We start from the raw sequence: 452,500 nt of genomic DNA on the forward strand, positions 1-452,500 counted from the left end.
TTGGTAATTTAGCAGATGCTTTTATCCAAAGCGACAGCTTTTACCCTAATATTGCCAAATCTAGGTGTGCAAAATTGGTAGACACCTATCAGACTCACAGCTGTAATTGCTGCCAAAGGTGCTTCCACCAAGTATTAACTCAGGGGGGTGGAGACTTATCCAATTATGAGATTTCAGTTTTGTATTTAATATACAACTTTTTCCCCTTAAGTGTGCAGTTTAGTGTGTAGATAAGTGTAAAAAAATTATAATTTAAAAGCATGAAACTGAGGCACCGACACAACAAAATGTGAATAGGATAGTACACAGTGACTTCTCATGGAATTTTTTTTAAATTTTATTATTGTTTTTTTTTTTTGGTGGCCAAATAAACCAGGCTGCACTTTCAGTGTTTTAACAGAACCCATAAACTTTGTGCAAGCCCAGGAAAGCTGTACGATATCAGTAGTTGCACAGGCCAAATCGGAACTCGTACACAAACATTTAAATCCACCCTCCTGTATTTTAATATTAATTAGGTTATTTGCATCTGGAAGGAGAATTTATCTGACTAAAAGAAAACCACATGGAAACACACACACACTTCGAAAGTACTACCGGAATTCAGTGATGAAAAGGTGAGACTTATTTATCTTTTTCAATGGAAATTGCCCCTCTGAATGTTTATGGTGTATCCTATATACTAAAGTATTGTGTCCAGACTGACAACAGCCTTGCAGAAACCATGTAACGCACCTACAATGTAAAGTATATTGTGAATGAGATTAAATCAGGATGTAATGCATATGCAGCTGACCGCCTAGGAGTGCAGGTGTTCTTTACTCTACATCTGACACAGTGCACACATCTCCTTCCATTAGAGGCTGAACATTAGGAGTAAACACACCGCAAAAGGACAGCTGTGATCAGATCCATTCTTCTTGGAAGACCCTGTGCAAAGAAAGAAAATCTGTTTATTTAGGGTAAACTGTGTTACATGGAATAAACTTCCCTTTTGTCAGTAGCATACATCCCTGCCATGGTTCAAAATTAGAGTTAGGAAATTACAATTTGTGTAAAAGTAAACATGGTAAACCACCACATTTTACGCCCCCCCCACCCCGAAAAAAAAACAAAATCTATGAAAACGAACCTGTCAACATAAAGGGGTGTTTGGATTTGAAAATAAGCTATTTATAACAGATATTCTTAATGCAAAAGATGTGAGAATGGAAAAAAAATCCTCTGCACTTACCATCTCAGCACTCAACTCCAGCTTTCCAATCTCTTTCTCCCACTCGAAGGGACCCACACCCCTGGCCCTGGTTTACAGCCTTTCAGCAAGGGTACAGTGACCACGCACTCGATAAAACTGTTACAATTAGCCACGTTTTTACAGATGCAGCAAGTTTAACAATCATACTGCAGACTGTTCATGACCTGTATGTATGGTTCCACAAACTCCCAGTGCACTTGGTTTTATAAGCACCATACATTTAAAAGAAATTACATGAACAAAATGTATTTGTGACATACTGACAAAGGTTCCTGCATATATACCCAGATTCTGCAAGTCTCAAAATCTAATTATTTACTTCAAAAACACTCAATCAGAATTCTGAGGTAAAAGAGAAGACAAACATTTCATGGAGTACACTGAAGGAGGCATTCGGCGAAACGTTTGGCTTCTTGACTTTTTCATAGATTTTACAAACTAATGGTCTTTCCATGTTTCAGCATACTTGAATAAGTGGTTCTTCGGCTAGAAATATATATAAATGTAACATACGTAAGGAAATCTCCACTACATACACATTTAAAAACATAGCTGCAAAATATCAGCACAAAAGCATCACCATGAAATGAAATTAGGCTATAGGCAGGGTCTCCAACCCTGGTCCTGGAGAGCCCCTATCCTGCAGGTTTTACAGGTGTCTGCATCGTCAATGGCTAAAGATCTGGAACACCTGTTAATCTTGACTAATTCAGCCAATAATTGCTTCAATTAAGTAACAGAGCTTGGTTGAAATGAGAACCAGAAGACCTTGTAGCTCTCCAGGACCAGCATTGAAGACCCCTGCTATAGACAATTTAAAGAGATATGAAGATTAAAAAAATATATATATAGAATTACTGTGCTAGCTACAATCACTTTTATAGTGTGTGTGTTTGGCATATGGGTGGAGTAACACAGGGATAGGCAGTTCAGAAAACTGTATTTAGACCTTAGTAGTACCACACCAGTGTGGGACACAAATGCAAAACAGCAAAACCACTACAGAGCTACATTACCATGCCGTTATTGTGATGCCACAGCTTTATGAATACCAATGAAGAAAAGACAGTATTGAGATTTCAAACACTTCATACATACACAATACAATATATCCAACTCCAACTTCCTCCTCCCCCCACCCTTAACCCCCCTTACCCCAAGCCTGTGTCTTGTGTTCTTTAAATCTCATGGGATGAAGGCAGCAAAGTGTGCAATACATTTTTAAATACAACCTCTTTTGCTGTATTTGGAAAACATAGCTTTCTGCGTACCCTAGTATGGTTGAGTGGTAGGGATGTGGACTAGATCCGTTATCCAGTTACTCCCCTCAAACAAGAGCTCCATTTTCTACGGGTGCCGATACTTGTAACCATGACTTGCAAGCAGGTGGCTGAATCACAGGGAAAAAAAAAAGAACTAGTGGCCCAATCTGAAAACCACAGCCAGCGAAGTGAGTGGAATACCTAGGACTGAAAACTGGCACCTACCAGGTTCTGGATGTTGAACCAGTTATAAGGGCTAATAAAACAACAAGTAGACTGTGTTCAGTGCACATAAAAAGAATAAAGGGTATTATTGACAAGGAAATTCAAAATGATTTGTAGTAGCCACAAGTACTGTGTGATTTTTTTTTTTTTGTATGCTTTTTTTTTTTCCATGGGGATCAGTTCCCAGCCTTTGAGAGCAGATTAAAACGATGGTAAAATGAGAGATTCCAGGGGCTCGTGCTCCGTAAGGCAGTCTGTCGCATGGCCGCTGGGCTAAAGTGCAAATCCAGGAGGGCATCTCGGTTGGTCTTGAACCCTGCGGGTTAGTAATCCTCCACCCAGCCATTCTCTGAGATAAAGGCGTCGATCACCTCCTTCATGGCCAGGTTTGGGATGAGCTGATCCTGGGTTAAGGGACTCCGGGTCACAGGGTCAAAGTGTCCAACTCGCTACAAACGCAAAACAAGATAGAACACAACGTTGGTACGACCGGCTTTGGATTTATCAATGGTTCTAGACATCTATTATATAAGCTTCTATAAAATAATTTTGAGGGATATATTTTGCCACAGATCAATAGATCAGCTGCTCATTACTTGAACTGGTTTGATAGCCCCCGATTAGGACTTATTGAACTACCTTACCTAAAGGTAAGATTAGATAGCCCCAAGATTAAGGGCAATTGAGATCTGTAAAACTAGTCTTCCTTTCAATATCTTTAACTTGATCCAGCAACGCATGATTGGATTCAGAACTGGAGATGGGCCAGGAACCACCACACCAGTGTTAAAACTCGTACCTATACAATCCTTTATACTAATCATGGACTACCTAATATTACCCTTGCACGGTAGTAAGACAGTGCTAAATTGGGATCTGTGACCCCTCTCATAATCAACATTTACTGCATGCTACTCATGAGAGCAATATCAAAATAAAAAGAGGGTGTCAATACTTTTGGGCAGTAAAAGTGGAGACAAGGTATTAGTCACACAGAGAAATTTGAAAGTTAAAGTTTCCAAATTATTAGTTTCCATTCTGATTATCTACTGCTTACCTGCATAGTTACAGAAGTATAATAACCTAGCAGTGCGCGATGGTTGGATGTTGTTTTTACCTGTAGATGCTCCTCTATGTCTTTGCGGTCATACGTGATTCCACTGGGGGTAATGCAGGGCTCTCTCATCAACTCAAAGCTGATCTTTCCACATAGATAATCAGGGATATCCCGCTTCTGTACAGATAACACAAACAGCATCTTTTAATAGAAAACACGACTAAAAAAAGTCAATGCTGTATGTAACAAAAAGACAACATTTCTCAACATTTGTATTCTTTTTTTTTGCTAAGTTTGTTTCCTGTACTACTGTGGTACGTAAATTATTCAGGGCAACTGAGTTTTTATTTTTCTATTATAATGTGGTTCCCATCATAGGAAATATTATATATTATGCCGATTTATGACATTCTTTGTAATACTTGGTGGCCATAACATGTTAACTATCTACACCACACATTAAAATGATCTGAATTCACTCCTCTTTGCTTAAAGACATTTCACACCTGAAAGAAATTGAAAGACAGCCAAGTATACCTACGATTCCTGACTTATGGGACACTGTACAATTACATAATGATCACAAATGGTAATGGCTTGGACGAACTAAACCAACTAATTTACAATTAATGGATATATCCTAGAGAAGACTGACATTTTATAAAACTGAACATTCACCCACCTTTCTTTTTTCATCTACTTGCGAGAACAACTCTTCCATGTCTGACAAGTATTTATCCTGTACAACAGAGAAAGCTGTGTTTATTGGAGAATTACAAAAACTCCATACCTTGCCATGTTTATTTGTGCACATGCAGCACGTATTCCTGTGTAGAAGCATTTAAGAAAATGATTACCTGAAATTGATCCTGCACTCTGTAGTGTCTAGTTAAACTCTGCCCTGACTGCATTCACTCATTAAAATTAGGAAATCAATACTGGAAAACCGATTCTGGCAGGCAAAGTCCAATATACACATGGATTCAAATTTGACTTGCTGAATAATAAAGCAATTAATTTCCAAGTATGTATGAGAGCTTCCCTGCAGTGCCAGGGTGCAGCAGTCTGAAAGGTCCCTTCCAACATATTCATGCAGTAGGTTCAGGATACCTTTTTTAATACCACTGCACACTGGATCTGTCATTTATCATGCACATTATGCAGGAAAATGACGTAACACATTGCATCGAACTTCAAGATTTCTTTAAAATGTCTTCGACATTAGAATTTAGCATTTGCTGTTGTTCAAGTCAGTATCTGATAACCTTTGTTGTCTAATAACTGTAAAGAAAAATAGTCGATTTTGAATCTGTTCAAGGCTAGTCAACACAATAAAAGGAAAACCACATCTTACGTGCTTAGCTTCAATCTTTGCTAATTCATTCTTGCATCTGTTGTCTTCCAAGTTCTCATGTTGTTCTCTGAAGTCTGCTTGTTCACTGCAGAGGTATTGGAACAATTAACAATCACACTCGTATAACAGAAAGTCATCATACTCATCCAGTTAATGGGACAACTGCAGTATGGTGGTTAGAGCTTGCTTTGAGCTGGGTTGGAAATTTTAAGCACGTAAACTGAACTGACAATATGATCTTTCAACGCAAGCTCCATGCCAGGTAAACAGAGATTTTAAGAAAATCAATAATTCAATATTGGAGCAATAGAACCAAGAGACTTACAATGATTTCAAACATCATAAAATATCTACTAAAATGACATTTGAAGCTATTTGCTCTTACATAATATTTGTATTGAACTAAAACATAAACACCACCATACCATTAGACAAATATAACAACTAAGGTCCATTTATTTCTTAATTTTCTTTGGCGAGAATGAAACATTTCCATGTATTTCTTTTTTTCTAAAGGCTATGGGACAGCAGCACTAACTCCCTGTACCTCTCTTTCTCTGCCAGGATGAGTTTGGTGAGATAGGCGTGCAGCTCGTTCTCCTGGTTGATGCGCTTCTCTTCGATGTTGTTCCAGCGTTTCTTCTTTGCTATCCTGAGCGCTCCAGGGATATCATCTCCGAAGTTCAGCCGCTGCTCCTTAGCCAGGTTGTAGGCTGGAAACAGACAAATAAATCCTTCATAACACTTAGAACGTAAAGCCGTTATGTAGAAACCTTCCTGTGTGTTGGCAACAAGTAACACATTTAAAGATGTGAGAAAGTAGGTGTACAGGCAACGCATTACATTACCTTTGCAGGACCCTGCGATGCCTGCACCTCAGCAGTTTATTTTTAAACAATCTTGACACTGTGATATTTCTATTCACATACCATGTGGCATAAACAGGCTAGCTCTTTTTCAACATTTTATTTCAGTGCTTGCAAAATACTGTAATAAATAAACATTTTAGAGTAACATTTATTTAAAGTAGACTTGTTCTTATTGAAGCTTTATGACCCATGACGTGTGAATAAAAATATCAGACCAAACGATTAACAAACAGAGGTAGGCATTACGTACAAAACCAGATAAGCCAACTTTTCAAACCCCAACTTAAAAGCACGTACAATACCGTCCAACTAGTATTTGGAAGAATGGCAGTTGAGTACCACTGAGCCCACAAGTGGCTGTAACAATAGGTCTGTGTTTTGCTAGTGTGAAAAATGACCGGATACATTAAAGTAGATTAAATCCTCTTCTATTCAAAATGTATAAAAAAGTGTCATCACTTTAAACAGATGATCTTCTTTTAAAAAAAAAAAATCTAAAAAACTGCAATTGTATCGATTTATTATTAGTTTTATATTACTATTTACAGTATTTGTCATTTTGTTTTAAATAATTATCTTTTAAAGATTAATTAGTAAACAAAAGCAAAGCAGGTTGTGAATCTTATTCGACAAAAACCTGTTTTATTTCAAACATTTGCACCAAATGGTTCAATAATTGTGTAATGTTTATGTTTCACAGTTAGTTTACTGTTTCGTAATACGTATGGTATCGTGGAGGACAGCTCTTCCATCTCATGCCCTGACCTCTCTGAAGGTTGCCGATGGCCTCATCATAGTTCTCCAACTCCAGGTGGCACTGGCCCAGAAAGAAGTGTGCCTTCACTGACTGGCTGTCCAGCTCCAGGGCATGCTTGCAGTCAGCCAGGGCCTTGTCATGCTGCTGCAGCTTCACGTAGCACAGAGCCCGGTTGGTGTAGTATACTGCCACTGAGGGATTCCGGTTCTGAACAAAGAACAAACACAGTTTATGATCAAAGTAGATCATGGTGACCCAAGCGTGACATATGAATGGAAAGGACAGGTTCCTCCAAAAAGCCCATGATTCTGATACCTTCATTCATAAAGACAGCTGATAAAGCATCTCCTTATATCCCCCAGATTCAGCAACACACAATTACTTCATTACATTTGGATAAGCGACTCTCAATATTTTCAAGGCTTGAAACTTGCACTAGACTGGCCCCCAGTACTGGCATTCAGAACTTCCCTTGTTTTTGGATACCGCTGAAATGACCAAATGCCAGCAGTTCAAACAATGTGGTCCCTGGCAAGTCTGTTCTGAACGGACTGCATCAAAGCACAACAGTCACACTCGAGTCTGTAAGAGTTATCCAGGAAGGAACCATGTACTTAACATCTCCTCATCAGGGGTCCTAATCCTTTAAATCATATACTACAGGACTATTCACACCAAGCTCGTTGCGTCACAGCATCAGTGACCGCAAAGTTTTGATGCCATCAAGTTGCTCTCACAGCAAAGGCTTCAAATAATTTGAAGTGCCGTCACAGGAAGCAACATTTACTTAAAAGTACAATATAATATTTTTCAGCACCAAGTACTTTAACAGCAGTACTATATCATGGTAACTAAATAATACAGTTCTGTGTCTTTTGACAAAAAAAAATAACAATTGTAAATGTTAGAAATATTTGGGATACAATATACATTTCATTAGTAGTTTCACGTGGTGTGTACATTTGCCGCACTGTAGAGCGGTCTTTCTTTCCTTTTCTTTCATACTCCGGCAACACAACGGATTTGCGTGACCATTTAACGAGATGACAACCTACAAAACTCCAAACACAACACTTACCATCAGCTGCTTCTTTTTTTGGAGAAAAAAAATAAATAAAAAAGACCTGAATGGTGACAGAGCAAAAGAGATTACAAGTATGACTGTGGATGTAGTGATGCAAGATGTAAGGCCTATAAATTTTGTTCAGGGAGCTGCATTTCGACAACTGGTAACAAATCTTGCACCAGGCTATTAGATGCCTTGCTAAAAGATGTGTCAAAATTGATAACTTTAAAACATGAACGTGTGAAAGATAAAATTCAAAAACATTTTTCTGACCAGTGTGGTTCGCTGTCAATCAGTACAGATACGTGGACAAGCATGACTTGGGAAGCATATCTCACAGTTACCTGCCATTATATCACATCGGACTGGGAACTGAAAACAAACGTTTTAGCAACAAGAAAACTCAACGAGAGACATACCGCTATTAATTGAGATCAACCAAACCAACAGTGACTTTGGGATGAGTTAAAAAATAATTGCATGTGCACATGACAATGCAGCAAATATTTGCAAGGCAATGCCTTTGTTGCAAGTTAGCGAAAACGCTGGGGGGCCTAATCGTGGTGTAATTAGTGCGAGATGTGCAGGGCATAATATTAATCTGTGCATACAAAATAGTTTGGACACGCCGTTTCAACCTTAGTCAACTAAATGAGCCAAACAAAGTTATGCCACTGTTGACAGCTTCTTCTGTTGCCAGAGAAAGAGAAGCTGTGCAGTGTCAAGTTTTCTGAACATAACCTTGATGGTGAAAAAAGTGGAGGTAGTAAATGTAAAAGGGGAATTTGTCAATTGGTCAAAAACAGAGTTGTGTCATGGATGCAAACACACCTCACATGCACTGAATGTGATTTCACATTCATCTAAATTACCCTTAAGTAGTAAAGAAGATCTGCTTTTGTGGTGGAAAAACAATCAAGATCACTTTCCAAAAGTTGCATGCTTAGCCAGAAGCATCTTAAGTATCCTGGCAATGTCGGTACCTAGTAAGCGTGTATTCAGAAAGGCTGGGCACATTGTAAGCAAGCTCCAGCCATCACTTAAATCCAAAAGTGGACGCTATTGTGTTCCTTAACAAAAATAAAATCTAACCTATGGACAATACTGTTACTGAACTGCAAACTTGTTGTAAATTATTTATAATGTTCCCTGGATTTTTTTTTTTTTTTTTTTTGTAAAAATCAATGGATTTTGCTTTGACCCCCAACTGGCACAAATCAATATAGATAAGGTAAGAAAATGATTCAATCTTTTCTTTTTATTGTTACTAGCACAAACTCATGTAATTGAATCAGTATAATAGTTTTTAAACCTTTACTAGCAATGTTGCACAGTAATATACAGCTTGACATGTACAACTGCAATAATTTATTTTTTACCCTTTCATAACATCAATGAATCGATGCATTAAAAAAAAAAAAAAAAAAAAAGATATATCGATGGTGAAAAAGTAGGCATCGCCCCAACCTTAAATGAGAGGTTTATCTGTTTTCTAGTCTTTTTTTCTGTCTCTTTCCAAAACCCATTTCTTTGACACTGTAGGTGCCTGCCTGTGTGCTGTGACCTTTCAACACTCTGCTATGTTTTTTTTTTCCCGTAGCCTACTCAGAAACAATCTTTCACACTCTAAATGTCTCCTTATTTGAACATGGTAATAATAACTATTATTTGCCATATTGATGTATAATTTTGATAAATATATTAGTTAAATAAGTACATTTATGCCAGACACCCAGAAAGCAATAGGAACACAGTCTATTGTAGATGCTTTCCTTTTTATGCTACATGACCAGTGTGAAAGCCTCCACAGATGTACCGTATTCTAAAAAATGAATGTCACGGTAGACACTGATGCTTTGGCACGGCGCACTTGGTGTGCAATAACTTTTATAACACAAAGTAGTTCTGAAACCCAGGACTGGTGATGTGGGAATTTTAAATCTTATGGCAGTGATATTAAAACAGGGGTCTAATTTTCTACATTTGTACTGCAAATTCTGGTGATAAATATCCTCCTGGATTTGATGTTTGTGACTGGTACTCACGATAGCTTTGCTGTAGCAGACTGACGCTTCCTGGTACTTGCGGTTGAGGAAGAGCCGGTTCCCCTGCTCCTTCAGCTCCTGGGCGGAGGCGCTTTTTTCGGGGCTGCCTGCCATCTTCTCCGCCACCCCCGCAGCACCCGCTCCGCTCTGCTTCCCAATCCTGCTCCCCGTGTCTCCGGCTGGCCACCCGGCAATCCCTCGGGCTCCTTCAGGCTGAAACCACCCCCTGATCCCTGCACACAACACACAGTAGGGGATGCTTTATTTCTTCAACATTTAGGATTAAACAGATTTAAACCCATATCTGCAATTACTTTGAACCAATCAAAAAAGGAGAAATGCTGTTAATTGTTTATGATGGATGCATGCCAACACTCATGTAAAGCAGACTGCAAGTGTACCATATTTAACCTTACACTGCACACATCCTAATGTATAAACACTATAGCTGACCTCATATAGCTGACCTCTATGCATATCTTAAAAAAAAATGATAGTGTTTAACATTTGGAAAACGTATAACCGTTTAAAGTCTAAACTATTCACATCCCTAGCAGACTGCAAAACATGATGCAGTCAAACCCAACACTGTAAAACCAGTCCATTCCCAGAAAGGGTGTCGTCTGCGCTGCTCATATACCCCCCCCAAAATGGCTGTATCACATGGAGTTGAACCCCGTTTAGTATACTTGAGCTGGAGCCTGATCAGGAAAATAAATGTGAAACTTGTAGGGGAAATAATCCCTGCCACACACAATTTCTGACGAAATTCCAATGCTAATTCCTAAACTTGTTTATAGAAGTTTTTTTGATGGACGAATTATTGATGACAATATGAACAGTTTCATTTAGTATGCACATGGAAGTCCTACAGTGGGCACACTTATATTTATACATTTCTATACTGCATGTGCCTAAGGTTTGTCTGGGGGAGCGAAGAACCTTTCACTGCGAGTGTACACAACATTGAAATAGCGTCTCTACAAAGCTATCTGGCCACTTTGAAATGCTGCTGTGAAAGAAAAAAAAAAACATTAACCTAATTGGTGTTAATGATGCCATTTGTCAAGACTAGGTGCTGTTTCTACAAAAGTATCGCACTGACTCTGTACAGCTTTTTCTGAAAGATAAAAATCTTGTTCAACCTGTATCAAACATCACTAAGAACTGATGGCATTATCACCCTTTAACAATGGGACTGATAATCCTACAGGGGTCTTCAGATTGTAACCAAAGCATCAGACAATATCAGTAGAGAGAAAAACACCTATCACTAATCTATATAGATGCCTCAGAGGACCTGTGTTTAGCAAGTGGTCTTGTCTAGTGTTCTCCACCATACCCAGCTGTGGTCTAATTGCATTTATTCACTATATTACACTATGTAACACAATTTTTGTTCCTGGGTAGTAAGAGTTATTTCCTAATTGCTTATGCCTCAAAAGTATAGAAAATGGCTATTATTTCCCACAAACTTTGCTTTTGTGACCAGGACAGTGATATTTCAAAATATCACTATTTCCAATGGGAAAACGGGCAAATGTGTATCTTTTCGTTCACATAAAGTCAGAAAAAAACAACATATGAATCCAAATTAACATGTATTTATACTAACGTAATACAAAAATGACTACAAAAGATTTAGAAGTGAGTAGTTTCTCGAGATTTACAATTATACTGTATTTACAAAAACATTTTTGTAAAAAATTGTTATACGGTGTTATTAAATAATCTGTAACTTGTCCATCAATATATTAATGTCAATCAATTTGGATCACAGGTCACAATTAGCACCATTTGAAATGTGTTGCATAGTAGCGTATTTAATATAAATGACCATCTTTATATACGACGTGTTGCATACTACAATGGATTTACTGCGTAACATAACTGAAACAATAGTTTCCTACAAACAGTAATTTCTACTAACCCCAGGAGGAACACACATAATAATAGATACTGTGTTAAGTGAAATTAGGTTTCAAATTACATTTTGGGTGTCGTTATAAAATACACATTTTGGTACATCTGTACAGGTTATTAAAAACACAAAATAAATGAAGGTTTTCTTTTTTTTTTTTAGCCCGGGCCGTCGGTTTTTGTCTAGAACCGCTATCTTTTTTTTTCTGTCTATACCCTGCAGTGTCATACTCGTAGCTTTTAAAATAAATAAAATGGCAGGCTTCCTGCATAAACATATTCCAAATTACGGACACATCGAAAGCATACTTAGTTGCCATGTGTGAATATTTTACTAATTCCACTAAATCTGTCAGCGAGGCCCGTGCAATTGTATTTATACTTACTATACAAATGTTGACAGGAACGTGGAAACCTTTCTTTTGCTACCAGTTTATTTCTTTTTGGGTTTCCCCTCCAGGTATTTCAGTGATTTTATATGACCCCTAGTCGATCCCTGCTTCCCCCTCCAACACCTGTTCCGCAAAGGCAGTCGGACTGGCTGTCTTCCCCTTACCAGCCGCTATCTCCCCCAGCAACAGTCAGCAGGCAAAACCCGGGTTCCTCCCCTGTCGGCCGCAGCTTCGTACCCTAACTGTTATTCCTTTAAAACCCTTGACTTTATTACACGTGTATTACTGTCTTGTTTTATATCTTCGATTTTTGTATGATCTATTTTTAGTATCTTTGACGTTTCTCGACCACAGCGCTTCCTCAGTTTCTTGTTTTGGTGACGAAGCTGTGATAAGAAGTTACGGTCCACAAACACACAGATCGGAAGTTCCCGTCGTAAATAACATAATCTTTCACCATAGAGTAAAAACGAACATAGAGTTATATGGAAAGCCATTTAGGTCAAAAACCGCGGAGATTTTTTTCAGTCATAAACACAGTTTATCATGTTAAACTTCCGAAAAACGTATTTAAATTTTTATAACAACAAATAGCCTAATATTATTAACTGTTCGTGGAGCTCTGGTTATTTTAAATGAAATAGGTTTACATTTACAAAAAAGTACATGGAATTACAATGGTAGAACCATAGATATACAGTAGAAGCATTAGATTGGACAGGCCCATTCAAACTCGCCAAACAGCAGTACGCAAATGGAGGGGCCATATTGCCTAGGTAAGAACTTAATTCCCTGTAAGGCAACCGATAGGAGTGGAGATAGACAAGAGGTGTTTAGTTGTTATTTAAACTTTGACTTGTTCCTGTAATACATTCAAATCACAAATATTACGTAAAAATATTATTTTTTGATGGTTAAATAAAAACCCAGAATAAGGGTGGTAATAAAAGCTAAGACAGCTAATTAACAAACTAGGTGACTTTTTTCCCCCTGCAGGTTTTTTGATTTTGTCTTATTATTAAACACCTAGTGTTTTGTTTTGTTTTTTTGTATTAGGCATGAATTGCAATAATAATTTGTAATGAACAAATTTGTTATTTGGCAGATGCCTTTATCCAAGATATACTGTATAATATTTTTATAGCTATGGTAGTTCCCTTTCAATTCTGTCTATTGGTAGGTGTCACTGAGCTCTTTCTGTCAAAGCTGCTGATAGGCCCCCCTTCCCTCTGTGACCTCCTTGGTCCCACCCACCTATATAATCGTCACGCAGGGAAGGATCTCTCTCTTTTCGCAACGAAACCGTGATGATGACCGGTGCGACCTCGCGGTTAGTGGCCATCTTCTCTTTCAGGCAACCAGGTTTATGGTTGGTAAACTAACGTTCCCTTTCAATTCTAAGATGGCCACCAAAAACATTGTGAAAATACGCGTCCTGCAAGTCCACTGTGGTAAACCAGGGACAGACTGGAGAATGTGACGATGAGTCAGCATTTGAAACCTTCAGAATCTGGTTGAGGAACTGCAGGTCCAGAATGGGGTGAAAGCCATCGTCCTTCTTCGGCACCAGCAAGTATCTCGAGTAGAACCCCTCCTCCTGAGAGGTGGGGTCTACAAGACGAATGGCACGCTTGTCCAGCAAGGCTGTCACCTCAGTCTGGAGCACCGAGGCCTGAAGCGGTTCCACACGTCGAAGGTGCAAGCACGCCAGTAGTGTAGACATGTGTCTCCGTAACCCTGCATTGCAGGTTTGGGCACATAGGGTCCTTGGGCAGACTTCCCACCAGTGGAGCCTTCACCAAGGCTGCGATGGTGGAGTCTACGGGGGGAAATCCCACCAGGCCTAGTTTCTCCGCTCCCTCCAACAAGGCCAGTTGAGAACCCTGTCTCAACTGAGCAGGCACTGTGGCTGGGTGGTCCCAAGAGGAACATACCTCCTCCATAAAATCAAGGAAAGCAAGGAAGGGTTGGGGCCGAGGAGCCACGTCATGCGGCCGAAAGACGGAGTGATGTGGCTCTGCCACTGTTGTTCAGGGGACCTGCAGGTAAGCCGGTGGGGCCTGTTTCCTCTCCAAAAGCTTCATGATACAGCTGATCTAAGCTTTCATGTCCATAATATCCTGAGCCTGCCGAGACTTCTTCACCTGTTTCGCCATAGGCGACGGGGAGTTGCTGCGAGTGGACACAGATGCCTGCGCACAAGAGATCCACCCCAGAGGGGCTCTGTGATTGCGTTGGGAGGTGTGGCTGGGAAGGACCCGCTACGGGGGATGAAGAACGCCTCCGTGCCACTCTCTCCAGACGACTGGCAAGCACTCGGGGCTGAAAAGCCACGCAGATGCCGCAAGAGCCTTGTAGGGCTGAGGAGGCGTGTTCGGAGCCTAAGCACTGCGCACACCTGGAATGCCTGTCCTCCTGTGTGATGTTAGTCCCACAGGCCTCACAGGCATGAAATCCAGCCCAGCCCGTCATAACTGGGTCGCACAGCATATAGGGTGCCTGCAGCGGAGTACGTGACACAGAGAGCGCATGCAGACTTGCACCGGCTACTGTTGTACTAACGCACTGTGTGCAATGTACCCGTTCAGCACTGGTATCATGTGCACCCAGCACCACGTGCACACCTTCACACAGTATTGTGCAGCATGGCAGTGTTGGCGCACTACCTGTATCGGGTACTGTGAGTTAATAATCACCGTGCTCACCGTGGTACCGAAGCAGCACGGGCCGAGCACGCACTGCGCTATTCAGAAAACACAGGGGGCAGCTATGCAACGGTGCCTACCCTGACCGTGTGGTCACACACTTGAGCAGCGTGTAGCATACAACAGGGGGACAGGGCTGAAGCCACGGCGGGTGATTGACTTTAGCAACACAGCAAACACAATGCAATAATACAAAAATGCAATAACAATAATAATACAGCAGTACAGATGAGGGAGAGCACACTGTCTGTTCGATTGTAAGGCCCACACACGTGGTGACAGGCCAACGCAGCCTGAGTATATCTCAACTGAACAACAGGGCAAGCCTCGGTGAGGAGTACATGGCTGGTCCGGCTGTAAGCAGCCACACTGCAGCTAGTCCTCTGTGCAAGCATGGGGACGCGCAGCACAATCAAAACAACAAGGCCCGCAGGCAGCTGGTGGGCGAACTCGACAATGGGGACAAGGCAGGCCCAGCCCCAGTGGAGTAACTACTCTGCCAAGTAAGAAAGGGGGTGAAAACGCACACACTCTTAATAATACTGCTTACCGGCAGGGGAGTCGACTACACAGACGGCAGACAGGAGAGAAGCAGCCTGACACACGTATTGAGCAGGTGCTGAATATAGTAAGAAGTAGAAAAAAGGCTACGAATTAAGAGCTACTGATTCGGGTAAAAGTGGCGTAGCCAGTTTTCAGCACGAAGTGCAAGGGAACCAGCAGCAAGCTCAGTGCTGCACTTTTAAGTAAAAAAAAGGCTCAATGCAACACAGAAAGGTCTTACCATACCAACTTGAGAAGCAAAAAGAGAGAGATCCTTCACTGCCTGACGATTACATGCCCTCGGTAGGCGGGACCGAGGAGGTCACGAGAGAAGGGGGGGCTATTGGCAGCTTTGATAGAAAGAGCTCAGTGACACCTACCAATAGACAGGCTGTCACAAAGACGGCTGGAGTGGGAGACGTCAGACCAGAAACAGGAACCAGGAAATAAACAAAGAGAGGTGAAGTTCGGTGAAGCTGAGCATATGGTCTCGCTCAGCATTTAATAATGAACAGACGGACAGAAAATAAAAGGTTGCAAGACAAACAAAAACACAGGACACGACACATTCGCCAAATTAAAGACAAACAAAACAGACTAACACTAAACAAACATGGTGAGCTGATATTTTTAACTACTACTACTATTATTATTATTATTATTATTATTACCTCTGTCTCCAATCCTGTTCTCCACTCACCGAACCCCCAACATACAACACAAAATACACACAGGGGCGGGAACTTTGCCACATATACCCCCCCCCCCCCTTGTGCAAAACACATATGGTCTCAATGGCCACCTCCCCCCTTAAAATCGCCAAAGTCTCGCTCAAAGTCCTAGGTCAAGAACAGGGACTTTAAGGGGTTGATGGACAGAAATGTTGCCAGTAGCCAGGCTGCTACTGGCCATGCTGTTAGCAGACGTGCTGACAGTGGGGCGAGTCTCTCCTCCGGCTGTACCACTGGCAGCGGAAATGCTGCCAATGGTGCGGCTGTCAGCAGACGTGCTGACAGCTCCCAGACTGACTCCTTCAGCTGAAAAGCTGCTGGGGTTGGTGGTCTCCAGACCTCTTCCAAGATCTTCGGCAGCGAAACTGCTACGGTGGAAGGTGGTTTCCTGACCTCTTCCCCCTTTATAGCTGGCAGCTACCTCTGGGGGGACTCCAGCCCCCAGAACTCCAGAAGCGAAATTGCTGCGGGGAAAGGTGGTCTCCTGACCTCTCCCCCCTTTTTCATAGCCAGCAGCTCCCTCTGGTGGGGCTCCGGCCACACTGACCCCTGCGGCCAAGCAGAGCTGACTGCAACCCCTGGCGAAGCAGTTCCAGGGACCCCAGGCAATGCAGAGCACCAGGCAAACCCAGGCAATGCCAGGCAGGCATCCTTGGGCAAAGTGAGGCAGGCATCCTTGGGTGAAGTGAGACAGGCATCCTTGGGCGAAGCAAGGCAGGCATCCTTGGGCGAAGCGAGGCAGACATCCTTGGGCGAAGCGATGCAGAGAGTCAGGACAAGCTCGGGTGCGGGTGTTGGCCCTCTTCTCGGTCACTGCGGCCGGGCGGTTCTTCCCCTTGCTTCCCTCAGCAGCCTAAGCAAGGGCTGCTGAGAACTACCAGCATCTATTCCTGGTCCTTTTGGTGCAGGGAGAGGCAGCTCCTGCTCCTCTCCCCCCCGATGGTGATGGAGGCAGAGGCAGCTCCAGCTCCTCTCCTCGTGATGGTGGGGAAAGTGATACCAGCAGGCATTCATCCTCTGCTGGTGGGGGAAGTGATACAAGCAGGTATTAATCCTCTGCTGGTGGACAGGGACCCAGCAGGCATTCACCCTCTGCTGGTGGATGGGGAGCTAGCAGGCATTCACCCTCTGCTGGTGGAGGAGGCAGAGACAACTCTTACTGCTCTGCTCCTGCCGGTGGAGGTGGTGGAGGCAGAGGCAGCTCCTGCTGCTCTGCTCTTGGCGGTGTATTGGCAGAGGCAGAGGCAGCTCCTGCTGCTCAGCTCCTGGCGGTGGAGGTGGCGGAGGCGTGTAGTCTCCTGGCTGCGGAGGTGGGAGCCGCGTGTAGTCTCCTGGCAGCGGAGGTGAGAGTGGCGTGTAGTCTACCCTTATTACAGGGGACTGGTGCGGCTCTTCCTCACTTGCAGGGGACCGGTGCGGCTCTCCCAAACTTGCAGGGGAAGGTGATGGAGGCAGAGGAAGCACCTGCTCCTCTCCTCCAGGTGGTGATGGTAGGGGAAGTGATACAAGCAGGCACTCACCCTCTGCTGGTGGAAGTGGGAACAGCTCCCTCTCGGGCTTTGGATCCCCGCAGTCCCCCCATCTGGGCGCTGGACTCTCGTGGTCCCCCCGCCTGGATGCTGGAGACCCTGCTACCTGGGCTGCTGTTCTATTTATTAGCTGCCTCCAGGTAACAGAGGACAACTCCACCCCATCCTCTCGTACGCCTCCCATCGCTCCCTTTCCATCAGTCACAGGACCCGGATGGCTATGGGCATGGACTGGGCCTCCAGCCCAGCATTGTCATAGATCCAGTCCCTCAACCTGAAGGCGTCTTCTGACATTTTTTTTTTTTTTTTTTTTTTTTAACAAGAGACTGTGGTTCCTGCTGTGGTCTTCATCTAGGAGGCACTGGTAATCCCATTATGACACCACGTGTCACAAAGACGGCTGGAGTGGGGGACGTCAGACCAGAAACAGGAACCAGGAAATAAACAAAGAGAGGTGGAGTTTGGTGAAGCTGAGCGAATGGTCTCGCTCAGCATTTAATAATGAACAGACGGACAGAAAATAAAAGGTTGCAAGACAAACAAAAACACAGGACACGGCACATTGGCCAAATTAAAGAGACAAACAAAACAGACTAACACTAAATAAAGCTGATATTTTTAACTACCATTATTATTATTATTATTATTATTATTATTATTATTATTATTATTATTATTATTATTATTATTACCTCAGTCTCCAATCCCATTCTCCACTCACCAAACACACAACATATAACACAAAATACACACAGGGGCGGGCACTTTGCCACACAGACATATATCCCATAACAATGTTTTTGTTGGCCATCTTCAAATTGAAAGGGAACTACCATAGCTATAAAAATATTATACAGTATATCTTGGATAAAGGCGTCTGCCAAATAACTAAATAATATGTTCCATTTCCTATGTATCTTACTGTTACATTTCTATTAAAATCTACTATAATTTCAAATGACATGTGATTACATTTCTTTCTCTATTCCCATTCAATTATAAATTCGAAAAATAGTTAAATATTATTTCCCTTAAATAGCATTTATACTTTTCCAGAAATTAAAATGTTCAAACCAGCTGTGAGAAAAACTAAACAAAGAAAACAAGAAAAACAGTTGCATATAACATGGTCCACTTTCATCAAGAATATGGCACGTCTAGGTCATTTATACTATTTTCCGGCAGTATTTTGTGTACACACAAATGTGTTGTGGACTACTGTCATGTACCAAGATGCAATACAGCTTCTGGAATTCTATTACAGGCATCTATTTTATAATATTTTGTGAGTTCCACACATTGAGTGGTTTGGTCATTATAGATGACAACAGAGTGCAAGGTAGTAGCCTTGAGGAAGAATATAGTACAAGAAAAGATGTACAAATTAGGAAGGTAATCTGTGCATTTCTCATAGCATAATCCAGCAAGTGCGTACAGAATTGCAGGTTCTTCGTGACAAATGATAGTGTGTTGAATGATAAGCAGGCTCGTTTGTCAACCATTTTGTTGCATTCAAATTAGGCATTAACATTACATTTACCTTAGTCTGCTGTTGAAGTTTCAATGCTCAACAGCGCATACTTTTTCCACCCATACATCTGTGAACCAGACAAAAATCAGGGTCTTGCTAGATGGTTAAGCTTATAGCTTCTCATGCCATGGGTTTGGTGTTTTACCTGGGCTCAAAGTGGTCATTACTGTAATCCTCACCCTAAAACTAATAATTTGGTTGTTCCCAAGTGGTTCACCTGGTAAAGGCCCAGCCGTGTGGTGTGCAGGCTGTCATTCAGTCAGAGGAGCGCAGGTTACTGGCTGTGTAAAGTTAACGATCCACGCTGGGGATTCCACAGAGAGCATTAGCTTTGCTCTCCCACAGGTTATGCAGGAACAATAGTCAAGAATATTCTGAACTGGGGAGAAATATGGGGGCAATATTAACTTCTCCTCACAGCTCTCAGTCCTGACCTGAACACACCCTTCCTGCCATTCAGCCCTGAGCCTGTCTCAGGCAGAGATCGCCAGTTGGGAAATTATGCCAAATTACTAAATTATTTATATATTTAGGGTGTCTAGTTATTTATTATTACCTTGTTTATTCTTCCCAGTTTAGAATGATTTTGAGACTGTTCTCATCCTTCCTGGCCATTTTAGATTTTTGCTCAGAACACAAAAAACAGTCGGAAAGTTAAAACACTGACACAAAATTATTTTGACCAATTTTAACTCTGAAAAATACCTTTTAAAGCATAAGAAGCTTCAAGACATTGTCATGTCTTTATATTAGTAAGCCACAGACACAGAGTGTACACCTGTTTTTATTAGTTTTTATACTTGCTGTCTGTCCCGTCTCCATTCCGCTCTAAATGGCTGGGGGTCGCTGTCAGTCAACTCAGTGGTCCCTTAGTAGGCTTCTGTCATTCATTTCATCCTGTGCTGACAGATCTTGTTGACTGAAGCAGCACTAGAATGCTCTAATTTGTATAAATGACTGTCAATCATCAAGACCTGCACCAACTGTGCACTTTCATTTGCCAGCTACAGCGTTTGTCATTCTAAGCGCCTACTTTGAAATTAGCAGGTTAAGGTGTAGGTAAGCTTTTGCTATAGGTATACGGTGGCAGTTACTAAGTTGATTTGAAAATTGGGCGACCAAATGTTATTTCAGTTAAAATGTTGGTAACCGTGGATTTGTTGCATGTTGAATATGATAAAGGTGGTTAGTTAAATGACATAAAGTCTGTTTTTTTAAAAGTCGATTTCACCCATTCTCTGCTTGAATTGAAAAATAACACTAAATTCTTTCTAAAATAGATGTTGATATTAATCATCAATTTCGCAAAAAAATAAAAATCAAGTAGTAACAAGCCTACTTACAATTTTTTATAAAATTAACAAGTGTTACACATATTGTAATTCAATAAAGTCTGGAGTAAATGCATTTAATATGTGAGCCTGTGTGGCATATCAGGAAGAGTCACCTTTTGTGTAAATATCTGGGAGTAGATTACATTTTTCCTGAAAGATGTTTGAAATATTTGTCTACTTTCTTTACCTATTAGTTTTACCTCACATCTTTTTGCGGAGTTCATAAGGTATGTAATATGTGACTTTTTAACCAGGTGGGTTAATGTGTAAAAAGGTTGGGAAATTGCCATTGGTTCTCAGTGCCTCTTGGGAGTGGTTCAGAGCCTCTGATGAGACGGTCAGAAAAAGCAGACAAACTTTGACCCTACCTCCAGCAGAGAACTAGACAACACCCATTTACCAGGAAGATACACAGCGAACCAGCTTTCGTTAGGGTGTCTTAAAAACCGTTGAGGGTATCAGGATTTATGGAAAATTGAAACATGGCTGTTTTGGAAATGTCTTACAGATCGGTCACCAACCCAGTAGGGATTGTACGTGTTGTTGAGATCTTCCTGTCCTGTGTGACTTTCAGTCTGGTTGCCCATGATAGAGCCTTCAGTGGCTCTTATGGTGCCTGGTGCATGTTTTCCTGGTTTTTCTGCTTCATCTTATCAGTCCTGATTGTGCTTATGGAGTTTACAGGGCTATGTCAGAAGATCCCCATCTCCTGGGAGGACTTCACCAGTGCATTTGCCATGCTGGCTACCCTCATGATGCTTACAGCATCAATCATCTACCCTGTGGAGTTCCTCAAGGACTGCCCAGGAAACCTCTGTGCCTTTAAGGCTGCCGCTACGGCCATGTCCTGCCTGTGCTTCATTGCCTATGCGGTGGAGGTGGGGTTGACCCGCGCCAAGCCGGGGGAGATCAGTGGCTTCTTGTCCACCATTCCTGGGCTGCTCAAGGTCTTGGAAGCTTTCGTTGCTTGCATCATCTTCATCTCGATCAATAATTACTGGACAAATCCTGGACTGCAGTGGTGCATGGCTGTCTATTGTCTCTGCTTCATCTTTGTCCTCATCATTATAATCTTCACCATCTGCAAGATCCACCTGTTATCTTTCTCCTTCGATAAGGCCCTGACTGGGTACAACATCTTGGCTGTGCTCATGTATGCCTCGGCGGCCATCGTCTGGCCAATCTACTGCTTTGACAAAAAATTGGGTGGAACTTCCAGACCCACAAATTGCAGTCCCTGTCCCTGGGATGGCTTGGTGGTAGTTACTGTCATGACTTATGTTAATCTGGTGGTCTACATAGTAGACACAGTGTACTCTGTGAGACTAGTCTTTATCTCTAGCACATAATCAGAGTACTTACCTTGTTGTTTTAGGGATTCTTCCATACGCGTCTCTGAATAAAAGATTTCATTCCCGGCTTTCAGATCCCTGAGATCTTTATACTATTTTGTATTGAACTTGCTGGTTTTCAAGTCTCCTGTGCTGCACCTACATTAGTTCAATTAAAATGAAATGCCCAGTACATCATTCTCTACACCTCAATAACTTTTGAACTGTAAATTGTTTTGAAAAAAAAAAAAAAATTATATTTGGTTTCTCTGCTGCATTTAATTAACTGTCTCTCAGATTCCCTGAGGTGCTATCCATACTATCCCTTATACAATATTACCACAGTACATTTGCATGGTAATTGTGCAGTATTTCCATGTTTTTCCCAGGATTATACTATGTTTGCCATAGTTTACCATGGCCTGTCATGTTTTTTTAAATGATTTGCCATATGCTTTTGCTACGGAAAACTTTTAACAGGGATACTGATAAGCGAGTTCTCAGTACTTTCATAATGTCAAATGTTTTGATAAAACTGAACTAGGTGAAGTACAAAAATGTTTGAGCTATATTGTCTTTAATGTGGTTTCTATATTTTATTTATTTTGCTAGCTCTCAGATCCCCAATAATGAGTTCTATATACTGTATTAAATTTAATGGCTTTCAAATTCTTAGCACTAAGTTATGTATGTAGTACTAACCTGAATTTATATCTTTCAGATCCCCAATACAATACACTGAGTTCTCTATACTATGCCGGAACTTGAACTGTGTTTTACCATGTTTAATATAATTTGCAACATGTTGCTGTGCTTTTACCCTGGTAAGCTGCAGTAATGTTTTATGGCTTTATCAAAACGTTGCCTAATAAATATCATATGTGCAAAGTTCAGTGGAATTTGCCCTTAGCTTATCAAGACATAAAATCAGTAAACAAAATGAACAACCTATATGGCACAGCATTCATTTTTTTCTACACATTTCAGTATAAAAAATAAATGCTGTGCTATATACGTTGTTGATGAAAAATGTACTTTTTAATCAAAATACAGCTTGATTGATTTAAATCATGAGAGTGTTCTTTTTGGTCTAAACAGTGGCGAATCTGAATATTGCCACTGATGTAATTAAAAAGCTTTTCTAAAATGATCTTAATAGGCTAAGTACCTTTTAAATGTAATGAATAGCTTTTTAACATTTCCCTTATTATTTATGGTGATTGTCAAAGTTATTATATAAATCTTTTTCTCTAAATTATTATTTATGTATTTCCCAGCAGACGCCCTTATCCAGAGCGACTTATAATTGTTACAAAATATCACGGTACAAAGTATCACATTACAAAATCTCACATTGTAAAGTATCACATGTCAGAAAGGCACATTACAGAATATCCCATTACAGATAAGAGTAGTAGCAAAGTACAATAAAATCAGTAGCAAAAGATCAAAGTCAAATAAGAGCAAAAAATAGAGAATACAATAAATAATTACATGTAAGAGCTGGTTCGACTAAGGGCAGTTAAATTGTATGAAAAATATTTGCTTATATGTATATGTAATATGTAAAGTCCAGTATGAGCACATAGTAAGTACGATGAATGGATGAGAATTATTTCAAATAAGAGCGATAAAAAAAAAAGTGAATATGGAGACCTATAAGAGTAAAGTCAAATACATGTTACAGGAAGTAGTTAGAATTAACAACAGTAGTAGAATATGACAAGGTATGGAGCAGTTGAAGTGAATTTATCTTTTAAAGACACGTGTTTAAACTTCAAGATTAGGATGCACTGACATATTTAATATGTGAAGACAGGGAATTTCTTCAGAAAAACTAACATTCTCAATAAATGATACAATATTTGTTGAGAGTTATGTGTCTTTGACCCTAACCCTAACCCTAACCCTAACCCTAACCCTAACTTGCAAGTTCTTTCACCAAATAGATTTTGGACCAAATCGATACAATACGATGGGTTTTGAGATCTCTTCGTCAGTAATTTTTTTTTTAGGTGAAGCCACTTATTCAATGATTCAAGTATTACCATTTGTAAGTGACTCATAACATTATAGTGCTTTATAGTTTAGTTGTTTTATAGGCAAGGTTATAAAAATAGTACTGAAGCTACTACAAAGGGAAACAAAAACAAAACAAAAAAAAAAAACGCAGTCCTTAGCAATAAAGAAATAAAGAAATAAAGAAATAAACTAATAAACGAACTATTTGCAAAGCATATTTGGTGATCAGATAGCTGATTGCTTTAAGCTTAGACATATCTGTGTCTTAACAGTAAGATAAGCAATCCATGTTAATCTAGCCAATAGCCTGTGCGGATCTTGAGAATTTACCGATTTGAGGCCCGACTGACATGAGTTAACTTTAGGACATGTATCAGACCAAATATCTACTTGAACTATACAATATTATACATTTCTAAAAAGCTGTTGTTCTGCATATTACTAAATAAATAATGGTTTAATTCTATGATGAAGTATACCCTACACTGATCTAGTTTGAATGTGAAAAAAAAGTTTAAATATCCACCTGAAAATTAATCTTTCTTAAGAAATGTCAACAGTGGTGTAATTCATTGATTTCTTACTTAAAACATGTGAAGTTATCAGTGGTAGCTACAAACTACAGGAGCTAGAATCTGAAATAATTGTTTTAATATCCTGTATGGTCTCGATTGTACACAATTGTTTGACAGGTGCACGTTTTTGGGCAGGGTTTTATCCTAGTATGTGAATATGTCATGTATATATCCATTTAAAACACGGTGTTCTGCCTTTTCAAAAAGCTGAGTGTCCGTAGAACCAGAAAATACCAAGGGTTACACTCTGACTTTAAGTAAAAACTAAATTTACCCAACTAGAAAGCAAAAACAAAAGTAGAAAAAAACTTTTTTCTTTTTTTAAAATTGTTTAAAAAATATTTTTAATTAATAACAAATATCATCAGCATACTTATGAGTACTGTAGCAGGGCAGCAGGAGAGAGCCTTGCACATAATTAGTGGGGCAGGGCAAGGCCCTGCTTGTATAGAAATGTATTGAGAAATATATTGTGGAGGGTGGGGAACACAGGTGATTTGCTGTATTGTAAATATGTTACTGTTGTTGGGTTAAATGTGGCCTGGCAGAGGCAGTGTTAACAGCTCATCTCTGCCAGACAGCTTGCGCAAAGGCATGGTTGGCAGCCAGTGGTTATTAACAAACTGACTGTCGACCATGCAAACTAGAACTCTTGTGCGGACTGTGGCCATCTCCGAATTAATTAATTGGTTGTTAATTCAGAGATAGCCACGTGTATTTAAATGTGTCTGTGTGTTTGGAGTGGGTGTTCAGGGGAGCGAGCGAACGGAGAGAAGAACAATACGAAAGGAAAGGAAAGGAAAAAACTGGATTAGATAGGATCAGCAATGGCCACTGCCAAGCCTGACCTGTGTTTTGGGTTACTTATGTGTTGCGAGATTGGTTTTGTTAAAGCTTTTATTTTGCTCTGTGTTTCTGTTGTTTTTGTTTTGTTTTGTCTAATTATTTATTTTTGAATAAAAACGCACACCAGTGCTTTCACCTACCTGCCTGTGTATCTGTGTCAGCTGTCTAATCTGGGGACATTGTCACTCACCCTTCCTGTTACATGTACATACTAGAAAATGAATAATGTCTGAGCAACACCAAGCATAATAATTAAAAAAAAAAAAAAAACTAATTCAGATTTCAGCAACTTTTTTTTCCAAAAAAATGCTTAAAATGTACTTTGTCCATAAAATATTTAAACAACATATTTTCAATAGAAATAAATACATACTAAATGCTACATTAGAATAACTAATTAATAGCTATACAAATAATATACTGCATTGGACCAAATTCATAAATGGCAAAATGAAAAAAGAACCAATAACGTTAAAAGATGCATTATTCTAAGTGTAACATACTAGTCTACACTAAACAATTGTACAATTTTCTATCTATACTTAACATCAAAAGAAACGTATTACTATATTTTAGCATCAAAAGACATGTACCACTTATATTAGAGCAGGTGCAGTGACTTTTTATTGTGCTGACTAACAATTGACACCACAAAGATGCTGCAAAATGATCTGTCGATCTTGGGCAGGTGTTGTGACTCTTGGTCTTCCAGTTCATGATCTGTCATTGACAGAGTGTGTCTGGTTTACAATCTCACCAGGTTTAAAATTGCTGGCTATGAGCACCCATGATGGAGAGCCACAGTATGCTGCCCTAGTCTAGTCTCCAACATGCCGATTGCATGAAGGTGCTGCTTTCTTGACAGACGTGGCATATTGTTGTTTCTGTGATTTTCTATATTGCTTTTATTCAAGCTTGCAATTCAACAGCTGAAATCACTCCATATCCAGTGTCCAATCAACAGTCTCACTAATTAGGTGATTAAGTGCATATGCTTCAGTTATAGTCACTCAAGCATGTCGTGGTCAAGGATGAATTATCAAGTGATTAAAAAGAAACTAAAAACATTTCAACAATGTCCATCATTTATATACCTTATTTTTTTTTTTTAAATAAATATGTTATAATAGTGGTATGTTTCTTTTGGTGCTCGGTATATATACACATTAGAACGCTATTGGTTAGGGGCTTTAGTGAAATACATTTTGATTGGTTTATCATGCCTGAAGTTTGTCAAGCAGATATTTTGCTACAGTAAAATGTTTTGTTCGTTTGTAAACATTTTGAGCGATTTTAGTATGCAAACAGTGGCCATCTTGGTTACAGGCTGTCCCTTCACCAAGCTGCCACCAAACTCTCACTCACAGACACACACACACGTGCTCACACAAAGGTTAAGTTACATCTATCATGGGTACCTACCAGGAACAAAAACACACTTACCTGAGTCTAAGTTTTAATGCTCAATAGCAGATACCTTTTCCACCAGTACAACAGTGAACTGGTGACATTTGTACCATTATGTACAGACTTTTATTTCAGATTTCAAAACTATACCTATTGGGGATTCAGACAAATATCAGGATGTTGGTAGATGGTTAAGCTTACAGCTTCTCTTGCAATGAGTTTGGTGTTTTACCTTGGCTCAAAGTGGTCATTATTGTAATCCTCACCCCAAAACTAATAATTTGGTTGTCCCCAAGTGGTTCACCTGGTCAAGGTCCAGCCACGTGGAGTGCAGGGTGTCATTCAGTCAGAGGAGCGCAAGTTACTGGCTGTGTGAAATTAACGATCCACGCTGGGGATTCCACAGTGGTCAACCTTTTAGTCAACCTCACTAAAAAGAGCATGCCAAATTAAATGAAATGGACAGGAGAATGTCAGGGGGCATTGGATAGCATTAAGCAGACACTATGCAAGCCCCTACCCTTATTACACCAGATTTTGATAAGGAATTCATCCTCAACACCTGTGATTCCGAAGTTGGTCTGGTGGCAGTCTTGCTGGGAGCTAACGCTACAAAGCCAGCACCAAACCCTGGACTACACTGCACTACTGTTGTCACTGTTCTTGTATAAATTCAGCACTTGCACTAGGAGCACTCACTATTGGACTGGTGATAGTATATGTGTATATATAAAGTGTGTGTTACTTAGTATTATTATTTCAGGACTGAACCCTGTGGGTTTTGACTGGGCTCTACACATTGCTGTGTATAGCCAGTCTTATTATTTAAGCATCAATAAAGCTTAGTTTTACTGTGAACTGTTGTTGGGTTTTTGGAAACAGCTTTGCCTTTCACCTACAATACCATAGTTTGTCCTGAAGTGTCTGACAAACTTACTTACCAGTGAATACCTGAGGATAAAGAAGACAGGAACTGGAACTCTTAAAACTCACCTTAATTAAGACCAGCCAACTGGAAATGTTTCTCCGGGGGATACATTTGGACTGGAACTCTTTTGTTTAAATACACTTTGTGTTTATTCATTTTTATTGTGTTTGGGCTTAGCCAAACACAATTGTATAGTCAGGGACTCAACAATTGAGTTAGTGCCCAGAATGAGAGTTTGCCTTTTATTTTCACTTCTCAAAAGTTTATTTTGTGTAAATAAATAAGCCCTCTACTGGCTACCCAGGTTTACTGTCTATTCGTCAGTGTTTATACTGTCAGTTGGACATCCTGCATTAAAATAGAACTAAAAGTTCACATTATTTATTAATTAGTTTTCCTAGTTTGTACATGATTTTGTTTTTCACATTTTTCTGTACATGTACAACATCAAACAATTGACAGAAACACTAATGAACAAATCCCAAGTGTTCTTTAATCAAATACAAATTGCAGTTCTGTAGCTTGAAAGTGACACCCACCACCTTTTAAAGGATTAATAAACGTAAATATGTGTAATTCAGATTAAATTACCAAATACAGGTGAAATTGCACACTCAAGCAAGAAAGCTTACACCTTAAATGTAAGTCTCAATATTTAAATATGGTAAACCAGTCCTGTGTCCCGTCCCCCCACCTCCCACCACTTTTCCGAGACAACAATTTCAGTAAAAAGCCTATAAGTCACACCAATGTATAAGTTGCTCTGCCTTTTTAGGACCCCCTAAAAATACCTAGAAAATAGACTTATACAAAGGTTTTTACAGAGGGCAGGACTCCATGCCAGGTGGATAGCGTTTGGCCATACCATGGCAAAGCTGTGTTTTATTTGGGATTTTTCTGAAATGAAGTGGAGATAGACTTAGAACAGACACTTCTTCACACAGTCACGTTGCTGATGTAGAATCATTGAGGTTCTTTAAGACCCAACTAGACAAAGTTCTGAGATCATTCAGCTATTAGGAACCGGACGAGCTTAGATGGGATGAATGGCCGTCTCTTGTTTAACATTTTTTTACTCTGCGATCACCAGATCCTACACCCCTTTAGCAGGGCAGAATAATATTCAATTTCTGTCCTTTTAGTGATGCAGGACAAACGGTACAAGTGTAATATTGCTAAGCATACAGTATTGTGGAATTAGCAGCAAGTTAAGACAGGACCAGGCTCATATAAAGAAAAAAGGTCACAGATTCAGAAATTTAAGGACAGTGTAAGCAAGAATAAGGAATAGAGGAAGTTAGGCAGTGAGAGATTGGGAATTTGTAATGCGGTTTAAATATCAATGTCAGTCACTCAATCGGAACATGCTGTAAAGTGAATATGTTTTTGCTTGTACATGATAACATTCAGAAACAAATGAGTTGCTAAGCGTAGCAAGGTCACGGCAAGAGAGACTCAGAAACGCAAACACACACTTTAATAAACAAAATAACAACAAACAAAAGGGAGCAAGGGCCAGAACATGTTCAAACAAAACACGGTTCGTAGGCTGGGAAATCGCCTTCACTGCTCATAGATAATATATAACATAGCAACAACACAAATTTAAAAAAAAAAAAAAAAACAACTCACCAACTCCTCTCTCCCAGACACAGAATTTCTGCCAGCTTTTATGCAGGTGGCCACTCCCCAATTAGCACCAATCTGTACTAACTGGTGAGTAGCCACACCTGTGGTTGCTGGCAGAGACATTAACCCTGTCTCTGCCACACTAAATCAAGGTGCCTACTGACTGAAATTAATATTTGGTGGAATAAACCTGATTTTCAAGCACAGCTTTCATGCGTCTTGGCATGCTCTCCACCAGTCTTTCACATTGATGTTGGGTGACTTTATGCCACTCCTGGCACAAAAATTCAAACAGCTCGGCTTTGTTTGATGGCTTGTGACCATCTTTTCTTCCAGGACAACCTTGTACTTGGCTTGATTCATGCCAAAGCTGCCCGATTCCAGCCTTGCTGAAGCACCCCCAGATCATCACTGATCCTCCACCACATTTCACAGTGGGTGCGAGACACTGTGGCTTGTGGGCCTCTCCAGGTCTCCGTCTAACCATTAGACGACCAGGTGTTGGGAAAAGCTGAAAACTGGACTCATCTGGAGGTGCTTCAGCAAGGCTGGAATCGGGCAGATTTGTCTTTGTGAAGGGCGCATGAATCAAGCCAAGTACAAGGTTGTCCTGGAAGAAAACTTGCTTCCTTCTGCTCTGACAATGTTCCCCAACTCTGAGGATTGGTTTTTCCAGCAGGACAATGCTCCACGACACACAGCCAGGTCAATCAAGGTGTGGATGGAGGACCACCAGATTAAGACCCTGTCATGGCCAGCCCAATCTCCAGACCTGAACCCCATTGAAAACCTCTGGAATGTGATCAAGAGGAAGATGGATGGTCACTAGCCATCAAAAAAAGCAGAGCTGCTTGAATTTTTGCACCAGGAGTGGCATAAAGTCACCCAAAATCAATGTGAAAGACTGGTGGAGAGCATGCCAAGACGCATGAAAGCTGTGCTTGAAAATCAGGGTTATTCCACCAAATATTGATTTCTGAACTCTTCCTAAGTTAAAACATTAGTACTGTGTCGTTTAAAAATGAATCTGAACTTATTTTCTTTGCATTTTTCGATGTCTGACAACACTGCATCTTTTTTGTTATTTTGACCAGTTGTCATTTTCTGCAAATAGATGCTCTAAATGACAATATTTTTATTTGGAATTTGGGAGAAATGTTGCCAGTAGTTTATAGAATAAAGAGCTGTGTTTATAGAATATATATATATATATATATATATATATATATATATATATTTGATAATCCTCCAAATAATGTCACATCACAATTATCTGGTCAAGACAAGCAGCAGGGATTCAAAAGGCAGAAACAGAAGCATGAATCCGAGTCTAGTTCTCCTCCCCTTCCTCCGGCTGCTCTTCACCCATGTCCATCTCCTCCACTGGCCCATGGAAAGCAACGTAGTGGGAGTGGCAGTAAGCAACAGGTTTGTTGGGGCAGGACTGCACCTGCTCTGGCTTCAGGGAGGAGAAAGGGTTAACTCCATGTGCAGTGATCCGGCACTCCAGATCCACTAGGATCTTCAGGGAACACTTCAGCTCCTGCTCGCTGTGGATACACAACCAGACAATGAGGGGTTACGTGGTTATAGCTAGCAAAACTGTCCCCTAAATCTTACCTGCTGTGCATTAGCAACACACATGTGTAGTTATTTTAAAATGTAATGTCTGGAGACTGGTTGCTAGGGTTAAGAAAGTTCTGAGTTTTCATGCTTTACTCGCAGGAAGTCTGTTACACTTACACTTCCTACTAGATAACAGTAGCAGTGTCTTCTATGTCATGTTACTGGCTACAAAGCACACGTCTCAAAAGGGAAAGCAGCTGGTTGGTTAATTATCCTCTACGTGAAATGCAAGTGCAACTCTTAACTTAGTGTTGTACCAGATATCATATTTTAAAATTAGACACACGTTTGCAATAATGTGTTTCTTTCAAAACGGCACACACTGTCCATGTAGCTAATTTATAACAAATGTCTCTATAATTTCTAACAATACTGTAGCTAATTAGTAGTTACAAAATATTTATGCCACGTAAAATAAAGCTATGCCCTCGAAATGTACTAAAATTATGCTGGTTGTGATGTACACACATGTTCTGAAATGTCATGATCTAACAATGAAAATTAGAATCCATTGAACATGGTTTGATTGTGGTGCAATAGACCAAATACAGCAATGCTTAACCAGGTTAAGTCAAATGGTGGATGACCTTAATAAAAATATGGTGGAACATGGTTTTAAATTATACAAATAGGGTCACTATGGTGCCAGTTTTGGCTCTTACTTGTACACAGTGAAGAGTGAGGGGATTTTGTAGTCTCTAAGTAGAAGCAAGGTAGGCAGCCATCCCTCAGTCAGGCCTGGGGAAACGTGGAACCCTGAAACACAATTCAAACAATCATGAGGTGATGGGCCATATTACAAACACATTCACTCTGGTCTGCAAGTGGTTTGTTTGGCTCCAGTTTTGTTAACGCATTGAGAATATGTCCCCAGCAGCTTCTATTTCAGTGATTTAAAATGGCAGGAGACCTTAAAAACCACCACTGTTTAAATTACAACAGGGCCCATGTACAGGCAGTCCAACTAATTCCTCGGGAATCGAGCCGAGTTTGCAGGCTTGTGCGGAATTCGTAGTCTTCCACAGATTCAACATATTGTGCAGCTACCTCGTCCTCATAATTATCATAAACAGACTGCTAGAGTGACCTGAAATAGCTCAGTGGTTCAGTTCTAGTGTTAAATTAACAGATGTTTTGTCGCCTTCAAAAAGTAGGAGTTTATTAAAGACTGTAGTTATGTGGCCCAATAAGAAATCTCATGTGATGTGATGCTGTTTTTGCTTGGCTGTTTCTAAAGGTTTTACTGACAAACGCTCGATTAAATTGGAGGTACTTCACCCATAAATGGTTTGACATGATTATGTTTACTTGATTTACATTTCTATAATCAATTATTAATACAAATGCTAAAGATGCTCTGCAGAACACTCCACAGATATCTGCTTAAAATATCCACAGTTTTTAACATTATTTTCCTGCAGATTTGGTCTGCCTCTAGCTATGACCAACCAAATTAAACCATGCCTGTGAGTCTCTTTGGTATATTTAATGGAGACGTCTCATTGGGCCTTTTTAAAATGTATTATAAAATGTACAACTTTTGCAATCACGAACAAACAAAAAAAACATCTAAAATGTGTGCTTGTGATTACTTGTTCTAGCAATCCATAGTAAAAGCATAGCAAAGTGTAATAAAGCATAGTGAAAGCATAGCAAAGTGTAATAAAGCATAGTGAAAGCATAGCAAAGTGTAATAAAGCATAGTGAAAGCATAGCAAAGTGTAATAAAGCATAGTGAAAGCATAGCAAAGTGTAATAAAGCATAGTGAAAGCATGCTTTTTTGTTTTTTTTAATACAAAACATTGTTTATGAATGTAATTTTTTAACAGACTCCTTTCACAGTTTCATAAATGCTACTGTACAAACTGAATTCACAACCACCAGAATAAAGAAACATCAATTTGAATGTGTATGGGGACTAAGTGAGAAGGATAGAAGTGATAATTGAAGGAGGATGGGGTTGCAGTTCCTAACACCGGCACAGTAAAAATAACCTTCAGTGTGATTAATAAGTTTAGCTGCACTGCACTAGGATCCTGCTAATGTGTTGTGACATCAATGTTAACTCTATCTGCAGTAAAAGGGTGAAAATACAGCACCTTCTCACTTTACACAGGCAACAAATACAAGCATTTAGCATTTACCAGCAAATGTAAATAGCAGATCAACAGCGTATTTGTGACTCCAGGAGTATCTATCACATATACAGACTGATCCCACTGCCAAGCCTCTTTACACCCAGGAGTCTGAAGGTGGATGTTACCGAGCTAGCGGCTCCTGGAGGACAGAGACCAGCTTGAGCTCATCAGGCACCTGGCCAGTAGGGGGCTGCTATAGAGCCATGAGTCCTTGCCAGTTTTGCTTCTCAAACCCACGGTAGTGCCAGAACCAATACACCACTCCCTATGAAGCCCCCAGTGAAGACTGGCAATGTCACACAGCCAAGGTGAGAATGACTGTTATACACACTGCTGCTGTTTGTTTCTCATTTTGTAACATTATCACACAATTTTCACCTTTCAAAAAATGCAACAAGAAAAGTTAGTCTTAGCTGTGTTTTAGTGTTTTTTTGTTTTTTACTTGAACCACCTAATATGAATTTGTAAAACCAAATTAATATTTGCAACATGGGATTGTGAGGTTTCTCATACAAGCCACCTTAATAAGAAAAGCAACCTCACAGGGTGTACTGTGACAGCCATAGCTGACCCTCAGACCTGACAGACCCAGTGGAGTGCATGCAGAGGGAAGTATTACTATAAATACACCACATATTCACACACACACACGCACCAGTGCCCCTCTCCCACGATACCTCCATGCTCACACCTAGTCACAGCAGAATTCTGTCTCGTTTTTTTCTACTTGTATTTTACACTTCAATTTGTGCTGTAGATGCTGCTTTCAGGTACCTTATTATTTCATATGTTATAGTTCAAACTTCACCGTACTAGCTTCAGACAGACTGGATGAGGTATATAGTGAATATATAGTCAAATATAGATATGTGCTCAAATCTGGTCCTCACAATATGTAAAGGACACTGTGGCCTTGGAGAGAGTCCAGTGAAAATCACCCAGTAATCCCAGGGCTCTCTGTCCCTCTCTCTCGCCAAGATGTTGTATAGAGCAGGCTTGGAGCCAGGTTGTGATTGCATGATTGTGATGAGGGTGTAGATAAGTTGGTATATTTAGATCTTCCTTCTCCTGTTCTGCTGGTCAGGCTATGAGAAAAGATGCCAGCTGGAGGGCTCATTTGGCACATTCGAGTGAGGCATATGTGACAATCACAGCCATGCGAATGGGATTTAATGGGACGGGGTGGCATTCTGTGGTTCAGATTGTTTATAGCAGTGAGAAGAGTTTTAGAATAACTTGTCTGATTGACACAGTATGTTCCAAACAGTATTTTAATTGTTTGTCGATATGTGATGCAAATCACTATTCACCACCTGCTTATCCAGAAGGAGCATTGCTTTGGCTCTGGCGCTCCCGCAGTTAGGGAGGCAAAATCAACAGAGACTAAGTCACCTCATTGCACTACAGTAGCCCTTACTGGCCAGGCACTCGATGAGCTCAGGCAGACACATCGATTCTCGTGGGATCGGAGGATGTCCACTGACTTTCTCCTGAGCTGTTGTAGGGAGTTGCTCCAGTGAGGGAACATAATTAGACATTCTAAATCAGGGAGAAATTCACCAGAGGTCTTAATAACAATTGTGATCTAACTGAGATTTTAACAAGTAACATAACATTTCTCTATCACAAAGTTACAAACTGGTCAACCAAACACACCACTTGAAACTGGACACAGGGCTGCCGGCTACAGTCCTGTGAAAGACATGAAGACACAGCTCTCCTGGCTTAATTTTGGTTTTCTTCTTCATTTTCATCAGATGAAGACCTTTTTTTATTAATATAGCACACATACTTTAAAATCTCTGAAAACAAAAACAGAGAAGTTACAGACATTTTTAGACCTATGGGCAGGTGTGAGATTCTACTGTACGTGCTGATAGAGCATTTCCAGAAAGACAACAAACAACTGCCAAGCTGAGCCTCTAAACTGAAATGCAGCACAAGAATGAAGACAAGCCATCCTGACCTCCCCAACTAATGTGTTAAAGGACACACTAATGATGGTTTGCTAAGTGATACTTCTCAGACAATGAATAAAAGGGGGTCAGGCTGACAATTAAGCCTGCTCAGTGTTACTCCAGCACACAGAAAATGTCACAATGCTAACATTGGCAGCCCAGGTGAGCAAGCAAGGTCCGGGTCACAGTTGTTCTCATGAATCACACACAGTCATCAGACAGCTGGTTGACAAGCACTGATACTCAGATTTCAGTTAACTAGGGTCAGTACTAACGGAGAAGGCAAGTAGTGTGATAAAACTGGATCTGTTATAGTACAGAACTCAACATTGCCTTGTAAAGCGAATCTGCAATTCTGAACCGCTCAGAAACCTGATCTTCAAGGCAGGTGCTACCAAATCCATAAATCTAACTTTACGACTTAAACTCTATTCAGGTCCGGTAGCTTCTCTGGATGTTTTTTTATGATCCATTTGCTGCTGTAAGTGAGTGTTTAACAAAACTCATACAACTTTCTATCATGCAAACCACATACTATATATACTGTATATGAGATTTGAACACTGCTATCACAAGCTGACCTATAATGTGAACTGCCATAATGAAAATGCATGCTGACAGCAGCTATAGAAACCAACTGCATCATTCATAATTTACAGCTGTCTCTGTATTTTTATTTAAAGGGTTACTATTGATTTTGTTTTAAATGCAAGTGTCAAAAAAAATAAAAAATAAACTACGACTATACAGATAATTTTGAGTACAATCAGTACAATCATTAATCTGACCATGGTGGTGTTTTATTTAATGAAATTGCAAACATACTTCTGAAACGAAAGTGGTGTTTCAGATCCAGTCAGAACACAATACATGGAAACCATATTTATAGTCAACACCTCTTTCTTTCTCTATAGCAGAACCACCAAGTTAGGAACCCCACACATATGACAAGTCAACCAAACACACCACTTGGAAATGGAAACAGGGAGCCGCTGTGTAACTTTGAGAATCTGCAGTATGTACCTGGATGAAAGCCCACCACCAGATCGGGCCGTGCTGCCTCCTGAGACTCCACCAGGGTCTCCCAGAAGTCATGGTAGAACCCCTTGTTGGCACTGATGTAGACCTGTCCACGGGGCCCGTAGCCGCTCAGTGGGGGCCTCATGATGGAGCCATCCACCACCTCAGGCCCGACCATCACTACCTGCAGCGCCTGGATCCCAGGGAACATCCGGACAAGCTCGTCCAGGTCTGAGACCCTGGCGTTGAGGGTCTCGTTGTGGGAGGCCCCCACCACATGGACAGTGAGGGGCCGGGCGCAAGGGTCCAGCCCAAAGTTGAGCAGACCCATGCCGATTGTCAGTGGCCGGGAGAGGAACTCACTGGACACTCGCTTGACTGACTCTCTCAGCTCAGGCTCCTCTGGCCGGGGCTTCCCTGCGTTTGACCACAGGATGCCCATGTAGCGGCTGGTCAGTACCGCGTCCAGCCTGTTGTCCAAATCACCCTGCATGGAGAACCAGTCATCCCAGCCTGATACTTGGGAAGCTGGCTTGGTCCACACGTCCGTTGGGAAAGGGAGGTCACCTTCAACCAGAAACAAGCAGTCAGGATCTTCTGTGGTGCGTTAGCAGTGCAATTCTCTAGTTCAGCGGTTCCCACACAGTTGTAAGTGTACCCCCCCAGGTAGTTGGTTTCAGAAACAAAATGTGAGGCTGTGCGGTGCAAGAGAATGACACAGCTGCGGGACACTTGGGTTCACCGCCCTGGCGCGGACGTTTAGTGACTACCTCCAAGAAGTACCAATGAGAACAAAAATACACAGAAACAATGTCAATATACAGCACAAATTATATGTATTATATTATATCAGTTTTTAGTTTTTTTATGAAATTAATTTTTCAGTGCTTATTTATAACTATTTTCAAGTTTTATGCAAATCTTTTTTTTTTTTTTTTTTTTTTTTTTTTTAGGGCTTCCACATTTTATATAATGTATAAAATTATTGTTTTCAGTTACTTTCCAAAATGCTTGGGCATTTTTTTCTGTCAAAATATGTATAGTAACTCGACAGTACTTGCACACTTAATTTGTACCCCCTTTCCTTTGCTGTCTTCCACAACGAAATCCCTATGGTCATGGGCACATTCTTCTGGGGTTTTTGTGTGTAGGTATTTTTGTACATAAGAACATAAGAAAGGTTACAAACGAGAGGAGGCCATTCGGCCCACCTTGCTCATTTGGTTGTTAGTAGCTTATTGATCCCAGAATCGCATCAAGCAGCTTCTTGAAGGATCCCAGGGTGTCAGCTTCAACAACATTACTGGGTAGTTGAGTCCAAACCCTCATGATTCTCTGTGTAAAAAAGTGCCTCCTATTTTCTGTTCTGAATGCCCCTTTGTCTAATCTCCATTTGTGACCCATGGTCCTTGTTTCTTTTTTCAGGTACATTTCGCCACAGTTTAACTTAACCGCAATTTATATCTTAACTGTAATACAGCTTTAAATCCTGTGAACAAGCCTCCATTCCTAATTGTAATCTCGTTATAAATCACGCAAGCAGAGTCTCGAATAAATGTAAGAATTTGCTAGCACTCAGTAGTTGGGGTAGGTTTAAAGTATTCAGAACGAATCAGTGATAGATACAAGTCAGAAAGGAGGCAAAAAGCTGTACTGGGAAAGGTTTGTTTTTTTTTTAATGGGAAATGAGTGACGTCAACATGAAGTGAATACCATTACCAGCGTTTATTGGCTACACATCGATTTTATTTATTTTTTCTATCAGGGGTGTTTTATCGTTTTTTATTGGTTCAAACTGAAAATCAGAAGCCCTAATTATATTATTCTAGTTATTTATATTGTATGTATTATATTGTTTACGTGTATTATATGTGTATTATGAAAGCATGTATTAAAAATAACATTACAATATAAACCTGTATGCTAAGTCTATGCAGACAGGTCTGGCGTACATGACAATCAAGTTTGGGAACTGCTACTCGAGTTCATCCCCCTCCGTGAACACCACTGACCTCAATATCTATTCCAGTCTGGGTCTTTATTACAGCCAGCCAGTCATGAGGCTGCTTCATGAACATGATGTAGCCTATATTTATCCTACATGAGTAAACAAATTAGTACTAAATTAATAGAGACCTGTGAAAACAAGCCACTCCACAAGCCTGTCGATGGCCACCAGTTTGAGCTTCTTGCAGAACTTCTTATGAGTCGGCCAGTTGGCTCTCTGACACTCTTTGCAGCAGTAGTACACGTTCTGGCACCTGGGAGACAGACAAGAAAGTTATTTATGTGAGGTCAGTCACTAGATAGGAGAGGCTTGTATTTCAATACTATCACCACAGATATAATAGACCCTATTCACAATGCCTGAACGCATACACTATTAATAGATAGTCAAGAAACTGTGGTTAAATATGCCTCCAACAGCCATTCATTACTAACTGTATTGTAATATAAATCTTAAACTTATCTGAGATAGGATAAGCCCCATCTGAGATAGGGTCACAATATACCTATCAAAACATTTTAAAAAATTGTATTTTCTAATTACTTGGTTTAAGTACTTACTAATGTAATATATATATATATATATATATATATATATATATATATATATATATATATATATATATATATATATATATATTGTAAGGTACCAGGGAGGGGGTTAAAATCCTTCCCTGCTAAAAACCTTGTGAGAATGCACATTTGGGTGTTATGGGGTTTAATTGTGTAATTGTTTTAATGATTTAGTTAATCCTCGGCACCTGATCGTAATTATAAATTAGAGACAGGTGCAGGGTATTTAAAAGAGGCAGCCAGACTGATCGGGGCTGCTGAGTGAAGAGCCCGACTGCGTGTGTGTCCAGTCGTATTGAAGAGAGTGCTGAGAGAAGCCCGTTTTGGTGTTTGTCAGGTAAACGGCTTAGCCGTCCTGTGGTTTAGTGAGGAACCAGTCTATGTTTAGTCAGAGCTCCAAGAGGGAGCTAGGTTTTTGTTTTGTTTTCATTTCTGTGTTTATTAAAAAGTGCGCGTCAGCGCCGTAAAAGATCAATTTTTGTGTCCTGGGTCTATCTTAAAGGGGCAACGAACTCCGTGAGTGCGAGGATCGTTTACTATATATATATATATATATATATATATATCTATATATATATATATATATATATATATATATATATATATATATATATAAAATGCTTACCTACCAATGTGATGGATGGGCCTGCTTTTTATCACAGATTTCAGTAAAACTACACCCTGATTAGTAAACAATGCAGCCCCTAAACAAGGGTATGTTATTCTGTATTTTAAAATGAACAAACAGGACTTCAAGTTACAAATTTTTTTAAAATAAAATAAACAGGACTCGATTTGCTGATTCAGAAGGCACAGGGAAGGAGGAGGGGCCAATTATGGAAAACTGCTGTTAAACCAATTAAAATCAAATCAAAACTAAAAATCCTAAAATTATTTCAAAATCCAGACCAATAAGTGGCAAAACGAGTCAAAAAATAGGTTATGCTTTTGAAAACAAAACTAGGGCTCTAATTTAAATCAAAATCAGAAAGCAATTCAACAAAAATCGTGCATTTCTTCCAACAAAAGAAAAACAGACCGGGCATTTTGCATAAAAACTATTTAAAAATTTACAAATACAGGCATTTAAAAAATAAAATAAAATCTGGTAGCATGCAGAACTATGTGAATATTGAATAACACATTAAATATGTGTGTTGTTTTTTGGGATTTTTTTTTTTTTTAAACTCGAATGTTACAGTTTAACACTTGAGCAGGGGCAGTGTAAAATGCTATCTGTGTCTCGTATAGTATCGAATCCAGCCAGAATAAACACATTGTTTTGAAGTGAATGTTTCCAAAAACTAAATTTGATTAAAGTAGAAAGGTGACATTTATACCTTGCAGTCAAAAATGCTTACATGTTAGTGTTTAGTGCAGTCATCTGTTCATGTTAATCAGCTGTCAGACAGCTTGTTGATGGGCACTCGCTATATGATATGAACATACTCAATAGGTCTGGAGTAGGGAATCCAATTTCCAATCCATGAGTTAGGGGTTGATTATTATTATTATTATTATTTTCAAAATCCGCGATTCCATTTCTGTAATAATAATAATACCGTGCTTTTTGCTTTAATAATTAGCGGCGTACATGCGCAGGCTAATGCAATTACTCGACAAAGGAGCTCTTCAACGAACTGGTCAAAAAACACATAAAGCATTGCAAGTAAAGATAACACAGTCGTGTCGCTCCAGCTCATTGATTTCGCCGTCTAAGTAGGGCGGCACAGCTGCCTGCTAAACTCAGTAACACTGTTATTTAAAAACATAAACTTAGATAAAACACACTGAACTGATTAAACTACAAACACTGAACATTTAAACTCCAAAAGGCAAACGTACCTAGTAAATACTACACATTTTCAAAAGAAGCAACGTCAGATTGGAGTACCAGACTGCACAACCACCGCCCTGCTATTTAAATATGTAATTTCGCCATGTGTGCGCTCAACGCTCACTCACTGTCAGCAGCCGGTTGGGTGTTTATAGTTTACCACGCCCAACAGAAAGGAAACGTACACCAGTACGGCTGTGGTTTTATTTGAAAGGCGATACAACATTGTTAATTCGATAGCTAAGTTGCAAAGTACTACAATGTGATTAAAAAATAAATAAATAAAAAATAAAAATCCGTTGTCCGCCATTACATGATTTTTCTTGCGCTCAAGCACCCCCAAGGGTACGCGTACCCCAGTTTGAAAACCGCTGACTTAAATTAAAGCGGTTGTAGCTAACAAAATTTTTCTATAAATGTTACCCCTCATCCACTTTCATTTGCCTCAGATGAGCGGTTTCGACTGGCATACGTTTAGCCAGTAACATATTTGACTTCAATGACACTGGTGAAGTGAAATGACTCCAGAAAGTAAAGTAACCTAATGCAGTACCATATTTTAAAATGAAAATAAATGTGTTTGCTACAACACATTTTTCTTGCAAAACAGCACATTTAACCAATGTAGCTAATGTATGTGTAAAACTGGTAAGAGGTATACAATTATTTTATCAGCTATCGACCACTTTAAGGTTGGCCTAAAACATATTCCTGGCCAATAATAAATGCCAGTCAATCTAAAAATATTTAACGATGGTTGCCCTTTCAGTCGGCCAGATTCCAGATTTTTGTGTGGTTTGAAGAGCTACACGCTGTTAGGGGAAGGTTTGCCTGTAAAAGGCCTGCACGGTGATCCTGACTGCACAGGGAAGTCCTCCAAGTGGATGCCTGGACAGGGCAGGCTGACCTCTCACTGGAATCCCAGGCTCTTGATTGAGTGTCAGGCAGTGATCTCACCACAAATCCAAGTAAATTGACTGAAGATGAAAGAAAAGTTTTGCTGTTGTGGGAAATTTCAACTGACTGGCAAGTTTCTTCTGGTAGTTAAAGAGATATAAGATATCAAGTCATACACAGTAATGGCTTAGCATCTTATCCTACTAAAATGAATGGAAATGCACGTGCTCGACGCAGGCTGCAAAACGTGCGGTTCAAAGATAAACATGCATTTAAAGGAGACAAGGTTTCAAACTGGCGAATCACATAATAGAACATACACAGCTCTGGAAAAAATTAAGAGACCACTGCAAAATTATCAGTTTCTCTGGTTTTACTATTTATAGGTATGTGTTTGGGTAAAATGAACATTTTTGTTTTATTCTATAAACTACTGACATTTCTCCCAAATTCCAAATACAAATATTGTCATTTAGAGCATCTATTTGCAGAAAATGACAACTGGTCAAAATAACAAAAAAGATGCAATGTTGTCCGACCTCGAATAATGCAAAGAAAATAAGTTCATGTTCATTTTTAAACAACACAATACTAAAATTTTAACTTAGGAAGAGTTCAGAAATCAATATTTGGTGGAATAACCCTGATTTTCAAGCACAGCTTTCATGCGTCTTGGCATGCTCTCCACCAGTCTTTCACATTGATTTTGGGTGACTTTATGCCACTCCTGGCGCAAAAATTCAAGCAGCTCGGCTTTGTTTGATGGCTTGTGACCATCCATCTTCCTCTTGATCACATTCCAGAGGTTTTCAATGGGGTTCAGGTCTGGAGATTGGGCTGGCCATGACAGGGTCTTAATCTGGTGGTCCTCCATCCACACCTTGATTGACCTGGCTGTGTGTCATGGAGCATTGTCCTGCTGGAAAAACCAATCCTCCGAGTTGGGGAACATTGTCAGAGCAGAAGGAAGCAAGTTTTCTTCCAGGACAACCTTGTACTTGGCTTGATTCATGCGCCCTTCACAAAGACAAATCTGCCCGATTCCAGCCTTGCTGAAGCACCCCCAGATGAGTTCAATTTTCAGCTTTACCCAACACCTGGTCGTCTAATGGTTAGACGGAGACCTGGAGAGGCCTACAAGCCACAGTGTCTTGCACCCACTGTGAAATGTGGTGGAGGATCAGTGATGATCTGGGGGTGCTTCAGCAAGGCTGGAATCGGGCAGCTTTGGCATGAATCAAGCCAAGTACAAGGTTGTCCTGGAAGAAATCTTGCTTCCTTCTGCTCTGACAATGTTCCCCAACTCTGAGGATTGTTTTTTCCAGCAGGACAATGCTCCATGCCACACAGCCAGGTCAATTAAGGTGTGGATGGAGGACCACCAGATCAAGACCCTGTCATGGCCAGCCCAATCTCCAGACCTGAACCCCATTGAAAACCTTTGGAATGTGATCAATGTGAAAGATGGATGGTCACAAGCCATCAAACAAAGCAGAGCTGCTTGAATTTTTGCACCAGGAGTGGCATCAAGTCACCCAACATCAATGTGAAAGACTGGTGGAGAGCATGCCAAGACACATGAAAGCTGTGCTTGAAAATCAGGGTTATTCCACCAAATATTGATTTCTGAACTCTTCCTAAGTTAAAACATTAGTATTGTGTTGTTTAAAAATGAATATGAACTTATTTTCTTTGCATTATTCGAGGTCTGACAACACTGCATCTTTTTTGTTATTTTGACCAGTTGTCATTTTCTGCAAATAAATGCTCTAAATGACAATATTTTTTTTTGGTATTTGGGAGAAAAGTTGTCAGTAGTTTATAGAATAAAACAAAAATGTTCATTTTACCCAAACACATACCTATAAACAGTAAAACCAGAGAAACTGATAATTTTGCAGTGGTCTCTTAATTTTTTCCAGAGCTGTATGTTTCTGTCTTGCTAAAGTTGAACTGAAGAAGTTATATAATTTAAAAAAATAAATAAATAAATAAAACACATTTTAAAAAGGACTGGACAAATAATCTCCAACATAGAAATCTTAAACATAGAAACAGAACAGCTACCTTGAATATCTTTACATAACTAATTTCAAAATGTCGGCACCACACTGCCTCAAGAACGGACACCAAACTATCTCATTTCAATCTTGGCGCAACCAAGATACCAGCCTTGGTGGATCTGAGACACTGACATAAGCTAAAATCTGTTCTTCTTGTCATGGTTCCACACCTCCAAACGGCTACTAATCTCTGGATGAGAATATTACCATTAGATTCCCCCCCCAGTGACAGCTAGCAATTCCTCTGCCACACGAGCTGTTGAGAGGTCCAGTTTGATTGTGATGTGTCACTGACAGCTCCCAGTGTGGCTCTGCTTTCACTTTTCTGCACTTCAGCACTGATATAAAAAGAACCAGGACTCATGAGAGGAGCTCCCTACTGACTCACTTGGTAAATCAGCTAAAATAAAAATACAAAATGGAGTCTTCCATCTTAAGAGAATGCTCAAATACCAATTTTCCCAATACAATATTCTTGATGAAATGTTAAATATTTTGCTTCATGATTTCTAATCACTTCTTGTGCTTTAGGTCATGTGGCATGATTGCAGCAAAACCATTGCAAGGGTTAAGTTCCAGGAAGCAACACTAACGTTTAATCTACCATGCTGTATTTCTGTGCATTATCTTAAAGTAAAGTAAAATAAGATGGACTGGAGAGTGAACAATAACAAAGCATCCCCATCAGCATTATGAAGGTTATTTCTAAAAATGCATTTCCAAAAACATAACATGCCCTTATGGGACTAATTAGCTAAGACTCAATAATATTGAGGTTAGAAAATATACTTCTAAATTTTTTTTTTTTACTGTCCGGTTACCAATGTATGATGTTTGCAATTGTGCTAATATTGCAATCAATCAAATACTGTGTTTTCTTTAACTGTGTTAATGTGCTTTGATCAGCATCCACAAGCTGCTCCTGCCAAATATACATGTAAATGAAGTAGGGCTTCTGATGTTCAGTTTTAACTGATAAAAAACGATAAAACAGCCCGGTACAAAAAAAAAATGAAATCTGTGTCTAGCCCAGAAACACCGGAAAAACCCTATAAATGGTTACTCAATTCACATTGACTTGACCCCTTTCCCCATGAAAAAAATAAATCAAATAACCTACAAAAACAAGAGAAAATACTTTCCCAGTGCAGGGACAATGTTGCATTAGTTTGATCGGGTTCATTTAAACGCATGTGGAAAACAGAATTGCAAATTGTGGCAAAATGTAAAAGAATACCTAAACACACAAAACCCCCAGAAGAATGCACCCGTGACCATAAGGATTTCGTTGTGGAAGCCAGCAAAGGAAAGACCATACATATTGGTACAGAATTTTGGAAAGTAACTGGAAACATTAATTTCATACAGTATATGAAAAGCAAAAGCCCCGAAAGAAAAATGATTTACATAAAACTTGCATAAAATAAAAAATAAAGCACTGACAAAATTAAAACTGAGAAACAGAAGCCCTAAATATAAGCTAGATCACTTCTACAGTAAGAGCCAGCCCCATCAAGTGATCTGTCAAGTTTAGCATTGCTGGCAATACATGGCTGCGTCCTTGATAGTGTTGGCCTTCACGTCTATAAAAGCACACTTCGGCTGAATTGCATTAAATATGTATATGACAAGCATATAAAGACTGAAGAGCAGCTCCTGAATTCAGGGGACAGCAATATAAATCAAACAAATATATAAAATAAAGCAAACTGTTGCTGTTGTTGCAATAAGGACCACCTCAGCAATGCCAGCACCTCCATGCATTCAGATTTCAGGAGCCTTTTCAAAAGCAGCTCATGTTGGTTGAAAGAGGATATTAGCTAGTAGAGAATTATACAAACCACAAAAGGGATAGAAAGTATTTATTTAACCCCTATTCAATCAGAAACTTCAGACCTGCTTGTATTACTCCAATGCAGGAGGCAGACATGCACACAAACACTGCCTGTCAAAATCGCATCCCATTTATTTAGCTCTGATGGATTACTATATGCAATTCAGTCCCTTAAACATTCTTGAAACTTCTGACATTCATTCTTAAATCTACAGCTTAGGAGAGCTAAAGCTGTAAAACAAAGGTTGCATCACTTTTTCAAAATAACTTTTCCAAAGCCTTTCAATTGAATGTCTAAGTGACTGCTCATCTACATTGACAACATTTTCTCTTAACGCCGATGGGGAGTGAATGTATTTTAAACTTGCTAAGCTATGCCCCTGTTTCCACTGCACTCTGTCCAGACAGTCTTGTGATGGTCTCACCTCTTGCACCTCCTCAGAGCTCTTGGATCTGGCAGGTTGCTAGGCAACCTCCTGCACTCCACACAGAACTTGTAGGTGTCTTCCATTTTGTGAAACATCTCGTGATATGAATGGATCCCAAAACCTGCTGCTCCCTTCTTCCCTTCCAATGCAGCCCTACACGAGATAGGAGATGTGTTTATATGGGAAGAGTATGTTTGTGTCCACAATGTCCATAAGCATTGACCCTCTTTACAGATTGTACAGCAAGTCCTGGGTTGCCCTTCTATAAGGGTAGTAGTGGTAGATATAGACAGAAATGTGCTATCTCCAGTGCTGAATCAAACTGAGCATTCCTGGATTGAGTTTAAACACTTTATCAGGAGGTCTCCAAATAATGAGCATTGAAATCCTGAAGTATTTTTCTGTGGATATTGAAATATGATACTAGTTATTACATTAATTATAAAAGTGTTCATTAACAACATTTCTTTACAAAAGTAAGATGTAGAAATTGTGTAGGCTATATTATGCTACTGCACTGTACAGCAACCTACTTCAATGTAAACCTTCTAACCTTATGATATTAAGTGGGGTGGAAATCAATGTAATGGAAGTGATACTGATAGTGATTATAACCAAAATGGTATTCACAGGGGCTTGTCCGTATTAACTCCCATTGTAATCTGTCCATAACATTTCAATGAGGTAATACAGTAATACACACAGGAGGACATTAACAGTAGTGATAATAAGCGGGTTGGGCAGGATTCATATTTCAGATCGGCGGAATTAAGATCCGCCAATGTTTAGGTGATCATCCCCAGCGTGTCTCAATTCATGGTTCAGTGGTCACCAATAGAATATGTTTGTGAAGCCCCACCTGTAGTCCTCATAGTCTTTCATGTTGAGTTTTTGGAGAATAACCTTGGACAATCCAGGGACGTTCATGTCCATTGTGAAGAAGCCCAGTTCATCAGAGTAGACACCGGTGACGTCTCTAGGGGTCCCTGTACTGGGTTGACTGGAGTTTGGGTCAGTTTGGGCCATGACGTCCACTTAGGTACAGGCTCCCGTCTAGAGTACACTTATTATATTTAGCAAACACACAATCACATGTCAAAGAAACTAAGAAAGACTAACCAGAATGATCCCTAGTAAAAGATAAATAAATACGATAAAGATAAAGAACATGCATACAAGAATATGGCATTCTTCAGCAGGAGCACAGTGTGAACAGAGCTCTGAAAAACTGTTAAAAAGGAAAGGTTTTATGAACAGCAAACTTTAATGAATCAAAACAGACTTGAAAAAGTCAGTAATAGAGGCCTAAATACCAATAGTGGTGTGGCTTTCCTTCCACATAACACATCCATATGCCAGCTCCCGCCCTGGTGGATATCTTGGATCACTGACAGTATGGACACTGCTGGAACCTGAACCAGCTCCTTAAATCAACCCACAGGCAAGCAGTAAACAACACACATGGAACAGAAAGGGGACCAGCAACTCGGAATCAAATCAGATAAACTTCTTGTTACTAATAAAATAGAGTAACAGATTTTGCTAAAACAACCTGAATGCTTGAGAAAAGAAAACTTTCAAAAGACAAAAAGTGACTTGGAGTGACTCAAATCGAATTAATATGTTTGAAGCTGGAAGAAAGAAAATGAATGGATGTCAGAATAGTTTTTTTTTTTTCTATAGGATGCAACAATAAACTCCACATCAGAAATTACTGGAGATTACAGCCTTCAAGTCCACAAATAACTCCATACTCTCCAGTAACACACTGTGTAGAGTATCACTGCTTAAATATTAACCCCTGAAACGAAACTATGCCAGACTCTGTGGTTTAGTCGAGACCCTGTAGCTAATGTCACACACCGACTATTTTATAATATAATTATTTCCATTGCCAGCTGCTGCCTCCGGGATCAGTTTCCAACATTGATCACAACTGATGAAAATAGAGGTGCAATACTAATTGGAACCTTGTGGTTTAGAAATATAACATGACTTATCATATATCCCAATATAACACATAGCACAGTAGCAGACACCAAAGACACTGAACTGATCATCATGTATTTTCCATATGTTGAAGTGCGATCCGTTTTTTAGCCTGAGAAAAATATATATTTTATTTATCAGTTGTCTCTCCGTGTATTGTTAATTTAAGGGAAATATAGTTCACCATGTGGTAAAATGTCTACATGCATTTTAAATACAACAAAATGTGTCTTTGTATTTAAAAATTCCATATAAAATACATTTTAGAATTCTGAAATATATATAAAATGGCAGTCGCCTGTGTGTGTACTGAAATGGACAGTATAGAGATATTCACCTGCACAATTGTCTTATCAGCACCTGTTTCCCTCACTCCCTGTGAGGGTTAGATAAGCACAGCTGTGGCCCTGGCCTCCAGACTATGAAGCAGAACCTTTGCCAGCTTGTGTTCTTGTTAATCAAGCTGGTGGGCAGGGTAAGTGCTAAGAGCAAGAAATGCTGTCAAAGAGCAAGGGGCATGGCCTGGTACCAGAAGGGTGATTTGTATTCAGCTTTTCTATCACCCCTCCAGAGAAAAACCGTTTGTTCACTTTGCTTGTTGTGGTGGCACTGGTGTCACATTTATACATTATGTGTTTCGATCTGCTTGGGAGCAGATTCAATTTTTTTTTGTTAATATCAAAAATAGAGGATTAAATGTTAAAATGGCTTACCATAACAGTGCACGTTTTCTTTTACATTTTACATGCTGTCCAGGCAGTCTTACATGGACATTTTTCTTAACATATGCACCAACTGACACTGTATAAGTCTGTTGTGAGATACTGAACAAAAACGGCTAAAAACATTAATGTATTTTTTTATTTATTGCATTTATACAGTGCTTTTCATAGAAAAGTAGCGCAAAGCACTGTACAGTACATAGCAGAAAAAAAGAGCAAACCACAATACATTTATATAGCATGTCACACACAACTCCTATAATCAGACCATTTAAATAACAGTGTACACATAATACAACATATCATGTATCTCTGTATCTATGCTGGCTCTCTGCTGCTTAAGCTTGTCCTGTATTCTGATATCCCCAGATTCTTGTCAAGAAATTTCAAACAAATAACACGCCAGGGTAGGAAAGTTGGGCAAATGTGGATAATTTGACTGTCAGAAATATTGGAGCCTTTGCTGAATACATTTAAAACTACAATAATAAATAATGCTTAGCAGTCTTGCTGTTTACTTGGTTTATTTATAATTTAAATGTTCTGTTGTATTTATGTCTGTTTCTATCTCATCTACCTATAGTTGTTTCATTTCTCTAAAACATTAATTATAACAATAATCCTGAAGTCACTTTTATTGGTTTCTTGTAAATCCAGCTGGTATATAAAACCCCAGTACAGGTTATGTAGTATTTTTCTGCCAGTGCCTTCACAGTACACTGATGAAATGTTTGTCTGCTTGATAGTGTTTTACCTTATCTTTTTAATTGAGGTTTTTACCTTATTTTGTAGCAATGGGTCAACGTTACAGTTAAACCAGATTAAAACAAGCACAAAAGCAAACTAACACAACTCAAACTGGAATAAACCAGTACTGGTTGCGACTGCTATTTAAAACAAGGTTAAAATGAAATTATATGAGACTTACCTTTTTTGCCTCCCTTTCTGCCTCCCGTTTCACGCTGGTCGCTGGACTGACTGACAGCTTCTTCTAATCACGTCACTCCGACCCACAAGACTCAAGAGAAGCTCTCACGGGCTCTATTAATACACCCGACAGGGATTCCAGACTGCTGAGGTGTGACAGATGCTTTGGGGGTCAATGACTATAAAGTCTAACTCTATTACCTATCACCCCCTCAGTGGTCCAGCAGATACAATACTCCACCATATCCTCTAGTGGATAAATCCTATAACTACACTGACAGAAGAAGCATGATATTGTTTTAACAACATGATGGTATGCTTCCCATTGCACTTTAATACAGTATGTTTGGTCTTATGTTAAAGCAAAGGTAAAGCCTAAATAGTTTTTTCAGATCAAGTTTAGAATATGTTATATATATAAAGACAACAAAACAAGCTTCATTAAAAAACAAAACTTTATTTGGTCCATTGGAACCTGAGTTTGCAAACTACTCATACATACATATAGATTTTCATTTAAAATTGATAAAATATTCCATATATTCATATTCCTGCCCAAAAGATTTTTTTATTTTTTTTAATTTTTAACTAAACAAAAACATAAAGCTCCCAGTTTGACAGATAACCACAGTAACTCAAAATATCTCCCACATGGCTTTCATTTTCTGTTCCACCCATCTCCCTGTTGAGTAGTAGATTGTTCTGTAGAAAGGTCCCTTTCTTCCAGTTTTGTGGAATAACCCTTGCATTCACCACAAGGGGGAGCTACACAGCCCGGCTCCTTTCACTTTGCTTTTCCCTATTTAGGTCAGACTGCTTCCCAGTTACCCACAGCAGTTGACCCAATGAGTGCAACAATTGTGTGGCATTGTGGAGACCAAAGTTCACAGAATGGATATGGCAAGGCCAGCCACAGTGCATCTTGTTATAAAATACAATTATTTTTGTCATCTACCATTTGAACCGCATTGAAACAGCTTTGAAATCGGTGCTATTTGTTTCCATCTGCAGTACACAGTCCAAAATCAAACCCGGTATCAATTGAGACTCTGGGGCTCCAGTTAGGATTGCTGCCCCAAAAACCTCTCTCTGGTCCAACAAGCAACCATGTGTGGCGTAAAACCCAAGAATACTGGGTAGGCAGAACCTTCAGAAAGGGATTTATTAGACTGCCAGAGTACCATTAGAAGGAGATGAAGGGATTTCTAAATGGGAATGAAACCAAACACGATGCTTACTGGCACCTTTTACCAGCTGAAGATTGGATTGTACAGCTATGGCCAAAAGTTTTCCACTCTACAGAATTAACAAATGTTGCTTCGTAAAGTCGAATGAAACCTGCTGAATAATGTTACGTTAATACATTGAATTACATACTGCTTTGAGGTTTTCCATATACTGGAGGAAAAACTGACAAATTGAAAAATGTGACATTTCAAAATCTAACATTAAACACAGTACTACTATTATGGCTTCCAAAACTTTTGGCCAGAGCTGTAGACTGCAGATATAACCAGTGGTAGACAGCCCCCGTTTTTATTGGAAACAGATGAGATTTTCAGACTAGTTGGGTGAGATAATTCAGTCACTGGTGCCAATTGATGGGTCTACAGAGACAGATTGCAAAAGTTTAATTACAATAATGACTCAAGCAGTCTTTCAACAAACAGACAGTAGGCAATAAAGAAACTCAATCAATACTGTAGAACAACAACAGCTTTCTGTTTTGATGAACCACTGCTGACCTACCCCCATACCCGAATTTCAAGTAATTACCAACACTGATGACAGGTATATACAGGGCCAGAGCTTCATGGGTAGGGAGCCAACAGCTAGACACACTTCCCCTACTACCTACTCGAGTAATGTGGATACAAATACAAAATGTAATTGTGTTTATAAAGAAATATTCCAGGCACCAGGTTTGGTAGTATCAGTTTAGTCCCTGTGCACATCAGTGCAATCTGGCTCACAAACCGCAACCCTCGTAATTGTCAATCTCCGCTTGAGAGGAGCCCAGGAATTAATGTGTGGACAGAGGTGTGTGCTCTCTGTCTCTGTCTCTGTCTCTGTCTCTGTCTCTGTCTCTCTCTCTCTCTCTCTCTCTGATGTGAGGGGGGAACTCTCATGCTGCCTGCCTGTACAACTCAGGTGTCACTAAAAAGGTCACAGTATGTTCTGTCATGCTTAAGGTAAAACTGCTAAACTATGGAGTCTTTCTACAGTGCTGCTCATCCAGAAGAGCACAGGTCTGGATAGTCTGTGACAGTGGTATACAGCTCAGACAGCACCGCAAGACAATACAGCACAGTGTATTCCATTAGGGGGCTAGATGGCGCTGTCTCTCTGGAGACCCGGGTTCAAATCTGGCTCAAGATGCTAGCATTTACATTTAAAACCATTGTCCCTCAATTTCTATGAGTTTTACATTTAAATAAATGACTAAAACAAATGAAATGTACAGTAAAATTATACACACCTGCATCGACTGAGCAGATGACCTGATAGATTTAATCAGCACACCAAGAATCCCTAAAGCCTGTCAAAGTACACAACGACTCAATGATTCTGCGGACTGGACTAAACTGGAGCTGCATTTCTGAATGTCTACCTTGCTGTATACAGCTTTGAGCTCAGTGCTACCGTACGTTACTTCCAGAATGCCCCCCACCCCCTGAAAGGCATACTTTCAATACTTCAAGATTTACAGTGGCTAGAAGCTGCCGTGTCTTTCTCTATATTTCGCAGTTGACCTTCATTCGTCATAAAGTCGACATTCATTTACACGGTTGACCACCAATGCCAGCAATTAGTCATCATCCATAACACAACCAATGCCTTCTTCAGTGTCTGGTACCTCAAAAATATGCAGACTGGTAAATTATATACAAATGGTAAATAACATCACACCTGTTTGTTGTAGCTATTGGGTTATTAAGATTATTAAAACATGTAATTCAAGTTTGAAAGTCGCACTGTAGATTGCCTAATGCGGTTTGTGCCACTTCCAAAAAATCAGTCTATAAAAGCCCTCTGATGACTCAATAAACAAACTGGTTGACCTGCCTCTGCATCACAGATTTCTCCAGATAAATAATCTTTAATTCGAGTTTAATAAAATAGATATTGACCTCAGTTTTCACCTTATACTTTGGGCAACAGTTTTCCATTTTAAACCTCAACTCCAGTCAATATTACTACAGTATACACACACCGATGGTTATAGCTCTTTCCTGTATTAGACAACTAATGGAGCCAGTGCAGACCCAGACCAGACACAAGACAAAATAAACCTCCACCTGATCCAGAACCACCAACAGTCTCCATGAGGCTTTCGCATCTTTCCCGCACTATATGAAGAACTTAAGTATGTAAAAAAAATAACTAAAAGGTTATCAGCATAATAAAAACAGAAAACAGATAAAGTCTTGGTTTCCTTTCTTAAAATTAAGTTTTTAAAACCACTAAATTAGCACACAGGTACTGTATTGTATTGCAGGTTCAAAAAGCAGTGTGGTACTGAACCAAATATAATCCAGTTCTGTTTGTGAACTTTGAAGACCCCATTGCCACTTACCATTATATCTCTACACCATGCCACCTTAGTTTAAAAGAGTCATTATGAATAAGGATAGGACATCCCATAAAAAAGACTTATGTTGCCCCAGTACAGACAGCTACAGTATACTTCTCTCTTTTTAACTCCCTTTTAATTTCTAAGCAGCTACACTCCTCAATCCTGTAATGGCTGGAGTAAAGTCGCGTGGCTCTCTGAAAACAGCACAGAAAAATGTGCAGTGCAAAAAAGGGGACCCAAAAAATATTTGGCAGGGTTAAAAAGTGCTGTTTTCCGTCTGTAGCTTCCTGCTATAAAAGTGTGTCCTGTTCTGGCACGGTGTGTTTTCTTGTTTTTGTTGCCCCTGTGCGCGCGAGGCCTGTGCTTCTGTCATAGTGGCCGGGGCTTGTGCAGTCCTTCAATGTCCAAGGTGAGCTGGGGGCTGTGTGTGCCCTTGGTCGGGGTCCAGTCCCCCAGACAGGCCTGTGCTGCTTTCCTGTGAGCCAATCTGTGCGTGATGGAGAAGCCAGCATTCCCTTCCAGTTGGGACAGCATTACAAGTACCTGTCTGCAGGGGGAGACAGACAGAGAGAGAGAGAGTCAATTGGAGCGGTACTGGAATCAAAAGAAACAAGTATTTAGTAACATTATCCCCTTTACAATTACAAAATTAGGGTTTTCAGTATTAGGTCAGGGTATGGAATGGGTTACCTAGCTATATTGATGCTGAATAATTGGGATGCCAATTGAAACCGGTTTGATTTTGGACTGTCTACTGCAGAAGGAAATGAACACGACCGATTTCAAAGCTGTTCCAATGCAGTTCAAATGGCAGGCCCATCCTGAAAGCTTTGAGTTCAATCAGCTACCAGGAACCGGATGAGCACTGATGGGCCAAATGGCCACCTCTCATTCATATGTTCTTATCATAAAAATTGCACACGTACAGGACTACATATTGTCTACTCTCAATAACGAGACAGAGCGACGTCCCCTTATATTGTCAAACTGATACTGATCATTGACTTGTATAATGGCAGTCAGTCCCTGCAGCAGCGTGTGCCGTGTTACCTGTTGAGAGGTGGGACACTGTCAATGGTCTTCAGGCTGTCCCGCGTGGAGACCACATTGAAGCTGTCAGTGCAGTCGCATGACACGTGAAGGTAGTATTTGGGGTGTCTGTTCTCCACCACCACGATCAGACCCGCCCAGCCGTGAGTCAGGTAGTAACATGTCATACCCTCCCGACCCTGCAAAAAAGCCAAAAGGTTAAAGAATCAGAAAATAGCATTAATAACAATGTCCGATAACTATCACAGGTATGATAATAAGACTCCCACTGCATAGCTGTTTAATCCATTCCTTAGTGTAATAAGACAAACCTCCGCTTGTCACCTATACGCTGTTAGTTAAGATTGTAGTAAAACCTGGAATGGGTAAAAGTGCTATGCAATAGGAGTCTTATTTCCATCCCTGTATTATATAGTCAATATTTTCAAACTGCTGCAGTTACATGTTTATAAGTTATAAAGTTATGCACAAGTGAAAAGATATGATGTGCAAACTTTTGCTTGTAAATGTTGGGAACTGTGGTCGGGTTCTTCGTTTGTCTCAGCATCAGTTTGGAACAGTTAGGCTTCAATCAAAACTGAACTTTGGATACGTACCTCATGCCGCTCCCCCTTGTTCTCTGTCAGCAGGATGATGGCGTCGGCCAGGGTGGTGGGAGGGGCTTCACTCTGCTCCACCATCACCTGCCGCGAACTGTAGATTGCCAGGATGTACCCTGGGTCTGGGTTGGGGCGCCCACTGCTGATGGGACTCGATACTGCAGACACAGGGAGAAAATGGGGTCAGACAAAACCTGCACAGCCTGTAGCGTCTTTGTTTTACTAACATTTAAAAAACGTGTGTGACTTCAAACAGGGAAAAGTAAGAATTTACAACTAGATATATATGGACAGCTCTGAATACAATTGTTATGAAGTAAACAGACCTTGTTTAGCATGTAAAACACATATACATTATATATACACACACACACTATATATATATATATATACACACACACACACATATATATATATATATATATATATATATATATATATATATATATATATATATACATTACACACACACATTACATTATTCCTTATGCACAGGTACTCACCCGGAGTGAGGGCAGCCCCGGGGATGTTAATTTGCCAGTGGTTGAAGGCACAGCAAACCACGGCATACTCCCCCGGCTCCAGCATCACATCGCAGCCCACAAACTTCTTGACGGCGCGCTTGCTGTGTGCCAGCAGCCGGCCAAGGCTGAGCTTGTTGCCACTGCTGAAGGAGGCGCGGAACACCATGATGCACAGGTCCAGGAGGTGACTGTCAGCAGTGTCGGAGCGCCTGGGGAGGGGCAGAGGAGGAGCCAGCAGGTTCACACAGCACTCCCGCACTAGCACACTTGCATGTGAACGGGGATTGGTACTGTAGGTTCTATGAATTATACAACACTAGTGTGATGTGACTCTCGTACTAGTTAAAATGATTGTAGCTGTAGTTGTACACATTTTTCCCGCCATGCCCATCCATTCACACATTTATTACAACACCTCAAGATTTGTCATTTATATCCTTTATAAACCTGCCTGTGTGAAAACCTAAGGATGTAATAATTTAACTTTTTTTGGCCAGTAATCAGAGATATAGAAACAATAGACACTCATGTGAAAATGTTTAAAGTAGGCATCTTACGGCTTTGTGTTCTTCTTCTCTTTCTATTTTAAATTAATTGCATGTGTGGCCAATTAAAATCATCAACTAAATTAGACAAATCACTAAGTTTCCAAGATTTTCAGTTACAGTGGTTTGACTTAATTTGCACAACAGAAGCATTGTTCTAATAAATGTGCACACTGTTGTAGGTCTCAAAGAAACACAACGGTGGTACTACTACACTAGGTTCAAGAAATCTCTTTTTGTAAAACACGCTATCAGATTATCTTGCACTTCCTGTGTCATTTCATCTGTTGAGTGAAGTTGTCCCGCACCGTTAGGGTCTTCTTTCCTCACCAACCAGCGGCTTCTGCCAGTGCCAGTTGTTCTTTTATTTGGACTGAGCACAGCTCTGGATAATAACATTGTAAAGCTACAGAAACATACTCAGTGACAAACATTTTGCCTGCATGTCACGAAGACACAGCCTGTCAAAGAATAGTATCAGTTTCTTTAGTATCGCTGTACAGCAGCCAGTTGTTGTTCTTGGTTACGGTTCCTTACCGGCTGCCCTCCTGGAACAGAGCAAACTCCAACGCAGTGCGTTCCAGCACGGTCAGTGATGTCACCGTCACAGGGCCACTCGCTCGAGCAGGGAACGAGCCCTGCACACGCACTTCCTGCCAGTCTGAGTGGATCTTGCAGATATCCACAGAGTCAAAGTACCTGAGAGGGAGGGAGAGGGTCAGCACTCAAACTACACAGGCAGATTCACTGAGCATTGTGTCCATTGACAATAGTTCACCACTAGATTGATTACACTTCTTTTAAAATATCTGAATTCTGTATTAGTTTTGTGATGAGAAATGTTAAATAATGGTTTTTTAATTTTTTTTTTAATAATATCATTTCATAGTTTTCTAAATGTGCACATTATGTATTTGAAAGCTTTTGTGAAGAGTCTTCACTTTTTTTGCTACTTGCTTTTGAATAGTAAATTGTTCTCAATGAATCGATTGTTGTTAAATGTGATTAGGGAATTGGTTGCTGATTGCATCTGTACATATTATTATTATTACTGTACTTCACAGATAGATCTTTTACATGAAATGCCCTAATATTCTTGTATTACACTTAACTGGCAAGGCTGCACTGGCTTTCCAACACCACTAGAGGGCAGTGCATGTTATCAGACAGGGATAAGGCAAAGGGTAAGGGTTGCTAGGAGATGGAGCTCACCACTGCATAAAACACTAATTAAATAAACAGCAACAACCTACTAAACCTATACAACGCCTACTGCAAATACATCTCACAGTACTTAACAAAAGAAACACACACACACACACATTTACAGCCTTTCAGGTGAATCACTGAATACTAAAGAAAACAAACATGTTTTCAGAAGCAATAAAGTTAGGTTATTATCATAACCCTGGTTCCCTGAAATATAAATTTAACCATTACCGTATGGGTGTTTACCTCCTAAAGACCCGAAACCTGAATAAGACATATGAAAGCTGCTCGTAGAACCTGTGACACAGTCATGGCCTGCCCCCGAGGGCACAAGAGCACTGCGGTCAAAGACCCTTTCAAGTAGGAAATGTAGCCATTACCGTATGGGTAAGTGTACCAAAGCTGTCACAAGAGCAAGACTGCAAAATAACTGGAACAAGTAGCTAGGGCTAAAAAAATTGAGGGAGATACTCACCTCTATGTCTGTGTTGTAAGGGTCGACTGAGAAGCCATCCTTGACACTCTAGTTGCAAAACCAAGGTTTTCAGGATCCAGAACATTAAGTCTGTAAAACCTAGTAAAAGGTAGGGGGAGTAGCCCACACGCTGTATTGCAAATTTGCTTGGCATGCACCCTGTAATAAAGCCCACGAAGTTGCCATGCCAGTGGTCGAATGGGCTCGCTCATAGGCAGTCCTGACTGTATCTGCTATCCATGTGGACAGCCTCTGCTTAGATAGCGAGCAAGAAAGCCACTTTGAGTGATAAATATTTCAGCTCAGCTGAATGCATGGGTTCAAATGGAGCACCATGTTTAACCTCCAGCAAGGAACATCCTTCACAGGCGGTTGAAGACTCCGAGCCCCTTTCAAAAATTGCCCCATCAGGAAGTGAGCTCCTGGGAAGACCGAGTCAATTTTGACATGGCAAGCTGAAATGGCTGCCAATACTTTTCTCCAGACACAGCGGGAGCAGGGAAAGCGGTGGGAAGGCTTATAACATCTGACTCGGCCACTGTTGTGCCATGGCATCTATTGCCATTGGGTCCTTGCCTCCTCTTATGGAGAACCAGAGGGGACAGTGGGTTGATTCCTGGGAGGCATGAGACCTATCTCTGCTCTCCAGAACCTCTCCCAGACCAGGCTTACCACCTCAGGGTAAAGCCTCCACTCTGAGGTGCTGAGAACACTGCTGCTGAACCAGGCCTGCAGAAGGTGCACGTGCAGGAGATCCAATGGAATGGTCTGGGAAGCTGCTGCCATTTTTGGAACGTTACTACTGTGAGCGCTCTGTTGAGCTGAAAGAGCTCTAAACAGGCAGATATTCTCTGCAGTCTGTCACCCGACAGAGTGGACAGCACGGATGTAAAGTCCAAGCACTCTGCTAGACAGGAGGCTGTCTGAGAAGGTGTGAGCTGGCTCTTCGCATGATTCATCGTAAGGCCCAACCGTTGAAGGTGGTTGGTGACAAGTTCTGTGTGGGTTAGGGTTAGGGTTAACCCGCCTGTGCTGAAGACTGGACGCAAATGAGCCAGTCGTCCAGACAATACCTTTTTGAGACTCAATGGGGCCAGGATAGCTTCCATGCACTTCCGGAAGGCAAAGGGAGCTAGGGAGAGGTCAAATGGCAAGACAGGGAACTTGTATCCTATTCCCTGAAAAGCAAACCGCAGGTACTTCCTGTGCGCTGGTTTTATGGGGATGTGGAAATAAGTGTTGGTATGGTACTGGGTCAGTTCAGTGACTTTAGCACAGGGTCGGAACGGTACCAGGTCGGTGATTTTAGCACCGGGAAGGTACAGTACTGGAGCAGCACCGGTGCGGTTATCTCAGTCCCAGTTCGGCACCGTGTCAGGAACGGAATGGGTCGTGACCTCGGTACCGTACAGTACGGTCCACTGGTTCGCAGTTACCACAGGTAGCAATGTACAGGGATGCCCACCTGTACAAGTCACTGGCAAAACCACTCGGTCAGTACTCACATGAGACGGAGGGAAGCCTGCTTGTTAGAATGAACTAACAACCTTCGTAACGGTGATACTAAATCTGTCACCAAAACGGCATCAAGATACTGTGCAATCACAACCGGAGCAAGTACCTTGGTCTTGCGCAGCGCTGCGGTTAGCCCAGCTGCTGCTCTAACTATATATGTGCCGTAGCACCACATTGCAGACAGGGCTGTGCTTAGTCTCTGTACAAACAGAAAAAACACAATGAGAAACACTTCAACAATATACAGTAATTTAACAATTACATAAATAATATGAAACGTCTCACCATTTTAGCCAAAGACAAAATGAGAAATAAGTAACTCCAGAGAGAGCTATTGCAGCCTAAAGGGAGATCACAAAGTCAGCCGACTTACGTTACTTGATCCCTGGGAAGGAGAAACTTGAGCCGCTGGCTTCACGTGGGGCACAAGGTCGCAGTGGGACGTAACCAGTGTTCCCTCTAAGCTTTTTAGATACTGAGAAAGTTGCCATTTTGACTGAGAAAGGGTAAATTATCAGTGAGAAACCTTTGGCCATGCATTAACCCTTTTAATATATTTTTGTTGCATTATACAATTTTGTAACAATATTCCAACACAAGTATCTCAACAATTTTACAGTTTACTTTAAATTTAGAATGCGGTGTTTTGCCATTGTTGCCGTCTTATTTGCTTTCTTATTCTCTATGCGTTTGACTAGCATTATGATATTTAATCGAATTGACTCGTACACGATCACGCGAATTACAGCAAAACTTTAAGAACACTATCCCACCATCCTCATATAGATAATCAGATTTTCGACAAATGCTCTGATTACATTTTTACCTGTTTCAAATTGCTTGATTTTTTAAATGGTCGTTTTTTAAAAAGGAAATAAAACAAAAACCGTCGAAGTGTGAGTATTGTGTATATACCAGAGTATTGTGTAAATACCAGAGTATTTATACTTCTAAATAATGCAGAAATATTTAAATCAATTATACGACGAGTTCAAAACTGTAAAGTTCATGAGCAGCAGCCTCTATAGAGGCAGAATCGCCAGACGCCTGCTTCGCCCACCCTGTACCTGTAGATTTGCTGGTGCCGAGCGAGCTCTGCACTAATGTGACATGCATTTTTACACAGGGAAATCAGAGAATCAGCTGCAAGAAAGACACAAATACTCTTATGTTCATACTCTGCAGGAATGCTTTCAAAATGACGCTTACCCTGAGATGGTGGAGAATCAATTTGCGGTTGATATTTATGATAATAACTTATGAAAAGTAGTAAACTGAGTGCGAAGGTTGTTGCCAGTTACTGCAAAAAAAATTACGCATTTTAGTCTTAGAGGGAACATTGGACTTAACAAACAACAGGTTGAAATGCACAAATATGCATAATTAATAAAACGAATACAGCGATTATTTTTCATATCACATATAATATGTGTAAAAACACAACACATGCAAAATATATAGCAGAAAAAGTAACAGGTACTTATCTGAATCATTTTTTCTTGAAAGGAAAAATGGCGTTGAGGTCTGTGACCGCAGTGCTCTTGTGCCCTTGGGGGCGGGCCATGACTGTGTCACAGGCTCTACGAGCAGCTTTGATATATCTTATTCAGGTTTCAGGTCTAAACACCTATGCGGGAATGGTTACATTTCATACTTGAAAGGGAACTGGTCTGGCCAACTTTGTTGAGGAGATGGTCCGGCTCCACTTACTTGATGAAGTCTCCATACTCCATCCAGAAGACTCCCTCACTGCTCCCGTGGGCCATGAGCTCGTGGCGGAGGTGCTGCGGCCAGTCGGGCCACTCGTCAGACCAGCTCCCATTCCATGAGAAGCGCCCCCAGGGGTTCCGCAACCTCAGGAGCCTGGGGGGGGGCAGAGAAACCACAGTCACTCCTTCACTGTTTTTACAATTTAAATAGGCTTGCTCCTTTTCGGTTAAAGAACGTTCTCCGTCTGCTTGCCTACATAGGTGCTGCTACCCTTACCTGTAGCCCTGCACATCCCTCACGTCCAGTATAGAGTAGGCATGGCGAGGCCGAAGCCCCAGGCTCTCGTACACATTGTCATCCACCTTCATATTGCCTCCTCCACACGAGGCACCCATCAGGAAACTGTACAGGCAGGAAGATACATAGAGAGAGACGGGGGCAGAGAGAGCACAGCATGAGACAGGACTACAGACCACACTCCAGGTTTCACCAAGCAAATACCGACCTGGCAAAACCATCAGCGCCTGCTTCTAAAGGACATAGCCATCTTCTGTTTCCCCCCCGCCATTCTTTTTTAGGTGACTGTATTCATATGTAGATTTTTTATTGTTACATGTTCCTTTTTAATATTATAAGGAATCATGCAAATCCAGCCTGCCATTGCTTTACACACTGAGGTGAGACCACCTGCTTTGTGTCTGGGATTAAAAAAAAAAAAAAAAAAAAAAAATTTCAAAAAACAAAAAATGTCAGTTGGAAGTGTGTTGACAATGGGTTTGCCTCAGCTCTCTCCCAGACTCACCCTGCCTCCTTGGAGCTCAGCATCTTTGCCCAGATGAGGTCTGTGTCAATGGGCTCCTCTCGTGGGTTTGTGGAGCTGACTTGCAGCATGAGGCTGTCACAGGGGGCTCCGGTCAAGGTGGCCAGGCCCTCGATGGCCCGGCCGGCCTGCAGTGCGAAATAGGAGCCGTGGAGCTTGGCCAGAGCCTTCTCGATGAGAGCCACCCACAGCTGCTTCCTCTGGGCCTAAAAACAACACCAGCCCCAAACAGTGAACAAGTTCAGCTCTGAACCCTGCCTCCAGTCTCATCACACCTTCCTTTTATCCCATGTTTGCAATCATTCTGAGTGGCTTATTACAAAGACTTGAATACTGTGTATTTTTCAATCTTTGATAAGTCTGTGTTAAGGTGCTTTGACTAGGAGATCATAAGCTGCTCTTCCGTTCTAGTTGCCTGCCACAGACACACGTTATGTAGGCTATCAATCAAAGTGTCTTTAGATTAGTAAAACAGTAAGATCTATTCAGTGTTATTTAGTAAACAATGGGTCTGATTTAGGTTAATGGGTAACAGACGTCAAAAGTACATTAATCAAAAGGATACAATTTGGGGTATCCATTGAAAGATCCTGAAGCCCTGTCACTCACTCACCTGAGAAAAGAGGAGGTACCCGTACTCATCGCAGGGCAGCATGTCGTCCACCAGCACAGTGATCCAGGTGCCGTCCTTACACAGCCTCACCTGGTACGCCCCCTCAGAGCAGATCACACGAGTGATCATCACCCTCTCCACCAGCTCGGGTCTCTCTGCTAGCACAGCCAGTGCACTGAGGAACCTGTGAAACCAGGTAGGATACAGAACTCACACAGAGCACCACAGCGAGTACATAGGACTCACACAGAGAACCACACAGCGAGTACACAGGACTCACACAGAGCATCACACAGGGAGAACACAGGACTCACACAGAGCATCACACAGGGAGAGCACAGGACTCACACAGAGCACCACACAGGGAGAACACAGGACTCACACAGAGCACCACACAGGAAGAACACAGGACTCACACAGAGCACCACACATGGAGAACACAGGACTCACAAAGCGAGTGTACAGGACTCGCACAGAGCACCACAAAGGAAGAACACAGGACTCGCACAGAGCACCACACAGAGCACCACACAGGGAGAACACAGGACCCACACAGAGCACCACACAGGGAGAACACAGGACTCACACAGAGTACCACACAGGAAGAACACAAGAACATAAGAAAGTTTACAAACGATAGGAGGCCATTCGGCCCATCTTGCTCGTTTGGTTGTTAGTAGCTTATTGATCCCACAATCTCATCAAGCAGCTTCTTGAAGGATCCCAGGGTGTCAGCTTCAACAACATTACTGGGGAGTTGATTCCAGACCCTCACAATTCTCTGTGTAAAAAAGTGCCTCCTATTTTCTGTTCTGAATGCCCCTTTGTCTAATCTCCATTTGTGACCCCTGGTCCTTGTTTCTTTTTTCAGGCTGAAAAAGTCCCTTGGGTCGACACTGTCAATACCTTTTAGAATTTTGAATGCTTGAATTAGGTCGCCACGTAATCTTCTTTGTTCAAGACTGAACAGATTCAGTTCTTTTAGCCTGTCTGCATATGACATGCCTTTTAAGCCCGGAATAATTCTGGTCACTCTTCTTTGCACTCTTTCTAGAGCAGCAATATCTTTTTTATAGCAAGGTGACCAGAACTGCACACAATATTCAAGATGAGGTCTTACTAGTGCATTGTACAGTTTTAACATTACTTCCCTTGATTTAAATTCAACACTTTTCACAATGTATCCGAGCATCTTGTTAGCCTTTTTTATAGCTTCCCCACATTGTCTATATGAAGACATTTCTGAGTCAACAAAAACTCCTAGGTCTTTTTCATAGATTCCTTCTCCAATTTCAGTATCTCCCATATGATATTTATAATGTACATTTTTATTTCCTGCGTGCAGTACCTTACACTTTTCTCTATTAAATGTCATTTGCCATGTGTCTGCCCAGTTCTGAATCTTGTCTAGATCATTTTGAATGACCTTTGCTGCTGCAACAAAGTTTGCCACTCCTCCTACTTTTGTGTCGTCTGCAAATTTAACAAGTTTGCTTACTATACCAGAATCTAAATCATTAATGTGAGAATCATAATTTGAGAATTAATCTTTTGTGCGGGACTTTGTCAAAAGCTTTCTGGAAATCTAAATAAACCATGTCATATGCTTTGCAATTATCCATTATCGATGTTGCATCCTCAAAAAAATCAAGCAAGTTAGTTAGACACGATCTCCCTTTCCTAAAACCATGTCGACTGTCTCCCAGGACCCTGTTACCATATAGGTAATTTTCCATTTTGGATCTTATTACAGTTTCCATAAGTTTGCATATAATAGAAGTCAGGCTTACTGGTCTGTAGTTACCTGGTTCAGTTTTGTTTCCCTTTTTGTGGATCGGTATTACGTTTGCAATTTTCCAGTCTGTCGGTACCACCCCTATGTCAAGAGACTGCTGCATGCTCTTGGTTAGCAGTTTGTAAATTACTTCTTTAATTTCTTTTGAGTACTACTGGGAGGATCTCATCCGGCCCAGGGGATTTGTTTATTTTAAGAGCTCCTAGTCCGTTTAACACTTCTGCCTCAGTTATGCTAAAGTTATTTAAAACTGGATAGGAACTGGATGACATGTGGATCATGTTGTCAGTATCTTCCTTTGTAAAAACTTGTGAAAAGTAATCATTTAATATATTTGCTCACATAGAGCACCACACAGGGAGTGCACAGGCATACATAGTCACATATTTCCTGTTGTTTATTATATTGACAATATTGTAAGAAGGCATGTTTATAGCTGAAAAGGTCCACTGTGCTATTCTGTTTTAAGCATTTTATCTCAGTCTGAATCCGCGGGGAAAAAACAAAACTGTGGACATTTTAAGTAGATATCTGCCAAGTGTTCTGCGAAGCATCTTACGTGTTTAGTATTTGTATTAATAATGGCTTACAAAAATGTAAATCAAGTAAACAATCACTTCAAACCATTTATGTGTGAAGTACTTCCAATTAAATGTATCAAGCACTTTGTCAGTAAAACCTTCAGAAACAGTCAAGCAAAAATATCTCATCACATCGGAAGATATTTCTTATTGGGCCACATAACTACAGTCTTTAATTAACTTTTTGAAGGCAACAAAACATCTATTACTTTAACAAGACTAGAACCAAACAACTAAGTTATATATTATCATGATAATAATTATGATGACAATGCAGCTGCACAATATAGCAAATCTGTGGAAGACTGAATTCGGTAGGAGTCTGAAAATTCCGTGATTTCCACGATAACTCCATCATCCTCAGGTTTGGACTGCCTCTACTCATAACCCTTATATAATTTTACTACGGTAATGTGCAGGTTTCCCATGCTTTTCTCATGGTTATACTATGCATTTACTGTGGCTTGCTGTTTTTTAATATGCTTTCCCATACCTCTTTGTACTTTACAATGGAGAAAACATGAAATGTTACGAGTAGATTGCAAAACATGACGTGCACGTGTGACGATACAAACAACCCTAATTTTTTGTTTTTTAATATGCTTTCCCATACCTCTTTGTACTTTACAATGCTCATCTAAACGTTCACTACACTATTGCACACTGCTATGTTTTTAAAGTTTTATAAGGGTTGAAAACATTTGTTTTATACACGGACTGGCTGAACAATGAGATTCCCTGAGTCTGCAGTACATAGAATAAGACTGACAAAGTCAATCTTATCTAATCCTTTTCAACCACTTCTTAAAGTATTTTCTTTTGTTAAGCGCCCTGAGACAAATGCTTTTAAGGGCGCTATATAAAATAAAGTTTATTATTATTATTATTAAAGTAAAACATTAGTTTGAAAAATGACCAGCTGTAACTGTCTTACTCTCTGAAACTGCGAAAATAAATATTGCCTGTAAATTCCCTTTATTTAAAAGCAATTGAACCCCCCCCCCCCCCCCCAGCATTCACATGAGGGCTGTGTTGCGAGAGATGCACTCAATTCACTTTATTTAAAAAACAAATCTCTCAGCAGGGTGCATTATGCCTACATTTCCTTTTTGCTAGCAGCTTTAATAAATATTGCATCAAAAGAAAGGCTAAAGTATATTTAGAAGCCCTAATGGGAAAAATAGATCTGACTTTTAATGAATGCAGCTGGGTAATGCAAATGTTGTACACAGCGGATAGCGTCCTTCTTGTGACAGGGTACTCATGTCACGTGTGTGGGTAACCGCTCATATGCAGGACAGAGAGACATGGAAGTTGAGTTGAAACGCCGGCACAGATGCGCAGGCTTTATTAACACACACAAAAAGTATACCAGCAATGGTAGCACACAGAGGACATATACAGGAGACTGTACAAAAGGCAAAATAAAACACAGTACAAAAACTACAAATAAAAGTTGCAACAGAGGGCGAGCGCTAGCCTTACTGAACGAGGCGTCCTGCTCCAGGAACCTGCTACACTACGTAACCCTCGCTATACATTACTTGGGATGAATATCCCCTAAACTAACCTACTGATGAGCCGGTATTCTTACGACGACTGCTGCTTCTTCAAAAAGCCTTGCCTGGGTACTGCCTTCAAGCACCATGTTGCAGTTTCAGGGTTGCGTAGCTGTAATTCCTGCAGAGTGGACGCTTTCCTCCTAAGTGTATGCAACGCCCCTCTGTGTAGCTTGCAGTGCAGTCGCCCAGAACAATCCCCACCGGATGTTTTTATGTTGACAGACACTCAGTCGAGACCCGCCCACCTGCTGGTCGAGACAATCACTCGCTGCCCTTCCTTTCAACCAAGCCTAGTAGGCAGCAAGTCTCAATTGAGCGTCCGTCTATAAACAATCATTCAATTAAACATAACAACTCCAAAAAAGCACACACAATAAATCCATTTCCATACAGAAATAACGACAACACTAATTTCCTCACGTGCAGGGCAATCGCGCTGCTACACTCCTATGGACCCAAATCCTGAATACTGTATACAAAAGCTGCTTTCTGAGCCAGTGACAGTCACGGTCCGCACCTGAGGGCACAAAAATACTGCACTCACAGATATCAGCGTCATTTTTCCTTCAAGCCTGCTGCAATCATGGACACAGTGACCTTGAAGTTTAATGGTTACATTTCTAATTTCAGGGAACCAGAATAATGACAATAACTCAACATTCCCTTTCAAGTACAAAACGTAACCATTACCGTATGGGTGAGTGTACCAAAGCCGTTGCAGGGGCAATATTGCAGAACAACTGGAATGCTACAAGGCTAAGCAAAGAGGCTGCCCTGTGCTATATCATAGGGAACCCCAGTAACAAGTAGCTTGGGTGAAAAAATTGAGGGAGAAACTCGCCTTTATGCCTGTAAAGGTGGACTAGGAAGCCACCCTTAACACTCTATTCGAAAACCAGGGTTTTGAGGATCCACGACATTCCGCCTGTTGAACCTAGTTACCATGCTCCTGGTGGAATGGGCAGTGAGCTTTTCTTAGGGGGATATGCAAGCTGGCCAGCTCACAGGCAGTCCTGACTGTGTCTGCTATTCATTTGGACAGCCGCTGCTTTGACAGGGCTTGACCAAAGTTCTTCACCCCATAGCAGACAAAAAATAGTTCGGACTACCTCATCCTGTCAGCATAGTGTTGGTACAGGTGCAGTCCAGGATAGCGCCAGGACTGTTGCAGTAACCTCGGCCTCGGTTCGGTATAGGTCCACCGGGTGGCAAGTACCACATACGAGACTGAAGAAAGCCTGCCTGTTAGCAAGTACTAACAGCATTCGCAATGGTGACGCTAAAAGCTGTCACCAAAACCAATGTAAAATAATCCATTGTAAGAATCAAGCAATCTGCTTATAAGGATTATTTCAGGGCAAACTGACTACATGTGATAAGGTACTTGATCAAGTGCAATGACGTGTACAGCCAATAAAGCTGTTTTTGAATTTGAATTTGATCACATCTCGCGTGATTAGGTAAGCAGCATGGATAGTGCAATGATGCAGGAAACACTGCATTGTTTGTAATCAAACGTGACTGCGCCATTGCATTGTGCAGGTATGTTTTTTTGTGTTCTCTGTACGTGAAAATGTACAGAATGCACACTCATTGAATATATTGCGATTGAGTTTTATCTTTTAAATAAATGTTTAGCTTATGCTATATTCTTTGATGTCTGATATATGGGTTTAAAAATAAGAACCGTTCCAATTATTGCATCTAATTGTAAAATGCTGACACCTCAGCACAGCGTTGATACAGGTTCCCGTCACCTCTCTACATTATTCACACCTGTTGTTCCACACCGGGCATGCTATATGCAAACTGTTCATTATTTATCTCTCAAGGGTTTCTTATGGTTATTGTATTATTTGCTTATTTGTATGGGTTATACACATGTGTACCTAGCTCCATATATTAATAGGAAAAAAACAGTTAAATATTGCACGTGAAGTATGGAACCGTGCTCTCCCTGCCCAAGAAGTGAGCGCTCTGCGCTCCCTGCCGACCCTGCAGCACTACATCCCTGTTAAGGACACAATTCTTTGTCTCCTTTCTTTGGTTTCCCCAGCGGCAACTGAAAGCACTTTCGAAGCAGTGGAACAAGAGAATCGACATTATACTTATTAACTTACCCAGGTAGAAACTTTTGTTGACCTGAATGTTAGTGGTTGCTTTTGTATGACTTTCTCAGTGGGTTTAGTTCATTTCCACGGCTACCAGTCGTGTCCCCTTAGTTTGACTCCTCACTGAACCTGCTTTGTATTCTGAAGAGAAGCCTCTGCAGGTTTATTCCAGTCATGCTTAGATGCATCAATGTAATTAGTGTTATTATAACACTATGTTTATCGAATCTGTCTGGTAGGAGTGTGCTGATACTTGTACTCGTAATAGCCTTTAATAAGTATTTATTGGCAGATATTAAATAAATAAAAGGAAAATATCATTCCAATTGGCTTTTAAAGTGTGGAAATGAATTGCCATTGATTGGCACTCAATTGTGAAGGTGAGAGAAAGACAGCCTATCAACACATTAATGTAGGTGTTTATTGAATATCTTCCAATACATACTTCTTAATAGGCAATTGCATGTACAAGTACATGTTTCTGTACATCCCTACCGTCCAGTCTGCATTGTGCTTGTTCAGTCAGACACCTGACACAATCTGATTGCTTTGGATTGTTACAGTGACATCACTGAGGGGCCAGGGGACCATAATGGTAACCCAATACTTGGGACTGCAAGACAAATTAGAAGTTTTAGGAACTTTTCAAAACAGTTCAAAGGACTGTCATATGAATCAATGAAACACTCAGAACCAGTGGGAACAACGGCACATTCTTAAAAAGATATGGGGGAAGTAAAGCATGCCATTGAAGCTACTTGTTCTTTAACACTGTCATTGTATTGCTTTTTGTAATTCATAAAAAATACAATGTATAACATACATTTGTTTTGAAGCGATACTTTTTCTTTATTTCACTTGCTTTTTGGGCTTTCCTTGCCTTAAAAAGGACATTGAGCAACAAAATATATACACTGAACAAAAACATAAACGCAACATGTAAAGTGTTGGTCCCATGTTTCATGAGCTGAAATAAAAGATGCCAGAAATTTTCCATATGCACTAAAAGCTTATTTCTCTCAAATTTTGTGCCCAAATTTCTTTACATCCCTGTTAGTTAGCATATCTCCATTGCCAAGATAATCCATCCACCTGACAGGTGTGGCATATCAAGAAGCTGATTAAACAGCATGATCATTACACAGGTGCACCTTGTGCTGGGGACAATAAAAGGCCACACTGGGTTTATGGTATGGGCAGGCATAAGCTACGGACAATGTACACAATTGCATTTTATCAATGGCAATTTGAATGCACAGAGATACTGTGACGAGATCCTGAGGCCCATTGTCGTGCCATTCATCCACCGCCATCACCTCATGTTTCAGCATGATAATGCACGGCCCCATGTCGCAAGGATCTATACACAATTCCTGGAAGCTGAAACTGTCCCAGTTCTTCCATGGCCTGCATACTCACCAGACATGTCACCCGTTAAGCATGTTTGGGATGCTCTAGATCGACGTGTACGACTGCGTGTTTCAGTTCCCGCCAATATCCAGCAACTTCGCACAGCTATTGAAGAGGAGTGGGACAACATTCCACAGGCCACAATCAACAGCCTGATCAACTCTATGCAAAGGAGATGTGTCGCGCTGCATGAGGCAAATGGTGGTCACACCAGATACTGACTGGTTTTCTGATCCAGCCCCTACCTTTTTTTTCTTTTTTTTTTTTTTTAAGGTATCAGTGACATATCTGTATTCCCAGTCATTTGAAATCCACAGATTAGGGCCTAATTAATTTATTTAAATTGACTGATTTCCTTATATGAACTATAACTCAGTAAAATCTTTGAAATTGTTGTATGTTATGTTTATATTTTTGTTCAGTGTATATTTTTACACATCCCAGACATTTTTACATTTGCTCTTATATTTTTTACGTGTTTTTTTGGTTTTTAAATGAACTGATTGCATTTTGCCTGTGTAGTATTGCTTTATTCTTTTGCTTCCTAGACCTGAGAAATCATGTGATAAAGTAACTTTCAACTTCTGGTAACGTATATTAAGCAAAGGAGATGGTGGGCTAGTGGGCTCGACAACTGAATTGTGAGTAAAAAAAAACCCAAAAAACATTTGCATAACTCACCAGCAGTTTCCCAGAAGCCCCTGCATGATGTCAGAGGGGCGGGGCGTGCAGAACACTGACCATTTCAACCCGCGGCCCTTGAAGTTACTGCAGTTGATCTCGTGGGGGCGGAGCCATTTCTTGACACGCTGCTGCACACTGTCTCCCTCGGGAAACCCCACTGAGCGCGGGCCAGGGGGGAAACTATCATCAACGAAGTTCACAGCATTCTGGGAACAGGCGACAAGAGCTAATAAGAACACTGCATTTACACATTGACCAATTAGAAGATGTAAAGAAACAGTCCCCAACTCTCCATCAATCTGGTCCCCTCTATACTGTAACAGAGCCCCTGACTTTCCCTCAAGCTGTACCCATCTATACTGTAACAGAGCCCCTGACTCTCCCTCAATCAGTACCACTCCAACTCTTCTTCAAGCTGCGCCCCTCTATACCTCACTGTAATACAGCCAGCTCTCCTTCTATAACCCTCGCCCCCTTTAATGAAAACTGTCCCCCGAGTTGGCATCACTGAACCACAGACTGGAATGGATGCTGTTCATTAACTACAATCATTCCCGAGCCTGGAGGCATGGTGAGTATTGTTTATTTATAAGGAACTATATAGAAAACAGTAAATATCTTGGGATCCCTGAATAGTCTCCTCTTTAAAAAATATGCATATTTTAATATTTTAACATATTTTAATGATTAAGCCATCTCACAACTGAAGGGATGGACAACTGTTCTCAATTTAACCACAAAATATGTTTCTACAATGATGACTGCCATGAATGATCCCACATTGAAGTTTGTACAGTCTAGGCAGCCACCATTGCAGAAACATGTTTCGAGGTAAGATGAAAAGTGACTGTCTCACACAGTTATTATGCACATAGTGAATTGATAAGAATTGATTCTGCACTGGGAGTGAATTGATAACAATTGAGGTACCCCTGCACCTGTGGTGTGGATTTTTTCATATTAGGGGTGGGCTGGTACAAATTTCCATGGTATGACAACCGTCAAAAATATATATTGTGGTAAGCTTACTATCACAGTATAAATCATGCAAGTTATAAAATGAACACTTGCTAAAAATGGAGAAATACTGCAAACTACTTTGAAAATGTTAGTCATTCCCAAATATTGTGGCATTTTTTTTTTTTTTTTTTTTTTTTTTAGAAATCACACTTCCTTTCACGTTATCTTTTGGCTATTTTATATTTGAAAATCTGAAAAAACCTGAAAAATATCATTGTAATTTTAACACTGTTTCTTGTCAATCGGAATTTGAAAGCTTAAAACAAACATTTTACGAATACAGATTATTATTTAAGAGAAGAGAACCATTAGTAGAATACAGCAATCAGTTCATACTAAATGTAAATAAGCTGACTGCATTGCATTTAGTCGAGTAATGAATAAGACAATATTACTGTAGCTTTTATCAGGGAACATGAACAGAGCATTAACCATTGCAACTGTAATTAAAATATTTGCGGTGCACCAAACAGGAACAATGTCAATATCGTAACACACCTAACATGTGGTAAACCACAAAACTGGTACATGAACTCATCTATTCATCAATACCAATATATTTACATAACCCTGGTTCCCTGAAATAGCAATGTAACCATTATGTATGCATGTTTATCTCGTAAAGACCCTGAAACCTGAATAGATGTATCAAAGCTGCTTGTCAGAGTCTGACAGTCATGCCTGCCCACGAGGCATTAAAAGCACTGCATGCACAGAACTCTGCATCCTTTTTCCTTCAAGCCTGCTACAATCATGGACACAGTGAACATGAAGGTTAATGTAGGGTTCATACAGTTTTTCTGATACAAATTTCAAGGACTTTTCAACGACCATTTTGACAGTTTTGAAAGACTTAATATAAGGAGTTTGACATTGTTTTCAATGTTGATAACTAATAACCATCTGTAAAAATAATGGTTTTGCCTTTTTTATTGAACTGTATAATAATAAAAATGTAAATGATACTCGCTTTGAATGTAGATAAGTTCTGGACCAAAAACATTTCTAATTCAATAACACTTAGTCAGTTTTGGTAACTATACCTGTTTCATTCTAAAAGCAGTACAACAATTCAGTGTTTTAATCAATGTCAGAAGCAAATGTTCAAGAATTTTATGTCTCAATCATAGGCTTCTAACTTTGTTAAAAAGTGGGCGGCAAATGGAAGGACTAACTGTGAAGAGACAAATGAGAGGAAAATGCACTGATTTATTACATTTTTTTTTTCAATTAAGAAGCTCTAAGAAACCAAGCAAACTGAGTAATTGCAAACCTACAAACTTGACAGGTGTTTCAGCATAAAAATGTTCAATGTGTACTTACTGATTAAAATGACTTACAACGATAATGTAACTGCTGCTAGTTATCTCCGGCTAGTTTTAAAATATTTATATTTTTTATATTAACGACAGAGAAAGTCATATAAGCAAAAATATTTTAAATTAGCTTACGACTTCAGGTGCCTTTAAAGTACGTTGACACTGGCTTAAGGTTGGCAAGTGTCTGGTTTTGAACAGGGCACCCAGTTTTAAGGGAATTTGTAGCTTGTACGATCAGAACCACCGACAGGATATCAAAAGTCCGCTCCTCGCGAATCTTGCTTACTCACATTTCATTGCCGTTTGGTTATTTCCATCTCAATGAGCCGGTCCACTGTGCAAATGTTTATTTATTTGTTATTATCATCATCAGTCTGTTAAGTTTGAGAACTACACTGAAATGTATTCTGCGTTATTCTGCGGGATCCGACTACAGCGCATCTACTATCTAAAGAAAATCACACACAGCACTCCCCTCCGGATTGCTTAGCTTGCATTCTTGCATTCTCTGGTTTTGTGATCAGCACAAGCCCGACCATGACCCCACCCCCCAAGTAACTTAAGTATTTTTTATTACATATTTTGCTTAGAGATGCATGTATAAAAAAAGCGTTATTCTATGACCCGAAGGATCTTACAAAATATTGATGTTTGGGCAGATTACAAGACATTGTTTCACCTGAGTGATTGCAATGACATAATACACATTTATTCTCATGGTCTTTATAAGCATTCATGGACACTACTCTTGATTTACTTTCTCAAAATAAATATTTATAAATAAATGAACAGTTTTTCATTCCAATATTATCTGTAATAGGGAAAAAAACCAAACGTATCTGATACATTTAGTTCATGAAATAGTATCTGCTTATATCCACTCATTTGTTGGTATTTAAAAATGTTGTCAAAAAAATGTTGTCTGCTATCCATTTGGACAGCCTCTGTTTAGGCAGGGCTTGACCATGGGACTTCGCCCCATAGCAGACAAAAAAAATACTTTTCTTCCTGTCAACATAGTACGCTACAGGGCACAGCGTATGGAGCTGCTGGTTTCTGTCAGACTGGAAAGGAGGTGGATGGAAAGCCTCCAATTCCACTGCTTGACATGAAATGCTGAGATAGTCTTCGGCAAAAAAGCAGAACTGGAATGGAGTGTAACCTTTGTCCTGGCTTCTGCAAAAATTAAGCAGGTTCTCACAATTGAGAATGCCTGCATCCCGCTCACCCATTTAGCAGAAAGACGATTTGAGTGATAAAAATGTCACCTCAGCTGAATGCAGGGGTTCAAATGGAGGCTTCATGAGTGTATGAAGCACCAAGTTAAGCCTCCAGTGAGGACCAATATCTTTCATAGGCAGCCGAAGCCGCCAAGCTCCTTTTAAAAATTGTTCTACCAAGAAGTGCGCTCCTGGGGAGACCTAATCAACCTTGTCATGGCAACTTGAAATAGATGCCATATATCTTTAACATAGAGGGGGATTTCCCTTTGTTGGAAAACATGGATCGAGAATTGATTAGCAGTTTGCTACGCATGTGGACTGGCAGAGCTATACTGGTGTTCTTTTCTGAAAGGAGATTAATATTGCAGATAGCAGACTGTTTGGTTCAAACTGCATGTACTGCTAACCATTGATAGAGACGTTGCGTCTACAGGCTTCTTGCCCAACATTGACTGCAAGCTAACAAGATAACAATGCTGTGGACTACAATGAGCACAGGCTCTAAAGACTTCAGAGAGATCGAAAGAGATAATGCCACTGAGATCAAAGGGGTCCCAAGAAGACAACAAAAGGCAGATTTATGGACCTTTTGTCTCCAGGAGTGTGAAGAATGCACTGAGTTCAGAGGTTGTCACACTAGACTGAAAACCAGATCATTCTGTGCCAATATGGGGCTACTAGGAGCACCTTGGCCAAGTCCTGCCCAATTTTCTCCAGACCCAGCAGGAGCAGGGAGATTGGTTGGAAGGCATAACAATTGTCTCGGCCAAGGTATCTATTGCCATTGGGTCCTTGCCTCCTATTATGGAGAACCAGATGGGACAGTGGGTTGATTAATGGGAGGCAAATAGGTCTATCTCTGCTCTCCAGAACCTCTCCAAAATTTGGCTTACAACCTCGTGGTGAAGCCTCCATTGAGCTGCTGGGGACCCTGAGAGGAGGTCCACCACCTAGTTTGACACCCCAGGCAGATGAATTGCCCACAGTGAGAGGAGGTTCTAATACGCCCACAGGAAAAGCTTGCAGGCCAAATGATTAAGACTGGGCGACAGCAGGCTGCCCTGGTGGTTGATGTAAGCCACCACTGTTGTGTTATCTGTATAGACAAGCACATGTCATCCTTGAACCTCCTGCAAAAAATTCTGCATGGACAGATAAACTGCCTGCAGCTCCAAAACACTGATGTGGAGACCCTGCCAAGGGGGGGTTCCACACACTTTGTACACCCCGGCCATTCCACACAGCGCCCAACCCAGGCTGGACGAGTCTGTGATGCCAACCTCCCTTCTGGTAACACTGGCTAGCTCTATGCCTAGGCGTATATGGCCTGGCTGTTTCCACCAAGACAGTGCCCTTAGACAGAGGTTGGACATTGTCGATATGCAGCCACTGTTCAACGTGGGTTGGAAGACTTTGCTGTTGAACCAGGCCTGCAGAGGACACACGTGTGAGAGACCTTATGGAAGGGTCTGGGAAGCTGCTGCCATCAGGCCCAGAAATTTCTGGAATGTTACTACGGTGAGCACTCTGTTGAGCTGAAAGAGCTCCAAACAGGCAGCTATTCTCTGCACTCTACCAACCAACAGTGGGTAGCATAGACCTGGAATACATGCACACTGCTAGATAGGAGGCTGTCTGGGAAGGCGTGAGCTGGCTCTTCACAGGATTCACCATTAGGCCTAACCAGTGGCCTGTGACAAGTTCCATGTGGGCCTGTGCCTGTGCTCAAGACCGGCAAAATTAGCCAGTCGTCCAGAGAGTTGAGTACTCTGATGGCTCTGAGTCTCACTGGGGCCAAAATAGCTTCCACGAACTTAGAGATGGCATGTGGTGCTAGGGAGGGGCCAAATGGCAAGGCACAGAACTCAAACAGTTCCCTGAAAGCCTGTGTGTTGTTTTTAGGAGGATGTGGAAATAGGCATCCTTGAGGTCCACCTTGGTGAGTGAACCAGTCGACTGGCCTGACTGACTGCAACAGCCGTTGTATTGTCAACATTTTGAATTGCCTTCGACTCAGATACAGGTTGACCTGCCTGAGGTCGAGTATCATCCCACTTTGGCACTAGGAAGTACTTGGAGTAGAACCCTTCCTCCATCTCGTGGGGGTCTACCATGCGAATAGGCCATTTTTGCAGCACAGCTGCCACCTCCTGAAACACCACAGTGGCGTCTTGTGAATCTATGACTGATGTTGTAGTCACTCCCCAAAAGGGAGGTCAGCCGTGCTTGAATTGTAGCGAATAGCTGGTCTAAACTGTAGTAAGCACCTAGATGTCTGTCGCACACTGACTCCAATAGTCTAGATGGCTCCCTGATAAGGGGCCCTGGGCCTGTGGCAGTAAACTGCTAGGGTTACTGTTTCGCCTGTGGCTTAGCCTTCACCTTCTGCCTTAGTGCAGAGCGGCGGAACCTATCACGACCGCCATGGTGAGAAACCTTGGGCTGATCCTGAGCATTGCCTCTGGCAGCAGGCGAAGCCGGCTATGCCTGTTTCTTGGGTTGCTGGACCCTAGGGCAACAGCTTGCCACTGGTTTACGCGCCGGAGATGGTTGCTTGGGAAACAGGCGAACCAGCTCCTTAGTGGATTCCCGCACGCAGTGAGAGCACTGCAACATCTCATCCGAGTGACCACGGCGTCTAACAGCAGGGCTTTGTCCCCGTCAGGCACTCATGCCTGAGAAAGCAAAAGCTGCCTACAGCCTGTCCGTTCAGTTTGGACACATAGCTGTTGTAGTGAGGGCCTGTGGTTCGTGGGGGGGCCGCAGCAAATGCAACAGGTAGGCTACCAGGATGCTGCTATTCTTTTCCAGCTGTGCAGCGAATGCCATGGCTGAAAAAGCCCCTTCGAGGATCACCTCAGAAACCTAACACTGCTTGTTACGGCAAGCAGTCTCCTTCGATAGCAGTGCCAAATTAGGCACCTGGTCCAAAGCAGCAATGGAAGCCTCAATGGGCCCAGCTTTTCCGCATCATGCACTCTATATAGGGCATCCATTATATGGGAATCAGCAGGAGAGGTTGCAGGATGGTCCCAGGAAGACTGGATTTCATATAGAAAATCTGAGATTAGGGCCCCCGGGTTTGGGAGGGGTGGTAGGCTCATCATCAAAAATGAATTACCTTCTTTCCCCTGCTGTAGGCCAGGGCACTTGCAAGGTTCCAGTGGCCCTTTTGATTAGCAGTATGAGCTCTGCCGAGAGGGCGTGCTTTACCGCTGGGGACGTGCCGTCCGACTCCACATCCTCAGATGGGAACGCCCACCTGCTGCGATGGACAGTATGTTCTCCTGTGGCCAATCTGTGCTCGCAGCCACGTGGGGCCCCAAGGGGGAAGACGGGGCAGGTAGGTGGTGCCGACTGTCCCCACAGCAATTCAGCAAGAACAGTTCCCTGGTGGAAAACAGCTGACCAGATTTTCTCCATCTGCTCCGAGTCTGATGATCACCTGGAACTGCAACTCTTCTTCTTCTTCTGCAAGGGAGGGGAAGAAGAGGCAGAGCCCAAAGAGAATGAGGAAAACCGTGAGGACAGTTTCCTGCCTGGGCTACTTTCCCGGGTGCATCGTCCGCAGAGCCATGGGGTGAGTATGCAGCAACCTCTCTATAAGAGAAGGTGATGGGGAGAGTGATGAGCAGGAGTAATCGACGCAGAACGTTCCTTAGAGTGGGATAACCTCTTCTCAAGCGCACGTGGGGGAAAGGGGCACAAAATTCGCAGAAGCAGCAATTAACCGGCACCTTCTTCAAAAGCAACACGGTTCGAAACCTGTTCAGTGACATCGGTACTGTTTCGGTAAGGGTTCGGTGGCCCTGACACCGGGACGGTACTGGGTTGGTTGATGTCCTCAACACCAGGTCCGTACCGGTTCAGTACGGGGTCGGTTCAGTACTGGTGCGGTAGCCTCAGCCCCGGGGATGCTAAAATAGCTGGTCACCAAAACAGCATTGAGATAATGTGGTTGTATTTGCAAGCAACAACAAGCCAAAGCGAGTATCTCGTGCCTGCGCAGTGCTGCTGACTGCATGTGTGAGGAGCACCACGTTACAGACAGGCCTGTGTGTGGCATCTGTAAGAAACAAACTAACACAAAACAGCAATTTAACAATAACATAAATAATATAAAAACATCTCGTATGGTGCTAATTAGCAAAAACAAGAAAGAAAATAAGCTACAGCTGTAGCAATACAGCCTGGGGGGAGAGCACAAAGTAGCAACACAAGCCGCTGGCTTCAGGTGGGGCATAAGGCCGAAGCGCGTAACTAACAACAGGCTGTAGTGCACACGAAAATGCGTAAATAGAAAAATTATTACAGTGATTTGCTTAAATATCACATATAAAATGTGTAAAAACACATAAAATGTGAAATTTATAAGCATCAATGTACTTATCTGAACAAGGCTCTCCGATCAGGTCAGTCTTAAAAGGAAAACTGGCGTGAGATCTGTGACTGCAGTCCTTTCGATTCCTCAGGGGTGGGGTCATGACTGCGTCACAAGTTCAAAGACCAGCTTTGGTATAAAGTATTCAGGTGTTTGGTTACATTTCATACTTGAAAGAAAACCCGTGGGTTTATCAGATTAAAGGCAAATACAATCCAAAATGTCTAGAGGCAAGGAGAGTATGATAAAACTTTGGTGCAGATTGGTACAAAATCAAGCAAGCAATGTTAAAATTTATTTTGCTCCCAAACAAGATTAGTGCTGTTGAAAAGAATGCTCTGGTGGATGCAGCTGAATGGCAGAGGCACATCACTGCCCCTTCAGAAAGCAATCAAGTCAAGGTTACAGTCAAGTGGTTATTGTCATCTCAGCTGCCATCAGAGAAGCAACTGTTCCAGAGGAAGGAGAAAATCTAGCTGAGTTGACAGACACACTCGCACCCACACTGCTGTGTCTGACAGACCGACAAGAAATCCTCTAACCAGCCCAGCATTACAATGCACTGTGAGTTCAATTCTTACTTCTATTCTATTTTACAGAATTGTTCAATTTCAGTTTAAGATGTACTACTATTGTTATCAAATTATATTTCGGTTTCAATAATACCTGATTTCACTTTACTGTCATTTGTCCATGTTTCTGTTCGTTTGCTTTTATATAATAACAAATGAAATATATAATAAAACTACTTCTGTTTCTAAATTAAAGCAATAGAACAAGCACAATACCTTATTCCCATTTCATGCAATTACCGTTTCTATTTAATTTGTGTTTTAAAGATCGTTGAAGGTAAGGGCACTTATCTATACGCTACAGAGGGTATTGGTGCTATTATAAACTGAACAAATGTGTGTATATGTATCCTGATATATGCATACTTAATTGCAGTTAGAAATAGTTTTCTTCATGGCAGCACAGCAAAGCATCCTGAAAAGCAGCCTTCCTGATGAATAGCCATGCTTCATTCTCATCCACAACTCAGAGTTTGTGTGGACACAAATGGATTACAGCAGAAGACAAAGGGACTCCTCAGTCCTGTCTGACAAGACATTACATCAACCAATCACACCACTCCCCTCGGCCACAGTTGGGCTCTCCACACTCTAGACATCACCTTTCTTAAAATGCTTGTAGCTAAATAATTCCAGAAACCTGTTAAGCAATGCCATTGGCTACATACGTCTCAAATGTGCAGTTTTGAAAGAAACACAAGTTATAGCAAATATGTACTTTCATTTGAACACAGATTTTAATGGGCTGTTACAACCACACCTACCTCCCTGCAGAATCCAACAATGTTCTCCAAGAGCTCCTTGGCCTCTCCCTCATCGTTCTGCCGCCTCGCCTCCACGTGCATGCTCTCCCGTCTCTTCAGGGGCTTGGCCCCCTTACGCAGGGTGAAGTACTGCTGAGCAGTGTGGCAGGCAGCGCAGTGCTTGGATTTCAAGTCGTTGAGGAGGGTGCAGGCTGGGCAGGCCCATTGATCAGCCTTCTCCTGAGCGTTTAGGGAGGTCAAAGATGAGGAGGAGGTGAAAAGCCGAGCAGGTTTGCGGGGCCCTGCTTTGCCATGGCTGGTCCCAGGGCAGGAGCTGCAGACGGGGCCTGTTGATCCGCACTGGGGGCAGCGTTGCTGGTAGTCCTGGAAGCCATGCAGTTTGGATGACCCACAGGCGCTGCACTTGGGGGCCTCTGTGGAGTTGAGAAGGGTACACTTGGAGCAGGACCAGGTGCTGAAGTCTGGGCTGGACGGGCTGGCGGGGGTGAATCGCACAGACTCCCCCGTCAGGTCGATCAAATCGCTGGCTCCCCGGGAGGAACGGCAGGCTTCGCACTTGGAGCCGTTGGAGGAGTTGTTGAAGGAGCAGGAGCTGCACTTCCAGGTGGAGGAAGATGAGAGGGAGGAGAGGGAGGGGGAGGAGCCAGAAGTGGGTGGAGGAATCGGGGAAGGACACACCTGCATGTCCTCCTCATCGAAGACACTCAGCCGCTTGCCCGGGAAGGCTTCCCCTTGCTGGGGGGGCGGCTGCTGGGGCTGAGCGGGCTTGGAACTGGTGGGTGGAGGTTTGGGAGGCCGCTGGGAGGTGGTTGCGGCAGTTGTGGAAGGGGTGGGGCTGGGGGCTGGATTAGGGGACCATCCCGGATGTGGCGCTTGAGGAGGCACCTCTCTGCGGCTTCGAGGGACTGGGTTGTTCTGCAGGAGGGAGGAGAGGGGGGTAAAGGTTGATGAAGTAGAGGAACCAGACCGTGGAGTTTCAGGGGGCTCCACAGTCACTGTCGCAGGAGGGGAATCTATATCGGTCAGGTCGATAAGGAGCGGGCCTCCACTGTTGGTAGCCGTGGGGAATCCAGCCACAGGCGTCAAGACTTCCGGCACTACCAGAGCCTCGGGAGGGATTTTGGGGAGGGAGAGCTTGCGAGGCCCGCCGCAGGCAGAGCAGGAGAGAGCGACAGGCGTGTTGTGCAGGGTGCAGCGTGGGCAAGCCCAGCCCGAGAGAAGCAGCAGGTCTCCAGGACTAGTCTCTCCGTTGCTCACCGGTCTCCGGAGCTCATCTTTGGGAGGTACCTGCCCTTGGGGCTCCAATAGGACGGTGGTGGAGTTAGAGGAAGTGGAGGAGGTAGGCATGTTTTGTGGGGGGAGAATCCCATTGGGAGTGCCCGGGGAGGGGCCTGGACTGGCTCCAAGTCCGAAGCTACAGACAGTGCAGGTGCTGGACCCATGGGGGATATTGAGGGTGCAGCGAGGGCAGGCCCAGCGCTGCTCCTCAGTGCTACTGAGACGCAGGATCTGGTTGAGGTCAGGTTTCTGACGGGGTGCCTCGCATATGGAACAGCGGGGAGCTCCACCAGCGTTCAGGAAGGTACACCGTCCACAGGACCACTCGCTGCTCCCCACTGCTGCAGCCATGGAGCCAGGAGAGTGAGAGTGACTGCAGGAGAGATAGAGAAGGAGAGAGGTCAGTGCTGCAGCGTCTACAGAGATATCAGCCAAGCAGACAAACATTTCAGTGTTATATAAAAACTAGGGCTGTCAATTAATCACAGTTAAACTGCGATTAACGTGGTAATTGCTTAATGAGCGTTAAATCGCACTCTTGTGTTTTGAGCCTTTCGGAGCACCAAACTTCAATCCCGGCCGTGGCAACATTGGACTGAGTGTCTGTGTGCAGTTGTTTAAATAGAAAGTTTGTCACTGAACCACATAATGGAACAAAGCACTAAAAAAGAATAGGACGTTTTATTTTTTTTTTTTTTTTTTAAACTTTCTGATGGCTCTTTGGAAAGAAAAACGCTTACCTGTCTACTGTTAAAGTGACTTCCAGTATCACACAGCATGATTTTCAAAAGAGGTGAAATAAGAACTAGGTCGTAATGTGATTTCTAAAAGCTGATTTAAGTCACTAAGTACCTGGCTTTCAAAAGGTTTTGATGAAATGGGTTGTGTATTCACTTGTTGATGCTTTAACAATATAAATCAAGTGATGCTGTTACATTAAATCAGACTTTCAAAATCATTTTGCAACATACTGTAAAAACCTTTGCATAAGTCTATATTCTAGGTATTTTTAGGGGGTCCCAAAAAGGGGGGAGCGACTTATACCCTGGTGTGACCTATAGGCTTTTTCTTTAAATTGTTGTCTCAAAAAGGGGGAGGGGGACTTACACACCGGTGAAACTTGTACATTGGTTTTTATGGTAGTTCTTATGTTGCCCCTTTTTAAAATCATGCTGACTATACCACACACCAGTACATCTAGTCTGCTGCGTGCTAAACACGCCTTCGCTTCTCAAAATACACTAGCAGCTCTTCTGCTACAGAAAACAACAATACAAGCCCACCAATCAAGCTAAGTATGAAAAACGCAGCCTTTTTTTTTTTTTTTTTTTTTTTTTTTTTTTAAAAGAGGCTGCGTTGCTGCTTTTTTTTGCTCGTATGGACAGTTAATTTCCTAGAAGTGTTTACTGTAGCTACATATTTATCATTTTATTTAAAAGTCCACAATCACATTTAAAAATAGACATCCTATTTATCGTGATACTGCTGATCAAGCTTGAACCGCACGTTTTATTGTGTGGTTGTTGTAACAGTTGTACAGTGTTGGGGTCTTCCCCCTCCGCCACTGTTATTTTGTACTTGTTTATTGTTTTATATTTTTGTTTATAGATGACGGCGAACTGTAGTGTGTTTTGTTTGTTTATTATTTTGTATGACAGCGCAGCTGTGCTTTAGTTTTGTTATTGCTTTGCAGCGTGGATGGGAAGTCCCATCCACATTCTAAAACTCGTGCGGAAGGTGGCCATCTCCCGAATTAGTTAAGTGATTAATTTGTTGCTAATCGGGAGATAGTCACCTGTATAAATACCTGCAGCTCTCTGCATTCCAGGTGGGTGTTCAGAGGAGAAACGAGAGCGAGTGAGGAGAGAGGAGAAACTAAATTTAAAAGAATGTAAGGATCCGTGAAGGCTACTGCCCAGCCGGACCTGTATGTGTAATTTATTTTGTGTTCGTGACTTGTTTTAATTGTTTTATTTTTGCTCTGCGAGCAAGTGTTTATTTTTGTTTAAATATTTTATTGATTTTTTGTTCTCTGCACCGTACGCACCTGTTGTTGTTGTTGTTCCTTCTGGTCTGAGTGACCGCAATGCCATTTCCTGCCACAGTTGTATTTGTAATTTCTATATTATTGTTCCTTGTATATTGTGCTGACGGTCTCAATGGGTACGTTTCCTGGTTTAATAAATACATTTCAAACAATTTTATTTAAAGTTAAGGATAATAATAATAGCATCAGTAATACAACTAATTTAAATTAGATGGATCTAGTAATTGTATCAATTCAATATGCAATTAAAACCCAGATTAACTAAGACTTTTTTTTTTTTTTAAATCGCAAGATTCATTGCAATATATTTTTTTTAATCGCTTGACATCTCTACTAAAAACATGAAAAATGTACAAACGACAAGAGGCCACGGCTTGTCTAGTTCTTAGTGTCGAATTGATCCCAAAATGTTGTCAGGCCAAAACAATTTGTGCTTTCTTCTACAGGTAATTAATTGATATTGTTTTTATACTGTACGTTCTATAGGAATGATTTATGGGAGCCTGTCTTGATCAAGGCTCCTCTCTGTTCTCCGGGATCGGTAACCCACCCACTTCTGCTCTGGATTGCTCGGCGTAAAAGCGATTCTGGCTTTAGGCTTGTGAGATGGGAGGACGCTCACATGCCCTCAGAATGTCTGTGCTGTGTGGGGACCCGCTGCGGTAATGAGAAAAAACATAACTGAACATGTCAAATTGAGAGAAAATAACTAAAAATAAATTTGTCACTCAATTAAAAAAAAAAAAAAAAAATACAGTATGCAAGCAGCATTTACGTGTAGCTATGCAGGTCAGAGAATGAGATTTGTATTTTGTAGCTGTGAGAGCACATAAATGAACACAGATCGTATGTTACCGTACTATCGGTTGTGATCTTCACATATATACAGAGTTGCTCACTTTGTTGCTTTTAAACAAAAAAGTGGGTTTGCATCTTCAAAAATTAATACTTTTTTATTTCTTAAAAAAAGTCATACAATGCAGTGTACCTAAGTAGTCTGTTGAAAATGAACATGAGATAAAACCGTACCAGGTAATTACAGACCAATAAGCCTGGCTTCTATTACATGTAAACTTATGGAAATTATAATACGATCAAAAATGGAAAATTACCAATATGTAGGGGTCTACTTAAATCGTGGTAAATTCACGTATTTTTCACGGGTGGGTTGTGGAATAAAATTTGGATTTCGCGGACCTGTTTAAACATTAAATAAGCCTAAGCAGACAGTATTTTAGAACACTATAAAGCCTAAAAATAGAGGTACTTGCTTCCTTACTAAAACAGAGTGTTGTCATCTGCTAAAGGCAAGCAAGCAGCATCCCCCTGCAGTTGACTTGCCCATACATTGAAACTGCACATTCCACTGAATTGGTGTTGAGGCAAAGCTTTGCCAAGTTATACAGATGTGGAACTCGATTAGAAACAGCCCCAAAACTTGGTTACCCAAGGGCATCTGGCATACTTCAATAAAGACAATGTATGCAGCAATTCTACTATTTTCTCTCCAATGCTGAAAACTAGATTTTAGCAACCTAAACCAAAACAATGCAGCATCAACTTTGTCCCACCCCCTACTGCCCAGTATTGGTCACAGAAAAGCAGTACAGACACACTGATAGGCTGATTAAAACTTTGTTCTAATTTGAATAGTAAACAACAACGTTAACCGCTTTGGAGAATTTTTTTTGTAAATTATTTGTGGGCGTTTTTTGTTTGTTTGTTTTTTACAGGACAACGAAGGTATTAAAAAAAAATAGCTTCTACAGAAGGAAGATGCGTAGTTTACGTCTCTTGCGTTGTGCAGTAGTTAATCTAAACAAGGTTTCTTTTTTTTTTTCTCTCTCTCCGTACTTGTTCATATGCATCGGCCCCTAAAAGAGGTGCATTTCTCAGTGACCCCTCAATTTCACCATTTCTGCAAAATTGCAATTTAGGTAGACCCCTACTAGGGTTGCCACCTAGCCCCATAATCGCGGAACACTTTGGGACGGGACATGGTTTTTAAGCTGCCCTTAAACTGAAAGCAATAAACACATGAATTGAGCACTAAGCACTTGCTTAATTTATACTGATTCTTAATTATCTAAATCATTGTGATAATACAAATCTTACAAAATAAAAAAAGCATCTTGAATAAACATGTGTTTAGGTTTATTCAAGATATTTATTTTTATTTTGTACAAAATTATATTTCAGTTCTCAATATTTAAAATATGCTATTTATATCCTATTAATTAGTAATATATAGCCCTAATTTACATTGACTCTCCCAATTAATAACAACACTGATCACGCTGTCTGGTGTCAGGAATAGTGAACAGCTGCTCAGTATTAATGATTTCAGTGTGAGAAGGTGATATACTATTAAACTATAAAGAAACTTTAAAATATATATTTTTAAAACTATTAATAAAATAAATAAATATTGATGATGTACTTATTTATTTCATTTGTTAAAAGCTATTATTGTATTGTTATGCTGCCTCAAGATAATTAATCACCAGAATCAATTTAGCAAAGGTTTGGGGCTCAATTCACATATTGATTTCCTTCAGTTTAAAGGCAGCATCAAAATGCTGCTCTGTACATTATAAATATCATATGGGAGATATTGAAATTGGAGAAGGAATCTATGAAAAAGACCTAGGAGTTTTTGTTGACTCAGAAATGTCTTCATCTAGGCAATGTGGGGAAGCTATAAAAAAGGCTAACAAGATACTCGGATACATTGGGCTGGTAGTTTTTAACTGTATAACGTATACAGCATATGAACGCAGTACATGGTTCAGTGTGCCAAAAAGCTTAAAAAAATAAATAAAAATAATTACAAACCATTTTTGAAAACATACCCCCCCCCCAAATAATGGCGTAATTGAACGGCGCACATCGTCTTTGTTGTACAGTCAGCATCTGAGACTGCGTACTGAGGTGTTGTTAATACTCGTTACCTCGACATGGCAATTTGTACCAACTAAGCAAACAACTGCACCAATAAGCCAAAAGTAAACTGTTTAAATCAATAGTGATAAAGAAAGAAATTATGAAAAAAAATTAAGACGAAAATATAGTGGATTGGAAGAAAGACTTAATCTGGCTTCATGATAATAACAAAATGTCAGTTTCCCAGACTTGTAGATCATACAGCAGCTGTTTTTTTGGGTATTCAACATTTACTTGACCTCAGATCCAGTCTCACAGTAACAATTTGCAAGGTTAGCAGGCGTTTGTCTGCTGCTGTGACTGCATTGAAAAAAGATACACCGATGGATACCCAGATATGCCACATGGAAGCTGGACAACGGGATTGAACGTTTTGATTTGGGATACAATGTGTTCATGTCAGAAATGCCATTCACAGTCTTTGCAGGACTCGTTCGTATCAACAGTAAGAATACTGTGTTCAGTTCTGGTTACCATGCTACAAAAAGAATATTGCTGCTCTAGAAAGACTGCACAGAGACCAAACAGAAATATTCCGGGTTTAAAAGGCATGTCATATGCAGACAAGCTAAAATAACCTGATCTGTCTTGAACAAAGAAGACTACACGGCGATCTGATTCAAGCTTTCAAAATTCTGAAAAAAGAAATAAGGACCAAAGGTCACAAATGAAGATTAGATAAAGGGGCATTCAGCACAGAAAACAGGAGGCACTTTTTTACACCTAGAATTGTGGGAGTCTGGAACCAACTCCCCAGTAATGTTGTTGAAGCTAACACCCTGGGATCCTTCAATAAGCTGCTTGATGAGATTCTGGGATCAATAAGCTACTAACAACCAACGAGCAAGATGGGCTGAATGGCCTCCTCTCGTATGTAAACTTTCCTACGTTCTTATGTTCTAATGGTAACATGGTTTACCGAATGATCATCCCATTGAATTTAATTAAGAAAATAAATGGTCCATTGATTTTTGAACACCACAAGCAGTTTGTGCCTGTGCACATGTTAGCAGTGTACAGTGACCAGGAAGCCTTGCTGACGTACTGCAGCACGTTAGCGGTGTAATGCATGCGTCCTAAACGTTTAAAATTGCACTTACTGTAGTTCAGCTTCATTAAACCCCTTCATCTTAAAAAACGCAGGGCATAAATCCATATGCACAATTACAATCCATGAGCCCTGGATTTCCCAAACAAACAGATCACAAGTGGAGAACAGTAGCACAATGGGTCTGCCAATAAGCTACAGGCCACTATATTAAAGTCTTTATATTCAACACGTTTGGCCAGATTCTGAAGCAAGGGCAAAGACTGCTCCCAGTTTCTCCAATATCAATTTTATAAAACTAGCAAGCAACACTGACAGTACAGTAGGAATTAACATGCTAGCAATTCCAGCACTCCATCACCAGGGAGAAAATATAAAATTAGGGCCATCTGTGCACTAGGGTTGGAACAATAATATTGATATCAGTCGTGATTATTTATTATACTGAAAAGTGATGGTTGATAATCGTATTATCACTGATGACCATGTTTCTAACAGTCATCTAAGCTAAAAAGACCACGCCATTGCTAATAAAAGACTGCTTGTTCCTCTCTTCCTGAATACAAGCAACATATATTTCACAAAAAAAATAAAAATAAAATGTAGGTGTTCTCTGAAAACTGTACGAATGGAACTACCAGACAACAGATCAATAAAATATGTTTAGTGATGTATTTATTTTTGGGTCTGATTAGAACAAAATCCTGAACTGGTTCTCCATCGTTTTGTAGGCCTGACAGTATGTCCATTGAAACAGGGTCTTCTCTGCCCTGTGTAGTGTGGGCTGTGCCACTCTGACAGTGTGTCCATTGAAACAGGGTCTTGTCTGCCCTGTGTAGTGTGTGCTGTGCCACTCTGACAGTGTGTCCATTGAAACAGGGTCTTGTCTGCCCTGTGTAGTGTGGGCTGTGCCACTCTGACAGTGTGTCCATTGAAACAGGGTCTTGTCTGCCCTATGTAGTGTGTGCTGTGCCACCCTGCTGTCGCTGCGTCCCTGGCTCCTCCCAGCCTGGCTCGGATCCAGCTCTGTATTAGCTGTGATATCTGCTGCCTGGACCCTGTCCAGTCATCCTTTCTGGCTGTGAAACATTTTTTGTTGTGTTTAACAGTCATTAGCACCACCTTCTCATTGCTGGCTCTCTGCCCCCAGCATGTCTCCATATTTCACAAGGCAGTTACAATACTCAGTCACTGCGAAATATGTCTGCATGCTTAATTAATCAGGCTGTAGAATTTGTGAACCAGCCCAGCTGGCTTACACTCCACAAAGACAGTTCTAGCAATGTTGTCTTTAAATCAGTCAGCAGTTTCAAAGTGTCTTTATTGAACTAAGAGTCAGTTCTGAGCGGAGACCCCTGAGTACTGTACCACATCCTGCCTGGAGAGATCCCTCAGTACTGTACCACATCCTGTCTGGGGAGATCCCTCAGTACTGTACCACATCCTGCCTGGGGAGGTCCCTCAGTACTGTACCACATCCTGCCTGGAGAGATCCCTCAGTACTGTACCACATCCTGCCTGGAGAGATCCCTCAGTACTGTACCACATCCTGCCTGGAGAGATCCCTCAGTACTGTACCACATCCTGCCTGGGGAGATCCCTCAGTACTGTACCACATCTTGCCTGGGGAGGTCCCTCAGTACTGTACCACATCCTGCCTGGGGAGATCCCTCAGTACTGTACCACATCCTGCCTGGAGAGATCCCTCAGTACTGTACCACATCCTGCCTGGAGAGATCCCTCAGTACTGTACCACATCCTGTCTGGGGAGATCCCTCAGTACTGTACCACATCCTGCCTGGGGAGATCCCTCAGTACTGTACCACATCCTGTCTGGGGAGATCCCTCAGTACTGTACTGTCTGGGAGAAGCTGGGTTCTAGCAGTTTGTTTGGTGTGTGTTGAAATAGTGCAGAGATGAGTTTGTTATGCTTCAGTGCTGGCTGAATGAGCCTGCTCAATAATTCATGGCTAGCAAGACTGCTCAGTTCACTGGTGACTAGGAGGGGCTTCTGGGATGTTTTAGAAACAATGTAAATCTTGCCTTGGGGAAGCCCCAGTGTTAAGAGTCTACACAATGGTTCTTTCTCTGGCAAGAAAACATTATTTCTACAGGTCCACTAGCCACCAACATTCTGCCCAATCCTGCTCCACCTTGCTCACATCCCCCCCCACCTCCTCCCCGAGACGATCACAGAGATACTACACACACTACGACCTGTACACAAGCACCCTATCTCAATATTATATACATTTCAGCAGTGTCTAACTAAGCAGTCACTTTCAAAATGACACCTGACATTTCTTATGCTTTACACTTTGAAAACCATAGTCTACAATGATGTCAGGCTTTTTATTATGCTTTACTATACCTCTGTGCTTTGTGAAGCTTACTTATGCTTTGCCATGCTTTCACTATGATTTATTAAACTTTGCTATGCTTTTACTATGGGGAAACTTTCATAGAAATGATCAGTGGGTACTTGCTCAATGATTTGAGTCAAGCAGCCCCTAATACTACTTCAGACAGCCTGTTGTAGTTTTTAAAGTAAAACTCTTTTTCAAACTTCATATAATTTTATTCCTGCCCCAACATGGTTTTAAGAGCTATTTATTTATTTATTTATTTTTAATTTTAGTCAGCTCCAATTTTTTGCCCAATTATTATCTGTATCCTCGGCTCACTGCTTGCAACCCCCCCCCCCACCCACGCAAACTTGGGGAATGGAGGCTGGAGCGCGTATCCTCCGAAATGTGCTCCTGCCAATCTGTCATTTTTCAAACTGCGGATCGACAGCGAGGCCACCAGATATAGTGCTGGAGGACAACAAAGATCTGGCCGCTGCACTGCAGAACCACAGGTGCCCTATCGGCCACAGGGGTCGCTGGGAGGGGAGGGGCGGGGCGGGGCGGGGCGGCGGCGAGCCGAGGATACAGATAATAATTGGGCACACTAAATTGGGGAGAAAACCGGGGTAAAAAACTGGAGATGACTAAACTTTAAAAAAAAAGTTTAACAACGTAAATTAACAAGGTGAAGTCCAGTTTAAAGAAGAAAAAAAATACATTTGTGGTCATCGATGTTGCTCTTTCAGGTAGGACAGCTCAAGATTAAAGACAGCTCTCAGTTTCCTTGCCTCACTTCCAGCTTATTTGATACATATGTGCTGGAACCACTGTGTTAGCTTTGTAGTGTACCTTAAGCTGGCCTACTTTCATTTTTGTGCTGTACATGTTATGCATGATACAAAAAAAAAAAAAAAAAAAAAAACTCCTCACTATAGACATGATTTTTTTTATGAAGTGCAGGATATGTTTGCACTACACACAGAAAAGACCTTGAAATGATCTTTACTATTTTTAGTCATCCATGATAAGACAAGCCCTCGTTTATAACGATATCAGTAAGGCTGTATTTTTTATCACAGATTTTACAATTTCTGTGAAATGTAGCCTACCCACTGACGTGAATATGTAGTTTCTTTGTGAAAATTCCCAATTCTGAAATAGTGTAAATATACAACTATCACTTAAAAATAAATATAGCAACGGTTTGCGTTATTGATGCACTACCTGTTACTCTGCATTTAGGAACCTGGCAGCCGGTTTGGTTTGCTTCCAGAACATGATTTAACACACTACATAGAACTGTACGATCTTTAAAATGTCTTCAACGAAAAAGACACTGGCTGCTTCAAAGATCGATAAATATTTCTGCTAAAGATTGCTTTGTATAGTTTTTGTTTTGTTTGATAATTCACAGATGGTGAAAATAGAATGTTTTTAAAAGGTCGACAGAAAAAAATGAAATATTCTACAATTTAGCATTTACTGAATTTTTTAAGGTAAGCATTTAAATAGTAAGGGACATTGTTTAAATCATGAAATACCTATTTTTAGACTGTGAAATGCCTTGAAATAAGCCATAAAAGAAATACACCCCTAATTATCGGTGCAATCATATAGTTACAGAACTGCTACAGTACATAGAACTTTACTGAGTTAAAAAATACCTTCGGGGGCTTTTAATAAGAAATCTGGATACAACCCTATTTTCTGGACAAAGTCATTCTCCCTTAGAACATTGTTAGGAGCTTCTCTCCTGCAGTAAACTTCTGTTCCTGAGAAGAGTTTTCCCCAATTTGCTTCCAAAGACAAACTGATCATTAAATAGTCTCTGTACTAAAAGGGTATTCCTCTCCCCCTCAAGGAGTGCAACGCACACAATGTAACAGTTTTAAATGTGGAGAGTGAATTACCTCAGATTAGCCTGACAGAACGGAACACAATTAGCCTCACTGTAGGGACAGAATTACCTAGATTAGCACTGTAGGATTGGGAGGCGGACGGGAGAAAATAACCAGCACAGTGACACAGTGACTCCCACGTGGAGGCAATTCTCCAGACTGTCAATGAATTCCAACAGGCAAAAGCTGTACTGCTACCTGCAGAACAGCAGAAGCTTTTTCAAAATAGTTTAACATTGCTGGAGGTAAAGGCCAGGGAATCCTGCCTACGAGTGATGGCTAAAAAGGAAATATTTACTATTTAAAGGTTTCACCTTTAATGGAGCTACCACCGTAAAATATCTGCAAAAACTGCCACATGCCACTTTCTTATATTTTTCATGTATCGGCCCCCCACTTCGGTCACTTTGCTCCTTTCAAGGTCATTTTTCATCCATTTAAAAAAAAATCTTTGCATCATTAAAAAAATGACAAAAGATTCAAAAGATACTATCCCAACTAAAGTATCAACAGCTAACAAAATACTGTCAGTAAATCTTATCTAATGTACACTGCTGCCATCACTTCAGAGCGCTCACATTCTCCTATACACTATAACTGAATAGTTGTTATTATTGCATCTTTTTGTTAAGTTTTAGTTTTAAAATGCTGCTACTATCATAGGATATGTAAGAAAAGTAGAAACAAGTAAGCCTACATCTGTTGAATTTATTACTGTATTTTTAAACTTTTGCTGTTTGACAACGAGACTACTAAAGCAAAAAAAAAAACATTTAAAAAAATCGGCAACATTTTTATTTAAATAGCATTTAATATGGGTTTTTTTTTGTTTTTTTTTTTAATATAGATTTTGTTGCTTTAGTAGTCTAGTTGCCAATCAACAAATTCATTTTAAAACACCCAGTGCACTTGTTAATGCAGTACTCAGGAGAGGAAAGGGAGTATTAAACAAATCCCACCCAGAAATCACCTTGTTACGGAACAATGGTATACAGAACAATCAATTCCTAAAAGCCGTCTGGCACACTTTGCTGGAAAAATAAAGTGTTGGATTTGCACTGCGAGCTGCATTGTACGACAACCACGGTATACCATGAAGGTACCGCGAGTTAACCACTCACTGTATGAAAAACACACACATTTTGGTAAACGTATATTTGATTTTTGACTGGTATTTATATTTGCTTTCGGTGCATCCCTGCATTCACTTTAAAAGGTCACCTGAAGAGTACACGGACAGGGAAAACTCAAGAGCCATTGAAAAAGCAGTGATTGGTTAATGAGTACTTACTTTAAATGAACTCAAACTCCCACAAGCCTCTTGTAATAATACCAAATTACAAGATTTGAGGATTTACAAGAAGAACTACTTAAAAGCATGCAAAAGTGAAAAAAATGTATTGTTAAGCTACTGCCGGCAGGATTTTCAAAAGTTTGTATATGATAACTCCAGTGTTAACCAACAAATCATTATGTAGCACTGATTTTGGCACTTTCAAGTGGTCATTATGCCGATCTCATTATTAAATACTCATGCGAAAGTGATTTCCGAAATTATGTTGATTTATAAAATAATGTTAATATCTTAACAAGCAGTGCTTCTTACAACTATTTCTTATGTTTGTGTGGGAATTTAAAAGCAAGTCTCTATTTAATTGTCACAATTTAATTTGCAATTGGAAAAGGAGGGTTTTAATTAATGAAAGACTATATAATAACTTGAAACAAAAACTTAACAGACCGCGGCTATGACGCAGACGATACAGAGACTACCTAGATAATTCAATATTTGTAGTTATGAAAATATTTTAGACTTTTATGTACTTGTGGTTATGAATGAGATTTATTCACTTGTTTTAACAATTTGTAACCTTAAGCCCGGAACACACTGCCCGATGACATCGCAGGAAGGGATGCATGGATGCATAAAGTACAGTGGCAATGGGGCTAATCAATAGGTGAAAAAGATAAGGCTATGGCAGTAATAAATACCTACAATTTTGGCTAGAACTTAAGGCAATGTGATCGTGAAAACCACATATGACTGAAGACATACATGTATTCTCTCTCTCTCCATTAAACACACACATACATACATACATAAATACAAACAAACAGTCAGAAGGTAACCAAACAAATATACAGGCTTCATTGGTTATAAATAATTGTCCGGGGTGCCGATATTTTCGTAACAAACAAGAAAAATTGATAACTAATTTACTTTTTGTCTATTGATGAAATTTTTGACGATGATATTAGTCTTAAAAAATAATAATATATGTCGAAATTATTTATTATGTAACAGCTTTAATATAAATAACAGCATGGAATACCTAATGTGACGAGGTCATTGAATGGATTTTGCCTAAACATTTGTAATATTATCAGACTCCCCCCACATGTATGTACAGTGTACATCTCACATTCACAGTATGTAACACAGTGTTAGACACCATCTTATAATATTTTTAAGTGTTTGGTAGCTATATTATTCTTGAAAATTCACAGAACCATCGATAAAGTACAAGAACTGCAAATAGAGTCTCCAGCTCGTTTGTCATGGTCTCTTTTACGTACAAATCTCTCCTTAAGTTGGTTTGTTAATTGATATTGTTATTTTAAAAGTTTAATAAACCTATAATGAACATTATACAATTTTCAAATTATTTGGATATTAACAACACGATGTATGTAACATAATAACAATATTATTGATTTATTTTTGTTTTAGCCTATTAATTGTTTGTATAAATACATATCAAAAGTTAACATGTATGATTTAATGAATGTTAAATTCCAACGTTATATCTTAGATGGTTTAAGGTTGGTTATATCCAAAAACCAAATACTGGGGAGGGCGTCTGATTGGGTTTTTATTGCCAGAAATTCATAAATGCAGACTAACAATAGGTGTACGGTCTATAAGTATTTAGTCGTGAGTACACACAATAAAATTCACATATTTTGTATGTGTTTTTTATATAAGGGTCGCTGGAAAACTAAAGGTAAACCGACGACGAGCGTACCTATCGGCAGACGACATGCGATCAAAAGGTATTTTCGCTTAATCGAAGGTAAGTAAAAAGAAGAATTGTACCGACGTAAAACTTGCTCAAAGTGGAAGAGATCAGTTCCCTTCATACTACTGTTGACTGCAGGACACTTGACTACACTTAGCGACATAAGCTGAAATCGAAAAATTACTGTTTACTCAAGTAAGTAAAGCATTAGCTGAGTTGCAGTTGCGTAATTCCTAACCAAATTATTTGAAAAAACAAACTTTAGTATTGACATAAGTGTATTATTTTTCGGAGTGTGGTCACACAATAAAAATATATATATCATATATATATATATATATTATATATAATATATATATATATATATATATATATATATATACACACACACACACATATATCATCTTATACGGGAACAGTTGGAAGATTGGACTTCTCTCTTTTCTATACAGTTGCTTTAATCACAGTTCTGCTGGCTATTGTTTTTACTTTGGAAAGTTTTGCCACTATACAAAACTGTATTCTATTATACAGTTGCCGCTGCCTAATCAGGATTTCTGCTTAACGGGATACAACTCTGGACGGTTCTTCCCAATGCTATTTATGTCATTTGATTGGGACATCACTTTGTTTAATTGTGATACAGTATTTTTAGTGTTCCACGTTTCTAGTTTATTCCGAATTTTACCGAAATTTTTTTTTAATTCAATGTCATTTTTTACTGACTTATACTCGATTGTTGTCTATTATTCAGTATTTTCTAAGAAATGCACAATATTTTGATTAAAATGCTGTTTTATTTTGACTCCGACATTGTAAGAAGCAGACCTACACTGTATCCTAGGACACAGCACACATTTCGATGTCAGAGGATCAAACAATGTTCAAACGTGGTTGTCACTTCGCAAACACATTATCACCTTATTATGTTGGCCAATCAAAGTCTGATTATTGTGGCAATTGCTGGTCAAAGTAACTACTAGCTTGATCAAAATTTGATTGAAATACTTCCACAAAACTATAATATTTTTACTGGATAAGGAATGGGGAGAAAACGTAAATCAGTTTATGAATATTGAAAAGAAAATTAATGTTTTGAAATATACAAAAAGCAAAAATAGCAGAAGTGGGTCAGATGAGGCAGAGGATGAATAGCGCTGCAAATACTGCTGCTTTGAGGTACATATTCACACTGACAATAAAAGAACACAATGCAAAACAAGCAACACATTAAACTTAATAAAGAGAACTGAGAGACAAGCAATCCATCTATGCAGCTTTTACACACGCTTTAATAAGAAGAGAGCACATAATGACTGTGTTAATGAGTTTGTCAGAGCTCTGTGCTTTGCTGGACAGCCACTGTTTACTGCAGAGAGGTATGTATCGGTGACTTCGTGCGACAGTACAGTCTGTCCATGACTGCCTAACGCCGACAATCCTAATCTTAAATATTTGCCAGAAAATAGTGATGCTTTCGTTGGTAAACTTATGGAATTCGTTGATGGAAATGTCCAGTGTTATTTTTGACTCGTCTCCCGATGGCTTGCACCACCCAGTTCTGTCAATTTTTTTTCCTTTTAAGCGAATAAACCTAGCTTGTTTTGTACTGATGTCATGTTCATATCTTGTGTAGATCCTATTTCCGTCAGTACAGCGACTGCCCAAACGTTCGCAAAGCACCAGCTAACTTGGGATGTGGCTTCGACTTGCACAGACTCTGCTTCAACATACATTCCAAGGACATTAAACTTAAAAAATCTGAACTGCTACGCATCATATTCCACGTGTAAGGCGTGTAGAATGAGATTTGTTCCCCCCGATTTTTACCGGTGTTTCAATTAAAAACAATTTTTAAAAGTAAAGTGTAGGGGGTTTGTTTTCCCCAACTCAAGCCACAGTCAATATTGTAGTGAGGCATTCACAACATTTGAAAATCAAGGAGAGGAAAAAAACTAAATCAACAGCTTTCCAGCACAAGAGCCTTGCAGTGCTGCCTGTCAACAAGACGGAGTGACTCATAGTATCTGGAGAGAGGAGATGGAGCTCACCAGGGGATAATGCATGTTTCAGCACAAGCAGTACTCACTGACTAACTCTTATAAGAAAAGGGTATATTTCTCAATACAAGTTAGTGCTGGGACCAACATGGGTTCTTCCTGTTGAAATACCCATTCAGAATTCAACCGTAGCTGGAAAATAATGTACATTTAATTCAGGGATGTTAGATTCCATTTAAACGTGACAATGAAACGCGTTGTAAACTTAATTAGAAAACTATTCAGTATTATCAGCCAACCAACTTCCAGCTCTAGTGGACTTCTATTAGACGTGCATTATTGCTTAAACATATCAGGAATTATTGTAACCAACCAATTAAAAAAAAAAACATCCTGAGAAGTGCTCCATTGCTGTTACTTTATGATATGCAGCACTACATTTGGACTGCATGTGCACAGCATGTATCCGCATGTGGAGAATAAGAATAAATAACCATACACTGACACATCCTACTGTAGAAACACTACAGCTGACCAGCTTCTAACACTGCCAAAAATATATTTGACAAGTGACAACTGTGAACTCTTCTGTACAAAACTTGTGTTATCTATTTTTGTTCATCTTTGTTTATGAGAGACCCAGGACTGAATAGCAGGAAGTGGGTGCTCAGGTAAGGACTGAGGTGCTCAGAAATGAGGAAAACTTTAGGTTATTATCATAACCCTGGTTCCCTGTAATAGAAATGTAACCATTACTGTATGGGTATTTACCACCTAACGACCCAAAACCTGCCTTGTGCATTGCCACACGGAACCCCAATAATAAGTAGCTAGGGCTAAAACATTGAGGGAGAAACTCACCTCTATGCCTGTGTTGTAAGAGTCGACTGAGAAGCCTCAGTTAAAACACTGTAGTTCCAAAACCAGGGTTTTGAAGATCCATGGCCTTAAGTCTGTAGAACCTACTAAAGGTATGGAGAGTAGCCCTGAAATAACGCCTACGAAGCTGCCATGCTGGATGCATCCGTGGTGACGACCTCCCTTCTTGTGATACTGCCCAGTGTTATGCCAAGGCGGAGATGGGCAGGCCGTTTCCACCAAGAGAGAGTACCCTTAGACAGACGAGACATTGTCAATAGGCGGTCGCGGTTCAACACAGGCTGAAAACCCTGCTGCTGAACCAGGCCTGTAGAGGTCGCATGCGCAGGAGACCCAATGGAAGGGTCTGGGAAGCTGCTGCCATCAAGCCCAGAAGTATCTGGAACGTCACTACCATGACCACTCTGTTGAGCTGAAAGAGCTGTAAACAGGCAGCTATTCTCTGCACTCTGTCGTCCAACAGAGTGGACACATGGACCTAGAGTCCAAGCACACTCCTAAATAGGAGGCTGTCTGAGAAGGCGTGAGCTGGCTCTTTGCATGATTCACCATAAGAGCCAACCGTTGAACGTGGCCGGTGACAAGTTCCATGTGGGCCACGCATCTCAAAAGAGCCAGGACAGCTTCCATGCACTTCAAGTAGGCATGGGGAGCTAGGGAGAGGCCAAATGGCAAGACATGGAACTTGCAAGTTGATCTCTAAGTTGAAAGGCAAACCGCAGGTAATTCCTGTGCGCTGGTTTAATGGGGATGTGGAAATACGCATCTTTAATGTCCATCGTGGTGAACCAGTCACCTGGCCTGATTTGCTGCAACAGCTGTTGTACTGTCAACATTTTGAACCTCCTTTGGCTCAGATACAGGTTGACCTGAGGTCAAGGATCGGTCTGAGGCCACTAGCCCGCTTGGGCACCAAGAATTTCCTGGAGTAGAACCCTTCCTCCAACTGGAGGTCTTTTACAGAAGATCTGCTATCTCCTGAGACACCACTGCAGTGTCCGCGATATATAAAAATTCACTGGCCTTAACAGCACGTTCAGGCTATATTACTTTCTGTAGCCCGGCCGGTCTGCAACAAGAAACTGAGCCAGAGAGAATATACGGATTCTCCAGCTGGATGTTATCAATGAGAGCAAGCAAGTCATTTTTCAATTTCTATTGCATTGTGTTTTCAATCATTTTAAGTGGTTCTGTTGCTCCAATATTGAGTTATTGCCATTTCCATGTAAATCTGCTTTACCTGGCTTTAAGCACGGTCAATCCCAAGTGCTGGGACTGAACACAGAACCACTTAGATTGATTACAAGCCTCATAACACTGTAGGGAAATGTGAAACAACCAATAAAATACATTTGAAGTTACTTGCTTCTTTAATAAGGGTATTGAAAATAATTATTTTTCCTGGTAGCAGTTGGAAGTAAAGAGGTTAAGGACTAGGTGCCCTTGCTTTAGGGTCTCATTGGAAAGCCTGAAAGATCTTCCACAGTGCAGACTAACAACAGGGAGCGACATTTTCATTTATCAACAATTGCCGGAAATAAAATAGAACCAGTTTTATTCAGAAATGACCACCATTTATCCTAAGTTTCTCCAGCTGTCCGAAGTGCAACAATCTGTTGGATCAGTGACTCTTTCGCCCCCTCTTCCTTGGAAAAGGAGAGGCACAGGAGGATGAGGAAGACCATGGAGACAGCTTCCTACGTGGGCTTTTCCACGGTACAGTATGGTACCCTCTGTACAGTAACCAGACAGTTCGGTACCGGTTCGGTGCTTTCACCGGGTCGGTATGGTATGGTACCAGTGCAGTAACCTCATTCTCTGTTTGGTACAGGTGGGGAACGGAGCGGGCCGGTGAAATACAGGTCTACTCGGTTCGTGTTACCACATGAAGGAGTATACAGGGATGCCTTCCTGCGTAAGCAGCTGTGCTCGTGTTTCTGTTTATATAATAAAAAAATAAAAAAAAACACGACAACAATCACAGAAAACAGTAATAATACAAATACAGCACAAAATATTGTTTACAGAAACGAAACTTACATTTTTAACTCCAGCCAGAGCAAAGCAGCCTGTGAGGAGAGCACAAGTCAGCCAACTCAAGTTGCTTGATCCCTGGGAAGGGACAACACGAACTATGAGGTGTGAGATCTGTAAGAAAAGCAGTGCAGACAAGTACAGAGGGTCCTGCAGGAGCCCACATCGAAGCAGAGGTTCAGTGGAGTAAAGGTGTTGCAATAGCAGTTTGAATACAAGCACAAACGAAGAATGTGAAAGTGTACAGGTTAAAAAAGTGTAACATCTGAGTTTATAGGATTACAGCCAAATGCAATACGAAACAGCTATAGGAGGCTAGGAATGGTAAGGGTCAGGAGCCTGATCCAGGCGGTTATCGAGAGTGATGGACAGGTGGACACGATCAGTGCACAAAGGACATTAATACTTGTCTCGCTCCTAGTAGCTCGTTCCTAGCGGGTCTGTGACAAGATTTATGACAAATGGTGTCTGTGTTTCATACATATTACCATTTATGTTAACTTGGTTTTTCACAACTTGGGGCACAATGTGTTTATTATTTAAACTGTGTCCACGAAAGCTCTGAAATATTAAAAAAAAAAATATATGAAACACAGACCCCACTTTGTCACAAACTGGCTCCAATAATCACTTGACACTTGTGGGAGTTCAATTATCAAACATAGTGGAGTGAGGTGAGGTAAGGTGAGCCATTCTGTGCTATAAATCTCATGTAGTATTTGACACACTTAAAAGAGACGTATCAGAGATCAACTGCAGGCTGCAGCTTGGATTACTAAGGGGGGGGGGGGGGCGGCTGATGGGCTGGCACACAGGAGAAAGGAGAGATGGGCTGGCACACAGGAGAGAGGTGGGGGGCTGGCACATAGGAGAAAGGAGAGGGGGGGCTGGCACATAGGAAAGAGAAAAGGGGGGTTGGTACACAGGAGAGCGGAGAGAGGGGCTGCCACACAGGAAAGAGAAAAGACGGGCTGGCACACAGGAGAGAGGATCAATGACGATGTCTGAGGAACTCCGGCATGCTAAACAAAACCAGCTAATCACTGGTTGTCAAGGGGAGGCTGTGCTGCCAGACCATTTCCATTCATAAAATAGGTTTTATAAAGGCTTCATTCTGCAGAGCTGAGAGAGAGACGGCGTGAGAGTGAGAAAAACGGGGCATTGTTTTTTGTTTTGTTTTTTGTTTTAAATCTTTGTGTTTACTGAGACATAGCTGAGCAGGAAAGTTATAGGATACAGTGAAATTATCTTGTGCTGAATTGCAGGCAGATGTGTTCATATCGGGCTCAAACTAAAGTTCCAGGGTTCCTGAATTTAGTTTTTTTCTATATGCAGAGCAAATCCATAAATGACTTGACCATGCTACAGTATGATTATTTGAACTTCTAAGTAGGTATTTACTCTTATTACATTTACTGATACAGGTCACCTCCATTGAGGTGTCACATCTCGTTCCTAACATCTTCCTGTCTACCATTCTGAACTAGAGAATGAACTTTCACAGTAAATATTTAGCTTATAAATACTGTTCTAAAAGTATGTTCCCAATCTTACAACAAATGCATTTGCATTCAGCAGCTGCGTGACTGTTTAGTGAGTGCACCATCAGTAATAGGGAGTTGAGAGCTGCGACAGAGTTCATCAAACGTGTTCTTGTTACTAAATACAAGTTATGTTCAATACCAGATTCGTGTCTTTTACTTAAATAAGAACTGCACACATTGGAGGGATGTATTAAAATGGATGTGCGTCTGGACAGAGATGTAGGATTCTGATTCGGTTCACCGAATCCTAAGTATTCCAGCAAATCCGAACCCTGCTCAAAAAGTAGGTATTCGGGCCAATTCCGAAACCAAATCCGGGATTCGGTGCATCCCTAATCTGTATCAGGGCTATATTTTATAATGGCTTTTTTTGTAAGCGGTGGTGTGAACAGGATGGCTTGTAGCGACGTCAGACCAGGAAGGATAATGACAACAGTTTTGGTGAGTGAAATGCGCTGTTGCGCTGGTTTATTAAAAATAAAAGGTTTAAACAGAAAACAAAAAACACTGAACAAACACAACAGCACAATGGCCAAACAAACAAACAGTGGACAAACCCAAACAAGTCTCGTACGGATCTTCTATTTTTCTCCTTCTCTCTCCCGTTCTCCACTGCGAACACCCAACCCCATGTGCTCTCACTCTTTCACGCAGCTGTGCCGAGACTCGACTGCTAATCAATCATTCACTTGAGTCTCGGCAGTCTCCACGTGGACTAACTGTGCAGTCCCCGTGCCCCCATACAAATACCCACTTTAATCAGCATGCAAAGTGATTGTGCAATCCCTATGCCTAAATACTAATATACATTTAAAATCACCTTTGCTACATAACCCAAACTCTGTGCACCACACAACATAAAACACAAACCACAAAAATACACACAGGGGCAGGTCACCCTGCCACAGGTGATTATTTTAATGTATTGATTAAGTTACTATAAGAGTCAGAGTCAGTAAGGCAATGTATTTTTCACATGCCTGTTGTGCCGTGCCGTCGAGGCTATATAGATTGATTTCAATGTTGTGCATTTATATTATGTGTTTATCTTCTCAGACTAGTGTTGCTTTAACCAAATGAAATAATTACTTCAGTATTATTATATTACCGGGAGGGGGCTGAGCTTTTAAAATCAAATTAGAGTCTGACTCATTGGTGGCAAATATATTATTTCCATCATCCCATGCAATATTGCAATATATTATTTGCAATATTGTCAGTAAGTCAGATGTATGGAATTAGTGTTTCAAAAACAATAAATTCAATTTTGTGTGCACACTATCGCGATTCACGAAGGTTACTAAATTGTCCAACATCAATGAATTCCTGACGTTTTTATATGTTTAATTTAATTTAAACATATAACATCAATGAACTGTCTTTTCTGGTTAAAAATTCCTGTACCTCGAGTTCTGTCCTTCAAGGAGACAATGTTCTTAGCATGCTGAAATGTACTTAATAATAAACACTGCACTTCTCTATTTTACAACTGGAAGGCTATGTTTTATATTACATAGGGTGGGTTTTATGCTCTATATGTTCTTGTTCCTCTATTGTTCCGCTGTAAAACACTCAGGCGCTATGAAAATGTAAAATTGTACTGTACATAAAGACTGGCTGCTATAGCTTGGAACCTAAGTTTGACCTTGGTGGAATGTGAGCTCTAGTTACAGCCCTATGTGGTGCAAGTTCTCCTGGTATACTCTGGGTCCCTTGATTACTCTGGCACCTTGTAGTCTATGCAACATCGAATCAAGGTTGTGATCAGGGCAAACAGTGGCCCAAGACTATAAATAAATAAATAAATAATAAAAAATCCTTAAAACAGAGCTAACAAAAAAAATGCCAGTACATTTTACCTAATAGTAAATTACTACAAATTTTGTATCAGTACATTTTGTTTATTAATAGAATTACCACAAAAAAATACACATTTACCACAATGTGCATCTTTTAAAATGAAAAAAGGGAGCTCTATGCAATGTATTTTAATGGAGAATATCAAGTCTGTTACTGTCCTGTAATCCAATCCAGTCTGAGGCAGATTCTAAAAGCAGCTTATTGTGATGGTATTCTGACCTCTGTGTCTTGTTACTGTAATGAGACTGCTCTTATCAGCAAAAATATAAAATAACTGAAATGCTGCAGATTACTTTCAAAAATAAGTTAATTAAAATATCCAGCAGCCAGGAAATCTAATATGTTTTTGGGGATCCAGCAAATCAATACAGTCTAGTAATTAGAACTAAGTACTATACTGGGGATCGGAGAGCCAGCTAATTCAATAGTCTAGTACAATAATGTACTAGGGACTGTCAGTCAGCTAATTCAGCTAGCTAAGTAGCTATCCACACACACACTTTCCTCGAATGCTGCTAAACTAAAGATTTTACGCTGGTTACTGATTGCAACTCTAACGCCTATTGCTGAGGATAATAACAGTCCGAACTACAAAGGGTAGTTAGTTTAACCATACAGTGCATGTATAGACATTGTAATTCCTTTTTAATGCTGTCTAGTTTGTGGTACATTCCACTTTTCTATGTTCTCACATCCACAAGGCAAAGTGGTTGCAAATGTCTTCCTAGCCGCAGAAGTGATCACGGATTGTTAGCCAGGAGGGAAGAGATATGATAAGTAAACCAATCTCAAGCGCACAGACTGCTCAGTTGCATGTACAATCCAACAGGCCAATCAAAGCAGCTTTGCTGGAGCCAGTTGCTGAACTGGAGTTTGTGCCTGCTGGGGAGAGCTGGTCCACTGACTGCATGCAGGCTCATCCTTCATGTTAACCCTGAAATTTCAACAAGTGCAGCGAAGCCAGGGCTCCAGTTTGCCTTGCCCTCAGATTATTCCCAACTGTATAGATTATAGAGGTAATTCTCGACTGTTGTCCCTAACCAAGCATGCAATGAAGCAGTAAAAGAGCAGCAGTTCCGATCTAAGAGTTGATGTAACCATGTCCATGGTCTGCACCTTTCCTATACTGCGTAAAGCCTTGTATTCAAGCGTATTTCATTTCATGCATCAGTTTTTTTGGCAGTACCATTTTAGTAGGATCATCTAAAATATGTGTAATAATATATACTGTACACTACGATCCAGAAGTCGCCCCTTCAGCTGACCAATTTTATACATTTCTTTACATTTTTTATGATCCAATTAAAAAGCCAAATAAAATGTGTGCATAGCTAATTTGTCAAAAATTGCTACTTACCCATCACAGTAAAGAGACATCTCTAAAGATTACAATTTACAAACAAGATCAAAAATGGCACCCACACAGGAACAGAAAGGTTTTGTTTTTATTTATTTTAATTTTTAAAAGATCTTCTTGGGGAGGTTAGACGCTGTAATCCACAGCAATATATTTATGAAGAGCCCTCTTGTCATTGGCAGAATAGGACAGACAGTAAAATGACAGAAAGATTAAGTAAACGCTTGCTTTATAAAACAAACACTGTCTAATGAATCTTCATTCTTTTCAAATGAGTTTGTATTTTTAGAGTCAATTACCAATGCTGCGGCAAACTTGTTATAAAACATCCCCTCTTACAATTTGCTTCCAAAACAAAAAGGAATTGTTTTTTTGGGACTATCTTTGAAATATTTTTTTTGGCTACCAACATGACTGGTTTCTTGTCCACCACCACCTAGCACTGTCACGTTACCTGCAAAGCTCTAGTTGAAAAAACAAAATCCACTGTATTTCCAAGCTTCTGGCCATGCATGATCGAAACTTGTTCCATTTGCACACAGTTGCCTCCATAGATCCCCAGATTCTGACACCGATACCAAGTTTGATCACAATTGGGAAAGCGCTTCTCTCTTTAATTGGCCTATATATGTGCAACAATCTCAATATACTGCCAGGCTTCTTTTAATGCCTTGTGCCAAGCTTAGAAACTCACACTAGCCTGCACAGAGTTTAATTTATGCTCACATAATAAAAGCCCTTTAGATCAATATTCTATTAGTCAATTAAGTGTGGCCTCCTTAGTGATAAGTGCAATTTGCCACGGGCTAGACTGAATTCCTGGAACCTAGTTATTTCAATCATCTAGGCTAACTAATCCAGAGGTGTTCAGAAACCTAGGACTCGATGCAGGACTAATGTGAGTTTCATAACCTAGTTTGATCACATGCTTATTATTAATTTTATTAAGTAAATGTGGAATATGTTTTGTTGTGGTTGTCTAGACTCAAAGGGTTTAATATACTCAAAAACACACCACTGTGGGGTTTAGGATCAGTTTTCAACTATATTTACTAACTGCAGCATCATAAAAGGTTATTGGAGGGCAAATAAAACACAAGAGTGTATTTAATAGGTAAATTAATCATTTATTTAATTAGAATTGCCTAAACTTAGCAGCCCGGTCAGTTTACCACAGTGCACAAGAGCAAAATAAAGTAACCATTCAAGAGGGTTAACTGCTGTAACAAGTCTCTACATTTACATGTTCTAAAACAAGCAACTGAATCAGTGGCTGTTAAATTTGATCTCTATCTAAAAATGTGCTGCGTCAACAAGAGAACAGACTCGTGACACTTAAAGCAATCCCACAGTTAAGCAGCCATGAAACGTCTTGACTGTGTTTAAGTGACTGCTTCTGCTTTATAAAGATAACACTATGCTGTAGAAGAAAAGAACCTAATCACTGCATGTGCTGTATTTTAAACTCAATGATCTAACAGCAATCAGACCATCTGAGGGACCAGGATACAACAGATAATCAACAGGGTTAATTGAAGTATTTGTATATAAAGTAAAAAAAAAAAAAAAAAAAAAAACCAACAAGTGAAGAACCAAAACATTCTCAGCACTTTAAAAGGGGGACCAGTAAAAATGTTCACAAAGCTTAGAAGAGTTGCCTTAATTGTAAGTAGGGCTTCTGATTTTTGGTGTTTTCCGTTGACTTTTCTACTCTCCTTTAAAAATTTAATTGATACCTGTGATGCCTTTCATATATATCAATCACACTGAGAAATGTGTTAATAGTAAAATTGATTTCATTTTTCTTTTAAACAACTAAATGGGCTTATATATATATATATATATATATATATATATATATATATATATATATATATATATATATATATATATACACACACACACTGTATATAATCGAGTCCAGGACTCGAGTTGCATTATTCGCAGAAGACTCGAACTCGACCTTGTGTGACTGGGACTCGGACATTCGGGCTTCGTGACTCGGATATATTAACGACGAGTCCTTTTTTAATTTACTATTACTGTGGCAAAGTGGCTGCTGATTGTGAGCAAAAACTAAGCGAAGGAGTAGACTGCGATCCTCCGGCCCCTTTTATGCTATCACGCATGACCCCTTGGTAAAGGAGTGCAGCTGTCTCTACAGTCTGCAGCTGCTACGCTGTTTCCATTCCAGGTCAACACGTTCTTGCAACGGAGTCTCACCTTCTTCCAGACTGACCGACTTCCCGACCCTGGGAAAGAACTGTCAGGCCAGCCCATCCAAAGGACCCTACTTTCGCTGCTTAGCAACCTCAGAGGTCGGGAGGGAGATTTACAACCAAGGTTCATATATTTCTGTCACAATTACACAAGAAATTCTACCTTTCCAGCCCTGCTTCCCCTAAAACTTAAACCAACAACTACATCTCTCAGAATACAATGTCTTCGGTTACTAGGAAACTGTCCACAACAAAAATCCACCCAACAAAATATTATCAAATCACTAGTTAGCCCCGAGGCTAGATATTGCGTATATTTCAAAAGCAAATATATCAATGAAACGTAAGCAGAATGGGAAGTAATAGCTACCATGTTAATTAAAATTTTCACTTGATCCGTTTTGAGTTTTTGGTGTTTTTATACTATTTTAATGTCCAAAAAGTGCATTTCATTTATAATGCCGAAAATACTACATTGAAACCATGGCGATTAATAATTCAGCACAATACAGGGAACTTACAGAAATAATTGCTCGATATGACGAGTTACTTGCTGCTCACATGGAAATAAGGAACTGTATTTACAAGGATACTGCGCTCACACAGGAACAAGAAAATAAAACAATGATTTATGATGGTAGTAGCACAATGCTACAAACTTGGAAACAGTGATGTAATGGAAGTCACCACTACGCTGGGCTGATCGCATAGAGGGGTTGCAGTCATGAGAAATGCACTGCAGCACACTCCTTTATAAAACGGGCAATGCCTCACCAGACTGATTGAGTTGGTAAAAGTTCATGTAAAAGAAACATACGCTAGTGCTGCATCCGGTCCTGAGCTTCCCTTGTTTAAATCTTCAACAAAAAGATCTTCAACTCAAAAAAAGGGAGACAGTAATAATGTTGCTAGCGCAGCAGGCAGCATCGTGTGATGCACTACCGTTACTGATTCTGTTCTCTGTCCGCGAGACAAAGTTAAAAGCTTTATGATCACAAATGTAGGCGAGCTTGGCTCTTTTGCATAGTGGTTAAGACACTACCTTGAGGTGTCGCCCAGCCATTACAACATAAGAACACTTATGAACAAGAAGAGGCCGTTCAGACCACCAATGCACATTTCCAAGTTGCTGATTGATCCTAGAACTTTGTGAAATCTGGTTTTAAAGGACCCCAATGATTCGGCAGCAACAACATGACTAGGTAAGTGCCTAAAGATGTGTCTCCTATCCTCTGTCCCTGTGTCCCGTGGTCCTGCTTTCTGTGCTGTAAGTATTGGATAGGGTTAACTGTGTCAAGTCAATTTAAGACTTTAAAAGAATACAATCAAGTCTCCCCTAATTGTCCTTTGTTCTAAACACCTTGCAGACTCATCACATTGAATCATTGCTGTCCTAGCAGCAGGTCGAGATGCACTCTGCAACCAATTTCCTAATTGAATGTTGGTTATAATTGACAGTATTCGATGCACTGAGAACACTTCATTATCATTCAAAAGCATGGCAAAAAAGTGTGTACACTCTTCACAAATGCATTCAAATAAAACCGAACACATGTTCTAGTAACATAATATACGTGAGGCTCCAAATAGGGCACTGAGCTGATAGATTAATGAATGCTTAATTGATGTTTGCCAAATAAAAGCAATGAAAATTCATAATGAATTAATCAAACTGTTGTTGCATCGCCAGCAAATTTTTCAAAAGAGCCTTATTTTTTCAGTTTAATGAACCCCTAACGCACATCATTTGAAAGTAGAAAAGCAATCTGTTTTATACTGGTTATGCTATGCCTGGTTTTACCCAATCATATAACTTGAACAGCCAGAAAATAAGTTTCAATTTTGAAATAACTTATAAATTGCATGATTACAGTACAAACATTTTCAGACATGGGAGAATCAGAGGGAAAAATGTACGGCACATTTGACTACTTCATAGTCACATTTCAAAATGGTCACCTGAGCACTTGGTCAGCTATTTCTGAATGCCCAGCCTTTGGAATCTGAATTCCCTCAGCCAATAGGCTCTGTTATACAGCCTATATTCCACACAGTACATCTTCATGTTCTTTATACAGGTTGACTAATAGACATGCACAAACTGAGTTCCGCCATTCTTCAATTCCTGTTAGCTATGTCAGGCGTGCTATTTGAACATTCAGTCCTAATTTTGTTTACTAATTTTTAGTATACACTACTCCAAACACACACACATATACATCAGTTTGCCTTACCTTCTCTCTCTATGTGGTAGAGGCTGTTGCTGTTGCTGCTGTCTGGATATAAAGGTGCTGCCCCAAACCGGGCTACTGTGACTGTTCCTGAGCCAGCCCACTGATGGCGCTGCAGGGTAAGCGGTGCTGCGGAATCCATGATCCGATTCTGTCTCGGCAGCCAGGGAAGAAGCAGAGCTCCCCATGGCCTAGCGCTCCGGGATGATCGAGGTTCTCAAAACCAGAGCGACCACCAAACCTTCCTTGGCTACAGTATACACAAAGCTATTCTGAAACCGCTCTGGCTTCAACTATTGCATTGCTCCTCTTGTTAACTTCCCAAAGTCACTTGATAGAAACTACAGTTAGTTGTGAACTCAGAGGGTTGGTCAATCTTATCAAGCTCTTTTGACGGTTTCCTCCAGTTTCATTTGGAAATTTGAAAATCATACACTGAATTAGTTCCAAGATCTTCCTGATCTGGACTTCACATACCTTTCTTACCACACTTCCAAAAGTTACCAATGAAGGAAATCTCTGATGGTCTTTCAATTAAAAGCCATTTGACAAATGATTCAATGCTTATTCTTGTACATGAAAGCTCCTATAGAAGTCTATGATATGCAGTCCTGCTAATGACCCATGCTGGATTCCAGTAGCACGATGGAGAATGAAAGAACTAGTCCTACCATGAACTGACCAGGTGGCCAAACTGGAATCGTCCAGTTGAAAAGTGATGGAGCACAAGAGTAACCAATGATTCCATTCTCATAATATTTGGCTATTTTAGAAAATTGTGGCATAAAACTAAGATCTAGGAATGTAAATGTCCCACAGCCCTGACCCTTACTGTATCGCTCCTAAATCTGACTGAAAAAATATATTCTTTTACTATTTTATTACAGGTTGCTTGTTTGATCTATTAGTTGCCCAAGATTTAATATTATATATAAATACACATTTACATTTTCAATCCAAAATAATATGTATGTATGTATTATTAAAATACTGCAGAATGAGTTTCTCAATCTATGGTAAAGTTTTAAAAAATGTTTATTAATCTTTTCCACTATCAGGACAAGCTGTGCTTTCAGAAATTGTTTAGTGATTCAATCTTGTTTCCCACAGCACATCAGGTTTAAGGAATCAGATGTTCATAGTGAATGTTATAGGATGATTTATTGAACTAAGTATGACAATAAACAACATAGGGCGACGCTAAAATATGTTAATTTAATAAAAAGTATTCTTATGTATTTGATGTAGTTGAAAAGATAAAAGTCACCTGCAATACTGTTCTGAAAACACAGAAGCCACCATGCAGCTGAGGCTCTCTCTCTCTTTACTAGGCTCAGAATTCAAAACCAAATGAGTGAGTCAGCAGCGGTCTCTCTGTCAACGCTATTAAACTGAGCCTAGAACTATTGTATTACGTATTCATAAAAATACAAGCAAAATCCACGATTCTTAAAAAAAAAAAAAAAAAAAAACACAACAAAAAAAACATGCCTTTTACTTTTTCCTCAAGCAGCGCTGATGATTTATTCACTATTCCAGGCAGAGTAGCATTTCACCAAGACTTTTTGAACTAATACAAGTATATGTACTGCTTTCATTTAATTAATCAGATGTGATTGCTTAAGTGGCGCAAGCTCTGTTCATTGATCGACTACATAGAAATTGATACAAAAACTACTGCTGCACTCAGACGGTAAAATACAGTACGCACAGAAATCAATATAAGTTATGGCAATGCTTTACGTTTAATATGAATGTGACTGCTGTTTCAGCAAGTATTACCCGAATCCAAATACGCTGGGCACTTCTTCAGATACTGTTGTAATGATGATGAATGCTTAATACACGTACATCTATAATCAACAACATTTGAGGTATGGAAACTTTTAAACGTTTTGTCATTCTGCTGGTTTTATGTTTGTTTTAGCTAGCATGAACTTGAAAGGATCATACCAATAACACATTGCACGTTAACAGATGCGAGTTTCCGGATTTCAGTTACACCAAACTCGGATGAGCTTTTAACAAAATGTTACAGCAAGTGCAAAAAAAAATCCGACTATTTTCACTCAGCAAAATCAGCTCCTAAACCATTTACCACCTAGATAACACTACACATCCACACTTAAATCTGCTACAGTATCTGCAATAGGGAATACGATTATCTGTATTAATCTAATATCCTGCAAATGCAAAATACAGTTAGTTATTTTAGTACTGCTTGGCACATTTCCCAGCGTTTGTAACTTTAGGGAGAAATTAACTCTGATTCAGTTGAAAAACTAATACATTGCTTTCCCTGCCCTGTCAAATCCTATATAATAAATACATTCTAAATGTAAATGTATGTTAAAACAATGATTTCGTTTATCTATGCAGGCAATCGTTGTTTGTGACAACTTCAAATTACCAAGACAACGGCAGAGAAATGAACACACCCTTACACCGAGTTGTATTATTTTCCGTGCTGGATGGTCCTTCCTCAGTGAAATACTAGACTCATATGTTCTCCATGTATTTTTAAAGCAGGCTTTTCTCAACATTCGAGAATCTAGCAGTCAGCGTCGTGCAGTTGTCTTCTATTTATTTCTTGTCGGCCAAAACCGCATTTCTAAAGGGAGACCGGGAGCTGGATCATAACCTAATCTTGCTAATTATCTTCCGAATATGCGTCACATCTGCTGTGTGAAAGAGTATATATAAATATATATTATATCCGTCTGATTGTTAAACCCGCTTCCCTGTAAAATACCGTGTTGCTATGGTTCTGTCGGTACTGTGGCAGAATCAGTTACAATATTATTCAGTGTCGTTATTTATTTATTTATTTTAATACTTTCCGGTTCTTGCAGGACATTCCAGCACATTTACTCCAGTCTTGAATGTGTTTGAGTCAAAAACACCGATCCTCTCTGGAGTGCAATACTTTCACTTCAAGAATTTTGCATGATCAAAATAATGTGCAATTCGGATACGACTTGAAATACTCCACTTTTAATCTGATCTTTGAGGTTTGCGTCCAGGCGAGGCTTATTATCTACAACTATTAATTCATTCTTCTCTTTCTTATAATATCATTTTTACTTTTTTTTTTTTTTTTTTTTAAAGCCCTCGTGTTTCGATTTTCAGATCAAGAATTCTCCACACTTCGGCTCTCTTCAGGTCACGGTTGTTAAACAAGACAGCTGCTCCCTCCGTTTGCTGCACCCGGGTATTTTTTTCCCCAATATATACTCAATATTTTCTTCAGCGAGGTTCTTGCCCCTTTTTTGATTAGTGCAGCCAAGCAGCGTTTCAAGCTGTCCCTTCCAGCTGACTGCTGATAGTCAGAAACGCGCATGCGCTGAAGGAAACCTCATTGAGCCTGTAAGAGCCCAAGTGGGATTGAACCAGCAGCATCCCCTTTTACATCACTCAGCTGTGATGACAGAAGCCCTATCAACTGGCAACGCACAGATTACTCCGACATCTCTGCTGAAAATTGAATTTTAATATTAAAAGGGACCAGACGTTGCAGAACCTATGACCACCTACTCCACAGTACGCTCCAGACTTCTTCGTTCTCAATGTTCAGACTCATGAATAACCTGACGTTCTGTTTTTGTTTGAAATATTGCCAGAAAATATCGACTACATATTTAATCGTGCTTTATCTCGTACGCGAGGAGAAGACACAACAGCAAAATACTAATAGTCCAAAAAAAAGTCAGCTTTACTAAGCTTTTTCTTCAGCAAAAAGAAAATAAAAACTATAAAATCGCATCAAATCATCGAAAGACAACAATTTCTTAGTTTTGTCAGCATTAAAAGATTGATTCTGTTATATCCAATACCGGTATATGATACATGTTGCCCTATACTATGACGTAATCCACAGTTCTTTTGATTCAGTTTGTGCAAGATGTTAACACTGGTGGTTCTTTTTTTGACGAATACATACAGAAGTCTAAGGCACACAACTATTCCACTTTATTACTTGGGAACTACATAAGGCAACGGCACTCGGAAATAAAAATTTCACGCGTAGTTTAGTTCATATTCTGAGGAAACGAGAGCAAAACACCCTTCATTTCCTGTCCCGGTCACATACACTAACTTTTTTTTTTTTTTTTTTTTTTTTTTTGCATCGGCGTGCAGCTCAGCAAAATAACTGCAGAGTAATTTATTAGGTTGCGTTAGCGCTATTCAAAAATAAAATAAACAATCTTTTGGATGATTGGTTTCATTCTGGTTGTTTAGTATGTTTAATGTTAACACTACTAGGTAATCTTTTTTTTAAATCAGGCTTTTTGAAAATTTAGATAGCAATATAAAAAAAAATATTAGTTGTTATCATCTGCAATAATACACCCGATGTTTATTTTTTTATGTAACTATTACTGTGTTATTATAAATTGTTATTTTAATGGCTTCGCAGCTGGTATGGCGTCAGTTGAAGAAAAAAAAAAAAAAACGTTCCAGTTTTTTACTCCGCAAAACTGGTAACGCCAATTACATGGCGAGTACTTCCTTCCACATCAATATGTAAGAATTTAAAATATGCTATATTAAAAACTGGAGCAACACTTCAATAGTTGCCATCTTTCACAATACCTTGCAGGACATTGTAAACATCCGGTTCACGGACCATATAAACGAGCAGAGTGCACTTGAAACTGCATTGTGAACACAAACAAACTTGGTCCTGAAAATTTCGAAAAGGACCAAAAAAAACGAACTCGGTCCTGTGAAAAGCAAGCACACGGATACATTCTTTCAAATGAAACGAAGTGTTTGAAACAGACCCAAACTTGTTATATTAATTGTTGTTGTAATTAATAAGGTTCAAAATTAATAATTCAAAATAAAACATAACACTGGGTCTGTTGAGTTGGTTTGGTCCGCACTCTGTACAGTTTGGTACGGTTGGTGTTAAGTGTGAACAACCAAAACAAACAAAAAAAAAATGTCTTTGGGAACTACATTAGGCCATTGTAAACAAACATTTCTGGTATTGTCAGTTTCAGCCTTAATTTGTTGTCCTGGTTTTGCTATTGTATTTTTATTTATTTATTTTTTTATTCAGTACAAAACTAGATCAGTATACTCTACAAGTTAATAGCAGAGTAATGTATTAGGTTCTGTTAGCACCATTAAAAAATAAAATAAACCATTATATGGATTATTTGTTTAACCATTCTGATTATGTGTATACCATATGTTTACATTGTAATAGCTGATCTATATTTTTAAATCTGACTTTTTGTACATTTAACATGTGTTGACCAGATAAAGAAAATGAGTTGTTATGATCTGCAATACATTCACCCGATGCTTATTTTTTTAACTATTATTGTGTTATGATATACTGTTATTGTAATGACTTCAAAGTTGCTAGGACTTCATGAATTTAAAAAAAAAAAAAAAAAAAAACATTTTTTTCACTGTGGAAATCTGGACAGTGGGAGACACTGAAGCTCTGACTAATTTGGTCAGACACCAAAATCTAAGCCGAACTGGACAAAATACAAAAATAGTAAAATATATTCAGTCTTTTCTTAAATTACTTTGTTTAATGCCAACAATATGAAAACAGTGCAGAATTGTGTAAACTGCATTATTCTCCTACTGTAGGCATTAAATACACGTATTAATTAAATTAGCAAAGTGCTCCCCCTGTGCTTTCTTCCACAGCAATATGCAAGAATCTAAAACATGCTACATTAAAAACCTGAGCAACACATCAGCAGCCATCTTTCAATATGCCTTGCAGGACATTGTAAACATCCGTTTAACACACCATATAATTTAAATGAAAACCGCATTGTGAACACAAACAGACTCGGTCCTGAAAAAACAAAGAAAAAAAGAAAAAGGTTAGACAAACTCGGTCCCTTTGCTCACAGGTAAGTGTGAACAGCAAGAACATTGAGACATTGTTTTAAACAAAACGAACCAGACATGGACCCAGTGTGAACGCAGCCTTCAATTTTGACAAGTTTTTGTAACCATTATTTAAAATGCCTTTCCCTCTCCATTTAGCTTTGGTCCAGATAAATTAGTATTGCCTTGTAGCTTACAAAAACGTTTACCAACAATAATACAGTACCAGCAAGAAATGAAAGTTGCTTTCACCTCTGATCAGTGCAGAAAGGTGTGAGGCTGATAGGCAGGTTCAATATTTGGTTTTTAAAATGTTGACATGTGAAAACCCACTCTCACAAGCACCACTGCTTAACCCTTTAACAACCAAACGTTTTTCTGTGGGATGCTCCCAAAAAGGCCTTTTTTTTCTTTTTTTGGCTGTAGTTGACTCTCTTCCTATAAAAATGAATTAGGCGGCATTATAAAGTACTTCAGAAACCATACAAGCTTTTCTGGCTTTTTTTTTTCAACACAGTATATTTATATTTTGTTAATGTTTAACATTACGTTTTTTTTTTTATTATTATGTATTCTGCTTAGAGACACATGCATAGGGATGGGTTATAACAGGTTTCATAAATATTTATAAAAACATATATATTAAAACACATGACAGAATAAATGTTCCAATGTAAGTATATGTCAAATACATCAGATTTACAATGTTTCCCCCTTTTTCTTTTCTTAGCTGTAAACATGTTTGTATTATGTTTTGTCACTGAATGCTGCTGTGAAATGTCTCCGCCCTTGTCTCTCTCTCAGTGACGGCACACAAAAAAAACAACCAACCAGGCAGGGAAGTTCAATCCCTTCCCTATCCAACGACATGCATTAACAAGCTTTACTGCAAGGTATGGTTGACAAGTAAGTCAAAGAAACAAAGTGCATATTTTATCGTGTTTACCCAATCATGGGCCCAGAGTGACACTTCAGTATGATCATGTTTACACAATCACGTCGTTAATGACAGTGTCAGAGACAACAACAATAGTTTATGAATGTTTAAGTAGCAGTCCGGATTGCTGGTTATTACAATTTTAATAAATCATCACGCATTCTTTTACTATTTCAATAGCCTACCACCAAATTCCAGCCCTGGGGATTCAAAAGCAAAAACTAAACACTTCTTCACTTTACTAGTGTTGTCGAACATGTAGCTTGACGACACAAATATAGTACTTTAAGTAAAAGGCTTACGTAAATGTATTTTTTTAAAACTAACGTTTAAATGCAGGGTTAGAAACTCACGCTCGCCCGTGGTGAATTAAATCCGATGAGGATTAGTGGATGTCTCAGTAGTCCTCATAGGCGAGTACTTAAAACAAATGTACAGATAAACTCACACGTTCACAGTCTTGCGTCGAAAATGCAGGAAAAGTCTATTTTCTAGCGGAGTGTAGCAGTGGTGAATAAGCATTCAGAATGCTTAGAAAACAGTCACTCAGAACAGATACCTCCTCTCACCTCCCCTGCAATGCCAATCTCACTATAATATGACGTTTACGTTTGTGTTCTCACTCCCAAACCCGTTGCATCTTGTAAGTGTAAAGTAATTTTACAAAAATGTGGACATTTATACCGGGTTGTTACCCCCCCCCCCCATCTCAAAACAAACAAACAAACAAAAAAGACTAAAGATGCAATTAGCAAAGGGGGCCGGTTGTACTAATGAGATCAAAAAACAGGCCAGGTTTTACTAAATATTTAAAAACTAATAAATAAACAATTACCATAATGAACACTGACATAATATATTGCTTAAAAACACAATAACACAATATATTCATATAAAATTGAGTTCTTCCCTATAAACAATTTTAACACGTTTAAAGTTTGTAAACTGCCTTTTCAAAACACCCTTTTCTTATGCCAACACAGTACTATAGTACCATTTTAACAGCTGCATTCACTGGCGGCTCTGACAAACCGGAAGGCGACCCTTCGCATATTCAAATCCATCGATACAAAGTCCCCCAGTTTTCTTGAAAAAAAAAAATCTGTGTTTCCCTCGTTTTTCTTTTGTATTTTTTATTCTCTCATTTGTACTCAACCTAGTAGATTCAGCATATGTCAGTTTTGGCAGATTCTACTGTACTTGCCGAAGCGGTTTTCTCCCACCGCTAATTGAAAAAAAAAAGCCTCCTAGCTAACAATTTAATCTTGAAATTGGCACTTCAGTAAAGACTGTGTGTATGCGAGTACATTAATTATTGTAGGTAGTAATTCATACTTATTTAAATCACTCAGGCTGTAACTCCCAACTTCACAAGCCAGCCAGCATTTTTGTAAATAGCAACACATGGAATGAACAATAAAATAAACATTTATTTGTGTCATCGGTGTCCATTTCAGATGGAGCTTCGTGGTCGGCACGGTGACACGGCTGACAGAATCACCTCGTCTGGTGCTGTCAGTGTCAGTTTCTCAACACACAGTAACAGTAATCGCTCAGAATCGAGGTGCAAATATGTGACTGATCGATCTGTAGGAGCGTTTACTATGGTGCCTTTGTTAAAAAAAAATAAAAAAATAAAAAAAACCCTACATTTATAATGGTGTTTATTTAAAATAAATAAATAAATAATAATCCTAATATTTTTAGGGACCCCAACTGTTGTTAATTCCAAATTAGGCAGATCACATAAGTACTATTACGTTTACATCAGGACTAGCAAATTACTAACCCTGTTTAAATGTAATGGCTCTCAAGCCAGGGGCGCCATTTCAGATTTCAGGTGGGGGGGGTGGGGAAACTTTAAGCGGCCCCTGGAAGCTCTTGTTTTTTTTTTTTGCAGATAAAAACTTCAAATCAGTTTATTACTGGAGCATTCTGCACCTGTGCCCTGCAGACCCAGTACAAAATAAAGCTTTACTTTTTAGCTTATATATAAGTTCAGAACATGCAGGAGTCAATATACTAAGATATTACTGATCCCAGAGCCTTGATGTATCAGTCTTAACACAGATATCAGTCACACAGTTTGATACACTGTGCACTATTCTTAGTAGAGAGATAAATAATTTTCTTTTATAAAATCAAATCTACTTACCCTTGAAATGATTGCTTTTGCACACTCCTTATCATACCCCAAATTGAAGCATTTGTGTTCATCCATGCAGGCTCACCAGTCCCATTAGGTAAGTAATGTCATTTTAAAGAATGTGATTTTTTTTATATACTGTTGCCTGAAAAAATAAGTAATTACTATATTACTTTTGTTGATATTGGTTTCAAAGTTCTCCCATCACAGGACATGGTTTTTTTCAGATGAGACTTGAGTTCATTAAGCTACAAATATAGTTTATATTAGACTTACAAATGGAAGTTTTGGAAATAATTTTTCTAAAAACAAAAATAACACAATTAAGGTTGCAAAAATGTAAATAATTAGATTGTTTACGACCTATTTTTTCTTTTTATTTCTTTAAAACATGAGGAAGTTTTACACTTTAGTCAATACTTAATGGACGGTCTCTTGCTGTATATCAGGAATGGCCAACCTTTCACAGACCAAGAGCCAAGAAACCAGAATGCACAGCGCCAAAGAGCCACATGCAGTAGTGTGAATTCAACAACAACAACAACAACAACAACAACAACAACAAAAATAAATATATACCATGAGTGTAGTCAGAGTCCACAGCAAATTCAACAGTATACAAACCAATAATAATAATAACAATGGCAATAACTTCTAAGCACAGGCAGAATTTGGACTCAGTGAGACTTCTGACATTCTTTACATTCTACTATTTTCTTCGAGTTTGGCTTGTATTTAGTTGTGCATATACGCAACACGTCACTTAAGTGCTCGTCAGTCAGAACAGATCTATGCCTGGACTTAACATGTTTGAGGGCAGAAAAAACTGACCGACAAAGGTAGGTTGAGCCAAACATCGAAAGCAGTCAGAGGGCAGCATGCCTGATATTGGGGTATTTCTTCTTTGTAAAACTGGAGGGTTCACTCTTTAAGAGCAGACTTAGATCTATATCTTCCCAAAATTCAGTTATTTCTAGTTGGGAAGCTGCTTCATCAGTGACTAACGGCGATTTCAAACAAACAATCTGCTTCAGCAGTGAAAGGGTCAACCAGAAATCTAATCTGAGGTCTTTTCAGCTGAAGATCTTGAAATCTTTTAGCAAAACTCTCTTGAAGATCACGAAGCAGAGCTGAGTATCTGGGTGTGCTCCGTTGTAGTGCGTCTGCCGCATGTTTATTTGAGTTCACTTTTTTTTTTTTTTTTGTAATTCAATTTTTACTGAAAGATTATATACAAAATGAACAGAAAGATATTGGAAACATTCCTCACCCCCCCACCCCCTTGTTCCACCTAGCTAACAATTTAATCTTGAAATTGGCACTTCAGTAAATGAGCAGTGCATATTTATCACAACAATAGTAATTTCTTAAATTGCAGTTGCCAAGTCTCTCCACATGAGTAAGGTGGAAACTTTGGCTTCATTGACTTGTCTGAAGACATCTCCAAAAAAATAATGTCTAAAAACACCTGTAGCCAGTGACGCATGGAGAATTGGTGAGCAGGAAGCCAGTGCTGCACAATCATTTTCTTTGCAGCAGTCCTGCTTGCAGGCCACAATCTATGTTCATTCTCAGAGAGTGGAAATTTAGAAATGTCACCCAGGAGAAAAAGTGCAGGGTCCAGTGGGAAGCATCTTCCGATAATAGCAGAAATGGAATCAGCTACCTGCCCCCCCAAAAAGCTGTACATCTGGGCAGTCCCATAGTATATGCATTAGAGTGCCAGGTACTCCTAGGTTGAAGAAAGTACAACATGGGTGGGGGGCTAGCCCCATAAAATGTATTTTATGAGGGGTTATTTGAGTTCACTTTTACTATTGAAGGAAAGTGTGTCAGTTCTCCCTTTTGCAATTGTCTCTGAAACAACTGGAGTTTGTTTACGAACGCAAATACACTTTGCACAAAATCAGACAACAGCCTTTTTCCCCCTGTAGATCCACATTGAGTTTATCCAAATGAAGCAACATATCTGCCATAAAAGCCAAATCGAGAACCCACTGTGAGTCTGACAGTTCAGGATAGCCTTTGCACTTTTCCTTCATGAATGCAGCCATTCTGATCCAGTTCACACATACGTTCCGCTTGGAAAGTATGATTGGCTGATTGGTTGCTATGTTAAAAAGTTTCCACGCTGCTGATTGGTTAAGGATGAGGGCTGGTGAAAATGCAAAAAAAAGTACAAAAAGTAAATATGTAAATTTATATATATATATATATATATATATATATATATATATATATATATATATATATATGGCACAAGTTTTTTTTTTGTTTGTTTTTTTTTTTTAAACTAAACTTTTCTTTTTGTACCATTTTTTTGTGTGTTCCAAGAGCTGCATTTGCACCATGAAAGAGCCATGTGCGGCTCGTGAGACACCAGTTGGCCACCCCTGCTGTATATGAACACATATTATCAATCAATCTGAATTTAAGGAATGTCAATGCTGAAATTGTAATAGAAATGCTCTTTCACAATTTGTGTGATTTTTAGACTTTCCTTTTTCAGTCAGACCCCACTCCTGCCCCTAAACTAACTCGGACCAACCAACCAATGAAGCCCAGAGGGGGTAACCAGACCTTCAGACCATGGAGGTCGAGGTTAGCCCCATCCTGGGCGAGAGAGAATCCCCCTAACCTGCCGGTCGCGGACTCGCAGGACAGATTAACTCCGTTGATGCCTCCTAACCAAGTGTGCTACCAATGTAATGAGCCTGGACACATTGCCAGGAATTGTCCAGTAATGAAGGTGGACCTGGCGACAAGATCCTGGTCAGCAGTAACAGGTAGGAACACTGGGGAATGTCGGGAGGGCCCTTATCAGTTAAGAGTACAGGTCGGGGGAAAGACTACTTACGCATTTGCGGACTCTGGGTGTGCACAAACATTGATTCGGCAAGCTCTCTTGGATGGGGTAGCCTGGGAGCCACAGGGTAAAGTGGCTATCTCCTGTATTCATGGAGAAACTCGGGTTTATCCCACCACTAAAGTTAGACTTATTGTAGGTGATTATTCAGCTTACGTTAAAGTGGCTGTAGCGCAATGTTTACCATACCCTGTTCTCCTGGGAAGAGACTGGCCGTTTTTTGATCGTATTTTAGGTCGGGAAATGGTCTTAGTTTCTACCAGGGGACAATTAAAGCAACAGGAGAAAACAATTGGCGAGATTTTTCCGTTGCAATCCGATCTGTTTAACCCTAAAATCCGCCCAAGAAAAACAAAAAGAGAGCGTCGGGTGGAAAAATATGAGGGAACTCTGAGACGACAAGGGAGGGGTCTGACACAAAAGTAAACCAATCGCTTAAACGGCAAGGAAAGGGAGTAGGTATTCAGTGTAACCGGGGCTGCGAGGTTACTGAGGTGGAAGGTCATGTAATAAAAGACACTCCTCTCTGTGTACCTAACCATTGGGACCGAGATATTGACTTGGGATATGAACAACAAAATGATCCCACGTTACGGTATGCTTGGAAACAGGTTAGATATATCGAGGGGAAGGATATGCAGGAAGGACAACCGGTGGTATTTCCGCATTTTTCTGTATCTGGGCACTTATTATATAGAATAACCCGGGCTCCCGGGACGGGACAGCTCGTAAAACAGTTATTGGTTCCTAGGCCTTTTCAGTCAGAAGTCATGAGATTGGCGCATGACATTCCATTTTCAGGTCATTTGGGAACTGAAAAGACTCAGGAACGAATTCTGGCCCGGTTTTTTTGGCCTGGGGTTTATGGTCTTGTGCGGAAGTATGTATCGGAGTGTCCTGAATGTCAATTAGCTGCCCCTAAGTCAGTTCGCCCCGCACCTCTGGTTCCACTTCCAATTATTGGGGTACCGTTTGAAAGGATTGGTGTAGATTTAGTAGGCCCTCTGGAGGGAACAGAGTCAGGATATCGGTATATTTTAGTAGTAGTGGACTACGCAACGAGATATCCAGAAGCTGTTCCCTTACGCTCTATGAATGCAGTAGCTGTAGCGAATGAATTGGTAAAAATATTCTCTAGGGTGGGAATCCCGAAAGAAATTCTCACTGATCAGGGCACTAATTTTATGTCAGACTGTATTCAGCAACTATATAAATTATTGAAAATCCGTTCAATTAGAACCTCAGTTTTTCATCCTCAAACGGATGGGCTTGTTGAACGATTTAATCAGACTTTGAAAAATATGTTGCGCCGCTTTGTAGATCAAGAAAAACGCAATTGGGCTAAACTGCTTCCCTACTTGCTCTTTGCAGTTCGCGAGGTACCACAATCCTCAACGGGGTTTTCCCCGTTTGAGCTCTTGTACGGTCGGCAGCCGCGGGGTATCTTGGATCTCATAAGAGAAGGCTGGGAAGAACAGTCAAAGGAGTCTAAAAATGTAGTAAAATATGTGTTGCAGTTACGCGATCGCTTAGAATTAGTCGGTCGATTGGCACATGACAATCTCAAAGCGGCACAGCAGAAGCAGCAACAAAGCTACAATAAAAATGCAAGAATTCTGAACTTTCGACCTGGAGATAAAGTGTTGTTATTGTTGCCCTCATCGGAATCTAAGTTGTTTGCTAAATGGCAGGGTCCCTTTCAGGTTATTCGAGCAATTGGTAAAGTCAATTATGAGATCCGACAGCCTGGGCGTCGGAAAGAAAGTCAAATTTATCATGTTAATCTCCTGAAACCGTGGAAAGAACGGGAAGTCCATTTTATATCTCCTGTACAGGAGGGAGAGGATTTTGGACCCTCAATTGAGCCAGAGTCAGCAATTGAGGTCCCGATGGGGGAAAAATTAACTCCTGATCAGCGTGAAGAGGTAAGCAATCTAATTAATATGTTCAGTGATGTGTTTCCTAACGTGCCTGGAAGAACGCATTTGATCGAACATGCTATTATCACTCCGCCAGGTCTAAGAGTTAGACAGAGACCGTATCGCATTCCAGAGAGTCGGAGAGATTCTGTTCGAAGGGAGGTGGAGTGTATGTTGAAACTTGGGGTAATTGAACCTTCCCGAAGTGAGTGGTGTAGCCCAATAGTACCAATAGACAAGCCAGATGGGTCACTACGATTATGTATCGATTTTAGGAGGGTGAATGCTATCTCCAAGTTTGATGCATATCCCATGCCTCGAGTAGATGAACTCTTAGACAAACTGGGGCAAGCTCGGTTTATTTCAACTCTGGATCTGACGAAAGGATATTGGCAAATTCCATTAACGAAAGCCTCTCGTGAGAAAACGGCATTTTCAACCCCAGAGGGTCTTTTTCAATTTTGTACTATGCCGTTCGGACTTCATGGAGCGCCTGCTACTTTTCAGAGACTAATGGACAAGGTTTTACAACCTCATCGAGAGTATGCAGCTGCGTATATCGATGATGTAGTCATTTATAGTTCTTCCTATAGGAAGTCATTTATAGTCCAGGCTTTGTTGGATTCACCGGTACCTACCACGAAAACTCAGGTGAGATCACTGTTAGGGTTGGCTGGTTATTACCGCTGCTTTATTCCACACTTTTCCACTATAGCCGCCCCTCTCACTGATCTCACGTAAAAAGAAAGCTCCAAATAAAATTAAGTGGAGTGCAGAGTGTCAGACAGCCTTTGAATCTATTAAAACTAATTTGAGTCAGGCCCCAGCATTAATAAGCCCGGATTTCAGCCGAGAGTTCGTCCTGCAGACAGATGCATCGCAGACTGGTCTGGGGGCGGTTCTGTCCCAGGAGAGAGATGGTATAGAACACCCGATACTATACATCAGTCGGAAGTTACTGCCCAGAGAACAGAGGTATTCGGTAGTGGAGAAAGAATGCCTGGCAGTGAAATGGGCAGTGGAATCTTTAAAATACTATCTTCTGGGACGACCTTTTGTACTCATCACAGATCACGCTTCTTTAAAGTGGTTAGACACGATGAAGGATTCAAACGCTAGGATTACGCGGTGGTACCTGCCGCTCCAACCCTTCGCCTTTCAAATAAGGTATCGTGAGGGTAAGTTACATCAAAATGCTGATTTTTTTTCCCGGGAGGGAGGGAAAAGGGAAGGGTTAGAGGTTTCCGAGTGTTCCTTCGGCTCCACTCTGAGGGGTGGGATATGTGATGAGTCAAAGGGATTTTGGTCTGCGATTCAGCCTCCCGACAGTAGATGGCATCAATCCAACTCGGGACTTCCCTTACCAAGATCTCGTGACCATGGCAAAAGTCATCTTTTGAGGGGCGGCACCTTGGTGAGGGGCGGAAGTACGAGTATGTGAATTTCAGCCACTGGAGTCAAGTGAAGGATAAGGACACTTGTCAGTTGGGGATTGGTGTTCCACTGACTACAGAAGTGGGACATTACATACTAAAGGGAACGTACTACTGTGTTCGGGGTTGGTCCGAAAGTAAAATAGGAGGAGTAACGGGTGGAGGGAGAGACTGGTTTGGTGCAGCGGGATTTTTAAAACAAAAAACACAAACATTTCTTTTGTCTTTTTTTGTTTATGTATGGTTCGCCACGAAGACGATTAAAGACGAGTCATCACGGTTTGTTTTGGATTTCACCCCTGCACTCCTTCCCTCACACCATTTTGTTTTCTTTTGTTATTTAATTATTTTGTTGTGTATAGATAATAAAAATAAATTATTTTATTTCTGTACACATAAATTACTGTCTGGACATTCCATTTAATACACTCTCGCCTCACAACTTTAAATAAAATAAATGTGGAAACTTAACTGTTTTGGTTTTCGTTTATTACATTCCACATAAGACAGTCGAAACAAAAAATATATAAAAATCACTTACATGTGTTGCTGAAAAAATCTTTTTCTGTAATAGATCATGGTAATTAATCTACACAGAAACACAACAGAGAAGCACACAGAACATATTATTGTAAGCTAAGTAATAAGTACAAAATAAATAAAAGAAACAGGGATATATGTTCTAATCCAAGGCTATGTTTGTAGCATGGCCAGGTCCTGTTGTAGGTGGTTACCCAGGACCTGGAAAGTATTTCATAGCACAGTTGTTTTTTTTTTATTCCCTTTTTTAGGATATCTTGAAACAAAACCCTCTCTACAGTAGTTACTGCATAGTGTAATATTTTTTAATGCTTGTCATTTAAGGTTTAACTTACCCCAGTGTTATATTACAGTACATGACTGTGATACAAGCAGAGGGTACAAAGCTTTCAGTATTTTCAGCTTCTTTGTTTAGTGAATTGGTTATAACTGATCAGTTATTTTTAAGGCTTATTTTATATTTATAAATGTATTGTGTACCAATATGTATACATTTTTAAGTATTTATTCATTGGCACTCAAATTGTCTAATTTTTTAAAATGTTTACACCCGGCTGTGCATTTGAGCACCTGCACTTTTTTGTTGAGAATTTCACCCCTGGGGACTGGTATTTAATTATGCTCCGCGATATTAAGCTAAGTTACCCAGAGATTGTTGACAGATCCCAGACACTCAATAGAAAACCGGGAGGTTAGGCAGGTATAGATCACAGCCACATAACATGCACCCTCGTTATGAAAAATGCTTTCCAGTTAAAAATGTACTGCGTCTTAAAAACAGTACGGAAGTCTTTTTTTTTTTCTTTTATTGGTGTGCATGCATACCTGTGTACAAGTTATGTGAACCCCTGGTTATAAGGCACTTGGCACTGGGGGTTGGCTTTTCTATATGTCATTAAAATTCTTAACTGCTTCTTTACGACCCTGGTATTGCAGAAAAGCAAAATAAATAAATAAATAAAACCTGCTTTTAACATGCAAGGCCTACATTGGTCATAAGGTTTTACACTGCTTAAATACTCCCCAAGTCAGGCACTTGGAGCTCAGCAGAGCCCTTTAAAGAGCGTGGTACTCTCCTGGCTGCAGGGCAGCATCATAAGCCATTATGGCTGATCTGTCCTTTTACATTTATTAGACAATAAGTCTCTTTCTCTCCTGATCTCGCTTATTGCCATCAAGCTGGCCCTTCTGTTGGGAAGCACAGGGGTGGGGGCAGTATCCCCTACAGCAGTGTCACTAACCACCTCTAATCACATCACTGCTGTCCACACTGCATACTGGGTTCAACTGCACTGGTTCATTGCTCAGGTACATTCCGTGTGACAGCCAGCCTGTCCCAGAGAAACAACCAGGGCAACAAACGTGGTCTCTCCTTGTAGACCGTTCACACTAGATCCAGAAAACCACTTAGTCAATTATGATTAAACTTTGCAAGGACATTGTTTAGCATATGTTATTGTAAGTACTCCAATCTGCATGATGTAAAACTCAATCTCACCGTGTTCCATTATCAAACTTTATACAATTCAATCTGAAACCGGACACAAAAGTCAAAGACCATCTGTATGTACCATATTTCTGTAAAACTGCTCTTTTTAAAAGAATTCACTAACCTCCTAGTTCTCTGAAAGTATCACAGTATATATTGGCATATCATGTTTTTTTTCTACTGTCAGCGATTTAAAACTTGTCTCTCTCGTCCGTCACATTGGATCTTCCACCATCAGCACATGTAGAGAGATCGAGTTCTGCCAGCGCGCAATCCTAACTGGGGCAGATAGTCTCCACTGAATGTAAATGAACAAGTCTGGTTTAAAATCAGATGGAAAAGTAAAAATTCCTTAATTCTCTTGCCAATCATTTTATATGCGGCTTATCCCAGCAGGATCTAGGTTACAATTTAGTTTGTTTTTTTGTTTTTTTTTGAGAGAGAAAACACTGAAAGTTGGTTAATTCTTAGCAGGGAGAAAATGTTTATTTATGAGAGCGTATACCTTTAAATTAACATTGTTTCAGTGGGTATAATGAAAAGAAAAAAGGAAAAAGGACAAACTGGGGAAGTTATGTTGAACAGCAATAATGTTATTAACCCCAAAAATGGCATCGACAGATGGCGATTCTGTCATGGCTCAGCCTCACATTACACACTGTGCGTTAGTCAGGCCGTGTTCAAGACCACCTGTCACTGGAGACCACCTGTTTAAAACAACAACTACAAAAAAAACAGTTGTCTTCTGATTCAACAGGACTTTCCACAGCTGGGTTACGAAAAACCCAAATCATTTCCACTGTGGTACTTTATGAAGGCGTAGGAAAATCTGGTTGTGTTTGTTTTGTTACTAATGATCTGGTGCCAGTAACTAAATCACTCCTGGTAAAGGTGTGGCAACTGTTGGAACATGTAAAAATAGCAGCCCGCACAATATGGTAGAATGGCCCATTAAAAAGCTTAAGTAATTTAGTTTTTAAATAAGAAAAATATGCTTTGGAACACCAACAAAGTTAGCATAAATCACATTGCAGCTTCTGTTTTCATCAGTTCTGTCACAATTCTAAAGGAATGTCCTAGTATTGAAGTCTTTTTTATCTGGAAGTGACCTGTGACCTGTGCAGGACAGGTGTTAGTAAAGGTGTCGGTAAGAACCTCTACTGGTCTTGGTCAGCTCAAACCCACCACTCAACACAGAAACCCCGGCCTTTTCACAGGTGTTGGCTTAGCTAAGATGAGAACTATCTATGAACTGTGACCTCAAGACACCCAAATCCTTCTCATGAAAGGTGGGAGGCAATGGCAGACACGACAGGCACCCTGAGCGCTTGTTTTATGTGGAACTGACAACCTTGGTTACCACCCTTCTTTACTGGAACTTTAGGACAAGCAGGGAGGGTCATTCCAGCTAAAGTGGATCACATTCCGGAACGGTGCTTCATTAATTTGTGGCTGATGATTGATCAGTCAAACGTCAATGAGAAAAAGACATCAGGTAGGTGTATTGTGTGCATGCAAATAAATCAAGTGTCATTTTCAGAGGTATAATCAGCAGCCTAATTGAATATCATAATAACTGATGTATTGAGAACATTTTATTATTCAAAAGCAACAATAAATGTGTCCTCTTCATTAAAGCTGCAGATATGACTAAAAACATGCTTTTGCATATTATTATACATCATGCATAGAATAAACTATTTTTTAAAAGTAGGAACCAAAAAAACGTACTATTTCCAAGCGCGTTCAAATACAATTGAATAAATGCATATGTATTAATACAATATATACATGAGGCATGGGGCTCCAAATAGGGAGATTAATTGAAGGTTTAATTAAGTCTCCATAATAAAATCCACAGCAATCAATAATCAATCAGGCTACTTGTTGCAACTCTAGCATTTGAATAGCTTTTTTATATTTCCCCCTGAAACTGAAATATCACATTGTCACATGATTTGAATTGAATAGGGAAGGCTGTTCATTGCTAAACAAGTTCACAGCAGCCCAAAACCAGGCAGACTGAGAGGAAAATGATAGTAACTCGCTATGGGAGCAACAGAACAGCACTGAATGTATTGAAAACACCTTAAAATCGTAATGAAAAATTACAGAAAAAAGCAATTAAAATGACATTTGAAGCTATATACTGTTTAACTGGAAAGTTCTTCAAGCAACTTAATCAGTTTAAAAAGTTTAGCTTGATGATTTCCTAAAGGGATAGTGAATGCAACCTATCCTGTTATGTGTCTTTTGTGTTCTATACTCAGGGTTACTAACAAAGTGAGATTATTTTCGAAATCATAAAAATCAGATGCACACCCCTAGTTTTCAAACCACAATATCTGAATGCTTGGCTAGCTCGTAAGCTTGGTAAATAATGATCGAAGCACAAACAACAGCAGAGAATTATAGAGAACACTCATAATAGAATATAGGGAAGGCATTAAATATGATCAAACAATTGATGATATAAAAGTATTAAGGGAATGTTTTTAATAAGATGACAGAAAAAGGATGCAATAGAACAGTGCTTTCGAACCCTACCTACACTTATATACTATACATTACACATGCCAGGGAATTTGCAAAACAAATTAATCACCCAGTCATATTATTCATCATTCTATGAGCAATAAAAATAAAACTTCCTGATAATTGTAAAACGTACAGAAACCTGACTTGTGTTCTCAGCAAACGAGGTAGTACTTGCATACCACTGTCACAAACAAAGGCTGTCCACAGAGAAAACGTACAATTGCAGGGAGTTTCCGAAAGATCTAAAAAAAAAGAAAAAAATCTAAAAAGAACTATCACTCATGTGTATATGGTAGGGAAACACTGGGCAGCAAACAAAAGCAGAAGCACATTCTCAGAAGCTTTTTGATTTGATAAGCCTTTATATGCAGTACATCAGGCAACTACATTTCACCATGAGCTCTATAGTACTGTAATATGAGATTTGATTTTTAGACCATAAGACAAACGTGGGTTGTTTATATATATTAGGGATGTCAAGGCAATTATTTTTATATACCATGATTATCGAGATCACATGGTTTAAGGCACGTTTTTTTTTTGTTCACCGTTTGTCCATATGTGACCCACTGTGTTCATTAGAACTAACTAAAGAACACAGACACCTCAAGTTCTGAAAACTGCCATGCATGAGATTATCCGAGCAGGCTATTAAATAAGTGACATCATATTTAATTTAAAACGCCCTACTAAACAATGATCACTAGCAAACATGATTGTCAGTAAATGAAACACAAACACTCGAAAATATCAGCAAGAACAAGGTCTCCACCAACTTTGGTCAAATATTGTCAAATCTAGGTGTGCATTCTTCTTTACAAAACAAAGCTCTGTCAAGTTCCTTGGGGAGCGCTGATGGAGAGCAATCTTCAAGTCATGCCACAAATTTTCAACTGGATTTAGGTCGGGGCTCTGACTGGGCCACTCAAGGACATTTACCTTTTTGTTCCTTAGCCACCCCAGAGTAGCTTTGGTTATGTGCTTTGGGTCGTTGTCATGCTGAAAGGTGAACTTCTGTCCCAGTTTCAGCTTTCTTGCAGAGGGCAGCAGGTTTTCCTCAAGGACTTCTCTGTACTTTGCTCCATTCATTTTCCCTTCCCTTCCCTTCTATCCTGACAAGTGCCCCAGTCCCTGCTGATGAGAAACATCCCCAACATGATGCTGCCACCACCAGGGATGGTGTTCTTTGGGTGATGTGCTGTGTTGGGTTTGCATTTAGGCCAACAAGTTCAATTTTAGTTTCATCAGACCACAAAACTTTTTGCCACATGGCTACAGAATCTCCTGAGGTTTTTTTTTTTTTTTTTCCCCCATACTCCACCTAGTTGTTTGTCATTTTTTAATCATTTTTGCATTGAGGGTCAAGGTTTCGCATCCGTAAGTTAGTATTGGCAGCACGCATTGGTCGAAGACTTAATTACAAAATGTTTACCAAGATACCCACCAACATACTTCAAGATAAATTTAACTTGGCGCAATCGAATGAGCAAGCAGGATTCAGGAGCGGGCGTAGCACAATGGATCATCTTCAAGTTGTACGGCAAGTGATTCAAACCAGCAACGAGTATGAACTACCACTTTGCTCGGAATTCATCGACTATGAAAAAGCCTTTGACTCTGTTTACACAAGATCTGTATTAAGCTCTCTGAAAAAACAAGGAATTGAGAAAACGTACAGAGACTTGATCAGCACCATGTACAACAATACAACATCCACAGTAAGACTCCATAAACACAGAGACAAAATCAAGATTGAAAAAGGGGTTTGTCAAGGAGATACAATTTCCCCAAAGCTTTTCATGGCCAGCCTAGAAGTCATTTTCAAAACAATGGATGGGAAAATAAGGGGCTGAAGATCAATGGAGCCTACTTGAATCACCTACGATTTGCTGACAACATCCTCACATTTACAACGTGCCCAGAAGAATTACAAATAAAAATACAATAACTACACAAGCCTGGCATCAAATCAGGTTTGAAAATGAACCTGAAGAAGACTCAAGTCACATTTAATAAATATACCACTCCACAGGCAATTGAAGTCAATGGGATCAAGCTTGAAGAAGTCAATAATTACAATCATTTTGAGTGGTTCTAGGTTCTGTTACTCTCTGATTGAAAATCAATTCAGACCATTTTAATTCGTAGCTCCATCCTTTAGGCCCTGGGACTGTCACCCAGTTGCCTGAAGCACTTTGCTCTCAGAACTTCACACTGCACCCAGATTCTGATATGCTTGATAACTTATGAATGTTCTTAGCACAATTGGACAGTCTTCATATGCCATCAGATTAGTTGCACTCAATAACTTGTGCTAAAAATAGCATGTTTCTTCACTTTAGAAATGTATATAGAAATGTGATGCACACAGCTTTTTCTGAAGAATGCCCTTACAAAGTTTATGAACCCTACAACCCAGCGGGGATTTAAAAAAAAAAAAACAGGTTTGGTGTCCCATGCCCTTATTATTTTAACACAGTCCCAAATATTTGTTCTCCTATTTTCATTCCAATAACACCATCTCATTGTTTGTTTGTTTTTTTGTTACTGAATTGTTTATTTGGTACTTCTTGCTAAATGGCTCTCTTGATTACACAATTTCTGAAAAATAAATACATAAATAAATAAAGGCTCCATGTGTTTTTAAATACATATTTGACATATTTACCTCACCAACCCAGGTTGACAATATAACCCATAAAAACACCACAACTATCAAAAGGAAAACAAAACTAAAATGAATAAGCTTGCTGTGATGAACTTTGACCTTGTAATGGGCAGACAGTGCCACAGAGGCTGTAACTAACTGAAACAAGTGTCACAATCCACTGTATTGACCTCTTAGGAAGTTCAGTGATTGAGTAAAGAGGTCTACTCTGTACTTTAAGAAAACAGCCTCCAAAGTCTGCCTGCACTTCGTTTGCAATGCTGTTCTCTGACACTGTCCTCACAATGTACAGTACCGCTGTAACTCACTCGTTTTATCAAGCATTTACCCAACGGGGTCTATTTTTTTCCTGTGAAAATGGATATATGTATGACAGCTAAGGAGTACATGTACCTGTAAGACCTACAATTCAATAATAAAACATTTTGCAGTGAAACTTTGCTAAAGGTCAGTTTTGACCCTATCATGTCTCCTGGTGTGAGGTCCAGTACTATGTGTGTCATTTCAAAGTGCAGCATCTGTACAATTCAACCTGTAATAACTGCAGGTCCCACGTCTCTCAGCAAAGTGAATGGAGTTTGTTTTTCTAGTGGGTGGAAAATGTAGCCTACATTCCCGGCTGCCTCTGACCAACCACTCATTTAGCAATGCCATCAAGTTGCATTGTACATAGTTTCCAAGGTTATGTGTGTACTGTCTGTATACAGTTAGTGTATTATCTAAATCACCAGTGCCCGACAGCTGTTGATTAACTGAAACACCGAACAATGATAAAACAAAATGCCCGAATGAACTTAAATTAAAGGATTCTTAAATAAAACATTAATCCAAACCGCAAACCTCAAAACAGTTTTTTTTTTATGGAAACTGATTACGCTTTGGGCACTTTCAAGCTAAATTATTTAACTGGTTTTGGTCGGTTTTCAAAGGTACACATCATAATTTCTTCATTTGATTAGCGCTGGTGTCGTTTTAGAACCAGGCTGTGAATTTTCTGAACTACATTCTACGTGTAAATCCATTGCCACCCCGCACACAACTCTCTCTGTCAGGAAACGAACAAAACGTAAGCGACTGAATCAAATTCATTAAAATGAGCCTTACTGTTTCGGCAGGCTGGATTGATGTCTGTTGTAAAGTGATGTCTCGTGTCTATCATCAGCTTCTTTGGTGCTGAAAATCACCGGGTACAACTTTTCTTTTCAGATCCAAAATGTTTTTCGTTGTTTACGGTGCTTGGTTTTCAATTTCGGGCACCCAGACTGGCTTATCTGTGTTTTCAGTTTCTTTAAAACAAGGTGAAACTACATGTGTACCGCCGACAACCCAGGAAGAGGAATTATAAAATAAATATATAAAAAAAAAAAAAAAAAAAAAAAAAACACACTTACGCATATGGCGCAGCGCACAACTTCTTATGTTACATATACCTGAGGAAAATTAAGTCGCACAAGGCTTTTGTGAATACCTATCAAGAACTACAATAACCGGTTTTCCAAGCGGTGATAAAACGGATATCCGTATCTGGCTGAAGAAAGACGGGGTTGCATTTGTGGGGATTGTAGTCCTTATTGGACTATCGTTTAAAAAAAAAAGAAAAAAAAAGCTCATTTGGAATATGACTGTTTTAAAGCCATTTGTATTGAACCAGTTACATTAAGACTGTGTACTGTAATATATGATTTTTTTTTAGGAAAACGGGTTATTTTAGTAAATTTAGTTGCAATCTTACTTAAATTAAACTACAAGGACACATGACAGTGTTTTCTTCATGTATGTGACCTTTTTTTTTTTTTTTTTTTTAAAGGATTGGTGGTTGAGGGTGGCTAGCGAGGTTTGAAGTTGATTGGACGCTCGGGCTGTTGCTGGTTCGTGACCAGGTGTGCAGGGGCGTCTTTTTAAAGTTCATACCGTATCTTCTGGATTTTGTTATGATGACACGCAATATAATAGATCGAGAGGGCGCTACGTTTGCTTGAATCAAAACCTCAATCCCTTGTCCTCTCTGTTTCCTTATGCGAAAAAGTCCACGTCATGTGCCCCCTAGTGGAATTCGTGTGAAGCCTGTACTGCAAGTGATTGCCTTCATCCTGGGTGTATGTACAGCTGTAGCCAAACGTTTTGCATCACCAAGAATTTTAGGATTGGGAATAAACTATAGTAACATAATTTAGATAGTTTATTTAAATTAATGTAATCAAAGAAACTATCAAATGATTCCGCAAAAGTCTACCAGAAGCTATAGTACATATAGATTTATAGATTTTGAGGTCGCATTTTTCAAATTTTTTTTCTGTTTTTTGTTAAGTATATGGGAAGCTGCAAAGCCGTATGTAATTTAATATGTTATTCAGCAGGTTTCATTCGACTTCAGATGAAGCAGAAGCAGAAGCAAACTGTATTAATTATATAGGGTGCCGCAAAACCTTTGGCCATAGCTCTATGATTAGTGATGCTAGCCCCCAGCGCTCTTCGAGATAGACTCTTCCTCTTATATTAGCAGTAACATTGTAATTACGTTGCAATTTTAAGGGCAGGCAATCTGCCATGCTCTGTGTCTCATGAGCGAGGTGTCAAACATTAGTATGAACGCATTCATCTTTCTGTTGCGGATCTTGGTATTGCGAAATTATGCAAACGATTATTTGATGCTATCAGTAACAGTACTCACCTTTCACCTCATATGTTTGGTACAATTGACTGCAATATACATCAAGCTGCCTCTGACTCAGTAGTACCAGGCAATAGTACCAAGCCAAGTCGTTATAGATTATTTTATTTCACTTTTTACATCATTCCAATTTTCTTCATCTGTGTAATCCAATGTATCTGTAAGACCTTGATGACGGTACAGTTTATGTATTTTTCATTGTAAATACTTGAATAACCGAAGGTTCTAAATGGGCATCTGATTGTGAAACCCCTGAAGGTTCTATATTTAAAAGTCTTTGGTTTAATACAGACCCATTATAGGCTTAGATTCATGTCTAACCTTTATCTGGTACAATGAACTTTAACCATTCATCTGTCCCTCTTAGATATTTAGATGATGGTAAGGGTGTTGTAATATAAAATTTAATATGAACTGGCTGCTGGGACATAGAATGGGTGAAAATCAGCTTGAATTTTACACAGTACCATACACTAGATTTTGTATAATATAAGTTAAATAAGAATAATTAAACCGTATGCTATTTTTCCTTATAAAAGTTTACTACAGTACAAGCATAGCAAAGTGTAATAAAGCATGGCAAAGCATAGGTTAGCAGGTATTGTAAAGGATATTAAGCTTGGGAAGACTACAGAACTACTCTGCAAATGTGCTGGAGTAAACATTTCTAAGGGTTAATGTGGTCTAATGTTTATCAAACATAAGCAATCTGATACAAAGGCATTTCACATGCCTTTATCACACCAGCATCACGGTTTACAATATGTTAATATAGTCACTGTTTTTAACAGGGGGATGTATTTATCAAAAATATTTTAGTCACACAAATTGTCTGACAACAGGGTTAGAATAGAGAACAGGTCCATTATTGTAAAACAAAAACAAAAAAAAATCCATACATTTTCATTTCCTTTTCGTCAAAAACTTTAATTGTAAATACTGTTCCAAACACAGTTCTTCTTCTTTTTTTTTTAATCCAGAGCAGTGTTCAATTTGATATCTAGTATTTTTTAGTCTACATTAAATTGTTACCAGCCCTACTGTGAGCTGACTTTACAAATGTACTGTATTACTGAGAGAATTCTTTTAATACTAAATGTCAAAACAGCTTATTTCAAACACAGTGAGCAACATTGGTCATATGTTTGATCATAAAAGAGCATTATCATTTTTGGAATTATATAACCTAAGAAAAATAATAACTGTTGAAATAATGGGTCTTTTACACCAATAAAGCATCACTGTGGCCCTTGGCTAGGTTAGAAAATGAAATTTCATGAAAACTAAATATTTCTGTTGATAATTGACGGTAAAGTAAAACTTTTTTTGTAGTCAGGATTTGTCCGTGTTGACGGCTATATACAGTGGCTTGCAAAAGTATTCACCCCCCTTGGCATTTTTCCTATTTTGTTGCCTTACAACCTGGAATTAAAATGGATTTTTTGGGGGTTTGTATCATTTGATTTACACAAAATGCCTACCACTTTGAAGATGCAAAATATTTTTTGAAACAAACAAGAAATAAGAATACTTGAGTGTGCATAACTATTCACCCCCCCAAAGTCAATACTTTGTAGAGCCACCTTTTGCAGCAATTACAGCTGCAAGTCTCTTGGGGTATGTATCTATAAGCTTGGCACATCTAGCCACTGGGATTTTGCCCATTCTTCAAGACAAAACTGCTCCAGCTCCTTCAAGTTGGATGGGTTCCGCTGGTGTACAGCAAGCTTAATATCCTTTACAATACCTGCTAACCTATGCTTAAGTCATACCACAGATTCTCAATTGGATTGAGGTCTGGGCTTTGACTAGGCCATTCCCAGACATTTAAATGTTTCCCCTTAAACCACTCGAGTGTTGCTTTAGCAGTATGCTTAGGGTCATTGTCCTGCTGGAAGGTGAACCTCCATCCCAGTCTCAAATCTCTGGAAGACTGAAACAGGTTTCCCTCAAGAATTTCCCTGTATTTAGCGCCATCCATCATTCCTTCAATTCTGACCAGTTTCCCAGTCCCTGCCGATGAAAAACATCCCCACAGCATGATGCTGCCACCACCATGCTTCACTGTGGGGATGGTGTTCTCGGTGATGAGAGGTGTTGGGTTTGCGCCAGACATAGCGTTTTTCTTGATGGCCAAAAAGCTCAATTTTAGTCTCATTTGACCAGAGTACCTTCTTCCATATGTTTGGGGAGTCTCCCCTATGCCTTTTGGCGAACACCAAACGTGTTTGCTTATTTTTTTCTTTAAGCAATGGCTTTTTTCTGGCCACTCTTCCATAAAGCTCAGCTCTGTGGAGTGTACGGCTTAAAGTGGCCCTATGGACAGGTACTCCAATCTCCGCTGTGGAGCTTTGCAGCTCCTTCAGGGTTATCTTTGGTCTCTTTGTTGCCTCTCTGATTAATGCCCTCCTTGCTTGGTCCGTGAGTTTTGGTGGGCAGCCCTCTCTTGTCAGGTTTGTTGTGGTGCCATATTCTTTCCATTTTTTAATATTGGCTTTAATGGTGCTCCATGGGATGTTCAAACTTTCATCTATTTTTTTATAACCCAACCCTGATCTGCACTTCTCCACAACTTTGTCCCTGACCTGTTTGGAGAGCTCCTTGGTCTTCATGGTGCCGTTTGCTTGGTGGTTCCCCTTGCTTAGTGGTGTTGCAGACTCTGGGGCCTTTCAGAACAGGTGTATATATACTGAGATCATGTGACAGATCATGTGACACTTAGATTGCACACAGGTGGACTTTATTTAACTAATTATGTGACTTCTGAAGGTAATTGGTTGCACCAGATCTTATTTAGAGGCTTAATAGCAAAGGGGGTGAATATATATGCATGCACCACTTTTCCGTTATTTTTTAGAATTTTTTTAAACAAGTTATTTTTTTCATTTCACTTCACCAATTTGGACTATTTTGTGTATGTCCATTACATGAAATCCAAATAAAAATCAATTTTAATTCCAGGTTGTAAGGCAACAAAATAGGAAAAATGCCAAGGGGGGGGGGGGTGAATACTTTCGCAAGCCACTGTAAAGCCATCTTCAATATTAGGCCACCCCTTTAAGGACCTCCATCAGCAGTCCCAATAGTTTCAAGGCAAGTCCCTCATTAATAAGACTAACATACTATAAGCTACCTCTGGAACACTGGAACATGATGTAACTCATTTGATTAGAAAACAACTCCCCTGAATGCAGCTGTGCCTTGCCAGCACTACAAATGGAAACTCCAATATCGCTGATCTCTAGATAGCGTTGGATCTTAACTTCTATAAAGACATTGGGCTGACCTTGTTGACATTAAATATATCTACGGCAATTAGAACTGAAGTGAAGGTCCTGATCTCAGATAAAATCACTTTGAGAGAGGCTTAAAAACAAGAAATAAACCCAATGAGTACACTCCAAATGACTGCGCACATTAAACATGGCAAGAGTGCAGTACAATACAAGGTACTTACTCTTAAGTAAAAGGTAAAAGGGTTCAAGGGTAAAACAGGAGATCTTGCACTCAATCCAACAACAGCCTGCTTATTTTTGCAAGACTCGACACATACTTGATTATTAATATTTTCTTACTAATATAGATTGTGTGTTGTGAATAGCATACATACATATGCTCCATTTTGCAATTTTATAAATGATGGCCATAAATTTGCCATTCCTCTCACCATTTCATAAAACACACCTTATAAGATATTGAAGAGGTAAGAAATGAAATATTCAGAAAATGTTGATAGCATAAAGTATATGCTCAAAACCATTTCACATGTGTAAAAACAGCCTTGCTAGAATAGCCGCATAAGGGGACCAGCCATATAAAGATGTGATATTTTTTATTGTTACTTAGGTGAAGTTTACTTATCATGCCACAACACTAAAAAAGTACTTCAAAGCGAGCATATGGTTTGGCAAACAGAGTTTGGAACTAAGTGGATACAGACATGATACGCAGTGTAGGAGACACTTCCTTACACACAGAGTGGTGAGGGGATGGAACGGGTTACCTAACCACATTGCTACTGCTGAATCACTGGGATCCTTTAAGACCCGACTTGACAAAGTTTTGAGATCAATCAACTACCAGGAACCAGCAAGCACTGACGGGTCTCCTCTTGCTTGTAAACATAAAAGCCCATGTTTGTTCTAAGATCTGTATAATAAACTGAAGTGCAGAACAGGTGACATTCTTAAAAATATTTTGTAGCTACAATGTTTATGAGTTGACTAGATGTTTAAACGATTAGTAGGAGTCACATCTGAAATGTGTTTTTAATAGCTAACACTGTTGGGTGGAGACAAGGAGAGTTAAAAAGAGCTCTATAACCTGAAAGATATTGAACAGATTGGAGTGTGTTTGTTTCTATTTGGCTGGGGAGGTCCCTCTTCACATGCTTTGAGGATTAAGGTCAGTCTCTTCAAGTTCGCGGAGCTGTTTAGGAGCAATTTTCCTCTCTGGTAGCTCTCCGAATCTCTAGAGATAAGCAGCAGAAGAACCTGCAGATTGCCTAAAGACTTCACAGGTTGACGAGCTGCAGAAATAGGGATGTAACGGTGCCTCGTACGGTTTGAAACAGTATTTCCAATTTGAATCCAGGCATAGCTAAGCAGAGAGAGCAAGGGCACATAGTTGCAGATTAGTTGAGCAGGGAAATTACTACTCAGAGCAACGTGCTAGTTCTAAATTGCTAAAGTGGTTTTATTTCTTGAATAAGTCAAAGACAAGTACAGGCAGGTTTAAGAGAAAATTACAATAATCCAGTCTGTGGTGTGCTGGGGCAACATCACCCATAACCACTGAATTATTAGTATAGTAAGGGACATTTTAAAAAGTAATTGAAATTATTTTTAAAGGTACTTAGATTATTCTTCAGTGGGGATTCCTAACCCAGGGTACACTGGAGATGCCGCTATGTCTGTCTGAACTTGTTATATACCTGTAATAAAACTTGCTTGGGATATTCTTTAGCAGAAAGCTGAGTATCAGAATCTGCATCTTTACATACGCACTTATATCATATGTACAATTTTGAATGGGTAAGTGAAGGTGATTTACGTCTTCTTATTAAAAATGGGCATTAATGTTGTATTTGTAACCGTGTCTTCAAGGTAAGACCCGTGGGCCCTATTCTTCACTGAGCTGTAATGATAAGCCATAAATTCATTAATTTAATAGGATGCTGTAGTCCCTATTTCCCCATTACTCTTTAATGACCTTTCACTGTATATTGGATCTCAAAAACATGATTATTTAACCAGACTAATCCCAGGGCTTAAAGGAATGTGTTATGAGGACTGTGAGATGTGAACCTATTAGCCAAGAACAAAGAAAGGTTAGGGAGGCTTGAGTGAAACCTTTATAGCTTTAAAAGTTCTTGCATGTCCTTTTGGTTATTAATGCAATGACGGAGTATTGTGCTGAAAGCTGGATGTTCTCATTATTGAAATAACCAGATAAGAAATGTGTGAATGTGTGACAGCAGAATTCTGTTTCTCTGAGCTCCTTTCCTATCAAGCTGTTTGAAATGATTCCAGTATTTCATAAACCTGACTTTTAGTTTTAGAAAATACATAATGCACCCCAGAGGCAAATTGAATCTCCATACATACAGCATGATTCATAAATAACACACCGCAGGGATAAGTTGTCTTCATATTGTTTCAGGTTTAAGGGGCCCCACTTGGAGAGAGGGGAGAGTTTTTCCCCCTTTTCTCTATTAGGTTGAGCTGAGTTTTAAAAAAAGGTCCGTTATTTAAGTTATCCCAAGTACTAGTTCATACTTATTAATTGTATTCACGTAAATCACTCGCTTCAATGAAGAGTTTAAGCTCTTGTTATACCATACTTGGAATTCTCCAGCTAATTCTGGTAATCTTATTACAAAGAGACATTTTTACACAGGTAGAGATGGGCACCCAGGCTTTCTAAGGACCTAATAACAGAAGCTATAAAGACAAAATAATTAAATCTCTTCAGCCTACCAAAAGATGGATAATTGAGTTGGTATAATCTTAAATGTTATCGATAACGTTAACCCAAGTCACTGTTTAGCACAGAGAGTAGGATGGGAGAGCACAAACGAAGGATAACAATATATATATATATATATATATATTATATATATATATATATATATATATATATATATATATATAGTTTATACTACATACTGCATCAAAGCTGTTTTTAGAGATACCTTCATCCCTGGGCTGTTAGTGCCGGACACACAAGAAATCTCCCCGGGACAACTCTTCCTGACCTGCACTTGATTGTATTCGGGTATGTGGGCTGCACTCAGTACAATTGAATGTGTTGCTTGTGGTTGAGATTGTCTGTCAGCAGCTGCAGCCATCACGTCTAACATGCACAGGCACATGTGCGCCATCTAGACAACTCTCTGGGCTACTGGAAGTACATTCCTGAAGTAATGTTATTGAAGACAGATTAATAAAAGCAGGATTGATCATTTTTTAAAGTAGTACAAAATCGGTACGTGGCAGAGCTGCACCTGTAAATAATATGTTTTTGTTGGGTTTGTAAATAAAATTGGTTTAATTTTACATATAAAGATTGTGTTAGATATGGCAGGGCTGGGAGTTTAGAATTTCCTCCCTGCCCAATTGAACTTCACGTGCAGCATGTGGCCAGGTGTTGATTGACTAATTGATTAATTAAAGTAATGATTGTGTATACCCGGGCTCCAGCGTTTTAAATATAGTTTAACAGTGTATTTAAATGTGTGTCAGGGGGAAGGTTCCTGGAGCCAGACCCTCCTTTTAGCTGAGGTAGAGACTGTAGGCCAACTATTTTCTAGTTTCTGAAGTACTTTGTTCTTCATTTTGTATTTATTTAGTATACTGGAAAGCCATAAACATATGCAAGCCTTTTAGTATGCGTTTTTTGCGTATGAAAAAAACACAAACATTTTTGGCCAAAATATTAAATTCCACTAATGATACATACTTCATATACTGCTACAGGTCGCCAACATTTCTGAAGCAAAATAGGTTTTATGGATGTGATTCGCGAAATATTTTGTCACATATTTATGGATTTACAGTACGTCCTTCCGCACTTGGACTACCATTGTTGGTACCCTAGTGGTGGCCTCCTGCCACTGCAACCCTGTGATTGTAAATAAAACCTGAGCGGATACCCACATACAGTAACAGAACACCCTTTACACAGTATCATTATTATTTTCAGTTTGCAGACTAAAACTGTAAAAGTCTAAAAGGTAATCTAAAACAAAAACCCTAAGGCAATATTACATTAACTGAAAATATAGTTTAATGGGGATCTTGCATAAGATTATTTTTATTTTCAAAAAGTAATCATTCAAAACATCTTGCACATGTGCTTATGCCACATTTATATTTTTACATGTGACTACAATGTCAAGATGATTTACTTTTTCCTAATGAGCTTTCATTTTGTATTTGCAGTTGTGTATGTTATAGTTGTGTATGCTTCTATGACTAAAAATACAAAATTGTCTTTGTTATGCTACTGTGACCTGGAGTTGCAGCTGCTCTTCAGTTCCAGATGCATGCCGTGACAGGCTAGATCAGCCAGTGCAAGAGCCAGCATGGATCAGGGACACAATGCAGTTAGAACAATGGCTTTATAATTGGATCAAAGTCTTTTCATTCTGAAAGGAGGGGGGTCTAGAAGATGAAAAAGGCAAAAATGAAATCTAATTTTAAACAATATTATCTTGTAATATTTAATGCTAAGCATGAAGTTGTTTTACAAGATCACACTGATATATGGATTGTCTGTAAAATGTAGGCCTACATGTAATATGATATACAAGACTGTGGGATTAGACAAGGTAAATTCTGCAACTATACCCTTTGGTAGTTCTGTTACAGGTGAAACAGTTTCTATAGTAAATATGTTATTTTTGATTGCCACTTTTAGGCAACATTCCCATATAACAGGCCCTTGTCATTTCCACTGACGAGAACCACTTTTTTCTGCATACAGGCCTAGCTGGTGTTACAGCTTTTTTTTCATAGCAAACATAAAAGATGTACATAATCTGCTGACACTGTAGCTAACGCCATTGAGAGTAGCAACATTATTAATATTATTGAGGCAAGACTAAATGGCAGCGAAAAAAGAAACGGTTGAATTTTTTTTCAGGTGGAAAATAAGGAAAGCAGTGTCTACATGTTGAACGATTCTAAATTAAGTTGTTGTTCAAAGTAACATTACAGTTCAAATGCAAGGCTGTAGTTAAAGTTAGCATTAATGTAAGTACAGCATTTATTGAAAGTAAGGTATTCCTTCAAATTTAAGACGCCCTTGAATTTAAGACCCACCCTCAATTTGAGGAAAAAAAGATGCATTTACACAGATACAATCTCAATTGCGCATATTAGAAAACGACGTATGGAGGCAGTTTCCGGGCGTCTGCTGTCACACACAGCATTACAGTTATATGCTGCTTCTCATATTTCCAGTCGTCATCACTGCACCGGTTTTTCTTCATTTTTGTGAACTGTGGTATTGCTTTTCCGATCTGTCCAAGCTGGCAATGTTTGTTAGAACAGAGCCTAATAACAAATGCTGAAATTGTAAAAGCTTCTCTTTGAATTCCTCAGGAAGCTAATGACATTTCTTTGAAAACGGCTGCCTGTATGTCATGGATGACTGGAGATAGAGCAGTGACATCTTTGTTTCTCTTTTCTCGCAGTCAGTCACTGTTGCAGTTTGTGTACTCGGGCAGTCATGTCTTTTGTTTGGGGATTTTAATACATGTATCACGAAAACAAGATATATAGTATTAAGGTGCGTCTTAAATTAGAAGGAATATGGTAATTACTTTAAGGTAATGTTGCATTTTACTCACAGTGTCTAAAATGGAGAGTAAATTACTCAATGACCCAAAACCTTATCTGGAGCGCTGTCTACAGGTACAACAGTTCATGTCCTACCTGTTGAATATCCTAGTCAGTATATTCCATATCATTCTCTATTGCTGTTTCTGTTTAGATCCTTATTTAACAGGCTTACTAACTATTCCATTAAAGACGTTTCAACCACAGCTTCTGAAAAGACTCCTAAATACATTTTTGACATGATGTGGTTTTAAAAAATGACAACTAGGGCTGTGAAGCTGTAATTTCTGTCCCCTCTCTTTTTTGTACAGAGATTTTCAATCAGCTAACTCACAGCTGCCATAATTGCAGAGGGAGTAATTGCACACACCTGGTTGTCACTTCTAAAATGACTTCAGAAATTTTAACCTGTGGTTAAAAAAAAAAAAAAAAAAAAGATGCGACTTAGCTGGTAAATACTGATCGGAGCAGAAAAAGAATAATAGATCATTATACAAACAAAACTATTAAACAGGTAACACAATTGGGAAAATGTTAATTGTACAGTATATCCCTTTCAAGTAACCTTTAAAAACATGTCTCTACTTGTAGACCCTTATTGTGCTTGGGGAGGGAGCTCTAGTTTTCTGTAGTAGTTTAGTGTTTGACTGTCACTATTACTGAAATCTGTGCTACTCAACAGCATTGCATGATATATATTACAGGTAGGAAGCAACACCTAAAAACAGTTCCTTTAGGTGTGTGTGTTTGCCTTAGGCCTTCCCAAGCAGAGCCAATGTACTCTGCAGAATGAGAGCTTCAGTCAAGGTCATTTCTTCCACACCTGCTCCCCAGCGATGTATGTAGCTCTCACATTCAGAGAATCATCAAGGAAAACAAAATCTATGGGAAAAGAAACAACTCTAAACTGTGATGTCTACAGTCATAAGAACAGATATCTTCCAATATCATTGTATGTATTTCCTCAGGCTGCCCTGCTTATCTTATGAAGTTTGTTATCATTCTAGGTGGTTCTAGGTCCTGATGCACCAATAGCAAGTTATCATTTTTCTTCTATCAGTCTTCACCTGGCTTTGTCTGGAGAATCCTAACTGCCACCAAACAGACTTCCTCATTTCATTCAAACCATGTTGCAAGGTTACCTTTCAACTCTGCTGGCTCAACATACTCTGCCTATAGAGAGGTGGGGCCAGCCACCTTGAAAGGCCATATTGTCACAGATACAGAGAAAAATTATAACAGCTAAAACCTCACAAAAAGTCAAGAAGGTGGTAATTTAACATGTTTCTTACTATACACAAGTGATCTTGGACAGTTTGGGCGAGAGGATCGTAAAGCAGTTGTCATGAACTAATTTTCAGTCAATTGATTTTAACCCAGTTTTAATGTATCTACTCCTCAAGCTCAGGCACCAATATGTACCAGTTGGTATGCTAATATGTACCAGTTGATATGCTCCACTCACCCGCGTCTGAGCCATAGTGCAGCGTCCCCTTCCTGTCACTGACTCCCAGCAGCTGAGCCGGGTGGAGTGAAGCTGCTTCAAGAGCCATCTCCACGGTACAGCCTGGGCAGAAGGGCAGAAAGAAAAAAAAGTCTAAGTGAAGAAAAGAAGCAAGAAAGTAACAGGCACATTTTAAATGATGAAGCCAATCAAAATGCCAGATTTCAGAAGATTTGTGTACATGTTATTCAGCTCAGCTTTGGTCACAAGAAGACACTTCTATTTCAAATCAAGAAAGAAAGAAAGAAAGAAAGAAAGAAAGAAAAGAAAAAGAAAGAAGGCTCTGTGTCTCACCAGAAGCCTGCAGGAAGTGGCGCACACACATATCCATGGTAGCGATGCTTCCGCACAGAGTCTTGGTGCCTGTGGAGAGATAGGAGGCGCTGCGTTAGTACAAACTCATTTCAAGATCACATACTCTCAAATACTGCTAGTCTTAGCTGTCTGAATGTTGCATTTACTCTCATTCACTTTTACTGCCTTCTTCTCCCCCCTCACCAGTCACAAGCACCAGATTAACATATTAAAAATACATCTTGAGAATGAGAATGGACTCCCTGACCTGCTACGTAGGCATTGAGCCCCTGGATCTCGATGACCTGCTGCCCAAGAGTGTGCCTGCCTGGGGGAAGCCCCATCGCAGGGATGGCATCTGTCACTAGAACCAGACCTGGAGAAGGGCACAGACACAAAGCAGTGGCATCACAGTGCTGAAGGACTGAGGGCAACATTCCATTCAAACAAGCATTTCAGATGAAGACTTTCTTCACCGTGAATTTGTAATTAGTATTAATTAGGGACCAAACCATGCAAAAGTAAACAAACATTCAAAAAATGTGTGAATAAACTATACATATTTTTTTTAATTATATTTTACACATTTTTCTAACTAATTTCAAATGCCCAATTTAAAAGTTGCTTCAGCGTTGCAACCCCCTTATCGTCATTTTAAGTTGGTGTCAAATAAGATCATTAATACCAACAAACAAAAAAAAGAAGCAAATACCCTTCTTTGCTAACTAAGTATGTACAGTAATAAAGAAATACTAAAACAAACTTAAATTCAGTGACAAATGCTTGACTATTAGTCACTGAAAAAGACGTTGAAAAATGACTTGGTCAAAACGTTTGTCACTGAATTCTAGTTTCTTTTAGTAGTTCCTATTTCAGCATTATTGAGTGTTTATTCGTTATGGATGTACTGTAATAACCTATTTGTTTAAGCCAGTGTTGGTGAATGTGGGATTCATGGTGTGTGTGTGTGTGTGTGTGTGTGTGTGTGTGTGTGTGTGTGTGCTCTGACCTGTGGGATGGGCGCGGTGGGCTATGCGAAGGGCCGCAGGGTTGGTGTGGATGCCGTCCGCGATCATGCCATAGTACACGGAGCGTCCAGGGGGAAGCTGGTCACTGGTCAGCAACCCCACAATCCCGGGGTCCCTGTGGTGGAACTGAGGAGTGGACACTGTCAACACAAACACAACTCCACACAGCATGAGATGAAGCACACTGTGTTCACGAGATGTTACAGGAGGAGACACAGATACACATAGATACAAACACCTCTCGTCTCAGTGCCTGGTGAGGATAAACAACAATATTGTTTTTAAATTACTTTAAAACATTTCTAAACTGCTTGTAACCTTTCATGTATAGATTTATTTATGTAACCATTGGTAGAAAACATTCACATTTGTATACTACCACAGAGTTACAGCTTTGAACATGGTTCCTTACATAAGTGACAACAATCGTTATCTGTATAAATTCACCAAATTAAAACTAAGTATCAAGAGCCAACAAAAAAAAGTATAATCCAATAACATCGCACGTAACAATAATTACCATCACTTTCTAGAACTCAAATTTTCCAATATGAAAGATGCATGCATTATGGGGAATGTGTATTTGATTTGTTTTTCTTTTCATGTAATGAAAAACTGGCCCACTCCTTTTATACTCTGTTCAATGCTGCACTTTGAGGAAACACTGAAAATATAAGAGTTGGTTCTCGGAGTTTGATTGCTTTTCTACAGTAAAACGTGAAACCTATGGAACAATGGCAGTACTTTCTTAGCGTAATAAAGCTCTGTGAACATTTTACTTTTGGATATGTAATATATTAGGCGGTGCAAGAAACTTTCTTTAAATAATCGGCCCAGCAGTTCATAATTTGGTTTTAATTTGTAGACCAGGTAGTGAATGCATTATTTTCATGGCACTATGGTAGATGGCGTGCACTCACAGGTAGCATGGCGTTGAAGAGGTGTGTGATGAAGGCGGCTCCCTGCTGAACAGCTTCCTCAGCCTGGGACAGGTCAGACACAGAATGCCCTGGCAGCAAGAGAAAGGACAGTCTGGGTCTCAATCCCTCACCCTACATGCTGGGCTTTGAATTCCTGTTCACATTTCTTATAGCTTACACAGATTTGAATTAGAATGTGTTTAAAACAAATGCAATGATGGATCCCTTGTGTTCACTGCTGTTGATCTGTGAGTTCTACACTGAACAGACCTATGAGCAACGCACTAGAGTTTGTATAGATTTTTCTGGAACACTGAAAATATGAAGTCGGCATCTCAAACGGTTTATGAGATATTAGCTGTTGGAAAGGCAGGGATGTCATATTTGATCATATTTAATAATATTAAAAGCCACACATACCGAGTGACACTGTGATTCCCCTGCGTGCCAGCTCTCGGATCACCTCATGACTGCGGGGCAGCTCAGGGGCCAGCGTCACGAGGGCCACATTGTCCAGGCTCCCGTAGGTGTCCAGCAGGTCCTGAAAGCCCCCAGCCTGGAAGGAGCGCAGGCACTGCTCTGGGTGAGCGCCCTTCTTCTCCCGACTGATGAAGGGGCCTTCCAGGTGAACCCCTGAACACACAGAGCTGGGTTAACTCAGCAGGGCCTGTAAATCAGGCATTTCTTTCAGGAGTCTTGTATCGGCTTTTACAGAATGCTTCTGTAAGAGTTCTGACCGTGTCAGTCCTTGTCTTGATTTATCTGTATGAATGGCTGCCTCTTTTGTCCCTATCGCCTTAGAGTTCACGAAAAGCGATGACATGGTTTACTGTATTCAAATACACATACCCAGCACCCCTGCTCCTTCAGCCCCTCCATTCTGGACACTGATCCCAGGTAGCACCTGTCAACCGGAAAGGGAAAGCGAGTTGCTCAACGAGTTCAGGGCCTTCATTGTGTCTGACTTTCAGATCACTTAAAGGGTACATCAGCAGCACCTTTTTATTTTACTGTGTTACATGCTCCCATGTGTTGCTACAACTGTTTACATAAGGTGTGTGTACCGTTTTAATTTGAATTTTATTTTTACATTTTGCATTAAAAAAGTTTACTTTTTTAAACTTTGAAATTACATTCCCTGCCTCAAGATGGCTTTACATGTACCTACATTGACCTCTCAGAACTACATTTCCCATCATCCTCCTGCTCACATATGTAACCGAGATGGATTTACCAGTAAGCAGGATTATGGGAAATATAGTTTTGAGTCCATGAGGGTACATGTGAAGCCATCTTGAGACAGGGAATGCAATTTAAAAGTTTTAAAAAGTGGTCAAAATGTGGGAAAAAAAAAAAAAAAAAAAAACAATTTAAACAATACACACACACACCTTATGTAAACAGTTGTAGTAACACATGGGAACATGTAACACAATAAAATAAAAAGGTCCTTATGTACCCTTTAAAGTTTCTGTTTAGCACTACTCTGGGACTACCTAATGTTATCTAATGTAAAGTGGTCCAAGATTAATGCTAATCGGGGTCTGTGAAATCAGACATAAAAGAAAACCCAAAACAGCATAGTAGCTAATAAATAAATGTTCAACCAAAAACATCCTGTTTACGAGAATATTGTATTTATTTCCTTGTTTTTTCCAAAATCTTTCACCATTTATAGTAGTTTGATGCATTGCAAACCACTGTAGCTGAATACTGTAGGAGAAAAATTATGAAAACATGTAGATAAATGCAAAGGTAAAATATAAAGATGACTATGAATGCTACATTAATGTGTCTAACAGTTTAAACAGCAAAGTTTAAATGCATAATCTTTTAAACATACAGTAGCTATCCAGGACAGTTTTGTGAAAATGTGTGCGGGGTCCAGAAAAACAAATATTGAATACAGAAAAAAAAAAAAAAAAAAAAAAAAAAAAAATTGAATTTTAAAATGGTAATTGATGTTCAAAACTTGATAACTTCTACTGAGGGAATTTCTCAAAAAAAAAAAAAAAAAAAAACACTAAATCATAAAAAAAAACTGAAACATGACAGTTTAACACGGCAACAGAAAACTCCCATTTATGTTAAAATCATAAACACAGCTAATCAAGTTTTGAAAATAAACAAGGCTCAGCATTTACATTTTAAACTAATCTACTCCAAACCTTCATTCAAAGCATATATTTATTCCGTACCTGATGGTAGATGTGAGGTGGAGAGGTCACCAAAGTTGGGCAGAAAGAGGTGACACCATGAGCCAGTATTTTCTTAGCGACCAACGAGACCCCACCTTTAACATCGTCTGTTGCTAAGGAGAAGTCTATGCCATAGCCTCCTGGTGAACAATCACAGGACAGCAAGAAAAAATATCAAAATACAGTTATAGTCCTAATTTGTTATCATAAATTGGTAATTAATGAACAGGTTTAAAACTGATATCCCCACACAGATTAATTATTACGGTATTTTCTGCACTTAAAAAATAAACACATTTGATCAAAATTTATGTTCTTTACCACAGAGAGAGTTTTTGTGATCATGGCTTACCATTTATCTGCACATCGATAAATCCAGGAGCGATTATACTGCCTTGACAATCAATCTGAGTGTCTGCATACCCTTTCTCATCAAAAAACAGCTTCTCTGGGTTGAGAATTGTACCTTCCCGCACCCAAAGGTCCTCACTGGAACACAGGAGGGAAAGAAGGTTAGAAAATTTCTTTGTGGTTCTAGGTAGGCAAATAGACTATTATATACTGTAGGCTTTATTGTGCTACTGGACATTTAAATACTGTCTTGCACCTTTCTCACATATAAACCTTCTAATCTTATAGTAAGCTGAATGGAAATCAGCTGCTTGACTGTTACATGTGTATGATATTAAAGAGCGGGATACTAATTATCAGGAGCTTGTCCTCATTGACTCCAGTTATAATGTTTCCAGGACTTTCCAATGTGGTTATAATAAGCAGAGTGTGACATTAACAGAGGTGATATTAGGGAGATATTAAAAGTAAGAAAAGACCCATGATGTTCACCCCAGAGGCAGTGGTCATGCTAGGTGTTAGCCTTCCTTTCAGCCTGAAGGTGCGCACATTACCCTGGCTACACTGCACTCACCTCTGCAATTCCTGCTCCTTCAGGATCCTGCAGTTTATAAACTGTGTGATTGGGGCGTCTGACACAGACTTATTGGATGGCATTGTCCCAGGGACCTGTGATGAAAGAAATGAGAAGCCACTGATCCTCAGACAAGCTGCTGCAGTAGCTTTATTGACCATACTAGTACCTCTCCCCATTGTTGGGATGACTTCAAAGCTTTTAATCCAACAAGTAAATAACTCATTTAATAAAAAAACTGAGTGACTAAATTACCTAGTGCTAATACCGCTAGTACTGGGAAACCCATTCCTTTACCAAATGATTGTTATAATGAGGTAAATACATTCAATGTTATGTGTGTTGCACATCTACAGTACAGCCTTCATGGCTCTAAATATACTGTACAGTTGTGACCCTAAATTTCCCGTACCACTGAATGGAATCCCAAACCAGATCCCAAAAACTGTCAAGCTGTGTCTGCGAGTACCTTGATGCAGCCCCTGCCCAGTCTCCCCCAGCAGGATCACTGTAGTGCTGTCTGAACAGTCCTACAGTGGAGATAGAAGAGGATTAATCAGTAGTAATTCCACGATCCCTGGTCCTTTCCTTTAGATTCAATCAATCAAACTTGGTTTGCATAGTGCACTTCACATCAATAAAGGCATCTCAGAACTCTTTACATGCAATAACATTTACATAAATGAGAAAATATATACACAGATAAGAAAATGCATGCATCATAAAATGAAATACAAAACATTTTATTTAAAGTATAAACACAATAATGTACCCTAGGCAATAAATAACTTTGAAGTGATACAAATTTGTATTTTAGTAATTAAGACCAATTCATTTCAAACACGATTACAACTTCTCTGCGAGGTGGATTTTTAATAGATGTTTAAATTGGAGTCATAATTAAATTGGAAAAAAATAAATTAAATTTATTAAAAATGTATTAAATTGGAATTGGAGTCATTTAAAGAGTAATTATGGTATGGTTTATGCAAGTTGCACACATTTCAAAATTCAGCCTCAATGCTCAAGAACATTCACAAGTTTTCTTTAGCCCGGTCACTTTAGTATGACCTTTCTCCTGGACTGATTGGCATCGCCCTGGTGTGGGGCCCATTCTCCTGGTCTACCCTTGGTCCCTAATCACTATGGAAAGCTGAACGAATGCAGTAGTCTACTTACGCATTACTGCGGATCAAGACCACCCAACAATCCTGCTCTTGTACTTGTACTTGATGGTGATGGCTACTTTCAAGACTACACTGCACTCTTTGCCAGTGCCAGCATTGTGTGTGAATGGTTTGAGGTGCATGACAGAGACACCTTGTGGAGTCTATGCCATGTTGTGTCTAGGCTGTAATCAGGGCATCTGGTGGCCCAAACAGATATTAGGTACAAGTCCTAATAAAGTGGTTCGGTACAGGAATGGGTTCTGTGAAAAACTCCATATGCCTGAAAATAGTAGATCTAGGAAATTGTAGTTAGGGTGATTATAGTATGATCAACTAATTTCAGTAAAATTTGAGATGGTGACCCTGAAGCCATTTCAACCACTCCTGGTTTTACTACAAGCTTGATTAGAGGTAACAAGCTCAGGTGTGTCTTGTCAAACTCACAGTAAAACCAGGACAGGATCAAACTGCTATAAGTGAATCTTATGGAACACTAATTATATATATATATATATATATATATATATATATATATATATATATATATATATATATATATACACACACACACACACACACACACACATATATATATAATTCAGAGTGCAGTTGTATGAATTTTATTGCACTCCTGTCCCACCTTATATAACAACTACATTTGCGTGCACTGTGCACATTTACCGTACTGATTTGAACTGAATCAGCTATCAGTTATCTCATTTCATAGCAGTGTTGCAAAACAAAGGCTGGACTTTATCACATACAGGAAATTGTACTCACGGTGAAAAAGCAAGTGCTTCAGTTTTCAAACTTCTTGTACCCGACAGTGCTGCAGAATATTTTTTTCTGTATTTGTAGGCACCGGTATATACAAAGACCGTTTTTTAAATAAAAAGTTACAATGTTTTTTACCTACATGAATTGCCTATACTGTTTTCTCTGCGCACTCTAACCGTAGCCGTGTCTGTGTTGCTGGTTAGTCGGGATTCAGTCATGTGACAAAACAACTTTTTTGGGTCAGCTGATGAGCATCTGCTGACAGGAACTGCTGACCAATGCGCGTCAGGGAAAAGCCTCTTGTCAAAAGAAACGCTGCAGCCGCCATATTGGTAAGGTAAAAATGGTTAAAGCAGTAAACATTTAAGTAAAATTCAAAATGCTTACCTGTCCTACTATAGTCATATAGGATTAAGCAATGTGGATACTACGGCGACTGCTTTAAAACTGTGACCTACCCTCCTAACATTGGAAACATCCTCTATCCCTTTATATTATTGATATTTTTTATTATGGAAGTCATATGAATTTCATACTAGACACATATAAAAAAAAATGTAAAACAAGTTAAGACAGTAGTAATATAGTTAGTAATAAAATTAATTCAATATACCTGTACTATTTTTTGTACTCCTCCTTAAAATACTGAGTGTTAGTGACACCTAGTGGTGATCACAATTCCTGTCATTTTATGGTAATGGCGAGTAGTGTGTATGAACTATAACTGCATTGAAAATAAATATGTATTGGGTTTCTGTAATATTATACATTGTTGTTGCAGTTGCATTGGCACGCATATGCATGAAACACATTAAAAGAATGCAAAATTATGTTTTGGTGAATACATAAAAACTGTTTTATACTGTTGTTGGTTTCTTTTGCAACGGTCTTAGCTACGACCCTTAACAAAACCCATTACTAATATATTATTGTTAAATAGATCAATTACAATATATGCATTATTTATATACAGTAGTGTGACTGTGCACATTTATTAGAGCACCCCATTGCTTCTGTTGCTTTGATTTGTTGTGCATATGAAATCAAACCACTGGAACTGAAAATCTTGGAAAACTGTCAAAATAGGTAAATCAGTGATTATCTAATTTAATATGCCACAATATGCCAATTAATTTAAAATAGTAAGAGAAAAGGAACACATAGCCACAAATGGTAAACTGCATGAGAATTTTTAGAAGTTGTTTAAGATGTTTAACTAAAGCAAAGTGGTCTAACATTTTCACTGAGGGCCTGTTGTTTCTATATCACTGATTACTAACTGAAAATTGCAATTCTCACACACATGCAGGTAGGTATATAAAGGATATAAATGACAAATGTTAAGGTGTTCTAATTCATTTGCAAATTACTGTAAACTGTCTGGCAACGTTACTAAGACCTGTCTATCTGATTGGATTTGACATCGCCCTGGTGAGGGGCATGTTCTCCTGGTATACCCTGGGTCCCTTGATCATTCTGGAAAGCTGAGCATAACTGTAGTTTAGTTAAGCATCTTTGCAGATAAAGACTGAACCTTGATGTCTACTTTCAAGATACCCCCAGAACTGAGCATGAACAGTTTAAGGAGCTCAGCTTCAGACATCTTCCATGGCCACTACACTCCCCAAATCTCAAACCAATTGAGCATGTTTGGGATGAACTTGAACGTTTGCCATCACAATCCTCTGCCTACTTCTCTGCACCAGTTGTGTGAGATATTAATGACATGAACGGATTCCCTTAAGATACCTTCCAGCACCTTGTGGGTTCTACTCCTTATCATAGGCATTCAATATTGTTTAGGTAACCACTGGGTAATTATTCATTGATTGTGTGTTTTGAAGGTATGGTTTAAAATGCAACTGTGGCCCCTTTACCAGAGTGCTCCTCGTTATAATAATGGCAGTTCATTTCCTGTTTGTTGTCTGTTATTTCTTTAGAGGACTGTAGATTCTCTAATGACTGTATAGCTGCCAAAACAAGGGGTGATTTGGCCTTATTCTTAACCCTCACACTTGCAGAGTCCCTCTGGCAAGTTGCTCACATTTTGTAATTCTCAGTTCCTTTCAGTGAAGAGTGAAGGTTTCTTTCCTCAGTTGGAATGATTTCAGAAAAGCAAACTCTTACTCTCTGCTGTTTGTTTCTGTTTATCACTGGGGAAACCCTACACTTCCTGTAGCTAACCTTGGCTCCAGAATTGCACTGCTGTATGTTAGTGAAATACTGACTCAGCAGACTTTAAACCAGAAGGATTTTCATGAGCCCTGATTTTTTGCAGTTAAACGAATGCGAACCAAGGTTTTTAAATCCATGTTGTGATTGTAGCAAAAAAAATAATTCCATAAATTCCACTATACAGAGTTAGCAAAGATGTATTTTTCTTTTAAAACTTGATCTCTGATACTAAACAAGGTTAAATAAATCTTTTTGCAGACCATGCTTTCAGATTGTCTTGCACATTCCTAGTCATTTGATCCTGTGAAAATCTTCCCACTCCTTCAGGCTTTCTTTCCTGTCAGTAACCAACCAGCTGCTTCTTCTAATGATTGACATACTTTGCAGCCAGTAAGATGAATCAAACGTTGTAAGGGAAGCAAACGTTGTTTTACCTTGTCATGTTCTAAAATGAAAATACAAGTTTGTTATATCACATGTTTCGTTCTGAACTGCCCACCAGGTTGAAACCTATTCCCTAGTTCGTCTCAATCCATACAAGTAGGCTATGTTAAGTTTCTTGAAGATCTGTCTTCATTTACAACATATTTGCTGCTTATGTGTGACATAGAGACAGGCAGACAGACAGACAGACAGACAGACAGACAGACAGGCATCACACACACCCTGCATCTCAAGGTCTATGTAATGATTTTCTTGAATTTTTTATTGCTAAGAGCGACAATATCAGCTGTCAATTCCAAGTCCTTGCTCCACCTATTTTGTTTTATCATCAACATGTCTTTACCAGCATTCCACTGGTTAATTTCACTCATGTCACCCTGTCACAGATGGCCTTGTGTGGCATGTGGGTGGTGACGTCAGATTCAGGAAGCAGTAGTCAAAACAAGGTATGGCGGGGCAAAACTGAAGCGCAAAGGCACTCGGTGCTTTATTAAATAGTAAAACAAAAAATTTAAACAAAACAAAACACCAAACAAAAGGACACAAGAGCCAAACAAACAAACACTAAACAAGTAGTATGTTGGTTGCAAAACCAGCATACGTAGCAATTGTTTATTTATATTTTTCCACACAGACTTACGTCTCTCCTCTGACACTCTCCTCCTAATAAGTCTGGAGTGAGTCTTTTATAGTCTGTGGCTGGAGCCTTAATTACCTAATTTGATACAATAATTACCTTAAGGCTCCATCCACATTCCCACAAGGGTTCTAGGGAAGGGGTTTTAACCCCACCCCTACTGACTACACATTATGACTGGTTTTTCGACAGTCTCACAAACAGCAAATAAGACGGACGGCTTCGTCCACTTGCATAAAAATACAATAATAATAATAATAATAATAATAATAATAATAATAATAATAGTAAACATACATAAATAATAACACACAAGGGGTGCGCACCCCGTCACACTCGCCCCCCTTTGTGCGCAGCATACATGGCCCTACGCCACCTCCCCCCTTAAAACTCCAAAAGTTCAAGTCTACATTCTGGGGTGGGAGCGGAGGCTTCCTCTTGCCTCCCAGTGGCAACTCGGGCCGTGGCATACTGGCAACCTCAGCCAGTAGCATGTGGGCGGCATTCCCCGGCGGAGGCGTGCAGATGTTCCAAGGTGCAGCAGAGCTGGAGAACCCAGGCGAAGCACAGCTGGTGACCCAAGACAAAGCAGAGCTGGTGATCCCAGGTGACGGCAGCAGCGGACCCTCGGGAGGCGACGGCAGCAGCAGACCCCCGGGAGGCAAACTCGGGAGGGGAGCCCCTGGCCATGGACGTGACAGCGGGAGTTCCACTTCTCCCTTGTACCCTGTAACTGGTGGCTCCACAGGTGAAGAGGAGCAGCAGGCAACCCCAGGTGATGCGGAGCAGCAGGCAACCACAGGCGATGTGGAGCAGCTAGCAACCCCAGGCGATGCGGAGCAGCTGGCAACCTTTATGAACCACTCCAGTCAGGTTTTAGACAGCTGCACAGCACTGAAACAGCTCTGGTCAAGGTTGTCAATGATCTGCTGATGGCTTCTGATTCTGGGGCCCTCTCCATTTTGGCCTTATTGTACCATAGTGCTGCTTTTGACACTGAACCATAATACTCTCCTTGCCCGGCTGGAGAACATGCTTGGAATATCTGGTACAGCCTTAGGCTGGTTTAATTCTTACCGCCACGAGAGAAAGCATTTTGTCTCTTTGGGTTTCAGGATTATTACTGGGTTGGTTTCATCTGGTGAACCCCAGAGCTCCATATTGGGACCTATCCTATTTAGCATATATATTTTTCAAAGTCACTGATTGCCGGTCAAATTCTGTATTGATTATTCACTTTTATTGTTGACTTTTAAGGCCAACAGGGGAATTTCTCCCCCTTATATCTCCCACCTTCTGTCAAATAACACTCCTGGTCATGCTCTACGGTCCGCTAGTGCTGGTCTTTCAACTGTTCTCGGCTTTCTCGTCCTATGCACCAAGGCTGTGAAACTTACTCCCCCTTGAGATTCAAGTTTCGGAGTCCCTGTCTGTTTTTAAATCTCGCCTTAAAACACATTTATTTAAATTGTCATTCTTTTAGATTCTTTGTTGTTTTTATTTTATTGTTAGTAGTTTGTATCCAATTCTGTATAGGTCACGAGTTTTGTATTATTGCTATTTTACTTGTCTTCCCTTGCTTTGTTAAGCGCTTTGTGATAATCCTTTATGAGGCGCGATATAAAATACATATTATTATTATTATTATTATTATTATTATTATTATTATTATTATTATTAAGTATATTAATGATTTACAATATGTGGAGTATATTAAAAAATATTCATAGCAAAGCAGTTTTCCAGATGCAAAAAGGTAAATGTGACATACAGGTGGACAAAGTGTAGGGACAGACACCCACGTCCCCTCAATATCTCAATAATATTCAATAACTAAATAAAGTTGAGAATAAGTTTAACCCCATTTGGACAATCAGTTTTCCTTGTGGTGGATAACAAGAAGAACAAGGAGGATAAGTTACACTGGGGCTGATCCAGGCCTGGGTCCCAGTCCAGTAGAATTAGTCCGGTGGTCACAATGTAGCCCCCAGCCTGTGGACATCAGTCTTCACAAAACAAACACAGTACAATATGAGAAGTAGGCTGGGGGTGTTCAGGTCAGGACTGAGATGCTCTCTCTCTCTCTCGCTTGCAGAGCTGTGAACTCCCATGGCGCCTGCCTGCCTGCCTGGTGGCACTGTGTCTGATACTGTGGGTGCTATTGTTCATTTCATCAGCATATAAACAATAAAACTAACATAAAATCCAAAGATAAGAAGAGCATTACCACAAGATCAAAGGCACATAATAAACAAACAGCATAAAGAGTCAGTTGGCAAGCAGGTGACACCTAACTGACTTTTATAAACAGACCTTTTTAATTCGATATAAAAATTTACTTTGACTCCTGCCATCACACCATGGCTATACCAGCTGCAGCTATTAGACTGAACGATCCTTTGTCCCTGACACAAGCAGGGTTTTGAAAGTGTGAATTTTGAAACTGGGAAGTTCTTTTGGTTCCAAATGCGTCTCACATGCTGTTTGAAACCAATACATTAGAAAGCCTTTTGGCAGGCACGGAAACAAGGAAATGAAGCTCTGCATTAAACATTGTGTGTCTAGGGTGGGTCCCAATACCTGCTGCACGGAAAGAAGTTCACATTTAGGCTTGTGAATGCTGGTAAGCAAAAAGGAGTATGAAATGTTTATTTTAACAAAGGTTTTGCTTTTTTTCAGGACAAGCCTGTTGCCAGAAATATTTATTAGGGTCTTCATTCCAAAAATGGGGACCCTTATGCACTGATCATGTCTGTCTGTCTGTCTGTAACACTCTATAAGATGAACATGATAACTGCATTGATTTTGCACCAATCTTCTTTATCACATTTTAATGAACAGTGAAAGTAAGACTCCACAGACCGTAATGCAGTTCACAAATTATTGGTTTATTATAGCAAATTACAATAGCAACAGATAGCTCTCACTTTTCAAACCCTGCATTCCCACAGACACATATATTTATACTCAAATAAAAGAACATAAAAATACAAGTAAAACAGTAAAACCAATCATAAAACACTGACCTTTACTCTAAATACAAAGTATTAGAAAGTAAGTTTGCCACATCGCTGATATGGTGCGTTGAAGTAATAAACTTACTTTCTAACCACCCTGTACTACATTAAACATATCCCACCCAATTACAACCAGTTCCCAGTATTGTCAGGTACGCTCTGTTCCTAAAAATGAAGTGCACACTGCATGTGAACTAAGGAAGCCTAGTGTATGACTTTAGCACCAACAGTGCAGCCATACTCCTTGCCACAAATAATAATGCTGCCCACACTCACTGTTACACAATGCCCCCCCGTACCACCCTGCACCCCCTTAGTCTCCGAGGGGGCAAACAAAGTCCCAAAAAAAGCATGGTAGGTAACTGCGGCGCTGTGGCCAAGGAATGGTAATCGTAGGTGGGTTCCGCTCTCTATGGCTGAGGATCGTCCAGGCTATCGGCAGGGGTAACTCCGGTGGGCTGCGGGCTGCAAGGTCCTGCTGATGTTACGATCCAGGCGATTGCTGTTCCATCCCTGATAGCGATCGAGCTGGTAAACAACCTGTCCCACACATTCCAAAACTTGCCAAGGTCCCAGCTATGCACTGTCCAGCTTGGGGCAGCGTCCACGTTTACAACTGGGGCTGTAAACCTAGACCATCTCCCCGGCAAGAAAGTGTCTACCACTTACCCAAGTGTCATACTGCCTTTTTTGGTGGCAGCTTGCAGCCTGTAGCTGGCTGAAAGCAAAACTGTGTGCATGATCCAGCCAGTTCTGTAATTGCCTGGCATACTCTGGACCAGACAAATCAGCCTCAGCACCCAATGGACGGCCAAACACTAGCCCAGCCAGAGTGCGAACCTCCCGGCCAAGCATGAGAAGTACCAGCATGCATCCAGATGACACATGCACAGTTGTGCAGCAGAATAGAAGAACTGGAGGCAGCTGATCATCCCAGTCCATTTGCAGGTAGAGTGGTGTGGTTGGGGTCTTATGGACCCCCAGCCAGTGGCACATCTTTGCAAACAGCTTGAAATTCAAAATTGAGCCCCTGGTCGGAGCTCTTGAGGAACTCTGAAGTGGCAAAAGAACTCCATGAGTGTGTCGGCTTCTGGCCACTTCGTGAACTAGTCCAGAGAAAGCAAAGAAAGGGGGCCAGAATATTGACCACCACCACCACTCTCTCCATGGCTTCGCTGATTGGGAACTGTTGGAGGGAGCATGTGACTGGTCGGTGGGTCCCTTACGAGTCACTCACTCATCGCAGCGCCAGCAGGAGTCCACCACATCTCGTCGACAGCGCCCCCAGTAGAATGCCTATTGGAGCCGCTACAATGTCTTGGTGGCTCCAAAGAGCCCTGTTCCTGGTGCTCCGTGATGAGTCTGCAACATAGTATTTTGTAAGGTGCTATCTTTCGTTTCACTTCATCCACAGACATTTTTAATATCACCAAGCAGACATGATAAAAGGATCTTGCGACGAATCAAACAAATGGCAAAACAAACTGAGAACACTGCTTTGTTAGCTGACTCCTCCTTAATCGCCTCTTGCTTTGGTGCAGGAAATATCAGTTCATTTACATTCTAATATGTTATTTGTGATAGGGTATTAGCCGAGGACACTGAAAGGACAGAAAATGTTTTGGTGATTCAAAATCAAACCTGAGCCTGACCCAAAAATGACATTTTCTGACCCCCACCTGAACCACAAACCATGAAAAAGTTGACATTCCGATCCAAACCCAACCCACTTTGGGCTTCCAGGCACTGTGAGACTTGCTGTAGAGAGTCCAGAGCCTTGCTGAAGGTGAAGCGGTCCTGGGGCAGGCTGCTGGGGTGAGTGCTACTTTCCAGTAACCGCTCTTAAGATCCAAGGAGGAGAACCAAGACGAAGCAGATACTAAATCCAATGACTGCGATGCAGGGCAGGAGGAGGAGTCCTTGCTGGTCACCTCATTTAGCCTCTGGTAATCCACATAAAATAGCCACTGTCCATCTTTCTTTGGAACCATGACATCTGATGATGTCCAGGTGCTGTCAGGTGGCTCAATAAGGTCCGCCTTGCGCATCTCGTCCAATACCTTCTCCGTCGCATCTTGCAGGGCCAGGGGAAGGTGGTGGTGGTGCAGCTTGACTGGGGTTGCAGTCCCAATATTAATGTCATGCTGGGCAAGTGTGGTCTCCCTGCCTCCTCGGGTTTGGTGGCAAACCTGCAGTGGTACCTTAACAGCAGCTCCCAAAGCGGCGTCTTCACAGGCAGGCAGCGGTGACGTGGCAGGGCTGGTTCGCTGGCATTTAATTGGTCCGGGCTGGGCTGATTGCACGTACCAGGTGTCTTGGCGTGCCTCAGCCTCTGCCTCTTGCTGTCTTTCTACAGGCATCCCCCAAGCCTCAGTCCTGGTGACTCCTCCTGTTTTCTCTCTACACCTGCTCCCTGGTTCCCCTCATCTCCTCTCATGGTTTCTCATATCATTTCTATGCTGATGATGTACCGATCTTCCTTTCCTTTCCCCCCTCTGACTGACATTTCCTCCCGTATCTCTACCTGCCATCTCCTCCTGGATGCACTTGCACCATCTTAAATTTAACCTCTCCAAATCAGGCTTAATCCCCCCCCCCACCGTTGATCTCTAGCTCTATACCTCTTGAATCCACCACCATCTCTTCAACCTTTCTGCTCCCTCCTATCTCCACACTACTATTTCACCCTACACCCCCTCTCACCCTCTCTGCTCCTCTGCCACCAGCAGATTAGCTGTGCCCCCCCCCCCCCCCCCTTTCCAGATCACGCTCCTTCCCCACTCCTTCTCCAAGACCTACCCCCTCCCACCCCCTCAGTGGTGGAACAACCTACCCATGGATATGAGGACTGCTCAGTCCCTAACTGCCTTCCTGCACCCAAATACCTTTACTATAACTTTAAATGCTCATAGTTGAATTCACTCTTAAACTTAATTATTTACTGTACTCTTTATTATGCTTTGAATTTGTTATTATTTTCTATATATTTTATTGTATTTTATAACTGCTATTTTAGGTCATGTGATATTTTGTAATGTGATACTTTGTATTGTGATATTTTGTAACAACTGTAAGTTGCCCCGGATAAGGACTTCTGCTAATAAATAAATAAATAAATAAATAATGCACACTGGCCGCTTCGCTCTTCTTTCCCTCGACCCAAGTGAAGAATACCAAGGCGTGGTTTGCAGTAACTAGGCGGAGTTGCGTGACTTATCAAAAAACTATATACACGCGCATGCTATGATAATGAATGGGATAGGCTTTGTGAAATATCGCATTGTAATTTTACTCAGCATTGCACACCGAGAAGCGCTGGTTAGTTACTGCACCACCACTCACTGTATCGATACCGAAGGTGTTTTGCTTCCCACTCATGGGACTCTAGTACCTTAGCAGCTCTATGGGAGTTCTTTGTGGAGGTAAGAATCAGAGTTAAAATAAACATTTTGCTTTGATTGTGGATTTCCTTAAAGTAATCAGTTGGAGCGACGCTGCTGGGGCTGTGCTGACAGATATAGTCGCGTTTAAGTAGTTTTAAACACATAGCGCCTGCTAACTTTTCAATGCATTTTGAGACAACGTTTTGCATAAAATAATTGAACATGTACTTAATACCAGCTCAGTTGATCTATATAAATATACATAAACGTATACATTTCCTTTTGTTGTTATTTCTTAATCTCCTTCGATAGCCTACTGTATGTCTGTTATCAACACACCCGACACGAAGAAGGGTCACTTGCAAAGTTGCGGAGTTAAGAATGGGTATTGCTTTTAATTGCTCAAAGACGGTATGTACGTGCGTTAAGTTGGAACTGTAGAAAACGCATTTCCGTTTATGATGGGCAGATGGCTTTCCAGCATAACAAAGGTATGGAAATTTCAGTTTTTGGGTGAGTGTACCGGTGCATTATACGTCTTTTTTTTTTTTTTTTTAAGAGCAGCGGTGTAACGCTTAACACGCTGTTGCTGTCTGAAGATATAACGTCACGACAAATAATTTTTTCCATTGCTGTCTTGCTATCGCCCATAAACACAATAATAACTAGTAAAATTATTAATAACATTATATCAACAGTGTGCATGCTTGGAGTTTTCCAATTCTTTTCATAAAGTTCATACATTGTCACCTGTGTATTACTGTCCTATTCATTAACGTATTTGCAAATATTTCTTCAGGTAACATTATTTTTTTTCAAATATTATGTTACAGAAATATTTTGAAATTTCTCAAATCATATGCATGCAGTTGTTGAAAAAACTATTTGTGGGTTAGGTGTATTGGTCTAAAGGTATTTAGGTATTTAAATATTCCATATTTTAACTGCTAATATTGGATACCAAATGCTGCCATTTGTCTTTATAATGACATTTGGCACACAAGCAGCTTGTTTTAAAATCTGTTATATTTCTAGAGGGAGGACTGTCTGCTGTTTTCCTGGCTTGCTGCAGGTTCAACAGAGAGAAAGAAAAATCCACTTAGAGGAGCAGGTCAGTGTAATAGAGTGGGGTATGCCAAAGTGAGGATGTTCTACTTCCTCTCTTTCACTGTGCCTGAATTAGTTTTTGTTTTGGGAGAATGCAGATTTTGTTAACCTTTGTAGCTGCATGTATTGAAGTGCAATTATACATTGAATAAGGCTGCACCTGGCCTGCCCGTCTTTTTAGCCTTAAAAATAAGAAGAGATTAAGGGTTAGGATTGTGGGCATATTTATTAGAACACTTCAAGATTTGTCCTTTATATCCTTTATATACCTAAATGCATGAATTGTGAAATGTTAGACCACTTTGTGCTTAAATTAGGCATCTTAAACAACTTTTCTAAAGTCTTGTATATATTACTGTTTGTGTCTATGTGATTCTTTTCTCTTACATGTGAGACATCAATTAAATTAGACAATCACTCCTGTTTTCACAATTTTCCAAGATTCAGTTACAGTGGTTCGATTTCATATGCAGAACAAATCAAAACAACAGATGTATAATTGGGTGTTGTAATAAATGTGCACACTACTGTAGCTTCAGATTACATTGTAATTGCCTTTTTATATTTGCCTTACTAGGGTCTGTGCAATCATTCCGAGTGGTGCTGTGTTTTTTTTGCCCATATGTTGTGTTATCATTCGAAATCTGCCGTTGCCTGGTTTTGAGCTTGTCTGGTGAATCCTAAGTGTCAGGCTGAACTGCATTCGTGACGGTGACCTTTTCAATTGGTCCAGCCCCGCTGTCTCGTGCTGCCTGTAGTGGAGGCTCATCGGAGATGACGTGATCTGACAGAAATTTAAAACCCTCCCGCCCCCTTGCTTAAGCACTGCTAGTGAGTGTGCTTGATTTTGCTGGAGTTGTTGAACAGTGGAAATTGCATCATTTGGTTTTGCATTCAGTTTTCTGAATGAGATTTTAAAACGTGATCAGAAAAAAAAGAAATCCATCACAACGATAGGAACATTTTAACATCTTGACAAAGTTGTTGACATGCATGGATAACGTTAGGTTATTACCATAACCCTGGTTCCCTGAAAAGAATGACAACCATTACCAAATGGGAAGAGCTTATGACCCGTCAATCACTGAGCACATATAAAAAAGCTGCCCTGTCAGGGCCTTGCTGTGAGGGGGAAGTCCCTTCCACCTGCTGCTGAAGAGGGACGTCCTCACAGTAGTATATCGCCATTTTCGAAATCGAGGGTCAAATGGGGACATGACCTCAAAGGGTAATGGTTGTCATTCTTTTCAGGGAACCAGGGTTATGGTAATAACCTAACGTTCCCTTTCAAGTGGAATGACAACCATACCGAATGGGAAGCTGTACCAAAGGTGTCGTGGCTCCAGATTGCTGATAGTACAGCCCCACGGCGATAGCCTCCCAGAGCCCTCCTAATGCCTAAGGGCATGCTGCCTGCAGCACCCTAGAGCTCAGGGAGGGCCTTACTCGGTTTGCAACATCAAGGCGGTAAAAACACGCAAATGTCTGAGTACCTGTCCATGTAGCAGCATTGCAAAGCTCATCCAAGGAGGCGCCGTGAAAGAGAGCCCACGAAGTCGCTTGGCCCCTGGTGGAATGGGCCATAAGCATATGGCATTCGACACCCACCCTAGACGTTGCTTCGAAAGGGCTTGACCTCTAGAGCGGGACCCATATCAGACAAACAGCTGGTTGGAATGTCTCCAGGACGCTGTCCTATCCAGGTAACAGCGCAGAGCCCGGACCGAAGCGTATGCTGTCTGCGATCCTCCTCTGACTCATGCTGGGGAGGTCTGAAAGCTTCCAAAACCACTGGTTGGTTAATATGGAATGAAGAAACCACCTTTGGCAAAAAGGCCAGGTTAGTTCTTAATGTTACCCGTGAGTCATTACCAGTGAAAGCCCTACAGGTGTCATCGCTGGACAGCGCATGAAGCTCACTTACTCGTCTGGCGGACGTAATGGCTAACAAAAATGCCACTTTGAGGGAAACAGGGTGCAGCTCTGCTGAGGCCATGGGCTCAAATTGGGGACTGGAACTGAATGGAATGGAATGGAGCTGGGCCTGGTTCATGTGCCATAATACCTCCCCACCCCCCCCACCCCCGGTTGGCTCAGGAGGTCCTTGTGGAGCGGGAGCTGCCATGGTTGGCCCCACAACATGTTGGAGAGGAAAGCAAACCAGGGGCGCCTCGGCTATCTGGGTGTGACAAGCAAAACCTGGGCTTTCTCCACTTTGATCCTCTCTAGTGTCAGGGGCAGTAGCGGTAATGGAGGGAAATCATACAAAAGCTCCTGTGGCCAGGGGTGAGCTAGCGCGTCTACACCCAGGAGACCCCCTTCCCTCTCCATAGAGAACCATAGGAGGTCAACTTGTACTGTACAAAACCTCTCCCAGATTTGTTTCACTATCTGAGGTGCAGTCTCCACTCTGAGCAGTCTGGAGCTCCTCTGGACAGGAAGTCTGCTGCTCTGTTGGCCACAATGGGGAGGTGTACTGCCCTGATGGAACGCTAGGGTTACTGCTTGCAGTTCTTGGGCATTTATATGCACTTTCTGCCAAGGACCCTTCCACTGACCTCGTATTCCCCTCCCATTCCAGACCGCTCCCCAGCCCAGGCTGGAGGCATCCATAGTAACAACTTGCCTTCTGTGGGGGGAGCCGCGGGGAGATCCGAGGCGCAGATTGGTGGAGCCACCACTGCCAGTCTTCCGGCATTGTCTGGAAACTTGCTCCAGCTGGTGTCGATCACAGACCGGGTGCACCTTGAGCCCATTCACCCAATTTTGAAGTGGGTTTATTCTCAGAAGCCCTAGGGGAAGGTTTCTCGAGGCGGCTGCCATCAGCTCCAACACCACCTTTGAAAGGTTCTGAACTGTAGAAGGGCATCCTCCCTGAATTGGGAGAGTGTGACTTCCAACAAGAATCCTGTTTTCCAACAGTGAGGCAAGCATGCTCACAGAGTTCAGTGTGATCTCCAGGAACACTGTTGACTGAGACAGTATGAAGTTGCTCTTCTGTTGATGTATGGAGAGCCCTAACTTCGTCACATAATCTATGACCCATCTGGTGTGCGCCTCGGCGCGTGTTTTGGAACGTGTGCAAACTAGCCAATCGTCCAGGTAATTCAAGATCCAAATACCCTGCAGCCTGAGTGGATCCAGTGCTGTGTCCCTGCACTTGGAAAATGTGTGGGATGCCAGCGAGAGGTCAAAGGGCAGAACACAGAATTCGTATGCGCTGACCTTGAAAGGTGAAGCTTAGATATTTTCTGTGCGCGGGATGGATCGGGACATAGAAGTAGGCATCTTGCAGGTTGATTGATGTGAACCTGGACAGACTGGAGGATACTCTGTGCGGTCAACATGTTGAATTTCCTTTGTTTGAGGAACACGTTGAGGACCCTGAGGTCCAGAATAGGTCAGAAACCGCCGTCCCTCATGGGTACCAGGAAGTACCTGGAGTAGAACCCGGTTAGGGCATTGCTTGGTTCTGCCAAACACATGGCTTGCTTTTGTTGAAGAGTGGAGATCTCCTGTTGGAGGAGAATCACACACACTGGTCCAACGGTGTTAGGGCGCACACCCTTGAAGGGGCGGAGGGCCCAAGTGAAATTGCCGAACGTAACCGTGTCTTATAATCGTGAGCACCCAGGAGTCCTGGGTGCAGCCTTGCCATGGGTTGTGTCCAGTGGTCAGTCCGGTTGTGAGGGTGGAAGGTGGCAGCCGGGGCCCCTCAGGGGCGGTCTCCCTTGGGCTTGGGAAGGGCGTTTACGCCTCCGTACTGGTGGTGGGGTAGGAGAGGGGGAACCAGGGGTACGGGAGCGCTCCCTTGCCACTGTAGTAGACAGGGTTCCAGAGGCCCCTTGAGAGCCCTGGGCTGTTACATTAGACAGTACCCTTCCACGCGCCGAGGAATGGGAGTCCAATGAGGAGAGGGCTGCCCTCCTGCGCCTGGTTCTGTTGGTGAACCTTTGACAAGGAGAGCAGTCCGTCTCTCCTGTCAGTACCTTTCCTGCATGAGCCTGTCCCAAGCACCGGACACAGTGAATGTACCCATCCTCCTTTGGGAGCTTCGCTGCACATTGGTTATACTGGTGAAACCCAGCGGAGGACCCTGCAGAGCGCACTGACATGGCAGCGCGGGCGTCAGTGAAAATAGATTTTTGTCTTCCTTTATTCTACCATAACAACTTTGTTTGGAAAGTAGTTTATGCAAAGTACATCAGTGATGTAGTCTTCAAATCTAAATGTTGTATTCATGTTGTACATTTCATTGCAGTGGAGAAAATGCGTTCAGCAGCCGAATTGGGGTAAAACCTGTTTAGACTGCACTTGTAGATCTCTTGATCTACCCCACGTACTATGCACTGGACTTCCCTGACTTAAGCACCATGTTACTGGATCCTCAGCTGATGCACTGTCCTTGCATCATTGCACTATTATTAGGTCATTGTAGATATAACTTGTCGTAATCCTAACTTGTTGCATCCTATTTCATATTGTATTTTAATAGTATTATTTGCATTTACTGTAAACTATACTGTATTCAACTTTTTGTGTGACCATTTTGATTTATAAAACATCACCATTTTGACATATTTATATTCTGTTGTCAACGGGATGATGTCTAAGAAGTTGGTCAAACTGTTTTCAGATAATAGCAGTACTGACACAGGCATGATAATTTTCAAGTAAACTGTTTTTAAATTGAACCAGTTTTAAATGTAAAAACAAAGTGTAGGTTTAGGTTATTTTTTAATTTCTGTTGGCACCGGGACAGTTCTTACCAAGTTTGGAGTCTGTTGTTTAAACAGTTTACTGTCAAGGGCGCGTTTCAGTAAAATTTCTGCCAGCCATTTTGACATTCAACTTTATCGCAGCAACTTCTGCTTTGCAAACTTGAAGCATGTTTAGTTGCTACTGATATATTCCAAGTTTTACTTCAGTTGCTGCAACAGTTCCCAAGAAGAAGATTTCAAAAGGTTTCTAAAAAAAAATGTATCAAACAGCCATTTTGGTTTCAGATCAACACCATTTTTTTAAAAAGTCAATTGTATTGATACAATGTCAGGGAAGATACTTGTGAAGTCTGGAGTTAGTCAGGTAAACTGCCAATTGATGCAGTTTTAAATGTAAGAAGAAAATGTAGATGTGGAGGCCATCTTGTTTTACGAAACATCACCCTTTTGACATTTGTATTCCGCTGTCACCAGAACAATGCCTACCAAGTTTGGACACTGGCATCATAAAGAACATTATATTTTTTCGACTTTAATAATTAAATTCTCAGTGATGTCGATTTTTATTTCTGTGGTCATTTTTGTGTGGGCGAGACACTCACAGTCTAACAGCCACTACCTTTAACCTTATTTCTGATTGGTCCATTGCGATGCGAACAGCGTGTAGCAAAATACAAATAAAACAAATGTATTTCTATATTTCTGCTCAATTCATTCGCACCGCTCGTTTCGCTTGCGTTGTGCATTACTCAATTTAAATCAATAGTTTTAATTCTTTTTCATTCGCAAGCTCGCGTCTGTGCATTGCTCTTACATGCAAACCCATGCTCATTGACTTGTTCGATTTGGCATTGTATGTTGCAGAGCTGAGCTTACACACCAGCTATTAAGAATGTGGTTGTTAACATTTAGGTATTTAGCTAAATCTGAAATTTTTTTTGTTAAATCTAGGAAAAAATATGTGATTTACATTAAATCCGGGAAAATATGCCTCTTTTTTTTTTACACTTGTTGCCACTGTTCACTGCAGTTTCACTGACACACTCGCCACTTAAAACATAATTTCTCTGGTTCTAAAGTACTAAAGTCATCGTCAGCGGCTCATTTGAAAGGTAAGAACTTGGCTTAATTAGCTACCTTTTATTTAAAATGTTCTATCCTTTTTTTTATACAGAACTGCCCTTTTAGTCATAGTCGCGCCCCCCTTAGTGACTCTCCACGCCCCCCAGGGGGACGCACCCCCCAGTTTGCGCACCACTGTGCTAGGCAAATGTTATTATTACTAATGTGATTACATATAATCATATGTTTTGGCCATAACTGTTTAATTTATTTAAGAATTGTTGTTTTATATAGATTTAAAAAAATGGCATCCAATAGTCAGTGCTGTAAGAGCTAAAAAAAAAAGTAAACTCTCTTTACTTTATTGTGTGTGTTTTTTTTCTTCTTTTGAATATGGTTTGTTTCTGGGTTTTTACTTAGAGTTTAGTAAGGTGATTTAATAATAAAAAAAATAATTTAACTAACTGTGACTTACTTTTTCTTATTTATTTATACTCAACACTGTAAGAGGGACTAGGAGCTCTTAAAATAAACAAATCCCCTGGGCCGGATGATATCCTCCCAGTAGTACTCAAAGAAATGAAAGAAGTTATTTACAAACCACTAACCAAGGCCATGCAACAGTCTCTTGACACAGGGGTTGTACCGACAGACTGGAGAATTGCAAATGTAATACTGATCCACAAAAATGGGAAACAATAAGCCTGACTTCTATTATATGGAAACTATAATAAAATCCAAAATGGAAAATTACCTATATGGTAACAGTATCCTGGGAGACAGTCAGCATGGTTTTAGGAAAGGGAGATCATGTCTAACTAACCTGCTTGATTTTTTTGAGGATGCAACATCAACAGTGGATAATTGCAAAGCATATGACATGGTTTATTTTGATTTCCAGAAAGCTTTTGACAAAGTCCAGCATAAAAGATTAATTCTCAAACTGAACGCAGTAGGGATTCAAGGAAATGCATGTACATGGATTAGGGAGTGGTTAACATGTACAAAACAGAAAGTACTGATTAGAGGAGAAACCTCAAAATGGAGCGAGGTAACCAGTGGAGTACCACAGGGATCAGTATTAGGTCCTCTGCTATTCCTAATCTACATTAATGACTTAGATTCTGGTTTAGTAAGCAAACTTGTTAAATTTGCAGATGACACAAAAATAAGAGGAGTGGCAAACACTATTGCAGCAGCAAAGGTCATTCAAAATGATCTAGACAAGATTCAGAACTGGGCAGACACATGGCAAATGAAATGCCATTCACTGCCTTTACAGGACTCGTTTGTATCAGCAGTAAGAATATTGTGTTCAGTTCTGGTCATCTCGCTGCAAAAAGGATATTACTGCTCAAGAAAGAGTGCAAAGAAGAGCGACCAGAATTATTCCGGGATTAAAAGGCATGTCATATGCAGACAGGCTAAAAGAATTGAATCTATTCAGTCTTGAACAAAGACGACTACGCGGCGACCTAATTCAAGCATTCAAAATTCTAAGGTATTTCAAAGGTATTGACAATGTTGACCCAAGGGTCAAAAGAAACAAGGACTAGGGGTTATAATGGAGATTAGACAAAGGGGCATTCAGAACAGAAAATAGGAAGCACTTTTTTACACAGACAATTTTAAGGGTCTGGAACCAACTCCTCAGTAATGTTGTCTACTTGATGAGATTCTGGGATCAATAAGCTACTAACAATCAAACGAGCAAGATGGGCTGAATGGCCTCCTCTCGTTTGTAAACTTTCTTATGTTCTTATGTTTTTTCATTAAAATGTCATTGCCGCAGAATTTTGCAGAAAACACTCTTTTCTTGTTGCAGATTTTAGGAAATTTTACTACTGCTTTCCATGGGGACTAACCATATATAATTTCTGAGGCTTGCTGTAAAATGGTAGATCATTGATCATTGAAGGCACATTGATATCTGGAGTGATGAAATTGGTCAAGGAGAACTTCAGAGTTCAAAATAAATGCACACATTATGATAAACACACACATTATGATAAAGTGTACCTTGTGTTTTTAAGAAACAATGCCATACGTTCATGCTAAGAAGCTCTGTGTCTTCAGTGGGCACGGCTCCATATTTGCTGGGTTGTAAACAATGTCATGTTAAGTTCCACAGTCCATTGCGCTGCTAGGAACTGCAACCGGACTGTTAATGACTTTTTATAGTGTTTGTATGCATTAAGCCCGACTAAACATGAAACAGTGTTTTAGTGTTGACACTTTGAGCTGGATTCATGAAAACGTTTTTGAGTACGGTTCTTGAGATCGGTTGTAGTGTGGACAGGGCCTTAAAATCTGTTTTTTACAGTAGCATCTTGGAAATGGTGTCTTTTTTTTTCAGAACACTGGGAAACCATTATAAAGTATTTCAGAAACCATAACAAGTTTTAGCATTTTTTTCAACACTAATATATTTATAATATATATGTGTGTTTGTTTTTCGATAGACAGTGTTCGAGTTGTCATAGTGATCATGCGTCAATGCCATTTCCATGAAGCAGCGTGTTATCCTTACAGACAAAAGTAGAGGTGTTGAAAGAGGTGGATAATGCATCACCGTACCCAAAAAAGAAAGCCGGTGTTGCAGATTTCATACAGGCCTATAAACAGCAAAAATGTGTATGCAAATAGTCTGCGTACTATTACTATACTAATGAAAGTTGACTGTTTTCTTTATAATAGGTAGTTATATAAGAATAATTAAACAGTATAGCTATTTTTTATGTGACATCATTTCCACCTGATACGATTGCTGTATCATACCAATGTCAGGGACTGCTGTGTATTTGTAACATACATGGATTAGCTGTCCTTTTTTTACGCTAAATGAATATCTAGTCTGTGATATACTGTACACCTAACAGCCCCTTCACACCTGACGTGATGCAACAAGTGAATGTGTCGTAGAACATAAAATAAATAAAACATGTATTTTTGATACGAGCTGTTCATACTGCCTGCGATGCGATGGGAGGATCGATGTGAAAAAAATAAGATGGTTGTCTATTTTTGCAATTTTGTCAAGCGGCAACTAGGGAACTGACCAATGAGGAACAGCTTCCCTTGCCTGCCATCAGTAAACAATGGCAATGCTGTATCAAAATACCCAGCTCTGTATATTAAAGGACACACAAATTATAAAGACACGCCAATGAGGGAGAACATCTGGCAGACCATTTCCAGGGAACTGAATACAGCTGGTGTGTATGATTCTTTTACCGTTACTGAAATAAGTATTCTGAAAACCTACATTTTTATTAGCTGCATAACAGGACCTTCATACATGTGATTTTTCCAGCTGATGATGCAATCAGCGGAGAGCTGCCTATCACATCGTGTGCACCTGTCGCCTCTGTCTCAGCAAAAGTACAATTTTACCACAGGGCGGTTTTCAATGCGAGGATTAAAATGAAATTGCATTAACATTAAAACCAGAAATCAGTGCTTAAAAACACTGCAGGGCTGTAACCCTTTGTGCAGGTTAGTAATTTCCTGCTGAAGGGACCAGCTTCCTCAGGAAAGAGTCACTACATATTGGAGCAAGTTTCATAGCTGGCTCAATGACAGCTCTTCAGTGGAAGCAGGAAAAGGCTGAGAAACCAGCAGGAACATCTTAGGAAGGGGGAGGGAAATAGGTGTCACTTTACTTCCTTTTTTAGCAATATAAGTCAAGAGAAAACTGGATTCAGTACAGTTTGCTTTGTTTACTTGCCTTACTTGGCAAGAGCAAGGGGGGGGGGTCTGGTTAAGTAGAATGGTTGGTTATCCTTTAATCTCTATTGATAGTAAGGAAGAAAAAAATATTTGTGCTCCCAAATATATGGCGTTTGTACTTTATTGGATATACCAACATTTTCACTGGGACCCCCAGAATTTCCTCTGGGGCCTTCAGTTCTTTTTTTTAGCTGACCCTCAATATGAAAAAGTTTTGGACAGCCCTGCCTTAAGTACTGTATTGACTTCTCAATTCATTGCAGAAGATATTCACTGAGAAAAATGCAGTATTTTCTCTTTGATATACTGTTGTAACATTGGGGTGGAAAAATCTGTGTTTTTGGTACATATCTCCAGTTCTGAATCCAATTGAGCATTGCTGGATAGAGATGAAGAGGTTGCAGCTGAAAAGAGGACAGTCTACAAGTTTTGAACAGTTGAAACATACCTGTTAAGAAGAGTGTACAAAAATATCCCCCAGTTGAAAGCTTGTGCAAGCTGCGGCAAGCCTTCTAGAAGTCTTCTTCTCAATCCAAAGGAGATCATATCAAACATTAATAACACTGATGACTAACACATTTGTATCTGTGTTGATACAAATTGTACTGTATTTCAATAAAAGCCATTTTGCAGCGGAGAAAAAACAACATGTCTAAAAATTCCCTTGGTCTCTGTCTCAGTCTTCTGTCACACATAGTACTGTTATATACTATATATACTATATAAAGTTATATACAGTACAACCGTAAACATGCGGTTTGAAGCTTTTATCATTCTGAAATTGGACTGCAATTTGGAAAAAAAATAATATGATTGTATTAAATATACATATTTATACCTTTTCCTGCATCTCCCTCCTCTTGCTCTTCAGCAATATTGGTTTTGTCTGCCATCACGAGCTTGTGTTGGTACTGTGCTATTGCACAGAAGCGGAATGAACATGAAGATGGATTATTCCTGTTTTCCCAAGTCAGACAAGGACATTCTTGGTATCAAAATAAGGGTAAGAGATTAAAGTTTAACCATGTAAGGATATACCTCAGTCTTCAAAGATTCCAGAGATATGTTCATTTTAAACTTGCTGCAGTGCATAATTAAGAGTTAAATGTGACTCTTTAGAAACAGTAAAGATTGCTAAACGATTGCTGGAGTATAAAAATTCAATTTTGGGGATCTTGATAAAGCAGGGCATGGAGTTATGTTACATTTAGTGCAGGAAAACACATGCTTGAATGAAAAAACTCTTGGTAGAGGTCAAGAAGACAGGACATTTTGAACCAGTTACTGTATTAGGGACAGCATAACTGTTTTTTCAGTAGTTTGAAACTAATTCAGTGCCTTTAACAAGAGGGCTTGACATTTTACTGACTTCTAATGTTCCGATGACAAGAGGCCATCAAGGTTGTAACAACTACTCTATTAGAAAATACCTAAAGCGGAAAGCATTAATTTCTAAAGTGCTTAAAAAAAAAAAAAAAATATATATATATATATATATATATATATATATATATATATATATATATATATATATATATATATATAAACAATGCAAAAGTGTAATTTTTACCATGGCATGAACTCAAACATATCATGTGCTACACGTGTAATAGATTCAAACTGTGTTTGGTCCACTATGGCTACCCTAGACTAAGGTTTATTGTTCAAATTATTTTGGTGGTTCACCAAAGATCTGTATCAGTACTCCTGCTGTGTGTGCAACAGTGATTTTAATCAAAACAACAACAGTCTTGGTTTGATTTCTTTAAAACATTCTTCTGAGCTGTGAAGGAAACGTGACTGACCATGTGAACTAACAGCTGATGTTTGAGGAGATGATTTATAACGCTGTAAATACTGTACACACACTGGAGAACTACCATTTGAATATACAAACTACGACGAGCCCTTTGATTTTCCAAGGTCGAAAAATCATCCTTTGTGTACCTGAGCATTGCTGCTGATCAGGACCACTGCACAGTGAGTGTCCACACTGATCCCAATCTAATTGCACATCTGAACCTGAATGTCACATTCGTTGTGGCACCCTCTCCCTACCTTATGCATCCTTCCAAGTTGCACTCCTGGAGATAGGGACCGCAATCCACCAAGACAGCATCAGGAGTCTTTGCCATACCAACTCCAGGCTGATATTGTAGGCAACTTGGTCTTGGTTTATCATAGTTAATTAACTCATGTATTCTTCATCTTGTATGTATTGCCTGGGCATATAATTGTTTCCCTCATCACATGCTGACTTTATAAAGTCTAAAGCACTTCTGTGTCCTCTATAGAGCTCTCAAACATGTTTTCACTCAAAGTACAGCTGCAACACCCTGTAATAAATATTACTTAGGAACAATGGTGGCATGCAGGGAGGGGTTACTGGTTGCACTTTGATGTGCCAGCTGTACTTGGAAAGGAGACGAGTTTGAGTGCTGTATAGAGGCTATTGACTTATGAGTTTTAAATGGTCACCAGCACAGGGTGATTGAAACAGAAAATAATGTACCATACAAAGTTATTCTAAACAAAGAAGAGTACAGTAGTTACAAAAAAACTGAAATTCCGGACTGGTCCAGCACCACTTCAGGTCAAGGCTGTGTAAATGGTTATCCAACCCGAGTTTGGATACAGGTCAAAATAAATTAGCTTGTATGTTCTGTTTCAAAAGTGGACCATTGGAGCTAATCTTGCCTTGTATAAATGGGGACTGTGCTTGACTTACCCAATATGCATTTCTATACATATCTTCAAATGCACCATTAAAAGCATTTACTTTTTAAGAGTCGCCAATTATGTTTTGTATTTTTGCCCATCCCCAATTGGGTTATACCCAAACATTATGTTTTACTGATCTGTAGAATCTCAGGACAGATCATACCAATTTTAATGTTATATTATGGTTTATTGCGAAGACTGGTATTGCTTTGAGGTGAATACCCTGGAAATGGTATATCAGTTCTAACACAACACTGACATGGTCAGTTCGCACAGGAGTAAAAAGACACAGATGCCATTACATTTTATAGAATGTCCCAATGTCCTGTAAAATAATCAAATGACTTCTGAGAAAATAATTATTTGAGATAAAAAGAAACGGAAAGTTCACACAGGACTAAATTTCACTGATGTCAATCAAAATTCCAAAGCTACCTGTTTATGTGGTGATTTAGATTGCACAGTTACTGGTGGTCCCTGCTGGAAACACTGGTACTTGAGATGAAAAGGTTGAAAACCACTGGTTTCCTTTTCCTGTATTGCTAGTATTAGCTAAGGCCATAAGATTTATAAATCTTGATGTGCTGTATTGATCGATATCTTGGTTCTTTATGGAACCGGCGTAAAATTCCCAGAGCAATGTTCAACTAGTCTTTAGAAAGGAAATGTAGGACACCATGTTATCTGTTTTATTATTTTGAATTTTTGGATTTATTTTTTTCCTGATTTTGGATTTTTCGGTTTTAAAAATCTGTAATTTGTTAGTTTTGTGGTTTTTATAACCGCAAGTGTTTGATACATTGACAGCAATGATGAAGCTAGAAATGCTTGACAATTGACAAAAAAAACCTTTCAAAACGGTTTTAATCAAAGTGCTATAACATTTCAAAATAGATTTAATGTTTTCATTAATAATTTAGTGACAGTGTAAATAAAAGCCTAAATATCTGTTATTAGCTGCTATGTTGCTGCTACTATTTCATGTATTATGCAGTGTCTTTTTTTAAATTGTATGTTATGTATTATTTCTCTGTATTTAAAGTATTATGGATTTTCTTGTCACTGCATCTTGTAAAGCTCTTTGTGATGGTGGTCCACTATAAAATGCGCTATATGAATGCGCACTATGAAATGCGCTACATTCTGCAGTAGTCATTACAGTACTATCTGCTCAGAATAATTTGTAGTTATTTGTTTTCCCCCAAGGGATAACGGTAGCTAGCAAGTGAAGAGGCACGAGAGCCAGCACTTTTTTACAGTTAAAACCACAGTCGTGTATGGTGGCTGAGAGGTGCAAAAATATTTTTTTCATGCATTCCATGACATGTTTCTTGAAGCCTGTAGTCATACAAACACTGTGCTATTTCAATGTAATTGTTAAAATTATACAGTACTGTAGCAGGGAGAGATCTGTGCTGACTCTGCTGGCGTGTTCACAGTACTGCAGGAAGAGGGTGGCAGCCTTCCAACAACCGCCTGTGAGTCATGGCAGTGACACGAGGAGGTGGGGAGGTAGGTGTGTGGACTTTCCCCCTCTCTGAGTGGCTGAGAGGCGAGTCTTGGCAGATTGCTAGCCCTACATAAAAAAAATGCTCTGCTGTTTCCTCAGGTCTGCCTTTGTAGACGCGCTGTGTGTGTGCGGAAGCGCTGGTCGAGGACGGAGAGACCAGCTGAGAACAGCGAACAAGTGATAGCGGGGAACCCTTGGGCAGACCCCGAACTATTGTGTAGAGCAGGCAGGGAGCCGACAGAATAGGACGGTGATCCGGGTCTTGCGGGTAGCGGCAACCGGGATAACGCTGCCGAGTGCAGCACCTTTTATTTGTAGTTTTATTACTGTTTTATTTTCCCTTGTTCTTTTCGCCTTCTGTTTTCATTATTATTTCTTTGAGCACCTGCGAGTGCACTTGCTGTTCGCTTACCAGCTGTGGTATTTCCGTGGTGCTGTCTATCATCGTTGATAGGCAGCCCACGGCCAACAGTGCCCTCTGCCGGAAAAAAATAAGAACTGGCCTAAAAATAAAACTGGGCACCTGTGTGGTGTTTTCAGTTACACCTGTCTGTCTCCTAGTCAGTGAATTACCCACACCCCTTCCACAAGCACATATCTATTTTGTTTGTTTAAACTGATTTTGTGGCAATGTCCTTGGGTGCCTAATTCAGTTTTTTTCTCTGAATTCCGCGATTCTGTCTGTGCTCTCTGCAACGCGGATTTCATAGGTCCCTGTAAATGAAAGGTAACTTTTCTTGGTTTTGTTAGCCAAGTTCAAGTTGATTCAGTTCTGGTTCTGTTATTTCACTGTGACATTTTTCTTTTAAAGAAAGTTGAATTACTGATACTTTGTCCTGTTAAGGAGATTAATCTTCATACCAGTTTTCAACAGTTTTTCCATTTATTAAATAACAAAAATAATTAAAATATTTAAACAAATGAAACACTGCTCACCGAGCACAGAAATAAAACAGCTAAACAAAAACAAATCACGAACACAAATAACTGTTAAGGTCCGGCTGGGCAGTAGCCTTCACGGATCCTTTAAGCGTTTTTAGTTTCATTTTCTCATCTCTCTCCGCTCTCGTTCCGCCTCTCGAACACCCGGAACTGAGAGTGCTGCCAGTATTTATGCAGGTGACCATCTCCCGATTAGCTGTAAATTAATCACTTAATCTAGGAGATGGCCATCTTCTGCACAGGTTTTTTAATGTGGATGGGGCTTCCCATCCACGCTGCAAAACATAGGCAGGGCAGCAGCGGACCCTCGGGAGGTGACGGTGGGAGGAGAGCCAGGCCTAGCTGTGGTGCGGGGTTTGGCCATCTTCGCAGCCACTGTGGCCGGACATTATTCCCCCGTGCTCCCCTCAGCAACCTATGCCGGGGCTGCGGAGGTTTGGCAGCATCCTGCCCTGGTCCCTCCAATGCTGAAGGGAGAAGCAGCTTCTGCTTCTCTCCCTCTAGCGGGGTTGGAGACAGAGGCAGCTCCTGCTGCTCTGCTCCTGGTGGTGGTGGAGATAGAGGCAGCTCCTGCTGCTCTTCTTCTGGTGGTGGTGGAAACAGAGGCAGCTCCTGCTGCTCTGCTCCTGGCAAAGGCAGCAGGGGCTCCTCTCCTTCTGGCAGCGAAGGCGGCAGGGGCTCCTCCCCTTCTGGCAGCGAAGGCGGCAGGGGCTCCTCCCCTTCTGGCAGCGAAGGCGGCAGGGGCTCCTCCCCTTCTGGCTGTAGTGGGGAAACCAGCAGGTATTCTCCCTCTGCTGGTGGAGGTGGGAGTGACAAGCAGTCCTCCCATTGAGGTGGAGGTGGAACCAGCAGGTTATCTCCCTCTGTTGGTGGAGGTGGGAGTTGCACACAGTCCTCCCACAGAGGTGGAACCAGCAGGCATTCTGCCTCTGCTGGTGGAGGTGGGAGTGACAAGCAGTCCCCCCACGTCGGTGGAGGCGGAACCAGCAAGTATGCTCCCTCTGCTGGTGGGTACCTGGGCTGTGGATGTACCGTCTGCCCCCTCTTGGTCTGTGGATGCACCGTCTCCCCCCTCTTGGGCTGTGGACGTTCGGGCTCCTCCCACTCGGGCGCAAGACGTTTGGGCTCCACCCACTCCAGGTCCATGTCCTGGAAGACCTCCAGGCAGTGGTGCTCCTCATGCCCATAGCGCATGCAGTTTGTGCACCACTCTTGCTCCTGTGCCTTCCTTCCTCTCTGCCTCCTCCTCACCTCTACTTCAGTTTGAGGGTGTTGGCTCTTCTGGGTTCTCCAGGGTGCCTGGTCCAGGCTCACCTGGGCAGCCAACACCTCTCCCAGATATTGGGAGGGGCAGATGGCCACCATGTGCCAAACTCCCCACAACCAGTGCACCACTCATCTATGACATAGACCCCACCGACGTCCCTCTGCAGCTGCTAATGCTGCTTCCTCCAGCTCTTTCCTCTTCTTCCTCCCATCTTCCCTCCAAAAAAAAAAAAAATTATAATAAAAAAAAAAATTAAACTGCAGTACCCTTGTGAAAGTCCAGGAGGCTCTGATGATCCCACCGCTGGCACCACGTATGGCAGGAAATGGCTTTGCCATGACTCAGACCAGAAGAAGGAAGCACAACAAAGGTATCTGCAGTTTCAACAAAACGCGACATGCACCATTTATTAAATAACAAAAATAAATAAAATATTTAAACAAAAGAAACACTGCTCACCGAGCACAGAAATAAAAGAGCTAAACAAAAACAAATCACAAACACAAATAATAACTGTTAAGGTCCGGCTGGGCAGTAGCCTTCACGGATCCTTTAAGCGTTTTTAGTTTCGTTTCCTCTTCTCTCTCCGCTCTCGTTCCGCCTCTCGAACACCCGGAACTGAGAGAGCTGCCGGTATTTATGCAGGTGACCATCTCCCGATTAGCTGTAAATTAATCACTTAATTAATTCGGGAGATGGCCACCTTCTGCACAAGTTTTTTAATGTGGATGGGGCTTCCCGTCCACGCTGCAAAACAATAACAAAACGCATGGCGCTTCGCCGTCATACAATAAATATATACACAAATACAATAAATAAATCATAATACATAAATAACGCAGGGGCGGAGGGGGAGACCCCGTTCTAAAAATAAATAAACAAAATACATTTAAGCAGGGCTTTCCTACCACCCTGCTACAGGCTGATAGAAGTCAGCTAACCAATCAGTGAGCAGGAGTTTTCCAAGCAGATTTATAATTGTAAATAAATCCTGGGTGCCTGGGCGACATTGCAGAGTCCTTGGTCTCTCTGTCAATGGATAGTCCCCCCTCCCTCTTTCACAGGTAGTATGAGGACATAGCTGGAAATCAGAAGGTATATTGGGAATTTAAGTGGCGACAGACTTAGAGGATAGAGGGCAATAGACCGGTTTTTACACAGAGTGGTGAGTGGATAGAATGGGTTAGGATCCTTTAAGACATGACCTGACAAAGTTCTGGGATCAATCAGCTACAAGGAAATGAATGAGCACCGATATGCTGAATGGCCTCCTCTCATTCGTAATTTTTTTCTTATCTTGTGTTTTAAATTGATATAATTTAAGTTTACACAGGATTATCTAACCTGACTTAAGGAACTTGACTGAAATGAACACCGGTAGTAAGGGTTGATTGAAACCGGCAGTAGTCAAGTGGTACCCATGAGGCCCGGTCCAGTTCTGTTTGGTCTAGTCTTAGGCCACATATCCAGGGACTGAGTTGAAAGTGAATTTCAGTTGTTCCCTTTTATTTCCATAAGCAGCGAGCAGGATCACACAGGTTTGAATTGGGACTCCATCAGCCCTAGTTAGAATTAGGGTTCGATTCAATACATCGGTAGAAACTTCCTTGGAGAATGGAGGGATCTCAAATATTTTTACCAAAATATTGTTGATGAAGAAGGTTCGTGAAGGAATTCATAAATGGTAATTGGACAACATAGTTAAATCCGAAACTAATTTCTTACTTGTTTATCACATACACATTTATTGACAGTAATCGATGCATCAACATTTTTTTTTTTCAAAATCAAGAATAAACATTAGCATTTGTACCAGAAGATCCAATAAGTAAAAACACTGCTGTGCATTATAGTTAAACAGCAAGGCACAACTTATATTCAAATGTGAACACTGTTTTAAGACTATAATAATAATAAATCACTACTGATTTTTTTAATAGAAGTAATTCCCAACTAAAATGTGCTTGTTAATTAAAATTACTGTTAACATTTTATGTCCGTAGCATTTACCATCTACACGAAAACCAATACATTGCCAATCCTTGGTTTTCCATCCTCTCTTTCCTAGTTTGTCTCTCTCTGGCAAGGTAAAAGCCTTGTTGTGTAAATAGTGTGTGTGGGAATGTAAGGTTGGCAGGGATGGGGTTAATTCTGTCCCTGCTAGCAATCACAGATGTGGTCATTCCTCAATTTGGTAATTGAGTGCTAATTGGGGAGTGGACACATGTGTAAAGGGGAGCAAAATCCTTTGTTTGAGAGGAAGGGAGTTTAGGGGCGTTGATAACTGTGCTTGCCTGCGTGCGTGGAGTGAAGGCAAATGCAAATGCCCAGCTTACAGGCATTGATTGTATTGTTTTGTGTATTCTTTTTATTTTGGCTCCTGTGCCCAGTTTGTTTGTTCCTCTGTGTTTGTGAATTAAACATGCACATACATGCTTAAACTGCAGCTTCTTGCCCTCTGAGTCTCTCTTTCCTGCCAATAACAGCTGGTGCCACAGCACTATCCTGTTACATAATCCTGTTACCTAATTTAGGGTGGCAGTTTCTTCATGCTGCCAATTTAACAGAAGGAGAACGGCCAGGTAATAAACGAACAATAAACAGATAAAATATAATTGAAGCATAAAGATTTGGCTGGGCTAGTTTGATGTCCATTTTTCTAGTTGTTATACAGTAGTGTGCATATTTATCCAAACATTTTGATTTGATGTGCATATGAAATCAAACCACTGTAACTGGAAATTGTCAAAATAGGCAAAATAGTGATTGTATGATTTAACTGATGATTTGAATATGCCACACACGCAATCAATTTTAAATAGTATGAGAACAGGAACATAGCCACAGATAGTAAAATGCTCTTTTAATCCTAATTAAGGCACAAAGTGGTCCAATATGTGTTGATCAGTTTCTTAAAGGGAGATTGGGGAATGTATGGAAATGGTTGCCAAGCTGTGTTGTTGATGCAGGATCTTTGTTCTGAGGTCAATCAGCTAAGTACTAGGAACCAGATGAGCATTTCTGGCCTGATCAGACTCCTCTGCTTCCAGAATGTTCTACAATATAAGTGATCTGAGAAAATAATCTAGAACAGGACAGCATTCATTCATTCAAACCAAGCCCATTCAGGGTTGGGCCTCTGACAAGCAGAGATTGACAGTGCTGTATTGTGTGGGGCTCTCCTCTACTGGCGGCTAGATTGAAACCTTCCAATTCTTTTCATGTGTGACTAGCTGCATTTCAAATTTGGCCTCCAGAGGAGAATGGCTTTAAAGACATGGGCAATAGCTAACTGTTATCCACCCAACACCATCAACCCCCTGGCTTGAACATTTTAACGCCAGCATGCAAGCGGACACTTTCAAGTCACCATTGGCAACTGGCAGGAAGCCCTTGGAACAGGCTGCCAGCTGTAAATTTAACTGGCAAATGAGCTTCCCCTGGTTGTGTGACCTTAGCGCATTGACATGCTTACTTAATAGTGTGTGAGCTGTGATTTCCCCAGCCCAACACAAATAGCTAGTGTGGCTTTGTGAGGAGATATGGTGGAATTTATGTAGGAATGAGTGTGTCGGACTGCAGCTCGGATATAGTGGTGAGTTTTGCCTACAGTAATTTGGGGAGGATACTGTCTGTGCGTGTAGAAGTGTATAAATAAAGTACCTTCCCAAATTTACTTCTCATCTGTGTTTCTGTTCCTTGCCTGGGAAATGCTCAATAATCTCATTCTTTTCTGATTTAATCAGTCTAAATTGTTTTCCCTAATACCACTACTTGAAAAAACAGGAGAAGCAAAGGAGGCATCATTCATAAAGGCGCATGTTGCTAGGATACAAACGTTTTGGTGTCTGGATTCGTGTTGGACAAGTCACATCAGTTAAATATTTACATTTTCCTGTTTTAAAAATTAAAGCTACACTTTTTTTTATTTATTCTCTTGTTTTTTAAGAATCTAATATTTGGTATTCTTTTGGGGTAAGGCAAGGGAGAACGAAAAAGCAACGTTTAGCATTTTATTGTATTTCGTGTAGAAATCCTATAAGTCATATTGCAGATCAAATGACTTGTTACAAAAAAAAAAATAGTGTTCATTTGTTATTATTGAAGTCTTAAAGGCTCATATGGTACGGACATATACAACACATTTTTTCAGTTGGTAATTGTAATCAAGTCCCTTTTTTAATGAAACATGTTCTCATTTGAATATAAGTTGTGCCTTGTAGTTTAACTATTGTTGATCTTCTGATACAAATTCTAATGTTCTTGGTTTTGAAAAATAAAATGTATGCATCAATTTATTGTTGATAATGCGTGTATGATAATCGATAAAACAATTAGGTTCCGATTGCACCACTAGTTTCCTGTGAACACTTTTTCTTATTTTTAAACACTTTATTATTTTTACATTTTCAATTTATCTAGAGAGCTGTTTGTCAAATTGTGAGGAGGCTGACTATTGTCTTCACATGTTTCCAATAACTATTTTGTTTTAAAATGGAACTTAGGTACTTTTTTGGGGCATTCTGTGTAGGCGTTTAAAAATGAACCTATGTGTTCCCTTTCATGCATCAGAACTTCCTGTTTATTTCTAAGTAGTTCAATGTGGGGAAATGGAAGACTGCTTGGGCAATGAGATTCTGCAGTCCAATAGGAATTATATTTGTTTTATTTATTTTAGTAAATGTTTATATATATATATATATATATATATATATATAAAATCAACAATGACAGAAAATGACATAGCTGTAATAGAGCTTTAAATAGACTAATCTTTAGTAAACAGTAGAACCTCAGAGTTACAAACACCAAACTTACAAACTGGCTGGCCAACTGAACACTCCACTTCCAGCTGGAGGTATGCAATCGCCCGATACTGTACAATTCAACCAGTTTGGCAGTCCTATAAGTAAGTACTGGTCATGAAGTGGGCAAAAATTACTGTACAAACAAATGTATCCAGACAAAGGTGAGGTAGATTTCAAAGCAAGTATAGGCAACTTTAGTAGGAACATTAAGGCTGTAGATAGCAGTGAGGTGTCCACATTTATTAATACCATTGAAAACTCATTTTCAGAGTTATGAACAGCCTCCATTCCCAAGATGTTCGTAACTTTACTGTATTGTGATAAAAACAGTTGTTTTGTAAATGATCGTGAAGGAACTCATTTGTATTGAAAATTTCATGAAATTCCATTTTGACCCTTAATACTTCTGACCACTTGCAGGGCTGTACTGCTACCCATCTTTGGAGCCAGGCTTTAATGCAGGGTAGTTAACAATTTGCCAGTTGACTGACAACAGTGGCGCTTTTTTTTTTTTTTTTTTTTTTTTTAAATAGTGCGTAAATGATATAGTCCTTGATTTGCATGTGTTCAGTGGTCTGGAAATATTCAAATAGTTAATGGGTTTTCCAATGGATTTAAGTTACTGTGGTATTACTGAGTGATTATAGCTGGTATGGCAGACCCCAGAAAGCACTTGTCATTTCTCTTTCTTACCTTAGGTAAAGTAGCCCAGGATTAGTGCTGGTCAGGTAATTGCAGGAGTTGCATTGTTGCCACTGTCAAGTTATTGCTGAAACTGACAGCATATGGTGTCTTCATACACTTTGATAAAGAGGGATAACCAAGGCTCATTGGCCTTGCTGTTCACAAAGTACAGATGCGTGCACATAAACCTGAATATGGGGAGGTGTGGTCATACTTTTTTTTTTACCTATATCAATAAAACAACTTATCCAAATGTGCTAAAACTTAGTTGGAATACTCTGTGTGTGTGAAGGCTACACACAAACCAGTATTTGTGACCGGTGTTAAACACTGGTTAACATTAAATTGTGTTCCCCCCGGGTTTAATTTAAACAATCAGAAAATATAGCAGTATCTAGATCAGTAGGATTGTTGTTTTGTACTTTCTTGTTGATTTTATGCAAACGTATCAGTTTTTCATGCAACGAGACATAAGGACCTTCCCTAAGTTCAGTCCCTTTGACATCACTTGTACTCTCCGCATGATGGACACCCAAAACAACCCAATAACAAAGCAAGCCCAGCATTTCCGCTAGGAGAAACTGCTGCACAGTGACTGGTCACTAAATGTTTTACCCTTCACAACACAAAACGTAGTCATCATTTGTCTAACGCCTGTCCACTACTAGCGATACACGTGCACATTGTTATGGAGAAAAAATAAGCCTATATGAAAAAGTTACCAGAAAAAAAAAAGGAATATATATATATATATATATATATATATATATATATATATATATATATATATATATATATATATATATATATATATAGATAGAGAGAGAGAGAGAGAGATAGAGAGATAGAGAGATAGAGAGAGAGAGAGAGAGAGAGAGATCCACTCACTTTTCACGTTCATTGCCCCTTTACGATAGGCCCAGGACACAGAAGTGGAATTGATTTAGCGCCGACGCACACTTTTAATAACACAAAATTGAACAAAACAAACAAAAACCTAACTCTGAACACTAAACAAACAAAAAACTAACACGCAGGACGGCTGTTTTGCCTACACAAACCAATACCTGGAATGCATAACAAACTAGAGTGACACTCTCTCTCTCACACCACACACACACACACACACACACACACACACACACACACACACACACACACACACACACACACACACACACACACAACACACACACACACACACACACACACACACACACACACACACACACACACACACACACTCTTTTCTCAGCAGTAGCCTGGAACAGGCTGGCTGCCTCTCTTAAATACCCTGCACCTGGCTCCAATTTACAAGTAGCACCAGGTGCAGGGGATTACTAAACAATAAAACAATTAAGCAATTAGCCCGCTCACCCAAAAGTGCATTCCCACATGTTTTTAGCAGGGAAGGGATGGATTTTAACCCCCTATATATATATATATATTATAATATATATATATATTATATATATATTATATATATATATATATATATATATATATATTGTAAGGTACCAGGGAGGGGGTTAAAATCCTTCCCTGCTAAAAACCTTGTGAGAATGCACATTTGGGTGTTATGGGGTTTAATTGTGTAATTGTTTTAATGATTTAGTTAATCCTCGGCACCTGATCGTAATTATAAATTAGAGACAGGTGCAGGGTATTTAAAAGAGGCAGCCAGACTGATCGGGGCTGCTGAGTGAAGAGCCCGACTGCGTGTGTGTCCAGTCGTATTGAAGAGAGTGCTGAGAGAAGCCCGTTTTGGTGTTTGTCAGGTAAACGGCTTAGCCGTCCTGTGGTTTAGTGAGGAACCAGTCTATGTTTAGTCAGAGCTCCAAGAGGGAGCTAGGCGTTTGTTTTGTTTTCATTTCTGTGTTTATTAAAAAGTGCGCGTCAGCGCCGTAAAAAATCAATTTTTGTGTCTTGGGTCTATCTTAAAGGGGCAACGAACTCCGTGAGTGCGAGGATCGTTTACAATATATATATATATATATATATATATATATATTATATATATTCTATATATCAAAGCAGCCTTATTTTTTAATTAAGCAGAAAATCTTTAGTTTATAACAATTTACTTTCAAAAGTATTTAAATTTTTTTAAAAGTCATTCATAATTCAATTATTTCTTATTGTAACTGAAAACTACAGGTACAATATCAGTGTTAATTAAAGCATTTTGTACTGGAAAGATAGGAGGGTGTGCAAACTTACATAAGACTAGACTGACAGCTCTGGACTAAAGAGAACATGTAAAAATCATACAAAAATAAACTGCACTTGCTTTATGCTTTCAGCTAACACACGAGACACAGTCATTCAGAATCATGGATGAAAATAAAGTTAACAATCACACCTCTTCAGTCCAGCATGGATTGAATCAGCCTATCGGTGACTTGCTTTGTTAACAAGCATGCGCTAAGGCCAGAACTGACAAATCACTCTCGTTCAATCGCGTGTGCCTTTTAAAGGGCGTAGTCCAACGGCATATTAGAGGCACACTCATTCGCTCTTGTTAGTGACAATGTTTCTGGCTGCCCATCACAGATCTTTTGCTGCCAGTCAAACTGATGTCTTCAGTTTCTGCTTGTCAACTATTTTTTAAACCGTCTCTGGCGGGTATTGACCAGTTAATTTAAACCCTGATTTGATTTAGCACCTCACTCAACTGAGCATGTACAGTATAGCGCTGTAAATAGCTGGAATCTAGTACCCAAATCAGGGACTAGCTGTATGTTTCTAGGCCTGCAGTATAGAAAAAATCTAAATCTATATAATAACTCTGTTCATTAGCTCTGAGAACTTAAAATACTTTTCTGAGTGTGTCCTCAGAATTAATGTTGTCATGGGATCTCAGTGAAAATACGTTGATTGAAAACCTTATTTTTGTGTGTGAATAATATCGGCAGCCCTGGAGGGCTCCAATAAAACAAAATGTTCACTTTTGTTAATGTCAGCTGCCCATGTTCAAGAGAAGGGGGTGGGAGGGGGGGTTGGAGTGCCACAACAGGACAGGGCCGGGGTTTGTTTTCGAGGTGATGTAGCAAATCAGTTTGACCCATCTCCATTCACAAGCTGGGATGTTGCAAGGGTTGGCTGGTGAACAGAAGAAACTGGGAAGAATGGGCTCTCTCAGCTGTCTGCAAGGATTGAACAAACTGAGATGGCAAGATTGCCAGGCCAGTTAAACACTTCTCAAACACACACAGAGAACGCTGTCTTATGGGGATGACAGGATTTAAAGAAAGTACTGTGAAGGTGTTTTACTGTACACAAGCTTTGGATACAAGAAAGCCTTGCTAATAAGAAAATAAAACATGGAAAATAATTATTTCCTCATTTTGATCATGAGAAAGGCTCTGAATGAGAGGTGGCCATTCGACCCATTCATCTGGTTCCTAGTGGCTGTCTGATATCTAGTTGGCTCTAAAAGTAGTAGATAACATAATAATCAGTAAAAAAAAAAAATGCAGACTTCCATATTGTTTTTAAGACTCAAATGTGTACCGTCAGTAAATTTTTAACAGGGAAACATTTTTCATATAGGCAGCAAGGGTGCTCGCGTTTGTAAGGTCAAGCATATTCTCTGGCTGTGATCAATACCTGCCTAACCTCCCAATTTTCTATTGCATCTTAAGGTCTCTGGGATCTGTCAACGATCTCCGGGTAACTAAGCTTATTATCGCTGACCATAATTAAATACCAACCAATATTTCACATAATGCTGGAGGGTTCCAATTTCTAAAATTTCCCTGCTAGCGCTATCATTGGCTGGTTCAAGGTTTTTAAAAAAAAAAAAATTGCGAGCTATAGGGAGAATCATTCCAGTTCATAACATCAGTAATGTTCTTTTGATGGACACTTGAAACCAATAATAGATGGGATCTCGATTTAGCTGTCCATTAAGAGAAAAGAGGGATGTAGTTATACGAAATGGCTTAGTGGAAGCTCTCTGACGCTTCGTTTCCCAAACCGAGCGTGGTTGAGAGGAGGTGTCGATGCTTGAGAGCCATTACAATTAAACGTGAGTTTAATAATATGCCTTGTGCCGTCAAGCTAACGTGTTCAGCAACACTAATAAAGTGAAGAAGTGTTCTGTTTTTTGCTTTTGGATCCCTGGGCTGGAAGTTGGTGGTAGGCTATTGAAATAAACAGAATGAGTGATGATTGCTATATTATTATGATGGTGCTAAATTATTAAATACTGCCCTAATCAAGCTCCCTTTACAACTTCTTACACGACACAGTCCTTCTCTCCTGTGTATGTGGATGAGTGTGGGTGGGTCATTTGAGTAGACCTGACCCAATGAGAAACTATCAAAATTATAACTATAACTACCGAATAATAATAATAATAATAAAATTTGAGGTACCCTGGCTCTAGAATTAAGTCCAGATTTGCACCCCTGATCCTTGACATCCCAATTGTTTGACCTGTCGGAGTAGGAGGTTGAGCTAGTCAGCGACTAGGATGATGGTGAGTAATTTTGGTGAGTACCAAACCATTTCTGCTGGTACTCATAATTATTATGTGAACCCCTTGTATTTAGAAATGTAATTTCTGGTACTGTACTGCACTATCACACTAAAATTGCACTAGCTTTAACAGATTTCAACTACAGTTTCCTGAGTCATTACAGTGTCCCTGTCTTTTGGTCTCTGGCTGCAGTCATTAGGGGAAGCAGCTGGTACGTTAGTGACAAGAAAGAAGGCCCAGAACGGGCGGGGACAATTTCCATCTCCAGGTGAAGTGACTCTGGATTTGCAATGCAGTTTCTGAAAGCAATGTTGCTGACAGATTTCCTTTAATTTTATATCTTGTTTTAAATTGAAAATGAAAAACATGTTTGGTTTGTATTTTGAGACGTACTTTACATAGCAGTGGAGGCACCTTAAAAGGAGGCAAGGGAGGCAGTGTCTCCTTAAAATTTCAAAGTGGATATATATATATATATATACACCTTCCTAATATTGGGTTGCACCCCCTTTTGCCCTCAGAACATCCTCAGTTCGTTGGGGCATGGACTCTACAAGGTGTTGAAACAGCAGGATCCGGGATTCATCAGACCAGGAAATGTTTTTCCAATCCTCCAGTGTCCAAAGTTTTTGTTCCTTAGCCCACTGCAACCGCAGTTTCTTGTGTTTTGCTGAAGGAAGTGGAACTCTGTTAGGTCCCCCATTCCCATACCCCATTCGTGTCAAGGTACGACGAGTTGTGCATTCTTTTATGGGTCTTTCGGCACCAATGTTGTACTGGACTGTCAGTTGACTAACTATAGCCCATCTGTTGCTCTGCACAATTCATGCCAGCCTCCTTTGGCACCTTTCATCAATGAGCCATTTTCGACCACTGGCCTGCCTTTGGCTGGATGTCCTTTGGGTGGTGGACCATCCTTGATACACACGGGAAACTGTTGAGCATGAAAAACCCAGCAGCATTGCACACACTCAAAGTGGCGCGTCTGGCACCTACTACCATACCCCGTTCAAAGGCACTTAAATCTTTTGTCTTGCCCATTTACCCTCTGAATGGCACACATACACAATACATGTCTGAATTGTGTCAAAGCTTAAAAATCCTTCTTCATCTACACTGATTGAAATGGATTTAACAAGTTACATCAATAAGGGATCATAGCTTTCACCTGGATTCACCTCGTCAGTCTATTTCATGGAAAGAGCAGGTGTTCCTAATGTTTTGTACACTCAGTGTGTGTGTGTGTGTGTGTATGTGTATATATATATATATATATATATATATATATATATATATATATATATATATATATATATATATAGTACTGTGAATTTGCCCCCGGTCTGATTTTCTGCATTTTTGTAAATTTTTCACCTTGAATTTGGTTTTTTGGGTTGTAGTAATATATAGAGGGAGTCTGAGAGAAAAAAATGACACCACAGTTTGGTGCTTCTTTCATTTGTTTGGTGTGCAAGGTAATCAAACATGCAATCTTCAGGTGTGAAAAAGTTATTGCCCCCCCCCCCCCCAGTGAACTCAACCCAGTTAAAGGGATAATTAGGGTCAGCTGTTTGAATACTTTGATTAACAGTCAGGCCTGATTTGGGTCAGCCCTGCTCAATATAAATCTGACTAACTTTGGCCCTTACCATCAGAGTGACGTTGTCAGCACACAGGTTCTAGAGACACATCATGCCACGATCAAAAGAAATTCCCGAAGACCTCTGGAAAAAAGGCGGAAACCACTGCTCACTAAGAAGAACATGAATGCTCGTCTCAAGTTTGCCAAAAAGCACCTGGATGATCCTCAAGAGTTCTGGAACAATGTTCTATGGACAGATGTGTCAAAAGTGGAACTTTTTGGCCCTATTATGTCTGTTGAAAACACAAAACTGCACTCCACAGTAAGAACTTCATACCAATGGTTTGGGGATGCTTTGCTGCTTCAAGACCTGGACAACTTGCTGTCATTGAAGGAACCATGAATTGTGCTTCTTATCAGAGAATTCTATAGGAGAGTGTCAGGCCATCCATCTGTGAGCTGAAGCTGAAGCACAGCTGGGTCATGCAGCAAGACAATTATCCGAAACACACAAGCAAGTCTTCATCAGAATGGTTGAAAAACAAGATATTTAAAGTTTTGGAATGGCCTAGTCAAAGTCTATACCTAAACCCCATTGAGATGTTGTGGCAGCTCCTGAAACGAGCAGTTTATGCTCGAAAACCCACAAATGTCACTGAGTTGAAGCAGTTCTTCATGAAAGAGTGGGCCAGAATTCCTCTACGGTGCTGTGAGAGACTGATCAATAACTACAGGAAGCGTTTGGTTGCAGTTATTGCTGCTAAAGGTGGAGTAATCAGTTATTGAGTCTAAAGGGGATTACTTTTTCACACGGGGGCATTGGGTGTTGCATAACTTTCTTTAATAAAGAAATGAAATAAGTATCAACACTTTGTGTTATTTGTTCACTCAGGGTCCCTTTTATCTAATATTAGATTTTGGTTGAAGATCTGATAACATTCAGTGTCAAAAATATGCAAAAATGCAGAAAGTCAGATGGGCAAATACTTTTTCACAGTACTGTGTGTATGTGTGTCTGTGTGTGTGTGTGTGTGTGTGTGTGTGTGTGTGTGTGTATATATATATATATATATATATATATATATATATATATATAAATTGTGTAGCATTATCATATAATAATGTTCAATAAAACAAAAACAAAGATATTGTCTAAAGCAAGAAAAAATGGCATTTTAACATAAACCCTGATTCAACAGTCCTATAATAACAGTAGTTCTGACGCCTCAGAGGAGGCAAGGCTCTGTTATAAACTCCTATCTGCTATAACCACACTCAAGATAGTACTAGCAATGGCAGATGACATAGTCTCATCTCTGCTTTTTACTGGAACTCAAATCCTCCCACCTGCTGCTGAAAGCACTACTTTACTGAGTAAGCCAATGATGAGTGAAATTGAAGGAGATACTGACCAAACAAAAAAGAAATCCATCATAACGGTAGACAACACGATACCGTGGAAAATCCTTTGACTGTTTACTCCCATTAAACCAAAATTAAAAAGCAGAGCCGCCGTTATTGACATGCGTGGATTACATGAATTTTAGTTTTCTTCTGCATTTCTGTTGATTGGAAACACCTTTTAGCGTGTACCAGATAAACTACAATTCCCAGAAGACACTGCACACCTGTATGCCTATATTATCCCCAGCACAGACATGCTCGTTTACTGTCTTTTTGCTTGTAAGGTGGTTTGTGAGGGGAGAGTGTATTAAATGGAATGTCCAGACAGTAATTTTTGTGTACAGAAATAAAATAATTTATTTTTATTAACTATACACAACAAAATAATTAAATAACAAAAGAAAACAAAATGGTGTGAGGGAAGGAGTGCAGGGGTGAAATCCAAAACAGACCGTGAGAACTCGTCTTTAATCGTCATGGCGAACCATACATAAACAAAAAAAGACAAAAGAAATGTTAGTATTTTTTTTTTAAAATCCCGCTGCATCAAACTAGTCTCTCCCTCCACCCGTTACTCCTCCTGTTTTACTTTCGGACCAACCCCGAACACAGTAGTATGTTCCCTTTAGTATGTAATGTCCCGCTTCTGTAGTCAGTGGAACACCAATCCCCAACTGACAAGTGTCCTTATCCTTCACTTGACTCCAGTGGCTGGAATTTACATACTCGTACTTCTGCCCCTCACCAAGGTGCCGCCCCTCAAAAAGATGAGTTTTGCCATGGTCACGAGATCTTGGTAAGGGAAGTCCTGAGTTGGTTTGATGCCATCTACTGTCGGGAGGCTGAATCACAGACCGATATCCCTTTCACTCATCACATGGTTATATAATAATTATTTTGTCGGCCATTTAATTAAGTTGAGCAAATTATGTCTATACGATGTGCTTGAATATTGTATACGAAGTATGTCAGTGACGTGGTCTTGAAATGTAAATGCTATATTCTTGTTGTACATTGCATTTTTAAACATACACTGGAAGTGTGTAACAGTTACGTTTTATTAGAATAAATAAATGGACTACTGTTTTCTTTTGCATGGTTAGTGGAGAAAATGCATTTAACAGCCAAATTGGGGAAAAACCTGCTTAGACTGCACTTGCAGATCTCCTGATCTTCCCCGATGCCCTAGACTTACCTGACCTAAGCATTGTGTTTCTGGACCCTCAGCTGATGCACTATCCTTGCACTATTGCACTACTGTTATGTCATTGTAGATATAACTTGTTGTAATCATAACTCTTTCATTTCTTGCATCTTAGTTCAATTATTTTCTAATTACTGTATAAACATCACTTCAAAACACTAAATCTGAATTGTAGTGTAAAAATAAAAACAAATTTAATAAAATTAAAATCAATGTCTCACTTAGTACTCATTTAATGCTGAACATTTGCTGGTGTTTGTATTCAATAGAGACAGAAATAGTTTTTTTTCTTCTCTACTCTAGCTTAGGGGCAGCTAAGTCTTTCTCCAGGGTTTTAATATAAATCTTGTTCTAAAGATACTGATATTTCACTAATGCAGTCCTGCTGTTGGATGGATGTTTTGTACTGAACCGTGGCAAAGGTGAAACACATGAATGATAATAAATAATACCACTTTTCTTTTAATCTTCTTATCATACAATGCTATCATATGGTTGGAACATTCTGGGAGATTAATCAAAAGGCACTCGATAGAGCCACGGGCCATGGAGGGAACATCTGCACAGGGAGCGCAGGCAGATTACTGATGGGATATTGTATTCGTATCAGAGGTTTCTTTTATAAGTGTGGAACTGGAATTTACAGTATGAAATTATTTTGATCCAGTATAAATGAAAGGACATGCGTTGCCTGATCAAGTCTACACAAAAATGCTGAAACTTGTGATGGCAACTTTCAAGATGATATTGCTCCCATTCACCATGCTGGAACTGTGGGTAACTGGTTTGAGGTGCACGATAGAAACATCAGGCCCCGATCTCCAGTTGAGCATGATGCAAAACATTTTGTCATAACTATAGACTGACAGGAAAAATTGTTTTATTTTTTACTAACATTAATGATAAAAACAGGTCATGTATTTCCTCACAACTTAAAAACAAAACGGTTGCCCATTCTCCTTTGCTTTTCCCAGACTTTTTAATTTGACTAGGTTTAGCACACAGCGCTTTTATATAAAAGTTGTTCCTGTGTTACAGGTATTCATGCCCCAATTGACAACACATGGTTTTCTTATTTGCAGCATAGAACACAAGATCCAGATGAGAGTCTATTACCTGTTAAACAGGAAGGAAGTAGCAGGAAAAATAAGCCTCACCTTCAGCTTACACAATTAAATAATTTGTGTTTTAAAGTACAGCAAAATTTCAGATAATGGTTGATTAACTTCCTTGGATTTCCATTATGCTACCAGTTACCAGTGGTTTTAGTGCTCAACCCATGTTCACCCCTGTACATTAAATAAGCCCTTTGTGATGTCTTCTAAAGCGAACAAGATGAAAACAACTTGTGAGATTCAGTGCTGAGTGAATGATGTGATGGGTTCTTTCTTCTACTTGCAGGGAAGGCAAAGCAGTGAATGGCAGCGCAGTCACAGGCATCATGGACCCAGCGGAAGCTTATTGGGATAAGGGGACACAGTAGGGAATCTGATGGAGTCAGCATGGAACTGTTTTTAGGGTAGGACACCATTTTGTCCATACACAAGAAAGAATGTTCTGTTTATTTCTGCATTTTGTGGAAGCACTCATCGAATCTAGTTTTAGATAGAGAACCACTTCTCCAGTTATCATTGCCAGACCTTGGTATTACATTCTTAAGCTGTTGAGAACACCAGAATATGGGCGTCTGATGAGATGTTTTATGTATGTCTGTATGACTTATGTATGTCTGTATGACACCCATTTTTACTTCTGTCTAGAAAAAACTATTTGTCCAGTTTCTATAAAACTTGGAATTGCAAGTTACTGTAAATATCAGTATCTAGGGATCTATTATGGAACAGTCTGTCATTTACTTTTTCATGCTGTCTATTCTGTGGCGGGTCTCAATTAACATGTTACTTGAAGTCTTAGGAGTGCTAACTAAGTGTTAACATAGTGCTTAAAGTTTCTAACCTTTAATCAGGGAAACAAAATTGTCAGGGCTGTTTCTCCTAACTGTGCCACAGTGGTCACTACTGGACAGACACCTACTGAACTCAAGTGGGACCTGCAGGGCTGGCCTTTGTCCTGGATGTAAAGAAGTGATTGGCTTGGGGATGAGGGGACATTCGCTGACCTTCAGTTACCCTGAGCTGCTGTGGGGATTGCTGCAGTTCCAAATTTGGGAGAAAAAAGCTGAAATTACCTCTGCTGACATCTCTTGCTTTCTCTGAAGATGTAGTTTATAGAAAACAATTTCTAAATATAGGAATATAGTTTGATTTGAGTTTTAACAGTGGAGTTGTGTAAATAATTACCAATACTGTTGTACACATGGTTACCCCATGAGCTGCTGAAGCAATAATGCTTCAGGTGTTAGTAGCACACATATAGTTCTGTCTGTGGTCATAATTTTATAAATCAAGGACCAAACAACTAAGTAATGAAGTAATGAGCAATATTAATATTTTATTCTGTTTTGAAGATGTTTTGCATATATTTTTTACTTCAATTTGGACATGTACTGCTTCCCTGATACTGCATCACTTCATGTGTTGTAGTTCAAACTCTGGTCTAGTTGCAATCAAGGCCTGGGATCTACCGGTACCAGGATGCAGCACTTTATCTATAGTGCTGTATTTGACATTTTTGCATATTCTCAGTTACTGTAATATAATAAAACACTCCATTCTCCACTCTCCAGCACTGTCATTATCCAGCAGCTTAATAATAAGCACTAGTCTAAACACTCAATTTTCAGCTCACTGTCATTACATTTAACCTAAAAAATGAACACTACCATTCTTGCCTCTCCAGCCCTGTACATCTTAATGATGTGGCATGACTTTTGCCCCCAGCATCACTTAAAAACATGCCAAAATACATCCCTGTCATAACTCATTACATAGACTGCCAGTTCTTGTAAAATCCTGTTGGGATCTAAACCATTTCAGATGGTAAATGCTTTGAGTCAGTGAGCGATTTGTAAGATTAATGATCCGTGACAGATTTGCATGTCTATAAAATGTTATTGAGCGCTATTAAAATGTGTGACAATCCAGTTAGAGAGAGAGTGTTCTAATGATGGGTTATATCATAAGCAGACAAAAAGCTGATTTGAGCCACTGTGATGGAGATCTTGGTTGTTGTGGTCAGATACAAAGGGGGGCTTTGATTCAATTAACCTCCGTATACGGCCCAAACTTCTGACCTTCACAGATACAACATTTTGCAGTGACCTTTTAACTTCTTTATGTTTGTTCTCTTTCCTTCTCTGCTGTTTTTTGTGTGTCGATTATTATTTACCAGGAATACTAACTTTTACAGCAAAAGAACAAGGATCGAACAGATGGGAATTTTGCTTACAACTGTTGTAAACGTTTCCCACAGTAAAAGCATAGCAAAGTGTAATAAAGCATAGTGAAAGCGGGGTAAGCATTGTAAAGAATAGCAAGGTATGGTAAAGCATATTGATAAACATGGCAAACCAGGGTAAACTATGGTAAAGGCATAGTATAACCATGGAGAAAACATGGTTAACTTTTATAAGGGTAATTAAGTACTTAAGTAGTAATTTACTTTGCCTTTTAGTAGAAGTTTCATATGCTATATTTGCATATTTTAAGGTCATTTTTCCTACTTTGCATTTGCATCATCTCCTAATGCTAAACAACATATTAAAGACTGAAGTTGTTTAAAGGTGGAACACACATTAAAACACGATGTAATGTTGGAAATATTCTCTTAAAATAACATTTGGCACACATGGGAAAACCAATTGGTTAATTTATTCAATTATACCCTGTGGTAGTTCCATTAAAGGTGAAACAACTTCCAGTTTAATTTGTGTCTTCAAAAATTTAGCCTTTAGGAGCCTTTTTTGAAGCATCCCTGTGGTTGATAAATTCATTATTAAGTTGACATTAGTTAGTAAGCCCAGATCACTGTGGTGGCGAAGTCTGTCCGTCTCCAACACACAAGTTTTACATAGATCTGGAGAACCACTTATTCAATTGTGATGAAAAATGGTTAAAGTATGTAAGCACAGGTTATAGAAAGTATTTGGAACTGTCCAAAATCAACTCCATACATTTATTATTGTGTGACACAAGAGGGTGCTACTCTACCTTGCAACTTGCTGTGAAGGTGTGGGGAAGTGGTAAACATTCAGAAACCCCTATCGTAATACTGTCAAAGGTGTAGGGCCACCATGGAAAATTGACAGGTCTAATGTGATCAGTCTGCATCATCAATTACAGGGCTCTAAACTGGCAGCAGTTGCCTTAGGAGCCAATGGCTGCCAAATCCAATTGCTGGGTGCCACTTCAGGAGCAAGCTGGTTGCTACCATATTCAACTGCTTAAAATACAACGACTTGTTAAGACTCTGAAGTGATACTAAAACAGCAACTTATGTTACTACCCGCTTGTTTGCGGCCTCATTCTGTTGAATAGGTAATCTATGCAGCTGATGGCTACAATGAACTCAACATTTTATATACAAGATATTTTGTAAGTGTTGTGTAATTGGTGACCGCACTTCTAATTTGATTGTCATGCAATACGTGTAATAGATATGTTAAGATATGTTAGCGAAAATAATTAATATGGTTTCAATGTTAATATGGTTTCAATTTTTAAAGCATAAAAGGTGTAGTTGAGAAGGGGGGTCATACAAGTTCCTGTTCAATTTTTCAACACGCTACAAACAAAGTTTGCATGCGTGTGCCGCAGTACTGCAAACCTGGGGGAATACACATATAGGTGTCTAAGGGCATTTTCACACCTAGTTCACTTGCAAGTGATTCCAATCGTGGTTCACTTGCAAACAAGCAAATTTTTCTCAGGTTTGCTTTGGGTCGTTTCACACCAGAAAAATTAAAGCAAACTTTATTTTAAAGTGAATTCCAATGTGTGTGTTTGATTCACTTGCAGCTTCATCCAGACTGGAGTTCTGTTGGTTTCACATTGCACTTTTCCAAACATACTTGGCTGTCTTGCTGATTAATAGTGCAGAAGTTCTCTCTGGAGAAACTGATGCCCAGCATGGAGAAGACTTTACGTGATGTGGAGGCGCTGTTGTCCGTGGTTCTTTTGGTTTATTGCTGCTCCCTGCCAGGGCTGCAGCCATGAATTTTGGGGCCCGGGACTGGTCCTTAGAAAAGGACCCCTCTCTTAATGCAATGTGCACACATTGACAGCATTTGCATGTAAACATCCCCTTCTAGTTTTTTTTAAGAAAACCTCAATTGAAGACAATATGGGCTAAGTACAGTAAACCTGTTTGAATCATACATTCCCTAATAATCTACTGTAAACATTCACCACATGTTCCATTATATACAGCTATGGACAAATGTTTTGCATCATTCATATTTTAGGATTGAGACATTAATTAAAACTCTAAATAATTATATGAACAAAATACAAAATGATACAGCAGAAGCCATAATAGCAGTACTGTATTTCATGTTAGATTTCAAATTTTACCTTTTTACAATTTTTGCCAGTTTATGGAAAACTGCAAAGCAGTATATAATTTAATATGTTAATGTAACATTATTCAGCAGGTTTTATTCGGCTTTTATGACGCAAAATGTGTTAATTCTATAGGGTGATGCAACACCTTTTGCCAAAGCTGTAGATGCACAATTAAAATATATGACCATCGTACACCATATGTAGAATTTCCTCCTAGTGATTTATAATAATGTCCTTCCTGCGTAAAACAGGCAAACACAAAAATGAATGGTTTTCTTCTGTTGGTATACATCAGAAGACTGCATGTCTGCTGTTATAGCAGTTACCTAGTTATTCTAACAAACAAATACACCAATCCCAGTGTCACTGGAAAGTTCAGCTTTGTTGATTAATCTTGGCATGTACATTCACCGTGAGTTTATTTTAACCTTCAATGAATCTCAGGACTAGAGTTACCCAGAAACCGCTCAAATTCAAGTCAAGTTGAAGAACTTGACTGTAGCTGGACAAGTTGGATAAAAGTACGCTGGTTAGTTGGGTTAAAGATTATTTTTTAAAACTACTGGTGACGGGGACATACGGATGTGTCACTTCTATGCAGTGGTGGAAATGGCATTTTAACACTACATTCTAGTCAGGTGGACTGGGCAACAAGGTGGCAATAGTCAGTGACTCCAGGAACTAACCGCAGATTTCTGTATTGATACTCGCACATCGCAACATAACACAAAACTGTCAAAAGTAAAAAATCTAAAAAAAACTTTCATGTTTTATTACTGGCTGTGATGAGTCAAAGGGATTTCGGTCTGTGATTCAGCCTCCCGACAGTAGATGGCATCAAACCAACTCGGGACTTCCCTTACCAAGATCTCGTGACCATGGCAAAAGTCATCTTTTGAGGGGAGGCACCTTGGTGAGGGGCAGAAGTACGAGTATGTAAATTCCAGCCACTGGAGTCAAGTGAAGGATAAGGACACTTGTCAGTTGGGGATTGGTGTTCCACTGACTACAGAGGCGGAACATTACATACTAAAGGGAACGTACTACTGTGTTCGGGGTTGGTCCGAAAGTAAAATAGGAGGAGTAACGGGTGGAGGGAGAGACTGGTTTGGTCCAGCGGGATTTTTAAACAGAAAAACACTAACATTTCTTTTGTCTTTTTTTGTTTATGTATGGGTCGCCATGAAGACAATTAAAGACGAGTCATCACGGTTTGTTTTGGATTTCACCCCTGCACTCCTTCCCTCACACCATTTTGTTTTCTTTTGTTATTTAATTATTTTGTTGTGTATAGAGAATAAAAATAAATTATTTTATTTCTGTACACATAAATTACTGTCTGGACATTCCATTTAATACACTTTCGCCTCACACTGGCGTAGACCAAAAAGCATAATATAAACAGTGAAAAGTATCCACTACAAACAACAATACAACACCATCACCCGTACCCCAACCAAATAAATAGTAACCCTTCTCTTCCTGTCTCAGTTCCCCTCTTCCTCCAACTTTACACCATATCTTATCCAATAGTAGGGGTTCCCAAACTTTTTTTTGCTGCACCCCCCCTTCCGAGTTTTTTTTTTTTTTGGTGCACCATCCCCCCTTCTAGTAAACAGTACAATATTTAGAAATATATATAATATTTTCCTAAAATAACATATTATAAAGTCGCATGTAAAATGAAAGCAGGCTCCACACAGGCAGTATCTTCGTGCTCAAACTCAGCAGTTTATTTGCACAGGACAAATAAACAATTAAGGACCACACCAAAGTAAAACAAAATAATCTGCCATCTGCCTGCCATTCAGACCTCAGTCCAAATGCATATCCAGGATTGGTGAACCGGGACAGACCGGTAACCAACACCCCTGCTAGCTAGTGGCGTGGCACAGCAAAACATTATGTATTACAGAAACTTAAAAAACAAACAGACGGGACAGTCTAAGTTATGCAACAATGGAAATCACGGGATCATTACAATAGCATTGAGTGTAGGGTCTACCAGGGTACATAAGTGGCTCAAGTTGTAATATATATTTTTAAGATGGATACACTTTATTACAATTACTATTTGTGATTGTATTAACATCAATACATAGTCATTCCACATTTAAAAGCCTATTTAATTGTTTCACAGCCAAACCCAGTAAATTAAACTGATTGTGTGGTTATTATTATAGTATTGTTATTACAGTATACCTTATATCACATACTGGTTTTGCTAGTAGTAACGCCCTTAGTGTTTTTAATCTACGATCATTGAAACACATTTCAGTTTGTTTATGTTTGTGAAATAAAAGGTGTATTGTATCAACAACTCTACAGTAATAGTAATAAAATCAGTTTAATTTACAGTGTTTATCAGTGAAACAACTAAATGGGCTTCCAAGTTCTTACTTTAGCATTTAAAAGCGGAATAAAGAACGAGAAAACAAGGGTGCAACATTTTAATATGTGACTAGTCTTTATTAATGTTAATGCAGTTACTAACAGTTATTGAAATGTTTATCTAGCTTCCTTTTTTTTATAGTAACTTTATTATAACTTTATAAGATTTATTTAATAATGTTGAACCCTCGCTTGTCCTTTTTCTACATTCTGCACGCAGCAAAACCTGTACATTTAAACTAAAAACGAAGACCCCACCTATTTATAAACTGGAGGAGTATCTAAGTCTAGTTTTTTTTTTTTTTTTTTTTATTTCTGAACAAAATGTATTTAATATTAAAGCCAGCCACCGCTGCACTTTCAAATAAAGAAGGGCTGGGCGATAGAGTAGAAACGTGGACGGGGATTGGTCAGATTAAACATGCCCTGCCTGGTTAGTTTATTGAGTCAATCATTGTGGAGGCCTACCGAGTCTGCCATTTACCATGGGGCTTTTCCAGTCGCCAAAAGTCAGACCAGTATTGTCAGGTATTGTTGCCCCCTCTAATAACCTTGTTGCAGCCCCACAGGGGGGCCTGCTCTACAGTTTGAAAACTTTTAGCATGATATAATTTTTATTATTACATAGTGGTAGCTCACATTCTGCAGTTGAAATTGCAGTTGATTACAAAGTTGTAATGAGAAGGAATATTTGGTCTGGCACATGCCTTCCTCCATTGTCCTTGTATTGGCGAAATTCTTCCACAGTCTGTCTTGCAGGTAGCCAAAATGTTGTGCACATTGCAATTTACCTCACTTTCTCCATACAGAATATCATATTTATCTGGCCAGTACTGGGGATATACAACCTTGCACGCAGAAATCAGCTCCTGATATTCAGAAACCATTGCAGCTGAAGTGGTTGTCACAAGGTTGTGTTGAGGAGCCTATTCTGCAGGGAATTTCACAAGCTTTGAAAGTATTCTGTTGATTTCAACATCAACTTTTCGTCCTGCATGTAAAGCTACACATGACATTTCAGCTACTTTGTAGGCTCAGTGTCCTCAGTATTGCCTTGCGTCTGCTTTTGACTGTGACAGTAGCACCAGGAGAGAAGCTTTTCTTGCCTGAATAGGAGATTAATCAAAAACGATTTACTTTCTACAATGTCGCAAGGCACGTTTGACAGGACTAGAGCAGATACCGACTATGCACCAGATTTGCTGAAAACTGGATTATTCAGCTGTAATTGCATAGTTTGCCACTACGAAAGCATTATTTTTAGGCTCAGCTCACCACTAACACCCCCGTGCTGACTCGCGAGCTGTGAATTCGTGAAGACGAATTCACACTGTCCTCTGAGCCGTGTGCCGTCTTTTTTTGAGCTGAGCCGTGTGCCCCCTTTTTTTTTCACACTGCAGACTCGCCAGAGCTACAGCGATGGAGGAAAATGCAGCTCTGGGCAGCTTACAGGCAAGCCCGCAAGTCCCCGGCCAGACTACAGGGGTCGCTGGCGCACGGTGCTGAGGACACCCTGGCCAACGCATCTTCAGTCTTTTCTCAAAGCGGGAGTCTGTTTTACCTGAGCACTTTTCACACTGGTTTCCAGCATTGTTACGTCAGTAGATTTGAAACATTGGGTTCACTAAAATAAAGATGGTGAACAATAGGGCGTCATTGAATAAAACTGTGTGTCATTTTTTTTTTTTATCTTATATGTTATAAAAAATTAATACCTTGCACGGTTGATAACTAAAGAAATAAATGCAATAAAGTAATTTGACTTTGTGTTCCCACACTTGGTACCAAGTATTAGAGACTGACCCATATACACTGATTTATTTTTTTTTGTATCAGGAGTGTTTTATCAGCTTTCTTATCGGTTAAAACCGAAAATCAGAAGCCCTGATTATCTCATAGCAAAAGTGCAGTCTGTAGATTTCTGCTTGGATTTGTCAAGCAAAACATGCTCTCTAGTGGAGAATTACTGAAGTGCAAAGCTATCCAGCAGCCACTATATGGTTTGATAAGTAGGTTTGTGCATTTCTAACATGTTTTTATTAAAACAGCATGCAACATATTAGTGTTGATTTATGAAATGCAAAACAACTCTCTTCCTTTATTTGGGTACCAATCGATGATAATCAGACAGCCAGAGTGTTCTGACAATTTGGTAATGTATTGTTTTCTTTCTGTTTAAGTTCACTTTGTATTATTTTGTGTTTCAGTCATCACATCTTGGTGTCTTAGAAATACTAAAAAGAAATGTAATAAATTAAATGAGAAACATTTTGATTAGTCTTTCTCAGCACCTGCATTTCAAAGAAGCTCTGTTGCCTCAAGGTTTTTGTATTTAATGTTGTAGTTTCACAAGCACTTTTGAAATATAATAAACTGCTGATGTTATAACTTTTAACCTGTTGCAGAATCTGGCAGTTCCCATGAGTTTCAGGGGATGTCACTGATGCTATATTGGCATGAACCATAATAACAGTCTTCTAAATGTCAGAGGCACCCCATTATTTTATTTTGTTTCAAATGTATTTTGGGGTTTGATTGAGTTTTATGCTTTTAATGCCAAATTAATATCTAGCCAATTCGGACTGCTATGGCAACCAGTCTGGGGTTTTTGGGTTACTTGGGGCAGATGATTCCTCAAACAAGTGAGTGACAGAGTACTGTACCTGGAGCCTTGATTGACAGCCCCCCCCGCCTGGCAGCTTTCACAGTACACCTCGAGGGGTCTGTGACAGTGTCACTCCCCAGTATAAACTCCCAGCCTGGCGCTAGCTGCCGTCATCGTCTCGTCAAACTGAATTCCCCCAGAGGTGCCTTAGCAGGCCTGCCTCCCAGCACTGAGACTACAAGAGCATCCCTGGCTTTTGAGCTACACTGCTCAAAGGACACAGTAAGGGCTAATAGCTGAGGCTTTAAAAAAAAAAAAAAAAAAAAAAACAGGTTCTCACCTCATGAGAACACAACTGTTGCTTCATGTTTTGCTGTGGCGAGTATGCAAAAATTGCTTGGTTTGCTGTTCAGCCACTCCTGATTTACCACTGCCTTTCAATACATAAACTATGTATTGCATACCATCTAGTAATGCTTGCATTACTATCATCAACTGAGAAAATAACCCACGAGAAAATAAGAACTTGTGTGAATCACAGGAAGCCGTTCGGCCAATCAGTGCTCATCCGGTTCCAAGTAGCTGATTGATCTCAAAATATTATCATGTCGGGTCTTCAAGGATCCTAGTGATTCAGCATCAATATCATGGCAAGGTAACCCATTCCATGCCCTCACCAATTCCTGTGCAAAGAAGTGTGTCCTACCCTCTGTCTATCTCCACTTCATTTCCAATGTTGTCCTGTGCTCTTGGTTTATGTTCTGTACCTAAAGTATTGGTTAGGGTTAATTGTGTCAAAGATTTAAGATTTCGAGGACTTCAAGCCCCCCCTAATTTTTCTTTGTTCTAGGCTAAGTAGTTTCTGTTCCTCCATCTTCATAGCTCGTTCCTTTGAGCCCCGGGATAAGTCTGGTTGCTTTGCGCGGGACTCTGCCACATTGTCCTTTTTGTGTTGTGGGGACCAGAACTGAACACAGTATTCTAATTGTGGTCTCACCTCTTCATTACATAGCCTCATTATATCCTCCTTTGGTTTGACTTTTTTAGGATTAAGGTTATACTGACACAATAAATTAGTTAAACCTCAGCAGAGCTGAGACTCCAGACCCAAAGAACGGAATTGACATTGACACAGACCTCAAGTTTTTAAACAAGCAAGAAGTGTAATCCAAATAAATCAATGTTGCTTGTCAGAGATTCTTTAGGAGAGAGGAGAGAGATGCACTTTATTACTACTGTCATGCCTCCCATCTGTAAAAGAGTATATCTCTTTAGGAAATATACAGCTCTGGCTGCAAGGCAACACAAAGCTCAATAACTTCTTAATCTTTAGGTTTTGTTTAGCTTGCTTTGCAAACTAATAGGTTTAGCTCAGCGAGTATAGATTTTTCTCTTAATTGAATGATTGGGTGAAGTTCAGGAGCTCTGTGCTTGTGCCACTGTTTGTCATTGTGGGAAGTAGATTCACCATCTCTGTGACTCCTTCCTGGAAAAATAAAATTAAATCAATTGGATGTCTGCATTGTTCAAGCTGCCCCGGAGGTGCCGGCAAATTTACCAACCTCCGCACTCAAAACACATAGAGCCCGGAGTTCACCTAACTCCAGGACTAAATATTATGTTTGGGGTCAAGATAAACTAATCCTGAAGTAGTGTGTAGGCAAATACAGCATCCTGTCTTTGTTGTTCATATTCTTTTCATGTTGCTAAATTTCTGTATAAATATTTGAGGTGTGCCATTTCCTTCAATCCTGACCTGTTGTGTCATTAGCATAAAGGAGCATACTTTTCTAGTGTGATGTAGTCACTGACTGGACACTGTATTATTAAAGAGGTAGGCAGAGAATCTTGATGAGGAGCGTGTTTTTCAAGTTCCTTTCAAGAAGTGCTCAAGTGGATTGTGACATGGGGATTGTGGTGGCAGTGGAAGATGCCTCAAGTCTCTGTCATGCTCCTCAAACTGTTCATGCACAATTCTGGCATAAGAAATGGGTTGTCTTGAAAACAGCCATCGCCATCAGAGTACAACGGCAGCATTGTTGGGTGGCATTCTTTTGGTTTTGAAGTAAATAAGGGACCCAGGGTATGTCAGGAGAATGTGCCCCACACCAGGGCTATGCCAAAACATACACATATTGACTAGAAGTCTGGAAATCTTTCTCAATATATTTTAAATTCTCAAATGTTCAAAATTGAGAGACTGATTGTCCAAACTTTAAGTAATTTTCTCCACCAGAAAATACATTCTAGGAAACAAACAGATCCACTGCAAAACATCAGGGAATATTATTATACTAATAAGAGGGAAGAACATGTATTTAAAATGTTACGATGTGGAAACCTTTAAACCCCCCCCACACACCAAATCATCGTGTAGGCTGCACTCCATTTCATCTCCTGCTAAAAAAAGCCTGGGTGCTGAAATTGCCTGCGAAAGTCTTGACAGCGAATCGGCTTTCAGCTTGGACAGGAGGTCTGCTTGTTGGATTCTGCTTCTCAAAAGGACATTGCTGGAAATGGAACAAAGAGGATAATTATGGAAACGACTAGGGCAATAATAAGAATGAACTATGGGCAGGGCTCTTCAGAAGCTGTCCTTATAAGACCCCTTATTGTGATTCATATGAGTGCAATTCAAATCCCTTTTGCTCCAAGTTGTTGCATCAGTAAATCTGGATTTTGCATTTGAAATCAGGTAGAAAAACAAGGGGTTAAAATTGATCAACGCTTTGCCACCAGAGGGAGTTATCTAAAACAGGTTACTAACTAGACAATGCAGCTGCCCAGTTTACCTGAAGCTGTGGGTGCGCATCTAGGGCTCCCTAGAAGCTTCTGACATATAGTCCCCCCCCCCAGCCCATAATTTCTAGGGCCACAAACAGAATTCATACATGAACATGTTTTACCATTCTGTATGAGAGACATACAGCTCACCAAGCCCCAGCCGAGTGGCAATCAAAACAAAGAGAGAGAGACAAGTACAGATCTTGTCTGTGTTAGAGAAAAGAGAGAAGCAAAAACTGCATTCACAGAGACCAGCGTGGCCGTGCTCACCGGAACCCCTCAGCCCTTGCAGATTGATTTTTGTTTCTTTCTGATGTCTTTGCAAGAACAGAAGCAAGACATCTAAAGTAGATTTCCAAAACCATTATTATTTTTTTCAAATCAAAGTAACAGAGTCACTCATGTTGTAGTGATTGTAGCTACATTAGAAATTAATATGTATTCTGTGGTCACAATACCTTAAAGTAAAAAGTTTAAAAAAAGACCCAATTGAGTTTTTATTGTTCAGCAAGGGCTGCCAGGTTTATGAGTGGAAAGGGGGACGCTATTAAGATAACATTATAAAATGCCATACCTCGGTGAGTATGTGAGTGATCCCATTTCTCCATTGTTCATTCACTCCTTGAAGTGTCAGAAGCCCTGACGTTTTCTGAATCAGTGGACTTAAAAGCCAGTTTAAAACAACCGATGCAAGCTTGTGCACATAATAGTCTTGGAAGCCATCATTGCAGATTTTTTTTTTTTGCACAAAATTAATTAATGTCCCATTCAGTTGTTCTGCTCTGGTAGTGAGCAGTAGTGCCATTAATGTCTCACTATGAAAGGATAAAATACAAATGGTGTTGAACACTATAGGTTTTGAAAGGAACATTTGTCATGATTTGTCATTTTCCAATACAAAATAGTGCCTCATGCTCCAGGTTATTAATTCACTTAATAAAAGATCCAGTAAAAAGTAATTATTATTCTTTTAGAAAAATATTATCAGGAACTTTTCAATATTGGTGTATGCAGATGAGACCATTTTCTTTTAATGGGTTTAACATAGCATAGTAACTGCTTGGAATTATTTTGTTGTATCACACTATTGAAATGTACCTGCGGGCTCAAAGTGAATAAACTAACTAAACTACATACTAATTTACTTATAACATCACAAATCCAACTTGAAAAGAGGGAACCTTCTTAAACAGATCAGTCCTCATTTAATGATATACTCTAAAGCAAAATGTTCCCTCTTTTTCAATGAAAATCAAATGGACTAAATAAAGGGTGGCCATGAATGGAAAACAAGCAGGTGGATTTTTTCAGCTTGTTTATTAACAGTGAAGAAGTATATAATAGTTTTTGGAATGCAAACATCTGGGTTATAGCAACACTTGTAGCTCATAAACAGACTTTGGCCAATTCTAGTTAAACTGTCGCTAGCTGTCCCATAATCATGTAGAAAACATTGAAATGCTTGCTTTATTTAAGATCATCATTTTGAGCTCACCGATGTTAATATTTTGTGCAGGCACTAAAAGCCATACATTAAATATGCCCCCCACCCAGTTTGTACTCAAAGCCCCCAAACAAAACCACAACCTCCACTGAGACCAAGAACTAGAACCAATTATCCAGCACTGTTCATATCTTCAAATCTCCATGAATAGCTTTTCAGCTTTAATTAGATCTGGGTAATTTTAGACTTAAGCAAAATAAGAATAATACAAAAAAATAAATGTCCAACTTTTCAAGATGGCGTCTCAAACTATTTCTGTGGCCTGAATCACTCTTTTAAGCTTGAAAAGCCCGAAGTGTACTCTTTTCTCTGCTGACGACTAGCCACACACCCAGATTGGTACACTTACTGTGAACCGCCCGAACTCGACTCAAATACAGCAAACCAAGATTTGTGTAAATTGGTGTCAAACCTCTTGAAACTTAATTTAGGAGTTTCTGTGTAACATTGTTTCTTATTAGAGTTATAAGACTATAGCCAAAACTCATAAAACTTGTTACAGTATGTCACAAAGACGGCCGGAGTGGGGGACGTCAGACCAGAAACAGGAACCAGGAAATAAACAAAGAGAGGTGGAGTTGGGTGGAGCTTAGCGATTGGTACCACTCAGCATTTAATGAATTAACAGAACAAAAAATAAAAAGGTTGTAACAAACAAAAAATACAGGACACAGCACTCGTCGCCAAAACAAAAAGACAAACAAAATGGACTATACAGACAAAACACGGTGAGCTTCTATTTTTTAACGATTACTATTGTTCTTATTATTTTTACCTCCGTCTCCAATCCCGTTCTCCACTCACCGAACACACAACCCCGAGTGAGTGAAAACATGCTGCTTTTATGTAGCTGTACCGAGACTCTATTAGTAATCAATCATTCAATTGGAGTTGCGGTACAGCTGCATGTGAATTAATAAAGTGCAATTCCCCGTGCTCACATATTATTACTTTTTACTTGCACGTGAAGTGCTGTGCCATCCTCATGCCTAAACACAAATATACATTTTCAACACTCATGTTACACAGACCCGTTTATATCCAGTGTACCAATGACTCCTAGTTCAAATAAAGCCATCCTGTTGGGTGCAGCAGGCATTCAGAGCAGTAGTTTAAAGGAATGTACTGTACATGCAGTTGTGGGAAGTTACAGAACCTAGAGAGCGTTACTGCCAAACAGTTTTGTCTTCATACTTTTCTGATAGTTGTTTCTTCAGAAATTTTGAGAATGCTAGCTTTAGAAGAAGTGTTTGTTATATAAAATGTTGCAATATGCTGTGTCAGTATTTGCCCCCCTGTCTGATTTTCTACATTTTTGCAAATTGTTCACATTGAATTTGGTCAGATCTTTTTGTGGGTTGTAGTAGTATATAGAGGGAGAAAAAAAGTGACACCAAAGTTTGGTGCTTCTTTCATTTGTTTGGTGTGCAAGGTAATCAAAGATGCAATCTTCACGTGTGAAAAAGTTCTTGCCCCCCTAGTTAACTCAACCCAATTAAAGGGATAATTAGGGTCAGCAGTTTGAATACTTTGGTTAACAATCAGGCCTGATTTAGGTCAGCCCTGCCCAATATAAATCTGATTAACTTTGGCCCTTACCATCAGATTGAAGTTGTCAACACACAGGTTCTAGAGGCACCATGTGCCATGATCAACAGAAATTCCTGAAGACCTCTGGAAAAAAAGTTGTTGATGCCTATTAGTCTGAAAAGGGTTACAAAGCCGTTTCTAAGGCTATGGGGCTCCACCAAACCACAGTCAGAGCCATATTGTCCAAATGGAGAAAGTTTGGGACAGTAATGAATCTTCCCAGGAGTGGCAGCCCTGCCAAAATCTCTCCAAGAGCAAGGCATAAAATCGTCCAGGACATCACAAAGAACCCTAGAACAACATCCAGGGATCTGCAGGCCTCTCTCACCTTGGCTAATGTCAGTGTTCATGACTCCACCATCAGAAAGACACTGGGCAAAAATGGGATTCATGGCAGAGTAGCAAGGTGGTAACCACTGCTCACTAAGAAGAACATGAATGCTTGTCTCAGGTTTGCCAAAAAGCACCTGGATGATCCTCAAGAGTTCTGTAACAATGTTCTATGGACAGATGAGTCAAAAGTGGAACTTTTTGGCCAACATGGGCCCTGTTATGTCTGGCAAAAACCAAACTCTGCATTCCACAATAAGAATCTTATACCAACTGTCAAACATGGTGGTGGTAGTGTCATGACTTGGGGATTCTTTGCTGCATCAGGACCTGGACGACTTGTCATCATTGGAGGAACAATGAATTCTGCTCAGTATCAGAGAATTCTACAGGAGAATGTCATTCCATTGATTCTACATTGAGAATGCCAGGCGTTTGGTTGCAGTTATTGCTGCTATTTGTTCACTCAGGGTCCCTTTTACCTAATATTAGATTTTGGTTGAAGATCTGATAACATTCAGTGTCAGAAATATGCAAAAATGCTGAAAATCAGACAGGGGACAAATGCTTTTTCACCGTACTATATATATATATATATGTTCTGAAAATAGGAAGCATTTTGGAATACGCGAGTAAAACCTTATGCGAGTAAGCCAATATTATTTATTTATTTATTTATTTATTTATTTATTTTTATGGTTACACCTCTATAATTGCATGTTTGACTTTGTAGGTGATCTGTCTCTGTCATTACAAAAATTGCTTTACACCAGAAAAAAACAATTGCATACAATACCAAATGAATGAGATGTTTTGTTCTGCGGATATTTGGTTGTTAAACATTTGTAAGGGGGTAAGGGGGGGGGGGGCTAAATACTTCTGCCAACGTCTAAGTGAGAGAGAGAGCGAGACAGATGAGAAGCTAAGTAAGAGTAAAGGCAATGTAGCAGTACTAACCAAAGCAATAAAACCTTACTTCTTATTTTCAGTAATATTTTCACTGGCCCCCCTTTTTCAATTGCTTTTTCAATTGCTGAATAGAAAGAGGGAGAAGGGGTGGAAGGTGCTCAAGAAATGGGTTAAGGTGGGGGAGAGAAAGAAGACAGTGGAAGGGGTAGATGGTGGGATAGGGGAAAGGGTAGATGGTAGGATAGGGGAAGTTGTGTAAGGATAGAGGTGGGGTAGGGGTTAGTAGGGTTGGGATTACATAAGGAGTAGCGATAGGGGTAAGCAGGTGGTGTTTTGTCTGCAATATTAACAAATTCCATTAAACTCCCAAGAAGTGTTCTTTACTGCAAGATAATAGGGGTTTGAAAGCGCTCACCAGTAGCGGGACACTCGCCATGAGTCACTGAGAAATACAGATCAGACGCATCGTTAAAACCCAGTACTTCAGAAACAAAGTACTGCATTTCTTTTTCAACTCTTTGAATTACATGATGTTTTGTGAAAGGCAGGTTTTGAATAAAAATTTCCCAAAAGGGAGAGCTCTGGTGAGATCTTATGAAAGCAATTATGCGATTCTGAGCAGATGGAAGTTGAGCAAATTAAGGTTTTGCCTACATCTACTATAAAATTGAGGGCTGCAGATTACACTTTTGGAGTTTACTGGCTCTCTGTTCTATTCTATATTTCATTAGCTGGCTCTCACATGTCCAGTATTAGGTTCTTTATACTGTGTGTTCTTAAATTAGCTGGCTCCCAAATCCCCAGTACAGTACTAAGGGGAAATATTCAAAGTTCTTGCAAATTTTCTCATCTTTCTCGCAACTCTGCTTGTGTTGCGAATGTTTGCGAAGTGAGTGAAATCTAAGAGTTGTGGAGAAACTACAATTATCGCAGTGCTGCGGAAATTAATAAATGAACATGAATTAACACAGGAAATCAACTGCAACTCTCTAACCATCGCAACTTTTAGCAAAATGAGGATGCATTATTTGGGCTTGACGAGGCATAGCCCCAGCACCTCTTCAGCTATGAAAGTTAAAAATGTAATTAAATGTTTTGCTTGATTTGAAAAAACGTCTTGAATGATACAAGCAAATTGCTACAATACTTGGTTTGATTGAATGAGTCGTACACGACAAGCTTCACTATGAAAGCTGAACATTCATTTCAATAAACAACACATTTATAATGAAAACAAATATTGTAGCCTACTTCACTGAAGTGAAAACTGGCTTCTGTTATTCTTAAGTACCACTGCTTCCAATTAACTACTGCTTAATAACAGGAACAACAGGAGTCTTCTGGAGTCATCTGAATGCCTTTCCACTTTGTATTTAATTTTAAACCGTTTAAATACCAAACCATAACAAAACACAGAATAATATTATATATCTATATATTGTACTGCATTTGCTGTTAATTTATTTTTCTGCATATATGATGTAGAATATGTGATTATAAAATCTAGCACTAGCACGTACAATACTCTTTCAGATAAACTTGTTATGAACAGTATTATTGTCATTGCTTGCTCCCTGGCACCTCATCAATTTTGAATCTCACTCAAAAGCGCAACTCTACAACTCCCCTTGCGTAACACGCAAGGCGTTTGAATATTTGGCCCTAAGTTCTCTATACTACAGTGTACTGTATTCATTTTTACGGCTGTCAGATCCCCAGTCCTGAGAGCTCTATACTATACTTAGGCTTGCTACTAATCGGTAAAGCTCGTTAAATGTCGAATTCCTCAAAAATATGAGTTTGACTGAAATAAATTTATTTAGGATAAACGTCGGTAAAACTACTTGCTATTTTTTTTTTATTACCAAAAATAATAATTTAAGAAATCATCTCTAGTCTGTGTAGTTTTTATACATGCTGTCTGTCCCATCTCCGTTCCACTCTGAATGGCTAGGGGTTGCTGTCAGTCAACTCAGTGGTTGCTTAATAACTATTGTAGTTTCACCGTCAGTCATTTCATCCTGTTCTGACAGATCTCGTAGGCTGAAGCAGCACTAGAATGCTCTCATTCGTTTAAATGACTGTCAATCGTCAGACCGACCTGTACACTTTCATTTGCCTGCTATAGTCTGTCATTCAAAGCGCCTACTTTGAAATTTGCAGGTTAAGGCATAGGTAAGCATTTGCTGTTATAGATACATATGGTGACAGTTACTAGTTTGATTTGAAAATGGGGTGCAAGAGGAAAACACTTAATGAGTATTGTGCACAATACCCTGATCAACGTCGGAAGCCTCCACGGCAGGACAAAGCGGGCCAGTCTGCCTTGCCTCCAGTGAGTCCAGCTGTGCTTAAGGAGAGGGGCAGAGCTTGGAATAAGTGCAAGTTAGTTCTGTTCAACTATCTGATGTTTTGTTCTGTGCATATTGTTTTTACTTGTAAATGTATGCTATAAAGTATGTGTAATACACTTTATATGCTGCGTTTATTCTACTGTTTATTTGAGACATTTTTAAAATTTGTGTAGGATCTATATCTGTACAAGGTATAGCTTTGCTGTGACCAAACGTTATTTCAATTAGAATGTTGGTAACCATGGTTTTGTTGCATGTTGAATATGATAAGGGGCTTCTCTAAATTAGACGTTTCTCAATAACATAAAGTTTAAAAAAAAAAATTTTAAGCATAAAGGTCGATTTCACCCATGCTCTGCTTGAATTGAAAAATGAAGATCGAAAAAAAACCCCTGTAAATTCTTTAAAAAATAAACGTCGATATTAATCATCGATTTGGCAAAAAAATTAAAATCGAATAGTAGCAATCCAGCACTGAGTTCCCTATACTAGTCAGTATTGAATTTTCTGGCTCTGATCCCCGGTGGGGGGGTTATTTGTCTGGGGCTAGTTAGTTTCATTGTGATACAACAAGGCTCGGTGAAGGCTAATCAAGGACCCTCTTCCATGGTTCAATAACTTGGAAACAGTTGAAAAAATGTGATTGCTTCGACTGTGGAAAGGGAGGTTACTCAGTTGATACAACATTTGAACTAGGCATTTCAAACTGGGTTGTAAAATGAGGGTAATAAATTGATGTTATTTAACAAACATTTTTAATTCAACTGCTATTCATTCAAAATGCCAGTACCACCAGTAATATTAGCGTTAACAACTTAACAGGCTAGTAACACTTTAATTGGACACCATGAAAAAAACTGGATCTCAATGTCGGGATCATGCCTGCTTGTTTGGGTATGGTGAGAGTGGTGGTCATGACTGCTTGTATGGGTATGGTGAGAGTGGTGGTCATGACTGCTTGTATGGGTATGGTGAGAGTGGTGGTCATGACTGCTTGTATGGGTATGGTGAGAGTGGTGGTCATGACTGCTTGTATGGGTATGGTGAGAGTGGTGGTCATGACTGCTTGTATGGGTATGGTGAGAGTGGTGGTCATGACTGCTTGTATGGGTATGGTGAGAGTGGTGATCATGACTGCTTGTATGGGTATGGTGAGATGGGTGATCATGACTGCTTGTATGGGTATGGTGAGAGTGGTGATCATGACTGCTTGTATGGGTATGGTGAGAGTGGTGATCATGACTGCTTGTATGGGTATGGTGAGAGTGCTGATCATGACTTCTTGTATGAGTATGGTGAGAGTGGTGATTATGGACTATTTGGCCGCTGGTTAAGGGAAGCAGAAAAAGCCACCGCCCTCTGAACGAGGCGATGCCAGGTCAGGAGGGTGGACTGTGACAAAGCCATGCTCTTCATCCCAAAATAATTATAGTCTAATCTCATCCTTCAGTCGAGAGGAACCACCCCCACCCCCCCACCCCCCGTAGGAGGAAACCTCTGGTGGTCCCAGCAGAGAGAGATGGCCCCCACTCCAGCATACTAGCAGTATTCTGTTTGGCCGAAAATATATCAGAGAGTGACTGATCTCTGATAAGGTACTGGTTAATGTTTACGTGGTGGAACTCCGGTATTACTGCCTTATAAACCAAACTCAGCAACGGCTGCTGCAGAGGATATTAGGTTGCTGCACCTGTACAATGTCTTTTGCATGAGTGAGAAACGGGTTAGGGTTAGGGTTCCAGGTTGAAGGGAGAAGGGGATATGTAATTTTGCTTGCAGAAGCTGGTGAAGAAGGACAAGGCAGTTGTGTAAGAAAAAAAGCAGTTTCCAACAGTAAATGCATAGAGAATCCATGGGCCATTTGAGGTCGAGATGCATGGCCGAATAGACACCAGGGAGTGAAGAGCGAATGGACGTCACCACGAGACTGCACACGTGAAGAAAACTACACAGTCAAGCACAGCAGAATGAAGACTCAAAGCCATTGCAAAACTAAATCCCCCAAAATACAAACAAACTTACCAATATATACATATTACATTTAAATCAACTGTTTTCACCAAGATGTGCAAGAACCTGTTCATGACTGGAAAATTTCACTATTGGGAAGTGAGAGACCCCTATCGGCAAAAACCAGTAACTGCTTGACTTGCCACGGTGATAGTAAAAGAAGGGTAGGACAGTCAACCCCATGGTTCAATCGTGCTATACCATGATTCAATGCAAGTATCACTACAGATGCCATTAACCCTTTGTGGGGTTATCGAACCCTGTCCGACATCATCAAAAAGACGTCAAGCACAGGACTCTAGTAGCTTTTTCTCTGGAAAAATCAGAGAAAACCTTTCAATGGTCAAGTGAGACCGATAGGGACCGAGAGAAGATGAAAAAAGGGGCGTATCTGAGCACTACACATAGCCCCTGCACCACAGAGATAACACAGGCACAAATAAAGAAGATAGCTGCTTCCGCATCCAGCGCTCAAAGAATATCACAGACATTTGCAGAGCTTTTTGAGAAGTTATAGAAATAAAATAATGACGTGGATCGCATTATTTGGTGATAAAGTAAGTGATCAGGAGAGGATTTATTAGTATGCATGACTATAAAGAGGTATGTGAAAAATACAGTGAACAAGGGTTGGGGCTTGGCTGGAGATGCAATAGTGAGTATCCTTTTGCTATGCAGTGTCTTTTAAACCTGTTTTACTCTGGGGGGGGACGACTTTTAAACAGCACATGTAAAATAAACAGTGCGTGTGAAAATAAATTGGATCTGATGCGCCTGACAAGTGCTGAATAAATGGACCGCTAAGGGTTAATGGAACCCTCTCAGAGGTGGAGGGCAAAGCATTGAACAGACAGCAGAAGAAACAGACTTTCCTACCTTTCAAATTTTGTAAGATAATTTATTACCAAAATTGCATAGGGAAGTCTTGAAAGCTGAGATTTATATAGCATACGAGGAAGAGATCTGATGAAAGAGCACTTATTCAATAATCCGAATGAGAGAGGAATCATTCAAAAATCCCTCCTCCACATTTCAACCTAAGCTTGTAAGAATTTCAATAAAAGTGTTGACAGCTGCTATTCACACAAATGCACAGTAAGACACTTCTGGTTTGTAAGACATGGTACAAAAACATTTTATAAATACTATGTTGTTCCCTTTCAAATGCAATATGTAATGATTACCTATTGGGTGTTTACCTCCTAACGACCCTGAAACCTGAATATTCTATACCAGAGCTGCTCGGACGAACCTGTGCTGCAGTCATGGCCTATAACCAAGGACATTAGATCGCACACATCGCCTGATCTGAACCTGACAGGAGATCAGATTATTGCAAAGTATTACTCTTGTTTGATGTAATACTGAATTAATGTTGTATTTGTTTTTATTAATTACGTATGTATTGTACACACAGTCTGTTTGTTATGTCCCGCAGTGTCCTTTGCCCAGGGACCAAGCAACATAAGTCGGCTGACTTGTGCTCTCCTTACAAGCTGTGTAGCTGTTGTGAGCTCTAATTGTTTTATTACTGTTTTCTGTGAGAAAGTATTTTTCTCTTTTGTATTTGCTGTTTCTTTTTTACAGAATTATGTGCACAGCTGCTGGGCTCAGCAGCTCTGCGTTGGACTGAGATACACGCTTCTGTTGAGATTGTTTACAGTCCCTTTCCACAGTATCTCACTGCTGTCTTGGTGACTGCTTTGCCTCAGTATTTCAAAGGCTTTTAGTACCATGCCGTACTGCCCCGGTGCCACAGTCACTGACTTAGTGCCGTCCCGGTACGGTTAGGGTTTCAATTCCAATCTGGTACCATACCGGCCTGGTGCTACAGTCACTGAACCAATCCGATAGCGTTCCCGGTTTCGACCCAGTACCATACTGACCCGGTGATAAAGTCAACAAACCGGCACTAAACCAAACCGACCAGTGCTTGCATCCCTGGTCCGGTACCAGTCCATGTTCGGGTTTTCATCATGCCTGAGTTTTATCCCTGTGACTTATGCAAGGTCAGTCTGCCTGTTGAAGACAAGCACTGCAGATGCTCTTCCTGCCTGGGGCCAGAGCACGACAAAAAATCACTAGCAAACCACATTTTCTGTGAGTTTTGTGCAGCTTTCTGCCGTAGCTCTACAGAGCACTCTGTGTCTCTTACACCTGCACAGCGCTCTCCCCTAGCACCATCTGGCACAGAGGTGGCTGCGTCCTCATCCCATGGCTCTGTGCCAAGGGAGATCGTGCGACCTACCCGGGGAAATAGCCTGTGCCTGACGCACTATTCACGGTCTTCCTCATCCTCCTGTGCCTCTCCTTCTCTGCCCCCAAGGAAGAAGAGTCGCCATTCAAATCGGTTGGCAGACTCAGAGCACATGGAGAAGCTCTGGGCAGCTTTGTGTTATAAAGGAATGATTTTCACAGAGCTCCTGCTTGAACGTACAGAGCCTTCTTCCCAGCCTGGCCCCTTGGGGCCCAAGGGGGCTTCAAGCGCAGATTGACAAGAGGACATGTTATCCATTGCCGTCTCAGAGGAGGTGGCCGAACAGGAGCTGGCTTCCCGTCTGAGGACGTGGAATCAGACAACACATCATGCGGTTAAGCTGTTCCTGTCAGATGAGCTTCTGCCACTTATTAACAGGGCCACTGCAGTTTTGATGGTGCAGATGGAAATGAAGCATACGAGAGTTATGATTATTGAGCTGCTGAGGTCACGGCCGTGATACACTTCACCACAGTCGGTTTAGAGAGGATCCGGACAGAATAGTAGGCAGAGGGTGCTCAGCTCAGGATTTCGATGCTGATGCAGGGCTTCCAGATTCTCAGTTTGTAAAAACACACACAACCAATTCAATAAGACCCTTGTGACACACAGTTTGGGAAACACTGCAATAAAGTACACAGAAGTTAACTTGTCTAGTGCCACGTTCTTATTGTTTTCCATGTGTATTGAATCCTATTTTGGTCATGTATTAAAATGAGCAAAACTACACCTACACAGGATTCACTGTACATGGAAAAAATAAGAATGCTGCCAAGTTTATTTTTGCAAATGTATTCTGTGGTATTTCCATTAAAATTAAACAATGTCCATACCCATCTTATATAGCCTTGTCCTTTTGCTGTCTTTTTAAATGGTTTCTAAAAGTTTTCTTATGTATATATTAATGCATTTATTAGAACAATTCAGGCACAGAAAGTGTCCAGTATCCCTTTCAAAATGTGGCCAAATGCCAGCGCTGCTCAGATTGGAAATCACAAAAGAATATTCAACAGCATGGCGCTCCCAGCTGGAGAAAATCCGATAGATCCTGCTCCCAGTTTCCAAGTGGGGAGCTATAGAAACAGCAGCCCCTCATTCCCACCTCCCCCCTCTCCTCCTCTCCTCTCCATTCTTTTTTTTTTTTAGTTTTCTTTTTAATTAGTCTGTCATTCTGGCTTGAAATCTCAGGGATGTGAAAGAGAGAGAGAGAGAGAGAGAGAGAGAGAGAGAGAGAGAGAGAGAGAGAGAGGAGAGAGAGAGAGAGAGAGAGAGAGAGAGAGAGAGAGAGAGAGGAGAGAGAGAGAGAGAGAGAGAGAGAGAGAGAGAGAGAGAGAGAGAGAGAGAGAGCGAGCACTGGGGAGATATGAAACTGTACTGTATCAGAGATAACTCTCTTCCAGCGCTGCAATAAAAAAAGCTCTCTGTGTCTCTATGTAGCTGCAGAGCGAGTCAGGTGATTTGATTTGAGAACTTGAATTTTTCTGACCGCATCCTCTGCACCTCTGCAGACTTGTATCTTCACAACAGTAAGGTAGAGTAAAAGGTGCTTGAGAATGGGAAGGTAGATGCCTAGAAGCATCCTGGATGTGGTTTTTCTGCAGGTAGAGTTCAATAACAGATAGAGAGAGGGAGGTGTTGAAGAGATGTCTAGCTTTGGGAAACTTACCGATTACTTTAACCGTCGTGGGAGGAGTGGCTCGCGAAGAAGCGGCAGTTACTGTTGTACTGTCTCGGAAGCCAGGTACGAAGCCAATGTTCATATTATTATTATTATTATTATTATTATTATTATTATTATTATTATTATTATTATTATTATTATTATTTAGTAGTAGTAGGATTGACTGATCTGAGAACCAGCGCATTCATTTATTTCACTGTTTCTTAATTTGGGCCATGTTAGCAATAAATACTTGATTTTGATATTTCTCTATGTGTAATTCAGATAGTAATATAATAGTAATTCATTAAATATATTCCAAACTGAGGATATTTGAGGAAATACATAAATATAAGAACAGACTAAATTCTGTTCTATATAGTGGTAGTTTTTTTTTTTTTCAAATTTCTCATTCTGCAAAAAAAAGTCATGATTATGAAATGATATTTGTGATGTAGGTGAATACAAGTAGTATTGTGTGCTTGTGTGCATGTATCCACCGAAGAGCATTGATATAGCCTCCCATATCTGTATTGCTGCTGTGCTCTTCTGCTCTGGAGACCTGGCTTTGAATCCAGCTCAAGTGAAATTAGTTTGGTGGTGTTGGTTTAGTGTAATCCAGAACAATAAACCACCCTGTCGGGAACGATTTAGAACAGTGGGCAATGTCTGCTTGGACTGAATGACAGGTAGTGGAAGGAAGATCTCTCTCACTATGTCCATCATTAAATTCATTAAAATAATACTTTCTGCTGAAGGGGCTAGAATATCTTTTAATAATGCATTACATGACCAAGTACTAAATCTCAAGTGGCTTCACTTTTTGTATACAATATCTACTGTACAGCTCTGGCCAAAAGTTTAGCATCACCTAGAATTTTAGGATCGAGACATTCAATAAAAAAAAAAAAATGTTTGAACATAATTTTAATTTTAGACATCATGTAATCAAAGAAACAATAAAAATGAGTTTGCAAAAGTCTATAGAAGCCGTAGTACAGTATTTCATGTTAGATTTCAAAATGTCAAATTTTTACATTTTTCAATTTTTCATTAAGTACAGGGAAAACTACAAAGCGGTGTGTAATTCAAAATGTTAACGTAACATGATTCAGCAGGTTTGGTTTGACTTTATGAAGCAGAAGAAGTTGATTCTATAGGGTGTGTGGCAGTGCCGAAGCACGTGTGTGTGTGTGTGTATTATTGGGTGGCAAGGAGGGAGTTCAGATCTTCCATGCAAAAAAAAACATGGGAATGTGGCTGGAGCCGTGAATTGAATAAGTGATTACAGGTGTACTACAGGTGTATAAATAAGGTGATCACAGGTGTTAGCAGGGTTAGTGTGTTAAATGTTGATGTTGGTGAGAGGTGGAGGGTTTGCTGTGTTCCCTGCTGTCTCGTCCTGTCTGTGTTCCCTGCTGTCTCGTCCTGCCTGTTTTTGTACGTCTGTCAGTGTTTGGTGTTTTGGCCCTTGTGCTATTTGTTTGTTAATGTGGTTTTGTTCTGTTTAATGTTTAGTGTTTTGTTTTATTTATTAGTATTATTAAACGTGTGCACCAGCACTTACAAATCTGCATCCTCTGCCTCCGACTCTCCTTCCTGGTCACAACAACTTGACCAGTGACGCCATACGTACTACAGGTGATGCAAAACGTTTGGCCATAGCTTTGTCCATACTACACAGTACATCACTGCCTTTTTTGTTTGATATTGGGGTGAGCCACCATTTGCACAGATCACAGCCTTGATGCAATGTGGCATAGACTCCACAAGGTGCTGGAAAATGTCTTCAGGGATCTGTTCACTAAATAGTATTTCATGCAATTGGTGCAGAGAGAGGTAAAGGCTCATGAGTAGAATTGTTCAGGTTCATCCCAAACATGCTCAATCGAATTGAGATCCAGGGATTGGAAGATGCTGAACCTCAAACCATTCACGCTTTTGGTTGAAATACTTTCTGCTTGCTTGTTGCTTTCTCGAGCGACTGATTTCCAAAGACAATTTAATTATTGAACTTTAAATGGAGTGCAGTGTCATGGCTCAACACCAGAGCTGTTGTTGATCTGTCCTTCCAGAGTAATCAAGGGACCCAGGGTAAAAAACGAGAGCATGCCCCACACCACGGTGAAACCAAATGCAATCAGGTACAATGTACGTACTTAAGTATTTACTACACTGCGTCATGTAAATATAGCTATTATATGAGTAATAAATGAATCTTTCCTTTTTTAGAAATAATTTTATTTATGTGCTGCTTCCGCTCAGAGTCATTCAGTGTCAGGCTCCTATCGCAGTGCTGTCAATGGGAACCTTTGTGACGTTCATTTATCATAAAGAACTGTGCTGTATTGCTTATTAGAATTCCAATGAAAGTGAATGGCAGAGAATTACACTCATTTGACTTGTACACATCACAGGGAGGTTGTTACAGTGTACTGCCATGTATTTTAGCCTGGCAAATATCAAGAGAATGTTGTTTGCAGGGGTAGTGCAACACTGTTGGTCTCCCTGGTTACAGAAACAAGGCTCTGTATATGTCGAGGCACTGCAGTGTTCATTTTACATCACAGTTTCAATTAGAATTTGTAAGAAGAATTGCAGTCATGAGTCAGTAATTCCATTACTGTAGATGTATTTTTAACAAGAACCTCACAACATTTGTTTTGCCATTTTGTTTTTCAGGAATGGAACTGTATAGCTGATTTGGTCAGATTTACCCTCAGGGATATGGTAACAAATAAGTACCGTGATGAAACTTGCTAAGGACATTGTATATACAAGCTTTTGAGTGTATCGGAACCTGGGGTATATGGAATGTGTCTGGCTGTCTGAACATATGTCTGTTTGTCACGCCCATCCAGTTGAGATCATACTTGTTTTTAATGTGTTATAGCACAAATTGAGACAATGAGAAGCTGGGGGTTGGTGGATCTAGCAGACACTTTCGATAAAAGCATCTGTTAATATAATAATAATAATAATAATAATAATAATAATAATAATAATAATAATAATAATAACAACAGTGATCTTCTTTGTACTGCTAGTTCTAATCTTGTACATCTGTGCAGGGGTGTTCAGCTCTGGATCTAGGTGCTCTCTCTCTCTCTCTCTCTCTCTCTCTCTCTCTCTCTCTCTCTCTCTCTCTCTCTCTCATTACATTATCTTACAATATTACATATCTCTCTATTATTACAATATCTTGTAATTTATTACAATATCTTAATTTATTACAGGACCAAGGACTACACCTCAAATGGCTTCACTGTTTGTATACAATATGTACTGTATGTCAGTACATGTCCCACCTGTTTTATATCTGATCCTAATATTTATTGATTTACAACACATCCACTGTGGTATGGAAAGCTGTCATGGCAGATTTTGTACAAATGTATCATTTTTCTATGTAGTGAGATTGATGTTAGTACGGCTCTATTTTCTGACGTTTAATGCTGGATGAAGAGCACATACATGTGCTCTGGGAAGTCTGGTGTATCATTCCTGCTGACATTCTTTGTTATTGTTTTTGAGGATTGATTTTTCCCAAGCAGAGTGTGGTCTTTGTAGCAGTGTGGTGCTGCAGAGTAAGTGGAGAAATCCTTGATCAATGAAGCGTATTGATCGCACTTTAACAGCCTCCTGAAAACCCTGGTGCTTGAGCTGGTACAGTGGAGGATTTCATTGACTGTCTGAAGATTCCTTCAGTGCGCTAATAGAGAGAGCCTCATGAGACACATCAGCTCAGTGAAGCAAGGCTTAAAAACATTTTCTTACCCCCTGTTAGCCTAGAGATATGGCTAAAAGTTTTGCATCACCCTATAGAAAACACATTTTGCTTCATAAAGTCGAATGAAACCTACTGAATAATGTTATGATAACTGAATTACATACCGCTTTGTAGTTTTCCATATACTTAATGAAAAACTGACACATTTAATAATGTGACATTTTTTAATCTAACATGAAATACCGTACTACTATTATGGCTTCCGGTAGACCTTTTGCGATATACGTAGTCCTGGTTTGCAATATTGCAATCCTGGTGACAGATAGCACTCCCTACATTAATTACAGTAGGTAAACAGTCGTCAAAGTGCTAGAAATTAAAAATAGCAAATCATGTGGTTAATGAAAGTGAAATTGGCCATGAATTGGAAAGGGAAGGTGCAGTGGCTGTGCAGCAGTCAGGTGTTGTTGATTTTTGTTTGATTTAACGTGAAAACAGTGATAGTGATAAACGCATTGTATTCAGATAAGAATGGAAAACATGTATAGGTTTAAAACTATTTTTCTGCCCTTGTTCTGAGCTTTGGAAATCTGGTCACCATATGTAAGTAGCAAATGTATCTGAAGTACCAGTACTTCTATAAAATGTTACTACAATGCTTGTAGTAAGTAGTCAGTGGTCCCTACACAACAAAATGGTTCCAGTCTGACAGTACAAAAGGATGTTCTAGGAGATCTGTGCTCCCCAATGTGCCAATTCTGTGTGTCTGTTAATATAATAATAATAATCAGAGCCGACACTAGCATCTGTAATTGGCCTAGACGGCAGTTGCTTTAAGTGTCCAGTGCTGAAGGAACACTTGTCAGTAATTTGTTTTACTGAGGAATGTCTTAGTACTGATGAAACCTAATTGAGCTGTATGTTTGAGGATTTCAAGAAGGTTGAAAGAGAGAACACCTGAAAGAGAGACCAACACAATGCAGGATTTTCACACCTCTGGTATTTAAGTAAAACAACAACAACAACAAAAACTTGAATCAACTAAAGCAGTTGTTTTTTTTAAATTAGATTAATACCAATGAATGAATCAGACTGCTTAGACTAGTGCTCATTGTTAAGGTTCTGGGTAATGACAGTGCTGGAGAGCTGGGAATGAGGAGGTGTGGCTATTGAAGCTGAAAGAGCACCCTGTCATATGATTTGAATGGAATGAGGAAGATGGTGAGGTCCCAGCACTTGATTCTCTAGACAAGCTCAAAGCCTCTTGCCACCCAATTATACCACAAGCAACAAGGTTTACAGAACATTTGGTTTCGGTCCCATGCTGGCCAGAAAAGATTAAGAACTGCTGGTCTAGTGCATTGTAGACATGCAAGTGTGTTCCTGGACACTAGAGATAAGCTGCTACATTTGTGCTCTATGAAGGAAAATAATCTACAGCATAGAAATCTTTTTGCACAGTCTGTGCAGTGTCAAGATAGAAAGCTTGATAGTAATAGAATCTCACACATACAGAACAGCCCATTCACAATGAGACTGATAAATTGTACATCAAGACACAAGCCTCAGGGCTGCATTAAGAGACAGTTTGATATGTGGAATAGTACTAGACTAATCTTGCTAATCATACATCACAAAATTGATCCAAACTGGAATTGCTGCTAATTGCAGTAGCTTATAAAAGGTTTCTTAGTTTTCTGTGTAAATTAAGGAGCAGCACTCACCTTTTAGAATAACAGATTTATAAAAAATACCTTAACCCAAAAATACCTTTTAGAATAAATACTTTTTTACCGGTTGGCTGTAAAGCATAGGCTTTGTTGTTTCTGACCAGCTGACACACACCCTGGCTTGAGTATAGCAGGGGCAGAGAAATCTAAGGCAGTAAGCAGACTAGCTGGATGTCGATCATATCTCAACACACGCAAAGGTTGTATTTGAAAGTTGATAAAATGTTTTTGGTTTTTCTGTTGTTTTATCTGGTGTGGTAGAGCTTCAGGTAATATAGTGACACAGGGCTGCAGTTAATGCATAGCCTGTACCTTCTGCATTAAGAGAAATGTAGTCCTGGCTTTACGTCTGGGGAACAAGACTACATTTCTCAGAACTCTGCTTGGTATAAAATGGGCGAGCATAAAGATACACCGGGTTCCCTTTCAATTCGAAGACTACTACCTACAACATTACATATGGAAATGCCTGCCTATTGGTGCAAAGACGCAGGTGACCTGCCTGGCTAACACAGCGGGTATTCTCCCTGCATGTTTAGACGGTGTGCTCACAGACCCTGCTCCCTGAGCCGGTGGCCACAGAGCTTCGCCTCCTCCCAAGAACGCTGCTCCAGATCTCTGGCCTTCAAGGGCAAGCCCTAGACCGGAGCCTGGGAAGCCTCTCCCTAGCTCCTTGTACATTTTCAAATTGCTTGGATGCTATCCTGGCCTCCTTGCAATTGCAGGGGATCAGAGTACTCAACTATCTCGGACTGGCTGATTTGTGGTCAGTTGCGAGAGGGAGCAGTGGCCCACACGGCGAGTGTGACTCAGCACCTGGCGAGGCTGGGCCTCACCATCAACGATGCGAAGAGTCTGCTTATACCGGTGCAGTGCACAACGTGCTTGGGGCTCCGGCTGGACTCCAGTACGATGTGTGCATACCCGTCGAGAGACAGAGTAGCAGCTATTCAGGGTTGCCTTTCCCTGTTCCAACAGTGCTCAAAGGTCCCCTTTGTTGTGGTTCCAAAAACTGTGGCTGCAGCTGAATCGGCCATCGTGTTGGGTCTGTTACGCATGCGCCCACTCCAAGCATGGCTCAATCCAATTGCGACAGATACCATCGGCTGACTGTCTCACATGTGCTCTGCGGTCGAGATGGTGAAGGATGCCCTCTCACCTTTGTGAGGATGGGAGTGGTGTTATTTTGCCAAGTGGTGACGACGGACACCTCCAACTTGGGTTGGGAGGCTGTCTGGGAAGGCAGTCTGACCGGACAACACATCAGTGGCAGCCTCCAGTCCCTGACTTTGGCACACTGGAAACTGCTGTCCCTAAGGGTGACGCATCTTCCCGGAGTGATGAACTGGGCAGTGGACCTCCTGTCGAGGGAGGGTGCGCATTCCGTCAGAGTGGCGACTCCCCAGGTGGTGGAGTGCATTTGGGAACGGTTTGGGAAGGCGCAGGTCAACCTCTTTGCCTTGGCAGAGACGATGCATTGCCCCCTGTAGTATTCCCTCCACAGCTTAGCGGTCCACTTGCCGTTGACACACTAGCCCATGAGTGGCCCAGGACACTCCCTTATACATTCCTGAAAGTACCATTGCTTCCGGCCTTCTTGGAGAAGGTCCGGTTAGAGAAAGCAACAGTTCTCCTAGTGTAGTGGCCCCTCGGTGGCCCTGGAGAATCTGGTTCTTGACCCTATACCAGCTCATACAAGGCCAGCCCTGGGAGATCCCACTTCGCCTGGATCTCCTCAGTCAGATGAGAGACACTCTCTGGCATCCGGAACCGGGCAGGTTCGAATTCTTAGTCTGGCCCCTGAACGGTACCGCTGGATAGCCCAAGGCCTATCGGACGTGGTTGTGGGTACTCTGCAGAGTGCTAAGGGCAGACTCCACTAGGTCTCTGTATGCCTATAAGTGGATTGGTATTTTCATGACCCAGTTTCTTGCCCCATGTCAGTTATCTTGCAGTTTCTGCAAGAACTGCTTGATGCTAGTAGGTCTACCTGGTTTCTCAATGGTGCTCGGCAGTTACGCCCTCCCAAAAAGGCCATTCTCCCCAAATGGATCCTTGATGTTGTACTAGAGGCTCTCATGAAGGCCCCTATTGAGCCTACTCACTCCATAGAGTTGAAGCATCTGTCTATGAAGACAGCCTTCTTCTTGGCTATCACCTCCGCAAAGAGGGTCAGTGAGCTGCAGGTGCTGTCATTTGGGACAATGGCAGCAAGGTGTCACTGCGTGATTAGTCTGTGGAATTTGAGTCTTTCCGTCCACCTCCGTTTGCTTTGGAGATTGAATTTCCTCTGCCCGATGCAGACATTGAGGTGTTACTTGTGATAGGACAAGAGCTCTGTGTCATACTGACCAGCTCTTTGAGAGGCTTCCCCTCTCAAAGCAGCATCTGTCGCATTGGATTGCGTACTGGCTTACCCCCCACCTGGTAGAGTAGCTGCACACTCTACTAGAGGGTGGGCTACATCTTGGGCCCTCTTCAGAGGGGCCTACTGTCCGATATATGTAGCTGGGCTATGTTGCATACATTCTCAAGGTTCTGCCGCTTCAATATGGTAGATCCTTCCTTGACTTCAATAGGCATGAGGCTCCTTGAGGTTGCATGCTGTCACTGCTAACCTAGGGTTAAGTGGTTCTGATGTGTCGCTCATATGCTGCCATTCCTTCTCCCTCGCGACGGCTCGGTAAACATTTCCCTTAAGTAATGTTGTTGGTGGTCGTCAACCCTGGTTACCTGAAAGCTCCAGTAGGAGTTAGGATTTTGCTTGTTTATTTTGTATTTATTTTGAAAAATAAATATACAGGTACTGCCCTGTTTTCCTGAACTTTGTTGTGTGACCAATTAATTTTCCTGCACTAAAAGACTGTGTTTAAGTTGCCAAATAGTGTTATAATAGACACGATAATGACTAGGTATATCACACTGGATATATCTGTCTGTTATTGCATTAGAATCTAATCTAATCAAATAATCTCAGTTATTTAGAATAAATAATATTAGTACTACTCCTGAAAATTGGATAAGCAGTTCAACTGATAACAAACACGTGTGACATAAGTACATATAACTGCCTCCATTATGTCTTCTTCCCAGAGGGTTTCATCCCCAGCGGGAGATAATAACTTAATATTGGAGCTACCCAGAAGCACTCAATAATTTCAAGCACCATAAAATGTTAAAGTAATTTAAAAAAAAAAAAGCAATTCAAATGACATTTGAAGCTGACATTTGGTGAATTGCTAAACAATTACTTGTAAACTTAACTGTAAATTCTTTTTTCTGATCTTTACAATATGAAAGCCTCCCATTTGACTGTATTTCCAGTCTAGCTCTGGCACTGTTGACTCTGTAGGGCAGTGCAGGGCCTGCTCATCTCACTGGCATGCATTGTGGGATGTGTTCTAGTAAAACTGACCTTCCACTTTCACCTTGTGAACTAGGAAACTGTGCTGTTTAACCGTGTAGCTGGGGTTTCGTAATGCACGATAGCACTGTGGTTTAATACTAAATAAGATGCAGCTGACAATGTTTAGTGCTATACTAAGGTGCAGGATAATGACAGTGCTGGAGAGCTGAGAATGGAGTGTATTGGTGCTCATTTAGAGGCAGGTAGCAGTGTTAAAAGCAGATTGTGTTTCGCTGGTTATTGATGTTGCTTAGCAACAGCTTGAGCTGTTAATTTATTCCTAATCCTCAGTTTAGTTTGAGCATGTGTAGACACTGTAGGACAAATAGACAAAAATATTACCTTCAGGACAACAGGGCATTTATCTTCTGTTTTTCTGTTACTGACATGTTTCACATGTACTGTATGACATGAACCACTTATCTAATTGTGATGAAATTTGCTTACAACTTTCTTTTATTGAGAAAAACTTAGTTTTATATCTGTGTACTGTGGATGTAGGTCATGGTAACCTACTTTTATAATGTGCCAATAGATCTAATTTTGTTTTTATATGGTATCTCTTTGCTATTTCTGTATCTTTATCTAGCAAAAACGTCAATTTAATATTTTTTTAGTTCACTTTTTTTCAAAACAGAAGAAATGTTGATGGAACAAATGTGCCTTTTTTTCGGTGTAACTTGAAATGCATTGATTACAATAGGATTTGTTTTCAATATAATATACTGTACATGTGTGAACATCTATGGCAATTAAAATCTGTAAACGTGCACATGGCAGTGTTCTGCATGCGATATTGTGTTGCCATGCTTTATATGTCAGAACATTTCAATACAGTACTGCAACTTACTTACATGTAAACCTTCAAATCATGTGCTTTTATCTCCCAAAGTGATATTAAGTGGGATGGAAATCAGCTGTTTCATTAAGAAATGCGACTGATATTAATAAGAGAGTGAGAATAAACAAAGTGCTATGCAGGAGCTTGTCCCTGTTGATTCCCGTTATAGTCTGGTTGGATAGCAAACGGACATTAACAGGAGTGATATTAAGTGGCTTTGACATAAATAAACAGTTTCTGTTACCACTGTGACAGTACCAAATTACAGTTTTAAATTTATCCATCTGATCATGCAGAAGGACTTAAGTATTGGTAAGTAGTCTAAAGACAACACAGTTTTTGTTGCCATAGTGACAGTACCATGGTTACCAGCAGCACGGTTTCAGTTTTTTGTTTTGTTTCAGGTCATTGGAAAGAAAGCTGCAGAGACCTCTCCTGGCCAAGTCACGCACTCTTCCCAGCATTCCCCAGTCCCCCACCTTCTCCAGAGTGCACCACTCCAATCACCTGAGCAGCAGTCAAGAGCTGGCTCCTTCTCTGAGGTTACCACTGTCCAGCTCCAGCCACCGTAAGGGCTGCACGCTGCCATCTGCAGGTAGGGAGGAGAACTCACTTACCTTATTATACGCTGCAAGGGGTTAAATCCCCGGCTACCGGGATGTAGTGGAGGTGGTCATATGTCCATAAGCCCCTTTGTACATATAAGAACATGTATGAACGACATGGGGCTGTTTGGCCTGATTGCCCACTGTCCATCGCTTATTCAACCAGCCAAAAGTACAATCATAAAGAAGCCAGCAACAGCAAGGGCAATCCTGTCCAGTTGGAAAATGTAGACATATGTATACACTGAAGGATTAGTAGACAATATGTATATCAAGGAAGCTGTGACAGCACATGTAAAGAGCAAATTCTCTCAGAATTAAAATGTAAATTGCTTGTAAATGCTTACAAAGATACATATTCTGGATACCAACAAAATGGAATGTATTACATCACCGTGTTCTGCTTATATATCTTTTCTCACCTCAGGGGACATTGGAATTATGCTCCATAATATCCTTGCAAATCAGCTTACCACACAGTAAATATAGAGCCAACAAAAATTGGTCATCTTAACAACTGAAGCCATCAGTAGAATCTTCAGCTTTCTTAAGAATTCTACCTTTAACATAAGTAAATTTACAATAGGAATGCCTATCCAATTCCTTCTAGCTGATTGATCGCCTAACTTTGTCAAGTCGGCTCTTGAAGGATCTCAGTGATTCTGCATAAAGAACATGGTTTGGTAACCCATTCCGTACCTTCGCCATGCTGTAAAAACATATACATAAACAAGTGTCTTCCATCTTTTGACCTAAATCTGAGGGAACATGAAGCTACTTATGGCTTGGAACCTGGAGACTAGGTTTCAGGCCACTGCATGCCACACCAGGAGAGACTTGGGGTTTGATAAAGCAAAGTTGCCTCAAACTAGATCTCCCTGGAACCAGGTTTCAAGCCACTGTTCCTGAAAAAGTGGCTTCATGTTGCTTCAGCTTTAGTCTCCACTTCCAGCTCCTGTGGTCCTGACTTCTGTGCAGTTTTAAAAATATCTTACTCGTCTTACTCTTCTCTGTCCTGGGCTAAACATTTCAGTTCCCTAAATAGCTCAGTTCCTTCAACCTTCATAAATAATTCCTGTATGCCCTGGGATTCTTTTAGTCACTCTTTGTTGGACTTTCACCAAATCTGCAATCTCCTTTATTTAAAGGACCAGAATTGAGTGTAGCTTCTCCAAAGTGTTATGCAAACTCATCATAACTTCCCTTGATTTAACTGGCAAGAAATGAAATACAGGGCAGTCAAGGGACCAACAAAATGTGACCCTGATAGGACCTTACTGCTGAACCTGCTGAAGGTACAATTTCTAGTGTAAAAATACAAAATACAATTGTATTTGGAAAATACAATTTGAAATTACAAAATATGACAAACAAAGATTTTCATAGATCTTCCAGCACAATCAATTTTTGTCATTAAAGGAACTGAAATGGTTAATGATTAACTGGTTTCAAGCTACATTAAGCAAACATGCAGTGAGCGAACAGCACGTGATCGAGCTCATCCACTATGAGGACAGTGTGTGCGTGTAGTCAGTGCAGCAGTTTTGAAATCGATGTAAGATTATCCCAGTAATCATCAATCGCAAAACATACATATATTTTAATATAACCTTTTGTCTGCTGCATGTCTGTCCCAAAACATTTAAGTATGTTTGTGTGGTTTTGTGTTTAACAGATAAGGTCGCTGCAAATCGTAAAAGGCAATGAAACCAGTTATATTAATAGTATAATAATCTCTCAAAATATAATATAAATCTCACAAAATATTGTTCTTTTGATTTTACTTTTCACCTAAATCACATTACAAAAAATAAATTCTAAATGTGTTTTATTATGTACAGTTTGTTTTTAAGTCAAGAGTCGCAGTGAATTTTGTGACTAACAACTACAACATGCATGTGGCACCACCATTTGTGGTTGCAGTCTCCCAATTTGGTCCATACTGTATTACATACAAAACGCAGCAAATAAACTTAATACCCTTTAAGTTTTCTGCAAACCTGATTGCCGGTAAATCTACCAATCGGACCATTAACAAAAAATAATTTCTATATATGAATGGTTAGTACTCTGTATCAGGAAGACATAACACGATACCATGAATTATTAACATATTAGGTGTGGTATTTTTGTTATAGGGGTGGGAATAAGTGATGCTCTTTCAGTTTGATTGGCCCATCTCAGCAGGAAACGTTTCTGTCTCATTTGTGCTGCTGTGCCTTTGTAACCTCCAAATAAATATTAGTAAAAAGAATATAGCATTTATAGTGTTGACTTATTAAGAGAATTTATTTTAACATAAGCACTTTAATGATCACATCTTGATATGTTAAAATAGAACCCTTTTAAAATGACTCCTACGCATTTTGCATTAGTACAGACTGCAGCTGCTCAGTGGGTGCCTCCCACTTTTGACAGGTGGTTTACAGTGAGAGATGGTGTTTTTAGAGTCACTTATTATACAACCAAGTCAGCGATTTGCTATTTTAACCAAAAAATTTCACATTTGTATTTAAATTGTGATTTTAATATTGTCACTTATTTATTAACGGATTTCTGCTCATTAAAAAGCTTTTTTAATGATTTAAAACATTTTTTTTGTTTCAAATATCTTTAAGTCAAAACTGATTATGATAATAAAATCCATTTAGATTTTTTTCTTTTAAATCTAAAAATAAGTTTGACCACCCTACCAATTATCTAATTTATCATTTTTACCGTAAATAAATAAAACCAATAAATATATTTTTTTATTTAGTCATAAGGAAAGGTTTTGACTAAAAAATAACATGTAGGCAATAAACAATAAACAACGGGGTGGAACAACCACAACAACACATCCTAACAAAAAAAAAAAGCCTGAACTAGAGAGAGAGTGAGAGAGAGAGAGAGAGACATGTATAAATCATATCTGGGTAAACAGCTTGTGGGGTGGAGGGAGTGAGAGTGTCTAATACTTCAGCGTATGATTCTCCTTGAAGCAGGGAGCAACGCGCGTTCATAGTAAATATTCTCCTTTTATGTCTTCACTGACACATCCACTGACAACCGATTTGAATTTAAATCGGAATCTGAATTCAGTATTATTACTAATACTTTTTTCTCACTGAGCGATTTTTGCCGGTTTACAAACACTGTTGACATTTTTGTGACTGGGATAATTATATGTAATTCAGTCAATATCTGGCAGAAAGGGACCAATAAAAGGTGTTACAGAAACCTTGTGTTACAATATCATGTGATCAGGGGCTTTGTAGCTCAGTAATTCAAGTTTAAAGTAGCAGAATGTACCGGTACATTCATACTCCCTGGGGACCAGTAGTAGCGAAATGTACTGGTATGTTCATACTACTCAAAGTGTTAAAGGTCTATTTGGCAGCTATTTCAGTTTGCCATGTCAAGATTGACTCTGTCTCCCTTGGGCTCACTTCCTGGTGGGGCAATTTTTTGATTGTTCCTCACTGGAGGCTAAACATGATGCTTTAATTAACTCATGAAGCCACTGTTTAAAAACTTTCATTCAGCTAATCTGAAATTGTTATCTTTTAAAGAGGCTTTCTTGCTCGCTATCACCTCTGCAAAGCAGGTGAGTGAAACGCAAGCATTCTCTGTCGTGAAAGCCTGCTTATTTTTTTTATAGAGGCCATGAAAAGGTCACGCTCCACACCAATCCTGCCTTCTTGCGAAGACTATCACACCTTTCCATGTCAACCAGTCTGTGGAATTGGAGGATCCTTCTATTCTGACAGGGAGCGTCAGCTCCATAAGCTCCACCCAGTTTGGGCCCTGGTGTATTATGTTGATAGGAGAAAAAGTTGGAGGCAGCCTGAACAGTTATTTATCTGGTATGGGGCAAAGTCTCATGGTCAAAACCAGCGGCTGTCCAGGTGGCTAGCAGACACGGTCAGGACTGCCTTTCAGCTGGCCAACTTGACCCCTCTAGAAAAGCTCACGGCCCATTCACCAGTGGCCTTGCAACTTCATGGGCTTTATTCCAGGGTGCATCTGTCAAGGACATATGCAATGAGAGTAGATGTTAAAACGTCATGCTGATTTGAACTCAGCTCTCGCCAAGATAAGTACCAGCTAAGATGTAGCTTTGCAGTAAACTAATGTGATCCATCTGCATCTCCATCCATTTGCATTTCTTTCCATTTGTTGATATAGATATCCTTCTGTATGGTGTTGATTGCTCAAGTGTAATGCTGGCTCCAGGGATCAGCTTATTTTGCCTCCCCAGCGCTTTAGCACACACAACGGCTGCGATGCTGGCTCCGGGGATCAACCACAGTGCGGTCTCCTCAGCGCATCAGCATGACAACCACCTGGATTGAGCTAAGTAGGGTACATCTCTGGGGTCTTCAATTGCTGAAAGCATAGCCATGAGGAAATTGGATGACTAATATACATAGTTGACAAAACGATCTTCAACATTTATATTTAACATTTTTGTCCGAAGCCTACACAAACTAAGAGAGAGTAGCAAGGGATACCTGGAACAGTGCCTGGTTTGCATCTGCACCATCTATTAAACATCATCTCATTGAAATGAATTTGTTATATTATGACTTTTTATTCATTTTCACACACATCATATTAGATTGCCTTAAAGAAGATTCATGTACAGTATGTGTTGAAAACGTACACACACATGCAGTAATATTGTTAAAAACTTTTAAATCTAATATCTAGGGCTTTATTTTTTTCATGGCTCATTTCACAGCATTTCATGGTCTAAAAATAGCAAGACATTTCATGATTTAAATGCAATATTTATTAGTAAGAAATAACGTTGCCACATTTAAAATTGATCATTTTCTCTAGAATTATTATACAACAAATTCCCTGCACTATTCTCACTGAAAAATAAATGATACATGAATTAATACATAAACACATTGCAATGAGATTTACAGTCTGTCGTTTTTTTAAAATAAAATATTGTACAGATAATCTCATATATGAACATTTCATTTCTACATTATAAGTATATTTGTCAATCTTCATGTTTTAATAGTTTTACAAATCGATGGATTGTGAATGTGCAATAAATAATGAATATCTCTTCTGTTCAAATCTAATAAAAACAAAACAAAACAAAACAAATAAATTTGCATTTTAAATAATAATAAAAAAAATGTAAATATGGTAAATAGCAAACTAGATTAGCAGCACTAAAAACAAAACTTAATTTTTTTGCCAGGGAAAGTTTGGCTTGAAATACAGTACTTCTAAACAGTAAACTTTACAGTTGTTGTTTTTTTTTAACATCCCAACAAGTACGTGCTTGACCAAGCAATATTACTTATTTGTTCATTTACAAAAAATGTAAATAATACCTTAAGTTTAAAAGATTAGTCTGTGCCTTGCAAAAGGCTCTCAGGCAGCCATTCTGGGTTTCTTTGTAACCAACAGAAGGTCAGATTCTTCCACAGCTTGCCACTCAGAAGTGATAGGGGTGGGACATAAACACTTTTTAAAATGTTTGTGTAGGTGCTAGACTTTTCATTTTCAGACACTTGCGTGGCTCTCTGTTCTAGCAATGGAACGAACATAGAAAAAATAAAGAAATAAAAACTACTTATCTGATGGCAAAACTCGTTGTCCCCCACACAAATTGCATACCCCTGATTTATTTTATAAATAATAAAAATAGATATATAATAATATATATATATATATATATATATATATATATATATATATATATATATATCATGTGTTATGCTTCCCCCTTGTGTTAAAATACACACTACCAGCCTAGCTCAAGAGGGTCACTGCAGTCTGTAAGTGCCCTGGCCTACAGGAGGCTAAACAAGGCAGCCTATCTAAGAACCTGCTGTGTGTGTCGAAACTCAACGGGCAGGCTGCAGGTGGGAACCTGGCTGCGCTGGTAGCTGCACGTAGGCAGCTTTGGCTTTCCCAGGCACACATTCCTGATGGGAACAAAACACTGCAATTGGATGCCCCTATTACACCAGGGCATAATTTGGTCCCGCGGTGGATGAGGTGCTACAGTGCGGAAATCCATGAAGGAGCTGGTTCACTTGCTTCCCAAGCGACCACCCACAGTGCGCAAACCAGCGGCAAAATTGACTCGGTCTCCCCAGGAGCTCACTTCCTGGTGGGGCAATTTTTGAAAGGGGCTCGACGGCCACCTATGATGGACAATGTAGAGTCCTGCATCAGGACGGGTACTTGCAGAGCCCGCGGGTGGCACGCAAAAGCGGGTCGGGTTCGGGTCGGAATGTGAACTTTTTCGCGGTTTGCGGTTAGGGTGCAGGTCATAAAAATTATTTTGGTGTCTGAATTTGAATCACCTGAAACGTTTTCTGTCCTTTCAGGGTCCTTTCGTGGCTATATTCTGTTCATAAAAGTTTCTGAAAGAAAAAAAAAAGAAGGCTTCCTATTAGACAGCCTGGTGTGAGCTCGGACCTGTAAGTAATGTGTCAAGTAAGCTCTTTGCTCCATGGAGACAGAAGAAAAGCAAAGAGTGGAAAGTGCTGGAGCTTCTCGTCCACATTCCGGCAGCTTGTCCACGGTATTATCACATTGCCGCCACATTCCCAGTACCACCGGCAAATCTAACGAACGCTGGTAAACTGTCAGTCTGAGCTACAGGCCAGGGACTCTCCATTCATCACTGCTGGCTGGTTATGTAGATTTTCACTGCAACCTTGGGTTAATACTTCTGCATCTTTCACGAGAGCAGCACTAGACTCCTATGTACTGTACAGTGACTCAGAACAGTGCGATTGGGGTTGGGGTGTGTGAAATTTGTTTGTTTACCCCAATCAGACCGCCTATAGAAATGCTGTACAACTGCTATAAATACAATGCAGATGTATTGTTTGCAGTGGTACTGTAGTAGCAGGTGGTCCTGCAGGGTAGCTGCTATAGAACTACGAAGCTGATTTAGGGGTGACCAGTCACGCTAACACCCATTTTTTGGGCATTAGTTTTAGGCCTGGTCTGTGCAGAAGCCCCTGCCAGCTGGAGAAGTGTGTTAGACTTGCGTAATTGCGGCGTGGCCTGTGCTAAATGAAGGCCTGTGATTTGTTTTTGTTCAGTGAGTTGTTCTGGGTTTAATTCTCGTCATCACAAACGTGGGTCTGGTTTAAGACTGAATGACATTGGTGGCTGGACCGTAAAATATGGTTTCAGATAAGAGGACACATAGTGAGCCAAGTAAGATATACAATACTTAGTTCTGTAGGGAATATGACAGCCAAATGCATATTACTGAAGTCCTGAGCCAAACCATTTGTCTACTTAGAACCTCAGAACTTACTTTATTTGTGTGATCATACATAAAAACGAGCTTTTTATAAACTTCCAGACACTAGAAGGACTTTACTTGAAAAAAATCATTCTGTTTGTAGATACAAGAGCACTTGAAACACTTCTCGTGTGATCCTTTTTTCTCTCAGAGGTCTCTTAGATGAGCATCAGTTAAATATTTACACATCGTTCAGTTCCACTTAATTGGAACATTGATGCTGTAGTCAGTTCTTTTTTTATCTGCTGATTTAGCTACAGTTGCCAAGGAACTAATTCTTCTAATTCTGTTTCTGATGTCAAGATGATGAGTCATTCTCTGAATCTCTCCCAGTTTGACAGCAATTGCTTGGTGCACTTCATTTTGACAAGCCTGACAAATTAAAAGCTGGGTCTACTTTAGTTGAAGATAGGTTTGTAAGAGAACAAGCTATGGTTCTTTCACAGTTTTAAATTTAATGTGCTCAATTATTTTGCCAATTTACAATGTCCAGTTATGTTCCCTCACCCCAGCAACTCCCACTAACAGCTCAGGAGAACTGAAGGTCAGTGGGCATTCAACAATCTCACAGCCAAAACAATGGCCTCTTTTCACTCAGGAGCTTAAGCTGACAGCCCTTGGAGGACAATGGCCAGCCCTGCAGGTGTCCACTTTGAGGTTACAGGGAATGTTGCCAGTTGGTGCTGCTGTAGCATGGTGAGGTGGCTTGAGACCCTGACAGTCATTTTTCTTATTTCAGCCTTGATCGGTTCACTTATACTTGTGTCAATATTCCCGACACCTGTCGTTCTACAACCATAAAATAAGCTGAATCTATTTAAACGTGAACAACTAATGATTAAAATCTGAAGAGGCACCAGAACTCAGACAAAAATCTTAAAAGGAGTTGACCATGTTGACCAGGAGCATAGGAAACAGTGAAGTGAAGACAGGACATTTGGTGCTAGACACACCTTTACATAGAGATGGGTGAGGTTATGGGATGGGTTACCTAACCATTTTGGGATGCTGTCTGTCCCAATTAGGAACCGGAAGAGCACTGATGGGCAAATGGCCCCACCTTGGTTGGAAATATTGGCATGAATGAAATGATCACACAATACTGATTACAGTATCTGCAATAGACTGTGGCAGTACAGACATTCAACCTGTGAACCTTTCCATGCGTGTTCCACTTGACAGTGTAAGAAAATACTGTAGGTTTATCTTTTTCAATGTCAGCGTCTATCACTTTATGGCTACATGATGATTTTTACTATGCAGAAAGTTCTGTCTGTTGTCTGATCTATAGAACGGTTTGTTGTAGGTATTTATGTTTTGTTATTTTCAGACACAACTTTTACCATTGAAATTGTTTTAAACATTTTTTTTACAACAACATCCTTTCTGTGATATTTCTTTCAACTAATACTTTTATATACACATTGCATAACATGTTTTCTTTAGCAGTTTATAATCCCATACTGTGTGTATTTATTAATCTTTTATTACTGTTTCATCCCTCACATCGAAGCAAATTTTACTGAACAAGGTGGAATTTCTGTATGCCAATATAAAAATAACCACTAGGGGTGTGATCTGACAGATACATTCTGCATTGATTACAATAGTATTCATGAATTAGTTTCAGTATAGTCTACTGCACAACTCAATGTAATAATTCAAAACATAAGAAGACTTTAAAGATATACATGGCATTGTATGCTATAATGTGCTACAGTACTTAATTACAGGCACTTCTTCTATTCCTTCTACTTCTATTGTGCTTTTATGTTATATTTGTGAAAATAAGTTGTGAAATGGTTATGATAACAATATTATTCATTGACAGGGGTTAATTTATAAATAAAAATAAAGAAAAGGTACCAGATCTTAATAAGGAACAGGGTTAGCATTTTTGTTTCTAGAACACAATAAAATAGCCAACTAAAGCAGCTGGCTAAATGTGATTGCCAATTCAGGGGGAAAATGCAAGCGATATACTTAAGATAACATAAAAAAGGAAGATGTTGCTTCTCTGCCTTTGCACAGTACCTTAAAAAGAGCGAATTAGCTTTGCCCCCCCCCCCCCCCCCGAGCTGTGTTTTGCCACAGACCATCTCCATCCTTCAAACAATGTTATCATCATCTTGCAGTTCGAATTAAAGCTTGGATCAGTGGAGTTGAGTAAATATTATATAATATGTGCGTGGATATATAATAATGTGACATGTTGCTTTCTATGATATATGCAAATCCTTCTGTTTTTAAAATCTCTGACCTTTTAATCTCATTTCAGTTTTCAGCATTTCTTTTATGTCTTGCTTAAAAAAAAAAAAAAAAACCTACATTTTTAATCCCCATTTAAAAACTGTAATGGCTTTTTGCCTAATGATTTGTTTTCATGGGTTTTAACTATGACATCTGAAATAGTTACTCTGGACACAGTTAATGTGGGCATTTGCTTATTATAGTTAAGGCTGCCAAGTTTACATTTTTGCAAAGATGGTAATGTTTTATGCCATGGTCCACAAGGTCTACCCAAACTTGTGCCTGTACCACTAGAGTGCTGTGCCAGCGATGCCATCGACATGATAGGAAATACAGCTAGGGGTTCATCTGTGCATTTTTTGTCTGACAGGTGAGAATTATGCAGTTTGTAAACCATATGAAAAAAATAAGCAAACGAGAGAAAAAAAATACTTTTAGTTGTTGCACAAAATAACTATGTGCTTTCCTAAATACATTTCTGCTTTGGACATTTTTTTGATCTTTGTGTCATTTTGTGATACACAGTGTGTATTAGACTTTTCAAGAAAAGAGCAGAATGTTCAAACAGCCAATGTATTTACAATTGTCCCGTTTTTATATTCCAAAAGGATCACCTCCACCATCAGTGGTATTGGGGACTTGAAACTGTGGGCTTCAGGTCCCAAACAATAAACAATACTGTGATCAAGATGGCTTTGAGTGGCATGGGTGGTGACGTCAGAATCCAGGAAGCAGCACACATACAATCAGGGATACGGGTTGAAACAACCACAGCCGTATATATTTATTAAATAAAGACTTTACAAAAAACACAACAAAAGGGTCACAAAAACTAAGTACAAAATGAACAAACGAGTACCTTTGTAACCACTTTACAATCTTAGTAGTAATCGTCTGATTGGCTCTTTGTCTCTATGAGTCTCTCTCCTTCTCCAACCAACCCCTTAGTGAGCCCAGAGTGGGTCCTTTTATACTGTGGCTGGAGCCTTAACTACCCATCAATCAATCAATTACCTCATTAAGGCTCCAGCCACATTCAACTCACAAGGTTTTTATGGTTGGGGAATTAACCCCTTCCTTGCCACAATACTTAATTCTAAATAATAATACATAATGCAAATAAATCACCTATGTGAGTTCGAAAACCATTAAAAGTCCACTTCCAGTCTGAATTTTTTTTAAATACATGATAGATACTGTATATATATTAGGGGTGGGACATCGATTCCTCAAATAGGTACCTGGGATACACAGTGTGCATACAGGTAATTCTGCTACTCTATGCTGTCAATCTCTGTTTTTTGCCATGTGATAAATCTACTGCATTGTAATTACAAATAAGAGCCAGAGCCATCTAGTGATCTGCTACTTTGGGTCAGGTTTCCTATAGTTTTGCTGGCAATGCGCTGCTGTGCCCTAGATCAATGGTGCGCACTGTGTGCGTGCCCCCTGAGTCAGTAAGGGGGCGGGGCGCAGCTATGACTAAAGAGGTAGTTCTGTAAAAACGTAAAAGGATAGAATATTTTTTATAAATACATAAATTACAGCTAATTAGATGAAGTTACTACCTTTCAAATGAGCTGTTGACAATCACTCTAGGACTTGTAGAACCGGAGAAATGATGTTTGAAGTGGCGCGTATCAGTGAATCTGCAGTAAACAGAACTGAAGTGGCAGCTCCCATGTATTTATAATTTTTCCTGGATCTAGTGTAAATCGTGTATTTTTTCTTACATTTAACCAGAAAAAAATGTCTATTTTTTTTCCATTGTAGTATGCAGAGGAGGCGGGGAAGTGGAGGGATTGGCTGTTGGAGCGTAAGGGCGGCTCTGCAGCACACATTGCCAAATCAAACGCTTCAATGGGCGGGAGCTCATTTAGCTTCAGATTTAGCTGGCAAAATAAATATTTATTTTGTGAAAACTCCAATTTTTAAAAAAAAAAAATTTTGTTCAGATTTAGTTGCGGAACGATACTTTTTCACAGATTAATTTGTTAGAAATGTTAGCTACGCTGATGACTCACCAAGTGTAAAAAAAGATTAAATTCATTTATTTGTTAGAAACCCGGATGTAACGTGTCATCTAAATGTTGACTCGCCAAATTTAAAAAATTCACGTTTTCAACATTTATAAATTGTATCTGAAAGCACAAGTTTTGTTAACATTTATGCATTTAGCTAAATCTGGACTTTCTTTGGTTAAATCTGGAAAACAAACACCTGTTAAAATAGTGTCAGCGGGGGTGGGGGTGGGGGGCAACAACATTTATGATAAGATGTTGCTGGTGTTTACTTAGATAATGACAGTATATGTCTATGGCAAGAAACTAATTCTTAAAAGCAGGTCCAGAACTCCTACTGAATACACACTTAAAAAATACAAAGAAACCCCACTGTATTTGAGTCATTGCTATAACAACCACTCGAGCGATTGGAACCATGATAAAAAGATCAGCAAAGAAAACTAAGGCAATTAAATTTGAAACTACATATTTACATTTGCATTACAAAAACGAATGCCAAAGCAGCCAGTGTTAGCCTGTTTTCTCTGTAAAAGAATGTATAAATAACCATTATCTAAGTTTTTAGGGCTGAATGAATTTTTAGATTAATCTGAAAGAAGGGTAGTGGAAATAATTGCACAAATAAGAGTATTTTAAATAAAATAGGATAAGCGCTTTGATATGATTGTAATTTCAAACAGAATAATCCATCTCTGTCTCTCCATATCTGTCTCCTACAGTTTGCACTCTGGTTGACTATACTCTTAAGACAAACTTGAAGTCTAGTTATCAAATAAAGGCAGCAAAATTGAATTTTACATTATAAGCAGCAACTGCACTTATAATTTTGCTGAGAGTGTAGATCACACACTCAGAATGCCATTGACAAAGGATTCTAAATGTTTACACCACAACATGTTTTATTAAAGAAGGTTAAAAACATTAATATCAGCTTTTCATCTGTTTTTTAAATTTAGTTATATTTTTATAAGTTTTTTGTGGCTACCTCTGGTCAAGTTAAGAGTGTGTTTTGTCCTGCACACTTTGTATGACAGACCTGGCACAGCAAAGAGAAATACACTCAACTTGATTAGAGGTTGCTAACAAACACATACATTAAGAGTTTTAATTAATAATGCAAACATCTTAAATTACTTGGATGGAGTCTTATACCCATAACACAGCAAAGAAAGCAAACAGATTTTTTGTTTTTTTATGTCAAAAATAGTCTGAAAGACAGCAAAAACATTTGTTTCAAAGCAGACTGTTGGGCTTTAATTTAGGTTTTAACTTTTCTGAGCTCTGTATTTTTACTTTTAAATGTTCTGTGGTGACAAGAGTTGCTTGGCAACCTCAAAAAGCCTATGCAGCTTTCTGAAAATTCTGTCAATTCTGAAATCTCTGTCATCTGCAGCCCACCTTAGCAGACACTCACAGGAGTGAGCTTTGAAGCTTGAAGAAACGTTGTGCCTGAAACCACTTTCTTTGTGCTGTTGCCCAGAAATCACAAACGACGAGAGACCTTCTTTGACTTCAGGTTGCTAGGAAACTGGTGTTACCGTATAATATTACTACATAAAAGAAGTGCGTTTTTACATAAATGAAGTGCCTGATTGAATCCAGGCCTTTGGTAATTCGCTGTTTTTTTATTTTTTATTTGTCAATTACTAAAGATATGCGTGTCGGTTGCAATGTGTCAGTGAACCTGTAAACAAACATTTTTTTCTGGATTCTCCTGTCATTTTAAAATTGTAACAACCAAAAAACAAACAATGTCTTGCATTATACTGACACAGAGGTAGCACTATTTTCCCTTATTGTCCTATGCTGGGGGTGCATATTCCAGGAGATAGAGATGCAGCGGCCCGATTTTTATGTCAAGCAAGTTAAACATGTAGCTAGAGAGCCGCTTGTACAATTGGGATGGTACTTGCCGAGGACATTCTTAAGCACAAGTAATTGATTATAGTCTAGATTTGATGCAGACTGTCTGCATGTCAGATTTTTACATATATCTAGATACCACATTATCCAAAATTGCTTGAAAATATCCCTAACCAATACTAAGTACAGGACAGAAACCAGGACCAGAGAACACAGTTGTAAATTCAGTGGAAATAGACTTAGAACAGAGGTCAGGAAACAGTTTGTCACAGAGTGGTGAGGCTGTAGAATGGGTTACCTTGCCATGTTGTTCTGTTGAATCACTTCACAAAGTTTTGAGATCACCAGAAACCAGCCGAGCACTGGTGGGCCAAATGGCCATCTCTTGTACTTATGTTCTTTATTTATGTTCTGATCGTAATGAGTATTTCATAAGCAGTGTCTTTGTGTCTGTCTGTCCTTAGGAGAAGTGTGGAGACTAGAGGATGACGAAGATGATGATGAAGAGCATTCAATGGTACAGAGAACCCATGCCGAGCCTCGTCCACGCTCCCAGTCCCCCTTCTCTCACTTCCGCTCACACGCCTACCTGCGAAAGAGCATCTCTGTGGATGACAACCTGGGCATGGTGGAGTTTGGGACCCCAACCCTTGGAAACAAGGCAGAGATAGCCAAGGGAAAGCTCAAGAGGAAGTTTGTAAGTAATGAGGGGTTTCCTTCTGATTTTGGCTGGTTTATGGGTGTTGCAATTTTATTTTGGTTTTCATATGAATATGGAAATACTAAAACAAAATCAATGACAAAGTTTTGACTAGAAAGTGGTATGGCGCGAAGGATATCCCAATGGTCCCATGCATGTAGTAAACACTAACCATGCCACAGTGTAAATGGCGTTTGTTATGGCGGGTCACATGCTCATTTTCCACTTCCTCACGATAAGAGTAGACACAATCACACAGTTATGTAGGAGCTTGGTTCCTATTGATTTTCATTGACATCCATTTAACAGGAATAGGTCATGCTATTGCAGTGATGGTGTTGTCTGTTTGTAATGGCTCCACGTAACTGTGTGCATGTAGTCTTATTATTATTGTATTGTATTGTTTCTTTTATGTAAAATATACTGCAGTGTGATTGTTCAGTAAATTCTATCTAGCGGTCCACATTTACCCCATATTTTTGGCTTTGACAATCAAAAGAGCCCGTATAAGATATTCCCCATATTGTTAGTGCTGCACAGACCCGGACCGGGGGACCCAGATAGAAACTAAGTGGAGACAGGCTTAGGATCGAAGGAATAAGACATTTCTTTATAAAGAATGGAATGGGTTACAAAGCCACATTCAATCACGCTGTTTACTCAGCTACTAAGAACTGGACATGCATTTACTTTTCTTCTGTTCTCATATATAATCGCCGTAGAAGGCTGAAAGTACTTGCAGCCAAGCTTAGTGGGTTCAGTTTTCACCTGCCTTCTTTCTGGCTCTTTGTTCTGTTTAGTCTATAGCAGCAGGAGGCTAACACGGGATCATTAGCAAGGAGCTAATTCAAAATTAAAAGGTTTCTATTGTATTGAGACACTGGACACTGTAACACAAGCCTCCTCCCGTTGCCTCATTAGTAGCAGGGCATTGTAATTAGGGCTCAGTTGTCCAGCATTGGTAATCTGATACTTGGTGAATGGAGTAGAGATGGGGGAGCATGCCTTCAGGGCATTTCGTATCACTAAAAACTGCCCTCTTCCTTTTCAAAGTGAATTGGTATGCACCCTAGCTGATGTTTTTGGCAGTATTGCTGCTGTAACCAATATTCGAAGAAGCTGATGCCAAGCTTTTAAAGGCTTACAGATTTGTACTTTAAGAAGATTTTGCTGTCTCAGCGCTTATCATGTGTTTATTGCTGAAACCCAATGCCTGCCAATGGCTGATAATGGAATGGTAATCCCTCTTTCAATAGTGTGTGCATTTATAAGTGTCTGTGGGCTGTTTTGTAAGAGAAACTTTGGCATTTTCTAGTGTACACATTGAATGGTTATTGTCACCTATATCACAGTGCCACAAGTTACTCAAAGGACTTTCCGATAGAAACACACCCTATAATATAGTTCCTGGATTATAATTCATAAGAAGCATTGCCTCTGGTCTTTGGATGCAGGGACAGTGAGAAGAAACCTACCACAAACAGGCAAACAACAAATTTTGGGGGAGATCTGCATCAACAGATTTTTCAATAATGAGAGATCGTTTGATTGAAGGGGAGTGAGTGCCTCAGTGTGCTTGGTTGAAAGACTCCAGTTCTCGGCACTTCAAGGAATTCCAGCCCAGTTCTGTGGAACACAGCAGTGGGCAGCTACTGTACCTAATCTGAATATTGGCAGTTGGAAGCCCCAAGTGCATGAAAGATCTCTGAGTACGCCAGGGCTGAAGTCTTCCTGATTGCATGGCAGGCTTTACTGAGTTCGAAGGGGGAATGAAACTGAAGCAGACCCTGGCAACAAGAAAACTGGTACATAGGACAGCAGCAGGTGCAGGACTTTATTTTGGAAATTTAGAAGACACACGTCTCCCTTGACGATGCATTAAAATCGGGCACATCTATTGGGGTGGATGGAGTAGCTGTTCTTTCAAGAATTTGGTACACTTCAGGTTGTGTTAGAGGTTGTGTATCATGATACATTATCAAAACATTACTTGCCTGTTCTAGTCCACTGAATGTTCGACATTGAATTAATTAAGCAGGATGAGAAGCCATTTAGATATACAGTACATTTCCAATGGGGTTGTGGTAACTATTGGCAGTACCCCACTCATTTACAAATCGTAACAATGCATCTTAGCAATTCTAGACCACTGCTAATACAATTCCAGACTGCAGTGATGTGGCCCTCTTTTTCAACCCAATTGAATTATGGAAAATATCATACAATACTTTGATGCGATCAGAGTTCCATGAAGATGCAGGGGGGTGGTATTGGAATTCAGAAGCTAGGAATACTGTAGTTGGATTTACAGAACCATCCAGCACCTGTAATTGCCAAGCCACGGTATTGGGAAGCTCCTTGATGCTCTCTGGAATGGGGTTCGACCCCCTCATCTCAGTTTGAGGGACTCCTCAGCTTCTTTTCCTCATACACTTTACAGCGTTGGCTGGGTCTCCAGATAGATGGGGATAACTTTGTATTGTATGTGACGGCTCTGCTTTGGGGTAAGAACTTTTTATTTGTCAAGGCTTGGTATTTGTGCAGTGTTTCATTACCTGGGTACATATGTAATCTAAAACTATAAAACACTCAGTAGTGTTCAACAGTTTCAATAAATAAGATGCCAATAGAAATATACTGTAAAATGATAATGAACAGGTTAGAATATAAATATTCAGAACATGTATTCCTTTTAGACACTGAGTGAGCAATTAATCCTGAGATGCAATCTATTTCTGCAGTAAAGTGTTTATAATGAACAGTTATTACAGCTGTCAAGACTGGAGATCATTATGAATACCTGCTTTCTTGTGACACAGAAACCATCTTCTGTGCTTTGTTAATCCTCCTGAGCCGAATGTACTGGAATCCTTATCACATTGCTGCCCTGACAACTGGCTGGTTACAAACGACACCCATTTAAGGATAATTAACCCACTGCTAAGTCAAGGATAGCCTGCTTTTACAGCTTGGATTGCTGGAACCAAAACCCATTATCTTTCCCATGATCTTGTTCCCAGTAACAAGCTGCTCACAAGCTCTGCATATTTATTCTTAATAAACTATACAAAATACCTTATTAAATCATTTATTAGTTAATTGATACTTTTTTTAATTATGTGAAATCTACTCTAACGATACGAATCTTGGAATTGCCCATTCTTAATTGAATTCAACCCAAAGTCTGGGAGCTTTAAATAACAATGTAGTTAAAGATGTTTTACTTGGCAAAATAATGACTTTGGTTTTAAATGAGTGCACTTTACAATGAATGATCTTTCTAGCACAGGGAACATTAGCCTGGTTTGTTGTGCTGATGAGGCTGTTCTTTTGAATGTGTTTAACTCCAATGAAGTATCTGGAGTAAATTGATAATGGAATGTCACCCAGTGTACGCACAACAAGATTTTTCTAGACAGAGTCAGCTTTGTGTGTTAAATTATTATTAACCATTTTTAGTTTAAAGAAAAGCATGGATATTGTTGTTAACACTTTTTGAACGATTTGCATAAACATCTAAAATGCATAAAGAAATATAGGAACTGCTTGTACAGTGTGGGAAAACTAGACTGTAGTCAACTCAACAGACCTGCGAACCAGTAAGCCTCTCTATCATTTTTGTCCTATTTCTATAAGACCATGGTTAGTTTCACTGACCCTGATTAGCCCTACTTTATCTTGGTAATAAGAGGTAGCCAAGGATTAGCCAACCAGGAAACTATTTCATTGAGTGTTGTCTTTTTACAAAGTTACTCCCTCGATGTTTCACCATTCAATAACTCACCATGTAACAGGCCATGTTGGTAGTAAACTGAGAAGAGTCCTATATCCTCCTGTGTGAGGGCCCTTCACCAATTCACTGGCTTCAGTGTTTGCTGTTTTATGTGTAGGTTGGAAAGGGAAGTAAAGACAGAGCACTGTACTGAGTTTTTAATTTTTTGTAACGTAATGAAGTATGAATTTTTTGTAAAGGATGACCACCTTTTCAAAATGCAAAAACGGGACAGTTTGCCAATTCTTATGCTGCGGTATACAGTATTTACATGTTTTATTTATTTATTTATTTATTTTGTACTTTTTTTTTAATTGTTTCCCCCCGAAAAGCGGGTGGAGTGCTGAAACAAGATATATACATTATCGGCGACAGCCGTACACACATTGTACAAAATGTCGTCTTCATAGGTGTGGACTCGCTTACAGTCGTAAGCTGGGTACCTGCCATTTTTACACATTCAAAAATCCCAAATACGCAATCAATTTTAATAATTGCATACAAATGCGCATAGCAATTTTGTTGCACAGCTTGTCTGCCTCCCCTAAAACTTCCACCAACAACTACATCTCCCAGGATACTATGTTTTCAGTTACTAGGAAACTGTGCACAATAAAAACCTGACCAGCAAAACATTATCCAATCTCTGGCTAGCCCTGCTGTCTTTGCAGCCAATCACAGTAAAAAGAAAAATTTGAAGCTACACAGGTTGAGGCATAAACACCCCAGTCCAGCTACAAATCCAACTGGAACCATCATCAGAGGCAACCGCTAAAAAAAGGTGCCTATAATATTAAACAAACTGTTTTATAATTTATTAATGCATTTCCTTATTTGATTTATCTGAATAGCTTTGCCTATTAACTCAGACCATTAGAAATGCCCACAAATAACTCTTACAATGTAATTCATAAATCAAAGTTAGATGGTTATTTACATTCAAAAAGGCTCTGAATACCGCTCTCAAGCTTGAACCAACAATATTTTTTGTCAATCCTGTTAATCAATCAAAATAGTATCCAACATATACATTTAATACAAAGTATTCCGTATTTCATACCAGTTTATCTTTATTTTATGAAACAGCTTAATTAATCACACGTTCTGGAGCCAGCTCCTCATGGACAATGTTGAAAAACAAGGAAACATGTCACTTCCAATTTCAAAACTTCAGTCATTCGAACTGAATATATTCTACTATTTATTATTTTAATACAAAATGCATAAGCCTAAAGTATTGTTTCTAATAATAATTTATGTGTCTTTCATATATATGTGTGTGTGTGTGTGTGTGTGTGTAAATATGACGAAAATGATGCATGTAATACAAATAGGTAAGAATATTGTAGTACTACTGGGAAAAAAAAAAACAGTCCGAACCAACCTTCAACTCCCCATTTTGTGCAACAAATCTGTTTTTGTCAAGACCCGCCAGACAGCATGAGATAGACAGTTGCCTTAGCAACAGACGCTTAGATGTGATCTGCCTGTACCGAGCTGCGGGTAAACTAAGTGTTCTGGGTGGTTTTAACAAACCAATTTATAGCCCGGAATGGGCGGTAAAGGTCGTTTCGGAAAAGTTTTTTTTAAACAGTACTACTGTATTCTTATTGTGGCCTATTGTCTATCATTTTTGCCCTCAACTGCAACTTCTGAACCGATGGTTCATCTGCTTTGGTTTCGTCCTCCCCTGCTTTTTTACGTTTTGCCTCAAAGGCATCAGCCGTCTGTCAAAATATATTTTATTATTGTATCAGTGTTCACCTGAACAGTTTGCTGCCATAACACGTGCATTTAAACAATTTATAAAATCTACTTACCCTTGTAATCTGTCAGTCCTCAGTTATCAGTTGCACGTGACATACACATCTTCAACCTGGAGCCGCCACGGGCCTTCTTATTTCCGTGAGACAAACTGAGTTCGAGAACATTTTTCACAGCCAACTGAAGTCCACATACCAACAGTTACCAAAGGTGAGGTACAACATTTAAATTTGTTATATATATTATGTTAAAATATATATAATATATATATATAATATATATATATATATAATATATATATATATATATATTATATATATATTATATATTATAATAAGAAATAACACAATAATAATCTATGCTTATAAATGTAAATATCCAGGTATTTATTATATATGTATTAGTTTCATTTACAACGATGTAGTTTATATGTTATCAGTTTATTATATGCCTAAAAACATTATGCAGTGTTTTTTTGGGGGGAGACACTGCTAGACAATTTTAACTTCAAACTCTTATAGGTATGTTTCAAGAGACAATTATCTACTTAGTGAAGCTAAGATATTTAGTAAAAGAGGTCTAAGTGGCGTACGATTGACAATAAAAAGCTACACACTAATGTATAATGTTGAACATTTTATAACAAATAATATATTATAACAATATTTACTTTTTTACAGAGAGAAAAAAGAAGACAGGGGAAGCTTGTAGTAAGTTTACTAGAAATTATAAAAGAAAAAAGAAATGATGGTTTCCAAGCAAAAAGAAAGAGAGACACTGATGAGGAGGAAAGTATTGAAGAAAGTGACAAAAGGGATGTGGTTCCATTAAAGATCCATGAGGATCTAACAATGAAATATTTCAATTTGAAAAAAAAAACAAAAAAAAAACTGCACAACCAGGACAAACCAGTATGCAAATGACATGCATACAGATGAGACCAGGGGAATGGAGAATACCCATGTGGCAGTGACAAGGTATTTTAAAAAAGAATATTCCTAAATTAACTCACTCAAGCATCACATCTGCAACATACAAAAAAAAAAAAAAAAAAAAAAAAAAACTCATCTGGTATATGTTTTGATGTATGTTTTAGTATTCTGCTAACTTATTATTTATATTTTCACTGTTTAAAGTTTTGATTGCTGCAACTTTTTTTCTTTCACGTTTTACAAAGGCAAAGGGGTATCACTGGATGAAGATAAGTGGGCAGTTATAAAACAGCAGGAAATAGAAATTCAGAGTTCTGCCAGTCATTGGCTGTTGCAGTTTGGGGGTCTCGCTTGGACTGAAAGACAGAAGTGTCACAGGAGGAAAATATAATGCAAAAAAAAGACTCAACAATAAAATCTCACTGACACCAGAAAAGTTGATGCCATCAAAGGTGTGTTGATAAAAATACGAGATTTGCAAACAATTCATGTTTTCAACACAAAAATGATTGTCAGGTTTATATATAGGAGGCTTTGTAGTCTGGTGGTTAAAGACAAGGGCTTATAACCAGGAGGTCTCTCAGTTCAAATCCTGCCTCACTCACTGTGTCACCCTAAGCCAGTCATTTAACCTCTTTGTGCTCTGTCTTTTGGGTGAGATGTTGTTGTAAGTGACTTTGTAGCTGATGCATAGTTCACACACCCTAGTCTCTGTAAATCATAAATAACACTTACTGTACCATGTGATAATATACCATGCATATTTGAAATTTAAAAAAACAAACATGGATTCTATAGTGTCAAGCTTTGTTTTATTCTCATGGCCTTTTTTAAATCATTATTGTACAAAAGGATCAAAATGAATTGATGTAATATTACTATTTAAAAAACTGATTCCAACAGAGCAGTCAGAGTGATTCTGGTCATGTCATTTCCAGCATAATCATATGGTCTCTTTTAGCCAGACATCTAAAGATATGCTATAAGATATTCCACAGAATGCCTGTTGGAAAGAATTAAGCAAAGGGGAGACTGCAGGGAAAATACAGAAAAAAAGTATGGCAAGTCAGGCGTTTCTTATCAGAAAAAAGTAAAAGTAAGAGACATTAATAAATAAATTAAGAAAGGACATATAAGACCAGGGATGTACCGAATCCAGGATTCGGTTTCGGATTCGGCCCGAATACCTACTTTTTGAGCAGGGTTCGGATTCGCTGAATACAAATCCTATATTCGCCCAGATGCACATCCTTTTTAATACAAGCCCCCAATGTGTGCAGTTCTTTAAATAAGAGACACGAATCCAGTATTGAACGTAACTGTTATATTTAACAACAAGAACACGTTTGATTAACTCTGTCGCAGCTCTCAACTCAATTTTTTCCTCATACCTTTCAGATGAGGTGACAAGCGTTGAAACGTCATTAAAGAAAATAGTGGGTTATGGCAAAGATGCAGCTCTCCTTTCTAGTAAAGGTAAAGTAAACGGTTCTGTAGTTTGATGTTTCTGTTGTGAGGGGATGGGGCTAGCGGTAAATTGTTTAAGTTTCAAACTGAAATCTTATTCAGGGATATATTTCCATTTGGTAATAAAAATACTACAGTATTAAGTAAAAGGCTCAAAACTATTGATTGTGTGCGTCCCTTGTTAGAAGCTGCCAGTCTGTTTTTCATTCCACAGTTTCCTTCAGTTTTCTTGACAGATATTGTAGATTCAGTATTCGATTCGTTATTCGGCCAAATCTTTTGAGATGGATTCGGTATTAGGCCGAATCCCAAAAACTTGGATTCGGTGCATCCCTAATTAAGAAAAAATAATCTAAGGTTAACTACTCAGGTGTGTGGATAATTTACTGTTATGATAATTAAGTGGTATATTTATAAACATTACAAGGTGCTTAGGATCTATAGTACATCTACAGTGCTACCCCAATATAAGACATATTCGGAAATGATTATAAAAGACTCACATTTCTTATAACTGGATTAAATGTGTGTGTGTGTGTGTGTGTATATATATATATATTAAGAAATAGACATAGGGTTATTTTAGTCGCTAAAACGTATTAATAAGAACACGACTAAAGACTTTTTTTGTTTTAGCCTACAATATTATCATTGCAACATGTATATGCTATTAAGGATGATCAGCACTACATACTCAACACTACATCACTACAAACCTTGCACTATTTTGTTTTCTAAAGGTTAATGTAACAAAACAATGAATGTTTAAACAAGTGTGAAACCATGAAAGTGCACCTGCGTCCTTAGATTGGAATTCCAGTTTGATTACAGTATACACAGCATCTATTACAAGAAGTTACAAAAAATTTAGTAGGTCTTCGGTCACAGCTCTCACATTAGTTTATGGAAGCTAGTGTGGGAGCAAGAATGCAAATGTATTCATAACGCAAAACACAAATTATCCAAGAGTGTCCAAGATCCAGTTTTGTTTAAAACATTTTCTGACATTAGTATCATGCTATTCAAGCTCTGGAATAATGCATCCTCAAAATTAAATACACACTGTCTCTTGCACGGCAAGAAGGAGGAAATATGTGATGTCATCAACCTGTTGAAAAGAAATCCTGTACATGCTGTGGAAAATTGTGGGTGAGGCACAAGAAAGGGTGCGCTTACCCTTTTCTTATGTTGTGGACGGACCCATGTCAACATTTCTATAGTTTTTAATTACAGGTACATAATATTTAAAGTTATTTCATCATTTCTGTATTGGATTAATAATGTTTAAATTAAGTCAAATAATCACCAATTTGTATTGAGTTTGAAATAAATGCAATTAAATCAACAAGAGGGTTGTCTCCTGTCAGTGTGTTCGTGAAGGGTAATCTTTTCTCGCAGTAGACTATAGTATTTAAAGTATTACATTGATGGTTAAATACAATAAGTGTATATCGTGTCAGGAAAACTCAAGTTTGCTTTTTACAGCTATAAATCTCGCAGGTGATAAGTAACATAGAGAAAGATACCAAAGTTAAAGAAGTAATAAAATGATATTTAGAGGTTTCATTTAAACTTTATGTACAGATGCTACTGAAGAAGAAGATATTGTTTAACTTGTTTATGCTATCAGGACTTGCTCGGTAAGTTTGTGATCTATTTTAAATGCGACAGATATTTTATGAAATTATTGTACATGCATATAGTCAAACAAGTGCCTCAGTTGTAAAACAAATTCACGAGTACAGATATATGGATCGGTAATAAAAACTGCAATATCAATACAGACCATTACACCTGTAAGGAGAACCATTACCCCAATACAGACCAATACACCTGTAAGGAGAACCATTACCCCAATACAGACCAATACACCTGTAAGGAGAACCATTACCCCAATACAGACCAATACACCTGTAAGGAGAACCATTACCCCAATACAGACCAATACACCTGTAAGGAGAACCATTACCCCAATACAGACCATTACACCTGTAAGGAGAACCATTACCCCAATACAGACCAATACACCTGTAAGGAGAACCATTACCCCAATACAGACCAATACACCTGTAAGGAGAACCATTACCCCAATACAGACCAATACACCTGTAAGGAGAACCATTACCCCAATACAGACCATTACACCTGTAAGGAGAACCATTACCCCAATACAGACCAATACACCTGTAAGGAGAACCATTACCCCAATACAGACCAATACACCTGTAAGGAGAACCATTACCCCAATAGAGACCAATACACCTGTAAGGAGAACCATTACCCCAGTACAGACCATTACACCTGTAAGGAGAACCATTACCCCAATACAGACCATTACATCTGTAAGGGAACCATTACACAGACCATTAAAAGTGTAAGGGAAACCTTTACACCATTACATCCTAACGGGAATGTGTCCAATTCCCACTACGTAGTGGAAACCACTATATGATGGTGTAATGGTTTTCCCAGCAGGGTTTGCTGTTCTGTTTCGATGATATTGTGTTTGTTCATTTTTAGAAAGGAAAGAACAGAAATGAAGCACTCTTGATTAGAACACTTTACAACATGTTGATGCAGTCGTTATCGGCATGAGATGGGATGACGGTGTGGTCCAGCTGTGTGTACCACGTGAAAGATTTCTGGGGGCGCACCTGGATATAAGTATTATATACAGCCTTTTTTTTATCATTTTAACTGGTGAGTGAACAAGTCTGAAGCGTTGCAAAATAATGCGGCAGGGGCGGGTGTATGATGTGCTATCAACAGATTTGCTATGATTTGACTGTGGCGCTAAACTGTAAGATTGCACTCTGCTGAGGAATTCGGGACAGATGCCGTCCCGGAGGCATTAAGCCCGAGACCGGGACTTGATCTTTACATTTCAGGACTGTCCCGCTCAATTAAGGATGGGTAGTCACCCTATTGTTAAGTGCTTTGACTAGGAGTTGAGGAGCTACACTTCAGTTGTGGTTGACATCCACAGACATATGTAATGTAGGCTAGATAAGCCAAATGGTCTTTTTAGTAGTAAGCATCAGAACTATCTAGTGCAGATCTGTATTGCCAGAAAACCAAACTTGATGGTACATCACTAGATGGCGCTGACTCCTGTATAAAGACACTTTGGCTTATACTGCGAAATAGCTGATCTACTCTCATTGAGGAAATAAACTTTAGTCCACTACATTTGCAAGGATTGGTAAATAATATTTTAGATATTGCATGTTAGCATGGTATACCAAAATATGATGCCTAATTTAAGGTCTAAATGTTATAGTCCTTTCTAATCCTTTTTTTTCCCAATTAGTATGATGGGAAAGCTGATGATGGTGATATATGTACAGAATAGTAAAGAATAAGAAATGGCCAACAAGACCTAGATGTAGTTAAGTAAATTAGGTGTTTGTATAATGGTAAAGTAAATTAAAATGCCTGATTTACAGTGTGTTCAAGATAAATGTACATGACAAACAAACGTACGGACAGACAAATCAAGAATTTTATATTTTCTATTACTTTATTACTGTTAATCACAATTGGATGAGTGGTTTACCAGATCTATAGAAAAATAAAAAATGTGACACTGTGGCAGGCTGGTGAGTGGATAGAGGCCCAGAGACAGACTGCAGTTCAAACAAATATACTTTTATTATAAATAAACACAAAATAAACGTGCACAAGGGCAAAATAAAGGGATTTAAACACAAATAAAGCAATACAAAAACAAAACTTGCAAAATTAAGGTTTCCAGGCTGGGCAATGCCTTCACTGGATTCACACATACAAAAAACCACAAACACCAACCTGCTTCCTCAGCTCCCTCTCTCAAATGAGAAGCAGAGGCCTCCTTTTATGTCAGGTGGCTGGGCGCTGATTGATCGTTAATTCACCTAATCAACTAATCAACCCCAGCCACCTGAACATAATAAACCCAGGCAGGTAGGGGAAATTAACCCCATCCCTGCCAATTTAAAAAGGGCAGAGCTTTGCTCTGCCACAGACACATGTACTATGTACTATAAATACAGTGGTTTGCAGAAGTATTCACCCCCCCTGCAAAGTTCTCACATTTTGTTGGCACCTGGGCGTACTCCACAACGCTTTCAAATTAGACTTTACATGTAGAATCTACACAAACTACTCCGCATTTATAAAGTTAAAAAATGCATATAGAATATAAATAAGTAAGATTTGCAAAGAAAAACAGATTAATCTCAGTTGCATAAGTATTCACCCCTTTGTTACTGCAGCCCTAAATCAGCTGAGGTGCAAATGATTTGTTTGAAAGGCCACAAAATTAATGAAATGGTTTCAGCCTGTGTGTATTCAAAGTGATTTAACTTGTAGATAATTTCTCTCAGGTATATAAAGACTTTCAAGCTGCAACCCACATGGTGGTCCAAGAAAGCAACCATGAAGACCAAGGAAGGATAAAGTGGTAGAGATGCAGAGAGCAGGAGAAGGGTACAAGAAAATTTCAAAAGCACTGATTATCCCTCTCAGCACAGTGAAGTCCATCATTAAGAAGTGGAAGATGCATCATACCACCCAGACACTACCCAGATCAGGTCGCCCTCCCAAACTGAGCAGCCGGGTAAGCAGGAAACTGGTTCAGGATATCACTCTGAGGCCAACAATGACTTTGCGAGATCACCAAAGTGCTGTCTCTGAGATGGGAGTCAGTGTTCACACATCAACAATAAGCCGGTCCCTACACAAAGCTGGCCTTTATGGACAGGTGGCAAGAAATAAGCCATTACTCATCTTAAAGCACATATGTAGTTTGTGAAAAAGCATGTAGATGATACTGCAGACATGGAAAAATGTTTTGTGGTCATACGAGTCAAAAATTGAACTTTTTGGTTTAAATTCTAAGCATTATGTCTGGCACAAATCCACTACCTCACATCACAGTCAACACCATCCCAACTGTCAAGCATCGTGGTGGCAGCATCGTGTTATGGGGATGCTTCTGTTAAGCATGGACTGGAAAGCTTGTCAGGATAGAGGGGAGAATGGATGGTACAGGCGAATCCTTGTGGTGGAAAACCTGTTTGAGTCAGCCAAGACAATGACCTGATGCACAAAGCCAAAACCACACTGGAGTGGTTGAACAAGAATAGAATTAATATTCTTGAGTGGCCTAGTCAAAGTCCTAACTTGAATCCAATCGGAAATTTATGGTGAGACTTGAAGATTTCAGTCCATTGATGATCCCCAAAAAATGTATCAGAACTGGAGCAATTTTCCCGTGAAGAATGGGAAAAAATGTCACCATCCTACTGTTCAAAGCTAGTAGAGACATATCCAAAAAGACTCATAGCAATAATTGCTGCAGAAGGTGCTTCTACCAAGTACTGGCTTAAAGGACTGGATACTTATGCAACCAGTAAATTTCATTTTGTACATTTTCTCTGTTTTGCTGACATTTAACCTCCTTCACATATAACAGTGTTCATTTTAAACACTACAGCTTTGAATAAAAAAAGTTAGTTTGAAAAACTGCATAAATTATTTGTAATTCAACAAAATGTGAGATTATTGGTAGGGGGTGAATACTTCTGCAAACCACTATATATATATATATATATATATATATATATATATATATATATATATATATATATATATATAGACACACACACACACACACACACACACACACACACACACTACTGGTCAAAAGTTTTAGAACACACCCATTTTTCCAGTTTTTATTGAAATTTAAGCAGTTCAAGTCCAGTGAATAACCTAAAATGGTACAAAGGTAAGCGGTAACCAGCCAGCGGTTAAAAAAACGTTTAAGTTACCAAAAACTGAAAATAATGTACATTTCAGAGTTATACAAAAAGGCCTTTTTCAGGGAACAAGTAATGGGTTAACAACTTACAGCTGTTCTGCAGCAATGGAAGTAAATTAAGCCTTGAAAGTTGATGCTAACAATTCCTACAGGTGTCCCAACTTTTGTTGATTACTTACAAACCCTCTGTCTGTATAAAAGCAGTGTTGGAACAGACTGTGTTACTTCACCCTCTTAAGCATTATTTGGACAGTACTGTACTGCAGGAAGTAGTACATTGCTATCATAATGGCGAGAAAAAGGCAATTAACAAAGGAAGACAGACAGACCATTATAACCCTTAAAAGTGTAGGTCTTTCCTTTAGAGAAATTGCAAAGAAAGCCAAGGTGTCAGTGAGTACAGTTTCCTACACCATCAAAAGGCACTTGGAAACTGGAGGAAACTCTGACAGGAAGAGGTCTGGCAGACCCAAAGCCACAACAGAATCAGAAGACAAGTTTCTGAGAGTCAACAGCTTGCGTGATAGGCGGCTCACAGGACAACAGCTTCAAGCACAGCTTAACACTGGTTGAAGTAAGCAAGTTTCAGTTTCAACTGTGAAGAGAAGACTTCGAGCTGCAGGTTTGACAGGTCGAGTGGCAGTAAGAAAGCCATTGCTAAGATGGCAAAATAAGAAAAAGAGGCTTGCCTGGGCCATGAAGCACCGCCAGTGGACTACTGAAGACTGGACCGATGAATCAAAATTTGAAATCTTCGGTTCATCACGCAGGGTTTTTGTACACCGCTGAGTAGGAAAGGATGGTTCCTCGGTGTGTGACACCAACTGTCAAACATGGAGGAGGAAGCGTGATGGTCTGGGGCTCTTTTGCTGGATCCAGAGTCAGCGACTTGCACAGAGTGAGTGGCACCCTGAACCAAAATGGCTACCACAGCATTTTGCAGCGCCATGCAATACCCTCTGGTATACGCCTAGTTGGTCAGGGGTTCATCCTACAGCAAGATAATGACCCAAAACATACCTCCAGGCTGTGTCAGAACTACCTTAGAAGAAAAGAACAAGACGGTAGGCTTCAAATCATGGAATGGCCAGCACAGTCTCCAGACTTAAACCTCATCGAGCTGGTTTGGGATGAACTGGACAGAAGGGTGAAGGCAAAGCAACCTACAAGTGCAACACATTTGTGGGAACTTCTGCAACAGTTTTGGGAAGAACTTTCCGAACAATATTTGATTTCCATTTAGAAAGAATGCCATGAGTTGTTCGGCTGTTATATCTGCAAAAGGTGGCTACTTTGATGAGTCAAAAATTTTGATTAAATTTTGTTAAACAAAACGATTCCATAATTTCTTTTTTTATCTCCAATTGTTTATTTGTTCTATGCTTTAATTTCAGAGTACATTGAGACATTAAACTGCATACATTTCAATAAAAACTGGAAAAATGGAGGTGTTCTAAAACTTTTGACTGGTAGTGTGTGTGTGTGTGTGTGTGTGTGTGTGTGTGTGTGTGTGTGTGTGTGTGTGTGTGTGTGTGTGTGTATATATATATATATATATATATATATATATATATATATACACACACACACACACCAGTCAAAAGTTTTAGAACACCTCCATTTTTCCAGTTTTTATTGAAATTTATGCAGTTTAATGTATATATATATATATATATATATATATATATATATATATATATATATATATATATATATATATATATATATAGATAGATAGACACACACACACACACACACACACACACACACACACACACACACACACAGTGCCGTGAAAAAGTATTTACCCCCATTCTGATGTAGACTTGCTTGTGTGTTTCGGATCACTGTCTTGCTGCATGACCTAGCTGTGCTTCAACTTCAGCTGACGGATGGATGGCCTTACATTGTCCTGTAGAATTCTCTGATACAGAGCACAATTCATGGTTCCTTCAATGATGGCAAATCATCCAGGTCCCCATGCAGCAAAGCATCCCCAAATCATGAGAATACCACCACCATGCTTGACCGTTGGTATGAGGTTCTTACTGTGGAATGCAGTTTGGTTTTCTCCAGACATAACCGGGCCCATGTTGGCCAATAACTTCCACTTTTGACTCATCTGTCCATAGAACATTGTTCCAGAACTCTTGAGGATCATCCAGGTGCTTTTTGGCAAACTTGAGATGAGCATTCATGTTCTTCTTAGTGAGCAATGGTTTCCGCCTTGCTACTCTGCCACGAGTCCCATTTTTGCCCAGTGTCTGTCTGATGGTGGAGTCATGAACACTGACCTTAGCCAAGGTGAGAAAGGCCTGCAGATCCCTGGATGTCGTTCTAGGGTTTTTTTGACTTCCTGGACAATTTTACGCATTGCTCTTAGAGAGATTTTGGCAGGACTGCCACTCCTGGGAAGATTCAGTACTGTCTCAAACTTTCCCCATTTGGACAATAAGGCTCTGACTGAGGTTAGTTGGAGCCCCAGAGCCTTAGAAACGGCTTTGTAACCCTTTCCAGACTGATAGGCATCAACTAATTTTTTCTGGAGGTCTTCAGGAATTTCAATTGATCGTGGCATGATGTGCCTCTAGAACCTGTGTGCTGACAACTTCACTTGATGGTATGGCCCAAAGTTAGTCAGATTTATGTTGGGCAGGCCAAAGTCAGGCCTGATTGTTAACCATAGTATTCAAACAGCTGACCCTAATTATCCCTTTAATTGGGTTGAATTAACTAGGGGGGCAATAACTTTTTCACATGTGAAGATTGCATATTTGATTACCTTGCACACCAAACAAATGATGTAAGCACCAAACTTTGGTGTCATTTTTTTCTCTCAGACTCCCTATGTACTACTACAACCCACAAAAAGATCTGACCAAATTCAATGTGAAAAATTTGCAAAAATGCAGAAAATCAGGCAGGGGGCAAATACTTTTTCACGGCACTATATATATGTGTGTGTGTGTGAAAGAAATATGGAAAATGTATTTCAAACGTTAAAATAGAAAGACCAATAAAAAATAAGATTAGTTTACTAAAACCAAATAGCTTACTGAAAATTAGCTACACCATTTTTAAAAAGATAGAAAAACTTGATTTAACCAGACGATAACTTCAGTGTGCTAGTGCTCATTAAGAGGTGTCATGTTTTAGCGTTTTGACTGTCCTTGCTTCCAGCAAAGACTAATCCTTGCAGTCTTTTCAGTCAGAGCCTCAAAAGGGCCATATCTGGGAGCTCAGCGAGTGTGGCTCAAGAGCTGTTTGTTTGACAGATTAATCAAATAATTGTTGCACCTCTGTTCCTAGCAGTTCCTTAACAATAAGTGTGTGAGTGCAGGGACATGTCCTTAAAACTTTAAGCCGCGACATTCCTCTTTTATAAAGATCTCCACACCAGATCTGTATATGAAGACTGGGAGGGAGGCTTAACCATCTCAATGCTTTTCAAAGGGCTAGGCTCAGCTTGCCTGGATAATTCTTGTTTACGTTTGACCCCGAGGTGTTTTCTCATTTTGTGTGCTTTTCTTCCTTTTCTTTGGCATGGCGCCTGTAATGCTGTTAGGTATCACAGGCATGCAGACAAGGTAGAGTCTAAGCTTAGCAGCTTGTGTACAGCTTTAGCCAAGTTTGTGCTAAAGCATCCTATAATGGTTAGAGATTAATCTACCTGGTGAGGGGGGATTCTGGCTCACGTTAAGCAATAGGAGTTAGGCTTTTTCTTCTTTGTGTGGTGCCTATTCAGTTGTGTTGGTGTGGCCCTTGAGGTGTTGCTAAGGGAGATGAGGTGAGGCCTTGCTTCTAGAAATGCTGCAGCATTTATTAGGCAGCAACATATAAAGTATTTTTTTGAAATACATACAGTAGTGTGCAAATTTGTAGAATGCCCCATTGCTTCTGTAGTTTTGATTTATTTGTTGTGCCTATGAAATCAAACCACTGTATTTGAAAATCTTGGAAAAAAGTAGTGATTGCCCAATTTAATTGATGGCTTTAAGGCCACACATGCAATTCATTTAAAATAGTAAGAGAAAAGGAACACACATCCACAAATGGTGAAATGCATGAGAATTGTTAGAAGTTGTTCAAGCCTAATTATGCCTAATTAAAGCACAAAGCAGTCTACCATATTCACACCTAAGTGCCTGTTGTTTCTACATCACTGACGACTGACTGAAAATTGAAACTCTCACCACAGGTTTTCATACAGGTAGGTATGTAAAGGATATAAATGACAAATCTTGAGGTGTTGTAATACATCTGCACACTTCTGTGATTAAATAAGAATAATTGAATAGTTTAGCTACAGACATGCATACAGCAGAACAGTGCTCCTGTGTCCTGGAAAATTCTGCCCCATTTCCTTGGAAATTGCAAGCTTTACTGCCTAGCCCTGTGCAGAATATCTGTAGATACTGTTTGCTATGCCTCTGAAAGGATCACATTGATATTCCTCACTACCTTTCTTGCAGGAATACAATATAAAATTGTTTAAGCTCCACTGTGGACATTTGAAGTTCGGTATTGTTTAATGATTTCAAGTCTGCAAAGCTTTTCTGTGCAATATTTGTATTTTCTTGTTCCTTGTTGGATGTTTCTCTGTCCCCAGGTGGTATAATTCTTTCAGGTAGGATTTATTTTTTTTTGGTCATGTTGTTAGCAGTTTATTTAGGCTTTGTAATGGGTTGTGTTGGAGGCTACCTCGCTCCAACATTAAAACCTTAATATGACATCCTTTCTATTTGATACAAACTATCTGATACAAATACATTTTATATTGAATACATTTTCAATAACAGGGTATAGATTTGGCAAAACTGTTAGCACCCAACAAATGCAATTAGATAATGATTCAAACAAGTCAACTTAATATTGCTTTTAAGAATTCTTCTTATGAAATTCAAACGTGTCAGTTGTATGGGGGGGTTCTGAAGGTGGTGGTTAGCAGCTATACAGCTCTTGGGGAATTCTGTGTATTCTTTAGAGATGAGTGATCTAAGAGTAATCTATTTTCGATTCACTCTTTCTTTCATAGTGTTCTGTGTTGTTGATTTTAAGCCAGTCTGTAAAGACGTAATGACATTGTAGATGAGAATGCCTCTCTTGTCAAAAGGTGCAGAGCTATATTTAACATGATTTATGAACACCACCCTACTCAAGAAAATGTTTGCTTCCAATTTGATGTACCGTTTGTGTCGCGCTGTTCTTCAGCGTTTCTCTCTGAGATTTCACAGAAGCGGCCTGTCATTTATTTTGTAGGTGTATACAGGGAAAATTAATTTTTTTTAAGCGGCATAATTTGGTCCAAAAAGGTATAACCACAAGGTCTGTTTTCTTCAGTAAGTGCATTTCAGTTACACTTGCAACTGTGTCCTGGTTCGTTTTTTTTTAAATTCTGAGATTTCCATATTCATGTGAAATGGGAGGTAACCTCGTTGGTTTGCCAGTTTGTTTACATTCCCTAAGCTTGTTTTAGAAGTAGAAGCACAAGCGTCCTCTCTCTTGGAAGCTTTCTGCCAACTCTGTGAACTAAAAAGCCAACCCGCTTCTAGTCTGTGCTGCAACAGAGACCTTGACTATGTAAGCCAGCTCAGGGAAATTAAATTACATATTGTTTACACTCTTAACTCAAGTCCGTCAGTCTTTGTTTTACTGGTTAATTGGAAAAGGGTTGTATAATTGCGACGTTAAATTAAGTATATTGAATATATTGGATTGCAATAAACATTTCCATTACAATTATCAATAGATGACTCCACAGCTGATGTCAGACAGAGTTACTAGGATACAGGGCGTCATTGGCAAGATGTGAAAAAGGTTGTTAAAGAAATGCTAACCACAGTTATATGCTTGAGGGAGATTCTCAGAGTTTTTAGATCCAGTTGTCATTGTTTTTTTTTCCCTGTTCAGGAGTTAAAATTAATTTTACTTTTTAACAGTTATTTATTATTTTGTATTGCAAGGCTGCTTTGTACTTGAAATGTCCAGTTCCTTGTCATGCATTTGTTACTGTATCGGTCTCAAATATGCAGTTTTGTGGGTAACATGTATTTTTAAAAACATAATAGCTAGTCTACTGTAAATGAAATACATCTGTTTGAAAACCAGCCTTTCAGATAATGTTGCACTTTTTGGTTCATTTCACCTTGAGTGATCGGCAGCTGCTTCCTCTATTGACTGGCATGCTTTCAGCCAACAACATGCTTAAACCCAGAAGATTCTCCCGAGATGAAATGAGACAGGAAGTGCAAGTGTAACAGCTTTCCTGAGAAGAAGGTGTGGAAGTACTTTCTTGAATCTAAAGTAGTAACAGATAAAATGCTTTGGAACTACACATTGAGACCTTATACAGTAGCTAAAAAAACAAACAAAAAACCCACCTAAAAACAATATTGATATAGTCAATAGTTGTTACTTACAAAGAGAACAAACTAACTTCTGGCATGCCTAAACCAATATAAAAGAACACATTGTGCTAATTAAATTAATTAGTGTCAATTGAGCATCTTGTCAAGATATTTTAAGCAAATACAAATATTGCATACTACAACAAACAGAATATAGTTTTGTTTCTTAATGCAGAAAGGCTAGAGAGAAGATATTGAATTATTATATACTGTAAAAATAAATAAATAAATAAATAAATAAATAAAACTCTGGTTAGTAAAATTGAGGGCAACTGCCTGATCTTCTATGCCACAGACTACAACTGAAGCAGCTTCTTTCGTTGTAGTGGTTGTAATGTGTTGCCTTGGACACCAGAGGGCAGCCTGTCCCGATTTGAGGTCCACAGTTAACAGGAAACAGATGTGAACACCAAGCTTAGCATTACTAGAATCTGTGCTATAGGTTATTATGTTGTGTGTACGGTATCTCTTATTGTAGAGATGTCTAGTTTTGCTGTTCAAACTTTGAGAAATATACATATTATGGTAAGATACACCTTCATACAAAGTGGCTGTAAATCTCAACACTTGAGATTTGATTCAGGAATTGCTATTCTACTGTGCTTGGTAGATTTCATGTACTGATTTATTATATAAATGTTAGTTAAATGTCCGAATAATATTCTATTCTTAATTGTATAAAAAGTTTATAAACTTGTATCTTGGACTATCACTGTCTCTACATTTTTTTAAAGAAGGGAAGCAAAACTGTCTTCTCAACTGCAATGGCAGTAGAGCCGTCTTGGTATATGTCAGACAACAGTGAGTTGAACTACCACAGCCAAAAACTAACCCACAAGAGCTATACAGTGTGTGTTATAGTGTAGTGTAAAAGCATCATTTTTGGACACTTTATATAAACCACATAATTTGTTCTGTAGAGAAATGTCTGTGCTTTGCTGTGGGTTTTTCAAGATGGCAAGCTTAGCATAGTGGTGGGACAGCGTAACTCTATATGAGAAGATATATGCAATTCTTAATTACACTGAACAAAAATATAAACGCAACATGCAACAATTTCAAATATTTTACTGAGTCAGTTCATATAAGGAAATCAGTCAATTGAAATAAATTCATTAGGTCCTAATGTATGGATTTCAAATGACTGGGAATACAGATATGCATCTGTTGGTCACAGATACCTTAAAAAAAAGGGGGCGTGGATCAGAAAACCAGTCAGTATCTGATGTGACCACCATTTGCTTCCTGCAGTGCGACACATCTCCTTCGCATAGAGTTGATCAGGCTGTTGATTGTGACCTGTGGAATGTTGTCCCACTCCTCTTCACTGGCTGTGCGAAGTTACTGGATATTGGCGGGAACTGGAACACGCAGTCGTACACGTCGATCTAGAGTATCCCAAACATGCTCAACGGGTGACATGTCTGGTGAGTATGCAGGCCATGGAAGAACTGGGACATTTTCAGCTTCCAGGAATTGTGTACAGATCCTTGCGACATGGGGCTGTGCATTATCATGCTGAAACATGAGGTGATGGTGGCGGATGAATGGCACGACAATGGGCCTCAGGATCTCGTCAAGGTATCTCTGTGCATTCAAATTGCCATTGATAAAATGCAATTGTGTTCGTTGTCCGTAGCTTATGCCTGCCCATATCATAACCCCACCGCTACCATGGGGCACTCTGTTCATAACGTTGACATTCGCCCACACGACGCCATACACATTGTCTGCTGTCTGCCCGGTACAGTCGAAACCGGGATTCATCTGTGAAGAGCACACTTTTCCAGCATGCCAGTGGCCATCAAAGGTGAGCATTTGCCCACTGAAGTCAGTTACGACGCCGAACTGCAGTCAGGTCAAGACCCTGGTGAGGATGACGAGCACGCAGATGAGCTTTCCTGAGACGGTTTCTGACAGTTTGTGCAGAAATTCTTTGGTTGTGCAAACCCACAGTTTCATCAGCTGTCTGAGTGGCTGGTCTCAGATGATCCCGCAGGTGAAGAAGCCAGATGTGGAGGTCCTGGGCTGGAGTGGTTACACGTGGTCTGCGGTTGTGAGGCAGGTTGGACGTACTGCCAAATTCTCCAAAGTGACGTTGGAGGCGGCTTATGGTAGAGAAATGAACATTCAATTCTCTGGCAACCGCTCTGGTGTACATTCCTGCAGTCAGCATGTTAATTGCACGGTTCCTCAAAACTTGAGACATCTGTGGCATTGTGTTGTGTGACAAAACTGCACATTTTAGAGTGGCCTTTTATTGTCCCCAGCACAAGGTGCACCTGTGTAATGATCATGCTGTTTAATCAGCTTCTTGATATGCCACACCTGTCAGGTCAGGTGGATGGATTATCTTGGCAAAGGAAAAATGCTCACTAACAGGGATGTAAAGAAATTTGTGCACAAAATTTGAGAGAAATATGCTTTTTGTGCATATGGAAAATGTCTAGGATCTTTTATTTTAGCTCATGAAACATGGGACCAACACTTTACATGTTGCATTTATATTTTTGTTTAGTGTATAATAAATGTTAATTTCCATTTAATTCCGGAAACTATGTATGTGTATGTTGTAATACTCTTACAATCTCTTTCCTTCCCACTCTCCTCTATCCCCACTCATTATTTATTCATCCCCTTTTCCTTTCACATTCTCAGTTTATTTTTCAACTGCCTCTCTCACGTTCTACCACTTGCTTGCCCTTCCCATCTCTCTCTCCTGTCCTATTTTTCTCCCGTCTCTCACTCTTTTATCCTCCTTTTTCTCTCCCTCCTCTCTTCACTCTTCCTACTCTCACCCCTCATTCTCTCTCCATCTTGCACTCCATCCTCTGCCTCTCACTCCCCCTCTCCTCTCTCCTGCACCAGCTATTCAAGGACAGGATGCTGCATCAATTAAAAAGAACAAAGCAGCAAAAAGTTTAGTCCCCCCCCCAAGCTAATTCTATACCTGACAACTCTCTGGACACAGAGAAAACGAATAATAAAAGCACACACACACACACACACACACAAAACAAAGAATGGCATGGGAATTTTTCCTGTCGCCACTTTGGTTGCCGAGGGTAACCAAAGTAAATGGCTCTCATTAAGTATTTAAATAGAGGCCCCTTCACCCCCCCACACACATTTTCCTTTCCTTCCTTTTCTTTGCTGGGGGAGTAAGGGGGGGGGGTAGTCCTAGGCACCTTAAGGATTATTAAGATTAGTTTGAATGGCTCTAATGAGTAATTATCAAACTCTCACACCCCCTTCCTTATTTTCTCCTGCCTCCGATTGCATCACTTTGAAATTTGTGTATTCCTTCTTATTCTTCTTGTTTCTTATGTCCTGCTCTATCATACAGATGGAATACCTGGTAATGGCGTGTCAGTGTTGGGAGCTGTCTCATGTGAGATTAGTGCCACTAATCCCCACAACACTACTGATCTAACGTGAGGTTTAATGCAGTGGTCCTCAAAGTGGTGCCCACGGGCAAATTCGTGCCTGCGGAGGCTGTTCTTAAATTATGGGTCGTGAACACATTTCTGGAGGGTTTAAACACGTTTTCCAGCAAAAGCGCCACAGCAGTCTGTTGACAGCGCTGCTTGCTTATGCTCTGCTTGTACATACTCTACTTTTTTTTTTTTTTTTCCTGAAAGGCTTCTGAATTACGATCAACCAACTGAATATCTGGATTGTCTCTGCGGTAGCCCAATCATAAGTTAGCTGGGTGGGACATAAACTGTGTCTGTTTCAGTTAGAGCTACTGACAGTAAGTTTAACCAATAGGAGAGTCATATCTGCCAAGTTTTATGCAGCTGTCCAATCATAAGCAAGCAGAGGCCGTTCACGGTATTCTGCATGAAAATTGAAGGTGAGTGAGTAGCCAATGGGAAAGTGAAAGATCTGACAGCTGTCCAATCATTCGTGAGCAGAGGCGGGTGTTAATATGCCGGGTAAGCACTGAATTTTGCCAACTGTTATTGAGAAAAATAATACATTTCAGTATTTAGATTTTAATTTTCTATCTCTATTTTTTTATTTCACCAGAAAAGGGAAACACCGTAGTATATTTAGTTACGAATCCACTTTTCTCTGAATAATTGTATTGGAGATGAGCGATCTTTAAAACAGAGTAGTGTTGACAAATTTGTCAAATTGAAACAAAGCAAGACGCTATGTATTCTCTTATTTTAGTTTATTCATGGTTATCTGTGTAAACAAGCTATTTAAAAATATTTGCATTGTGTATTTTATGTAAATTATTTAACGAATAAGTGCAGCCCGCACAATTACTTGGCTTTATCAGTGAGCCAAGAATAACTCCTGCTAAACCTCTTAAAAAAAAGAATGTGTACACACACACACACACACACACCACACACACACACACACACACACACACACACACACACACACACACACACACAGTGTACAGAGGAGAAGGCAGTGCAAAAGTCAGTGTGCCTGCAAACAGCCAAGTAAGGTCAATTTATGCCCGTGCCAAAATTACTTTGAGAATCACTGGTTTAAAGGGTACTAAAGGCTTCAAAATCCATTTTCTTACATCTTGCTATTAAGAAACCTTACCACTCGTCCACTATTAATGGACTGCTAACCAAAGTTTTTTAAATCCCTCCCCTTATATCTTAGAAGCACCAACATTGTTAGTGGTCTCCTCTTAAACATAAAATTTAAAATCTATTTTCTTCCTGCTTATTTAATACCCCCAGTTCTTTGGGATACAAAAATTTTGGTACCTTGCATGTACAGAATTCCATGTGCTATCATTCTTGGCAGTCACCATTGCAAAACATTTTTTGCAGGGTAAAATAAAGAACAATTGTCCCACACAGTCATTCTGCATTGGTAGTAAATTGCTAATAGTTTGGGTACCACTGTACCTGTAAGACAGATTCGTAATTAAGGTTATTTAAAGGGGAGATGATTAGCTGTTCAGATGAATAAGATTTGACCCCTCGTGTGGGGAATGTTCTCCTGAGATAGCTTTTACCCTTGATTACTCTGGAAGAGAAACAGATGCCTTAGTTTACTTCAGCTTTGTTGCGGAAGTCCACCCGACAATGCTGCACTTGTACCCTAATGGCAATGGCTATTTTCAAGACGATAATGCACTCCTGCACCATGTCAGAGTGGTGTGCAAACTGTTAAGAGCGCATGACAGAGACTTCAGGCATCTTCCATTGCCACCACAATTTAAACTAATAATCAATGAAGGACCCCTCGAGACACCTTCCAGGACCTTGTGGAGTCTATGCCAAGTTAAGGCAGCGATTGGGACGCACCATAAATTCCTAATAAAATGGCCAGGCAGTGTATATATTTGTCATAAATGTCGGTAGAAGATGCAGCATTCTTTACTTCTTTCAACCAACACATTGATTGAAACCAGCATCTGTCATGACTTTCAGTTTGAGCAGTCGGTGTACAACTTTGATGCATCATGTGGGTTATGATAACATTTGCCCCTTAAGTATTTTTAAATGATACAGCTGCACACTGTCTCAGATGAGAACATAAAACGCTCTATTTAATAAAGGGAAGCAATTTTAATCTCTTTTAAAGTCCCTTAAAAATGACTTTCAATAAAAAAGGCACCGCGTCCTAGTACTATGATCACAGCTTGGGTGTGTGGGGGGGGGGGGGGGGGGGGGGGGCACTGCAGAGTGTCACCTGCAGATGGCAGATTAGCACAGCGAACAAAGCTGAACACAGTCCTTATTTTTGTGCCAACCTTCATTGAACAAAAGCTAATTTTAACATGATTTGGTTAGATACAGTGCTATCTAACACTTTAAATTCAACCTTCCTACCTCATTAGTAATATTAACATTATTTTGGTTCCCCCCTTTTATTGTGCTGAGGGTACATATTTGCGGTGTGCATGTATTTCAAATGCAGCATTATAGATAAACCTCTGCAGAAACTTTCTTACATCTCCAAGCCATCTTCAACAAGGCAGTGAAACTGATTGGGTTAGTAGGAGGTAAACACATTCATTTTAAAGCCTCAGTTATCTCTTTGGTGGCCACTGTAAACTCAAATGACTATCCATTTTCTTGTAATGCAGAAGTGGGAAGAATAACACCGTGTAACAAATTATTTATTTATTTTTTTGTTCCTGGGTAGTAAGTGTTATTTCCTAATTGCTTATGCCTCAAAAGTATAGAAAATGGCTATAATTCCCCACAAACTTTGCTTTTGTGACCAGGACAGTGATATTTTGAAATATCACTATTTCCAATGAGAAAACAGGGCAAATTTGTGTCTTTTCGTTCACATAAAGTCAGAAAAAAACAACATATGAATCCAAATTAACATGTATTTATACTAAAGTAATACAAAAATGACTACAAAAGATTTAGAAGTGAGTAGTTTTTCGAGATTTACGATTATACTGTAAATTTACAAAATTACTATAGATATTTCGTGCAGTGCAGTTATTGGTTGTTCTGTTCGGTGTCTTTATCAAGCCCACGTGATAAATATTTCTGCAGTGCAGTAGTGGTCGTATAAAGTCGTCACTCAAGTCACCAGCAAGAGATACTTGCAGAGTTAGTCTATGAAGACGTCACGTCTGAAACGAGTCAAGAGAGATTTCTGCCCAGTGCAGTCCATGGTCGTACTGTATAAACTCGAGTCACAATGAGATATTTCTGCAGTGCAGTTATTGGGAGTTCTGTCTGAATCGAGTCACAATGAATATCAACAAAGTGCAGTTATAGCTTGGTTGGTCTGAATAAAGACACAATGTCATATAACCATCGCAGTTATTGGGTTGTTAGCTCTGAATCAGTCAAAGTGAGGTTTTTGGGAAAAGGACCTTTCCTGGAAAACCTGATTTTGGTAAACCAGCCGGTAGAAAACAATCAGAGTTAAATTTGAATATTTTATTTTGAAACCTTAGATTAGCTCCCAGGTACATCCCAGATATGTCAAATACAGCAACACCAATGCTTTCTAGTGTGTATTATTCCTTCTATTTACAAAATCTTGATCTTCACCACATATTTTAAGACAGAAGTACATTTTGATCTAATTTTGTGACATAGGTGAGGATATTTTAAAACAAGAATTGCAAAAAGACTTTACAAAACACAGAGCCTAAAGAATGCACCTCACTACATATAGTACAGCTCACCTGTCTGGAGGGAAGAGCTATGCACTGCCTTGTAAAAAGTAATAGATTACCGGCATGACCGTACACGCCCTTCAAATGAGCTAGGGGAGCAGTATATTCCTCTGGATATTTTGTTTATATTCTTTGTATAAACAAGTTATTTGATGAAATCTGTGAATTTCTGTCATGGGCGTGCACTGCGATAGGAAAAGCCATTGAGCTCTATGTATGAAAGGTGAGGGACAATAGTCTGACAAGTGTTGTAATGTAACAACTTCATCACAAGCTGAGGTCACAGGGAAGCAGAGTTGGGGTAACTCATTACATAAGTAACGCGTTACTATAATAATATTATTTTTGTCAATAACGTAATAGAATGCATTGGATTTTTAAAGAGTAAGTAACGGGGTTCCGAAAAAAAGATGGGGCGCGCTACGTCCCCACGTGTTGCTATAACTGTTTAAATAATGCACGTCATTGTTCTTTTCATTGTTAACATCTGACAACTTTTTACACATATAACTTTAATTCTGTTTCAAAGCACTTTTCAAAATGGCCGCTCTAGTGCACTGGGGTTTGAGATCTGTCCTCTAAATCACTGCAGGAAGAGCGATTAAAAAAAGGATTGTTATTGCTGTATTACGTGTTTGGCAATGTGGGCAATAACCCTTACGCTAGCAACAGTGCACTAGAGCAGCCATTTTGAAAAGAGCTTTAACCATAACCGTAAATGTGAATAGCTCTTAATTGTATTTGCGGTCGGCACCACACGCCGTCAAACAGGAAACACAGCTTACTGCAGTCCCTAAAGACGTAACTGCTGTTTTCCTTGAACACATGCAAACCCCAAATGCAGCTATTATAGCATGCGAGCGCACAATCAGGATTAACTGGCTTGAGTACAGAGCTTAATAAAGACATAACAGAGATCCTGACAGATACATAAACAGCTTCTTCAGTAACCTAAGCTTCTTTTTATGTGATACTGTTTAGATTTATAAACAAAACGTTTGAAGTAGTTTGACTGAATACACGCTTTGAAGAACTCAAGTTGCATGCATATGAACAATACTAAAGCATAATTGATGCATAAGTATGTATCTACAAAGTACATGTGTATCTATTACGTTAAGAAGCTAACACTCTATTCTCTTATAAAAAGCCTTTATGTAACTTGTTTTTTCTTCTTTCTAGTCACATCTCTTGTAACAATTTACTTTTTGCTGTACCCAGTCAATTAAGAGTCATTTGTTTGTTATACTTCAAACATTTTAAAAACCTGTTTGATACATTTAAAACATGAATTACCAGACATACAGTTAAATAGTAAACAATAGTCACAACAGTTGTTTTGCAGGACAAGACAAGAGAAAGTAATATAATGCGCTACTTTTTTGACTAAGTATAAAGTAAGGACATTATATTCGTTTTTTCTGAAGAAATGAGTAAGTAACTTTTTTCAGTCACATGCTGAACAATGCAGTACTTTAAATTCTGCCGCTTCCTGTGTTACAGGTAATAGGATCCACCTGACTCTTACAGTTGAATTCAATGCTGCACATAGGAAACTTAAGTGGGAGGACCCATGACATTTATTATAGGTTATCGGCTAAAATAAATGAATAAATATTTTCATGATAATCACTGTTATCTTAAATCATGTTTTAGCTCTCCCTTTCCTCTAAGCCTCAACTGTAGTCAACTTTTGCATATTATACTCATCAGTACGCTACGATGGGTTTTCTATATGTATGGTACAGCTAAACTAGCTTAATTATTTTTAGCAACCATAAGAAACATTCAAGAATGATACATGGTCAACTGTTTGATCCCTTCAGCTCCTAGTATTTATTTGATTTACTGTGATGTACAAACATGGCTTTCAGGAAGGTAAAAGTCAGGGGTAAGAGCAAATTCATAGAAACTGGTGTTTGTGTTAACATTCTCACATCAAAGGAATCGTTAGATTTATGGAACAATAAAGTAATACCTGGTTCTTTTAAATTTCCTGAAACCTGGTGTTTGAAATGAAATGTAATGTAAATGTAATAAACAGTTTGACTATTAAACCATTTAACAATTTATAAGCCCCTAAATTAAATATATGAATTGCTTATTTGTGGAATGGAAACTGTACTTGGAGAGCTGTGAAAATGTAGCCCAATGTGGTGTTCAAGTCAGCCATGAGTTCCCTAGTTTGCCCAGACAGGGCCTCCCCACTACCTTGTCGCGTGCAGAGCCTCGCAGTGCCTATGTTGTGGTTAAGCCTGCTGGTTCGGGTAGCCGCCCCTCCCCTGGAAAACTCCTCATCTTCCCAGACACAGTTTAACTCATGGCTGACTCCTGGGATCACACACAAAGAGGTTTGTAAATGATATCAAAGCCAGATGTTGGCCCCGTGCCCAATGCTTCTCTGTGTTGCCAGGAGTAGCGCCCAGTCCATCTTTGGAGGGCTGTAGTAGCACCCAGTCCATCTTTGGAGGGCTGTAGTAGCACCCACTCAATCTCTGGAGGGCTGGTGTAGCCTGAATACCAGGGCTGTGCAAATACTCAGTCGCTCTAAGTTATTACCTTTTAACATGTTTTTGTCAGCAGGTATTAAATGAAACCAAAACCAAAAAATGTGCCCTCATCTATACAATCCGTGACAAAACAGGCATATTTTCCTTTCATCTGGGGTGCTGAGATTTGTACTGCGGTACTGTCATGTGGTGCCGTAAACTATCACAAAACATGTCTTAAAACTAGCAAACCTCACTGATTAGTCACCATTACCTTATGCATTTCTATGGAAATGAGCAAAGTAAAAATCCAAAAGGAAGGTAAAACAAATCATCACTGGTAAAATAAAAGCGGTTTTAGCTCATTAAATTCTACATTAAATCAATTCTACTGTCAGATTGTGAATAATAGACACAATTGAATAATAATATTCAACACTTAATCATTTGCAATGTTAGCTGCTTGACCACTTTCTAGGATTGGGCTGCTGTTTGTCCCGATTCTCCCCTCCATTGAGAAGGTGGGCTGTCGTATCAGTGCTGTTACACTGATATGTCACATTAGGGCTAATGAAGCAGAAACAGGGTTGGTCTACTCTTGTTTACAACATTTGTAGGCTAGAAACACAAAAACAGCAGTATTTTTCTGGAATTATATATTTGTGTGTTTTTTAAGTTTCCTCTTTCTTTAATATGTAATGAACTAATGTTGTGCTGCTGTAGTTTACCACAGTCAGGTACAGTTCTGCCTGTTGCCTTCAATTGCACGATGGTGTTTATATTTTAACAACACTGGGTCAAAGTAAACATGTATTTGAATGTTTTTGCAATTACAAGTAGAAATACAAAACTGGCATTTTTTTGTGAACGTGTTAAATCGAAAACTTTAATTCAAAAACAATCAAAAACTACCAAGATAGCAAATCCACCGAATTTAATACCTACCAAAATGTCGCATTATACGGTATTCAGTGGTGCATGAAGTACACTTGTAGTGAGATCATTGTTCAAGCTGACCATTTCCAAGCAGAAAAAAACATGACTGTCATTGATCACGCATTTACTGAACTTAAGAACTAAAAAAGAAAAAATAAATCTCACTGCCTCATTGTTTGAGCCATATCAATAGGGTGACCAGAGTCTCAAATCTTAGCACCAGGACACACTGTAAATAATTGATAAGTCTAATTAAACCATTTAAATATTGGTTATTTAATGGTTATTTAAATATCCATCCTCTCAGTATTTTTTATTTGTTTTTATTTTAAGCAGCTAGCTAATTTCTGTACAACCCAGGTGAATAATTTGTGGTTAATTAGTTTAACTTGCCATGTTGTGTTATATACATATTGCTACTTTTTAATTGAGTTTATTATTATTATTATTATTATTATTATTATTATTATTATAATAATAATAATAATAATAATAATAATAATAATAATAATAATAATAATAATAATAATAAAAAAAACCTCCAATTTAAAAGTAGCATAATAAGTAATCATAATTATTATTATTAATATTATTATAATAATAATAATAATAATAATAATAATAATAATAATAATAATAATAATAATAATAATAATAAATTCTGTAGAGCAACGTTAAAAATACATTGACATTTTGGATGGCTCTGTCTATTGACATTGTTGATAGGGTTTAACCTGGTGGATTTGGATGCATGCAACCTCTCTCTGCTCTGCCTACTTACTGTCTAGGCTTAAATCCTGCCAGAATTGAACAGCTACAAAATTACCGTATTTCACAATCGTAGATTCATATTGAATATAAACTAAATGAAAACGCCTGACGCACTGAGGAATAAGCATGTAAGTCTGTGTTAATCACTTTATAAAAATAAAAATCTTGATTACCCTATTACCTTTTTTAAAAATGTAATTTAGATTTTCAATGCAGGCACCATAAACTAAATGAGATAAGAAACGATTGTTTACATTATTTTGACAAAAGGTATTTAGAGTGTGTTGCACTACAGGAAGTGGCTGAAAACCGGGACTTTTAAAAGATTTTCAGAAAAAATGTTGGGACACTGGGACCTTTGATAGAAAACCAGGACTGTCCTGGCTAAACTGGGACAACTGGTCACCCTACATATCAATGATACAGACCACATGCTGTGAGATCATGTCTTGATATTTGGAATACAGCTGTCGTCTGTGATTCTCTGTCAGCTTATTAGTATCATCTAATATTTTTTTTTTTTTTTTGGCCGCGTTTATTTTTTTATATCAATATTTCATAAACCTTTAATGATTGCACGGTCATTTAGCAGTTTACCCATCCTTTTTGCATTGCTATACTACACATATAGTTGACCATGGTTTGTCATGTTTAGTTAATGTGCTTTACTATGCCTCTGGACTTTACAATGTTTTACCATGCTTTAACTATGCTTTATTACACTTTGCTCTGCTTTTAAACTTTTATAAGGCACTCAGGGATGCATTGTTTTTGTTCACAAAAATACAATATCTTCTGGTTCTTGGGAATAAGATTTGTAATGAGAAAAAAAGTAAAAGAATTGTAAAAATCGGAGTAGAAAACTAAACAGACATCTGAATAAGCTGTACTGGAACTTTGACAGATCCATAACTGTGTTGCTATGTAATGTCTGATTTCTAATCTCACACACACACAAACATCACCGCCCTTCCCATTCACCAGGGAATTCTGCATTTTCTAAGGGAGTTATGAATCTGGCTGCTTCTTGCAGTAAGGTAGTGCTAGTTCTTTAAAAAGCCTTCGCGTGTTTGGATAGAGAGCACTTAAAATAAACAAACAAAACATTGAGTAACTTCACAAACGTGTTCTCAGTGCATTTTGGCCCGTGAAGCTGGGCTGGGTAGGGGGAGTCTTTTTCCAGAGGTTAAAACACCAGGGCTCAGAGCTCTACCTCTGTGGTCTGTAATGTCCACTCCAGGCCCAGGGTTCGAACCCCTGTGTAAGCCAATCTGAATTCCAGTTTAAAATGGCAGGGTACTTGCTAACCAAAGCATTTTTTAAACAAAGATTTTTTTGGTCTGGATGTGAAATAACACGATTCCTACATAACTCTTCTTGTTGTTTATACTCACTTTGTATATAATGTTCTGTTTCAGGCATCACATCTTGCTAATGTTTGAGTTAAAGCATCCCCGTGGCCTCAGTAGAGCTCTCCAGAATCATGTCTAATCTCTATGTACAGCTTGTACACCAGAGTGTAACAATTAGCCTGCCCCCCTGCAGCACTAGTAAGAAATGCCACGCTTCCTGTGTTACACTTCAGTGGTTTAACGGACATCAGATCACATGACATACAACAAGAAGTGAATAGGTGCTAGTAATATATAGAGCTGTGTTTAAAAAAAAAAAAAAACAGTGGTCAAATACAGTGACAAAAAAATGATGAAAAATGGAAAGAGGAAAAAAAAGAAATATTTCTTTCTTCCAGAAACAATTCAAAACACACAACAAATTATGAAGACTATATAAACACCACGAGGATGTCATTTTAGTACCACTCACTTTCCGGTTTGCTGTTGGAAGTCTCGAAGTCTCGAAGTCTCGAGCCACTTCAGTTTTGCTGTCTAACATCATAATAAAATATTATGAGCGTAATATGTCATATAATAATACAACTGACATTTCTTTATATATACTGTACTTTTAATACACCACAAATGGAATAGCAGCAAATGTATAATTTATATGAATGTGTAACCTGTAGGATACAGAAAAGGGGCAACATTGGAATTGGCCAGGGGGAGGCGCCACGTTCTTAATCGGTTGCAGATGGAATGAGTGAGTCTGTGTCATAAAGACGGCTGGAGTGGGGGACGTCAGACCAGAAACAGGAACCAGGAAATAAACAAAGAGAGGTGGAGTTTGGTGGAGCTGAGCGAATGGTCTCACTCAGCATTTAATAGTGCACAGACAGACAGAAAATAAAAGGTTGCAACAAACAAAAAACACAGGACACTGCACTCGTCGCCAAAACAAAAAGACAAACAAAACGGACTATACAGACAAAAACATGGTGAGCTTCTATTTTACCTACTATTATTACAATTATTATTACCTCCGTCTCCAATCCTGTTCTTCACTCACTGAACACACAACCCTGAGTGAGTGAAAACGTGCAGCTTTTATGCAGCTGTACCGAGACTCGATTGCTAATCAGTCATTCAATTGGAGTCGCGGTACAACTGCACGTGAATTAATAAAGTGCAATTCCCGTGCTCATATATTATTACTTTTTACTTGCACATGAAGTGCTGTGCAATCCTCGTGCCTAAATACAAATATACATTTTAAACACTCGTGTTACACAGACCCGTTTATATCCCGTGTACCAATGACTATACACCAACATTAACACACAACATACAACACAAAATACACACAGGGGCAGGCACTTTGCCACAGTCTGATTTGAAAGTCAAGTCAATCTTAGTGGCAGATGGAAATGTAGAAAGAATTAATTCTGGCTCACTCTGATGGAGTTATTTAAGACACTTTGTCTTAGAGATTGCTGCTAGCTGTTTTTAAAATGCACTCAAAGCTAACTGTTCTGACTATTTTATCAAGCATCCTTCGCACTGGAGCTTGCAAGAATTGCTAAGACAAGCTGTATTAATTCATGTGATCTGTCTGCTTCTAAACCTTGTAAGATTGAAATGAAATTAAAAAAAAGAAAAGAAAAGAAGAAAAATGCTACTGTGTCTTTAAGCGGATTGGGTTTGTGTTTTTTAGCATCTAACCTGTGTACTGTAACTCAGGCATTGAGCTGGCTGCAGACTCTTCATTCATAGACACAATTTTGTTCTTAATAAAATGGAACTTGGAGGCCAAACCGACTGGCAGGCACCCAGCTTGCCTGCCTAAAGAATGTAATCCTTCATTCTGCACTGCAGTCGGATGACAAACAGCCACCGCGCTTGCCTGGGCTCCCCCAACAACACACAACTCCTCATCCAGCAGCAGCACCCCCTATTCTCACTCCCTGAGACACAGCGAGGGCCTGCTTCTCACAACCGAACGCCTTCCTGCATTCCTCCAGCAAATCATTAGCTTTGTGGAAATGTTAATGATGGATCTGGACTGGGCAAAACAATATAACTTTGGACACCCAAAAATATTCCCTTAAAATGACTCTTTTTTTAAATCCCTTTTTTTCAGATTCAATGATCAGGAAAGGAACAGTTTTACTGGCTACTGCCAGACAGGCATGCTCTGTGACAGCTTCTCCACAGAGCTCTGAGAGAGGGAGCACCTCTGACCTGAACACCCCCCTGTCTGCCATTCATTTCTTTACTGATGAATTGTATGCTGTTTGTAAGGTGATGTGCAGCCCCACAATTTACATAAAGTTGCATTAGCAAATGGCTGTGTTGTCTTAATTAGTACCCTAAGTGTGCAAGCTATTGAGTTTAATACCTTTTCTTCACCATTGTTTAGTTCCCCTATATTTAAGCCATAACTTTTAAGCTGGCTAAGTGTACAAGGAAATAAACCAACTCCCTTGTGGAGAAACTGTTTCTGTTAGTTACACACAGCTAGCTCCAAAGTTATAGCGCTTATGCAGCAAGTATTTACAAAGTCTGTTTTGTTGACACACTATGTGATTCACTTCAAAAGAATAATCTCTGTCTGAGCTGGAAACGCTTCAACACAAGTGTATTTCAATACAGTAAAGTCATTTTGACAGTTTAAAATATTCTAAGTTTAGCTGAATGTCAAATCAAACGTCTTGGTACAGTATATATATTTTTATTATTATTATTATTATTATATAGACAGTTATTTTGAAAGAGCAGGTCTGTGTACGTTGCAATTGGTGGCTGGAGGATGAGTTTAGCTGAGGTTTCAAAGGTAAAGCCTTGCAAGATATACTGTAGGAATCTATATTGTAACAGGCCTGTAACCAGGCGGTCCCTGGTTCAAACCCCAGCTCAGCCACTGACTCACTGTGTGACCCTAAACAAGATACTTAACCTCCTTGTGCTCCGTCTTTCGGGTGAGATGTTGTTGTAAGTGTTAGTTCACACACCCTAGTCTCATATCTTGTAAAACACTTTGTGATGGTGATCCACTATGAAAGGTGCTATATAAAGATTATTATTATTATTATTATTATTATTATTATTATTATTATTATTATTATTATTATTATTATACTGATTGTGTACTGAGTAAGATATACCCACTTGGAATCCCCATAGAAATACTGTAAAAGGGGCAAGTCTGCTGTCGTATGATACTGTATAGCAACCCCATTCCGTGAGATTGCAGGACTCTGCTGATTGAATCTCCAGTACTGGGATGTCTGTAAAATAAAACACAGTCATGCAATGCTGTGAAAGTGCAAAAACAGGAGTCAGCCAGCCAGCCAGCCAACCTGGGTCGAAATGTTTTTCTTGAAATCCTAAAGCCTCGTACATGGCACTGCGCAGAGCCAGTGGATAAGAATGCCAGCTATCAGAATTGGCAGGCAATGTTCACAGGTACACTGCACAATTACTTCGGCTTCCCCCGCCATCTGCACACTTCTTTTTAAAGGGGGTATCTCCTTCGGCTCCTTTTAAACTTTTTTTAGGGGCTCACAGTACCGTAATATATTATGTACAATGCCGAGAAAAAAGTTGTGAACCCCAATGATAATTATGGAAATTCCATAGTTTTACCATGATAGTCTTCTTGAATCAAATATCCAATAGGGTTTATATTAACCAATTCCATATCTTTTGAAACAAAATCATGTATGAATTAGATAAACAATGAGTAATTACGATTCAGGGTATGTGAAAAAGTAAGTGAACCCCTGGTTTTATCTGCTCAATTAAGGGGATAATTAGAATCAGGTGTTTAAATAATTAAGTAGATCTTCAGGGTGAGTTTGTGAGGCCCCACCCTATATAAAGATCAGAAACTTTGTGAGTTTGGTCTTCACCATACAGATGTGTGGAAACATGTCATCCCACAAGCAATAGAAATCTCTGAGGACCTCAGAAAAACAGTTATTGATGCTCATCAGTCTACAAAGGGTTACAAAACCATTTCTAAGGATTTGGGGCTCCACCAATCCACTGTCAGACAGATGGAGAAAGTTCAAGACCACAGTCGCTCTACCCAAGAGTGGTCTTCCTACCAAAATCTCTCCAAAAACAAAATGGAAAATCATCCAGGAAGTCACAAAGAACCCCAGAGTAACATCCAAGGATCTGCAGGTCACTTTCGCCTTGGCTAATGTGAGTGTTCATGACTCAACTATCCGAGAAAGACTGAACAAGAATGGTATTCATGGAAGGATAGCCAGGAGGAAACCACTGCTCTCTAAAAAGAACATTGCTGCCCATCTGAAGTTTGCCAAAGAGCACATAGATTATCCACAAGACTTCTGGAACAATGTTCTTTGGACAGACAAGTCAAAGGTAGAACTTTTTGGCCTCAATGAGAAACGTTATATTTGGTGAAAACCAAACACTGCGTTCGAGCAGAAGAACTTCATTCCAACCGTCAAGCATGGTAGTGGGAGTGTGATGGTTTGGGGCTGCTTTGCTGCCTCAGGACCTGGACGGCTTGCTATCATTGACACAGCCATGAATTCTGCATTGTGTCAGAAGATTCTAGACACTGACACTGAAGACAATGATCCTAAACATACAAGCAGATCTACAAAAGAGTGGCTGCAGAAGAAGAAATTCCTAGTATGGCCTAGTCAAAGTCTGGATCTAAACCCCATCGAAATGTTGTGGCAGGACCTGAAACGAGCTGTCCATGCAAGGAAGCCCTCAAATGTCACCAAGTTGAAGCAGTTCTGTAAGGAGGAATAGGCCAAAATTCCTCAAAACCGATATGAGAGATTGACCAACAGTTACAGGAAATGCTTAGTTGAAGTTGCTGCTCGAGCGGGTGCAACCGGTTACTGAATCTAAAGGTTCACATACTTTTTCACACATGGATATTGAATGTTGAATCATTTGTGGATAAGTACATGTTGAAAAAATATCATGTTTTTGTGTTATATGTTTAATCCGGTTATCTTTATCTATTATTAGGATTAAGGTCTAATAACATTTTAGGTTTGAAATATGTGAAATATGTGAAAATCCTAAGGGGTTCACAAACTTTTTGTTTGTATTTAGCTGGGGTTCTTCATTGGAACACCATGAGACCAGACTGACCACTGGCAATTGTCTGAATCTGTGTGTTTGTTATGGATAATGTTGATTACACAGATGGCCACTGAAGTCTTCAGATCACCAATTATATTTCACTTGTGAGATGAGCTGCCAGACCCAGTTGCTGAACTTAAAATAATTCTGATACTCTGTAAAGAGCTTAAGAATGTCCTAACCGAGTCTCAATTGAATACGCTTTCTTTAGATATACATAGAAATGCACCTAACCTAAAGCTTGTAACCAGTGCGACGGTCCCTAAACTGTTAGTTCTGTAGCCCCACTCTTTTAAAGTCTCTATACAGCTAATACAAAAATACCTAATATATATCACCATAATTTCTTTGATTTCTCATTTTCCTAAATGAAAGATGCAGACATTGTTGTAAAATTAAATTATTTCTGTGAAATATTATTGATCTCTCCGTGCAGTTGCTGTATTTCACGTTCTTTGTGTTCTATGTCGGTGGGGGGGGGGAGGGGGGAGAGGGTCATGTAAAGGAATGTCGCCCACTTTGAAAATATGTCAGTCGTGGGAACACCAGCGATAGGTTACTGGGAGGGCAAGCCAATGCGTGAAGCTTCTGGGAAATTATTTTTTGTAAAGGAAATAAATGGGAGACAGTTACAGTGTTTTCAGTTTTCCCATGCTTGAGAAATGTATAGTATTAAAAAAAAGAAACCTTATGAATCATTTTGGTTGTTGCAAAAACTCAAACTCCCCTGAAGCAACTTTTCAATGTTGCTTGTGTTCCTGTATGATGGAAACTGCAGCATTCAAAAGAACACAAAAGTTATTAGCCAACTTTTTTGTTCACTAACAGGCATGGAAAAAATACAAAATCAAGCAAATGTTTATCATCACATATGCTTCTTTTATTAAACATCTACGAAGTTAGGGCAATACATATTAGGTAAGATTTACTGCAGTTGTTCTATTAGTACTTTTGTGGGATGATACTACTGTATACCAGTAGAGGTCCAGCAAGGGAAGTTTGTACTGAGGTTATTACATCCATGCAGAGACATTGCTGGGCTGCCTGGTGCAGCGTGTTGGTGACAGCCTGATATATGGGGGAGCAGGTGGAGGGAGAGGGAGAAAGGCAAAGCTATGAGACGAGAGCCCAGCTCTGAGCTCTATTGTGCAGGCCGCCGGCTCTCGTCCCACCCCTCCTGCCCTGGTAATGCTCCAGCTGCTCCCCTCTTTCATTATATTACATTTCAAAACAAAGCTCTTCATACAGAGCCATATTTCTACCACACGTGAGGCCGGCTGCATTTGCCAGCCATGAGCTCACTGCTGGGGAATGGCTTTGGCGACAGGGTGAGTATGCAATACACACACACACACACACACACACACACACACACACACACACAAACACACACACACACACTTTGCATTGACTCTCGTGAAGTCCAGATTTACTACTAAGTCCTAAGGGGCAGGGATCATCACAATAATAAGTTGGGGCTAAAGAAAGGACTATGTTTGAAGTTGAAAATACATGATGTAATGCCCAAGTATTTACTTATTTATTTTTGTATGGAGACAAGTTTACCATAGTGAAAACACAGGCAAGCATTGTAAAGCCTAGAGACATAGTAAAGCATAGTAAAAAACATGGCAAACCATGATAACCTATGGTAAATGGATAGTATAACCATGGCCAGATAAGATCGTAAAACTTTATAAAGGGAAACGGTGCTACAGCTAAAATTTGCTTGAAGGCCACTCAGTAAAACAGGCACTTTTTTCTAAAGGTCAATTTACTCCTACAACGGCCTTAAAAAGCCCATCCCTGTATTCAATATTAAGACCAAAGAGGTTCAAACAGGGTAAAATACCTCTCTAATAAGACAAACATGCTGTAAAATGTAAGCGTCTGCAGACTTTGATGCAACATGAATTGTACCTGTGATTAAGATTTGAAAAAATATATATGCAGCTCAGTTCGGTGGTGTGGTCAGGAATTTCTGCTGTGAGGGAACTTCAGAACGTTCAAAATTGGGGAGAAAATCAGGAATCCATTTTTTTATTTAATAAATTAAAGTAAAACAGTAACATCTTGTTCTTGACCTAAACCTTGTTGTTTTGGACTTCCTGTCATTCCTTGGTTGCATTTTCATGCCTTTACTCAACTGTATTTTTCTACAGTACTTTTCTATGGCTGTGGTTTGTTATAAAATCTTTAGATAGGAAAGACTTATGACGCAAGAAGGCGTATATTACAGGAATATTTTTGCATGCACCTACGTACGAACAGAAAGAATACAAGGTATGGTAATATATGTCTTGCAATAAAGCATTCTATTGCCATGGTAACTTAGAATACATAAAGATTGGAGAGCGCTCTCACATCTGTAATTGGTAACATTCATCCAGTCAGCAGTGGGGGCAGTGGTTACAGTACTGCTAGAGACCTGCTTTCTAAGCAGGTGGAATAACACGCTGCACTGAGACATATGACTATTTCTGTAATTCGAGGTAGTAAAGTGCTCCTGTGAGCAGACCTTATTCCCGAGGCTGCCAATCTCTGTCTCCCAGTCTCTATTGAAATGACCCTGTCTACTTCACTAAGTGCTGCCAACTGACACTTCTCTGAATTTCCTGCTCGTTAATTTTTACAGCCGTGTTTTTTTTTATGCAGTCTGTATAAATATAATTCCCGAAAAGCCTTCACTCTCCCCCCTCCCCCTCCAATTTCCATGTTACCAGTAAAAAGAGATATGAATACTATACATGCCGATGCTTTCTCTGCCTATCTGCTGTATTTATAACTGGTCTGTGTGGTTAAAATGAACAGGAGCAGCTGGAGAGATGTGCTTTGAGTTTCTCTCCCTTTATCCCTTCTCTCCCTCCCCCTTCCATCAATTTAATTCAATTCAGTAATGCTTACTATACTTCATTTTCTACATTTTTAGAAATTCATCTTTTTCCGTGGTTGAAAAAGGACATTTGTTACAAATCCAGTAAAATAATATTCTAAACAGAAACTACAATAGAGATAGATAGAAAACACATGTAATAGGATATTACACAGGTGAGAAGTAGGATATTAAGAACATGGTTTTAAACTGCCTTAGAATGCTGTTTGTTGCTGTGTCACTTTAAATAGTCATTCAATTAAAGTCTTTGTTTAAGCATTTAACAAACATGATGTATTCTTTTATAGGGGTTGAACCTACTGTCATTAATCTTTTCTGAATCAGAGATCTGAAAAAACCCACTTACTGGAGATCAAATCAGCACCCCACGTTATTAGAAAGAACTGACCACATTTATAGTGTACACACAGCTAGCACCTTTACTTTTAACAGTGGATTGTTGTTGAGCTCTCATTTATACATTAGACCTGACTGCACAAAGTATCAAAACCTTTCCCCAAAGGCATTGCAAAATTCAAGGTGTATTATAAACCACATCTCTATAGAACCTAGCAACTACGCTTGTAAATTAGAATTAAAAAAACATTCTGAATACATAGCTTTAAAAAAAAATGTTACTGCTCATCAAGTCCTGAAGGCTCACCTGGTACAGAAACCATCTCGTGGTGTGCAGGGTGAGTTAGGGGAGAGCAGGTTTGCATTGTGGCTGTGTTGCTGGTAAAGACACCACCTCGTGGTGTGCAGGGTGAGTCAGGGGAGCGCAGGTTTGCATCCTGGCTGTGTTGCTGGTAAAGACACAACCGCGTGGTGTGCAGGGTGAGTTTCAGGTGCTCCAGCGGGACAGGGAAGCAAAATGCTCTACTGCACCCCCTGCTGGCAAGGCGCACTAAGTTCAAAGTAGACACCTGCACGACTGTCCTTTATCTTCTAGGGGCCAAGAGTTCAGCATTCAGTGTTGAGCTCCTAGCTTTAAATATGTGATTGGCTTGGGGATCAGAGAATGTCCACTAGCATTCAATTTTCCAGAGTTGTTGAGGGAAATTGCTGCAAGGAGAGAATTGGACATTCGAAACTAGGGGGTAATAGGGGTAAAATAATTGGGTACACTAAGTGCTATTTAAAAAATAAAAAAAAGATTTACTTGTATTTCTATATTGATAGAAAGTTAACATTTTAAATCCTTTCATAAAGGATTCAAATAATTATCAACTGAACCGTGTGTTTATGTGTAAAGTTTTATCCTCTTTCTGGACACCCAAAAGTTTGAATGAATTTATTACTTTACCAGAGTACAATGTTCGAACTGGACTGAACCATTTTAACTGAAAATGGGAGTTTTTCTTATTAATTATATTAGCTTTTGTTTGTTTTCCTTTTTAAAGATTACAGTGGTTTCTCTGGACTCATTACTTGCAAACCTGTGACTACAAAGAGTGCCCTAGAAGCCATTTTAATCTAAGTAATTTCACCCTCAGAACATAAACATATATTAACCGACTTCGTATTGCGAGCCAAGTTGGACTTTTTGTTTACTTGGACTCAACAGTTTGTTTAAAATTGTCTGTTTATTGTAGCTCAAGGAAATGTCTCCATTGTTTAGCCGTTATGAAATTGAGTAATTCTGTGTTTTTAACCTTGAAATTTGGATTTATTTTATAGAGAATGGGCGATGTAAGTCTCGCTCATATTTCTCAGTATTCTGATGTACCAGACTGCACAAAGTGACTAAACTTTAACTAGATTAGCAATTAAGAAGCTGATGCATTCAATGAGTAAAACAATACTTTGAAAAGTAACTAGCTTCAGATGCCATTGATATATAAGTTATATATATATATATATATATATATATATATATATATATATATATATATATATATCATATATATATATAAGGCTCTTAAAATATATTGTTTACATCTTCTGTTTCTATTTTATGGAGTTTTCAATTATCCAAAAGGCTCTTGGGTTACGTTGCTACCACATGTTATTTTTCTGGCTTTGGCTTGTCTGAGAAAATGCTGGGACTGAACAAAACATGAATTTCAAATCATATGACAAGGTGACCTTTCAACTTCGCCAGCCCCATCTGATCTAAATTTAGGTGGGGTAGGTGGGGCTGGCAGAGAATGGTTGCATTGTCACATGATGTGAATGGAATGAGGAAAACTGTTCAGTTCCAGCACCTACGGTTCTGCAGACAAGCTCAAAGCAAGTTCAAAGGTAGAGGAAAATGATATGAATTCAATATTTGTGCGACAGAACACAGAACCACAAGGAATGATTACAAACATAATAAATGTAAAACAGCATTGCAGCTCTGGCCAAAAGTTATGAAAATAATTTTGACCTTTTATGTAATCAAAGAAACTACAAAATGACATAGCAAAAGTAGACCGGAAGCCATAATATTAGTACAGTATTTCATGTTAGATTTTGAATGGTCACATTTTTTAATTTGTCAGTTTTTTTGTTAAGTATATTGTGGTAGAGTTTTGGGTAAAATAATGGAGGGAAGATACACAGGGCTGCAATTTTAATGCATAGCCTATACCCTTGGCATTAAAAAAGAAGTGTAGTCTGGGGAACGAGACTACATTTACCAGAACTTCGCTCGGTAGAAAATGGCCGAGAATAAAATTACACAGGGTTTTGTAATGGGTCTCATCTGATGGTAATTGATGTTGGTATTTAAGCAGGTCTAATGCCTTTGGCTCTGTTGGTGTTAAGGCTGAGACCTAAACAAAAACCCAAGGAGATACTTGTGTGGTTCAAAACATTCTGTGTTACTGTGTTGAGAAATACATTATTTTATAATCGGTAAACGGCTCATCCATCCTGTTGTCAGCTGGGGCTGAAAGTTTCGTTAGCAGTCAATAGGAGCTAGGGTTTTGTTTAGTTAGCGCTCCAATAGGAGAGGATTTTCTTATTTACTTTGAAAAATAAATATACAGGCACTGCCCTATTTTCCTGAACTTTGTTGTGTTCCTGCACTGGAATAATGTGTTTAAGGTGCCAAACAGTGTGATAACACTATGTGACACAATTTTTGTTCCTGGGTAGTAAGTGTTATTTCCTAATTGCTTATGCCTCAAAAGTATAGAAAATGGCTATTATTCCCCACAAACTTTGCTTTTGTGACCAGGACAGTGATATTTCAAAATATCACTATTTCCAATGGGAAAACGGGCAAATGTGTGTCTTTTCGTTCACATAAAGTCAGAAAAAAACAACATATGAATCCAAATTAACATGTATTTATAGTAATACAGTATAATCGTAAATCTCGAAAAACTACTCACTTCTAAATCTTTTGTAGTCATTTTTGTATTACTTTAGTATAAATACATGTTAATTTGGATTCATATGTTGTTTTTTTCTGACTTTATGTGAATGAAAAGACACACATTTGCCCGTTTTCTCATTGGAAATAGTGATATTTTGAAATATCACTGTCCTGGTCACAAAAGCAAAGTTTGTGGGGAATAATAGCCATTTTCTATACTTTTGAGGCATGAGCAATTAGGAAATAACACTTACTACCCAAGAACAAAAAAAAAAAAAAAAATTGTTACACAGTGTAATAATAGTCACAATAACGACTAGTTATTTCTAGGCTTGCTACTTTTTGATTTTAATCGGTAGAGCTCGTTAAATTTTGAATTCCCAAAAAATACGAGTTTGACTGAAGCAGCGCTAGAATGCTCTTGTTTGTTTAAATGACTGTCAGTTGTCAAGACCTGCGCAGACTGTGCACTTTCATTTGCCAGCTACGATGTCTGTCATTCAAAGCAACTACTTTGAAATGAACAGGTTATGGTGTAGGCAAGCTTTTGCTATAGGTAAATGGTGACAGTTACTAGTTTGACTTGAAAATGGGGCGCAAGAAGAAACCACTTAATGAGTATCTTGCAAAATGCCCTGATCAATGGCTGAAGTCTCCATGGCAGGACCAAGCGGGCCCATCTGCCTTCCAACGAGTTCAGCTGTGCTGAATCAGGAGAGGGGCGGAGCTCAGACTTTGAATAAGAAGGGCAAGTTAATTTTGTTCAGCTATCTAAAGTTTTGTTGCATATTGAATATGATAAACAGGTTTCACTAATGGTTTCTCAATGGCATAAAAAGTCTTTTTTTTTTTTAAGCATAAAGGACGATTTCACCCATTAACTGCTTGAATTGAAAAATAAAAATTGCAAAAAAACGGTAAGTTCTTTCTAAAATAAACATCAATATTAATTGTCGATTTGGCAAAAAAATTGAAGTAGCAAGTAGCAAATAGTAGCAAGCCTAGTTATATCACAATATGGAAAACTACAAAGCGGTATGGAATTAAATATGTTAACATAACATTATTCAGCAGGTTTCATTCGACCTTTATGAAGTTAAATTTATGAATTCTGTAGATTGATGCAAAACGTTTGGCCATAGCTGTAGATATGACATTGGAAGCTACTTCTAAAAAACTGATTTTCTCACAAGTACCTTCTCATAGATACTTGAGTTTTCTAAATGATTCCACTTTGACTGAAGTCCATTCTTCCTGACCCCACACTGCAGATGCACTCCCTGTGCAGCAGGGAGAATAAGAGCCAAGGAAGAAAAACAACCTTAAAATGAGAAGAATTGCACACTTACAGTACATAAGATTTGGTACACAAAGAAAAAGCAAGAGTGTGGCAATAGACAAGGTCATTTTTACAAATATGCACTATGATGGTTCATCTTTAACAGGGTGTGAAGGAGGAGAAAAAGTGGACGGCAAAACAAAAATTCTTCCTTCAGTTCTATCTTTGTAGCATAACGAACATACACCAATAGTTGTGCAGCATCCGATACATTGGTAGACTCGTCAGTTTGAATGTAATAATATGGGCTCTGACTGACATACTGTAAGAACTGCTGTTTTAGATCAGTGGCCATCTCCGCAATATGTCGTGAAACGGTGTCGTTAGAAAGCGGGATTGCGTCTAGCTGTGTCGCTGCTTCTCTCCTATCATCACCGCGCACATATCCTTTACAGCAGTAGTTTCTCATATATGTTGTACGGTTTACCAGCTTTAGCAATTTGGAAAAAAAAAAGGTAAGAAGCCTCAGTAGTTTTCATGTTAACCCTGCCAACTCATTCAGCTTCCTGTGAAAAAAGAAATGGTTTTAGATGCTAAAGTTGGGCCACTACTGTTATTTGCCTGAACCTCACCACGTACAACACACTGCTGGACCCACTCCACGTAGATCCCAGTTTTAAATAAACTTCATCATATTTTCCGGCTTCCTCTTTTTGCTGGAACCTCTGCTGCTACCATCTCTTTGTCTTGTGGAGTGCGTTTTCCTCCCTTGGTCACAAAACTACCCATTTCTGTTGTAAGCTTTTTCTTAGTGTACATGCTGCTGATAATTTTGTCTTGTGGTAAAAAATTTGAGTGATTGTGCGCGGAAAAACCATGCAGCATACGTCTGATGTGTCACAGTTGCTAACAAAACAACAAAAAGACAAAAAAAATAACTGGCACACAGCTGACACACAGCTCACGCCTCCCCTGGCTTACTCCCACACCTCCCTAGGAGGCGTGCCACATAGTTTCAGAACCACTGATCTATAGGATAACAACTTCCATAGTAAATATTTCATTTTTGGCTGTCAGTTATGGACAGAATTCCCATCATTCATATCATCCTTCTGATGTTACACCAGAATTAAGTGCTTCTCTGACCCCAGACAAGCTCGCTCAGTCTCTAGTGCCTTCACCAAAATGTTCCTCTACATACTGCAAAAAACCCAGAAAAAACCCACACACAGCAAAAAGAACATACGGTGCCAGCTAAGAGTGCCACGACAGCATTTTTTTGCTAACAGCAGTTGGCATAAGGAGGCAAGGAGTGGTGGAATTCAAGTGAAATGAAGACCTACCTTGACTAACCTGGAATGTTTGGTTTTATAGTTTTTATGGAGGTGCCAGTCCTTTTATAACATACTAATGATCCAAACAATAAAAAAACTGCTGTTTGGCCTCTTAAAGTGTGTTTAACATTGAGAACAGTGGGGAGAGATGCTTTGTTCCCTGGATTTATTTATTTATTTATTTATTTTTAATGTAGATCTTCACGAAAAAGAAGAAGAAAAAGTTTTTGAAGGTTTGTTGAGTCTGCTGGTAATGTGAACTGTTTACCCCCAAACTTTACTTTTAGTTTTCATTTAACTAAATTGACTGTTTTTCACCAGTTTTCTTTCAAAACTCCATGTGAGCTGACCTGCACCAGTCTGTAAGCTTGTAGGTACTGTACGATTATCACAGGATTAGGAGGACCCTCTGTATGTACGTGCGCTGGTTAGTTTCTAAATCAAACATGGAAATGAGTCATGAAAAAAAAAATTTAAGTAAAATTGAACAGTTGCCATTTGAAGTGTTAAGGACTGCTCTGAATATTGACCTTGCCTAATGCCTACTGTTTTTACTGGCCTTAAACTGGCTTGTATCTGTATTAGCTTGAGCTTCATGAGCAGCTGAAAAAGGTAAAGGGAGAACACGAGGGCTGTCAGGTAGTTTAAGAATCCTTTAAGCTTGCAGATTTCTCGATAAAAGAAAGGCCATCTCTAATTAGTATTACAGCAGAAAGACAACCCCACTGCTTTAATTTCGGGGTCAAAGAGCATTGTATTGTGTTTGCAAGGTCAGCGTTTGGGGTCACCTGCTACTGACAGCCTTCCGGCTTTATTGAGTCAGGTCAAGCCACCAACATTGACAGGAACTATCCTGGGCTACTAATAGAGGAGAGCCAGGAAAACAGTGACTCACCGCAGCAGATGGCTCACATTTCTTTGGGGTTGTTGATGGCAGTTACTGCATTGCTAAAGAGAGCATGTGAACAGGTTCATAGGTAGGTGTCTGGGGTTTAAAGTTCAACAGCTTTATCTACCTGGCTAGTGTTAGCCTGGGAAGTTATAGTGGAAAGTACATTATAAATTCTGCTGTCAGTTATGTACTGTATTTAAATGGAATTTCAAGCAGGGAATAACGCATTAAAACAAAAACAGCAAACCTACAGTTTTTGTAATATAAAGTGCACTTATGATACGAGCAGCACTGTTGCCTTGCACCTGCTTTTATTTTATCAGCAACCATACAGTACTGTAATGCTTAACTTTGTTCAGTTAGTTAACACATGTAAAAACATCTTTCAAATGGCTTTTTAACGAGTAAAACCTTCATAATAAGGCAACAAATACAAGTATTACTTTCCAGCAGTTACTGACGTGTACATTCCCCACCGCTTCCTGTTTGTTTTTAACCTAGGCGCATGTCTTGAGACGGGTATATGAGAGAGTCAATGGTAACACTTTACAATACACATAACCGTTGCACGTGTTTTCTAACTAGCACTATATTGCTTGTTATTAACTCAGTAACACTTTACATTAAGTGTCTCTAATTACTGTGTATGTGTACTGTGTATTAGAAGTATATCATGCAAAAATATTGACACATTAAGTACATGCATAATAACATTATAATTATGTGTAAGTACACATCTATTTACTAAGTAACTAATATGTAAATACAGAGTAATTAGAGACACAATGTAAAGTGTTACCAAGTTCAGTGGGGCTGCTGACTGTATTAGTAAGTACCAGTACCATGTAATGCAATGCTTTCTGTTGCCAGCTTTCCAAAATGAATCTTGATCCAAAGGAAGCTGATCACTTTATACTGTAGGCTCTTCTATAGCTTTGGGTGATCTAGCCTACATTGCATGCGTCTATGGCAAGCACTTCAACAAAGACTTATTTATGACGAGACCTCATGTACAGGGCCCCACATATACAGTATTATTGAGTTATTGTGAAGTTCTTCTGTATTCGGCTATCATAAACTTTGGGACAAGGTCGGGAGTGACGTCAGCAGACTCACAGTACAAAGAACAAAGACAGGTTTATGCAGCGCTGACAATTTCGAAGGGAAAATAGGCTAGCAGACAGCATGTAGGCTGCACAGCCTTCTTTAAGAAAAGCTGAACAATTGAAGAGTAGGTCAATCAGCAAGTCAAGATCACACCGCTGAATGTCTGGGCTGTCACTGAAGCAGGCAACTGTGTGTTACTGCTGAAACGTCAGCTGATAAACTATTTAGGGTTCCACTGTTTAGGTGGAATAAGTGTGCCAGCAATTTACTTGTAAATAAGCTAGTTTTCAGTTTTATGAAAAAGAACACAGATCACTGTGAAGCGCATTCACAGTAGGTATAAAAGTGTTTCATAATTATCTAAAATGCAGATATGCAGTTAGCTGCATCTGAGGTTCATTTTACAGTGATCTGCTGAAGAAAATATCTAAAACTGTAACCATAAGTAATCATCTTTCTTCAAGTATAGTTTGTTATGCACATAGAGGATGCACTGTGAACGTTCATGGAGTCCTGTCAGTATTCCACAAGTAAGCAATAAGACACGACAGGGTGTTGGTTGTGCTAGAGTAGGGGTGTAGTAAGGCATGAGGCCATATGCCTTTAGCCTCTGGAAGTTATTCTAGCACAACTTGTGCAGTTATTCCAGCCCAACCAACACCCTGGAATGTCTGATTATGCTTATAAAATGGGTCATTAGTTTTTAAAAATAAAGATATAAACACATTTTTATTTAAAAATGAATATAGGTTTATTTTTTCCTAAATATATTACTACGACAGGAAAAATAGTTCCAATAAATGTTACAGTTCCAATGAATTTAATAGATTAATTATTTTTAATAACAAATTAAATACATTTTAAAAAAATAAATAAATTATCAGAATATTTTCAATATTTATCTCATGAAGTTGACTGTATCAGGGAATGTACACTTTTCTAAATTAAATGGCTGGTTACACATTTGGACAGATTGTGCAGTAGGGTACCAATGACTTAAGTTTGTTTAAGTCTGTCTGTCTTGTCGTACTCACAGTTAAATGTTTTTCCTGACCTTTTTTTAAATTATTACTGTCGGTTTCATTACTGAACTGTTGTGGTCTAAATCCTTTAGGAATGTATGGACATTGAAGTCGCCAAATAAGTTAAAATTTACATGGAGGAAGTCTGACATTGTATACTGAGCTGCAAAAGAAATCTATCACTTATATGTGAGCATCAAAAGAAACTTATCACTTATATTTGAGCATCAAAAGAAACTTATCACTTAAATACGGATAATATTCACTAGATGTGATCAATAATTGACGAACTGTTTTGTGCTGATTAACAATTGATGCTGCAAAATGATCTGTCGTTCTTGGGCAGGTGTTGTGAATCTTGGTCTCCCAGTTCGTGGCCTGTTATTGACAGTGTGTGCCTGGTTACACTGTCTCGCCAGGTTTGAAATTGATGGCTGTGAGCATCCAAGACGGCAAGCCACAGTACGCTGCCCTAGTCCAGCCTCCAACATGCCGATTGCACAAAGGCGCTGCTCTCTTGACAGACGTGGCATATTGTTTTTTTTCTGTGATTTTCTTTATTGCTTTTATTCAAGCTTCCAATTCAACGACTGAAATCACTCCATATCCAGTGTCCAATCAACTGTCTCACTAAATAGGTGATTAAGTGCGTATGCTTCCGTCATAGTCACTCAAGTGTGTCATGGTCAAGAATGAATGATCGAGGGATTAAAAAGAAAACACATGTGTTATAAAAGTTTCTTTTGATGCCCTGTATATTATTATTTTGTTTTTATTGGGGGAAAAATGGCGGCCAATTCAAAAAAAATTTTTAAACGCTCGGCGCAGTAATATCTGTTTGTAAAAAGTCTTAGTTGCTGGGACTTGTTTTTACCCTTGTGTTGTACTGTAATAATTGAATGGCTTGAAATGCCTATCAGCCAATCAAGATGCAGATAGCTCCCAACCCATTTTATAAAGCTGAATAACCAACGTGTTAAGTAAACAGAATAGCCATGAATGTTTAAGTGTAAACAACTCAATTCACAGAATTAATTTCCTTAGATCAAGCTCTGCATAAGCTTAGCAATGTGGTGTAATTATGAAGAATGCAACTGCACTGAATGCAAAATAGTTTTTAAAATGATATCTGGTATAAATGGTGAGTCTTTAGTGATGAATGCAATAAAGAACATAAATATATGTGTAGCGGAACAGCATTTGACAGCGATGTTTCTGAAACTGATGGCAGATGTAGCCGTAAACTCCCCAGTTGCTACAGATTTCTGCTTTCCCGTCCAAATCCACAGGAGTGTTTTCTCTTGGATTATGTTAACAGTGTTATGTTTTGAAAATGCTTTAGAGCATTATATTTTCACGACAGTCACAAGGTCAGAAATACATTTTAGTGTACTTTAGAAAATACGCTTCATAAGCATGTATTTCTTTGCAATTAAAAAATAAAGAATTATGGGTGTACAAAGCAGTTACATTACCACTGTTCCAAGTTATAGTGCACAGAAAATATTATAAAAACAATACATTGTTTTGCCTTGGATATAATCTGTGTGATATAATTAGTTGTGAACTCTTATCAAATCTACCCTTGAGGCAAAACTGATTTACAAAACACTAACAACATGAATTATACTTATAATATCTGTCTGGAGTGATATTATCAATTCTATATAGGTAACCACAAGGGATTTCTAGCTACCACTGTTGTGGGTGTGATTCTTGTCAATTCAAAATTGCCGTTTCAATTGCAATGCATACAGAGTAATAGTAACAGGATGTGAACATGTGTTTGAATGAAATAGCTGGTTTAGTCAAAGCGCTGCTGATAATAGCTGCGTCACACGTTACTTGAGCCTTGGGACTAATAAGTAGCCTTAGTCTGTTAATAAACCTGAGTGCAGCTAAGGAATGAAGCTATTCTGGCAGCAGAATACAAATTAGAATCCCGTATTCAAGACCCTGGAGCAGTTTGCTTACCTAGACAGCATAGTCACAGCATCTGTGCTTTACGAAGATGGTGGACAAGACCTATTTAATTAACTTCCTTGAAAATAAACAGGAATTTCACATTTAACTAAATCACATCAACAGCAAAAGGAGGATTGGTCTGTTTATGATGGCTGTTAAGACCAATTTTCCATTTCACAGATTTACTTCAAAAACAATAGGAACCAAGTTTGTACCTAACTCTGTAACTGGTGTCAAAGGTTTCACACAATCTTTGATCCTTGGACAATGGCCTCCAAAGTAGAAGATACAATCTTATGTAATGGTTATTTTTACATTTCAAGGAAATACGTTCTTCAAGTTCCATATCTCAAGTATATCCCCCTATAAATCCAGGAGTGCCCCCCAAAATCTTTCACATGGTGCGCAAAACTGAACCACACAGACATCCCATCTCATGCCGATAACGACTCTGCATCAACATGCTGTCAGGTGTTTCAGAGTTGTTCTTTCCTGAGTTTCACAGCCCCTTCACTGTCACATTAGAAAACTGCAATCAACTTGCATCACTGTTTTACTTTCTAAAAATGACAAACACAGCGCACTGCCATCGAGACAGAACAGCAACTACACTGACAGCCAAATAGTCCACAACAACAATAAAAGGTACATATAAACCTATTTGAAATACAGGCTTAAACTAGGGGAAATACTAGCTCACACATCTGTTATGCTAGTTCCATTATAATCATTACTCTAACAATCACTTTGAATTTATCTTACATGTTGTGACAAAACAAGCAATTTAATAATAATAATAACAATAATAATAATAATAATAAATAATAATAATAATAATAATAATAATAATAATAATAATAATAATAACACAACTTGGCAATTATGTGTTAATGATTAGGAAATGTATTATTCATTTTAATATTAAGACACTGATAAAATTAAAATACAAATGAAACTTGTCGTGCTCAATCCTGGAAAAGCATCAGAATTCAAATAATGCAGGAATAACATTCAATGCCGGCAACATATTTTTGGCGCTTAAAACTCCATCACCGTTAGTGCCAGAAACAGACATTTTGGTGCTTTTACATCTGGGTCATCAGAAAAAAGTTATTTTTTTTCCTCTTTTTGAAGGCGTCAACTGAACGTATCTGCTTTCATTTGCTCATCACTACCACTATATAAACAATACAATCCTATAAGCTTACAATGTCTTCAACCGATCGCACAAGATTATTTGCGAGTCCACATTTATGAAGCCGAAATTTAGCTGTGCATACGGCTGTGGGCACCAATCTATAAATCTACAGTTTTGTTGTATTTCATTTTACCTGTTTACTGTACCTATGGGTAGAGGCAGTCCAAATCTGCAGGAAAATATGCAAAATATTGCAAATATTTAAGTAGATATCCATGGAGCATCTTATGTGTTTAGTATTTGTATTAATAATGGCTTATAAAAATGTAAATCAAGTGAACATAATCATATCAAACAATTTATGGGTTCAGTGCTTCCAATTTAATGTATCAAGCACTTTGTCAGTAAAATCTTTAGAAACTGTCAAACAGAAACATCACATCACATGAGACTTCTTATTGGACCAAATAACTCCAGTCTTTAAATAACTGCTACTTTATGAAGGAGACAAAACATCTGTTAATTTAATAAAACAGCTATCCTGCATGTGTACATTTGCTCCCTCCTGTTCCCATGTTTTCTGCCCCTTGTGAAAGTCAAGGTGACATGCCAGCCACACATGTGCTGGAAACAAAGGGATATTTTGAGGTAGGTCCTGTCTGTCTGAGTCAGCTAATGCGTCTAAAAGAGAGGTGGATCGCAGTTAAGCTCCCATTAAGACCGGAATGAGTTGAATTTAGCTTGGCTTTGCTTTGCATGTGTGGCAATCTGTTTCCATGAAACATATGCAACACTTACAGAAAATCCATGTATTAGCCATTCCATGTTTATAAAAATAGGTTGTCTCTGATATATCATACAACTCACCCCTCCTCTCCCTCTTTCCTATTTGTTGTATATTTAAGCAATTTTCTTTCATATTTCAATATAGTTCAAATCAAGCAAAGTGTTCTCATAGCTGAAGTGTTCTCTTAAGATGGAGTTAGCCACCAGGCACAATATGAATCAAGAAATAAATACATATGTATTACTTTTCATGACATACGTGCATCAACATATGAAATTAACTGAATAAGTAAAAGCAAAACAATAGGCACGTGTATGTTAATCAACTATAATAATGAAGTAACAGACAAACTAATGTTAGTAAAAATAAAGATAAACAACATGGTCCAAAAAACTTGAATCACTATGGTCTATGAAATCAGATGTCGGTGTGTCTCGGCTTATCACAATGGCAGAAGCAAAAATAATGGCCGTTACTTAGAGATAACTTAATGTTAAAAAACTAACAGACAAACTCAATTAACACAGGACTCCTACACATGTTACAAAATGCAGCAGCAATATACAAGACATGCCCAATATTAACGCCAAATTGCTCCGCGAACTGTGTCTGACTCAGGTTTTTTTCAAGAGTGTGAACAATTTCTAACTTTGTGTAGCAAGTGAAACAGTGGCACATTTTGCCGTTTCTTTACACGCCATTTTGTAGCGATGAGGTGCACTTGTGGATGGCACTTCTGGAAAGATTTAATAAACAAATCAGTGCCCCTCAAGACACTAGCGATGACAAGTCACTTTTTTTTACAAAACAGTACTGTATCCATTGTCAAAAAATCGCTATTGGTGCCAAGAAGGTGTTTTTTTTTTTTTAAGCAAAGTAACCCGTTTCTTTAGCTGGAGCATTTACAATGGAAAAAATCAGTTTCACCACAAGGTTGTTCCTTGTGAAGTGTTCTCTTAGGAGGTGTAATTAAATACAGTATAGTACAGTAGTCTCTGGCTAAGTAAACACCCCTCAGGAAGCAAGCAAAGTGTTCTCTTAGCCAAAGTATTCTCTAAGACAGAGTTGATCGCCGGACATAATATGCCAAGACCAATCACGATATGAATCAATAGATACAAATGTATTTATTACTTAAGTCATGACACGTGCAGAACAGAATGAGAAATAAAAACACAATAGGCAAATATATGTTAATAAACTATAATAATAAAGTAACGTTAATAAACTAACTGACAAACTAAATTAATAAAGCACCCCTGCGTACTGTAAAAATACAGCAGTGGCTCTAACAAATTTTGAAATTACTTAGCATACATTTTGTTGCGCCCCTCCCCGCTGACACTTTATATATTAACAGGTGTTTGTTTTACGGATTTAATGTAAATCGAGTATTTTTTCCTAGATACGTAAAATCTGGGTTTCTAACAAATAAATGAATTTAATTTTTTTTTTTGCACTTGGTGAGTCATCAATGTAGTTAACATTTCTAACTAATGAATCTGTGAAAAAGAATTGTTCAGCAATTAAATCTGAACAAAAAATAAAAATCGGGGTTTTCACAAAATAAATATTTATTTTGCCAGCTAAATCTGAAGCTAAATGAGCTCCCGCCCATTGAAGCGTTTGATTTGGCAATGTGTGCTGCAGAGCTGCCCTTACTCTCCAACAGCCAATCCCTCCACTTCCCCGCCTCCTCTGCATACTACAATGGAAAAAAAAAAACACACATTTTAAAAACTTTTAAGAATGTGTTCGTTAACATTTATGTATTAAGCTCAATCAGAACTTTTTCGGTTAAATCTAAGAAAAAATACACGATTTACATTAAATCTGGGAAAAACACTGTTAAATAGTAGTGCTTTATTTATTACACTTGGCACTGCTTACATGGAAGCCACCATTTCGTCTCTGGTCACTGCAGTTTCACTGACACTCAGCACTTCAAAACATAATTTCTCCAGTTCTACAAGTCCCAGTGATTGTCAACGGCTCATTTGAAAGGTAATAACTTAGACTAATTAGCTGTCATTTATGTATTTAGTTTAAATTGTCTACCCTTTAAATATTTTTAGTCATAGTCCCGCCCCCCTTACTGACTCTCAGCACCCACCCAGGGTGGTGCCCCCCACACTTTGTACTCTAGATTACTGTCGCTATGACAAATCAGTTTTGGAAAGATTGAATAAAGCCTTTAAATTGGAGTTTGATGATGATGAGTTATCAGTTTTTAATCGGTTAGCAACAAATTGCAATCAGTGCCAAAAAGGTGTTCTTTTAAGCGAAGTTCCTGTTCCTTTAGGCAGAGCATTTACAAAGAGAAAATTCTGTTTCATCAGTCATATTAGACGAATTTATGGATGATAGTTGGTTGAAATTTTTAACGTACCATCACTTAGATAAAAGCATCCGCCTAATAAATATGTTTTATATTGAGTAGCCTAATAAAACATGAGAAACTCTACGTGACTTTTGAAATAGTTTAATAATCGTATAATTTAATTGTGAAACCTACAGCGCAATACATGATGGCTCAGCTGTAGAGGTGCTACACATATTCTGCCATTTAATGCCAGTTCTGTGCAAGGCTGTGTTTTGAGTAGCCTATTTAAAATATTTAAACCATCCTTAGTCACTTTATTTAAAAGTTTCGACAAAGTTTTTTTTTTTTTTGGTATTGTTATTCTTTTATTTGACTGGATTTCGAGAAATTTGGCTTTCTCTTTTTCTTCTTGGATTTCTATGGCGGTTAACACTAACAGGTAAAAAAAAAATTGAAAATGGTGCAGCAACAGACTAAGTTGGTGAACTTAAGAAAGTTAATGAATTTAAAAATGAGAAGCACCACTAAAATAAGTGTTTCGCTTATTTTAAATATCTTACATTCACCAACTTTGTTGGGTTTTGTGTTTGTTTGTTTTGCTTGTATCAGCCTAGGTTGCGGTTTAATGAGCAGCTTTGTATTTAGTGCAGTGTACTATCTTGCAGCTTTGTGTGTGCTGCGGTGTAAATCCTGTGGTTTAATGAATAACTGTGTTTGTAACCATTTGTAAACTCAAGAAGATCAACTAACCAATTTTTCTTTTTTCTTTCTTTTTAAATTACGTAAACGGACCCTTATACAAGTTAGATATTAGAGCATTTTAGACTAATTAGTTAATATTTATCATCAGCAATATACATAGGACTATATATTTAATATTTAATTCACATCATATTATAAACATAACATATAATATAGACATATCTGATGTAACTCTTTCTGCTTCTTGCTTTGTCGTACATTGACAAAACTTGTCCATCTCCAAGAGTCAAAGAAATGTTTTCCCATCCAGTAGCTATTTTTGTTTGCATTAAACTGCCTCTTTAGAGTGTTCGCCACCATTAGCAAATGTTTGCAGTGAATAGACCACAAACAAGTTTGCAAACGTTTGCCTAGTTGAATTGTAAAGAAACCTGCAAGATGGCGTCGCTTTAAGGTTTTATTCAATGATGAACTGCAAAAGTAATTGTAAATAAAAAACTGCTCTACAGTTACACTTCTACTAATGCATATTAAAGTTGTTCTTGTGTACAATGACTGCCTAATTATTATTATTATTATTATTATTATTATTATTTATTATTAGTCGTAGTAGTAGTATAGCTACATAAATATAAAACTTTTATCAGAATACCTTGATGAATGTTTAATCTTAGAGAAACATTTAAATAACATATTGTATGTTGAGAAAAAATAAAACATAAACTAGTCTGTGGTGTGGGTGGCAATAGGACATAAAATGAAATATGTTACTTCTCACAATTCTCAGATTCAAAATGCATCCAGAGTTCTAATTGGCTGAATCCTAAATGTGATCCTCACTTTGACACAGTAAGTTAACATTTGTATATGTAGTAGTGAAATGTACATGCAAATAATTATAGAAACTGAAAATTGATGCGTTTTGAGCGGAGTTTATTTTTAATAACTGAGACTCCCAAACTAAACAAAACAAATAAAAAATGAAAAATTCAAGCCATAAGAATAAAGAACTAAAGAACTATATTGGGGGTTTCAGTGCAAGCCACTACTGTGGGGTTAGCTAAACTTTTAAACTGAGGTAGTGAGGGGTTAAATCAATCTGTACCTTTCACCACAACAAAGCAAGCATTTTGCAGGAGCAGTGAGGTAACGAGTGAGGGACTGTCTGGTATCAGGATGTACAACTCGCCTCCGAGTCTTGTCCCTTTTCAGTACAAATTGTGGCGGCCCCATGCCAGCCAGCAGCCAGGACAGCCAGACACAGGTCGTTCAGTTTTTGGAAGGTCTCCGGCCCACCCAAGAGGAAGGAGGGGAGCTGCCAGGGGAACAAAGGCCCATTTCAACCACTCAAACAGGGGCTTTTATATGGGCCTGGGGCCCCTCCACGGCAAAGAGATGTTATCTCAGAGATGCAATATCCCTTCACTGCGGGCAGTTTTGTTGCCATACAGGCCTCCAGTGTTAGTACAGTGCCAGTGCAGATTGACCCCCTAATTACAGCTCAGGGTATGTTTGTGAGTGTCTGTGCACTGTGTGTAAACAGTGTGTGTGTAGGTATGCTAGAAAATAAATACATGTCCTACAATTGTTTCTATCTATCTGTTGAGTTGAGGGGTTGTGCTGGTCATGGAAGTAGTCTCTGTTCTGCTCCTCAAACCATTTGTGCATGATTCTGGCATTATAGAAGGGTGCATTATTGAGTAGCCATTGCCATCAGGGTTAAAGTGCAGCACTGTAGGGTGGAACAGTGCTTACATAAAATACACCATTTGCCCTGTCTTCCAGAGTAATCAAGGGACCCAGAGTATACCAGGAGAACTTGTCCTCGTACCAGGCCGGAAGCGTCCTAATAATGTGTCAGTGTATCTATTTATGTTATTTGTGTTAGCACTGGACTTGTGAGATGGCTTGCTTAATGAAAGCACCACAGATGTTTTTAATGTTTTGGTAGGCCTGAGTAAATTGTATTGCTTCTCCTAACATAGGTCTTGACAAAGGGTGTTTTAGATTCCATGTAATTCTCTAAACATTAACCCTTTGCGATCAATTTATTCAGTGCCTGTCAAGTGCGTCAGGTCCAATTTCTTTTCCCACACTCTGTTTACTTTACACACACTGTAAAAAAATGTTCAGAGTAAAACAAGTTTAAAAGGCACTGAATTGCAAAAGGACACTCAGTACTGCATCTCCAGCCAAGCCCCACCCATTGTTTGCTGTATTTTTCACATACCTCTTCATAGTCGTGCATACTGATAAATCCTCTCCTGATCACTAAACTCCTCAATTATGTGATCCAAGTTATTATTTTATCACTTTAACATCTCAAAAATCTTTGCAAATGTCTGTGATATTCTTGGAGCGCTGGATGCGGAAGCAGCTATCTTCTTTGTCTGTGCCATTGTTACCTCTGTGGTGCAGAGGCTATGAGTATTGCTCAGACAAACCCTTTTTTTCCGGCTTCATTCGGCTCCTATCGGTCTCACTCGGCCATTGAATGGTTTTCTCAGCTTTTTCCGTAGAAAAAATGACTAGACTTGTGTTTGATGTTTTTTTGATTATGTCAGACAGGGTCCGACATCGGACTGGAAAGGGAAAATTGTAATGTCGGACCTGGTCCGACATAGGACCGCAAAGTGTTAACAATTTTACATTTTTTAAATATTGGTAACTACTCAGATAACCCATAACAAGAAAGACTTAGTCTAATAGTTTAACGTAAATGACTACAATATGAATGTGTGTAAGACGATGAATAAACTTAAAGTAATATTAAAGAAATAACCTTACACTGTAGAGATATTTCTATATAAACACTAAAGACAACATCTATACAGTATATTATCTTTAGTGTTTAGCAGTTTAAGAAAACACTAAGGATAGTAAATGAATGAAACCCATTTTTAGAAATCATGTTTCTCACCATATAAAATAACATGCAAGTGATTGGGAAGATGCGCACACTCATCAAGTTATATGACGCATTTACTGCTTTGGAAATCTTGCCAAAATCTGTATTTTTTTGCTGCAGTGTTTTCAATATTATGCAATTGTAAACTGCTTAAAGATGTCACTAGAATGTTGTAGAACTGCCTCTACGGTTGTATTTTGTAAAAACAAGTAAATACCAATTTTAAATAGAAGAGTACTGAACCAGAGGATTTTCATCACAACGAAAGTGGAACCAGGCACGATTTCAAATCCTTAGATTCATTTCAGTTAAAACTCATTTAGTGTACCTGGATTTCACATTTCCCCAAGTCCTCTATCCAGTACTGTGTTGTCTGCAGTTCCAATTAACCCATTTGACCCTGTACCTATGGAGCACACGGCTACAGCAGCCGCAAAATAGCTAAGCCCCTGTCCTGCGGTCCTGCGTCTTTGGCCATTTTTTTTCATTTTTCTATTCTGGGTTCGGTGAACGCACAACACAGCCCTCTTGACAATGCAATGCCCCCCTCAGGAGCCAAAGTGGAAAGTTTGCTTTAACGCAGGGCAGAAGATGAAAGGCACAGCCGCTTATATCTGTTTATCCTGCTTGGCATGTTCCGATCTCCCCTCATGCATCAGCTGTTGAGCTCTCTGGCCGTCTTTTAGTCTCAAAGAGGGGCTGTCTGCAATCGGATTACCTGCCTCCCTCCCCCTCCTCTCTCCCCTTGCCCCTCATCACCTGGACCATCTCTTGCAGGGCATTCTTCTCCAGTACCACGCTTTGACGCTCAAACCCAAACGAGTTTATAAAAAGATAAAGGAGACCGGGCAGGGGAAAGGATTAAGGGGTCTCCAAGTTTTAATTTTAAATACTATTTGATCTCCCAGTTTCCACTGGGACTGAGCGTGGTTTAATTACCTAGTGCCTCCTTAATCCCAGCAGGTTATAAATATATAAATATATTTTAACAGCACAATAGATGCGTGGCATGCCAGAGTTGTCTTTTGATGCTGGCTTTAGTGCTTGTGTGAAGAGATGGTGATGGAAACTTCTGTTCTTTGTCTGTCATTAGTGCAGGGCAAGTGCAGAGGTGAAGGGACAGTCTCTTTTCATACGTACTCTAGCCCCTATTCTAAAATGGCATGACTTACACTTCCTGAGAACTTGATAACATGCAAAATTCATATTGTACTTTTGACATTGTGATTCACAACATGTTTTTGGCATATTAACACTGAAGCTGTGTGTCCTGTTTATGAAAGGGGTATGGATAATTTCACTCTGTCCAGGTGACTAAGAAAGTACAAGACTACCTGAAAGCAGAAAGAGTTTTCTTTAAAGTAGCACAATATATCATGTATTAAAATGGAAATATGCATAAAATGTGTTTCTTTTAAAACTGCACACTCAAAACCTATACAGCGAGTGGAAGCGCACAGCAGGTATGATTGATGGATTATTTTGTCAACCACTTTGCACTGATGAAAGACACAAGCAGCATCCGGAGAACAAGAAGAATAATGTATTAAGAATCCATGTAAACCCAAAAATTTCATTTGTTTTTAGTTTGAAGTGAAACTGATGTTTTTTTTTTCCCCCTGCTTGTCACTAAATGACTTAACTATAGGAGATCAGAGGGAAAATAAATTGTCTGCATTTTGGTTTTTGTTTTCTCCTAGATTTCAAACAGCATTTTATTGAAAGTAATAATAGTGTTATTATTTTTTATATTTTCTGCTCAAAGACCACAATACCTGCTAAGTGCATGCCAGAGGTATAGTGAAGCATACAAACATACAGTAGACCCTGATATTGTTGCGATGCCGCTATCTGAAATTTCAATCAGATTGTTTGTACCAGATAGCTTTTTAATTGAGTGGACCACATTGAAATGACGTCACTTTAAAATGAGCTAAACTGTTGAATTATTCGTATTTAACTATATACAGTGTTACTCCATTATAATGCAACTTGTTATAGTGCAGAATCGGTTATAACACGTTAAGGTCGTGGCTCCCATTTCCCCCATAATGCAATTTGACTTGCAAACATTGGGTGAATGTACCAGATACAGTACGAAGCATGGCACACAGCAAAAAACTAAATTTGTTCTTTTGTTACAATGAAACTCGGTGCAGTGGACATAATAAGATAAGATGAACTCAAGCAGCTGTTTCAAAAGATGTAAATGTTGCAGAATCTACATTGCGTGGATGGCTAAAAGACAAAGAAACACATCAGGTTTTCTTGATAAGGCGATGAATTATACTCTGCTTTATTCGCTTGGTTTCTGCAGGAACGTCAACAGGGAGAAAGCATATAGGGGGGTGCCCACATTGCCATTTGTGTGGCAACCTTTATTTTTTAGCTTTGTTTTCTTTAGTTTTCTTTATTAAATGTGACACTAGGGATGCCATTAATGTCAGCACTTCTGCTTCTGCAAATCTGCTCGACTGTGCGGTGTATCAACACCCATTGTGTCAGCCAGTGCTCGGTGACAACCAACACACGTAACACTTCACCCTGTTACACATATGTATAACACTATATGATACTCTATATATCACAGAAAATGCAATATTTGTTTCAAAGAAAAAATGTGTGTTCGGGCTCAGACCTAACCCAAGCATATTCTGTATAGTTTAGGAATTAAATCTTGTGTAAAATCCATTCTATCATTTCAAAGCACAAACTCCTTCCCTGTAACTATCGCATGCTGTCTTATGCTTGAATCCAAATAAAAGCTTCCATCCTACAGCAATGCCAGTGCAGTGCAAGGTTGAATCAGAAACATGCAATCGATTTGTTGTATTAGGATATAATCGGCAGATGTGTTCACTTGATTTCACTTTCTCGCTGTGGTCCAGTGAAAGTGCCTTGGGCAGTCTGTTCAGCTTCATTCCACATTTGATTTGTGATATCTGGAATAAAAACATCAAAGCAATTGCTTATGTTGAAATACATAAACAGCTCTGCCCCTACTATTTCTTATATCCCCTAGAGGATATAAGAAATAGTACATTTGTGCCATGTAGAGCACATAGCAGTATTGTATAGACATGCTAAATAGAATTAAAAAAAATGTTTTTTATAGGAAAAGTCAACACTTTTTAATTCTATATAGCATGTTTTCATGGACATTCCCTACTGTAGCCTATATGAGCAATAGTGCCAGACCATGAAGGTTCTACTGCCTGGTAAATAACCGCAAAGAGAGTTGTGCATTCCAAACCAAACTGACTTTTTTTTTTTTTTTTTTTTACTTGTCATGGTTACTTGTTTGTTATGTGGACAGCATATATTGAAATGATTCAGTCAAGTTAATGCACTCGTGGAGTCTGTGGTGCTTGGAGATTTTGGAGTTGAAATATGAAAGGTTGTAGAGAATATTCAGAGCCCACAGCACCACCAGCAGCAGTTAAAATCCACTAAACTGTGCACCATCTTGTTCTTGTAAATAGAATCTCTATTCCACTAAAATAATTCTGAATTCCAAGAGCAAGCAGATCAACTGTTTCTGATTAAGTATTTATGCCAGATCACCATATGGTACAGGATTATGAAGTTCAATTTTAGACACCACTATGACACAGGTGTGATATGGGCAATTTTTTTAACAGTGACATGCCTGTGTCAGCTTCAAAACATAAGTCTGTGTTTGTTTAAAATGATTTGAAAGAAATATCTTTCTTTCCATCAGTTGTAAATTGAGTGGAGAGACTGAGGTGTTGAGGGTATGGAATGGGTTACCAAGCCATGTTGTTGATAGAATCACTAGGATCTTCCAAAGTTTTGAGATTTAGTCAGCTACTAAGAACCGACTGAGCCGAATGGCCTCCTCTCGTTCATGAATTTGCTTAATTTCTCATATGAAATCACAGCTGGTTATTGTTCTACCAACAATCATGGTCAATGATAGGGGCATGCATATCCACTTAGTGAATTGGCCTGGTGTGCCACGCAGTCTGTATGAATAAGTGTCTGTAACCCTGTGCCACCCTGGGGTAATGCCAGTGTAGTCTGGCACCAGAACCCATGTTCCGGATCTCTGCTGAGCCGGATGTAAGAAAGAAGGGGGATCAAGCATCAAGCAGCTGTTTGGCCCAGGGCCGGTCTGTGTGCTCCCTTTAGCCAGCAACCCCCAATCTGCTCCAAAAGGAGTGACGGTGCTAGTGTATGGCTAATGCTACAGCAATGTATTGCAATTACCACCCTATCCTGTCTATTACAATGCAGTTTAATTCTTTATGAATGGATTCTAACATAAAACTAACAAGAAAGAAACAACTTGCAGGAAGGTGCTTTTCAGTTATTGTTCAGAGTAGTTTCTTGTGACCGTTCGCTTTTTGAAAATGTGCATTTGCTTCAATGTCTTCCTCTCCGCCGTGGTGATTCGGTGGTCTTGCTGCTCGCTGGAGGAATGCGAGGCTTCACTGGCTCTGTGCCCTTGGCTCAGGGTGTCTATTCAGGGATTCTGTCCTACACGAGCCTCTAGGTGTCACACTTCTCCTGCTGCTTCTACTTGTATGATCAAGGACAACTGGGCAACATAACTTAACTGAATTAATTCACTGACAGCGCTGAAGAGCTGAGCATGGAACGTTTTAGACTAGTGCTCATTATTAAGGTGCAGGGTAATAACAGTGAACTGAGAATGGAGACTAGTGCTCATTATTAAGCTGCAGAGTAATGGCAGTGCTGGCAGGCTGTTTAGCTAGTATTTACACAGTAGTAAATGTAGGCCAATTTATTTCATAGTCAGTATTTCTTCACTGTCTTTTCCATATGCATTTGAAACCTTTACATATACAGAATACCCAAATGCGTGTTGCAGTAATTAAAAAAAAAAAAAAAAAAAAAAACATAAAAAACGGATGAATGGCTTTTCTGATTGTCTACAAACATTCCAAATATGATAAAGTTTATACCATTTAAACATGCGAAACCATAAAATTTAGGACATTTACATTACCAGGCGTACAGACATAATATGATATTAAACAGGTTAGACAGTTAAGATTAGGAAATATCCCAATAACTTGCAAGGTAATGACAACACTGGAGAGTTGAGCGAGCCCCCCCCCCCCCCCCCCCCCCCCCCACCAACCGTACAGTATCTTTCTGTCATTGACGACAAGGAGTTGGCAGTTATTTCTTGGTTGGTGGCAAATGGTAGGAGAACCTGCTTTCCGCTTGCTTGTCTGGCTCAGATGGTTAGAATGCCAGGGGTATGTGTTCACAGCAGTGTTAGGTTCCCCGAGTGAGCTCACCACATTAGTATAATAAATATTTGTGTAGTTTGGGCTGATTGCTGCACAGAGGCTACAGGAATCTGGGCAGCTATGCACAGTTGTCCTTTTAAACTCATTCCTGCATGCATGCTCAATGAGGTTTTATGAAGCCCATTTGTGTGGCAGGGATATATATATTATATATATATATAATATATATATCATATATATATAATTATATACTATATATATATATATCTCGTTGTAGTCAAAATTTGCATACCCCCAATTTTTAAATTTATAATTTCTATAAATTTCTCAAAAACAAATAATTTTAGGAAAAATCATTTGTAGAAAAAGTTTTGCTTTTGCAGATGAAATAGTCTACAATTATTTAAGCAATTTCTTCGCAAAATTCCAAAAATACTAATTCATAACTTTGGTGCTATGATAGTATTGTTTACAAGGTGCCAGAAATTTAAATATGATCATGCAAAGAAGCTAATTCTAGAAAAGACTAGAAAATTTTGGATTGTAGGTGAACATTTTTAGAGACTATAAAAGGGTTAGGCATAGGATGATTGCTGTCATTTACCAATAAGTCAGTATGAAAAAAATAAAGAGCAAACTGAAGACCTTAGGCAGAAAATTATTTATTGTCATAAAGATGGAGAAGAACACAAGAAGATTTCCAAACATTTGAGTATCCCAATTTCAACTATTGTTTCTGTTATCAAGAAGTACAAGACTCATGGGACTGTCACAACGCTCCCTTGGTCTGGAAGAAAGAAGGTTCATTCACCAAGAACAAGTAGAAGAATCTTGAGGAAGGTTAATAACAACCCCAGATTGACTGCCAAATATATTGACAGTGATTTGGCTGCAAGTGGGACTGGGGTTTCCATTTCAACCATAGGTCGAGTATTGCATGGTGAAGGTCTCAATGACCACAGGCCAAGCAAAAAGCCACTCTTAGGAAAATGTCACAAGGACATTCGCTTAAAGTTTGCAAAATGGAATTTGAATGATGGATATGAATTCTGGTCAAAGATTTTTTGGAGTGATGAAACAAGAATCAAGCTATTTGGTCACGCTGATAGTCATTGTGTTTGGAGAAAGTCTGGTGAGACATACAAAGAAAAGAACACCATACCTACTTTCAAGCTTGGAGGTGGTAATATCCTTCTATAGGGCTGTTTTTCCTCTAATGGCACAGGAAATTTGGTTCCAATGCATGATAAAATGGATTCCATAGCATACCAAAAGATATTGGCCAATCATCTGAAACCCTCAGCTGCAAAACTTGGTTTAAAGCGCAACTGGACGTTCCAACACAAAAAAACGATCCAAAGCACACATCAAAATCTACTTCAGAATGGTTAAAGAAGAATAAAATCAAGGTTCTAGAACAGCCTAGTCAAAGCCCCAATCCAAATCCGATTGAGAATCTTTGGTATGAGTTGAAGAAGGCTGTGCACAAGAGAAGTCCTCGGAATTTGAATGAACGGGAACAATTCTGTGTTGAAAAATGGTCAAAAATCACTAAAGAATCATGCCAAAAGCTCGTTGACAAATATCCTAATCGTTTAAAAGAGGTTATTATTGCTAAAGATGGCTGAAATAGCTATTAATTTAATTTTCCTCATCAGAGTATGAATACTTTTGTAAAAACATTGCTGGAATAAATAATTGTAGATATAATTTTCTTTGTAACTTTTTTTTCCTCATCCACAAAAGCAAAACGTTTGCTACAAAATATTTTTCTTAAAAATCTTTGTTTTTGGAAATTTGTAGAAATTCTAAATTTTCATTGGGGTATGTAAACTTTTGACTACAACTGTATCTATATTAGGGCTGTCACTCGATTTAAAATTTTTGATCGGTTAATTTATGGTTATTAGTTGATTAATGAGTAGATTAATCCATGCACATTTTTAACAAAGGTAACGATATTATAGCGGCTATCCTGCATAGTAAAACTAAAAAAATCAATGGAATCTTAAAAAAAAAAAAAAAAAAAAAGCACCCAATGAGAATTTGGTTTGTTTAATCTCCCATTACAGCTTCGTACTTGGCTTCCTGTAGTTCTGCTTTTATTCGTTCTGAATCTTGTTTGAGGTACCCGAGAATACTGTGGCTATTGCTTAACATGCTGTCGTAGTCAGAAATCAGTGAAAGTAATTCAACATAATTACCTCTATATGAGGAATTGGTGCCTTCATCATGCCCTCTGAATGCCAGTTCTTGTTTGCCAACGTAAACAACAGAATCAATAAAGCGTTTAAGAAACTCACGATTTTTTTTGCTCATTATGATGTATTGTATCCCTGCGCTTCTGCTCATCCAGTTGAACGTCAGTCTGGGTTTTGAGTGTTACAGTGGCTCGCAAGTGACTTTGGGAGCACTCATGTTTTTGTGCTGACTTCGATTGACATTGCTGTAGCCAGTCCTTATCAATTTATATTTAATAATATATATGCACATATATCTTTTCAGTGGTATTTGCAGGCTTTTGTGAAGCCAACACATTTGTATTGCTGTCACCTGTAGTTAACAATTGTACAATAGTATTGTCTTCTTTCAGGAAATAAATCAGTATGCTCACATTCCTTTCAAAGGGACCACTAAGCGAATCAAAACTCATTTCAACATTAAAGAGAATTGTAAACATTTGTTACTGGATTATATTTAGTTTATTTTAGTATTCCTATTATTTGCATTGAGAGTTTTAAAGGCAGCCAGCATCCTTTCTGCATAGAGGCTTAGATGCTGAGAACCACTTTATATGTGGTTGCTAAAAGCATTGCTTCATTGATCCTAGCAGTATCTTGCACATTCTGCCTGTCTACCTATGCACATGTGTTTTATTTTGCGTGGGAAATCAGCTTTCTCATTAATATATTATTCTGGCTATCCGTCTATCCAATAAACATTCTTTGTTCTTAAGTTATAGGAAATAATAAAATGTTCACAATCATCACGGCATAATTTAATTGGAAAAATGTTTTGTGGTGTTTTTGTTTTTTTATATTAGGGTTTAGTGTCAGTTCAGTTGTCCCATGTGGGAGTGAGGCAGTCATGCCAGTGACACAAACTAAGCACGACATACATACCACAGTCTTACTCTCTGTCTGATCTAATGCACAGCTCACAGGGAAAAGAAACTTAGTTTGCAAAACAGTTGTCTCATTTTATTAGTAAGTTGCTTTTTTAGTAGTACTGTAAATGTGAAAACATTTGGGACACCATTTATTTTAAAGATAGGGTGTACAAAATGTAATAATTCTTTCACCTACACATGACTCATATTAGTTGGAGTCTAATTCTTAGAAAGTCGGCCCATCTTCCTCGTTTGGTTGTTAGTAGCTTATTGATCCCAGAATCTCATCAAGCAGCTTCTTGAAGGATCCCAGGGTGTCAGCTTCAACAACATTACTGGGGAGTTGGTTCCAAACCCTCACAATTCTCTGTGTAAAAAAGTGCCTGCTATTTTCTGTTCTGAATGCCGCTTTGTCTAATCTCCATTTGTTACCCCTGGTCCTTGTTTTTTATCTTTTTCAAGTCAAAAAAGTCCCTTGGGTCGACATTGACAATACCTTGTAGAATTTTGAATGCTTAAATCAGGTCGCCGCGTAGTCTTCTTAGTGACTGAAGATTCAGTTATTTTAGCCTGTCTGCATATGACATTCCTTTTAAATCCGGAATAATTCTGGTCGCTGTTCTTTGCACTCTTTCTACAGCAGCAATATCCTTTTTGTAGCGAGGTGACCAGAGCTGAACACAATATTCTAGATGAGGTGTTACTAATGCATTGTACAGTTTTAACATTACTTCCCTTGATTTAAATTCATCACTTTTCACAATATATCCGAGCATCTGGTTGGCCTTTTTTATAGCTTCCCAACATTGTCTAGATGAAGACATTTCTGAGTCAACATAAACTCCTAGATCTTTTTCATAGATTCCTTCGTCAATTTCAGTATCTCCCATATGATAGTCACATTTTTATTGCCTGCGTACAGTACCTTACACTTTTCTCTACTAAGTGTCATTTACCATGTGTCTGCCCATTTCTGAATCTTGTCTAGATCATTTTGAATGACCTTTGCTGCTGCAACAGTGTTTTCCACTCCTCCTATTTTTGTGTCATCTGCAAATTTAACAAGTTTGCTTACTATACCAGGATCTAAGTCATTAATGTAGGTTAGGAATAGCAGAGGACCTAATACTGATCCCTGTGGTACTCCACTGGTTACCTCGCTCCATTCTGAGGTTTTTCCTCTAATCGGTACTTTCTGTTTTCTACATGTTAACCACTCCCTAATCCATGTACATGCATTTCTTTGAATCCCTACTGCGTTCAGTTTGAGAATGAATCTTTTATACAGGACTTTGTCAAAAACTTTTTAAATTCTTGTTTTGTTCATTTTTTCCATTATAACCCTGAAACATATTTTTTAAAAGCTCAGCAAGGTTCATAGAATATTTTTTATACTAAAGACTATTCCAATTTTCTTACTGTTTCAGATATTTGTAGTCATTCTAAGGGTTCTGAGTGCTATTGCGCCAATATTGAGTTGTAAGTTTCCTTTAAATCTGCCTTTATCTGTCTTTGAGCTTGTCTGGAGAATCATAAGAGCCAGGACTGAACAGTCTTTCTCATTCTATTCAAGTCATGTGACAATATCGTCTTTCAACTCTGCCAGCCCCATCTCCTCCCTGTCTATGTGACAGGAGAGGAGGTGGGGCTGGCACAGCTAAAAGGTCACGTCAAATGATTTGACTGGAATGTGTGCTCAGTCCAGGCATTTAGGATTCCAATGACAAGCTCAAAGCAGCTCAAAGCCATGTAAAGATACCATTGATAAAAATGATAATAACTCAACAGAACCCAGAACTACTCAGAAGGATTGGGTGAAAAAGAAAATTACATTTAAAAGTACTTGCTAATAAAATGCTGTTTGATATTCATAAAAGTGATCTGGGCACTTGTGGACTGCTAACGCTGGGAGGTGAAATTTACAAAGTCTCGTGAGCCACAGAGTTCCAGTGTTGGCTTAGGAGATGATGGAAAACCAAGCACCACCCTGCAATGCAGCTCTGTGCATTCCTGGAAGGTTCCAAACTGATTTCCCATGTGATGTGGGTCATTAAACCTAGTGACGGAGAAGGGCAGTGGAGAGGTCTCGCCATAAACCCACTATTCAGATGTGGGCAAGAGTGCTGTTTAACCCTGTCTCACACGGACACATTTTTTCAGCAGTCAGCTCTAAATAAACAAGTAAATAGCACGGCACATTTAATTGGAAAAATGCTCGTTCTCAGTCCCCCTGTCCGTGTGAACAAACGATCTCTGGGTTTGCTTTTGTCGTTGAGCCGTGGTTTCCGAGTTGTTTCTGTGGTTTGTTTCGCATAATCCGCAGCTTCCTCTCCATTGCTTTCATAGCAGGGATGATTTCACCCACTTCTGGAAAGATAACATCTAGCCGTTTCCTTGCATTTGGAGTTGCCAATGAATTAAGCACACACACACGCATAAGCAATGTTCGTACTAGTTAGGTCCCAAAAAAAATATTACCTTGCATCGAGAGCTGAGCATGGTGCTTATTAAGATTCTGGTAATTAGAGTGCTGAGGAGCTGAGAGTGGAGTGTTTTAGAGTAGACTAGTGCTCCTTATTAAGGAGCAATGTAACATCAGTGAGCGGAGAATGGAATGCTCAGACTAGTCATTATTAAAATGCACGGTAATGACAGCACAGGAAAGCTGAGAAAATCCTCTTCCAAAAGGCCTGTCAGTAGTAAAAGTGTAGTTTGTGGATTTTTTGGCAGGGACGGAAGGAATTTTCTCACATGGGTCTCGGCTCCCCTTGGAAAGTCACCCTATCCTCAGAGACTCCCAGAATGTTTTTCCCACTGCCTGGTAGAATGTGATCCCTGTGCTGATGATGCAAGACAGGGTCTAGTTACAGAAGCCACGGTCAGTCTATATTGGCCCACATAGGGATCCCATGTACCGACTTGGGAATCTAAGGTGGCGCCCAGACGGAGGTTATTTACAAGAGCTGTGGATTGTAGAGACTGTGGTATGGTTTTTTAATGCATGGATATGAATGAGTGTTATGAGAATACACAGCACGCAGCTCCAAGTCTTGGACCAACTTGTAGAACACATGTCCCTGTTAGTAAGAGAAATAGTTTGGGACCTCTGTCTGTCTTCACTTGCATGCTGTGCAGAGGTGGAGTGGGGGGTCACATAGCTGGCACTGACTGAAATGTTGAGAAAGTGGCAGTAGTAAGGTTACACAGTTTAACTCCTTCTCTGTTTTAGTGAATGTAGAATCTGAGCATTTTTTTAATTTTTTAGGTAGTAAAAGTTGGAAGCTGAAGCTGGAAAGAGGCAGGACATGAATTTGAAATACGTGCAGGAGGAAATAATATAGCCCGCTGCGATAGGCAGCCAAGATTTTTGCCAGGTTTCACAAGCACAGCATTGCTCAGCCTTCGTGGATAACCAGAGATGCATTTCTACACTGCGAATTACAAACAGGAAAATGTGAATATTTATTGGTATTTGTGGGGACATGTGGAGATTTTCAGAGTTTTTCCTCCAGCCTTTAATTAAATTATTATGAAGGGAGAATAACACTGGTTATAAAACTAGAACACAAACAGCTCTCTTAATATTAGTATCTTAAGCACTTTCTTTTTTTTTTGTTTTACAGGTTTGTAACACTAACATGGAATTTTCTCCTTTCATAAAAAGTAGGAGTTAATGTAATTGAAATTAGCTTAAAATTACATTTTCATAGTACTGTTCCCTTCTAATGAAATATTCAATGAGTGGATCTTATTCAAAGGTTGTTTTTTTTGTGTGCATTAAGGTGATTTCATCTGAGTTCAGTTATAGTTGCCAGCAGTATATAGACATGTGCAGCATAGGATAGACCAGCCCAAGTGTTTTTATATTGGAGAGCGCCAGCACCATCTAGACAATTTTGTTTTAAGCTTTGGTTATATCTGTCACAGGATCCAGCCGCTACTGTAAAAGTGGTTCACAGGCACCTTTTTGCAATCATATACCAGTGGGAAAAGTATGTAGCTGAAGATTATGTAATGCGATTTGAACATATCTTAAATCCTTGATCATTGAAGCTACAGTACTTAAATTTTACTTATATTCCATTGTATCTTTTTAGGCTCCGAGCACCACATTATTGAGAAAATTGAAGACTCAATAAGATAATAACAAGTATATCAGTGACATACATCCCCTACCATGGCTGTGAGTTGAAAGTTAGAACAGTTGATGACATATACAACAGAATGTACAGACAAATATAGAATCAAAATTTGAGAAGCAATTCTCTAGATTTATAGGAAAATGTAAACTGTAGTATCACGAAAAATTCCCTTTAAGCATCGTGTTGTGGAGGGCAGAAATAGTTAAGGCAGTCATTTGGACATGCTGGTATGTGTGGACTACTATTCATAACTCTGGCTTGTGTTCTTGTTTGACATGAGTTGGTCCATTGCCATCTCGTCTCATTAAAAAACCCACCTATTTTTTTTTCCTTCCCAAAACCGCACTATTTTGTTTTATACTTTTTTTCTTGTGTTTTGGCTTGGAAAGCGGAGCCACAAGAAATTGTGGAAAAGGAACAGGCTGTGGGGAAGGCTGTGCTTCCTTGAGAGACGCCGGCCTGCAATCACAAGAGATTTCACCTCGCCACAAGAATGAGCAATAGACTCTCCACTCGGCAACACACCAGAAACTTTGGGGGGGGGTGTTTGTTCATAATTCTTTTTCTTTTCAGAACATATTTCATGACAGCTAGCAGGAGCTAACCTTGTGGACGTGCAAGTCAGGCATCAAAGATGATGTCATAAACAGTATTATATTAAATTCTGCAGCTGTCTGTGCCGTCCATTAAAATGATGGTTCCTCTTTGATGGAACAAATTAAGCAAATATCATACCTACTCACTTAAATAGGAGGACCCAACTAGACAATGTTTGAGAACCATTGGTTTACAGATTACTGGACAAAAACAGTAATTATAATTTTACAAAGTGGCTTACTTATTTTGAAATATCTCCCTGAAAAAAGAACGATTTCAGATCCGGATTCCTATTTTTAGTGTTATGGAAACTCATTAGGCAAAATCTAACAGCACCTGTCATGTTTACCTTTGACCTTTAGGTGGCTGCCTGTGATAGTGAGTACCCTGTAGCTGGTTTGTGAGTGCATGTGTGCCTCGTGGAAGTAGCTAGGACACGCAACAAGAGACACATTACTAAGCAATGAATTTAGCAGGTAGGCTCGCCCAGTGCTGAGTTGACCGGGAGGTCCTGATTGGCTGAGGGGTGTGGGGTGTGGGGGGGTGCCCGGGGACCCGGGGACCCGGGGACCCTGCGCACAGCTCGAAAAGTGTCTGCACCACACTTTGAGGCTACTGCACGACCATAGCCATACAGACAGGTGCTGAGCAAAAGCTTGCTGTGTTGAAATCGAGAAGGAGAGCATTTGCTCCATTGAAAAAACTTCTACACAAAACCCTTCCACTGCAAGACTGTACACGTGAAGGCATTATCCAGGCAAAGCCGTTTTGAAAAGACAGTTTGAAGAGGCCAGTGTCACCATGAGGATGCCCTGACTCTGGGAGCCCAGAAGTAGTTGAGGATGTTGATCCTAAACAGTATGGAGAGGGTTTGCGAAGTTAGTAGGTTCCTGGAGTGGCACGCTCCTTTTAGTGGGACTAATGCTCACCTTGTGTGGCAAACCTTTATTTTTAGCTTTGTTTTGTTTATTAAATCTGATACTATGGCTACCATTGCTGGTACCCTAGTGGCAGAACCTGTGTTGCAATTAAATCTGTGCACTCCCAATGCTCAGTGTCTGTCTCAGTGTTATTCAGTGATGACCCCTGTATGTAACATCACCCTGTTACACTGCCATATTAGATTCTTTGCTTTCTGGGTGATGAACCCCAAGTGCTTTGAAATATTGGCTTTGTACAGAAATGTATTCTGTGTTTGCTCAGGTCGAGTTTGTTGGTGTCTGTCACAAAGACAGCTGGAGTGGGTGGAGTCAGACCAGAGCCAGGAAATAAGCAACGGAGAGGTGTGGTTTGGTGGAGCTGAGCGAATGTTTTCGCTCAGCATTTAATAAACAGAACAGAAAATAAAAAGGTTGTACAAACAAACACAAACACAGGACATGGCACTCTATGCCAAAATAAAAAGACAAACAAAAACGGACTAATACTAAACAAAAATATGGTGAGCAGATATTTTACTATTCTTATTATAATCACAGTTACACCCTCCATCTCCTATCCTGTTCTCCACTCCCCGAACACCCAACCGTGAGTGGGTGAAAACATGCTGTTTTTATGCAGCTGTACCAAGACTCGATTGCTAATCAATCATTCAATTGGAGTCTCGGTACAACTGCACGTGAATTAATAAAGTGCAATTCCCCATGCTCACATATTATTATTTTTTACTTGCACGTGAAGTGCTGTGCAATCCTCGTGCCTAAATACACATATACATTTTAAACACTTGTGTTACACAGATCCATTTATATCCCGTGCACAAATGACTATACACCAACATTTAACACATCACATGCAACATATAACAGAAAATATACACAGGGGCGGGCACTTCGTCACAGTGTCTTAAACAAAAATAAACCCTATTTTGTTCTAGTTGTATTATAAAGCAGCCACAACCACTGTGTCAAAGCTTCATATCTCAGAAACAGTTTGAAGTCCTGACTGAAGGGTATTTACATATATTATAAATTACTTTATAGTTGGTGCACAGCTACATTTTATGATTCTTTCAAAAAAGTTCCATTACGGGTTTCCAGCAGAAATAATTTCACTGCCACATTCTTATAACTTTCTGATTCTGGGCACGCTTTGTTTTTGTTAAAAATGTTTATAAATGAATTTAATGTGATTGTGTGTTTCTGCTGTCTTCTAGGGCTGAATTGAATGGAAATGATAATCCTGTCCCTGTAGCATCGCACTGTAAATGTTTTACTCATTCAGAAAACTAGTGCCGCAGTACTCCGCCAGCATGGAATGCGTTTAGTCAGGGGTGCACAATTTGTCTGCCAGACATTAGTACTTTATTTTTCAGTTTTAAATTGTACTCATTTCTGTGGAACTGACTCAAATAATTTGTTTCCCAAAACTGCTTCCCTCCCAATATAAATTCTGTTAGCATGAATGTGCTGCTTGTGCAGCCTGACTGTCTGTCGCTCTTGGAAGGTGTTTTTTTAAATTTAATTTTAAAAAATTCTTTGCCTAATTTTCCAAAGGCATTTTTTTTTTTTTTAGATGCTGCAAGTAATCAAGCAGCCATCTCTTTGTAGTGGTAACAGCTCAGCCTTGAAGATATTAGGTTTCAACTATGTTAACCTCGCTAATTACCCTGTGTTTGATCTTGTGTGTTCTGCTGTCTGGAGCCGTTTAGATAGACCTGAGATTCTCCACCAAAATTTTTTTAATAAATTGTGGTTCACTGGTTAAAGCGCTGGCCGCCTGCTGTGCGAATAGGAAGTCAGAGGATACGGGTTTGAGTAGCTCAGTGGTTTAAAGCACTGTGATGCAATATGTAAGGTAGGGTTTGAGTAACTCAGTGGATAGAGAGAGTTTTGGGTTGCTGTGTGAAGGTAGTGGGTTTGAGTAGGCAAATAGTTCTAAAAAGGTGCTGGATTGCATTGTGGAAGATAGTGGGTTCGCATTAGAGAAATATCACTGTGTAGAAGGTTGTGGGTTTGAGTAGGCCAGTGGTTTTTGAATCGCTGGGTTACATTGTGGAAGATATTAGGTTTGAGCAACACAGTGATTATAGAAAGTGCTGGGCTGCAGCATGGAAGGTTGTGGTTAGAATAGCTCCACTAAGATCTTCAAACTTTTGTGACTAAGCACGTTTCAACATTCAGTCTTCCACAAGCTTTCAATTCAACACAGAGATATTTTAAGCAGCCCAGCAAAAAAAAAAAAGAAATACATTCAGTTCAAACAAACATTTTGTTGTGTAACTTCCCGTCTGCCACCAGAGTATGACAAATCGAAAATGTGTCAGGTTTTTGATCGATCAGTGTCTCAAAATAAATTTAGCGCCCTGATTGCTATGATGATGTCACTGCGTGCTCATTACTTCCCTGTTTCTGTTCCAGTTACTTCCTGAATACTGTCTCTTGCATGTCTACTACCCTCTCCCCAGTTAGTCGTTTTTGAAAAATGTATGGAAGATTTTATGCAGCCAGAGAACATTTAGAGTAGTCTGCCACATCCTGTTTTGATATGTTGTATCCAGCAACCCCTTTCCCCCACAAAACCGAAAGAATACAATCAGTGCTAAAGCAAAAAATAATTGAAATTGTGGTATATTTTCAACTTGCAAAGACTACATCATTACTTTTTTATATAATTCTGTTTCTGCTTTGATCATTATGTCAGAGTGGATAGACATTACAGTTGTCCATCATCCAATTTATTTTCACACACACTGTTTATTTTACATGCGCTGTTTAAAATATATATTTTTTCAGAGTAAAACAGGTTTAAAAGGCCCTGCATAGCAAAAGGACATCAGTACTGTATCTCTAGCCAAGCCCCACCCCTTGTTTGCTGTATTTTTCACATACCTCTTTATAGACGTGCATACTAATAAATCCTCCCATGGTCACTCGTTTTATCACCAAACTCCTCAATAATGTGATCCAAGTCATTATTTTATTACTATAACATCTCAAAAAGCTCTGCAAATGTCTGTGTGATATTCTTTGAGTGCTGGATGTGGAAGCAGCTGTTGCCTATGTTTGTGTCCGTGTTATTTCTGTGGTGCAGACTGTATTGCTCAGATACGTCCTGTGGCAGAGCAAAGCTCTGCCCTTTTTAAATTGGCAGGGATGGGGTTAATTTCCCCTAACTGCCTGGGTTTATTATGTTCAGGTGGCTGGGGTTCATTAGTTGATTAGGTTAATTAACGATCAATCAGCGCCCAGCCACCTGACATAAAAGGAGGCCTCTGCTTCTCATTTGGGAGGAGGGAGCTGAGGAAGCAGATTGGTGTTTGTGGGGTTTTTGTGATTTGTGAATCCAGTGAAGGCATTGCCCAGCCTGGAAACCTTAATTTTGTAAGTTTTGTTTTGTTGTCTTTCTTTTTGTGTTTAAAGATTTTTATTTTGCCCTTGTGCACTTTATTTTTGTGTTTATTTATAATAAAATTAGGATTTTTTGAACTGCAGTCTGTCTCTGGGCCTCTATCCACTCACCAGCCTGCCACACATCCCCTTATTTATTTATTTTTATTTGGCTCCTATTGATCTCACTTGGCCACTAAAATTGGTTTTCTTGGCTTTTTCTGGAGAAAAAACGACTAGAGACCTGTGCTTTACGTCTTTTTGATGTCGGACAGGGTCTGACATCGGACTGGAAAGGGAAAATTGTAACGTCGAACCTGGTCCGACCTAGTACCGCAAAAGGTTAACCACAGCTGTGACTGGGAGAGAAGGAAAGCGCTAAGTGAGGTTGGTGGTACACCTTCACTGGGATGGGCTGACTCGATGGTAGGATGGACCGGAAGTTGGCCATCTTGGTAAAAGGATGTAGCTGTAAGACTGCTGAACAACTTCTTTGTGATCAGCCGTGGGGTACGTGGTGATTGGATAGAGCGTGGCACCATGCTGATCATGGGGAGGGGTTTGGCAAGGGGCAAAGGGGACAAAGCTACGTGAGTACGGCCCCTAACACTGACACTAAGGTGCCAGAGCGCTGCGTTCGTAATTTTTTTTGTTATTGCAGACGAGTAGCGGCTTGGGAGCTGCAACCACAGAGCCAGCACACACATCTGGGAGCACCACTCCCTCTGCACAACACAGCACCACAACAGCCACCAACTCTGAGTACTTTTACACACGCTTGTGGGATTTATGGACTGTGTTTTAAAATTTTAAAGACCCGTTGTTTAAACCCCCATATCAGGGTAGGTATAGGAGGGAGTGGATTTAATAGAACAGACCTGGTTATTATAAATATCTCCTTTTTGGACTTTCCTTTACTGACACACCAGTCACATCCTGACAGCAGCACAGAAACCAGTTGAAAAATAAGTGGATACTTCCTCAGGACCGAGGATATCGTACACTTCTTTACACACAGAGTCCTGAGAGTATGGAATGGGTTACTTAGCCATGTTAGTTGAATCAACGGGATCCATTAAGACCTGACAATGTTTCTTTCCTTACACCTTTTATTAACATCATAAGTGTTCAACCTAATAAGATCAAGAAACACAAGGATTCAATTGAGCAAGGATGCCTGCCTAGATTCCTTCAGGAGCAGACAGAAACTAGTATCCCCAATAACCAGTGTGGTTAACCCTGACATTAACCATGTTGTTCTGTGGGGGCTGACCTCACAAAATTGTACAGTTTCTGCTGGAAATACAGCTGTCCTCACTATATATGCAGCCCAGTCCTTTGCCTCTTCTAAAATAGTGGTAGAGCTCAATCACTACATTGTCCTCTTGCAGAAAAGCTACCTGGTCTACTAGCTTTTAGCCTGGAATACAGGAGAAGAGAAGAAGTTGTCAGTCAATATCGCTGCTGGGATTAATGCAGATTTCCATGTTTAAATACTCTTTCAAAATAGAAAGAATAGTTTTTAATTTTGAATTAGCAGGACAGTTAAATTACTTCTCTTAATGTTGAGCTGTAACTCTACCTCTCGATCAGGAAGGGCGCTAAATAAAGTTCGTGGTACGCCTTCATATGGATGGGCAGACTCAATGGTAGGACGGAACCAGAAGTTGGCCATCTTGGTGAAAGGGCGTAGATATAAGATTGCTAAACAACAATATTGTGATCAGCTGTGGTGTGATTGAATAAGGTGTAGCGCCATGCTGATCACATGGAGGATTTTGGCAGTACAAAGCGGGCGCAGCTATATGAGCAGAACCACTTGCGCTGAACAAGTAACAAGCTGGAGCATTGTTGTGTTTTTTTGTTTTGTATTTCTGAACTGAGAGAACGGGAGCTGAAGCTACCAAAAATCAGCGGAAGCAACCTCGACATCACTATTACTACGACCTGGACACCACTAGTACTACAACCTGGATATCACTACCACTACAACCTGGACATCACTACCACTATAACCTGGACAACTCTACCACTACAACCTGGACATCTCTACTACTACAACCTGGACATCACTGCCACTACAACCTGGACATCACTAGCACTACAACCTGGACATCACTAGCACTACAACCTGGACACCACTAGTACTACAACCTGGACATCACTACCACTACAACCTGAGCATCACTGCCATTACAACCTGAACATCACTACCACTACAACCTGGACATCACTGCCACTACAACCTGGACACCACTAGTACTACAACCTGGACATCACTACCACTACAACCTGGACATCACTACCACTACAACCTGAACATCACTACCACTACAACCTGAACATCACTGCCACTACAACCTGGACATCACTACAACTACAACCTGGACATCACTGCCACTACAACCTGGACATCACTGCCATTAAAACCGGAACATCACTCCCACTACAACCTGAACATCACTACAACTATAACCTGGACATCACTACCACTACAACGTGAATATCACTCCCACTATAACCTAAACATCTACCACTACAACCTGGACATCACTACAACTACAACCTAGACATCACTACCACTACAACCTGGACATCACTCTACAACCTGGATATCACTACCACTACAACCTGGAAATCACTATCACTACATCCTGGACATCACTGCCACTACAGCGTAGACATCACTATCAATACAACCTAGACATCACTCTACAACCTGAACATCACTGCCACTACAACCTGGACATCACTACCACTACAACCTGGACATCACTGCCACTACAACCTGAACATCACTACCACTACAACCTGGACATCACTCTACAACCTGAACATCACTGCCACTACAACCTGGACATCACTGCCACTACAACCTGGATATCACTGCCAATACAACATGGACATCACTACCACAACAACCTGGACATCACTACCACTAAAAGCTGGACATCACTGCCACTACAACCTGGATATCACTGCCAATACAACATGGACATCACTAGCAATACAACCTGGACATCACTAGCACTACAACCTGGACATCATACCCCTACAACATGGACATCACTGCCACTACAACCTGAACATAACTACCACTACAACCTGGACATCACTACCTCTACAACCTGGACATCACTACCACTACAACCTGGACATCACTGCCACTACAACATAGACATCACTACCACTACAACCTGGACATCACTGCCACTACAACCTGAACATAACTACCACTACAACCTGGACATCACTACCTCTACAACCTGGACATCACTACCACTACAACCTGGACATCACTGCCACTACAACATGTACATCACTAGCACTACAACCTGGACATCACTGCCACTACAACCTGGACATCACTGCCATTGCAGTGTAGAATTCAATATCACTACAACATGGATATCACTACCACTACAACCTGGACATCTCTCTACAAACTGGACATCACTACCACTACAACCTGGATATCACTACCACGACAACCTGAACATCACTCTACAACCTGGACATCACTACCACTACAACCTGGACATCACTGCCACTACAACCTGAACATCACTGCCACTACAACCTGTACATCACTACCACTACAACCGGGATATCACTGCCACTACAACCTGGACATCACTGCCCCTACAACATGTACATCACTACCACTACAACCTGGACATCACTACCACTACAACCTGGACATTACTACCACTACAAGTTGAACATCACTGCCACTACAACCTGGGCATCACTGCCACTACAACATGTACATCACTACCACTACAACCTGGACCTCACTACCACTACAACCAGGACATCACTACGACTACAACCTGAACATCATTACTACTAAAACCTGGATATCACTGCCACTACAACCTGGACATCACTACCACTACAACCTGAACATCACTGCCACTACAACCAGTACATCACTGCCACTACAACCTGGACATCACTGCCACTACAACCTGGACATCACTACCACTACAACCTGGACATCACTGCCACTACAACCTGGACATCACTACCACTACAACCTGGACATCACTACCACTACAACCTGGACATCACTACCACTACAACCTGGACATCACTACAACTACAACCTGGACATCACTACCACTACAACCTGGACATCACTACCACTACAACCTGGACATCACTACCACTACAACCTGGACATCACTACCACTACAACCTGGACATCACTACCACTACAACCTGGACATCACTACCACTACAACCTGGACATCACTACCACTACAACCTGGACATCACTACCACTACAACCTGGACATCACTACCACTACAACCTGGACATCACTACCACTACAACCTGGACATCACTACCACTACAACCTGGACATCACTACCACTACAACCTGGACATCACTACCACTACAACCTGGACATCACTACCACTACAACCTGGACATCACTGCCACTACAACCTGGACATCACTACCACTACAACCTGGACATCACTACCACTACAACCTGGACATCACTACCACTACAACCTGGACATCACTGCCACTACAACCTGGACATCACTACCACTACAACCTGAACATCACTACCACTACAACCTGGACATCACTACCACTACAACCTGGACATCACTACCACTACAACCTGGACATCACTACAACTACAACCTGGACATCACTGCCACTACAACACCTGGACATCACTACCACTACAACCTGGACATCACTACCACTACAACCTGGACATCACTACCACTACAACCTGGACATCACTACCACTACAACCTGGACATCACTACCACTACAACCTGGACATCACTACCACTACAACCTGGACATCACTACCACTACAACCTGGACATCACTACCACTACAACCTGGACATCACTACCACTACAACCTGGACATCACTACCACTACAACCTGGACATCACTACCACTACAACCTGGACATCACTACCACTACAACCTGGACATCACTGCCACTACAACCTGGACATCACTACCACTACAACCTGGACATCACTACCACTACAACCTGGACATCACTACCACTACAACCTGGACATCACTACCACTACAACCTGGACATCACTACCACTACAACCTGGACATCACTACCACTACAACCTGGACATCACTACCACTACAACCTGGACATCACTACCACTACAACCTGGACATCACTACCACTACAACCTGGACATCACTACCACTACAACCTGGACATCACTACCACTACAACCTGGACATCACTACCACTACAACCTGGACATCACTGCCACTACAACCTGTACATCACTACCACTACAACCTGGACATCACTACCACTACAACCTGGACATCACTACCACTACAACCTGGACATCACTACCACTACAACCTGGACATCAGTACCACTACAACCTGGACATCACTACCACTACAACCTGGACATCACTACCACTACAACCTGGACATCACTACCACTACAACCTGGACATCACTACCACTACAACCTGGACATCACTACCACTACAACCTGAACATCACTACCACTACAACCTGGACATCACTACCACTACAACCTGGACATCACTACCACTACAACCTGGACATCACTACCACTACAACCTGGACATCACTACCACTACAACCTGGACATCACTGCCACTACAACCTGGACATCACTGCCACTACAACCTGGACATCACTACCACTACAACCTGGACATCACTACCACTACAACCTGGACATCACTACCACTACAACCTGGACATCACTACCACTACAACCTGGACATCACTACCACTACAACCTGTACATCACTACCACTACAACATGTACATCACTACCACTACAACCTGGACATCACTACCACTACAACCTGGACATCACTGCCACTACAACCTGTACATCACTACCACTACAACCTGTACATCACTACCACTACAACATGTACATCACTGCCACTACAACATGTACATCACTACCACTACAACATGTACATCACTGCCACTACAACATGTACATCACTACCACTACAACCTGGACATCACTACCACTACAACCTGGACATCACTACCACTACAACCTGTACATCACTACCACTACAACCTGGACATCACTACCACTACAACATGTACATCACTACCACTACAACCTGGACATCACTACCACTACAACCTGGACATCACTGCCACTACAACCTGGACATCACTACCACTACAACCTGGACATCACTACCACTACAACCTGGACATCACTACCACTACAACCTGGACATCACTGCCACTACAACATGTACATCACTACCACTACAACCTGGACATCACTACCACTACAACCTGGACATCACTGCCACTACAACCTGTACATCACTACCACTACAACCTGGACATCACTGCCACTACAACCTGGACATCACTACCACTACAACCTGGACATCACTACCACTACAACCTGGACATCACTACCACTACAACCTGGACATCACTACCACTACAACCTGGACATCACTACCACTACAACCTGGACATCACTACCACTACAACCTGGACATCACTACCACTACAACCTGGACATCACTACCACTACAACCTGGACATCACTACCACTACAACCTGGACATCACTACCACTACAACCTGGACATCACTACCACTACAACCTGGACATCACTACCACTACAACCTGGACATCACTGCCACTACAACATGTACATCACTACCACTACAACCTGGACATCACTACCACTACAACCTGGACATCACTGCCACTACAACCTGTACATCACTACCACTACAACCTGGACATCACTACCACTACAACCTGGACATCACTGCCACTACAACCTGTACATCACTACCACTACAACCTGGACATCACTGCCACTACAACCTGGACATCACTACCACTACAACCTGGACATCACTACCACTACAACCTGGACATCACTACCACTACAACCTGGACATCACTACCACTACAACCTGGACATCACTACCACTACAACCTGGACATCACTGCCACTACAACCTGGACATCACTACCACTACAACCTGGACATCACTACCACTACAACCTGGACATCACTGCCACTACAACAACCTGGACATCACTACCACTACAACCTGGACATCACTACCACTACAACCTGGACATCACTACCACTACAACCTGGACATCACTACCACTACAACCTGGACATCACTGCCACTACAACCTGTACATCACTACCACTACAACCTGGACATCACTACCACTACAACCTGGACATCACTACCACTACAACCTGGACATCACTACCACTACAACCTGGACATCACTACCACTACAACCTGGACATCACTACCACTACAACCTGGACATCACTACCACTACAACCTGGACATCACTACCACTACAACCTGGACATCACTACCACTACAACCTGGACATCACTACCACTACAACCTGGACATCACTACCACTACAACCTGGACATCACTACCACTACAACCTGGACATCACTACCACTACAACCTGGACATCACTACCACTACAACCTGAACATCACTACCACTACAACCTGGACATCACTACCACTACAACCTGGACATCACTACCACTACAACCTGGACATCACTACCACTACAACCTGGACATCACTACCACTACAACCTGGACATCACTACCACTACAACCTGGACATCACTACCACTACAACCTGGACATCACTACCACTACAACCTGGACATCACTACCACTACAACCTGGACATCACTACCACTACAACCTGGACATCACTACCACTACAACCTGGACATCACTACCACTACAACCTGGACATCACTACCACTACAACCTGGACATCACTACCACTACAACCTGGACATCACTACCACTACAACCTGGACATCACTACCACTACAACCTGGACATCACTACCACTACAACCTGGACATCACTACCACTACAACCTGGACATCACTACCACTACAACCTGGACATCACTACCACTACAACCTGGACATCACTACCACTACAACCTGGACATCACTACCACTACAACCTGGACATCACTACCACTACAACCTGGACATCACTACCACTACAACCTGGACATCACTACCACTACAACCTGGACATCACTACCACTACAACCTGGACATCACTACCACTACAACCTGGACATCACTACCACTACAACCTGGACATCACTACCACTACAACCTGGACATCACTACCACTACAACCTGGACATCACTACCACTACAACCTGGACATCACTACCACTACAACCTGGACATCACTACCACTACAACCTGGACATCACTACCACTACAACCTGGACATCACTACCACTACAACCTGGACATCACTACCACTACAACCTGGACATCACTACCACTACAACCTGGACATCACTACCACTACAACCTGGACATCACTACCACTACAACCTGGACATCACTACCACTACAACCTGGACATCACTACCACTACAACCTGGACATCACTACCACTACAACCTGGACATCACTACCACTACAACCTGAACATCACTACCACTACAACCTGGACATCACTACCACTACAACCTGGACATCACTACCACTACAACCTGGACATCACTACCGGATACAACCTGGACATCACTACCACTACAACCTGGACATCACTACCACTACAACCTGGACATCACTACCACTACAACCTGGACATCACTACCACTACAACCTGGACATCACTACCACTACAACCTGGACATCACTACCACTACAACCTGGACATCACTACCACTACAACCTGGACATCACTACCACTACAACCTGGACATCACTACCACTACAACCTGGACATCACTACCACTACAACCTGGACATCACTACCACTACAACCTGGACATCACTACCACTACAACCTGGACATCACTACCACTACAACCTGGACATCACTACCACTACAACCTGGACATCACTACCACTACAACCTGGACATCACTACCACTACAACCTGGACATCACTACCACTACAACCTGGACATCACTACCACTACAACCTGGACATCACTACCACTACAACCTGGACATCACTACCACTACAACCTGGACATCACTACCACTACAACCTGGACATCACTACCACTACAACCTGGACATCACTACCACTACAACCTGGACATCACTACACTACAACCTGGACATCACTACCACTACAACCTGGACATCACTGCCACTACAACCTGGACATCACTACCACTACAACCTGGACATCACTACCACTACAACCTGGACATCACTACCACTACAACCTGGATCACTACCACACTGCCATCTACAACAACCTGGACATCACTACCACTACAACCTGGACATCACTACCATTACAACCTGGACATCACTGCCACTACAATTTGAACATCAGGACCACTACAACATGTACATCACTGCCACTACAACCTGGACATCACTGCCACTACAACCTGGACATCACTGCCACTACAACCTGGACATCACTGCCACTACAACCTGGACATCACTACCACTACAACCTGGACATCACTACTACCACTACAACCTGGACATCACTACCACTACAACCTGGACATCACTACCACTACAACCTGGACATCACTGCCACTACAACGTGGACATCACTACCACTACAACCTGGATATCACTACCACTACAACCTGAACATCACTACCACTACAACCTGGACATCACTACCACTACAACCTGGACATCACTGCCACTACAACCTGGACATCACTACTGGACATCACTACACTACAACCTGGACATCACTACCACTACAACCTGGACATCACTACCACTACAACCTGGACATCACTACCACTACAACCTGAACATCACTACCACTACAACCTGGACATCACTACCACTACAACCTGGACATCACTGCCACTACAACCTGGACATCACTACCACTACAACCTGGACATCACTACCACTACAACCTGGATATCACTACCACTACAACCTGGACATCACTACCACTACAACCTGGACATCACTACCACTACAACCTGAACATCACTACCACTACAACCTGGACATCACTACCACTACAACCTGGACATCACTGCCACTACAGCGTAGACATCACTACCACTACAACCTGGATATCACTACCACTACAACCTGGACATCACTCTACAACCTGGACATCACTACCCCTACAACCTGGACATCACTACCGCTACAACCTGGACATCACTACCACTACAACCTGGACATCACTACCACTACAACCTGGACATCACTACCACTACAACCTGGACATCACTACCACTACAACCTGGACATCACTACCACTACAACCTGGACATCACTGCCACTACAACCTGAACATCACTACCACTACAACCTGGACATCACTACCACTACAACCTGGACATCACTACCACTACAACCTGGACATCACTGCCACTACAACCTGGACATCACTACCACTACAACCTGGACATCACTACCACTACAACCTGGACATCACTACCACTACAACCTGGACATCACTACCACTACAACCTGGACATCACTACCACTACAACCTGGACATCACTACCACTACAACCTGGACATCACTACCACTACAACCTGGACATCACTACCACTACAACCTGGACATCACTACCACTACAACCTGGACATCACTACCACTACAACCTGGACATCACTACCACTACAACCTGGACATCACTACCACTACAACCTGGACATCACTACCACTACAACCTGGACATCACTACCACTACAACCTGGACATCACTGCCACTACAACCTGGACATCACTACCACTACAACCTGGACATCACTACCACTACAACCTGGACATCACTACCACTACAACCTGGACATCACTACCACTACAACCTGGACATCACTACCACTACAACCTGGACATCACTACCACTACAACCTGGACATCACTACCACTACAACCTGTACATCACTACCACTACAACCTGGACATCACTGCCACTACAACCTGGACATCACTACCACTACAACCTGGACATCACTACCACTACAACCTGGACATCACTACCACTACAACCTGGACATCACTACCACTACAACCTGGACATCACTACCACTACAACCTGAACATCACTGCCACTACAACCTGGACATCACTACCACTACAACCTGGACATCACTACCACTACAACCTGGACATCACTACCACTACAACCTGGACATCACTGCCACTACAACATGTACATCACTACCACTACAACCTGGACATCACTACCACTACAACCTGGACATCACTACCACTACAACCTGGACATCACTACCACTACAACCTGAACATCACTACCACTACAACCTGGACATCACTACCACTACAACCTGGACATCACTACCACTACAACCTGGACATCACTACCACTACAACCTGGACATCACTACCACTACAACCTGAACATCACTGCCACTACAACCTGGACATCACTACCACTACAACCTGGACATCACTTCCACTACAACCTGTACATCACTACCACTACAACCTGGACATCACTGCCACTACAACATGTACATCACTACCACTACAACCTGGACATCACTACCACTACAACCTGTACATCACTGCCACTACAACCTGGACATCACTACCACTACAACCTGGACATCACTACCACTACAACCTGGACATCACTACCACTACAACCTGGACATCACTACCACTACAACCTGGACATCACTGCCACTACAACATGTACATCACTACCACTACAACCTGGACATCACTACCACTACAACCTGGACATCACTACCACTACAACCTGGACATCACTACCACTACAACCTGGACATCACTACCACTACAACCTGGACATCACTACCACTACAACCTGGACATCACTACCACTACAACCTGGACATCACTACCACTACAACCTGGACATCACTGCCACTACAACCTGGACATCACTGCCACTACAACCTGGACATCACTACCACTACAACCTGGACATCACTACCACTACAACCTGGACATCACTGCCACTACAACCTGGACATCACTACCACTACAACCTGGACATCACTACCACTACAACCTGGACATCACTACCACTACAACCTGAACATCACTACCACTACAACCTGGACTCACTACCACTACAACCTGAACATCACCTCCACTACAACCTGTACATCACTACAACTACAACCTGGACATCACTGCCACTACAACATGTACATCACTACCACTACAACCTGGATATCACTACCACTACAACCTGGACATCACTACCACTACAACCTGGACATCACTACCACTACAACCTGGACATCACTACCACTACAACCTGGACATCACTGCCACTACAACCTGGACATCACTACCACTACAACCTGGACATCACTACCACTACAACCTGGACATCACTACCACTACAACCTGGACATCACTGCCACTACAACCTGAACATCACTACCACTACAACCTGGACATCACTGCCACTACAACCTGAACATCACTACCACTACAACCTGAACATCACTACCACTACAACCTGGACATCACTACCACTACAACCTGGACATCACTACCACTACAACCTGAACATCACTACCACTACAACCTGGACATCACTACCACTACAACCTGGACATCACTACCACTACAACCTGGACATCACTACCACTACATCCTGGACATCACTACCACTACAACCTGGACATCACTGCCACTACTACCTGAACATCATTACCACTACAACCTGGACATCACTACCACTACAACCTGGACTCACTACCACTACAACCTGAACATCACTGCCACTACAACCTGGACATCACTACAAATACATCCTTGTCATCACTGCCACTACAACATGTACATCACTACCGCTACAACCTGGATATCACTACCACTACAACCTGGACATCACTAGCACTACAACCTGGACATCACTGCCTCTACAACCTGGATATCACTACCTCTACAACCTGGACATCACTGCCACTACAAACTGAACATCACTACCACTACAACCTGGACATCACTGCCACTACAACCTGGATGTCACTGCCACTACTACCTCACCCTAAACTGTGCACATGGAGCACCTTGAAGCAAATGTTATTTATTTCTGTCATTGTTTATGCATTGGTTTCATTTACAGTTAGACTCTATACGAAATGAATCTGAACATATTTTTCACTGACTACATTTTTAAGTAGTGTTTAGATTAAGTATTAGGATGTTGGTCTTATCTCTACCATTCAATGCCATGGTAGTTTTCATGGTGTTTGGTCTGAAAACTGTTATGTTGCCCCCCAGCTCGGATCTGTAACCCAATTGCATTGCATAACCTTCCACTTGAATATTTCATAGTCTAGGTAGCTTTTTAGTAACTGGTCTGTGATCACAAAGCTCATAAGAGTCATTATTTTATTTTATGGTCTTAAATTCACATTTATTAGAATTAAATAAAGTGGCTTCAAATGTAATTTTCTGGTATCTGCAATCATTCTGGGTGGTTCTGGGTTCTGTTGCTCCCGTACTATTTATATTAAGCTGCTTTAAGCTTGTCAGGAATATTCTAAATGCCAGGCCTAAACCACCTTCCTCATTCCATTCAATGCATGTGTCAATGTGACTTCTGAACTATTCTAGTCTGCCTTTTCTACATTTACAAAGACAGAAAGAGTAGGTGAGCTAAAGCTGATCATACAATAGTAAGGTCAATATAAACATTAACATCTGAAGCCACTTCATCTAAAAATGGAATATCCTAACATAGTAATACTTCAATTTCCAACAAGATAAACAGACAAGAACAGCAGCTACTGTAAGTCCATATCGCAAAGTCACCACAGGGCCACGATTGAAGGGACTGCTCACATTATATTCACATCAGTCTTTTTCAAAACACCAATTTCCTATGCACAAGAAAAGAAACAAACAAACAAAAAAAAACAATAGTTTAGGCTAATTGTTAGGGACTCAAACCTAATTTTTCTGATTATGTTTAATGTGTAATTGGAGCTGTTTATGTTGGAGCAAATGCCTTTTTAATTGTTTTAGTGTTGAATGATAACCCTAATAAAAAATTAATACAATTACAATAACTGCCTAGTGCCCGTCAAGTCAAAATATTTGACAGAAACTTAGCTACATCAAAGAGTATTGCACATTGGTTTGAGCAACACAGTCTGTTATGATTAAAAACAGTTTTGGATAGGAATGTTTTGATGCCTAATTTAAAAGCCAATATGCTTTAAACAGAGACTGTGTTGCGCTGTAGAGAGGGGTGTATATTAAAAGAGGTCCCATTGCATTTAAACACTGGAAAAAACAGCAGCTGAAATTGTAGTCACTGAGTTTTATATAAATCTTAGGTTTGCTTGATGTTTTTACTTTTTCTTAAATTTCCCAGGAATTTTTATTCATAGGGTCCTGATGAAAAAAATATGCTGATCATGTCTGTCACACTGTCTACAAGGTGATGAGCCTTTAGACCAATCTTCACAAAACTTTTGTCACAGACTCCTAGCCTCTTCTAGAAGTTCCAGTTGGAATTTGGCTATAATCTGATAAACTCCTGATTTGTTTATACAAATATTTTTAAACGTTCAGGTAATAAACCAAGCAGTATATTATTTATCGTTGATTTCCCACCTCAGACCCCTCACTAAATGTTTTGGTATCCGTGAATACATAGTTGTTTTAATTTAGGAAAATATTTTAAATAGAAATCTGTCCCACAAGTGCTGTGCTACCCGAAATATGAATGTACTACCAATGCAGAATGATTATGTGGGACAATTGTTGGTCATTTTACTCCAAAACATGTTTTTGCAATGGTGACTGCCAATAATGATACCACATTGACTTCAGGCATATCCTGTATAAATTGCTTTTGACACAAAATGGCTGCCACCAATTTGCCCAATATGTCACTGAGAAGAAATTTCGTAGAAGAATGTTATCCTATCTTTTTTATATAATGTTCCACAAAAGATAGACTGCTAGCAGTCAATCTTGTGGTCTAAACTAACAGCCTCCTGTCTTTGTCACTCGACTCTCAGCTCCCAGATACCAGGCTGCCAACACGTAACCAAACATGTGCCTTCCCTCCCTGCAGACCGCCACTATACCTTGGCATGGCTTGCCCAGGCTGACATCATTTCTGAGATGACAGCATGTCTTCCAGCTCCATTAGCTTGATTCTCGGTGGCTCCGTTGCACTGATTTATGGGTATTTTTTTATTGCCTTCTCCAAAACCACTGGCTCACAGTTGGGGAGTCATGTCCAAAGTATGACATCGTTGGGGACACACACCCTCCCCCTGACAAACAAAATAAAAAAGCAACAAAGTATGGGAGATGACAATTTGAATCCATCTCCCCTAATTTCACTGCAGGGAGAGATGCAGTCATTGTAGCTGAGAATCTCAACGGTTACAAACTGAAGATCACCCACAACCTCTAGCTTAGCTACTCCACTAATGCATCCCGTGATGGCCTGTGAGGTGCTTATCTAGAAGCATGTCAGCGTGCTGTAGCTCAAAGCAATAGTGTTGCAGTCCAAGTGGAAGTAAACGCTACTTAAAGCTACAGCATTCATTATTTTAGAAGACTCTCCAATCCAGTTTCTTACCACTATTTTATTTTAAATGTCATGTGTAAGATGTTGCTTATTGTGATCCCGTGCAATTTGGACTGTGGACAAAATTATTTCTGCTAGAATGAGAGATACCCAACAAACAACATATTAACTTATTATATTTGATCGGGATTGATGAACTCATCTGGGTATTGTGCCCCTGCCCTCTATTTAACTTTAGGATTGTGTCACGTGTTCTATGCACGGTATGGCAGGTACATATACACAAGATAAGATTTACTGGAATTTTCACAAATCCATTGGCTCTGCTTTAATTGAGTCTTTAACAATGTTACTGTTACAGTTGACCATGCTGGTGTATAAAGTAATGCTGAGATTTAAAAACAGCTCAGCCCCACGTCTTGTTTTTGAACTTCTCAGCTGTAGGGGGCGTTTGTAGTCAAGAGTCAGGTGCATGAGCTTATATGTAAAATCAAAGGAGTATTCTAAGAATTATTTTTTTCTAAGAACACAGCATGTACCCTCTTTGGGCGATTAAACAGTAAAGATGACATATCTCCCATTGAATCCATAAATGGTGAATGGGTTTGAGCCATCACTGCGTACAGGACAGTCACGTACAGAAGCACAGGTGCAGCTGCTGGCTGTGGAAATGTGACCTGGCAAATACCTAAGGGCAAGGAGGCATTGTGCTAATCCGTTGACACTTGGACCTGTTATGCTATGAGAGGCTCTACACTATACAGCTGCGTATGTGAGAGATTTCAATTCCTTAGTGCTACTGAATACCTCGCTGGGAGGAAGTCTTTCCCCAAACCTGTCGCAACTGTTCCTTATCTGAGCATTCATTCTTCTTCAGATCTAGCTGAGAAACCAGGAAGATATATATAACCTCTGCTTATGTAACTAGAAAAAGAACCACTTGTTCATAGCAGGCAAAGCTGGAGAATATTCTTCATAGAAACAGCAGCCCCACCTCAGTTCTGAGTAAGCTTCAAAAGAAAAACAAAACAGATCATTTTTTTTTCTATTATTAATTAAAAATACATTTTGGGGGGCTCCCGAGTGGCACATCTGGTAAAGGCACTCTGTGTGGTGCAGGATGCTCCCCATAGCTTAGAGGTCGCCGGTTTGAGTCCAGGCTATTCCACTGCCAACCATGGATGGGAGCTCCCAGGGGGAGGCTGACAATTGGCCGAGCAACGCCCGGGTGTCTTCGGCTCACCTTGCACCAGCAACCCCTGTGGACTGGCCGGTTGCCTGCAGGCCTGCCTGTAAGTTGCCCAGATCTCTGTGGCCCTCTGACGCTGTAGCTCTGAGGTGGCTGCATGGCAGACCTACAGAGTCAAAAGAAGCGGACAGCTGACAGCACACTTCATCTTCGTCTGGCAGCAGTGGGTCGGTTTGAAATAAAAATAATCGGGCATTTCAAATTGGGGAGAAAATCAGAAAAATAATTGCTGATTCCAAATAAAAAAATACATTTAGGTATTTAGTGTTTATGGCAGTAAGGGAAAATGGCCCAGCTACAGTCAGACAACATGCTGACAGTTGCAGTTGGAGCTTCCCCTCACCGCACACCTCAGTGCTGATCTGAACCCGAGATGAATGCATTTTAGAAAATTGTTGGAAAAAAAAGTTCAGTACTGTGCATAGACCTTCAGTAATTTTAATGTGAGCTTTGTACAGATATAATATAACTAATGATGCTAAACTGGCTAAATGCCTGAATTCAAAAGTACCAGAAGAGATATTGCACCGTTGGTTAAATTTCTGAACCAGAATAAGCATAGAACCGGGCAAAGCTTTAAAAAAGTGTCTCTTATTACTTATTACACAGTAGTTATATAATAAATACATGTGTACTTACACATAATTACAATGTTTTTTTTTATGCATAGTTACAATGTATTTAATGTTGAAATCTTTTTGCACAATATAAGCACAGCTATGGCCAAAAGTTTTGCATCACCCTATAGAATTAACTAATTTTGCGTCATAAAGACAATTGAAGCCTGCTGAATAATTATTACTGAATAATTGGTAATACATACTGCTATGTAGTTTTCAATATACTTCATGAAAAATTGACAAAAATTGAAAAATCTTTTTGAAATCTAAGATGAAATACTATTCTACTATTTTGGCTTCCGGTAGACTTCTGAGATATAATTCTGTAGTTTTTTTGATTACATGATGTTAAATAATAGATCTACATATATATTTGAACTTTTGTCTATATCTGTAAGTAAATAATTGTATCAGAAAACAGAGGTTTAGAGTTACCGAACAGTGCCTACAGTATGTGAAAGTGATGCAACAAGTTTATCAATCCGCAGCACTGTGAGCACTGAAGGTTTATTGTGTGCTGCTCGTTTTATGTTATGCTGAAGCAACATTAGTTTCAAAACAACTGACTGTCTGGACTAGTGCATACAAATGAGTAAATAAATAAATAAAATAAAAAGACTTGGTTTCAAAAGGACATTGTTCTGCCTGCAGCTTTAGTGCAAATATACATAAGCTGCTTGAATTGCTTCTGTGAGCAGGTCAGTCTATTCCAAGGCACAGCAGTTTTATTTATTGTATACTGAAGACCTGAAATTCGTTTCGTTGGTCTGCTTTCTTTGTTGTTGCTTTCTGTTGGTACAGTTATTGAATTCAAATGTAAGGACATTATTCATAGAGTCATAGTAAAATATATAGAGCAAGTCAGGTGTCTTATAATAGTAAACCAGATTACTAAATTATCTTATTTCTTTTGGAGGGCTGGTGGCAGGCCTATCTTTTATTTCCGGGCCTCAAGCAATACCACATTGTGTGCTGGGCTTGTCATATAGACTGTTATTAGACTGTTATCTAGGGCTAGGTTTAGTAGAGTACACCATTTGATTTGTGACCAGAGACCAATTTGAACTTAGGGCCTCCTGAGGTGAAATGTATATTAGCTTTGTAAGTACGGCGTACAATGTTATTAGAACCCGTCTATCTGATCGCAATGCCCTAAATTAGAAAGCAGTTATGGCAGAATACCAACACAATACTTTGAGAATCCTAGGGGTGGGTTGATAGGGTGATGTATAAGTTAATTTGTAGTGTACAGTAGTATTAAAACCCACCGGTTTATCAACACGGTATTTTATTATATATATAGTGCCTTGCAAAAGTATTCAGACCCCTGACCAGTTCTCTCATATTATCGAATTACAAATGGTACATTGAAATTTCGTTCTGTTTGATATTTTATTTTTAAACACTGAAACTACTATTGTAAGGTGTCATTGGTTTTATGTTGGGAAATATTTTTAAGAAAAATAAAAAACTGAAATATCTTGCTTGCATAAGTATTCAACCCCTGTGCTGTGGAAGCTCCCAATTTGCACCGATGAAAGAAATTGTCCTAACGAGGACACAATTAATTACCTTACCATTGGCCTCCACCTGTGAACCATTAAAGTTGCTGCCACATTTTCTGGATAAAAACCCCACTGTTGAAGGATCATTGGTAAGGCTGTGAATCTGAAGGAAAATGAAGACCAAAGAGCATTCTACAGAAGTTAGAGATAAAGTAATACAAATGCATAGATTAGGGAAAGGGTACAAAATAATATCTAAGTGTTTGGATATCCCAGTGAGCACAGTTGGATCAATAATCAGAAAGTGGAAACTGCATCACACCACCCAGGCACTGCCAAGAAAAGGCCATCCCTCAAAACTCAGCACTCAAACAAGAAGGAGACTTGTGAGAGAAGCCACAAGGAGGCCAACAAACACTTTGAAGGAGCTACAGAGTTCAGTGGCTGGGAGTGGAGTAATGGTGCACCAGTCAACCATATTAAGAGCTCTGCATAACACTGGCCTGTATGGGAGGGTGACAAGACCGTTACTCAAAAAGTACCATCTGAAAGCACGTCTGGAGTTTGCCAGAAAGCATGAGAGTGACCCAGCTGCGATGTGGGAAAAGGTTTTGTGGTCAGATGAGACCAAGATAGAGCTTTTTGGCCAAAACTTAAAGCGCTATGTGTGGCGCAAACCTAACACTGCCCATGCCTCAAGACACGCCATCCCTACAGTGAAGTATGGTGGTGGCAGCATCATGCTGTGGGGATGCTTCTCATCAGCAGGGACTGGGCTTCTTGTTACAATTGAAGGAAGAATGGATGGAGCAAAATACAGGAAAACACTGCAAGAGATTCTGCTTCAGTCCGCTAAAAAACTGAAGCTTGGGAGGAAATTCACCTTTCAGCAGGACAATGATCCCAAGCACAAGGCCAAAGCAACATTGGAGTGGCTCAAGAACAAAAAGGTGAATGTCCTACAGTGGCCCAGTCAAACTGCTGATCTCAATCCCATTGAGACTCTATGGCACTATTTGAAAATTGCGGTCCACAAGCGTTGTCCAACCAACCTGAACAACCTGGAGCAAATATGCCAAGAAGAATAGGCCAAAATCACTCCGACACTGTGTGCAAAGCTGGTACATACTTACCCCAAAAGACTTAAAGTTGTTATTGCAGCGAAAGGTGGCTCTACCAAATATTAATGTGTGGGGATTGAATACTTATGCAAGCAAGATATTTCAGTTTTTTACAATAATTGATTTTGAGTTTAAGTTTTTAAAAATGAAATATCGAACAGAACAAAATTTCAATGTACCACTTGTAATTCGGTAATATGAGAGAATTGGTCAGGGGTCTGAATACTTTTGCAAGGCACTGTATATGTATATAGTAAATGAGCTTCAACTACTCACACGGTTCATTGCCCCTTTCAAACAGACCCAGGAAACAGAACTTGATAGCTGACACACTATTTTTAATAATTCACAAAAACAAAATAAACAAACACAAACAAACACCTAGCTCCTTCGGAGCAATAACTACACTTTTGGTTGCAGGTCCCTGATGAGCTCGCTGGCGGATATGCCATTTACCTGCAACGTAAACACAAAATAAATACACAGGTTAAACACAAACTTATGTTTCTTTTCACTACTGCTCGGGATCAGAGCACTCTTTCTGCTCCCTTCTACTCAGCAGCCTGGAGTAGACTGGCTGCTGACTATTTCTACCCTGCACCCTTACCCTAGCAATTCTCAACACAGCTCAGGGGAACTGAAGGTTCAGTTTTTGTCCTCCGATTACACAATCATGCTCCCTTTTATCATGATATTTGCATGTCAAAGTGGTTCTCATTTCAGTTGCTCCAGTACTGTGATTTTTTTGTGTCTGTGTGAAGGGGCTTGACTGTGAGATTAGGAGCTGCTCTTCAATTCTCGTTGCGTACCCTTGGCAGTTAGGCTGGAGCCTGCAGGCTATAGACTGGATTCACATCTACCTTAAGGCCAAGTGCTAGATCTCCATTTAGAGAGCTGCAGCACAGATAAGAAACAGCCCTAATTTCCATGGAAGGGATAATTTTGTAAACTACCTGTACATCAATGAATCAATACTGATTTCACTTTAGGATAGAACAAGTGCTACTGTGAGTCAGTACTACAGTATTCCTTATTTCTCCTCATCATGTGTGGTGTGACTCAGTGCGGCATCTTGTGAAATAATAACAGAACCTTGTTTATGCTGTACAACCTGCCAATTCCCCAGCACTTCTGATTATACCTCTTCCTTGTATTCATGCTCCAGTCATTAGACTGTTCCAGGATGATTATATCTTTTTGCCTGCGCTATCAATCTGCATTGACTAATTTCCCTGCACAGCTGTCTGTAATAGACTGGTTTATCTGCCCTCCCTGGAACTGACAGCTCAAGAGTCAGAGCTATCACTGAAACCCTTCAATTGAATCATTTCTTTAGACTTTAAAGTGAAGGCAGCTACAAAATAATTCCATAAATCTTACCTGTTGTGCATTTCCATTCGTTATATAAATCTCGGATATCCAGTGTTGAAATAAATACATATTATAGTAAACATTTTAAAACATGGTATCTGCTACTGCACTAGGTTTAAGACATCTCTGTTTGCAGGCTTTGCCTTCAATTAGCCTATCATTGCTTGTTTTTTTGTCCTTACCCCTTTAATGGCTTCTTTTCTTAGCCAGCTGCTTCCCCGATTGACTGCCATACTTTAAACCAGTGACATTTTTTTTTTTTTTAATTTAGTTTAATTTTTTTTTTTTTTTTATTATTTTACCCCTAAATTTATCAGGGGTAAAATGTTAACTTATTTCCCCCCATCACTGCAGCAATTCCCCACACAGCTCTGGAGAACTGAATATTAAGTGGGTGTCCTACGATCCCATGACCAAGCGAGTTTCCTATTTGACATCCACTCTCGAGTTTCTGTGTGTAAGTGCTACTGGTCTCTGGAAGACAAAGACCAGCCCTGCAGGTGTCCTTCTGAGCTTACTAGGTGCCAGGCCACTGGGGTCCCCTGTATCTTGATGAGAACAGTCTCTCCTCAAGCCGCAGGAGCACCAGAGCTAATACGACCCTCCCTCTGGAATCCCCAGCAAAGACCGGTGACTTCACACAGCCAGGACGCGAACCTGCGCTGCCCTGACTGTATGAGTCACCCTGCACACCACGCAGCCATGCTTTTACTACGTGAGCCGCTCTGTGACCAGGCCTGAAGACACTGCTGACGTGAATGACCAAGGAAGTGTAAGTGGTTCAATTGACAGCATAAAAACCCTAATAAGTCTGTGTCTAACTTTAAAAGATAAATCAAATAAATAATAAAATGCAACTTACGTCATTTTAAATAAAAAAAGAAAAAAAAAACTGTACATTTCCAATGCTTGTTTTATTGTACACATTCTAAGGTGACACCTTGCTTTTATTTATTTAAGCAACCGCCATTGTTCACTGGCTAGTTTCACTATGGTACAGTATATAATATGATTATATAATATGATTCCCTATTTATTTTTTTCAAATCACAACCATCCCTTCCCCCCAGCCATGAGTCATTTACCAAGCCTACCTCCCTTGTACCCCCCAAATCAAAGCTCTATCTCTCAGAACAGTGGTGTGACCAGTAATTAGTACCCACCCCCCCCCCCCCCCCCCCCTTTTTTTTTTTCACTGCCTGTGCCTGGAGCTAGGCAAGCTTATCGCCTGGCAACCGCATTTAAAGTACAACAACTCCGCAAAGACAGGCACAATCTGAGCACGCTCAGTAACTCAGTTTGAGACAGACAGCCAGAGAGAGAGAGAGAGAGAATAAGAGGGGAAAATAAAACCGGAACAGGTGACTACAGGATGATAGCACCAAAGTTATCTGTGGTTAAATAAATGGAAGTTTGGGAGAAGACTTTGAGAGAAGAAAAAGCACTGGATTGTGACTAAGTATTCATGTGGACGAGCAGGTGCATTGACAAATGAGTGGAGGTATGTGAGAGGGCAGTCAGTGAGTTTGTGGTCCCTGTAGTTTCTGATCCATTAGTGGTGGTGTGGATTCAGACAAGTTCTGTATTGCAGGAATACTGCAGGGTGGTTTTAAGGCACTACTTGGTTGTTTTGTAGATTCAAGCAGGTGGACTTTTTTCATGAGAGCTATTCAGTTATTTAAAAGAATAATGTTTAATGAAACTCAGCATTATATGTGCTAATTGTTTTTTTTTTTCAACTACAGAAGCATGTTCATGTGTATTTGTTAAGTTCAAAGCACACTATTGTCGCACTGGGTATGCTAATGTGCCTAAAATGTGTCTGTGTGTGGTCTTGTCAAACATTCTTTCTGCCATGATTAAAATGTAAATACTTGATTAAATTACTTTTTATTTCCCTGCCGAAATTAAGTCAAACTTCCGAAGGCGTGGCATTCGTGTGTTTTAAATCGGTAGATGTTTAACTCTTTACTTTTTTTGCTTCTCTATTATCTAGTGACTGAACATCACTCCAAAAGCAACTAGGTGGTAATAAGGAGCTGCTCTAATTGTGAGTTGAATATCCCTCTTACTGATGGACACCTGTTTCAGAACTCATTCTCTGTTCAAACATAGAGACTTTGGCTGTGCTACGACAGTTATTAATCTCTTCCAAATGTATGAGCCTTATGCATAGATCTCAATTCACTTCTTGTTACTAGTGATGCACTTCTTGGAATATTCATTTCAATGGTAGTCAGTTTAGCTCCAGTTCTGAAGCCAGCTGACTATAATGAATTGGATGTGAGGCTTGGTGGTCCAGTGGTTAAAGAAAAGGGGCTTGGTACCAGGAGGTACCCAGTTCTAATCCCCGCTCAGCCACTAACTAACTGTGTGTGACCCTGAGCAAGTCACTTAACCTCCTTGTGTCCCATCCTTTGGATGCGATGTAAAACCAGGGTCCTATTGTAAGTGACTCTGCAGCAGTTATTGATGCATAGTTGACCCCCTAGTCTCTAAGTCGCTTTGTTTAAAAGCGTCTGCTTAATGACTAATTAATGGGGAAAATAACATTGTCCTTAGGTTTGAGAAATTGAAATTGACTGCTTGTGTCAAAATGTATCCGCAAGCTTCTAGTCCAGAAACTGTGAAAAATCCATTCAATTTTAACACACTGACTGCAAAGACCGTTCATTTTATAAGTGTATTGTTCATTTTGTTTTAAAACATAAGTATTGTCATTGAAATGGTTTAATTCAGTAGTAACAGTCCATTCAGACAGGAAAATAATTGATTGATTATCCACAGAGTGTCGTTATGTATGTGCAACACTAAAGAAGCATACCTGAGACAGATTTAATGGAGTTTCTCTAGACTGCTGTGGAGTGTGCTGAAAATAGCTGCTTGAGGTGGATTTGAACCAGATATGCAAAGATGAAAGGCATGCATGTGTCATATCCAACCACATAGATCTGTCTCTTTATTTAAATTGCATGGAATTTCCTGTGAATGTGTCTATGTGTGTGTTTGTTGGTGAATAATGGTGTATCAATGGATGGTTCTTTCATGACATATCGTATCGTAATAGGTGACTGTAACATTTGTATTCTGATACAAGACCAAACGCACAACACAGCTCATTGTAGTTCACCCAGTGGTAATTGAATGAAGAATAAATGTGTATTATAGTTGTGATGCTCCCTCTGTTTTGATTTGTTGTGCGTATGAAATCAAACCACTGTAACTGAACATCTTGGAAAATTGTCAAAATAGGCAAATTAGTGATTGTCTAATTTAATTGATGACTTTAATAGTCCACACATGCAATTAATTTAAAATAGTAAAAGAAAATGTGGCGCTCATAATCATCAAATGGTAAAATGCATGAGACTTTTTAGAAGTTGTTTAAGTGGTCTAACATTTTCACACATGAGTGCCTATTGTTTCTATATCACTGATTACTGACCAGATATTGAAATTCTCACATTCAGAGGGTTTTATGCAGATACATTTGCACACTACTGTATATTTATGTGAAGGTGTTCACATATACATAATAAACTGTTTTAAACACATTTGTAGATTTTCTTTACTGAAATCATTCACTTTAAGATGAAAAGATGCAGTTTATTATTTTGTGGCAATGAACATCTTTAGATACGGTATATTGTAGAATATACACTCAAAATTCAACAAAGCATGTGAAATTGATCTTTTTTACCTTCTTTCTCTTAAACTGCTCACGTTTCTGAGTTGTGTTTCATTTGTTTCTTTTTGTTTCTGTTTAGGAGAAACATTTGAGACAGATTCAAATGAGAAGGACACAAGATGATTAAGCTTTTCTAGAAACATGACAGAGGCATAGAGCAGGGCGTATTCCCTCTCAGTTCTGATGTTGATTTTATTGTATGTGTGCGTGTGGATCTGTATCTGTTAGTGATAGGTGTTGCACTATAGCAGCTGTGTTTGTTTCAGACACTTGTCTTAACTGTCTTTGTCTCTTTGAGGAAGTGCAAAGCTCATTTCCTTTTGCATCATTCCACTGATACTGTACTGCATCTAAGCAGACAGTAGCAGTAGGCCTGCAACTGTAGAGGCTTGATAGGGTACAGCGGTTATTGACAATGCTGGGAATTGGAAAAACAGCTCATTAGCAACACTCCCACAAGACCCTTATCAGTTTGCAAAATGTTATCTAGACTTTATTTTCTCTTTGGTGCAAGTTTTTGGGATCCTTTTACCTGCGGCACAGGAAGTGAGTTTATGGTGTGGTGGCGCAGGAAATTAGCCTTCAAAAGCCATCTATTCACGTCCTCCCTTGTGTTACGTGTAATAAGTCCTGTCCCTTATAAAAGTTTACCATAGTAAATCAGTGTAATAAAGCAAAGCAAAAGCTTGGCAAAGCATAGATGAGTATTGTAAAGCACAAAGAGGCATTGTAAACATTTTCTTTTTAATTGCCAAACTGTGGTATATTCATGGGGAAAAGCATGGAAAAAACGCAAGCTTACCATGCTAATTTACTGTGGTAAGCTTTTGTAAGCAGAGTTCCACAAAGCTAGATATTTGTATCTAGTTTAAATGGAGATATTAAAATGGTTAACCCTAATTTGACTAAGTTTTAACCATTGTCAGTCATGCAGAAAACTCCAGCAACTTCTGGATAGCTGGTGACCAGCTAAGAGTTGGGAATTGGAGCAGATATTTACTGGCCTCTTACTGGACACCTAGTAGATATATTAAATCCAAGCCCAGATTTAATAGATACATTTTGGAGTGTAGACAACACTGATATTTTACAGCAAAGGCATTTTTAATATACTTGCTTTTCTTGGATCAGCTCCTAAACCAGCCCCAAGTCCAGCTGAAAGCCATAGCTCTAACCATTATGTAACTGTGCTGGTCTGTGCTGGAATTTCTCTGGGAGAGATCATGCTTTGTATATGGCAGCACAGCCATTGGTAATATAAATTTTCATTGTGGAATTTCACAACATGGACACTGCAACCAGTCATTGTTCTACAGTGCATGTTCAGCAATGTTTTCATGGTTTACCATGGTTTGCTGGAGGGTAATGTTACAATATAGCCTTGGCAAGGCTTTCACGGTTTATAATCTGGCCAGTGGCATCTCAGTTTCCTGCTGGGGACCCCCTGCTGTGCTGTAATGATTCTTATAATGGGAAAGCGAGAGGTTTAATTAGCACTCAAACACATACTAATGCCTCTCTCTCTTTCTCATGCAGAGCTTGGGATCGGCAGACAGGAAGGAACCTCAACAGAGAAGGTAGGATAATTTCCTCTACTCATATCTTTTGCCAACAAATCCTGCCCTCTTACTGGTTCAGGTACACTTACGTGTTTAGAACTCCAGTATATTTAAATTGGTATGGCAGCCACATTCTACAATAATATTACTCAATCTTTGGTTATAATCAAAACAAACCAATAGTATACTATGTTATGAGGTAATATGCACAGTTGTTATGTTTTAGGGATTTGTACTTGTCTTTCATTAGCTGTTGTTGAAAGGAGGAAATTCCATAATAATGATACTAATGGCAAAACAAATAACTTGTTTCTTTGTTAACACTCTGCCCCTAGTGATGTAAAAATACATCTGTAAGATATTACATCCACTGGGGCAGTGTTCAATGGGACAGGTAAATGGTTGTACATGGAGAGAAAACATGTTTGAGTGCTATACAGAGGCCACGGTGGTGGTCAAAAGACCAATATTTGATGACTGCAACAGAAAATGATATCCAAAGGGATTTTTAAACAGCATGAACAATACATTAGTTTGGAGAGGGAAAGGGTAAGGTAAAGCATCTGACTAAAGGGACTAACATGCAGTCAGATGCCACAGGAGCTACCCCTCACAGCTCGCCTGTCTGTTCAGACCTTAAGTGACCAGATTCAACACAGACACTATGAGATGGAAAGGGAGGCATTTATAGAGCGCTTTGGCTAATATCAGGGGTGTGCAATTCGTACCACCCGACACTGGGGACAACAAGATTTGAGGGAGGGACAACAAGTTTTGGCATTATACTGACTTATTTATTTTCGTTCTGTTGCTAGAACGACACTCTGGGTATATTTCTAGAGAGCCACACAAGTTTCTGAAAACTGAATTGCCAAAGTTTAGCACCTAGACAAATATTTTAAAAAGTGTTTACGTCCAACCCTATCACTTCTATCAATTACAAAGAAACCCAGAAATGGCTGCCTGAGAGCCTCTGGCAAGGCACAGACTAATCTTTAAACTTAAGATATTATTTACATTTTTTGTAAACTAGCAAATAAGTGATACTGCTTTTTTAATACATGAAACTGGCATTTAAAGTTAAGTTACAAAAAAAAAAAAAAAAAAAAAGCGCACCACAGTCACTAAGGTATTAGCGGATTAGAAAAAATCGTGTTGTCTAATATATAACACTTCGTGCCCAAGCGTGTACTTGTTGGGATGTTTAAAAAACATGTGAAGTTTACTGTTTAGAAGCATTTCAAGACTAACTTTCCCAGGCAAAAAATTTAATTTTTTTTCTTTCAATTTTAGTGTTGCTAACCTTGTTTGCTGTTTACCATATTTACATATTGCTGTATTAAATGCATAGTACAAAAACTATTTAAATGCTACAAAAAAAATAATTTAAAAAAATGCACGATTTGAACAGAAGTGATATTAGTTCTTTTTTGGACATTTTTGGTAGAAAAACAGTAAACAATGCAGAGAAACCTGACAGGTTATACACAAGTCCTTTAAAAATCTGGGCAGCAGTAATAGATGGCAACGATTTCCTATCTGTGATGCAACAAACTAAAACACCTGTACATCAGGAGTTGGATTCAGCTTATAGAGAAAGAGTAGGGAAAAAAAACAGGCAAAAGCTATTTTTATATTTGAATAACTCACATGCATTGCTTATTATATTTGTACTTTTAGTATATTACTTAAATTTACAAGCAAATGTGTTCCAAACAGCACTGACAGGAACATTTCCTAAAAGTATGTTGTAAATTTGTTGAGGTGAGGTGGGGTCACACAGAACCTTTTGTGTATCTTGAAGAATTTAGTGAACCAGTCAAGCTACAAGGCTCAATCCGCCCCTGTTAATCACTAATTGATTGTTTGTGTCACTATTAAATAAAATCAAAATCCTACAAGTTATAGTCTACTTTTTTTTTGTGCATGTTTTGTGCAATGGAGAGATTTTTAAGAAGGACCATTTTTTTTTAGCATTTTGTCTCTTGGACAACATGTTTTTTTCACAAATTGCGCACACCTGTAATATGTATTTTTATTAGTTGTTAGCAGGGCATTAATTAAGTTCCCATTCAAACTGACAAAGTGTACATATCAGTTTCTATTACAGGAATGTGTTTATTGTTTATGGGCTACCCAAGTGCCTCTTGGGTAGACTGTCAAAGATGAAGAAATGTCTCTGTGCCACAAACAAACATTAGACTATTTTGTTGCGTTAGTGAGTGAGGCTGGCGTTTGAATTTAGGATCTTTGGGTATAACTGTCCAGGTATAACTTTAAAGTTAAATAGAACAGTAGTTCTCTTGCTATATTTACTGTATTTGCATGGCTTAAAAAAGCTGAAGTAAATATGCATCAATGTCAATTTACTGCATTGACGTGTATATAAATGTGAGTGTATATAAAATGATGTCTGTCAAAGTCAGTAGCAGTAAAGATGCTTTGTTTAAAACAGTTAGTGTAAAATATAATGTAATTTAAATATCATATCAATGCAATGCTACAAATGAACTTGAGACAGATAACTATAAATATTACTGGCATGTGCAGATTCACAAAATAATTCTATGATCTAAAATCTGACCTGTATTAAAATAAAATAAAACAAATAAAAAAATTGATAGCTACAAGTCAGTGCACACTATCTTACAAGAGAAAGTGATTAAGTAACTGGGAGTTGGGCTTATTCCAGTAAACATTGCTGTTGGCAGACTCAGATAAGTTTTGTGTTTTATCTATAGCATAGCATTGCGTTGCTGTTCTGTTACCATAGCATCACAGCAACAGGCTTCACAGGAGAATGGTTTTAGTCACTTTCTGTAGGGAAGTAATTTTCATTGTGTAGGCCTTCTAGGCAGGACCGGATTAACCCGTCACTGGGCCCAAGGCAAGCATACACTTGTGGGCCCCCTACCCCTGAACAAACAACCACACACACACATACACATATACATACAAACATACACACACACACACACACACACACACACACACACACACACACACACACACACACACCTCTATATACATTAGAGCCTTTATATCTAGCACTACACCCTTTTACAACAGGTATAATTCTCAGTTTGAAGTTATTATGAACAACTGAATGAATCTCACAGAAAATTAAACTGTAGGGGGGTGTGCTAAATACATTTCAGAATAAAACCGGAAAAAACCTGAAGCCTGCCTTAAATCGCCAACGACTTTTCCTGATTTACTGAATAAAAAGGCAACAGTTCAAACAAACAACAAACCATAGTTCAAAAAGGCAATATGAAGGGTGCTCAATTGTCCACGAAAATAAATAGTAAAAAACAAAAATGCCTGTGCATTGTTGTGTAGTCAAATACGTTACAGTTTACTGCACACAAAATCGTCAATGTTTCCTTGTTAACCGGATGGATTTTTGACTTGCTTCATTAAAGAAAATGCCCTTTTCTCAAGAGCAGAGAAATCACCAAAGTGTTAGCATACAAGTAAGTTTTTAAAAGTTACATATAGACCGCTGGAAGTGAACGCTTGAGGTTTCTGAACAGTATTTACATGTAATAGAATGAAACTGTGTTTAAAAAGAAAAGTTGTATAAGGTTACTTTAATCAAGGGTTTCGTGTGTTGAGCAAAGCAGGAGGCTGAACGTACTGTATATCTAGAAAATCAGTGGTGTTAAATGTGCTATTTTATTTTGCCACAGCATTAGTTTTGTCTTGTTTACAATATTTGTTGTAAGCTGCAGCAGAACTCAATGACAGTGCTTGATAACACAACAGGGCTCAGGCACAGAAATATTGTGCGTGCACATCAAGCGATCTTTTAAAAACTGCACAAGCATGGAATAATGTGGGGATACAGAATTATATTGGGTAATGTTACAGAACTATATGTAACACCTGTCAGAACAATTTGATTGCCTCGGTTCTAATGTCAGTTTTGGGACCCCCCTTGAGTTTGGGCCCTAGGCACATGCCTAGTTTGCCTATGCGTTAATCTGTTCCTGCTAGACTTAAAGAGCAGGGTTCAGTAAAATGTGCTGCTACACCTGATTAAATAACATATACCTGTCATTTTTTCTTTTCATTGTTAACATCCTGACAACTTTTTACATTTATAACTTTAAACTCTGTTTCAAAGCTCTTTTCAAAATGGCCGCTCTAGTGCACTGATGCTAGTGTAAGGGTTGTTGCCCACATTGTCAAGCAGATAACACAGCAATAATGATCCATGAAGTGGTATGGAACCCTGCTACTTACTCTTTAGGTGTCCTTGAGTTAGCTGGGTGTCATATTATTAAGACTTAGTTATCTTAATAGATTTAGACTGACTCTTGCCTTATGGTGACATCATCATGTGCAGTTAAGTGTCATATATTAAATCTGAGTATAAAAACTCCAATAGAAATTCAAGGCCATGGGGCTAAGATGTTTATAAGTGCATTTCTGTACACCAGCATGGTAAGTTGTAAGCCTGTTGAAACATATTAAGTCATTGTAGATAGACTTCTACAGATTTTAACTCTTAACTCTTTTTAAGAACAGTCCTACATACAAGCACTTAAGAGCATTAGAAATTCAAGAACAAGAAAAGGCCAATCGGCCCGTCTATGCTTGCTTGCTATGGTACCTGTGTGATTCTTTAGCACTCAGCAGAGAAAAAACAAACACCCATAACCAGGTTAGTAAGGAAAATGAAACCTCTAGGAATCCATGGCTAGATGGACCGTCCTTCCTGCAGGCGGCATTGAACACAGAGAGGGTTATATGGTATTGTTCATGACAACATCCTGTCTTTTCTTGAAGGATCCAAGAGTCTCTGCTTCAACAACTCTGGTCGACAGCCTGTTCCAGTGGTATACCACAATTTATGTATGGCTCACAAGTGTGTCCGTCTATTTGCTCAGTTATACTGTGATTGATTTACAAAATACTGTTAATATATTATTTTTATCAGATTTATTTTTTTCGTTTTTTAGTGCCTTTTTTTTTTAAATTTGGAATCGCCTTATTTTTCAGATTTTCTCCCCAATTTGAAATGCCCAATTATTTTTATTTCAACCTGGCCTCCGCCATGTCACCACCTCAGTGCTACAGTGTCAGAGGACCATGCAGCTCAGAGCAACTTTAGGCAAGCCCGCAGTTAAGGGCATTTTTTTTTAAACAGTTCTGATTTGCTCCTCGTGACAGCAGTATAAACTCACCTTTGATATCTAGGCCAGCCCTGTATTCAGCATTAAGGCCACAATCTGCAGTCCTTAATATATTAAGTGTCCAAGGAAGTGTACCGAATACATATTGTTATAACCTTGACTCTAACCCTAATCCTATTAGTATTATTATGTGTATTCATGTTTTCATAGGCATATGTAAAACCTGCATGATAAGTGGAAATACATGACCAGTAAGATTAGTTCATTAGCTATAACCACAGTTTTAAAAAAATATTGATATTGATGTTGTCTGATAACTGTTACATTGTACAGAATAGTAGATAATGCTGGCAGTAGAATCCCAGTGAATCCACTGCTCTTCTCTGCTCAACTTCATGAAGCTGCACTCTGGTCTGGTCATTCTGTTTGCACAATGAAAGTTGTCTGTTTGCTTTCCAATCAGCTCAGCTGTCCAGAGAAGAGGAGGGGGGGTGGGGGCTGTTTACTCACTCAGAAAGACCCACTCTTCTGGGTGAGAAGGGGGGGGGGGGTCTTTTGACAGAAGTTCTGTTTTCTGGATGATTGAGTGAATAAATAGAGGATACACCTCTATTTAGCAGCTGAATTCAGAGAACACATATTATTTGGTTCTAGTATTCTCAACACTTGCTGTACAAAGAAAGGCTCTGTCATTTCTTAAATTTAATTTAACTTTGCAAGAACATCTGTTGCAAGAATTTAATCCTGACTGTTTGTCATTGACTGAGGTATTGAGCTAATGTCTTGTGAATGATCGCTGAAGCTTTATGCATGAGCATTAGTAATGTATGGAGGTTATGGTCATCTCATTTTTCAGGGAACTGACACTTTGTGTAATGTTGTGTAATAGAGACTCTTTGGTATGGGTGTGATGTTATCTTAACTGTATGTTTTCTTCTTGTTATTTAGATTCACGTTGCAGCATTTTCTGTTTCAATCATCAAATCTCTTGGATGTTTTAAAGAATTAAAATCACCCTGTGGCCTAATAGAGCTTTCAGAATCACATCTAACCTCAGCTCGTACACCAGCCTGTAACCATACACCTGTAAAAATAAAGGAAATACATTTTAATGTATTGGCTGACTGCTCTTTTGAAATCTTACCTAAATCCTCAATATAACAGCATGTTTTCAGTGATATTAGTACAGTGTTGAGCTTTAAAATACAAGGTGGACTTAGTGATTTGAATAAGATTTTCTTGAGGAACAACTGTAGGCAAGAACATGTGTCTGCATTCAGCACAGTGAATCATCAATCTGACTCATTCATTTTATGCCGACCTGCCACTTAAATCCCTCACCCCATTTCTTTTGAAGCACTGCCTCTCAAATTGTATTCTGCCCACTGACATCACGCTAAAATTGAATGACTTTACACTACAAACTGTAGAGGTGGAAGGAGAGCATCGTAATTATCTCCAAATTAAAGTTATTTCCCTGTGTCAGGGTGCTTTGAGTATTGGTTCAGGGGCTGATCTTTGGTTCTAGTTGCCTGTCGTAGCTGCGTATTTTGTAAGTTGTATCAGCCAAATTGTCTTTTATAGAAGTGTACACCAGCCCCATTCACTCTAATGCAGTGTATTGCCAGCAAAACAAATATAAAGATAATCCACAGTGGCTGATCATTAGTGTGCATTATTAAGGTGCAGGGTAATGATAGCACTGGAGAGTTATGTGCAGTATCTTAATTATAACTGAACTTTCAATTGTACATATAAGCAAAACAGCATCATAGACTCCACAAGGTGTCTCGAGGGACCCGTTCAGTCAATAATATTTCACGATTAGTGAGGTAGAGAGAGGATTGTGAGCACCAATGCGTCATTCACGTTCAACCCAAACATGGTCAACTGGATTTAGATCAGATGATTGTGGTGACAGATGGTGGCAGATTGTGGTGGAAGATGCCTTGGGTCAGTTCCTCAAACCATTCGCACCCAATGCTGGTGCTGCAGAAGGGTATTATCATCTTGAAAGTAGCCTTCACTATCAGGGTACAGCATTGTTGGACTTGATCCACTGTGATGCTTAGGTTAACTATGTCAGCTTTCTAGTGCTGCAGGATCACTTGTCACATCACATGATGCCAAATTAAATCAGGTTGACAGGTCCTAGTAAATTAACTTGTTCTTTCATGGACATTTGTAATTGAGAAGTGGACGTGTAATTGAATGTACTACCCATGTTCTGAAGATCACAACACAGTGTTGCGTTTGACTAATTCTGTAAATGTTGTGCTGTAGCTGAAGTTATAGTGGACCGCAGCCACCAAATCCAACTGGAATTTCAGCAGTTTGAATTTGTTTGTAAATGCCAGAAATACCCTATTATATTTTGGAAAGAGGAGGGGGGTGAAACTTTTTGTTTTTGGCTTTGAGGCAGTAAACATTTTGGAAAGCACAAATTGAAGGCTTGGAGACAGCAGATTAAGATTCTGAGGCATACCAGGCTAATGGAAACTAGCTGCTCAATTTTTCTTTTCTTTCACATTATTTTTTATACAATATAAAAAAGACAAAGCAAGCAGCTCATTGGAATCTGTGCTTCCTTTGGATTCTGAATGAGCTTGTTTCAGAATTGGCGGGTCTGGGCTTTGAAATGGTTTGGCTTGAAAATGTCTCTGGTGTTTCAGAACTTTCCAAGCTTGGATTTCTGCCAGATTCCTAGCAAGAGAAACTGAGCTTGTATTAGATTTAATATGTATTACTTAAGGGGTTGGTAAATCTTGGCACTTAACATGCTGTCTTTTTATAATGCAAAACCTGGTTAAGAGAACCAAGCAGATTTCCCGTTAGTGATATGTGGACTGGCTACAATATTCCACACTGATATTTATGACTGAAAAGCAGCATTAATTTGCATAAAAAATTATTTTCTTTATAAAACTGTTTTAAATATAATTGTAATTTACTATTACTATTTTATGGCGTTTGCACTCATTATGAATGAATGTTGCTCCAATATTAAATTATTATAGTACTGTAGTTCTGTAAATTTGCCGTGCCTGACTTTGATCATGCGTTTGAGCTTTTAGTCACCTAAATGACTGAATTATAAAAAGAAAGCTCTGTGTACATGACTTCCTAGGCCATGTAACCTCAGTGTCTTTGGGTCAAAGAATGTCAGTCATTAGAGGAAGCTGATTGGTCCAGAAAAGAAGATGTCAAAGGGGGATCACTCTCCATGTGACAAAGGAAGTGCAAGACCTCCTGAGAGTAAGACATGAAAACAGTTTTCATTACCTCTAGTGTGGTACCAGATATAATTGTTTACATATTCTACCTGACTTGGCATCGCCCTAGTCAGGGGTCCCTAGGTCCCTTGATTACTCTGGAAGGCAGAACGAATGCTGTTGTTAACATAAGTACACTTTTTCCCTGATGGCTACTTTCAAGACAATATCATCCACAATACGATAATGTGAAGTGGATGGTTTGAGCAGCATCTTCATCACAGCCCTTAGATCTCGGTACAATTAAGCATGTTTGGGGTGAATGTGAACAGTGTTTTCTTCATCACAGTTATCTGTCTCCGTTGTGTAGCAGATTGTGTAAAATACTATTGACTGAATAGATTCCTGAATTGAGACCCTTTCCAGCATCTTGTGGAGTCTATTTCACTTTGTGTCAAGGCTGTGATCCTTACCCGATATTAGCTACAGATCCTAATAAAGTGCCCAGACTATATTTGGTTTACTGCCGTAATAGTTACTGTTATAGCTGCATATTTCCTCTCCTGCAGTTACATCACAATACAAAGTGGTGGTCATGCTGTTTTGGTCTTTGAAGACTACACTGACGTTAGTCCAGCTGTTCAACCTCCTGCTTCTCTGGCCTAACTGTGATGGATTGCGTCTCTAGCAGATACACTTTGAAATGTGTTCAGCACGCATACATTGATGTAAGAAGACTGGGTGTTTGCAGGGCATGGCTATTTAACGTTTGCTTCTCGCATACCAAAAAGCTTATCTCACAAATATGTGCAAAATAGGATTTTAATGTGCAGGGGAGACAGTTTGTAGGAAACTTTAGTAAATGTATTAATCTTACAGTAGTATAGTACCAGATATTTTAAAATGTCTTTCTTTCAAAACTACAAATTTGAGATCTTTATAATAGGGGTTTTAGTCCCCGTTTATTTTCCTAAAATGGTTTAAGCATTCATTTATGGATGGTAAAGATAGATTAGACATATTGTACTGTATATGAAATAAAAAGACCTACACTGTATACTTACTACTATGGAATAGAATTTTTCAAATACAGCACTACAAATCATGACGTGTCCTGGTAACTATTAAATTCCTGTGCTGAAGGTCTGAATAAAGCTAATCCACTGGACAATAAGTGGCTCACTTGGTAAAGGCACGACTGCGTGGTGTGCAGAGTGTCATAGTCAGGCGACTGCAGGTTCCTGGCTGTGCCAAGTTGTTGACTAATTACAGTATTCTACCTTACAATAATAGTTTGTTATTGAATGCAACCTGTATTCAGGGTCTTTTTGGGCCATGGAATTAGGTGTGCGACATATTTTGAAGTAAATTCGGTATTTGTCAGTGTGTGTGTGTGTGTGTGTGTGTGTGTGTGTGTGTGTGTGTGTGTTTTTGTGGCTTTATGCATGTATGCTTTGAGCTGTCCTCTGGCTTGGTCTAGATCCAGCTACTGTGAGAGCTTTCCTTCCAGCACAAATAATCCCTCCGTCTGCCTGCTCGGGACTGATTGGGAACAAGACGCCGCTTTCAATTGTGGGCTTCAAGAAATGGAGGGTATCATTACTGTTTGCTGTACTGGTGCCACGGACTGCTTGTAAACAACATACCAAATTATTCAACTGTCTGTCTGTCTGTCTGTCTGTCTGTGTGAACGAGAGAGTATTAATGTTTTAGGGCTGTAGTTCTCAAACTGAGGTTGGAAAGGTTGCCCAGTGGGTCTCTGAGAAATTTTAGAAACAACTTTTGTGTATATGTATTTAAAGTACAGGAAAATGTTATGGTGAGGCCTGGTGATACCTAAGATGCTACTTTCACTTGAGTGCATTTTTGTTGTTTGTGATTTGTCTTTTCAAGAAACAAAAACATTTTAGGGAATGTCACAGTTATGATTATGTATTAATCAGTTAACTTTTGTTATTGAATTTATTTAGTTTATTTTTGTATTTTTCATTGTATGAATCCTATCGTTCTATGTTGCTATGTAGATCTTGCATGCTGAGTTTTAAAATGGCACATAGCAAATATGTATCTTCATTTTAAAAACGAATGTTCTCAGTTTACAGGCCTTTTCTGTTGCATGTACTAGGTCATTTCATATCAGCAGTGTCTTTGGGGTCAATACATTATTCACAATAATAAAATAATCATCATAATCACAATCATAATTAAAACAGTATGGGAAACAATATCTTTGAAATCTATTGTAACAGTTACACACATTATTTTAATTGCAGATTAAGTACTTGGCATAAAAAAGACCTCTTAAAGAAAGTAGCTTTAGGTGGATTATTACATTTTTTTCTGTCTGGAAATGTAATAGGAGCTAAGGAACAAGATATTTGGCACTGGGCCATTTCAAAGGAGCTGAACTACATGATCACATGCTCATCTCTCCTGTATTTAAGGCTCAGGGCAGTTAGTTTAAAATATAGGCCCTATACTTTTAAAGGGGAACAGTAGTGTGTTTTCTACTGGTTATAGGTATGTGTGATTGTGATATCAAGAGTCACCAAGGTTTCCTATTGAGAAATGTATTTATCTAAAATGCTACTTGAGAACTCATCATATTTTCACGGGTCTAGAGGGCAGCAGTGTATTCATTCATACATTCACACTGTGTGCAATATCTTAACTACTACATACTGTTTAGTAATACAGGTACATCTATACAAAGTGATTAAGTAAAGTTTGCTTGTATTGAAGTAAGAGCCAGAGCAGTTAAACAACCATGTCACGCATATGTATGTTACAGGACATCCGAGTTTAATGACAATTAACTTGTTTTGTCAACATGGAAATATACTAGGGAATGCACTTATTGTGTGCATAGACCTGATCAGCCTCTGGATGGGCTGCTGTGGGATGCTCTGCCACTCTTCCTGTGCAGCTGCAGCCAGCTGGCGAAGGATGGCTGGTCGCGGTTATCTTTACATGATTACGTAGATGGATCAGTCAGATGTGAGGGTCCTGGGCCGGTGTCCCTCACATGGCCGGTTTCCTGGTTTCTCTAGACTAGTCTGCTGATTGTTTAAGCAGAACATCTCATTCTCCGGGGGACTTCACTCACAGATAAGGCCGCCTTCAATCATGCCAATAGCAACCAGGCGATCTTCATTACTCAAGCGGGGCATGGTCGTATCTTTCGCTGTTCTTGTGTTAATTAAAATCATGTCTTTTCAAATGCCTATTTATACTGGCACAATAAAAGCAGATCAAACTTGCAAGAAAAACACAAGCCAACTTAAAAGAAACAATTGGGCCAACCTTGGCCCTCATCGGCTTTACAGTTGTGCCTATTTACTTTGTGCTGGGCAAGGTTGCCCCAATGGTTTCTTGAAACTTGGCTTGTGTTTTTCATATCCCCACTTTAAATGGCTGGGCACTTTTGATAACTTGGCGCTTTTTCACATTTCCAATGTGATTTTGTTTCAGATTACTTTCACAGAAGATACCAAAGCAGATTTTTAAAATAAATCTTGTTTTATAAATAAAATAAATAAGTCCCTCTTGAGATTTCTGAATAGGATCCCCTGTGCTGTCGGTTCAGCTTCAGAAGGAAAACAAACGGTTTCACTTGTGTTTTAGGGTATGTTTTGAAATTTCATGCTGACATTCATCAGTTTAAACTCCAGTGGGACGTTTCGAATTGCAGCTCTCAACGAAGCTTGTGCAATAGATCGGCCTCAGGGCTTCTGCTGTTGTTGTGACAGACAGCTCAGCAGTTTACAGATGAATCTTTGGAAACTGCAGAAGAAACTAGAATACGGAAGCAGGGCTTCTGGATACTATAAAGACTTGAACGTCCAATGCTGGGAATTGTACCAGATAAATAGGGCTCTCCTGACTTCTTATTATTCCTCATGTTAAAGGAAGAATAAATAGGATGTACAGAATTCAATATTCCTCTCACCCACGTATTATTCATGGTATTTGGTTTCCAATTATTGTTTTATTTCTGTTTTTTGTTACATCAAAAAAAATAACAAACATCAATCTAGTTAGCAGCAGCAATTAACTCAGCTAGCCCATCACAACACAATTGACAGCAGAGAAGCATGCACATATGTAGAAGATGAGACTCATAATGAAATTAGTTTTAATTTCTCAGCTTTAGTTTCATATTGATGACGGAACTACCAAGAAGCATGTTTTAATGGTCTTTACTGTATTGATCTATATGCTATAACCATAATACTAATAAATATGATATTTACTGAAATTATTCTGTGTACTTTAAGGGACCCGTAAATATACCTGGCAGAGACACGTAAAAACAAGCATCACCATCATAAAATAAAGATACAGCTGTAAAATTGAAGGGGGGTGCTTATAGTGATATTTTGAAGGCAGTTTCATGAGGAAAGTCATTATTGCTAATACTGACACCCACCTAAACAAGATCACACCGTATACATTTCAATGCGTACATTTAAATTAGTACAAGTAAATTGCAATTACCAAGGAAAGTGACAGTATCTGCTTTGCTGGTCCACAGAAAAAGGAGACAAAAGGCCTATTGTACTGTTTAGACTGGAGAGGAGAGCATAGTTATTGCTGAGAGCTCAGTAATCCGAGTCACGTTGAGAGCAGGTGTATGTGTGGAGCTGAGGAGCGGGAGGGGAGATTGTGGGCCTTTCCTTCTGCTAATCATGTCGCCATAGCAACTGACTTTCTAAAAAAGAAAAAGATTGATACAGGCACACAAAAAAGTAATTATTTTGGCTATAAATCTTTCTCATGTTGAACATTGCAGTCAAACAGTTTGTCATTCAATTCTAATATATAATAACAATTATGTCAGGAACATACAACCCTCGCCACAGCTCAAAATTTAAAATTAGAGCCATCGTTATGATGAAAAAGTCTCCAGATAAATCCAAAAATATAATTGTGACATAGAGACGGATGGACTGGTAATCAGACATATCCATATATCCCCAGAACTTTATATTCTCAATAACTTATGTGAAAACATGTTAATACCAAATGTCATAACAGTTGGGTAAGTGGTTTCCCAGATATATGCAAAAATGTATGACGTGTGACATACATACGTACATGCATACTTCTAACCGCCTCCACTATATCCCCTTCACAGGGTTGTTTATCCCATGCGGGGCGTAATTATAATAGTGTTTTGTTTTTTGTATGAACATTATATCTAAGTAGTATGTGCAATGTCAGATTTTAAATTGTTAAATTAAGTAAATAAGAACAATATTTGAATACTAGACCCCTAATTATCACCATTAACATGACCAAACCAATGTGCTCAAATATTAATTTCCATAGCTAAGCCAGTCAGGTACGAAATGGTTTTTAAAATGCAGGTTTCTGAGCAGCGATCGCTGGAGTATTTAATCTGCAGTTAGGTCACTGGTTTCTTTCCCACGCATCAGTATCTGAATTTGTGAAGCATTTAGCAACAGGCTTACATCACATCATACCCTGCCATCAGCCTGTATGTCATCCCTAACAGCTGGCTGTTGTGTGAGGATGTAGGGAGAGATTGACCAGGGAGAGGGGGTCAGTAACCAGATAGCCTGGCTGGCTGTGGGCCAGTATTATAATCCTGGGATGTGCGATTTACCCTCGTTACTTCATACAGCCTGTTCTCAAAGACACTCAAATACTATGGGAACTTATTGCTGAAAAAAAATCAAAATATACTTACAGATTGTAAGTAAATGCTAATAGCCTGTACAGCACGCTTAACAGGACCACGCAGTCTGGCTAAAACAGCAGCTGTGTTGACATGTATGTAAAAGGGCCAGTATAACTATTATAAACTTGCCCAATTTCAACATAACAAGCCCAAATGGCATACCAAATTTAATTTAGAAATAAAACCATGTTTTCATGTTACCATTTAATAAAATGTATATTTTGTATTAATTAGCTTATATATAAAATCTATGGTTTCTTTCTTTCTTTCATATCACTTTGATTATTATCACACTCTGGTTAATATCAGTCACGTGTATTTGTTGATTAATATTACTATGGGATATAAAAGCATAATGTTAAGTGTTAACCGCTGTACAGTATTGAAATTGTATGAATATAAAGTAGTGAAATATAACATACAACACAGCGCTGGTTACATGGGAGCAGCTGCAACGCTATGAGGCTGACAATGGCAATATTTGTTCCAAATTCATTGTGTTGCTATTGCTGGTAGTGGTGTGGTTTGCATTCAAATCAGATTGATTTCAATTAGGGCTGGGAATTTGATCTCTCCAACTCGAGTTGATGCTGGAAGTTGCCTAATGAGCTTCCAATGTGAAGGACCTCTCTGTTCAAAGACGAATGCTAAACCATTCAACTAAAGAATAATCTCTGTAGCTGAGAGGTAAATACTGGTCTTATGCTGATGTCACTATTATTAACTCATCAGCCGATGTTTGTAGATCCATTAAAATAGGACATTATTACATTGTTTTGTTTGTTAAAACCACTCAACAGTTTTGCTTGGATTGAAGGGCAGGCTGTGGTGTTCAGGTCAGGATTGAGGCGATCTCTTTCTCTCTCTCTCTCTCTCTCTCTCTCTCTCTCTCTCTCTCTCTCTCTCTCTCTCTCTCTCTCTCTCTCGTGCGCGCGCGTGCTCCCTCTCTGCCTGCTCCATTGTCCTTCATATTTTATGAGCACTACATTCAAAGTACTGGCAAACAAAAAACAAAAAAAAGTTTTAGCGGAAAAGACCTGGAAAAATAAGGGCCAAAACTGGCAACGACCCCCGGCGACTCTAATCAGATTTAACACTTTACAACAGAACCTTTGCCAGGGTTAATCCCTCATCGATTAACACTTCCATCTGAGACTCATTTGACACTTTTTCAGATGATTCATATAGGAAAATATGCCATTTGTTATTCAAATCAAGCAGAGATCTGGAGTCAGTTAAATGGCATTAATAGGACATTGAAGAAAATTGCAGGGGGTGGCAGATAAAACGAGGGGGGGGGGGTATTTGAAAATAAAGGCTAAATAAAAACACAGAGTGCAAAGTTTATGTTTGAAATTAGGAGAAAAGCCTGATCAAGGTGCTGGAAGGAATCCAAGGAGCATTGTTTTGCTCTATTAATGAGGTGTTGGGAAAAGTTGTCTGTTTCTGGTTCAACTCTTAACCCATTAACAGATATTGTAAGCAGTCAGTGATATGATCCAGTGATAACGCAGCAGTGTTCCTTTCAATTGTTAGTGATTGTGAAAGGTGAGGAGCCCAGGCAGTGGCTGAAGTGAAAGGTTCTCTTGCTTTCCTTTCTCATTCTGGGTTTGCATAGCACTGGGCATGCAGATACACTGGAGGCTGCTTGTATGTACTGTAGGGCACAGTTTACATGTTTACATGGCAGGGCTGATGATTTATTTATTTATTTATTTTTGTAGTACCGTAGTTGTAGCTCTACATTACCTTCAAACTTTAAATTTAAGGATGTTGGAAATGGTGGTTTGCGAATAGTTACATACCAAACTAAATTTCTCAATCTTAAAAGAATACATAAATAAAGCAAATGCAATATGTGAACTACAAGACATTAACGATGGAGTACGCCAGAGAAAAATACCCCTCACTCATCCCGTCATTCTTTTGTTTTTACTTTTCTTTCTTTGATTTCCTCTTTCTGTGTTAACACACAGTTGTTAGTTAGGACTACTTTAATTTCAATTGTTAAAGTTCCTGATTGCACCACTAAATAAACCTGGTTTCAACTGGTCTTAGCACAGTGCTCAGTTGTCTATTTGGGACTCCACTGCACTGAATCGCTTTGGCGAATATGTTAATGATGGGGCAGGCGCTCTATAATGGGGCAAGACATGTCTTCAGAATACCATTTTAGTGCAGTATTTTTTTTTTACGTCATTTATGCACCACAAAGTCGGGGGCAAGTGCCTTTCGCGCTTGCTCTCGCATTTGCGCTGTGATCAGAATACAGCCCTAAGAGTTTTAGTTTAGAGACAGTAAGAGTTTAAGATGTTTGTTTTAAAAAGGTTTTCAAAACATACTTTTCATGTCTTTTCTTTGAGAAACTGTATACAATAGGTAGTAAATGAAAAAAATATTGAAATCAGTGATTTTTTATTTTTAAATCAGTGCTTTAAATCAACTAGATTTAAATGAGCCAACCCTGCTACACGTTGAATCGTTGTGAGCTCTTTTGGACGGCTCTTATTTTGATTGCCCTTTTTTCAGAACCTGTATTTAGGTCGGGCCATTGTTTGCTGTGATCACAACTAGGGTCATGGCGGTCACGGAACGTGTGAATTTTGACATTTGTTTCCACTCAGCTTGAAAATAGGAAAGGATCAGTTCATGTCTTTTGAATTGGATTCAGTGCAAAGTTAAAGCGATTTGCAAACGTTAATTAAAGGAGAATGCTTACACAGAACTATAAAAAAGTGGCAAAATTAAGTTCCCAAATAATTTCATAAAAGCAGAGGGACAAATTTTAATGAGAAACAAACTTCAAATTAACCAAAGCCTTTTGTGCAGAAAATAAACCTCTGCATATACTTGATAATGCAAAGCCTAAAGGAGGATGGTTTAAAGTTCTGGAGAAGCATGAACCCCGATTTGCAGCTCTTGTAGTTGTTCCCCTGAGGTGCTTAACCTGTCAACAGTGCAAATGTAGAACCATCCTTCTAATCTTTTAATCTTGTGATACCAAAAGCACAGCTGTGTTTAAATGGAAATTCACGAAAAGGATATTGTAAAATTTGCAATTTACAACTAGAACATTTATTTAAAAAAAAAACTACATTTCAGTGTTCGGATTATGTTTTTTTTTTTTTGCTTCAGACAAAAAACATACATGTTAAAATTAAATGGTATGCATATTCCTGTTAAATTTTATGAAAATATATATATATATATATATATATTATATATCATATATATATATTATATAGATATATATATATATATATTCTGATCTTCGACACACACTTAAAAGAAAACCCATTAAATACATGTCAAATACATGAAATATATGTTTACTTTCCACAAATACTAAAATATGACAGTATATTACATGAATAAATATATTTCATTTCAAATCTTTGTAGCCGTGACCATTCTGTGAAATTTTCTATTTTTAGCCGTGACTGTGCTGTGATTTTTACATATTTTTACCATGACAAAGTCACAGCCCTAATCACAACCTTGCCATGGAATAGACTCCACAAGGTGCTGGAAGGTGTCTCAAGGAATGCTAATCCAGGCACTTGTTGGTAAACACAGAGGGTACTCCTCTGCAGCCATCCTCATTACATGAATGAGGATGGCAGAATAACTTGCAGGAGTCCCCTAAGTAAATTGTAAATTAAGTGAAATATCCTCAGAACTCATGCTGTATTCTGTTTACATAACAACTACAATGTATGCAAAGAAAGTATGATATCTGTAATTAACGACTCCTCACACGAAGTATTTACCAAGTCCAACAATTTGTAGCTTAGCTAACAGGTCAATAAATAGTTAGTTTGCAGATGAACCCAACGTACAGCATTTCAGCTCTCTCCCATGTCAAATGATATTGATACGAAGTGCATGTTGTGTGGAGCTCTTTGCTATCCTCTCCCCACCATCACTGCCCTTGGCCAAACACAGCTCTCCATGCATACTAAAAGATTATTTGGCTGTGTTTGGTAAACGGTCCGCATGAGTCATGCACCCCACTTTCTGTTTTCTTTCTTACTGATATGGAAACCAATCCATCTGTCTAATTGGCTGTGAACAACACGATACAGTGTGTCAGTCTGTTCCCAGCTCTGTGATGTGGTGGAGAAGTGAGTCCAATTATGTATCATCACAAGGCTTATCTTTGAGGGTTCATGGGAGAAAGGATATGAGGCCCTTTTGTTAAGCATGTCTGTTACACTGTAGACTTTTGCACACAAAGCCCCAGAAGTGTAGAGTGCACATCAAAGGTTATGCTGAGGTTATACAAGTGGTGAGACCTGTAGAATACTGTACTGTGTTCAGTTCATTATAAAAAGTTACTGTGGCCCTGGAGAAAGTCCAATGAAGAACAACTAGATTAATCCCAGGGCTTAAAGACTGAAGGAACGTAATCTATTTAGCTGGGAACAAAGAAGAATTAGAATGCATTGAAGTTTATAAAATTGTAAAAGGAGTTGACAAAGTTGACCCCAACCAATACTTTAAGCGCAGCACAGAAACCAGGACCAGAGGACATTAGAAATGAATTAGATAGACTTTGGGCAAATGCAGGGGATGCTTCTTTCCACAGAACATAGTGAGGATATACAGTGGCTTGCGAAAGTATTGACCCTCCTTGGCATTTTTCCTATTTTTTTGCCTTACAACCTGGAATTAAAATTGATTTTTTTTGGGGGTTTGTATCATTTGATTTACACAACATGCCTACCACTGTGAAGATGCAAAATATTTTTTATTGTAAAACAAACAAGAAATAAGACAAAAAACAGAAAACTTGAGCGTGCATAAGTATTCACCCCGCCAAAGTCAATACTTTGTAGAGCCACCTTTTTCAGCAATTACAGCTGCAAGTCTCTTGGGGTATGTATCTATAAGCTTGGCACATCTAGCCACTGGGATTTTTGCCCATTCTTCAAGGCAAAACTGCTCCAGCTCCTTCAAGTTGGATGGGTTCCGCTGGTGTACAGCAATCTTTAAGTCATACCACAGATTCTCAATTGGATTGAGGCCTGGGCTTTGACTAGGCCATTCCAAGACATTTAAATGTTTCCCCTTAAACCACTCAAGTGTTGCTTTAGCAGTATTCTTAGGGTCATTGTCCTGCTGGAAGGTGACCCTCCGTCCCAGTCTCAAATCTCTGGAAGACTGAAACAGGTTTCCCTCAAGAATTTCCCTGTATTTAGTGCCATCCATCATTCCTTCAGTTCTGACCAATTTCCCAGTTCCTGCCGATGAAAAATATCCCCACAGCATGATGCTGCCACCACCATGCTTCACTGTGGGGATGATGTTCTCGGGGTGATGAGAGGTGTTGGGTTTGTGGCAGACAAAGCATTTTCCTTGATGGCCAAAAAGCTCAATTTCAGTCTCATCTGACCAGAGTACCTTCTTCCATATGTTTGGGGAGTCTCCCACATGCCTTTTGGTGAACACCAAATGTGTTTGCTTATTATTTTCTTTAAGCAATGGCTTTTTTCTGGCCACTCTTCCATAAAGCCCAGCTCTGTGGAGTGTACGGCTTAAAGTGGCCCTATGGACAGGTACTCCAATCTCCGCTGTGGAGCTTTGCAGCTCCTTCAGGGTTATCTTTCGTATCTTTGTTGCCTCTCTGATTAATGCCCTCCTTGCCTGGTCCGTGAGTTTTTGTGGGCGGCCCTCTCTTGCCAGGTTTGTTGTGGTGCCATATTCTTTCCATTTTTTAATAATGGCTTTAATGGTGCTCCGTGGGATGTTCAAAGTTTTGGATATTTATTTATAACCCAACCCTGATCTGTACTTCTCCACAACTTTTTCCCTGACCTGTTTGGAGAGCTCTTTGGTCTTCATGGTGCCGCTTGCTAGGTGGTGCCCCTTGCTTAGTGGTGTTGCAGACTCTGGGGCCTTTCAGAACAGGTGTATATATACTGAGATCATGTGACACTTAGATTGCACTCAGGTGGACTTTATTTAACTAATTATGTGACTTCTGAAGGTAATTGGTTGCACCAGATCTTATTTAGAGGCATAATAGCAAAAGGGGTGAATACATATGCACGCACCACTTTTCCGTTATTTATTTTTTAGAATTTTTTTAAACAAGTTATTTTTTTCATTTCACTTCACCAATTTGGATTATTTTGTGTATGTCCATTACATGAAATCCAAATAAAAATCCATTTTAATTCCAGGTTGTAAGGCAACAATGCCAAGGGGGGTCAATACTTTCGCAAGCCACTGTATAATGGGTTAACTGTGATGCTGAATCACTGGGAGCATTGATGGACTGAATGACCTCTTATTCGTAATGTTTTTAAAATGTTCTTTATGTAGAAAACTGCATGTTATGAAACTTGCTTAGGACCTTCTTCAGCTTTTTAGAGGGTTGCACAATTTCAGTTCTCGAGGTCTGGAATCTTCTTTATTTGTTTATTGAAAAAATGTAAAATATGCCTCTCATTTGGAGTGATGTTTTTCTTTTTCTTTATTTCATTCAGTATTTTTACTGATTTAGAGAAACTGGATTCTTAAATCAATGAAGTCAATACTTCTATTAACGCGTTTCTCAGTGTGATTGAACTACATGAATGGAAGGTATCAATTGAGCTCTTAAAGGCGAATATAATAGTCAGAAAATCAGAAGCTCTAATTATAGATTTGAAACATATTAGGATTATACAATAGACAACACTTTTCAAACAACATCATTGAAAGTTATTTTTATAAAAATTAAATAACATTAAAAAAATAAATAAATAACAGGGGAAATCTAAAGTAAATATGACGTTGAGTAAAATTATAACATTTGAAATGGAGAGGAGAAGGACAGGAGTCTAAATTGCCATTAAGCAGCGAAATACTATATTTATAATTGAGAACTTTTGATGGAATGAATATATAGAAAGGTATCACACATTTAACCAAATTTGAACACACAAGTGACATTCATTCCCTGCCACGGGTCTAAATTAAAAAATTAGATGTGTCAGTAACATAGTAAAGCAGATGAGCATGACCTATGGCCACCGTGTACACATGTACAGTACACATGTAAATTTGCCTTCATAAACCCCCAGATTCTGATACACCCAGTAGCTGTGAAAGTGTGAATAGAAAAGTGTGTAAATAAAAATATATATTTTTCTAAAATAACATATTATGACGTCGCTTGTAAAATGAAAGCAGGCGCCACACAGGCAGTAGCTTGGTGCTCGATTTCAGCATTTATTAGCACAGAAAAAATAAACAATTATGGACCACACCAAAGCAAAACAAAATGTCTCTCTGTTAAGTTCCAGTCTACCTCTCGCTCTCACTGAGACAGCCTCTCTGTTACTCGCTCGCTCTCCCACTGCACTTATGCTTATGCTATTGATCTCTTCACATTTATTGCATTGATAAAAGCGGAATAAAGAACGAGAAAACAAGGGTGCAACATTTTAATAACTGACTAGTCTATTAATGTCAATGCAATTACGAGTAGTAACTGTAATATTTGTACAGCGTATATATTTTTTTATAACGTTATTAAATATTTATTTCATAAAATATTGCACCCTTGTCCGTTTTCTGAACGGAGCAGAGCCCATAAATTAAACAAAAAGTTTAGCCAAGACCCCACCCACCCTATTTATAAACTGCAGGTCTATCTAAATGTATTATTTATTTATTTTGATCATGATTAGTCCCACGACTTTCAATTTAAGGAGAGCTGGGCTGGACCATAGAATCGCTGAGCTACGATAGGTCTGAAACAACACAAACTATGTGAAAGGGGATTGGTCAGATTTCACAGGGGGTTGGTCAAATTAAACATGATCCCTGCCTGGGTAGTTGATCAGTCAGTCATCCTGGAGGCGGGCCCACTGAGTCTGCCACTTATCGCGGAGCTTTTACAATCGTCAGGAAGTCAGAAAAAGTATTTTACAGTCAGGTATTATAATAACTGATTTAGGGGAATTTTAATTCCATCAAAGTGTCTGTTAGTTTGTGCAGGGAAGGGGTTCCTGTTGGCCACAACCATTGCAACTGCCTGCAACCCCTTGTAAATAAATAAAACCTGGACGCTTGAGGGGCATTTCAACTACTATCCCTCTGTGTCTCTTTTTTCTCTGCGGATACCCACACAGTAACAGAACACCCCTGTTACAATGGCATAAAGACAGACAGCCTCCTGCACTCCTAAATAATGATACATTGTGCTCAGGGCTGCAGAATGTTCGCACCCACACGCACGATGTGCGCCGAAGGATTTGGTCGAGAGTCAAAGATTATTTTAACTTTTTGCTTTACAAACTACTGCATTAAGAAATATTTACTGTTATCGAGATGGAGGACATTTTGATATTACTAAGTACATTAAACCAGTATTTATGGGTAGCCAATGTATATATTTCACTGAAGAAATTAGAGGTGGTAATGATTCAAAACGGGCCTTTGTTACTTCAGAACCAATTTAGGAATTCTCAGTTGAATTGTTACATCATTAAAACTGAACTTTCTGAGTTCACTGTGTCTGGTTTTCAAAATTGCTACACTTCTACCCTACCAGATTTGTTTCAGAAGCTAATTTGTTGTATTCCGCATTGACTATGGTGGATATCTGTCATTATCAAAGACTGTATGGAGAATGCGTTTCTCTGCTTTCTAACAGTAAATGTATATGGCACCAAGTCCAGCAGAGCTGAGATAAAGACTTTCTTTTTCTCTGGAACAAACCATTCTCATTCAAAACACTCAATCAGGATTCTAAGGTTATAGTTTTAACTTTTAAACTTTATGCTCAAAAGAAGACATCCCAAAAGGGAATTTGAAAACATAAACATTGGCGGAGAACATATTTAAACAGGTTGGAAACTATGCCGATTTTCAGCAGATATTAAAGTATATATTTTACTTTAAAATAAATAGTCATCTTCATAGACCTGTTGCGTCCCTTCTACAGAGCTGTCCTGGCTGCCAATCGTGGCCGTACACACCATTGACAGGGTTGTGACACACATTGCCCTCAACCAGTATATCATGCCATATTATTTTAATTTTTTTTCATATTATTCCTTCCATCCCCCCCAGATCACATTTAACCGTGTGTCTCTTCTCTCCCACACAGATCGGAGACGGGCATCTCCAAGTTTACCCAGCGCCTGTCTCTGAAAGACAAACACGGCAAAATAGCAAAGGCAGGAGGAGAGCGAACTTTGGAAGAGAGACCAGCCTTCAGGAAGAGATCCCAGAGTGTCGATTGGTAAGAAACCCTCCTACCATCACAGGACTAAAACTATTGAGCCTAACTACTAGGACGCACTGCTTGCCTCCCTCCCTCCCAGTCTCTCAGCTTTAACCACTAGGCCGCACTGCTTGCCTCCCTCCTTCCCAGTCTCTCAGCTTTACCCACTGGGCCACACTGCTTGCCTCCCTCCCAGTCTCTCAGCTTTAACCATTAGGCCACACTGCTTGCCTCCCTCCTTCCCAGTCTCTCAGCTTTAACCAACTAAACGAGGAGTCTTTACAGAAATGTGGCAATGAATGATGTAAGCAGAAAAAACAATTGAAAATCAAGTAGAGCACACATAATAAGGTATTAATGAGGCATGGAATTAAATATTAGGATCATGTAGATGATGTGAAGTATCCCTTTAAGATGGATAATTTTGTTTACCGAGTTAAATGCAACTGTTTCCAATAATGCGAAAACTGTAAAATTGAACTCAAGCCATGTGAAGCAGCTTTTAGAGAGACACAAGCCCATTGCTCTTTTACATAAACACCCAATGTAATGTGTGCTGCAATTAACTGTAGACTAATGATAAAACAAAACAACAACAAAAAGCCCTCCTTGTCATTAATTTGCATTGATAAATGTAAGATGAGTTTGGGGGCATGCTTATTCTGCTTCAGTCGCATTAATGAAAACAGTGATTCGCTCGGATAGCCTTTTGACGTCTGTTGAAGCTACAACAGATGGCTGCCATGTCTGATAATCAATAATCACATCAGATCAATACTGCTTCATCTTTGTTTATTACATGGATTAGTATTTTCCAGAAAAGTCCCACCTCCCCCACCCCCCCAGTAAAAGTTCATTGAATTGGGCTTAAATTAATAATAAAGCCTAGAAAACAATAGGGTTTGTGTTGCTGTGGTAACAAATGGTAAAAAAATAAAGCATTGAGGTTTTTTTTACACCTTTTAAGTCGGTCTAATTATCACTTTTTCTGTGAAGTGTTTCTATTCCGCCTGCCCTGACTAATTCTTGAATTTAAAGTGCAGGGTTGCTGTGGGATGTTCTGGCTTTAGTGATTCAATACCATGTTACGTTATCATGCAAGCTGGGCTTCATATACAGTTTATCAGACGGAGTAAATGTCATTTTACCACTCCAGTCATCATTTCGCCCACCTTTCAGATTACTGTACTGAATCATAATTAGGGGCTTTCTGCTTTAATTTTTTGTTCTGATTTTTTTTTTTTTTTTTTTTTTCCCCGGAAGTTCTCATGTGCTTATTTGAGGAATCTGGAATTATGTAGTCTAGACTAGAGTAGAATTAGGGAGGACTTGATTGCACCTTACGAGGTGTTAACAATGTTAACCCTAGTGGATACTTTAAGCACAACACAGAAAACAGGACCAGAAAACACAAGTTGAAAAAGGACAGACAGTAGGAGACACAAAGATTGGTGATTGTATGGAATGTGTTACCAAGACATGATGCTGAATCACTGGGATCTTGTCAGGATGTGAGTGGTGTAGGAGGGAATCAGTATCCACAATGAAGGTGTGTTTACAAATTGTCCTGGTTTTATTTCAAATAAATGCAATGGTAGAGGATTTAAATAGAGGATTTTAATAAAACAATAAATAATTACTACCGTTGGCCCCCCCTTTAATCTGGCCCTGGTTTTATGCATTTAAAAAATATGAATTACGTATGATATTTAAATGTAATGCACAAAGAATACAAAAATCAATTTTGCTGCACGGCTTGAGTTTGGATATTATCAAGCTTCTTGTACTTTGTTGGTTCCAGGCATCTCAGTGGTCAGTTGTGAATATACTGCAAGCGGTAACTAGAGAATGGATCCTAGAAATGCAGAGACAGCTAATTGTAGTCTGCTTGGGAATTGCCAGAAACACCTGAACAATAATTAGGTTTTCAGTCTATATAACAAAAAAAACCCACACGGTTGAATCCACTAATTTGCAATGTGTGTTTGTGACTGGTGAATAAGTGATTACATTCTGCCATCTTAGTCCCCCTGACTTTAACCTACCAATTTACCGTCTGTCAAATGAACTTTGGGAGGTAAATCTATGTAAGAAATACATTATGCTTGGAGAGAGTTGGGATGCTTTATATTGCTATAGCAAGGCGTTCAGTAAGGATTACAATATTGTAGTTTCTTTATTTACATTAGTGTATTTTTGGACATTTATATGTATTAATTTTTGTATTTTTAGGGACCGTGTCTGTTGAGTTGGAAAAGATTTACAGAAAACAACTATAAAACTGTAACAAGCCTAGTACTAGTGGGAAGAGACTTGATGAATGCAGTAGCTAACTACGTCAAGAGCAGCAACTTCCCGTGCTAGAATAGTATTAATATTAAGGAAGGACTAAAAGGCTGCGGAAGACATTGTTGGATTTTTTTTCAGATGGAAAATAAGGAAAGCCCAGTGTCTACATGTTGAACGATTGTAAATTAAGTTGTTGTTCAAAGTAGTTAATGCATACCCCATAAGTGTGTACAGTATTTATTGAAAGTACTCATGACTTTAAGGTAATGTTGTATTTTACTCACCCAAAATACATTTTACTCACATAGTGCCTAAATTGGAGAGTAGATTACTCAATGACCCAAAACCTTGTCTGGATCACTGATATAGTATAAGAGACTGGAACTAGTTACTAAGTGGTCGAAAGGTATTCTTACTGTAAAGTTACTTGGTACTGAAACAGTTTAAACTAACATTCACGTTGTAGCCCCAACATTATTCAAAGCAGAACAATAGGCTAACATCATTCATCTCCGTGCATTTCAATCTCTGTCTAAGATCTTTTATTTTGTGTAGACACAGGTCCCAGTGGAACTCATTAACTAATATAATAATAATTATTAGTAGTATTGTTTGTGGTAATCATAAGAAATTAGGTCCTGTGGTTTTCATAGTGATTATCGTATAACATCTTGAAGTGTTTTACAAGAAACAATTCCATTTAATTCATTTGGCGGCTATTTTTGTTTTATTCTCACTGGGGATATAGCGGAGACACCCGTCCACATTAGCCTAAACTCTTAATCTTGGGTTCAGCCACCGTTTGCCCTGATATGACAACCTTGACATGACATGGCATAGACTCCACAAGGTGTTGGAAGGTGTCTTGAGGGATCCATTCACCCATTGATATTTCAGCTGTAGATCTTTTGACAATCGTTCAAGTTCATCCCTACTTGCTCAATTGCATTGAAGTTGTGGTGGTCATGGTCTCTGTCATGCTCCTCAAACCATTCGTACACAGTTCTGGCACATTGCATTGTCGTCTTGCAAGTAGCCATCACTTTCAGGGGTAGCTATAATTCTTAAGTAAATTGCAATAGCTTTATAGGACGGCAGGGATCATATGTCACATCACATGATTAACCTGATTTGTAATAAAATGGTCAGTGTACTGGTATGTCACATGTTTTTACATTTTTTTTATTTTTTTATTTAGAGTGACCAATTATTATTTATTTATTTTCCCCCAATTTGGAATGTCCAGTTATCTTTTCTTCTCACTACAACGGGTCCCCACACAGCACAAATGTTCGCAGGGTGTTTGGGTGTCCTCCGATCTCACAAATCTAAAGCCAGAATCGCTTTTACGTTGAGCAATCCAGAACAGAGGTGTGCGGGCTCCAAATCCCAGAGAGATGCTTTTTTTCCCACTCTGAATGTGCTTGGTGTCTGGCTAGTAGGGCTTGCTGTTGCACAATGAGGAGAAGGAGTCCCTGCCGGTTTCCCATCCCCACCCCTGGAGCAGCAGAGCCAGTATGACTCCCCCTTCAGAGTCCCCTGCGAAGTTCAGCCTGTTTGCACAGCTCGGACGCAAATTGGTGCTGTCCAAGCTGTGTGGCAGCACCTTAACAGGATGCTGGGGGAACCGTCCTTACTGTGGTTCTTTTAATATGATAATGATGTCTTTCATTTTGTATTTACAGTTGTAGAAGCGGATGTATGTTACTGATATATATATATATATATATATATATATATATATATATATATATATATATATATATATATATATATATAAAATTGTGTGCCTCTCTTAAACGATCAAATGCCCAAAGCCAGAGGAAGCAGGCAGTGTTATACACTTCCACTTAGTGCTGGGACATGTGATTTTTGTATCCGAATACATGTCAAAAAATATGAATTTGAATATTCGGATACAAAAATCACATGTGCATATTCGCTAGAAATGACAAAAATACCTTGCACTTATTTATTGCCTCAAGTTGCACTACAGTTTAAAAAATGGCAAATGAAGAGCGCTGTGTGATATGTGAGATTTTAATATATAACAACAAAACAAAAAAACCACACAGGATAAACATAGCAGCTCGAGTCTTTATTTAAAAGTTTTAACCAGCAAAAAATAAACAAACCAGATAATGCACATGCACGCATACCAATCTCTGGGTCAAAAATGCAGAAAAAAGGCAAGCACGTCATTCTGAAATGCCTTGCTTAAACAGTGCCCAGCTTGCTGGAAATGTTGTGTAGTGATTTTTATATAGATTGGATATATTCTTTTTTTGGTTGCGACTTTGTTATGTGGAATGTAATAAACGAGAACCAAAACAGTGAGTTTTTTTCCTCTTCCTCAACGAATATTAAAATTGAGCGAATATCCGAACATGAAAATCCTGTGTTCGTCCCAGCACTAGTTCTACTCAAGTACTCCACAGTTTTGTTTTCCAAGACTTTTTTTTTTTTTTTTACTTTGACTACTTCTTGATTCCTGTTTATTGCAGATTAAAATCTAATTAGATCATTATAAGCAGGAAATTGCACTGTGGAACTGGGGACCCATTTTTCTTCTTTTTTTTTTTTTAACTGGATGCTACAATATTTCTGCTGGCACCAGCTGTCCTTGGCATCTCAGTAATATATTCCAGTTAATTACTTAGGGCTCTGCTCTGGGATTCTAAGGAGTTTGTAAATCTTCTTTTCTGTGGGTAGGGGTGCAAGGGCAGGCCCAGACAGTATGGCGGTCCAATTTTGTCGAACTACACGTAGTCCATAGTATATTTCGGTTTGTTACAGTACAGTAATCTCATTTTACACTTCCTCTCAGTCCTTGAGCTGTAATGTTGCCTTGAATCCACTGAGTCAAGCTGTACCAGTCAGTCAAGAATCTAAAAGGATGGGGATTAATAGGTGACAGTATTTAAGGCAATTGCACTGCATAGGTCGTAAAGGGATCATTACATGCTTGTTTTTTTTTTTCCTGTTACTTTCAAAGAATAAAATAAATACCTGACCAAATACGGTACATTTCGGTTTCTAACAAACATTCCCCTGCAAGCACTAATGTACAATTCCAAGTATGATGGATACACTGTTTAGATCCTTGTATTATAAGAAACAGATCACCAGTGGTGTTTTATCATTTATACTACAGCAGTCTGGCTAAGAGAACCCCCCTCGGGTAGTAAAGAGTTCTTAGCCAGAGTGTTCTCTAAGACCACGGAGCCAATATGACAAGGCCAATAACAATATGAATCAATAAATGCAAACATGTTTATTATGTGCATGTGCATCAACATATGAAATCAACAGAATAAGTAAGAGAAAAGCAATAGGCAAGCATATGTTAATAAACTATAATAATAAACTCACTGCCAAACTAACATTAATAAATTAACTGACAAACTACATTAACAAAACACCCCTACATATGATAAAAATGTAGTAGCGGCTCTAACAGAAAGTAATTCCGCATAATTATCTCTATTTGAGGAATTGCTACCTTCATCATGCCCTCAGATTGCCAAGCAAAACAACAGAATATTTAGTATCGCACAAAATTTAGCTACTCTTACACTGCTTACCCCAGCATATTTTAATGCAATACATTTTGAAAGAATATGTCAGAAAATAGATTTGAGTTATATTGTATTCAGTATGTTTTATATTGATGGTAATATATTATTCCAAAGTACTGCACCACGTATATATCTAAAAATATATATATATATATATAAAATTGAATATACCAGGGAAAAGTACATGAAAAATATATTGTCCGATATATTTCATGCAGTATAGATTTATAATTGAAATAAATTTCTAATACAGTATCCGCACACTGTTCATCTGCGGCTCACTGACAAGTTTTATGTCTGAAATACAGTACATTATTGATAATGTAGACTTAATGCCCGCGGTGCGCACACACACAGACAAACATGCACACACGCACGCACACACACATAGACACACATGCACACACGCACACAAACACACACACACACACACACACACACACACACACACACACACATAAAGACGCATTCAAGTCACACGCATTGACACTTCATTTATCTGCGGATTTCACACATCCGTGGACCAGTGCCCCACAAACGCATGGATAAACGAAGTTCCACTGTATATCTTTCAGTATATTTCAAAATATATTCTTAAAAGTTGTAGAACTGTAATATAAACATATTTGTCTATTTTGTCTACCTGTCATGCGCTTTCATTCACTATAGGGATGTAAACAAGACTTCCATTGCATAGCATTTTGATCCATTCCTAGTTTTACTGTGAGTTTAATAAGATACACCTGAGCTTGTTACCTGTACACACTATGGCTAATCAAGCTGGTAATAAAACCTGGAGTGGATGCAACTATTATTCAGTAGGAGTCATATTTCCAGTCATGTACGGTACATCTCACATGTGCAGTTTTTAAAGAAGAACACTTTACAGCCAATGCATATTTTCATTTGTGATTAATTAATAATGATTAACTGGTACAATACTAGGTTAATGAAAGGTCTATGTGCCTTGTGGACGGAGACGGAGAAAAGCAGTAAAAGACTGAGTATAACTGGTAGCTGGTTTCACCACAGGGGGACGAGGGAAGAGAAGGAGTGAGCACAGGAGGAAGGAGAGTGAAGAGAAGGCATAACAAGTCAGCCAGTAGAGGATGAGTGGAGAGGGTGAGAGGGAATATAAGGAGACACAAGGGATTGGGGATAGGAAGGGACAGTATGATGAATAGAGCAATAGACAAGAGCAAGGGTCTTAAGTTGGATGCGAGCAGAGACAGATAGCCAGTGGAGAGTGCAAAGCGGAGGGGTAGAGTGAGAGTAGCCAAAGTTGGGAAAATACAAGATGAGCAGCAGAATTTTGAATTGTTGAAGAGGGCGAATAGCCGAAGCAGGGATACCAGCGAGGAGTTACAGTAATCCAATCTAGAAAGAACAAAAGCTTGGATCAGGAGTTGAGTAGAATAAGTACATAGAAAATAAAATATGTATATAAACATCATTAAAAAATGTATTTTAACACTAAAACGTATGTTATTGGATTTATATCTACAGTTTATGTGACATTACACAAGTAAGCTTACAATGTTGCTATGAATGATTATTACACATAGTTTGTACAGAAAAGGATTTATAGACTTACCTGAAAAAGTTTGAATACTGTACATGGCTTGTTTAAACAAAACTACTTTGAGAATAAGTAGGCTATCTCGCTGCAGTCGCTTGTCTCTGCTAAGTGAGACATTGAAACGTGTTCTGTGTCATGTGATGAGTCAAAGGGGTTTCGGTCTGTGATTCAGCCTCCCGACAGTAGGTGGCATCAAACCAACTCGGGACTTCCCTTACCAAGATCTCGTGACCATGGCAAAAGTCATCTTTTGAGGGGCGGCACCTTGGTGAGGGGCGGAAGTACGAGTATGTAACTTCCAGCCACTGGAGTCAAGTGAAGGATAAGGACACGTGTCGGTTGGGGATTGGTGTTCCACTGACTACAGAGGCGGGACATTACATACTAAAGGGAACGTACTACTGTGTTCGGGGTTGGTCCGAAAGAAAAAGTAGGAGGAGTAACGGGTGAAGGGAGAGACTGGTTTTGTGCAGCGGGTTTTTTTGAAATACTAACATTTCTTTTGTCTTTTTTTTGTTTATGGTCACCACGAAGACAAATTAAAGACGAGTCATCACAGTTTGTTTTGGATTTCACCCCTGCACTCCTTCCCTCACACCATTTTGTTTTTCGTTTGTTATTTAATCCTTTTTGTTGTGTATAGAAAATAAAAATAAATTATTTTATTTCTGTACACATAAATTACTGTCTGGACATTCCATTTAATACACTCTCGCCTCACAATAGAACGTAATCAAGAAAGCCTCGGGATCATCTTCCGAGGTCATCTTCTGAAGATTAGGCTGAGCTGCAAACATCCGGGCAACCGCTCTCTCTGATGTTGATATTGATAGTTTTTCTACCAGCTGTCCCAAGAACTGGGCGAGCTGTTCCAGGTGCCGTGTCTCTCTCTCCTCTCGCTTCTCCTCCTGCTCCCTAAACATTGTCAAAACTGTAGCTGGATCCATTTTCACTTCTGACACCACGTGTGAGGCGAGAGTGTATTAAATGGAATGTCCAGACAGTAATTTATGTGTACAGAAATAAAATAATTTATTTTTATTTTCTATACACAACAAAAGGATTAAATAACAAACGAAAAAAACAAAATGGTGTTGCAGGGGTGAAATCCAAAACAAACTGTGATGACTCGTCTTTAATTTGTCTTCGTGGTGACCATAAACAAAAAAAAAAAGACAAAAGAAATGTTAGTATTTCAAAAAAACCCGCTGCACAAAACCAGTCTCTCCCTTCACCCGTTACTCCTCCTACTTTACTTTCGGACCAACCCCGAACACAGTAGTACGTTCCCTTTAGTATGTAATGTCCCGCCTCTGTAGTCAGTGGAACACCAATCCCCAACCGACACGTGTCCTTCTCCTTCACTTGACTCCAGTGGCTGGAATTTACATACTCGTACTTCCGCCCCTCACCAAGGTGCCGCCCCTCAAAAGATGACTTTTGCCATGGTCACGAGATCTTGGTAAGGGAAGTCCCGAGTTGGTTTGATGCCACCTACTGTCGGGAGGCTGAATCACAGACCGAAAACCCTTTGACCTTCAATACCATTATCAAAATACAGTGTCCGTTCACAAATTGATTGACAGTAAGGTAGAAGTGGATGGGATGCTCCAGGGTGAGGCTGGATGAGAAAGCTGTGAGATTTGTTTTCTACAGGATGTTAAATAAAAAGGCGTTCATATGAAAGTGGCCTGTTCCTTCACTTTGTTCTTTCACAAACATAGCATTAACCAGGAACGGTTGAGACAAACAAGGAGGGAGGACTGAGGCTGTCTCCTGGGGTATGAAGGAGGGGGACCTACCTGTCTGGGGCCTTGGAGCGTGTGACTCGAGTCTTAGATTCCTCTCAAAGGCTGCCAAGATTCCGCGGTCTATATCCAGAAAGGGTTACAAAGTAACATGCATCACAGCGGCCAGGACTCAGTTTACTGAGGGAAGCCTTTAGCCAGCAGAAAAGCAAATGAGGAAGCCAGCTAGCACTGGTACGCATGTTAGAACTGACTCTGTGAGTGTCTGTGGGAAATGTACTGTACATAGAGGGGGCTTTTATGTTGCATGTTTGTCTGATGGGGTCAATGGGCTCAAGATTTGAAAAGTTTTTTATCCTATAATAGATATGTACTCTTGTGCAGCAGATATCAGGATCCTTCTAAACACCCTAGTCCTTCTCTCTCAGTTCTTCACAGCTAAGACCACTGGTTTACTCCTTCCTGGTCCACCAGCTCTAATCACTAGGCCACACTGCTTCCCTCACAATCTCATAGCGCTAATTACTAGGTCACCCTGCTTCCCTCTGTCCCATTCCCTCATCTCTAACGACTAGGCCATACTACTTCCCTGCTTTCCAGTCCTATCTTAAGTGACAGTTACAGCTTTATAACACAGTGTCCTATCTGTTGAGGCCTGAGTGAAGGAAAACCTTGCTGTAAGTGCTGCTCAGTGAGTTGTTGACATCCCGCTCTCCCTGTCTGTTGTCATGCTGCTTGGCGGCACAGTCCCGGATCTGAGCCCTCCCCATGCTGAATTTCAATGGCTTTATACGGCCCGACGCCTGTCTCATTGTGGGCCTGTCCCCATGGAGACCTCTTTCTGTTTGATCAAATCAAAGAGAGATTTACCTACCCCCTCCTGACAGGTGGCAAGCCTAACCCCAGAGTGCTACTTATGGCAGTCTGTAGTCTAATACCACTTTTTTACTATTTCCAGAGTTTAACTGGGGCTTGGACTTTTGCATTTGGATTATACAACTTCGATCTTTTATTTTTTACATTTACTGTATAGTTTGTAACAGGGATCTGCTTGCTCCATTGGATATAATGGAGGTATGCATTCATATGTCACAGTTTAGAGATTTGTGCTTGTCCAGGGGTGTAGTGGCAAAAAAAATAAAAGTACCGTAGCTGTCCTAAAATCAGTAATGGTAGTAGTAACATTATATTTCTTCATTAAGCTTAATTTAAAATTAAATTAAATACACATACCAACATATATGTCCTACTATAGCATGTTGGAACTGGTTTTTATGTCATTCTTGTGCTCTGCAATTTATTGCTCTTATATCAAACTTTCGCTATTCTGGTGACAGCGAAACTCCTTGACTTTGGAAAGACTTCAGGTCAGATAAACGGCTATAACAGAACAGCCCAGCGCAGGTCGGATAAACACCTATAACATTACAGCCCAGCGCAGGTCGGATAAGCACCTATAACATTACAGCCCAGCGCAGGTCGGATAAACGCTTATAACAGTACAGCCCAGTTTACCGATCTGGGGATCAGCTTGAAGATCGGATAAAGTACATTTTTATTTTCCCAATGCACGGTTTCAGGTGTTGTTGTATTGGAACCTGCTACATTCCCTGGTTCCAGTGCATCAGCAAGTTTGTTACTGCAATCAACACAGAGGCATTGTGGCTGTGCTACTATTATTATTATTGTTATCCACTGTAGTATTTGCCATCAAAGTTGTAGAAGATATAAAGTAATTGTCGTTTTTTTTGTTTTTTTGTTTTTTTGTTTTTTTGGTTTTTTTTTGCTGAGTTGGCCAAAATAGTCCAATTAGGTGTGATGACAAGGTCGTTTATCACAGCCCGGTCATTTCGATGTGCGGTCTGAATTAATAAATGCTATCGGGTGGATATATAGAAATTAATATTAACGTCTGTTAATATGAATGGACATGGGGCTATGCGTCCTTTCGCACTGGGACAAGCTACCAGAGTTGGATTGGTTGAATTGTCTGTCATTTAAAACGTCACTACCAGATGCTTTAAATAACAGTCAATTAAACCAATTCAAACCGTACAGTACCCTCCCCTGCTAGCCTGTTCTGTGTGACTGAGACATATCCATTGGGAGCTGTTGTAACGTCACAGTGAGTAACAGGAAACACTGACCGTGGGATAAAAATATCAAAGCGGCGTTTCACAAAAAACAAGTACTGGAACAGCGCTTCAGCCCACTGTGGCCCAACTACACCCCTGCACGTGCCCAATTGTTAGAAAAAGTACTTAGAACCTTGTATTTTTATTTATTTACCTTTTTAAATCTAGTAGTTGTCAATTCATTTTACCCAGCTTTTCTTCCAATTTGACATATCTGATTGTATTTTAAGCTCAGCTCACCGCTACCAATCGGAAACAACAAAGACGAACTCAGAGGTGCGTGCCGTCAGCCGACTGCTTTTTTTTTTCACTCTGCAGGCCCACCATGCAGCCAGTGCAGCTCTGGGCAGCTTACAGGCAAGACCACAGATGCCCGGCCAGTCTATAGGGGTTGCTGGTGCGTGGTGAGATGAGGACACCCTGGCTGACCTAAGCCCTTCTCCAGTGGGTGACGCTCGGCCAATTGTGCGCCGCCCCCTGGGAGATCCCATCCACGGTCAGCATAGGAATAGCCTGGACTCGAACCGGCAACCTCCAGGCTATTGGTCGAATCCTGCACTTCATGTGCACCTTTACCGGATGCCCCCTCTTAGAACATTCTTTAGCACATGTTATATAATGTATTTTATGTATATGTGTGTGTGTGTATATATATATATATATATATATACACACACACATATATATATATATATATATATATATATATATATATATATATATATATATATACACAAAATATACGGGGGGACACACAATATGAGCATTATAACAGAAGATCATTATAACAGAAAGATCGGGGGGGGGGGGGGGGGGGGGGGGGGGGGGGCACACAACACAACACACATCTGACTAAAATACAAAATAAAATAACTCCCTCTCTATAATGCACATGTAGTGAAGCAAAAATGTAACTTTCCGTGAATTAACCATGCATAAAGCACCATGTAATCAACGCTATGTTTTTTACAAAAAAAAAAAAAAAAAAAGATAACATTCCTACTAGTGGATCATTTTAATTAGCAGTTTTTAAAATTTAAATAGCGGGGCTGAAGCGAAGCTGAAGTGTCTCGTCTCCCGAAGAAAGCCACAGCTCCTCATGCATCAAAAAAAGTAAATACATTAGGAAAGATAACCACGTAATAGGCCTAATATTTATTTAGTTATAAAATGAATGCTGAATAAAACGTCTGTGTTATGAAGTGGCAGCATGTATGTATATGTAATGTATCTGGGGTATATGGATGCAGGCTGCCCTTCAGATTGTCTTTCTGTATGTCTTTGTACAGTTTTGGATATATCCCAACACTGAATCTTCACTCTAATTTTAAATGTATACTATGGCAGTGGATGTATGTTTGTGACATACAGCATTACAGGGCGCTGAATTAGTGAGGTTTAGTGTGAATTAGAAAAGTATTCATGGTGGCCTAGTTGTGAAGTAACAAAATTCAGCAATTATAATTTTGCGAATTAATTAGGAAGCACTATACTTGTTTCAACCTGAAGCTCAGTATATTCTCGATTTCTCAACCTATAATTAACTTACACTGTTTTGTGAACAAAAGTTCAGACTGCTGGGGGAAACAGAATCCCAGGATGAAACATTCTCTGTGACCTTTTACTGCAGTGAGAAAGGTCAGCATATTTAATCCTGACCCGTGTGTGTGTTCTTTCAATCATTATTTACCCACTGTGCACTGTGTGTTGCACATATAGAATACTGGGCTTCCTTCACCCTTTCTGCCAGGAAACTAAAGGTCACATCGTTAGAAGAATGGTTTCCTTTTAAAACTCTATTGCCAGCTACTGTGAAAAGTGTTTTGCAAATACAAACAAATCAAATCCAGGAGCCTGTAAACAGGAAGGAAGAGGAACAGTCCATCTCGATAGCAATGAAGTTATTCTCATTATTCTTATTTAGATGACAGTCAGAAACATGGTTAGCGATCATTTCAAACTATAATCTGCTGCTCAGAAAGCTGCATTGCAGGGCACTACCAGGGTGACCCCAGGACTCTCAGACAGAATGTCCAGCTTTTAAAAGAAAAAAAAAAGCAAAAGATAGAAAGCAAAATATTGAAAAGGTAAATAAACCTGCAACTTAAAAATATTCAAGCAACAATAAAGCCACTGTTGATCAGTTTCTGGGCAGTTACCTTTTGTAGTTGACCTTTTTTGTACAGTAGCTTTTACCTTCCTAAAGAAGTCAACTCCTAGACTACCTCTAACCATGGTTCTGTTTCTGAATATTTTTTTATACAGTATGACCCAAAGAAATACTGTGATAAACGAGTACTTCCCAAATTGTATATATTAGTGAGGAAGGGTCCACAACAAAACAAACCCAACGAATGCCACAGAAAAATAAAACAAAGGTCTGTCAGGCGCATCTAATAAAAGGGACTCCAGTGTCTCATAGATTCTGTGTGGCATATGTAGGTCTCTGGGAAAAGGTTAGCGTTGTGTCTTCCCCAGAGCAGAAGCTAAGCCTGCCTTCTGCTGTGTTGACTGTTAGCTAGTCCTTTCCAGAGACAGGGACGGTGCCTGTGGCCTTGACTGTGTGTTGTGGAGTTTGTTGCGTTTCCATACCAACCCCAATGTGTCTGTTGCCTAAGGTCATGGGGCTAACTTGGCTCCCAGTTTCCTATAAGCAGTTAAGACCTGACAGGGGAAAGTATGTGGATCCCAGTAACACTGACTCCTACCCCCACCCCAATCCCTTAGCCTCACTGCTGCCAGTCAGTCTGGTGCCAAGAGTCAGATTTCAGGATTTCCTTTTGCAAGCCACATTTAGGGAGCTGCAATATCCCCATCTCTTCACTGTCTATCTCCTTGGCCCTCTACCTCCTTTGTACCCCCCTTTCTCACCAGTCACGCAGTATTTTCTTCATGCATAAGATTGTCTTCTATTGATGCGTATGTTTGTCTGTCTATGAGATGTCTGTATATTTGAGATCAGTATGAATTTCCAATAAATATGGGTTTTTATAATCTCTCTGGAATCTTCAAGGATTTGTGAGAATTCCAGAACATAAAGAAATCAAGTAAAAAAAACAAACAAACAAACAAAAAGAACTGTTTCTATTTTTCGTTTCGCAGCCCAAACTGCACAAAATCTCTAATAACAGATAGAGACACCCTTTATATATCAACATTTAGTCTATAACATCTATCTATCTATCTATCTATCTATCTATCTATCTATCTATCTATCTATCTATCTATCTATCTGTCTATAACTGAGCTGTCTGTCTACAACATACATATCCACCTACTCCTATCTATCTTAAAGTTAAAAACTTGTATTTGTTTTATTCAAGTGATTGTAGCTAATGAACAATGCCATAATCATACCTGTTGTGCACCTCTGTATGCTATCTCACATGTGCAGTTTTGAAAGAAACATAGCAAACACTATTTTCATTTTAAGTAATGCCATCTGGTTCCACACTAGGTTAAAGAAAGCTCCTAGTTTGCAGGACTTTCTGGTAGTTTTACTTCATTACATCTCTGCTGTATCTGCTGGGTCAAGGCATGGAAGGAGAATAGATGTGGAAGGAGTAGAGACAGTTGATGGAATGACCAAGTAGTGCAAGACTAGCTGAAAGTAAAGTTTGCAAACAGAGCTTGCTGTAGTATACCAGATATCATTAGTTAATCATTTTTAAAATGCCTGTTTGATATAGCGTGTGTTTCTTTCAAAAGTGCACATTTGAGACCTGTATATTAAATAGAAGTGCACATCAGGTAAGACTAATGTAATTAAATTATCTATCAGTCTCAGTTTGAAAAGTACTTTTCCCTGTATCTTTTCAATTACAGACAAAAGTTATTTAAATCCAGCAATATCAGATTATCAAAACTCCTTTATCACCACATCCCTACACTGCTGTGTAGTTAATCTTGATTTATGGAGGTTGCTGGCAGGTGGCGGCAGACATTCTCTTCCAGGCAGTGGGGACTGGTCTGGGGGAGCAAGTTGTCAGCAAATACCTGGCTTAAGGGCCTAGTACGTGGAGACGATATGTTACATTTAGTAATGACTGGATCGCTGGAGAGAAGAAATAAAATAGTGATTGCCGGAGTGTTGACAACTCTGAGGAAAAAATATTGCATTCACTCCCAGAATGCCTGAATGTAACAGGATGTTACCTGCGTGGGTCCTCACTGAATAGTAACAAGTCAGACACAGAGCATTGGGTGTTAACATGCTGCACAGGTGTGCAGATTTGATAGACACATAGGTGCTGCCACTAGGGGACCAGCAGTGGTAGCCCTAGTGTCAGATTTAAATTGACAACAAAATAAAACAAAGCTAATGTGACAGAAATACAATGAATCTTGGCTGTAAATCTCCCTCCTGACCTGTGAGGGTGCAAACCAGCAAGGACAGCATATCAGGGTGACAGAGAATCGTAATCTGTTCCTTTGCATTGGTTTGTAGTGAGTAAGAGCCAGAAGGATAGTACACAGGATATAAAACTAAAATCCTGAGTGTTGTGTGTTTGTTTGTTTGTAATTGTCTCGTCTTGTCTTGTACATTACCAGGCAGTTAACACGGGCCAGCATGAAACCGGACAACACTGCACCTATAATATAATATAATATATTATATAATAAATATAAATCTATATCACCCACCACGAGCACTACTGCACAGATCCAGGACTGGTGATCGTGTTGGTATTATTGTGGGATGGATATTTTTTGTTATTTGGGACTGTCTGTTCTTATTATATACCCAGGACTGTATACATTGGTGTGTACTGCCAGGGAACTATTGTTTGGTCGCCAAACCTGGAAATAAAATAAACATTTCTAAAACTGGATTACAATGATCTCTGTCTGGTTCTTTCACGCACTGCATCACCCCTGCACCTGTCTACAATAAACCACTTTGCCACAGCTAAAAATAAAAGTTTGCCACACAAGGCGAACGCTAGTCTCATTAAGAGAGACGTCCCGATCCAGGAATTACTACACTACAAAACCCTCTCTCAACATCCCCTAAACTAACCTACTGCTGATGCTTTTGAAGTCCCGGCCTCCCAGAGAATCCAGGTCATTGCGACGGTCCTGGCTGGGCAGAGCCATCACAGGCACCATCTTGCAGTTGAAGGGTTCTGTAGTAGTTATCTTCCAGAGCGGACACTCTCTTCCTCGATGTAAAGAAATCTCCCGTCTGTGTAGCATGGCGGTGCAGTCGCCTTGAGCTGTGGCGCAGATGCTTCTTGAGCTGCGCGCAGGCTCCCCAGGCACGCCTCCCAGCCAATCCAGATCTCTAGATCAGCTCAGTGCCAGGTGAGCCTACCTGCTTAATTGGTTGGCTAGCAATGCGTCTCCTGTTACACGTCTCAGGTGCACACATCCTCACAAGAACCACCGACAGGTTCCTCCCTGTCACACTGCATATATGCAGTAAATCATATATTTAATTGCTGCAATTTGCAGTTTTATAGTTTTATAAAACTACTGATTTATAGTGGAGAGAAGCTGACTAATAGGAGAGGAAGTGATCTGGAGATTTGGAGGTCCTGACTGCTGCTTCACCACGTGACACCTCGATAACACAAGAACTCCCTATACGCAACTTTCTATATATAGGTCTCAAAAGAGCATTTTTTAAAGAAACTCATAGCAAGGATGCAGTACCGTATTAGATTAAAGATAGTTCTGGGTTTTGCTTAATACTGCATATTCTTCATCTTGTTTAGATTGACGTCGTATCATTTTCTGTTTCAGCCATAACATACTGGTGACTTTTCAGAACTTTTTTCTTTGGTTTTCTGTGGCTTTTTGGTTTGTTTTTGTTTGTCTGACCTCAGTAGAGCTCCCAAACAATACAATACATATTGTGACGTGCAGGTCCCGATATCATGTCATGACACAGGCAATGGTCCTGATAGGCTACTTAGATAATGAATAATCAAATGCTCATTTAATGAGACTATTTTGTTAAAAAAATAATTACATAGGGAGAGTATGCATTCATACCAACTGTAAAACATATGTTAGTCTGTGTGGTCCAGTGGTTAAAGAAAAGTGTTTGTAACCAGGAGGTCACTGGTTTAAGTCCCGGCTTACTCACTGACTCACTGTGTGACCCAGTGTAAGTCATTTAACCTCCTTGTGCTAGGTCTTTTTGGTGAGACGTGACTCTGCAGCTGATGCACAGTTCACACACCCTAGTCTCTGTAAGTTGCCTTGGATAAATGCACCTGCTAAATAAACAAATAGTAATAATATATGCTTCATTGAAGAACCTTGTTATGCTTTTGGTCTTGTATCACAATACAAATGATAGATACCTCTATCACGATACGATATATCATAAAAGAAGGTATCACGATTGATATTTACAGTTAGTCCTTTATCGTGGGTCTCTGGTTGTAAAAAGCTACTTTGGCAAGCTGTCATGGTTTTAAGCGTGCAGTAAACATCTATTTGTTATCCAGCAGAACGCGTGGAATTCCACTCAGAGCGCAGTTGGATTATGAGCGATGCCATGTGTTCTTGATTTTCTGAGTTGTACCAGGTGTTTGATGTAGCCTGTCTGTGTTCTTTCAGTGCCTCAGCAAACAGTACACTCCAAAGGACAGGAGCTTTGTTCTCAGCAGGCACTTCCTGTATAAATACTTTAAATAATGAATAAATAAATACCATAAACACATGCATTCTCGACCCTGCTAATGACATTCCACTTTTCTTTTTAATAAATAGATTGGACTAGCACAGTTTGATAATTGTCACCGCATAACAAATGTGATACAGCAGAGGTGCACATACTGTGTATGTCACATTTACATTTTTCAGTATATCTATAGAATAGCTTTTACAATTCTTATGCACTTCTTAGAATCCCCGAGGTGTGCAGGATGAGTCAGGTAGTCACAGGTTCATGTCCTCGCAGTGCGATGTTTGCTGACACCTGTAGGGCTGGCCTTTGTCCTCCTGGGGCCAGTAGTTCACAGACATCCACTGCCGAACGCTTTGATGTAAAGAGGCAATTGACTTGGATCTCCTGAGCTGTTATTGGGAGTTGCAGTGAAGGAAGGTAATTGAACATTCTAAATTGGGTGGGAAAACAGGTTTTTAATCCCTGGTATTGTTTTTTTCTGAATAGATAGCTAGCTCCTGCAGCCAAACACCCACCTACCCAGAGATAGGCAACCACCAGCCTTGACTTTCGAGCCCTGTTTCTCAGTGAGTAATGCCACCCACTAGATTCATGTCTGGGTGCTTGCTTCATGTCTGCAATTTTCCCACTGGCTTTTACTGGTCTTATGACTCTGACACATGCAAGTATTAACCATTTACTGGAATACAGGAGATGTCACTTTGAAATAGCACTTTTGTTTTTTATTTTACTGGTACCAATGGGTGTTTCGTAATAATAGTAATAATAATAATAATAATAATAATAATAATAATAATAATAATAATAATAATAATAATAAAAATAAAAACAATAAAAAATGTGTGCAATTATTGATTTTCTATTTCTAGGTATAGTATTAGGGGGAAATAAGGTTAAAGCCAAGGTATTTATAAAGCAGTTGAAGCTCATGTATTTCAAATTGGTTTTTTTTTGTATTGTAGTTCCCAATGGTATCAGAACATATTGTACAGCATAAAACAGCATTATAACACTGTTATTACTTGAGTACAGCGATTGTTTAGGTTTCTGAGTAAAGAGTGGAGCTCTGGCCTCGGTGGCCTCCAGACTGTCATGTGGTTTTCACAGCTCTACTCTTTTGCCCCTCCCTCCTAACTGCAACTCTGGGAGGATTGGGCTAGTTAGTCAGCAGTGGCTCAGAACTGTGGGAGAGGACCAATAAAAGTGACCCCCGCCTTGCTTAAATATTAGCAATACTACAAATTACTTAATAAAAAAAAAAAAAAAAAAAAAAAAATGATATAGATATATTATATATGTGTATGTGTGTATATATATATATATATATATATATATATATATATATATATATATATATATATATATATATATATATATAATGATTGCCATTATGCTTACTATTACGTTTCCTAATGTAATTGGTATGAAATGGTCTATTTTAGAATATAAGGTTCTCAACTGAGCAATTCCAATGATTGGTTGATTGAAGCAGGTTTCTCTCATCAGGCCATTTGTCTAAACACCTGTTCATTATATAAGACACTTCCTCAGTTCAAACTGGAGTACGTTACAAGACAGACATGCCTTGAAGTATGTCTGTGCTTTAAATTTACAACAAAAGTTTCCTGATCTCCCAACCTAGATCGTTTCTACGTTGGAGCCTTGTTGTTGTCGAGAGCTTTTGGGTCCCATCTGGGGTGCCAATTCTGTAACCTATCCTATGGTGCCGAAGAAAATATTTAACTAATTAAGTCAGGATTATGAGGATTATAATTGTTCAACATAAATCGGCACCAAAAAAAAAAAAGCAAAATAAATACACAACACAAAAGTCATGTGCAGAATAAACCAAAACTGCTTTATTCATGTTAAAACAGTTAAATGTGCAACTTCACTCTAACACCCAAACTAACACCACAAAGTCCCACCAGTCTCTTAAACCCACAATTTGCATTCACGGCCCTTCCTTGTTGTTGGCGATATTCTGTAGAATCCAGTGCCATCCTGGTTACCATTAGGGTTTGGCTTGCTGCAGGGCAGCAAGTTGAAGATTCTAGTGGAATATAATTCTGCTCTAACAGATGATTTTCTTCTTGGTCAACATTTGGATAACACTGGGTTCTACAGGATATCTCCAACAACAAAAAATGCGAACTGGGGGTTTAAGAGACTGGTCAGACTTTGTGATGCTTACAGGCCAGCCCGCAGGCTCTCCCAGCCAGACTACAGGGCTCGCTGGTGCGCGGTTAGCCGCTGTCCATAGTCGGCAGTGGAATAGCCTGGACTCGGGTGCATCCTGCATTCCATGCGGAGCGCCTTTACCAAATGTGCCACTCGGGAGTCCAATTACTTAATATATTGAGGATACATTTAATTAAACATATTCATATTCATCAAGTTAACAAACATTACTAAGAATTGCTTAAAACCATATGAATTACTAAGTAAAAATGTATTTTATTATTTATTATTTATTTTAATTACTACAAATATGTCCATGTGTTTTTTTTCTCTATTTTCCTGTACTTTTGTTGTTTCTTTAAAGCAAAATTGCACAAGCGGGCCCACATAAAATTCAATATGCTTGGAAACAATAAGAATGTGGCAAAGTTATCATATGTTAGTTCCATTACCCCCTTGCGGTCCTATGTCGGACCTTTCTAGTCCGTTGTCGGACCCTGTCCGACATCATCAAAAAGACGTAAAGCACAGGTCTCTAGTCATTTTTTTCTCTAGAAAAAGCAGAGAAAACCTTTCAATGGCCGAGTAAGACCAATATGAGCCAAATGAAGCCGAAAACACAAAGGGGCTTATCTTGTTGCCCCATGCATGAACACAAAGGAGATAGCTGCTTCTGCATCCAGCGCTCAAAGAATATCACAGACATTTGCAGAGCTGTTTGAGATGTTATAGTAATAAAAAAATGACTTGTATTTTTTATTTATGAGTTTGGTGATAAAATGAGTGATCAGGAGAGGATTTATCAGTATGCACGTATATAAAGAGGTATGTGAAAAATACAACGAATAAGGTGTGGGGCTTGGTTGGAGATATAGTACTAAGTATCCTTTTACTTACTCTGAAAAAAAAAATTATTAAACAGCGCATGTAAAATAAACAGAGTGTGTGAAAATAAATTGGACCTGATGCGTCTGACAAGCGCTGAATAAATAGCCCGCTAAGGGTTAAAAGTGAAACTACCTCTATAGTAAATATTACATTGTTGGCCATGACTTATATGGAAAAATTCTCATATTATAGACCCTTGTCCTATCATGTTTCTCAACAAAAGTTGCCAGTGTCCTTAAATCCAGTCTGTATGGAATTCCTGAGGCCTTCTATGGGGAGGAGGCAAAGGGGGGGGGGGGTTAGCAGAGCTTTTCAAGTTGACATTTACATCAGCAACTTTACAAGTGTGGGTAGACCACTGGCTAGAAAGGGAGTTATTCTTTAACCCATATTAAGAATTGCAGATACCACTGTGGCAGGGCAAGGGCCCTGGACATGTATTTTCTAAATATTGTGTGTTTCAGTATAAAATACAAATAAAGTATGTGTTAAATATGACATGGGGTTAGAATCCTTTCCCTTCTAAGATTTGTATGGAAGGTGGCCAAGTGCTAATTAATTCATTGATGATCAATCAGACCTGAGGTTGTGGTGTACAAGAGGAGCTGGGCGTCAGCTCCAGCAGAGCTAGTTTAGGACAAGGAGTGGGAGCAGCAAGTTGTGATCCCTGCCTCAGCACAGACATACTATTTGCTTTCGTATCGATTTATTTAGATTTTGTTAAACTATTTTGTTTGTTTTGTTGATAATAAAAGTGTGTAGCACACTCTTTGAACTGCAGTCTCCTGCTACTCCCGCCGCTAGCCTTGACCATGCTGCTACCCTCCCACAACCACAAATATATTTAATAATACCTTTTATATATTGTGCGCTGTAATTTATTTGTAATTTATGACTGTGTATTGTGGCGTGCCAGGATATCATTGTAAATAAGATGTTGCATCTCAATTGACACTGTCCTGGAAAAAAAGATATAACCAACCCGGAAAAGTCTAATGACTGGAGTGTGACTACAAGGAAGAGGTATAATCAAAAGTGCTGGGAATTGGCATAATTAACGTAAATTAGGTTTTTCCTTACCTCGCTTCAGAAAAGTTAAGGATTATTTTAATTAGCAGTTCCAGTGGTGTATACATGCTAAAGGGAACAATACATTCAGTGACAAACATTTCAAAGTCCTTTTCAGTGTCTTGAATGGTGAAATGAAGTTTTATTCACATCTTATAGCACTGGGAGATGCAGAGTCCACCCCTGGGATCTCTTAATAGACCTATTAAGAGGAATGTGCTGGTTTTGTATCACACACTAGCCTTGCAGAGGTGTGAAGGACACTAGTTACAACAGATCACATAGGCAAGGTAGAAGTCAAACTTGGAAAATGTTTTTCTTTTTTTTGAAAATACAAAAAAGATTAGAAGAATTGTAGATTTGATGTTTTTCTGGTGTAGTAGTGATATTGCTGTTATGTAGCAGTTGAAAATGACAGTAGTGAATAGGGATGACAAATAATAATCTCAGCGGGAACCACAATATAGTATTATACAGGACATAAATAATAGGATATTTAACAGTTAGGAAATATAGATGATACGAAGTGCTGCACAAAATAGTTTCAGAAGGTGAAGCCTCTAAAAACACTTGGATTCTGCCCAATGAAAATAGTTCCTTTGGAGGGAACCAGTCATGTGCTAGCAAGTGACTTGAAGTACCAAACGCTCTCTTGTTACTCAGCTGTGATTCACTCTCCTCAGGACCACCTCTCCCAAGATGACCCAACAGATGCGAGACCCCCCCCTCGCCCCTTCCAAGAAGGGCTCAGCCCCCTCCTCGCCAAGCGCAGCCCGCCGGCTCTACCGCAACCTGTCAGGGAAGTTCCGTGTGGGTCTCCCCCCCCTCGATGACAGCCTGCTGCCTGGCCGAGGAGACAAAGAGAGGCTGCGCAAGTCTTGCATGGTGAGTGATGGAACTATTTGTGATGCAGCTGGCTAAGGACATGAAGTTATTGAAAGTATCAGAAACTAAGGGGATATGTACACACACAGTGCCGTGAAAAAGTATTTGCCCCCTGTCTGATTTTCTGCATTTTTGCATATTTCTGGCACTGAATGTTATCATATCTTCAACCAAAATCTAATATTAGATAAAAGAGACCCTGAGAAAGTAATCGTCCCCTTAGACTCTAACTGGTTACACCACCTTTAGCAGCAATAACTGCAACCAAACGGTTCCTGTAGTTATTGGTCTCTTACAGCGCCGTGGAGGAATTTTGGCCAACTCCTTCATGCAGAACTGCTTCAACTCAGTGACATTTGTGGGTTTTTGAGCATAAACTGCTCGTTTCAGGTCCTGCCACAACATCTCAATGGGGTTTGGGTCTGGACTTTGACTAGGCCATTCCAAAAATTTAAATTTCTTGTTCTTCAGCCATTCTGATGTAGATTTACTTGTGTGTTTCGGATTATTGTCTTGCTGCATGACCCAGCTGCGCTTCAGCTTCAGCTCACGGACGGATGGCCTGACATTCTCCTGTAGAATTCTCTGATACAGAGCAGAATTCATGGTTCCTCCAGTGATGGCAAGTCGTTCAGGTCCTGATGAAGCAAAGCATCCCCAAATCATGACACTGCCACCACCATGTTTGACCGTTGGTATAAGGTTCTTACTGTGGAAGGCAGTGTTTGGTTTTCACCAGACATAATGGGGCCCATGTTAGCCAAAACAGTTCCACTTTTGACTCATCTGTCCAGAGAACATTGTTCCAGAACTCTTGAGGATCATCCAGGTGCTTTTTGGCAAACTTGAGATGAGCATTCATGTTCTTCTTAGTGAGCTGTGGTTTCCGCTTTGCTATATATGTATATATACCACACACACATACACACACACACACACACAGAATCATCCTCGGTTAACTCCACATCCCATGGGGATGTAATTTTGTGTTGACTTATCCAAGGTGTCGAGTTAACCACAGGTGCACATGGGCCATAGCATTGACATGCATATAAGTAGCAGAACTCACATGTTTACAGTATTACAGTATTTACAAGTTTATATTTAGTTTAGTGTCCTTATGAAACGGTTGAAAGAACTGCAGTGAATGAATCAATTACAGTATACAGTACTGTACAAACTCGGTACAACTCATATAGTTCGATTGAAATAAGAATTCATAAAATAACTACAGCGTTATTTTTACAAAAACAATCCAACCACAAACTGTGCACAAGCTGTTGACTATACTTTTAGGTATTGGCTTGTAGTGTCGGTAGCTTAAATAAAAAATGTTAACAAATGTACATTGTAAAGAATTAACTCGGTGAACAAAAACAATAATAAACCCCTTACAGTTTGTTGTTTCGAATGAAAAAACACACACGGTTTGAAAATTCTGCTGACAAGCTTCTTATCCCGAATAACCTGAGCTTTAAAACCAATTGAATGAGATATGAGTAAAACATGGTGTCGAATTAAACAAATTTAAAGAGGCAGGATGCATATATTTTATATATACATGCAGTGGAACTCCGTTTATCAGCACACTTGGGGGAAAGTAGGTCCACGGATATATACAGTGGCTTGCAAAAATATTCAGACCCCTGACCAATTCTCTCATATTACTGAATTACAAATGATACATTGAAATTTCGTTCTGTTCAATATTTTATTTTAAAACACTTAAACTCAGAATCAATTATTGTAAGGTGACATTGGTTTTATGATGGGAAATATTTTTAAGAAAAATAAAAAAGTGCAATATCTTGCTTGCATAATTACTCAACCCCCACACATTAATATTTGGTAGAGCTACCTTTCGCTGCAATAACAGATTTAAGTCTTTTGGGGTAAGTATGTATCAACTTTGCACACAGTGTCGGAGTGATTTTGGCCCATTCTTCTTGGCAGATTTGCTCCAAGTTGTTCAGGTTGGTTGGACGATGCTTGAGGACTGCAATTTTCAAATAGTGCCACAGATTCTCAATGGGATTGAGATCAGGACTTTGACTGGGCCACTGTAGGACATTCACCTTTTTGTTCTTGAGCCACTCCAATGTTGCTTTGGCCTTGTGCTTGGGATCATTGTCCTGCTGAAAGGTGAATTTCCTCCTAAGCTTCAGTTTTTTACCAGACTGAAGCAGATTCTCTTGCAGTATTTTCCTGTATTTTGCTCCATCCATTCTTCCTTCAGTTGTAACAAGATGCCCAGTCCCTGCTGATGAGAAGCATCCCCACAGCATGATGCTGCCACCACCATACTTCACTGTAGGGATGGTGTGTCTTGAAGCATGGGCAGTGTTAGGTTTGCGCTACACATAGAGCTTTGCGTTTTGGCCAAAAAGCTCTATCTTGGTCTCATCTGACCACAAAACCTTTTCTCACATCGCAGTTGGGTCACTCTCATGCTTTCTGGCAAACTCCAGACGTGCTTTCAGATGGCACTTTTTGAGTAACTGCTTCTTTCTTGCCACCCTCCCATACAGGCTATTGTTATGCAGAGCTCTTGATATGGTTGACTGGTGCACCATTACTCCACTCCCAGCCACTGAACTCTGTAGCTCCTTCAAAGTGTTTGTTGGCCTCCTTGTGGCTTCTCTCACAAGTCTCCTTCTTGTTTGAGCGCTGAGTTTTGAGGGACGGCCTTTTCTTGGCAGTGCCTGGGTGGTGTGATGCAGCTTCTACTTCCTGATTATTGATCCAACTGTGCTCACTGGGATATCCAAACATTTGGATATTATTTTGTACCCTTTCCCTAATCTATGCATTTGTATTACTTTATCTCTAACTTCTGTAGAATTTTCTTTGGTCTTCATTTTCCTTCAGATTCACAGCCTTACCAATGATCCTTCAACAGTGGGGTTTATATCCAGAAAATGTGACAGCAACTTTAATGGTTCACAGGTGGAGGCCAAAGGTAAGGTAATTGTGTCCTCGTTAGGGCAATTTCTTTCATCGGTGCAAACTGGGAGCTTCCACAGCACAGGGGTTGAATACTTATGCAAGCAAGATATTTCAGTTTGTTATTTTTGTTAAAAATATTTCCCAACATAAAACCAATGTCAACTTACAATAACACCGTGTAACAATTTTTTTTTTTTTTTTTTTTGGTTCCTGGGTAGTAAGTGTTATTTCCTAATTGCTTATGCCTCAAAAGTATAGAAAATGACTATTATTCCCCACAAACTTTGCTTTTGTGACCAGGACAGTGATATTTTGAAATTGACCTATTTTCCAGAACATTCCAGATAGATTCAGTGCTGAGTAAACTTGGAGTAACTTCTAGAACTTTCTAGAACGTTCCAGTAATATAAATATTAGTATAAATACAGGGGCCTTAAGCCCACCAGTTCAGTTTAGTTCCAGCTGCCTAAGTGGATACATATCTGCATTTTTCTGAAATGGCATCAAGAGGCTGCAATGGTGGCATTCCTGATGGGTCTCCAAGGCGGTTTTACCAAGTTTCCCTGCTATCTTTGCCTTTGGGACAACAGGGACACCAAGGCGCACTACCACAGGCGGGACTGGCCACAGCGGACCGAGTTCTCTGTGGGGAGGAACAACGTCAAGTGGGAGCCACTGGTGGACCCCCGGAAGGTGCTGATGCCACCACTGCATATCAAATTGGGCCTTATGAAACAATTTGTCTAGATAAGGAGTCGGCAGCCTTCAAGTACCTTCAAGACTTCTTCCCTAAGCTGTCTGAGGCAAAGGTCAAAGCCGGTGTCTTTGTCGGACCACAGATAAAGAAGATCCTGGAGTGCAATGAATTCCCCAAGAAGCTCACTATTAAGGAGAAAGCGGCTTGGAACAGCTTTGTCGCAGTGGTTCGGGGCTTCCTGGGCAATCACAAGGCCGAAAACTATGTGGAGCTGGTTGAGACTCTGGTGAAGAACTACGGCACAATGGGCTGTAGGATGTCCCTCAAAGTCCATATCCTTGATGCTCATCTTGATAAATTCAAGGAGAACATGGGAGCGTACTCGGAGGAGCAAGGCGAGCGCTTCCACCAGGATATACTGGACTTTGAACGCCGCTACCATGGACAGTATAACGAGAACATGATGGGAGACTACATTTGGGGGCTGATTCGTGAAAGTGATTTACAGTATAATTGTAAATCCCGAAAAACTACTCACTTCTAAATCTTTTGTAGTCATTTTTGTATTACTTTAGTATAAATACATGTTAATTTGGATTCATATGTTGTTTTCTTCTGACTTTATGTGAACGATTTTCTCATTGGAAATAGGTAAATTTCAAAATATCACTGTCCTGGTCACAAAAGCAAAGTTTGTGGGGAATAATAGCCATTTTCTATACTTTTGAGGCATAAGCAATTAGGAAATAACACTTACTACCCAGGAACAAAAATTGTGTTACATAGTGTAATTGATTCTGAGTTTCAGTGTTTAAAAATAAAATAGCAAACAGAACGAAATTCCAGTGTACCAGTTGTAATTCAGTAATATGAGAGAATTGGTCAGGGGTCTGAATACTTTTGCAAGCCACTGTATTTTTAAATATATTCATTGAATTTTAGCAGTTCTCACTATGTCACTTTTGGGCAATACCAAAAAGAACCTGTCAGTTGACTTTTTGCTCTTATAAAAAAAGAATATATTTAAAAATATATTTTAATGTTGCAAAATATTTGAAAATTGATATATTTTGAACCTTGACAAAGTCCATCATAGTCTTTTGTTTCAGTGAGTCAAAATATGTTTGCTGTGCTTCACTAAGTAACTGCCTCAGGAGAACTAATTTCACAGAATCCTTCTGCTGTTCATACCAAGACATGAATCCTGGAATCTGTAGAGCTGCTTGTCTTGGCGTTGACTCCACAGGTTAGACTGAGGCATGTGTCTTTATGTGTGTATGTGTGTTTGTGTGTGTGCACCGTGGGCATTAGGTCTACTTTGGCAATTATGTACTGTATTTAAAAGATAAAACTCATCAGGGAAGTCGCGTATGAACAGATTGTGGATAAAAGAAGTTCTACTGTATTGTTGTGTAGCATTATAATGTTCAATAAAATTAAATCAAATTCATTTTTAACAAAATGACATTTTAACCTAAACCCTAATCAACATTCCTATATTAACAGCAATTCTGGATCTCAGAGAGCGTGTTTTCATTAGAGGAGATAAGCCTCTCTTATAAACTCCTATCTGTGCAGTACAGTAGTAGCAGTGGCAGATGACGTGGTGTAATCCCGGGTATTTATTGGAGGACCAACTCAAACCCTCCTGCCCCCTGCTGATGCACTGCTGTTGAGTGTGCTTGATTTTGCTGGAGTTGTTGAACAGTGGAAATTGCATCACTCGGTTTGGCATTCAGTTTTCTGAAGGAGATTTTAAAAAGTGACCAGAAAAAATAAATCTGTCACAACGGCAGAAAAATTAAAAACAAATTGATCAAAAATTAAAACTCGAAGCCAACAAGTGTTGACATGCATGGATGATGGGAGTTGTAGTTTTCTGCTGATTGGAAACACCTCAGCGTGGACCAGATAAACTACTATTCCCAGAAGACACTACGTTCCCGTATGCTCGTTGCATTGTGACACCTGTAGCGTCTGTAAAGTGAGATATATTTTTTAAAGTTTCATGTTATGATAAGACTTCCTTTCTCGGGGAACAAATCAAGTTAAGATGTATTTGATTTTGTCTGCCTTTCTCCTGTCATAACAACTTTTGTTTAGAAAATATTTAATCTAAAGTATGTCAGTGACGTGGTCTTGAAATCTAAATGCTATATTAATGTTGTATACATTGCATTTTTAAACATACACTGGCAGTGTGTAACAGTTAAGTTTATTAGAATAAACTATGATGACCTACTGTTTTCTTTTGTCTGTTAGCTAGTGGGGAAAATGCATTTAGCAGCCAAACTGGGGTAAAACCTATTTTGACTGTACTTGAATTACCTGACTTGCTGCCACGTTACCTGGTCCTCAGCTGATCATTGCATTATAGCACTACTAATATGTAATTGTAGATATAACTTGTTGCTTCCTATTTCATATTGTATTTTAGTAGTATTATTTGCACTTACTGTAAATTACACTATTTAAATATTAAGCTTCCATTGTAACCCTGTATTGCTCTGTAACACCTGTAAGTCTCCTTGGATAAAGGTGTCTGCCAAATAAACTAATAATAATAGTAATAATTAGAATACATTAATAAGATTTTACAGCAGTTGGGGTCAAGGGGATCCCTAGCCCTCTGCCTTTTTAATGCCTCACCATTGACCAAAATAGCCACCCTTTGCCTTAATAACAGCATCACAAACATGAGGCATTCGGTTAACAAGTTTTAGCAGGAAATCACCCTTAATGTCTTCCCAGCTCTTCTGCAGCAATTCCCAGAGATGTAGGGCACTTGTGGGTAGCTTTGCTTTGACTCTTCTGTCCAGTTCGTCCCATACAAGTTTTTTGGGATTGAGGTCTGGAGACTGGGCAGACCAGGTCTTTAGATTGAGTTGTCCTTCACTTTCCTTCTTCGCCAGATAGTTCTTCTACAATTTTGACGTGTGTTTCGGATCATTATCTTGCTGAAGAATGAAGAGCTGCCCAACTAGCCATAACGCTGATGGAATGATTTTTGCCTCTGAAGTATGCTATGATAGCCATGCTGCTTGAGCTTGCCATGGACTTGGTAAAGATCACCAACTCTGTCACCAGCAAAGCAACCCCAGACCGTGACACTGTCTCCTCCATGCTTGACAGTGGGAACCACACATGCAGAACTCATAGGCTCACCCTCTCTGTGTCTTACAAATACTCGGTGGTTGGACCCAAATATTTCAAATTTTGACTCATCGGTCCCTAAGACCGACTTCCACTCCTCAGACATCCAATGTCTATGTTTTTTGGCCCAGGCAGGTCTCTTCCTCTTATTCTGCACTCTTAACAATGGTTTATTTGCAGCAATTCTTCCAGTTAGGCCAGCTTCACACAATCTTCTCTGAACAATTGATGTTGAAACATCTGTACTTCTAGTATCTGTACTTCATTTAGCTGAGCTTGTATTTCAGGAGCAGTTAATCGCCGGTTTCGCAGACTTGTGACTTGAATGAACTTGTTCTCTTATTCTGAGGTCACCCTTGGCCTGTCTGACCTTGTTCGGTCCTCATAAGTGCCAGTATCTTCAAATTGTTTGATGGTCTTGGCCACAGCAGTTACAAACACTTGCAAAGTTCTTGCGGTTTGTCTTAAAGATTGACCTTAATTTCTTAAAGTAATTACAGATCTTTTTTCTTTGCTTAACTGAGCGTATTTTGCCATTTTCTGATCCATTACATTCAGGAATGACAAACTTGTGCCCATACTATTTATAGTAATCATGGATCCTCGCCTGTTAACAATAATTGGTGACAAAAGGTTAATTAGGTAACATGCTAGTTAATTCAGAGAACATCTAACAAAGACACTTTTATACTTAGGCCAGTGTTCTAATACAGTGTTATACACACTTCAGACTTAACTGACTTGGGCTTCAGACTGAAATCCCCTTGCTTTGGGTGACCATTTCATTGAAATTGACAAGATTTACATTTTCATTTAAAAATTTAATTTTTTAATACAATTCACTAATGATTATCAGCTTATATAAGTACACGTACCATATAATGAAATATTAAGTGTTTATAAACAAGTTTATACAGTTAAAAGCATAGATAATCATGAAAAACCTGGTTTCAAGCAGGTGAACTCAAACTTTTGACTGGTACTGTATATATAGACTAGATCACTTGCGTGAGCTCGGTGAAAAACAAATTTGGAACTGTACAACAGCTGTGGTGCCGTGTTCAGTCTTGACACTACATTTAACCAATCACAGAGCTGAAGGGGTGGGATTTCTGTTTTAAACACTTCGAGAGGCTGAAACCTTAATGAGTACTAAAAAAAAATAACCCATTATTTTCAAAGCAAAAATAGTGACAATGAATCTGGAAATCACCAACCTGAAATAGATGATGAAAAAGAAAAAGAAAATGTAGAAAATGAAAAAGAACAACCTGATATAATCAACAAAGAGCAGCTTGTAGAAAGTGAACTGGAAGAACCACAAGAGGAGCCAATGCATGAAAAAGGAACTTCGTGATTGTGGGTATTATATGTGGGGGAAAAAAGTGGAAATGGCTTTTTTTACAGCAAGGAATAGGGTGGTTTGATGAGCATGCTGTGCCAGAAACCCAAAAAAGACTTCAAAGGAAAGTTGGTAAATTGAGCAGTGTAGCCTGTGTACAAATTAGGGTGGGTTATTACCAATGATTCAATTTCTTCTTATTATTTAAATTCTTTCTCTTATTATATATTTAAGGTAAGGCAATTTCACGTTAAAAGTGCTTCCGGCTATATTCCTGGGGAGAACCCTGTGTGTGTGTGTGTGCGTGTCTGTATGTATGTATACAGTGTCTTGAAAAAGTATTCAGACCCCTGACCAATTCTCTCATATTACTGAATTACAAATGGTACATTGAAATTTCGTTCTGTTCGATATTTTTTTTTAAAACACTTAAACTCAAAATCAGTTATTGTAAGGTGACATTGGTTTTATGTTGGGAAATATTTTTAAGAAAAATAAAAAACTGAAATATCTTGCTTGCATAAGTATTCAACCCCCACACATTAATATTTGATAGAGCCATCTTTCACTGCAATAACAGCTTTAAGTCTTTTGGGGTAAGTATGTACCAGCTTTGCACACAGTGTCGGAGTGATTTTGGCCCATTCTTCTTGGCAGATTTGCTCCAGGTTGTTCAGATTGATTGGACAATGCTTGTGGACTGCAATTTTCAAACAGTGCCACAGATTCTCAATGGGATTGAGATCAGGACTTTGACTGGGCCACTGTAGGACATTCACCTTTTTGTTCTTGAGCCACTCCAGTGTTGCTTTGGCCTTGTGCTTGGGATCATTGTCCTGCTGAAAGGTGAATTTCCTCCCAAGCTTCAGTTTTTTAGCGGACTGAAGCAGATTCTCTTGCAGTATTTTCCTGTATTTTGCTCCATCCATTCTTCCTTCAGTTGTAACAAGATGCCCAGTCCCTGCTGATGAGAAGCATCCCCACAGTATGATGCTGCCACCACCATACTTCACTGTAGGGATGGTGTGTCTTGAGGCATGGGCAGTGTTAGGTTTGCGCCACACATAGCGCTTTGAGTTTTGGCCAAAAAGCTCTATCTTGGTCTCATCTGACCACAAAACCTTTTCCCACATCGCAGCTGGGTCACTCTCATGCTTTCTGGCAAACTCCAGACGTGCTTTCAGATGGTACTTTTTGAGTAACTGCTTCTTTCTTGCCACCCTCCCATACAGGCCAGTGTTATGCAGAGCTCTTGATATGGTTGACTGGTGCACCATTACTCCACTCCCAGCCACTGAACTCTGTAGCTCCTTCAAAGTGATTGTTGGCCTCTCTGTGGCTTCTCTCACAAGTCTCCTTCTTGTTTGAGTGCTGAGTTTTGAGGGACAGCCTTTTCTTGGCAGTGCCTGGGTGGTGTGATGCAGCTTCCACTTCCTGATTATTGATCCAACTGTGCTCACTGGGATATCCAAACACGTGGGTATTATTTTGTACCCTTTCCCTAATCTATGCATTTGTATTACTTTATCTCTAACTTCTGTAGAATGTTCTTTGGTCTTCATTTTCCTTCAGATTTACAGCCTTACCAATGATCCTTCAACAGTGGGGTTTTTATCCAGAAAATGTGACAGCAACTTTAATGGTTCACAGGTGGAGGCCAATGGTAAGGTAATTGTGTCCTCATTAGGGCAATTTCTTTCATCGGTGCAAACTGGGAGCTTCCACAGCACAGGGGTTGAATACTTATGCAAGCAAGATATTTCAGTTTTTTATTTTTCTTAAAAATATTTCCCAACATAAAACAAATGTCACCTTACAATAATTGATTCTGAGTTTCAGTGTTTAAAAATAAAATATCAAACAGAACGAAATTTCAATGTACCATTTGTAATTTGGTATTATGAGAAAATTGGTCAGGGGTTTGAATACTTTTGCAAGGCACTGTATATATATATATATATATATATATATATATATATATATATATATATATATATATATATATATACACACACACACACACACAGAGCCTATAGAAAGTCTGCACCCCCTTAAACTTTTTTTACATATTGTTGTGTCAGTGCCTCAGAGTTTCATGCATTTAAATGGGGATTTTTTCCTATTTATCTACACACCATACTCCACACTTGGGGAGTGTTCCTTGGGGAGCGTTGATGGACAGCAAACTTCAGGTCATGCTACAAAATTTTGATTGGATTTAGGTCTGGGCTTTGACTGGGCCGCTCAAAGGCATTTACCTTTTTTGTTCCTAAGCCACTCCAGTGTAGCTTTGGGTGTGTGCTTTGGGTTGTTGTCATGCTGAGGACAACGGATTTTACTCAAGGACTTCTTTGTACTTTGCTCCATTCATTTTCCTTCTATCCTGACAAGTGCCCCAGTACCTGCCAATGAGAAACATCCCCATAACATGATGTTGCCACCACCATGCTTCACAGTAGGGATAGTGTTCTTTGGGTGATGCGCTGTGTTGGGTTTGTGCCAAACATAACACTTTGCATTTAGGCCAAAAAGTTCAATTTTACGTTCGTCAGACCACAAAACTTTTTTCCACATGGCTACAGAATCTCCTGAGTGTTTTTTTTGCCTACTTCAAACTCTTGAGTTATGGCTTCCTTCTTGCCACCCTACCATACAGACCAGATTTGTGGAGTGCTTGGGATATTGTTGTCACATGCACACTTTGACCAGTCTTGGCCATAAAAGCCTGTAGCTCTTGTAAAGTTGCCATTGGCCTCTTGGTAGCCTCTCTGATCAGTTTTGCTATTTTGTCCAGTTTGGAGGGACGGCCTGATCTAGGCAGGGTCTTGGTGGTGCCATACACCTTCCACTTCTTAATAATCATTGTGACCGTGCTCTAAGGGATATTCAAGGCCTTTGGTATTTTTTTTTATACCCTTCCTCTGATCTGTGCCTTTCAACAACCATCCCGGAGTTCTTTTGAAAGCGTCTTGGTGCTCATGGTTGAGTCTTTGGTTTCAAGTGCACTACCCAGCAGAGGGACTGCTGAATTTATCTTGAAATCAGTTTAACAAGATGGAGGCCACTTAACATGGTGTGTGATTTTGAAGGCGATCAGTTACACCTGAGCTAATTTAGGATTGCTATTACAAGGGGGGTGAGGACTTATCCAGCCAAGCTATATCAGTTTTTATTTTTAATTAATTTTCTACAAATTTCTAGAATATTTTTTTCACTTAGAAGTTGTGGGGTGGGATGTGTAGATAAATGAAGAAAAAAAAACAATTTTAATGCATTTAAATTTCAGGCTGTAAGGCAACAAAAGGTCAAAATTTTGAAAGGGGGTGTAGACTTTCTATAGGCCCTTTGTATATGTGTATGTGTGTGTGTGTGTGTGTGTATATATATATATATATATATATATATATATATATATATATATATATATATATATATATATATATATATATAAAAACAGTTATCCTGTTGTAATGAAACTTGCTAAGGATCTTCTTTAGCACAGAGGAGATGTATAGGTATCCTGTCTGCTCCCAATTTCTCCTAGTACTCCACATTTACAGAAAGCCACAGATATTATGAGGACATGTGTAGATAGACTTTGTTTTAATGAGAATTTACTTTGTGTATCTCTTTTCTCTATCTGGTCAGTTTCAGAGTAATGAAGCCTTGTTTGAAGCCGTGGAGCACCAGGAGCTAGATTTGGTGCAGCTGCTGCTGAGTCAGTACAGTCTGGAGGAGCTGGATCTCAACACTCCTAACAGTGAGGGCCTACTCCCACTGGACATCGCCATCATGACCAACAATGTGCCCATGGCTAGGATACTGCTGCAGGCTGGCGCCAAGGAGAGCCCACATTGTGAGTTTTAACCAAGGTTTTATTTCACCCTTTAACCGAGCAACATATATCTCAAATGTGCAGTTATGAAACAAATTTACAGCAAACGTGTTATTTTTGTTTGTTTTTTTTTAAATCATGGTGTCTAGTACTACACCAGGTTAAATACAGTTTCCATGTTATTTACACACTCCATGTGTAAATAACTGTCCCCTAGCCTCTGTCTCTACTCAGTTTCCAACGGTGACCTTTGTTCTTGATGTCTGTGCTGTGCTTAAAATATTGGCTAGGGTTAACTTTGTGGACTTGACAAGTTGAATATTGAAATTTCAGTCGGCTTGTTTTTTCATCAAACCTTTTGCCAGAAAAGACTATATAAAATGTAATCTATAAAGTATAGTAAAACATAGGGAGACTGTCACTTCTGTTACCACTGCACCATTATCAACCCCTATATTCTCTAAATTAGCCTAATTTTCAGAATTTCAGTGGAGACAGTGTGTAGTACCGTCGGCTCCCATTTTAAGGGGTTTCTGTCTTGCTTTGAAGGCCCTGTCTGGCAAGTTGACAAATTCAGAACAACAAGGGAAAAAAAAAAAAGCTCTAATGAAAACCTGTTCTCTTGCAACTTCAACAGCGTTTTTTAATTTCGTAATAAAACACAGTTTACCGTGACTGTTAAAGCTCTGTAACACTCACCCACCCTGTACAGTCTCTGTAGCAAAGGCATAGTTAAAGAAGGTATAACTGAAGAAGGCTGCATACATTCATAACTGAGCACTTTATCTGAGATGAATAGAAAAAATATAATGGTAAAAACTAATAAGAAGCAATTTTGTAGCAGGAAGGAGCTGTTAAACAGTTGGTATATGTAGGGTCTTGCTAGTATGGTACTTCAAAACATTTCCTGTGTGAAAGTTTGCCTTTACTTCAAAATACGAGCCTAAGTGTTTAAAACTCAGTAAAAGAAAAAAATATAGGACTAAAGCATCACCTGCAGGGCAGACACCTCCTTTCTTTCCTGAATTGGTGAGACTCAAGCATTTGGAACCTGTCTCTCACCGAACAAAATCTCACACAACATACAGTGTATCCATTCCAATTAGTAAATCAGTTGTACGCCAGTTAAAACTAAATCCAGCAGAGTGGTAATCTTCTGTACCAAAATAGCAATGTCAATGACACAGTAAAAATGATAAGCGCAAAAATACTCAGTCCTTTAAACTTTAGAAAGCGCTCAAGTTCCTTCTAGCTAATTGATGCACAGATAGAATTTCCTTTAATATGCAGCAACAGCACAAATTTTACCCAAACCATGTTCTGATCTCATAATTGCTAATGCTAATAAGGGCTAAATATTCAGAACTTCTTGGACAAAATTGATGAAACTTTGCATGGACAGTGGCAGCATCAGTCCAGCACCTCTTCTCAGAGCTCTCAGTTATATTGACAAGGGTTTTGAAATAAGTTGTTTTTCTTCTGACTGACCAAAAAATGTGAGTGACCTTCTACTAAAGTCGGCAATCCCTGGCTCCCAGCAAATTGTTTAAGTGGAAACAGATGTGCTGCTTTTCACAATGCTTTGCACACCAGGTTTGAAATACCTGGCAATGGAGATATAGTATAGGTGGTTGTATGTGCTTCACACTTCACATTTTTCCACATATCTGGTAAAGTGCTTACAGTGGCTTGTGAAAGTATTGACCCCCCCTTGGCATTTTTCCTATTTTGTTGCCTTACTACCTGGAATTAAAATTTATTTTTTGGGGGGTTTGTATCATTTGATTTACACAACATGCCTACCACTTTGAAGATGCAAAATATTTTTTATTGTGAAACAAACAAGAAATAAGACAAAAAACAGAAAACTTGAGCGTGCATAAGTATTCACCCCGCCAAAGTCAATGCTTTGTAGAGCCAACTTTTGCAGCAATTATAGCTGCAAGTCTCTTGGGGTATGTATCTATAAGCTTGGCACATCTAGCCACTGGGATTTTTGCCCATTCTTCAAGGCAAAACTGCTCCAGCTCCTTCAAGTTGGATGGGTTCTGCTGGTGTACAGCAATCTTTAAGTCATACCACAGATTCTCAATTGGATTGAGGTCTGGGCTTTGACTAGGCCATTCCAAGACATTTAAATGTTTCCCCTTAAACCACTCGAGTGTTGCTTTAACAGTATGCTTAGGGTCATTGTCCTGCTGGAAGGTGACCCTCCGTCCCAGTCTCAAATCTCTGGAAGACTGAAACAGGTTTCCCTCAAGAATTTCCCTGTATTTAGCACCATCCATCATTCCTTCAGTTCTGACCAGTTTCCCAGTCCATGCCGATGAAAAACATCCCCATAGCATGATGCTGCCACCACCATGCTTCACTGTGGGGATGGTGTTCTCGGGGTGATGAGAGGTGTTGGGTTTGTGCCAGACATAGCGTTTTCCTTGATGGCTAAAAAGCTCAATTTTATTCTCATCTGACCAGAGTACCTTCTTCCATATGTTTGGGGAGTCTCCCACATGCCTTTTGGCGAACACCAAACGTGTTTGCTTATTTTTTTCTTTAAGCAATGGCTTTTTTCTGGCCACTCTTCCATAAAGCCCAGCTCTGTGGAGTGTACGGCTTAAAGTGGTCCTACAGACAGATACTCCAATCTTTGCTGTGGAGCGTTGCAGCTCCTTCAGGGTTATCTTTGGTCTCTTTGTTGCCTCTCTGATTAATGCCCTCCTTGCCTGGTCCGTGAGTTTTTGTGGGTGGCCCTCTCTTGCCAGGTTTGTTGTGGTGCCATATTCTTTCAGTTTTTTAATAATGGCTTTAATGGTGCTCCGTGGGATGTTCAAAGTTTTGGATATTTTTTTATAACCCAACCCTGATCTGTACTTCTCCACAACTTTGTCCCTGACCTGTTTGGAGAGCTCCTTGGTCTTCATGGTGCCGCTTGCTTGGTGGTGCCCCTTGCTTAGTGGTGTTGCAGACTCTGGGGCCTTTCAGAACAGGTGTATATATACTGAGATCACGTGACAGATCACGTGACATTTAGATTGCACACAGGTGGACTTTATTTAACTAATTATGTGACTTCTGAAGGTAATTGGTTGCACCAGATCTTATTTAGAGGCATAATAGCAAAGGGGGTGAATACATATGCATGGACCACTTTTTATTTTTTTTCATTTCACTTCACCAATCTGTATGTCCATTACATGAAATCCAAATAAAAATCCATTTTAATTCCAGGTTGTAAGGCAACAAAATAGGAAAAATGCCAAGGGGGGTCAATACTTTCACAAGTCACTGTATCTATTTGTGTTAAAAGCATGTTAAGGGCTAAAATGTATGAGTTATGAAGACCTAGGACAGGGGGTAGGAGATACCTCTTTACACAGAGTGGTGGATATGTAGAATCACTGGGATCCTTTAAGACAACACTCTGGGATCAGTCAGCTATTAGGAACTCTATGAGAATTGACGTGCCAAATGGCCTCCTTTAATTTGCAACTTCCTGTTATGATTACTGCAACCCTGAACCATGACATAGCAGATAAGAGGAATGAGATACAGACAGAAACACCTAAAGGAGACCAGGAAAAATGCACCTGGGACCAATAATTTGCCACTTCCCAAAATACAGTTGGTGTGTTTACCATATCTGTGGCACATTGGCTTGATTTGCAGTCTTGGTCTGGGATGCAGATGTCCTAACTAGTAGGGAACCCTCTGTCATTCCCCTTTCAAACTATCGCAGTCAAAGGAGGCATTTCAGAGTAGACGAACACACTCGTAAAGTGACTGCCAGTTCAAAGACAGACAATTAAAAACAGATATGAGGCGTGCTGAAAGAATCAAACAATTGACTTTTAAGGAGCCAAGGTTGGTGGAGGGTTTAATCAAAGCTGGCAACATCAAGTTTACTACGTTTCTGAGTTTAATCATCAGTCAGTCTGTGTTGGGATTTATGCCATCTGTGCCATGAAAGCAATCTGAAAAACTCAATCACATCTCAATATTATGTTACCGGCGTTTCTGTGTCTGCAATCCAATTTGCAAGCAGACGTGAGGTAAAAGATGGGCTCATTTATAAATGAATTCCCCTTTTTCAATATCTGCATGATAGTAAAATGCATTGACAGCCCTTCCTCTGTCAACATGGTGCTTAAGTTTATAAAACACGGTGCTTAAGTTTAAAAAATTGTAAAAACAACTATACACATACTATTTTTTATGCGGATTTTCCATTATTGTCTATGGGGAAAATACCGATTTTGCACATATTCACAAAGGCACAAAAAGGCAAGAAAAAAGTAGAACAAATAAATAAAAGGCATCACCAAAATTCTCTGCTGTCCTTTCTCTTTAATTGGGAAATATTCTCTGGTAGTATGTTGCAATAAAAACTGTTGCAGAACACATACTGTCTCGTGTCCCCCCCTTGTGTTTTGACGTTATTTTTGTTGCGGTGTGTTTCAGTCGTGAGTCTGGAGAGCCGCGCGCTGCACTTGGCTACACTGGTCCGAGAAGCGGAGCAGCGAGTCAGTGACCTCACCGCACGGGTAGTGAATGAAGCGCCGGGCGAGCGAGACGGCTCGGAGAGAGAGAAGCAGCTGAAGGGCTGGGAGTGGAGGCACCGGCTCTTCAAACGCATGAAGGCGGGCTTTGAGCATGCACGTGAGTATCACGAGAGACCCTACTAGCCACAGTTTAAAGATTTACACGTTCAGAAATTTTACTAAAGGTTTAACCGTTGTGAAAGATACAGATATTTAATACAGATAATGTTGTAGTATATTATAACAACACTCTAATAGAGTAATCATTACAAAAAATGTGTACTCATGTAAGCAACAATTCATGCGTCAAACCTAAACCATTGCATTTTTTTTTTCACAATGTATAACCCATTGCCATACTAGGTACATGGCACCACAACTACACATGTGATGCTCCATTTTTTTTAAAATCTGACTTCTCTATTTCTACCTGTTTGGTTTCCTAAAATGGCCACTGTAATAACTGTATTTATCGTCGACTTATCACACCTGTAAATATTAAAATGATTGTAACTAGAAATATATATAAATATATTATAAAAATAAGTATTACCTGTTGTGCACTTTCTTTCACCAAGTATGTTAAGTTTTGAAAGAAACACATAAGCAGACCTTGCTTTTAGGTTCTAACTGGTTCCCCAACTGACTGATATGCTTTGCAGTCAAGAACATGGTCTGACCCCAAAATCACTGTTGAGGTGAACTAGGAAGTGAAACAGAAACAGATTTCCTGAGAGTAAGGCATGGAAAGTGATAAATTTGTTTAACCTAATTTTAAAAAGAATATATATTTGCTTTTGTGGGGTTTTTGATGTTTTTAAAAAAAATAAATAAAATGTATTGCACATTTAAGATGCCACTATATCGAGAATAAAACGTTTCTGACCGGTAATATTTACACAGTTAGGTTGTTAGCTACAACTGCTTTAAGATAAGGCTTGATACAATTGAGAACAAAAGAGGTTAAAGTGCTGCTTGAATCGTTATTGTGTGACAACTTCAAATCCAACTGGTACTCATTTAATTTAAAAGTGCTATGATTCATTTTAAACAAATGCAGTTGGTGCCCAGATATCTTAAAACTACCAGGGTTTGGTTGCGTTCCCTCTGAGCAATGCCTAATGAGTTCCATGCTAGTGCAGAAAGATAAAATGCTTTTCTCAGAAGCTCATTTGTATTACAGTATACAAATATTCACTAGCGTTTGTAGAACTTAGAGATTTTGCCCCGAGGGTTGAAACAATGACGGACAAGTGGGCAATAATGCTCATTACCGCAGCTGTGGGCTTGATAGCTCAGGGAAGGTCACTTGTTCAGCCCAAGGGGAGCAGTTTTCCTGTGTGTTGAAAACTACAGTCTGTATCTGCGATGGGGATAAAGACCTAGTGGAGGCAATAGTGCACACCCCACACATTTTTCCATATATTTGTAAAACAGCTCGTCCAGTTGTAATATTAAGCCTAAGTTATAGAGTGTATTTGATTCTGGGGATATATGGACGTGATTCTGTGTCTTTGCATTTGTTGAGCTGCAGGTCATACTTCCATGTTTGCATGTATTTGGAAAACAGCTTATTAAACTGTGAGAAAACTTAACATTGTTTCACGTAAATTATGGGGAGTAGCAGATCTGTCTGTATGTCCGTCTGTCTGTAATTTACATTTTTGGTCAGTAATCAGTGGTGTAGAAATAATAGGCACTCGTGTGAAAATGTTAGACCACTTTGCGCTTTATTTAGCCATCTCAAACAAATTCTGAAACTTCTCATGCATTTTACCATTTGTGACTTTTAAAATTAATTGCATTTAATGGCCTATTAAAGTCATCAATTAAATTCGACACTCACTAATATGTCTATTTTGACAATGTTCCAGTTACAGTGGTTCGATTTTATATGCACAACAAATCAAAACAACAGAAGCAATGTAGTGTTCTAAATCTTTTGCACACGACTGCATGTAATGGTCATCAGTTCTTCCGTCATACCGATGGCTCAAATTCTGAATTTACAGCCGCAGCAGAGGATGTATGTTAAACTTGTATTTATTTTAATTCTTAAAACATTTTCATCCAGGGAAATCTGTGAGAAAGCTAGTCCGCCGTTTTGTTCATTGTAGGGTGGCATCAGAGGGGAATATTGGTCACTCAAATGTAGACAACACTGTTGCTGTTTTTGGTTGTGGGATCCTTCATTGTTGCCCTGTATTAGTTGAGAGATGTTTTGGTGACCTCTCTGTCCTCTCCACACAGGTCCCCCAGAGGCCCCCAGCAATGTCCGTCTATCTGTCTGCAGCAGCTCCAGTCTGAGGGTCACCTTCCATGAGCCCCTCAGTGTCAACTCTGCCGTGGTCACCAAGTACCGAGGTAGGTGTGAGTGTGGGCCAGGGGGCAGACCTGTTCTTAAAGTGGAGACAGCTAGACCTGGTGTCAGTGAGGAGAATAGGTAACACGTTATAGATTACAGGAGAAGTTGACATGTAGTGTTAACCTGATCTCAAAGAGTGAAAACAGTATAAATCAAAGGAGGCCTCAGAGAGAGAGTCCAGTGAAGAGCAAACAAACTAGGCCTTAAAGGAATGAGTTAAGAAGATAGTCTGAGGTAACTGAATCTGTTTAGCCTGGGACAAGAAGGAATAGGAGGGGGACTTGATTCAAGTTTTTAATATCATAAAGAGTTGACAAAGTTTAACTGAGTCAAAACTTTAAACTCAGTACAGAAACCAGGACCAGAGGATATGGTTGGATCCTTTAAGACATGACTTAATATATTTCCGAATGCCACGAGGCCAGTCAGCCCATCAATGCCTATGCTTTCTAGTAGCTGAATGGTCCCAAAACTTTGTCTAGTGCAATAAAGCCCAGCGGAAGCATGGTGTAGTTAAGCATTGTAAGACCCAGTGGTGGAGTTATGGTAAAGCGTTTAAAAAAAACATGGCAAGCTATGGCAGAAGCATAGTATAACCCTGGAAAAGCTGTGGTAAACTTTTATAAGGGCTTTAGCCTCCAACTAAGTCTATGTGCTGTGTGCTACAAGTATTGGCTAAGACTGCCAACTCATTTTAAGGCAGGGTGTGAGGTTACAATTTAAGGCAGGGTGTGAGGTTATAGTTTTGGAGCAGGTCGAGCTGTAGAGCCCCCTGGATTCATTGGATCTGTTCTCTGCAGTGGAGTGGAGTTGTTCCCCCTCGTTCTCCCCTCTGCTGGGTGAAGCTACCATTGAGGACATGAAAGTTCTGCAGTACACCATCACAGCGCTGTGCCCGGTGAGTACAGACCAACACTCACATCAAAAACATCTGTTTGTAAAATAATTCAGAACTCTTACCTGATGTGCACTTCCATTCACGACACAGGTGCATCAAATGTGCATTATTGATAGAAATGGATGTTTTAGCAAACATGTATTTGCATTTTGAAATGTTATTAAAGAGTTGGCAGCTTCAGATTACTGTGCTGTATATATTTTATTTACTGTTCCCTTACCTTATAATGTATGCTAGATCAGTCAAAGTGTGAGAACTGCCGGGTGCACAGCAGTGTATTGCCAGCAAAACAAAGGAAACTTTGTGGTCCAAAGTGGCAGATCACGAATGGTGCTGGCTTTTACTTCTATAAAGATATTTCCGAATATTACAGGTGCCTATAGCAGGCAAATTTAATAGCATCTCCAAAACTCAGACGAAAGCAACTAACAAAAAAAAAAGTATTTAAGTAATTGCAAAAAGAACTACTATTTTAAATAAATATGAAACTGCTTGCTTTTTGACATAACTTTTTGGCAATAGGACTTTGTTATATGATTAAAAATGTATTCTACAACGTGAAATGTATAATTTGAAAGATGACTTTCTTCCTTTCTACAGTGATTCTGAGCCAGGCCCCCCTTTCTATCTCTAACAATTCCAACACAGGCCTTCCCCGCACACAACCTGCTCTGTAATGTATTCCTCTATAAATCACAAAGCATCACTCCCCTACCTGTAAAGATCAATTCCTGCACCAGCTCCGTGGCTAATTGGAGTCTGCAGGCAGCGACAGCAGTAGGGTAGCCCCCACCCCCGCGGCCTGGGCTCCAAATGTTAAGAGGGTCACGTTCCGGTCAAGGCATCGCACTCCTGATTTATCTGGCTGAGAAAGTGCGGATGGGCCTGGTTCCACGGCAGGCCTACATGCTGCTGTGTGTTATGCTCCTAATGACTCCCCCCACTAGATATTCTTCCACATTTCAGGTTACGTTATATTGTCTCTCAGGGGCCAGTATGTCGCTAGGTTCTTTTTATGTTGTGTTTTGTTTTGTTTGGTTTAATCCATCCCTGCAGACCCAGAGTTTGAATTAAGAGTAGCTCTTGCCCTGTGCTTGTGTGCTTCAAAACAACCTTCTTCACCTTAAGAGACCTGTGGGGTCAATTTTTACTAAAGGGTAGTGAATGGGCCAGGCCACTGATACACGTTCTGAGGTAGTCTTTTGAAGGATGTTTAAACCAGGGGTATCAGCATATAAAGGACAAGGGCCTATAAGATGGGGAATTTGGCCAAAAATGAAATATTTACTGTGGAAGTTTTCTCACCTTTGATGGCTATCATAGTATATTTGTAGACATTACACCGTGTAACAATTTTTTTTTTTTTTTTTTTTTTTCCTGGGTAGTAAGTGTTATTTCCTAATTGCTTATGCCTCAAAAGTATAGAAAATGGCTATTATTCCCCACAAACTGGCAAATCACTGTCCTGGTCACAAAAGCAAAGTTTGTGGGGAATAATAGCCATTTTCTATACCTTTGAGGCATAAGCAATTAGGAAATAACACTTACTACCCAGGAACAAAAATTGTGTTACATAGTGTTGTGCTTAGCATTATGATATATAAATATTGCAAAAATTATATTGTTTAAAAATCACAATCACCTGGAGTAAAAACACCAGTGTTTACCTTTGAAGTGGTGACGTGTGCAAATTCAATAAGGTTTTTGCAAGCACGCTAAGGTGACTCGATCCCTTACGATTTTGTCTCCCTGCAGGAGTGTCAAAGCCAATACTTCCTGTGTCAATCTCCCCCTTTTTTTCTTTGCTTTGACTTTCAAATGATTTATGTTTCAGGGTACCCAGTATTATGTGCAAGTCTCAGCCTACAATATGAAAGGATGGGGGCCGGCCCAGTCTTCAGTCCCAGTTTGTGCAGCACCCTCCAGTAGGTCTTCATCCCTTATTTCTTATTATTTCTATGTATTTTATTGATGTATTCTTATTTAAAGCTTTTGCTCATATTCGCTGAGATGTTAGAGTCTCTTTAATTTAAATGTTTACACTTCTGTGAAGAGCAACATCAGGATAACAGTGGCCGGTTTACATTTTAAGCTTGAAAACCCCTTCCCTGTAGCACTAGATTCCATCAGATAGTGTGGTAGCACAGCACAATCCTTTGGGCCAGATGCCTGTTAGCAAACAATTATGTTCCTATGTTCTGATGTAATGCCGTGGATTGCTAATGGTTCTCCTAGAGTTTCTTCAGGGTAGATATGTGCTGAAAACTGTCCCCTAGGCTTAACCCATTCTCTCTTCGAAACCAGAGATGCCTTCTGCAGATGGCAGCTGTTCACAGTTGGATAACAGAAACACGGTCATCAGGGACTGTCTCAGGGAAAATGCTTCTCGGACTTGGAGGAACTGTTACTGTAGCCAAATATTTAGCACTCTGAATTGCCATTGTAGAATAGTTTGCTTCCTATCTGAATTAAGTAATTTCATAGCAACAAAAGTGTCAAACTGCTTAAAAACTTGCCTCAAATGCTTTTTTAATTACATTTTTATTGTTCCCTTACAGTTTTATGCTGTTTAATAATTTTTCTCTTAATCTGGCTTTATCTTGCTGTGAGCTTGTCTTCTTGGCATTATCCACATCAGGGTCGTAATGTACACTGAGGCAGCCTCTGTAAAAAATCATTTAGGTACATTTTTTTTTAAAGTACATAATATATCTAAAGATTTTTTTTAAAAATAATGTGCCCACTTTCATTTTTAAAAGTGGCATAATCAACATGTTTTATTAGACCTGTCAACGCTACCTTATTTGCCGGGACTCTCCTGTTTTTTGAACATTTCTCCTGGACAACTCCCAGGACAGATTTTCTCCCTATTTTGCTCAAAACTCAGCAAACCTTTAATTTCTGCAAAAGTCATGTACAAGTCTGTGGTTACTGCAATCCCTGTTTGGACCAAGCAGGGTTTAGGACCCGGAGGAGCACTGTGGCAGGCATATCAGCGAGGCAAGCTCACATACTTGACCATCTATGGCTTAGTGTGCGATCAGCTCTCCAGGTAAAAAAAAAAAATTTAAAAATATTGATGCAAATTTCAAGCTTCTTGGACAACAACATATTCTCACATAATCCTAAGCAACATTGTGAAAAGGCATACTTTCTGTAAACTATGCAGAACTGATTTTAACAGTGGTACATGGGAGCAAGAATGATGCTTGTGGTAAGCACAAAAACACCAAAAAGCCAGTGACGCTCAGAAAACCAACGCTTCAATTATAACATCCTTTGTTGTTAAAGGAAAAACAGAGATCAAGAAAGTTATAAATGCAGAGACCTTTACATGTTGTGACAAGGTGATTCTACTACAATTTATGCATCATTGATTTACTAATTCAGATTGATTGATAACGTGTTTCTATACAGCAGTAGTGTATGCTTTGCTGTCGTCCAAAATCAACTACGGTGGACCTGTTTACAAAGTATTGGCTGCTGCCAAATCAACCACCCACAACTACAATACAATAAGAAACACAGAAGCCAAGACAGAATTGGATTGTGAAGCATGGTGTTTTTTTTCTGTTTGATATTATTCCTTTTTAAATACTCGCTGCAGTATGTGTTACAGCAGTGGCAGCACCAGTGTCAGCACCAGTCTTACCAGTCCCAGCAGTGTCAGCACCAGTCTTACCAGTCCCAGCAGTGTCAGCAGCAGTCTTACCAGTCCCAGCAGTGGCATCACCAGTCTTACCAGTTCCAGCAGTAGCAGCACCAGTCTTACCAGTTCGAGCTGTAGCATCAGCGTCACCAGTCTCAGCATTAACTTCAGTAGCAGTGAACCAAACACATGTCTCTCAATGAAGATATAACCCCATCTACTATTAGTCTTGTCCTTTTAATATCACATATTTCTGAGTGTGAATAGGGTAATTTTAGGTGATTTGCTGGGAGACAATTTGTTTTCAAAAGAATATAGGTCATGCAATTTGATTGAAAACTTAACCCTAGGCAATACTTTAACTGCATTGGACCAGAGCACACAGGTAGGTTTACTAAAGTGTTGAACCTGTTGCAAACCAGTTGCAAACAAGTAGGAAGTCTTGGGTAATATATACTATGCAAGCGCAATGCTATTTGTGACTTTTTATGGAATGCTTTACGGCTGCAGTTTCTGTTTGTGGTTCAAGTGTATTTGAGTATGTAATTGTGGGCGTTCCTGCATAAATTCATAAATAGGGGGGTGGAGATCAAATCGGGGTTCTCAAATATTATAATGAGATGTACGAAAGCTGCAGACAATTGCAACAATTACAATTGCATCCATTTTTTAAGAACTTTTGAAAGCATGTTTTAAATTGTCAGAATTGCTGCTGGCATTTCCAAGTCCGCCTTTTCCTGTGTATTGCCAGTTATGTTGAATGCATTTTTTGATGCAAACAGCCAAATACCTATTTGCCCTAAAAGCAGGGTGTACTTACAAGCCTTAAAAAAATTCTATGACATTTCTGATTTCCCCAATGTGTTGGGAACAATAGACTGCACACATGTGCTGCTAACCCCCCCAGCTCATTCTGAGCATCTGAATAGGAAACACCCCTATGATATTAATGTGCTTGTTATTGTGCACAATTTAGCATTACAACACTGACTAACTTAAATAAAAACTGACAGTATATATTTATATTATAGGCTACTCATGATTATACAAATTAATGGTATAATGCAAAATTTGTTGCTGGTCCCTTGAAATTCGTATTAATGAGAATTGATTGCCCCCCTGTAAGTATCTTAACTTGTTAATGCGGCAGCATGATCTAGTTTGTGATAATTTCTTGGCTGTCAAGTTAATAATAATAATAATAATAATTTTAAAAAAATGCTAAAATTAGCCTACAGTCTAAAGCAAAAAAATGTGATAGGTGTTCATTTGATTTTACTACTGTACTGTATACTGTATATAGATCTACTGTACAGATTTCTATATTTTTTCATAATGTAACGTGTAGCCTAGCCAAAACACATTAGTGTTATTTCAGTGCAATGATTTATACATTCCAAATACCTTGAACACAATAATGTATGTGTGTGCGAATTTATTGTATTTTTTTTAAACCCAACACATCCTAATGTCGGACAAACATATACGGTTTAGCGAGGGGCTACTGTAGGGTTATAAAAAGCTTTTTGATACAAACACATTTTTATTTGGGGGTGACGGTGGTGACCCCACTATAGATTCGGATGGGATTAAACTGCCTTTCATTATTTATATATATATATATATATATATATATATATATATATATATATATATATATATATATATAATATTATTTATTTGTCGCACAACTCACACAATGTATAATGCTAGGGATCTCACTAAGAAGATGCAACAAATATTTAAATGAGTTATATTGCAGATATCTTCATTAATATATTTTCTCTTAGTACATACGACAAAATGTAGATTTTGTTAAGTGTCACAACAAAATTCAAATTTCAGTAAGTTTGTACTGCGACTGGCCCATCTTAGTAAACCTACCCCACAGTTGGGTATTAAATGAGACACTTCTTTACACAGAGTGGTGGAATGGAATGGGTTACCTAGCCATGTTGTTCATGCTGAATATTTGGTATCCTCTAAGATTGAGATTAATGAGCTACTACAAACCAGACGAGCTCTGATATCTAATGGCCAAAATGGCGATCCACGAGATCCAGGTTCTTCAAACCGTCTGTGTTTTTGTCCTCAGGCTGGAGGGAGTTTGACGGAAGAGCTCCCAGGCAGAGGGGGCAGAAGGAGGCCCTGGACCAGCTGCTGGGGCAGATCAAAGATGCCCACCGACACTGCACCTGTCATGGTGAGTTACCACTGCAGCCGCTGTTCATAATGTGGAAGCATACCAGTGAACAATACCCTGCTGAGTCCATAAGCCTTCCCATTGAAATAGTTTCCAAAATTTTTCTAAATTATTTGTGGTGGATCATTGCTAAATATACAGGGTGTCCCGTAAGTCAAGCATCATAGGCAATATGATATATTATAACGATTAGGATGTTCTCTGTTAAAGTCGTGTGGCCACAGCATGTTGCTTATCTGCACCACAAATTAACAATTATGCCTACCTTGGATAAAAAATTGATATGCTAAAAAACGATATGTGCGTTTACTATTACTAAAATATTTAGACAATTAGATAAACGTTCATACTTATATCAGCCCCTAAATTCATTCAGTACATTAATAATTTATTGTTATTTGACGGTTTATATTCGTATTGTTTACTGAATGGTAGCACCGTTTGCCAATAACAGTCTAAAACTAGAATAATTACCTAAACGTTTTCCCTGCACATCCCTCTCTACTGTGCCCCCTGTCAGCGCTGTGTGGGTCCCTGAGGGCAGGCTAGGCTTGTGTCAGAAACGGTAGCCACCTCTCCTCTAAGGTCACGTTTGTTGTTCTAACAGAAAGAAACTTTTACTTTGGTTTCAGGGTTATAAATCGTGTGTGGATTGAGGAGGGGCAGTTCCCTGAGGAATTGCTCCTTCGCCCACTCCCCCCCTTTTATAAACACGTTTAATTAAACTTTGAAAGCCCCCTTCACTGGGGCTGAGGAAGCAGTTTTAATGCTGAACTGTCTCACTGAATATTTAGGAGTTTTGTGTTATGTAATGGACAAAGGAGGGTCCAGTCTGTAATTCGACCTCCCGATACTAGAGGGCGCTGAGCCAGCTGAAGGTGTTCCCTTACGAGGATTCGCTGGAGACAACCATCTTGGTGAGGGAAAAATGGCACAAGTGCACAGGTCCCTGCTGCTCTAGTCAGCCATTATTAGGGACACCTGTCTTATTGGTGTTCGGATGACTACAGGGGCAGGGCTCTCGGTATGAAAGGGAAGCGCGCTGTCTCACAACAAAAGGATTGTGGTGCATTAGATAGACAAATGTTTAGTTTGTGTGTGTTTTTTTTTATTTTCCCCTGCAGTCCCCCCCCCCCCCCCCCTCCTGCAGACTTAGCACAGGGGGTTGTCTGGGATGGCGAAGAGACTGGAGGGACGGGGTTATGGCAACGGTGAAAGGATGTAAACAGAGATCCTTCAAATTCCACAAACAGTGTTTTGTAGAATATTTAATTTACACACTTGTTTTTGTGCACCTGAGCACACCTGCCCTCTGTCTGGTTGTTTCTTTTAAAACTATGGGATCGCCAGGCCGAACGATGGATGCAGAGACCCTTCTCAGAGTCCTGACAGAGCAGGAGCCGCCCATGATCAGCATGGTGCCACACTTTATCCAATCACACCACAGCTGATCATAATAGAGTTGTTTAGCAACTTTTGGTTCTGTCCTACTAGTTGACCAATCCCAGTGAAGGGTAACCATCCACCTTACTTAGCGCCCCTCCAGGTCGGGCGGTAGATAGGCAGATTCGTTCTGTCCTTCACAGGCTTTAAGAGATGATATCCCATCATGTTATGATTGCTTTTCTGAGAGCTAGGGTTATGATAATAAACATTTTCAGTGTTGTGGTGTCATTTTTACGGAAGGAAAGCTAGAGATCAGGTTTTTAAATTAAGATATATGCTTCCTATAACAAGTTTTTTCCAACACTACAACGGTCTGTATGGGAATTTTGCCTACAAGCGACTGCCACAAATGAAATGTTCACTATGGAAGTTGTTTCTCTTTTAATGGAACTACCATAGTGTATGGTGTGTCTATTGGCACATTATCTTTTCCATGTGTTTCCAACACAGGACCTCTTTTGTAATTTCATCTTTAAACCATATCCTCTTTTAATATGTATCACATCTTATAATGCTCAACAGTATACTGAAGACTGAAGTTGTATAAAGATGACTAAAAAATGATCAACAACATTGCACAAGTAAGCCTACCTAGGATTCGAGACACATAGTAGAAATATAAATGTGGCGGTAGATTGTATTTTTACAAGCATGCCCTTTGGCAGTTCCATTAAAGGCCTAACAACTTCCCTAGTAAATATTTCATTTTGAAAGCAAAATTCCCATTTTTTTAGATCCTTGTCTCTTGAGAGCTGTATAGCAAGAATGTATAGGGAATATGTTGAATGCGTAAGATGTAAACTCAGCCCTAGACAGCTGTCACAGAGGTGGGTGTCTATTATAATTGAAGTGCTTGTAACCTGCAAGTATACCCCTTTCACATTGCACGTCCGTTAATGGACATCTTTGTTTTCGGTTTACAGCCTACTTGTACAGCAATTTATTGCCTGTTGCTGAAAACCTTCCCCACACATCACTGCTTTTAAGAACTGGATTTATTGAAGCTGAAGCATGTCTGTTTTTAATAATTATGTTCTATACGTGTATTTTTTACGATCTGGAGTGGCTTGCATTGTGTTCCATTGTTTTGAGCATGGTTTCTTAATTGAAACGTCATGATACCTAGGAATTGTGAGGCTTTGCCACTTGAAAACTTTCGATTTACTAGCTGCATTAAGCTGTACCTGGCCTAGTGACACAAACGATGGATTTTGCAAGATGGATGACAGTTATATTTCCCAGTTTATCAGCAGTTTTCCTAAAAGGACCTGGGGAGCTCCTGTTTAATAGCGAATCAGAAAGACCTACAGGACTAGAACACTATTGGTATTTCTGATATGCTCTGAGCAAGTTAGCTAGCACAAATAAGTGTACTTTTGTAAAACATTCATTAACTAGCTTTCATTCTGGATTGGAATATTAGACTGGTTGGACTTTAAAATAATCTGCATAGACTGATTGTTTTAAATGTGTGCCCCATGATCAAGCCTGTGTCATTTTCAGAAAAAAATAATGTCACTGTTAATTTATAAGAGAAACAATTGTTAAAGGTGTCTCATTGTTTTTCCACACAGAGAGTTGCAAAGTTCAGCCGCATGTCAGAAAGCATTCCGTATCCAAGAGTTTACGACATCTCTTCCAGCCGACCAGCAAGTTTGTGAAAACTCTTAAAAGGTATTTTTTTAAATGTTTTTATCAGGGATACTTTGGGGTTCTATTTGGGGGGTTTATTCTCGTTCATTTTTTAGTTAAAAATAGTCTTGGGTCTCTGGGTGGCTCATCTGGTTGCATGGCTGCGTGGTGCCAGGGAAAGTCATACACCCCACAGGAGCGCAGGTTTGGGTCCTATCAAGTTCCCGGTCTCCGATGGTGATTCCACAGAGAGAGAGGCATTAGCTCTGGTGTTCTCACAGGTTAGGGAGGCAAAATCCAATATTTCTCCTCTTCATGCTGAAGCGGACAGGCAACCAATGATCTCAAAGCCTACACCTACTTTTTAATTTTACCAATAGCTCTAATTCTGTATTTACAGCACTGTTGCAGGATGTAAGCTCCTTGAATGACCAGCCACTTTTGTCTTGAAGGGGTTTGTATTTGACGTCAGTATTCTACCGAGACGACAACATCCTGGTAACTCAGGAAGACCAGATTCCCATCATGGAGATTGATGACTCCTACTCCACCTCCCTCGTGCAGGACTTCCTGTGGTTCAGCAAGGTAGGCATGTTCACACCAACGCTCTATTGGATTTTTAATCCTGCTCCTGTGGGTGCCCCCTGCCATAGACAAATGTGATTTAGGGTAGATCAGGCAATGTACCTTTATATTAGTGCCAACACCATCTAACATGCAGTGTACTGCAGCAAAAAACGAAAGAAACTTAAGCCCAAGTGGAAGATAACTAGATGGCGCTGGATCTTAATTATGTAAATACACTTTGGCTGATCTTGCTGTTATATACATTCATGGCAGAAACTAGAACTTAAGAGCAGCTCTGTAACTCATGTAACTGTGTGTGTGTGTGTGTGTGTGTGTGTGTGTGTGTTTCTCTCTCTCTCTCTCTCTCTCTCTCTCTCTCTCTCTCTCTCTCTCTCTATATATATATATATATATATATATATATATATATATATATATATATATATATATATATATATATATATATATATATATATATATATATATATATATATATATATATATATATATATATATATATATATATATATATTTATATTGTCAAAGGAAACTGTGTTTGAGGTACTTGTAGGCTTTTGGTGCCATGGTAACTACAATCACCTAGTTCTATTTATTAATGTGTTTGTGATGTCATTTACTACATACTTGATAATATAGCATATAACATTTGAAAAAGGAAAACCCCTGTATACCAAAAATCAAAAAGAAAAAGGTAGTGTAGGTACACAAAAATGTGAATAATTGATATATAAAAAAAATCAATTATTTCAAGGTGTTGCTTCAGCTGGATGTTAAAAGCACTGCTGTAAACAAGTTGTTGTTAAAAAAAACATAATGTGCAATGTATTTGTATAAAATTTAGCAATTAAAACCAGTCATAATGATTGCAGAAAATTGGAGAAACTTGAATCCAATTTGGATACAATTTTTCTGTCTTTGAAAACACACCTTTACTCTTTAACATAGAACATTCAATATAAGCAGCTTAAATAAGCATGTCCCTTCTGGTCCTTACAGGTGTCCTGTCTGTGGGAGGATATCCCGTGGCTGCGGCAGTGCCTCAGCCCCTCCCAGTCTTCCTGTTCCTGCACCCTTCAGACTCGACTCAAGATGCTTCAGGCTATCTCCCAGCTTCAGGTCACACAAATATCTGCTCTCTCCTGGGCTTTTCTTAAAAACTTAAGAGAAAGTAACATCCCTGTGGCTTACCTAGTAAAAGCACTGCCACTTGGAGAACAGGGAAAGCCATCCACCGGTCACTCTCTGTATACACAAAGTGCCTCCTCCTCTGTCTCTACTGAACTTCCAAATGTGTCCTCTTGTGCTGGTCTCTCTGCTGTTTGAAATAGTGACTGGGGTTGATCCCATTAAGGATTTTAAAGGCTTCAATCAAGTTCCCCCCTAACCCTTTTTTGTTTTTGGTTAAATAGATAATTTTCCCACAACCTATTCTCATAGCTGACAGTATTTAGACCTGGGATAAGTCTGTTTCACTAACTGGCTTTCTATAACAAATTTCCCACGCTTTGAACTGCTTTAGATGTAAATAAGAGCATAAGAAAGTGTACAAACGAGAGGAGGCCCATCTGGGCTGGTCCAGTTCCTAGTAGCTGATTATTTACAAAAATGTCAGGTCTTAAAAGATGACAATGCATCAACAACATGGTACCCCATTCCATACCCTCACGACTCTCTATATAAACAAGTGCCTCCTACTATTGTAATTATTCTAGGGTTAACTTTCTCAACTCCTTTTAAGATTTTAAAGGTTTCATTCAAGCCCCCCAACCCTCCTTCCACCTAATGTTGTGAAAGGGGGTCATTATAAATATGGGTTTTGATCACTAAGACAGCAGAGTTCTGAACTGAAAATTATTTTTGATTGAACAGGGCATGCTGGGAACCCAGGATCTGGGGAGGGTTTACTTTGAGCCAATCAAAGACAGGCACGGGAATGCACTGCTGGTAACGATACGTGACCTGGGTTCGAGTCAGTCCCTGGAAAACATGCGATGGACTCTGCTGAGCAAGCTCCAGATGCAGCGCAAGTCCATCTCATCACCGGAAGAGCCTACTGCCCTGGACATGCTTCTCGTCACACTGCACGTAGGACTGCTTCAGAATGATGCATCAGTATTGTGAATTCAAAGTCACGTCCCAATACATCAGTAGTATAGTAGTGTCTAACCTATGCAATGTGCAGAAAAATTTAAAAAAACGAATACAAAAGCTGAATCATGGGATCACTAATAAAGCTTAAAAGGAATAAGTACAGTAAATATGTGCCAGAGGGAGTGAATGTACAGTGTTGTGGCAGGACTGGGCTTTGCCTGATTAAAAAGGGACTTGCAAGACTGTTGTTATGCCAGTGTATTTTAAACCCTTGGTTTAGCGCTTTTAACCCCTCTGGTTGTTAACTGTGTGTTTCAGGAGAAGCTGGCCTATCACAGACGCAGCAAGCAGGCCCTGTCTCCTGGCCTCTACCTCGGGTACTTGAAGCTGTGCAGCTCAGTGGATCAAATTCGGGTTCTGGTTCCTCAGAAACTCCCCAACATGCTCTGCCACGTGAAAGTACGACACAACCACAACGTCTCCAGGTAGGAGGGGAGGGGGAGGCACAATCTGTGGGAGCTATTGGTCACAGAATTGATGTCATTTAAATAAATTGCCATAAGATTGAGTAGCCAGCAATGTGGAAAACCTCAGCTGAGTGCCACAGCCCTGGTCAAAAACAAACAGAAAAATGCAGTTCACCGACTCCCATAGCCTACATTGTGATGAAATCTGAAATAAATAGGACTGTCCTGCACTTCTGATTTGAGTCTGTTAGTTCAGAGTAGTGTCTATAACTCTAGTTTTTGAAGTGCACATGTAAACACTGATAGAATAATGGTGGTCCTTTATACAGACAAGGCAGGGAGAGGGAAAATGTCCCAACCCTATTCACTGGCTTCTTTTCTGTCAATAACCAATCATCTGCTTCCTCTATTGATTGACTTGCTTTTTAGCCAGTAACATGAACTGACCCAGAAGATACTGCTGAGGTGAAATGATGTAGGGGGCACAAGTGCAAACAGTTAATCCAAGATTGATATTTAGGCAGTGTGGATAAGATGGAATCTAATACAACTGGTGGATGTTTGTGTCCCAGGGAGGAGTGGGAGTGGCTGCAGAACCTGAGCTCCCTGGATGACTCTGTCCTGGCTGAGCAGAATGCAGAGAGCCCTCAGAACCTTATCCTTCAGGACCTGCGAGCAGCAGCCAGAGAGCTTATGGGACAGATCAACGTTCCAGTCAATCAGGTAAGAGAAGAGCGGCCTTTCACAACATACAGAAGGGGTTATCTGTTTTTGAGATTCTACATGAAAATATAGAATTGAATTATTACATTAAAAGAATATGCCAGGTAAACAATTCCTATTGTTTACCTGGATATATCTGCCTGTTATCGCATAAAGTGGCCTGACAATTAAAGTTTCATGAGGTTTCAACAAAGAACCCAGCTCAAAACAAATACTCCAAAAGGAACACATATTGATCTAAACAGATCAACTGATCGATCTTATTGGAATACATCAAGATGCCTCCAAAAAGGGTACAATTAAGAAGAAGAAGAAGAAGAAGAAGAAGAAGAATATTATTATTATTATTATTATTATTATTATTATTATTATTATTATTATTATTATTATTATTATTTACTTCTTGGTCAGTCCCTTTCTGTATAGAACATGCCCAAAAATGCCAGAATTAGTTCATAAATAACAGTCTTTCATATGATGATAAAGACATTGGGTAAGACTTCTTGTTGAAAATTTTGTTATTGAGCTAAACATTTAGCACTGTTGAGTGTTTATTAGTTATTGATGATGTATGACAACACTGAGAAACGACAATGTTTGTCTTAAAATGAAGTCCTAATTAAAACATTTTTAAAGTTCCATATGCGATAAGATGTATTTTACTTATTAACCCTTATTAGGTCATGGGTATCTACCTTCTTTATTATACTGATTGCTTAGCAGATTTACAGCTAGGCCGATGATCTGTAAATTGAAACTGATCTCTCTGTTTCTGTGTTAGGCACAGCACTTCCGTATCTACAGCCAGGAGGTCCTAGAGTTGGGGGAGAAGGTCTCGTTCCTGCTCTTCCTGCCCCCTTCAGATGACGTGTGCACCGCCCCTGGACAGAACAACCCCTACTCCCCCCGCTCCGGCTTCCTCACCCTACCCCTGCAGATCTTCGAGCTGGGTAAGGCTCCCAACAGGGGCTGGGACAAAAATTGCCTTTCAAATAGGAGTGATACAATTCATTGTGCATCGACAGATCAGGATACTGCTTTACATGTATTTATCCCAATGGAAAGTGTGTCTGGACTAGCTTCTTGCATATGTGTTTGTAAGTTCAGCTGCTGCAAAAACATGAGAAACAGAAGACAATTTATGAACATGATTTCTGTTGGTCTTGGTTATCGTTGCTATGACGATCCATCTCCGAAACATTTTGCCAGTCACACTTAAACATTTTTAATACATTAGTAAGCTAGTTATGTACAAAAAAATACATTGTTAATGACCACGCTTTACCCCTGAACAACTCTGCATGACCAGGATTTAAACTAGCAAGCTCCTTATCACATGGCCCGCCCTGCACTCCAGTGGCCTTTACTACATGATTATTATTACACATCACACAAAGTAGCTCCCTACATGTTGTGTATTTTCCTGTAGCATGGAATTAGAAAGCCTTTTTTCACATAGAATCTAACCGTATTCTGTCTTTGTTTCTCCAGTCCACTTCTACACGTACAGCCAGGCGTTTATCGGACAGTACTGTCGGGTCTCAGCCCTGCTGGAGCTGGAGTCACTGATGACCCAGCAAACCCTGCGCGAGGCCTTCTCCGAGTCAGAGCTGCTGGCGGCCAAGCAGAAACAACAGCAGGTCCAGGAGCACATGCAGGTGAGGCAACGCAAAGAAAAATTATATTTTACAAAGGTCTTAAACTCTAGTGCTCTCCCTCTATAACAGTGAAGTCAGGAGCCTTAGGTAAGAGACCATACTGTTTATGTTCTGCATTAGAACAAGAATAAAAGTGCTAGGGTATTGGCATTATACACACACAGATAAATGTTCAGCTGCAAGACTTACTCATTATTTGATTGCAAAAACCAATAACTATATTGGCAGATAGACGATAAAATAGGATAAAGTGCATTGATGCTCAGTGCAAAGTAAACATACTGCAAAACAAATAATCAAATAATGAGCCAGCTTTGGATCTGGTGGAATTCATAATACTGACCGTTTTGTTTTGTTTCTTTTGGTGTATTTGTAAATTATTAGTAATGAAGGGTTTTCTGTGGCTTGAAGTACACAAATTCTACTGAATAATATGCTTTCTTTTTATCAGCAAATGGAAGAAGTCTGGAGGGAGATGCGATGGATTATGGATGCTCTTCAGTATGCCAGGTACAAACAGCCATCTGGAGGGATCTCGCTGGCCTGGATAATTGACTTCTCTCAGGAGGTTGTGAGGGAGAAACCTCGCTCTACCACCTCCTCCCAGCTCGACTACCTCCCCTCTCCCCCCCCCTCCCCAGAGACTGGCCGCAAGCACAACTCAGGTGAGTCTGGCCAGGAGTCAGGGTTCAACTGTTCTCAGTACTGCTTGTCAATCATAGTAGGGAATCATTTTGACAAAAATACATCAAACCCTATACATAGCAATTATTTTCAGTCTCGTAGGCAAACACCACACATTTATTATTTAACCATTTTATTTCATTAATTGGCGTTTAGGTATCAAATGCTATTTGCATTCTGCATTAAGCCTTATTGGCTATTCGTTTTGCAATATTTTGAGATATGCACATGCATCAGCGGTTCATTGCATTTTGTCTGTGTGATTTACTTACACTATTATTAATGTATTTTCAAAATGTGAACTTTTGGTATTATACATGAGGTATACATCTCAAAATAATGCAACATTCGGCATGACACCATACTTAATACTTTTAGAGGCGTCGTGAGTCAGCATTTATACACAAAGCAGCTGAAGATTCAATTACTTCTGGGTTGGCAACAGAGTCTGTGCGCAGTGAAGTATACAAATATTTTGGTTTTGAGGTGGCTGATGATGGAATAGTAAAACAATATAACAAGACCTTGTTTTCCTCCATGGATATTGTGAAGCAAAGCACCACTAAGTTAAAGTAATGTATTGCTTTTCATATGTAAATATCTGTTAACGTCTATTTATGTTTATGTTTCATATTGCAATTGTGTTATTATATTTTTCTGCATTTTGGAAGACTTGGATATTATCAATATAGAAATATATGCACAATATCGATATACAATTTTCATACCATTGCCCTCCGTTACTAATTGTATTTAATGAAGCCAGCACATATTCCTTTTATAAAATAAATTACTTGTCCCACTTTTTTGAGCTTTTTGATGAAATTTCTTTTTTATTCATGTCTAAGAAAGAACTGAAATCAGTTCTGCTTCTGTTTAAACCCCAATGGAAAGTTACCTTCTGTAACCTGCTATTCCCTCAGATCAGCATGGCATCTCAGATGAAGAAGGTTTCTCTGAAGTCTTCCTGGCTACAGACAGTGATTACGACTCGAGTCGAGCACAGAGCCCCCGGGACCTAGACCTTATCTCCTCCTCTCCCTCCTCCTCCTCTATGGAGCCCGGGTACCCTCGCATAGGTGGCAGGGGGCTTCGTGACGGTGCTCCTGACGTCTTGCAGGCCCACGAGCTGCAGCCGGCAGACCCTGTAGAGCGTAGACGCCCCCCTGAGCTTTTCGACAGTGATTTCATTCTCCCAAGCCGACAGATCGAGCTCTTGCGCATCACCGAGAAGAGACAGGCCTTCTGTGTGAGGACCAGCAGTCTGGAATTCCCCGCCCTCTGCCCCTCCCCTCAACGAAGATGCCCCCGTCCATCCTCCGTCGACCGCTGCCCACCCTCCAAGGACCCTCAGCCACCCCTCCCCCTTCTCCACACCCGGGCACGCTCCGAAGAGGGCACCAGTGGCTTCCCTGTGACCTCTGCCAATGAGGTGCTGCCAGCCATTGAAGGAAGGAGGCCCAGTCATGTGAACCTGAGAGTGTATCCTCAGTACAGGACCGGACTGTCTAAGGAAACCAGCGTGAAGGTACTGTGTGTGTGTTTATCATTTGCGGTTCCAAATCTGTTACACAAGCCTTTCTCAGCACAGACACTGATTTCACCTCCAGACCTATACCACATTTCTCACATGACCATAGGTTTGGAAATGGTAAAACAAACATGCATTTTCATTTTAAAATGATATCTTGCACCATACTAGGCTGTGTTTGCTTGCCTTTACTTTCAAGTAGTCTTGCACTCTCCTGGAAATTTCACCTGGGGAGTGAAATTATCCCTACCCCTTCAACACCTTCTTTCTTGTCATTAACTAACCAGCTGCTTTCTATTTTGACTGGCATGCTTTGCAGCCAGTACCATTCTTTGATCCCAGAGATACTGCTGACATAGGGAATTACCTAGGAAGTGTAAAAGTAACAGGCTAATTGAAGGTACCGTTTCAGTAATCCTGCCTAATTTTAATTACTGTAATTTGTAGATCTGACATTCCCTCTTTCTGCAAGGAGCTGATAGTAAATGTACTTGAATTATTTTGTTATCTCTGCATACATAAGTATATTAAAATGTAATCTGTTATGATGTTTGTAATCATTATAAATGTTTTTTTGCTGTTTTTACCTGCCAAAGTGTCTTAGAGAAGTTAGAGCCAGTACCATCTAGTGATCTGCCACTTTGGATCAGGTTTCTTTTTGTTTTACTGGCAATGCACTGCTAGACGGGACTGGTGCTTACTAATATAAAGACACTTTGGCTGATCTAGCCCACATTACACATGTCTGTGGCAGGTAACTAGAACTAAGAAGCAGCTCCTGGACTTATTAAAGAAAAAAAAGATGAATTGTTTTACCACTGAGAATGATTGCAAACATCAAAACAAAACAAGGGGCAGTAATACATTCTTGAATTTTTCCTTCTTCACAGCTTTGCGTCACCCAGAAAACTTGTGTGAGGGAGATTGTGAGACTTGTTGTCAAGGAGATGAACGATGTATCCAGAAGGCTGCTAGGAAGCCTGGAAGAGGTTGTGTACAGAGAGGAGCAGCTGGAGCACTTTGGGCTGGTGCTGGTGGTGGAGGAGAAGGAGAGGTGGCTGCAAGATGACTTCCAGCCCCTGGCACTACAAAACCCATGGACTCGAGGCAGGCTCTGTGTGAGGATGAAGGAATACTCCCCTCTCTCCCTGCAGCTCAGTCAAGCAACCACAGTGTGAGGAGCCATTGAGAACTTCACACAAGCTGGTTTCTGGTTATGTTTTTTACCTGGGAAGCTTTCTTATTAAATGAGAATTTCACAACAGACCTCTAAGAATAATTTCAAAGCATCCCAGGTTAATTCAATTTTTTATTGTGAAAATTGCCTTTTTACCAAAGACTTTAAAGTGACTGAATATTTATAGTTAAAAAAAAAATAAGTTAAAAGTTATATTGTTGATATCTGTATTAAAAGAAAATGGAGCAATATTCTTCTTCCAGATTTTGAGGTATATATGAAGGTGGAATCTTCCAGATCAAGACTTTGTCCTTTTTGAATTTCAATGTCTGCAGCTGGTAGTATACAGTGTTTGTATAGAAGAGTGGTTTTCCATTGCACACGTTCATATTATTATTATTGTTATTATTTTCATTTATTTTTTATTCATATCTTTAAAAACTTTAGTTTTAGTTGTCTGATGAAGTGAAAAGCCACAGACTCCCTCTCTCACAAAGCTTTGGGTCTGTCCGTACAAGCTTGGAGGGAGTTATTTTGTTTATTTTGTGATTGGATTGTGTTAGTACAATAGAAATACTGTTATTAAGTTGCAATATATAAACATTGGTTCTATCTACATGTTTCTGTTTCACATTGTATTTTATATGTGTTACTTAAAGAAAAAAAAAAAAGCAATGTTTTTCTTTACTCTCTTTGACATTGCAATGACCTGACATCTCAGCCCATTGAATTGAATGGAAAGATGAGGGCTGGATGTGAAACGCAAAGAATATGGTTTAAAGACAAAGGTCTTACCATTCAACTATGAGCTAAGAGGTAAGTCTTGTGCTGATGTCAGTGTTATTAACTTATCAGCCGCTAGGAGGAAATTCCATTACAATGTGCATTAAGCAACAAAAATGAACAAAAAAAGATAAGGCTGGACCCAACTAGTCCCTACAAGTACAGGTCCCTACTGCATTCTGGCATTGCTGATTCTACATGGAAACAAATGTTCTATATAAAACTGGTCCTAAGCTAGTCTATGAAAAGAGATAATAGTGCGGAATACTGTGTTCAGTTCTGCTGCCCACACTACAGGACATTGTGGCCTTGGACGCAGTCCAACGACTAATTCCATGGGCTTAAAGGAATAAGCTAGGACGATTGAGGGAACTGAATTTATTTAGCTTGGCGCAAAGAACAATCACTGGGGACTTCATAGAAGTGTTGTGCCACGTAGGGAGGGCAGGTTTTGCCCTGGCTATGGGGATTGCACAGAGAGTGTCACTTTGGCTGTCTGAACATTGTTTTCCTGCAATGTAAACAACTAAGACAGTGTTACATTGGTCTCGTTATACATCAGGACAGAGATACAGTACCACATGTTATGATGCATTTCAACCTAGTACTGTACTTAGATAGAAACACCAACAGTACCTCTTGGCTTAAGTTTAGGAATAACATTCTGCATAGTTGTTCATTGCAATGGCTTAAAAAGGTTGATTCAAATCATTCATTGGGTGCTGTGTTTTTGGCTGCTTCATTGCTGCATCCCAGTTTCTACTCCACAGGTTATTGTAGCTGTTATGGAATAAATGTGTGTTTCCTAATTTGGCACACATAAATTATAGTTTTGGGTCCTATTTTTTCATTTTAATTTTTACTAATACTTATCAACAGATTTAATAAAATACACACTAAAAAAGGTTTTAGGATGAATTACAGAAGTGTTATATTGCTTCTTTGTGATTACCGGATTCTGCCGAGTTAGCACCAAGGGGGTGTAATTAGTGTTGAGCAGTTAATACATTTTAAAAACATATAAACACATGAAGTTTACGGTCCACTAAAATAAAGGGCTAATAAATTAACATCTGTAGTAATACAAAAAAATGCAAGCTCTTGCACTGTCCGGAAATCCCAAATATGGATTGTAGCGTAACAGGAAAGCACAATCAATCAGACTCCAGAGTCTGTATCATCTGATTTGAAATTGCCAAACTCCTGAACTGAAGATAACGCTAACCCTGAATCATCCAATGCACAGAGCAACTACAGTACTTTCTGTTCATGTGAGCCGTGATATTATTGCACATTGTTATTAAAAACCAGAAATAAATAGTGAAAATGTCACTTTCAGCTAAAGTTGGAGTGGGGCGATTGTTCAAACCAGGACGGCAAAATACAGTATATGGGGGAAAATCTGCAGATAATTACCACTACAATATAGGATAACACATGTTGCAATATACTAGCATGTATAAGTAGAATAATGTATGGGTCAGAATATATTTCCACACAATAATATGTGTCGAGTTTTGTGGTGCAGCCACAGTACAGCAATATCACACTACTGGTGTACTGTATTGAAAGTCAAATAAATTGATGAAAGTTTCATGTGTGTGTTTTTTTAAATCAAATGAATGGGCCTGAAGATTTACTGACTAAGACTTGACATTCTAACTCGTTGATTGGGATTTCCAGAGTGAAAAACTCTTTGTTTTTTCTTCAATTCATTGAAGCTGTAGCAACTTTGAAGCAGTTAAGTATATCATAACAGAAGAATAATTTAAAAGTTAAATATTGTGTGTGTATAAATATATACAGTAGTCTCTGGCTAAGAGAACACCCCTCGGAAAGAAAGTGAAGTGTTCTCTTAGCCAAAGTGTTCTCTAAGGTAAATTTACAGTATAATCGTAAATCTTGAAAAACTACTCACTTCTAAATCTTTTGTAGTCATTTTTGTATTACTTTAGTATAAATACATGTTCATTTGGATTCATATGTTGTTTTTTTCTGACTTTATGTGAACGAAAAGACACACATTTGCCCGTTCTCCCATTGGAAATAGTGATATTTTTAAATATCACTGTCCTGGTCACAAAGGCAAAGTCTGTGGGGAATAATAGCCATTTTCTATACTTTTGAGGCATAAGCAATTAGGAATTAACACTTACTACCCAGGAACAAAAATTGTGTTACATAGTGTTATTTAACAAAATGGTGAAGCAGCTCACCAGAATGGGAATCATCAAATTGCTTGTCGACTTGTGTCTGATTCAGGTTTTTTTCAGGAGCTCAAATAATTTCCAACTTCTTGTAGCAAGAGAAACAGTGGCACGTTTCGCCGGTTGTTTACATGCCATTCTGTAGCGATGAATGTATATATATATATATATATATATATATATATATATATATATATATATATATATATATATATATACACACACACACACACACACACACACACACAATTCCATTGGTTTGTGTATAATGCCTGTGCTGATATCTTTTGAAAACAAGCCCGACAGCCCCATAAGCATTGTACTTTTTAAGTACTAGATGAAATATTAACAGAATACTTAAAAGCTGCAGCTATAACTATGATTCATTTATTATTAATTATTAAAATTATACCAAATCATGTTTTAATTTACAATGAAGGGAAATATATAATACATGTTTTCATTATAAGTAATTGGGCGACACAGTATGTTCCCTAAATAAAAACGTGATTTGGTATATTTTAATTAAATAATCTTAGTGGGTTGTTTGGGGTGTATCATATACCACTCCTGGAACTACGGTTACATGTGAATAACCCTCATTTCTTGGGACGTGGATAAGGTACACTATCCACACTTATGGCAGATTCCTAGCAGTGGGAGTAGGGGGTAAACAAGCACACCCCCCTATTTAGGAAAGAGAGACTGCAGAACAATGGCTGCAAGACAAGCATCCCAGCGTAACTCAAGGTCGACATGGTAATGGGAGGTACAGGTGTGTTCCGAGTTCCAGGTAGCAGCCCTGCAGATTTCTGGATAGGAATGTCCCTGGAAGCATCCACTGAGGCAATAGTATATCTAGTGGAATGAGCCTTTAGCCCTGTAGCAGGTTCCCTACCAGCCAACCTGTATGGTTATTTGAATGCTTTGAAATGATAGGAAACTGTAATAGTGCATTGAGACATGTCAATTACTTTCATATTTGCAATGAGATCAAAAGTGCATGCAAATATAGTTCTATTTTTGTAAAGTTGATACGGTTCTGCAGCCTGAAGTGGGCGTGTATGTGTTGAAGTGTTGATGTATGATGGATTATTTCTTGTGTCACCTGGAAAGAGTTGCATGTTCTATGTCTTACCTGATGACGGCAGTCTGCGGTTGCTTGTGTTGTCCTTTGGCTGCTTGTGTGGGGGTGGGAATGGCGAGCTAGGGTTAAAAACCATAACGCCACATTGTGTTGATTTTGTGGCAGTGAGTTCAACCCTAACTGCTGCATTAACATGTTTTTTTTTTGCAATTAATTTCCTTGCTTTTTGGGGAGACTGTTTTTATTTTCATTATAAACTACACCACTTCTGTGGAGGTGCTCCATAAATGATTGCTGCATTTTAATGTGCTTTTACTGCTTTTTTTGGTGTTAAACTGCAGTTACAAAGTGATTCTATCAACTGTAATCTTAAATAAACTGCACTTACAATGCAATTGTGCCTCTCCGTTGAAAATGTAGCAAAAATATTGTGTTTTTTAAAAGGGCAACTTGCTTTTTTTGTTATAAAAGACACACTCTGCTGAGGTTCCAGTGTTGTAAGGGAAAAACATGTTCTGTTCCTTAAAACTTTTCTTAATATGAGGCCATTTTCAAATGTAAAGGATTTAACTGACAAAAAGAATGAAAAAACACAGGCCTAAAAGGAAAGGCAGACAATCAGCCCTGTGTTTTAATCTTGAATTTTAATTGAATGCTTACCTAAAGTTGCCGAGTATCAGAAGTAGGAGATTATGGAATTGGTAAAACAGTCTGGTTTCTTGTCAGTGGTCGCTGACGAGTCCAGTGATGCCCAAGATCAGTATTGCTTAAACATTGTATTTGTTTTGCAAGACCTAAATGGTGAACATGCATCTGATGTACTAGAACTGAAAGCTGTCCTTGCAAATACACTTCACCTACTGGCTGTTAATTACAACTCCGTTTCACAAGCTATTGTAAAGTGCTTGAATAACCTTGATGTTGAGTTTGATGATGTCAGTGCATTCATCTCTATATTTCATGTTAATAACTAATAATAATAATAATAATAATAATAATAATAATAATATAATAATAATAATAATAATAATAATAATATAGTATAATAATAATTCATAAAATAGTTCTGTGCACATTCAGCAAAATACGATACTATACCCGTGACACTGCCATGAATTTTAAAGAAAATTTCTGCGATTTTCACAGGGCCTTATTCATAGCTAAAGTTCCGGATGCTGGACTGATATCTTTTGAATTATTATAACTCGGGAACAGTTTAATATTTTTTCACCAACCCTTAGAAGGCCCTACCTCACAGCACATACCACATGCACCTTGTCAAGTATATGGGAAAAAAAGGGAACTTATACAAAAAACCAAAAGTTTGCGTCATGAAACTCTGCACACACTCACAACATTGCAATTCAATGGAACTTGCAAATTTGTGGGAAAATCTGACAAACCCCGCCACAGTTTGTGCAAAGTTAGAGGTTTAACATTGAGCACCCAACTGAACTACCGTGCCACTATATATATATATATATATATATATATATATATATATATATATATATATATATATATATATATATATATATATATATATAATATATATATGTATATGTGTGTATATATATATATATATATACACACACACACACACACACACACCACACACACACATATATATATATATATATAATATATATATATATATATATATATATATATATATATATATATATATATATATTTATTTATTTTTACAGAGCATTTTTAAAAGAGAAAGAAAATAAAATACAAGAAGAAAAACTCTTACTGACATAAACCTCACAATGTTATATTTTGTCTTCATTGGATTTCACCAGCTACCGGAAAAAGACCTGGACAACACCTTTCGAATCTATTCAGTATTGTTTTTTTAAATGGGGACAACTTTGAACCAATTAGTGCATTATGGCTCAAAACTAAGACATATTATTGTGTGGTATGTCAGAACATTATTATTAAACATATAATCCATAATTGTATTTTTATTTTTGTATAGTAAATGACTGTGCTGTCAACTTTTTCCAGGATATCTGGTAACCCTGCTATTGATATTTTCTAGGCTTTATATTTAATTTTGTGGCCAAGGCAAAGTATACAACCATTTAAAACATAACAAAACCTTTAATCTGTTAAAAAAAAATTGTCAATACATTTCACAAAACACACAGAATGAATGAAATCGGTAAATAAAAAAAATATTGTTCTTGGATCTAAATCTTTTATCAAAAACAATAAAATCAATTTACTTGCTGCTTTTTTTTAAACCACTTGACTGCATTGCACACACACAAAAAAACCCAAAACATTACTACTCTTAAAGGTAACCCACACTCTGGATTCAAGTCCATTGCACTTTGCTGTGAACCAGCCTGCTCCTTTAAGAGCTGCACATTTTGCTACAGTAACTTAAGAATGGAACCAGATTCTGACACCTGCTAATTTTATCCTTAAGACTCCGGGAAGAACCGTCCTAATTTTAGACAGAGCATATCCTTAAATACTTTTAAGAAAACATTCCGCGGAGGCCAGGAATAGTCGTGATTCGCACTCATTAAAGAAATTCAGACAGGAATTTCTTTAGACCCGTCTTACATTTCTGAGCCATCTCGAATGGTGGCGACCTGGAAGACAGGAGAAAGCCTGGTATCAGGTTATACCTGAACTCAGGAAGCTCAGATAATCCGAGCCCGCGATCCGATCTACCTGCCCACAGGAAATGTGTACAACTTGAGCCCGAGATCAAAACATTCCTGTCGAGGGGGGTAACCCAAACTTGAGCTCTGATCCTACCTGAATATCGAGACCTTTAAGCCGGAGATGTGGTCCTCACCTGGCTTAGGCAGTTTAGATAATCAAAGTACAAGATCTGACCATACCCAGCATGGGCCACACAGGTCATTTGTATCTAAAACTACTGAAATTACTCAAATCTACCTTGACCTGACAGTCATTGCTTGTATAAAGTGTTTTTCTTAAGACACAGCCTGTCCATTCAACCCTTGGTGAAGGGGCTTTGAATGTCATTTATAAACTGACTGTTTCTCTAGAATCTGAATAATTTTCTTCTGTGTCCAAATACATCTCCATTTCACTTTACTGGCTCCACCAGAGTCATACAATTAATGAATGTATCCACTGCATGACCACTTTATTAGGACATGTACCTAGGCTGGGAGATCATATGCACTTATCACTGCTGTGGCATGACGTGGCATTCACAATTGATGGAACGTGGCTCAAGCTCTTGGAACAGAGAGACAAGCAGATGGTTTTGAAGACTTGTGTTGAAGATCATCCTAAACATTCTCAATTGGATTAAGATCCAGGGATTGGGGTGGCCATGGAAGATGCCTGAAGTCTCATTCAGGCTCCTCTACCCATTCTGGCACAATGGAAGAAGCCAATGGCATCAGGGCACATGTGCAGCATTGCTGGTAGACTTGATCCACAGCAATACTTAAGCAAACTACAGCATTATTATGGCCTTATAGAATAGGCAAAAGACCCAGGGTATACCAGGTATGCCCCTCACTCAGCGGACTTACAATTCAAAAAAATAAGTCAAAATGTGTATAATGGTTTCATTTAAATTGCAAATCAAAGTTTACATTATGAAGTTATAAGTTATAATTCTATAATAATTCTCTGTTTTCAATATAATCTCCTTAAAAGAAAACTTTCAACACAATATTTGTAAGCAATCAATTTTGTTGAAAAAGTAATCAGTTTGGAACATCTGTGGACAGTGCATCATGTTTTTTTTTTTTTAATGTTGCATGGAAAATTCTGTTTTGAGTATTCTGTTTCAGAATCTGTTACTTCTGAAGAAAATCATTGACCCTAAACTTTCCAATAGAGGGGCTAAGTCACTTCTAATTGTGTCTTGTTTAACCTGACCACCACCTTTATCACCTCAATCTATGCAAAGTCTTGTGAAAATATTTTTTGCTTCTCCAACACTGAGATAAAAGAAAGCTCCATACACATTTGTTTCACTTCCTAATCTATGGATGTACACTTTTCATAAAATCATCTACACAGGAGACCTTCCAATGATAAAAAGAATGATTATCAACATTTCATAGCATCTAAATGTGTTGTTCCATGCATCATTTACTTCAGAGAATTCCCAAAAGATAAATATACTAAATGATTGTCACCAGACCAAATTACAAAGATTCTTTTTAAATTGCTTTCCACACATGAAATCCACATTAGCAGCTCTAGAAATAAACTAATAGAACATGGGGTTTCCTGTTGCAATTCTTTTAAATGAGCTGTCACACAAATGTTGGTAGAGGAATCTGTAGTCAAACCTTCATAGTATAATACAGAACACAGACGGAATCTGGTTTGAATCACAAGCATTACCGATAAGCTCAATGAACCTGGGTGATCGTTCAAAGGAAAGGTAATAGTTGGAGTACTTTCTTTGAAAACATTCAGCAACAGACAGCACATTTTTTAACAAGCGACCTTGTCATTTTTATATCAATGGAATATGAATATAGATTGTAAGGCTGTATAAATGAACAAAACAATAATATTGGCCCTTTCTGGTCGTGTACAGTTTTGTTTTTCTGAAATGTATTGACTGAATATTTCCAATGCCAAACGAAATTAAACTGTACTTTTTGTGCTGTACCACAGTATGAAATCTTTGTTTTAAGTACACAGCGCTAATAAAATGTCAGTAAATAGCTTTAAATATCAATTGATTACTTTTTTTATCCCCCTTACTTTTTGTTTATGTTCTTTTTCAATCATTCTGCGTGGACCTGTTGCTCCACTACTGAGTTTTTTAAAAACTTTATCTGGCTTTGAGCTTGTCTTGAAAAAGGCGGAACAGCCTTATTTATTCCAATCAAATCATGTGGTGATGTGATCTTTCCACTCTGCCAGCACCACCTACATATAGACAGAGTATACTGTATGGGCTGGCAGAGCTGAAAGATCACACTGTCACATGACTCGAATGGAATGAGGTAGGCTGTTCAGGTATTTCTCAAGGCCAGTTCAGAGCCAGGTGAAGACATACTTTTGGAAACTTGATATCTCGATATTGGAGCAACAATAACCAGAACAATATGGGGGTCATGGAGGCAAAATCAACAGAGATTGTCTTCCCTCATTATGATACATGGGATCCTACTGGCCAGGTGCCCGATGAGCTCAAGAAGACACCTGCAGGACTGACCTTTGTCCTCCAGGGGCTGGTAACTCACCCATATCCACTGTTGACCTCCTGGGAGTAAAGAGGCAGTTGGCTTGGTCGTGGAATCCGAGGACACACATTGAACTCTATAGTAGTTCTCCTGCGTTTGGGCAGCTGCAACCGTTTTTACTGCTTTGTTATTTTTCTTATTTGCTGCCTTTCCAGTTTGTGTTTTTCCATTTAGAAAATAAATCTGATGTGGCTGAGTAAAAGGCTTAGGAAATTGAGATGATATATGTTTGTTTTTGTTCCCAACACCAACATTAAACAGCTAGCTGGCTTGGGGTGACTCCAATTGTAAGAGATCCGCGTTTCGGTAATAACCATACAAATCACCTGTTTTCCTAAATTTGTCTCGCTCTCTGTTAAAAAGCGCTCAGGCCACAGATTGTTACATCACTCCCCTCTCTCCTGATGTCCTATAAACCTTTAAAGCACCTATAAAACACTTGGCAAGGCCTTTTTGAAGTTTTTATGAAGATCAGCCTTTATTGTTCCGCAGAGATGAGACTGGCTCTACTGGCGCCTCTGAGATGCCTCTAAGTGTCAGCGAATCGGGGACAGTGATCCCAGAAAGAGATGAAAAGGGAGGTGGGGCAACAGCTCTTAATAAAGCCACAGCATGGGTGTCAGAAACATATATTTTTTTTTATCTGTCATCAGCATAAGTACATTCTCGCTGATTCTTTATTATTTTCCTCCGCAGGAGATTAAATCCCTGGCGACTGGGATACAGTGGAGGCGTATGCACGTGTGTCACGCTGTTCACATATATCTGGAAAATCGCTTATCCAGTTGTGATGAAGCTTAGTATTAACACAATTTAACATAAATTATTGAGAGTGTTAGATTCCAGAGAGAGGGGGGTGTCAGGCTGCCTGTATATTTGTTCATCTATATGTCACATTTTGACTTATAGATGGAAAATGACTTGTTAAGCGGAGATGAAACTTGGTATTAACATAATTTACCATTTTGAGAGTATCAGATTGTGAGGATATAAGTAGATGTTTCTCTGTCTGTAGATCCGTCTGTCTGTCTGTATGTCCACTTACCTTCATACATGTATCTTGAGAACAGCATATCTAATTTTGATGAAAGTTGGAGTACAAATTTGTAACAGGATAGTGTCAGTAATGAGACTCAGACACCAGAAAGCAACAGTTTAAGCACTGGGTGTGCACGTTTAACCAACAAAACAAACAAACAAAAGCATGGTGGACAAAATAAAAGGTTTAAACAAAACATTACTGTATACACATTGATGTCAGGCTGGGCATTCACTTTCACTGACCAATTCACAGAACAGCACAGCAGCCCAGCCCAGCCCAGCCCAGCCCAGCCCAGCCCAGCCCAGCCCAGCCCAGCCCAGCACAGGTTACACTCACCTCTACACCAACCTCCACACAAAGGATTTTTACTTCCTTATATTACTATGTTGCTGGAGCGTAATTATCTATTAATCATTCAATTAAGGCTTCAGCCACATTCTCACATGTATTATGGCAGGGATGATTTTAACCTCCTCCCTGTAAACCCTATATATACACCACACACACACTACATTTAGGTTTTTGTTTTTTTTTCGCCCTGCCACAACATTCTTTAGCATAAGTTATTGAAAGTGAAACGATCTGGGTACATATGTATAACCGTCATATACTACCTTTGTATGTGATGTTGAAATATGTATTAGTCATCAACTTCATCTTTCTGATATATGTTGAATTCATAGCATGGTAGGGGATGAATTTTACTGTCTTAATTGCAGTTTTGGTGTTTGATGGAGGTTCTTGTTCTGAATGTAGTTAAATGTAATAGGACCCCTTGTATTACAGATAATGCTGCACACCTCTAGTGATGATTCACAAATACAACCTTTTTTAATGGTGAGAAATTATCTAAGCATAAACAACCAATAGATAATGATAGAAAACATACTTAATAGTGTGATAAATAGGGTTAAATACTATGACAATGTGAATGTTTTAAAGTTGTTTTTTTGAAATGGAACAAGTCCAGAATGGAGTTTAAATAAACATACCTTTTTATCTGTCAGCCGTGCAATTACTGGAGAAGATTTAACAGCTGTAAGTGAGACATTTGTTAGCTCTTTAAAATATAATAGTAATTACAAACTGTGATCACAAAACCATCCAATAAAAGGAAATGTTTGAAGTCAATGGTCTGTTTACTCGCAGTACTTTGCACAGGGGAATATTTGGCAACTGGAAACACAGTAAAAGTCCTTTTGAATGCAAAAGTTGTCGAGAAAGTGAATGGAGTACAATGTAAAAGGAGAAATTAAAGAATAGTTTTTATCCTCCGCTGGGGATGCACTCTCTGGCAAGAGAATATCATGGAGGTGTCTGGACACTTTATTAGGAGCTGTTTACCAGATTGGATCCGGCTTCATCCTCAATTAGAGACGCAAATAAAGTCACGTGATGTGACGTGATCACTGCTGCACTGGAAACGGTTCAGTTTACTTAAGCATCATTGCAGATCAAGTTCAATCAACAATGCTGAGCCCTGATTGTGATGGGCACTTTCAACTCTGTAATGCACCTATTCACAGGTTTAACAGATAAAATGAGATAATAAACTACTTGAGAGTCTAATGGTGGTTTAATTGATTCAGTTAAATAATGTAGAACAGGGCTGGAACAAAGGCCAGGAGCGGAAGGGACAACCTTGGCCACCCCTGTTCTATACCCTCACCACTCTGTGTCTCCTACTGTGTCCTGGGTTCTCTTTATTTTTGACCAGGGCTTCTGGGGACTCCCTGTGTCTGCTGGTTTTCATTCCAGCAGAACTCTTAATTACATAACCCCTAATTGAACTGATAATTTACTTAATTAGACAATTTTTTACTTATTTTCAGTTCTTAAACAGTACCAGATTTCAAGTTAGCTATAACATTTTATAAGTAACTTGAACTCTGCACCTTTGGCAGTGCAGACAGTGGCAAACAATGACAAGCAATGGTTTTCTACTAATGAGATTGGATCATTTTGAAATACTGGACCCAAACATATGTAGTTTTTTTTTTAAATGTCTTTTCTTAGTGTGTTTTATATGAATAATGAAGTTTTAGTATTCAGGAAATGTTGTTCATGTATTCAATTTTTTTTTACTAGGACTTTGAATGAAATATATGTTGCCTGTATGAAAACCCTGGCATTTTACTAAAACCAAAAGAGACTTAAATGCATTGTTAGAGATACATGTTTTTCTCAAAGGGGAATTTTTTAATAAATAAATAAGGGTGTTTTTTTTAGATCAATAGAATAAAGCATAGTGCCCATGGATTATGTTTATGGCATTAGTTGTAATCCGTAATCCCTTATATTAGATGATGTCATTGGTCTTTTAAAAGCTGCAGCTGCTTCTAAGTGTCAGTGATTGTACTTTTCCTTCAGTAAAGAGGACATGTCTTGATAACTGAAAGGCACTCCCTGTGTTCCAGTCACATTAGGCACGCTCCACCCACGACATCAAAGCCAGCGACTTTTTTGTGTCGTTGTTGTTTCTAAATATGATTGCTCTGATGGATGGAGAGATGAGCGGGGACACTCCGACGTGACCGGCAGGCTCCGCCATTGTTCCAGGCCGGTGTGATGCTGTGTCCACCGCTATGGAAACCTGAGCAGGCTCCATTGGCATGCTTTCATCTCAGTGACCTCCGTGCTGGTAATAAAAGGTTAAATCTACCCCCTGCCCCGCCACCCCAAAATACATAGCTAACTTCAATGACAAACCATAAACAGAAAATAAAGCATAACCTCCTATATTTGGAATTGGAATAGGTAATGGTAAGAGTCCATATAATGCTTAATATTTAATAAATATTTAATAAATAAAAAAGAAATATGGTTAAAGGAAGACATTTAAAATATATTATATTATTCATGTTACAAAAAGGGGCCAATTTTGTTGTACTGATATATTTGCCAGTCAAGCAAACGAACATTTTGCTAGTGCAGGGCAGTCCATCAGATGGCTCTTAAGCCGTACATGCACACTGATTCACCTCAATGTGGCTCTCTCGCTTTTCAATTGGAGTGTTCCATTGAAGACTCTTAAAGAGTGCATAAGGACCTTTTATTTTATTGTGTTACATGTTCCCATGTGTTGCTACAACTGTTTGTGTAAGGTTTGTGTATTTAAAAAAAAAAAAAAATGACCACTTTTTTAAACTTTTACTTTGCATTCCCTGCCTCAAGATGGCTTCTCATGTACCCGCCTGGACCTCTCAGAACTACATTTCCCATCACACTCCTGCTCACAGGTAAATTCATCTCAGTTACATATGTGAGCAGGAGTGTGATGAGAAATGTAGTTCTGAGAGGTCAGTTTAAAAGTTTAAAAAAGTGGTAAAAATTAAAAAATTAAAACAAAACACACCTTACGTAAGCAGTTGTAGCAACACATGCCACAATAAAATAAAAAGGTCCTTATGTACTCTTTAAAGGGTTTGAAAAGACTACAGGGATTCAGTAAGTACAATCAAAACTGGTGTTACGTTTAAGCAAGACACATGTTTCATGAACATGAGCCTGTTAAACATGTATCAGGAATTGTATTGTGTTGCAGTATGACAGGTATTTTGGGAATCTAGCAGGGAAAAGGTGACTTTTTAGTCTGGGAACTGCATTGGTTTGTATTTATTGATAAGAACATGAAAGGGCACTTCCACTCAATTTGAATATCTCATAAAGATGGAAGATGGTGCTTCTACTCTGAGATCATGTGATAAAAGACCTTATGCTTGCCGGGCATTTGTTGTTTTAGCACCTGGAGGTTGTATTTTCTTCCCAGTTGTTTTAAAAACTGCAAAGCCAACCCAGCTTTAAATATAGAAGGCCACATTTTGAAGGTCACTGAGACATGTATTGCATGTATGGACATCGTTACACTGTACCGTGCAAGTATAAAGGAAATGTTAGAAGGATTCCATTTGTTGTTTGATTTGGGTAAAATCCAAAATTTATTATTTGATATACCCATTTATGTAAGATTCTAATTTTATGTTTTAACCAATAAACACTGATAAAAACGTTTTTTTTAAAAACCCTGAAACATTGGAGACTTGGATTCACTGCCCCTCATGGTTCGTGGTTCAGTTTACTGTAGTGTGTCTTCACTTTCCCTCTGGTTGACAATGTAGTTTACAGTATTGTGTGTTCACTTTCCTGTTGGTTCACAGTGTAATTTACAGTATTATAGATTACTGCAGTGTGTGTTCACTTGCTCCCTCCTGGTTCATGTCAGTTTACTGTGCGTCTTGTTCTCTTCCCTTCCCCTTGTTCATGGTGCAGTGAACTATGAAGCTAGGTTGAGGGTGCTGAATTCATTTAGCTGAACAAGGAAGAATTAGACAGAACTTGATTGAAATCTTACGATCTAAAAGGGAGTTAACCCTAACCAATACTTCAAGTGCAGTACAGAAACCAGGAAAAGAGGACATAAATGAAGTGGAGTCAGATTTCAGACAGAGGGTAGGATATAGTTCTTTACACAGAAAGGGTTGAGGGTATGTATTGTGTTTTCACTTTCCCGTTGGTTCACAGTGTAATTTACAATATTGTGTGCTCACTTTCCTTCTGGTTCACAGTGTAGTTTACAGTATTGTGTGTTCATTTTCCCGTTGGTTCACAGTGTAATTTACAGTATTGTGTGTTCACTTTCCCGTTGGTTCACAGTGTAGTTTACAGTATTGTGTGTTCACTTTCCCGTTGGTTCACAGTGTAATTTACAGTATTGTGTGTTCACTTTCCCGTTGGGTCACAGTGTAGTTTACAGTATTGTGTGTTCACTTTCCCGTTGGGTCACAGTGTAGTTTACAGTATTGTGTGTTCACTTTCCCGTTGGTTCACAATGTAGTTTACAGTATTGTGTGTTCACTTTCCCATTGGTTCACAGTGTAGTTTACAGTATTGTGTGTTCACTTTCCCGTTGGTTCACAGTGTAATTTACAGTATTGTGTGTTCACTTTCCCTCTGGTTGACAGTGTAGTTTACAGTATTGTGTGTTCACTTTCCTGTTGGTTCACAGTGTAATTTACAGTATTGTGTGTTCACTTTCCCGCTGGTTCACAGTATAGATTACTGCAGTGTGTGTTCACTTGCTCCCTCCTGGTTCATGTCAGTTTACTGTGCGTCTTGTTCTCTTCCCTTCCCCTTGTTCATGGTGCAGTGAACTATGAAGCTAGGTTGAGGGTGCTGAATTCATTTAGCTGAACAAGGAAGAATTAGACAGAACTTGATTGAAATCTTACGATCTAAAAGGGAGTTAACCCTAACCAATACTTCAAGTGCAGTACAGAAACCAGGAAAAGAGGACATAAATGAAGTGGAGTCAGATTTCAGACAGAGGGTAGGATATAGTTCTTTACACAGAAAGGGTTGAGGGTATGGATATGTTACATAGCCATGCTGAATCACAGAGATCCTTTAAGACCAGACTTGAAGTATTGAGAACTCAACCACCTACTAGGAACCGGATGTGCATTGAAGTGCCAAATGGTCTAGTTTGTAAATGTTGTTATGATTTTGTGTTATAAACATAGTCAACTATGGTAAATGCATCGCATACACATGGAAATGCACAGTAAACTGCAAATTCACTGTTGTTAACTTGGGGAAGGATTCTCTGGCTGGAAGAACAAAGAATACAAGTCAGACAAATCCTTCAAAGCAAACAAGGCCTGGAGCCAGAGGGAGAGAAGCAGGTCATTGCCAGATAAACACTGGCAGGCAGCTGTCCTGTTAGCACCTCTGTGTGACTGGACCCTGAGGGGACTGCGTCTCAAACAAGGAGACAACAGCTTGGTGCTCTCGAGAATCCAAATGGGAGTCAGCCTGCTCCTAGCTGGGTGGTGGTAGTATGGAATGGGTTCCTGAGTCACATTGTTCAATGGCAAACATTTCAACGAGAAGTCTTTCTCAATGTCTTCGGATAGAAAGACTTCTAGATAAAACATATGTTTGTAGCTTTTATGATGTTCTTATGAAACGCCATTTAGGATGATTTTATTGTCCAATAAGTTACCCAAGAAGGCATCTAAACCATATATTTACATGTGGCGTGCTCCTGAATAATGCCCTGCAGTGGAAACAATAACCTTCGTTCACCACAGGTACCCCATTCTCAAGCCATGATCTGAACAGTTAGTTATGCCTCTCTGGCAGGGAAAAAAACACTTCTAAAATACTGAAACTCTCCTCACCTAAGGAATGGAAGAATATTGTCATACCTCACAGAAGAATGATTATAACAGGAGGATATGCTTTAAAAAACATTAAAGAACCCTTGATTGATTACTTTTCAAACCATACTGTAACGACTCCAGGAGTATGTACACACAAACTGAACAAGACTACTTGTAATCTTTCTGTTCCTGTTTCATTAATCCTGTAAACCTCCAAATGGCGCAGGGGTTGGGTCGTGGGCTTCTATGGTGTACAACAGAGTAAATCAGACGTCTGATTTGGAAACATTGTTTGGGATGTACACAATAGGTTTAAATGATTTTAAAATGTTTTATTTCATCTATATATAATATATATATATATATTATATATATATATATTATATATATATATATATATTATATATTATATATATATTTAAAATATTTTTTAAATAAAATTGAAAAACACATGTGGCCCTTTTTTTACTAGTAAAAGATCATTTTCTTTAAAAACATGTGTGCAGTTATACCTCCTTTTAAATCTCTCTCTCTCTCTCTCTCTCTCTCTCTCTCTCTCTCTCTCTCTCTCTCTCTCTCTCTCTCTCTCAGTAGTGGTAGAATATTTATATGTAATTTTTATATGTAGTTTCAAATGTTCTTTATGGGTGTGTAGCTGTGCAGCTCTGGTGGGTCTCTGCCAGTCTGTCTTCTCCGCAGTTTATTTGCTTCACTGTAGACAGCCTTATTGCTGTTTGGCTCCAGGGGTCCTCTGACTCTTGATTAACAAACCAGTGTTAGTAAACAGTCTGTACATCTGAACAACAGCCAGACAGCCGTCGGGGCTCACCCTGCCTGTTCACACCCCATCGAGACATTTCCCAACTCTGGTACTGCACACAGTATCAAAATAACTAGGGAGACTTGCAGGGAGCATGTTTCCCCCTGAAAATAGTATGGGGTTTAATGATTCATGTAACCAATCAATCAAATAAAATATACATACAGATATGGACTACATATTTTTATAACTCTTATGCAGTGCTGTGGTTACCACAATGGTTTGGTCATGACTGACTCCAACCCCCTTGCTGTAGGGATTCACCTTTTTTTTATACCTGCCCATTTTGTTACATGGGCAGATCACAAACATATTTTACAATAAAAACCCACACAATTGTATTTTAAGTAAAATACTAATAATGCATTTTAAACCATGCATAAAATAAGTTTCTGCATAACCAAAATAATAAAAATCATATAAATCTTCTTGACATAGAAACCTACACTTACAATTACCAAGAAAATTGGTGCATTTAGACTACTTTAAGAAACTATAAAGTGAGTACAATATATGTATTTCTATATGTTTTTATAGGTTTTTCATTATCCATGTTTTTGTTTTATCCAGGGCATCCCTCCCTTCCATTACCCTGGGTAACAGAGAGTTATATATGTGTTTGATGAAAACTGAATGAGTTGGTACCGGTACCATCATAGAATTAATAAACAGTATAAAGCTATTTACTCATTTAAATACCTTTTCTTTACACAGAAGTGTGCGTAAAAAATAAATACCAATCTGGTCCTCAGGGACAGATACCCTGTCAGGACATATAATTAAATTATTTCATTTATAGAACTACCTTAAAACGGTGCTGCTGTCCAACTGCTTCTCTTATCTACTCCAACTGAACTGTTTGACCAAAACCCCATTATAGTCCTACCAGCCCATATTGAAAAACCTATACCTGTCCACTTACGTTCCTTTTTAGCAGCAACTCCGAACAACAGATCAGGTGATCTGAAGGTCAGTCGTGTCCTCTGATCCCCCAAGGCAATCATCTTATACCAAGAGGTCAGACTTCCGACATAAGAGCTTAAAATGTCCTGCCTGAGCATATTTCAGAGGACGTGTGTTCCAGCCATCATTTCTCCAGTTGGGGGGTACGAGCGGTGAGCCGAGGATGCAGATAAGAATTGGGCATAAAAAATTGGTGACGACTAAACTTTATTAAATAAATAAATAAATAAAATGTCCTGCCTTTCCTAAGCTCCTGTCCTCCTCTGCCCCCAATGGATCGGAGCTGCTGGAGGGGAGCAGGCAGGGGGTGCAGCTAGCTGGCTATTTCACTGGCCTCTCATCTGTGTCAGTGAAGAGGCTGGTGGTCTCAATCTAGATTAAAAAAGGTAAATGTCCTAAAAATAAAAAAGATTAATGAAATGGCCATAGATTAATACAGGCCTTTTATTATTGAAGGTAATAAGGCTGGCCCAGACGAGCTACTCTTCAATCAGGAAACGAACTTGTTAAACATCTGAGAAAGTGAAAATCCCACATACCGGCTGACGAAGGGGTGCCTTCAGTAGTGGACAGACAACAAGCCATAGAGAATGTAAACTTTCTGTAAACATAATGGAAAAAACGGTTTCTATTTAAATGTGCTTTCAAAGGGTTGCTCCTACCAGCAGATCTTACAGTTTCCAATATAACGATACACACATTATGGTTGATTTTTTCATGGTATTTTCTATAGCACCACAGATTTACTGATCACTCTGTCCAGATATTTCACTGAAGCAATTTCCGCATTCTACTTCAAAAGGTCATGTGAAGAAAGTGACATTAGAAACATGCAGGTTATTGGAAAAGCAGTGATTGGTTACCTAGCAGCTTTATTTCTTTATTTCTTTATTTCTTTATTTAAATTTAGACTGCCCAATTATAGTACCCAAATTTTCTCCACAATTTAGATTTCCCATCACAGAAAGTCCCCACAACAGCTCAAGAGAACTTGCGATCAGTGGGCATCCTCTGATCCCACGAGCAGCCCAATGGCCTCTTTACATCCAGTAACTAAACGGCAGAGGTCTACAAGGTACCAGCCCTGAGGATAAGAGCTAGGTTTGAGGATGTCCGCTTGAGGTCACTAGGATCCTGGAGAACAGGTGCTGCGGTGATGGGACTCCCTGTTGCTTTTTCCTCCCTACCCCATAGGAGTGCCAGACAGTACATCGCTCCCTATGGAATTGTCACCCAAAAATATCAACTTTGCTACCCTGACTGTATGACTCACCCCCAATTGTCTGTTTCAGCGTGAGGATCAGGATTGAAGTGCTTCTCTCTCTCTTGCAGAGCTGTGAGGGGAACTCTGGTGGCGCCTGGCAGGCACTGTGCCTGAATGAGTGCCATTGTCCTTTACCTTTCATGAGCAGTCCATTCAGGTCCTGTCTTTTTCTCTTTTTTTTTAAATTTTATTTTGGAAGTATGAATGAGGGTAATCGGGAAGGAATCTAGTGAAGTCAGGCTGCAGCTCCAATTAAAAGTAAATGGAATCATTAAGGAAGAATGAAGGCGATTCGGAGAATGATCTCTTCTCAAGAATACCCCAAAGCCCCCGTCTTCGCTTGTCAGTACAAGACAGAAATATTATTGAAGCTCAGCTATTATGGTAATGTTTATAATTGATGCCTTAAAGTGCTTATAGCTCATAAAATAGTTCCATAAATCTTACTTGGCATGCACTTCAATACACGATGTAGGCCTCCAATGGTTTTTGAAATAAACACAGGTACATGCACCAAACATGTATTTTTGTTTTAAACTCACATCTGGTGCTAGACTGTACTCATATACTTTTAAATGATTTTAAAAAAATATAAAAATATTCACATAAACAATCACCAGGCCAGACAGGAATGTCCAATCACCAGGAAAAATGTCAGTGTTCCAATCCCAGTCAACACTCCAAGGTGAACAAGCTGTGATTGTGTGTACTGTATTGTGACAGTGAATGCCCAGACTGTATTGTTTTGTTTTGTTTTGTTATCTTTGTTTTGGCCCTCGTACCATGTTTATTTGTTCCTGTGCTTTGTTTGTTTTTGTTTAATGAAGTGTGCAACAGCGCTTTAAAACTGCAGCTTGCTGTCTCTGAGTCTCTTTCCCATTGGCTACCGTCACACAAATAACCTTGCAATGACTAAGGCCGCCAAGGTAATCCCTTTGTTTTTAACCTTAAGATGCTGCCCTGAAATACTCTACACTGTTCAAGTGGTTGGGTCTGGAAGACCCATACAAAAAATAATGTATATTTGCTCAAAAAAGAGTTATTGATGCCTTTATTTAATAAGATGTTAAATGCCATGTATACGTCAAGCAAAAGTTGGTATAATGTACACCAACGAGATTTATGAACCAAGTATAAAAATAAACAATAAAAACAGTACTTACAATACCAAAGCTCTAATCTCTGTAATGATGTGTATTGGTTCTTCCTCTCTTATTGCTGTAATAAAGAGACCAAAAGATCCCAGAAGCATTCTTCACTGCAGGCAGTCAGCACACACAACGTGGCTGTGCTCCTTGCACACATGCTGTTCACATCTGATGCATGTCATAGAGCTTTCGCTATCCTTCTTCAAAGTGCAATGATGACATCTTCTCTTCTTTGGTTGATCCTGCTCTTGGTTGTGTGCTGTGTGTTCTTGTATGCTACTCCACACTTCTCCATTGAGGCGATGGAGATTTTCTGAGGCCGGGGACTGACCCTCGTGTTGAGTGACCATTTCCCTTACAAGTTCCTATAGGAAGAAGCGTTGCTTGTGCACCAATCCTTGTCTGCAGTCTGGATGCTGTAATGTGTACAGCAATCTAACATTCAGGTTAGCCACATCCAGAACATTGTACCACAGGACTATAGGCTACCTTCTTGATTGTCGCTTGCAGGAATATGTATGAACCCTGGTCCATCAGCAGTGGCAGTGCTAGGCATAAACAGACTAAGCAACAGCTTAGGGCCCCAAGCAGTTCAAGGGTCCCCCGATTAAGGGGGTAGTATTATTACTTTTTAACCAGAATTTAGAATTTTATAGTATTGTAGTAATTTATAAATAAGCTATGTATTTTTTTTTCGATGAAACTGATCCTGAAATACAAATTTAGTTACAGAATGAGACAGGAGTCTAAGCTGGCAGTGCACAGAAACCTAATTTTTAACCCTCTCTAAGGACAATTTTATTTATGAAAAAAGGGGGTGTTTATGAGTATATCACACAAGGAAATAAGGTTGACTGGTCCACAAATTTAACTGCTTATTTTTTTTAAGTATTTACAATCAAATATAATGCCTTCTCATAAAACGATTGGTGATTACATTTATAAACATCAGCATTTGCTGTGACAGTAGGGTCTTCACAGGGCAGTGCTGTACATTCACAGTGTGCAAGATTTGTATTGCGAAGCTGTGAAGCCGAGGCATTGGTATCGAAAGATCTCAGCCCCTGAGCTGAATAAAATGTAAATTAAAAAATGGAGATGAAATTTATACAAAAAGAAAAAGGCTTTTTTTTTTTTGTTATTATTGGTATGGGTTTTGAACCTTTAAATTAAAACCATATGATAATGTTATTACATGTATACATATTTTGACATAGGATGCATAGTTATGTTATAATTTCATTCCTTTTAAAAAAAAATATTATGTGCAAGATCAGAAGGTAGTTATTAATCCACATTGAATAAAAAAACAACTCTGTATATCAGAGGTTCTGCTCTGAATGCATCCAGAATGATGTTATGAAGTAGCATTTACAGGACAACTTTCAAAGCTTTTTTTTTTTTCCCAGTGCAAATTTTTTCTAATTTCAAATAAACTCCAGCTACTTTTCCAAAACTGTTTAAGTGGAAAAAAATATTCCATTATTTTCTCTTGCTAGATTGGCACCTTTAAACTTTTACAGTTACTTGCAGAAAATCAGTAGAAAACTTTGCTCTGGATTAAAAAGCTTTGAAAATCACCTTGGAGCCCAAAACATATTGCTGCTCAGGGCTCCCAGTCAGCTGCCACCACCACTGCCCATCAGGTCAGCACCACCTTTTATCCTGTTATGATACTTGATGACATCTGTTTTATTTTTCTGTCTCTCTTTACCTGCTGACTTGATATTAAGCATTGTGCTCAGCAAGATCACAGCCTTGCCTTTCTTGGGTACGTACCTCACCATAATGACGTTTTCTTTAAAACCTAATTCAGTACTGTGAACTTCTCGACTCTAAATCACAGCAGGGATGTCTGGCTTGTTTTGGTGGAGCCTCTCCACAAGTGTCAGTCCTTTCTCGAGTAGTGCTTCAGCGAGGGGCACACTGGTGAGGAAATGATCTGTTGTTATGTTGCGACCGGTGTTTCTGAGTTGACTGTGCAATTGCAGTACGATGTTCGGTCCCTGATCCCTTTGGACTTCTTCACCAGGCTGTTTTCCAGTGTAGACAATTCCATCTAGAGCAATTGTGACTGCCAAGGCCAGTATGTACATCATTCGATGTCGCAGTTATTTCAGAAGGGGGTCTGAATGGATAAAGTGTGTGTGAGTTTGCGTGTGCAGTGAAGGGTGGGTTAATATACCCCCCTCCCCCTTTAAGAGGCACAAAAACACAGTTTTATAAAGCTATTTTGCCAACGCGATTGTGTGTGTGTGTGTGTG

The 452,500-nt window shown here is 39.5% G+C and overlaps 6 protein-coding genes across 10 annotated transcripts; 2 read left to right on the forward strand and 4 right to left on the reverse strand.

Moving 5' to 3' along the window:
• Positions 1-321: 321 nt before the first annotated feature.
• Positions 322-12,654, reverse strand: LOC121300820 (E3 ubiquitin-protein ligase CHIP-like). Of its 2 annotated transcripts, XR_005947571.1 has the most exons (9): positions 12,197-12,654; positions 9,891-10,123; positions 6,788-6,986; positions 5,701-5,866; positions 5,154-5,238; positions 4,482-4,538; positions 3,860-3,976; positions 1,235-3,191; positions 322-930 (listed from the first exon to the last, which is right to left on the reverse strand). XR_005947571.1 is itself a non-coding variant. In XM_041229709.1 (8 exons), exons 2-8 carry the CDS (start codon positions 10,002-10,004, stop codon positions 3,066-3,068), a joined length of 864 nt encoding a protein of 287 aa, XP_041085643.1. In that variant the 5' UTR covers positions 10,005-10,123; positions 12,197-12,654; the 3' UTR covers positions 322-3,065. The 2 variants fall into 2 exon arrangements, 1 of the variants encoding a protein (XP_041085643.1); XM_041229709.1 differs by having other exon boundaries at positions 322-3,191.
• An 8,349-nt stretch (positions 12,655-21,003) lies between these two features.
• LOC121301056 (myeloid-associated differentiation marker homolog) lies at positions 21,004-22,845 on the forward strand. Its single transcript, XM_041230156.1, has one exon. The coding sequence runs from the start codon at positions 21,058-21,060 to the stop codon at positions 21,922-21,924; it is 867 nt and encodes a 288-aa protein (XP_041086090.1). The 5' UTR covers positions 21,004-21,057; the 3' UTR covers positions 21,925-22,845.
• A 7,662-nt stretch (positions 22,846-30,507) lies between these two features.
• Positions 30,508-49,454, reverse strand: LOC121300562 (putative protein MSS51 homolog, mitochondrial). The gene is made up of 7 exons (XM_041229138.1): positions 49,335-49,454; positions 46,555-46,748; positions 45,693-45,848; positions 38,193-38,317; positions 36,060-36,623; positions 31,602-31,695; positions 30,508-30,863 (listed from the first exon to the last, which is right to left on the reverse strand). Exons 2-7 carry the CDS (start codon positions 46,719-46,721, stop codon positions 30,644-30,646), a joined length of 1,326 nt encoding a protein of 441 aa, XP_041085072.1. The 5' UTR covers positions 46,722-46,748; positions 49,335-49,454; the 3' UTR covers positions 30,508-30,643.
• A 3,734-nt stretch (positions 49,455-53,188) lies between these two features.
• On the reverse strand, positions 53,189-131,842 carry LOC121300593 (calpain-15-like). The gene is made up of 12 exons (XM_041229197.1): positions 131,601-131,842; positions 79,393-81,043; positions 70,111-70,319; positions 61,971-62,154; positions 61,340-61,563; positions 60,814-60,939; positions 60,538-60,690; positions 56,166-56,327; positions 55,063-55,292; positions 54,557-54,717; positions 53,961-54,139; positions 53,189-53,457 (listed from the first exon to the last, which is right to left on the reverse strand). The coding sequence occupies exons 2-12, from the start codon at positions 81,019-81,021 to the stop codon at positions 53,280-53,282; spliced, it is 3,435 nt and encodes a 1,144-aa protein (XP_041085131.1). The 5' UTR covers positions 81,022-81,043; positions 131,601-131,842; the 3' UTR covers positions 53,189-53,279.
• Positions 131,843-142,232: 10,390 nt separating this feature from the next.
• LOC121301019 (N-acetylglucosamine-6-phosphate deacetylase-like) lies at positions 142,233-151,033 on the reverse strand. Of its 3 annotated transcripts, none has more exons than XM_041230094.1 (13): positions 150,965-151,033; positions 149,349-149,409; positions 148,880-148,974; positions 148,307-148,443; positions 147,955-148,094; positions 146,606-146,660; positions 146,177-146,389; positions 145,757-145,845; positions 144,818-144,962; positions 144,077-144,184; positions 143,809-143,877; positions 143,476-143,577; positions 142,233-142,892 (listed from the first exon to the last, which is right to left on the reverse strand). In XM_041230094.1, the coding sequence occupies exons 3-13, from the start codon at positions 148,960-148,962 to the stop codon at positions 142,819-142,821; spliced, it is 1,215 nt and encodes a 404-aa protein (XP_041086028.1). In that variant the 5' UTR covers positions 148,963-148,974; positions 149,349-149,409; positions 150,965-151,033; the 3' UTR covers positions 142,233-142,818. The 3 variants fall into 3 exon arrangements, with proteins under 3 accessions (XP_041086028.1, XP_041086025.1, XP_041086026.1); XM_041230091.1 differs by having other exon boundaries at positions 150,829-151,033; XM_041230092.1 differs by having other exon boundaries at positions 149,292-149,409; positions 150,829-151,025.
• A 9,352-nt stretch (positions 151,034-160,385) lies between these two features.
• On the forward strand, positions 160,386-432,152 carry LOC121300999 (ankyrin repeat and fibronectin type-III domain-containing protein 1-like). Of its 2 annotated transcripts, XM_041230055.1 has the most exons (25): positions 160,386-160,520; positions 161,517-161,592; positions 193,107-193,224; positions 227,673-227,863; positions 241,754-241,986; positions 345,632-345,672; positions 368,815-368,949; positions 391,721-391,922; positions 403,709-403,916; positions 408,354-408,551; positions 410,684-410,797; positions 411,599-411,696; positions 413,531-413,621; positions 417,441-417,548; positions 420,569-420,668; positions 421,079-421,211; positions 422,211-422,330; positions 423,084-423,299; positions 423,624-423,790; positions 424,345-424,495; positions 425,277-425,445; positions 425,987-426,153; positions 426,605-426,818; positions 427,761-428,365; positions 429,259-432,152. In XM_041230055.1, exons 3-25 carry the CDS (start codon positions 193,124-193,126, stop codon positions 429,544-429,546), a joined length of 4,050 nt encoding a protein of 1,349 aa, XP_041085989.1. In that variant the 5' UTR covers positions 160,386-160,520; positions 161,517-161,592; positions 193,107-193,123; the 3' UTR covers positions 429,547-432,152. The 2 variants fall into 2 exon arrangements, with proteins under 2 accessions (XP_041085989.1, XP_041085990.1); XM_041230056.1 differs by lacking the exons at positions 160,386-160,520; positions 161,517-161,592; positions 193,107-193,224 and adding an exon at positions 217,288-217,642.
• Positions 432,153-452,500: the final 20,348 nt, after the last annotated feature.

This window comes from Polyodon spathula, chromosome 26 (genome assembly GCF_017654505.1).
Source record: "Polyodon spathula isolate WHYD16114869_AA chromosome 26, ASM1765450v1, whole genome shotgun sequence".
NCBI lineage: Eukaryota > Metazoa > Chordata > Actinopteri > Acipenseriformes > Polyodontidae > Polyodon > Polyodon spathula.

What these genes read in the sequence shown, in the direction of transcription:
- LOC121300820 (XM_041229709.1), bottom strand. Translation starts at nt 10,004, where the DNA reads ATGGCAGGCAGCCCCGAAAAAAGCGCCTCCGCCCAGGAGCTGAAGGAG. An exon ending in CAAAGATTGAAGCTAAGCAC is followed by an intron (nt 4,539 to 5,153) that starts GTAAGATGTGGT and finishes TCTGTTGTACAG; the next exon opens with GATAAATACTTGTCAGACAT. An exon ending in AAGTAGATGAAAAAAGAAAG is followed by an intron (nt 3,977 to 4,481) that starts GTGGGTGAATGT and finishes TTATCTGTACAG; the next exon opens with AAGCGGGATATCCCTGATTA.
- LOC121301056 (XM_041230156.1), top strand. Translation starts at nt 21,058, where the DNA reads ATGGCTGTTTTGGAAATGTCTTACAGATCGGTCACCAACCCAGTAGGG.
- LOC121300562 (XM_041229138.1), bottom strand. Translation starts at nt 46,721, where the DNA reads ATGGCCCAAACTGACCCAAACTCCAGTCAACCCAGTACAGGGACCCCT. An exon ending in AAAGACTATGAGGACTACAG is followed by an intron (nt 45,849 to 46,554) that starts GTGGGGCTTCAC and finishes TATCTCGTGTAG; the next exon opens with GGCTGCATTGGAAGGGAAGA. An exon ending in GCTCTGAGGAGGTGCAAGAG is followed by an intron (nt 38,318 to 45,692) that starts GTGAGACCATCA and finishes TCTGTCTCCCAG; the next exon opens with GTGCCAGAACGTGTACTACT.
- LOC121300593 (XM_041229197.1), bottom strand. Translation starts at nt 81,021, where the DNA reads ATGGCTGCAGCAGTGGGGAGCAGCGAGTGGTCCTGTGGACGGTGTACC. An exon ending in AGGGATGTGCAGGGCTACAG is followed by an intron (nt 60,691 to 60,813) that starts GTAAGGGTAGCA and finishes GCCCCCCCCCAG; the next exon opens with GCTCCTGAGGTTGCGGAACC. An exon ending in ACAAGGGGGAGCGGCATGAG is followed by an intron (nt 54,140 to 54,556) that starts GTACGTATCCAA and finishes GCTTTTTTGCAG; the next exon opens with GGTCGGGAGGGTATGACATG.
- LOC121301019 (XM_041230094.1), bottom strand. Translation starts at nt 148,962, where the DNA reads ATGCCATCCAATAAGTCTGTGTCAGACGCCCCAATCACACAGTTTATA. An exon ending in GGGAATCACAGTGTCACTCG is followed by an intron (nt 145,846 to 146,176) that starts GTATGTGTGGCT and finishes TCTTGCTGCCAG; the next exon opens with GGCATTCTGTGTCTGACCTG. An exon ending in GCACTATGGCTCAGACGCGG is followed by an intron (nt 142,893 to 143,475) that starts GTGAGTGGAGCA and finishes CTTTTCCCATAG; the next exon opens with ATTTTGTTTTCCTTGATGAT.
- LOC121300999 (XM_041230055.1), top strand. Translation starts at nt 193,124, where the DNA reads ATGGCAGCGCAGTCACAGGCATCATGGACCCAGCGGAAGCTTATTGGG. An exon ending in CCATCACAGCGCTGTGCCCG is followed by an intron (nt 411,697 to 413,530) that starts GTGAGTACAGAC and finishes TTTATGTTTCAG; the next exon opens with GGTACCCAGTATTATGTGCA. An exon ending in AGGTCCAGGAGCACATGCAG is followed by an intron (nt 426,154 to 426,604) that starts GTGAGGCAACGC and finishes TCTTTTTATCAG; the next exon opens with CAAATGGAAGAAGTCTGGAG.